The following is a 501,685-nucleotide window of genomic DNA, read 5'->3' on the forward strand; positions in this document are numbered from 1 at the left end:
GACATCGCACCTGCATTCATGCCTGGAGAAGCCAAGGGATGCCTTTTGATGCTCAGACCCAGCGAGGGTCTGAACTGAGGGTTCACAGAAGCAGCAGCCCTGGAGCAAGGGAGGAGAGGTGTGAAAGTGGATGGTGAGTGAGCGCTAGGTAACAGGGGACTGCTATTAAAAGTCTGCTTCACAATGCAAGGCAGCATATGGTCTCAACTTCGTGATGTGCAAGTGGGCTTCTTCTGCCTGCGAAGTTCTGAACTACGAAAGGCAAGGCTGAGCGGCAGGGTCTGGAAGTAAGACCGCATCCCAGGGCAAACCCCCTGCACTTTGGGGGCTCTGAGTCACACACACGTGGCTCTAACGTAGAACAAGAATGAAGTGCACATCATGCAAGATGGTTTCCCGTGACCTCCCACCCAGCCAAGCAGAAGAGCCCCACGGGGTCCAGCTCGTAGGTCATGCTCAGACCTCTGAGGTCAGCCTTTCTGGATGATCACAGCCAACACGGCACGCAGGGCAGCTTCTGAAGCCGGGCTCCCAGTGACTGCCAGCAGGGTGCATCTTACACTCCAGGTCTGGGTGCTCTTTGGACAGAGACAGTAGAGGCTGTTCCGAGGCGAGCACACCGCCCCTCCCGCTTCCCTTTCACGTGGAGGAAGAGTTTGCTGAGATTCTGGTGAAGGGCTGGGGCTTCCCTTTACTTTCTAAACCTTTTCCCAGCAAACAAAGCTCAGCGTGGGAACGGCATTCCTGTCCATCACGGGACAAATTGATTAATGCCGTAGAAATGCGACTGCAACCACGGGCCCTCCGGAACACTGGGGCTTATGTTGTCTGCTCTGCTCTCCAAAGGAACGTTCGCCTCAAGGGGTTGTGTATTGTTCACCCCTTTTCTTGGCACACACACAACATCCAAAGCCCATAGTCATGCAGGTCATTAAACTAAACAACTGCATTTGGACCTTTTTCAAGGGAGTGATTCAGGCGAGCGCTCTCCCGGGGAATCAGTTCATAAAGTGTTATCAGACGCTACCCTCGGCTGAAAAGGGGGGAAAGACCAGCCCCTGGGTCTCTTGGTGACATGGACTCTCCGCTGGCCGCTAGGTGGCGCTAACCGTTTACTCGAAAAGGACAGCTCGGGCCTTGGTGCCGGTCAGGACTCAGATGTCCGTCTTCTGCGCACAGAAATAGAAATGGCGGGGGGGGGGGGGGGGGGGGCGGGACGGACTGTATAATGAGAAGCACCCAGAAGTTTTATACTGGGAGAAGCCCCCGCCGCGATGTGGTCAGGAAGGTCTCCACCTCTCCCTTTATTTGGGGGAGAAAGCAAGGAGGGGGAGGGGAGGAACCCCTTCAGACCCTCCCCCGCCTGTTGGTCCAGGTCGGCCTGCAGCCTCCTCTGACCTGAGCATCCCTGGGAACCTGGAGGCCCCAGCGCCACCTGGAACTTCACTGCTGGCTGGGCGGGGTCACTGCACCCAGGCACCCATGCCCTGGAGGGTTGCTAGGAGGATCCCGCATCCAACAAATGTGGACGCGTTCTGAAAAGATGAAACGTTCTTCAAACGCATGGTACTGTTTCGTTATTTATTATCAGTAAACAGACCGATGGACTGAAAGAGGGGGACAGAAAGTGCTGGCTGTTTAAGATGAGTCCTTTTTCGGGAACTCCCTGGAGGTCCAGTGCTTAGGACCCCTCGCTTTCACCCCCGAGGGCGCCAGTTCAGGAAACTAAGATCCCACAAGCAGCGCAGCGTGACCCAAAAAAAAAAAAAAAAAAGATGAGTCGTTTTTCAAACTTGTGTCATCATCTGATGCTTTTAAACACACCTTCTCTTTGATCAAACTCACTTCTCAGATAACTTTAATAAAAAATAAATCATGGCATGGATAAACAACTAGGTCCTACTGTAGAGCACAGGGAACTATATTCACTATCCTGTGATAAACCATAATGAAAAAGAATGTGTATATATATATATATGTATGTATAACTGAGTCACTTTGCAGTACAGCAGAAATTAACACAACATTGTAAATCAACTGTCCTTCAAAAAACAAATTAAAAAAATTTTTTAAATCATGGCAAGTACATGGTGACCAAGTGCCTGGAAAACCCCAGGATCAGTGCAGGTGGGTGACAGAAACCCAGGCAGTGGCAGAAGCAGCTGCGGGCTCTGTTCACGGATGGTCAAGGGGAGAGGCCAGGGGGGCCGCAACACAGCCTCCAAGTTAGGAATCTCTGGTTCCATTTATGTGATCATGAACTGAAAGAGGAAAGCTGGTTGTTAAGTTCCCAACAAGCCCCAAAACGTGCCGCATGCGAAGTTTATTAGAGCAGCATGTGTATCTTTTTAAAGCAGTATAATACAATTAAATCACATTCATTAAATTAAATTTAATGATTTCATACAATGCAAAGGGATCAGATCAGTGGATTTGGGCAGCAGCATCCAGCTCTAGGGTCTTTCTGAGCTGAGGTTCAAGAGAAAGCATTTCTGTGCCTGTATACACAGCATTTGCAAGGCTACGGTTCTGCTCTACAGGGTGTTAATATGTTTTGTTCAAGGTTTTTTACATTCAGAGAAGGAGTGCTGGGCTTCCCTGGTGACGCAGTGGTTGAGAGTCCGCCTGCCGATGCAGGGGACGCGGGTTCGTGCCCCGGTCTGGGAAGATCCCACATGACGCGGAGCGGCTGGGCCCGTGAGCCATGGCCACTGAGCCTGCGCGTCCGGAGCCTGTGCTCCGCAACGGGAGAGGCCACAGCAGTGAGAGGCCCGCGTACCGCAAAAAAAAAAAAAAAGAAAAGAAAAAGGAGTGCTTCCTGTCGAAATAAGTCCAGAAAACACTGGATTAAAAATAAAGTGACTGTGAGTGCTTGGAACCCACACAAGGCGGAGGCCCACGTACGGAGTTTCATGGACACGTTTGGCCACAGCCCTTCTTTGCTGAAAAGCCCACTGGCATTTCTGAGAACCAGTATTTGGGGCAGTATTTTTGGAGGAATATGATCCCAATCAGGTGAACATTCAGTCTGGTGTCGACTGGAACTCAGGTTGGGACCAGGGACTCCCTGGCACTTGAGTAAAGGTGCCCATCAGGGTTTGGTTCAGAAGGGCACAAGTCACAGACGTGAGGCAGAGGAGGAAAGGCGTGCAGAGGCCTCACCCCAGAGCGCTCGGCCAGGAGCGCAGACACCAACGTTCGTTATAACACCTTCTGAATGGTCTCGCTGGACCTCTGCTCCAGGGCTCAGCAGCTTATGTTAGAACCTCTCTTTACGGAATAGGTTTCCGGATGGTCGTGTACAAACAGAAGTGGGAACAAGTCAGTCTAGAATCCTGGAGAAGAAGCTCCATGTAAATGGCTGCATCATCAGAGAGGGTGCGGAGAAAAGGGGACCCTACTACACTGTCGGCGGGAATGTAAACTGGTGCGGCCACTAGGCCAAACAGTATGGAGGTTCCTTAAAAAAGTAAAAATAGAACTACCATATGATCCTGCAATTCCACTCCTGGGCATATATCTGGAGAAAACCATAATTCAAAAAGACACATGCACCCCAGTGTTCATAGCAGCACTACTTACAATAGCCAGGACATGGAAGCAACCTAAGTGGCCATCAACAGACGAATGGATAAAGAAGATGTGGCACATATATACAATGGAATATTACTCAGCCATAAAAAAGAATGAAGTAATGCCGTCTGCAGCAACATGGATGGACCTAGAGTTGATCATACTAAGTGTAGTAAGTCAGACAGAGAAAGACAAATATCATACAATGTCACTTTTATGTGGAGTCTTTACAAAAAGATACAAATGAACTGATATACAAAAGAGAAATAGACTCACAGACGTGGAGAACAAATTTATGGTTACCAAAGGGGAAAGGCAGGAGGGAGGGATACATTAGGAGTTTGGGATTAACAGATACACACTACTGTATATAAAATAGATACACAACAAGGACCTACTGTACAGCACAGGGAGCCCTACTTAACAGTTTCAAATAAACTATAAGGGAAAAGAATCTGAAAAAGTATATATATGTATATATGTATATGCATATATTTACATGTACGTGTGTAACTGAGTCACTTTGCTGTACACCTGAAACTAACACAACGTTGTAAAGCAACTGCACTTCAATTAAAATAATAAATTTTAAAACAGCTGCAGCATCTGGACGAAGCCCTTTGTGGTATCAGCGCAGCCCTGGTTGGCGTTTGGGCAGCCAGCGCCTTCACGCGCCCTAGCCCTTTGATCCTCACAGCAGCCCAGAGGGGAGCAGCCGGACGCTCGGGGCTTAGGATCAGGCGAGCTGCCTCCCTTCCGTCCAGATGAGAAAGTCAAAGCGCAAAAAGGCAAGATCTTCCCTCTGAATTAGAGAGACGAGGTTCTCGTATGCAACGCGTTCCCTGTTTTTGTCAAACGATGGTTAATTGCATACGTCAAAACTTTCTGTAACTTCGGACTGAAAACTAGATTTAATGTAAGTGGCTGAAAATGAAATGTAACGTGTTAAAACTGATAGAGAAAAACCAGTACTTGTGCTGTTTCCAATTCTGAGGAGCTGGACAGTGAGAAAAGCTTCGAGAGCATCCCCAAAATGTCAATGTAGGTCATGAAACAAAGTAGCCACAGTACCTACTTAACTAGAGAAAGTGAACCTCACGAGGAGCTTCCAGATTTTGTGTCACGGATTTTTACCGCTATGTGAGGTTGAGGAAATTCCTGCCCTTCTCTGAGTCTCAGGCTACAGGCCATGATGTCTTAAGTCCACAACGCCAGTGACCCTTCGGAACAAGTGTGAAGAGGCAGTTACCGTGCAGAGGCCACCATACTCTACACCAGGTGACCCTGCCTGTTTCTGGCCCCAGCAGTCGAGCTGAGAACTGAAGCCTGACCCAAAGGAAGCCATCCTGGCCCATGAGGTCTACACCTGCACTGGGGCCCAAGGTGACCCCAGCATCACCACCTTCTGTGTTCACACCTGCCTTTGTGTCGTTCTCTCCCTTCAAGTACAGACAGGACTTGCTTCTAACCAACAGAATATGGCCAACTCGATAGCATGTCATTCCTGTTAGGACGTTACATTGCTAAGCCGTGCCCAGACCCTGACCCCCAGAATTTGTGAGGTAATAAGTACAGTAAGTCCCCTACACGTGAACCTTCAAGTTGCCAACTTTCAAAGTTGCGAACGCGCGTTCACACGTCCAATCACGTAAGTTAGTTCCCACGTCTGGCATACGTTGTCACGTGCATGCATCCTCTACGAGTGGTTGTGCTTTTGTGTACTGTACGGGACTGTACAGAGTCCAGGAGTACAGTACCTTTATTTTAAGCCCAGGACATCCGGAGGCAAGTGTAGAAGCAGCAGTATATAGCCGACTGGGTACCTAGGCTAACTTTGTTGGACTTAACGAACAAATTGGACATATGAACATGCTCTCAGAATGGAACTCGTTTGTATGTAGGGGACTTACTGTACGTGTCTTTAAGCCATTATGTTTGTACAGCAATAGATAATAATATACCCACCAATCCAAGCCGTCCAATCCTACAGACAGGACCGGAGATGCACAAAGAAGCAGTCCGGGCCGGCAGCCACAGAGCAGATGCAGCGAACATAGGCACAGAGGGTCTGAGCCAGAGGGGAGCTGCCAGCAGGGAAGGGGGCAGCAGGTGTCCTCGAGGGGACTCAGACAGGCTGTCCACCAGAGCGAGGCATTCTGGCCATGGTTCCAGTTCTACACGGACTGGCTCCCCACGTGCACCCTCTCGCCCAACTTATTCCACGTCTCCCCGGAAATCTGTTCATCTCCCTGTGGCTGCTGTCGCGTCAGCCTTCCAAGCACTCACAGCAGAAACCTGGAAGCCACTGCGGATTCCTCCTCCGTCACATGTATCCATCACAAAGTCTTTCTGATTTTACCTCTCAGAAACATCTCAGCTCCAAACCCTTCTCTGCTTCTCCTTGGCCACTGCCCTAGTTCAAACTCTCATCTTCAAATAGCTCAACAAGTCGACTGCAAGAGGCTAATTGATCTCACTCTCTCCTCTCTTACACTCCTTCTAAAATATTGCTAATGGAGATGAGTAGCATCGTGTACCCAGCGTCTGCTATAACCTGAGCTCTCGCTCTATATTTATACACATACAGTCATTAAATCCTTCCAAAGACCCTGAAAAGTGTCATGATCCCCATTTTGGAGATGAGAAAATGGGGCTCAGAGAGATTTCGTCACTCATCAAAGGACACAGAGCTTTGTTGCCAAGCCAAGACCTGAAGCTGCTCTATTCAAAACCCATGTTCTTCGCACGAGCTGCCCCCTTAACATAAACAATCCGTACAACTCGGCCTGACAGCGTCTGTGGTCCTGCCCTTAAGGACGAGGTGCCGCAGGCAGCAGGAGGTCAAGGAGAGATGTGACCAGAGTTTCTTGGACACCCTCACATTGCCACGGCCCCCAGGTGGTCCACTCCAAGGCTGATCTGACAGGTCTCTCCCCAGAGGCACTTCAAACGCTGGATTGAGTCCCCACTCCACAGTGTGAGCCCCAGGGCCTGCACCACCCGGCCTTCCCATCTCCCTTCAGGAAGATGGAAGATTCTGGAGTTCCCTGCACACAGCTGGCCGCTCCCCTGCTCCTCTTGGCTTTACCCCTTTTCTCCCTCGGTCTTGCCCAATTCTCTCCCTTTTCATCCTTCAAAACTCATCTCCTCCTCCAGGAAGCCTTCCTTCCCTTTCCAGACTGGATCGCTCGCACCTCCGCCATTCTGCCTAACCCCAGAGGCACACGGCTGGTACATCGCTGCCCTGGAGGGCACAGCATGACCTGCTCGCGTCCCCCCAGCAACCTGGGAGCTCCCTGAGGCCAGGTCTGTGCCCTGTCCCATTCTCCATCCCCAGCGCTCCGCCCAGAGCTTGGGACGAGGATGCTGTTGGCGGAAGTGATGCCTTGTGCCCATGAGATGACTGCCACGGCACCCACTGCCACAGCGCCAGGAGCGTGCAGGCTGATTAAAGGCAAGGCTGGTTTTACTGAACTGTGAAACCCTACCATCACCCACTTTAGCACCCGCCTGGCCTGGGAGTTTCCACAAGCGCACAAAGACTTGTCGCATAACTGACTCTCCCTAACCTATCCAGGAGCCTGCTGGGCTCTCCATCCAGGGAGGAGGGGCCACCGTGGTCCCTGAAGCCCTGTTCCCACCACGCACATTCACTGCTGGGCTGTACCACCTGGTGGACATTCAGAAGCCTCTGGATGCAAACAAGCGTGTCTGGGAGGCCCTGGGGCACACCTGCTGGGGGAGGCAGAGTGACCTCCAGTGGTCCTTGCTGGCGTTGCTGGACCAGAAAGCACCGGGCGTTCTCAGTGGGAAAAGATGCAGTAACTCACTCAGCTGCCTAGAAAGAGCTCTTAATCTTATAAGGGGCTTCTAAAACTTGCAACAGAGTGAATGGCCACAGAACTGCACGGTAAATGTTAAATATACCTTTTTATTGTTGCTAAGCTCCTCAGCTAATGGCACAGTGAATAAAATATATTGTATACATGTTTTAAAGTCTATGTAATTTTGCATTTAAAAACTGCTCTAAGACTCTCTGATGAACCTTTGAAACAACATAAATACAGACAACAGGTATATCACAGTGTCTATTTTTCTTAAAAGGCACTATTGATACTTCATTGTAATTTATTGAACATTCAACATAAATGTGGCAAATCTTCTGAGATCTCACCGTAGGATGTGACTGCTGCTGGGGCTTAGCAAAAAACTCTAGCTTACACTTACCACTAATAAAAGCGTTAAAAGGCATGTTTTTAAATGACTCTCAGTTTTGAAAAAAATCCTCCTCCCCAAGAATGACTCTTATTTTGCAATAAGAGAATGTGAAAGAAATGTCTACGAAAACCAAGGCTCCAGAGGAGCAAAATATATATACTGTATAGCACAAGGAATTATAGACACTATCTTATAATAACTTTCAATGGAGTATAATCTAGAAAAGTACTGAATCACTATGCTGATTTATAATATTGTAAACCAACTGTACTTCAATTAAAACAAACAAGCAAAAAAAACAAACAGGGCTTCCCTGGTGGCGCAATGGTTGAGAGTCCGCCTGCCGATGCAGTGGACACAGGTTCGTGCCCCGGTCCGGGAAGATCCCACATGCTGCGGAGCGGCTGGGCCCATGAGCCATGGCCGCTGAGCCTGCGCGTCTGGAGCCTGTGCTCCACAACAGAAGAGGCCACAACAGTGAGAGGCCCACATACTGCAAAAAAAAACAAAAACAAAAACAAAAGCCAAGGCTCCAGTTCTACAAAAACCATCCAGAGGGTCTGTATATACCAGCATACAGCCTCTCTAAAATTAAAGGTTTAACTCATCCCCTTACGCCATTTTCCCCATGGCCAGATGTTACAGCGGAAGTTCAGAATTGATCAGATCACTCTTATGCTCATTTTCTGACGTGACTGCTTTCTTTGGTGGAAGAATAACGGTGCTTGTTTTCCTGTTGAAAAGGTAGAGTGTAAAAAAACAACAACTTAGTTCCTTTTCTTAAACAGAAGTTCTACCAAAATTTTTCTCTCCCTGATTTAGCTCAGAAACAAAGTTCATAACGATCTTGCACAGTAACATTGAGCTTTAAGTTGTTCGCTGCACTGTGTGCTTGTAAACCCAGGGCCTCTGAAATATACTGAAATATTCTCTGCACCGCCACCTAGAGACGCATTTTCGGTAACCAACACAGACGCATTTTCGGTAACCAACGCAGACACATTTTCAGTAGCCAACATGCTCGGGGCGCCCTGGACCCAGTGGCTCAGCCAGAATTCAGTCGTGGACCCACATGTGTGAAAGCTTAGGGAAGGGGCTCGAGCCTTCGACGGCAATCGAGGAGCCGCAGGGCAAGCCCACCTCCCTCTGGATCAGGTAACCACAGAGTCTCGTAATCAGTGTAGAGAGCAATAAAGATGCCACACCCACAAACAGCTACTGTGAGCTCCAGGTTGACACAGCCTGTGAGTTTCACGTAGTCCCTCTTGCACACCTTGTGGGTGCAGGTACTCTGCTAGTTTAGTCTTGGGGTTAGACGTGTACATTACACACAGATTTCAGAAACGACTTAAAAGTTTCACTTTTTTTTGGCCGCATCGCGCAGCTTAGGGGATCTTATTTCCCCAACCAGGAACTGAACCCACGCCCTCGGCAGTGAAAGCGTGGAGTTGTAACCACTGGACCGCCAGGGAATTTCCAGAAATTTCACCTTTGAAAATTACTTCCCGGTCACAGTTGACTGACTGTTACCTATTTGATATATAAAGTTCCTTCATCCCACAAAATGGAAAGGTTGCTAGAAAATGTTTACGAAAAGCAGCCGGGGAATGGATCCCGTGGCTCCTGTCACAGTTTTGATCAATTTCGTATAAAGGAACCTGCGGCGTTGGTGTCCCCTTCGAAAGACAAAGGCCTGATGGGGCTTCTGTGTCAAAGGCGCTGACCAGGTGCCCCAAGGAAGCAGGGGAGACCTGACCCTGCCCCCGAGGGAAAGAGGGGCCCAGTGAAGTCAGGCGACAGGAGAATCCCAGGAAAGTACGAGGGAGATTAAGGAAAGAGCGACAGCATCCAGAGCTTGCACGGGACCACGAAAGCCTTCTGACGGCCGTGAAGGACTCAGGTTGCTGCTCCCTGTGGGGGGCAACGTCCCCTGAAAGGGAGGAGCATCTTTATAGGGCGATGGTCCTGAAAGGATGGGTAGCACCTTATCAGAAATTAGAGGAGAAGAAGGTTTCCGGCAGATGAATTGCATGAGAAAAGGCTGGACGCCAGGGGCGCGGGGCGGGGGCGCTTTGCAAAGTACTGATCTTTACAATCGCCTCGTGAGGCCTCTGTTACCATCTCCATTTTACAGATGCACCCAAGTCACAAAGTCAACATTCAAACGCAAGTGTGTCTGATTCCAAGGCCAGGCAACCTCCCCTCCCCCAGACACCAGAGGCTCGGGGAGCGTGAGAGCGCCGGACGCAAGGGGGGTGCCGAGAGGACGTCAGAGGCCAGGATGCGGGGCCGCTGGACGCCCTGCTGGGGGGTTCCCACGGAGAAGAGGTGTGCAGGAAGAGTCAGCACTCGTGTTGGGCCCCTCTGCATTCCCACAGCCCGGACGCACCGTGGCAGGCAGTGAGGTGGATGCCTCTTTAAGGCAGTTCATCGACTGCCGGCAAGGCCGGCTAGACCACCTGTGGATCACTTCCGTAGACAACGGGCAGGGGTGCAACCTGGCGGGGCGCGGGTGCATACACCAGACCGGAGCACGGAGGGACCTGAGGGGGAGACCACCAGACCACCCAGGACCGGTTATCCCCAAAGAGTGTGAGATCAGGGAGGAAAATAGGAGGGAAGGGGAAGAGGGGAATTAAAAGTAAACATTGAAAACTTCTGCACTGGGGGCTAATGGGGAGGAGAGCCAGCAGACCGCACTGAGAAGAGGACAGGAAAGACGGGGCAGGCCAGCCCAGCAGTGCAGCGGCCTGGTGGGCGGAGCAAGGCGACAGCCACCATCCACCCCTGCCACGGCCCCCTTGCGTTGCTGTGGACGCAGGAAACACATCAGCCTTCAAATCTGGGTTTGGAGAAATAGCAATACCTCCTTGCCAGCCTTTCTAGGATAATCGCTCTTAGCGCTTATGTCACTTCGCCTCTTGCTACGGGGACTTAGAAGAGCCACCGCTTTAGGAAGAAACTTGAATGAAGTGCTTCACCGAGGCCATCTGACTCTACGTTTGACCCTTTTAACTCAGCTGAGCAAACACTTAGGATCCTGCGCTGAGCTAAGAACCACGTGAGGCCAGAGAGCTGAAGGGCTCGTGGCCTCCGGGCCCACCCAATAGGGGCTAACAGCGCGCAGAGAGGCAACGAGTAACACGTGAGGAAGGTCAAGGAGAGCCACTGGCGCTGGCGGGGCCGGGACAGGCTTGCCGGTGGGAGGCTTGGAGCCAAGGGACTGGCCGGGGGGAGCCCACAGGGAGGCTGAGGGCAGCAGGTCTGGGTGGAATCCTGCAGAAGCACCACATCCAGGGTGCAGAGACGATCAGAGAAATATCTTTAGAAAGGTATTTTATTGTTTGCGTATTCTTCGTCAGTAAACCTGATTTTTTTAAATAAAAAGAGAGGTCGAGAGTGAAGCCAGTAAAGGAGCGAGACCCAGAACAGTCGGAGGTGAGAGGAGAAAGCTAAGTCAGCGAAGTACTAGCAAACGCGCTGAAGACTGAAGAAGGCCCCCTGATTTTGCAGGAGGGTCACTGGTGATTTCATCCCCAGCAGCCTGGCAGAAACGCAAGCAGAGGGCAAGGGGCGCTGGTTTCTGGAACATGAGGCTCCCTCCCCTGGGCCTGAGGTAAGATGTTTAACCATTAAAGACAAAAAAAAAAAGGTATTTCCTACACCAACGCAATTGAAACATCTCTGCAGAAAAAAAACTGCATGCATACGTAAAGCAACATAGCCCTAATAAAGAACTCAACTCACAAAGCATGAGTTGACCAATTGCATTTGGGAAGGGCTGTGGTTATCAGAGCCCTTCGGGAAGCTCCACTCTCCTGAGTTTCCACAACAGGGCACAGCAGCCAGCACTCCACTGACAACCAAGCCCTCTGGGGCACGGGAAAGCCCTGGGGACAAGCTGAGAAGCAGGCCTGGAGCTGTTGTGCTGAAACAAACTTTGCGGCCAAGAGCCCCTCCTGTCTTAGCATCTCACTGCAACCAACAGGCGACCGGGAAGGTAAGTCAGAGTCCACATTTCCATCTTTTTACCATAGGTTGAAAATAACGATTTCTTCTTCGCTTATACGTGGAATCTAATGATACAAACAAACTTCTTTACAAAACAGAAACAGACTCACAGTCATAGAAAACAAACTTATGGTTACCAAAGGGGAAAGGGGGTGGAGGAGGGATACATTAGGAGGTTGGGATTAACATATACACACTGCTCTATATAAAGTAGAGAACCAACAAGGACCTACTGTACAGCACAGGGAACTCTACTCAGTACTCTGTAATAACCTGTATGGGGAAAGAATCTGAAAAAGAATGGACACATGTATAACTGAATCACTCTGCTGTACACCTGAAACTAATGTTACACCCAGGTTCTCGGATTCTTTAATCAATAGAAATTGGTAAGAGGCCGGACGAGAAATTCAGGCAAGGCTTTATTAGGACTCGCGCTGCAGGGAGAGGCAGCAAAAGCAAATAACAGGTGGCCTTGCTGGCTCTCTGAGGCGGGGGCGAGCTGGTGCCTTAAGAGCAGCGAGGATGAGGGTGGGTCCGCGGGTCCGGCAGAGGGTGGCTTGGGTGCTCTGCCCCCGCCGCGACCTTGGTGGTGCTGAGTGCAGGGATCGTGCACAGGACCCCGTTTTTGCTCCAGGCTCCTCAGAAGTGGCCGTTTCATTTTTGGCCTTTTTGTATCACGTTGTCCATAATTTGTCCTGACTGCTCATGCACCCAGTTATTTTTAGTCCCTTATAGTTTCTTTGTATTTTGTTACTCAAGGAGACGTTTGTCCAGGTGCCAGCACTGCGGCAAAGGGTCCCAGATTTCGGGTCCCAGCCTGTCTCATTCCCCCTTGCGGGATTCTATACCCCTTATTCTTAAGGGTTAAGGGGCCAGATTTCTCTTCTTTGGAAGCTTCTTCCTCCTGGACAGGGGTCGCAGACCCTAGCCTACCCTAGTGGTGTAGAAGTCCCTCGCTGACTGTTCCAGGGACCTGTAGGGACCTGGGCCACCCTCCGCTGGAATGGGTTGAATTCCTTGAGCCTCACTTGAACCTGTTGGAGCCTAGAAGACACAAACTGAACCAAAAGGCTAAACAGACAAGGGCCCAAGAGCAGAAGAACAACAGTAGCCACTAAAGAGCCTAGAAAGGAAAGGAACCGGTTTAACTTTACGAGGGCTTCCCAACTATGGACCAGACAGTGGAGGCGATGTCGCCCTTGCCAAAATTGTGAAGTCCTTTTGCCTGGGTATATATTCCCTTATTATTAACGTCTACCTGTCCTGTGGCATTGATCCAGGTGCAGCAGGAAGCATTAGTTATCACAGAAACTCCACCTTGTTCTGTCAGAAGGTAGTCAAGAGCTAGATGATTGTCAAGAACTACCTCAGCCAAAGAAACAAGAGAGGCCTTACGTCCCGTGAAGGCTTGTCTCGTCTGTTCCGTCACAGAACCAAGCTGTCTGATGAGATTTCTCAGTGTTGCTTCATGATAGGGAAGCTTCATGGAGCTGCTGGTCCTATGGGCAGCCCTGCCCCTGCTAAGGTCATTTTTAGTGCTCTCCAGCTCCGATGGTGAGCCAGAGTGGTCCTGCGACAGATGAAAATCCCTCTTGCCCCTCTAGTCCCTACAGTGCACTCTCCTATGAAGTGGGCATTATCAATGCAGTTATAGAAAATAGCTTGGTTGGAGGGACTTCCCTGGTGGTGCAGTGGTTAAGAGTCCACCTGCCAGTGCAGGGGACATGGGTTCAAGCCCTGGTCCAGGAAGATCCCACATGCCACAGAGCAACTAAGCCCATGGGCCACAACTACTGAGCCTGCGTTCTAGAGCCTGTGAGCCACAACTACTGAGCCCGCATGCCACAACTACTGAAGCCAGAGCACCTAGAGCCCATGCTCCGCAACAAGAGAAGCCACCGCAATGAGAAGCCCACGGGCAGCAACGAAGAGTAGCCCCTGCTCACCACAACTAGAAAGCCCGCGTGCAGCAACAAAGACCCAATGCAGCCAAAAATAAATAAATTAATTTTTTTAAAAAAAGAAAATAGCTTGGTTGGAAAAGGACAGGGCCTGGCCATAATTCCACAACATAGGATGGTTTGGGTGTCTGCAGAGGAAAACAAACCCTTCGGGGGTGCAGACCTGAATGTCTGTCTCACCGTTGTTAAGAGTGGACAGTCCTTGAAGGACATACCTGTTGCTGGTACTTGAACAACGAGGGGACAGCAGACCATGACGTTGATAATTAAGCGTATAAATCCTTACAACATTTGTAACAGGATGCTCACGTATGATCCTGCTGGCATCATCAGAGGGTCACACTCCATAGGCCAGATCACCATTTGCCTGGAATCCCACGGGTGGGTTGAATTGGATTGACCAGGTGGATGGGGTATTCCCTTCCTGCCACTCACATTCCCCTTCCGTGTTGTTTAGGGGGGCAGGGCCATAGCTTGAAACAGGGCACCAGTGGGTAAAACTGTAGGTACAGTTTATCCCTGTGTAAGAGGCAGGATATCTGCTGTAATTATACCTCGGGGGGTTCTTGGGGCCTGTGGCACAAATGCCATTGGGGCAGCTTATCACACATGTGTGTTCACCCCACGCCTCGGGTCCAGTTGAAGGGGGGAGTCTGGTTAAAGCATTGGAATAACCTCTGGAAGGTGCAAGTGTGACCAGCCGAGGTCGAGAGGGTGGCAATTGTCCCCGAGTTAGATCATTAATCACCGCTGGAACCAGCAGGTTCAGGGGAAATGCAAGAGGAGGGCCAGTAGCCATCTGGGAGTGTTGATGGGCTATCCAGCATTCTTTTCAATGTTCCCCTTCTGGACATGATTCTGGAAATGCTGATAAATGAGTTTTCTTGACATTGTCCCCTGGTTACAGGGACTAGTAAGGTGGACAGAGTCGATAGGAGGAGCATGGCCATGGTGGAGTGTTTCCCTTAAACCCTGCATAGCCAGAGGAGCTGCTTCTCTGGCAGGGGTAGCTGAGCAAACTGGTGGAATGCGAGCATGAGGACAACAGCAAGAATGGTACATAGGGGACTTCCCTGGTGGCACAGCGGTTAAGAATCCACCTGCTAATGCAGGGGACACGGTTTTGAGCCCTGGTCTGGGAAGATCCCACATGCCACAGAGCAGCTAAGCCCATAGGCCACAACTACTGAGCCTGCGCTCTAGAGCCTGCGAGCCACAAATACTGAGCCTGCATGCCACAACTACTGAGCCCATGCGCCACAACTACTGAGCCTGCACTCTAGAGCCTGCAAGCCACAACTACTGAGCCCGCGTGCCACAACTACTGAGGCTGTGCACCACCACTACTGAGCCTGCGCTCTAGAGCCTGCGAGCCACAACTACTGAACCCATTGCCACAACTACTGAAGCCCACATGCCTAGAGCCTGTGCTCCGCAACAAGAGAAGCCATCGCGATGAGAAGCCCGCGCACCGCAACAAAGAGTAGCCCCCACTTGCCACAACTAGAGAAAAGCCTGTGTGCAGCAACGAAGACCCAACGCAGCCAAAAAAGGAATGAATGGCCCATAGGAGTCCAACCCACTATAGCATGTTAATACTTATCTGTCAATGGTGCCTGTCTTTTGCAAAGGTATCTCAGGTGTCTCACTGGCTCACAGGTGTATTGTTCTCTTGTGACCTGCAGGGTTTTGGGAGGTAAAAGCTTTAGTCTGGTCAACGTACCCAATGAGATATCCCATGCTATTTGACAACAGAGGTGGTGACTAAAATCCCCTTCTAGGGGATTTTGACAATATTTGGGCTTCAAGGGTCTCTTTTTTCCAGGTTTTAAGAAGAACGTGGTCCCCGGGGTTTATTTGTGAAGGAACTGCTCCTTCCTCTGTATTTTTAGTGGGAGCTGGCAGTGTCTTGGGGCATGGTCCTACATTGCCTTCTGAACTTGTCCAAGATTGATAATATATCTCGGGGCCTGGTTTGCGTCTTCATCCAGTAGAATGTCAGTAGAAAGCAAAGGCCTCCCATAGGTCATTTCAAATGGGCTGAGTCTCAGACCACCCCTAGGGGCTACCCGGACCCTGAGGAGTGCAGTAGGAAGCAAGTTGGTCCAGGGTGCATGAGTATCTGGGCAGAGCTTTGCTAAGGTTTTCTTTAACGATGGTTCATTTTCTCCACCTTCCCTGAAGACTGGCGGTGACAACAGGTGTGTAGTTTGCAATCTGTCTCTAGGGCCGTTGTGAGCCCCTGTGTGATTCTGGCTATAAAAGAGGGCCTGTTATCTCTCTGCAGGGACTTTGGAAGTCCAAACTGAGGAATTGTTTCTTTTTTAATTGACACGTGGATTCAGAATGTTGTGTTAGTTTCTGTTGTACAGGAAACTGATTCAGTTATACATATGCATATTCTTCTGGTATTCTTTTCCATTTTGGTTTATCTGTGCTCTATAGTAGGACCTTGTTGTTTATCCATCCTGTGTATAATAGTTTGCATCTGCTAATCCCAAACTCCCAATCCACCCCTCCCCCAGCCCGACCTTGGCAACCACAAGTCTGTTCTCTATGTCTGTGAGTGTTTCGTAGATAAGTTCATTTGTGTCATATTTTAGATTCCACATATAAGTGATATTATATGGTATTTGTCTCTTTCTGACTTACTTCATTTATTTTGATAATCTCTAGGTCCATCCATGTTGCTGCAAATGGAATTATTTCATTCTCTTTTATTGCTACATAATATTCCATTGTATGTATGTACCACATCTTCTTTATCCATTCATCTGTCGATGGACATTTAGGTTGCTTCCATATCTTGGCTATTGTGAATAGTGCTGCTGTGAACACAGGGTGCATGTATCTTTTTGAATTATAGTTTTGTGCGGATATATGCCCAGGAGTGGGATTGCTGGATCATATGGCAGCTCTATTTTGAGTTTTCTGAGGAAGCTCCATACTGTTTTCCATAGTGACTGCAACAACTTACATTCCCACCAACAGTATAGGAGGGTTCCCTTTTCTCTACGCCCTCTCCAGCATTTGTTATTTGTAGACTTTTTCATGATGGCCTTTCTGACCAGTGTGAGGTGGTACCTCACTGTAGTTTTGATTTGCAGTTCTCTAATAATTAGCGATGTTGAGCTGAGAGATACCAGGATTTGCTCAGTTGTAGGAGACTGAGTTGTCTGGGCTGAGTGGTTAAGTAAGAGGCTGATCTGATGCTTTTCCTGAATTCAGCTGCCTTAGTAGAATTTGTCAGGATAAAAGTGAAGATATTACATGAGAGCTTTTGCTTTGAAGAAAAAGGACAAGACTCCTCCTGGTCAGTGATGACTTTCTCAGGCGACTGAGATTTTCCAAAATCTCAGAAATAGAATGGAGGCACGGATCGAGAAAATACAAGAAATGTTTAACAAGGACGTAGAAGAACTAAAGAACAAAAAAACAGAGATGAACAACACAATAACTGAAATGAAAAATACACTAGAAGGAATCAACAGTGCAATACCTGAGGCAGAAGAACAAATAAGTGAGCTGGAAGATAGAATGGTGTAAATAACTGCTGAGGAGCAGAATAGAGAAAAAAGAATAAAAAGAATTGAAGACGGTCTCCAAGACCTCTGGGACAACGTTAAACACACCAACATTCGAATTATAGGGGTCCCAGAAGAAGAGAAAGAGAAAGGGTCTGAAAGAATATTTGAAGAGATTATAGTTGAAAACTTCCCTAACATGGGAAAGGAAACAGCCACACAAGTCCAGGAAGTGCAGAGAGTCCCATACAGGAGAAACACACCAAGACACATATTTATCAAACTAACAAAAATTAACATTCAAAGAAAAAATATTAAAAGCAGCAAGGGAAAAACAATAAATAACATACAAGGGAATAAGGTTATCAGCTGATTTTTCATCAGAAACCCTGCAGGCCAGAAGGGAGTGGCAGGGTATATTTAAAGTGATGAAAAGGAAAAACCTACAACCAAGATTACTCTACCCAGCCAGGATCTCATTCAGGTTCAATGGAGAAATCAGAAGCTTTACAGACAAGCAAAAGCTAAGAGAATTCAGCACCACCAAACCAGCTTTACAAACAAATGCTAAAGAAACGTCTCTAGGTGGGAAACAAGAGGAGAAAAATAAATACACACAAAAACAAACCCAAAACAATTAAGAAAATGGTAATAGGAATATACATATTGGCAATTACCTTGAATGTAAATGGATTACATTATAAATATTTATGCACCCAACATAGGAGCACCTCAATACATAAGGCAAATGCTAACAGCAATAAAAGGGGAAATCAACAGTAATACAATAATAGTGGGGGACTTTAACACCCCACTTACACCAATGGACAGATAATCCAGACAGAAATAAATAAGGAAACACAAGCTTTAAATGACACAACAGACCAGATAGATTTAATTGATATTTATAAGACAGTCAACCCAAAAGCAGCAGAATACACTTTATTCTCAAGTGCACACAGAACATTCTCCAAGATAGATCACATCTTGGGTCACAAATCAAGCCTCAGAAAATTTAAGAAAATTGAAATTGTATCAAGCATCTTTTCTGACCACAATGCTATGAGATTAGAAATTAATATGGGAAAACCCCACAAACACATGGAGGCTAAACAGTGTGCTATTAAATAACCAAGAGATCACTGAAGAAATCAAAGAGGAGACTAAAAAATACATAGAAACAATGACAATGAAAACACGATGACCCAAAACCTATGGGATGCTGCAAAAGCAGTGCTAAGAGGGAAGTATATAGCAATACAATCCTACCTCAAGAAACAAGAAAAATCTCAAATAAGCAATCTAACCTTACACCTGGCAACTATAGAAAGAAGAAAAAAGTAAACCCAAATTCAGTAGAAGAAATCGTAAAGATCAGAGCAGAAATAAATGAAATAGAAACGAAGAAAAAAATAGCAAAGATGAACAAAACTAAAAATTGGTTCTTTGAGAAGATAAACAACATTGAGAAATCTTTAGCCAGACTCATCAAGAAAAAAAGGGAGAGGACTCAAATCAATAAAATTAGAAATGAAAAATGAGAAATCACAACTGACACTGCAGAAATACAAAGGATCATAAGAGACTACTACAAGCAACTATATGCCAATAAAATGGACAACCTGGAAGAAATGGACAAATTCTTGGAAAGGTACAACTTTCCAAGACTGAACCAGGAAGAAATGGAAAATATAAACATAACAATCACACGTAATTAAATTGAAACTGATTAAAAATCTTCCAACAAACAAAAGTCCAGGACCAGTTGGCTTCACAGATGAATTCTATCAAACATTTAGAGAAGAGCTAACACCCATCCTACTCAAACTCTTCCCAAAAATTGCAGAGGAACGAACACTCCCAAACTCATTCAATGAGGCCACCATCACCCTGATACCAAAACCAGACAAAGATACTACAAAAAAAGAAAATTATAGACCAATATCACTGATGAACATAGATGCAAAAATCCTCAACAAAATACTAGCAAACAAAATCCAACAACACATTAAAAGGATCATACATCACGATCAAGTGAGATTTATCCCAGGGATGCAAGGATTCTACAATATAGGCAAATCAATCAATGTGATACACCATATTAACAAATTGAAGAATAAAAACCATATGATCATCTCCAGAGATGCAGAAAAAGCTTTTGACAAAATTCAACACCACTTATGATAAAAACTCTCCAGAAAGTGGGCATAGAGGGAACCTACCTCAACATAATAAAGGTCATATATGACAAACCCATGGCAAACATCATTCTCAATGGTGAAAAACTGAAATCATTCCTCTAAGATCAGGAATAAGACAAGGATGTCCACTCTCGCCACCATTATTCAGCATAGTTTTGGAAGTCCTAGCCACAGCAATCAGAGAAGAAAAAGAAATAAAAGGAATACAAATTGGAAAAGAAGAAGTAAAACTGTCACTGTTTGCAGATGACATGATGCTATACATAGAAAATCCTAAAGATGCCACCAGACAACTACTAGAGCTAATCAATGCATTTGGTAAAGCTGCAGGATACAAAATTAATGCACAGAAATCTCTTGCATTCCTACACACTAACAACAAAAGATCAGAAATAGAAATTAAGGAAACAATCCCATTTACCATTGCAACAAAAAGAATAAAATGCCTAGGAATAAACCTACCTAAGGAGGCAAAAGACCTGTACACAGTAAACTATAAGACACTGATGAAAGAAATCAAAGATGACACAAACAGATGGAGACATATATCATGTTTTTGGATTGGAAGAATGACTATACTACCAAAAGCCTACAGATTTCAGTGCAATCCCTATCAAATTACCAATGGCATTCTTCACAGAATTAGAACCAAAAATTTTATGCTTTGTATGGAAACACAAAAGACCCCGAATAGCCAGAGCAATCTTGAGAAAGAAAAACGGAGCTGGAGGAATCAAGCTCCCCAAGTTCAAACTATACTACAAAGCTACAGTAATCAAGACAGTATGGTACTGGCATAAAATCAGAAATATAGATCAATGGAACAGGATAGAAAGCCCAGAGATAAACCCACGCACCTATGGTCACCTAATCTATGACAAAGTAGGAAAGGATATACAATGGAGAGAAGACAGCCTCTTCAATAAGTGGTGCTGGGAAAACTGGACAGGTACATGTAAAAGAATGAAATTAGAACACTCCCTATCACCATACACCAGAATAAACTCAAAATGGATTAAAGGCCTAAATGTAAGACTGGACACTATAAAACTCTTAGAGGAAAACATAGGCAGAACACTCTTTGACATAAATTACAGCAAGAGGTTTTCTGATCCACCTCCTAGAGTAATGGAAATAAAAACAAAAATAAACAAAGGGGACCTAATTAAACTTAAAAGCCTTTGCACAGCAAAGGAAACCATAAACAAGACCAAAAGACAACCCTCAGAACAGAAAATATTTGCAAATGAAGCAACACACAAAAGATTAGTCTCCAAAATACACAAACAGCTCAATATCGAAAAACAAACAACCCAATCAAAAAATGGGCAGAAGACCTAATAGACATTTCTCCAAAGAGGACATACAGATGCCTAGAGGTACATGAAAAGATGCTCAACATCACTACTTTTTAGAGAAATGCAAATCAAAACTACAATGAGGTATCACCTCACACCGGTCAGAATGGCCATCATCTAAAAATCTACAAAGAATAAATGGTGGAGAGGGTGTGGAGAAAAGGTAACCCTCTTACACTGTTGGTGGGAATGTAAATTGATAGAGCCACTGTGGAGAACAGTATGGAGGTTCCTTAAATAAAAATAGAACTACCATATGACTCAGCAATCCCACTACTGGGCATATACCCTGAGAAAACCATCATTCAAAAAGAGTCATTGTACCACAATGTTCACTGCAGCTCTATTTGCAATAGCCAGGACATGGAAGCAACCTAAGTGTCCAACAACAGATGAATGGATAAAAAAGATGTGGTACATATATACAATGGAATATTACTCAGCCATAAAAAGGAACAAAATTGGGTCATTTGTAGAGAAGTGGACAGACTTAGAGTCTGTCATACAGAGTGAAGTAAGTCGGAAAGAGAAAAACAAATATCGTATATTAATGCATGTATGTGGAATCTGGAAAAATGGTACAGATGAACCTATTTCCAGGGCGGGAATAGAGGTGCAGATGTAGAGAACAGATGTGTGGGCACAGGGGGAAGGTGAGGGTGGGGCGAATTGGGAGAGTAAGTTTGACATAAATCCACTACCATGTGTAAAATAGAGACCTAGTGGGAGGGAACCTGCTGTATAGCACAGGGCGCTCAGCTCGGTGCTCTGTGATGACCTAGATGGGGGGGGGGATGGGGGGATGGGAAGGAGATGCAAGAGGGAGGGGAGATGTGTATACACATAGCGGATTTACTCTGTTGTACAGCAGCAACTAACACAACATTGTAAAGCAATTATACTCCGATACTCCCCGCCCCCCCGCCAAAAAAAAGGTCAAACAGACTGAATGGAATGCTCACTTTGACTGGTATTTAGAAGCTTCTAAAAGAGGAAATGATAGAGTAATTTCTTTGCAGGAAACCAACAAGAAATTGCTTGAAACTATATCGCAACTAAAAATAGGCCGCTAGCACTGACTCCGCCTCGCCCTCTGCCCCTCCCACGTGTCCTTGTCTATCTGAGCTGCCCGGCCCGGACGCCATCCTTTTTCTCTTCCACCTTCTGCTGCTCCCTCTTCCCCAGCAAAGAGGATAAAAAATCAGAAGTCTAATGAGAAACCTAGGAGAAACCTATTACAGGGAGAAATGAACCATCCTTAGTGCTTATGTACACACCCTGGACCCAAACAGAACTTAGAGCCTTAGCTAAGGAATTTCCCTATCTAAGTCAGGATCCATTGGGATTTGCTAAGGAATTTCAGTTGACCATCCGGATCTATGAGCCCAGGTTTTCAGATCTCTATCAATAAATACAGCTGTTAGTTTCTGAACGCAGAGCAAGGGAAGCGATAAGGAAAGTAGGATGGAAATACTCCTTAATGGACTTTGAGCCACAGGCTCTCATTGAATGTAAGGAATTAGCTCAGATATTACTTGGACTGATCCTAGAGCTTTTCCCAAAAAACCGTAGACTTGACAGAGATTCAACAGTGAAGCAAAGATTGGATGAATCAACTCTGGACTATTAGGAAAGGTTTGTAAAACACTTTTAAGCACTATTCTGGCTTGACACCTGAACCATCCTCTAACCACCAAAACGATCCTTTGCTTAACTCCACCTTTTCAGAAGACTTAGATGAGGATTTATCTGCTCTAGTCAAAAGACACAATCTAGGTTGGTCCACGTTACATACAAACACCCTTGTTACACTGGCTGACCACCTTTTCAAGACCATAAATAAAAGAAGGAAAAGGGGGTATCTACGAAAATTATGAACCTTCCATTGTGCCAATTAAGTTCTCAATGCCAGTCAAAGGTTAACTGACCCCTGTTTAACCCCCAACTGGTAGAGAAACCCAAAGTTTGCTTTTACTTTAGAAAACCAGGGCATCACACGGTGAACTGTAAGTTAAGAAGGAGAAACCTAGAAGGAAAACTGGATTTTAGACTGGGATTTTGAGTTAAATAAGAATAGGGCTGCTCCGAGGGAATGTGGGGAGTCTTACTTTCTCCCCTCTAACACCCTGGGAGAAGTATAAATGATTATACAAGGAGAACCAATAAAGCTCTAATACATACAGGGGCCACCTTTTCAGTTTTGAACCTACCAAAATTAAACACTTTCTCCCGCAGAGTAATACTTCGATACAGACAGTAGGGGTTTCTAATGTGCGCTAAGGCCCTTACATCATTGCCGTTAGAATTCTACTTTGGGGAACTTAAAGGAAGACACTCCATCTTTTCTAGTAGAAAGGGCTCCTTTCACCTGATAGGTAGAGACCTATTAGAAGCTTCTGAAGCCCGTACTTCCTTTACTCCTAAGGGAGAAATGTTTCTAGATCTAAAGGATCGATCAGACTTCTTTCATCATATAATGTTCATGATGATGATGAGGCTGACACTGAACAAGACCAATCGCCAGGCTTAGCACCTAAAGAATTATGGGCACTTGACTCTACTGACATTGGAAGAACACATTCTGCATCCCCCGTCCAAATTACTATAGGTAAGGGTAAGCCCCTGCCCAGTATTCGTCCATATCCATTCAGGCAGGAGGCCACAAAGGAATAAAACCTTTAATATCAGCTCACACTGAGGAAGGGCTATTGCGCCTTGCACCAGCCCTTGTAAAATTCCCATTCTGCCAGTTAAAAACCTGACGGCAAGGGTTGCAGATTGGTATAGTACTTCAGATTTACCAATGCTGTTATTATCCCGTCATTCTTTAGCATCACGCCCCCACGCCTTACCGTCCTATATCCCTAGAAGCAGGGACCTGTTTTCTGTGATAGTCTCTGTAGTGCATTTTTTAGTATCCCGTACATCCAGATGATCAGAAGTTTTGCCTTTACTTGGAATGAACGGTAACATACGTGGACTGTAATGCCACAGCCTATACCGAAAGCCCCGCTTACTCCTCCCAGATATTAAAAGCCGATCTAGATGATCTGGATTTTCCTCAAGTCAGTTTTGATGCGACATGTAGACGATTTGCTGCTGTGTTCAAATTCCTTGATAAAGAGCCAGCAGGACAGCCTGTATTTACCTCAGAAGCTAGGCTTAAAGGGACGTGAAGTGTCCAAAGAGAAATTGCAATTCTGTAAGACTAGTGTAAAATATTTAGGACGTAGGAGAGCTAAAGAAGGACTTTTAATTGATCTGGATAGAGTGAAAGTCCTTCTAATCTTCCCTGTCCCGAAGACAAAAAGGCAATCAAGGGGATTTTGGGGCCTTGCAGGCTACTGTAGGAATTGGATTCCTAATTTTTATTTAATAGCTCAGCCACTATATGGGACTTCCCTGGTGGCGCAGTGGTTAAGAATCCGCCTGCCAATGCAGGGACGTGGGTTCGAGCCCTGGTCCGGGAAGATCCCACATGCCGGGGAGCAACTAAGCCCGTGCGCCACAACTACTGAGCCTGCGCTGTAGAGCCCGCGAGCCACAACGACTGAGCCCACGCGCCTAGAGCCCGTGCTCTGCAACAAGAGAAGCCACAGCAATGAGAAGCCACACACCACAACAAAGAGTAGCCCCTGCTCTCCACCACTAGAGAAAAGCCCACGCACAGCAATGAAGACCCAGCACAGCCAAAAAAAAAAAAGCTCAGCCACTATATAATCTACTCAAGATCAACCTGAAACTCTTTGCTGGGATATAGAACATTCTGAAGCCGTGGAGACCTTAAAAAACTTCTGGCCATGCCCCCGGCCCTGGGGCATCCAAATCATGATCGACCCTTCTCTCTCTTTGTTCACAAAAACAAGGGGACTGCACTAGGAGTACTAACCCAGCAACGTGGTGGTTACTACCGGCCAATAGGATATTATAGCCAACAGCTAGATTCGGTGGCTGGGGGCCTCCCCCTTGCCTCTGGGCTGTCACAGCAACAGCTGTGCTGTGTCAAACCACAGAAGAGTCATGAGTCACCCTTTCACTATCTTTGTTCCTCACTCTGTGGAAGTCTTACTGAACTCTCATCACACACAACATTATTCAGCGAGTCGATTAACCTCCCACGAGACTGTCTTGATCTCGCCAAATATAACTCTTCACAGATGCAACAGGCTTAATCCAGCCACCTTGCTACTGGAGGAATCAGGTGTCAGTGACGAAAAACAAGACTGTATTGTTTTAACCGACAATCTTTCATCTCCCAGGATTGATCTCCGAGAAAGCCCTATGGGTAACCCTGATATTACATTATTCATTGACGGTTCATATCTGCGAGGACCTCATGGAAAGTACCAGGTTGGTTATGCTGAAAGTACCAGGTTGGTTATACTGTTTCTACAGTATCAGTCCTTGAGAATGGCCCCTTACCTAATGTCTCTTGTGCCCAGCAGGCTGAATGAATAGCACTAACAAGAGCCTGCCAGTTGGCAATAGGGAAATCCGCTAACATTCACACTGACAGCCGCTACACTATTGGGGTAGCAGACGACTTTGGCATGCTGTGGAAACAAAGGGGATTTTTAACACCCTCAGGACAGCCTATTAAAAATGGGAGACAAGGGACTTCCCTGGTGGTGGAGTGGTTAAGAATACTTCTGCCAACGCAGGGGACACAGGTTCAAGCCCTGGACCAGGAAGAACCCACACGCCACGGAGCAGCTAAGCCCTTGCGCCACAACTACTGAGGCCACGGGCCTGGAGCCCATGCTCTGCAACAAGAGAAGCCACCGCAATGAGAAGCCCGTGAGCAGCAACAAAGACCCAACACAGCCAAAAATAAAATAAATAAATAAAAATTTTAAAAAAAAGGAGACAAGTCACAGAATTATTGGATGCAATTCTGCTACCAAGCACACTAACTATCATTAAAGTATCAGGCCATTCAAACAAAGGCTGACTCCACAGAAGCAAAAGGGAACACTCCTTAGCTGATCACGCCACCAAGACAGCAGCTCTGCAGAAGGATAACAGTCAACTAACAGCTGTTTTCTCTTTTCAGCCTCCCAGTAACCTTACTGACACCCCATTAAATTTTCAGGGGACGGCACCAAAAGGAGAAAAGGATACTTCGAAACAGAAAGGAGGAAGGTTTGACTCCAGTAACGGGCTCCGGATAGGCCCAAACGGGAAGCCTATCCTTCCTTTTGGAGCTCAACACCCCACTCTACAATGTATTCATGAGTTGACTCACTGGAACCCAGATAAGATGGTATTGTGGGGTAAATAATATTTTTGGAAGCCTTCCTTCACTATAGCTCGGAAAGTTTATTCTAGATGCACCACGTGTCCAAAATACGACCCAGGAAATCCATTATGCAGTTCTCAGGGAAGCTTTCCATCACCTGCTGGCCCTTTTGAAATCTGGCAGATGGATTTTACCCAAATGCCCCCCTCTCAAGGTTACCAGGACGTACTTGTTATGATGTGCATGTTTTCACGTTGGCTTGAGGCATTCCCGTGCAGAAGGACCGCTGTGCAGTCAGTAGGCAAATTAATATTAGAAAGGGCTATTCCCTTGGGGAGTCCCTTCAGAAATACATAGTGATAGGGGAACCCACTTTACTGCACAAGTTGTCAAGGAAATTTGCAAAATCTGGTCAATTATGCAGCGTTTCCTTTGTGCTTACCACCCCCAGTTCTCTGGGTTAGCAGAAAGAACAAATGGAACAATTAAAACCCAAGTGGCTAAACTGTAGATGTTTATTCCTTACCCCGGCCGAAGGCCCTTCTACCGGTCCTTCTCAAGCTAAGATCTACTCCCTTTGGGAAACATCATTTGTCTCCTTTTGAAATTATAACTGGCAGACCAACGAGACTAGATGAAGGGTTGTATGAATCTATGTTATTAAAAGGGGACATGTTACATTATTGTAAAAGCTTAATCAAGCGCCTAAAAGAGCATTCTAAGCTTCTTTCTGAAGGCTGTCATAGTAATCTATCTTTGGATGAAGATCAGCTATCCCACGATTTACAACCTGAAGATTATGTATATTGGAAAAGACATCATTTAAAGGGCTCACTACAACCCAAATGGAAAGGCCCTCACCAGGTATTCTTAACTAGCTCACGTGCAGCAAAACTAAAGGGAATTGACTCTTGGATTCACATTTCCCACATAAAAAGGACCCCTGCACCGGACTGGTCCACAGCGAGGACTGCTGACCTCAAACTCACCTTAAAACGATGGTCAAACACAGGAGAAACTACGCTCCCACCAGGATTAGAAGAAGACGACATCAGAAGTAGGCAGCTTACCCAAGATGCTGGACCTGACTCGTATGATCATTTATAGTGTTTTTTTGACTTCTTGGACCTTTGCATGTAAATCAAATGTTTTTCTATCGTAGGCACGATCCTATGCTAGTTTTAAACATCAATCCAATTGTTGGGTTTATGGCCAGTTACCTGTGTCCAGTACTTCTGGGTTACCTTGGTAGATTTCTCCCCTCCAAGGCTCTAGCTGGTCGACTCTTAGGAAATTTATTTCAGAAGAAAGAAATGTCAGTCCTGTTCTGGCTACTATGGCTATTACTAGGTGGGAATCCCCTCACCTGGCCAATTAATAATACCTGCTCTGACACTGGCCAAGAAAATGAACTTTCTTTTATGGTCACTCAAGCTCAGTCAGAACAACGGTCTAAGTCTCAATCGAAAACTGTAACCTCCCATTTATTAGAAGAAAACCTCCAACAATTATGGGATGGGTTCATGTGGTTAACACCAGGCTATTTAAGTTTAAAGGCTTTTCTATGTTGGGAACAGTTAAATCATACTAAGAATGATCAGCCTAGTAACATTAGGAAATTAGGCTGGGTGCCTTATGAACAATGCCTACATATTATTACCCTTAGAGATCAGGATTTGTATGGAATCGACGGGGTCAGACAACCAGAGATTCACTGGGTCACACGAATGGGACTCAGTGGATCTGTAGTACTAATTTATGGCCTTGGCTTCCACCAGGATGGATAGGAAGATGTGCCCTGGGAGTCCCATGGATTCAAGGTCATATACGTAACAATTTAGAGATGACCCCAGCCAATTTACCACTGGCATGAGCCCTACGCGTCAAGAGATCCGTATTCCGCTGGTCTGACCACTTAGGAGCTATTTTTGCGCCTTCAATAGGATTGGGGAATATAATCAGCCATACTGAAGCCTTAACAGAATTCACTCAACAGGCTTTAAATGACTGTAACCAGGCTATCAGCCTGCTGAATTTCGAGGTCTCTATGATGAGCAAGGTGGTGCTACAAAACGGCGTGGCCCTTGACATCCTTACAGCATCTCAGGGAGGCACCTGTGCCATGACTAAAACCGAACGCTGTGTTTTCCCACCTGACGAATCCCCTGATGGAACACCTTTAATGAACCCAATGAAAACTCGGATTTCTGCCTTAAGTCCTAAGGCTTGACGACCTCTTCAGAAACTGGTTTGCCGTGGGAAGCTCTTGGCTTAAATATTTACTTATAACTCTATTATGTTATTAGCTATATTATCTGTATGTTGCCTGTTTTACAAGATTACTGTTTCTTGTTTTACCAAATGTGTGCCTGAGCCTCCAACAAAAATAATGATGACGAAGAGACTTGAAGCGGTTGATCAACTCTATGGTTCTGTATGAGATCAACGACTGTAATAGTGCAGCTCTAGACATGGGAAGATGCAAGAGGGGATTTTTTCCTGGACCATAACAGACTAGTAACGCAGGTGGTCCAGAGACCTTCGGTTACTGTTATAAGGCCTCGTCCAGTAGTAGCACGTTGAGTGGCCTCTCAGCAAAATCTTTGCCAGACTTAGGGATAAGCCTTCCTAGCACCATGGGACGAAATGGCCACGAAATGCCTCCCAAACCATGGTCGAATTTATGACCATGAGGGGGCGCTGCCAGCTAAACATTGGCACTTGCCATCCACCTCTGCGAGGATTAAGCCGCTGCAGCCGCTGACCTTCAACACCCCCTGAAAGGAGCTCAGGGTGGAGAGCAGAAAGGAGGCCCTCTGTGCGCTGGGAGAAACTGGCAGGACAGGCCTTCAGATAGTTAGATATTTTCAGGACAAGATTTTATGACCTCAGTTCCCGTTTCTCCTCACATCTAGAAAAGCACTAAAATCATAAATGGTGACGTCTGCTTCTCATGACGAGCAGCCACCTTCTGTAAAACTGTGCTTGACTGGATGGCATGAACCCCCTTCACCAAAATCACGTACATACTGACCTTCCTCCTGCCCCTTGGGAGCAGCTCCTCAGAGCCATCTGAAAGGCTGTCTCCTGGGCTATAGTCCTCAAGTTGCCCCAAATAAAACAACGCACAGCTCTCAGGTTGTGCGTTTCCCTTTCAGTTGGCAATAATGACTGAGCGTTAATGGAGGAGGCCAGTAGGATAAAGAGGCTAATAAAGAAAACGCAGCTTTCGGCTTCTCTGATTCACCGGCCACCTTGAGTGGAAGCCTGGAGGGCTGAGAAGGCCGGACAGACCACCAAGAAGCCGCCTGGGCCCGAACCAACGTTCCTGTGGTCGGCAGGGGAGGCACTGGAAGGGGGAATGTCCTGAGTGCCCTCCTGTGAGACGCCCGCGGGGCAGCCCCAACCAGCCCCAGTTCCTTGCGAATATCTCGGATGAGAGACTCCCGCACGCCGACTGATGGCCCGAGGGCCTGCCCGGCTCCAGATCCCACTCTGTCTGTCCTCATTACTCCAGTGGAGCCTCACGTCACCCTCGATGTGGCAGGTCAGAGAACTGAGCTTCTTGTGGACACCAGAGTCACCTGCTCTGTTGTGACTTGGCCGGGCAGCCCCCTCCCCAACCGTGACTGTCCTGTGTTGGGAGTTATGGACAGCCAAAGGGAAGGCGATTTACTTCTCCCATTGCCTGCGGAGTCCGGCCCATTATTATTATTCACTCCTTTTTGTATATGCCACAACGCTCTGTCCCCCTCCACGGAAGAGATTTGCTAAATAAATTAGGAGCTAGTATGTTCTTAGGACAGGATAAAATCCAAGGAGGTAAAGAATTCAAACAGAGCGTGCATCTATTAGTAGCCCCAGATGACCCACCTGCTGGTCATCCAAATACTCCCCAAGACATCCCCCGGGAAATGAGAGAACAAGTAGATTGTGCCGTTGGGGATACCTTGGTGCCAGGGAGGGCAAAATGTATTCCCCCAACAGAAATACAATGAAGGAAACATATCCCTGGAAGAGACAGTAAAGCCTGAGGCCATGAGGGGATGCAACAGCTGCTCAGCAAATTCCTAAAACATGGACGCATGAGGCCCTGCCAGTCCCCTTCCAACATGTCAGTGCTGCCTGTTCAGAAGCCTAAGCGGGAGTGTCGGTTTGTGCAAGACGTCGGAGCACTGAATGAGGCCGTCATCCCTATTCACCCACTGGCGCCAAACCACATACCCTCCTCACCTAAATGCTGGGGAGCGCTTGGTATTTCTCTGCTTTGTACCTCAAAGATGCACTCTTCTGAATTCCCCTTCATCCAGGCTCTCAATACGTTTTTGCCTTTGAATGGAGGGACCTTGACATCCTGAAGGCTCCCCAAAATACTGGGGCAGTGCTTCTGCAGGATTTTTAGGACAGCCCCCATCTTTTTGGAAACATGTTATCAAGGAAGCTGAGGGAACTCAGCCCTGAGGAGAGAACTCTTGCTATCATATGTTGATAACTTATTGATAAGTAGTGAGAAAAAGCAAGATTCAGATCAAAATACTGTTAAAATCCTAATTTTCTAGCAGAAAGGGGACAGAAAGTCTCCCCAACTAAGGCTCAGATCTCACAGCAACGGGTTCAGTATTTAGGATTCGTTTTGACACCAGGGGCTCGAGCCTTGGCCACAGAGGGAAAACCCGCAATGAGTGCATTACCATATCCAACCACAGAGGCAGGTCTGATCTGTTAGATGAACCTCTTGACAACCCAGAGGTCAAATGGTTTACCAACAGGAGGAGTAATATAGACATGGGAGCCTGAAAGACAGGGTATTCCAGTTAGTCTAGGTGAAGCCATAGAAGCCAAGGCCCTGCCACTCCAGAATCAGCCCAGAAGGCCAAGCTAACAGCATGAATGAGAGCTTTGCAATTAGGGAAGGTTAAAAAATTAAATATTTTTACTGACTCTAAATACGGGTTCCACGCCGCTGCCACAGACTCCGGGGGTGGGCACCAGCCACTGCATCTGCACACCCCCTATCAAGGGGATAATGGCCAGCACATGCTGAGGGAAGATGAGGCAGGCATCCACACGAAAAGCAGTCCTCGCACCAAGAATATTAAAACCATGCAAGATACACAGGGGTGCTCTCATGTAAAAATAGCCCTCCAAGACCACAGTAGATAATTGTTCCTCCTAACGTCACAGAGTAAGAGAAGTATGAGTACAATGAGGAAGCAGAGGAAGCACTCCCGATTAACAGATCAAGAGAACTTCCCTGAAAGAACGAACAGTGAGACAGACCTCTTTAGTCTGATAGACGCCAAGTTCCAAAAGGATAAAATGAAAATACTGAAGGAATAAAGAAAGGCTAGCGACAGAAGTGCAAATTAATGTAAAAAGGAACTAGAAACTAGAAGGAGGAGCCAAGAAAAATTAGAAAATTCATTTCCTGAGACGAAAGCTGAGCTCAAGGCAGTGAAGAGCAGAATGAATAATGCAGAAGAACAAATAAGTGATCTGGAAGATAGAAAAAATGGAAATCACCCAGCCAGAACAGCAGACAGAAAGCCAAAGGAAAAAAAATTAAAGCACAATAAGTGACCTATGGGATAATATAAAGCGTGCCAATCTACACATAAGAGGGATTCCAGAGGAGCAGAAAGAGAAAAAGGGATCAAAATGTATTTGAACAGATTATGGCTGAAAACTTCCCACACCTAAAGAAGGAAACAGATATCCAGGTACAGGAAACACAGAGGGTCCGAAACAAGATGAACACAAACAGACTACACCAAGACATATTATAATTAAAATGACAAAATTAAAGACGATTCTAAAGGCAGCAAGAGAAAAACAAAGAGTTAATTACCAGGGAACCCCCATAATGCTATCAACTGATTTCTGTACAGAAATTCTGCAGGCCAGAAGAGAGTGGCAAGACATATTCGAAGTCATGAAAGGAAAGAATCTGCAACCTAGGATTCTCTACGCAGCAAGATAATCAATTAGAATAGAAGGAGAGAGAAAGAATTTCTCAGACAAGCAAAAACTAGAAGAATACAGCAATACTAAAACTATCCTAAAGGAAATATTGAAAGGTCTTCTCTAAATAGAAAAGAAGGGACTTCCCTGGTGGCGCAGTGGTTAAGAATTCACCTGCAGGGTTTCCCTGGTGGCACAGTGGTTGAGAGTCCACCTACCGATGCAGGGGATGCGGGTTCGTGCCCTGGTCCGGGAGGATCCCACATGCCGCGGAGCGGCTGGGCCCGTGAGCCATGGCCGCTGAGCCTGTGCGTCCGGAGCCTTGCTCCGCAACAGGAGAGGCCACAACAGCGAGAGGCCCGTGTACTGCAAAAAAAAAAAAAAAGAATTCGCCTGCCAATGCAGGGGACACGGGTTTGAGCCCTGGACTGGGAAGATCCCACATGCCATAGAGCAACTAAGCCACAACTACTGTGCTTGTGCTCTAGAGCCCACGAGCCACAACTACGGAAGCCCATGTGCCTAGAGCCCATGCTCTGCAAAAAGAGAAGACACTGCAATGAGAAGCCTGCACACCACAACTAAGAGTAGCCCCCACTCACCACAACTAGAGAAAGCCCGCGTGCAGCAACAAAGACCCAACACAGCCAGAAACAAATAACAAATTAATTAATTAATTAATTTAAAACAAAAGAAAAGAAGCAATAATCTATAGGAAAAAGACTATCAGAATCAGAAAGTAAATCATTTAAATAAGCTAGTATACAGATTAAAACTTTTTTTAAATTAAAATAAAAATTTTGTGAAAGCAATGATAACCACAATGAACAGCAAAATAATAAACATGAAGATGTAGTAGAGGACATCAAAATCGTGAAATGGGGGGGAGGATAGTAAGATTTTTGTTTTTAGACTGTGTTTGAGCCTAAATGACTATCAGTCTAAAGCAAGTAGATATAGGAAGGGGTTAACATACTTGAAAAACAAGGTAACCACAAGTAAAAAACATACAATGGATTCACAAAAAATGAAAAAGAGAACACAAGCATGAAATAAGAGGAAATCATCAAACCACAAAAGGAAAAACAAAAAGAAAGGAACAAAGAAGAAATACAGAATCAACTAGAAAGCAAGGTTTAAAATGTCAATAAATTATCAATAATTATTGTAAATGTCAGTGGACTAAATGCTCCAATTAAAAGACATATACAGCAGAAACTAATACAACATTGTAAATCAACTATACTCCAATAAAAATTAATTTAAAAATAAATAAAAGAGAGAGTGGCAGATTGGATAATGAAACAAGCGTCCACTATATGCTGCCTACAAGAGACCCATTTTAGGGCAACAGACACACAATAGATTGAAAGTAAGGGGCTGGAAAAGATATTTCATGCAAATGAAAGGACAAAAAATCAGGGGTCATAATACTCATATTAGACAAAATAGACTTTAAAACGTGGGCCATAAGGAAAGATAAAGAAGGACACTCTATAACGATAAAAGGATCAATACGAGAAGAGGATGTTATACTCATCAACATATATGCACCCCATATAGGGGTACCCAAATACATAAAACAAATACTAACAGAGAAATTGACAGGAATACAATAACATAGGAGGTTTTAACACCCCCAGACATCAATGGACAGGTTGTCTACACAGAAAATCAATAAGGCAACAGAGATCCTAAATGATACAATAGAACAGTTAGATTTAATTTATCTTTTCAGGACACTACCTCCAAAAAAAACCAAAACCAAAACCAAACAAAAAAAAAAAACCCAAACAAAAACAAAGCAGCATACACATTCTTTTCAAGTGCACATGGAACATTCTCGAGGACTGACCACATACTGGGGCAGAAAAAAAGCCTCAACAAATTTGAGTCTAGAAATTATGTCAAGCATCTTTTCTGACAACAGCAGCATGAAACTAGAAGTCAAACACAGAAAAAAAAAAGAGAAAAAACTGATTACGTGGAGACTAAACAACATGCTGATAAAAAACCAATGCGTCAACAGTGAAATCCAAGAGGAAATTTAAAAAGACACCTGAGACAAATGACAATGAAAACACAACCTTACAAAATCTATGGGATGCAGCAAAGGGAATTCTTAGAGGGAAGTTCATAGCCATACAGGCCTTCCTCAAAAAAAAAGGAAAAATCTCAAATACCCTAACCTACTATCTAAAAGAATTAGAAAAAGAAGAACAAACAAAAGCTAAAGTCAGCAGAAGGAAGGAAATAATCAAAATCAGAGAGGAAATAAATAAAATAGACATTTAAAAAAAATAGAAAAAAATCAAGGGCTGGTTCTTTGAAAGGGTAAACAAAATTGACACACCTTTGGCCTGGCTCACGAAGAAGAAAAAGGAGTAACATCAACTGATACCATAGAAATACAAAAAACCTTAAAAGAATACTATGAATATTCATATGCCAACAAATTTGACAACCTAGAAGAAATGGACAAGTTTCTAGAAACATACAGCCTATCCAAAACTCAATCAAGAAAAAATAGATAATTTGAACAGACCAATCACTGGAAGTGAAATAGAATCTGTAAAAAAAAGAACAAAAAAAAACCCCCACAACAACACTGCCCCCCACAAAACAACAAAACCTTCCTACAAACAAAAGTCCAGGACCAGATGGCTTCACAGGTAAATTCTACCAAATGTAGAATGAGTTTGAAAATGTTCCTTCCTCTGCAATTTTTTGGAATAGTTTCAGAAGGGTAGGTGTTAACTCTTCTCTAAGTGTTTGATAGAATTTCCAGGTGAGGCCATCTGGTCCTGGCCTTTTGTTTGTTCACAGTTTTGTAATCAGAGACAATTTCAGTACTTGTAACTGGTTTGTTCATATTTTCTATTTCTTCCTGGTTCAGTCTTGCGAGATAATGCCTTACTAAGAATTTGTTCATTTCTTCTAGGTTGTCCATTTTATTGGCATATAGTTGCTTATAGTAGTCCTTTATGGTCCTTTGTATTTCTGTGGTGTCCGTTGTAACTTCTCCTTTTTCATTTGTTACTTTGTCTTGTTTAATTTTTATTTATTTTTTGGCCACACCATGCAACATGTGGGATCCTAGTTCCCTGAACAGGGATTGAATCTGTGCCCCCCTGCAGTGCAAGCATGGAGTCTTAATCACTGGACCACCAGGGAAGACCCCTTATTTTATTGATTTGGGCCCTCTCCCTTTTTTTCTTGATGAGTCTGGCTAAAAGTTTATCAATTTTGTTTATCTTTTCAAAGAACCAACTTTTAGTTTCATTGATCTTCTCTATTGTTTTCTTAGTCTCTATTTCACTTATCTGTTCTGATTTTTATGACTTCTTTCCTTCTACCAACTTTGAGTTTTGCTTGTCCTTCTTTATCTAGTTGCTTTAGGTGTAACTTAACATTGTTTGAGATTGTTCTTATTTCCTGAGGTAAGCTTGTATTGCTATAAACTTCCCTCTTAGAATTGCTTTTGCTGTATCCCACAGGTTTGGGATCCCTGTGTTTTCATTCTCATTTTTCTCTAGGTATTTTAAAAATTTTCTCTTTGATTTATTCAGTGATCCTTTGGTTGTCTAGTAGCATATTGTTTAGCCTCCATGTGTCTGTGTTTTTTGCATTTTTTTGCTTGTATTTGATTTCTAATTTCATAGCATTGTGGTCAGAAAAAATGCTTGATATGACTTCAGTTTTCCTAAATTTATCAAGGCTTGCTTTGTGGCCCAGCATGTGATCTATCCTGAAGAATGTTCCATGTGCACTTGAAAAGAATGTGTATTCTGCTGCTTTTGGGTGGCACACTCTATAAATATCAATTAAGTTCATCTGGTCTAATGCATCATTTAAGGCCTGTGTTTCCTTACTGCTTTTCTGTCTAGATGATCTGTCCATTGATGTAAGTTGGGTGTTAAAGTCCCCCACTACTATTGTGTTACTGTCAATTTCTCCTTTTATGGCTGTTAACATTTGCCTTATGTATTGAGGTGCTCCTGTGTTGGGTGCATATATATTTTCAATTGTTTTATCTTCTTCTTGGATTGACCCCTTGATCATTATGTAGTGTCCTTCTTCGTCTCTTGTAACAGTCTTTATTTTAAAGACTATTTTGTCTGACTATTGCTACTCCAGCTTTCTTTTGATTTACATTTGCATGGAATACCTTTTTCCTCTCCCTCACTTTCAGTCTGTATATGTCTCCAAATCTGAAGTGGTTCTCTTGTAGACAACATATATACAGGTGTTGTTCTTGTATCCATTCAGCCAGTCTGTGTCTTTTGCTTGGAGCATTAAATCCATTTACATTTAAGGTAATTATTAATATGCATGTACTTACTGACATTTTATAAATTGTTTTGGATCTGTTTTGTTGGTCTCTTTTCTTCCTTTCCTCTTAGTTCTCTTGTGATTTGATGACTATCTTTAGTTTTGTGTTTTGATTCTTTTTTCCTTTTTCTGTGTATATGTATTATAGATTTTTTTTGTGGTTACCATGAGGCTTTGATGTAACCATCTACATATATACATGATTGTTTTAAGTTGCTGGTCTCTTAATTTCAAATGCATTCAAATATCCTGCATTTGTACTCTCCTCCTCTCATGATTACTGGTTTTGATATCATATTTGTGTGTGGATGATCTCCTAACTTTACTGTGTGTTTGCCTTTACTGGTGAGCTTTCCCATTTCATAATTTTCTGGTTTCTAGTTGTGGCCCTTTCTTTTCTGCCTAGAGAATTTCCTTCAGCATTTGTTGTTAAGCTGGTTTGGTGGTGCCGAATTCTTTTAGCACTTGTACGCAAAGCTTTTTTTTTTTTTTTTTGCGGTACGTGGTCCTCTCGCTGTTGTGGCCTCTCCTGTTGCGGAGCAAGGCTCCGGACGCACAGGGTCAGCGGCCATGGCTCACGGGCCCAGCCGCTCCGCGGCATGTGGGATCTTCCCGGACCGGGGCACGAACCCGTGTACCCTGCATCGGCAGGCAGACTCTCAACCACTGCGCCACCAGGGAAGCCCTGTGTAAAGCTTTTGATTGCTCTGTCAAATCTGAATGAGAGCCTTGCTACATAGAGTATTTTTAGTGGTAGGTTTTTCCCTTTCACTTTAAATATTTCATGCCACTCCCTCTGGCCTGCAGAGCTTCTGCTGAAAAATCAGCTGATAACCTCATGAGGATTCCCTTGTATGTTATTTGTTGCTCTTCTATTGTTGCTTTTAATATTTTCTCTTTATCTTTAGTTTTTGTCAGTTTGATTACTATGTGTCTTGGCGTGTTCCTCCTTGGGATAATCTTGTATGGGGCTCTGCACTTCCTGGACTTTGATGATTGTTTCCTTTCCTATGTTCAAGACGTTTTCAGCTATTACCTCTTCAAATATTTTCTCAGGCCCTTTCTCTCTCTCTTCTCCTTCTGAGACCCCTATAATGTGAATGTTGGTGTGTTTGATGTTGTCCCAGTGGCCTCTTAAACTGTCCTCATTTCTTTTCATTCTTTTTTCTTTATTCTGTTCTGTGGCAGTGATTTCCACCGCTCTGCCTTCCAGCTCACTGATTCATTCTTCTGCCTCATTTATTCTGCTATTGATTCCTTCTCATGTAATTTTCATTTCAGTTCTTGTATCGTTCAACTCTGTTTGGTTGTTCTTTATATTTTCTAACTCTTTGCTAAAAACTTCTTGTAACTTCCCAGTGTGTCCATTCTTTTCCCAAGTTCTTGGATCATCTTTATGATCATTACTCTGAACTCTTTCTTAGTAGATTGCCCGTCTCCACTTCACTTAGTTGTTCTGGTGTTTTATCTTGTTCCTTCGTCTGGAACATATTCCTTTGCTGTCTCATTTTGTTTAAATTTCTGTTTATATTTTTATGTATGTAGTAGCTTAGTTACATTTCTTAACCTTGAAGTGGCTCTCTGTAGGTGATGTCCTATGTATCCCAGCAGTACACTCTCCTCTTGTCACCCAAGGACCAGCTGGTCCCAGGGTAGGTTCTGACCTGTGTTTGCAGACTCAGTTCAGCAGGCTGCAGGATCGTAGTTTCCTTGCTTCTCATGTCTGCCCCCTGGTGGGTGAGGCTGCTCAAGAGGCTTGTGCAGGCTTCCTGGTGGGAGGGGCTGGTGCCTTCCCACTGGTAGGTGGGGCTGGGCATGTCTAGAGGTGGCTGTGGGCCCTAGAAGTCTTTAGGCAGCCTGTCTGCTGATGGGTGAAGGTGCGTTCCAGCCCCATTGGTTGTTTGGCCTGAGGTGTCCCAGCACTGCAGCCTGCAGACTCTTGGGTGGGGCCGGGTTTCGCTGCCAAGGACACGAGACATCTGCCTCCAGCCTGGGTTCACATAGGTCCACCACCAGCTTATAACCCCAGAGAGAGCCACAGCTGCCCCCTGCCTCCCCAGGAGACGCTCCAAGACCAGCAGGTAGGTCTGGTTCAGACAACTATGGAATCACTGCTTTTGCCCTGGGAGCCGGTGGATGCGGGACCTTGTGTGCGCCCACCAAAGTGGAGTCTCTGTTTCCCCAGTCCTGTGGAGCTCCTGCACTCAAGCCCCTCTGGCCTTCAGAGCCAAATACTCTGGGGGCTCCTCCTTCCGATGCCAGACCTCTAGGCTGGGGAGCCTGGCATGGGACTCAGAGCTCTCACTCCTGTGGGAGAACCTCTGCGATATAATTATTCTCCAGTGTGTGGGTCGCCCACCTGTGTGGTATGGGGTATCCTTATATTGTGGGTGCTCCGCTCCTACCAAGCAATAATGGCCTACGAATAGTGTCTAGAAATACAGGAGTTATCTAACCACTGCTGTGAGAATAGAAATGGTTAAATGTGACTTTCAAGGACCACAGCTGGAGTGGGAAAGAGAAAAAGTAAAGCGTTTCCATTACAAGCCCTTCTAGACCATTAGAATTTCCAGCACATGCACTTATAATTTTGATTAAATAATTTTAATGAATTAAAAAAATACCAAAGTCAAGTTTACTACTACTAACATTAACTGTATATGTTAGTATTTTCCCACTGTTTTTTCTTTTTTAAAATTGACATATAATTGATTTACAATGTTGTGTTAGTTTCTGGTGTACAGCAGAGTGACTCAGTTATACATATCTATATATTCTTTTTTCATAGTCTTTCCCATTACAGTTTATCACAGGATATTGAGTATAGTTCCCTGTGCTATACAGTAGGACCTTGTTTATCCATCCTATATGTAATAATTTGCATCTGCTAATCCCAAATTCCCAATCCATCCCTCCCCCCCTCCCCCTCCCCCTTGGCAACCACAAGTCTCTTCTCTATGTCTGTGAGTCTGTTTCTGTTTCATAGGTAAGTTCATTTGTGTCGTATTTTAGATTCCACAGGTAAGTGATACCATATGATATTTGTCTTTCTCTGACTTACTTCACTTAGTACGATAATTTCTAGGTCCATCCAAGTTGCTGCAGGCATTATTTCGTTCTTTTTTATGGTTGAGTAGTATTCCATTGTATATATATACCACATCTTCTTTATCCATTCATTTGTTCTTGTACATTTAGGTTGCTTCCATGTCTTGGCTCTTGTAAATAATGCTTCTATGAACATAAGGGTGCATGTATCTTTTTGAATTAGAGTTTTGTCCAGATATATGCCCAGGAGTGGGATTGCTGGATCATATGGAAACTCCATTTTGAGTTTTTTGAGGAGACTCCATACTGTTTTCCATAGTGGCTGCACCAACTTACATTCCCACCAACAGTGTAGGAAGGTTCCCTTTTCTCACACCCTCTCCAGCATTTGTTATTCGTGTATTTTTTAGTGATGGCCATTCCAACCAGTGTGAAGTGATACCTCATTGTACTTTTGATTTGCATTTCTCTAATAATTCGCAATGTTGAGCATCTTTTCATGTGCCTGTTGGCCATCTGTATGTCTTCTTTGGAGAAATGTCTATTTATGTTGTCTATCCATTTTTCGATTGGGATGTTTGGTTTTTTGAGTATGAGCTGTTTGTATATTTGGAAATTAAGCCCCTGTTGGTCACATCATTTGCAAATATTTTCTCCTAGTCTGTAGGTTGTCTTTTCATTTTGTTTATGGTTTCCCTTGCTGCATTAAAGCTTGTAAGTTTACATCCCATTTGTTTATTTTTGCTTTTGTTTCTATTGCCTTGGGAGACTGACCTAAGAAAACAGATACAATTTATGTCAGAGAATTTTTGCCTCTGCTCTCTTCTAGGAGTTTTATGGTGTCATGTCTTATGTTTAATTCTTTAAGCCATTTTGAGTTTATTTTTGTGTATGGTGTGAGGGTGTGATCTAACTTCATTGATTTACATGAGGCTGTCCAGCTTTCCCAGCACAACTTGCTGAAGACACTGTCTCTTTTTCATTGTATATTCTTCCTTCTTTGTCAAATAATTGACCATAGGTGTAGGGGGGTATTTTTGGGCTCTCTATTCTGTTCCATTGATCCATATGTCTGTTTTTGTGCCAATACCATGCTGTTTTGATTACTGTAGCTTTGCAGTATTGTCTGAAGTCTGGGAGGGTTATGCCTCCTGCTTTGTTCTTTTTCCTCAGGATTACTGTGGCAATTTTGGGTCCTTTATACTTCCATATAAATTTTAGAATCATTTGTTCTAGTTTTGTGAAAAATGTCATGGGTAATTTGATAGGAATTGCATTAAATCTGTCGATTGCTTTGACCATTTTAACAAGATTAATTCTTCCAATCCAAGACCAAGGGATATCTTTCCATTTCTTTGAATCATCTTCAGTTTTCTTTATTAATGTTTTATAGTTGTCAGCATAAAAGTCTTTTACCTCCTTGGTCAGGTTTATTCCTAAGTATCTTTTTTGGGGGGTGTGATTTTAAAAGGTTTTTTTTTTTTTTTTTCTTTTTTTTTACATTCCCTTTCTGATATTTCACTGTCAGTTTAAAGAAATGCAACCAATTTCTGTAAGTTAATCTGGTATCCTACCACCTTGCTGAGTTCATTTATCAGTTCCAGTAGCTTTTGTGTGGAGTCTTTAGGGTTTTCTATAAATAGTTTCACGTCATCTGCCTATAATGACAATTTTACCTCTTTCCTTCCAAATTTCTGCATCTATTGAGATGATCATGTGGTTTTTGTCTTCTGTTGCTGTAGTATATCACACTAATTGATTTGCATATGTTGAACCATCCTTGTGAATTTGGGATGAATCCAATTTGGTTGTGGTGTATGATCTTTTTTATGTGCTGTTGGTTTCGATTTGCTACTATTCTGTTGAGAATTTTTGCATCTATATTCATCAAAGATATTGGCCTGTAATTTTCTTTTTTGGTGGTATCTTTGTCTGGTTTTGGTATCAGGGTGCTGGTGGCTTCACAGAATGTCTTTGGGAATGTCCCTTCCTCTTCAATCTTTTGGAAGAGTTTGAGAAGGATCGGTATAAATTCTTCTTTGTATGTTTGGTAGAATTCACCTGTGAAGCCATCTGGTCCTGGACTTTCATTCGTAGGGAGTTTCTTTGGTTTTTGTTTGTTTGTTTTTTAACAGCTTCTATTTCACTTCTAGTCATTGGTCTATTCAAATTATCTATTTCTTCTTGATTCAATATAGGTGGACTGTATGTTTCTAGAAACTTTTCCATTTCTTCTAAGTTGTCAAATTTGTTGGCTTATAATTGTTCATATTACTCTCTTATGATATTTTGTATTTCTGCAGTATCGACTGATGTTACTCCTTTTTCACTTCTTATTTTATTTGGGTTCTCTGTCTTCTCTTCTTGGTGAGCCTGGCCATAGGTTTGTCAATTTTGTTTACCCTTTCTAAGAACCAGCTCTTGGTTTTATTGATTTTTTTCCTATTGTTTCTAAAATCTCTATTTTATTTATTTCCTCTCTGATCTTGATTATTTCCTTCCTTCTGCTGACTTTCGGTTTTGTTTGTTCTTCTTTTTCTAATTCTTTTAGGCGGTAGGTTGGGTCGTTTGAGATTTTTCTTGTTTCTTGAGAACGGGTTGTATTGCTATGAACTTCCCTCTAAGAAATGCTTTTGCTGCATCCCATAGATTTTGTATGGTTGTGTTTTCATTGTCATTTGTCTCAAGGTATTTTAAAATTTCCTTTGATTTCCTCATTGACCCTTTTTTTTTTTTTTTAATAGCATGTTGTTTAGTTTCCATGTAATCGTTTTTTTCTCTTTTCTTTTCCTGAGGTTGATCTGTAGTTCCATCCCACTGTGGTCAGAAAAGATGCTTGAAATAATTTCTGTATTCTTAAATTCATCAAGATTTGTTCTGTGCCCTAGTGTATGGTCAGTCCTAGAGAATGTTCCATGTGCACTTGAAAAGAATGTATATTCTGGTTTTGGGAGGGAGGTAATGTCCTGAAAATATCAATTAAGTCTGACTGTTCTACTGTAACATTTAGGATCTCTGTTGCCTTATCGATTCTCTGTCTGGAAGATCTGTCCATTGACGTGTGGTGTTAGTCTCCTACTACTAGTGTATTCCTGTCAATTTCTCCCTTTATGTCTGTTAGTATTTATGTATTTGGGTGCTCCTATGTTAGGTGCATATATGTTGACGAGTATAAAATCCTCTTCTTGTATTGCTCCTTTTATCATTCTACAGTGTCCTTTATCTTTCTTTATGGCCTTTGTTTTAGTCTGTTTTGTCTGATATGAGTATTGTGACACCCCACTTTCCTGTCATTTCTGTTTGCAGGAGGTATCTTTTTTGCACTCCCTCACTTTCAGTCTGTGTCTGTCCTTTACCCTAAAGTGGGTCTCTTGTAGACAGCATATTGTCGGCTCTTGTTTTATTATCCAATGTGCCACTCTCTGTCTCTTGATTGGAACATTTAGTCCATTGACATTTAAGCTAATAGTGATAAATATGTATTTATTTATTGGCAGTTCAGCCTTGTTTTCCAGTTGATTCTGTGTTTCTTCTTTGTTCCTTTTTTTCTCCTTTTGTGGTTTGATGTGTTCCTTTTATATTATGCTTGTGTTCTTTTTGGTGTTTGTGAATCAATTATGTTTTTGATTTGTGGTTACCCTGTTTTTCAAGTATGTTAACCACTTCCTGTATCTGCTTGCTTTAGATGACAGTCATATAGGTTCAATCACATTCTAAAAAAAAGAAAAAAATCTACATTTTCTTACTCTCCTCCTCCACATTTTATGATTTTGATGTCCTCCTTTACATCTTCATGTTTATCCTTTTGCTGTTCATTGTGCTTATCATTGCTTTCATAAGAATTTTGATTTTTTTTCCTTTTAATCTGTATACTGGCTTAAGTGATTTACTTTCCAATTGTGATTTCCTCTTTCCTACGGCTTCTTGCTTCTTTCATATTTGGAGAAGACCTTGCAATATTTCCTCTAGAGTAGGTTTAGTATTGCTGTATTCTCTTAGTTTTTGCTTGTCTGAGAAATTCTTTCTCTCTCCTTCCATTCTAAATAATCTTGCTGCGTAGAGTTTCCTAGGTTGTGGATTTTTCCCTTAGGACTTCTTTGAACATATTTTGCATCTCCCTCCTGGCCTGCAGCACTTCTGTAGAGAAACCAGCTGATAGCCTTATGGGGGGGTTCCCTGGTAATTAACTCTTTGTTTTTCTCTTGCTGCCTTCAGAATCCTCTTTAACTTGCCATTTTAATTATATGATGTCTTGGTGTAGGTCTGTAGTGTTCATCTTTTTTGGGACCCTCTGTGCTTCCTGTATCTGGATATGTTTCCTTCTTTAGGTTTGGGAAGTTTTCAGCCATAATTTCTTCAAATACATTTTCAATCCTCTTTCTTCTCCTTCTAGAATCCTTATTATGCATAGATTGGCACACTTTATATTATCCTGTAAGTCTCTTAGATTGCTTTTTTTTTTCATTTGGCTTCCTGTCTGCTGTCCTGGCTGGGTGATTTCCGTTATTCTCTCTTCCAGATCACTTATTTGTTCTTCTGCATTATTCACTCTTCTGTTCACTGCCTTGAGCTCAGCTTTCATCTCAGCAAATGGTTTCTAAGTTTTCTTGGCTCCTCCTTCTAGTTCCTTTTTACAGTACTCTGCATTTCTGTCAATAGCCTTTCTTAATTCCTTCAGTACTTTCACTACCTCCTTTTTGAACGTGGTGTCTGTTAGACTCCGTTTCATTGTTTTCTCACGGGCGCTCTCTTGATCTTTTCACTGGGAGTGGTCCCTGTGATGCTTCATTTTACTTGTATTTCTCTTGCTCTATTAGTTTAGGAGAAACAATTATCTACTGTGGTCTTGGAGGGCTATTTTAATGTGGGAGCATCCCTGTGTAGCCTGCATGGGTTTAATATTTTCGGTGCCAGGGCTGCTTTTAGTGTGGGTGCCTGTTGCCTCCCTCCTCGGCATGTGCCGTTACCAGCTCGACAGGGGTGTGACTGGTGTTGTGACCACCGGATGTTACCCAGCACCTCCTATTTGCTCTGTGACTGTCGTCGCAGCCCTGTCAGGGGTGGGGTCTGCTTCCTAGCTGTTGGAGTAGAAGCCCCAGCCCATTTCTGAGATGCGGTGCAAGGTAGGAGGGATTGGGGCACTCCCACTGGGAGAGGATGAGGACTCCTCCACTGGAGCTGTCCACCTGTGAGTGTGCTCTGTGGTGCCACCTGTCACCCGTCGTGCAGGCTCACAAGGTACACTGTTGTTGGCACTGCCCTCACCCCCGCCTACACCGTGGGGTACTTTCCCACTGTTAATACTTATCCACTGTTAAGCTTCTATACTATTTTATTATAATATAGTGTTTAGACCAACATAGGTGAATCTTATACCCCAATTCCATTTAGTTTAAATTTATATATCATTTGCCTAACCTACAGCATCTATTTTTTCCCCCACATATTCATGTCACTGGTGTCAGGATGGAGTCACATAATTTGGCAAGTTTTTCCTTAGTGGTACATAAATTATGGTGATGTCTTATCATCAGTGGTGTCTGCTATTTGATGAACTAGGACACTGGTAGGGAATTATACATCTAGGTATTGTTCCCCTGCATCACTTTTTGAATCTATCGCCTGTTTGTTTGTTAGGTCTTTTTCTACTGCTCTGCCACTCATCACACTGCAGCCATGTGCTGGCCTCTAGGGTCTTTTCCTGAACACCTGAGTGAGGGCCTCCGGACCAGCTGCTCCCAAGCCTGGGAGCTCACATGGCTCCTTCAGGTCTCAGCTTAAATGTCACTCCCTTTCAGACACTGGTTGACCATCCAGTTGAAATCAGCTCTATGGTCCAGAAACATTTCCTATCCTATTACCCAGTTCTACGATCATCAAAGCACTTTCTGTGATGATATTTTCAATTATTTGTCTCTTTCCTCACTAACGCATAAGCTCCAGGAGAACAGAGCTCTGGCCTATCTTGTTCAACACAATATTGCAGCACTTGGAATAGAGCCTGACACCAAGCAGGTGCTCAAATATTTCTAGAAAGAAGACTTCAGGAAAATAGTTACCCTATGGACACAATATCTAGTCATTTAGCAAGGTAGTATGTTTCAAATTTATAAAGAACATTGCTTCCTTATTTTCCTATGGAAAAGAATCTCATCTCTAGAAATCATTTTGTTGGGAAGATCCATTTCTGATCACTATCCAGTTAAATATAATTTCAGAAATACACTAATGGCATAAACTAAGAATAGTTTCCATAGCATGGAACAATTCATACCATCCTTAATTTATGATGTGTACATATTCCAAACCTACCTACTCTCGACCAGAACTGATATCAAACAGGTGGCAAACTAGGAGGAAAAGAAAAAGGTTGTTTCAAAAAATGCAAGAGTGTGACTACCTTCAACTTTTTAAATTTAAAGAAGAGTAGTCATCTCTTCCAAAGGAAAGATGAAACTAAAGTTACTGTTTATACTTATAAATTTCTCCCAGCCCAATTCAAAAAATTAACTGAAATAAAGTTTGCAGAACATCTAACAAGAACGATAATGAATACCTGTCCAATTCTTTAATACTTCTTACATTTTACATATATGACAAAAGGATAAAATAAGAAGGCTGAAATTCTGAAAAACTGTAAATTTCTGCTTTTTTTAATTGAAAAAAAAGCCCACGATTCTTTGGGAGGTGATACAAGGGTGTTTGTTTTCCGGTCAGATCATAATCTCTACAATTATTTCTGTAATAACCATAAAAAATTCCAAGGGTTCCCATTCTCCCCACCCCAATTCACTTTTGGCACCTATATGTGAAATATCACTTCTGAAAAATGGGGAAAAGTATGCTGAGCACTAGGTTTTTATGGCTGTCCTCCTTTGCTCATGAAAAATTTTCTGACTGCTGAATTCAGAATATTGACACAAGAAAGACAATATCTCATCCATAAAAATCTTTGTCTAACTAACGAGATGGCTGTCTCAGAAACAAATTTATATTAGAAACAGCAGCCAGTTCTCAGAGGTAAAGGGGCAGTGGCTTCTCCACTTCTGAATTTACTGAGCAATTCTATGAGAGGTAGCAGGTGTCTGGCACAGGCTCTGGCTTCATGAGTTTAGAATACAATCTTAAGAAGTCATCACGTTCTTCAGAGGAACTTGGGCTACACTGAAAGAAACAAAAGAAAAGGTCCTCTCAGCCTCTGCCAGGAGGAGTGGGTCAGGACAGAGCGTGGGTTGCGGATGGAGAAGGAGGGCCCTGACCCTATGACTGGCAATTACGAGAGGATTTAGCCAAAGGACTTCGTTTTAAAATTCTGATTAGAAAAGTATATCATTTATACAGTATATTGCTCTTGAGTCTTCATGTCGCTTATTAAAAAAGAAGCTCCTACACAAAAATCAGAATGCCACAGGAGAAAAGCGGCCAACACAGACTATAACTGGCTGATACTTAACTACGAAGGGTACAACTCTTCCTTCTTTCCTATTGAGAAGGATTTCTGGGCTTGGTGTTGATCTGTTTGGCCCCATTCAACTTTATTTTTTTAGCTCTGCTTCAGATCCACAGGGTATGGCCAAGAGACCCCAAAAAACCTCCGAATTTTCCAGCGTCATTAGAACCTAATGGATGTTTCTGAGAACCACTGTTGAGCTGACAAGGGTGGGGGTAGCCTCAGCCCACCCCCGCCTCCCAAGACCTAATAAAATAAGACACTTTTATTTCAAAACAAAAGACGCTATGTTACAAAACTGGGGAAAAAGTAAGAAGTTAGGCAAGTCCTTCTTAATTAACACTTGGCTAACGCCTGCCTGTAGCACTACATACGTGGCTGATTTTAGGAAGGAAAAGAGGGAGGAAACTCTGAAACCTCCCGACAGAGGAGCCATCCCATTGCACAGTCAAGGGCTTATTTCTTCTGCCAGCCACTGGTTCACAAATATTTTCCCCATTTACAGAAGCGTGTGTGAATGAGGTTGGGGAGAGCAGGGAACAGGCCGAGAGGTCGACTGGAGTCTTGGCTTGAGGAACCTGCCCTCTGTCCTTAGTGGCGAGCGACATGGTCCAGCACCCTGGCCTTCACAGTAAACAACATCTTTCTTTAAAACTTTTCTTGTTCTTGCTGCTTTTCTTGCCGTTCTTGTCTTTGTTTTCTGACATCTTCTTTGCTCTGATCTCTCTCATGAGGTCAAAGAACACCTGGGGTGGGGAGGAAGGGGTGAAAAGAACAAGGAAGAAAAAGCCATTTAATGATTTAATGAAGCAATTCGACCAAGCAGGGTATGTAATTATAGTTTAAAGTATATGTAAAGCCAAATGTATTCTTAAAAACCATGGGCCATCAAAAACAAAAGGTCTAGGGCTTCCCTGGTGGCGTGGTGGTTAAAAGTCCGCCTGCCGATGCAGGGGACACAGGTTTGAGCCCTGGTCCGGGAAGATCCCACATGCCACAGAGCAACTAAGCCCATGCGCCACAACTACTGAGCCTGTGCTCTAGAGCCCGCGTGCCACAACAACCGAAACCTGTGAGCCTAGAGCCCACACTCCATAACAAGAGAAGCCACCGCAATGAGAAGCCCGTGCACCGCAACGAAGACCCAATGCAGCCAAAAATAAAAATTAATTAATTTTTTAAAAACCCCAAAAAACAAAAGGTCTAGAGCAGAAGAGAACAACTAATGTTAGAAACGTATTCTAATTCCACAAAGGAAACCTCTCTGCTCACATCATACAACGGGTCAAGCTAAGGGCAGCAGCGTCATACCATTAGTACCACTCAGCAGCTTATTTCAAACTGATGAAACCTGTTCTGGGGATAAGTATGATGAAGGATGAAACATCACAGGACAGACCGACAACAGTTAGAGACACCGAGAGTGACAACAGTCAGCAGGCGTCCTGGCTTCCAACCACCGAGAGTGACAACAGTCAGCAGGCGTCCTGGCTTCCAACCACGGGGAAGGGAAGGGAGGAGAGCGCCTCAGGGCCCCGCCACGTTCCACCGAGCTGAGGAGTCCTGCCCTGAGCCTAAAGGCACGAGCGCCATCACGTAGGACGGCTTCGCAGCCTAACCCCGACGGCAGACTCAGATCGGGGAACGTAGCAGGTGGGGCGGAGGAGGGGATGCAGCTTGAACAAACAATGGGGCCCCCGATGCAGGGCAGGGGGGCGGAGGGGCAGAGGGGGTGTCACCCTCCCCACGTCTGCCCCTCCCTGCCCCGCTCCGCGTGATGCCAGCTGCAGGGGCTTCATCAACAGCTGATGAGACGTGTCATTGAATGCCAGCATGCTATCAGTTGTCACAGTGGCCTGGGTTTTGCCCCCTGCTACCAGCAACCACGCCCGGGTACCGACTACATGCCAGCAGCCAAAGTACGCCTCCTACAAAGAAAGATTTGAGATTTCTCACAGAGAAGACGGAAAGCGTGAGACTGAGTGTAGCCTTTGACCTTTGGACGTTTGCGCAGAACAGGCTCCTGTTACTTTCTAGAGGAAAGCGAGACTGGGCTTTCTGAGTGGGGGACTCCACGAGCCCTCACCACTAGCTCAGGGTGCAGGAAAGGACCCCCCCAAACTGCATCAGGCTGACCTAAGCACCCCTTTCCTTCAGCCTCTCAGGAAAGCGCCCCCTCCCCCATAACAGGGACCGTGAACAGCTTCGAATGTCGCCGGTTTTTCCTTGTCCTAGCAGCACAAGGCAGGCGGAGGGAGGGGAAGGAAGGGCGTGTGTCCAGCTTCACGTGATGCCCAAGCTGTTCATCGCCAACCTCCTTTCCTGTGACCTGTTCACAGCGAACACAACGCTGCCCGGCATCAGCTTCTGCTGGTTCCCGTTTGGCAGGTCCGGCCGGTCCCGGGCAGGAAGGGGAGGTGACAAGCCGGTGTGACGGCTCCCACCCCCCAGGTCGGCAGTTCCAAGCCCGGAAAGTCTTCCTGATTTTTTAAAAATAAACTGCACGACTGGACTTCCTGTGTGTTTTCTAACTCTACAGCTAGAAAACAATTTGATAGAAACGGAAAGATTTGGAAATGCACAAGAATCAACGTAAGAGCTGAGACAGCAATCAAAGAAAAGGGAGCTGCCGCGTGAACCTGCTTCGCGCGGCAGATGCAGCTTAACAGACTGACGTTGTTGGAGAGGCTTCCAAAGCAGACGCCTCCCAACACCAGCGTCCTTCCAGCAACCCCGCAAGCTGAAGTGACACCTGGCTTCAAATCCCTTTCTCCTCAGGTGAGAAGCAAAGGAGAAAGGAGAAGGGATGTGAGGGACTCAGGTGCTGCACAGACGGCGCAGACGCGTCCACGGCTTGGCTGCAAAGTGACGCGCGTCGGTCTAACGGAACCCAGGCCGTGACGGCAGAGAGACGACCTCAGCTTTTAGGTCTGGGGCAACCGATTTGAACTTCAGCTTTTTAAAAGAAGCCCTCACAATCGCAATCACTGGAAGGTGGGTTTTCAAACCATCGGTGTTCATCACTGTCAAGGTCATCCTTTCCTTCACTTCAGAGATTTGAACGAAAAACTACGCTGGGGGTGGAGAAGAGGGGAGAGGTCCCTGGACGCAGAGACGAAGTTATAAAGACTGGACCCCTTGGCTCTGCCGGTGGGCAGGGAGGTGAAGAGAACAAATCTACCCAACCCGCCAGCGAGGGCAAAATCAAGGGCCCCCGAGGCGCCGGCCCTGCGCCTGGAGGACGCAGGCCGCTGAGGCCGCGAGGGCAGGGTCTGTGGAGGCCGCGCCCTCCCCGTGCCGCTTGTGTGACGCCAGGACCCCCGCGAGGTGCCCCCCCCCGGCTCCCCAGGACCAGCAGGGGGGAGCGGGGCCCACCTTGTCCACGTTGGCCCGCGTCTTGGCCGAGGTCTCCACGTACTGCACGCCCCACTCCTCGGCCTTGGCCCTGGCCTCCTCCAGCGGCACCTGCCTCCGCTCCTGCAGGTCAGACTTGTTCCCCGCCACCAGCAGCGGGACTTTATCTTCTTCCGCCTTAACGCGGAGGATCTGTTCCCTGGGTGACAGGTCAAGAAGAAGGCGACTGAGCAGGCCAGGCCGGGCGCCGGTCCCCCCACAGGCGGGCCGCTGGCCCAGGCCCGTCCCCAGGGGGCACCGCTCCAGCCCGTGGCCAGCCAGCGGCTGCAGGCTCTGCTCCCAGCTTGCTGCGCCCCAGGGACGCGGGTGCTCACTACGGACGCGGGTCTGGGGGCTTCCCTGGAGGTCCAGTGGTTAGGCCTCTGCGCTCCCAATGCAGGGCGTCCGGGTTCCATCCCGGTGGGGGGGAACTACAATCTCGCATGCGGCATGGTGTGGCCAAGAAATAAATGAATAAAATGAACAGCAAAACGGGAGAAAAGTTCTTAAAAAAAAAAACAACAACGCAGGTTTCTGGGCCCAGAAGCAGATATGTGGGCAGGAGCCCAGGATTCTGCATTTCAACAGCATCCCCAATTTAGGCTTCGGCCAAAAAACAAAACAAAGGAGAAACGTGGGACCCTCTGTGGTAGAAACCAGATGAAAGAAGTATCTTCATATACGAAACGCTTAATAATGCCCCTGGGGGAAAAAAAAGTCTGATTTCTTTGTGAGAATAAAAGCCATGAAACCCAGGGATTTTCATATGGTCTGTTAGCAGACCGTGAAATCAATGCAGTGGGACAAAAACCGGTGGTTCTTTTTCCTCAGTCAAGTAGAATATTACAGAGAAGCAAAGCAACATTTGAGGGACGCTCACAGTAAAGGTAAGTACGGCTTTGTGCCACTCCTGCTTCAACTCTGTCTGCACCTGTGCACCCCGCCCCCGCCCAGGTCTGTGAGGCAGGAGCCCCACTTCAACATGCCTTATTTTTCTACTACAAAGTGGGGGAAAAAAATGAAATACTATAAGGCCTATGGAAAAGTACTTCAAAAACATCTTCTCTAAAATAACTGCTACCTGTAGCACATTAAAGTTTACCTCTACTAAAAATAATCAGCTACCTAAAATCATTTTGGAAAAACAGAGTATTCAAGAAATTAAATATTCCGCTTCCATTATTTTGAACCAGGGGGAACCTGCCTACTTCTGTATTCCCACACATTCCCAAAAGAGACCCCTTCAAAAACGTTTTGGTGGGGACTTGCACTGACTTTTATATAATATGGGGTGACATTTCATAATAATAAAAACGTTTAAATTTTTTCCCATACAGTCGGTTTCACTACCAGATATCAATTTTTTACCATTGGGGTGTAGTGGACTTACAGTGTCATGTTAGTTTCAGGTGTGCAGCACAGTGACGCAGTTACACATATACATGCATCCCTTCTTTTTCAGATTCTTCACCCTTATAGGTTATTACAAGATAGCGAATAGAGTTGGCTGTGCTGTACAGCAGGTCCTTGCTGGTTCTCTACTTTGTATGCAGACTGTGTGTCTGTTAATCCCAAGCTCCTGATTTATCCCCCCCTTTAAGCAAAATGAAAAATAAGCAGATGCTTGAAACCTGTCTCTGAGGAGCTTCGCCACACTCTGCATTTCACAGGGGTCAAAGAGCGTGCACTGTGCTTAGAAGTTAGTGATCAGTATACATGGTGAACAGTAAAAACTGATCACATTCTGGCTCGTTAGTCTTGCAGAGCCGTGACTAATCACCTCATTGATAAACATACTGAACGAGAAACAGGAGTACCAAGCTCTGGTCTCTTGTAACAAGCCTAAAAGTTTCAAGGAAGAGAGGGTGTACTGACATTTTGTTTTACGTTGGAGGCTTTCCGTTTGGAAGATAAATGCAGAAATGCTGTTTTACAACTGCTAACAGGCATGAAGCGACTGAGTTTAAGCGTAAGGGCTCCGAGGACCTACCCACACCCGGTGCTGTCTGCTTCCAGCACCGTGGGAAACCGGGGCAGCCTGGGGCTTTTATCGAACTTCCCAGAGTTCAAGCCACAAGCACTAACTTCCGCTTCCTTTTTCTTTTAGGTCATCACCTGTCCTTTCTCCTCTTTCATAATAACCAAAACCCTCCTCCCAGGAGGAGGTAAGGAGGCACGAGTGCATCCGTGTGTGTGCAGTGAGTGGGGGCACAGGCAGCACTTCCTTAATGGGTGCCTCACGGGGCCGATGGGAAACCCAAGGCTCCGGACGGGGAAGAAAACAGGGCGGTGAGTGCATCCATCCTGTTCGGTCCTCAAGAAGGCATAACAGCAGGATCGTGTAGATGCAAAGCCAACTGTGCACACGTGGACTATAGCCACTTACAGAAGCTTCTCGGCACATCAGGAAGAGCTACGAATAACAGGATTTCTCACAGGGAGTCCTAGCCGGCTAACAGCTCACGACATACACACCACAGCTGCCGAGAATTGCGTCATCCACCCTCGGGAGGCTTGGGGCCACGAAGACAACAACTGAGGCTCCGCCTGACTCCTCTCTGCCCGTCTCCCCCGAGGCCGCTCCTGAGCGCTGCCCCCCCACCCCCGCCCACCGATGCTCCTTCCACATCCTGGGGGGACGTTTAGCTTCCTCGTTCTCACCTTGGGCTGATGACCTTCATTTCTGACCAGAACTTGCTAAAGAATGAAAAAAGATTACTGGTTGTTTTTTTTCCTTTTTAGTTCCCTATTAGACTCTAGTTCTGGTTCTTAGAATGAAAAGTCACCTGGGGACTTCCCTGGCGGTCCAGCGCTTAGGACTCGGCACTTTCACTGCACGGGTTTGATCCCTGGTCGGGGAACTAAGATCCCACAGGCCACACGGTGCGGCCAAAAAATAAATAAAAAGTCACCTGGATGGATCTGTTTCTAAGGAGGGGGATGAAAACGCACAAGTGTATAAGAGAGATGGGAAAAGGATGGGGAAAGAGAGAGACCCTTCCCACTAGAATCCCTGGGAGGACTAGGCCCACACAGCTCACTATTTCTTTGTAACAAAATGAACTTCAAGGATCTCGACATACCGCGATGTTAAATAAATTACAGCGGTGGATACTCACCTTGTGCCCACACAGTGAGAAGAGCCTGGGGCCGCCACACCATGAAGGGTTCTCCTTAGGAAATCTAAGTCTAACGTGTCATTTTATTTCATCTCATCAACAAGAGCATTTTCAGGTAAAGAGACAGAACGCTAAGGACACTTGCCCTGGGTCACAGTACCGTGACAGGGCGGGGACTCAGACCCCCCGGGTCTATGTGAACCTGAAGCCGGTGCTTTCCGCCCCACTTGAGCTAATGTCCCCAAGGGAGCAGCACACGGTCACTCTGACCCAAGGCGTCCACTCTGCCGACATCTGAGGTTTCAGAAGCCTCAGAGTAGAGCAGAACTGTTGCTTTTCTAGCAAAACTGGGAAAAAGATAAAGATAGTTAACGCTTACCAACCCCTGTCTCTCGGGATTTACATGAAAACAAAACTACCGGCTCTTGGCTGTAGGGAACGGCTTCGTCCTCTCGAGGAACAGATCCTTAAGATCATTTATTTACATGTGGAAGTTACAAACCTGAGAAGCCCAAAGAGAGCGTAACAAATGACGAGCTATCAAGTGCCAAGATCCAAAAAGCCCCAGCAAGCTCTTCAGAGAGACTTCGTCCTGAGACGCACTCCACTCAGCCCCAGACTCCTTCCCAGGCTGCCATGAACGGAAGGCAGAGGGCCCCCCGGACGCACCTGAACTCGGCAGTGGCTGTGAATGACTCGTGCTCGGTGATGGAAAACACGAGGAGGAAGCCCTCCCCACTCCGGAAGTAGTTGTCGCGAATGGCCGCGTAGTCCTCCTGTCCGGCTGTGTCCAGGATGTCTATCTGGACCTCCTCCCCGTCCAGGACCACCTTCTTCCTGTAACTGTCAGCCTTGGTAGGTTCATAGTCCTCCACGAACTGGGCAAACGGACGACACGATTAGCAGGTAGCAAAGTTCTAAGACAAAGAACAGCTGCCAAAAACATTTCAATATATGGGTGCTTTGCTTATCATCAACCGCGGCTTTACTGAGCGCTGACGATCATCACACCACGTGTGAGGCACTAAGGACACAGAGAGCTCCTTAGCTAGTACTTCCTTGTTGCTTCCAACTCCACCATTTGTTATTTTGTTTTTAAACAATAAGAACAGATATCCCCACTTTACAGATGAGAAGAGACCAAGCAGAGGGCAGAACGCTTGGCAATATTCTTGTCAGTATAAAATTACAGTTAGGGCTTCCCTGGTGGCGCAGTGGTTGGGAGTCCGCCTGCCGATGCGGGGGACGCGGGTTCGTGCCCCGGTCCGGGAAGATCCCACATGCCGCGGAGCGGCTGGGCCCGTGAGCCATGGCCGCTGGGCCTGTGCGTCCGGAGCCTGTGCTCCGCAACGGGAGAGGCCACAACAGTGAGAGGCCCATATACGGCAAAAAAAAAAAAAAAAAAAAAAAAAAATTACAGTTAAACACTGGCAAGGGTAAGAAACGGGAGCTCTTATTCATAATCAACAGAATTATAAAACTCATCTGAAAAGTAACTGGTCAAGAGGTACTCAGAGGCTTAAATAACAATACAACATGAAAATCTCCAAATGGGTCAAAGATTAAATGTTAAGAATAAAACCCTCAAGTACTAGAAGAAAACATGGGTGAAATCCCTTTATTACCTTGAAGTAGGGAAGGCCTTTTTAACTATGACTCAAAATCCAGAAGCCATGTAAGGAAAAATTGATAAATTAGACTACATAAAAAGTTTTAAAACTTCTGTATGACACAACATGCTATAAACAAAGACAAATGACAAGCAGGGAAAAAGTATTTAAACCCATATCATAGAGAACTATATATTAACTAGAAACAGGGAGGAAAAAAAGATCAACAAGCCGATGGGAAAAAGTGGCAACAGACATAAACAATTCACAGAAAAATACACACATATGATGTTAAACATATGAAGATGCTCATCCTCACTAATAAAGAAAATGGTAACTACATGGAGATACCATTTTTCACCTACCAGACTGGCAAAAATCCCAAAGTGTGACAACACACCTCTTGCACATTGCTAATGGCAGGAGACAGCAGTACAGTCTGTACGGAGACCAACATGGCGACACCTAATCGAGCGAGAAGCAGTCCTCCTCCGAGGAATCTAATCTACAGACACACCTGCACAGCAACATACAAGGTCATCCACTGTGGCACCACGTGTAGCAGCAAAAGATGAAAAAGCACCCAAATGCCCAGGACGGGGATCCACAGAATGCAATAACTATGCAGCTATAAAAAATGAGGGAAAACACACCCTGGGAAGACAAAACAAAACAGATTTAAAAGCTGTTAAACAGGAAAACTGAAGCAAATGAACGTAAATGAATATTATATTGGTAATGTAACCCGACAGAGAAAGAATTAATCCAAGAGACTTTAAAAAAGAATATTTGGATAGAATACATCCCACTAAAAGAGACTAAGGACAAAAAAAATTCAAAGAAATGTTGAACTTCCCTCAGTGGTTGTATTATTCAGTAGCAATGATATGAATATTTCAAAGTTATTTTCTTTATATTGCATTATACGTAAAATAAATAATTATTTTAATGATAGTATAAGTCAAGATATTCAGGGAAAAAAGTTAATGATAGCAATGTACTATTAAACTTGAATTCATGCTGGTATAACTGGATATCTCCACATGTCAAAGAATGAAGCTGGATCCCTACTTCACATCACATACAAAAACTAACACAAAATGGATCAAAGACTTAAATGCAAGAGCTGAAACTATAAACTCCTAGAAGGAAATGTAAGGTGGAAATCTTCATGCCCTTGGATTTAGCAATGCATTCTTAGATATGACACCAAAAGCACAAGCAACAAAAGGAAAAAATACATAAATTGGACCTTATCAAAATTTTAAAATTTCATGCCTCAAAGGACACCACCAAGAAAGTCAAAAGACAACCCACAGAATAGCAGAAAATATCTGAAAAGCATGTATCTAATAAGGAACTTGTACCCAGAATATATAAATTAACTCTTAAAACTCAATAATAAAAAGACAGTTTTAAAATTAAATGAAATTAAATGCCACTTTAAAAATAGGCAAAGAAAAAAAAAAACAAATGAAGAAAAAATAGACAAAGGATCTGAACAGACATTTCTCCAAAGAAGATATACAAATGGCCAATAAGCACATGAAAAGATGCTCAGCATCATTAGTCATTAGGCAAATGCCAATCAAAACCACGAGATGCCATTTTACACCCATTAGGATGCTATAATCAAAATGATGGACAAAGGCTTCCCTGGTGGCACAGTGGTTGAGAGTCTGCCTGCCGATGCAGGGGACACGGGTTCGTGCCCCGGTCCGGGAAGATCCTACATGCCGCGGAGCGGCTGGGCCCGTGAGCCATGGCCGCTGAGCCTGCGCGTCCGGAGCCTGTGCTCCGCAACGGGAGAGGCCACGGCAGTGAGAGGCCCGCGTACCGCAAAAAAGAGAAATCAGAACCATCATACGTTGTAAAACAGTGCAGCTGCCATGGAAAACACGGCCTTTCTGTAGTTCCCACAAAGTTAAACACAGAGTTACCATATAATCCAGGAAATTTCCCACTTAGGTGCACACCCAAGAGATTCTGACATGTCTACACAAAAACTTGTAGACGAATGTTCACAGCAACATTGCTCATAATGGCCAAAGGTAGAAACAATCCAAATATCTATCAATTGACAAATGGATACAGAAAACGTGACATATCCAGGCACTGGAGTATTATTCAGTCATGAAAAGTAAGGAAGTACTGATTCATGCTGTAACGTGGATGAACCTTGACAAATTATGGTTGGCAAAAGAAGCCAGACACAAAATATCACATAATATATGAGTCTATTTATATGAAACATCCAGAACAGACGAAGCTATGGAAACAGAAAGCAGATTTGTGGTGGAGAGGGACTGCCCGTGGGTAAGGGGTGTCTTTCTGGGGGATGAGAATGTTCTGGAAGTAGTGGTGACGGTTGCACAGTTCTGTGAATATACTACCAACCACTGAATTGTACGCTTAAAAGGGTCTATTTTATGATGTGAGTTACATCTCAATTTTTTTTAAGCATGAAGCGCTGATAACAGCTATAACGCGGATGAACTTTCAAAACGTGATGCTCAGTGAGAGAAGCCAGACATAAAGGTCACACACTGTCTGATTCCACATATGTAAAGTGTCCAGAACAGCACATCCATAGAAACAGAAAGCAGTTGCCAGGCCGGGGGCCGGGGGGTGAGGTGGTAATGAGGAATGGCTGCTACAGTGCAGGGCTCTTCGTTTTGGGGTGATACAAATGTTCTACGATTTCATTGTGGTGATGGCCGCACATCTGTGTGAATACACTAAAAATCACTGAATGGTTCACTTTAAAAATGTGAATTTCAGGGTACGTGAATTCTTCATAAAGCTAGCATTTAAATTTTTTAAAAATTTAAAAATCGAGTTGAAAATATCAATATGAACTTATGGACCCTCTGAAGGACCTTGTGTTGTCCATCAATAGCTACTAATTCAAATGATTTTAAATCTAAAGATAACCTAATACTAAAACTAAAGAGGGTACTTCCCTGGTGGCGCAGTGGTTAAGAATCCGCCTGCCAATGCAGGGGACACGGGTTCGAGCCCTGGTTCAGGAAGATCCCACATGCCACGGAGCAGCTAAGCCCGTGTGCCACAACTACTGAGCACGCGCGCCCCAACTACAGAGCCTGCGCTCTAGAGCCCACGAGCCACAACTACTGAGACCATGTGCCACAACTACTGAAACTCGCGCGCCTAGAGCCCGTGCTCCGCAACAAGAGGAGCCACCGCAATGAGAAGCCCACACACCGCAACAAAGAGCAGCCCCCGCTCGCCGCAACTAGAGAAAGCCCGCGTGCAGCAACGGAGACCCAACGCAGCCAAAAATACATGAATTAATTAATTTGAAAAATAAATAAAACTCAAGAGTCTCTTACACTCATATAACAATCTTAAAATAGAGAAAATATGAAAATTTGCCTATGCTTCACAGCGGTGTCCTCCTGTTAACGTCCTTCCAGAGAGACAAATACATGACCACCCCCAAAAAACCACCGCAACGCCCAGTGCGAAGGTCTCCGCACACCCTAAAGCACCTCGGCTGCCTGCTCCTGCACTTCCAAGGATGAAGCAGCAAGAGTCCCGCCCGCTCCTTTAACGCTGGAAGTCAGAACGTCCCCCATACGGCAGTGGGGAGATGCGTCCGCGCCGGGGAAGGGCGCTCACTGTGGGAGCTTAGATCACAGCCTTGGCATCTCCATTCCTTGTTAGCAGGAGCCACCGCGCCGGCTTGCAGGGCTGCCGTGATCCGCCACAGACGCCCAGACACGCGGTCTAAGCCCCGCCTCTCACGCCTTCCTCGCGAGCGTGGCAGCTGCCCGAACTGACCGTGGCCAGCCTCACCTCACCGGCACAGGCAGGCAGCTAAGCAGTCTTCGAGTGCATCAGGCCAGGGGTTCCAAGGGCAAGCGCTCCCTCTGCCTCCCTGGCAGTCCCTTCCCATCTTTCTAAGTCAGAACTTAGACAAAAATAAAGACTTGCGAGGCTGTGGCTGCTTCCGTGATCCAACTTTCCTGGAGATTCCACCACAGAAGCTAAAAGGTTTTTTTTAAACAAAGGGCAAAGCACTGGACCAAGAACAAAGGGTCCGAGTGGCTCGGGAGGTGTCAGCCAACCCGCACCCCGAGCACGGGACTGTTTCCTTTTCTCTGGCCTCCCGGACAGGGGGAGCCGCCGCTCCTCGGAACTGCTGGCAGAGCTTCAGGAAAAGAACGTCTCGGCTGCAGCTCCAGAGGGATTTGGTAAAGGAGCCCCGGGTGAGTCTGCGATCAGCTGGGCTTGGCCGTCACCCCTAAGGTCTCTTCAAGCTTCAAAACTGTGATTCTAGAGCCAGACCCTTCGACCTCGCAGCCACTAGCCGGGCACCAGGGGCTCAGCAGCCACAGGTGTTGGACAGCACAGACACAGAACACCCCCTGCATCACAGAAGGTTCTAGCGGGCAGCACCGTTAGGGGAATCGACACGAGCACCGCATCTCTCTTCTGCTGCTGCTGTGCTTTTATCTTACCATTCCTTCAATCCTTCAACAACTGCTGCTTTCTGGTCCCCACATACGTCAGCCAGTGGGAAACAGAGACTAAGGCCAAGCACAGCTTCCCCTTGGTTCTCTGAAGAAACTAGGAAGGAGAGAAAAAGCTCTTGATTCTTCTGCATCTCCTCCCCTCCCTCTTGCTGTACACACAGAAACATACACAGGGAAAGTGACACATCCCGTCTAGACTGCCCTGGTCTCCTGCGGTGTCAGCCACCAGGCCAGACAGGATGGCTCCAACCTCACCGCGGAGTCGGGCTCGGGGCCCGAACGTGCTCTCAGATTTGGCACCCGGGGCCCCTCGGTCACCGCGTGGTGGAGCAGCCTCCCCTTCCCTGACGTGGCTCCGGCCAGGCCGCCCCCCAGACAGCAGCGCGACAGACCTTCCGGTCTGGACGACTCTCCCGTGTGGGACCCTCCGGCACACTGCAGCACGTTCGGCAGCATCCCCGGCCTCCACCCACTGGCGGCCAGTCACATCCCCCCATTGTGACAGCCCCAAATGTCCCCAGACACTGCCCGTCATTCAGCGGTGGGGGCAGGACACACAGAATCCCCCCCATGTCCATTAACGCCTGCTCTTCTAACCACGTCTCCCACGCTTTGATTCCTCTCCTCCCTGTCCCTTCCTCCCCAGCCTCTGTTACAGAAGGAAAATAAGGAATCTTTAGGAAGCAAGTCACATTTTTAAGGAAAAACAAATAAAGACTTCCAAGGCAGATTTTGTAACTTGCCTCTCTTCTTTTATGCAAAAACGTTTGGCGTGGGCTTCTGTGGTGGCGCGGTGGTTATGAATCCGCTTGCCAATGCAGGGGACACGGGTTTGAGCCCTGGTCAGGGAAGATCCCACATACGCTGGAGCAACTCAGCCCCTGAGCCACAACTACTGAAGCCCGCAGGCCCTAGAGCCCGTGCTCTGCAACAAGAGAAGCCACCGTAATGAGAAGCCTGCGCACCACAACGAAGAGTAGCCCCCGCTCGCTGCAACTAGAGAAAGCCCAGGCAGCAATGAAGACCCAACGCAGCCAATAAATAAATAAGCTAAAAAAAAGAAAAAAGTTTGGCGTAAATTAAACAGATTCTGCTAGATTTCCCCACTTTGGCCCCTAGTGTAAAATAAAGAAAAACAACCCTCCAAAATAGAAGTATACAAATGCTGAAGAGGGTGTGGAGAAACGGGAACCCTCCTACACTGTTGGTGGGAACATAGACTGGTGCAGCCACTGTGGAGAACAGTACGGAGGTTCCTTAAAAAACTAAAAATAGAGCCGCCATATGACCCAGCAATCCCACTCCCGGGCATATATCCAGAGAAAACTCTAATTCAAAAAGATACATGCACCCCTGTGTTCATAGCAGCACTATTTACAATAACCATAAAAAAGAATGAAATAATGCCATTCGCAGCAACATGGGTGGACCTAGATTCTCATACTAAGTGAAGTCAGTCAGAAAGAGAAAGACAAATACCATATGATATCGCTCTTACGTGGAATCTAAAATATGGCACAAATGAACGTGTCTATGAAACAGAAACACCCTCACGGACATAGAGAACAGACTTGCCAAGCGGGAGGGAGGGTAGGAGAGGGATGGATTGCAAGTTTGGGATTAGTAGATGTAAACTATTGTCTAGAGGATGGATAAACAACAAGGTCCTACTGTAGAGCACAGGGAACTCTATTCAATATACTGTGATGAACTGTAATGGAAAAGAGTATAAAAAAAGAATGTATATATATGTATGACTGAATCACTTTGCTGTACAGCAGAAATTAGCACAACATTGTAAATCAACTAGACTTCAATTAAAAAGGAAAAAAAAGAAATTGGTCATGTAGAAACATACAAACAAAAAGTTTCTCATGATAAGATACAGTGGGGTGTGACCCAGGGGGAGATGGTCTGGAGGTTTTGGTTTTGGTCTGAAGCTTATTCATTGCAGGGCCTTCTTTTAAGGAAAGAATACAAGATTACACATATAATGGTAAATACAAAAATGATTATCGAGAAGGAGGAAAGAAATTATAATTCATTACACAGTTTTTAAAATACACAAATACTCTGGTGAACCCAACCCTCCGGGGCCCCTCGATGGCTCACGCCCTTGTACGGCATTCTCCGCTCGAGCGCACAAGACCCTGAGGCTGGCTTGCAACCAACAGTGTACAGGCAGCGTGATGACACGACCCCGTGACCACGTTTTTGTGCGGAAGGATCCGTCGTAGCTACCAGACACTGCCCTGCCGGCCGGGGAGAAGCAAGCTGCCGTGGGAAGAGCTGTCTACAGGAAGGACCATGCGGCGGAGAGCTGGGGGCGACCTCCAGCAGCCGGGGCCCCGTCCTGCACCCGCCAGCAGCCCGCGGGCTCGCAGGAGGCCGGACACCCTCCCCACAGCCTGAGACCCTGGGCAGCACCACGCTCAGCCGGGCCAGACTCCTGGAAACTGGAGGTGACGGATGTCCGTGTGGAGATCCGCTCCATGGCAATACTACAAATACCACTCGCACCCCAAATCCAGCTGAATAACAGTCTTGCTCGTTGAGTGCTGACACACCTCTGCAATACCGTCCTACTCTGTTAGCTGTATGCGTCTGAACTATCTCGTCAGATGCCAGGTATCCTGAAGCACTGGGTTGGCCAAGAAGTTCGTTCCGGCCTCACTGAAAGATGGTCTGAAACACCCGAACGCACTTTTTGGCCAAGCCGACGTTGCCTATGGAGAATTGAAAACTAATTCAGTCCTTCCTCTAGCACAGCTGGTCCGAGCTTTTCTTTCATGACGGTTTAGCGAGGTTTCTTCGGGTGACGTTCCTAGTAAGGGCGGTTTGGGAACTACTGGCAAATTCAGGCCCTGCATCCGTCTTCCCTGTAAGGAGCCGTGAGGCCTGGAAAAACCTTCCAGACCGGCCTCTGACACCGCGTTTGGAGCCGCTGCCCACTCACTTGCCGTGCCGGGCGCCTTGGACACAGCCCTCCCCGCGCCCCCATCACAAGGCCAGGGCAGGGCCCCTGCTAACTGCATCCTTAAGTCGGCTTCCCTTGGCCACATCCCAAAATGTCGCGGTCACTGCAGCACACCCTGTGTGGCAGGAAGCTGGACGGGGCGGAGCCTGGTGGAAAGAGGGTCATCTTAGCTGATCGTGGTGACAGTGTCCTCTGCCGCAAATTCTGGAAGGCACGAGCCGCGCAAAGAGGGTGCCATCGAGAGGCCCCGAGGCTCCGGCTCTGGTCTGGACACGCTGCTGCACTACCAGCCATCGGCCGTCAAGCAGGGGTCAAGGCTGTGCCGTCGCACTGGACTCGGCAGCAGCGCCATCACCCCCAGGAGGTGATGCAAGCTTGGGGCTTTAGCTTGAACCGGGGGAACCAGAGCAAGGAGAAGAGATGGAGCTCTTAGGGCAGCTCAGCTGTCCCCTTCAGTGCCTGTACGGGCTGGCTGTGACAGCTACGCATCTGGCCCGCCCTTTCGACACCTCCCCCCAGCTCCTGTCATAACACAATGACGGAAACGATGCGAGCAGGGACCCCGCGTGTCCCTGCCTGAGCCGAAATGGCTCGCCTAACATCAGCAGTGCAGCTCTTCCCCTGGTGGGAACCCCCTGGAAAGCTACTCAGAAGCCACCGTAGCACAGTTTGCCCCATGACCCTGATGAGCCCCAGGGAATGGGCCCAGGGACGCAGCTGGAGGAGGGACGTGGCGACAGCAGGCCCGACGGGGAGGCGTGTCTTACCTCATCATACATGAACTGCAAGGTCAGGGCCGACTTGCCCACCCCTCCGCTGCCAACCATGATCACCTTGTGAAGGGCCAGGGAGCTCTGGCTCTTGCTCTTGTTTGCGGCCATCCTGCTGGGTTTCTGCGAAACGCGGCCAGAGGACCCAGACGAAGAGCTGCCAAGGAAGAAGACAGACTCAGAGGCGGTCTGGTTCCACCCAAAGGAAATGACATGACAGCCCTCCAGAAAAGCCTGACCCAGACGTTCCACCAGAGAGGTCATTCTCCCAGGCTCCAGGCAGAGATACAGCCCCCCAGGCACTGCCGAGTCACAAACCAGAGCTGAGCCGACCCGAGGGAAAGTGAGACGGAGAGAAGAATCGGGCGTGCGCACCCGACGCCCCATCACGGGGGGTGGGGGAGGATGGCCCACCAAACCCGCACGCCCTCGACAGAGCCGCAGGGGGTGCGAGCCACGCAGCGACCCCCGCGCCAGCTGTGCCACGGGGGCCGCTCAGGGCCCCAGCATCTCTGTACCCTCGCTCCCTCCCCGCCCCTCCAACACACCCACACGGCCCTCCCAGCGGACCAAGGTGGGCTCTGAAAAGGGGTGAGCAGACCTGCTTTTAACAATCAGCATCCCTTCGCGACACAGGACGGTTATTCCACGTTGATTTACATTAAGAACTAAATGAGTCAGACTTTTCCAAAACAACAATCCGTTACTCAAAATCAGTTTAGCCTCATCAGAAGTGAGATAAAGTGAGTAGAACAGAGCAATCTTGGTGGTGGGGGAAGAGAAAGTATTCTCAATAAGCACACTTAACAGGTACCTGAAACTTGGCATCTAATTAGCCTGACAAGCTTTTGCACAGCAAAGGAAACCATAAACAAACCAGAAAGACAGAATTTTCTCCCTTACAGAATGGGAGAAAATATTTGAAAATTGATGCAAGCGACAAGGGATTAATTTCCAAAATTTACAAACAACTCATACAACTCAAGATCAAAAAAAAACAACTGACCCAATCAAAAAATGGGCAGAAGACCTAACTAGACCTTTCTCCAAAGAAGACATACAGATGGCCAACAAACACATGAAAAAATGCTCAACATCACTAATTATTAGAGACATGCAAATCACAACTACAACGAGGTATCACCTCACACGATTCAGAAACGGCCATCAAAAATTCTACAAACAATCAATGCTGCAGAGGGTGTGGAGAAAAGGGAGCCCTCCTGCACTGCTGGTGGGAATGTTAAGTTGTGGCAGCCACTATGGAGAACAGTATGGAGGGTCCTTAAAAAACTGAAAATAGAGCTACCATATGCTCCTGCATAACCCAAGTGCCAATTTTTATTTTAAACGATTTTTATGGAAAATCTCTCTCACAGATGCCACAGCGTAAGGAAAAAGGGCAAGGGCTCGGGCATGTCACGGGCCCAAGTCTGGCTCTGCCATTCGTGAGATGTGGGACCTGGACACTAGTTATTCAGTTTCTCTAAGCCAGTTTTCTTATTTGCAGACACAAGTAAACCACCACCCACCCTGCAGGATTTCTCTGAGTATTAAATGAGATAACACATGTGAAAGATTGAAGCCCTGTGCCTAGCATATAACAGGAACTTAAAAAGGCTGGTTTCCTTCCTATCTCATTTTAAGAGAATTTTTTTTCTCATTAGACACGATGGGCACCTATTTCTGACAAAGTAACTTGAAAATACCGCCAGTAGAAAAAAAATAAATACACACACACCATTGCATGACAGAAACAACAATATTTTAAATCAGTGATCCCAGCCTCGGTGGCACAAGGAGATCCCTGGGCAGTTTTAAAAACATCCCCAGAGATTCTGATGGAGTTTGGTCTGGGATGCCTGGGATCGGAGCCTGGGCATGAGAACATCTAAAAGCTTCCCAGGTGATGACAGTAGACCTCCAAGGTTGAGAACTTCTATGAATGCACAGCTGGGCTCAAAAAAAATCCCAGTGCTGGGGAGAAAAAAAATCAGAGCTGATATTTCTGTGGTCCTAGGTGGTTGCTGCTCTGGGTAACTTAGGATTTAACACACACACAAGTCAGTCCCTCAGAGACACCAAGAGCCTCGAAGGAATGCGCACCTTCAGGTAAAGAATGGACGAGTAGGACTTCCCTGGTGGCGCAGTGGTTAAGAACCCGCCTGCCAATGCAGGGGACACGGGTTCGAGCCCTGGTCCGCGAGGATCCCACATGCTGCAGAGCAATGAAGCCTGTGCGCCACAACTACTGAGCCTGCGCTCTAGAGCCCGTGAGCCACGACTACTGAAGCCCGCATGCCACAACTACTGAAGCCCGTGTGCCACAACTACTGAAGCCCACGAGCCACAGCTACTGAGCCTGTGGTCCGCAACAAGAGAAGCAATGAGAAGCCCGCGCCCAGCAACGAAGAAGACCCAACGCAGCCAAAAATTAAATAAATAAATAAATATATTTTAAAAAAAAAAAAGAATGGACGAGCAAAACATCGGTCCACTGTTGGGGAGGAAGAGAGTCCCTCCGCCCTCCTAGGCTCTTCTTTCTGGTCTGGGAATTAAACTGACATGAAACCGATTAACAGGAGAAAATCCGGCAAAGTCTAGTAACACGTGGACCCGGGAGAGACCCAGACAACCTGAGTACCTTGTTCGGACGGCCGAAGCCCTCACCTTGGATGCCGTCCTTGCCCAAAGCAGAAGAGGATGTTGAGGATGGGCAGAGTCGGTTGTGAGAGGTGGCATGGGAAGGCCGGGTAAACAAGGGCAAGGTTCTTGAAGTCCTTACCTTCTCCGCCCCCAGGAGCTGCTAGAGATTCGGTCGTCCTCGTGTCCTGGTACAGCGAGGGGGACGCCCTTGCATAGGGACATTCCCCTGGTAAACGTCCCTGTCTCTTACAAAACGGTGACTCCTACTTGGTTTTCAGAATTTCTTCTACGCCTGCTGTTTCCCGGAAAATAACCAGCTTAAAACTGTTAATATGCCAAAGAGACCTATTCTGGGACGGCACCTGCTCCCCTACAGCAGCAACAGCGGAGGACAGCAAGGAAGCATGTCTGCCCGAGCCCTGGCCGTAGGAAAGTGTGCCCTGAAGCTGTGACCGCAGCACTCCCCCAAAGCCAGGAAGCAACATAACAAGTAACCCCAGGCTGCTCAGGGTGCTAGGCTACAACCTCCGCGGGGGGACGCAGTGAAGACGGCTCAGGATTCCTACAACCAAGGCCCACGGATAGGGGCCCACAGCTGCGACCTCCGAGACACCTAAGGAAATACCCACCAGGAGGGTCGGCGTCCGTAACAAGTAGGACTTCTCAGGCAGCCGCCATAAAGAGCATCATTCGATCATTTTTAACAAAGGCAGAGGCAAAATGTGGGGAAACTGCATTATCAGGAGGCCAAGCGTTGAACAAGAATCACTCTGAATGTCTACAATCCTTTTTTAAGTATTTAAAATGAAAAGTAATAACAATGTAGGGGAGGAAGAACAAACCCACCTTGGTTCATTGGCTGGGGCCCTGAAAATCAGGCTGACGAGAGACTGATTAAGGAGAGAAAAACGAACAGAGGCTTCTGAACAGGTGCATCTCACAACCACGCAGGAGAGCGCAGTGGTGGCGGCCCCACGGGGTGGTGGGACTCGGGTTCACAGAGCATCTTAACCAATGAACAACGAATGCTGCAGGGAAGTGACAAGACAAAGGAGGGGGCCTTGCACTTCTGGGAGGGGGAAACTGACGCAGGGTGCGGGCTGTGAGCAAGGGGCGTTACCCCGATTCCTCGGGGGCCTCCTCTGGGTGATTAAGGATCGCCCCGCCCTTCCTGGTGGAGAGGGGAAGGGAGAACTTTTCTTTGTGTCTGTTACTTTTCAGTTGCTTTCAGCTCAAAATAATCCTCATGTCAAAGTGGCATCTTTTGGGGTGACATATTCTGACCCCCCCTTCGGTGCTCAGTAGAAAATTTAGAAAATACACAAAACTATCTTAAAAAATAAGAGAAAAATCCTGTCACCCAGAGATATTCGGTATTACAGCGTTACTTCCGGCCCGTAATTTAATCTGTATATTCTTATATTTTAATCCATATACTCCTATATTTAACATCTTTCTGAGATCATACGTATGTAGTTTTGCATGTTATTTTTCACGTAGTATAGCTACCTGTCTTCTTAAGCAGTGACGACTGACCATACTCGTAGCTTTCCCGGGTGATTCAAGGATCATCATCACTATGGAAACCAGTCGTGTGACCCGCTGCTCTGGGTGGGATCACTTGTGTGCTGGCTCCCCTCAAGCTGGACCCTCTGTCCACTCTCCCTTTTCTAATGACGTGCTTTTTAATAAGCCTTCTAAGCAATTAACTAGATAATTAAGCACATTTGAATTGTGACTAAAACAGGGTAAGTGGGATGAGAAGCCGGCCTCCCCCGAAGGCTCAGGAAGGCGAAGCTGCTTTGGGCCTACTTTCTGGTCCACAGCTGCCACCACAGGGCCGAGGTCAGTGCCTGAGGCTGGAAACTCCAGACCACCAACCCATCACAGGATTTCTCCGAAGCAGCCTTGCTTCCATGAATTATTAGAGTTGTATGAAAATGGAGAAATCCTTTTCCAGATTAGGGGCAGGGGTGCTTTCAAACACACGTAGACATCTAACTCTGAGCTGTTATTTTCAAAACACAAAGTCAGCTTCCCTAGAAGAAACCACAATAAATGGATTGAAGACTGTTCAACAAATCCACAGATATTTGCCAAAATATCTGTGCTCAAAGCTCAAAAACTGAAACCACCATGGTGGTTCTTTCCAGTCTGTATAACCCGTGAGCACTTGACACGCGGAGGGCAAGGCAGGAGAGTCAGCCTGGACCGATCCTGGAAACTGCAAACCTCCAGGCTCCTGAACCGGAGATGATAAACCCCTATTTGTTTAGACCATTCTGAGTCTATTGTTGTTACTTGTGCCGAAAGCATTCCAGAAACAGTCTTTGCACTCCAGAAACTCAAAGTCCAGTGATTAGTTACAGAAGATTAGTCGGCGATTATAGTATGGCTGCCAAATTCTACGGCAGAAGTATCCAAGGGCTCTGGGGTCACAGAGGAGGGACATCTAGATCAGAGCAGGTCAGGGGATGCTCTTACAGGGAGAACTGAGATGTGAAGGAGGCAGCTGCAGAGGAGGAGAAACACCAGGAAGAAAACAAGTCAGTGAGGCTCAGGAATGTCACGTCGACAACTTAATGTTTATAACAGATGTGCCTCGCCCATAAACATGTTCTTAAAGAATGACACAGCTATCCCTACCCCGAACATTTTATTAGCAAAAGTTCCAAGTTTTCAGAAAAGTAGAAAGAGCTGCACAGTGAACCCATATTCGCAGCCCTGGATTCTACCATCAACATGTTACTCCATTTGCTTTATCACAAACCCAGTCATCGGGCCTCCCCTGACCCACCCCCCATCAGTCCATCTTACTTTTTGATGTGTTTCCACGGAAACTGTAGACATCAGTACATGCCATCCCTAACTTCAGCAGACATCCATTGTTTACAAAGCAATTATACTTCTCCCAGAACCATCTCCGAGGGGCTTGCAAACCTCTTAATCTCTTCCAAGAACTCTTTGGGTTCATCGCCAGTACACAAAAGCCACAACACAGACCTTCCAACAAGGGGAATCGGGGCCCATAACGCCAAGTCCTGGCAGGCTCACACCTTACAGTCAGAAGTTTTTCATCGGGGACTTGGGAGACACACCAACAGACACCCTTTAATACGTCTCTACTACCTACCGACTGGAAAGCTCTATAGCGGCTTCGTTTTTGTCCAAAAAAACCATTTAAACACTACTCTGTGCTAAGCTGTGCATCTCTGCCCTTAGAAAGCGCAATCTCCTAAGGAAAGATGTATAAACAAAGCGTGGAAATAGAACTGCCCATATGCAGTGATAAAGACGCTACAAGGTCTGACGGAAAGCATGATGAACTCTGGGAAAAGAAGATCCAGAAAGGCTTCGACATGGAGTCCAAGTTCACTCAGCAGAGGGGCTGAGAGAGCGAAGCTTCCCACGCATAACGGAAGGCGTGCAAAGCAACAGAGGCACGAAGCGTCCTGGCGGGTCCGGCATCACGTGACATGGAAGCGCAGGTATGGGGTGGGGAAGTGACAGGGCGTTGCATCTCAGAAGACAGATTGTTCATCTACAAATGAGCCTAAAATGCTGTCTGAAGAAACCTATCCTAGAGAAAGCAGGGAGCCACTGCGGGTGGGTCCCCCAGCCCAACCTAACTGTAAGGCGTGGGGTAAGAATGAACACGTACCCTCCCGTACAGAACACCAAGACAGCTTCATTTAGGTGGCTGGCAAGGAGACAGAAGAGCCGGGAAATGGTTTTCCTACGTGATGTTCCATAGGACACACTAATGTTAGAGGGGGCTCTCCACCACCAAGCACCGATTCAGACACAAGAACACATGTTCCCCTGAGAAGCAACACTCTGAAAGCAAGTCACGGTCTAGATGCAGGAACCATGCAAATGTGTGTGGTTTCTACTGCCCCCCAATCCCATGGGCTAATACAGTCATCAGTCTTGCGTTCAACTTACAGTCTAGCTGGGAGAGAACAAATCAGTAGGTAGAGTCAACCTTGTCTGTATCAGAGGGTTGTCATGCAAATCAAATGGGAATTTGAAAAGGCAGAAAAAAAGTACTCTTCAGTCCTCATAAAATTCATCTGTCCTGGGTAACGTGGTACACAAAAGCACATGGGAAATGATCAAACACTGTACACGTGCAAAGAATTGCACTTAGCACTTTTTCTCCAGATAACATGACTTGAAGGTGGTAACCTGGATATTACTAATAGGCCATAATCATAATATGTAAGTCTCTTAGAATATTATTCAAGTCTTTAGTCCTTTAAATCATCAAAATGGAAGACAATCCTAAATCTGGGACAATCTGAGCACCAAAATAATTACGGACAGTAATGAAAACAAACCACTGAAAAACAAAGGATTCATGAATCCATACCTAGAGTAAATATTAAACAAACCAAGGGAGACAGGAGGGCCTGCTTAGAGTAGAACACCAAAGGCGGACTGATAAACGTACCGGGTGGGAAAGTGAAACCCCCACATTTTGCAGCTGTCAGAGTAAAGACCGGCTCAGGCAAGAATCGTCAGCAAGATGCCAAAGCGAAAGGGAGATCTGCGTGAGGAACAGGGTACTTTCCACGGCCTTAAAGCATCGCCACAGATTGTTTACGAATCACACTCTGCACTTTAACAAGCAGCACTCTCCCAAGGGGCGAGACAGATCCCCACTGCTTACCACTTCCTGTTACGATCCCGATCAGGAACAACCCGATCTAAATTAGGTCGTGAAGGACCCTCCCTCCCAAAACCCAGCACTCTCAAATATGAAGGGACACAGGAGAAGGATGGCGGGGGGTGTAAATGCTGAATAATGACAAAGAAAAGCACAGTGACACTGTCTACTCAGGGGACATCATTTCCCTTAGCACTGAAAGTCGACACGCAGCCTTCCTATTTCCTAGCACCTTACACCAAATTATACATCGTTGTGACAAAATGACTACATACGTGAGTGCGCACGCGTGTGAGAATACGAACTGACAGCACTGAACCCCTACACCCCTGTCCTTTTAATGACACGACACACACTTGCGGTTATTTGTAGACCGTCTCACACACACTCCCTGGACAGATAGGTAGGTAGTGCCTTATTCCTGTGTGTGCCTCCAGGGCCTGCAGTGAATCAGAGACCTAGAAATGCCCAGAGAATGGGTAAAGAATGATTGAACGGTGAGGGAAGAGTTTGCAGAAACCCTTAATATGAGGACGTATTTTAAAGAATTTTCCATAACACGTACTATGGCACATTTCTCATCCACGTTCCATTAAGGAAATGTCTCCTGATTGTTCTATCGTCAACACTGATTCTAGAAGGTAAGCAATGAAAGTGGCAGCCCTCCTCAGAGGTTCTTTTTGTAGTTTAGCAATAAATGCTGTTAGCTACAAAAATAATAATTTCTAAATGCACACCTGTGCAAGCACAGGCACACACACATGCTCAGAAGCCAAGTTGAAGAGATGGGGCAAAGATGGACAATTAAAGATCAATAAAGATAATAACTGCAATGGACCAAAACACATCTAATTTGTTCACAATGAAACTAAGAAAGCACCTATTCGTCACCTTGAGAGGACAAGTGAAACAACTCATTATTTTAAAAATTGGTAAATTAAATCTTTGAGAGGCCATTTTCCAACCTCATGTACAATGCCCCCAGTATTCTCCAAAAAAAAAAAAAAAAAAATTGGGGCTTCCCTGGTGGCGAAGTGGTTGAGAGTCCGCCTGCCGATGCAGGGGACGCGGGTTCGTGCCCCTGTCCGGGAAGATCCCACATGCCGCGGAGCGGCTGCGCCCGTGAGCCATGGCCGCTGAGCCTGCGCGTCCGGAGCCCGTGCTCCGCAACGGGAGAGGCCGCGACAGTGAGAGGCCCGCGTACCGCAAAAAAACAAACCAAAAAAAGGTAAAGTAAGGGAAAGAATTAAAAAGGTATCTTGCTTCTCCTATGTAAACTGTACTAACTGGTGACCAATAATAGATGAAGCAAAGTTTCCCTTTACAAAATATTCTAACTAATCAAGGGATGATGGAATTGGGGCTATCACCATTTTGCAACCCCTCATGAGTTAAGAAATCTAATATCAATGGCTGCTAACATTACAAAAAGAGACAACCTGACATCTTGAAAAAGACACATAATTATCAATGATGTAGTCCTGACAAAAAAGCTTCTAAACCTAACTACTGATTTAGCAGAGGTGCAGGAGACAGGAAAATGCTGAACATACCACACGGACACACCATCAGCAACACAGAGGCTGTAGAAAGCTCTACGGAATAAGCCACCCAGTTTCTTCAACAAATAAAGTGCAAGAAAAAAGAAAGACGGAGAGGGGACCTGTAAATTCTGAGACCTAAGAGCCATATCAACTGACTGATACACATGCCTTATGTGGATCCCAGCTGGAACAAACACACACACAAGAAAACTGGCGAATTCTGAACACTGGCTGAATTGGATAATATTAAGGAATTATTCTTTAAAAAAATTCAAGTGACTACATTTAACCTCATTACAAAAGAAGCTAAATGATATATGGGATTTGTTTCAAAGTTATCAAGGAGGAAGAGAGGAAGTAGGGATGTAGATGAAATAAGATTAGCCATAAACTGTTGAAGCTGACTGACAGATACAAGGTAGTTGATTATATTAGTCTCTGTACTTTTATATATATTTGAAAATTTCCACACTAAAAAGTTTTTTAAAACAATGAAGACAAACATATAGGTGCCTGGGTCCCACTCCCTTAGAGATTCCAATTCAGGCACACGGAAACCTAGGTGCTCAGGCTGTGCAGGTGATTCCAATTCACACCTAGACTGAAAACCATCCCATTAAACTTTGAGTTCTTTGAGAACAGAGCCTGTATTTTGTTTACCACGATTTCACCCATTACCTATCACAGAAAACATATTTAAATATTAATTGGATGAATTAACTAAGATGGGAGCCATTTTCTCACCTTAATTCTTTTTTTTTCTTTTAACATCTTTATTGGAGTATAATTGCTTTACAATGGTGTGTTAGTTTCTGCTGTCTAACAAAGTGAATCAGTTATCACCTTAATTCCACAGCAGTCAGAATACTCATCTAGCTGCAACCATGAATCTAACTTCAACTGGAATTCTTATTTCCTAATGACTATCGGCTGACAGTCTCACAGATAACACTGTGCTACCACCTTTGTTTTTGCAAGGGCCATGGTTCATTGCTATCTTACGAAAATTGATTCACTTTTCACAGACTGATTCAAAATTATTTTCCTGAGTTTCTAGTAACTCGATGGAGATGAGAAATATCACTGCTTACCTCTCTGATGTCATCCCTAGAGATGATCTCTTTCTTTTTCATTCAGCCCATCAAGTGAATGCTTTCCTCTTCATATTCACCTCCTAACTAGAGAATCTTACTCATCATAGACTCTTCTATTTAACTTCTGTTCTGCAAATTCAAGTACTACAACCATCTCCATATATTCACACTGAAGTTTTTAAAGTCTTCAGAAATAGGGGAGCCCCGAGTAAACGAGAAAGTAAATTTTTTAAAGATTGTTTCTCTTGGGAAAGCATAGAATTTTACCGTGTGTGTGTACAGCACAGGGAGCTATATTCAACTTCTCATAATAACCTATAATGGAAAAGGATCTGCAAAAGAATATATACATATAGACCTCAATCACTTTGCTGTACACCTGAAACTAACATGACATTGTAAATCAACTCTACTTCAATTAGAAAACAAAACCCTTTGGGTGTGAGGCTGCTTACCTGACACCGAGGGCACCAGGGGACAGCACACCTGGCTTTGAAAGTACACAAACAACTCAAGTCCAGGGACTGAGACCCAGGCAGGGCCGGGGAGAGGGGGGGAATACATGACACAGAAGCACTTCCTCCTGAGTGAATAAAGCGTGAGCTCTACATACAGCTGAAGAAGCGTCCAGGGAACCCCACTGCTCTGCCCCTCGTATGTCTAGGACTCTTGTCCACAGTGACAGAAGCCCAGGTGAAAGTAGCTTACGCAGAAAAGTCACCGACTGGCTCACACAGCCGATGTCCAGGGACCCGGACGATGCCGCCAGGACCAGAACTTGCTCTCCCATCGTGGGTCTCCCCTCTCCAACCTCGTGGCCCGCTACTCTGCCCCAACCCCAGGCCTCTCGCAGTCAGCGCTCGGACTCGATTCCCTGTCCTGTGGGCTTCCACATTCACATCACGTCCTCAGGGAGGCCTCCCAGACCGCCCGGCCTCAGGCGGCCTCGCATCCCGCACCTCTGCCCTTTGCGCCTCTCACTGCCCTGACCCCAGCCTACAGTTCCTTTCTTTTTTCCTACTTACTTGCTTTTTGCTGTTCATTCCACAATAAGTGAAGCTCCCTGATGGCAGGCCCCAGAGCTGCCTTTCCCTCTTGTATCCTGCCATTGCACGGATTATTTCCCTTTTATCATCACATAAGTCATGCTGCAACCTAAATAACGTGGATTTTACCCAAACTGTGATCATCATGAAATCTAGCGCATGGCGTAAACTTGACACTCGGGGATTCATTCATATCTCATTTCTGGTACTTATGGTCAAAAGCCTAAAAACTGTAAGCCACTACTTCCCTATTTCAAAGCAAAGTTTGACAAGTGGATAACATTAGTTTATGTTTTTAAGGTCTGAGAATTTGTCACTAAAGAATTTTAATCTCTTAAGGTTGTTATTTCAATACTCTTTAAGAGTCTCATCATTTCACCCACTGCTTTAAATGAGCACTTATGGTCATCTGATTGCTATCTGGTTGGCAGCGACCTTTCTGACTGGCCGTCTCGTACCCGATCTGCCTCTCGGAAGGGAGCCCAGGCCCCTGCAGGGGACAGCTGCACCTGGACGGCCAGGTGACGGGAAGGGCAGGACAGCTGCTCTGAGCACCTGAGCTCCAGGGGCTGCTGGCCAACCAGCCAGGGGTCTCCACAGCCACAGACTCACGAGGGCCGCGGCTGAGCCCTCCCGCAAATCTATCTAGCAAACAAAGACACTCGGTATGGACTTCTCTAGTTGGTAGATTTACATGTTCTTACTGCTTTTCACGAAACGGGGACTCCAGGAGTGACGGTCCTGGCAGGAAACAACTGCAGTCATCAGAGCGCTCAGTCTCTCTCTGTAGTCTCAGCCTTTCCCACGTGTACTGACTCAGAGAAGAAAACTCCAGGGCGCCCTCCCTGTGTGTAGCTGCTACTGCCCCCAGCACGGGGAATAGAATATTTTTATCTTCCCATGCAGGTGTGACTCAGTTTCCATGTCTATGAAAATAAGGAAGTTGAATTAAATGATCTAAGTTCCTTTCCAAGTTTTTGCTGTTTTTTTTTTCTTCTAAAATTAGATCTGCAAAACAACTTCGTGCTCCCGTGTGCCTAAGGAAATTTGTTTTAGGTGTTTCTGTTCCCTAAAGCATATCTCTTTATCTGTTCTCCCGCCAAAGGGGGAAAAAAAAATCAACCTTAAACGCAAACAAACTCAATTAACTAACACAAAGCCAGAAAGCTCTGAGGCGCTTCTCATAAGCACCTGCCTCTGGTCTGTACCTCTGGGCACATGCTGTTCCTTCCTCCTGATGGAGTGGCCGCCTGAGTATCTCCACCCCCCCCCACCTTCCTGGACAGCCCGCTGCCCAGCTTAGCTGACCCTCCCAGTCTATGCAGGCTCCCAGGCCTGTCAACACCACCCATGGCTGCACTGGATGAGGTCTGTCCCGCAGAGACACCGAGAGCTGCCCGTTCATCCTGTGTGCCCTGTGCCTGGCACTTAGGAGATGCTCAATCCGTGGTGGATAAGAAAAGCAAGTTCCCGTCTGGGTTGGGAGGCCTCAGAAGGACAAGTGGTAGCTGGTAAACGCTGAGAAGCTTATGCCCTGAAGGATGACTCTGCTGAGCTACAAGCTAAGCAGTAAGAAACGGTGGCGGGTAACTGGCAAGCTCTGGCTGTTTAAGAATGTGTGATTATTTCTGAAATAAAGACCTCTCCCGCCAGGCCCCCACCCCTCGGGAATCTGAGGATCTCACTGGCCTTGGAGCGGGCCACCAGTTTAGACCTGAGCTCCTTTCACCTGCACAGGCCGCCGTGGAGACACGGGAGCTGCTTCACTTCCCGACGGCCGAAGGTCAAGTCTGGAACTAGCGTACGCGGGCCCGTCCCCAATGACTAACCCAAATAAGATCCTGTTTAGAGACGTGCTACCACCACTTCTGCATTATCTGCTAGCACATCACATGCACACACACAGAGCTATGTGACCAGGAAGGTCACTTAACTGGTCGGTGGCAGGGCTGGGAGTGGCCACCCAGCCGTCCTGCCTCAGAATCCCCACTCTGAGCTGGACACTGTGCTGCTCCATTAGTGGCCTGGGGTGGGGTGGGGTGGGGTGGGAGAGACCTTAAACGTGGTGTGAAATCCTGGAATTCATGGATCAGTAAAGCTCATCAAGAGACAGAAATGCAGAGGCAACTAGAGCACAAGTTCTATCAATAAAACACAGACCTGAGAGGAAATGCACAACAAAAAGCAGATAGAATAGATACCTGTACACCCGTGTTCAGAGCAGCATTATTCCCAATAGCTACAACGTGGAAGCAACCCAAGTGTCCATCGATGGAGGAATGGAAGCCAGAATGTGGCCCATCCATACAGTGGAATATTATGGAGCCTTAAAAAGGAATGAAATTCTGACATACGCTACAACATGGATGAAGCCTGAAGACATTCGACTGAGTGAAATAAGCTCCCACAAAAGACAAACTCCTTGTGATTCCACTTATCCGAGGGCCCTGGAACAGTCAGAGTCACAGAGATGAAAAGTAGACCAGCAGGGGCCAGGGGCCGGGGCCAGGGCCAGGAAGATGGGCTTCGTGTCCAACGGGCACCGAGTTTCAGAATGGGATGATGAAAGTGCCTAGGAGTCGGGACAGTGGTGATGACCGCACAACAACGTGCACGTACTTAACGCCACTGAACTGTACGTGCAAAAAATGTCAAAATGGTAAATTTTGTGTCATGTATAGTTCACCACAACTTTTTAAAAAGTAGGTATATACCAACTGCAGTGTGGATCAGGAGAAAAAGCCGCTCAACTTGAAGTCTGGAGCCTGCCATGAGGGCGCTAACGACCTTGGTTAAGTTGCGTTTCTCAGCCTCCGTGTGATGCATAAAATACACAGGAGATCTGTATCCTCCGGGTCATTATGAAGAAACGAGAAAAGCCCTATCGCGATACCTGGCTCTGAGTAAGCACTTCACCTTTGGAGTATCACTCTGATCCTCTAGAAAGTCTCGAGAAAGAAACTGGCCGAGGCTCCGAAGCTAAGCCACGGCAGGGCACCACCATCCGCGCCATGTCCTCCGGCGGGCCAGCCCCGGCCGCCACCTGCTAGCTCAGCGGCTCACGGGCCAGCCCGCCAGCACTCTCCGCCTCTGCACACGGCAGCCCTGGCCTCCAGCAGCTTCCCCCGCGGGCCCACGCCCCACCTTCCCCGGCAGAGACCCTGCAGCCCCTCCCTCCCGCTCACCATCCTTCCCAGCACCCGCGCCTGGTGGAAAAACGCTGCCAGGGCGGGAAAGCACACCACGCAACCAGCCTCAGGAAGCGTCACAGGCCGGGCATTTAGGGTCACAAAGCGGAACGGGCATGCACTCCCCGCTTCCTAGAAACCTCCCTGGGAGGCTCCCCAGGCCCTCCCCGTGCTCACTCTGCCCCCGTGCCCTTACCTCAGCTTCCCCAAACAGAGGCCACGAGCATGCCGCCCCTCTACTCCCCCCCGCCATGCCCAGCATCCACACCCACCTCCTCCTGGGCTCCTGCGGGCCAGCCCTCCACGCAGGCTCTGGACCGCGTGCTGCCCCCTTGCCCAAGAGCGGCACTCTGCCGTCACCCTCCTTTCCCTGCATCGCCAATCGGCCTTCGCCTCCCTCCGGGATCCTCCCCTACAACATACAGACGCGGTCTGCTTAACCTTCGTCCTAAACATATACGCCCCTCTGGCCGGTGACACAATTTCTCTGTGGGCCTGGCTCTCCGTGCCAGTGCCTCTCGGGCAGATTCCCTGGGAATCTTGTTCAGACGCGCATTCTGACTCGGCGGGTCTGGGGTGGCGCCGATTCGGTTCCGCCGGCGCCGCCCAGACGCCGCCCCCGCCACAGAGCCCCTCTGAGCAGCAGGGCCTTGGGCTTCCTCCCTCCGTTAAGAATCCGCTCGACCCGGCACCTCCCCCAGCACAAGCTCAGCGAGACCGTCCCGTCAAGGTCGCCGATAAACTCCATGCCGCAGACTCCAACTAAACTTCTCTTTCTCCTCTCCGGTCCTCTCAAACACAAGGGTGCAGCAGCTGGGACAGAAGTGTGCCCAGCAAGGGGAAGGCGCCTAGCGGGCCAAGCAAAGAGCCCTCTGCATCTCCCTGCAGACACGGCCCCCCGGGCCCTGCAGCCCCACTGGCAGGGGTGCCGTCAGGTCCTTCTCCTCTACCTGGCTTCCCGTGTCAGTCCTCCGAGCTCAGCCTTCCCCCTCACGTCCCCACTCTCCCCTGTGGGGATCTCATCCGTCTCAGCAGCTTTATCTGTAGCCCCTGAACTCTCAGGACGCAGCCCAGGGTGCTCTCCTGACCTCCAGGCTCCTTCACCTCCTCTGCCTTGGGCCACCTCTCCCCGCTTGGGTGTCTCACGAGACTCTCCAGCTTAACGTTCCCAGAAGAGAACTCTTGATTCTTCCCCCCTTGAAACCCGCTCTTCGTGATTCCCCAGAGCCAGCCATACTCATCACTAAAACCAGAAACCCAGGAGTCACCTGTGACCCCTCTGGCCCCGCTGCCACCTCAACTCACAGCCAGTTCTGCTGATTCCACCTCCAAGTCACACTCCAAAGCCATCTGCTTCCACAGCCCAGGCCCAGCCACCAACCACTGACCGGCCACGACCTGCTAACTGACCTCTCATCGCCACTTCAGCCTCCCCGCAAGCTCTTCTCCGCACAGTCCCGCTGTAAACAAAAGCCCCTACAAGCGGACGCGTGTTTACGGCCCGCTAACGGCCCACCATGGATGAAATCCAAACCCTCCGCACACCGTCGCCCCCAAGACCCCGCACCGGCCTTCCCCCAGCCAGTGCGCCTTCCTTCAGCTCCCAGCACAGGCCAGTACTGCCCCGCGCAGGACCCCTTCCACGCGCTCTACCCTTTCCTCATCTGGCTGTAGGAAGACCGGAAGCAAGAGGAAGCACGGTACACTCAGGCAACTGAAGAGAGACCCACGTGGCTGCCTGGAGCAGAAAGAAAGAGGCGGAGCCTGGCATCCTATGAAGGCAGAGGGGAAAGTAAGGGCCAGTAGTTTAGGGATTTTAGCCTTTCTGCTGAGTGCACGGAACAGCCTTCCAAGAGTTGCAAGCAAATGGGTGACAAAATTAGACTTGCAAGTTGAAAAGATCATTGTAGCTACAGTGTGGAAAAGCAGAGGGGCCCAGGGCAGACGGGGCCAATGCAGCAGGCCTGGCCTAAGGGAATGGCAGTGGACAAGGGACGGTGGACAGGCTTTCCACTAGTTAGGAGGTTATGATACTGTGAGGTATACGTGGTCGTTCAGATGTGACCTAATTATAGTTCCCACATGTCCTTGGCCTTTGCCCACAGCTCCCAGAACCCTGGGAATTTCCTGAATGACAAGAGCAAGGGGAGCACCTTATGTTATGTTTGGCACTTGTCCTCAGTTCCTGAAAACGATTCAGAGCCATAAAGGTGATGTGAGTGTCGTCTTGTTCATAGCCAGCCCCTTCCCACCACAACTGGGTTAGGCCGATGACGGGACTCTGGGGAAGCACCCGAGGACGCTGGGGGACCCAGCCTTGAAAAGAGGGCTGGAACTTTCAGCCCCACCCCCTGATTTCTGGGGAGGAGGGAGGGGCTAGAGGTTGAATCAATCACCAATGGCCAGCGATTGAATCAGCCATGCTGTGTGACGGCGCCTCCGTAAGAACCGAAAAGAAGGCGCTGAGGCGAGTTTCCAGGTGGGAGACCAGAGTGCACGGTGGCACGTGCCACCTGGGGGCCCCAACTCCACAAGGACACGTGCTCCTGCGACTGGGACCTCACCCTGTGCACTCTTCACCTGGCTGTTGACTCACATCCTTTGTAACAAGCTGGTCATCTAACGAGTAAATGGGCTTCCTGAGTTCCGTGAGCCACTCCCGCAAATTAACTGAACCCAAGCAGGGGGTGGTGAGAACCTCTGCTTTATAGCCAGCTGGTCAGGAGTGCAGGTGACGACCTGGCACCTGAAACCCAATCACGGTGTCACGGGGACCTCCGATCTGTAGCCACTTGGTCGGAAGCACAGGTGACGACCTGGACCCGCGACTGGTGTCTGAAGCGGCGCCAGTCCTGTGGGACTGGGCCCTTGAGCTGTGGAGTCTGGCGCTACCCCTGGGTAGAGTGTCACAGTCGGGTTGAAATGAAGGACGCCCCGCTGGTGGCAGAGGGTTTCTCAGTGGTGTGCCCTCACCCACCCCACCTTGGAATCAGGTGTAGAAACCCTTTAGAAGTTAAAAAACCGGCAGACTTTACTGAACAAACATGCAATTTGAGATTTAAAAAAGGCCTAATATGCAAGGGTGAGGAGAGGTACCACACTGGCTGAAATCCAGTCCTAACGATGGGATCAGCGCCTCCGCAATGGCTGACTGGCCCCCATCTTTTCCTGTTTTGACTGGCGGGAGGAAAGAGGGGACAATGGGAGAGGATAAACGGTAGGATAAAGGAAAGTAAGACACTAGCTCATAAACTGGGGCAGCGGATGGGAAAAGAGCCAAAAATAGGAAGAAAGGAACGGCAAATTGTGCTGACTTTTCCACTTGGCCTCCTGATAAGTCCAACAGCCTTGAACTGGGCTGGAATGAACAGAAGCGATTCTCAGAAGACTTCATTTGCTGAAGTTACAATTTAACATGATTTATGAAGCTTCTTGTTATAAATATGCTTGAGTCAAAGGATATCTGTTACATGAAAGTACTAGAATCACAGAATTTTTAGAGACGGAAAGAAACCTGGAGGTCACTGACTCAGGCTTCCGGCTCAGGATCCCTAAATTCTTCTCTCCACGTATGGACACTCCAGAAAGATTTCATCTAGAAGCTAAAAGAATAGGGCCCTTCTGTCCAGGTGGATGGTTAAAATGTATTAGGGTTTCAAAAGAGAAATGAAGAATTGCTAAGCAGAGAAATATTGTCCAAAGCTTTATAATAATTGGAAGAGGCCTTTTTTTTTTTTCTTCCTCCTGGAATGCCATAGTTTATTTATTGGTCTTCATGTCAGGGCTCCAGAAAACTTTTTCCTGTGATTATGCCTCTTTTCTCCCTCCCCCCTTTTCAAAAAATCTTTTTGTTGTGGAAAGCTTCACACATACATAAAGTCAGGAAGAAGCGTTTAATAAAAAGCCTTGTGTCCATCACCCACATTTTCCAAGAGTTTTTCAGCTACTTTGCCAGTGAGTTTTATTTTTAAAAAATACACAGATCAGGGCTTCCCTGGTGGCGCAGTGGCTGAGAGTCCGCCTGCCGATGCAGGGGACACGGGTTCGTGCCCCGGTCCGGGAGGATCCCACATGCCGCGGAGCAACTGGGCCCGTGAGCCATGGCCGCTGAGCCTGCGCGTCCAGAGCCTGTGCTCCACAACAGGAGAGGCCACAACAGTGAGAGGCCCGCGTACCGCAAAAAAAAAAACAAAAAAAAACCACAGATCACTAATGACTGACTAAGCTGTTCATCAAGGAGATCATTTTGGCAATAATTTTTTACCAATTTGTCCCAGGGTTAAAAAAAAAGCTCAGCTGTTCCATTTGGTTTAGGGACTAGCGAGATTTTAATTTCTAATTTCCAAAGCTACTGAATATTTGGCTAATTAATCCTAGCATCTGACAATGAAGGAGCAGAGAAAGAACACAACGTTTCAAGTGTAGAATAGTAAAAACTCCAGCTGCATTTTAATCTCCCGTGGTACAAACTTCAGGAAGCGTATGAAACAAAACCTTCAAAAGGAAACTGTGGTAGTTAGCCTCCAAGAATGCCAATGGTCATCAGGCTTCCCCAGGGCAGCCCACTCCCACACTGCACCAGGTTGGTCCATGTGCTGGCAGAAGGGATGGTACACGGCTTCCAAGAGGAGGTACCAGGGCACGGCAGTCTCCATCGTGATCATTCTCTCTCTCTCTCTCTCTCTCTCACACACACACACACACACACACACACACACACACACGTCACTTGCCCCGGGGGAGGTGAGCGCCCAGGTTGTGCAGAGCCCTGCGGAGCGGCCACGTGGTGAGCACTGAGGCCCCCAGGCCACAGGCCTGTGCGTGCCCCGTCTCAGGAGAAACTCTGAACCAGAGCGCCCAGCCGAGCTGCTCCCAGATCCTGAACTTCAGAAACTATGTGATCATAAATGTCTGTTGTCTTAAGCTGCTAAATTTGGGCCAATTTATTACACAGCAGTAGAAAATTCACTCAAAAGACAGACAAACTTTTGAGGCAGGCAGCCACACAGCACCAAACTACTCTATTTCCTTCAACTCGTGACATATACCAAGCAAAATTACATGGCTCGGAATGTTTTAATTTGGATGAGACCTAACTCAGTATTTTGTATGCCGATTCCCAATCTGGTGGGCCTAAATCATACTGCATACATACTGCCCACTAAGCACTGACAAAAGCAACAAAGACAGCAACGTATTAGCCATTATCTATTGATAGCACCCGTTTCTGCATTTAGACTTCGATTTTTTAAAAGGCAAAAACTCCCCAAAGATTGGTCTACAACCACGACAGAGAACACTCAGGAAAATGATAAGCACTTACTTTTTTTTTAGAGTAACATAAACTTGAAATTGAGACCCGGCTGGTATTTTGCAGTTGCTATAGGAACCACACGTACCTTCCCTCTTTGACACTCCGCATCCACATTCTCTTCGTCTTTCTTTCCACTCTCACCCACCCAAAAGCTCACACGCCCTGCCCTCATGTCTGCTTGGCCCCTCTACTTTTTGGAACATCCAATATGTACACGTGCACACCCGTATTTGTATTCCTAGGAACCAAAAGAACTGAGGACACAGCTCGTGGTCAAATCTCCAAGGCCAGATACTTACCTGGTATTGGTTAGATCAGGGGGTCTGTGCCAGCAGATAGCTGATGCTCAGTAAGGATCAGGTTCCCTCCTCCTCCCTGCCCACCCCGGCCCCCTCCGCATGATGAGGGAAGGGCTCCATTTCTCTGGTACTCAGTCAGCTCTCTTCCATTCAGACTCCTCAGCAACACTCATTCACTTTAGAAAAACATCCAGCAGGCTCTATGTTCTGTACAGGCAGCCCCCAACTTAGGATGTGACCCACGATTTTTCACCTTTATGATGGTGTAAAAGAGATAAGCACTCAGTAGAAACCTACTTCAAATTTTGGACTTTGATCTTTTCCCGGGCTAGCAACATGCAGTAAGATGCCCTCTTGTGTGCGCAGAGACCTAAACAGACGACGTCTCCAAAGAAGACGCACAGGTGGCCAATAGGCGCGTGACAGGATGCTTGACATCGCTAATCATTAGAGAAACGCAAATCAAAGCCACAATGAGGTACCAACTCACACCGCTCAGAATGGCCATCATCAAAAAGTCTACAAATAATAAATGCTAGAGAGGGTGCGGAGAAAAGGCAACCCTCCTACACCGTTGGTGGGAATGTAAGCTGGTGCAGCCACTATGGAGAACCGTATGGAGGCTCCTTAAAAAACTGAAAATAGAGCTGCCATATGATCCTGCAATCCCACTCCTGGGCATATATCCAGACAAAACTGTAATTCAAAAAGACACATGCACCCCTATGTTCATAGCAGCACTATTCACAACAGCCAAGACATGGAAACAACCTAAACGTCCATCAACAGAGGAATGGATAAAGAAGATGTGGTCCATATATACAATGGCATATTATTCAGCCATAAAAAGAATGAAATAATGCCATTTGCAGCAACATGGATGGCCCTAGAGATTCTCATCCTAAGTGAAGTTAGTCAGAGAGAGAAAGACAAGTATCATATGATATCACTTATATGCGGCGTCTTTTTAAAAAATGATACAAATGTGAACTTATTTACAAAACAGAAACTGACCCAGAAACATAGAGAACAAATTTATGGTTACCAAAGGGGATAGCATGTGGGGATGAGAGGCAGGGGGAGGTAAATTAGGGAGTTTGGGATTAACGTATATGCACTACTCTATACAAAACAGGTGAACAACAAGGACCTACTGTGTAGCACAGGGAACTCTACTCAATATCCTGTAATAACCTATAATGGAAAAGGTTCTGAAAAATATATGCACACACATATATATGTTTCACTTTGCTGTACACCTGAAACTAACACGACATTGTAAACCAACTATACTTCAATAACTAAAGAAAAAAAAAAACAAAACTCCTCTCTGTGATGCTGGACCACAGCCCCAGTCAGCCACAGGACCACAAGGGGGAACAGCTGATACAAGACCAGTCCGTACCCTCCATACCCACAGAGCCGGTCTGTTCTCCACTCTGAGTACAGAATGCAATAAGCTACATGAGATATTCAACACTTTATTACAGGACAGGCTTTGTTTTGGGTGATTCTGCCCAACTGGAGGCAATGGGGGTGCTCTGAGCAGGTCTAAGGTGGGCCAGGCTAAGCAGTGGGTTCAGCAGGTTAAGCGTATTAAATGCGTCTTTGACCTACGATGTTTTCAACCTATGGTGGGTCTATCGGGACGTAACTTCAGTAAGTCAGGGACGAGCTGGATTTGGAGCCAGTGAAAAGTGGGACTCTTGCTATCACCCTGAGACAAGTTGCACTGGAAGCCTCAGAAGAGCTGCCAGGATCTCTCAGTGCTATTGCTCTAGGTTGTTACACTGTCTCCACGTTTAGCTTTCAGAAAGAGGCTCCAATTATGTTTCTAGGTGGATAAGAATTTAGTAACTGAATGCAAAGACTTATTGTGGGATTGGGTGATGCAGCCCAAAGAATTATCTCAACCCTGTGGTCTAAACATTTCCAGAATATCAAGCCATCTTCCACCAAGGCAAGAACCCTGAAGAATTAAGGCAAGAAATCAGAACTTCTCCACCTCTTCCACCTTCTACCAAGACCCACTGAGATCCCATTTGCGGCCCTATTCTTGTTTTCCTATCTTTATGTGTCCAGTCCCGTATTCCCAAAAGACATCTAATAAGTTATCCCGCCCACTTTTTTTCATACGAAACCCTGGGCATAGGGAAATCTTGCTGACATCTCAGGTCAGAATAGTCACTGTTTCCAATGGGAAATAACATGAATAGAAAAGGAAGGGAAGACCCAGATGGGGCAGGAGAAAGACTAGCTGTAGCAACTGAAGCCACACACGAGGGATGTGTGTCCCTGGCCTTATTCCCACCCCTAACCCTAACCCCCACTGCCACAAAGGAAGCCGCCAGCGTTCCTTACTTCGTTTAATCCTAACAAGGAGGATGACTATCACCTTTTTACAGCTGTGGACTCTGCGGCACAGAGAAGTGCAGAGCTGTGCTCGAGATCACACCACGAAGGAAGTTTCAGAACGTGGGTCTTCGCACCTTGCCCTCCTGTCCTTCCCAATATTCAAGCCTACCTTTCCCGCTCACCCCGTATCTGAGAACTTGACAATCCAATCATATTGTTCCAGGTTGACGGAACACTGCCTTAAACTGTTTCCAACTGTGACATCCGAGAATCTTGCTGCTTTCTTAAAATACGGGTCATTTACCCGTCTGAAAGATACACTAGCCCTTCTGACAATCAGTGCCCACTATCCATCCTCAAAACCTAACCAAAAAAACATTTAAAATGAGGTTAGGAAACCGGGGCAAAGCAGAAAGTTCACTGTTCTACAAGGGACGAAACCAAGTCACAGACAACTCCAACGAGCCATCAGCCAAGTCTCTCCCAATGGCAATTCTAAACGAGTCCGGGGGACACAAGAGCTTCACTCCGGAAGACTCACCTGAAAGCAACATCAAAGTTCCAACGTTTCCAGAATTCACCCGAAAACGAGCACAGAACGGACGCTGCTCCCACGAGCAGCCTGGGCGCAGCTGTCTCGGCACCAGCGTCTGAACCCACCACGGGCACGACCTCCTAGACCTACGGGGGCGAGACGAGGCGCACGGGCAGGTCCAGGCGCGCCCCGGGAGAAGCCGCCCCAGCGCCAGCCCCTCGCGTAAGGGAGCTGGGCGGGGGGGGTGGGGCGGGGGGCAACTTTGCGCTCAGCACCAGGACGGCAGCAAACCCGACACGCAGCAGACCGCGCAACTTCCGAAGCGCGGCCCCCGGGAGTCCACGGCCAAGCTCCTGAGGCGCCAAGAAGTTTGTGCAACATTCACAGCCTCACCCTGACCACAGCGGCGACTAAGGGCCTGAGGAAGTGGACCCTCCTCGGCTGGAGGCCCGAAAGGCAGGAAGTGGCGGCAGAGGCCACTTGCGGGACAAGGGAAGGAGCGCCGGACTCGGGAGGTGGCTGGGGCGCCGCCCCCATCTCCTCCGCCTCAAGCGGGTCTGGGAGGACCCCCGCCCCCGGCCCGAGTGGGGCCGCCGCCCCCAGGTCGCCCTCCTGCCACAGCCCTGCGCGGAGCCGGGGTCAGGTGCCACCCGGCCCGGGGCGCGCCCCACCTCGCCCGGAGGGCCCCGCCGGGGCGCCAACACCCTTACCTGCGACCCGTCCGGCGCCGCCTGGCCGTCCGCACCGGCCCCCGCCCTTAAACCCGCCCCGCCCGCTCCTTCGCCTCCTCCGGCGGCCGGACCCCAGCCCTCCCCCGCCGATTTGTCATTGAGCCGCCGGCTCGCTTCCCCACCCCCCGAGCGCGCGCCCGGCGTCGCCTAGGCAACCCCGCCCCTCGAGAGCGCGCCCTGCCTTCCGCTCCCGCCCGTCCCCCGGAGGCCTCGCCCATCGGGAGCCTACTAGCCAATCCGAAGCGGAGTTTCCCAGCCTTGGGCGGGGTGAGGAGGAAGCTTCTCCAATGAGAATCCGCCTAGGGCGGGAGGGGCGGGCTCCGCACGCAGGCCCCGCCCGCCTCCACTTCCTCCTGTCGGCGGCTGACGCGCTGCACGTGACCACTGCTCCAGTGAAGGAATCCGAGCAGGTCTGGGGACTCTGGGCGTGGCGGGCAGGGGTGCTTCCGCCGTGGGCTTAGGTCAGGGCGAGGCCAGAGCCCTGGAAAGCAAAAGGGAAAGGCAGGCCTGATGTGGAGAAACCGAGGCAAATCACGATGCCTCCAGGCGGCTGTCGGGACGCCGGCCCGGGGCTCCCGAGGCGGGACCTCCGCCTGCCGCCACCACTCACCACGCTGATGACACCCCATTAGCAGTAATGGGGTTGCCGGGGCCTCGCAATGACTTGGCCCAGGTCACGTACAAGGGCCGGAATCCTCACCCCAGCTGTAGCCTTGATGTCGGAAGTTCAGTGGGTAAGCTCGTGGCCGACGGGTTTTTCACCCACAAGGCTCAGGAACTTGTAATTTCGATCCAAATAGGGTTTGGGTTGATCTTCCTAACTGCCCCTTCTTAGAGCTGAGTCCTACCCTCATTCCACTTCGCCTCCGCAGGATTTATGGCCCCACTGATCCCTACACAAACCTCATGGCACGTCCGTCACACACTGTATGGCAATCAGTTGTTTAAATGCCCGCCTCTATATCTCTAGGGATGAAAACTGTCTCTTGTTCAATTTGATATCCACAGCAGCTAGCACCGTGTAATTAATCCTTTCCTTGTTGATAATTATACACCAGGCTGCTGCGTGTGGTACATGAGAGGCTTTGTGCCTTGATTACATTGCTATGTATAAGCAGCTAACAGATTCAGGCCCTTTACCAAGAGCTGTATCAAAAAGCACAGAAGCTTTAACTTAGTCTTAAGTAACAGTCTTAACCAAAAACATGTCACCTGAATATCCTAGTGTTACCCTACTATCCTAAGTATTCTGTTTTACCCTTCTTGTACGCATTAAAGGCTTATATTGCCTGCTAATTATATGACGGAAACTCTGCCAGGTGCTATAAGAGCGAAGGTAGGAGGCTTCTCAAAAAAGGAGGCTCTCTATGGACCTAGAGATGATCACACTAAGTGAAGTAACTCAGAGAGAAAGACAAACACCGTGTGATACCGCTTATGTGTGGAACCTAAAATACGATACCAATGAACTTACCTACGAAACAGACTCACAGACAGGTGGAGAACAGACTGGTGGTTGCCAAGGGGGGGCGTGGGGGAGGGATGGGCTGGGAGTTGGGGATGAGCAGACGCCAACTATTGTGTAGAGAATAGATACAGAACAGGGTCCTACTGCAGAGCACAGGGAACTATATTCAATATCCTGTTAAACCACAATGGAAAAGAATATGAAAAAGAATGTATATATATGTATATGTATAACTTGAATCACTGTTGGGCTGTACGGCAGAAATTAACACATTGTAAATCAACTATACTTCAATAAAATAAACTTTAAGGTAAAACCTTTTTTTAAAAAAGGAAGCTCTCTAGTGTTTATAACCTAGAAGGGGAATCAGGTGCAAACTTTTTCCTATGGAGTAACAATGAAGTGCACAGGTTTAGAATCAGGAAGCACAGATTCACAGAACTAGCAATGATTAGGAAGTTGGTTAGGAAGTTGCTTAGCCTCTGTGGGCCTCAGTTTCCCCAGCCATCCCATAGGAGCAGCGCCTGTGCCCTGCAGGCGTGAAGATTTAAATGCAATTGCCTATAGAGCTCTCGGTAGATACAGTGCTAGGAACTTGATGAGCGCTTAACAAATGTTAGCTTCACCTGTGATTGCCAGCAGAGGCCAAGATGTGCACTCAAGCCCATCGTAACCACCTAGGGGACAGCATTTCGTCCCGAGGCCCGTGGTGTCTGGGGTGTGCGCACCGCTGTCGCGCAGCCAGCGCTGTGTGCAGCCCAGCGGGAATGACCTGCTGTGATGATGTCTTTTGACCAAATGCACGTTGAGACAGTGGAGCGGCTCCCCGCAGCCCGGCCAGCTGAAATGGGCAGTTTAGGGGACAGGATCAGGGTTGTGGAGACGACCAGCGTTTCCTGTCCCCACACCCCTAGGGTCCACAGTGGCCACAGGCGGTTTCCTTACCTTTCCTGGGTGCATAAGTGCCATTGCTGTGACTAGCAACAGAATGTCATGCAGGATGGATGCAGTGGGCTTTCTGAGAAATGCTGTCCTTACTCTCTTCCCCCCATTGCCCGCCCCCCCCCCACCTCCCTACCTCCTTTAGCTCCCAGGACTCGGAGGGATTCCCCTGGGAGGAACATCTGTTCGGCTCCTAGACACGCCAGGCCCCGGCTGAGCGTGGTGGGTGCAGAGAGGATCAGAACACTTTTGGAAGGGCTGTCTCACAGGGGCCACAGCCCAGGAGCATGTCCCATGGGGGGATGAGCCCTGAGAGGTGACCGGCCACAGAGCCTCTGGGACTGCTCCTGTCTGGTCTCGGGGCACCCCTGTCTGCTGAGCTTCTCCTAAGGGAACCCTGACTGCCCGCAGAGCCCAGGGCCTGAACAGCAGGGATACGAGATCCCCAGCAGGCCCCTGTAAGGTGACTTGCACCCACTGCAGCTGTAGAAGAAACATTCTAGATGCTCCCTCTTTCAAAACTATCAACCGAGTCCAGAGCGCTGTCTGACAAGTATTTCCACTTCTCTTTCCAGGGCACTGGCGGGACCTGAACTTCCCAGCTCCCTGTGCTTGAGTGAGGCGATGTGACTAGTTCTACCCAATGACCTGGAAGCGGAAGGGACACGTAGTCATTTGGGGGCAGGAGACTGTCAGTGTGAGACCCTTCTCGGTGGCACGGCCACTGGGAGTGTTTGGGAGGGTGGCCGCGCCGTCAGCCCCGGCGCCTGCAGTGAGCACAGCGCCTCTCACCCCCGCCCCCGACGGCCTGAGATGTCCACTGACCATGGCGAGACATAAACGTTTGTGGTTTGAAGGCGCTAAGATTCAGGAGTTGTTTGTTCGGCTGCAAAGCTTCGCGTCCTCTGACTGACGCCGGGCCCTAACGTGTACCAAGCTGTGGATGCAGTGGTGGGCAACTCAGACGAGAGAACCAGTAGACGGACAAGCAACCTGAGAACTCCCGATGACCTCAGACTGGGTGGTCAGAAAAAGGTCTCTCTTCATACACACACTACCATGTGCAAAACAGAGAGCTAGCGGGAACCTGTGGTACAGCACAGGGCGCTCAGCTCGGTGCTCCGTGACCTCCTAGATGGGTGGGCTGGGCGGGCGATGGGAGGGAGGGGATAGGTGTATACGCATAGCTGATTCACTTCGTTGTACAGCAGAAACTAACACAACGTTGTAAAGCAACTATGCCCCCATTTAAAATTTTAAAAAAAAAGTCTTTCTCAGGAGGCGACATTTAAGCTGGGACCTGAAGGACGCAAAGGAATCAGTGTCAGGAAAGGTTGGGAGTGAGGGGAAGGAGAGGACCTTCGGAGCGGAGGAACAAGCCGCAGAGACAGCGGTCAGGAGGCGTGGACGGAGCGCCGTGGGCGGGGCGGGCGGGTGACGCCCCAGAGGGTGCAGAGGGAGGTGGGATCTGGGTCATGCGGGGGCTCCTAGGTTAGGGGGAGGAGATTGGAATGTGTTCCAAGTGTGACAGGAAGCCACTTAGGAGGTTCAAGTCTGCAGGCGGACAGGCTTTGATTTAGGTTTTAGAAAGACCACTCTCACTATCGTGTAGAGGTCGAGCTGTAAGGGGCAGGTGGGGGCGTGGGGCTTAGAAGGCTGTTCCGGGGGTCCAAGCAAAGTGGGGTCCGCAGGGCCAGAGGCTGGAAGGGAAACCTACCCTCAGGAGGTTCGGGGAGATTTGCAGAAGGAGGGGAGCAAAAGCACTGAACAGAAGGTCCTCCTGCCAAATCCCAGAGGAAGCAGAGGCAAGGCTGGACGTCGGGACCCCCAGAGGTGCACTGACTCCAGGGAGACGGGTGCTCAAAAGCCAGGCGGAACGGGGCTTGTGGAGCCACGGGGTGTGGAGCAGAGAGCTGGCCAATTTCCTAGAACATCAGCCAGAACAGCCCTGGATGGTATTATTGGAAAGAGTCTGACAAGCTCTGACATCCCTGTGGGCATTTGATACTTGGTGACCGCCTCGATTAGAGGGGGGCCACCGATCTATAGACGGAAAAAAGCCATTCTTACCTACTGACGGCGGGAAGAATCTACTGTAAACAGCAAGACTAGATGGGGGTGCATCTCCAGTGATCCAGTCACCTTGCTACTCTATGTTTCCCCAGCCCTCAGTGCCCTGCACTTCCTGTTCTCAGGAACGGGTCTCACAGGCTCATTCACACACAGGAATAAATGACTAAAGACAGCTCAGTGCAGGACTTCCCTGGCGGTCCAGTGGTTAAGACTGCGCTTCCAATGCAGGAGACACGGGTTCAGTCCCCGGTAGGGGAGCTAAGATCCCGCATGGCGTGGCCAAAAAGAAAAAAAAAAAGACGGCTCTGTAGGTTCCCATTTCTTCCTGGGCATTTGCATCGTCCAAAACTAAAACCTGAAGTCTTAGGTCAGGGCAAGTATTTAGGGGAGGACCAGAGAACTTTAGTTCACACAAGTAGCATGGAGTGACTTATCCGTGCCCGGGAAGAGGTCCCGACTCCTGAGTTCTCACTTGGAATCCTCCTCCAAAGTCTGGGGAACAGCCCCAAGCCTCCCCTTCCTTGCAGCCTTTCGCTGGCAGCTACCAACAAAAGCCCCTGGTGCTCACTTATTCCTAAACGTGTTCAAAATCTTGCCTTTGGTGTTCAGTTTAGTTACTGTCACTGAAAAAGACTGTTTTATCAAGAGCTTCTCTCTCACCGTTACCACCTTCCTATGTGGTCTCTACGGACCTAGCCAGGCAGCAGGAACTACCCAGACGACATCCCAGCAGTTGCCCTGCAGAAGCCCCGTAATTAGGTGGAGGAGCTTTCCCCTTCCAAAAGAGGCGACTCCACTTGGGACGCACATCAGAAAACAATGATTCCTTGCTAGTTTGAGTTCTTGAATCAGCTGCACTTATCCTTCTGCCCTCACAGCTTACCAAGAGTTGTCCCCCAGAAATGAGGGCAAGTCTGTCTTGCCATTAAGTAATAAGTCTTCATCGTTGTGGCTCAACCCACCATGTGCCAGCTCATCCTCTCCCCTTCCCACTCTGGGGACACACGTGCTCTGTGCTTCCACAGTAACCACCACCAAGATCCAGTGCTGACCTCCAGGTAACCAGAGCAAAAGTCCTGCAGGGTGACAGCGGCAAAGCCCTCGAGGGTGAGCGAAAATGAGCCCCGAGTGTCTGGATTCTGTGCTGAGCTCTCTCCAACACGAAACACTAGCCATGGTCTCCCAGGAAGCCAGCCCCCTCTAACAGCATGAGAACAATCCTCTCTCCCAGCCCAGCCGTGCTCCTGAGCTGCAGATGCATGAGCCCCACGGAGCCTAGCTCTGGGCGGCTAGGTGGACACACGGACAGACACAGAGGACGCGGGGACACACAAACTTGAGCTAGGAGGAGGGATGAGGAAAGAAGTGATGCTGGCTGTGTAGGGGAGCGACCTTGCCACCCCAAGATGTGTCTCTTCGACTTGCACATTATTTTGAGCTAAATACAATCAAGGCCCAAAAGACTTCGACCCTCCCCCTAACTAACCGCCTAAAGAATTTAGATGGAGGGCCTGTTCCGGGAAGAACTATCGCTGCGGAAAACCGTAATGTAATAACGAGTGAGGGGTGGTCGACGGGGGAAACTAGCAAGGCCCGTGCGATCACAGAGCACCTCCGTGTCCCAATGCCCCTGCACAGCCCGTCAAACATCTGTTTATCCAACATTTGCTCATTTGCTTCTTTTATCTGCCTGTAAATTGCCTTCGTCCCCTTTGAAGGCCAACCGCACCCGTTCTCCTCCTGGATGGCGCGTAAGCCTCACCTGCGTGACTTGTGCTGGGCCCGTGTTCTTAGGGGGCCCCTGTATGTACCTAATTACAGTCGACTTCCCCTGTGAATCTGCCCTGCGTCTAGTTAATTCTTAGGCCAGCCGGGAGAACCCAGAAGGGGCCGGGAAAGTTCCTCCCCAGGAGCTGGGTGCGCCACGGGCACTGGCCTCTGCTCTCTCCCGCCCGCGCGCAGCCCATGCTGCTGCGCTTCCTCCCTTTCTAGACGAGGCCCCTGAGCACAGAGGACCAAGGCGGAGAGCCCGAGGTCAAGCCCGGCCGGAGCTTGGCCTTGAACTGGCTCTGCTCTTGGCCTAGGGCAGCCAGAGCATTCCTGGCGGTCTCCCAGCGCGGACCAGGCGCCCCAGGCCTCATTCACCGCCTGCCGGCTGCTGGGGGAGGAGTTGGGCTGCACCTCCGCCCCTGCCCCGCCCCCTCCAGCGGCTGGGTTGCCCCGCCCCCTTCCAGCGGCTGGGTTGCCCCGCCCCTCAGCCACTGTCACTCTGCCCCTCCCCCGCTCCGTGATTCTTTTCGTGAGCCGCACTTTTTTTATACTGTGCTTTTCTTTTTTTATGGACAGCCCAGCTCATCCCTGCGTCCGCTCCAGAGAGCAGGGCAAGGCTAAGGGGTCAGAGGGCTGAGGAATGTGGGGTGGCCAGTGGGGGATAAGGGACCCCTGAGCCAGGGGCCCCTGCTTTGGAAGGAAAGGAAAACTACCACCAGTAAAGTCAGCCCCGCCCCCCAGCCCCTAGTCCCTCCTCCAGCAGCAAGACCACTAAAACATGAGTTTTAATTCTTTACAACAGTCAAGAAGAAGCTGGGTAGACAGGAACAAGGTTAAAGTGGCAATGAGGTGAGCATGGCCCCCAGGGCTGGGAAAGCTGCAGGTTCCCATGGAGGCCGGGTCCCTGATGGGAAAGCCCCAGAAGGATGGGGTGGCAACCTCCTTCCACAGCCCTCGCAGGTGGCACATCCTGCAGGACACTCAGACCCGGAAACCCCAGGAAGCAAGGCGGGCCCCAGGGGGCTGCACAGCCCCACAGCATGATGGCAAGGGCCAGCCGGCCCGCCCACACCTCACACAGGTAGGAGACGAGGCCCAGACTCAGGAGGCCGCAGGGGTGGGTTTGAGGCCACAAGGAGCCTCTCGGCTGAGACTGGGGTCCAGCCCGTCCCCCCGCTGCACTTCGCCACGTCCCAGGCCGAGCAGTTTACAGTGGGTTCTCAGCATGTCTCGTGTCGCACAGTCCAAGAGGGAGGTGTGATTTCCAATTCACAGGTAGTTCAGTGAGGTCGAGAGGCAGACCAGGCCTCAAACCAGGTGTGCCTGACAAGTCCACACTCTTTATCCCAGTCCCATGGCTGCAAGGCTGTGTGACCTTGGACAAGTCACCTCCCCTCTCTGGACCTCGGTCTTCTCCGTCTCGTGAGAGTCTCAAGTCTCTGCCAGGCACCAGCTGTCAGGGCAGAGTGCTTCTCGGGCCCTGTGCTCTGCGCCTCCCGACAGGCGCCCGACAAGGCGGAGGCCACGCCTCTGGCAGCGCCAGCACAGCTCCCTGCTCTCGAGGCCCCACCCCGTGTTCCTGCTCCCACCTCATCACAGCCTAAGCCCTCTCCAGGAGTTTCCCTGGAGGAGTGGCTGCCGTCTAAAGGATGAGGCCAGGGACTTCCCTGGTGGTCCAGCGGTTAAGACTCCGCGCTCCCAACGCAGGGGAACTGGGTTCGATCCCTGGTCAGGGAACTAGATCCCGCATGCTGCAGCTAAGACCCGGCGCAGCTAAATAAATAATAAAATAAAATAAAGGGCAGGCTAGAGAATCTCTCCCCAGATGACCTATTGCTGAAACACGGGAGACTGGGTCCTTTTGTTCATATCTGATGGCTGTCATCAGCCACTCACATTTAAATATTAATTCCTTTAATCCCTCCTACAGCTGAGATGTTATGCAAAGTGCCTGCTACAGTGTTTGACACATAGTAAGCCTCAATACTTGTTAATTAACGGACGGATGGACTGATGGATGGGTGGGCGGGCGGATGGATGGATGGATGGATGAATGGATGGGTGGATGGATGAGAGAATGGTTGGAAGGATAGGATTAGGAGGCTCTAGGACAAGGCAGTGGCATTCACTGAACTGGAGACGTGTGGTGAGGCCGATGTGAGGTGGTCGACACACAGCAGAAGGTACGTGGCAGCCAGAGGGCTGCGTCTGGAGGCACTGGTACAGCAGGAGGCGGGGAAGGCACGTGCAGGGACCAGCGTGCCAGGTCGGGAGCACAGGCCCCCAACGTGCTGACAGCACCGGTCCCTCACTGCAGGCTCCGTGTGGCACGCAGAGCAGGTCAAGCACACGGCCCATCTTACTCACGCCTGGCGATTAGAGACCCTGCTGTCAGCCTGGTCAACTCACCCTGGGTAGCGGCTTGACCCAAGGCCACCGCGTATGTCTCAGCAGAGCCGTGACAGGCTGGGCCCTGGCCTTGATGACCAATGCCGGCAGGCCCCTGACCTGGAACACCCAGACCACCTCCCTCAGTGGACAACGGCCGCGACTACTAAGGGGGCCACGTGGACTACAGCTGCAACACTGCGGGCATATTTATACTACAGGTTATTCACTGATGACCGCAATTCAGATTCAGCTGGGCCTCTTGTATTTTTATCTGCAAAATCTGACAAGCCTGCCCAAGCCCAGGGATCTCTGGTTGGGCAAATATCAGTGGCCCACACCCACCAACGTTTTCAAAGCCCCAGCTGCTGGGCTTGCCCAGAAGGGAGGCGAGGGTGGCCGGCCCAGACAGAGGGACCCCCCGCCCAAGGCATGCGAGTGTCCCCCCAGCCACGACAGCGGGGCTCACATGAGATGGTGTGTGGCAGCCCTACCCCTGGGGGGGCATGGGGGAGGAAGTGCCCCTCCAGGCCTTATCCAGTCCCACCCCCTCCTCTAAGAAGCCTCCCCATGACTCAGGCCTCTCTGATCTGTGCACACCTTTTCACCACCAAGTACACGTTCTCTTCTGCTGTCCTGGGGGCGTGAGGAGCCCCAGCAGGCCAAGTGCCGGACGCTGCAACCCAGCACGAACAGTGGAGCAGCTCCCACCCGTAACACAAAGATGACTTAAATCCCGGCCTGCCATAGCCTGGCCGAGGGCCCTTGGGCAAGCTGTGTCATGGCTCTGAGCCTCAGTTTTCTAAGTATTTTTATTCATTTACTTATTTGGCCGCGCCGTGCGGCATGTGGGGTCTTAGCCTCCCAACCAGGGATGGAACCCGCGCCCCCTGCAGTGGAAGCGCGGAGTCTCAACCGCTAGACCGCCGGGGAGGTCGTGAGCCGCAGCGTTCTTGCCTGCAGGAGCAAGTCAGCTCACACAGGATGCTGGGGATTAAATAATGCGACGCCAACCTGGCCTGCACGGGCCCTTTGGTTCACATCCGTTTCCTTGACTTTGTTTTGCTTTGAATTCATTTATTATTATTTTTTAAACCGTGGTAACATACACAACATAAAATTCACCACCTCAACCATTTTCAAGTGCCCGGTTCGGTGGCATTAAGCACGTTCCCATCGTTGTGCAACCATCTCTGAACTCTTTTCATCTTGCAAAACTGAAACTCTGTCCCCATTAAACAGTAACTCCCCAGGCCCCCTCCCCGCCCGCCCCTGGCAACCACCCTTCTGTTTTCTGCCCCTAGGGATCTGACTACTCTAGGGGCCTTGTATAAATGGAATCATACAGTATCTGTCTTTTTGTGACTGGCTTGTTTCACATCACTTAATGTCCTGAAGGTTCGTCCACGTAGCATGTGTCATATATATATACACATCTAAGATTTTGGTCATGCATTCACCCATCAGTGGACACTTGGGGTGCTCTCACCTTTCGGCTATTGTGGATAATGCTGCTATGGACACGGGCATGCAAGTATCTTTGAGATCCTGCTTTCAAATCTTTAGGGTGTATACCCAGAAGTGGAATTGCAATCATATAGTAATTCTATTCTTAACTTCTTGAGGGCCCTCCACAATGTTTTCCACAGTGGCTGCACCATTTTACATTCCCACCAACAGTGGGCAAGTGTTCCAATCTCTTCACATCCACATCTACACTGATTTTCTGCTTTTTCATAGCAGCCATCCTAAGGGATGTGAGGTGGCAGTTCCCCCTGTTTCTGGACCCCGCTCCCAGCGGCAAATCGTGGGTATTAGAGCCGTGATTCTGTCCTGAGCTTCCTTCTTGGTCCTCTGGGTCCCTGGGAGGCAAACGGGCTGTCTCTCTCCCTGCGGGGGACCTTGAGCCTGTGGCCCCCGGGGATTATTTACAGCTGGGGCCACCTCCGTCCACCCTCTTGGGCAGGCTCAGGATAGGCCCTCTGGGGGTGGGGGCAGAGGGCAGGCAAGGGGTGCGGCTTCTCCCCGCCGGGTGAGCGCGGCCCCCATGGCCTTCCCTGCTGGCGCCAGAGCCGAGCCCCGCCAGGCGCACCGCCCTGCGACTGCCGCGATCAGGGCCCCATGGCGGCGGCTGCCCTGCCAGCTCCCAGCAATGACTCTGCTTCTGTTCCAGGTCCCCAGGAGAGGCCGTCTCTCTCCCCCTGCAGCTGGGCTCCCACTGCCCCACCCCAAGGAAGCATCGGTGGCGGCCGGAAACCCCACCGTGAGGACACCGTCTCCCGAAGTCCCCAGCACTCGTGCTTGATGCCTGGAACCCGGGGGCACGCACAGCAGAAGGCACCACCGCGAGGCTGGCAGGTGGACGTGGGAAGCGTTGACGGAGGGAAGGCCCGGGATGACCCAGGCCTGTGTGTATCCTGCTGTTTCTCCCACCAAAGGGGACGCCCCATCACCACCTGCTGTGTGACCCTGGGCAAGCCCCCTCACCTCTCTGAGCTTCTCCTCCCACGTGAGAAGGCTAACACCTGAATCCCAGGGGCACCGTGCAGCCCGGCAGGACAACCTGGGTCCCACTCGCTGCACCCACCTGCAGACCATGATTTCATGCAGAAACCCCCCTCCTCCCAGCCCTGTCCCCAGCTGCCAAAATCCCAGCTACATGCAGACCCTCTGGAGAGGAAACGAAGCACTGGACTAAAAGGACAACAGCCTTCCTTTTCTGCCTGGGGCTGGCCGGATCGGAAGGGAAAAAACAAGCCCCTCCGCAGCTCCACCTCTCCTCCACCCTTTCTTTGTGTTTGGGCTTCTAAGGAAACAGTGGGGCCAAGGGCGGTTTCCTTCCAGGACCCCCTCCTCCCTCCAGAAATTCCCCAGTGGCTGCCACGCTCAGTGATAAGGCAAGTGAACCATTTCAGAAGGGGGCCAGCACGTTTCAGAATGTGGAACAGAGGCGCGGCGTCTCCTGTGGTCCCTCCCGCCCCGAACCTTTAGAGCCACAGGTCACCTGGGCCACACACCCATCAGCATGTGACCTCCTGGAATGCGCTGAGACGGGGGACAGATAACCTGACGGGGGTAGAGTCGGTCACCTCCTCCTGCCGCCGCCCTCAAATCCTGCCATCTAAACTATGGGGGGGCGGTGACATCATCGGGCGCCCACTGAACACCCGGAGATGCCGGCACTCGATAAGCATTCACTGCACAACGACAGGCCGACCACACGCTAGTGGCCGGGCATCGTGCTGGTATTCAGGTGCCCTCGGGGGGCACAGGGAGGGGGGCCCGGGGAAGGCGAGGCCGGCTGTGCCCCTCCCCTCGGCCCACGTGGCTGGCGCTCAAAGCTCTGCTCACTTGAAGCTAAGGGAGCCGCGAGAGCAGAGGGAAACGGAGCGGAAGAGCGAAGTCCAGAAAGGAGCCGGCGCCCAGCAGACAGACAGACAGACAGGGTGTCGGCGCAGAACTGGAGTCCAGCCCGAGGAAGTGGGAGGGCACAGGGGAAGGAAGGCTGGGGTCCTGAGGAAGGAGACGGATGGGCCCCTAGGCCGGACACCTGGGCTTTGTCACGCGGAGCAACGCTGAGGCTCCGGTCTCACCCACACGCTCCAGGGACAAAGCTGGTGGCAGAAGCCGAGCTCTGCTGAAGTACAGAGATGAGGCGCCCTCTCCGGCGGTCAAGGAAAACGTGCTGCCTGCACTCGCGCACCAAGGCCGCTTGGGGGTCAAGAGGGAGGGGCCCCACCCCATAATAAGTGTGGACACGCACCCACAGGCCTCTGCACCGGGATCCCTCGCAGCAAAAAGTCACGCACGCGTGTGGGGAGGGTCCTGGGACCAGTCAGGTGTGTGAAAAGAAAGGAGACAACTGGCCAAAGGTAAACAAAGGCCAGAGGCCTGTCCTACAGAAGGGACTTAAATCGCCTCCTTGCCGAGCCCCTCAGCAGCGAGGACGCCCACGCCTTTCTCTCCGGGTGTGTATTCCCGCCCTGCTTCTGCCTTCAGTTAATACACTGCTTCTCTGCGTGGTGCTCTCCCATAGGCTGTGCTGTGTCTCTAATAAGAAACTTCGTACCTGTTTTTGCCTCCTTGAAACACTCTTGCTTTCAAACGGGGGAAAGAGCCAAGGCCATGGTGCTCGAGCCTCCAGCCCCGGGTGGGCTCGGCTAGGATCCCTGGCTTTCATCCCAGCCGCCCAGCTCCAACTCCTGCACCGGGAACTCAGAACTCGCTTCGGGACCGCTCACCGCTGTCCCCCCCCGAGGTCACGCCCACGAGCTGCCCCCAGCTCCGGCCCTCGCAAGCTCGCCACACACCCCACGCCTGCCGATGCCCGGAAGCCCCGCAGCCCTGCCCCTCAGCCGCGGAGCACGCGGAAGGTGACGGGGAAGCAGGGACCGTCTGCCCAGCAAGCGAGGAAGGGTGCCAACCCACCCACAGGAAACGAGCTCCTGACACAGAGGCCCCCGTTACGATCTGGGACCCCACAAGTCAGGCTCCCTGTGCTTGTCCCAGAGCCCTCAGAGGGCAGCCCCAGGCCCTGAGGCCGCAAGGAGGCCGGGCAGCAAGGGCTCCCCGCCTCCGCCCCGCAGGGCCCTCCCAGGCTCCTGGCTCTGTGTCTGGCGGGTGGCACCTAGGCCCTCACCTTGACCACGTGATGCGGCAGCCAAGGAGCTGCCTGGGGGTGCAGGGCGCTGTCGCTCGGGGCGCCAGAAAAGCAGGACTGGGGGAACTTACGGGGGAGGCACAGCTGCCGGGAGAGCCCCAGCCCGGCTTCACCCACCGCACTCGGCAGGCGGCCACGGCGGCGGGGGAACGGGTCCCGGTCCCCCTTGGTGGCGGCAGCCCCAGCGCACACCCTGCACCTTCTGTCTCACAAGAGATCGGAGGTTTGCCCAAACCACCAGCAGACGGATTTCCCCACCAGCCCACACTAACTGCTTGTTGGATTCTGCAACCCAAAGTGCCGAGTCAGAGCTCCTGGGCGTCCCATGAGGCCTCCGATGGCGAGGCCGTGACCCTGAAGCCGGAACCGTCAGGCACCTGGGCTGTGCCCACCTGTGCGATGAGCCTGGGCGAGCGGCCCTGGGGGCCGGGCTGACAGCTTCCGCGCTCAAGGAGGCCCTGTGGGACGGGCGGACACTCAGCCAGCCCCACAGCTGTGTTCCGGTTGTCTGCCTGCAGGGAGAGCCGAGGCTGCCCGCAGCTCTGCTCTCCTCCTGCGATGGCCCCGCCGGCCCCGACAGTGCCTCGTGCCATCAGCTCCAGGCTGGCAGAGTCAGGCCCAGGGGGGCAGAGCCGCCTGCTGCCCATCCTTCCCTCCTCCTGGGAGGAAGGAATGCATCAGGGATTTTAGTAACGTTTTCCTACATCACGCTTGGAACACAGTAGGCGCTCAGCAAACGGTACTTTCTCCTCACTGGGTGGAAGGAGGCTGTGCACCGAGACCCTGGAGCTGGCCCACCTGTGCCCACCGGCCCTGCTGCCCCAGCGTCTGAGCTGAGCAAGTCCTGTCTGCTCCGAGCCTCGGGACCCTCGAGGGTCTGGATGCAGACAACGATCCTACCTACTCCCCAGCCTGCAGCTGTCCCGGCTCAGCATACAGGCCACGCAAGTGTTCACTATGATTTACTTAAGAGAGGAATCCAGCTGCGTCCAAAGGAGGGGATCAGACAAAACAAAAGCTTGAGAATACTACCAGCCATGAAAAAGAATGAAGTAATGCCGTTTGCAGCAACATGGATGGACCTAGAGATTCTCATACTACGTGAAGTAAGTCAGACAGAGACAAACACCATATGATACCGCTTATATGTGGAACCTAAAATATGACACAAATGAATTTATCTGTGAAACAGACTCACAGACACAGAGCACAGACTTGTGGTTGCTGAGGGTCGGGGGCGGGCGAGGGAGGGAGTGGGAGTTTGGGGTCAGCAGATGCAAACTGTCATCTATAGGATGGATGAACGACAAGGGGCTCCTGCAGAGCACAGGGAACTTTATTCGACATCCTGTGATAAACCGTCATGGAAAAGAACATGAGAAAAAGTGTATATATGTGTAACTGAATCACTTTGCTGTGCAGCAGAAATTAACACGACACTGTCAATCAACTACACTTCAATAAAATAAATTAAAAAAACAAAAGCTTGAATCCAGCCTTAGGGGTGGGGACATGGGCCCCCCGGCCCCCCACCCTCTCCAATGCCACCTAGAGACGGGGTCCTGGCTCTGAGGACAAAAGATAACCCCGCGCGTGAGCACACACACACAGCCACACCGCCCCCCCCACCCGCCGCCCGGCTCCCTCGTGGATCCACCGCTGCAGAATTGTCCCCGTTGCACAAGGGCGTCAGGGTTTAGCACGGACCCAAACAATACGTAGTTTTTCCCACCAAAGAGGCAATAAAATCCCACTCCCTTCTCCAAAGCTGCATACAAAGTGCTGACCTTGACAGAGGCCAGCACACGGCTTCTACAAGACCTCTTTCCACAAGAGAGAAAGGGATCACACTGGAGTGGAAGCATTGCAGCTGGCAGCCAGCACGCCCCGGACTCTGTCCAAGGGAATCCGTGGACGGAGGCTGAAGGCGGCACGACGGCTTTCTAAACAGAAGGGCGGCCGACAATCCTTGGCATGGCTTCCCGCACGCCAGGACTGGCCCGGCGCTTCCCAAGCCTGCCCTCTGCCAGTCCCACAGCTGCCCTCCTGGGTCCTAGCATCGCCCCATCTAACAGTAAAGAGAACAGGGGTGCGATGACCGAGCTGTGTGCCTGAGGTCTTGCAGCCAGTGATCAGCGAAGCGGGGATCCGGACCAGGGCCGCCCCACAGAAAACCCAGCCTTAGGCCCACAGCGCTACCCCGCAAAGAGAAGCTGCCCCAAGGGCACTAGGCCAGGAAGCAGCCCGGCCAGCAGACAGGAGCGGTGGCAGGATGAGCACAGGGACCCACAACAGCGGACGAAGGAGCTGGAAGAAGCAGGGCCCCAAACCATGCCCTTCGCCAGCTCTGCTGAGGGTGTTTGCTTTTCGGGGGGAGGAAACGCAGCTTGATACCAAGGCCTGCTCCGTGTGCTGAGAAGCCAGACCCAGCCCGGGTTTGAGGCCCTGTTCACCCCGCCCCACCTCCTCTGGTCCCCGTGTTCAGGTGGAAACGAAGGGGTGATTCCATCCAGACTTCTCCACTGGAAGATGGGGACAATGCAGCAGCCGCTGCAGAACCTCGCTCACAGGAAGCCGGCAAAGTCTGCTGCTTGGACTGCGCTACCCAGGACAGATACGGGAATTTCACGTTCCGGCCAAGCTCACAAGAAAAGGAGAAAAACCTGCTCTCCCCGCCAGCCCGGCCACTAACCTCACCCAGCTCGCTGCTCCGCGCAGCCGTGACTGCGATGGGTGAGCAGGTCTCCCAGTACCCGGGGCCCTGGGGGAGGGGCAAGGACCCCTCCCAGCACTGCCTGTATTATGATGTCAGAAAATAGGTTCTCATCCACCGCCCTCTGTATTCGCCCGAGGTCAAAACATACTTTTTTTAATGGTGAGAAACTGATTATTTAGGAAATGATTCCTTAAAGCCAACTTCTCGATCCACCAAGGTCATGTGATTTTCTCTGCTGTTAAACTTCACTGTAATAAAATGACAGGAAAAAACAAACAAGCAAACAAACAACTTCTCACCAGCTGTTTGGCAGAAACCCTCTGGGTTTTTCCTGGCTGTGTGTCCGACTTAGCGCTAGCGTGGACGGTGCTCTGTCTTCTCCCTGCGCTATTGGGCAGACAGGGCAGCGAAGGGCAGGGACCCCGGGTCCACAGCCCGGCCGTGGCCCTGGTCAGACACTCGGTCAGTGTCCGCCCGGAATGTGAGCGCCGCCCTCCCCATGCGAATAAACCGCGGTTCTTCTTACTCTGTCACTGCCATGGTCATCGGTTTCATATTTAACAGTGAAAACTGTTTTCCTGCCGCTCGCTCCCGAAGACCCTCTCAGCCCAAAAGGGGAAAACTGGGCCTTCTATTTACTTCCAGATGCGTTCACGTTTGTTGTTAATTAAGAAAAAACATCCTAGGTGTTCTTCGTACCTCCGCTCCCCACACACCCCAGCATCCCAACGGGTAATTGATGGCGTTTCCTTTGTGGATACATCTGTTGTGGTGGCCCTGATGGCCAGTAAAACCATTTTACTGAGCTTTTTAAAATCATCCACTTAGAGACTGTAAAGTAAAACCTCTTTCCCTCAACCCCCTGCTCCATAAAATCACTTGGAGTTCAAGAAATTATCTGTCTTCACGGGGGAAATCTGCTAATGCTGGATTTGCAATAGGAATTCATTCTGTGAACAGTAATTCACCGCCCTGAGGGCTCCCTAGACAAAGCCGGGAAGTCTACAGCGGTTAGGGGCAACTTGGAACGAACCTCAGCGACAGGTAAGTAATTTGATGTTCTTAAAAGGGAAAAGTCTAGGACCAGCAGGAACTCTGCAGAATTTCATTTTCTCTGCTACACGAGAAGGAAGGGATTGCTTGGGCTCGGTTTTGATGCTGTAAGGCATCTCCAAGCCTAAAGATGTATTTTCCATTTAGATTCAGATATTTCGTGGTGAGAAAGCAGCACGGGGCTCAGAGGTTGGCTGTTTCCTCTCCTTGAACCACCTCCAGGGCTGGGCACTGGGCGGGGGCTAGAGATTTATTCCTAGACTTAGTGGTCCCTCCTCGTGGTCTCATCACCTGAGTCAGCAGCAGGTGAGCTCTGGACCAGATGCATGGACGCCAGACCCCCACAGAGGAGGCACGGGGCATTTGGTGGGAAGAGAAACACAGACCCTCAGGGCTAAGACGACGTTTCAGGGGCCGTTTGGCCGAGGGTTCTGAGAGCCTGCTGCATGCTGGAATCATCTGGGGAGCTTTAAAAACGTTTGGGTTCCAGCTGCTGGCCCCCAGGACTCTGATTTGGGGAGTCTGGGTTGAGGTTGAGCCAGCAGGGCTGCACTGGGACCTGAATTTGGAGACTTCTGTCCTGCCCTGGCCCCTGGTAAAGCAGACCTGGGCCCAGGGTGGAGAAGTGAATTAGTTGCCAGTCATCTGGGTTAGTTATTTAACTAACAGAACTGAAGTTCTCCTTTAGGTGATAGAGGAAGTAGGGGTGTGTGTACAGATACTGGTCATGGACCGGATGTGCCAGCCCTACACCTCTGTCTTCCCACCTCCATCCCATGAGGCTAACATTACCATCCCCGTCCCACTGAGGAGAAACCCAAGCCTCACAGGCGCTGGGTCGTCTGCTTGAATGACAGAGCTGGGATTTGAATCCAGGCGGTCCCTTCCGTGACTCATCTTAAATACCCCAGGGCGGGTGTCCCCGACCTCCGGGCCGTGGACCGGTACCGGTGGGCAGCCTGTTAGCAGCCGGGCGGCACAGCAGGAGGTGAGCGGCGGGCGGGCGAGCGAACCTTCACCTGCCGCTCCCCATCGTTCCCCGTGGCTCGCATCACCGCCTGAACCATCCGTGCCCCCCTCACCGTGGAAAAACTGTCTTCCACGAAACCGGTCCCTGGTGCCGGGAAGGTTGGGGACTACCGCCCCGGGGACCTCCCAGCATCGGTCTGGTTCCAGGCTCTGTTCCAGCTTCCTGCCCCCATCACCCAACCTTCACCCTACGGTGTACCCCCAGTGCTTCTTTTTTCTCGTTTTCAGCTGACCATTGGTCCCTTTCAGCCCAGGGACCTCTGGACGGCTCTCTGGGTGTGCCGTGCACACACTGTGCACACACAGTGTGCCGTGTCTGTGCCCTCTGCCTGTATGACAGAGTAAGCAGTCCTTGGGGCCAAGGCCACGGGCCTGGCACTTACCAGTCCCAGAGGGGACCACAGATGGGGGACGCGTGGATGGCCTGAAGCTCGTGTGCGGGGCCAGGCTCAGTGCCACGTCCCCCGGGGAGGCATCTGCGCAGGCAGGCAAGCCCACGATGCCCCTGAGGCAGCCGTGGGCCAAGCGGTCAGATGAGGCAAGAGAGATTGGCGGAGGCTGGTCCACCAGGCCTTGAAGGGCAGCGGGGAGCTTGGCTTTGGTCCTGAGAAACGAGAAGCCACTGAAGCTGTGCAGCAGGGACACCACGCCCTGTGACCCCGTGTCCCCCTGTGCCCCACATGCCAGACTGACAGCCTTCTGAAGGCAGGAGCCCCCTACGGTTCCTGGGGTGACTGCAGGGCCTGGCTCTGAAGGACAGGCAGAGGCATTTCTTGTGTTTACTGGTTTGTTTATTATTGTTTGCTACTTCACACCAGTCAGTGAAAGAATGAGAGGCACCCAGGGTGAAATTGTGACCCAAATTGGACAGTCTTGTTTCTGCCCCGGTAAAGACAGCATCCATCCACGACACACCAGCCCGCAATTTACAGCAAATCCAGGCGACAGCAGGAGTGAGGGTTATCTCAGCGTCACAGAGGACTCTTTGGCCGAGTAAATTAATAGCGTACATGAGACTGGAGAAGGCTCGGATGACACGTGCAAACTGTTGAAGATACCGAGGTGTGCCAATTTATTTACTTAAATATTTATTTATTTTTATTCTGGTTGCACCGGGTCTTAGTTGCAGCAAGCAGGCTCCTTAGTTGTGGCATGTGGGATCTAGTTCCTGGACCAGGGATCAACCCCGGGCCCCCTGCACTGGGAGGACAGTCTTAACCACTGGGCACCAGGGAAGTTCTGGTGGTGCCAAATTAAGTACAAACGGTGGATGCTTGAGCGGCCTACCATTTGTTGAACAACATTCCCTCATTCAGGAAGCTTCTAACCACAACCACAAAAAAGAGTTTGAACTAATAAAGTTTAACTCCTGGGACTTCCCTGGTGGCGCAGGGAACACGGGTTCAAGCCCTGGTCCAGGAAGATCCCACATGCCGCGGAGCAACGAAGCCCGTGTGCCACAGCTACTGAGCCTGTGTGCTACAACTACTGGAGCCCGCACACCTACAGCCCGTGATCCGCAACAAGAGAAGCCACCGCAGTGAGAAGCCCGCGCACCGCACCGAAGAGTAGCCCCCGCTCGCTGCAACTAGAGAAAGCCCACAAGCAGCGACGAAGACCCAACACAGCCAAAAATAAATAAATAAGGTTTAACTCTATTCGGATTAAATTAAATTAAATTATCCCAGGGCTCAGTTTATGGGTTCCTAACATTCGGAGGTCACTGTGATCGACCCCAGTAAACCACTGACCGCACACACACGTCAAAGCCAGTCCTAGTTTTCAGCTGACGTTCAATCTTGTGCAGCCCGACACCTGAGTCTACCTTTGATTTCGGCCTTTTTACCTCGTTAACGTTAATTCTTCACCTCTGTGGAGTTTCCCAGCCCGAAAGCACTCGGCCAGCTGCTGCCAGTACAGGCAGATTCGCACCAACTCTGTTTCTGCAAAGATGACACAGAAGAAAGAAGAAAAAAATCAACCTCCAAAAACACTAGGCTTTATGTGTCAAGGGTCTTTGGAATATTCATTTCTTCAGGCTGGCAATTCGATTTCCAGGAATTACCTGAAAGAAATCATGTGAGTGCAGAGGAAGCTGTGTCGAGTAAGGAAGACCGCAGAAAAGAACACAAATTACCCCAAGACACAGCGAGGGACTAGGAGAGGACGGCAGGCGACCCCGGGAGGCAACGTGCAGCCGTCACGTAGGTGCTCATAAAGGTGTGTTTACGGGCATCGGAGACGCGCTCCTCTTTGTGGCATAGTTCATCACACTGGAGACACCGTGGATTATAAGACACACCGCTGTCTCATGCACCAGGAAGGAAAAAGAATTCCCAGCATGGGGTAGCTAGTAAGAGGCATCTAAGTAAAGCTGGGACCCCAAGGGGCTGTTCCCTGCACGGAAGGGGAATGACAAACAGCCCTGTCAGACAGAAGTGGTGTGTCGCCCTTGGCCCCGGGTGTGGGGAGGGAACACACAGAACAAGCCAGGACTCACGCAGGCTGGAGTCTGAGTTTGCGCTACACATGTGGTCTGAAAACACCTCGAGCAAATGCTGTAACCGAATTTATTTGAAATTTAATGCAAAGTCTTCTGGAGTTGGCAGTGCCCCCAGGTGACCATCAGAAGCAAACAGGACCCCTTTGGAAGAGCTAAGTTTCAACACAGGCTGACGGCGCCTGTAAGACACCATCAATTGTTCGGTGCATGATCCAGAGACGTGTAAATAAGTGAGTCACAGGATTCGTGTTAAACCAAAAAGCAGAATAAAATGGCATGTGGATAATGACACGTCTTTGCAGACGTGACCAGCTGGAAGGAACTACACTAAAATGTTAATATGGATTTTCTGTAGGTAGTAAGACCAGAGTTTTCTCTCTCTTTAAACAACTCTTCACTTTCTGGATTTTCCTAAAGTGAGCATGTATTTAGTGACCATATAGGAAACAGGAGAAACAGAACAGGGTGATGTACGTAAGGAGGGGCTGGTCAGGGAGGGCTTCTTGGAGGAGGTGACTCCTGAACTGGGAAGGGGCCTGCATGGGAGAAGCGGTCGGAGCTGAGCAATGCTGCAGCCCATGTCAGGACGGCGCCCAGGGCACGGGGCAGATGCTCGATACATACCTGTTAAATGAATACACTAGTTGAGGAGAAGCTGCTAAAACGTGAGGCTAAGTCTCCAGGGGTCCCAACCAGAGTCTGGGTCTTTAGCGGGGCCATTCTCACCAGACTGAGCTACAGCACAGGCCGGGCTACCAGCGGAGCCAACAGCAGGGCTCAGAAGAAAGTCTGCAGCTGCAAGTTCAGCAGAAGACTGTGGTCGCGTCTAGTTTTCCCACCTGTGAAATGAGAGTCGCACCTCTGCCACCACACGAGCTTCAGATGACACAGAGCTTTGAAATACTGAGCCCGGCGCAGGTACGAGGGGCTGAGCTGCTCCAAGGTGTCCTCGTGGGAGCCCAGACTCCTCCCTGCAAACCCAGCACCTCTGGGCTCACAAGCTGTTCTGGCCCGCTTCTCAGCACGTGGAAAAGATGCCGCATCAGCTGCGTCCTTCCTGCCCGCCTGTGCTTTCCCGGACACGTTTACTGTGTACAGGCCTGTGCTAGAAACTGCGGATACGGACATGAAAGATGGGGCCCTGCCCTTGGGAGATGCAGAGGGCGCCAGGGACAGCCGGGCGAGCAAGGAGAGTGCTGTGAGCCCCGGGACTGATCGCACGGCAGGGAGGACAGGCTTCCCGAAGGAGGGATGCCTCCTTTACGGCCAAGACAGAAACGACAGCCGCCCACGGGGCAGGATCAGTGAGCACATTGTTTCGTTTTACGCTCACAATTTTGTGAGGTTATCTCCATCTCACAGATGGGGGCCGGAGGCTGGGCTGCTTGCCAAGGTCACGGAGCTTAGGGACAGCAGCACCAGGATTTGCACGCTAGCCTGGGGGATGGGGGACAAGGGGCACTGGGGCGCCGAGGGTGACACGAAGGGCCAGGTGGGCTGTGGCCTCCTTGTGAGGAAGCCGATGTAAGCAAATCCAAACGGGCCTGAAAGGGAAGATGTCCCTGGGCTTTCTGTCCAGGTCACCCCCCTGCCCCAGCCACCTACTTGGAGGACATTCAGCGGGGGGATCCTGCCTCCTGGGGCCAGGGGGCTGTGGTCCCACCCAGACTCCTGCCCTAGTCCCAGCTGCTCAGGGTCGAGGCACTGGGACTGACCATCTAGCTGGGCCCAACGCAGTCACACGAGTCCTTAAAAACAGAAAAGGCAGGCAGCAGAGAGGCCGCAGGAGGCTGAGCCGGAGAGATTCAACAGTGGGAGAAGGACTCAGCCCAACATCGGTGGCTGTGAAGGGGTCACCGACCAGGGATGCGAGTGGCTGAGAGCCATCCTCAGTTGACGGCTGGCAAGGAAATGGGAACCTCAGTCCCACACACAATTCCAGGGAACTGAACTCAGAGAAGCTAAATGAACCTGGAAGCCGATTCCCACCAGAGCCTCCAGAAGGGACCGCAGTCCTCGATTCCGGCCCGTGAGACTCAAGCAGAGAACACGCTGAGCACCCAACGCCCAGACTCCCGACCCACAGGCACTGCTGTCAGCTGCTACGTTTGCAGCAAGCTGTGACGGCCACAACTGGAAACTGAGAGTCCACCGTGAGGTGGCCTCACGGTGAGGTGGTGGGATGGGGACACATCTCACGTCCCCACTGACTCAGCATGGCAGGCCTGCGCTGGGGGACCCGGGCACTGACACACACACACACACACACACACACACACGTGCTCTGTAAATGAAAGCCTTTACGCTCTGAGGTGCGTGCCAGCCTCACGGGTGGCTGGGTCGCCAGCCCCTGGCACAGAGCAAACAATCTGTTAGCTTTAACGGTCAACATGAAGACAAGGGCAGACACTTCCCTGGCAGTCCAGTAGTTAGGACTCTGCGCTTCCACTGCAGGGGGCCTGGGTTCGATCCCTGGTCAGGGAACTAGGGTCCAGCACGCCTCGTGGCCCGGCCAAAAAAAAAAAGAACAAGAGCAGGTCCCTGAGAGACTGGTCACATTAGGGAAAACAGCCAAGGAGAAGCGTCCATGTACAGAAGAGAGGGCCCAGGAGAGCTGGCTGAGGGGCCGGCAGACAGCAGCCCTTTCCCTGTGGCCCCACCTCAAACCCGGAAGTGGGCTCTGACCTCTCTCAGGAGGGGGGCAGCAAGGACACATCAGATGGCGAGGGGCCATGGCAAGATCCCCCTACCTGGACGAGGAGAACCAGGCGCCTGAGGAGCCGCAGAGAGGAGCAAACACCCTCCAAACTCCCCTCTTTGCCACAAAGCCGGCAGCAAAGGCCCTGAGGTCATCTGGCCACAGGATTCCTGCCTGTCTCAACAGGGTCCAGAGGACCTGGCTGGGCCACCATCTCCCTGCGGAGTTGCCAGCCGGCCCCTCCCCTCTGGAGGCTTTACTTCCCCCACTGTGGTAACATTGATATCTCACATGTCTTTAAACGCAAAGTGTTTTCCATGTATTCATTCATCTCACCCTCAAAACGGTCCCAAGTGCTTCTATTAGCCCACTTCATAGTTGGTAGAGGGTTGGTAGAGGGGTTTGGAATTTAAAATTTTGTTTTAGCTGACAAATCCCTTTCTGAAAGGGAACAGTAAAAGAAAATCCAAGGTGCAAGACAGACATGTTAGAGCGACTCAGGATGGGAGGAAGGGGTTGGGGGTGAGAGGCTGGCACCCCACTCAGCTAACGGTCTCCCCACAATGACTCCCAAGGGGCTCCTCACAAATTAGGGGCCCTGAAGACACGTGTCTGAGATCGGGGCTGAACCCTGAGGCCTGGCAGGGCTCCCTCGGCCGGGAGTCCCTTCCCGAGAACGCCCGACTGCCGCGGCTGAGCTGAGGGTGGTGAAGCTTTGGGAGAGTTTTGGGAGGGGTCCGCACCCGGCCTCACCAACACCATGTGGATGCCGACTGGGGGAAGCCAGCTCCCGAGACTGGACCGTGGCAGCCCGACGACTGCCGGTGCCCCGCCAGGTGGGGCCCGGCCCCGGAAGCCGTCCGTTCCAGGCACAGCCCCGCATCCCGCTCCCGGCGCAGACCGCACCCACGGGGCCCCCCCGACCCCGGCACAGGCACAGACCCGCCACCTAACGTGCGCGCGCACGCCCGCCCAGCACTTTCACAGTCACGGCACCCACTCCCCCGCTCGCAACCCCCCACACGCGACCGGCCTCGCGCCCACACCGTTCCCCGCCTCAGCGCGCTCGGCGCCAAGCCTCCCCGGCGGGGGCAGGAGCCCCTGGGTCGGCAGCGGGCGAGGGTGGGGCACCCGCGGCAGGCCGCGCCCACCGCTCCTCGGCCCCGCCCCGGCCCCGCCCCTGCCCCGGCACGGAGGATATGAGCTCACTCCCACCTCCCTGCTCCCGGCGCCGCCAGGAAGCGTCCGCCCGAGGTCGCGGCCCGCTCGCTGCCAACGGGCCGGCCGCGGCGTCAGCAGCGCGCCGGGCACCCGGCCCCAGTCGCCCGCCCCGACCCTCCCGGCGCCACACGCAGTAGCTGCTTTGCAAATGGGTACGGGGTGAAGGCGGGCACCGGGGCGGAGAGAGGACCCCGCTCGCCGACTCCGCGCCGGCCAGCCCCGCCGGTCGCCGGGGGAGGGCGGGCGCGCACGCCCCGCCCAACGCGCTTCCGGCCGAGCCACGTGACCGCGCGCGCACGTGTTCCGGCTCCTCGGCGCCGCGGGCCGGAAGCTGCTCCCGGCCGGTTCCCGGCTGCTGCCCTCCGAGAGCCGTCGCGGGCCGGCGGGGGAAGCGGCGGGCCGGGAACGGCGCAGACGCGGCGCCCGCCGGGGAGCGGGCAGCGGCCTCGCCATGAACCCCAGGGGCCTGTTCCAGGACTTCAACCCGAGTAAGTTCCTCATCTACGCTTGCCTGCTGCTCTTCTCCGTGCTGCTGCCCCTCCGCCTGGACGGCGTCATCCAGTGGAGCTACTGGGCCGTGTTCGCCCCCATCTGGCTGTGGAAGCTCCTGGTCCTCGCGGGCGCCTCGGTGGGCGCGGGCGTCTGGGCGCGGAACCCGCGCTACCGCGCGGAGGGGGAGGCCTGCGTGGAGTTCAAGGCCATGCTGATCGCCGTGGGCATCCATCTGCTGCTGCTCATGTTCGAGGTCCTGGCTTGCGACAGGGTGGAGCGGGGGACCCACTTCTGGCTGCTGGTCTTCATGCCGCTCTTCTTCGTGTCCCCCGTGTCCGTGGCCGCCTGCGTGTGGGGCTTCCGACACGACCGGTCCCTGGAGCTGGAGATCCTGTGCTCCGTCAACATCCTGCAGTTCATCTTCATCGCCCTGAGGCTGGACCGGATCATCCACTGGCCGTGGCTGGTGGTGTTTGTGCCCCTCTGGATCCTCATGTCGTTCCTCTGCCTGGTGGTCCTGTATTACATCGTCTGGTCCCTCCTGTTTCTGCGCTCCCTGGATGTGGTTGCCGAGCAGCGCAGAACACATGTGACCATGGCCATCAGCTGGATAACGATCGTGGTGCCCCTGCTCACCTTCGAGGTTCTGCTGGTGCACAGGCTGGACGGCCACAACGCGTTCTCCTTCATCTCCATATTCGTCCCCCTTTGGCTTTCGTTAATCACGTTGACGGCCACCACGTTTAGGCGGAAAGGGGGCAACCACTGGTGGTTTGGTATTCGCAGAGATTTCTGTCAGTTTCTGCTCGAAGTTTTCCCATTTTTAAGAGAATATGGGAACATTTCCTATGATCTCCATCATGAAGATAGTGAAGATGCTGAAGAAACAGCGGCTCCAGAAGCGCCTAAAATCGCTCCGATGTTTGGAAAGAAGGCCAGGGTGGTGATAACCCAGAGCCCTGGAAAATATGTTCCCCCACCCCCCAAGCTAAGTATTGATATGCCAGATTAAACCCGTCTTCTGGGGCGTGTCCGCTAGTGGAAGAGAAACCGTATACACACAGAATCCACCTTCCCTTGTCCTCTTTTGCTCATCCATGCCAAACCTGGAACTGAAAACAGGCTCCAAACATCATTTCATGCCTTGTTTGAGATTGATGCCTGTCAGTGACTCATCAGTATTCACCAGAGATGTAGGAGGTTTTTTGACTGTACAGCCGTGTGTGCGTGCAGTGTGCCTCCATATGTGAGGAGCTTGTTCTCTAGGCTGGTGTTTGTGAGCTCGCTGAGAGCAGTAAATAGAATTGTTTAGGTAGGTCCTCAAATGGAGTGACGACACAGCTGGGTTTTTTTTAAAGTGGTACTGTACCTATCAAAAGTATTGTTTTGAAAAGTATTTTTATACACTGCTAACGTAAAACTGTATTTCAGATTGTGCCTGTTGTGACAGTAGCAGATGTAAAGAATCCTCTTTCCCACCACTTGCATATAAGCCTCATAGTTGTTATTTTTAGTGTTCCTACTGTTAGAATGGTTTTTCTTTGGGTTTTGCAGATACTGGTTTTTAATAGCCTAATAGGTGAATTTTTCTAATGCAGTGAATACATCCATATATGATATTTATATGACTATTTTAGCACTGTAACATGTTGAATTCTAGTTCTGTGCAGTACGGTGTATTATGTTAAAGTATTTTTTTAAGTTTATATGTGAAGATACATGTCTACTGCAGATGTTGTTAAAGATTGCTTAAAATATGAATATGTACCTGGCATGGGGTCTTATTAAAATTCTAGGCGTGAATATGGGGGTTGAAAGTCCCAAGGATCTTCATATTCAGGTGTTAGATGATTCCGTCTGCACAGCTTGGAGGTCTCTCTTGGAAGGAGCCCCATCCTTTGGGAACACGTGACATGCTCCAGTGTGGTACCAGAGCCTAAAGTGACACTTACTTAGCACCTTGAATTCTTCTCTTCAGGAACAACCAGAAGAAGCAGGTGGTTTGTCCATTTCTAAGAATCTTAGAATATTGGTTGGCCATGATATAAAGTGGTGTTGGTACGTGTCATTGGAAAGCTGGAGAGAGTGGCCTTAACCGGAAGTGGTCAGCAGGATCAAGGATCGTTTTAAGGTCCAAACGTTTTGATCTGGCAGCGACAGGGAAGTAATAGTTCAGGTTATTTTTTTAATTTTGCTTTAGGTACTGGTGGTACCAGGGAATCAGAAGGGCAAAAACCAGATCCTGGGAGAGTAATGTTCTTCTGACTGAGAACAAATAAATACTTCCAAAAGAAGGTTAAAATTAAAAGGAGTATTGATGTTATTACTGGGGAGAAGGCTGGAGGGAACCTGTTTCTCTTACTAGCAACCTAGTAAAAATGATCTCAGCTGCGCTCCGTATGAATTAAGTAAACAATTTACCTGGTGAGAGGACACGCTAGCAGCAAAGCCACCCGTGGGAACCTGGGTCCCTGGAAGCCTGAGGGTGCCGCAGCTCAGTTTAGTCACGTAGGACTGCCCCGAGGTCACCACGTGCACACAGTCACCTTCTGCCAGCCAGCAGCCCTGAGCAGCAGTGGGTGTGACATTTCATGAGCAAGGATTCATTCATTTGCTTTCTCAGCAAATATTTGTTGAGGACCTACTCTGAGCCAGACATGGATGTGCAGATCCATCGGAAAGCAACTCGAATGTGGCCCCGGCCCGCACGCACAAAGCACGCAATTAAAATCGACGGGAAGGTGGTGCTCGTCATAGCAGCCGGCCTGGGGGAGGGGCCGGGCCCAGAGCAGGCCATGCTGAATGCCTGGGAGGGTGCTACCGGCCTCGGGGTGACCTCTGCCCGGAACTTCAGGCCCGCCTTTGTTTCCGCCCCCAATGATAGGCCTTGGCTTACCCTTGGGTAGGATATGGGAGCAAAGGAGGAGGCTGCTGAAGGAACTGAAGGGCAGGTTTGGGGGCAGCCGTGGGATCACCACCCCTCCTAGTTACAGTTTGAGGCCAGGGGCTTGCTGACACCTAAAACAATCCCTCCTAACCTGGGGGTGGGTCCGTCGGTCCCTCCCCACACTCAAGCAGCCCACCTCCTCTCCTCCTACCCCTAGGCGGCCCGGTGTTAGAGAGCCACTGCTTGGATGCAGTGACAAGCTTGCTCATCCCATCAGGCCTCTTTCCTGCCTCAAGTCCACTAAGTAGAAACAGTGGGAGTCACAGCTTGTAGAAAGTTGTTGCATCTGTAAAAGTTAATAATACAGTCTCAGCTGTGCCTGGGGATTTACTTAATTGCTGCTGCAACTCGACTATCCACAGTATTTAGCATGGGTCAAATTCTGTAACTCTTTAGTTGTTTCTCCTGTTAAGATGCTTAGCTTTTACTGCCAAACAACCTCAAAAATCTCAGCGGCCTACCAATTACAAATTCTCGCTCTGGGGCGTCTGGCACTTACGCTCCGGGCCATGGCTGTGGTCCAGGTCTGTCCCACGAAGCATCCCGCATCCCTCCTGATTCTGTTCCGGGTCCCAGGGGCATGTCCTTTCTCAAGGCAGAAGCACAAGAGGCCAAGCCAATCCTGCAAGCACCCCTGTAGCCCCTGCTCTTGTACGACAAGTGCACTGTTCTGTTGGCCCAAGCACAAGGCCAAGCCCAACCTCAGGGGGCTGCCAATTCAAGCCCAAAGAACAATGACACAGTCTGCACAGATGTTGCAAGATAGTTTTGAAGGCTGGAAAGAAATCACAAAATTTGTGGTAAAACATTTTCCCCATTTTAAAAACATTCTGTAATTTTTAAAGTTCACTGTTTAATATTGTAATAACAATTAGAAGGGACTCTGGGGTGGGTGGGGAGGGGATTTGAGGTGAGAAGAGGAAGAGCCTGCGTTCACAGCCCTCTGTAAAGTGTGGAGGGTCACGGGGGCGCTGCCCGGGATGGGTTTATGACAGTGCTGGACTCTGAGGGTTTCCTTGGGGGCCCTGCGGGATGCTCTGGAAAGGTCCAGCCTGGGCTCAGGGGGACCAGCCGGGTAGGAGGTGCTGGGAAACAAGGAAGAAGCAGAGACTAGACGGGCCTGGCGGCACAGCTGGTGAGGGATGAAGCAGAGCCTCCCGCCAGGCCTGAGCTGGACAGGACGCTGCCAGGGGCATCCGGGGAGCTCGCACGCTGGCAGGAAGGCCGGCACCAAGCTCAGCAGGCACGTGGGGGCCGAGGGAAGTCGTGTTGCCAGAAACCCCAGCAAGTTCGCACCTCAGGGGCCACGTGGTGACGATGCTCCAGCTGGTCCCCACCACCGGCCACGAGACACTGCCACCAGTGTGGCCCCTGCTGCCATGAGGAATTCCTCAGGCGTCTCTGCCATGAGGTCAAGATTCAGGCACCAGGAGGGGGGTGTGATGGGCAAACCTCAGGCGTGCATTTGCCTCGCAGACCCCGGAGCTGAGGGGAAGTGAGCTGGTCCCCTTGGCGCTTGGAGAGGACCTGCCCAGGAGGGAGGGTGTGCAGCTGCTGGGTGACCAAGGCCAATGACAAGAGCCGACGCATGTCGTCCTCATGAGCTCACGCTTCAAAATCACGGCTCCCGTCTGGCCAGACACAGCTGGCCTCGCGGCCAAGCAGGGGCTCCGCCCTCCCCCAGGGAGGAGGCGACGACTCAGAGCTGCCCCATGGACTCCCTCGTCCTCCTCTTAATCCAGGCCGCCTACTCCCCTCCTCTGCATGTTCTCTGTATATCCTAGAACGTGTGGATTCAAGTTACCACCACAGCAGGCCTCCAAGTGCAGTCCGAGGACCCCAGGGTCCACAAGCACGTCCCTCCCCACGACACCTCTGGGGGAAGCAGACCCTCCTCGTTCTTCAGCCGAGACGACGCTCTGCAGCAGGTGAGACGCGGGCGCGGGTCCCAGACACGGCTGCCTTCCACCAGGCCGGGCGCTAAAGGTTTGCAAATGTGCAAGAACAACGCCACTCCTCTACTCACCACACTTCTTGTTAGTTTTCATTAAAAAAAAGTTATCGTGTAATGGACTTACTGTTTTTAAAAGAAGTGATATTTTTTAAAGTCATCGGCTTTCCCGTGTACCACGGAAAATGCTGCTACGACTCACAAAGAAGCGCCTTGGGGTCCTCACCAATGTTTAAGAGCGTTGAAGCGGTCCCGTGACCAGAAACTTTGAGAACCGCTGCCCTGTACTGTAGTGGGGGGAAGAGAGAGGAAGGAGAATGAACACCGGGTGAAACGCGTTCAACTCTGCATGCTGTGGCGGACGGGCACGGCTCATAGGGTGCGCCCTCCCCTGCGACCCTCCACCACCCTGCTGTCCTCCGCGGGCACCTCGGATGTGAGATCACAGAAAACATATACACTGGTCTCTGTCCCTGGTCCCTGACACAGAGCTCCTGAACCCCTTGTAAATTCCTAAGTGATAAAAGTACTGGGAGCATCTTTTGTTATCATGAGGTGATGCTGGGTGGCTCCTGGGTGGGGCTGGTCACCAGAAAGACCAAAGTGTGATTAGACGCTTGGAATTTTCACCCCGTCCCCCAGAGAGAGGAGAGGGGCTGGAAATGGAGTCAGTGTTGGATGACGCCCACGTGAGGAAGCCTGCCTCAACTCCCACTGGTATGTGGTCACAGAGCATCCAGGTGGAGGAACCAGGAGGGTGATGCTCCCGGGCTCCATGGGGACAGAAGCTCCTGTGCTTGGGACCCTCCCAGACTTGGACTCCGCTTCCAAACAAGGTCACAATGGCTGGTATTGGGGGTTAGGACTTGACCAGATCTTTCTGGAGGGGGCGATCCCACCCCAACACGAAGGTCGTGGAGAGTGGCCCCAACCTCCAGGAGCTAGTGAGTCTAAGTTGTAAGTGGCAGGATTTCTGCCAGTTTGGGAAGACTTTCTCAACTGGAAGAGCCACCTCCCCCCAGGCCTGCTGGGGAGCCTCCCCGCCCCCGTTCGGGACGCCTCTCCCTGGCTTGGCCGTTGGCGCCAGGTGAGAGGCACGGCTGCCCCACAGCGACGGGGCCCTGCCCTCCCTGGGATCTATGGCAGCAGCTGCTCCCAGCTCCCCAGGAGGGGAGGAGCTCCCAGCCGGCCCCAAACAACACGGGCCCCTTCACAGAGAGGTCACCCTTCACCTGAGGGCCCCTGCAGGCGAGACTCGAGGATCACTGCCGGGACGGGAACAGCGGAACTGTCCTGGGTCGGGAGGTCTTGCTTCAAATCCCACCCAGGTAAGTTCAGCCGGATACCCAGGCTGGTGCAGGGCTCGGAGCACTGAGAGGCAGGGCTCACTGTGTGACCAGGGGCTGTGGGCAGGTGACCGATGTTGGCTTGTCTGCAGAAGCTCAGAGAGGCACCAGAGGGGGTGCTGCGGCCCCCACCCCATCGCTCCTCTCAGAGCTGCGCGCACGGAGCGGAGGGCCGCATCCTTTGCTAAGGCCGGCAGCTGCCAGCCCATCGGCCACACCTGCAGGCGTCACCTCAGCACTCTCGGCTTGGGGTCCTGCTGAAGGCCTGCAGCTGATGCTGAAAGCCAGCACCGTCTTCCCCGGAAAGCTCTCCTTCCCACTGGAGACGCTGAGGGTCCCCGGCTTCCCCATCCATCTCACAGCGTTCACCCCGCCGCGGCCGGAACCTGACCCCTCCAGGGCGGGCCTGGCCCGCTGCGGCTGAAGGACAGACAGGGCATGGCTCTAGCTCCTGAGCCGGCATCCCCTGGACGGGCCGTGGGGGACGAGAAGGGAGAAGAAGAATCAGAGAGAAGGGAGGTTGGGGCGCAGGAAGCAAGGGTGGTGAGAAGCACCCAAAGCCCCTCACAGACACGTGAGGCTCGGCTGCCCGGGGGTGGGGGGGAGGGCAAAGCTCCCGAGGCCACAGTTAGAGACGGGCAAAGGCCGGCCAGAGCCGTGACGCGGCCGTGCCAGGCACGGCCAGGGGCCTCGCGGGGCGCTAAGCCCGGGCTCCCAGGGCAGCGCTGACCTGGTGCAGACGTGCCTCTAGACCCGCAGGCCGCCGCCTCGAGCCCCAGGAGGCCAACCAGGGTCCAAAAGTCTGTTCCGCGCCCCAGAGGCGGGGCCAAGCCCAGGGCCCTCTTGGTGCGGCCTGGACCTTCCATCTCCGTGGACAGAGCAGCTTCTGCCGGAGGGACACAGGCTGCTCAGCCAGAGGGCGCTACGGCCTGGGCTGGGGTCTGATGGCAGCCCCTCCCCGGGGCCGCGCACCTGCCGGCCATGGCCAAGCCCTGCCACCCCTACCCACGGCTGCCCCAGCAGCGCCCCGCGGGCTTCGGTGCAGGGTCGCGGGGACCCGGAGCGGCCCCGCGTGCCGCCCCCCACAGGGGCCCCGGCACCTCTTCCGGCTAGGGGACCATCCTGCTGAGTTTGGATGCGCCGGAGGGGCTCAGCTCAAAGGCGCACAGAGCGTGGGAAAGCGACGGCCTGGGACCCGGAGGGGGACAGAAGGGCCACACCTGCCAGACAGAGCAGCCCAGGCAGGAAGTCCCCCAGGTCAGTGAGCCCGTCCCTGCTGCCCCCACGGCTCAGGGGCTGGACGGCCGCCCATCACCCGGCACCGGCACCGGCACTGGCACCGGCACCGGTCGGGCCCGCCCGCCCTCCAGCCTCCCCCGCAGCCCGTGCCCCCGCGCGCCCCCCGGGGGCCTCCGACAGACTTGAGCAACGAGCCCTCTCACAGGCCTCCAGCCGCATCGGGGCTGCCGCAACGCCCCGCGGTGGGCCAGACGGGAGGCACAGGACAGTGCCAAGCCCCACCTCACCCCTCAGCCTGCGGGCCTCCTCCCCTCCAGCCCCACGGGGCAGCTCCCTTTCCGAAAGAGCCACGCGCGCACCGTCAGGACGGCTGCGACTCCCAGCTCCCGGAAGGCGCCCTGGGAGGGCAGAGACCCAGCTGCTTCGGAAAGACGGCTACTCGGTGAAAATTCACCCTTTCCCCGCGAGCTCAGGAAGGACTTGAAGTTTCTACCTCCCCCTTCCCACCTGCGATTCTACGGCGTGGATTTCTCAGCTTGGAGGTGTTTACTATGATCTTCAAGTGGTCCGTTATTCTATCTTCTTCAGGTAACTTGGTGTGCCTTCCCTCGCCTATTCCTTTTTGCAACAGTTTTCAAATAAGGGTTGAACTGGAACAAGGGTTCACCTTCCAGGAGGTCTCGGTCGTAACATCGCGCCCCGAGTTGCCCCCCTTTGCCTTTCTCTCCGGGCCCCGAGTGTGCTCTCTTCCTCTCCGTCCTTTGGCTTCTTCTGCTTCCCTGAAGACGGGCTTGTCCTCCAGAGCACCTTCTAGTGGTGTCTGCAGTTCTTCCTTCTCTTGATGGATTTTTGACGGCTGTTTTGGTCACAGTTACTCGAAATGGGAGGTGTTTCCACCCATATTCTCAACCTTTCTGGTGAGGCTGGCCACAGCCCAATCCCAATGTGCCTGAATACCTAGATTTCTCACCTTTCAGGTCTTTTTGAAAATTCTCTATGTTAACTTCAAGTAAAGATTGGGATTTTCGAGCTCTTTATTACTTGTCTCCAGTGTTTGTGTTGCCTTCAAAAAAGAACAATACGAAACGCATTATCTTACATGACTGTAAACCCCAGGACAGGACTGACTTCTCAGCCCACTGATTCAGCAGCTTGATGACATTAGCAAGGATCCTTCTGTCTGCTGCTGCCTTCGCAGTGGCTTCATTCTCAGCCTAGACTCAAGATGCCGCGGCCGCTCCAGATGCCGGGGTTGGAGAAACAAGGGAGTATCTCATCGCCAGCTCTCGGCTGCGAACTAGGAAACCCTTCCCAGAAGGTTTCTCCTCCCATCTCACTGGCCTGACCTGGGTGAACAGTGAACTACACTGATGGGTTTTTCATTCCAGGATAAATCCTACTTAGTCATTATGTTGTATCCTTTTAAATGTATTACTGGATTCAACTTGCTCAAATTTTGTTAAGATTTCTCATACCTGTGATTGTAAAAGATGTTGGTCTGTAGTTTTCTTTCTGTTGTTAGGTCTCTGTCTAGTTTGAGTAACAGGGAAATGCTGGCCTTGTAGAATAAGTTGGGGGGTGGGTACTCCCTCTTCCATTTCTTGCAAAACTGTGTAGAATGAGCGTTATGTCCTCCTTAAATGTTAGTTAAAATTCTCTAGTGAGACCATCTGGGCCTGAAGTTTCCTTTGTGGGAAGATACTTAACTACAGATACACTTTCTTTTGTTTGCTCATTTACATGTCGTCTGAAGCTCCTTTGTCCGACACTGATAGTAGCTGCAACAGAGACAATATGGGCAGCAAAGCTTAAAATATTTATATCTGGTCCTTTTGAGAAAAAGTCTGCAGACTCCTGGTTTAGTGGATGAAGCCTGAGTTTAAGAGTTGACTGATGGAGTTACATATGAATCTCAGATATTTTCCTAAGTGAAATTTCAGAGAAAGTTACTTAGCACTAATGAGCCTTAGTTTCCTTATCTGTAAACTAGAAATACCAACAGTCAACGCCTTCTATAAGGCTTATTTCATCTCCAGCCTAAGACTATTACCGTAGACTCTCATTTTCTCAGTTTGTTTTTTTCCCATAATTTCTTCTATACTGATATGACTACTTAGGTTATCTATTTCTTCTTGAATGAGCTTTGGTAGTTTGTGTCTTTCAAGGAATTTCTCCATTTCTTCTAAATTGTCAGCGTTATTGGCATAAAGTTGCTCATAACATTCCCTTATTGTTTTTTCAAAAATTTTTTAAATTTATTTTGTTTCTCTTGAGTGAAAGATCCTTTAAATTCTACAGGGCTTTACAATTTTCAAAAGTTTCACACACATAATTTCATATAATCCCCCTTATTATTCTTCAGGGTATATCGATTCTGTTGTGATGTCACCTTGCTACCTGAAAACTGGGTTTGCCTCTTGGTGGGTGTCGAGCCAACGAACACAACCAAGCCAAGATCAGGAGAAGGAAGGATTTACTATTACTTGCAGCAAGTAAGGAGAGCACTGGGGATCCTTCCCAAAGCAGTGTCTACCCAAACAGCAAAATTGGGGACGTCTTAAGCTAAGAGTACATGCATATTCATGAGGCGGCTTGAGCAGAGGAGAATTCAGCATAGAATTGGGGCAAAGGTCAACAGAGTCCAAGCTTTAGTTGACTGCAATCAGGAGGGTCATCATCATCATTCCATCCTCCGCCTGGGAGGCGGCCTGAGTTCCTGAAGAACTCAAGAGACATATTGTTCTGTGTATCACGTGAGGAGAACCAGGGCCCTGCCCCAAGGCTGCACTATTGCTCCTTGACGCTCCTCCCCTGTCTCTGCATCCCCTCCCTTCCCTGATTAGCAGCGGTTTGAACCTGCCCTTTGGAACTCAGGGAAGGTTGTGGAGGCTGAATGAAGCCTATTTCCTACAAACAAGAATCAGGGGGACACAGAAAGGACTTGTACCCAGCAACCCCACAGGGTCCCGCTCGGTTTCAACCTCTCTATTAGTAATTTGTGACTTCTTTTTTCCCTGATTTTACAAAGAACCGCCTTGTGGTTATTTTTATTTCCTCTATTATTTTTTTGGTTTTCTTTTTCATTGATTACTTCTCTTTATTATATTCTTTCTTCTGCTTATTTTGGAATCAATTACCTTCTCCTTTTACTATTTTTGTAAGGTGTAATCTGGGGTCACTGACTTGAGTCCTTCTTTTCTAATATATGCATTAAGTGCTATCAATTTTCCTTTGTTTACTACTTTAGCTGCAGCCAGCAAATTTTGAGATTTTGTGATTTTATTTTCATACAATTCAAAATACTTTTAAATTTCCCTTTTGATTTCTTCTTTCACCAGTAAGTCATTTAGAAGTGGGTTATTTACAATGTTCATTGCAGCACTATTTACAATAGCCAAGACATGGAAGCAACCTAAATGTCCATCGACAGATGAACGGATAAAGAAGATGTGGTACATATATATGATGGAATACTACTCAGCCATAAAAAAGAATGAAATAATGCAATTTGAAGCTTCATGGATGGACCTAGATATGATCATACCAAGTGAAGTCAGTCAGACAGAGAAAGACAAATACCATGTGATATCACTCATATGTGGAATCTAATTTTTTAAAAAGATGAAACAAATGAACTTGTTTGCAAAACAGAAACAGACTTACAGATATTGAAAACAAACTTATGGTTACCAAAGGGGAAACATGGTGGGGGTAGGGATAAATCAGCAGCCTGGGATGAACACAAACACACTACTATATATAAGATAGATAACCAACAAGGACCTACTGTATAGCACAGGGAACTATATGCAATATCTTATAACCTATAATGGAAAAGAATCTAAAAAAGGATATATATGTATAACTGAATCACTTTGCTGTACACCTGCAACTAACATTGTAAATCAACTATACTCTAAATAAAATTAAAATATAAAAAAATGAGCAGCAATCAAAAAAAATTGTATTTAAATAAAGCATATGATGGCAACAACAACAAAAGAAGTGGGTTATTTAGTCCCTAAATACTTGAGAAGGTTCCAGATCTCTTTCTGTCACCGGTTTCTAGTTTAATTCCATTATAGTCAGACAATATACTTTGTATGATTTGAATGTTTTAAAACTCATTAAGACTTGCTTAGTGGCCAGGATATGGTCTCTCCTGGCAAGTCTTCAGTGTGTACTGTAAAGTAATACGTACTCTAGTGTTACCGGGAGAAAGTGTTTTATGGATGTCAGCTAGGTCAAGTTGATTGCTGGTGTCCTCCAAGTTATCTATATCCCTGATTTTCTGTACACTGTTAGTTACTGGTCTCAGCTGACTGACAGTGAGGCTATTGGCCAGGAATGCCTGAGGGCACTCACCTGGGCCCCACAGACACTGTCCCCCACCCCCCACCAGGGCCGATTTGTGGCCGGACAGGCCCTTGTGGTTCTTACTATGATTGCAAGGTGCATCTCAGCAACAAGCAGCAGGGAACTCGGAAGAAACAAGGTCTACTACTCATAGGTCCTGGAGGGCACCGGCACATCCAGGGCACACAGAGATGCAGGCAGAGAGAGAGAGGACAGGGCCTTGGGTTCCACCTTTATTGAGGTTGAGAATGGGCGCCCTAGGGTTTCATGGGTTCAGTCTTTATTAGTGAACGTAAAACCAAGAGCAGGAATTAAAGTGTGAGAAGGGAAAAGCAATGTCACTCAAGGGCCAGTTGTCTGAATGACCCAGGGCCTTCTAAAAGGGAGCTTCATGGGTGGGGTGGCCTCATTCTTTATCTGTGTGGCTGGCAATGTGTCTTTGAAATGGATGCCTTAGCAGTGAAAAGCTTAAGGTCAGGCACTTACAATTAAAAAAGTGAACTCTCAGGCACTTATACTACAGGGGTATTGAAATCTCTGTATATAACTGAGGATTTGTATATTTCTCTTCACACTTCTGTTAGTTTTTTTTTTTTTTTGCGGTACGCAGGCCTCTCACTGTTGTGGCCTCTCCCGCGGAGCACAGGCTCCGGACGCGCAGGCTCCGGACGCGCAGGCTCAGCGGCCACGGCTCACAGGCCCAGCCGCTCCGCGGCATGTGGGATCCTCCCGGACCGGGGCACGAACCTGTGTCCCCTGCATCGGCAGGCGGACCCTCAACCACTGCGTCACCAGGGAAGCCCTTCTGTTAGTTTTTGCTTCACATATTCTGAAGCTCTGTCATTTAGTGCATAGTCATTTAAGATTATTATGTCTTTTTGGTGAAGTTACTCTTTTATTATTACCTATTGTCTGTCTTTATTCCTGGTAGCTTTCCTTGTTCTGACTTCATTATTTTTTGTTTTATTGAGGTGAAATTCACAAAGTATAAAATAAATCATTTTAAAGTGTACAATTAATTGGAATTTAGTATATTCGCAATGCTGTGCAGACACCATTTGACAACATCAGATGTTGTCTAGTGTCAACATTTTCAGAATCCCCAAAGTGAAACCGAGCAGGACCCTGTGGGGCTCCTGGGCATGGAAGCCCTTCCGTGTCCCACTGTTTCTTGTTTGTAGGGAATAGGCTTCATTCAGCCTCCATGACCGTTCCTGAGTTCCAAAGGGCAGGTTCAAACAGCTGCTAATCAGGGAAGGGAGGGGATGCAGAGACAAGGGAGAAGAAGTCAAGAAACACTAGTGCAGCCTTGGGAAAGGTCCTGGCCCCGCCTCAAGGGATACACAGAACAGGATCTCTGAGCTCTTCTGCAGAAGTAAAACCCCCAACAAAAGCTCATCAGGAGACCCTGAGGCCAGATTAAAGGAGCGCAGGCCCTGCGCACACCCTGGTCCTTATCAGCAACCCCGCCCTTGAACCACTGCTGTAAACTCCTCACCAAATCCACCCCCCACCCCGGCCCCGGTTTGGGACACACAGTTTTGAGGGCACGAGCCTGCTGTGTCCCCGCTCTGCCTGGCAAAACAATAAAGTTGTTCTTTTCTGCTTCACCCCAAAACTCTGTTCTCTGAGATCCGATTCGGCACCGGTGCGCCGAGGCCGAGCTTTCGGCATTAGGGGAGACCCCACGCCCATTAAGCTGGTCCCCCACCTGCAGCTCCTGGCAGCCACTGACCTGCTGTCTGTGGATTTACCTGCCCTGCATCTCTCACAGTAATGGAATCACACGACATGCGACTGGGATCTGGCTTCTGCTACACAGCGCAATGTTTGCAAGGTGCACCCATGTTGTAGCACGTACTTTATTCCTTTCCATGGGTGAGCACACTGTGTTTATCCATTCATCCACTGACGGACACCTGGCTGTTTCCACCTTCTGGCAGCAACCTTCCAGTGCCATGAAGCCAAGCATATCTTTGGTGCCTCCCCACCAGGACTGTTCTACGTTCTGGCCCCAGGATCCTCAGCGGCTTCAAAGACTGCCCTCTGTCACTCTGATCACGCCTGTCCTCCCTTGACAGGGCACCAGGCTTCCAAGGGGTCTGACCCCCACCCCCCCATCTCATATGCATACACACACGCACAAGCGAGCACACGTGCGTGCAGGCCAGGGAAAGGCTCTGTCCTCCAGGGGAGTGGATGGCATGTGTCACACCAAGCCCACACGCCCCAGAAATAACTGATGAACAAGGATGCTTGTGAAGCCAAGGAAATCTCTAACTTTTGTTTGCATTTTAAGCAACATGACAACAGGCTGAAAATTACACACATTTCTGTAAGCAGCCATTTTGACCCCTTTGGACTCAAATTCCATAAACTCTGTTTTTCAGAGTCGTTTCTACTCCCAAACCCTCTCTTTAGGCTCCCCCAAGTCCCCACCAAGTGGCAACAGAATCCTCGTACCATCTGGTGTCACTGACCTTGATCTTCCTAAGGAGTCCGGTTTTCCCACCCCTGTTTATCCACCATCAGTGCAAATGTCAACAAAGCAAAAGGAAAATTTCAATATTATTATATAAATCGCTTTGACCTCCCATGCCCCCAGGTTCCCCGAACTAAACTTTGAATACGTCTGGACTGAAACATCTCACAGTCAGGGATTGAATCATTCTCTCACTATCTTCCTAACATGCCTCGTAAGCCCCTATGGGCTGGGTCCCCCCAAAAGTGCAATAAGTGAGCGATGGCTAAAGGCTCGGCATCTTTGTGATGCAAGCTTTAGGGACGGCACATGCATGAAGGCTCTGGGACTTGGAAGTTAATGTCAAGAGCTCAGGACCTGAGGCCAGACAAAGACACTACAAGTAAAGAAAATTATAGACAAATATCTCTTATGAATATTGATACAAAAATTCCCGACAAAATACCAGCAAACTCAATTCAGCAGCATGTTGAAAGAATTATACACCATGACCAAGTGGGATTTAGGCCTGGATGCAAGGGTCAACATACAAAAATCAATGAATGTAAGACACCACATTAACAAAATGAAAGAAAGTAAAAACACATGGTCATCTCAATCGATGCAGAAAAAGCATTTGACAAAACTCAATCCCCTTTCATAGAAAAAACACTCAACAAAGTTGGAATGGAAGGAAACTACCTCAACATGATAAAGGCCGTAAAACCCACAGCTGACACCACGTTCAATGGTGAAAGACTGAAGGCTTTTTGTCTTGGTTCAGGCTGCTTTGACAAATGATCATAACCTGGGTAGCTTAGACAGCAAACATTTCCTTCCCACAGCTCTGGAGGCTGGGAGGCCGGGAGCAGTACGCCAGCCTGGTGGTGTGCTAGGCCAGGGCCCTCTTCCTGGCTCTGTCCTCATGTGGCTTTCCTCGGCACATGCGTGCAGAGAGAGGTATCTGTGTCTCTTCTTCTCTGTATAGGGCATCTATCCCATCGTGGGGGCTCCGCTCTCATGATTTCATATAAACCTAATCACACTCCAACGGCCTCACCTTCAAACACCATCACAATGAGGATTACAGCTTCAACGAGTGAATTCTGGGGGGACACAAACACTCAGTCCATGGTGCTTTTCCTCTAAGATCAGGAAAAAACAAGATGCCTTTTTTTGCCACTTGTACTGAATACTGGAAGTCCTAGGCAAAGAAATTAACCAAGAAAAAGAAAGAAAAGGCACCCAAAATCAAAGGGAAGCAGTAAAATTATCTCTGGATATCCACATGCAATGTGAATATTATGCATAACAATTAACTCAAAATGGATCAAAGACATAAATGTAAGAGCTAAAACATATGAAACTCTTAGGAGAAAATATAGGTTATAGGGAAATCTTCATGACATTGGATTTGACAGTGATTTCTTGGATGTGACACCAAAAGCACAGGCAACGCAAGAGAAAATCAGATAAATTAGACTTCATCAAAATTTAAAAATTTGTACATCATAGGACATCATCAACAGAGTGAAAAGGCATTCCACAGAATGAGAGAAAATATTTGTGAATCATTCATCTGATAAGAGATTAACATCCAAAATGTATCAGGGACTCCTAAAATTCAACAACAAAAAATAAACAATTCAGTTTAATAATGGACAAAGGACTTGAAGAGCCATTTCTCCAAAGAAGATACACAAATGCCCAACAAGCCACATGAAGATACTCAACGCCACTGATCAACAGGGAAACAAAAATTAAAACTACAATCAGATCACTACGCCCATCTGGATGGCTATTATAAAAACAAACTAACAAACAAAAAAAGAAAACAATAACCATCGGTGAGGGTGTGGAGAAACTGGAGCACAGGGGCACTGCCGACGAGAACGTGAAATGATGCAGCTGCTGTGGAAAATGGTTTGGCAGTTCCCCAGAAAGAATGACGTTATGGTTCTGCAATTCCACTCCTGGGTTTATAGCCCAGAGATTTGAAAGCAGGGACGTGCACAGATGCTCATACACCCATGTTCCCAGCAACAGCTAAAAGGTGTAGGGGAGCAGGTGCCGTCCCAGAATAGGTCTCTTTGGCATATTAACAGTTTTAAGCTGGTTATTTTCCGGGAAACAGCAGGCGTAGAAGAAATTCTGAAAACCAAGTAGGAGTCACCGTTTTGTAAGAGACAGGGACGTTTACCAGGGGAATGTCCCTATGCAAGGGCGCCCCCCTCGCTGTACCAGGACACGAGGACGACCGAATCTCTAGCAGCTCCTGGGGGCGGAGAAGGTAAGGACTTCAAGAACCTTGCCCTTGTTTACCCGGCCTTCCCATGTCACCTCTCACAACCGACTCTGCCCATCCTCAACATCCTCTTCTGCTTTGGGCAAGGACGGTATCCAAGGTGAGGGCTTCGGCCGTCTGAACAAGGTACTCAGGTTGTCTGGGTCTCTCCCGGGTCCACGTGTTACTAGACTTTGCCGGATTTTCTCCTGTTAATCGGTTTCATGTCAGTTTAATTCCCAGAAGAGCCTAGGAGGGCGGAGGGAATCTCTTCCTCCCCGACAGGCAAATGCCTCTTGACAGATGAAAGGGTAAGCAAAATGTGGTCTGTACACACAATATAATTCCGTCTCAAAAAGGAAGGGAATTCTGACACCTGCGACAGCAAGGATGGACTTTGAGGACATTAGGCTCAGTGAAGTAAGCCAGTCCGGAAAAGCAGCACTGCAGGATTCCACATACATGAGGCACCTAGAAGAGGCGCATTCATAGACACAGAGAGTAGAAGGGTGGGTGCCAGGGCTGGGGGAGGGGAGTCGGTGTTTAATGGGGCCAGAGTTTCAGTTTGGGAACCATGGGAAAGTTCTGGAGCTTATGCCGGTGATGGCTGTACAGCAACGTGAATGTACTTAGCGCCCCTGAGCTGGACACTGAAAAAGGGTGCAATGGAAAATCTTATGCATATTGTATCAGTTTAAAATTTTTCAATTTAAATTGTTAAAATGGGTAAACTGGTAAATCACATATTTTATCCCAGGTTTTGAATTTTTTAACTAAAAAATTTTAAACTGTAAAACGGTAATAAATTTTACATCATATAGCTTCCACCACAATAAAAACATTTTTTTTTAATAAAAAACTTTTCAAAAGCTCCTTGGAGGGGAGAAAAAAGTGCAAACGCAGGAACGGCAAGTTGCCCCAGCCCCCAGCCCCCGGCCTCCCCGAAGCCACAGAGCCGCCCTGTAGAGAGGCCCGCGGGGGGCAGTGGGGCCTGTGCCTGGGCAGCGGTGCGGACCGGGGGACCGCTGACCCACCCTGTGTCCCTGCCCGTCTCAGGGCAGCAGTGGCGGCCCCCTGTCAGCCCTCCGGGCGAAGCAGCGCCCGAGGGCAGGGGTGCGGGGAGGGCGGACGTCCACCCGAGACTAGGAAGGGCGCCGGCCCCCACCCTACCCAGCGGCTGAGACTGCAAGAGTCGGGGTCCTGCCCTGAGGCCTCGAGCCCTGCGCGCCGCCCACCCCGGGGCTCCTGGGCGTGTCCTCCCGCGGCCCCGGGAGTGGCGGCGAGGGTCTGGGCGCTGGAGGCTGAGCGGCCGCCGTCCGCCGCGGCCTCCCTCGGGAAGGATCCCCTCGTGGGGAGCATCTCGCCACCAGCTCCGCCGTCTCCAGGCCGGGCGCGCTTGGCGGCAGGAGAGGGCACAGAGGCTCGCGGTGCCTTCTGAGGGTCTGTCAGGGTGGCTCCTGCAGGACTGATGGAACACAAGCCCCGGGCCTCCTGGGGCTCTGACGGCACGAGTCCACACGGCCGCCGCCCCTTGCCCCACCTGCCCCAGTGCACGGCCACTGGGCGTTCGCGGGCCACGCCCGGCCCGGGCTGCCCTGAAGCTCTCTCCGGCGTAAGAACACCCGTGGGCGTACCCAGTCCTCGCAGAAGAGCCATCGGTCCACAACCGCACCCCGTGGGTGTCCCCTGGGCCGGGCGGCCTCCTGTAGCTTCTCTCTCAACTCGGTGCAGCTGGGGCTCTGGCGGGGCTGCCCGTGGGCGCTGCCGACCCACAGGCCGGGCCGGGCCTGGCTGTCCGTCGGAAGGGCGACCACAGAGCCACTTCCCTCTGCGCCACCACCAAGCCGGCCGTTCCCTGCCCCGCCCCCCCGGGCTAGACGGCGCCTGCCTGCGGGTGCTCCCAGGCCCCTCCACCCCGCACCCTCAAACGCAGCCAAGCCTGGGGCAGCAGCTGGCCTGTAAGCCCCCCTGGGTCTGTGGCCGGACGGGAGGAGAGAAACTTGTGTGTCTCGTAAGCCCGCCCTGGTCCCCACCCTCAGTGAGGCAGGACGGAGGGGTGGCTCAGCATCCCACCCTGCACCCTGGGGTCCGAGGTGGAGAGGGCAACGGCCCTCCGAGACCCTGCTCCTGGGTCGTGGTGAAGGAGAGGGGCCGGCCACCAGGTCTCGCAGGAAGTGGGCAGCGGAGCGGGGCTTCTCCTGCCTCACGCTGCTCCTCCCAGGATGCGCTGGGGGCGGCCGAGGTGTTCCCAAACTTTCAGGATGCCTCTAGCCCAGTTACACCATCGCTCTGAAACGAGCGCCACACAGCACGGTGCTGCTTCCGCTCACCGCTCGCATTCGTGCGGCAGCGACTCTTGCTGACAGTTCTGCCGAGGAGAGGAACGCCCAGCCGGTGGGTGGGTGCTGCACGTCCAAGAAACCGGGACAGCTCATCAAGCGTGAGTGTTTCACAAAAGCTTTATTTGTGGTCACATCTACAGCTGTCATCTCAGTGTACAAACAGCTCACAGCTGAGTGCAGCGCTTCTAGTACAAGTCGTATAAAACCGCGGACACGTGGCATGAAGAGTGCACTTGATAAAAAAATAAATTACACTTTAAAAGCTACTGCAAAGCTTTACACAGATAAAAAGTAAACACAAAATAGTTAGTGAGGTCCTTGTAACTGTCTATCGTATCCAGCTATGAAGATCCAAAGAGCAGGGCTCTGTGCCCGAACGCCTCTCCGACAAAGAAACCTGGAGCGTGCCTGAGCTGGTGTCCGCACCACGGCGACACGGGGGTCCCCGGACACCACGTCTCAGAGCTGGAGACAAGCACAGCTCCGCACCTGCGACCTCGGCCCAGCCGGCTCGGGGTAAATCTCTGTGAACCAAGCAACGTCCCTCATCCTGGAGGCTAACAGGTAGCAGAAGCTTCCCGCTTTCTTCTGACCGCTCAAGGAGCCACAGCGTCCACATGGTGAGCGCAAAAGAGAACAAGTGACATGGCAGTGTGTATCATGCACTAGAGGTCTCCAGGTTTCAAGCAACCAAAAGGCTGAGGGCGAGATGCATCAGAAGTGCGGAGACCTGGCGGCCTTCGGGGACGGAGGCCAGGCCTGCCCCGGCCCACACGTGAGTGAGGGTGCCGGGGCCTCCAGGGCTAGCCCACCCTCGGAGTCCATCTGAACACGGGCCGCACGCAGCCGGGCCCTCACCAGCCCTGCTCCGGACAAAACTGCCTGCTGGCCCGCCCTCGAGGAGAAGCTGAGGCCCTGGCTTCTCTGGGGCCTGACTCAGAACAAGAGAGCCTTTCCCGTGTCAGTGGCTGCCACACAGCTCTGCTCTCGGAGGTGTTTGCAGTGACCCTGGCGCTGGTCTGAGAGGAGACAGGCAGGGCGGCCAGAGCCGAGACACAGGAGGGCAAGCAGCCAAGATGCAGGGCTGCCCCGGGCTCCACCCTCACCTGCCACAGAACACGTGTGGCCGCGCGCGCGCACACACACACACACACACACACGTAAAGACAAAAGCCTAGTAGACTAGAAGACACATTCTTAACGAGATTTTTTCTCAAAACAACATTTTAGACAAGCAGCTAAGGGTACGTCTAAATTTATCAAGAGCAAAGGCATCTAATCACTCTGTTGTTCACCAGGGTTTCCTCAAGGGCAGGAATAAAAGGGCGATGAATCCTTCCTGTGTACACAAAGGGGACACTACGACCTCTGTGAGGTCCCCGAGAAACAGGATATCCCACAAGTTCTGAAGAGGAGTCTAGGGGAGAAAACCGACACCTACCCAGCTCACTGTAAGCCCCCAGGGCCAGCTCTCCCTTCCCTGACCTGACCTTCCCCGGCCAGGACCTAAAGCCAGCTGATCTGAGCTCCTGCCCTTTCCACTCCCCACCCACCCAGACAGAGGCGGCAGCAGGGTGCCCCCTGCAAACCATCAGAAAGCGCAGACCCCTGCAGACCAACGAGGCAACAGCAAGAGGACACACGCAGCCCCCCAACCTGAGCCCCTTAACCTGCTCACAGCCACAACTCCATCATCCCGGCTCCTAGTGAGTTAGCAGAGCGAAAGCTGGTTCTGGAAAGCCTGGAAAGAAAGTGACACAGAGCTGAGTCTGTGGCTCAAGCAGCCTCCTGTCATTTCTGCTGAACGGCTCTGTCAGCTCAGCTATAAACCCGTCGTCCTGCTCTTTCCAAATACGTGCTCGTCCCTCCTGACTGGATCCAACACGGCCAGGGCTCTCCTGATAGCTACACTGTCCTACTGCGTGGGAGCCTCTCTAGACACAGAGAAACTTCCCGCCCAGCCAGCCACCGTTTAGAACAGCTACTGGGCTGTTTCAGCTCATCCGGGGACCAGAGCTGCACTCAGCCGGTCGGGTAGTTCCGGTGGGCAGGAAGACGCTAAGATCTTCTGTCACCAGAAACCGTGCCGAGGGCCAGCGGCCTGCAGGGCTGCCACAGCGAGGTGCCCTCCCCCAGTGTAACCGCCTGCGTCCTGGTCCAGAGCCATCGCACACCTGGCTCCCTGCCAGCATCCTTCCCTGACTCACACCTGCTGCTCCCCACCCCCCCCCCCGGCACCTGTCCCATTCTCAGGTCAGCGGAACAGGGTGAACGTTACAGGCGCCCGGGGACGGCACCTGCAGCAGACAGGAAAGGAAAGGTCTACCTGACAGGTATCTATTCTGTCAGGGCTAATTCATTAAAGTATTAATTTCCATACGTACCATTCTTGCCAGGACGTGAGACAGAATTTCCTTTTACCTTGAGATTCAAATGCACTGTAAGAAAGTCCCTATCAATATTCTGACTGGCAAGAATACAGGTACCTGAAGACACAAAGCTTACGCAATGTTTTCAACAACTTAATTCCGAAATCTAGAAAGCTGCTCTGTGACCAGAAGCACAACCTTAACCTTCTACCTTCAGGGTCGTCGGTGTGCTGAAAACTCGATGTCCAGTCCAGCATGTCCCAGGTCAAGTCCCTGGTTCTAGGTGTCATTAGAGCTGCGAGAAAATCTGTTTGACAATTACGAAGTGGCACGAGCTCCCCCAACGAAATCCACGAGCTTAGGATAACAGCTAAGGGGAGACAGCCAACAAGAAGTGCCAACTGTCTTTCCTTCGGCAGAACTGTTTTGTGAAAAAGTCGTTTCCAATCTCTACGGCCCCCTGGGAACAGCACAAGATTAAGATCCCAGGGCCTTCCAGTCAGACAAGAGTGTGCGTTTGCCTGAGTGTGAGTATGTTACAGGGAACCCAGGACCATCCAGAACATGGAGTTTTAAAGATCTGAAAACTGGATGTTCTTTTCTGGTGGACAGCAGACACTAACACTCAATTACGTGCACACCGCAGGGCAGCAGACCAAAACCAAATTCCAGGAGGTAGTTTAACACCAGCCCTCGGTAACAGGGATTCACAACAACTTTACCAACGCGATTTCCAGATCACCCTCATTCCCCACAGCAACTGAGGTTTCCTTTACGCAGTCCAAAGTTTTGAAGCTAAAATAGTGCTTCTCTGGGTGTTGAAATTCTTTTCTCTATTTTCTATAATGAGCATATACTACTTTAACATCCAGAATTGTCTGTACAGATGGAAAGTAATGAGGAACTTCTAGAGAACCCTTTTTAACTAACACAAAATCCCTAACGTTCTTGCAGTGCCTTGCATTTAGTTTCAGACATGAATCCCCTCAACCCGATTCCCTATTTCTATCCTGGCATTTTTTTCCTTCAGTTTACACCATCTGAATTTATTCAGCTTACATTAAAAGGAAATGGAGCCTACGTGCAAATGGGGACCTGGACACTACTGTGCTCTCCTTCGCCGCCTGAGCCGACCTCAGCCTTCAACCCCACGCAGCCCAGGGAGCCGTGTGGACGCCTGGAGGTCTCTGCGGCCACCCCACCCCTTCCAGGCCAAAAGCTACAGGATGCGCGTGCGCTCCACGCAGGTTTGCTTCCGAAGGGACGGCTGGGCTGAAAAACTGTGCCGGGCAACTGACTCCTCTGTAATTCTTCTCAAGGTCTATCTTACCTTGATGTAAACTTGGAGTATTAAGATAGCCAGTCCAGCAAAAAGTCAAAAGTATGGGAGACATCTGAAAACCCTCTGTATTCTAAAAACCTCTCTTTAGTAATAATTAATCTACCTCAATTCCTGATTTCCAGGCAATGCACAGAAGGGTACAATTTCTATAGCAGGCGTTCACATTAAGGACACTCACCCTGACACCAGAGAGAGAAGTAACCTTCCCAAGGCTGCTGACCACCAGGGACGGCCCACCCAGGGGGGGCGTCATGAACAGTCACAACCACTGGGCGGAGCAAAGAGCTCGGAAAAAACCACAGGGAAAGGGATCCCCCGCGGCAGGAATTCACAACTTCGAACGAAATGAGAGAAAGTAAAAGATCACAGACGCTCACTTGGGCTAACGTGTAGTGTAATTACGCCCTTCCACCTGGACGGAAATGTAACTGCTTTTTCAGAGGTGAAGTCACACCCGGGTGAGCTCTTTTACCCACAAGTGCAGAACCAGCTCCAGCAGAAGCGGACTCCAGGACGGACGGCTGGAGGGCCCGGCCTCGGGTCACGGTGAGGAGTGGCCGCCCCTCAGAGCTCTGTTGTCAGCAAACACTTCTGCTTCAAGGTGGCTTCTCCAGCAGAGGCTGGAGCCGAGCTGACAGGAAGAAAGAACACGTTACTCACTTTTTGGAAAATGCAAAGACCATCCAAGGCGGAAGCGACCTGCGTTTCTCCCAGGCGCCTCGCGGAGCATGCGGAGAGTAAAGAGGGGTGTGTGGTAGCACTTAACGTAGGCGATTCCGCAGAGGGTCATTTTCTAGATAACTGATGCTTATTCCATCTTGAAATGGAACCTAAAGACATCAATTTCCCCTGCTTCCTTGGATAAAATACACCGAACAGACACCTCATTTCTTGCTGAGCCAGGGCTGTGCCGAGCGCCATGGCAACACGTTCGGCAAGCACCAGGGCCGGGGGTCCCGTGTGTCCTCACGCGGCCCCCGCGGCGGCTCTGAGCCCCGCGCCACCTCCCCTGCTGCGTCAGAGGTGAAGCAAGAGTAAGAGTGCGACGCTTCGCCGCAGGGCAAGGGCATGCGTGGAGGTGCAGGCTCCAGGGAGACTGAAAACGATACCGAAGTCCCAAGGCCAGAGGTTAACATCGTTGATGTGCTGTATCAAGACGTGTGAACGAAACCGCCGTCACTGGAACCCCCCCTTCCGCGTTTCCACTCCACAGAGACGACACTGCCGACTGGATTTTCCTGATACTTCCCTTCTTGTTCTGGATCCCTGGTTCTCAAAGCGGGGTCCTGGAACTTGTCATAAGTGCAAGTTCTTAGGCCCCGCCCCTGGCCCACTGGCCCAAAGCCTCAGGACAGCCCAGCGCCTGTGCTCTAACAAGCCCTCCAGGCGGGCCCGCCAGCTGCCGTCCATCCTCACTGTTCTCAAGGGGGTGTTTCCACAATGACACACAGGCCTCCCTAATAGTCATCGTCTGCTATAATTACATAAATATTTCCACAGCTCACTATGGGCGTGTTGTATTTCTTTTCTTGTACAATTTGTTTTCTCGTTGTAACTGCTTGCTCGGCGTCCAATACTTCGTTTCTAATTTATCCCTAACCAAACGCAACCAGGCTTCTGGTCTCAGGTCCTTTTGTAAAGCTGGGCGCGGGCCACGTGTTGTTCGTTCTCCCTTGGCAACACCCTTCCTGGGGCTCCAAAGCCTCCCCTTCCAATCTGTACAGGCGCCTTCCTAGGCCTGCTTGGAACTTCCCTTCACTCTCCTCCTGGTAAATTCCGGCACCTGTTTCCTGGGTTCCCCGTTCTCTTTCCTGGACAATCACCTTGTTTTGATGGAACACATCCTCCACTTAAGTAGCTTCCTGAGGAAGGCCGCCTTAGAAGCATGTATTTTAGAGAAACTCCACGTTTTAAAATGTCTTCATTTCTTTTTTTTTCTTTTTTGGCTGCGCTGCACGGCTGGCAGGATCTTACCAGGGACTGAACCTGGGCCCTGACAGCGAAAGCACCGAGTCCCAACCACTGGACGGCCAGGCAACTCCCTACAATGTCTTCATTCTAATCTCACACTTCATTGATAGCTTGGGTACAAAACATGAGGTGAGAAATGATTTTCTTCCAGAATTCTGAAGGCATTGCTCTGTTATCTTCTAGCTTTCAGTAAAGCCTGCTGCCATTGAGATCACCAGTCCTTTGTATGAACTCTTTTTCCCCTCTCTGAAGACTAACATCCTCTCTTATGTTCTGAAACTTCACGATGTTCCTTGCTGTTGTCTATTTTCATTCTGTTACTGGATACTCACTGGGCTCCTTTAATCTAAAAGCTCAAGTGCTTCTGTCCTGGGAAGTCTTGATTTCTTTCTTGGACACTTTATTTACTGTGTTCTTTCTTCTGGACCTCCAATGATTCACACAGTGGACTTCCTAGACCAATCTCCAATCTTCTTTTCTCTCCCAATTCGCAACGTTTGTTCTACATTTTGGGGGATTTCTCCAATCTTACCTTCCGTGCATCCTTTGAATTTTACTTTTAACATGGTTAATAACTTCCAAGAATACTTCATTTTCTGTTCCTTCTTTAATTCCCTGTTATTGCTGCATGGACGCAGTATCTTCTTTCTCACACTGTCACTTCGCAGAGTTTTTGACGCTCACATTCCTTTATTTCCTCCCTGTTTCTTTTTCAAGTTGACCTGCTCTAGTGTTCCCTCAAACATCTGACAATCGTTGGCTCTGTTCACATTTAAGAGGGAAGCAGCGTGCTCACACTCGAGCATGAAGCGCTGGAACGTTGTCTGAAAGCTGTGCACGTGCGGGCAAAATCCACTAACTACGGGCTTCCAAGTCGCGGTACCAGATTTCCTGCGATCCACAAATGTCAGTCTCTCTGGGCCTTTTTCTTCGCTCGGTCAGGTTCTCTAGAGAAAAATCTTCTGAATTTCTCACCTGAGACGTTTATACGTGGCCCACAGCATTCTGGAGGCTGGAAACAGAAGGAAGGCTGGGGGTCTCACCCCTTGGCGTGTGGACACTGAGTTAACCCCCCCCAGGTCAGGGCCTTCCTCCCAACAGGGCCCCCAGACCCAGGGCCCTGCCCGCCCAGCTCCTCCAGAGGGGAGCCTCCAGAATGAGGCCGGCATCGGCAGGGCGGGAAGGGGGAGTGTATGAAGGGGCACATTCGCAGCCCCACCTTGGACCCACCTTCCCAACACTTGGTGCCTCAGCTCCTGAGCCAGCCCGGGTGCTAGCGCATGGACTGGCTTCGTATTTTCCCAGTTTCCACCCCCTCCCCTTTTCAGGCTTAGATCTCAGCTTTATCCTCTCTGCCAAGCTGGTCACCACTTATCTGTCATTTAGCTGCTCCTGAAACTTGCTCGGTAATCTCAACTGCTGCTGTTTCCTCTCCTGTTCTTTTGTTTTTATTTTTTTGGGTTACGCGGGCCTCTCACTGCTGTGGCCTCTCCTGTTGTGGAGCACAGGCTCCGGACGTGCAGACTCAGCGGCGATGGCTCACGGGCCCAGCCGCTCCGCGGCACGTGGGATCTTCCCGGACCGGGGCACAAACCCGTGTCCCCTGCATCGGCAGGCGGACCCTCAACCACAGCGCCACCAGGGAAGCCCTCCTCTCCTGTTCTTTAACCTTAAAATAAAATTTACACAGCGCACACCCCAAGTAAATCTGAATCTGTACAGATGCAACCCCATCACCATTCTTTTAAAAACACGCTATTGATTGTAACATACATACGCTGAAGTGCACAAATCAGGAGTCGTAAGTTGAGGACCCTGTGCACACTGACCACACCTGTGCCATCAGCACGCAGAATGAGAAACAGAAAGTCACTAGCACTCTGAAACTAGCCACCTCCAGGGTAACCATTACTTCGGTCTCTGAGAGCTGTGCCTCCTTCCCATCATCATGCGGAGGAGACTCTAAGATGACCCCAATGACCCCCTCCTCCCCCTGAGCACGGCAGGCCCTGTGGTCTGTTCTAACCAATGCAAATGAGCAAAGGTAACAGCAGGCTGTCACTCCGCGATTACAGTATACAGATGGCGACCTCTGGCCGGCTGGCAGGCGTCCCACCGCCTTCCTGGTTTGCTGGCTCTGCTGAAGTAAAGGCCCCAGGCAAGTAGCGAGGGCAGCGCGGCCTGGAGCCAGCCCTCAGCGGGCAGCCCCTCAGGAGCTGAATTCTGCCAACGGCCATGACTGCAGACCCTCCGCCAGCTGACCCTTCACATGAGAGCCCAGCTCCAGCCGACTCCCTGAGTGGAGCCTGGGGGAGACTCGCAGCAGAGGGCACAGCTAGGCTGTACCAGACCCCTGACCTGCAGGGAATGGGGTGTAAGCCGCTAAACGTGTGGTGATCTGTTACAGATCAATAAATACCTCACGTAACTGTGTGTGCGCGACTCATCTGTATCTCTCTACCGCAGTTACAGTTCGTTAGTTTTCACTGCTCTAGTCCAGTACTTATCTAGTTAACGGCCAGTGGGCTTTTAAAAAGTCTTCAGCTTGGGCTACGATGAACACAGCTGCTGTGAACATTCCTGTACATGCCTTCTGATGGACACATATGTGTGTTTCTATTGGATACGCATGTAAACGTATTTTCAGCTTTCGCAGATACAGCCAAATCTATGTCCAACACGGTTATTTCAATTTACAGTTTCAGTTGCCCCATAACTTCACCAATACTTGGTACTATGTGTATTTTCACTTGAGCCATTCTAGGTGTATGCAGTGGTATCACACAGTGGTCTGAATTTGTATTTCTCAATAACTTGTCAAGATGGGCCACCTGGATACCCTCTTGTGAACTGCCTATTCAACTCTTTTGCCAATTTTTCTATTGAGCTCTCTTTTTCTTATTGATTCACAAGAGCTCTTTATATATTCTGGATATGAGTTCTTTATGAGAGAGACACAGACAGAGTCAGGGGGAGGGGGAAGTGCGGTTGTCTTCTCCACTGTGTGGCTTCCTTTTTGAGTGCTTGAAATAATATCTTTCGATGAATGGGAGTTTTTTTTTTTTAATTTAAAAAATTTATTTATTTATGGCTGTGTTGGGTCTTTGTTGCTGCATGCAGGCCTTCTCTAGCTGCAGTGAGCAGGGGCCCCTCTTCCTTGCGGTATGCGGGCTTCTCACTGCAGTGGCTTCTCTTGTTGCGGAGCACGGGCTCTAGGAGCGCAGGCTTCAGTAGTTGTGGCACGTGGGCCCAGCAGTTGAGGCTCATGGGCTCTAGAGCACAGGCTCAGCAGTTGTGGCACACGGGCTTAGTTGCCCTGTGGCATGTGGGATCTTTCCGGACCAGGGCTCGAACCCGTGCCTCCTACTTTGGCAGGCGGACTCTCAACCACTGCACCACCAGGGAAGTCCCTGAATAGGAGTTTTGGACAAAATCCAAGTTATCAATTTTTCCTGTACGATTGAAGCTTTTTGTGACCTGTTTAAAAAATCTTTGCCTATGTCAAGGCCATAGGATGTTCACTTATATTTTCTTCTAAAAGCTTTATTATTGGACATTTCATATTTAGATTTGCAATCCACCTACAGTAGATTTTGGTGTGTAGTATGAGGTTGGGTCAAGATTTTTTCCCACCAAGGATATTTAACTTGTCGGGCTGATTTACTGCAAGACCGCTCTTTCCCTTCAGCATTGTACTATCATTTTTCATAAATCAGGTAACTATACTTGTGTGATTTGTTTCTGGACTCAACTGTTTCACTGATTTACTGGCCATGTTTTCCTTACTGAGATACTGACATATTATATTAGTTTCGGGTGTACTACCTGTCATCTTTGATCTAATTGCTTTATGACTACTTTGCTTTGGGAAGGAATGGAGACAAGCTCTGATGTCATCTGTAACTTCTCATTCGGAAGTCCTTACGATCTCGCATTTTACTGTGTGAACTCAATTACGAAGAAGTATCACCTGGCCCTCTGCACACAATCCTTCTGTTTGCAGTGGGAACTACCAATCATACAGATATTTAGGAAAATAGGCCCCATGTCTGTCCTGTTCACGCCTACCTTCAGTGCCGGACACAAGCAGTGCCTGGTACCTAGCAGACAGTAAGTGTTTGCTGAGTGAACAATTATATTAAAGACTATGGAGATAAGACAGCAATTTTAAAATGAAACTATGAATTTCTCTCAAGTTAATCATCTCTAATAACTTTCCTGTTATAATCAGGGATTTTGTTCTCTAAAGCATCTACTTCAACCAACCCGCATTCTCAACACCAGGAGGATGTGAGAAACAGTAGACATACCAGGAAGACGTCTGAGGTGAGAAATGAGGCAATTATAGATGTTCTGAAAAACAGGCACAGTCTTGATCCTAACAATTAAAAGTTGAAGAACTACATGCTGAACAAAAGCTCTGTCTGTGGCAAGTGATATGCTAAAATAAGCTTGCGGTAGAAGCTACATCAGAGCCCTCACTTTGGGAATCCCCTACCCCACCCTTATCTGAGCCTCTTCCGCTGTATTCATGGACAACCTAACAGTAAAGCATGACAGGAAAAGACGTAAATCAATTTTAAAACAAATACAAAGTTTTAAAGATAAACCTGCTCATATCTTTATCTAATAAAGACTTCATAAAAAAAGAAAGTAAGGTCTACTTCATAATTTTGTAGAAGATTGCTACTGACAAGAAAAAAGAAAAAAACACTACTCTAAATAAAAATCACAGAAAAGATTTATTCAGTTTCAATTAAGTTCAACTAGAGAAGAATTGACATTATTGCTTTAAGTACAATTAATTTCGTTATATTTTCCTCTTAACAGAGGCCTGAGAACTGCAACTGAGAAAAGATTCCTCACCTGGTCACAGCATCCACGAAGAACGGCGCTGGGGGAGAGATGAGGGAGACCACACCTCTGTTGCCAGGCCCCTCCTTCCCGGCCGGCGAGAGCCCGCTGTCTCCTGCAAGCCCGTTAGGAAGGGCAGCGCTCTGCTGAGGAAAACACGCGGGCCGTCTGAGCGGAGGTGACCACACCTGCCCCGCAGCCAGCACTCAGCCCCGCGTCATCTTCTCCAGTGATGACGGCGATGAGAAGGGTGATGTGCCCCGTGACAGCTGCTCTGTTTTTCTACCATCCTTCACATCAGACTTATATTTTTGTTTTTGTCAGCACCCTTAAGTATTTACAGACAGAAAAATTAAACCTCTAGTTTGAAGCCAGTAGGTTCAATCAGTAGAGATTTGATGATGACCCCGTGTTTTCAAGGAAAAATAAGAACCTGGTACTCCTTCAGGCCTCATTCTGAAAGGGGAGTGGAAAGAAACATTGCAAATGTTAACTTACTGGCACAATCCAACGGGGTGTGATCGTGGATATGGAAGACACCTGAAAAAAATTGTACATGTGTATTTATTTTTAGGGAAGACTGACTTATTTTCATAATTATACTCATAATGCTTTCTTCTACTATGAAATGCACTGGGGTGGGGGGCAGGGAGCAGGTCTTAATGGTGCCCTTGAGCGGACATGGACTTCTGAACCCAAGGTCCTCTTCTACAGCACACACGCCATGTGTCACCACTTAAGCAACTGTCATAATCTCGAGAACCTCTTTAATCTAAAAACTTACTACTCCCAGAATGCTACTAATGCTACTACTACTTTCAGGTCATTCACTAGGACTGTCCCCAACCCCTAGCATCCAATTTAAGATTTATTTTCTGAAACTTCATTTCAGTCCGTTACAAACAATCATAGCCTTCTTGGTAGCATGCTGCAGAGCGGACTGTGGCTAACTCAAATGAAGACAGAAGAAAGCTCTGTCCAGCTACAGGCCATTTTCTAACTCTGCCTGGAGGAGAGAGCAATGAAAACACCCACGCTGCTCCTGACTCACAGGCCCTCTGCTACATTCTTTTCAAGGTTTAATTTTCTGTATCTTACTTCTGCATGTAGAATTGTAATCTAATGAACTCCCGACTCCCCCCTATTTTGTGGAAGCTTAGACTAGTCCTTGCACTGGTGACAGATTCTGGTAAGAAAAAATTAATAAAAGTCCAGGTTTTAGTAATCTAGGTAACCAACAAAAGAATAAAAATACAAAATATGACTTTCCCACCAATATTAAGAAAGTGCACTTCTAACCACAGGAAATAGAAGAGAGAGGAAAAAGAAATATGGTAAAAGTAAACAAAAATGGTTTGGCAGAAACAAGTCCTATAATAACCATAATTACAGTAAATATAAATGGATTTAAACTCAATCAGAAGATACAGACTCTCGAGTAAGATTTTAAATACAAGACCCAGCAAAACGCTGAAAGGTCCACTTAAAACCAACAGATAGAAAGAGGTTGAAAATAAAATGACAGAAAATTATACATAAGGTGATTCAAACTTAAAGCTAGGGTGTCAATTTTTTATCAGTCAAAAGGGAAATAAAGAGAGGAAAAAAAGGGCGAAGAAGGACACTCTAAAGTGCTAAAAGGAGCTCAGAAAGTATAATTACCGTCAACATATATGCATCTCACAGCCTATCTTCAAAATATACAAAAAATTGGAAGATCCAGCAGTAGGTAAGAAATGGATTAATCAATAACTGCAGACAGAGATACTAAAGACACCCCAGAAACTGACAGAATATTTGAATCAGCAGATTGGCTACTGAAAGAATTCATCAAGTTTGCCAGACACAAAATTAACTTATGAATTCAATAGTAAAAAAATTAAATACCATTCACAATATCAACAAAACTATGAAGTATTTAGGAGTTAACCTAATGAAGAATAGAGAAGACTTACAGAGAACATTTAGAGACTCTCTATTTTCTGTTAGGTTAAATCCTAAATTCTTTAAATATAATGGGGAAAAAAATCTCAATAGCAAAAAAACATGAAGGACCTGGAAATAACAAAAATAGGAAAATATAAAACTTATATTGGGGAGACTGTAACTACAAAACTTCTAGGAGAAATAGGAAATCATGGATGAGAAAAACATATCGTACTCTTGGCTAAGACGAATTATCACAAATATATCAGTTCTTTCCACAAGTTAATTTATGAATTTAACGTAATTACAAATAAAAATTCAAAGGCTTTCAGAGGGAGTGAGACTTGACAAAGTTATTCTAAAAATCATCTGAAAGAATTAACAAGCAAAAACAGCAAAACACCTGCATAATGATGCTGGACTGGCCTCAACATGTATCAAAATCACTTAAAAAGTTATTAGAGGGCTTCCCTGGTGGCTCAGTGGTTAAGAATATGCCTGCCAATGCGGGGGACACGGGTTCGAGTCCTGGTCCAGGAAGATCCCACCTGCTGCAGAGCAACAAAGCCCGTGCACCACAACTATTGAGCCTGCGCTCTATAGAGGCCGCGAGCCACAACTACTGAGCCTGTGCTCTAGGGCCCGTGTGCCACAACTACTGAGCCTGCATGCCACAACTACTGAAGCCCATGCGCCTAGAGCCCGTGCTCCACAAGAGAAGCCTCCGTAATGAGAAGCCCGCGCACCGCAACTGAGCGTAGCCCCCGCTTGCCGCAACTAGAGAAAGCCTGCGCGCAGCAACGAAGACCCAACGCAGCCAAAAAAAAATTAGTAGAAGAGTATTACAGTTCTAACAACAGAAAAATCAGTAAGTGTAATAGAATAGATAGCTCATGTGTAGAATCTAAAATGCATCATAGTCTACATTTTTATTTAAAACATTCTAAATCTGTAGGGAAGGAAAAATATATTAGTGATAAAAAAATGTCTTTAATCAAATTGATTTTCATCACTGTATTACCCCCACTTGTGAGACAGCACAAACAAGCAGTAAGTGTTCTGAGTTGGGCCCGAAGGACTCCTTCTCCGGGCTTCAGGCCATCTTGCATTGGCCTTAGAAGTTACCTCTTTCACCTGGTTAAAGGATTATTGCAGCCCGATATTGCCAACATCCCTTTCATTTTCTGCTTGCTCACCTGGTAAAGTCTCTTGTGATTATGGCCCTAAGCTGGTGGTTCCCGGCCCACACCCACATCACTGGGAACGTGTCAGAAATGCAGCTTCTTGGGCCCCAGACCACATGCACCACATCCAAAAGCCTGAGAGTGGAGGCCAGCAATCTGTGCTTTCCTACTCTTTCCAGGGATGCAGACACACACCTGAGTGAGGGCTGGTGACCTACGCAAACATCAGGGGAAGGACTGCCCTCACTTGCAAGCCTTCAAGTGACCCCTACGGCAACTCCTGCCACGTCACTCACAAGGCACTAAATGCACTATCTGTGTTCCTTGCACCCCAGTATGTCTCTGGAGGGAAGTGACTGCTTCCTCTTTGTATTATGGTCACAGTACTTAACACGGTATCTCCCAAACTCAAATAATGATCAATATGTTTAACGCCAACCACTCTTATGCTCCCACCATTCTGTAAATGTTTTTAACAACTGGAGGTCTTCCTGTCTGAACTCTTCAGAAGCTGGCTTACCCCCACATGTCCCTCTCACACTACTTAACAGGGCGCTGAGTTACAAAGAGGCTCGGCAACATGTGGCTGCTGTCCAGTGACACACAGATTCAAGAGGGCAGAACTTCCCTACAGAAAAGGCAATGCTAGGTGGCTACCGAAGTACAGACACTTACCAATGAAAAGTTTTACTAAACTGCGGAAAAGGCAAGAACTGGAATCTACTGGGAGCATTTTCCAACAGAAATACCTTTCCATCCTGCTGTTTTAAAGCCTATTTACCTGAGGTGTGGTTGTGTGGTCAATGAGATTCTCAGTTAGAGATAAAAGCAAGGCATCCAATTCATCTGTAGCACCCTACAGAAGACAAGATACACGGATGTTAAATGACCCATTAGTCACCAGACTAGATTTTTTCCACATCCTCTCAATGAATAATTTGGACCCAGGCCTGGATGGTGTTAACCTTTAAACGAAGGGGACCCTCAGGAATCATGATTATTAGTGATTCCACTTTTGTTTGGAGGGGAACCTAGACTACAGTCAGAACTTTAAAAAGCTAAAGTGTCATGTGAATTTTCATACAACTATTCCTTCTGGTGAGACAAAACTTGCGTAGGGTTAGGACCGTCCCGGCTCTCAGTTCTTAAACCAGATGGCAGAGGCTAAAGGTTCAGCCCAGGAGGCGATGACTAAGGACACGCCTGAACTTGGAATGCTTCTTTATCCACATGGATGCTTCACTGTTCACAAAGAGTATAATAGAACCCCCCCATAAATGTTAATACTTTTGTCTAATTAGTATTTGAAGCACCTTATAGAAACAGAGTTCTGTACTGCAGTGTGTGTGTTTCTGGGCACAGGAAGAATTTTAAAAGGATAACAGATAAAATTCCAGTCTGGAAATAAGAGAAGTAAGTATCCAGGGTGTAGTCCATAACAAAAAAGGCCCTTCATTTATACATTTCCGCCTGTCTTCAGGCAGAAATGTGTGTTTCCTGTTCGATGTCAACTGAATTTTAATCGCACATGTGAAAACCTGCCTGTCTCCTCCCCCACCCCCTCCCCCTCCACGCCCTCATACCCTGTGACCTGAGTGGGCCCCCCAGGTGGCCTGTGCATATCTCTACCACAACGTATCAAAATTCTCTCTCCAACTGTGCTGGAAGCAGTTTGAAAGAAGAGGCCATGTTTCACTCATTTTTGAATTTTCAAAGCCTATCACGCTGTCTGGTACAACATGCAATAAATCTTTGGGCTAACTGTCCTTCTCTGTTCCAAAAACATCTCGGGTTCCAACTAACGATTTTCAGTGATCAGAGATGTCAGTGTATCTTTTTAGAATTTTAATTAGCAGAAAGAAATCTCCTGATTAAAGGTATTTTAGGTTGAGTTTTTTTTTTTAAACCCCTAAGCCTGAAAAACTATACACCTGAATATTAACTACACACTGTCTTTGGGTAGTGGGAATCAGGTGATTTCTAATGTGTTGTTTTCATGAAATATTTGGTAAACTTCTACAATAAATGTGGTTGCACTATAAAAGAACAAAATGGTAAATGTTCATCTACAAAAATAATTTTTTGTTTAATTTGCAAATGAAAGCGTTCACTGGGCATGAGCTGGGTCTCTGTGACTTGTGACCTGCTAAGACTGTACGGCCGATGGATAGAGGAGAGGCAGAATTTGAGACAAGCTGGTTATGTTACAAACACAATCAGTGTCAGAAAGTCAATTTCGATCCATCAATATTTATTTGGTGCCTGTTATGTGTCATGTAAAGTCTGAGACACTAGGGTAGCATAGCCCGAATCCAAAATCCAAAAACACCGAGACCCCCTAAAAACAAAACTACCAACAAATACCTCAAAAATGGAGAAGAAACCCTGAGCTGCTCTTGGGAGGGATGTGACAATTGGATTCTCCCTAGAGAGGTGAGGCTCAACGCTCTTCTCACGGCTGACGTTCTGGTGGCCGTCAGAGATCACCAGGTGTCCTGTACAACCAGGATTCAAGGCAAGGGAGTCTCTGTGGAGCGACCTTGAAAGTGGAAGGAATCGTTACCTTTAGAGCAGGCCCATTTTCTGCAGGTGTGGTTCGCATCGGAATGAGAGACCCTCCAGGGCCGGGCATGGCGTTCTCATTTAACTCAGCGCTAGGAAGACAAAGACAGGTTTGTGTCACGGACAACCGATACAGGAGCAACAGGCAGTGTGCTGAAGGAGGTGGCTCGGGGAAGCAGGGTAACTACCCCGCACGGAAGGAAGAGACAGCGAGGGGTAGGGGGGGGTCAGACAGTGGTCCGCGCTGCCCCACACACCACCATGAACCCCTCCCCACCCATTGCATATAACAGGTTCGCAACCAGGTCAGACCCGTTCACCAGTGCTTTGCTTCCCTCCTGAAGCTCAATGAAATGACAGAAAAGATTTCTTTTTAACAAAAGAATAAACTCATAAAACTTCAGAACCAATAAAGGATGTCAGTGGTAGCTCACGAGCTTTGAGGAAATGCCGAAAACCGTGAAACACACAGTACAAGAGGTGATTTCAGGGTTATGGGCAGATTAGATGCTACAGTCTGCTCCAAAGAGCAACCGATCTAGAGAAATCATGTAAAAGACTAGGCAGATACACAAAACAAGACAGACAAACACGAAGAAGACAGATCAGGAACAGGACAGCTCAGTGACACGGAACACCTGAGGCACGGAGAACGAGGCAGGAAGCCCCTGCGGGAGGCGGGTGGGAGGACACTCCGCGGCACGGGGCAGTGGCCCACCTCCAGGGCTCCAGACGCGGCGGCGGGATCGGCCCGGGAGAGGATGCCAGCAGGAAGGACAAGGATGTCAACCCCAGGTGAGGATCACAAGAACAGGCAGCCTCGATGCCAGGGAGGAGACGGGGAAGCCAAGAGACCGCCACCCACCAGGATGACACACCCGGCAGTCCTCTCCAGCATCACTGGAAAGCATGCAAGTGACAGGAGCAGTGCCCGTCCAATCCCGCAGGGAGACTGAGAAAAAACAAGAGGCAAATCCTAGATGGAAAAGTCAGCCTCGGGAGCTAGACGGAAGCTAGCACTACTGCAGCCACAGTACCGAGGCACACAGAGGCAGAGAGATGAAAAGTAAGAAGGAATAGTTACGAGAGACAGAGAAGGGATCGGGGCATTTCAGCTAATGTCTAACGGATGCTGGATATTCACAAAGATAAGGGCTTATGACTTTCCAAAACTAAAAAAAAGACATAGGTCTTCAGATTGAAACACCACCTTGAATACTAACAAGAATGAAAAATAAAACTATGCTTAGATGCACCGTAATGAAAATGCAGAATCTCAAGAATAAGCAGTGAAAAACCTAAAAGCTACCAGAGAGAAAAGATAACTTTGTGCTCCGAAGAAAAGAAACAGCTGAGACTAAAGGAGTGAGCCCCGAAAGGAGTGAAATACATTTCACAATGAAGTCTCCCAACCCCTCAACAAGAGATTAGTCCTGCTTTTCTACACGCTAATAACAAACTATCAGAAAGAGAAATCAAAAAAACAACCCTGTCTAAAACTGCATCAAAAAGAATAAAATACCTAGGAATAAACTTAACCAAGGAGGCAAAAGACCTATACTCTGAAAACTAAACTCTGAAAACACTGACAAAGAAATCTCAAGATGATACAAAGAAATGGAAAGATATCCCATGTTCATGTATTAGAAGAATTAATCTTGTTAAAATGTCCATACTACCCAAAACAATCTACAGATTTAATGTAATCCCTATCAAACTTCCTATCAGACATTTTTCACAGAACTGGAACAAATAATCGTAAAATTTATATGGAAACACAAAGGACCCCGATTGCCAAAGCAATCTTGAGAAAAAAGAATAAAGCTGGAGGTATCCCTGACTTCAAACTATACTACAAAGCTACAGTAATCAAAACAGGCTGGTACTGGCACAAAAACAGACACATATATCAATGGAACAGAATAGAGAGCCCAGAGATAAACCCACGCACTTAGGGTCAATTAATCCACAACAAAGGAAGCAAGAATATACACTGGGGAAAAGACAGCCTCTTCAGTAAATGGTTCTCAGAAAACTGGGCACCTACATGTAAAAGAATGAAATCAGAACACTTTCTCATACCATATACAAAAATAAACTCAAAATGGATAAAAGACCTAAACGTGACCAGAAACCATAAAACCAATAGAAAACAAAGGTAGAACACTCTTTGATATAAATCATAGCAATATTGTTTTTGGATCTGTCTCCTAAGGCAAAGGAAACAAAAGCAAAACTAAACAAATGGGGCCTCGTTAAACTTAAAGGCTTTTGTAGAGCAAAGGAAACCACTGAAAAAATGAAAAGATGGCCTACAGAATGGGAGAAAATGTTTGCAAATGATATGACCAGTAAGAGGTTAATATCTAAAATACATAAATAGCTCATACAACTCAATATTAAAAAAATAAATAAACAAACCAATTAAAAGTGGGCAGAAGACCTGGATAGGCATTTTTCCAAAGAACACATACAGACGGCCAATAGGCACATGAAAAGATGCTCAACATCGCTCATCATCAGGGAGATGCAAATCAAAACAATGAGGTATCACCTCACACCTGTCAGAATGGCTATGGTCAAAAAGAGCAAAAATAACAAATGTTGGTGAGGATGTGGAGAAAAGGGAACCCTTGTGCTCTGCTGGTGGGAATATAAATTGGTGCAGCCACTATGGAAAACAGTATGGAGGTTCCTCAAAAAACTAAAAATAGAATTACTATACAGTCCAGCAATTCTACTGTATTTCTGATATACATCTGGAGAAAGCAAAAATACTAATTCAAAAAGATACACGCTCCCCAATGTTTACAGCAGCATTATTTACAATAGCCAAGATACAAAGCAACCTAAGCGTCCATCAAGATGAATGGATAAAGAAGATGTGGTGTATACATGCAGTGGAATATTACTCAGCCATAAAAAAGAAATTCTGCCATTTGCAACAACATGGATGGACCTAGAGGGTATTATGTTTACTGCAATAAGTCAGACAGAGAAAGACAAATACTGTATATTATCACTTATATGTGGGATCTAAAAAATAAACAAATGAATATAACAAAACAGAAACAGATTCACAGATAAAGAGAACTAGGGGTTACCAGTGGGATGAGGGAAGTGGGGAGAGGCTAGATAGGGATAGGAAATCGATAAGCATAAACTAAATACTATGTATAAAATAAATAGGCTACAAGGATATAAATATACCCAATTTATAATAAATTTAAGAATGGAGTATAATCTATAAAACTATTGAATCATTATATTATACACCTTAACAAACATAATATTGTATATCAATTATACTTCAATTTTAAAAAAAGAATCCTGAGGCCAAACCGAAAAAAAAAAAAAGGAGAAAAAAAGATTAGTCTTAATGTAGTTTACACTGCTGCAAAACACAGAAAGCAGATGAAAAATCCTTACAACATGTGTGTATAATGAAGAACATGCGCAATGTTAACTGGGAACAAACATTTGTCCGTAAATTAAAAAATGAATATATTGTGGCAACTGAAATGAAGAAACCATGGATAAGTTTTTAAAGATTCAGATATATCAAAACAAAAGCGACTGAATCGTACACTGTAAATGTACAAATCCTCGTGTGGGAATGTTCAACAACAGCTATATTCACAGTAGCCAAAAAGCAGAACCAACACGAATGTCCATCCATTGACACATGGACATACGATGGAATATTATGCAGCCATGGAGTACCAATACAGGCTACAATATGGATGAACCTTGAAAACATTACGTCAAATGAAAAACACCAGACACGTATTTGTATGAGTCCAGTTATATGAACTGTCCGAAGCAGGCAAATCTAGTGCAGGCAGAAAGTAGGTGGGTGGCTCCCAGGTGCTGGAGGAGCGACGTGGAGAGCCAGCGTATGCGGAGGGCGCTTCCGTTAGGGGTGAGGGGACAATATTATGGAATCAGAGAGTGGTTAGGGTTGCACAACTTTGTCAATTCACTAAAATGCATTAAATTGCCTACTTTTAAAGGGTTCTGTATAGGAAATTACAGCTCAAAAAAAAAGATAAAAGCAAAATGATCTAAATCTACTACAGCAAAATATGAGGACATGACAAAGCTTGACATTTGGTACACAGACATGTATTATATAGTCTCCATACCTTTCTGTATGCCTGAAATATTTCCTTTTAAAAAGGGGGTACAGCAACTTTTTAAAAGTGTGGTATGGCACGAGGAAAAAAACAGTGCCAGAAAAGGAAAAGATCCAGAAACAGACCCAGGTTTGTATAAGAACATAAGCATATTTCAAAGGATCCATTTCAAATCCTGGGAGGAAAACAGATTATTCAAAATACCAACAGCCATTTGGAAAAACAAATCCGGAAGTTGGAGTCCATTCCAGGACCTGTCCACCTTCCAGAGTTCAATGAAATTTCTGATAAACAACTGGGTCGTCACATCCCCATCATCCTCCTCTTGGCAAAAAAGTCTGTGATGAGGTTACTCTAAAAAGCTCCAATAAAAACAACAATAGCATTAAAAATGTTGTGGGCAAACTGATTTCTTAGAAAAGGTTAAGTCGTAATTCCAGTTGTACCCCGATCACCAAGTAGTAGGTTTGCTGAGTACTAACTGTAAAGTCCTTTACACGAAGCATGCGCTTAAGTGCTGTGTTAATTACAGCACCTGGAACTGAATATCACTAATCAGAAAACTCTTCACTGCATAAGTTCTGGATAACGGGAAAAGAAACACATTCACTCATCAATGTTTAGCACCAACTAAGCACAGAACACTGGATACGCAGGGACGAATGAAACAAACTGCAACAGAGCAGGGGATGGAAGTCTAGTAAGACAGAGACATGGCATAACACTCAACAAGAAAAGACAGGCAGAAGGAACTCAGAGGGAACAGCAAAGAAATCTGCTTGCATCATGTGAGAGCCCATAGTAAGACAGTTTATAAGAGCAATCCCACCCTGCCAACAGCATGGCACTAAGGCAACTACCACACCTAAGAGAAAGAGTACACATTCTTCACCAGGTATCTTATGAGATTAAAAATATCTTCAAAGGCTGTTTTTGCTCTACAGTTTCAATCAGCTGAAGAAGAATCAGGATGAAAAGATTAATTAGGAGTATCTTCAAATGATCTAAAATTAGGTCCTAAGAATCTATGTAGTGGATAGAACAGTGATTTCAGGCTATCTTTCAAATAGATATCCTGAAACCATGTGATCACAGAGTGGGAAAGAGGAAAAAAACACCCCCCAAAGAAAGTTAAGAGGAAAAGAACACCAATTTAATTCAGTCTACCCACAACTGTACCTGTTGGTGGCAGCATCCTGAACACTGGCATTTTTATGACTTAATAAGCTATCTTCTCTTGTAACCTAAGAAAAAGAAATCATAAAAATTAAATCTCCTCAATACATTGTAATAACGTATATGGGAACAGAATCTAGAAAAGAGTGGATATATTAACTGATTCACTCTGCTGTACAGCAGAAACTAACACAACATTGTAAATCAACTATACTCCAATAAAAATTAATTAAAAAAATTAAATCTCTCTCGTGGGTAATAAAGTAATAAATTTACATTCCTTTCCAGTAAAAATAGAAATAATCTGTTTGCTTCAGTTCCAGAAAGAGGTAACCACAACTTATCTATGGAAATATCAGTACTGTACCCAGCACAGCCCTATCCCACGCCCAAATTCATACTCCAAGTTTCCACTTCAATATGTTGGTCTATGAATCCATACGCTTTACTGGACAGCTCTAAATTATTTAAGACACAATGCTATGTTAGTCAATGTACACAGAATCCAAAAAGATTCAATGCCAGAATTTTTCAAATTTACATGATAAAAAGCAGAAACATATTAAGCTGCATATCTGGCTTTGTTTTTCCCTGAGTACAAGGAATATTTCAGAGGAGAATTCTAAAGAGGTCAGTTATTGAGGTATCATTTACATACAGTAAAATGCACACATTTTAAATGTACGGTTTGGTACATAATCAACACTACAATCAACATATGTAACACTTCCACTACCCCAAATGTTCCCTTGAGGCTTCCGATACAATCCCACCAAAAACCCACACACGTGGCCAGCAGTGATCTGTGCTTTCCATAGTTTCATATAAATGGAATCATAGCATCCTTTTGGGGCTCCCTCTTTAGACTAACAGGATGTTTTTGAGGTTCACCCACGGTGTTGCGTGTGTCACTAATGCGTTCCTTTTTTGCGTGCTGAGTAGCTTTCCACTGCATGGATACACCCCAATTTGTTTATCTGTTTACTTGCTGATGGACATTTGGATCGTTTCTAGTGTTCACCTATTACAAACGAAGGTGCCAGGAACACTCACGTACTAGTGCCTGTGTGAACCTGCGCTCTCACTTCTCTGGAGTAAATGCCTGAGAGTGGGGCTGCTGGTCACATGCTAAGTGTACGTTTACTATTTTACCACCTCTTTTTTTCAAAATTAATTCATTAATTTTTGGCTGCATTGGGTCTTTGTTGCTGCGCGCAGGCTTTCTCTAGTTGTGTAGAGCCGGGGCTGCTCTTTGTTGCGGAGCACGGGCTCTAGGTGCACAGGCTCAGTAGTTGTGGCACACGGGCTTAGCAGCTCAACCACATGTGGGAACTTCCGAGACCAGGGATCGAACCCGTGTCCCCTGCATTGGCAGGTGGACTCTCAACCACTGCACCACCAGGGAAGCCCTTACCAACTCTTTTATAAAGTACTTGGAACATTTTATGTTCTTACCAGCCGCGTGCACTGCAGGCAGTCACAGGCCTGTCAGTTGTTAACTTTAGCTATGAATTACAATGTTAGCTGTAGACTTTTTTCATAGATACCCTTTATCAGGCTGAAGTTCCATTCTACTACTAGTTTGCTGTGAGCTTTTATCATGAACAAGTGTTAAATAACGTGAAATGCCTTTCCAAATAAATTGAGACAATTTTCCTTATTTTTTAACATGTTATACTACACTGGTTTTTGAACGATAAACCAACTTTTCTCCTGAAGTAAACCCTACTTGGCCATGGTGTACTATCCTGTTTATAAGCTGTTCAGTATGATTTGCTTCCGCTTTGTTAAGGGCTTTCGAGTCCATGTTCAAGAACAGTCCTGGTCTGTAGCTGCTTTTCTTGTATTCTCCTTCTCTGGCTTTGGTGTCAGGCTAAGACTAGCCTCATAAAACGAGTTGGGAAGTGCTCCCTGCTTTTCTAATTCCTGAAAGAGCTTGTGTGGGACTGTCATTACTTCTGCCTTAGATGTTCAGTAGGCCTTAACAATGAAGGCGTCTGGTCCTGAATTTTTCTTTGTGGGATGATTTTAACTATAAAACAAAATCTTTCATTTAGGGCTATTCAAGTTATTTCTCTCTTGTTCAAGTCAAAACAGATCCAAAGTACAACTGAAACGTAAGGTGACGAAAAGCTGTCACCACCACTGCTGCTACAACAGGTAGTGTCAACATCAGGACCAACACTTACTAAACACTAATTCTGTGCCAGAAGCCATTCTGTGGCCTTTACCTTTATCATTTTATTTCATCCTTATAACCCACCTTCGGGAAGGTATTACCATTACCCCTTTTTAAACATAATTAAACTGAGGCTCAGGGAAAGTAACTAACTTGCCAAGTCACAAAGCTAATCGGTGACTAGCTACTAGTAGATTAGAAACAGGATTCAAACTCCAGTTGTCTGATTCCAGAGCGTGTACTGCCGTATTTTATATATAAATATTATGTTTTATCTTTACACTGGGGTGAGAAGGTACATAAAGTGCATGAACGACATTCCTCAAGTCCTCTCAGCTCTCTTCAAGGTCTGTGCCTGGGAACACAATGGGTAAAGAGCCCCTTCCCAACAACAGGATTATTTTGAAATCCTAGTTGACAACCGGACTTGGTGAGACAGGCTTCTGTCCTGCTTCAGTGCAGAGGATAATCTGAAAGTTGGGGAGGGCCAAGGAAAAGCTGATTTTGAGAGCATGGACGCCATCAACTTCATGGGGGCTGGTCCCTACCCACTGCACCCTTCATGAGACGACACAGCCAACTCTTCGCCTTATAACCATCACTCTGTTGCCAATAACATCACAATTTTGTTGAATTGGGGGTAGATGGGTGGTGGGGAACAATGAATTGATGAAGACAGACCTAGAGTCATAGACTTAATATTGACAGGAACCTAAAAATCACTGTAGAGTTTCCAGCTATAAAGTGACAAAGATTAGGGACTCACTTCTACAGGAATTTGACTTTTTTTTTTAAACTTCTTATACTGTAGAGCAGCATCTTTACTGTTTTTATCCTGTGACTCCCCGCTCTTAATCTTGCCCGAGTAGAATCTGGAGTTGGGAAGGCATGTGCCATCTTTTTTTTTTTTCCTTTTTTTGGCCGCACTGTGCTGCATGCGGGATCTCAGTTCCCTGACCAGGGATGGAACCCGCACCTCTGCGGTGGAGGCGCAGAGTCCTAACCACCGGACCGCCAGGCAAGTTCCGGCATTGCCATCTTGAGTGTGCTTCCTGGTACTACTCTCTCTCTAATCACCGGCCAAGTCACTCATGTCTACCGTTTGTATACTTTCCTTGTTCTACAGGGTCTCCTTCCACTTCACCAGGACCCTCGTAAAGGCAGCTTACCTTCTGCACTGCTTCTACATGAGCCTTCAAAATGTTACTCTTCAAGTCAGGAGGAACTCTCCTGGCATTCAGTGCTGGGCTGTCGATGGCATTATTCAGACATTTCTCAGTTAACTTCACCACTTCCTCCTAGATATTAAAAATATACTGTAAGCAACTCTGAGAGAATATAACTCAATGCAAACAGAAAAGGACTGATGAAATTTCATATTCAGACAATCAGGGAATCATGTGTCTCAGGCAGTCATATCCTACTCCAGGAAGAGTCGACTCTTACATGGGGTTTCAAACTAAGGCACAGTAATCACAAACAAGAACTATGACTTGGCAGGGACCCCTGGAAATCATCTAGCCCAATTTCCTGTCTTTAAGCAACTGAATAACTAACGCTACCACCCTGGACAAATGCCTGAAATAAACCACAAAATGTGTGTGCCTTTGGCTGTAATTAATTTCAATTGGATTTTAGGTCAGGCCCTACGCAGGCTAAACCCTGTGATTCTGGAACTGTCACCAGGTAGATGACTGTGTTTGAGATTATGTTACATGGCCAGAAGGAGGTCACTATCAGGTAAAGACTTAACGAAAATGATAAAATAAAGTCCAAGTCCACTGAATGAAGATCATAATTGAAACAATATAAATTAACTATTATGAAAGGAAATGGGAGAAAGCAAATTAATAAGTTTAAATTATCTGCACTACAAGTGATATTTTACCTGACTTGAATGCCAATCAATAACAACAACAACTACCATTATCATTACTATGGTTACCATTTAACACTGGGCTAAATAACAAACTCACTCTAAATACTTTCTTCGTCTCAGATACAGCTTTTGTTCTATAAAACAGGCTAGCTGCCACGTATGGGATTACATACTGCACCGCTCTTTCACGTTTGAAAATATTTAACTAATGTGCTTATTCTAATCTGTTTTTTCTAAGTGTGGTCTCCACACATCTGCCTCTGGGTGGGATCCTAAAATGTGGATGTTTAACAAGCTTCCCTGTGTGATTCTGATACCTTTAAACGCTTGAGAATCACTACTTTGCACTAGACTGTAACTTCCCAGTCTTTTTTATATTTATTTTTCGCGGTACGCGGGCCTCTCACCGTTGTGGCCTCTCCTCCGTTGCGGAGCACAGGCTCTGGACGCGCAGGCTCCGCGGCCATGGCTCACGGGCCCAGCCGCTCCGCGGCATGTGGGATCCTCCCAGACCGGGGCACGAACTCGCGTCCCCTGCATCGGCAGGCGGACTCCCAACCACCGCGCCACCAGGGAAGCCCTAACTTCCTAGTCTTCAGAGTGGTTCTCAGCAAGTGAAAGAAGACCTGATGCCCTTTCTCAACCATACCTACTTCACCACCAGATGACCCAGCAAGCCCACCTCTGGGCTTACATCCAAAGGAAACAAAATCACTATCCCAAATAAACCTGCACCCCGATGTGCACTGCAGCCACGACATGGAAACAACCAGAGGGCCCGTCAACAGGTGATGAAGAGGATGTAAAATACCCACACGCGCGCACACACACACACACACACACATACACATAAATACACACACACAAGGAAATACTGTTCAGCCTTTAAAAGGAAGGAAATCCCGCCATTTTCAACAACACAGATGAAGCTGGAGGCCTCGTGCCAAGTGAACCAAGCCAGATAGAGAACAACAAATATTGCACGGCACTACTCAGATGTGGGACCTAAAAAAAAATTCCAAATCAGAAACAGAGAGCAGAATGGTTGCCAGGGGCTAGGGGGTGGGATAGCAGAGGGAGGCTGGTACAAGTTATCAGATGCATAAATCCCGAGGACCCAATGTACAGCATGGTGACTACACTTAATTATACTGTTTTCTACACTTGAAATTTGCTGAGAGAGTAGATCTCAAGTGCTCTCTCCAAAAAAACAAGACAAAAAGGTAACTTACGTGAGGTGACAGATATGCCAACTAACTGGACAGCAGGAATCACTTCACAATGTATACTTACAGCAAATCATCCAGGTGTACGCTTTGAAGGTATTTAGATGTTATTTGCCAATTGTGCCTCAGTAAAGCTGGGAAAGTAGCATGGCTAGTTCAAATGCTCTGACATTTTCTTTTCAGAGACAATTACATTGCAGACTTGACATTATTTGCTCATCATTTATATTTGCACATCACAGGATTCTCAGAGCAACCTGCCTCTGATATAGGCAAGTATTTATTTTCCTGCCCATATTAAAAACAAAAACAAGAATTCAACACACGTATCACAGGTAAAAGTACCCGTGACTGTTACCATCTTTCTGGAAGGCAATTTTGCAAAAGTACCAAAGGCTTTAAAATTATTCCTGAAATTTGACCTAACACTGTGCCATACCATGCGCCTTGCAGGATCTTAGTTCCCAGACCAGGGACTGAACCTGGCCCAGACAGTGAAAGTGCAGAGTCCTAACCACTGGACCACCAGGGAAGTCCCAAACCTAACACTTCTACGCCCCAGTAAAATAATCAAAGATGATGGCAGATACTTACATAAGACTATCAGAGCCCTGATTATGACGGTGAAAACTAGCAACAATCTAAATGACCAGTAGGAGACTGAGTAAATGCAGTGATGATATATGCATGCCATTCAACTATTATCAGTAATATGTTATTGAAATAAAGAGAGTTATAATGGATTGGTTATAAAAAAGTGTTAGTGCATTTTTATTTAAAAAAATATATATCACATTTCAAGGTTTGGTTTAAAATGTTAACCATAGTTACCTCTTAGCACTGGGGTAACGGAGGTTAGATAATGTCCTGCTTTTTAAAATCTGTATATTGTGTTACTATGCTGCTGATATGTCTGCCTTGGATGGCCAAAATGTGCAAACAGAAGACCGAAAGAACTAAAAAGACACTCTGATTCCTAAACACCCCAAATTAGACCTGTTCTAACATGACTGGATGCTCCAACTCTCCTGTAGAGCTGTCCTTGCTGCCATCAGTCAGCTTAGTTAGAAGCTTAAGTCGGGTTAAAGTCATCCAAAGTCTGCTTCAGTTTGTTACCAAGCAAGGGGTCGTGTGCTCGCAGCACAGAAAGCCAAACTCTGACAGTGGGTGTTTGCAGCAAAGTAGGGTGCCAAGCAAGGAGAACGGGCAGATCATGTGCAAAAGATCTGAACTCCCCGACGGCTTTCAAGCAAGGGTCTTTAAAGACACTGTTAGGGGAGAGGGTCCAGGATACGTGATCAACCTGTGGACCTCCTTCTGATTGGCTGGTGGTAAAAAGGGTGATGACTCGGGAACCTCAACCTTCTGGTTCCAACCAGTCTCGGGTTGACATGCTTGTGGTCAGCATGTCGTCACCATCCCGCAGAGGGTGGGGGTCTCAGCTTCTGCAGAACAGCTCAGAGATACGCAGCAGACGGTTATCCACATCCCTTCAGGAGGAGCTAGGAGCCCTGTGACTCTACTGTCCTAATCATTAACTGCTAGAGTCAGCTCTCTGGAACTCAGGAAAGGCCCAGGAGGCTACAGCCTGTTTCCCACAAACAAGAAACGGGGGACATGGAGAGGCTTTTTGTTCCTGGGAGGGCCCCACGGGGTCCTGCTTGGTTTCAGTCCCCCCTTTTCTTTGATCCTCCTCAATCCTGAGGGGAACAGGGGCAGGATAAGAAAGGGAATGAAGTTTTTGGATAGAGAGATTAATCATAAACTCAGCAGGGCCACTCAGTGTTTGAAGTTCTCAACCGGAATGCCATCAGATCTAAACTCAAAACCACTCTTGAGGGCTTCCCTGGTGGCGCAGTGGTTGAGAGTCCGCCTGCCGATGCAGGGCACATGGGTTCGTGCCCCGGTCCGGGAAGATCCCACATGCCACGGAGCAGCTGGGCCCGTGAGCCATGGCCGCTGAGCCTGCGCGTCCGGAGCCTGTGCTCCACAATGGGAGAGGCTGCGACAGTGAGAGGCCCGCGTACTGCAAAAAACAAAACAAAACAAAAAAACCACTCTTGAAACAATCCTGGCTAGAAGAGAAGTCTTATTTCGGAGAGCTCCTTCTTTAAATGGCTCAGAAAAACTGAAACTGTTTAATTGAAAAAAAATTACATAAGCCTTTTAACTAAAGTGAAGTTCTTTTTAGTTCTAACCTTGGAGAGATGCAAAGAGTTATTTTAAAGTTGGTATGGCTCACTCTTTTTGAGAATTTAATAAAATTTGGACCCACTTTCCAGAAAAACGTATAAGTGAATCAAAGACAAGAACATGTATTCAATTTCATAGGGTTTAAGGCACTCCTTATAATGATTCATGGGCAGATCCATGATTTGCAAGAATCTTGCTTCAGAAGAATACACAATTTGCCTTGTATTTTACCTAAATATACACAAAAGTTTTAACCACTTTATGAGCTTTCTTCCCCTTCAACTGCTGAATGTATCTAAATGAAGCCAGAAGAGTCCCTGAGATCATGATAAAAGAGATGTGAACTTTTAGAGCTAGCTTACCACGTAAACTAAAAAATGCTAAGATACCAACAGCTTAACAGCCTGATTTCCAGACTTAAGAATTATTCTTTGAAAAACTGGCACCTGGGACTTCCCTGGTGGTCCAGTGGTTAAGACTGTGCTTCCACTGCAGGGGGCGTGGGTTCCATTCCTTGGTTGAGGAACTAAGATCCCACATGCTGCACAGTGCGGCCATAAAATAAAAATTAAAAATTTTTTAAATTAAAAAAATAAAAAACCTGCACCAACAATATTAGTATAATATTAGTAACTATTCTTTAAGCTGAAAATGTCAAGAGGTAGCAGAATACGCCATCCCCAAATATGCCACTTTGGGGCATATTATTTTGAGCTGAAGGCAATTGAGAAGAAGCAGATAGAAGAAACGCTCTGTCCTTACCCTATATGCCTAAAAGCAGAACGGAAGTTTACAAAGGAGTCCCTCCTTCCCTCTCTACCAGGAAGGACAAATGTTAGTCCCTGCAAACAACTCAAACCCTTACCATGAAAAGCAAGGACCTGAAGCTGTATAACAAGCCTTACTGCCGTTTACCCCGCCTTTCCAGGTGCTCTCCACCAACTCACCTTTCTTCTTTCTGACTTCAGCTGAAGATGGTATTTGGCTGCAATTCTAGCCACCTCTGAGAGTTACTCATTCTTCCCTGGTATTTCTCATCTACACTTGAGATACACATATCAATAAACTTCTGTTTTTCTCTTGTTAATCTGTCTTTTGAAACAGAGGTCTCAGCCAAGAACTGAGAATGGTAGAGGAGGAAATTATTTTTCTCCCCTTCAGCAATTACTGTCAAATAGGAAGTATTTGCCTTTGCATTTGTAAAAGTATCATTTCTATTTACTACTTACATAATACACAACAGCTCACAGATCCCTGGACAAGGGTGACCTTTGCATGGCTAATATCTGAAGACTTCCCCAAAGGGAAGTCACACCCATCACCACACCTTCTGTGTCCAAATTGAGGGTAGAGGGAAAGAAAGTAACCACTTACAGAACCAGACTATCAATAAAACGTTTGGAATCACTTGTGTCAGGGACAAAATGGAGACGGTCAACACGGGCACACAAAGGACACTTAACCTAACCTTGCACAGAACGTACAGCTCTTCCTCTGAGGTCAGCAGAAGACCCCAGCCAAGCCCCACACACCAAGTCCGTCCAAGCCAGCTCTGGGCTTCCTGTTCCCCTAACTCAGCTACTCTGATCCAAATAAGAAAGAAGACCACTAGGCAACCAAGTAGCTGAAAAAAACAAAAAACTTCTGCATGTCTCCCATAAAACCCCTATTAATCTGTCAGCAACTTGGAACTTACTGCTCCCACAGTCTTGCGTTTCCAGGCTTGCAGGTCAAAATCCTTGCAATAAGTTCATCTTTTTGCTTTGTTCTATTCAGAGTGGGTTTTGCTATACTTTTTGGTTATACCCTATTAAGGTTCGGATACAAAGAAAATCAAAAGCGTAAAAACGACAAAGATTATTCCAAATCTTGTGTGGTAGCAACCCGCTGCTAGATTACATTCCCAACAAGAGAAGGACAACCTGCAGGCCAAACCTGGCCCACACCTGCTGTAGTAAGTAAACCCGATGGGAACACGGCCACCCCCAGGCCCAGCGGCTGCTCTCCTGCCACGGTGGCAGAGTCGAGTACAATGACAGAGACTGTACGGCAGCCTAGACTAAACTATTTACTGACCTTTTAAGGAAACAGGCTGCCAACCTGTGGTCAAGAGAACAGTCATCGTGCCTGATTTTTAATGCCTTCCCTAAAAAGATGAGCGTTTAAAGACCACGCCTTCACTGTGCCCCGATCCCACTAACAAACGCAGGTTAGGTTTTGTTACTTTAAGCATTCTGTAAAATTTTCTGATCAAGGAACAAGAAAAAAATGATTCTTGAAATGAAATTTGAAGATCAAGAAAATTCTGGAACTGTCTCAAGTAATTAAGAAGAAGAAGGTAACTCAAAAATCTATTCATCTTGACACAGCATAAGCCCTAAAGGACTTCCAACACGAGGTCAGGCAGACACTGTGAACACATTTCCAACACGAGGAGGCCCCAAGGAATGGGAGAATCCCCACAATGACACTGGGAGTCATCAGTGTCAGCATCCCCAGGCTTGCCTCACGCCACCACCAAAAATCCAAAGAGTTGATTAAGTTAGTCTTGGCCTGAGGAACTTCCCACGCTGGGGAACCTGCTGCTTCCTAAGGCATCCTGTTCAATCTGCAGGTACCTTAGGACGCGTTTTCCGACACCGAGGTGAGATCTGCATAACTCTATCATTCTCGCTGACCCTAACTCTTCTCTGAGGCTACTAAAGATCAAGTCACTTTACTTCCTGTGTCACAGCATACACAGCTCTTCAGATAATCCCGAGTTACTGATCCTCCGCCGTAACTGTGTCTCAAGACCCCTCACCATACTTTCTCAAACCCCTTTCGTTTGCCTAAGTTGCTTTTCTCTCTCTCACTTTGTCATACTGTGGTTGGATCCCCCCTTTCAAGCCCTTTCAGTTAATACAACAGAGACGTTTCAGCAGCCACACTTCACACTCCGTTTACAGATTCTCAAACATTTTTCACACATGCTTGTTACATTCTACCTCCCGACCCTAATCCTACACTTGTGTCAGACTTGGCATAATATATATTCTTAAATCCAAACCATCATTCCAGCCTGTCAAGGTCTTCGTGGATCCTGACTTTTGTCTTTCAAACTGTACTTCCCAGCTGTTGCCAACTGAAAATTGAGCATAGGAGATCTGCGGTATTTCTATGGGTGAGACAGGTCCAAGTTTCCAGAGGGCCAAGATTTTGTCATTCTTCTGTGGATTCCCCGCAATACTTATTATTTTATATCTGATAAAAAGTAAACAATAAACAGGTCTGTAGGACTGAATCAACAGTGTACGGTTCTCAAGTGACCCTACCGACCCTGGGTGACGCGGGTCTGACGGGGAGGAGAGCGCTCTGAAGTGGCTTCTCAAGACATGAGCTTGCGTCCACTCTGCTTTCAGTAGCACTAGTCCGAGCCTCGCGATTCTGTGGCTGGCTTAGAGCTTCTCAGTTACCCAATTCTTAGAGCTAATCATCCGACAACTGACACTTGGTTTTAGAATATATTTTATTTACAACAGGCTTTTCAGCCTAAAATTACTCAGTAAAGCTGATATTAAGATTAATTTCTTACATGTTTCCTTAAGCAAACATTAACTGTTGATGGCAGAGGTAGAGAAATCAGATAAAATGTTGCTGCCATATCAGCAAAGGATGTTGCAGCCATCAAGCCACCACATTATAGCTGCCTGACAGTGAGCCCTGAGGGAACTCAGGACTGAAACAAATGGGCTGCCCACTGTCAAGTTCATCTAGCACAGCCACTGCAGCTCCCTCCCCCAACACGGTGCACCCTGAGGGGACTCAGGATGGAAAAGCACAGGATCTTGGCCCCAGATAGTTGAGGTACATATCAAAAGAATGATTTCAGTGAGCCCAGACTCTTGTATCTTCCCATATATAGAAAAGCACTAAATTCCTTAATGTGAGATGCCTGGTTTTCTTTTTTTTTTTTTTTGCGGTACGCGGGCCTCTCACCGCCGCGGCCTCTCCCGTTGCGGAGCACAGGCTCCGGACATGCAGGCTCAGCGGCCATGGCTCACGGGCCCAGCCGCTCCGCGGCATGGGGGATCTTCCCAGACCGGGGCACGAACCCGCATCCCCTGCATCAGCAGGCGGACTCCCAACCAATGCGCCACCAGGGAAGCCCCCAGGTTTTCTCTTATTAACAGTAATCTTTTGATGTTCCCACTACCTGGTCTTTGTTGCAAAAACTCCTACAGATCCTCGCCCGCCTCTTTGGAGCCGTCCCTCAGAGCTATCTCAGATGCTGTGTCCCAGGCTCAAAGTACTAAGAAAGTCCACCAAATAACACATATCTCTCAACTTTTAGGTTGTGCTTTTTTTTCAGTTGACAAACTCGTACACAGCACTAGCTGAAGAGTTATTAACTAGTCTGATATCCCTTATTTATTAGTACAGTACTGAATTCTCTCCTGTTATTCCTGCCTGGCACTGAGTAAGCCCTCACTAAGTATTAGCTATTATTTTCCTAGCTATGTGAGCCCTAAAATACGCCTTGATGGCATACCATTCACCTAACCCACTCTCTTACTCCCTGTCCTATCTTAAACCCACATTTGTACTCATTTTCCCAAGGCTTCACAACGAACTTAATAGAGCCTCTGGTTGAGAGGCTCAGTTACATTATAGCAAAGTGTGCTCCCCACCTTCACAACCCAGCCAGGGTTTACCTGGCTTCTTTCTTCTTTAGGATCACTCCAGGCCTCCACCAAATTTTTGTCAGATTAACTGTCAACTATCTAAAGCTTGCATCTAAAGCTTTCAATTAACCCTTCTGTCTCTGACCCCGCACTCCCCTACCTTACAGAGTCAGCAGAAAAAAATAACAATGTGAAGGAAACAGACCAATATAATTGAAAAATACCGAGGGGTCAAAAACAGGAAAGACTTTCTGAAATTCAATCAGCTTCTAAAAGACATTTCTAAGAAAAAACATAACAGAAGGGGAAAAAAAAGACTTGGATTCAAAAGGACAATCTTCACAATGGCTACATAAGAAAGGACATCACTCTGTGCTCCATCCTGGTCTCTGAGGAATCCCAGCTAGTGGTCCAGGGATGAAAGAGCTGCAAGTCAGATGTTCCCCTTCCCTCTTTAAAACCAAACCCAAACAAAATTCATTCAACAGGGATGGCTGGGCTGAATAAAAATAAAAGTTTAATAACCATACCACTTTTGACTGTGTTTAAAAAAAACTTGCGATGACCTTATAGGTCTTAACGTTGATGCCCATGTTTCCTCCTGCACATCCACGAATTTCACCTTTGTAAATGGTAAAACAGGTTTATAAGCGTTCAGCACAGACAGATTTCCCAGTGAAAGAAAAGAAAAAGTAATGGCTTTCGATGGAAATGATTTCTCAGAGGTCTGGAGCTGTGTGACAGGCAAACAAAGGAGGACTCTGAATACCTGGTTGCTGATGTTAACGTCCCTGTTGGGATGACTGGCTGGCAAAGGACCACTTTCCATTTCAAGGTGTTTGAGCTTCTCTGAGACATCTTTTAATGCTGGAAAAAAACGGGAAAACAGCCGCTTAGTCTGACAGGCTGTCACGGCCGTGTAAGGGTGAAGACTTAGGCTTTCTCCACACCCCTCAACATCAGTTACCATCAACTACAGGTAATAACCCAGATCACTACGGAACAGATACTCCATCACCAAGAAAGTCTCCATTAATTTGATTAAGAGCTAACCTAAATAGGAACATCACCCTGTGTCTGCTCTGCTGGATGTGGAATCCCCATGGCATGTGTGGCTGAGAAAGCTCAGTCATGAGAGTAGAGGAAAAGGCACAGAGCACCTGTGGCGCGGCCTTCCTTCCTAGGTGCAAGCCAAGCCCCCGCTGCAAAGCTCAGCACTCGGCTGTCTCCTCCCCTGGCCCTGACTACACACAGCCGCAGCTAAACTTACGTGGGGCAGACTGACGGGGGCACACATTCATGCACTCGCTGACCCAACCTACTACATCCTGGTGACGCCAGGTGTGATGAAGGGCAAGCGCTCTGGCTTCACCACATGCAAAACACATTGCAGCCACTGAAAGATGATACATTAAAGACAATTTAGCTTTAAATGAGTTCTATTTAACAACTGGTAGTCGTGTTAATCTTATTTTGCAGGGACCGATTTGGTGGGAGTTTGACATTTTACACTGTCCACTTGACAAAGAAGCTGTTGAATGCCTAATAATTTCTATATGATCAGGTAGAAGAAGGGAGGGAAAAACTATGAAATCATTTGCTCTTGGTCAAAGGGATCTTCCAAAAGTGTCCATCAGTTAATTCTGTACATCTTTCCCTTGGCTACACATTAGAATAAGATGTGGAATTTTTAAGAAATACTGATTCCCAGAGCTGACCCTAGAACAATGATATCAGATTTCTGAATGTAGTTTTCTGGTATTGGTAGTTTTTAAAATTCTCCAGGTGGTTCTTCTTTAAAATAAATTTACTTATTTATTCATTTTTGGCTGCATTGGGTCTTCGTTTCTGCGTGCGGGGGCTACTCTTCGTTGCGGTGCGCGGGCTTCTCACTGCGGTGGCTTCTCTTGTTCTGGAGCACTGGCTCCAGGCGTGTGGGCTTCAGTAGTTGTGGCGCGTGGGCTCAGTAGCTGTGCCTCGCGGGCTCTAGAGCGCAGGCTCAGTAGTTGTGGCACACGGGCTTAGTTACTCCGCGGCACGTGGGATCTTCCTGGAACCCGTGTCTCCTGCACTGGCAGGCGGATTCTTAACCACTGCATCACCAGGGAAGCCCCAGAACAAATTTTTAATTCCAGTTACCAGCAGTACTTCAGCATGTTCTATGAAGCAGAAGCACTGTGCAACTTTTCACTAATGCTTCTTTCTAAATTACTAAATACTATTGCTGTATTCTACACTCCTCAGAGACAACAGCATACTCACTGGCAATTTCCAATAAGTTGTTTAAAGAGAGTGTCTTAATTTTAGCAACAGAAATCAAAATTGGCAAGAGCCACATAAACATAAGCTGCTTTTCAATGAACACACACTGAGATTCAACAGAAAGCTCCTGTTTGAAGACAGTTTATGCTTTAATATCAAATCAAACTCACAAGTATATAGAAATTTTCAATGTGCAACTTACTGTTTCCTTTTAACCTTCTAAAAAGTTAAGGAAGGCAGCATTCTTTCTGGATTATTTATTTTTGTGGGTCTGGGCAACAACAGCCCTCATTAATAACAAAATACTATCTGTGAACTAATGGAATGTCCAAACATTCATTCAATCCTGTGCCCTAGATCTCTAAGGAAACTTTTTACTATTAATTTTCACTCAAGAAACAAAGTAAAAAGCAAATTTGAAAATTCAAAAATGTTTAAGAACTTATAAATGATACAAATGTTTAATGGTCTCAATTATGTGATCTTAAATATTTCAATGGACCCTTAAGCCAAAAAGGCAAGAAGGCATAACTATTCTACAGTAACATTTCAAATCCAACCACTGCATAAAATATTCTTAGAGGAACTGCCTGTTTAAGCTCATTTCAAAGGCGGGCACAGACTAGGGCGATGCCAGTGATGTTACACAGAACGTTTAGTTGCTCCTCACTCACCTTCCAGCCCCTCTAATCCAGCCTGCCTGGTGGCTGTGCTCACTTCACCTGGGGCTTGGGACATGGCCATGGTGTCAGGTGCCCCAACTACATCATCAGTGGTTGTTTCCAGTAAGTCTGGACTATCTAGCAAATCAATCTTCAGAGGCAAGCTATAAAGGTAACAGAAAACTTAATTAAACCAAGAAGTTTATCAGGAAAAGAATTTTAAATACTAACAAAAATCTCAGCTGGAAAAATAATTCATTTAATAGTTTGGATCCCAAGTAGTTTATTCATCTGTCAAAACCCCCTGGGCAGATTCTCTTCCATCCAAGATGGAGTAAAAGGAACTGAATTTAGCTTCCCAACTGAAATAACCTAAGGGGAAAACAAACAATTTTCAAGAGTAAGGCCTCAAAGAACAGAAGGCAGTGATCCTGAGCTTCGGAAAACAAATGAGGAGCCCTGTGCTTGACCTGAGGGAGTCCCTGGGCCGGGGTGCAGAGAGAGTGCAGTGTGGCAGAGCACAGAGGCCTCCCTTGGCTGACAGCGCAGGGAGACCAAGGCAAGCCAGAGTTCACAGCACAGCCTACCAGACAGAAGAGAGCAGCCCGGCAAGGAGAGAATCCTACAGGTCTGCAGAGGCCCCCCTCAAGTATGCAGGAGAGCACTGATCAGGGAACATGTGTAAGGAAACTCCCTGAGGCTGGGAAAGAACTAGTGGCACTCACACTGGGCCACAGTGCCCCCTCCACAGACAGCATGTAAAAACATGTAATTCAAGGGCATTTAGTATTAGGAAGGTCCTGCCTCTGTAGCACAGAATAATTAACCCAGACTGACCATGGCAACAAACCCACTTAACACATCATAAAAGACCTGAAAGGATCAAGCTGCTTCCAAGTAACTTAACTGCATCCCAAGACAAAGCTCAAGAAGACTGAGAGGAAGACAAAACGATCTGGCATCCAACAAAGTAAATTTCACATGTCAGGCACCCAGTCAAAGACTGTCAGGAACGCAAGAAGGCAGAAAAAGACATCTCACACTAAAGAGAATAATCACTCAAGAGAAACTGACACAGATGCTAGAATTAGCAGACAAAGACACATAGTTATTGTAACTGTATTCCATATCCTCAAAACTTAAGCAGAAACTAGAAGATACAAAAAAGACACAAACCAAACTTCTAGAGATGGAAACCACAATATCTGAGGTGAAAAATATACTGGATGAGACGGACAGCAGATTAGATTTTAGAAAAGATACTGAACTTAATGGCATAGCAATAGAAACTATCCAAAATAAAAGACACAGGGAAAAAGGAAATCTGCCAAATTAAAAGAATGTCAGTTATTCTTTGTGGGACAACTTCAAGCAACCTACTGGAGTCCCACAGTGCAGGTGGGACAGAACAAATATCTGAAGAAAACAATGGCTGATGTGTTTCCAAATCCGATGAAAACTATAAACCCACAGATCCAAGAATTTCAGGAAACCCTAAACACAAGAAACATGAAGAAAACTACACCAAAGCATATCGTAACCACACTGTTTAAAGCCAATGATGAAAAGAAAAACTTAAAAGCAGCCAAAACATTGTATGTTCAAAGGAGTAAGATAAGGATGACAGCAAGCCAAAGCAATCTTTTATTTTTTTTATTATTAACCTATTTTATATATATTAGTGTATACAGGTCAATCCCAATCTCTCAATTCATCCCACCACCACCACCCCCACCCCCACCCCGCTTTCCCCCCTTGGTGTCCATAAGGTTAAAGCAATCTTGAGAAAGAAAAACAAAGCTGGAAGAATCAGGCTCCCTGACTTCAGACTATACTACAAAGCTACAGTCATCAAAACAGTATGGTACTGGTATAAAAATAGAAATATAGATCAAGGGAACAGGATAGAAAGCCCAGAAATAAACCATATGGTCAATTAACCTAAAACAAAGGAGGCAAGAGTACACAATGGTGGAAAGACAGTTTCTTCAACAAATAGTGCTGGGAAAACTGGACAGCTACATGTACAAAACTGAAATTAGATAATTCTTTAACACCATACACAAAAATAAGCTCAAAATGGATAAAAGACCTAAATGTGAGACTCGACACTATAAAACTCCTAGAGGAAAACATAGGCAGAACACTCTCTGACATAAATCACAGCAATATCTTTTTTGATCTGTCTCCCAGAGTGATGGAAATAAAAACAAAAATAAATAAATGGAACCTAATTAAACTCAAAAGCTTTTGCACAGCAAAGGAAACCATAAACAAAATGAAAAGACAACCCGCAGGTTGGGAGAAAATATTTGCAAATGATGTGACCAAAAAGGGATTAGTCTCCAAAATTTACAAACATCTCAAGAGGCTTAATATCATCAAAAAAAAACAACCCAATCAAAAAATGGGCAGAAGACCTAAATAGACACTTCTCCAAAGAAGACACACAGACGGCCAAGAGGCACATGAGAAGATGTTCAACATCGCTAATTATTAGAGAAATGCAAATCAAAACTATAATGAGGTATCACCTCACACCAGTCAAAATGGCTAGCATCAAAAAATCCACAAACGATATAAATGCTGGAGAGGGTGTGGAGAAAAGGGAACCCTCTTGCGCTGCTGGTGGGAATGTAAATTGATACAGCCACTATGGAGAACTACCATACGACCCAGCAATCCCACTCCTGGGAATATATCCAGAAAAAAATGTGGTCTGAAAGGATACATGCACCCCAATGTTCACTGCAGCACTGTTTACAACAGCTAATACATGGAAGAAACCTAAATATCCATCAGCAGAGGAGTGGATAAAGAAGATGTACATATATACAATGGAATATTACTCAGCCATTAAAAAGAATGAAATAATGCCATCTGCAGCAACATGGATGGACCTAGAGACTGTCATACCGAGTGAAATACGTCAGACAGAGAAAGAGAAATATCGTATGATACCCCTTATATTTAGAATCTAAAAAGAAATGATACAAATGAACTTATTTACAAAAACAGAAAGAGACTCACAGATTTGGAGAATAAAGGGAGGTTACCAGGGCGGAAGGATAGGGGGAAGAGACAGTTAGGGAGTATGGGACTGACGTGTACACACTGCTATATTTAAAATGGATAACCAACAAGGACCCACTGTATAGCACAGGGAACTCTGATCAATGTTATGTGGTAGCCTGGATGGAAGGGGACTTTGGGGGCAGAATGGATACATGTATATGTATGGCTGAGTTGCTTGCTGTGCACCTGAAACTATCACAACATTGTTAATCAGCTATATTCCAATATAAAATAAAAAGTTTAAAAAAGAAAAAAGGATGACAGCAGATTTCTTATCAGAAATAATGCAAACTAGAGGACAGTGGAGGAGTATCTTAAAAGCGCTGAAAGAAAAAAGCGTATCAACCCAAATTTTATATCCAGCCAAAAAGCTTTCAAAAATAAAGGAAAATCTATGTATATACCAAATAAAAGTGAAAACAAACATCCACACAAAAATGTATACACAACTGTTCATGGCACCATTATTCATAACAGCCAAAAACATGGCAACAACCCAAATGCCCATCAACTGAGGAACAGATGAATAAAATGTGGTAAATCCACAGAGTGGCATAATAACCAGCAATAAAAGGAGTGAAGTACTGATACATGCTAGGACCCTTGAAAACATAATGCTAAGGGGAAAAAGCCAGACACAAAATACCACATATCCTATGAGTCCATCTGTATGAAATGTCCAGAAGAGGCAAATCCACAGACGCAGAAAGTAGATCTGTGGTTGCCAGGGGCTGGAGAAGAAAGGGGACTGACTGCTGTGCTGTAAGGTCTGAAGTTAAGCTTCAACAGTACGGGCTGCCTGCACATCCCTGAGCCTCATGGGGCCCCAAAGGCCCAGCCACCATGAGTTTCCCGGCTCTCACCAGATATGCCCTCCCAGTGAAAAAGGTTCCCCTCAACTGTACCAGCCCCATCCTACCAAGTTCCTAATCCCACAAGCTTCACTTCTCTGCCAGCCCGTGAAACTGTTCAGACGAGCCAATCACGTCCCCTCATGGGAACCAGGGTGGCTCATTCTCATGTCCCTATAAAGCCCGCCTCCCAAAGTCCGTGTTTGTCCACTCTGCTCCCAAGCGCAACACGTCCGAGGCCCCGCTCTTGTGGGGTTTCCTCCTCCCCTGAGCCATGAGTATGTGTCTAATAAACTGCTGTTTGTCTCACCTGTCCAGGGCTGGGCGTTGTGTGTTGGCCATCTTGTAGTAGTTAGGGTGGGGGATCCCTCCCTCACCAAAAGTGTGAATAGGGGAGGAGCAGAACAACTAATAATGGGGATGGGGTTTCTTTGGGGGAGAGGTAAAACTATTCTAAAGTAAAACTGTAATAAAGGTGGCACAATTCTATCAATGTGCTAAAAACACTGAATTGTCCACTTTGAATACGTAAATGGTATGGTATGTGAATTATATCTTAATAAAGAAAAAAAGAAAGACAAATAAAAGGAATTCATGACAAAAAGACCAGCACTAAAAACTGCTAAAGGAAGACCTACAGGCAGAAGTAAAACAAACAATGTATTGTGGGGTATAAAACACAGATGGAAATAAAATGCTTGACAAATGACAGTACAAAGCCTGGGAGGGGAGAAATGGAAGTACACTACTGTAAAGTTCTTATACGACACATGAAATGGTATAATATCCCGTGAAAGCAGACTGTGATAAGCGAAAGTTGTACAGGCTAAAGTAACAATTAAAGTGAAAAAAAAAATCCAAAGAGTTATAGCTAAGGAGTAAGAAGAGGATATAAATGGAATTTTTTAAAAAACACCTGATTAATGAAAAAAAGAAAGAGAGGAAGATGGGAACAAGAAACATATGGGACAAATAGGAAACAAATAGCAGGATGACAGACACAATCATATCAATAATCATATTAAAAGGAAGTAGTATAAACATACCATTTAAAAAAAAATTCAGTCTCTGTAGAGACTGTCAAAAATTGCCAATGCTGACTGTATTTCAAGTCATCATGGCAGGGTATTCGGAAGAGTTTTCAATTAACAATAATCATGCCTCGGATAAACCTCATTGGCTATAATACTGCCACTGTGCAAAGCTGAAACATACCAATTTTCAGACGCAGAGACTGTCAGTTAAGATTTAAAAAGCAAAACTGAATTATGTGCTGCATACATGAAACACAATTTAAATATGAAGAAACAAATTAACAAAGATTAAAAATAAAAATAGAAAAAGATATACCATGCTAACACTTGTCAAAAGAAAGCTACAGTGAATATACTGATATCGAAGTAGAGTTCAGAGCAAAGAATAGTACTTAAAATGAAGATGATCATTTCATAAGGATAAGGGGGTCATTTAATCCAGAGAATATAACATTCCTAAATATTTATGAACTTAATGACAGAGCTTCAAAATACATGAAGCCAAAACTGAAAGAACTGCAAAGAGTAACAGATCAATTATGGTTGGAGATTTCAATACCCTTCTTTCAGTAAGTGCCAGAGCAGAAAATCAGCAAGGGTACAGTAGATTTGAACAGCACTAACCACCAACTTCACCTAATTGACATTCAGAGAATACTCCATCAAAACATCAAAACACATGTTCTTCTCAAGTGCATACAGAATAATCACTCAGACAATATTCTGGGCCATAAAACAGAGTCAATAAATTCAAAAGGACTCAAATCATACAAAATATGTGTGTTCTTTGACCAGAACATAATTAAATTAGAAATCCAAAACAGAAAGCTCCTCGGAAAATCCCCAAATATTTGGAAACTATGTAATGCACTTCTAAATAACCCATGGATCAAAAAACATATGAGGGACTTCCCCAGTGGTGCAGTGGTTAAGAATCCACCTGCCAATGCAGGGGACACGGGTTCAAGCCCTGGTCTGGGGAGATCCCACATGCCGTGGAGTAACTAAGCCCATGTGCCACAACTACTGAGCCTGCGCTCTAGAGCCCGCAAGCCACAACTACTGAGCCTGCGTGCCACAACTACTAAAGCCCGTGCACCTAGAGCCTGTGCTCCGCAACAAGAGAAGCCCCCGCTCGCCGCAACTAGAGAAAGCCCACGTGCAGCAATGAAGACCCAACGCAGCCAAAAAAATAATAATTAATTAATTAAAAAACCCCCAATTTTTAATTATTATTACCTTTCATCAGTGTTGCCACAACTACTGAGCCTGCGTGCCACAACTACTGAGCCCGAGTGCCACAACTACTGAAGCCCATGCTCCACAACAAGAGAAGTCACTGCAATGAGAAGACTGTGCACCACAATGAAGAGTAGCCCCCTGCTCACCGCAACTAGAGAAAGCCCGCGCGCAGCAATGAAAACCCAACGCAGCCCCCCCAAAGTAAAAATAAATAAAATAAATTTATTTTAAAAAAAAGATATGAAAAGGAAATTTAGAAAAGAATTTTGAACTATGAAAACGAAAGCACAACATATCCAAATTTGTAGGATGCCACTAAAGCAATAGTTAGAGGAATACTTATAACATTAAACATCTATATTATGGGGCTTCCCTGGTGGCGCAGTGGCTGAGAGTCCGCCTGCTGATGCAGGGGACATGGGTTCGTGCCCTGGTCTGGGAGGATCCCACATGCTGCGGAGCGGCTGGGCCCACGGGCCATGGCTGCTGGGCCTGTGCGTCTGGAGCCTGTGCTCCGCAATGGGGGAGGCCACAGCAGAGAGAGGCCCGCATACCACAAAAAAAAAGAAACACATCCATATTAGGAAAGAAGAAAGTTTTCAAATCAATGACCTCAGCTTATACCTTGATAAACTAGAAAAAGAGCAAATTAAATGCAAAGGAAGTGGAAGGCAGGAAATAATAAAGATAAAAGGGAAAAATAATAGAAAAAATGAATTAAACTGAGAGCTAGTTCTTTGAGAAGCTCAATATAATTAATAACTTCTAGCTAGACTGATAAAAAGAGAGAATACATATTTACAATATCAAGAGTCGGAAGAGTGACATCACTACAGACATTACAGATGCTAATATGGTATAAGAGAATATTATTAACTTTATGCCAATAAATTCAATGACTTAGATGATATGCAAAAATTTCTTGAAAGACACAAACTACCAAAGCTCACTAGGAAAACAGAAAATCTGAATAGACACAGAAAAGTAAAGAAATTGAATCAGTAACTAAAAATCTTCTCACAAAGAGAAGCTCAGGCCCAGAGGACCTCCCTGGTAAATTCTATCAAATATTTAAAAGAAGAAATAATTCCAATCTTCAACAAACTATTTCACAAATAGAGGAAAGGCAACATTCTCCAACTCATTCTATGAGCCCAGTATTACCCTGATACTGGAGCCATTCCAAACACATAACAAAAAATCAAGCAAGAAATAAAAAGGACTGTCCACCATGACCAGATGGGATTTATCATAGGAATGCAAAGTTGGGTTAATGTTTCAAAATCAATTAATGTAATACTACATTTTAATAAAAGAAAACATGATCATCTCAATAGATACGGGAAAAGCATTTGACAAAATCCAACAACACTCATGGCAAAAACTCTCAACAAAGAATAGATGGAACATCTTCAATCTGATAAAGGGAATCTACAAAAAAATCAACAGTGAACATCATATTTAATGATGGATGACTGAATTCTTTCTCCTCTAAGTCAGAAACATAACAAGGATGTCCACCCTGACCACTTCTATTCAACAATATACTGGAGGTTCTAAAAAGTGCAATAAGAAAAAAAAGGCAAAGAACAGAAAAGTAAATTAAGGGCCCAAATTAGAAAGGAAGAGGTTTTTATGTGCAGATGATAGAATCCTATACATAGAAAAGCCAATGGAATCCACAAAATGCTACTAGAAAGTAATAAACGAGTTCAGCAAGGTTGCAGGTGCAAAAATCAATTATATCTATACACTAGCAACAAGTAACAGAAAACTGACATTAAAACAATTCCATTCACAATAACATCAAAAAGAATAACAACAGGGGAATTTCCTGGTGGTTCAGTGGGGTAAAGAATCCTCCTTCCAATGCAGGGGACACAGGTTCAATCCCTGGTCGGTGAACTAAGGTCCCACATGCCGTGGGGCAACTAAGCCCACATGCCACAACTACTGAGAGAAAACCTATACGCCAGAACAGAGCCTGTGCTGCAACAAAAGATCCCACGTGCCTCAATGAAGACCTCACATGCCGCAACTAAGACCCGATGCAGCCAAAGAAAAAAATAAACAAAAGAAATATTTAAGAAAAAAGAATAACAACAGGAATAAATTTAATAAAGGATATGCAGGACTTGTGCAGTTAAAACTATAATAAATAAAGGAGATCTAAATAAGTGGCAAGACGTTTCATGTTCATGGGCTGAACACTTAATATTGTCAAGACGACAATCCTACCCAAACTGATCTATAAATTCAATGCATTCACTATCAAAATCCCAGCAGGCTTTTTTGTAGAAATGGACAAACCAATCCTAAAATTTATATAAAATTCAAAGGAGCTAGAATACCCAAATGCATTCTGAAAAAGAACAAAGTTGGAGGATACATGCTACCTGATTTCAAAACTTGCTATAAAGCCACAGTAATCAGGACAGTGTGGTATTGGCACAAAAATAGTTATGTAAATCAAAAGAACAAAATTGAGAGTCCAGAATTCCTTACGTTTATGGTTGATTTTTGCCAAAACAAACCAACGGAAAAAAGGATAGACTTTCAACAAACGGTGGCAAGACAACTAGAAATACATGCAAAAATATGAATTTAGATGCTAACCTTACACCATACATAAAAGTGAAATCAAAATGAATAACAGGGACTTCCCTGGTGGTCCAGTGGTAAACAATGTGCCTTCCAATGCAGGGACATGGGTTCGATCCCTGGTTAGGGAACTAAGATCCCACATGCCGCGGGGCAACTAAGCTGGCGCGCCACTACTACTGAGCTCGCGTGCCTCAACTAGAGCCCGTGTGCAGCAAAGTACAGAGCCCACGTGCTCTGGAACCCGCACGCCACGACTAGAGAGAGAAAACCTGCATGCCACAACTAGAGAGAAGCCCACACACTACAACGAAGAGCCTGTGCACCACAACAAAAGATCCCACATGTCTCAATGAAGATCTCGCATGCCACAACTAGGACGTGATGCAGCCAAAAATGAAATAAATAAATAAATAAATAAATAAATATTTTAAAAAATGAATAATAGACTGAAACGTTAACAGCTAAAACTATAAATATTTGAAGAAAACATGGGGGAAAGAAATCTCTGTGATTTTGGGTCGGCAAAATGTTCTGAGATATGATACCAAAGGTACCATCCATAAAATAAAAAGTTGGTAAGTTGGACTACATCACAATGAAATGCTTGAGCTTCTAAAAAACACTAATATGAAAATGAAAAGAGGGCTTCCCTGGTGGCGCAGTGGTTGAGAGTCTGCCTGCCGATGCAGGGGACGCGGGTTCGTGCCCTGGTCCGGGAGGATCCCGCATGCTGCGGAGTGGCTGGGCCCGTGAGCCATGGCCGCTGAGCCTGTGCGTCCGGAGCCTGTGCTCCACAACACGAGAGACCACAGCAGTGAGAGGCCCGAGTACGGCAAAAAAAAAAAAAAAAAAAAAAAAAAAAAACCCGAAAAGAGAAGTCACAGATTAAGAGAACATTTTTGCAAATCATGTGTTGATAAGGGACTGGTTTCCAAACTACACAAAGAACTCTCAATGTTAAAAAGACAACCCACATAAAAATGGGCAAAAGGTCCAAATAGACACATCTCCAGAAACGATCTATAAATAGCTGACAAGCACATGAAAAGATGCTCAATATCACTAGCCCTCAGGAAAATGCAAATCACACCCGCAATGAAATCCCGTTATTCACCCTCTACAACAGCTATAATCAAAAAGGCAGAAAATAACAAGCGTTGGAGAGGGTGTGGGGACCTGGAACGCTCGTTATTTCCGCTCTGGAAACCAGTCTGCCAATTTCACGGAAAGTTAAAATGTAAGTTCACCACGCAACCCAGCAATTTTCCCCCTAGGAGTCTATCCAAGAGAACCCGTACTTTACGTCCACACTGAGACATGAACAGGAATATCCATAACATTATTCAAGAGCCAGAACACGGAAACACTGCAAATGTCCAACAACTGGTGAATGGATAAACAAAATGTACTATATCCATAAACTGTCTTGCTATTCAGCAACTGAAAGGAGCACACTAGGATACCTGGACGAACCTCAAAAACATTCTGCTAGGTGAAAGAAGCCAGACATGAAACCTTGTAGACTGTGTGACTCCATTCATATAAAATGTATAGAAAAGTCGAATTTATAAAGACTGAACTTTTGGGGATGATGAAAATGTTCTAAAACTAGATTGTGGTGACTACTCTATGATTTTATAGATTTCTAAAAATCATGGAATTACAGTAAGTGAATTTCATAATATGTAAAAATATTTTAAAATATGTAAAAATAAAACATAAACTTGCTTTAAAAATCTTATTCAAATTTAGGGTATCAAAACTAGAAGTAACAATCTAGTTCAACAGTTACAAGATACAAGATCAATATACAAGAATCAACTGTTCACCCATATCCATTCAATGAACAACAGGAAAATGAAATTAAGAAAACACAATTCCATCTAGAAACCCAATGTATTCTATTTTAACTTTCAACACAATTCATCTGCTGTGGCAAAGCTCAAAGGTCGTAGACACACTGAGTTAGGGAGAAGGAAAGAAAATGCCTCTGTTCCACGCTTTCCTACAGGAATGAAGGCCATATTTTAATTATATACCCTGTGTCTGGGACCCAAATAAGAAAGAAATTATTTTGAAAACTGTTAAAAGGAATAGTAAGAACCAAAAAAGAACACTTCCTTGTTAGTCAAGAGATCTGTGTCCCATAGAGAATAGACTGGTGGTTGCCAAGGTCGGGGCGGAGGAGAGGGTTGGACTGGGAGTTTGGGGTTGACAGATGCAAACTACTATTATACAGAGAATAGATAAACAACAAGGTTCTACAGTAGAGCACAGGGAATTATATTCAATATCCTGTGATAAACCACAATGGAAAAGAATATGAAAGAATGTGTGTGTGTGTGTGTGTGTACACACATACATATATATGTGTGTGTGTGTGTGTGTATATATATATATATGAGTCTCACTGCTGTACAGCAAAAATTAACACAACACTGTAATTCAACTATACTTCAATAAAATATAAATTAAAAAAAATAAAGAGAGGGCAGACAGCAGAAGGAAGAAGAATTACAATCCTGCAGCCTGTGGAACAAAAACCACATTCACAGAAAGATAGACAAGATGAAAAGGCAGAAGGCTATGTACCAGATGAAGGAACAAGATAAAACCCCAGAAAAACAACTAAATGAAGTGGAGATAGGCAACCTTCCAGAAACAGAACAATGATAGTGAAGAGGATCCAGGACCTCGGAAAAAGAATGGAGGCAAAGATTAAGAAGATGCAAGAAATGTGAAACAAAGACCTAGAAGAATTAAAGAACAAACAAACAGAGATGAACAATACAATAACTGAAAAGAAACCTATACTAGAAGGAATCAATAGCAGAATAACTGAGGCAGAAGAACAGATAGGTGACCTGGAAGACAGAATGGTGGAATTCACTGCTGCAGAACAGAATAAAGAAAAAACAATGAAAAGAAATGAAGACAGCCTAAGAGACCTCTGGGACAACATTAAACGCAACAACATTCGCATTATAGGGGTCCCAGAAGGAGAAGAGAGAGAGAAAGGACCTGAGAAAATATTTGAAGAGATTATAGTCGAAAACTTCCCTAACATGGGAAAGGAAACAGCCACACAAGTCCAGGAAGCACAGAGAGTCCCAGGCAGGATAAACCCAAGGAGAAACACGCCGAGACACACAGTAATCAAACTGGCAAAAATTAAAGACAAAGAAAAATTATTGAAAGCAGCAAGGGAAAAACGACAAATAACATACAAGGGAACTCCCATAAGGTTAACAGCTATTTCTCAGCAGAAACTCTACAAGCCAGAAGGGAGTGGCATGACATATTTAAACTGATGAAAGGGAAGAACCTACAACAAAGATTACTCTACCAGGCAAGGATCTCATTCAGATTCGATGAAGAAATCAAAAGCTTTACAGACAAGCAAAAGCTAAAAGAATTCAGCTCTACAACAAATGCTAAAGGAACTTCTCTAAGTGGGAAACACAAGAGAAGAAAAGGACCTACAAAAAAAAAAACAAACCATAACAATTAAGAGAAGAGTAATAGGGACATACATATCGATAATTACCTTAAACGTGAATGGATTAAATGCTCCAACCAAAAGACACAGGCTCGCTGAATGGATACAAAAACAAGACCCATATATATAGGGACCCACTTCAGACCCCTAGGGACACATACAGACTGAAAGTGAGGGGATGGAAAAAGATATTCCATGCAAATGGAAATCAAAAGAAAGCTGGAGTAGCAATACTCATATCAGATAAAATAGATTTTAAAATAAAGAATGTTACCAGAGACAAGGAAGGACACTATATAATGATCAAAGGATCAATCCAAGAAGAAGATATAACAATTATAAATATATATGCACCCAACATAGGAGCACCTCAATACATAACACAACTGCTAACAGCTATAAAAGGGAAAATCAATAGTAACACAATAATAGTGGGGGACTTTAACACCTCACTTACACCAATGGACAGATCATCCAAACAGAAAATTAATAAGGAAACACAAGCTTTAAATGACACAACAGACCAGATAGATTTAATTGATATTTATAGGACATTCCAACCAAAAAAAGCAGATTACACTTTTTTCTCAAGTGCACATGGAACATTCTCCAGGATTGATCACATCTTGGATCACAAATCAAGCCTCAGTAAATTTAAGAAAACTGAAATCAGATCAAGCATCTTTTCTGACCACAATGCTATGAGATTAGAAATCTATCACAGGGAAAAAAAACCGTAAAAAACACAAACACATGGAGGCTAAACAATACATTACTAAATAACCAAGAGACCACTGAAGAAATCAAAGAGGAAATCAAAAAATACCTAGAGACAAATGACAACGAAAACACGACGACCCAAAACCTATGGGATGCAGCAAAAGCAGTTCTAAGAGGGAAGTTGATAGCTACACAAGCCTACCTCAAGAAACAAGAAAAATCTCAAGTAAACAATCTAACGTTAATCCTAAAGGAACTAGAGAAAGAAGAACAAACAAAACCCAAAGTTAGTAGAAGGAAAGAAGTCATAAAGATAGGAGCAGAAATAAATGAAATAGAAACAGAAAACAATAGCAAAGATCAATAAAACTAAAAGCTGGTCCTTTGAGAAGATAAACAAAATTGATAAACCATTAGCCAAACTCATCAAGAAAAAGAGGGAGAGGACTCAAATCAATAAAATTAGAAATGGAAAAGGAGAAGCTACAACAGACACCGCAGAAATACAAAGCATCCTAAGAGACTACTACAAGCAACAATATGCCAATAAAATGGACAACCTGGAAGAAATGGACAAATTCTTAGAAAGGTATAACTTTCCAAGACTGAACCTGGAAGAAATAGAAAATATAAACAGACCAATCACAAGTAATGAAATTGAAACTGTGATTAAAAATCTTCCAACAAACAAAAAGTCCAGGACCAGATGGCTTCACAGGTGAATTCTATCACACATTTAGTAGAAGAGCTAACACCCATCCTTCTCAAACGCTTTCAAAAAACTGCAGAGGAACAAACACTCCCAAACTCATTCTATGAGGCCACCATCACCCTGATACCAAAATCAGACAAAGGTACTACCAAAAAAGAAAATAACAGACCAATATCACTGATGAATATAGATGCAAAAATCCTCAACAAAGTATTAGCAAACAGAATCCAACAACACGTTAAAAGGATCATACACCATGATCAGGTGGGGTTTATCCCAGGGATGCAAGGATTCTTCAGTATACGAAAATCAATCAATGTGATACACCATATTAACAAATTGAAGGAGAAAAACCATATGATCATCTCAATAGATGCAGAGAAAGCTTTTGACAAAATTCAGAACCCATTTATGATAAAAACTCTCCAGAAAGTGGGCACAGAGGAAACCTACCTCAACATAATAAAGCCCATGTATGACAAACCGACAGCAAACATCATTCTCAATGGTGAAAAACTGAAAGCATTTCCTCTAAGATCAGGAACAAGACAAGGATGTCCACTCTCCCCACTATTATTCAACATAGTTGAATAGTTCAAAACATAGTTCCAAAACATAGTTTTGGAAGTCCTACCCACGGCAATCAGAAGTAAAAGAAATAAAAAGAATATAAATTGGAAAAGAAGAGGTAAAACCGTCACTATTTGCAGATGACATACTATAGACAGAGAATCCTAAAGATGCCACCAGAAAACTACTAAAGCTAATCAATGAATTTGGTAAAGTTGCAGGATACAAAATTAATGCACAGAAATCTCTTGCATTCCTACATGCTAATGATGAAAAATCTGAAAGAGAAATTAAGGAAACATTCCCATTTACCATTGCAACAAAAAGAATAAAGTACATAGGAATAAACCTACCTAGGGAGACAAAAGACCTGTGTGCAGAAAACTATAAGACACTGATGAAAGAAATTAAAGATGATACCAACAAATGGCGAGATATACCATGTTCTTGGATTAGAAGAATCAATATTGTGAAAATGAGTATACTACCCAAAGCAATCTACAGATTCAACGCCATCCCGATCAAATTACCAATGGCATTTTTTACACAGCTAGAACAAAAAATCTTAAAATTCGTGTGGAGACACAAGAGACCCCGAATAGCCAAAGTAGTTTTGAGGGAAAAAAACGGAGCGGGAGGAATTATATTCCCTGACTTCAGACTATACTACAAAGGTACGGTAATCAAGACAATATGGTATTGGCACAAAAACAGAAATATAGATCAATAGAATAGGCTAGAAAGCCCAGAGATAAACCCACGCACATATGGTCAACTAATCTACGACAACGGCGGCAAGGATATACGATGGAGAAAAGACAGTCTCTTCAATAAGTGGTGCTGGGAAAACTGGACAGCTACATGTAAAAGAATGAAATTAGAACACTCCCTAACACCATACACAAGAATAAGCTCAAAATGGATTAAAGGCCTAAATGTAAGACTGGATACTATAAAACTGTTAGTGGAAAACATAGGAAGAACACCCTCTGACATAAATCACAGCAAGATCTTTTTTGATCCACCTCCTAGAGAAATGGAAATAAAAACAAAAATAAACAAATGGGACCTAAAGAAACTTCAAAGCTTTTTGCAAAGCAAGCTACAAACAAGATGAAAAGACAACCCTCAGAATGGGAGAAAATATTTGCAAACGAATCAATGGACAAAGGATTAATTTCCAAAATATATGAACAGCTCAAGCAGCTCAATATTAAAAAAACAAACAACCCAATCCAAAAATGGGCAAAAGACCTAAATAGACATTTGTCCAAAGAAGACATCCAGATGGCCAAGAAGCATATGAAAAGCTGCTCAACATCACTAATTATTAGAGAAATGCAAATCAAAACTACAATGAGGTATCACCTCACGCCAGTTAGAATGGGCACCATCAGAAAATCCACAAACAACAAATGCTGGAGAGGGTGTGGAGAAAAGGGAACCCTCATGCACTGTTGGTGGGAATGTAAAGTGATACAGCTTCTATGGAGAACAGTATGGAGGTTCCTTAGAAAACTAGAAGTAGGATTACCATATGACCCAGCAATCCCACTACTGGGCATATACCCAGAAAAAACCATAATTCAAAAAGACACATGCACCCCAATGTTCACTGCAGCACTATTTACAATAGCCAGGTCATGGAAGCAACCTAAATGCCCATCGACAGATGACTGGATAAAGAAGATGTGGTACATATATACAATGGAATATTACTCAGCCATAAAAAGGAATGAAATTGGGTCATTTGTAGAGAAGTGGATGGATCTAGATAGAGACTGTCATACAGAGTGAAGTTAAGTCAGAAAGAGAAAAACAAATATCGTATATTAACACATATATGTGGAACCCAGAGAAATGGCACAGATGAACCGGTTTGCAGCGCAGAAATAGAGACACAGACGTAGACAACAAACGTATGGACACCAAGGGGGAAAAGTGGCGGGGGAGGGGTGGTGGCGTGATGAACTGGGAGATTGGGATTGACATATATATACTAATATGTCTAAAGTGGATAACTAATAAGATCCTGCTGTATACAAAAATAAAATAAAATTCAAAAATTCAAAAAAAAAGGACACAGGCAGGCTGCCTTCCCCAAGCTGTTCTTGCCAGCACTTCTAATTGAGCAGTTTAACTATTGTTTCTCCCCTTGTTCATTCTTTCTTGTCACACAGGTACATTGGTCCCCAGCTGCCTACCCACTATGGCTCTATGTGACGTCAGTTTCTGCCCCTTCTTCTTTTATCCCCTATATCCATATCCATTATATAATTGCTGGCCTGTCTATCTGTCTGTCTATCTATCTTTCAGGGGGACAAAAGGAATGCAGCTCCAAATCTTCTATTTGAGAGTTCCTATCAGGACTGATAATATTTTTCACTTAGAAATTATAATCATGGCATCATGGACAAAATCAGTTTGATTCTCCAAGCATTAAATGCTAGCTACTATTGTAAGAGTATTAACTCTGCAAAGGGCAGTTATATTTAAGATTATTTAAGAACAAAGAGTTTGGCAAGCCTGCAGTGGCAGGGAGCTGTGTGCTTGTTTTGGGCATTTGCCATTTTAACAGACTGAGAAATAAACCCACTTTTTAAAGGGAAAAACTATTTACCATCTGCAGTTCATTAATGTCAGGCAGGGAAAATCTGTCGTTCACACACATTTGAGATGCAGTTGGCAGATTCTCCTCTACAGAGGGTTTCATCCGCAGTGACTGAGACTGAAACACCCTGCCTGGTGTGATACGTGATATGGTGAACCAACCACTCAGCTTCTACTTGGCGTAAAATGTTAGTATATTGGGAGCAGTATCTGCTCATTTTTTTCTTGCGACAAAAGTCTGAGTATCGGTGATATAAGAACTGGTATGGTTGTAGATAAAATGAAAGAAATCAATCAAAATGTACCAAAAACAAAAAAGAGATCTATGTCCTAGTCCTATCTCTATACAACTTTAAACACGTTACTTTACCTTGGTTTTCAAAATATGTTCTACAGAGCCCAAAGGATTCCACAGACTTCTACGACTTACATAAAAAGTGGAAAAGGTGGTAGAGTTTTGGTTTCCCCATGGTAACTTTTTTTATGGGCTTTTGTTTGGAATTCCCAGATAAGTTTAATTAGATGGGTTTCTTAGCCAAAAGTCATTTGGAAACCACTGGAGTAAAGGCACTTCGGCAATTTTTCCATCTCTAACACTATAAAGATCTACTGATGTAAAACCATCTCATCAGCTCATTTTCAATCCCTTTTGCACTGGTCCAATTGTCATCCTTCCTAAGTGTGAATCAGTACAACTTGTGAGCCTTTAAGAAAAAAAAAAGGATAAGAACATCAAAAGAAGAGATGGTACTGGGGATGAGAGGAGATGAAACAAAAGCGGCAACACTGGAGCTTGTTGAAGGTGGTTGATGAGAATGCTGTGGTTCACCATGTGTTGTACCTTTATATAATTCTGAAATTTTCATCAAAAATGTAAAAAAATATGGATACCAATATTTTTGGACAAAACATGAGAACTGGTGGAAGTTCATATCCTGCGGTCCTAATATGCACATATGACAGAACATTTCCTTTAAACTATACCTCATGTGTCTTAGTCCATTCAGTCTACTCTAGCAGAAATACCATAGACTGGGTGGCTTATTAACAACGCAACTTTATTCCTCCCAGTTCCAGAGGCTGCCAAGTCTTGCTGGCAGTTATGGTGTCTGGTGAGGGCCTTCTTTTTAGTTCACAGACGGCTGTCTTTCTGCTGTGTCCTCACATGGCAGAAGGAATGATGGAGTTGTCTGGGGTCCCTTTTATAAGGGCACTAATCCTATTCATAAGGGCTTAATCCACCTTCATAAAATCACCTCCCAAAGGTCTCACACCTCCAAACACCGTCACATTGGGGATTAGCTCTCACACGTATGAATTTGGGGGGGAACAAACTCAGTCCACAGTGTTCAAAAATAAGATTAAAAACTTCACGTATCAGAAATGAAATAGAAGTCCATACATAAAAGAATGCTGAATTGTCTCAGAATTTCTGAAGAACAATGGTTAAAAAGTGACCAAATTCATATGCTGAAGTCCTCATGCCCCCTACCTCAGACTGGGATCTCATCTGGAAACAGGATAGCTGCAAATGTAATCAGTTAAGTCAGAACGAGACCATACTGGAGTAGGGTAGGCACTTAATCCAATACGACTGATGTCCTTATAAAGGGGGAAATATGGACACAGATACACACCCACGAAGGCCATGGGAAGATGAAGGCAGAGACCAGGCGATGCTTCTGCAACCCAGCCCGCCAGCAAAGCACCAGAGGCCAGGGGAGAGGCATGGAACAGAACCTCTCAGAGCCCTCAGAAGGAAGCATCCTGCCTACACCCTGATCTCTTGGACTTCTGGCCTCTAGAACCGTGAGACAAAATTTCTGTTGTTTCCCAGCTGTAACGGCAATCCTAGGAAACTAACATATCTCCCATTCTAAAGATCTGAGCGGGACTTACTAAAAAGAACCTTAGCGCACCGCATTATCCAGGCCATAAAGGAAAAGACAAGAGGTTCAAAGGGACGTTCTGCAAGAGTATTCAGAGGACAAGAGAGCACCGACTTTTCACTTTCTTTCCCCAGGACAGCAGTGGAGTGCAAAATCACATCGAGTAATGGAGGCTCTCACAGAACCTGTGAAAGAGGGGGATGGCATCTTACTTTGGGGGTGGGGACTGCTGAGCATTAGAAACTACAGGGCCCACGTTAGGTGCAGCGCTGGGAGAGCACTTAGGAAAATGTGACGCGTGAACCCTAAGTTTGGGAGTACATGTAAACACATCTCCCATGTAGGGAAGGGCGCTCCTTGGCACGGAGAGGTCCAAAGTGCACGAGCTGACTGGGGCTTGCCTTAGTAACCTGGGGGCAAAGCCAGCAGATGGACAAGCTACATTACAGTGTTTGGCAGGGCCAAGAATGCACAGATTCCCAGAGGCCAAATTTGGAATAAGCCACACATCAAAATCAATAACAGCAGTGGATGAGAATACATTTTTAAAAATCCATAAGCCTACTAGTAACAAATTATTTCCTTTAAAGATGAGAGGAAAGAGGAAAGCTCTCTTTTACAGAAGAATGCCACCTAGTATTTGTAGAAAGGGCAGAACTGCAAAGTCACCATATTGTAAGTACCAAAGTAATAATAATTGATTCAGGTAAAAATTATCAATGGATGCTAAAACCACAAGATAAAAGACTTTAGGGAATAGGATGTCCACTCAGTCTTAAAATGACACTCCACAGATTAAAAGGGAAAAAGGTACTTTTACAGAGAAATCTGGTGGACATCGCCTTAACCAAAGCATTAGTAAAAGTGTTTAATTTGAATCTAATCATAAGACAACAATCACACAAATCTAAGTGGAGAGGTATTCCGCAAGGAAACCGGCACAGACTAAAATATGTCACTGTCACAAAAGGCAAAAAAGCCTGGGGATGTCTTCATGAGTAAAGAAACATGAAAAACTAATTGCAATGTTGACTGGATCCTCAATCAGGCAGGAAAAACAGCTATAGAAGGCATTTATTGAAACATCTGGAAAAATCTGAGTATGGACTAGAAGATAACAGTGTTATAACAATGTTCAAATTTCTGAGTGTAATAAATGCATTACCCACAAGACTGTCCTTGATTTTTGGAGATACACGCAAAGAGAAGTATTAAGGGCTACAGTAATATAATGTCTGCATTGTGATCCTCAATTAGTTCAGTGAAGAAAGAAATCAATGTCAGCCAACAGGCAAAATATTAACAGGCAGAGATCTAGGGGGAAGGGCATATGGCTATTCATCCACTATACTTTCAACTTTTCTGCGGGCTTGAAGTTTTCCAAAATTAACAGTTAGGAGAAAAGACAAAACTTATGCACTTCCTTTGAGCCAAGTTTAAGTCCAGCTTGAAGCCCATTCAATGGAACTCCACCCATGAGACAAGTGTCCGAGGGTAAGATGACTCAAGCAATAAAAGCGTATTCACTGGCAAGAGATGAGCCCAGGATACGGGGGAGGGCAAGAGCTGCAAAAAATGAAATATGAAGTATATTACCTATTCTGGGGCAGTGATGGGTTTTATGAGAGCCTCTGAAAAAACATACTACGTGTAGCACAAAAGAACTGGCACTTATATTTATGCCATGACACCTAGCTGGATTAAAACAGCATCATTCACATCAGACTTTGCCCCTTTCCTCTTTCTTCTTCCTCAACCCTGAAAGTAAGCACAAGAATAAGTGGGAAGAGTGAAGGTTAAAAGAAGAAACCACCCCCACCCCACGTATGGGGGGGAAGGGGAAATCTTTAAATTGGGTGTAAGATTAGAACTGAAGACTTTCTGTAACTTAAAGTATGCTTCAGTTACTAAAAATAGGACGGTCTTTATACATACAAATGATGGGCTAGAAAGGGAGGAGCTGACCTTGAATAGATGACCTTGAATAGCTGACCTTGAATAGCTGACCTTGAATAGATGAATACAGCTGACCTTGAATAGATGAATACTGTATTCAAAGCAGAGGATTCAGCCATTTCCAAAAACAACAGTGATAAACTCCCAGTAGTGAACTGGGGCTCGAGCCAGGAGGAACTCAGGGAGCTGAGAGGGGGAACAGGCACTGGGGTCAAAGACGCAACTCCCTGGAGGAAATGAAACCTGAGACTGCTCCTGTGAGGCAGTGAACAGACTCATGCTGTGAGACCCGGGACTGTATCTTCTAGACAGGCACAGAGGTGACAAAGCTCAAGTCACTACTCCAATTTCAAATGAAAAGAAAGTGCTTGCCTGCAATGAAGGAAGAATTAGAAGTATCTGTGCAACAGACAATCAAAGCACCACATGCTGGTCAGTACTGGAGGCAGTTTCTCTGAAAGACCCTATTGCAAGACCTTCTTCGGAGCTGAGGATTTCAAAAAGTCAGGCTGGGGCAACTTCAGAACTGCCTTACAGGAAAGGGTGAGCGTGGGAAGAAGAAAAGAAGAAAAAAACCCTGAAAGAAAACAAGGCAAGCTGAATTCACAAACCAAAAATTACAAAGCATGTAATGAAATTTGATGCTAAGACAGACAACCAAAGGAACCCAAGAAACAGGAGCATTTACAGCTTAGGAAGTAGAAAGAATAGTATAATCTAAAAAGGAGTTTAAAGTAAGTATATTAAATGTGCTGAAAGACATAAAGGAAGGACAGAATCAATAAAAAAGGGAAGGAGTTTATGAAACTGTAACAGTAGATTCTAAGAAATGAGAAATTAAATGAGTCGTTAATTAAACATTCAGCAGAGGTCGGAACACAGCAGACTGGACAGAGTTAAAGAATTATTGAATTAGAAGATAAAAATTAAGAAAACCTCCAAGAAGGCTCTAGATATAAAGACATGGCAAATATGAAAGACAGGAAATACAGAGACCAACATAGATTGAAAGCTGCAACATACATTTAATAGACACTGAAGATGGGAAAGAGATAACGGAAGAGGGGCAGTATTAGAGGAGATGTGACTAGAAATTCTCCAAAAGACATCTACCTGGGATTAAACACTGCAAACGGAACATGCAAGATTTACTCCTGCTTTCTCATAAAACCAGTCTAAAGTGACAGTGTAAGAAAACAAATCACGCATAAGGAACACAAAAAGGCAAGAGAAAAAAATATGAAGGTAGTGGAACTGATGAGCAAGTGGTCACTGATTAGAAAGACTGCAGAAAGCTAAACCCTCTCTAGGAGTAGGAAAAGCCTAGAAAAAACCTAAGTCATTCCACAGAACTCAGGAGAAGTTGCAAGTATTTTCTCCCATTCCATGGGTTGTTCTTCATTTTCTTGATGACATCCTTTGAAACATCAAGGATGTTTTAATGTTTGATGAATTTCAATGTATTTTTTCTTTTGTCTCATGTGCTTTTGATATCATATCTAAAAAAACCTCTGCTAGATCCATGGTCACAAAGATTTGCTCCTATGTTTTCCTCTAAGACTTTTATAGTTCTAGCTATTAATTTTCGGTTTATGATCCATCTGGAGTTCATTGTTTATATGATGTGAGGTAGGGGTCCAATTTCATTCTTTTGTATGTGGAGATCCAGTTGTCCCAGCACCATGATAAAATTTTTAAAAACCAGTGTTGACACAACTGGAAAGCCATCTAGAAATGAATACAACAGATTCATTATTCACACCTTAAAATGAGGTAAGTCTAAGTGAACTGGAGATTCAAATATAAGAAAAATGAAACCATACAAGCACAACCCTAACCCTAATCCAGCAAAAATGGCTGAATTCCTCTAAAATGTGACAGTGGGAAAAACCTTCCTATTAAAATCCAGAAACTATTAAAGAAAAAAGATGGATAGATTCACTTACATAAAAATTTAAAACTTACTAAAAGCAAAGTAAAAGGACAAATGACAAACTGAAAATATATTTGCAATTAGCATTTTCTGAGTGACTGATATTATAGAGTTAATATCCCTAATAGACATTGAAAACCTCTTAAAAATAGAGAAGAAAAAGGCCAACAGCCCTGTTTTAAAAGGTGGGGAGGGGACACTACAGATAAGAACAGTCAGTCAATTCACAGAAACGAATATGCAAATGACTCAAACATATAAAGGTATGCTCATAGAAAGAGAAATGTAAGCGACACCACACTGAACATATCCATCATTAATCTTGCTCATGGTGCGGCTGTCACAGGCCTGTGTGAGCCACAACTTATCAAACACGTTAAACAAAGGTATTTTATTGTGCATCAGTGTATGTCAATAAAGCTGCAAGAAAAATACACTTCATCTCCAGTGAAGGGGAGTATCGCAATACCTAGAAAAATTAAGATTTGTTTACCAAGAAGGAATGCCATAATCACAGGGAGAAAAAAGGAATTCATCCAAGTGAATTTTAAGCACTGTACTTTACCTATTTACTCTCAGCATAAGGAAGAAGAACTGAAGAAATACTGAACATTACTTAGTAGGTTTGTTGTTGATGATGGTACGGATAGAGCAATTCTGAAACTACTGAGCATACGTTACACAAGTGGTCAGACATGGAGATATGAATGCTGTTGGGAGTTAGGTCTCCCACCAGGAGAGAAGGGAAATGGAAATCAAGAACAGGGGTGGGGGGGAAGAACCCTAGGTACTGGACTGGAATTAGAGTATCTGTATGAACTTGTGATTTAAACATAAGTATCAATTTTTAAACTCTATCCACTGGATAATGACGTTTACAGCAGCAATGAACATAAGTAGTGCCCAGATCTTGGTTCCCAAATACCATTTTAACTTAAAGGAACTGGGGCTCTTAAAGAAATGGCTGACTTCAGGGCTAAGGGAAGGAAAGTACAAGAAGAGTAGGGAAACCCTTATGCCGAAAAGAAAGCGGTTTAAAAATGGGAGCACACGTTAAGACGTATAGGATTCAGTCTGACAGGGTTCTCATTGGCCACATCTGGGCCAGTTCTGACCATCAAAAGAAATAACAATGGTCATGGACTATATAATACATTGAATTGAAACTGAATAAGAACATTCATGAATCCACGTTTAAGTAGATAGATAAGCAGAAGTTCTCCCTGTAGAATAACAACTAATCAGTTTAGAATGATGGTTAGCATATTTTGGAACAATCGTTAAGTAATAACTAATTTTCTCCATTAGGTGAAAATTTGTTGGGAGACAGAATTTTAGACAAAGTATCTGATATTTTTTCAGACAGAATTTTAGACGAAGTATCTGATATTTTTTCAATTACGAAAGAAGATAACTTTACACAAAGTACCTGATAGTTTTTTCAACTGTCAAAATAAGATAACTTATATAGTGGGAAAACATGATGGACATCACTCCAACCAAGTAAAGTTAACCTAACCAGTAACGGACAAAGTGACGCCAGGTACCCTCTGACGTGATTCACTATAGACACGTGGCGTCTGGACAGACGCATACAGATACATATTTTTCTTGCCCAAAATGCGTAACTTGGATACAATCACTTAAATCCAAATTAGGGACATTCTATGAAACAATAAACCTGCACTATTTAGGAACGCAAATGTTATGAAAGGTAAAGAGAAGGCAAGGAACTGCTGCAGACCCACACTCAAGAAACAGCAAAAGGCTAACGTAGAATCCTGAGTTGGACCAAAGAAGCTGCACTAAAAGACAGGATTAGGACAACCAGGAAAACTGAATGTGGACAGCATATATTAGGTAATAGTACTATATTATATCTGACTCCCTGGATGCACGTGGTAAGTGCCTCGTACACAGGACAAGAATGTTACTGTTCTTAAAAAAAATACCTGCTGAAGAATTTGGATGTGTGGGCTCACAATCTCTGAAACTTACTCTCAGCTGGTCAGGAACAAAAGTCGACACTTGCCCTGTATCTTCCATACAAAAAGTCTTCTTCGGAAAGAGTGTACAGGACACGCTGCTCCCTTACTTAAGGTCCGCCACAGGCTCCCCAGTGCACTTAGAATAAAACCCTAATCACTGCCCCTGGAATGCAAGGCCCACCTGACTGGGCCCCTGCCTAGTGCCCTCAGAACCCTTATCGTACCCACATCTTCCTTTTACTAACGCTCCGTCCACACGGCTTTCTTTCTACCCTCAGAAGTCAACTCAAAGGCCCCTGTACCAGCTGTTGGCTCTCCCGACACATTCCTCCTCCTCTGTACGGCTGACCCTCATGCCACGCGGACCTCAATGGAAGCGTCTCCTAGAGGCCCGCCTGCCCCTCACCCTGCAGTCGCTTGCACCGACACTTCCTTATTTTCTTTGCAGCATCTACTACTATGGAAACCACAGCACCTTTCCCTGTTTGTATATTTACTTTCGGTCTCCTTCACTAGAATGTAGGTGCCATGAGAGGAGGAACTTACGTCTTGGTCATCACTGTTTTCCAGAACACAGGACAGCGCCTGTATACAGCAGGCACTCAACAACTAGTCAGTGAATAATGGAGCTACTAACTTTTATACGTACCCAGCATGGAGACTACCACTTAACAAGAGTAGAAACCCTAATGAAATCTCAAATGGTCATTCGAGCTATTCGAAGCAGCACACAACAATCCAAAACCACCCAACTTGAAGTGGCTAGTGCTGGGGAGGAAAAAGGGCAGAAAACAGGGAGCCTGCGACCTTTTCGCTGTGTGAGCACGCCCCGCCAGGCCAGGAGACACAGAGACCACGCATTCCACGCATGCCCTTGAGCCACCATCTGCTTCAAACTAAATGGGACGGGAGCAGAATGTGTAAGCAATGGGAGGGGTATTAAAAGAAGGACATCTGGAGGCGGAGGGGAAGATGGAGGAAGAGTAAGACGCGGAGATCACTTCCTCCCCACAGATACACCAGAAATACATCTACACGTGGAACAACCCCTACAGAACACCTACTGAATGCTGGCAGAAGACCTCAGACCTCCCAAAAGGCAGGAAACTCCCCACGTACCGGGGTAGGGCAAAAGAATAAACAGACAAAAGAATAGGGACAGGCCCTGCACCAGTGGGAGGGAGCTGTGAAGGGGGAAAGGTTTCTACACACTAGGAAGCCCCTTCTCGGGCGGAGACAGCGGGAGGCGGAGGGGGGAGCTTCAGAGCCGCGGAGGAGAGCACAGCAACAGGGGTGCGGAAGGCAAAGCGGGGAGATTCCCGCACAAAGGATCGGTGCCGACCGGCACTCACCAGCCCGAAAGGCTTGTCTGCTCACCCGCCGGGGCGGGCGGGGCTGCGAGCTGAGGCTCGGGCTTCGATCGGAGTGCAGGGAGAGGACTGGGGTTGGCAGCATGAACACAGCCTGCTGAGGACTAGTGCACCACGGCTAGGTTGGAGGGCGTCCGGGAAAAAGTCTGGAGCTGCCGAAGAGGCAAGAGACTTTTTCTTCCCTCTTTGTTTCCTGGTGCACGAGGAGAGGGGATTAAGAGCGCTGCTTAAAGGAGCTCCAGAGACGGGCGCGAGCCGCGGCCAGAAGCGCGGACCCCAGAGACTGGCGTGAGCCGCGGCTGAAAGCGCGGACCCCAGAGACGCGCGCGAGCTGCGGCTAAAACCACGGACCCCAGAGACGGGCGGGAGACGCAAAGGCTGCTGCTGCCACCACCAAGGGGCCTGTGTGCGAGCACAGGTCACTATCCACAACCCTCTTCCAGGGAGCCTGTGCAGCCCGCCACTTCCAGGTTCCCGGGATCCAAGGACAACTTCCCCGGAAGAACGCACGGCGGGCCTCAGGCTGGTGCAACGTCACGCCAGCCTCTACCGCCACAGGCTCGCCCCGCACTCCGCGCCCCTCCCTCCCCCCGTCCTGAGTGAGCCAGAGCCCCGGAATCAGCGGCTCCTTTAACCCCGTCCTGTCTGAGCAAAAAACAGACGCCCTCCAGCGACCTACACGCAGAGGCGGGGCCAAATCCAAAGCTGAACCCCGGGAGCTGTGAGAACAAAGAAGAGAAAGGGAAATCTCTCCCAGCAGCCTCAGAAGCAGCGGATTAAAGCTCCACGATCAACTTGATGTCCCCTGCATCTGGAATACCTGAATAGACAACGAATCATCCCAAATTGAGGAGGTGGAGTTTGAGAGCAAGATGTATGAATTTTTCCCCTTTTCCTCTTTTTGTGTGTATGTGTATGCTTCTGTGTGAGATTTTGTCTGTATAGCTTTGCTTCCACCATTTGTCCCAGGGTTCTATCCGTCCGTTTTTTTTAAAATTATTTTTCTTTATAATTTATTTTAATAACTTTATTTTACTTTATCTTCCTTCCTCCCTCCCTCCCTTCCTTCCTTCCCTCCTTTAGACAACGAATCACCCCAAATTGAGGAGGTGGACTTTGAGAGCAAGATTTATGATTTTTCCCCTTTTCCTCTTTTTGTGAGTGTGTATGTGTATGCCTCTGTGTGAGATTTTGTCTGTATGGCTTTGCTTCCACCATTTGTCCTAAGGTTCTAGCCGTCCGTTTTTTTTCTTAATAATTATTTTTTAATTTAGTAACTTTATTATATTTTACTTTATTTTATTTTACTGTATCTTCTTTCCTTCTTTTCCTTCCTTCCCTCCTTCCTTCTTTCCTTTCCTCCCTCCCTCCCTTTCTTTCTTTCCTTCTTTCCTTTTCTTCTTTCTTTCTTCCTTCCTTCCTTCTTCTTTCTTTCCTCCTACTTCTACTAATTCTTTCTCTCTACTTTTTCTCCCTTTTATTCTGAGCCATGTGGATGAAAGGCTCTTGGTGCTGCAGCCAGGAGTCAGTGCTGGGTGGGAGAGCCAACTTCAGAACACTGGTCAATAAGAGACCTCCCAGCTCCACATAATATCAAACGGCGAAAATCTCCCAGAGATCTCCATCTCAACACCAGCACCCAGCTTCACTCAACGACCAGCAAGCTACAGTGCTGGACACCCTATGCCAAATAACTAGCAGAACAGGAACACAATCCCACCCATTAGCAGAGAGGCTGCCTAAAATCATAATAAGGCCACAGACACCCCAAAACACACAACCACACGTGGACCTGCCCACCAGAGAGACAAGATCCAGTCTCATCCACTAGAACACAGGCACTAGTCCCCTCCACCAGGAAGCCTACAGAACCCACTGAACCAACCTTAGCCACTGGGGACAGACATCAAAAACAACGGGAACTACGATCCTGCAGCCTGCAAAAAGGAGACCCCAAACACAGTAAGATAAGCAAAATGAGAAGACAGAAAAACACACAGCAGATGAAGGAGCAAGATAAAAATGCACCAGACCTAACAAATGAAGAGGATATAGGCAGTCTACCTGAAAAAGAATTCAGAATAATGATAGTAAAGATGATCCAAAATCTTGGATATAGAATAGACAAAATGCAAGAAACATTTAACAAGGACGTAGAAGAAATAAAGATGAAACAAGCAATGATGAACAAGACAATAAATGAAATTTAAAATACTCTAGAAGGGATCAATAGCAGAATAACTGAGGCAGAAGAACGGATAAGTGACCTGGAAGATAAAATAGTGGAACTAACTACTGCAGAGCAGAATAAAGAAAAAAGAATGAAAAGAACTGAGGACAGTCTCAGAGACCTCTGGGACAACATTAAACGTACCAACATTCGAATTATAGGGGTTCCAGAAGAAGAAGAGAAAAAGAAAGGGACTGAGAAAATATTTGAAGAGATTATAGTTGAAAACTTCCCTAATATGGGAAAGGAAATAGTTAATGAAGTCCAGGAAGCACAGAGAGTCCCATACAGGATAAATCCAAGGAGAAACACACCAAGGCACATATTAATCAAACTGTCAAAAATTAAATACAAAGAAAGCATATTAAAAGCAGCAAGGGAAAAACAACAAATAACACACAAGGGAATCCCCATAAGGTTAACAGCTGATCTCTCAGCAGAAACCCTGCAAGCCAGAAGGGAGCGGCAGGACATACTGAGAGTGATGAAGGAGAAAAACCTGCAACCAAGATTACTCTACCCAGCAAGGATCTCATTCAGATTTGATGGAGAAATTAAAACCTTTACAGACAAGCAAAAGCTGAGAGAGTTCAGCACCACCAAACCAGCTTTACAACAAATGCTAAAGGAACTTCTCTAGGCAAGAAACACAAGAGAAGGAAAAGACCTATAATAACGAACCCAAAACAGTTTAGAAAATGGGAATAGGAACATACATACCGATAATTACCTTAAATGTAAATGGACTAAATGCTCCCACCAAAAGACACAGATTGGCTGAATGGATACGAAAACAAGACCCATATATATGCTGTCTACAAGAGACCCACTTCAGACCTAGAGACACACACAGACTGAAAGTAAGGGGATGGAAAAAGATATTCCATGCAAATGGAGAACAAAAGAAAGCTGGAGTAGCAATTCTCCTATCAGACAAAACAGACTTTAAAATAAAGACTATTAGAAGAGACAAAGAAGGACACTACATAATGATCAAGAGATCGATCCAAGAAGAAGATATAACAATTGTAAATATTTATGCACCCAACATAGGAGCACCTCAATACATAAGGCAAATGCTAACAGCCCTAAAAGGGGAAATCGACAGAAACACATTCACAGTAGCGGGCTTTAACACCCCACTTTCACCAATGGACAGATCATCCAAAATGAAAATAAATAAGGAAACACAAGCTTTAAATGATACATTAAACAAGATGGACTTAATTGATATTTATAGGACATTCCATCCAAAAACAACAGAATACACATTTTTCACAAGTGCTCAGGGAACATTCTCCAGGATAGATCGTATCTTGGGTCACAAATCAAGCCTTGGTAAATTTAAGAAAACTGAAATTGTATCAAGTATCTTTTCCGACCACAACGCCATGAGACTAGATATCAATTACAGGAAAAGATCTGTAAAAAATACAAACACATGGAGGCTAAACAATACACTACTTAATAACGAAGTGATCACTGAAGAAATCAAAGAAGAAATCAAAAAATAACTAGAAACAAATGACAATGGAGACACGACGACCCAAAACCTATGGGATGCAGCAAAAGCAGTTCTAAGAGGGAAGTTTATAGCAATACAAGCCCACCTTAAGCAACAGGAAACATCTCGAATAAACAACCTAACCTTGCACCTAAAGCAATTAGAGAAAGAAGAACAAAAAACCCCCAAAGTTAGCAGAAGGAAAGAAATCATAAAAATCAGATCAGAAATAAATGAAAAAGAAATGAAGGAAACGATAGCAAAGATCAATAAAACTAAAAGCTGGTTCTTTGAGAAGATAAACAAAATAGATAAACCACTAGCCAGACTCATCAAGAAAAAGAGGGAGAGGACTCAAATCAATCAATAGAATTAGAAATGAAAAAGAAGTAACAACTGACACTGCAGAAATACAAAAGACCATGAGAGATTACTACAAGCAACTCTATGCCAATAAAATGGACAACCTGGAAGAAATGGACAAATTCTTAGAAATTCACAACCTGCCAAGATTGAATCAGGAAGAAATAGAAAATATGAACAGACCAATCACAAGTAATGAAATTGAAACTGTGATTAAAAATCTTCCAACAAACAAAAGCCCAGGACCATATGGCTTCACAGGCGAATTCTATCAAACATTTAGAAAAGAGCTAACACCTATCCTTCTCAAACTCTTCCAAAATATAGCAGAGGGAGGAACACTCCCAAATTCATTCTACGAGGCCACCACCACCTTGATACCAAAACCAGACAAGGATGTCACAAAGAAAGAAAACTACAGGCCAATATCACTGATGAACATAGATGCAAAAATCCTCAACAAAATACTAGCAAACAGAATCCAACAGCACATTAAAAGGATCATACACCATGATCAAGTGGGGTTTATTCCAGGAATGCAAGGATTCTTCAATATACGCAAATCTATCAACGTGATACACCATATTAACGAATTGAAGGAGAAAAACCATATGATCATCTCAACAGATGCAGAGAAAGCTTTTGACAAAATTCAACACCAATTTATGATAAAAACCCTGCAGAAAGTAGGCATAGAGGGAACTTTCCTCAACATAATAAAGGCCATATATGACAAACCCACAGCCAACATCGTCCTCAATGGTGAAAAACTGAAAGCATTTCCACTAAGATCAGGAACAAGACAAGGTTGCCCACTCTCACCACGCTTATTCAACATAGTTTTGGAAGTTTTAGCCACAGCAATCAGAGAAGAAAAGGAAATAAAAGGAATCCAAATCAGAAAAGAAGAAGTAAAGCTGTCACTGTTTACAGGTGACATGATACTATACATAGAGAATCCTAAAGATACTACCAGAAAACTACTAGAGCTAATCAATGAATTTGGTAAAGTTGCAGGATACAAAATTAATGCACAGAAATCTCTTGCATTCCTATACACTAATGATGAAAAATCTGAAAGTGAAATCAAGAAAACACTCCCATTTACCACTGCAACAAAAAGAATAAAATATCTAGGAATAAACCTACCTAAGGAGACAAAAGACCTGTATGCAGAAAATTATAAGACACTGATGAAAGAAATTAAAGATGATACAAATAGATGGAGAGATATACCATGTTCTTGGATTGGAAGAATCAACATTGTGAAAATGACTCTACTACCCAAAGCAATCTCCAGATTCAATGCAATCCCTATCAAACTACCACTGGCATTTTTCACAGAACTAGAACAAAATATTTCACAGTTTGTATGGAAACACAAAAGACCCCGAATAGCCAAAGCAATGTTGAGAACGAAAAACGGAGCTGGAGGAATCAGGCTCCCTGACTTCAGACTATACTACAAAGCTACAGTAATCAAGACAGTATGGTACTGGCACAAAAACAGAAAGATAGATCAATGGAACAGGATAGAAAGCCCAGAGATAAACCCACGCACATATGGTCACCTTATCTTTGATAAAGGAGGCAGGAATGTACAGTGGAGAAAGGACAGCCTCTTCAATAAGTGGTGCTGGGAAAACTGGACAGGTACATGTAAAAGTATGAGATTACATCACTCCCTAACACCATACACAAAACTAAGCTCAAAATGGATTAAAGACCTAAATGTAAGGCCAGAAACTATCAAACTCTTAGAGGAAAACATAGGCAGAACACTCTATGACATAAATCTCAGCAAGATCCTTTTTGACCCACCTCCTAGAGAAATGGAAATAAAAACAAAAATAAACGGGACCTAATGAAACTTCAAAGCTTTTGCACAGCAAAGGAAACCATAAACAAGACCAAAAGACAACCCTCAGAATGGGAGAAAATATTTGCAAATGAAGCAACTGACAAAGGATTAATCTCCAAAATTTACAAGCAGCTCATGCTTGTAACAAAAAAACAAACAACCCAATCCAAAAATGGACAGAAGACCTAAATAGACATTTCTCCAAAGAAGATATACAGACTGCCAACAAACACATGAAAGAATGCTCAACAACATTAATCATTAGGGAAATGCAAATCGAAACTGGAATGAAATATCATCTCACACCAGTCAGAATGGCCATCATCAAAAAATCTAGAAACAATAAATGCTGGAGAGGGTGTGGAGAAAAGGGAACACTCTTGCACTGCTGGTGGGAATGTGAATTGGTTCAGCCACTACGGAGAACAGCATGGAGGTTCCTTCAAAAACTACAAATAGAACTACCATGTGACCCAGCAATCCCACTACTGGGCATATACCCTGAGAAAACCAAAATTCAAAAAGAGTCATGTACCAAAATGTTCATTGCAGCTCTATTTACAATAGCCAGGAGATGGAAACAACCTAAGTGCCCATCATCGGATGAATGGATAAAGAAGATGTGGCACATCTATACAATGGAATATTACTCAGCCATAAAAAGATACGAAATTGAGCTATTTGAAGTGAGGTGGATAGACCTAGAGTCTGTCATACAGAGTGAAGTGAGTCAGAAAGACAGAGACAAATACCGTATGCTAACACATATATATGGAATTTAAGAAAAAAAATGTCACGAAGAACCTAGGGCTAAGACAGGAATAAAGACACAGACCTACTGGAGAACGGACTTGAGGATATGGGGAGGGGGAAGGGTGAGCTGTGACAGCGAGAGAGAGGCATGGACATATATACACTACCAAACGTAAGGTAGATAGCTAGTAGCAAGCAGCCGCATAGCACAGGGATATCAGCTTGGTGCTTTGTGAGGGCCTGGAGGGGTGGGATGGGGAGGGTGGGAGGGAGGGAGACACAGAGGGAGGAGTTATGGGAACATATGTATAACTGATTCACTTTGTTGTAAAGTAGAAACTAACACACCATTGTAAAGCAATTATACCCCAATAAAGATGTTAAAAAAAAAAAAAAGAAGGACATCTGTTGTGAGTGGTGTCAGCAAGGGTTTCTCTTTCAATCACTCTGTCTCAAAACAAAGCCAAGAAAACAACAGGATTCCCTTGTTTCTCATCTTCTATGAAAACCATGGTTGACACATTTGAGTCACAAAGATTCTAAGAGTGAACCATCTTTCCTCACTCACCCATCACACCCCGCCTTTTAGGACAGGCTGTGGTTCATCTCCAGGTTGCTTGTGTGCTGCTGTTACTGAAATTTTCATAGGTAACTTCAGATAAAATACCTCTCCTGACTGACGCCTGTCTGCAAAAAACACCTGAGGATTTTTATCTCCGTATTTCCAGGTAAGTCATTACACAGCGACAGGAAGGAGACATCCGTGAGTGTGGCACCCAGCACTCAGTAGCCACCTGAACAGACTCACTGTACGTTATCTTGTCTTCCCGAGGGAAATACGTACATCATTCAAGTGGAACATTCTTACTGCTCTTCATCCAGCAAGTTTTATTTAACTGTCCCACTGCAACTTGGGATGGGACATGGGATTGTAATCTACAAATAAGTAATATTCAACAGACGGAATTTTAAAAAACACAATTTGATAAAATGAGTAATTCACCCCTGAGCATCCCACCTTCCGTAGATGTAAACTACAAAATTTACTTTTTCTCTCTAAAACAGACAAATACTAGTTGTCCTGGTACAAGAGCTGTTCACAACTTGAGGACTTGTTTAATGTAAGTGCCACAGTGCCTTACTTTCACTCCACACATTCCACCTCACAAAGACAATGCACCAGAAAATTTAAGTAAAACATTAGTTATTTGAAAAGACTTGATAAACAGATTCGCCTCCAGAAAAGAACCCACAAACAACAAAGGAGACAGAAGACTTCCCTGGTGCCGCAGTGGTTAAGAATCCACCTGCCAGTGCAGGGGACACAGGTTCCAGCCCTGGTCTGGGAAGATCCCACATGCTGCAGAGCAACTAAGCCCGTGCGCCACAACTACTGAGCCTGCGCTCTAGAGCCTGCGAGCCACCACTACTGAGCCCACGTGCCACAACTACTGAAGCCCATGTGCCTAGAGCCTGTGCTCCGCAACAAGAGAAGCCACCACAATGAGACGCCCACACACCACAACGAAGAGTAGCCCTCGCTTGCTGCAACTAGAGAAAGCCTGCGTGCAGTGACGGAGACCCAATGTAGCCAAAAATAACTAATTAATTTTTAAAAAGGAGACAGAATTTCAGATGCTACAGATAAAGAAATGAGATTATTATACCCAATGTAAAAATGGGCAAGGATATGTATAGACATGTCTTCAAAGAAGATACACAAATGGCCAATATGTTTATAAAAAATCCAACATCATTAGCCTCCTGAAAATGCAAATCAAAGCCACAATGGATACACCACCCTCACAACAACTAGGATGGCTATAATGAAAATGACAAGATACAACTGTTGGTGGACATGTAAACTGGTACAGCTGCTTTGGAAAACAATCTGGCAGTTAAACATAGTTAAACATAGTCACCATATGACCCAGCAATTCCACTCCTATGTATATATATGCCCAAAATGAATGAACACACATGTTCATAAAAAAAGAAAAACCTGTACGTGAATATTCACAGCAGCCAAAGAGCAGAAAGCCAAATGTCCACCAAATGATGGACAAACAAAACGCTGTATATCATACAAGGGAATTTATTGAGCCACTAAAAGGAATCAAATACTGATACAGGCTACAACATGGACGAACCCTGAAAACACTGTGCTAAGTGAAAGAAGCCAGACACAAGAGGTCACATATTGTACAATTCTACCTACAGGAAATGTGCAGAATGAACAAGTCCGCAGAGATGGAAAGCAGGTTGGTGTTTGCAGGCCTGCGGGGCGAGGACAGTGGGCAGACTGCTAACAGGTGAGGCTTTCCTTGGGGGATGGTGACATGTCCCGAAACTTGAAGAGTGGTGACAGCTGTAACACCTCTGTGAATACGCTGAAGCCTTCAAACTCAGTTACACGTTAGTTTCACTCTGTGGCTCCTGGCAACAACCCAGGACACATGCGTTCCTCACAAATGCACAAAGGGACATGTAAGGACATTATCACGTCTGTCCACCTCCTTCCTTTCCAGGGACACTTACCTGCATGAACTGAAGCCATCTGCCTTGTTCTCCATTACATTTTAGGGCATTTTAATCCGTATTTACTTATATAAAGTGGTACATGCTAGCTAAGAAAAGCAATGTCTCCCTTATCCCCACTCTCTGAAAATTCACTGTTTATCCAGGTCCATTTTCTGTTCACTTATAAATAGATATATGGCTTGGCGGCTTTTACAAAAATGGGGACACACCTCGCACAGACACTTCACTTGAGTTTGTAACTCAACAATGTAGCACTGACAAGACTCCAATAAGCAGCTCGTGTAGATTTTCCTCATTCCTCAAAAATTACAGTATGGATGCAGCACATTTTAATTACCCCTGTCTTCCACCAACTGACATTTGTTCTTCCTTGCCGCCAGAGTCCTCTTTCTAAAGCGGTGTAGGCCTCACCCAACTCTTCACTGTTATGGAGTCAGTACAGCAGACATCAGTCTGGGCTCTAGGACCAAGCTGTCTGAGTTTGAAGCCCAGCCTTACCATGTACTAGCAATGTGGCTTTGGAGAAATTACATACTCTCTCTCTCTTCACTGACCTAAACACTTTACAGATTCCTATGAGGATCAGATGACCTGCTCCAGTAAGTGGTAACTGCGACACCTCCAGAACAAGGCCAGGCACAGAAGTGCTCAAATGTCTGCTTGCCGTTATTACTAAACATCCTCATGAATTCTACACTCATTACTCAACCCCATTCATCATTCCTCAACTATACCTTGCCCTTGGCTACTTTAAAATTTTCTTTTGCTACAGCCCTCTGGTCCATAATGATTTATCCACCAGAAAGCCTTCTCTAGCTTCAACCTCGTCTGCCTTCTACGACCCTGCTTACTACCTAACGACTTAGCACTTGTACCTGTAATTTGTAAAACTGCCCTTCTCCACACCTGGAGTAAATTTCTTGAAGCCGGGGACAGCATTTTGACAAACTCTGTACCACCAAGTTTGCCAAGATGAGCTCAGCATTCATTCACTCAATCCATCAACTACCGTTTATGGAGCAGTGAGCCCGGGACTGCTCCGGGCAGGGAGAAGAAGTAAACGAAGTGCCCTCCACTGACGGAGCTGACGTTCTACTGAAGGATATAAAGACGACCAACAAGTAACCATGCATGTAAAATGAAGTGAGGTGAGAAGAACGTGAAGCAAGGTAAGGGGGACAATGAGACTGGGGCAGAGAGGTCAGGAAAGTGCTCTGACAGGAGGCCTGAAGGTGTCAGAATGAACCACAGGCGATCGAGGAGGGCCACCCAGGCAGAGGAGTGCAAAGGCCCAGACGTGGAATGCGCTGGCTACGGCGGAGCGAGTCTTTGGAGCAAAGTGAGCGCAGTCAAGGAGTGGGAAAGCCACGTTTCTGTCAGTGTGTGATTTGGGGTTTGGAGTGTGCAGAGGCGGGACGTGACTGGTCTCAGCCACCAGCGCCGTGGCTGCCGGCGGTGGGGGGGGGGACACGAGACAGGAAGGAGGCAAGGGCGGCGGTGGGGGGGCAGGTAAGAGGAAAGGGAGACGGGTCGGGCGCAGCAGAGACGGGGACAAGCGGCTTATGGACGTGCTGTGAAGCCAGAACTGACAGGACCTGCTGGCTGATGGGGAGAGACACAGGGGTCAAGACAAGCACAAGGCTCTGGGACCGAGGCCAGTGGGTCTCCCGCTTCCCTGTGAGCAGAATCTCCAGGAGGGCACGTGAGACAGACTGCGGGGCTTTGCCGGGGCCGGTTCACCCCTGGCACAGGTGGGAGGGCCAAGTACAGACGCCCGATAGAGAGCAGTTAACTGATCAGGCGGCGGGAGGGTACAGCAGATCTCGTCTCATCACTTATCTTCTCGGTGAACCAGGAAGCCAGGGCGTGACCTGAGGCTGAGGAGTGAGGAGTGAGAGGTGAGGGGATGGCTGGGGTTTGAAAGAGGAGAAACTACTGCCGCCACAGTGGGAAAGTCAACAGATTAAGGAAATGTGACAGGATTTCAGGCGCCACTGAAGCCCCAACTTGAGCTCAATGGCCAACACTTAAAGTAAGACCGTTTAGGGACTTCTCTGGTGGTTCAGTGGTAAAGAATCCGCCTTACAATGCAGGGCACAAGGGTTCGACCCCTGGTCAGGGAACTAAGAACTCACATGCCATGGAGCAACTAAGCCCATGCGCCACAACTACTGAGCCTGTGCGTCGCAACTACTGAGCCCGCATGCTGCAACTACTGAGCCCTTGCATGCTGGAGCCTGCGAGCCACAACTAGAGAGGGAAAACCTGCACTCCACAACTAGAGAAGAGCCCACACGCCACAACAAAAGATCCCACGTGCCGCAACTAAGACCCGACGCAGCCAAAAATAAATAAAAATAATATATCTTAAAAAAAAATAAGGACTGTTTAACGATACTGCATTTCACATTTACCATCTATATGCACAGCAGAGTTGGATTTAACCAGGATTAAATCCAGAATTTAACTAGATGTGTACCATAGCAGAAGGGCCAAGAAATTTGAGATTTGGGGATCCATGCAGAGGAGTAATTGTAAGTGACTGTGTAAGGAAGCGAGAAAGAAGGAGGTGCTCTGGTATATATTCAGCAAACAATGAGGTGAATCAAAAAAGGAGATATGGATACAAGATTCTCAAGCTCTTTCACTTAAAACCTTGCAATAATTGCCACAGGCCTCTTCACCAAATCCAAACTCCTCAGACGGCCAGTCGACGCCTTTCCAACCTACGCAAATACTGGTCACTGCTATTCCAGCCACAGGGATAACCTGCACACCCCACGGTACCAAATCTTCCCAGGTCTTTCTAAAGGTTTCCAAGGGCTCTGCTGGAAGAAAGAAGTTGCTCCCCAGCCAGAAAGAATTAGTAATACAAGTTGTTAAAAGTGGGTCTTATCTTCAAACTCTTAGCAAGTCTGCAATTAAATCATCACTGAAGCTAGTGGCTGGGCTACAAACATAACTTTATTGTAAGAAACTTCTGTGTAATAATATACATTCTAGTGGTACTTTACATGCTGGGATGTTTCCATGGTTTCTCTGGATACCCCTCTAACTAGTTCCACAAGAAAAATCAAGCCAGCAATTCTCTTCCTAGTATCATCTCTTGTCTTTCATTCTTTTCTTTTACTCCACCCCTAGTAATTAAAAATATTTTTCATTTAATATTAACAATAATCAGTCGTGTCTGTAGACCAAACCTTTATTAAGAAATCTGCAACTTCTTACAAATCCTAACCATACCCTGGTATGTATCTCATTTCTTTTTGCTTTATTAAAATTAGTTAAAAACAAACAAACAAGAATTCCTTCAACAACGAGAAATGAGGTCTGCAGCTGCTGAACCTGTTTTCAAGAGGAGGAGGTACAGGTTTATTACCCCACCGAGGGAGGTTCAGTCACACTCCCTGGAGAATGCTGTGCTCCAGGTCAGGTATCTCTCCTCCACGCCAGCGTAAACAGAGTGCTGGCCAGCTGTCAGGGACAAAATGGAAAAAGTTCACTCAAGCACCTTCACCTAGAATTAAGGCCACAGCTTGTTCTTAGGAGCACAGGGGCTTAGGTAATCATCTAAAAACAAAGTCTGTGAGAACAATTCCTTCAGGAAAAGCAGGAACACTTGTTTTTCCATTTCAGCATAAATATTAAAACGCTGTCATTTAAAAAGCCACAGAAATATTCTTTCCTTTCCCAAATTTCTTTTGAAATTTTCTCTTTACTAATTCACTAATTCTCTGAGGCTAATATTATGATCCTTCCCATGAGTGCAAATAGCTCAAAGCAGCTAGTATATTACAAATTAGCAAGGGTCAAAACGGAATTCCTTGGCAGTCCAGGGGTTAGGACTCTGCATTTTCACTGCCAAGGGAGCAGGTTCAAACCCTGGTCAGGGAACTAGGATCCTGTAAGCCGTGCGATGAGGCCCCCCCGCCCCCCCAAAAGAGACATAAAGAGTAGATGAACAAGAGAAAAGGTTTTTTAAAAAAAAAGAACTGAAGAATGAAATGAAGTTACGTAACACATCTTCCACATGCCTGTGTCCTAGTATCTTTACTACCACAGCAAATGTCAACTGAGCAAGACAAAATTCTCACCACGATTTCACGTGACTCAAGTAAAAGGTAATTTATATGAAGAGAGGAGGAGAAATTTCTATGTTCTTGAGAAGGGGGAGCTGAGGAAGAATGCCATACCTAAATTCACACGGTTCAACATCTAGAAAAGATCTGACAAGCCACATTTTATGCATGAGACAGACGCACATGGAGAGAGGGGTTTCCCCACCACAGAAGCATCTTCAAATTCTATCCCTTACATAGAAGCATCTCACAGGCAAGCATTCGCAACAATCCTGGAAGCAAGGTATAACTGACGGTGTGGTATATATAACGTGTATTAAAATATAAGAGGCGTGTGGGGCTAAAGGGATTAAATGTCATTAGCGCAAGGTGATTTTATTCTTGCAAATCATATAAGTCCTATGTACCAAAGATATAAAATAAATTAACGCAATGTGATATTATTTCCAAACCCAATACTCAAAGCCTAACATAAAAAATCGTGGTGTTCCCAAGCAATTGACGATGATTTAAAGTGAAGGGTCTGTTCTGGCCAAGGCAGTGAAAGCATCATGGTTCAAACAATGACGACCCCACCATCAGAGCATGCTGCATTCACGTGGGACAACCATCTTCCCACTTTGCTCAGTTCGCAGCTGTGAGTACACATGGAAGTAAACGGGGTCAAAGCTGAGGATGAGTCTGCTCGTGTCTGTAAAGCCAGAGTCATTCCCACAAAACCCTTCTTCATCCTGAAACCCCAAAGCACCACAGCCCCCAACTCCCCACCCCTGTCATCTATCTTCCTGTCTGGCAAGATGGAAAGATGAAACACATGACATCAGGACACATGAAAGTTATTAAGCAAGGTTACTAATCAAAATATTTTTTAGCATATCAACCAAGTAAATATGTAAAAATCTAGTAATTAAGAGAAACTTCCATAATTAAGATTTAGCTAATTGTTTTATCCTACAAAATTAAGCTGTGTCCCTGCCCTCCATTCAGGAGATACTTCAGTTTTATAACCCTGACATGTTCACACGGCACCTTTACATCTTAGACAATCTTAACAATAAAGAATGACCCAAGTGTTATAACTAATAACATTTTCTGGGTCAACGCTTTAATTAAAAAGCTCTCCCCATGGGCTTCCCTGGTGGCGCAGTGGTTGAGAGTCCGCCTGCCGATGCAGGGGACACGGGTTCGTGCCCCGGTCCGGGAAGATCCCACATGCCGCGGAGCGGCTGGGCCCGTGAGCCATGGCCGCTAAGCCTGCGCATCCAGAGCCTGTGCTCCGCAACGGGAGAGGCCAAAACAATGAGAGGCCCGCGTACCGAAAAAAAAAAAAAAAAAAAAAGCTCTTCCCTTAAAAAATTATTTGAATTATACTGATATTACAATATTTGTATATTGGTTGCTTTTTAACATATTGAGATATACGTAACAGGACAAATAAAGTTTGTTTTTCTCTGTAAATTCATTTAAAAGTATATCTATGATTACCCTATCAACATCAGAAAGGTTAGATTATACTTAGGGATAGGTAAATGCCTTAGAAGTGTTTTTACCATCAAAAGAAATAATGATCTTAACAGTGCATGTATTTTCGTGTGTGAAGTGGACTAACTTTGCTGTTTCTATAAGTTTCTCTGTCTATAAAAATGCAGTTGAAACATAATCAACTTAATTCAAGATGTTAAAATTAATTATGTTAAGTTAGCCAAAGCACTGAAGTTGAATCACATGATCCTAGCATTCTAGGCTGATGGCTCCCTCGGATCAAAAGGATAGTAAATAACCAAGTAAGGTGCTTCTGGGGTATATTAGGTCCCTAATCAAGAATGTGTGATCACTGACCCTTTAGGCAGAATAAAATGCAGAGTATAAACAGATTGGTGATACTTATTTAATTTAGGTTGAGCCACCTGTAAATCCTTCATACCTCTGGAAATAACGTGTATATCCATCTTGAAAATACCAGTAGCAACAAGTATTCCTAATACTTGCTATGAAATCCTGGAGCATAGGAACTTGTATAAAGTAGACAAGTTTGACTCTACACCATCCAGGCTTTAGCCCTTTTCTCCCCCCACCCTTTGCTGCCATCTTGCCCCATCACCCTTCCAACCCAGTTTCTACCATCAGGAATTTACAAATAAACTATTCTATAACAAGGTTTTCAAACAAAGAAAAACCGTGATGTGATTCTCCCATCACTTAAATGTAACAGTATCGATTAACTTAAATTCTAAGTATAGAAATGACCACTTTCCATATAAACGGGAAGAGCTTTACTCTGACAATCCTTCCATATTTCCCAAAGTTGAGATTCTGGTAAGACACATGTGTGGCACTGTATCAGCAGTTTGACCTTCAGGCTTCAAGATTAATGTTAAAGTGAGACAAGTCAAACTTTAGGACTTTCTAAGAGACCAGAAAGCTGTGTTGTTGTTATGCCTCTTTTACAGAAACAGTAAGATCTTAATCATATTCATACCCACGAAATCTTTTCTTGAATGGCATAAACCGGAGTTTCTGTGCTTAAAATGTTATGGTTCAAATTCCTTTAAGAAAGAAATCACCAGCGACAACACTTGACAATTAGAATCTGAGCTATGTAAAGTCTAAAATAATTATGAGGGGTACCATTAGTGGCCATTTGTAAGCACACTGTGATGATGGACTTGCAGAGGTAGGGAGCTGGACTATTTAAGATGTGTATCTGCTCATATTTAGATGCATTAAAGAATCATTATTACTGTGAGAAATTCAGATTGAAACCTGCCTATAAATTTCATCCCCTAAATATTACTTACTTCTGCTTACTTACGTCTTCTACTGACAAGTTGTAATGTATCTGCCACCAAGAGCCCAGTAATAAGGCCCTCTGAAACTTGACCTTTGTCTGGCAGAGACGTGTAAGACTGACCTCTGAGGTGGGCAGGACGGTAAACAGCTTACGTTGTCTATAAGGAAGCTTCATTATCTTGAAGTATTATGAATTCTCAGACTATAAAACACCTTCAAAGGACTATACATATAGTTTAAAAGCCTGAAAATTTTGTTAAAATTTTTCAAACTCTAGAAAGACAAAAGAACTGGTTCCCTTACATCATTTCCCATTACATCAGAAATATACTTCCTCCAGTTAATCTGCCCTATGAATTAAACCAAAGAGCTTGGACAATTACATTGGACAATTACATTCTGAAGTTCATAAAGGACCAAAAATAGTAACCTATGCAAAAGGTGAGAGTGATTACGTATTACAAGTGATATGGTTTTGGCTTCAGAATTTTATTTTAGAGGTTGTACGAGGCCAGATTACGAGGCTGTTTGCAAACCTGGGAAATCTATCAGACGCATGAGATAAATGAGAAAAGTGAAAGACAAAAGTAAATACATGTTCCATCTTGTACAACCATTCAGTAGCAATATAACCATTCAGTTCACCACTGCTTATTCAGTTCATCATGCAGAAGTAACCATTCAGACTCCTCTCTCCATATGAGTCACATTCCTATGATTTCTAGATCTTCTGCTATTTTTAAAATACTAGTGTTTATTAAAAAGTAAGTTCTTAATTTAAAATTACATTAATTAAAATTATAGAATCTTAGGCACTTAACTGAAATTAAGGCCTGAGTCACTTCAGAAATACTAAAAATAGTGTATCAGAGCAGTTTTATAAAAATATCACCAGAGGCCGATGCATCAGGCCTCGACATGCTTCCTTCTGTGTGTGATTTCAGCGTCTGATTCTGCTAACCTCGATCTATTGGCACGGCATGGGGTGGGGGTGATAACGGGCAGCTTGTTCATAAACACAAACCTTCTCCTGAGACTTCTTCTGAGTGATGTGTTAACATGTTAAAATCACGAAAAACCTTTCCAAAATTATGATATACATACCCTTTGCAACACAGAAATATCTGTCATCATCACTGATGGCATATAGCGTCTTCAGATCCCTTTCCCTTTCAGAGAAGAATTCAATTACAAACAACACTACCCAACGAGTGATTCAGTATAAAATAACTTCTCCCAAATTTGCCTAATGTGATCGATCCTCTACAAGCTCTAGAAAATGTACACCATCAACTTGCACAACAGAGTCCCAAGGCCTGAGAGGCTCAACACTCATATGTCAGTCATGGCTGCAGGGCCAGGAAAATGAGCATCCTGCTGGACTCCTACATTCTTCACACTGTGCTCATGGACAAGGTCAGGGTAGTTTCTGTGTGCAGGCTGGGGTGCGGACAAGGCCCTTGTGTCCCACTGGCTTTCACCACGTTGACAGCGTCACCGGCAGCCGGGAGCCTGGATGGTTGGGTGGGAGGGGAGCACAGTTAGTGAGATGCAGGAAGAGGTGTGAGAGGTAAAAAAGAAGCAGGCTGTGTGACCAGCATGCACTGCTGCTACAAGGACGCCCCGGCGCAGTGAGACGCTCAAGAACGACAAAGGGGAAAATCCACAAAGTCACGCGTCAATACGGAGACACGAATAAGCCATCAGAGACAGTTAGGTGAGTGAAATAAAGAGGGACTCTCACAGAGAGCAAGACGCTCTGCATCTGTCCCTGATGTTGCTATAAAAATCAAAGGCAGAAATGCTGTCTGAGGTTCTAAAGACAAGAAAAAATACTTATTATCTACTTAATTCAAGTATTTGAAAGGACAGTTCTACATTAGGACAAAGCCAGATATAGAAAATGGCAATTGTGAAAAGTTATTTCCATGATCAACTGACTTCACAGAACTGAAATCCAGGAAACAAAATTCAGAAAGAGCATTAAAAAAAATCTCCCCTCACAGCAGAGGCCATGTAATTTGACATCAATGTTTCCAATTAACAATGGAGAAACACTGTTCCTTCCCTAATGCATGAAATTCAACAGGTACGGATAATGTGATGAGATTAAGCTCCTCCAGGAGAGTTTAGCGGGCATCTCAGATACCTTTCCTCACAGCTTTAAACAGGCCTACTGAAGTAAGAGAGGGGCACATGCACACAAGCAGTTTCTGGTTAGAAATCATCAGAGTCCTCCAGTAGAAAGAAAACATGTGCCTAGGTTTTGTGGCGTGACAAAAAGGGCGGTACATATTTAAGATAACTACAAAGGAAAAAACATCACCCCAATTATAAAGATGTCTAAGAATAGACATTCTCTTCAACCAAAACATGAACCTTCACCTTTTTTCCTTAAGGAAACTGAAAATAAATTAGCTAAAAGGTTTTCAGAACAAACTTGGAAGCTTCTTTTTTTTTACAATAAAATTATCATCTTTCCTTCAACTGAAATACAAGCTATTCATCAGATCTAACCCATAAAACTCACAACCTTCAATATAGGGTCTCTGAAAATTTAGAAAGTTAAATTAGGTTTATGCTCTCCCCTACACATGCAAGCTTTTCCAAATAGTATTCAGTTTTTGTTTATAAATAGTTTATAGATTTAAAATACATTAATTCTCAAAAGACAGCTTAAATATTGGATAATTCTAGGTTACTGACATACCAAATCATTCACTGAAATAATGGTGTCATTTAGAAGATGGCAAGAAAAAGCTAAAGAACCGAACAGGGAGTAGGTTTAGACTAAACTGGTTAAAAGTTATCTGCCAGAAATAGAATTGTCCACTATTCTGCCCAACTGTCCAAACCTGGGGAGCATTTCCAAATTTTATTAATGTACCACTTTCTAAAGGAGGACTGTTATAATTCATGTGAAAGTATTAATAAGAATCAAAGCATGCAGAAACAAAGGCTGAAACGCAGAATGCATGTTAGGTTAAGGCTGGGGAACCCGTCAGCTCCGAGACAGGCCAGCTCCGTACTCAGTCCCATGCCTGCTGCCACACACTGAGGCTGCCTGGGCCTGAGGGTCACCATTTTGCTCCATTTCCACAAAGGAGGCCTCAGTACAATGACATAAAGAAGGACATACAGCTCCAAATTTTTCATTTTTCTTGAAATTCAATACTCTTAGATTCAGCATTCTCTCTTTATATAGGCTGCATCAAAGGAACTGAGTAATGCCTAAATATGTACCAATTAAAACTGGAAAACTATAAAGATTTAGTGTCATAATACAGATGCAAACAAAACCAGACTCTCATTCCATATTAATCTAAGAGGTAAGCACATATTAAATGAGCTCTTTTTTAGTTGAAGTTTCAGCTCTATGTCTCCTTGCCAATAAGACTTGGTGGTAACATTACTGGAGCTGCGTCTTCAGTAGAAACTGAAAACACTGTTCTTAATGGCTTAAAAAAATAAAGACTAAAATGTGACATTCAGAAGCCTCACTGTTTATACTTTAAGCGTGTGCCCACATGCACACACACACACACACACACACACACACTACCCCCACCACACTCTCAAGGAGAAAGGGCAAAAAGAGGATAATGGAAAACAGGGAGGGGAGGGAAGAAAGAGGATAACGGAAAACGGGGGTGCGAGGAAAAAAAGAGGATAACGGAAAACGGGAGGGGAGGGAAGAAAGAGGATAACGGAAAACAGGGAGGGGAGGGAAGAAAGAGGATAACGGAAAACGGGGGTGCGAGGAAAAAAAGAGGATAACGGAAAACGGGAGGGGAGGGAAGAAAGAGGATAACGGAAAACAGGGAGGGGAGGGAAGAAAGAGGATAACGGAAAACGGGGGTGCGAGGAAAAAAAGAGGATAACGGAAAACGGGAGGGGAGGGAAGAAAGAGGATAACGGAAAACAGGGAGGGGAGGGAAGAAAGAGGATAACGGAAAACGGGGGTGCGAGGAAAAAAAGAGGATAACGGAAAACGGGAGGGGAGGGAAGAAAGAGGATAACGGAAAACAGGGAGGGGAGGGAAGAAAGAGGATAACGGAAAACGGGGGTGCGAGGAAAAAAAGAGGATAACGGAAAACGGGAGGGGAGGGAAGAAAGAGGATAACGGAAAACAGGGGGGGAGGGAAGAAAGAGGATAACGGAAAACGGGGGTGCGAGGAAAAAAGAGGATAACGGAAAACGGGAGGGGAGGGAAGAAAGAGGATAACGGAAAACGGGGGGGGAGGGAAGAAAGAGGATAACGGAAAACGGGGGTGCGAGGAAAAAAGAGGATAACGGAAAACGGGAGGGGAGGGAAGAAAGAGGATAACGGAAAACAGGGAGGGGAGGGAAGAAAGAGGATAACGGAAAACGGGGGGGGAGGGAAGAAAGAGGATAACGGAAAACGGGGGGGAGGGAAGAAAGAGGATAACGGAAAACGGGGGTGCGAGGAAAAAAGAGGATAACGGAAAACGGGAGGGGAGGGAAGAAAGAGGATAACGGAAAACAGGGAGGGGAGGGAAGAAAGAGGATAACGGAAAACGGGGGGGAGGGAAGAAAGAGGATAACGGAAAACGGGGGTGCGAGGAAAAAAGAGGATAACGGAAAACAGGAGGGGAGGGAAGAAAGAGGATAACGGAAAACAGGGAGGGGAGGGAAGAAAGAGGATAACGGAAAACGGGGGGGGAGGGAAGAAAGAGGATAACGGAAAACGGGGGTGCGAGGAAAAAAGAGGATAACGGAAAACGGGAGGGGAGGGAAGAAAGAGGATAACGGAAAACGGGGGGGGAGGGAAGAAAGAGGATAACGGAAAACGGGGGTGCGAGGAAAAAAGAGGATAACGGAAAACGGGAGGGGAGGGAAGAAAGAGGATAACGGAAAACAGGGAGGGGAGGGAAGAAAGAGGATAACGGAAAACGGGGGGGGAGGGAAGAAAGAGGATAACGGAAAACGGGGGGGAGGGAAGAAAGAGGATAACGGAAAACGGGGGTGCGAGGAAAAAAGAGGATAACGGAAAACGGGAGGGGAGGGAAGAAAGAGGATAACGGAAAACAGGGAGGGGAGGGAAGAAAGAGGATAACGGAAAACGGGGGGGGAGGGAAGAAAGAGGATAACGGAAAACGGGGGTGCGAGGAAAAAAGAGGATAACGGAAAACAGGAGGGGAGGGAAGAAAGAGGATAACGGAAAACAGGGAGGGGAGGGAAGAAAGAGGATAACGGAAAACGGGGGGGGAGGGAAGAAAGAGGATAACGGAAAACGGGGGTGCGAGGAAAAAAAGAGGATAACGGAAAACGGGAGGGGAGGGAAGAAAGAGGATAACGGAAAACGGGGGGGAGGGAAGAAAGAGGATAACGGAAAACGGGGGTGCGAGGAAAAAAAGAGGATAACGGAAAACGGCGGTGCGAGGAAAAAAAGAGGATAACGGAAAACGGGAGGGGAGGGAAGAAAGAGGATAACGGAAAACGGGGGTGCGAGGAAAAAAAGAGGATAACGGAAAACGGGGGTGCGAGGAAAAAAAGAGGATAACGGAAAACGGGGGTGCGAGGAAAAAAAGAGGATAATGGAAAACCCGGGGGGGGGGCGGCGATGGGAGGGGAAAAAGCGGATAACGGAAAATGGGGGGGGCGGAAAAAAGAGGATAACGGAAAACACGGTGGGGCGAGGGAAAAAAGAGGATAACGGAAAACAAGGTGGGGAATCCCCTCCATCTTAGAAAGTAATCAAGTTATTTGGAACTGAAGTAAAAATATGCCCAATCATCAAAAGCAAAGCACCTTGCAGTTAGTTAAGCCAAAATAATAGTGAAAAACAATTACATAGCAAAGACTGAAAATAATCACCAACCACTGTTGACCCACCACCATGAAGGAAGAGCTGGTTGCACAGAAAGCTGACCCAAACCTTGAGATCACCACAGAAACTCATTAGACTTCAGGTACTACACAAACTAAGAGCAAGAGAAAAAGAAAAAAATCCTATGAATCATCAAAGTTCATTTCATAAACACACACAAAACTTGAACAGATGATGCAACCGACATGACCATTCAATCAAATAATTCCCCAGCAGCCCCCAAGCCACATACATTTGGGAAACGATGAACCCCACTGATTAACCCCAATAAGCCACAAAGTATCCATATTTGTGCACTATTAGTCTAAAAAAAGACCCTGGGAATCTAAACAAATGAAGTATCTTCTCTGTCATTAGATTATTTCTCCCCACCCCCACAGTGGAGTATTTCCTGCTTTGTTTCATTGGACTATAATCACGTTTCTGTTTTGGCTTTATCTTCAGTCTTTAATGAAGAAGACACACCCAAAGCAGTAGCATCGTGTAACGAATACATTGCCCTTAGGGGTCTGGGAAAAGGCCCTACCGACTAGCACTGAAGTCCTTTCCAACAGAGAAGCGCCACCACTCCCAGCTCATGCTAACCAGAGTCGGGGGGCTGTCTGATGTGCCTCATTTAGACGACTGTCTCCTTGCTTCATCCACAGCCTTACTTATCCCAACGTGACAGCTCCATAACGTGCTTCTTTTCAGCTTACAAATATGAATAATTTGCTTTCAATCATATTTAAAGTACTCTACAGCCGGGGATTCAAAATGCCCTTAGGCAAGCAGTGTTTAATTTTGGCTCAATGAGTGAACAAACCATTTCTTGTCATGCTGGTCTGCTCCGGGACTCCTTGGAAGATTCTCAACTTGCACGAGCAAAGGACCAGAGGGAACGGAAGGAATCACAGGCACAGTGGATCTCACACCCCAAGCCTTTGGACACAAATTATAAAAATCATCTATTCTGCCTAGATAAAAGATCTCTTCACCACTAAATGGAACATTAAAATGGAATACTATCTACACAGTGAACAGATATAATAGTAAAGAGAGCAAAAAACAAATGCTTGAATGTTATATACCATCCTTGGGATAGATAATAATCTAACTGAATATCAGTATTTTATTTATTTTACAGGGACAGAAAATGTTCCATTATAACATTATACCTGTTCTATGGTAACATCTTAGAATAAAATAACAGGTCACACATTACTGAGCTATTTTACAGATAAGAAAACGAAAATGCACAGAACTTTCCCGAGATTATACCACTAAGAAAATTCAACTAATAAATACTATTGTTTGTCATAATTAACTACACTGTTCCAGTGCTTTAGAAGCTCAATATTGTCTTACCTGTCGGGAGCCATTACTCTGAGCTGAAACATTACTGTGAACACTGTAATGGGGGAAAAAAATAAAGAAAAAATTACCGTGGGTACCTAAAACTAAGAATGTAAGATGTCCAGAAAACATCTGCTTTTACAGGCAAATACTTGCTTTTCTGCTCATTTGCTATTTCCATATACCTATATTCTACTTGTGCTTTAGATATATACTTCACTACTAATCTTGTTTATTCATTGGACAACATCTGTCAAAGACAACAAAATAAAACCAACAGCACGAATGATCCCTTAAATTCAAGGCATTCAGCACAAACACCCACATAACCTTACCCATCACTTCTTTTATATATCCCTACCCTCTCAAGATTTTCTGGTGTCAGCAGTAGCTTAGCATTTTATAACTCAAAAGGCCTTAGTATAAACTTTAAGTTAGAAACTTCTCTGCATACTCTTCTCCTCCAAATGATTTAAAAGATGTTTTAAAATTTTTAGTTTAGGCTGCACTCATTCCTCCCCCACTCCCGCAAAAAAGCACTTAAAGAACTCAGCATATAATGCAACAAAATAAATAGAAACAAACCTCAGAACAACTAAAAAAAAGAACAAATATTCAATGAAATAAGAACTGAAAGATGAGATACTAAAACACAGAATAAGGCAAATAAAAGAGTTTACTGACTTCAGACCTTCTAACATAAGCATAACTAGTATCCTGAGGTAAAAAATTCAACTAAGGTAACTGAAAATATATTCAATGTTATAAAAAAATTCCTTGACAGTGAGAAAATAATCTACAGATTTAGCAAGAACACTGTGTTCCAGGGAGATGAGATACAGAATTAAATACATTCAATTCCTTATTGTTATATTACTGACTTTCAACGATAAGGAGAGAATACTTCAGGTACCCTAAGGAGATTTAAAAGCACATCACTGCCAGCATCAGGTTGGCACAGAATTCTCCATGGCAACACTCAAAGAACACTATACCCAGACAAGACGTCATTCTAGTAAAAGGAAATGGGCAAAGCTTCACAAACACAAAACAGACTGTGAATACAGGATCCAGGAGCCTTTCTTAGGGGAGTGAGAACAAAACAAAAGTATCTGATGATGAAAGACAACCAATTAAGAAAGAACTCAAGAATTAAGAGGCCTTGCTTAAAGGCTGGGTGAGAAGGAGTAACCCATTCTACACACCCCCATTTTTTATTAACCACATCTCTGTTACAAGTTAAGTCACCAGAATTTGCACCTCCACTACCTGGGTTCTAATTCAAACCGCGCCACTAGCTCTGCTCTCTGAACCGCAGTTTCCTCACTCACGTGGGACTCGCATTAGGGGATCGAATAAATGTTAGCAAAGCACAAAGAACAATGACAAATAAAACTAACCAACGACGAAATCTTTAAAAACACATCTTGTTTAGTGTAGATCTGTTGCCAAGGCTGGTGTAAAGAATATACCTATCGGGCACAATTTCTTTTACTAACCTTGTTCTTCCTCCCAGGATACACTGCTCTGTATTAAGTAACTCATAACCCCACATTAATGAAACCTCCTCCAACCTGCTTTGTACAGAAATTAGACTCATTATGCTATGGCCCCAGGGGTTACACTCTGAAGCTTCTCCTTGAACTGGGAAGAAGTCCAGTAGGTGATAAGCAGAAGATGAAGAATAACATGAGAAAAAAGCGCTGATGATAAGTGATGATCACCGGATTCTAGCTCCCTGTTCTAAAACAATTTGAAACGCAGGAAGCACTATTTTCTCATAATTACACTTATTCTCTCACTTTCACTAATATGAAGGGAACAAATACTTCCGTCACTGACCAGTCCAAGCTTCCCTTTTGAAGGACTGTCTGCAATAACGGACCCATTTTGCTCTTGCCCCCTCTATGCATCATCTCCTCCACCATTTCTTTTCCTCTCTCTTCTGTCTTCAAGACTGCCCACTAAGCCTGTACAAGAGGTACTAGTAAGTGAAAAGTGAACTGTCCTTTAAAATGTCACCTCTTTCTAAGATACTCTGTTAGTCAAGACTCACAGGGAGTAGTTAGAAAGAAATCAAAGAGTACAAGGAAAACTAACATCAGCCAATTTAAAAACCTGTTATTCAAGTAAGCACAGTACAAAGTCAAGAAGCTTTTTAGGTCAAATAGTTGTGCTTTTTCTAACAGTACCGTTTGCCATGGTTCACTGGAGCAAAACTGTTCATGTGAACAGAACTCTGAGGGCAGGAGTGAAAGGGCATTCCTGCCAGTGCAAGCTCAGGTTCTCTCAAGCAATGTTAGGGGCAGGGCTCAATAACCTTCAGGAGAGTGGGTCCCCCTGTGAACGTCATTCCTAAAAATTATTCTAACTAAAAAATAATAAAGGATCATTGCTTAAATACTCCATTTTTGCTGTGTTTTAAAGAGCCAAAAAGCATCACTCAAGAAGACACAATAAAATTTACTTATTAAAGTTAAAGTAATCTCAATGCTAGGAGATTATATAGTCAGTCATACTCACTCTTTGGTCAGAAATCTGTATTTCAAAAAAATTTAAAGGAGGACAAACTTTTGCAAATAAAAGCCTTAATTTTTCAACTACGTATCATCGCTTGAATGCTTTGTTTACATTTCTGCTAACTTCATCAGGGAATCTTCTTCACTTTAAGCTCTAACATTCTGTCCCAGCCTCCTTTTCAGGAAAACAAGACATAATTCATTAAACAAACAAATAAAATACTTTAAAATACACAGAACCCCTCTAACATTTCTCCACCATTCTTCTTAAAAGCACAGTTTAAAAATTAACTCCAAGAAAAATTATAGTGTATAGCCCAGAAAAGGCAGCAAATTTTGTTTTTTACCTAATTAAAAATTCACGGAACTTCCCCCGTGACACAGGAAGAATCCACCTGCCAATGCAGGGGATGTGGGTTCAAGCCCTGGTCCAGGAAGATCCCACATGCCGCGGTACAAAGAAGCCCGTGCGCCACAACTACTGAGCCTGCGTTCTAGAGCCCGCGAGCCATGACTACTGAGCCTGCGCATCACAACTGCTGAAGCCCGAGCGCATAGAGCCCATGCTCTGCAACAAGAGAAGCCACCGCAGTGAGAAGCCCATGCACCACAATGAACCACAATGCCCCAACTCGCCGCAACTAGAGAAAGCCCGCACGCAGCAACGAAGACCCAATGCAGCCGAAAATAAATAAATAAATAAGTAAATTTAAAAATAAAATAAAAATAAAAATTCACGATGGACAGAATCCCTCACACTTCCTCTCTCCTCTACCCACTTATTTATTTTTAACAGCTTCCTGACCGCTAAAGGGACTTCAGGGGAATCCTTACTCAAAAAGCAGAGTGATTTTGTGATTAGGTCACTAATCACAGCCTGGCTTTAATGGCTCTCTAAGTGGAAAAAAACCCAAAACTGAATAGGACACCTCCAGCTGAGGCTCACCCTACTCAGTACCCAAAACAAACGACTTCTCCTTTTGAAGAAGCTCTAGTTATACTGACACATCTCCATATAGGAGTGTAGACACTGTTTTAACAAAAACTAGATTTGTGAGTATGTCTTGAATCTCACAGTTTACCAGGCATTCCAGGAGGCTCTGGTACAACAGTGGTTGAGAAGCATTACGTGAAACTCCACACTGTGATATACACTATTAATACTGATTCATCAGAAGGAGGACTTGGACAACAGTGACTGCAGGACAACAGCAGACCCTCTCCCCAGCAAAACAAACATGTAGCTGCTGAAAATTATTCTTCAAAAAAATCATTAAAAGGCATACATCAAGTGGAGAAACATTTATTTAAGAAAATCTAGTAACTTTTAAAAAATCTGATCTAAAAAAACAAAACAAAAAAGTTACTAGAGAATGAGAGGAACATTTTTTTGTGATAAAATAATTATAAACAATACATGCACCTAACAAAAAGCCCCAAATACATGAAGCACAAAGAATTGAAGGAAGAAACAGACAACCGAACAACAATAATTGGAGACTTCAATAGTCCACACTAAATAATGGAGAGAACTAAGTCAAGACCCGTGATGAAACAGAAGTGAACAACAGTAAAAACCAAGCAGACCTAACAGACATTCATAGGACATGACACTCAACAGCAGAACAGACATTCTTCTCAATTGCACATGGAACATTTTCCAAGATGAACTACATGCTGGGACATAAAAGAGGCCTCAATAACTGTAAAGGGATCAAAGTCATGTGAAGTACATTCTCTAACCACAATGGAATAAATTACAACAAACAAAAAAAAGGGGAGAGGGGAAAATTTAAGCTACAAACGTCGAAATTAAGCAACACACTCCCAAGGAGCCAACGGGTCAAAGAAGAAATCACAAGAGAAATTAGAAAATAATTTGGGATGAATAAAAATGAAAATACAATATACCAAAACTTATGAAATATGATTAAAGTGGTGCTTGGAGAGAAATTAATAGCTATAAATGTTATATTAAAAAAGAATACAGGGCTTCCCTGGTGGCGCAGTGGTTGAGAGTCCGCCTGCCGATGCAGGGGACGCGGGTTCGTGCCCCGGTCCGGGAAGATCCCACATGCTGCGGAGCGGCTGGGCCCGTGAGCCATGGCCGCTGAGCCTGCGCCTCCGGAGCCTGTGCTCCGCAAAGGGAGGGGCCGCAGCAGTGAGAGGCCCGCGTACCACACACACACAAAAAAGGAATACAGATCTCATATACTAATAAACCAATCTTCCACCTAACGACACTAGAAAAAGAAAACTAAACCTAAAGCAAGCAGAAGGAGTGAAATAATATACCAGAGAGAAAATTAATAAAATAGAAAATAGAGGAACAGATAAAATTGATGAAACCAAAAGCTGGTTCTTTGAAAAGGCCAACAAAACTGAAAAACCTTTACCTAGACTGACCAAGTGAAAAAGAAACTCAAATTACTAAAATCAGAAATGAATGAGGGGACATCACCACAAAGCTTATAGAAATAAGGAGGAAAAGAGAATAATATGAACAACTGTATGCCACAAATTAGATAACTTAGATAAAATGGACAAACTCTGGAGAGACACAAACTCCCAAACTGACTCAAGATAGAAAATGAAATATGAATAGATCTACAACAAGACACTGAACTGGAAATTTTAAAACTTGCCACAAATGAAGTCCAGGCAAGATGGCTTTAATGGTGAATTCTACCATACATTTAAAGAATTCTTTACAAAACCTTCCCCCCAAATAGAGAGAAACATTTCCCAACTCATTCTGTGAGGCCAGAATTACCCTGATACCAAAACCAGATGAAGACAGTACAAGAAAACGAGAGACCAGTGTCTTTGATGAATACAGACACACAAATCCACAACAAACGTAGTGAACCAAATCCAGCAACATGTAATATAAAGAAAGACTGTACGCCATGACCAAGTGGGATTTCTCCCAGGAATAAAATGAACTGCTTGTGTACAAATCAACCTCTGTTCTCTGAGCTTCCTGTGTGCAAGGGCTACAGTTTATTCATCTTTATATCCTCAGTCACAGGCCAATAACAAACGTACAATATGTCATTCTCATTATGAATAGCACAGCCACCAAGCCCACACTTTTTCTTTAAGCTGCTTTATTTTTCTTTCTGTCCATTTTACCCAGCATTATGATGTGTTTATCTGCTCCCTGCTAGATCCACCGTGCTCAGGGGCAAGTGAACACTGTGACAGACCTTCAACAGACATTGGTTCAATTAACGATGCAACTACAGAAACACTAAAACATTCGGTTTTCAATTCCTAAGTTGCAAGACATTACCCACCTGAGTTCTTCAGGTCTTCCTGTACTTGCCGACGGAAGAAAACAGAAAACATCCCGTTAGATTCCTCCAACATGGTAAACCCCTTTACTGTTCACAAAAGTAAATCTTGACTCGTGGCTTTGTAAGCTGCTTCCCGACTACAGATTTAAAAATCTTCACTTCACAGAGTGTTCTGTGGCTCACGCCATTCAAGTAAATAATGACAATGATCTCCAATTTTTAAGGCAGGCAATAAAATGAGCACACGCTTAAAAAAACAGAACCATCTGCAAGCCGTTAGAGTGAGCTGACAGTGAAAAATCATCAGTGGAGTCTAGGAGGTAACTAAGGGTTTTAAACAAATTGAAATGGTTTCATTTATAGCTACATATTATTTAATTTATAGATACATCAAAAATTATAGCTATAAATCAGTTTTTTAAAAAACTGATACTGCCAACATCAGGTCACGGAAGTTGTTTTTGGATAACTGGTGATGACTCTGACATTGGACATACTTAAAATTCAATCTGTATTTTAATCCAAACTCAGATTTGAAACCAAACACAAGTTTCAGCTTACTGGTCAAAGTAAACCATTCTCTGTATTACATAATTAAAGTAACAAACAGCAAGTAACATTTATGAATTTGGAAATGTCTATGTACCATGTACACTGATGATTAATATAAAAACTGTACTTAACAGAACCTTTAATATTATTATAATACCTACAAAATAAAAAATTTATTCATCATATACAAATGTTTTAAAATATATCTGCGGGGATTTAACAGATTATTATGAATGAGATCTGGAAGTCAAAAACGGAGGGAAAATGTTGCTCTAGAGAAGAACTAAAATAGTTAAGAACAAAAACTGAACACAAACTCAGCACAGTGTCAGAACTGGGGTTAGCATAAAGTCTGATCTCAGCAACAGTATAGGCAGTTTTCCCCCGTGTATTCTTAAAAACTGATTATGCTAGAACCAAATTCAGTAAAGAAGAGTACTTTAGTTGTCTGGAAAAGACTAAGAGGACCGAGGCAGCCTCCTCTCCAGCCAACAATACCAGCACAGGATGCACTGCCAGGAAGAATAGTCCTTTGAAACAGGGCTGCACTTCACCTTGCATTTGCAGAGTTCGTCGAGAATACCGTTTGCTGGGCCTCCTTTCAAAGGATGTTGATCTTCTTGCTTTATTGGTTTTTGTGGTCTGATACTCAGTTTTCCCACTAAAATAAATGAGGCATATTAACAGGAATAAGAGAATTTGAGGCCTACAGTAGTCAGATACACAAAAATGAGAGAAAGTCTACACTGAGGTTCTCCTCAAGAGAACCATCCTGAACTTCCTTCCTGAATGACCTATGAAAAACAGTGTTGACGTCTCTCTTTACCACACCATTCTTTCACTCTTTAGGCTTGTGTGAAAGATGCAACACAAATTATATTGTTTTTTCTTAATCATGCACATCACCTAAGAACATAATAAATAAATGTGAAATATCTGTCGTTTTATGGAACTCCCTTCTCTTTCCCATCCACACTCCTCAATGCAAGATGCACAATTAACTCAAGATTTTCAGTTACTTTTTCTAACTGTGATATACTTTTCAGATCACTTTTCCAGAAATATTAAAACTATTGTCCTACTCACCTTCATTTCCATTTAAATTCTGCTAAGAAAACACCTCCCCACTTTTAATGTAAGTAGAATAGAAGCTCTCTTGCATGAACCCCACACACAGTGAAGATGCCACATTACTAATATTATCCATTCCTTCTTTAAATTACACTGACGATTCTTGTGACATGCCGAAAACTCACCATCAATAAGCTACTCTGAGGTAAACCAAAACATTTCTACCTTATGACCAACAAACAAGGAGTCGTAAGAACAATGGAACGTCAGGTTTATAAGGACCAGAAATGTCATCCAGATTAATTTCCCAGTACTGCATCATACTCTTTTTCTACATGGTATCCAGCTGTTGGATGGAGACCCCTTAAAACTCTTGTTATGTGGATTTAAACTGGGGATTAATACATAAAGCAAACATCAATGTCCATCAACAGGTGAATGGATAAAGAAGATGTGGTATATATATATATATATATACACACACACACACACACACACACACACACACACACACACACACAATGGCATATTACTCAGCCATAAAAAAGAATGAAATAATGCCATTTGCAGCAACATGGATGGACCTGGTGGGTATTATGTAAGTGAAGTAAGTCAGACAGAGAATGACAAGTACTGTATGATATCGCTTATATGTGGAATCTAAACAATAAAATAAACTAGTGAATATAACAAAAAAGAAACAGAGTCACACATACAGAGAACAAAAAAGTGGTTACTAGTGGGGGGGGCACAATGCGGTAGAGGATTAAGAGGTACAAACTATCGTGTATAAAATAAGTAAGCTTAGCCAACATTTTATATAACTATAAATGGAACATAACATGCAAAAATTATAAATCACTCTGCTGTGCACCTAAAACTTACATGATATTGTAAATCAACTATACCTCAACAAAAAAAACTTTTTTAACTGGAAAAATTGTTAATTACTCCTTAAAAGAAAAGAATAAAGGAAGAAACAAAAACATCAGGAGGGATATGAAATCCATTACACCATTACAATATTCTCCTGTCTATTCAGGAAATTACAAACAATAACAATATGTACCACTTTTTCTTTTATTTTGGCCAATGGAAAACACTGGCAAACCACTTCACCTCTCTGTGCCCTGGTTTCCACATCTGTAAAATGAGAAGCTGGGCTAAATTTTCTGGCCCCTATGAAATAATGAAAGGCAGAGCAAGCAGCTATCAACATTCACCTGTATCTAAACCGCGACCCTAATCGAATAAATCCCGATCGGTGAGAATGCTTCTGGACAGGGCCTCGGAGGCGGAAGAAGGCGTGATGCTCCACAGCACACTTCCATAAATGTTTGCACGCTTTGGGGTGATCCAGTCTGAAGACAAACGTATGCTCCTGTTCTTTGCCCTGAGAAAGAAACGCATGTTAACAGAGGTAATTATTAGCTCCAATGGTCCTGTCCCCTCGCATTCAGCTATGAATACAAGCACAGCAAGAGCAAGAATCAAATAATAAAGCATCTAGTTTGCTCCCTGAGACTCTGACACTCTTTAGAGCTACTACATAAAACGGCAGAGTTAAAATCAAGCTGCCCATTTTCTCAGCCAATATAAAATTATTCCTATTTTCTCTCTACTTACATGATCTCATTTCTCAAAGAGACATAAAATGAGTCTTTATCTGCCATACTTCAGGATAAATGTATAATATAATTTAAAGGTTCATATAAGATCTGGCAACATACGTAACAGCCTTAAAAGTGGCCACATTCTTTATTATAGTAACCATACTCACAGGAATCTAATTACACTAGTTAACATTCATAGACTCTTCTAAGAATTTCACATGAATTGCTTCAATGAGTAGATACTATCACTATCTCCATTTCACAGATAAGAAAACTGAGGCTCAAGAAATTAAGCCCAATGTCACAAAGCTACTAAGAGAGGAAACCAGAATTTGAACCTAACCATTGGTCCAGAGCCTACCTTTGTAACCACTAAGCTATCCTGTATCTCTAGGGGAAAAGACTTTCTCAACACCAAAATTTACACCCAAAGATTTTCTTCACAGTCTCAGTTATAATAGTAAAAACTGGCAGAAAACCCTAAATGCCCAAAACATGAGAAATGTAATAAAGTAAACAATGATATTATTTACAAACTCTACAGAGAGATAAATGAATAAAAGATGAATGAACCAATGCAGTATTGTTTATTCATACTGCAGAATACTATACATGGGTTAAAGTGAATGAACTAGGTCTACCTGTTTAGGCAAAATAAGCAAGCTGCAAAAAAAAACCCCACCCTAATACATATGTATATTATATATAATATATATGTAGATTTATAAAACATTCTACCACGTTTCATGATGTGGTTATATTTACAACAGGTTAGAAAACATGAGAATGATACCCTGCGAGAATGAGGAAGAAAGAGAGAAGCTATGGCTCAGACCTTAGCTGTATCAAACAGAACTTCTTGAATGAGACAAACAGCACACGACCCAACAGAAAAATCAACAACAGGCTTAAACACGCACTTCATTAGAAAGACTATCCAAACATCCAATAAATATATAAATAAGTGTTAAACTGAAGCAGTCGTCAGAGGAATGCAAACTAAAGCCACAAAATGATTCTACTACCAGAATGGGTAAAATGAGAATGAGAACTCCAAACACAAGGCAAAGAATAAACGGAACTCTCAGACACTCAGGGTGGGAGTGCAGCTGAGTGTGTAGACAGGCTGGCAAACAGTGTGGCGGCCTCCACAACAGCCAAACACACGCACATGCCAGGGCTCAGGGCAGCACTCTTCTTACTAGCCAAAAGTTAACAGCAACTCAAATGTCCATCAACAGCAGGATGGATAATACTAGTGTATTCACAAAACTGAATACTATATAACAGCAGGAATGCGCCAACTATAACCACCTGCTGCAGCAGGGGTGAAAGCTCACAGCTACAGCCCTGAAATAATACAGAAGCAAGACACAAAGAGAACAGTCAGCCAGGTTTCATTTACGTAAAGTCCAAAATATAAGCAAAAACTAATCTCTGGTCTTAAAGCCAGGCCAGGAGAGTGGTTACCCTTGGGGAACTGTACCTGTGGGGCGGAGCACAGGAGAAATTTAATTCTGCTGCAGTTCTGTTTCCTCATCCTGGTGCTGGTCATACAAGTATACATAAGAATTCAACACAAGCTGTACATTTATTTTTACACTTATCTGAATGAATGTTATACTTCAATGAAATTTACCAACAAAAACTACACATAGAAAAAAACATGAGAAAATAGATAACCTCAAAACAGGGAAAAACTTTCTATGACACAAAACCCAGAAGCCATGAAAGATTAATAAATTCACCTATTTAAAATTTCTTAAAGTGCATGACAAAACCCACAATAAGCACTGTTGAAAGAAAAACAACTATTAGATAAAATATTTATAATGTCTGTGACAAAGGGCAAGACCTATAAGAAAAAAGCCAATAACCCAAAAGAAAAATGGGCAAAGGAATAGACAGTTTAGAAAAAAGGAACTCAAGTAACTCAAATGTATGAAGAGATGTTCAATATCACTCATAATAACAGAAATAACATGTAAACCTACAATGAAATTCCATTTTTTACCTTTCAGATACAAATGTGTTTAACTCCTTCTCAGGAAACAGGCCTGTACACTAAAAACTATGCAAGCTGGTAGGACCTCTCTATATCCAGGACAAATGCACATAACCATTCAACCCCACAAACCCCCTTCTAGGAAATTATCCTACAGTTACCTGCCAGTGTACAAATTAATTATATATAGTGAATAAAAGAGTGAATGTCAATTAACTGAGAACTGATTAAATAAATTAGAGTACACCATACACTAGAATACTATGCATTTTAGTTTGCTTTTATGAGAATGAAGAACAACTTTAGGTACTGACGTAGAAAACATTCCAAGTTAGAACATAAAGTTTAAAAAGGATAAGTAGAGAACCCTGTATATAAGTATGGCAACCTCTGCATAAAAAAGAATTGAGGGGGACTTCCCTGGTGATGCAGTTGTTAACAATCCACCTGCCAATGCAGGGGACATGGGTTTGAGCCCTGGTCCAGGAAGATCCCACATGCTGTGGAGCAACTAAGCCCGTGCACCACAACTACTGAGCCTGCGTGCCTGGAGCCTGTGCTCTGCAACAAGAGAAGCCACCGCAATGAGAAGCCCGAGTACCACAATGAAGAGTAGCCCCCGCTCACCGCAAATAGAGAAAGCCCACGCGCAGCAACAAAGACCAAATGCAGCCAAAAATAAATAAATTAAATAAATAAATTTTAAAAAAAAGAATTGATATACACATTTGCTTATATGTATCCTCAAAAAGATATCCAAGAAGCTAATACCATATTAGATCAAATCTAAAATGCTATCAATTGTGAGATGCACAAGTATTTTATGACCCAGTAAGAACAGGTATCACCCATTAAATCATGACCATATTTTCTTATCACACAGAACTGTTTTTTATTCTTCTTGAACGGTTTCTTTAGATTTACATACAAATATCATTTAATCGCATCTGTGCTTACATAAAAAGGAAAATATTTGTAAAATAGATTGCTTTTAGATGTGAAATCTGCCTCTTCTGAATCATTTTCAACTCATTTGTTGATAACATAATGATCATCTGTGCCATCAAGAGATTTCTTTTTAAAATGCTCTCTTATTGTCTCTGATTTTCTTCCAACCTGTGTGATAGGGCAATCCTTTGCGTGCATCTCAGTAATATAACTTAAAACTTTCAAAAAACTTGTAACTGCTTCATCTAATTTTCAGGATCTTCTTTTTTTAGCTTCTGCTAAGTGGCACTACTCACACTTCACTGTGCAAACAAATCTTTTTAACATTTCCCCTATTGCCTTTTATTTGTATCCATCTATACGTATATTTCAAATTTATTACTTTGCATGCAGTAAAATTACTTTTTTAAAATTTACTCACAATTCTGTGGGTTTTGAAAATGCAGAGGATCATGCAACCACCACCAAAATCAGGATACAGAATAGTTCTCTCACCCCCCCAAATTCCCCGTGCTGGTCCTTTGTAGTGAAGCATCTTCACACCGCCAGTCTCAAAGGATCAGTGAGCTATTCTCTATTCCTACAGGTTTGCCTTTCCTAGACTGTCATATAAATGGAATCATACAGTCATAATCTCTTGAGTTGGGCTTCATTTTTTATTATAAATTTATTTCATTTATTTATTTTTGGCTGCGTTGGGTCTTTGTTGCTGTGTGTGGACTTTCTCTAGTTGCAGCGAGCGGCGGCTACTCTTCCTTGTGGTGCACGGGCTTCTCATTGCAGTGGCTTCTCTTATTGGCAGAGCACCGGCTCTAGGCAGGCAGGCTTCACTAGTTGTGGCACACAGGCTCAGTAGTTGTGGCTCGCAGGCTCTAGAGCACAGGCTCAGTAGTTGTGGCGCATGGGCTTAGTTGCTCCGCGGCATGTGGGGTCTTCCCGGACCAGTGTCCCTTGCATTGGCAGGTGGATTCTGAACCACTGTGCCACCAGGGAAGCCCCGGCGGGAGGATTCTTAACCACCGGGTCACAAGGGAAGTCCTGAGTCGGGCTTCTTACACTTAGCATAATTCATCTGAGATGCATTCGTATTGTTATGAGTTTATCAATTAGGAACTAGATTTAACTGAAAAAAAGATAATCCTTAGTACAGAAGGCTTTATTAAAGAATTTATTAGGTAGATCTTTTTGATTAATCTTTTTGATCAGGGACTAAAGCCATTTAAATATAAATTTTTATATATTTGAGATATATTGTCAACAAAGGAACAAGAGAAGCCTTTTATTTAATCTTTAACCTTAAAGACAGAAATCTATAGTTTTAGGATGGTATGACCTAAAGCAGGAAATTACTTAATTAAGTTATTAATTACACTAAGTTTCTGTTCTATGGCTCTATAAAACAACATGTGTTCCCCCTTTTAGAGCCTTAAGTTACCGTATAATACAGTCACTGTTAACTATGTAATACAATATAATTCCTACCTGATCATCATCTTCTACAACCACCAAGGTTAGTTTATTCTTCTTAAAATCCAATCTGGTTATCTTGGGCCTATAACAATATGAGAGTAACAGCCGGATTTCAATAAATGTTCTCTGAATTTAAAAACTTTGTTGTTACTTCAAGCATATTAATCATCTAACTTCTGAATTGAAAGCTGGATAAGAGGGTAAACATAACCTGCACTGCCCAGCAAAAAAGTCTCCAATCTAAAAAATAGTTAAGGTAACAGAAAAAAAATTTTCAAAAGCAATACCTTTGGCAAAATTTCTGCTGCACATATGTAAGACATTAAAAATGTTAAGAAAAAAGAAAATGAAGATCTATCTATATATCATATATATTCATAGGCCCCTAACGACGGTGGAAGAGATTCTCCAAGCCTAATGTCACAGTAGCAGCACAGGAACTGGATATAGGAAAAACTATAAAGCTTTTTAAAAGGCATAAAAAAAAATTTACTGATCTTCAACTCTATTTTCTATAGCAATTTTGATTAAAGACATCTTTAATTTAAGAAATAAAAAATTTTTAAAACTTCACTCTATGGCCCACTTTCCATCTCCCACCTGTACAAAAATCCTAAGCAACCTACCGAACTTATCTCTGTACTTCTATGAACTGTGAATGTGAAAACAACATGACTCTCACTCTCACTAATTTTTAAATATAACTTATCTAAAATAGAATTGTAAAACAGAACTTGTTTACAAGAGCTGTACTAAAACAGTAAGTAAATAAAGAAGTATAACAGGAGGGGAGAATCTAGCATTTAAGTTTAACAAATACTTACACAGTGCCTAGTAAGTGTCGGGTACTCTACTAAGTGTTTTACATGTATTAATTCAATTGATTCTTATGAGGTAGTACAAATGATGCTTTCCTTCTCTCTCTACCTGGAGCGTTCTCTGGCCATGAAGGATGCTCCACCTGCCCAGTGGGCAAGCTGGAAGGCTCAGAGAGTTCACACTTAAGGACTAGAGAAATACATAGCACAGTTTTCTCACCAAGGGACAAGTATAAAGGTGTTACACTCAAGTGTCCCAGGGAATCTCTAGGAGGTACAAAAAAAATGACATACTATCTTCACCTTTCTGAGGGAAAATAATTTTCACCCTAAAATTCCATTCTCAGCCGAGTTATCAAGAAAGCATAAGAGAAGAATAAACCATTTTAAGGCATCGAAGGATTCAAATCATTTACCTCGTACACCCTTTTCTTAGGCATTACTTAAGGATGTATCAGAAAAACAGAAGGAAAGACAAGAAAATATGGAAGACGACACAGATTCATAACTGAGAAAATGGGAAAACAAAGTCCCAAGATAAAACCTGGAGAGCAGCCTGGAAGAGTCAACAGTTCCAACTGGAAAAGAGTCAGCTCAGGCAACCCCGGAGGATTTGAAAAAACTCAAGGAGACAAAGGCAGGTCATTTAAAGAGATGTGTGGGGTGCATGAGAGCCAAGAGCTCCAGGAAAACAAGGGAAACATAATCCCAGTTGTGAGTTCAAGGATTTCAGGGCTGATGAAGAAAAAGACGGGAGCAGGAGACAGCAGCACTGAACAACGGGGCTCTGCTGAGGGGTCCCTTCAGGCCGCAGACCTTCCAGAGGAAGCGGCCCAGGGCTCCCACCTGGGAGGGGAGGAGGGTAAGGGAACTCCCAGGAGGGAGGAAGACCAGAGAGGCAGGGGAATTCCACGTCTAGGGCTTGGCATCCAGCGGCAGGGGGACAGGTCTCTGAGCCACAGAGCTCCGAAGAGCAGGAGAGGTCTGGGGTCTCTTACAGCTACAGGATTTGCTTATCCACGGCTAGCAGATGTGAAGTGCAGTTTGCAGTGAGATATGCAAAACCAGGCGTGCTCTGAATGGCTAAAACTACACTTGTTGGGCTGTATTTAAAGCAACTGAATGTGTAAGAATTTGAGTTTGGCACTGGCGGGCTCTGAGCTAAGGGTCCTGGCATGCTAGGAAGAAGTAAACAACTGATATCCAACAGCCAACTTCAGCCCATGTATATAACCCAGGCTACTACTTAGCTCCACACTGGTTCTGACAAACACATAATAATATAAACACTATTTCCTGATTTTCAGCTTTTAGAAACAACCAGACAAAACCTGAAGAACTTAATTATGGTTATGAAATCCAAGTAATATCTACCCTTGATGTAAAAGTAACATGAAATATAAGTTAGAAGTATGGATGACAGAAGCTGGGACCCAGGAAGAGAAGCACAGCTCTAAAGGAGGGTAAAAGTATTACTATCTCTTTCACACAAAAGGGGCGGGTGGGTGGGGAGTAAAAGACCGTGAAACAAAGCACACTCAAGACAGCAACATAACTGTGGGACGGAGGGAGTGGCCATGTGAACACTTAATACACAGAACTAGATGCTATCTATGTTAAGGCATGCATTTTGACATACCTTGAAACTAATGGAAAATGTAACTAGAAGACTTTAAAAAACTGCCTCGGGGGAGAAAACTAAAGACAAACAGGAGGATGACAGGAGATAGCTGCAGTTCACTTCCAAGCTTGCCAGAGCTATTTCCAAATTCTGCTTTCTGTACTTAACTTCATGTAAGTGTTTCTATTCATTAAAAAAATAAAACAACAATAATAATCTTTGACATTAACCCTGCTTACCAAAAAAATAAGCCAATTTTGGTCTCTCCTTCAAAAACAAGGACTCCTGTTGGGGTCAGTCCCAAACTGTAGTCATTCCCATCTCTGGCCTAATTTTAGGGGAGCAACATGTGTTAGCTTTATCTGAATAAAACAGGTTTCACATTTTCACACAACTGCTTAATTTTCTTTTCACATTGAATTATATTAATTACATACAGACTAGTATTAATATGAAGGTGTTTTCAACAATTAAAGAACCCAAAATCACATTCTCAGTAAACTTCATGCATATTAATAGACACTATAGTTTTAAGGTATGTCTTCATTGGAAATACATAGTGATTAACTGCCACGACAAAGAAAGCTTTCCAGAGTCTTCCCAAATTCTAGTCACTATTTAAATCACAGATTTTGAAAAAGACTGCCTTTCTGGGAAAATTTAGCTTCTTAAACTAAAAATAACAAATCACTACATAAGCTGTACTAGACTACAGCTTACCAAAGTCCTCTCAAGCTACAAATTTTTAACTTTACTTTCTAAATTATTTTCATTTTTACAGAGCCTACTCAGCTTACATGATAAAAGATGAAATGAATATGAAGTGAAAGAATAAAAAGTGGGTTAAAAAACAAAAAAAACCCACAACAGCAACAGCTTAAAACCAAAGACATACCTTTTTGGAGATTTTGGCTGTTTCTCCTCTCTCTTATAAGGAATTTCTGTGTGCGACTCCCATCATTCAGTATTTACCCTCAATCTTCATAACCACTCATCCAAAGAACCCGGTGTTAGCCCCTGCAAACTCCACACTCCCCCTCACACTGAAAGAATCCATAATCACCTTGAGTCTTGAAGGAATAACGCTTTTAAGAAGTATCACCACACAGTGCTTACCTTGACCACATGCATATCAACCCCATACATTTCTAGCCACTTGGCTTTATTCAGATAATTGGTTTCAGCTTGTGCTGGTGTCTGACCTCTGAAATTTAAAAAACAAAAAATTTTAAGATGATTATGAATATACAATGAATTCTATACCAAGCAGAGAAACAGAAGAAAACAAACAGGAAATCACTGTTGCGGTGATGTGACGGTACCTGCATTCCTTCCATTTCTCAAAAACGGCCAGCTCCATCTCTTCCGTCTGAACGGGCACAAACCTGAACTCAGACACAAGTTCAGGACTGTGCTCGGCAAGGTCGTAGTCACCAAGTTCAGCTACAAACGTAAGTTTCACAGTTATGTTTTGTTAATAAGTTTACTTCCTGCTGAATCCTTCTTCAAGACCCATTTTATTAATAAAAACTGCTAAGAAGATTAGATTCTTTCTTAAACTACAAGGCATTCATAACACCCAGACCATTCCCAAAAATAAATCTAGCTTTGACTTAAGACTTATCTGTCTGTACACACAAATCAAGCACTTGCGGTTGGTAGTGTATTTTCAATTAAATGTCTTTCTCTTAATTTATTCATATGTTATAATGTTTAGCTTTTGAAAACCTCTTTTAGACTTCCATAGAGAAATACCTTTTGATCGTATATTGAATAAACAAAAATATTAGCAATCCTTAAAAAACAATTAGCTGGCATCTGTTAACAAGCTAATATGCACAGAACATGACATCAAATATCACTGTAAGAAATAATCACCGTCCTTCCTGGAATTTTAAATTATTAATCCCAAAGAAATAACAAAAAAAAAGTTACTAAAAAATACCTTGTGAAGGCAGCAGGAAAAGAACTGGGCAATGAACAGACATTTATGTGCCCATCTGTGGTTATCTCTGAACTGGGCTTGGGGAAGGAGCGGAAACAATGATTCTAATATTCTATTCTTTAGAAATATTTCCTTTAAAAAATATTTTACTCTAATTAAAATATTTCCATTTTGATAAAAAATTTGGCTGTGGAAAGAAAAAGTACATGAGAACTACTTTGATCATAAAAATGGTAATAACTTGTTGCTTCCTGAGCATCTAATTTACACACTAGACGTATTACAGATGTACTGTCATTGAACTTCACAACAACCTTGGAAAATATTCTCACTCCTACTTCACTGCTGAAGAAAATGCTCTTCTGTCTGGATCACAAGTTCTTTAAGAAGCCCCAAACCAAATCTGCTACGTAATGTTGTTCAGGATATATACTAAAATGGTAAAGAAAAACTGAACTTGAGAGTGTGAGAAAAGTGATAAAGATTATTCTGATGAAACAGAAAATCATAAATGCGAAGCAAGGAGCTCATTTTACGAAGATGGGAGTAACACTCCAGCTGAATCACTCTTCAGGACCTTAATAGTTAGTAGGACTTGGTAAGCTACTAGACACGGGACAACGGGATGCCTAAGACGTAGTCTGAAGTTTGGAGGAATCACAACAGTAGCAGTGCCACACCCACCGTGCGGCCACATGGCGTCGGATGAGGATGAGCAGCTCTGCTCCGAAGCCCTGGAGGCTGCCCGTGTCTGTGCCAACGAGGACCAGGTGAAACGCCAGGGCAAAGATGCTGTTCACATTTGCGTGCAGCCCCACCCTTCCCACGTCATCCGCACCAACAGGATGCTGTCCTGTGCTGGAGCTGATGGGCTCCAGACAGGTATGCAAGGGGCCTCTGGAAAGCCCAGGGCACAGTGGCCAGGGTCCACACTGGCCAAGTCACAATGTCACCCGCACCAAGCTGCAGAACAAGTAGCATGTGATCGAGGCCCTCCACAGGGCCAAGTTCAAGTTCCCTGGCCACCACAGATCCTCCTCATCTCCAAGATGTGGGGACTGACGCAGTTTAACGCGGATGAATTTGAAAGCACGGTGGCAGAGACCCAGCTCACGCCGGATGGCTGTGGGGTCGAGTACACCCCTAACCGTGGCCCCTGGACACGCAGCGGGCCCTGCCCTCGCGACAGCCTTGGCGCCGTCCCTCCTTATGTGTGCCCACCAATACATCCTACTTTCTTGTCAAACAAAAAAAGGTGCCATGGATGCAAGAGAGAAGTAGGAAAGATTTTATTCAGGGAAAAAATATGATAGGTAGGGCTAAGAGATAATATTACACAGCCACATGCATGAATCAGACCATGAGTACTTAGTGAGCATTACTTTGAATGAGTGTTTTGTTAAATAGACAAAAAATGTATAAAAATCATATTTTCAAGAAGTGTATACTTCGGCAGTCACAAAACTTATGAGACACAGAATATAAGAAGCAGTAAGTGGTGGAACACAGATGCTGAAAGTGACAGCTTTTCTGTAGACCTGAGAGTTTCAGAATTAACAACCTCACACAGCAATTAATAAAACAAAAAATGTGCTTTCAAGAAAAGATGCACGCAATTATACAGCGTGATCATTACAGTGCTAGAGGCACAACACTTCCAAACTACTATCTATTTGACTTTCCAGCAGATGAGAAAACGAGTTTTAGTTTGTAGACAGACTACAATTTACACTAGCGGCAAATTTTTGAAGTACAGAAATTTCCTTCAGTCACCAATCCCTCTATCGACAGAAAAATATGCTTTCTAAAATAGGAGAAGTACAAAATAAGCAAAATAATAGGTTTACCATAAAACATGAAAATTTAGTCTCATTATTATCCACACAATGGAAAATAAATACTGCTGATCTTAGAGAGACTGGGGATAATATGGAATCACCCCAAAAAAGCATAAAATTATTAATGTCTTAATAATCATTAAATATTGCTTTTATTCTAGTATATACGGATACTCCAGTCAGGATATTTCTTTCCCTTTTGTGAACAAGGACTGAAGATTATTATTTTCCCAAAACATCAATTTTTCAGAAGAGAATACCTAAGTTCAACAAATATTTGATCAGTGTAACAAGGTACAAAAGGGTAAGTTTTTCATTAATCTCACTGACTGGAAAACGCTTTTTAAAAAATTCTTAAAATAACCATCAGGAACTTTTAAATACATGCTAAGTATTTCTTTCATGGATTTATTTTTAAGGATAAGACTAAAGAAAGCAAACCAGGTGGTACAGCAACAATTTGCTCATATATCCCTGCATTCTTTTTGAAGGAAAAAAATTAGCTGAGGATCCAACTAAAACAGATATTGAATTATCAAGTAGACTGCAATTTCTGTTTGAAACACTATTAGATGGAAAGGGAGCAAGTAAAGACAAAGGGAAGAAAAAGAAGGCAGTATCTAAAAGGAGGGAAAGGCAGAGCTGGGTCCTGATACACGTTTACACAAACCGTGGTTGTTCTTTTCTCACACACCACTTTGAATTTCTTGAAATTCCTCAAATGCACACAAAGAAGAATTATGCTTCACTCTTAACAGGCAACATAAAAAACTGCTTACCCTGCAAGTTATAAGCTGCCAACTGAACCGCTGTATCAAAAGGACACTCCAACCTGAGAGCAGAACACAAATGTGTTAAACACGCCAGTGTCATGACCTTCGTTTTACGATAAATGGAAATAAGACATACTTTGACCATTTCTTTTTCATAATTAACTAAGAACTTATTTTTCAACTACTCAAGAAAATGTGGTTTACCTTAAACTAATACTCACTTTCCACTGAGAATATCTTGTTTTAATTGAAGAACAAATAAGTACCTAAGAAAAATAAAAGGCACAAATTTAACTAAACAGATCAATCTACCACGAAAAATAATCCTGCTCTTCTAATCTGAGAAGAAACATTCTTAATTACAAAACTTTACCCACAATAAAGTCTGTAAAGGAAAAAAGAATATGAAACAAGGGGCACTCAGTGTCAGGAGGATGGGCCAGAGTACAGGGTAGCCCCTCAAAAGAAAAGGTTTCGCAAATTACTGCGAATGAGCTCTGTGATCTGCTTCACCTTCACTGTGACGACACAGCCACCTCATACGTAAAACGATACGGCAATGTACGCATGGGTAAGAGCTCTAATCTTGTCCACTAGCAGAGTGTTCAAGAGGAACGCCTTCGAAAGGGACTCAGCAATTCAATTTTTTACTTAATAAAAACAGTATGTGTGCATGGTCATAGATATGCAATACAGAGTCCATGAATAAATACTGAGGCAAGACAAAATCAAAATAAATGTTTGTAACTTAAAGTTACTGAGAACTATTCAAGCAAAATCAGGATTCAACATTTTTCAATAAACAATGGCATTTCAATAAAGAAAGTCAGGAGCCAACTTGAAACAACTCTCAGTGGCCGAAAATAGATCATTTTGAACATCAATAGACACAATATGATAATGTACTGAAGCACATCAGTCCTATTTAAAATTCATGAGTTGATAACGATACTTAAAAACAGAACTCACTGGTTACGTTTGCTTGATGCTAGAGAACCAACTGTTTGTTTTGAAAACTGGTAAATAAAGGAAAACATTCTACACTTAAAAAAATACTGCCCCAAATGAAATTATCTTGTCTGGTATCTTGTTACCAGGGGCAAAGTATCCATTTCACTAGCTGTCTGTACACTGGAAGGAACTGTAAAGGCAACCTCCCCACATCTTTAGCCAGCCTGACCAAAACTTTACGCTTGCACACAGCTCCAGACATTGGGCTTACCGGGTTCGTTCTTCACGAAGATTATTTGGTTCTGAGGAGTAAAACTTAACTCGAAGATGCAGACAATAGGGTGAACCAACTGCCATCAAAAGAAAAAAAAAAGGGAGTGTAACTTTTTCAATATGGTTATTTAAATAAGTAAGAATTTTCAGTCAGTAAATCTGTCAAAAATCTACTGAAGTGGACAGAAGGTAACAGATTATTGTGGCAATGATTCAGGTTCCACTGTGGGCTCAATGAAGCCTAACACAATCAACAGACGTTTTAAGTATACCAGCCATCATGTAGCAGTGTCACATCATATCTGTCCTCCCAGGAACAGACAGCTCCAGATTAAGTCTAATAGCTCAGGGCCAAATACGCTGAATGAAAAAGTCTTGACTATGCACTCTGACAGCCCTAAAAACCTGCCGAGCTCCGTTTCTCAAGAGCAAGGAGGGACGCCTGTTATTAACTGCGCGTGGCAAGTCCGCCCACATCCTTTCCAATCCACTTCACCAACCTCGACATTCTCAGAAGTCCCATTACTTTGTAAAAAGAGTTGAGGTGCCCTAAAAATCTCTGTTACTACAGAAAACATGATGGATTATGGACTGGACACTGGTACTGTCCCCTGACTATCGCTAGGAACAATACTGACATTTTATGTGAATGACTTCTTTTCATTATTCTTAATTAAAAAAAAAGTTACAGCCTTAAATTCTCAAAATATTTTCTAGAGCAGGGCAGACACCAAACAGAAAAATTCCAATATAAGTAATTACTAAAGAAAAGTTAAGCATCTCATGGGAACTCACATCTCATTTCCAAACTGCAAGCCTTTCTCCTGGAAACAAACTGTAAGGCACTTGAATCTAGATTACCATCAACCCTATATAATTTACAGGGTGGGTCAGTATATTGGATTGAAATTATTTTTAGAAAGTGGAGATGCTAAGAAACTCATTGGAAACATGATTTCTTATGTCCCTACTACGAGAAATCAGTTTCTAACATACAATTATATGTAATTCGATTTCCAATTTTTTTCACAATTTTTTCAACACTTACTTTTTACTTGCTTTTTGATGCTTTTTGTACCATCCAACCAATGCTGAAAACAAAAACAAAAAGTTAGCTCTTAAGCAGATGAGAGATCTTAACATTTTAATTACGAAAAGTTAATTTTCATCATGCTTTTGCTGATAACGATACAGAAATATTTCACAAGAGAAAAACAAATGTGAGACTGAAAACTGGAGAGCAGGGGAGTGTTAATCTGGCCAGAATCCACAGCAAGCTTATGACACATATAAACAACAACAACAAAAAACCCTAAAACCAGATATATGACTTCTTAAACCATCTCCTCTGCTCTCTCAGTAACAAGGATGATATTCTAAATTTTGCCCTCAGTTTTTCTCACTGTTCCCCAAAAGATGACTCTTTCAAAACTGATAAAATTAGAAGTATCCTCATATTCTAGTACTTGGTTCATTCTTGTAATAAAAATGTGAGATTTATTAACAGATCATAACCACAAATTAGGTGAAATAACAATGTCACTTATGTTTTACAAAATAGGTACTACTCAGAGTAGTAGTCTCTGAAAGAGCTTACACAATAAAATTAGACCTCTCTCATAACTAAGGCCCTATCTATTAAATAAGCAGTCTTTGCTCCTCTGCTTTACAAATAAAAAAAGGTAACATTGTGATTAGCAGACTTCTGGTTTCAACAGTAACAGCCTTTTCTGACTTCTGTAACCTCTTCACTCTGAAATGCCCAAAACACAAACAGACCTAAGAACCGATTCCAGAGACTTACACTGATAAACCACTCCCAGCTGACTTCTCACTATTAATCCCTTTACACCAAGTCCTAACAGGGACAGGACGCACTCATCGCACTAAGATACACATGACTGTGTTCTCTTCAGCATGCTTACAATTCCAAGCACCCTAAGCCAAAGGAGTGCTCTTGTGCTACAGCTCACAGAGCTAAGGAAGCCAGTCTCAGAAACCCCGACAGGCAAAGTGTGGGTAAACAAGGCTGCATTGTTAACAGACTTGTAACCATTTGCTTTTCTTGCCAATTATTTGCCTAGCCTCTTCTCTCCATTCTCTGCCAAGATCCAAAAGTGAAATTCACAGAACTACCAGTGTGCCAGCAAAGTACCTCTGCGTGTGGACACAAGATGGTCAGTAAGCATTTCCAAAGGCAATTAAATACAGTGCAGTTATCTCCTCTGGATTCCAAGTGTGCAGGCTACTCAGTCAGCCATCTCTCATCTTTCAATAAATGCAGTCGGACATCTACTTTTAAGCATATTTTAATCTGGCAACTGTTCAGTTTTACACATCTTTCCATTAATACAATGTTTGGCCAGCCACTAGGCAGAACATAATTCAATCTATCAGCTGGAAAGAGTTCAACTAGGACAGTGACAGGTTCACCCATCATTGCCAAGCCCAGGAATCTACTATACAAAAACCCCAGACTTAGTTGTGCAAAATACCTACTACAGCCTAATGCCAATCACACACTGGGTATGAGATAAATTTTGCTTATATGCCCTAGATTGTTTTCTCCCCACAACCATGGATCTGGGAGTTGCCCTATCTTCAGGCTTCATCTATTATACTGCAGTGAATTCGGAAGTGAATGCTGGTCACCCAGGCATCTCATGCAGCCACAGTTAGGGAGACCCTCATTCACCATAATGAACACAAATGAGCACACACCTTCTGAGAGGCAATCTGACTATGCCTTTAAAATAACTGTGTGCCTTTGACTCCGCAGTTCTGCATCTAGAAACCATTATGGATGATTTAACCCACAAGGAATTATATCAGAGAAAAGAAAGAAATCTGTATATCCAGCAATAGTGAACTGGTTAAATAAAGTATTTCAACATGATAGAACTGTGCAACAATGAAAAATGAAAGTAAAAGTAGTTAAGAATCGGAAAATTATTTATAGTACACTGTTAAAATTGTTTTTTTGTTTTTGGGGGTTTTTCTTTCTTATTTTTTAAATTTTTTGGCTGCATTGGGTCTTCGTTGTTGCGCACAGGCTTTCTGTAGTTGTGGCGAGCGGGGGCTACTCTTCATTGCGGTGCGAGGGCTTCTCATTGCAGTGGCTTCTCTTGTTGCGGAGCATGGGCTCTAGGTGCACGGGCTTCAGTAGTTGTGGTGCGCGTGCTCAGTAGTTGTGGCTCGTCAGCTTAGTTGCTCCGTGGCATGTGGGATCTTCCCGGACCAAGCCTCAAAACTGTGTCCCCTTCACGTGCAGGTGGATTCTTAACCACTGCACCACCAGGGAAGTCCCATTAAAATTGTTAAAGGCAAATTACAACATATTATAAATTGTTTTTTCAAAATGTACAAATTTGTACATTTTGATCCTTGAACAAAGGGGCTGAACTTTGCAGGTCCACTGATACGTGGATTTTTTTCACTAAAACATGCACTACAGCACCACACAATCCTCAGTTGGTTGAATTCACAGACGCAGAACCTCAGATATAGAAGGCCAACTATAGAAGTTATACGCTGATTTTCAACTGCACCCCTAACCCCACACTGGTCATGGGTCCACTGTACATATAAGCATGCCTTCTGGGCTTCCCTGGTGGCGCAATGGTTAAGAATCCGCCTGCCAATGCAGGGGACACGGGTTCAAGCCCTGGCCTGGGAAGATCCCACATGCCATGGAGCAACTAAGCCCATGTGCCACAACTACTGAGCCCACGTGCTACAACTACTGAGCCCAGGCGCCTAGAGCCCTGCTCCGCAACAAGAGAAGCCATCACAATGAGAAGCCCGCGCACCACACCGAAGAGTAGCCCCCGCTCGCAACTAGAGAAAGCCCGCGCACAGCAATGAAGACTCAACAAAGCCAAAAATTAATTAATTAATTTTTAAAAATGCCTTTTCTTTTGGACTGAGGCAATCTATTACAAAGCAGTAAGAGATGGTACAGCTAGGTGGCTGAGACTGCTGGTGATCATTTTTCTTTGTGTTTTCCTGTATTTTCAACTTAGTCTACAACAAGCACACTCTTACTTAAAACAATAATCACGGACCCCCTTATTTTAATATTTCATATGAGTAATATATTCATGTGGCTTAATTTTTTGGTAATATTAAAAGGTATATGGTCAACAGTCCTTCCAACCCCTGCAATACCAACTTCTATCATCATATGCACCACTCCCCACCCACCAAGATATTTACTGGTTTCTGATTCCTTCCAGAGCTTCTTCAAACAAAGAAAAGAAAAAAATTGTGTGTGTTGGTAAAGAGTAAAGAAATTAATAATGGGCTGAAAATCAACAGGCTAAATATAAATTTTGACAGAATGAATTTAAGGGATATTGAGAAGGAAACATTAATATAAGACAGACCAATACTATTTCAATAACAACTTAGTCTTTCTTAGACAGTTGTAACAAATTTCTTCCAGTTTAAGAACATTTAGGGCCAGTCTCATAAATGGACCTTTAATCTCTACTTTGTGCCCTAATTCTCTAAGAAGCACATTAAACATACAATCATCCTGGTGAGACAAAGGATCAGAGTTTTCTTCCAAGCAGGCATTTTAGTCTCTTTTCTACCTGCATGTAATAGCTTCTACACTCCGCACTCCCTTAAGACAACCCAAAACTCAGATAAAGCATCAAGCACAGTTTAAAGTAAAATTTAGGAGCTGGGGGAATTCCTGGTGACGTTCTGGGAAAGGTCTGAGTTCATGTTTGCATATCCTCTAGTCTGTTTTCTTTCATCTCCTCCACATTCCAAGCCCAGGGACTGGAAAATTCAGAGCTCAGAGACAGGCACTGATAGTATTTTCCTTGAATCTTTAGGAGTTGAGTTTAAATTACAGCAGAAGATAAAAGTGAGAGCATGCAGACATAGACTCCTGGATGCACAGTGTGGAACTAATATGGCTCTCTTTCCTCATGGACATTAAAAAGGAAACAAACTCCCTTCTAATTTCCTGAAGTTTGGTTGATAAAATTAGAATTCAAAGGATATGGGAAGCTACATTTCTTTCCATCCTATTGAGCTAGGCATGAAAGAACAATTACTTACTTGTGTGTCTTAAAATATACATAATAATCACAAACATAACAATAGGTATTCCTAAACTAAACAAAGAATCACCTAGGGAGCTTCCAAAACACGAATAAACACACACCCTTATCCAGGCCCTATAGCCAGTCTGTAAACAGCTCTTCAAATGAATGATTTCTGACTTCTAATGCCCACATGACTCCACTGCTTCTGCTCAAAGAGCAAAGAGCTTATGGCAGACAAATGTTAACCATCTTTCCAAACAACTGCCTCTGCAAAAAATATTTCTCCTGTGAGGAGTAGAGGCTCATGCTCTGCATTAAAGGATTATTTTAAAGCAAATTTTAACACTTTAAACAATTAACAAATGTTAAAAATCAATGAATGCCATGAAAACAGAAGATCAATCTAACTGAAAACACTTCAATTTACTCTAGGTTCCATTATAAATTCTACCTGGCTGATTACTTTCTTGGCGTTAAAAGTCTGTGTTATAAGACATTCCAAATGAAGCCTTAGATGGGCCATTAAAATATATTTTCCACTGTGTCTTTCTGTGTGTTATTAGTATGCCTTCTTAGGACTCTTAAAGTCAAATTTAAAATGGAAATGTAGATGAGTTAGGTAGCTTATACATTCACTCTCTGGAAATACAGCACATAATCTATTTTGGAAATACACTTTTTTGAAAAAAAAAATACATGTGCAAATATATGTGCCTGTGTGCGTGTCACAATATAGAATACATACATATGTATATTTAACATATAGGTTATTTCTATATATTTTTCACTCCCCACTACTTTATCGACCCTATTGTTTGTGTTAAGTTCTCAGTAACAATCCAAAAATCCAAATCAGCTGCCAACAGTGATCATTTCACCTCCTTCTTTCCAACGTTTATAACTCCTATAACTGCATTTGCTGTTACTTCTGTTATGAAATTTAATAGCAGTGGTAATAAGGGGCATCTCTGTCTCCTGCCTGTCTGTAGTAGGAATGCTTCTGTCGTTTGTTTCTCTATTAATGTAAAGTTGTTTGTCTGTTGTACTTTAATCACCAAAAATCTGTACAGAAGTTGAGCAAAGCCCTTGAGCAACTACCAGGTCTGTTCTCACAGGTGTCGCCTGCTGGGCCACCTGTCTGCCGAACACCTACCATCACCCTGGAGACGGGCGCAGCTTCCAAAACTAGGCTAGATCTACGCAGGGAGAAGGGAGGTCAATTCTGTACAGGCCAAAGTCCATGAGGTTTATTCAAGGGGTTCTGGGGCCAGGAAGAGGCTCCAAAGGTCACTGAACCCACACGAAAGGAAGTCGAGAGTGGAGTATTATCTGCCCAACCTCAGATGAGGCAAACACAGCTCACCACATCACACCCGCAGTGCCAGGAACAAGGCCTGACCCTTCCCCTGGCTCAGGGATCTAGGACCCGCCACGGAGGGTCCACTCTTGCTGTCTCCAGCTGTGCACTTGCATAGTATTTCCCCAGTGTTCCACCAGACGACTAAAATGTTGTCTACCTCTCAGCTTTGGATTCAACATCTCCATTTCCATCTGCACTCAGTGTTGTCTAAACTAAATGCCATAAACTTCAAGTAATCAAGTTACTTCTCTTACTTTCTTCTGTGGTAGAGATTTGAGTGTCAATCTTTTCTGAATGTAGTTTCACTTAAGTGTATGATGAAGCAGTTAACAGCATAAATGAAGGGTTAGGTAGCCTGCTCAGAAGTGGCACACATCAGACTTATATTCTACTGCCAAGAGCAAGTCACGTGGTCAAAACCTAGCACCAACTAAGCAAGAAAGTATCATCCTCTTAACAGCAAAGGCAGGAGACGATCCCACGATATACAATACAACATCTGATGAATTATAATGACTGATATTGAATCATCCATGCATTTCTGAGAATAAACTCCACCTGATCATAATGTATTATTTATACTTTTAATAGGCTGCTGAACATAGTGTGTTGGTATTTTATTTAGGATTTTTTACATAAAGAACAAGGGAAGTTTAATATATCAATATACGTACATATATATGTATATATATAATGAACCAATACAAGCTATCAAATTGATTTAAGGAAAAGGCAAAAAATAATTACTATTGTGTTTTTTCCTTCTTTTCCGAGGATTATGAGAAATGCTACCTATGTTTCCCTTTACTGAACATAAGTGTCTACAATCTAGGTGACTCATTCTTTTTTAAAAACTTGATTGGGCCAGTGAAAATTCTAAGCTCTAAATATGAAGTTTGAGAAACTTCATTAACCAGAGGTCACAAACGTATAGATAGATCAGAGGATTAAATCTTGGCCAAAACATATTTTGTTTGGTCCATACTATATTTTTCAAATTCTTTAAAAAGTTTTTTATTATGCAATGTTCACAGGAAGCTGCAAGAGGTCCTATCTTCCCCTTCGTCCCCCAGTGCTCACATCTTACACAATTATAGTACAATATTAAAATCAGGAGACGCACATTGGTACAACGTGCATACACAGTTCTATGTCACTTTATCACACAGCTAGAGTCCTGAACTGATGCCACAACCAAGATAAAGAAACATTCCACTAGCACCAAGAGCTCTCAGGCAATACTCCTCTACAGACACACCTCTCCCACCTTCAACATCCCTAAACCTCAGCAACCGTTAATTTGATCTCTCTCTCTCTAATTTTGTTGAGAGTGTTACATAAATGGAAGTATACAGCATATGACCTTTTGAGATTGGCTGTTTTTATTCAACATAATGCCCTTGAAACCCACCCAAGTTGTGTGTGTCAACAGATTTTTGTTTTCTATTGCTGAGTAGTATTCCAAGGTATGAATGTGTCACAGTTGGTTTAATCATTAACCTACTGTAGGACACTGGTTTTTTTCAAGTTTTTTGCTATTACTAATAAAGTCACGAACAATCATGCACAGGTTTTTGTGAAGACATAAGTCTTCATTTCTCTAGGATAAATGACCATATATACGATTGCTGAGTCACATGCAAATGTAAGTTTGGCTTTTTTAAGAAGCTGCCAGACTATTTTCCATGGCAGCTAAACCGTTCTGACGCTCCCCAAAGCAGTGTTTGAGAGATCCAGTTGCCCCACATCCTCCCCAGCATTTGGAGTTGTCACGATGTTTTATTTCAGCTGTTCTCACAGGTGTACCGTGATGACAGCTCACCAAGGTCTTATTTTGCATTTCCCTGATGTCTAGGGATGTTGAACTTTTTTGTGTGTGTTTACTTGCCATCTGTATATCCTCTTCGGTGAAATGTCTCTTCATGTCTTTGGTTCACTTTTCTAACTGGATTATTTGTTTTCTAAATGTTGAGTTTAGGAGTTCTTTATATACACTAGATATGAGTTCTTTGTCAGATATGTGGTTTGCGAATATTTTCTCCCCATCCATAGCTTGGCGCTTTTGATCCTTTTAAGAGGGCCTTTCCCAGAGCAAAACGTTGTCATTTTTATAAAATTCATCTTATCGGTTTTTAAAAAATGGATCATGTTTTTGGTGTCACGTCTCATAAATCTTCTCCAATCCTAGGTCTCAAAGATTTTCTGCTATGTATTTCTAAGTTTATAGTTTTACATCTTATGTTTACATACACCATCTATTTTTGAGTTAATTTTTGTATAGGTATGAGGTTTAGGCCAGGGTTCATTTTTTCACCTGATATCCAGTTGATCCAGCACCATTATTAACACTACTCTTCTTTCACTGAACTTCTCTGGAATCTTTGTCAAAAATCAGCAGGCCACAGCCATGCACAGCTTCTTCTGAGCTCCCCATTTTGTGCCACTGATCTGCATGTCTGAGGTTCTGCCAACGCCATGCGGTCCTGTTTACGGCAGTTGTAACCCTTCAAGTTGAGCAGAGCAAGTACTCTCACTACTCTTCTTTTTCGAAATGGTTTTTTAGCTATTCTAGAGCCTCTGCCTTTCCATATAAGTTTTAAAATAATTTTGTCTGTATCTACAAAGGATTTTCTGGAATTCTGATACAAACTGCATTAAATTTGTATATTAATTAGGGAAAAACAGATAACTTTGCTGAGTCTTCTAATCCATGCACACAGCATGTCTCTCAATTTATTTAGCTCTTTTTTGATTTCTTCCATCAACCACTCTATGTTTTAAAATTTAACCACTGTTTTTAAAAAATGAAAGATTTATTCTAAAGATCTGGATTTCCAGCTTCTCTTGAAATACCTGAAGATCCAGCAATGCTATCTGGCAACAAACGGCTAGAGCTAGGTGGTACCTGCCCCTCTGCCTCCTTTTTGCAGGCAAAAGTGATATGCTCCCTACTTCACCACAATTCCTCTACCAATCAATGTGTCAGCTACAATTTATCACGGTGCTGTCTTTTTCTGTCTCTGTATCTATCAAAAATGAGAAAAGAAACCATACCAAGCATGTAGTATGATTCAAAAAAAGAGAAAAACCATACTTCTTCTTGGAAATAAATAACACTCCCATGTCTTTAATATGCATGCCATCTCGCTTCCCTTTTGTTCTCCTGATTCCTGTAGCTTTTTGATTTTAAGACTGAATATTATTCCTTCAAAATAAATCATACAAGGCTTCCCTGGTGGCGCAGTGGTTGAGAGTCCACCTGCTGATGCAGGGGACACGGGTTCGTGCCCCGTTCCGGGAGGATCCCGCATGCCGCAGAGCGGCTGGGCCCGTGAGGCATGGCCGCTGAGCCTGCGTGTCCGGAGCCTGTGCTCCGCAGCGGGAGAGGCCACAGCGGGGAGAGGCCCGCATACCGCAAAAAAAACAAAAACAAAAACAAAATAAATCATACATGTTCTCTAGCAAATCGTTATCGTTAATTCCAATTAACAATTCTGCAAATTCTTATTGTACTAACCTAAAACCACACAGTATCAAAAGAAGAATTCCTTCTTGCCTGGCTTAAGATATATTACTTCCATGCTGGAAAGTTCTATTGTACAAGAAAATTACCCCAAATCACCCTTTTTTAAAAAACCATTGATGTATACAGTTCTGCTGCCATAAGGCAACTCTTTACACATCCTGTTATTTCTATGAGAGAGTTTCCCAAAATCCTTCATCAAGAAGGAAGGATTCATTAAATTACCATAAAGTTTTTTGCAGAGTCATACAATGAGATTTAATAACAACGTTTCACCAACAGTATAAAAGATAATAAATTTTCAAAAACAATATTATCATAAAGACTTGAAGAAAAAGCATGCAAATGAATACCATCATCTGTTTTTCCTTAAGCCACAGGTTGTTTATTTGCTAAAGAAGAGTTATTACTAAATAAGAGTCCATAGGTGGGCTTCTGGAATACCTGAATTACCTATACATGTGCACGGAATGTTATATGTACGTGCCTTTTTCTAGGGAAAGCATCCATAGATTTTGTCATCATAACTCAAGGTTTAAGATCATCACTGGACTATATAAAATGATACTAAATTAAGTTTAGATTTGAAAATAGAAACAGGGCAGTATTGTGCAGTCAACTAAAAACAAGGGTAACCATATATCCTAGTATGCCAGAATAATCCTGGTTTAGGCCTACTATCCCAACCTCTCCATCCAGTAAGTCCACCTCTGGCACTCTACAGTGGCCTGGTTTAAAAAGTGAAGAAACAAACAGAAAATTTGAATATAACTATAACAAGTAAAGAGATTGAGTCACTAATCAAAAAACTTCCCAGAAAAGCCCAGGCCCCAGATGGCTTCACTGGTGAATTCTACCAAGTGTTGAAATAAGAATGAACACCAATCCTTCGTGAGAGCTTCCAAAAAATAGACGAGAGAAGACTTTCCAATTCATTCTGAATGAAACCAGACAAAGATATTGCAAGGGGGAAAAAACAAAAAAAACTATAGACCAATATTCCTTATGAATATGGACTTCAAAATCCTCAACAAAATCAAATCAAGCAACATATGTAAAGGATTATATGCCATGACCAAGTGAAATTTATCCCAGAAATGCAAGAAAGGTTCAACACACCAACAAAAATGTCAATGTAATACATCATATTAATAGAATACAGGAAGTATACCATATGATCTCAACAGATGCAGAAAAAGCATTTAACAAAACCCAACACCCTTTCTCGATAAAAACATACAAATAGGAATAGAAGAGACCTTCTTCAAAATGATAAAGGGCACCTATAAAACTCCCACAGGTAACATCATACTTGATTGGTGAAAGACTTAACGCTTTTCCCCTAAGATCAAGAATAAGACAAGAATGTCCACCTTTACCACTTCTATTCAACATTTTGGTAAAGGTTCTAGACAGGGCACTTAGGCAAGAAAAAGAGATAAAAGAAAAAGAAATAAAAGGCATTCAGATTCAAAAGGAAGAAGTAAAACTTACCTCTTTTTGCCGATGACATGATCTTATACATAAAACACATAAAAACGAATACGTAAGTTCAGCAAGGTTGCAAGATACAAGATACATATGTGAAAATGAATTCTATATACTAGAATCCAAACAAAATACAAAAATGATATCAAGAAAATCACATATTACAATAGCATCAAAGGAATAAGAGTAAGTTTAACCAAGAAGGTGAAAGACATGTAAACTGAAACTTTAAAACACTGTTTTAAGAAATATAAAGACCTAATACATGGAAAGACATTCCGTGGTCATGTATAATACTTATCATTGTTAAGATGATGATACTTCCCAAATGGATATACAGATTCAATGCAACTCTGGTCAAAACTCCAATTGCCTGATTCACAGAAAGATAGCCAAGATGAAAAGGCAGAGGGCTATGTACCAGATGAAGGAACAAGATAAAACCCCAGAAAAACAACTAACTGAAGTGGAGATAGGCAACCTTCCAGAAAAAGAATAAAGAATAATGATAGCGAAGAGGATCCAGGACCTCGGAAAAAGAATGGAGGCAAAGATCGAGAAGATGCAAGAAATATTTAACTAGAAGAATTAAGGAACAAACAAACAGAGATGAACAATACAATAACTGAAATGAAAACTACATTAGAAGAAATCAATAGCAGAATAACTGAGGCAAAAGAACAGATAAGTGACCTGGAAGACAGAATGGTGGAATTCACTGCTGCAGAACAGCATAAAGAAAAAAGAATGAAAAGAAATGAAGACAGCCTAAGAGACCTCTGGGACAACATTAAACGCAACAACATTCGCATTATAGGGGTCCCAGAAGGAGAAGAGAGAGAGAAAGGACCTGAGAAAATATTTGAAGAGATTATAGTCGAAAACTTCCCTAACATGGGAAAGGAAACAGCCACCCAAGTCCAGGAAGTGCAGAGAGTCCCATACGGGATAAACCCAAGGAGAAACACGCCAAGACACACAGTAATCAAACTGGCAAAAATTAAAGACAAATAAAAATTATTGAAAGCAGCAAGGGAAAAACCACAAGTAATATACAAGGGAACTCCCATAAGGCTAACAGCTGATTTCGCAGCAGAAACTCTACAAGCCAGAAGGAAGTGGCAAGATATACTTAACGTGATGAAAGGGAAGAACCTACAACCAAGATTACTCTACCCAGCAAGGATCTCATTCAGATTCCATGGAGAAATCTAAAGCTTTACAGACAAGCAAAAGCTAAGAGAACTCAGCACCACCAAACCAGCTGTACAACAAATGCTAAAGGAACTTCTCTAAGTGGGAAACACAAGAGACGAAAAGGACCTACAAAAACAAACCCAAAACAATCAAGAAAATGGTAATAGGAACATACATACTGATAATTACCTTAAACGTGAATTGATTAAATGCTCCAACAAAAAGACACTGGCTTGCTGACTGGATACAAAAACAAGAGCCATATAAATTCTGCTTACAAGAGACCCACTTCAGACCTAGGGACACATAAAGACTGAAAGTGAGGGGATGGAAAAAGACATTCCATGCAAATGGAAATCAAAAGAAAGCTGGAGTAGCAATACTCATATCAGATAAAATAGACTTTAAAAAAAAGAATGTTACAAAACACAAGGAGGACACTACATAATGATCAAGGGATCAATCCAAGAAGAAGATATAACAATTATAAATATATATGCACCTCAATACATAAGGCAACTGCTAACAGCTATAAAAAAGGAAATCGACAGTAACACAATAATAGTGGAGGACTTTAATACCTCACTTACACCAATAAACAGATCATCCAAACAGAAAATTAATAAGGAAACACAAGCTATAAATGACACAACAGACCAGATAGATTTAATTGATATTTATAAGACATTCCATCCAAAAATGGCAGATTACACTTTCTTCCCAAGTGTACATGGAACATTCTCCAGGATAGATCACATCTTGGGTCACAAATCAAGCCTCAGTAAATTTAAGAAAATGGAAATCATATCAAGCATCTTTTCTGACCACAATGCTATGAGATTAAAAATGAATTACAGGAAAAAAAAATTAAAAGCCACACACACATGGAGGCTAAACAACACGTTACTAAATAACCAAGAGATCACTGAAGAAATCAAAGAGGAAATCAAAAAATACCTAGAGACAAATGACAATGAAAACACGATGACCAAAACCTACGAGATGCAGCAAAAGCAGTTCTAAGAGGGAAGTTTATAGCAATATTATCCTAACTCAAGAAACGAGAAAAATCTCAAATAAACAGTCTAACTTTACACCTAAAGGAACTAGAGAAAGAACAAACAAAACCCAAGGTTCACAGAATGAAAGAAATCATAAAGATCAGATCAGAAATAAATGAAATAGAAACAAAGAAAACAATACCAAAGACCAATAAAACTAAAAGCTGGTTCTTGGAGAAGATAAACAAAATTGATAAACCATTAGCCAAACTCATCAAGAGGGAAGAGGACTCAAATCAATAAAATTAGAAATGAAAAAGGAGAAGTTAAAACAGACACCGCAGAAATACAAAGCATCCTAAGAGACTACTACAATCAACTCTATGCCAAAAAAATGGACAACCTGGAAGAAATGGACAAATTCTTAGAAAGGTATAACTTCCCGAGACTGAACCAGGAAGAAATAGAAAATATAAACAGACCAATCACAAGCAATTAAATTGAAACTGTGATTAAAAATCTTCCAAGAAACAAAAGTCCAGGACCAGATGGCTTCTTCACAGGCGAATTCTATCAAACATTTAGAGAAGAGCTAACACCCATCCTTCTCAAACTCTTCCAAAAATCTGCAGAGGAACGAACACTCCCAAACTCATTCTATGAGGCCACCATCACCCTGATACCAAAACCAAACAAAGATACTACCAAAAAAGAAAATTAGAGACCAATATCACTGATGAATATAGATGCAAAAATCCTCAACAAAGTATTAGCAAACAGAATCCAACAACACATTAAAAAGATCATACACCATGATCAAGTGGGGTTTATCCCAGGGATGCAAGGATTCTTCAGTATATGCAAATCAATCAATGTAATACACCATATTAACGAACTGAAGAAGAAAAACCATATGATCATCTCAATAGATGCAGAAAAAGCTTTTGACAACATTCAACACCCACTTATGATAAAAACTCTCCAGAATGTGGGCACAGAGGGTACCTACCTCAACATAATAAAGGCCATGTACGACAAACCCACAGCAAACATCATTCTCAATGGTGAAAAATTGAAAGCATTTTCTCTAAGATCAGGAATAAGACAAGGATGTCCACTCTCGCCACTTGTACTCAACATAGTTTTGGAAGTCCTAGCCACAGCAATCAGAGAAGAAAAAGAAATAAAAGGAATACAAATTAGAAAAGAAGAAGTAAAACTGTCGCTGTTTGCAGATGACATGATACTATACATAGAGAATCCTAAAGATGCCACCAGAAAACTACTAGGGCTAATCAATGAATTTGGTAAAGTTGCAGGATACAAAATTAATGCACAGAAATCTCTTGCATTCCTATACACTAATGATGAAAAATCTGAAAGAGAAATTAAGGAAACACTCCCATTTACCATCACAACAAAAAGAATAAAATACCTAGGAATAAACCTGCCTAGGGAGACAAAAGACCTGTATGCAGAATACTATAAGACAATGATGAAAGAAATTAAAGATGATACCAACAGATGGAGAGATATACCATGTTCTTGGATTGGAAGAATCAATATTGTGAAAAAGACTATACTACCCAAAGCAATCTACAGATTCAATGCAATCCCTACCAACAGCATTTCCTACAGAACCAGAACAAAAAAATCTTAAAATTCGTGTGGAGACACAAAAGACCCCGAATGGCCAAAGCAGTCTTCAGGGAAAAACAGCAGAGCTGGAGGAATCAGACTCCCTGACTTCAGACTATAGTACAAAGCTACAGTAATGAAGACAGTATGGCACTGGCACAAAAACAGAAATATAGATCAATGGAACAAGATAGAAAGCCCAGAGATAAACCCACGCACATATGGTCAACTAATCTATGACAAAGGAGGCAAGGATATAAAATGGAGAAAAGACAGGCTCTTCAATAAGTGGTGCTGGGAAAACTGGACAGATACATGCAAAAGAATGAAATTAGAACACTCCCTAACACCATATAGAAAAATAAACTCAAAATGGATTAGAGACCTAAATGTAAGACCGGACACTATAAAATTCTTAGAGGAAAACACAGGAAGAACACTCTTTGACATAAATCACAGCAAGATCTTTTTCGATCCACGTCCTAGAGTTATGCAAATAAAAACAAAAATAAACAAATGGGACCTAAAGAAACTTCAAAGCTTTTTGAAAAGCAAAGGAAACCATAAACAAGATGAAAAGACAACCCTCAGAATGGGAGAAAATATTTGCAAACGAATCAACAGACAAAGGATTTATCTCCAAAATATATAAACAGCTCATGCAGCTCAATATTAAAAAAGCAAATAACCCAATCCAAAAATGGGCAGAAGACCTAGATAGATATTTCTCCAAAGAAGATATACAGATGGCCAAGAAGCCCATGAAAAGCTGCTCAACATCACTAATTATTAGAGAAATGCAAATCAAAACTACAATGAGGTATCACCTCACACCAGTCAGAATGGGCATCATCAGAAAATCTACAAAGAAGAAATGCTGGAGAGGGTGTGGAGAAAAGGGAACCCTCTTGCACTGTTGGTGGGAATGTAAATTGATACAGCCACTATGGAGAACAGTATGGAGGGTCCTTAAAAAACTAAAAATAGAACTACCATATGATCCAGCAATCCCACTACTGGTCATATACCCAGAGAAAACTATAATTCAAAAAGACACATGAACCCCAATGTTCACTGCAGCACTATTTCCAATAGCCAGGTCATGGAAGCAACCTAAATGCCCATCGACAATGAATGGATAAAGAAGATGTGGTACATATATGTGATGGAATATTACTCAGCCATAAAAAGGAATGAAATTGGGTCATTTGTTGAGACATGGATGGATCTAGAGACTGTCATAAAGAGTGAAGCATTTTCTCTTCTCAGAAAGAGAAAAACAAACATCATATATTAATGCATGTATGTGGAACCTAGAAAAATGGTACAGATGAACAGGTTTGCAGGGCAGAAATTGAGACACAGATGTAGAGAACAAACGTATGGACACCAAGGGGGGAAAGCAGCAGGGGGTGGGGGTGTGATGAATTGGGCGATTGGGATTGAGATGTATACGCTGACCTGTATAAAATTGATGACTAATAAGAACCTGCTGTATAAACAAACAAGCCAACAAAGAACTCCAATTGCCTTTTTTGCAGAAACAGGCAAGCTGATCCTAAAATGTATACGGAAATATGAGTAACTCAGAACAGCCAAAACAATCTTAAAACAGAAGAATGAAATTGAAGGACTCACACTTTCCAATTTCAAACTTACTACAAAGTTAAAATAATCAAGACAATGTGGTGCTGGCATAAGGATCGACATATAGATGAATGGAACAGAACAAAGAACCCAGAAATAAACCTGTGTATCTACTGACTTTCAGTAAGTGTGCCAAGACCATTCAATGCGGAAAGAATAATCTTTTCAACAAGTGGTGGTGCTAGGACCACTGGATATCTGCATGTAAAAGAATGAAGTTTGACCCCTACCTTACAGCATATACCAAAATTAACTCCAAATGGATAAAGAAGAAAACATGCCTAAATCTTTGTGACTATGGAATAGGCAATAGTTTAACTCTTACAACTCAACAATAAAAAGGAAATAACCCAATTTTAAAGTGGGTAAAGAATCTGAATAGATATTTCTCCAAAGAAGATATACAAATGGTCAATACACACATGAAAAGATGCTCACATCTTTTCCATTAGGGAAGTGCAAATCAATACCACAATGAGACCACTTCATACCAACTAGTTAGAATCAAAAAGAAGGGGAAATGTTGTGTTAGTGAGGATATGCAGAAATTGGAACCCTTATACACTGCAGATAGGAATGTGGAATGGTGCAGTCACTATGGAAAACAGTTTGGCAGTTCCTCAAAAAGTTATACAAGAAAGTTACCTTATGACCCAGTAATTCTACTCCTAGATACAGATCCGGAAGAACTGAGAATTATGTTCAACGCAAAAACTTGTACACAAATGTTCACAGCAGCATTATTCATAATAGCCAAAAACGAATAAACTTAAATGTCTATCAGTGAGTGAATAAAAATGTGGTATATCCCTACCGTGGAATATTACTCACCTATAAGGATCAAGCACTGACACGTACTACAACATGGAAGAACCTTAAAAACATTATGCCAAGTGCATCTCCAGACTCAAAGGCCACATATTACATAACTCCATTTGTATGAAATTCTCAAAACAGGCAAATCCATACAAACAAAAGATTAGCCTTTGCCAGGGGCTGTGGGGAGGAATGGGGAGTGACTGGTAAATAGTGAGCCTCTGGCTATAAATGACACTCTAGGGACAAGTGGCACAACTTGAATGGGGTCTGAGGATTAGATGGTGGTAATGTCACAATGATAACTTCCTGGTTTTGATGACTGTATTGAGTTATGCAGGAGAACATGCTTGTTTGTAGGAAATTCAGGGGTAATGGGACATCCTATCTGCAACTGTCTCTCAAATGGTTCCAGAAAAAGAGCTATGGAAACCACTTAGTTTACATAGATGATCTTGGCCAAAAATCCACATGATCTATCACGTTCATTATCTTCACCAACAAACTGAACTGTCGTAAAGCATCAATTTTGTTTAATTCTGGGGTTAAATCTGGCCACGCTCTGAATAACTGACACTCATCTCTATGTTCACTTATGTCACAAGACTGTTATGGAAGCAAGTGAGTCAGCACTTTAAGAATACCTAAAGTGCTATCTAGAGTTCATCTTCCATAGCTTTCATCCACCAATTATTGTTCTTCCAGCTCAATTCACAAAGAGTATTTTAGTGACGGCACAAGTAGAAACTGAAAAAAACGTAAGACTATGTAAATTTAATCTTAAATGCCTAGATTTCTGAGCATTGGGAGGGAGAAACTAAAACTAAAAAAAGTAGGGATTAAAAATTCTAATGCTGGCTTTACCAGACACTTGTTATGACCAGAAGAAAAGCACTATATGTGTATCGAATGAGAGGAAAAAATATGGGATCCAGTAATTCAGTAATTGCTGATTATTAGCAAAGAATAAGTATTGCAACTTAGGAATGGCTGCATGTCTGCTTCTTTCCACAATTACTTAAGTACTTTAAGAAATGGAAAGAAAGTACCTGAAACGTAACATTGGCACACTTCTACCTCTTTTCCCACACAACCCCTCAAAAAACAAGAGGCTGTGTGATTTCCCCCAAAATGATTTATTCTTTTCAGCTGGTTGTAAGACTTTAACTCCATTATTCTAGAGATGAGAGTTTAATGATATTCAACTCACCAGTTAACCAAGCCTTTATCAAACTAAGTAGCAGAGGAGAATTCAATTCAGTAAATGGTCTTGTGGGCTGTTACCACATGCTGGGTAACAGAGGTTAACTAAGACTCATTCCCTGCCCTTAGGGGGTTTCCTCTAATAGACAAGAAATAAGGTTCAAAAGAAGAATGAAAGACATGCCTCCTATACTAAATCTATTAAGCGATCAGAACTCTGAAACTATGGAAAACAGCTTTTCAAAATTTTTCAGGTTTATGGGTGCACACATATCCAGATTTTTTAAAAACAGAAAAATTCAATCACCCTGTTTTGTAACCCTTTTTATTTTTTCATCATTCATGTCCATTAGTATACTTAAAAATAACTGTTTTTAATGAGTTGCAGGTATTCCACTGTAAGGACGTATCAAAATTTACCTAACCAATACCCTGTAGCTAAATGCTCATGCTTATTTTTTTTTTAATTGGGGATCAGGGGAAATCAAGAAAACAGCTGCAACTAACATTATTAACAGCTGTACACTTAGCTAAGATGCTCTATAAAACCATCCTAGGAGTTCATCTCCAAGACATGTGGGTTTATAAAGTATCTTACAGAGGTATTCCAGTTAATTTATCAATCATCCCAAACGCCTCCCCACCACCGAAAACTCACTCCAAAACGAACCTGAGAATTCTTATTACGCAATATATTTGTCCCTATGGGTCGGGTCCTAAACACTGCAATTACTATGTCACTAAACACACACACACACCATCACAAACTTCCAGAAAACAAGCCTTAAGGTCTGGATATCCTTCTCCCTGCTCCCTCCCTCTCCCGGCTACTGTGAATGCCCTACTCTAGGCCCTAATATTACTTTGATCCCCGAAGTGTGTGCACTGACTCTCCCTGACTTCGTTCTCTGCCCACTCCAAGCAATCCTACACAATATTCAGATGTAAAACTTCCTGAAGAAAAATATAACCTCCCTGCCTGAAAAATCCCTAATCCCAATTATTAGAGAATAGTGCCAATTTATTATTAACATTTTTGCTATTCAGTTTGGCCACGAATCCACCTTCCAATCTTAACTACTACTCTCTTGCAAATACCCTCCAGTCAAATCCTAGTAAAGTACTCAATTCTTTGAGAAGCCTCCAACTTCCTGCCCTATTACATATGCTGTTCTCTCATCTGAAATGCACACGTCAAAGAACATCTAGATAATCAGAGATCTGGAAGGGATACCCTAGTCCTCTCACCTTAATTTGCAAACTAGGAACTTCTGTCACTCATCCACCGAAGAGCCCAGAAACCTCCCATCCCAGCATCCTCAAGACACAGTGGTAACTCTAGTTTGCCCGAGACCAATCCGCCAGCTGAGATTTCCAAGTCTCATCTGCAAAGATCATGCTCCAGCAATTTGGCTTAGGGCCAGAACTCTTTTTTTTTTTAAAAAACAAGCACTTTAGGTTATTCTTAAGCAAGGGGTCAAAGCTTCAGGCCATAATAAGAAAAGCACAGGAAAAAAGAAGACACTGAGTATATGTATAGCCTTGTAGCACTTAGCACATCATCTGACAATTTTCATTTCTGTCCCCATTTTAGAGCCTCCAAAAAACAGATACTCACTGCTACTTGTGCCGAATCCATAAATCTCAGTCCAAAATAGTCGCTTTCAATAAGGTCCAAGTGGTACATAATCTGATCAAACAGCTCTTGTCCTTTGGCTTTTTTCTGAAATGGCAAGAAAATAAATCAGTAAGTGACTCATAAGATCAACAAGTCTGAACTGAAGATTGTTTTAATTATACAAGATCTCTTAAAAAAAAAATAGTTGCAACACCAAGTATTACTATGTAGCCAGTTATGGGCAAGATACCATGGTTTTCCAATAAACCATTTAAGGCCAAAAGAGAATTTGTGATCTATTATGTGCTTTGCTGGATGGTGTCACTTCCTATCAAGCAACAAATATTACTGTGTACCTAACACTATGTGTAAGAAGAAACTCTTGCTTGTCAATTTTTAGGGTCCCTACTTTAAAGGAGCTTTATAATAACTGGAAAGAGAAAACAAGAAATCTTAGAACACTTAAGCACAAACCATGTGGAACTGACTATATCTGCCAGAGAAGAGAGAGTCACTGACACTAGAATCATCAGTGAAGGCTTGAAGATCGGTCTTAAACCGGAAAGAATGCAGGGTAGGAAATAGCAAAAGCAGAAATGGAAGGTGGGAGGGAAAATGGACAGCAAGAAAACTACTGATAAACTCAGGAGACACCAAACTGGAGGGAGTCAGGGTGATAACAAAGAAGCCTGCGCAGAAAAAGCAGGTCGCAGAGTGTGCTCTCAGGGCCCCTGAGGGATCCCCAGATGAAAGATCCACACGGTCCCAGGATTCTCCTCACGTACCCTCAATCAAAACAACATACTGCAACAGACTGAATGCAGGAGCAGATGAGAGAATCTAAGTACTGGTCTATTAAATCAAGCATTAAAGAGACTGGCAAAAGTGCATAAAATAATGCTACTCTTCTCACTGCATTCTTTTGTTGTTTAGTAAGAGTTATTTTTCATGAAAATGTTACTTCTGTTAACCTATAAGGGGTATATTATTGCTATTTTTAAATTAACCAGTAAAGTTTTTCTTTAATTTTTCAGGGTTTTTGGGGGGGCCACACCCTGCAGCATGTGGGATCTCAGTCCCCTGACCAGGGATCAAACCCGCGCCCCCTGCAATGGAAGCACGAAGTCTTAACCACTGGACCACCAGGGAAGTCCCTAATTTTTCTGTTTTAATTTCTAATATGGTAACTATCCATAAATATAACCTTTTAAGTAAAAGCACTGTTGAGATCCTCAATTTTCATGTATGTTGTATCCATGCCCCTCCCCGTAGTTTTAAATTATTTAGAATATTTCCCATAAAAAATGTAGATTTTTTTAATTAAATCATCAATTTCTGCCTTTTAACTGACAACTTGATTATTTCGACTTGTCCACCGCTTTTTCTGCACTTTCTACATCCTTTCTATTTGGTAAACTCTCACCCCTTTATGAAGACAGAACTTTACCAGGGCCTCATGCCCCCGGCCTCCCCTCCACCCAATCCTCATCAGGTTTTATGGATATACTTCCTCTATTTTTCTTTTCTTTGGTCATGGCTAATTTTTTTTAAGACAACAATTTTACCTTGGTATTCAATCATTCTTTACATGTCTTGCACATGTACATTACACATACCTAGCAGCATCTGCTAGATTTCTCTCTTCATTTGAGTTTTTCCTCAAGAAATGTTTCCCATGTGGGACTTTCTATGTTTGAGAATATTTTAATCATGCTCTTATACTTGAATGACAGTTGGTTGGATATAAAATTCAAGGTTCAAAGTTACTTTCTGTCAATACTCTATCACTCAAAATACATTACTCTATCACTCAAAATATATTACTCTATCGTCCTCCTACAGTCTATGTTGTCACTGAAAAGTGTGATGTCAATTTCAGCTTCCCTCCCCCACCCCCCCCCCACCCCCGCCGCACTGTGCAGCATGTGTGAGATCTTAGGGATCAAACCTGTGCCCCCTGCAGTGGAAGCTCAGAGTCTTAACCACTGGACCGCCAGGGAAGTCCCTCATTCCTTTTTAAAGCTGAATAATATTCCACGGTACGTATACAGTCGGCCCTCCATACGGCAGGTTCCGTATCCTTGGATTCTGGTATCTGCAGCAGGTTCTGGAACCAATCCCCCACAGACCCCGAGGGACAACTGCGGGCCATTTTGTTTACTGACTCATCTGTTGATGAGCACTGGGTTGTTTCCTCCTGTTGGCTACTGTGAATAATACTGCTGTGAACAGTGGTTTACAAGTATCTGAGTCCCTGCTCTCCATTCTTTTGGGTACATACTTAGGAGTAGAATACTGTAATTCCATGTTTAACTTTTTGAGATGCTGCCAAACAGTTTTCTGTAGTACCTGCACCATTTTACATTCCCACCAGCAATGTACAGGGTTCCACTTTTTCCACATCCTCACCAACACTTGTTATTTTCTGGATTTTCTTTTTTTGTGTTGGTAATAGCCAATCTAATGGGTGTAAAAGGGTATCTCATGTGGTTTTGATTTGCATTTCCCTAATGCCTACTGATGTTAAACATACTTTCATGTACTCACTGGCCATTTGCGTATCTTTTTCGGAGAAATATTTATTCAAGTCCTTTTCCTATTTTTGATTTGACTTGCTTTTTTGTTGTTGAGTTGTAGAAGTTCTTTATATATTCTCTATATTAATCCATTATCAGATACACAATTTGCAAATATTTTCTCCCATTCTGTGGGTTGTCTTTTTACTCTCTTGATAGTGAGTGTCCTTTAATGCACAAAAATTTTTAATTTTGATGAAGTCCAACTTATTTATTTTTTCTTGTGCTGCCTACATTTTATTGTCATATCCAAAAAAACATTGCCAGATCTAATGTTATGAAGATCTTCCCCTATGTTTTCTTCTAAGAGTTTCATAGTTTTAGCTCTCACACTTAAAATTTTGTCATTCTGATTCTACACCCACTCTGATGTGTCCGCGTCTTCCTCACAACCAAGCAATTAACTCAGTTCTCCAAGGAGACTGACTGCGTGTCAGACAAACTCAATTCTCACCCTATCTCCCTGGAGAGAGCATCAGACTCCACCAGTTAAGAGCTCAGCCCCACAAGACTGCTCCCACTTCCGATGCCAATCGCAGGTCCAGATTGCTACTGGCTACCGGCTTCTCATGACCCCCTCCCTGGCTTCAATTAACTTGCTAGAACAGTTCACAGAACTCAGGAAATCAGTTTACTCACTAGATTAACAGTTTATTACAAAGGATTATCAGCAGATACAAATTATCAGCCAGATGAGGAGATACACAGGGTGAGGTCCCAAACACAAGAGCTTCTGTCCCAGTGGAGTTTGGGACCCAGCACGTGGAAGTGTTCTGGTTCACCAACCCAGAAGTTCTCCAAACTTGTCCTTCTGGATCTTTACAGAGGCCTCATTAAATAGGCATGACCGATTAAATCACTGGCCACTGGGGACTGAACTCAATCTCTGGCCCCTCTTCCCTCCCAGCTGGGGTGGGGCCGGGGGTGCCAGCTTCCAACCTCCTAATCACATGGTGAGTCCCCCCAGTCAACCAACCCCTATCAGTGGGCTTCGTTAACATAACAAAAACACTTTTAGGGCTCTCCTGACTTAGAAAATTCCAAGGGCTTTAGGAGCTCTGTGCCAGAAACAGGACAAGGATCAAATATATGTTTATTATAAATCACAATACCACAGTCGTCTTTGATCCATTTTGAGTTAATGTTTGTATATGGTGTAACATAACAATCCAACTTCATTCTTTCGCATGTGGATATTCAATTTTCCCAGCATCATTTGTTGAAAAGACTCTTCCCTCACTGAGTGGTGTTAGCACCTCTGCAGAAGATCATTTGACCATGTATTTGAAGGTTTATTTCTAGACTTGCCATTCTGTTCCATTGGTCTGCAGGTCTGTCTGTATGCCAGAACCACACTGTTTTGATTACTATAGCTTGGTAATAAGTTTTCAAATCAGGACATGCAAACTCAACCTTTTCCTTCTTTTTCAAGACTGTTCTGACTATTTGGAGTCCCACGAGATTCCATATGAATTTTAGGATGATCTGTCCTATGCTATGTGTGCAAAAAATGGTCTTGGAATTTTGATATGGAGTGCACTGAATCTACAGATCACTTTGGGTAGTGCTGTCCTCTTAACAATATTAACCTTTCAATCCATGAACGTGGGCTATCTTTTCTTCAGATATTCTTTCAGTTCAGTAATGTTTTGTAGTTTTCAGTGTACATGTTTTTTGCCTCCTTGGTTAAACTTATTCCTAAGTAGTTTATTCTCCTTGATGCTATAGTAAAGGAATTATTGTCTTAATTTCATTTTTGGATTGCTCACTACTGGTGTATAGATGTGCACTTGATTCTTGTTGGTTGATCTTGTATCCTGCAATGTTTCTGAATTCTTTTATTAGCTCTAATAGTTTTACTGTGGAATCTTTAGGGTTTCCTACTTATAAGATCAAGTCATCTTGAACAGAAGTAATTTTACTTCTTCCCTTAGAATCTGGATGCCTATCATTTCTTTTTTCTGCCTAACTGCTCTGGCTAGAACTTCCAATACCATGTTGAATAAAAGTGCTGAAAGCAGGCATCCTTGTCTTGCTTCTAATCTTAGGGGAATAGAGACTTAACTTCCATTTCTTAACTTTTCTCTTATGCTTCCTATTTTGTACTTTCTTTCCTCCTATGAAAAGAGTTCCTAAATATGATCTTCCCACTCACTAATTTGTCCTTTATTTTAAATTTGTCTCCTTATTTTGCTATATTCATTAGGATGAATAAGCTTCTCTGGATTATGTGTAACAACAGAAAGAGCTCAACCCTAGTCTGTATCAGCTCCATTTAGCTCTGAGAAATTAGTGGGGGTGTAGATGAGTCCTAGAGGAGAGGCCCAAGAATCAGAAAACCATAGTCAATCACTTCCCATTCAACAAACAACTTTTCAGGTCTGTGATTCACTCCCATTCCAAAGGGAAAGGGAAAGGAATACTAGATACATTCCTTTCATTATAATGTATCACTCCCTGAGAGTTTGATGGAAGAGGGGTAGGGAATTTAGGTAAAGAAATTTTAAGGGACTTCCCTGGCGATCCAGTGGATAAGACTTTGCCTTCCAATGCAGGGGGTGCAGGTTTGATCCCTGGTCAGGGAGCTAAGATCCTACATGCCTCAGGGCCGAGGCAAATTCGTAACAAATTCAATAAAGACCCAAAAAAAAAAAAAAAAAAAAAAAAAAGGTCCACATCAAAAAAAAGCGCTTCCCTGGTGGTACAGTGCTTGAGAATCTGCCTGCCAATGCAGGGGACTCGGGTTTGATCCCTGGCCTGGGAAGATCCCACATGCTCTCATCCGCATCTTTATTCTGCCAAAGCATCATCTGCCAGCTTCTTGAAACATGGGAGCTGTGTTTTGAGAAAAGAGAGAATGGGCTTCTGCCAGCTGGGTAGCTGCCTCCTCAGAATAAAAGTCTTTTCAAGGGTATGTATTGACTCCTTAATAGAGGCTAATTATAGGCCAACCGATAGTGAACACAAGGTATTTGCAGGTTCCTGATGTTAATAATGCTCAATCTAACAGAAATCTGACATCTCAAAATGAGAATCTCCCAAAACATCTTTATTGGAAATTCAGGGATAGCATGAATATTTTAAAAACTTTCATCTGGAGTCCAGTCAGCATGAAAAAGAACTATACTGTTTCATGAAAATAAGTCTCAGACAAGAAGTAAATAAGTTAACTGCAGTATGTTGATCTCATAAAAATTTCAGATTCTAACCCAGAAATAAAATGCATCACTGACGAACTGCAAAATGTGATCTTGATAATATTATTCTGGGTGGGTGAACAACTTGACTCAATCATTAATTTTTAAAAATACCAATCTGTTACTATCAACCCTGGAAATGGTTCCTAAATCAGTTGGCTCTATCCCATTACGTTTCTTTTTTCTTGTTTTTAATATTGTCTCTACGGACTTCCCTGGTGATGCAGTGGTTAAGAATCCACCTGCCAATGCAGGGGACATGGGTTCAACCCTTGATTCCGGAAGAGCCCACATGCCGTAAGAGCAACTAAGCCCGTGCGCCACAACTACTGAGCCTGCACCCTAGAGCCTGCAAGCCACAACTACTGAGCCCACACGCCACAACTACTGAAGCCCGCGTGCCTAGAACCCATGCTCCGCTACAAGAGAAGCCACCGCAATGAGAAGCCCACACGCAGCACTGAAGACCTGATGCAGCCAAAATTAAATAAATTAATTTAAAAAACATATTGTCTCAAAAAAATTTTTTATTGAAGTATAGTTGATGTACAATATTATATGTTACAGGTATACAATATAGTGATTCACAAGTTTTAAAGGTTATACTCTATACTTATTATAAAATGTTGGCTGTATTCCCTGTGCTGTACAATATATCCTTGTAGCTTATTCATTTTATACAGTCACTTGTACCTCTTAATCCCCTCCCCCTAACTTGCCCCTCTCTTTTTCCCTCTCCCCACTGGTAACCACTAGTTTGTTCTTTATATCTGTGAGTCTGCTTCTTTTTTGTTGTATTCACTAATTTGTTTTATTTTTTAGATTCCACATATAAGTGATTATCATACAGTATTTGTCTGTTTCTGACTTATTTCCCTTAGCATAACACCCTTCAAGTCCATCTGTGTTGTTGCAAAAGGCAAAATTTCATCCTCTTTAGGGCTGAGTGGCATTCCATTGTATATATGTACCACATTCTCTTTATTCATTCATCTGTTGATGGACACTTGGGTTGCTTCCATGTCTTGGCTATTGTAAATTGTGCTGCTATGAACACTGGGGTGCACGTGTCTTTTTGAATTAGTGTTTTTGGTTTTTTCCCATTCCATACTCTCTTAAGGGTTTTTCATTTCATTACGTACTTAATAATTCACAGGAAATAACATTTTTGACATAATATACCATTCAATTCTCTTCAACAATTACTGGACAGACACCTGTTACGCATTAGCTGCTAGAGGTACACAGATGAATATGTGCATACTTCTTGTCCTCAAGCAATCACAAGGTTCTTACTAAGAATAAAATCATACACAACTAGTTTAAACACAATAAATATGAGTGCTATCCTTGCAGTATCGACAAAATGCTAAGGAAATGAGGGTGAGTTAAGTCTGCTTAAAACTAGTAAAGGCTTCAGAGGAATTTATATCTGAAATTGGGCCTGGAAGGGCTGATACAACTCTGCCACCTTAGGTAAAAACAAAATGAAGAAAGATATGAAGTCTTGACAGTCTATGGTGGGGTTGAGGACAGAGACAGACTCGAGGCAGGAAAGAGTTAGAAGACAAAGTGGCAGAAGCTGCCAATGTAATTATTCCTAAAACTGCAAAACAGAATGTCACTCTCATCCTTAAAAAATTATTCCTCTTCCTCTACAGATTAAAGTGCGAATTCCAGGGCATAAACAGTCTTTCCTACTGTTCCTTGCTCACTCTTACAGCCTTATCTCCTGTCACTCCAGCATTTTCACCTGCTTACAATTTCCCTAGTAAGTCATACCTCTGAGCCTTAGCAGAATGCAGTTCTTTCTGCTCAGAACGTCCTTTAGGTCTCCAATGAACTCTGACTTCAAGAATGAGTACATCTATGTTACCTTCCAAAAAGCCAGACCCTGAATCCTCCTTCCTGGCTACTTTGTACCTATAATTCCAGTTAGTATAAACCCTATGCATAGGCAGAGTTGTAAAATAGTCTGCCATGTCTGGGCAAAGAGTAACAAGGTCCAGTGTGGCCACAGTGTGTACAATAGGGATGTGAAATCCCTGATCCAAGGGTCAACGTCCTATTCATTTTCATACACCCTCTCATCTTGCAGCTACTGAATACGAACCAAGCAGAAAACAAAAAATGAAACAGATCCACACAGCTCTGGCAAACTACAGTTTCATTTTTCAGTTAAATCTAGACTAGTACTTGCTATTTATATTCTTTTCTTTCCTAACAAATTCCTCTAGGTCACCACCTCATTCAGACACAGTCCTCACTTCATAACCTCTTTGGCGGAAAATTAAGACCATCAAGAGAGCATCTTCCCATTAGTCTTCTATCTTTCTCAGCATAAGATGGTATTCCTCCTAGAACGTTCCTATCATTTCCACCTGTGTATGTAAAACCATTTCGACAAACTCAGATCTCCCCTATCCAGCCATGCTCTAGCTGCCGTGCTATTTTCTTTCTTCCTTGCCAAATCTCGCGTGTCAATCCCCCGTTTTCCCTTCATGCACTCCCTCAGACAACTAAACAATATTTATTAAGCAACCACTGGGTACAAGGGACTATAAGAGACCCAAAAAATATAAGACTGTCCCTAATAATTCCTTTAAACCTTCTGAAATATGGCTCCCAAACACATCCCACTGAAGCTCTTTTCCCCACCTCATCCCTTTACCCCTTCTCCGCATGACAGCCGACTACCCTCTCCTGACCTTCCACACAATCAACATTAGCCTCTACACCAGAGCGAGAATTATATTTTACTCATTTCTAATCTACATTCTCCACCCCCATATCCATGTACAAAGCATTTCTTCCACTGCAAACTCACAGCCACAATTATTGTGCAGCCCCATCATCTTGTGCCTTCATTACTGTAGTCTCTTACTTTTTTTCCCTGTAATGAATCAAGCATATCACCTTTAAATCAAAGCTATATGTCGTTTTTATCATCTTTCTTAACGACTAAAAAAACTTTAAGTGGAATAAAGCACAAGTATACAAAAATCCATGCATTCTTAAACAGCTCTGAGATATAAATCACACACCACACCACTCACCCATTAAAAGTATATAATTCAAAGGTGTATTCACAGATATATACAACCATCCCCACAATTAATTTTAGAAAATCTTCATCGCCTAAAAAAGATACCTCACATCCTTCAGCTACTGGCCCCAACCACCCTTCACACCATCCCCTCGGTCCCCACCCATCTGCCCTAAGCAACCCCCAATGTCCTTTTTTTTTCCCCTTCGGATTTCTGTATTCTAGACTTTCATGCGAATGGAATCACATAATATATGGTCTTTTGTGACTGGCTTCTTTCACCTAGCATAATGTTTTCAAAGTTCATCCATGTAGCATGTATCAGTACCATTTCCTTTATGGTCAAGTACTGATAGTATTCCATTATACAGATATAACACATTTTGTTTATCCATTCATCTGCTGGCACTTACCTGTCTGGGCTGCTTCTACCTTCTGGCTATTCAGAATGATGCTGCTACGGACACCTGTGTACAAGTTTTTGTGTAAACGTGTTTCCACTTCTCTTCAGCATACACCTAGAAGTGGAACTGCCAGATCACATGGTAACTATGTTCAATCATTTGAGGAACTGCCAGACTGTTCTCCAGAGCAGCAACTGGACCACCTTAACACTCCTGCTAAAACATGTAAGAGTTCAGATTTCTCCACATGCTCACCGACACTTGGTATTTACCTGGCATTTTTATTTTAGCCTTCCTAGTTGGTGTGAAGTAGTATCTCATGTTTTTTATTTGCATTTCTCTGACAACTAATGATGTCAAGCATTTCATCTGCTTCTTGGTCATTTGCATATCCTATTTGGAGGAATGTCTATTCAGATCCTTTGCCCATTTTTTTTTTTTTTTTTTTTTTTTTGCAGCATGCGGGCCTCTCACTGTTGCGGCCTCTCCTGTCGTTGCGGAGCACCGACTCCGGACGCGCAGGCTCAGCGGCCATGGCTCACGGGCCCAGCCGCTCCGCTGCATCTTCCTGGACCGGGGCACGAACCCGTGTCCCCTGCATCGGCAGGCGGACTCTCAACCACTGCGCCACCAGGGAAGCCCCTTTGCCCATTTTTAAATTGGGTTATTTGTCTTTTTATTATTGGGTTCTAACAATTTTTCACATGTTCTAGTTACTTATCAGATATATAATTTTCAAATACTTCCTCTCATTCTGTGAGAGTCTTTTCACTCTCTTGATGGTGTCCTTTGAGGCACAAAGGTTATAATTTTGATTAAGTCCAATTTATTTATTCTTTTGTTGTTCATGTTTTTGGTGTCATATCCAAGAACCTGGTATCAAATCCAAGGTCATGAAGATTTACCCCTGCATTTTCTTCTAAGAGTATTATAGTCTTATGTTTAGGACTTTGATCCATTTTGAGTTAATTTTTGTATATTTAGGAGTTAAAGGTCCAACTTCATTCTTTTGCATGTGGCTACTCAGTTCTAGCACCACTTGTTGAAAAGACCATTCTTTCCCTCATCGAATGGCTCTGGCACCCTGTCAAAAGTCAACTGACCGTAGATGTGTGGGTTTATTTCTGGGTTCTCTATTCTGTTCCATTGGTCCTTGCGCCAGCAAAGCACACCATCTAGATTACTACTGCTTTACAGTTAAGTCTTAAAACTGGGAAATGTGAGTCCTACGACTTTGTTCTTTTTCAAATATTGTTTTGGCTATTCTGGATCCCTTGCAATTCCATACGAATTTGAAAATCAGCTTGTCAATTTCCACAAATAAATCAGCTGACATTCTGGTGGGGATTATGTTGAATCTGTAAATCAGTTTTGGGTATACTGCCATCTCAACAATGTTAAGTCTTACAATTCGTGAACACAGGATGTTTTTTCAGTTATTTTAAGATACAATGGTCTATATAATTTAAAGATTTCAGCATCTGTATCAGCAAAGTAGATATATAAAAATTATTATCTAATGGTTAATCAAATATTTCCCATTAATTTAAAACTTAGGAGACACAGAGTTTTACAAGACAGGCTATTTACTAAACAATACTAAGCTCATAAATCGAAGGAGTTACTATGGCATTTCCAAAGAGAAAGTTTAAAAACCAGATAATTAGAAATTTCTACCTGATGCCTTGCTCTTATCCTTTACTGAAAGGCACTCTCACTACGTTAATTCCTTAAAAAAAAGGAAGTAGAGGGTATTTAAATTCCTCCCCCAATCTTGAGAGGAAAGGAGAACGGAAGAAAGAAAATGACCATTACTACTAAGTGTATATTAATTTGAAGTATATAGATCTAGATTTCTCTACTTAACTACAGATAATCCCTTGCATATTGCCTGGACCATCATCTGAGTTCCAGGCTGCTTGCCACAATCAATACTGACGCTAAGCCCAATGGGAAGTAAGTATGTGCTTCATTCAATTTCTAACGTCAACTCTACATCTTCTTTCAGAGTCATACTAGACTGGCTGAGAAGCTAAATCAAAAAAAGGGAAAACCTGGGGCTTCCCTGGTGGTGCAGTGGCTGAGAGCCCGCCTGCCGATGCAGGGGACACGGGTTCGAGCCCTGGTCCAGGAAAATCCCACATGCCGCGGAGCAACTAAGACCGTGCACCACAACTACTGAGCCTGTGCTTTAGAGCCCGTGAGCCACAACTACTGAGCCCACGTGCCTAGAGCCCATGCTCTGCAACAAGAGAAGCCACCACAATGAGAAGCCCGTGCACTGCAACAAAGAGTAGCCCTCGCTTGCTGCAACTAGAGAAAGCCCATGTGCGGCAACGAAGACCCAATGCAGCCAAAAATAAATAAATAAATAAATAAGTTTGTATTAAAAAATTAAAGGAAGAGAGAAAAACTTTTCTTCCCAGAAATTACTATTCTTCTGGCCATTTTCTTTAGTAAGGCAGTTTAGCTGGGAGGGCAATGCCCATTTTATATCCACGCAAGCATCCAGAGTTAGCTTATTAACTCGAGGATTTCCCCTGCGGAGCTGAAAAGGCAACTGCTCTGGCTGCACAGAGACAAATGTAAAACTCCTGGCTTTTTCACTGCAGCCGTGTGCGTGCAAGGCGAGCTAACGTTTCTGGCCTGATGGAGTATCACACATGCCCTCACTGAGCACACCAAGCAAGGGGAAGCATTCTAAACCAGCCACTAGCCATTTATTCTACTTTCCTGGTGTCAGCTTCTCCATCAACATCCTCGAGACTTCATACTTCCAACATTAGGTAATAAGAAACTTCCTTCTACTCTCCTACACAGCAATCTCAAGCTTTTCACCGCATACCTAAGCATATTTCAGTGGAACAGTACACAGAACTCTTGAGATACTTATCAAATAAATGAACATGAAAACTACCCTCACAAAGGAGCACATATTGGAACGTCAAACCCTCAAGAAGCCCTTACAGGAAGAAAATTTAAATGCATTAAAGTCTTTCAAAGTCAAAATCCCTGAAAATGCCCAGTCTAATGTACAAATACAATAAATACTCAAAAAGATGACTTCAAAACACTTCAAGATATCCTGTGTCTTCATTTTATCATATTCTATTATTTTAAAAACGTAAAATGTACATACCTAGTACATTTTAAATTATTCAGTTAATCAGAATATTCGTTTAAACAAACTACCCAGTCCCTTCATCTCTCTGCGAGTCTAAGGCCGTCCACGGCTCATCCGACCATGCACCACTGCAGCACCCAGGCTACCGCTTCGTGCTATGGGGTCTTTAATTGCATTTTGGGTGAATGAGTGTGCACTAAAGCGTCTGTAGGGAGGGAAGACACTGTGGAACATTCAATGACACCTCAAATTGCACATTTTACAGCTTAGTCACATAAACCTTTTAATACAGGGCAAAGACATGAGAAAGAGATTTGGTATTAGCAAACAGCTCAGAAAGAAGCTCCACAGCCCCCATAGAGCTACCTCCCCTTCCCTCAAAAAAAGAGACCTGCAAGGAATAAGTTAACTCCTTTCAGATATATTGGATTGTTTCACACTGTGAGTTGTGATTATTCATAACTGCAAAAAAAATCTCCCCAAAATGTGAATATAATTACAACATCCAATCTTGAAATTACAGTGTATGGAAAACCTACCCTGCAACTACTTTGGGAACAAAGAGATGGGCAGCCAGAGCTGAGGGGTATGAACAAAGTCCTTTTCCTCACTTCATTCCATTAAAACGTCTACAAGCACACCGAAGTGGGCAAGAAGTATTTGTTTTGAGGAAAGTGAGGAGTGTTTTGAGAACTACAAAAAAATACAGAGAACTAAACGTCTTACAGTATCCACGTAAGTATCATTATCGTCCCCAAAGATTCTCACTGCTTTAATAACTGCTCAACAAGGACTGTGAGAAAGCCCCGGGAAGTACACGGCATACTGGCCACCATGGAGAACACACAAACACACACACAGACGACTCACACCAGCAACTGCCCTAACATCTGAAAGTTCCAGTTAAGTGCCACTAATTCCAGAGAAGTCCCAGCGCTCCAGCTATCGAAGGCCACCTGATCCATGCACCTGTGTGGCAGGCGTGGATCCCACCTGCCCAAGTGACCTGATCCCCCGCCCCTCCCCGCAGCTCCAGAGAAGCACATGACCTCAGCACGAACGTGCAAGTCAGCAAACTGTACCGGCAAGTCCACACTGACGTCGGTCCCGTCCAGGAGGGACACTCGGCAGGTGATGACGGCCCTCGCGTCCCCGGCCGCAGGGATGTGCATGGCTGCACGCTGGGCCTCGCGGAGCCGGTCCCTCTCGGCCTGTCTGCGCATCGACCGGCGGCCGAGCGTTCTGCGGAAGAAGCTCAGCATTTTGTCACTGCAAAAGACAGGAAAAGGTGTCAGAGGTCTCCCGCAATTGGCTGTCAGACAAACGGTGTAATTTAGTAAAGTTCTGTGGACACTAGGAGATGCGTTATTAAAAGAGCATCTGGTCAAGTAAATTTGAAAAAAATATTATTAATACTGGCTACTTCAGTTGAGTTTTTAAAGACCTTAACCTAAAATAGGGCTACGGCTCCCAGCACTCCTAAACTTTCTGGACTTTTTTGTAAGGAGCTAATCTGGTAAGAGAAGGGCAAACATTTATGAAGTTCAACAGGTCTTTTGGGCCAGTAATTTATATGTACAACAGCCAAATACCCCTACAAACATTAGGAGACGATGCCATACGCTACGGTGCCCTTTGATAATAACAACCATCCTAAGAAGTTCCATTTCTTCTCTGACCAGATTAGCTATTATTAAGTAGCAATTTAAAATCTGTAATAAAATATTTGATAAAAACTTATATTTGAATTATATTTGAAATAGATGATTATTTTTGTAATTTTACTATGAAATTTCTATAAATTTAATAGTAATTTATAAATTACTATAAAATTTCAGATAGCTTTTCAGTTTACAAAGCCCTCATACGTAACGTGTGGCCCCAGTCTCCTTCTCCCCAGGTTTCTTTTCAGGCATTGCTCCCTTTGCACCTTGCTGGTCAGTCTCATTTCAGCGGCCTGTCAAAGGTCGCACTTGTCACCGCAGACTTCTAACGCCCTATGTCAGAGAACCCCTCCTAACTCCTGTTAACTCCCCCTAACCCTCCCCTGAGGAATATTCTGACATCTAAAGAGTCAGTCACTCCCATCATCACACTTTCACTGAACCTTGAAAATGTTTTGCTGCCTCACTAATCAGATTTTAATTATTCATTTACATGTCCATCTCCTTTATTGTAAGCTCCTTTTTTTAAATTTTTTAAAAATTTACTTACTTATTCATTTATTTATTTTTATTATTTATTTATTTACTTAGCTGTGCCGGGTCTTAGCTGCAGCATGCACACGGGGATCCAGTTCCCCAACCAGAGATCAAACCCAAGCCCCCTGCGTTGGGAGCGTGGGGCCTTATTCACTGGACCACCAGGGAGGTCCCTACTGTAAGCTCCTTGAGGACACAATTCCTACTTTGAACAGGTAGCCACCCAGCACATTTCATCATCAGGTACAACAAACGTTCAGTAAATAATCTTACTGGGTACTCAGAAAAACTCCCCAAATAATATTGTCTTATTTTGATAAGCAAACTAAGGGTCACAGAAATTAAACCACTGACCAAGTCCATTATTTAGTAAATACTGAAGACAGGGGCTCAAATTCTGATTCTCTGACTCCAAATCTTGGTCTTTCTACTACATCATAGGACTATTCATGCAAAACTCACATTATACAGATAAGAAAGAAATTATCAAAGATCACAGCTAAAAAGATGCTGAATGAAGGTACAACATAAATCATAAATTTATGTCAGACATACGGTGTACACCGTTTGTCTGACATAAATCACACACGATGAATTTGTTTCTTAAAACTTAATTCAGCATATTCAAGAAATAAATTGCAAAGGGGTAAAAAAAAAAAAAGAGTGGCAAAGGAAATTGCAGATTCAAAGAGACTTGAAACATATCAAAAAACCACCATGTGTGGGCCTACTTTTAGATCCTAATTCAACTAAAAATTCTTTTAGGTTGTCAGATGTTATCATTGAGGGAAGCTAGGTGAAAAGTATATGGGAACTCTGTACTACTGTAACTTCAGCATAAATCTAAAATTATTTCAAACTAAAATGTTTTCTCAAGTCACGCATTTGTTATTTTACATGTAATTTATAAGAAGTCTAGCATAACCAGCTGATGCTGTAAACTAGATAGATGCATTTGTAAACATGATAAAAATAAAAGCTGAAGTGTTAAAATAAATAACATATTTTAAAAAAATTCAGTAGCTATCAATTGAGAATTACAGCCTCATTTTACAAGTACACATACTCCTGTGTAATCAGATAAACTGGCAAAACCATGATAGCTGTCATCGGAACTTCCTAAGGACACAACTACACACACACACATCTGAACACTAACTGGATGGTTTATGATAATCAAGGAAGTACTGCCAACTTTCTTTTGGATAAAACAGTGGTTTTAAAGATACGTTTTAAAAAGAAAGTCTTTATCTTTTAAAAATACATCCTGAAAAATTTATAGAAGAATGATGTGATGTCTAGTATTCGCCTCAAAATAATACAAGGAAGGCAGTTAAGCGGGAAGAGAGAGGACACAAATTGGCCAGATAACTAACTGGCCAACAACTGTTGAGGCTGATGGGTACATGAAGGCTAATTATATTCTTCTGACTACTTCTGTATATGCTGAATTTTTCCATAACGAAAAAGTTTTCTCTAAGGGAAAAAAAGTTCAAAGTGAAATACAACTTTATGGTTCCTAGGAAGTACATGAATTATAAAACAAGTTTTCTTTCACCACACCCTACACCTTAAAAATAGACTCACTGAACTTCCCTGGTGGCGCAGTGGTTAAGAATCCACCTGCCAACGCAGGGGACACGGGTTCAAGCCCTGGGGAGCAACTAAGCCCGTGCGCCACAACTACTGAGCCTGCTCTCTAGAGCCCACGAGCCACAACTACTGAGCCCATGTGCCACAACGACTGAAGCCCACGCGCCTCGAGCCCGTGCTCCACAACAAAAGAAGCCACCACAATGAGAAGCCCGCACACTGCAAGGAGAAGTAGCCCCGCTCACCGCAACCAGAGAAAGCCTGCGCGCAGCAACGAAGACCCAACGTAGCCAAAAATTAATTAATTAAAAAAAATAGACTCACCACACAAGCAGAATTAACCTGCTAAGGAAAAACACAACTTCCTTCTTATTTATAATTTTAATAACTATGTACTTTGAACTATGAAACTCCATGCCACAAATAACAGGTTCTTTTATAAAAGAATAAGAAAGCACTTACATGAAAACAAATTTCAGATGGACTAAAGAAGTAAAAGAAATGAGCACTAGAAAACAACAAATATTAGGGTGAAATTCCGCAAAAAAATTCTTGAAGGATTAATAGGCAGTTTAATAAAGAACTATCACAAATTGTGAAGATAAACAACCCAGAAGAGAAAGAATAGACAAGATATGAAGAAACAAGGTCTCAAAGATGACATGCAATAAAAATACTCATTACAGGGCTTCCCTGGTGGCGCAGTGGTTGGGAGTCCGCCTGCCGATGCAGGGGACACGGGTTCGCGCCCCGGTCCGGGAGGATCCCACGTGCCGCGGAGCGGCTGGGCCCGTGAGCCATGGCCGCTGAGCCTGCGCGTCCGGAGCCTGGGCTCCGCAACGGGAGAGGCCACAACAGTGAGAGGCCCGCGTACCGCAAGAAAAAAATATATATATATTCATCACAAAGATGTTCAACCTCACCAGTAACCAAGCAAATCCAAATTAAAAAACTAGGATACTGTCCATCCTTTAAAAGACCCTAGATACCCAGTACTGCAAAGGGTATGTGAACAACCACTCTCACACCACGTCCCCTGGAGGAAGAAGTCAGCACACATGAGAAGTGTTAATGTGCGCACCCTTTCACCCAGCAGCCCTATGTCTAGTAGCACAGCCTAAAGGAATGTCCCGTATGTGCTCCAAGTTACGGAAACAAGAATTTTCAGGGCATGATTAAGACGGTTTTAAATACCTCTATCAACATGCAAGTAGTTAAATGATGGTTCATACAATGGCATATGACAGTTGTTTTTAAAGTACAGTTGACAAAGACACTGACAAAATCTACAAGTGAAAAATGAAATCAGAAAAAGGAGCATAGTTTACTCCACACTGGGGTGGGGCGCACACATATACATATTCTTACACCTTGTCCGCACACAAAAGCACGAGGACATGTACACTTAAGCAAGGTTATCTCTGGAGAGGGTCCTGTGGAGGTTCTCAGTTCTTGCATAATACCAACATACGAACACGTCCGAAGTTTAATAAATGTATTGCCGACCCGTTCTCCCACGTCCACCCTCCCCAGCCCCCTCCTTCGAGCCGCAACAGCGGATTCTGAGCGGCCACCCCGCCAACCCCTGTGAAGGACCCAGCGTTACCGGCCTCGCTCCCCGCCGCCGGGACCCTCAGGCGCCCACCCTCGCGCTCGCCCCGCTCGGGTCAGGCTTCCACTCAGCCCGAGAGCCCGCAAGTGCAGCCTTTCCCCCAGCTGTTCCGGCTTTCTGGGTGCCCTCTCCACGCCAGCTCCCCGACCCTCTCCTACTTCGCACAGCCACCTTCACACGGCTGCTTGGAAGTGTCTCTTCCTCAGAAAAGCATCCCGTGCCGCCTGAGTTGGGTCTCCTTGCAGCAGCCCTAGTCCGCTCTTTATAACACTCGAGGGACCTGCAATTAAATGCCACGCCGTCTGTCCATTTTACTAGGTGTTTCCCCCACTAAGCCACACACAAGGACAGGGACCCAGTCCGACTCGCTCCCCACGGCGGCCCAGCCAGCACGGCAATACGCGCATCAGGCGCTGTGTAAAGAGCTTGTCCGAAATAATACAACGGGATTTCGGGGTGGTAGGGTTTTGCCTATTTCTTACACAGTAGTTTTGAATCCATCACGTCTAACTTCTCAGCTGTGAACTAACGCGGGCTTCCTTTACAATCGGAAACATGCAAACTCAAGTCGTCCGTTTACCACCTAACTGAAGTTTTGGTTTTTTTAAATACACACCTAAAACTCAAAAGTCTGCCGTGATTCGTGTACACTCTGCTACGTGAGCGATGGCCACAGTCCAAGGTCGGCAACTGCTCCCCACCAAGGAAAGAGCGCCCGCTTGCAGCTGGTAAGGAGCGCTCCCGGGACGCTTCCTTCCCTACGCGCCGGCTCCCGCACCGGCTTTCTGGCTCAGCACAAACCCTAGTTGACCAGGGTCAGGCTTACTCACCACCACCAGGGGACTGACACCCTCCCTCCCAGTGATCCCAGCACAGAGAGCGTCTGCAAGGAAGGCCTTCAGCAGACGGAGCAAACAGGTCGTTTTCTAAAGAACGAGAAAACCCTGTCAACCAGCGCCTGTGAAACCATCCACTGTGTCAGTAGGACAGCAACGGAGCGACGGGAAGCCTTCCCCCAATTCTGGAAAAAACATGTAATATCCACTTAAAATGCCGCCAAACGGTCTAAAAGACTCGGGTGCGGTTGCCCTGACGGCAGAACCGTAAGGGCAGGTACCACCAAAGCCGACCCCCCCGGAGCCCGGCGTCCGGGCCGGCCGCGAGGTGGGGGGCGGGGGTCCCCGGAGCCCCCTTCCCCACCCCCACCCCCACCCCGGGACACCTGCCGGTCCGCCCCCGGAGCGCCTCAGCCCAGCGCGGTCGCGACCGGCCCTCGGTGCGTCCCCGAGCGGCCACGTCCGCCCGCAGGTGGACACCCGGCCCGGCCCGGCCCGGCCTCCCTCCCTCCGCGCCCGGCCCTTCGGCCGCCGCCCGCCCGCCCCTCGCGCCGGGCGGCCCAAGGGTCCCGGGCGAGGCCGCAGCCCCGGCGCCGGCGAGGAAGGCGTGAGGAGCCGGGAGGGCGGCGCGCTTACCTGTCGGCGACCACCCGCAGCCACGAGAGGGGAGAGACACCCACGCGAAGCGCCAGGGGGCGGCTCCGGGGAGACGCCGAGAAATGGCGGCCAGAGGCGCGCCCACCGCACTAATCCCCGCAGACCCCGGCCGCCGGCCCGCCCCTTAGAGCCCCTAAGCTCCGCCCCGAGGGCGGGGAACGCCGCTCTTAAATGGGCAACGACACCGCCCCGGAAGTTGCGGGGCGGGGAGATGCTCGGGTTAAAGCGGCGATGCCGACCCGGCCGGAGCTCTGGCGGCTGGTTTAAAGCGGCTCTGCCGGAGGCCGGTACCCGGGAGTCCTTCAACATGTTAATTCACGTGGCAAATATTTACTGCCCAGCTGTATTCTAGTGGGGACAGAGACGGTGAACAGATGCATGAAGAACGGTAAGAAAGCGGACGGGAAATAGGAGATTTCTATTTAACGGAGAACGTTGCATCCTTTCTCCTTACAGAGAATTCAGGTCAGTGCCCGCGATGGGCCAGGGTGTGTACTGGGCAGCGGAGATACGATGGATAATAAACAGGACACACGAAGAGACCTCATGCGCCTTCCGAGCTGACAGGAGAGACAGAAAGTAAGTGACATCAGTTAGTAAGATTCAGTACCACCTATTAGTATCCGTGGTTAGAGTTGGGCACTAGGGTTAGGCCCTGCTAAATGACAAAGAGAAAGCTAGAAGGGGGACAGGGACAGAGTGAGGACTGGTGGTCTTACACAGACCCGTAGGGAAGGAGGAAGGTCTGTCTCCTTGGAGTGAAGGGCCTGAAGGAGGTGAAGGCGGGCCCCTGCTGGGCCCGGCCTGCTCGCTTGAGCGAGGTGCCTGGGGGCGGGGGCAGAGGGAAGGGCCGTGGGGGACCGAGACGACAAGTCAGAGAGGACAGGGCCGAGCTGAAGGGGCTTCGGGGCCCTGGGCAAAGCTCCGAGGGCTTCAGTGGAGGACCTGCTGGCTGAAAGCAGAAGGGCCCTTCCTAGGGTTTGGCGCTGCCCCTTTGAACCCGCACCACCCCAAGCCCTCTCCATCGTCTGGGGAGACACAGCTGGGGGCTGCGGTGCCACAGGAGCTGGGGTTGCCCAAAGGCCTTCACTCGTCCGTGTGGCATCTCAGCTGGGGTGGCTCTTAGCAGCAGCAGCTGAGTTCTCTTGGGCGTCTGGAGTAGGGCAGTTGAAGTGGCTGGAGCCCCTCAAAGAGTGAGAACTGAAGCTTCTAAGGCCTGTAAGGGCAACGCCCAGAAGTCATACGCTGTCACTTCTGTTGCGGGTTACTGATTAAAGCGAGTCAGAAGGCCAGACCCCTTTCAAAAGGGACGGAAACAAGATTCCACCTCTATTTTTTTTTTCTTTTAATAGTATTAGAGAAGTTTTCTTTCTCTACTTTTTAAAAATAGCTTTATTGAGATGTGATTCCCCCATTTAAAGTGTACACTTCAACGATTTTTGCGTATTTACAAAGTCGTGCAGCCATCACTACAATCTTAATTATAGACATTTTCATCACTTTCTCGTGGCAGGAGCAGCACGGATGTACAGGGGTGAGAGGAACTGCCCGTGCTCATCTCTGAAATATAGCTCCATAAAAAAGCAATGACTCGGCCATAAAAAAGAATGAAATCACGCCATTTGCAGCAACATGGATGCAACTAGAGATTCTCATACTACGTGAAGTAAGTCAGACAGAGACAAATACCATATGATATCACTTATATGTGGAATCTAAAATATGACACAAACGAACTTATCTACGAAGCAGAAACAGACTCACAGACTTGTGGTTGCCTAGGGGGAGAGGGGAGGGGGAAACTTGGACTGGGAATTTGGGATTAGTAGAGGCAAACTATTATATACAGAACGGATAAACAACAAGGTCCTACTGCAGAGCACAGGGAACTATATTCAACATCCTGTGATAAACCATCATGGAAAAGAATATGAAAAAGAATATATAACTAAGTCACTTTGCTGTACAGCAGAAATTAACACAACACTGTAAATCAACTATACTCCAATTAAAAAAAAAGCAGTGATGACAATGATGCTGACACAGGGGTAGGGGAGTGTGGCTCATGTATAGATGGAACAATAAAGGGCCACAGGGTGAAGGTGGGTGATAAGTACATTAAACTATTCTGTCCATTTTATGTACAGGTTTGAATTTTTTCCATAGTAAAGAGTTAAAAAAACAAAAACAAAAAACCAACTCTCTGGGCCATGTACCCCGTGGAAACCCTTCATGTCTCCCTGGGGTTGGGTTACCCTGTTTGAGAACTGTCTGGTCTTGAGTGCCACGCACCGAGTCTATCAGGGCTGAGAGCTGTATTGTACTTTTCCTGTTTACTGACCAACAATGGAAGCATTTTCTCTCAATGCTTATAAACCAGCTTCACTGTCCTAAATTGTTGCCTAGCACACCCGTTTAGAGGAACAGTCCTCTGCTCCATCCTTTTTTCTACCTCGGTCAAGGGTGGGGTGGGGTGAGAGAAATAGGTTGAGAAATATGGTTATAGGCTGAAGGAAATATGAAGTCTTGGAGGATGCAAGCTAAGGGCCTAAGCCATAGGAGGTTGTTTGTGCTCTAATCATGAAAGATTATTCCTCCTAACAATTCATCCTCTCCCCCGATCCTCTCCCCCAGGCATAGACACCCTCTGCAACATTCTTGTTTTGTGGTGAATTAGCCCTCTGCCTTCCACCAGAGACAGAAGGCTCTCTCCTTGGGACACAGCTGAATTGTTATAATGCACTTGGCTGCAAGAAATAGAGAATACAATTAACTGTAGCTTAAAAAATAAGTAGACTATTTTTCTTACATAAGTAATCTAGAGATTGGTTCAACTCAACAGTCCAATAGGATCCTAAACTGTTACTCTTTCTGTTCTGTCATCCTTAGTATGTTGACTCTGGTTTTTATGCTTCTAGCCTACTGGCCACAAGAGGGCTGCAGTATCATCAGCTCCCCTATATGAGTTTCAGAAATGAAAGGGAAAGGGGAAAAGATCTTCTCTTCCCGAAGCTTTTTTTTTTTTTTGGCTGTGCTGCGAGGCTTGCGGGATCTTAGTTCCCTGACCAGGGATCAAACCCATGCCACGGCAGTGAAAGCACCGAGTCTTAACCACTGGACCGCCAGGGAATTCCCAGCGAAGGCTTGTCTTTAATTCAGGGAAGGAAGTCCCACCACGCCCTGTCTCATTGATGAGAATGGGATTACCTGCCCACACTGGCCACAGGGAGAGAGAATACCATAACTGGTTTAGACCAATTATAATTCACACTTGGGGTTTGGGGAAGGGCCTGCTCCCTCTGAGATTAAGGGCGCACCCTTAACTTCTTGAGCAGATCCAAGTTGTATTAGCAGGAAGCAGGGGGTGTTGTTAGGAAGAATGGCTGTGGGTAAGGTATCGAAAGTGCCTACTAGAATAACCCACTTTTGGTGGAACAGTCCTGGCCATGGAAAGATTTTCCTCTATTGAACTAACATCCTCACCCTAGATTTCCACTCCTATTTTAGGTCCTGGTTTGCTCTCTCTGGAGTCACAGAAAGGGGTAGATACAGGTTTTATTAGTTCTGAAAATCATTTAATACAATTGGTGGGGGGAGGGGAGGCTTAAGTGAAATAAGGCAGATTTAAAGATTGAAAGCAGAGTGAGATACAGGGTCTTGGAAGAGGCCCATACAAGTCAGGAGCTCTAAAGCTTAAAGCTGATTATCTTCACAGTAAATCCACTTTTGCCCACAAGAAAAAACGTGGCCCCTCTTTCACACCACAGCCCTTTATCTTTAATTAATTAATTAATTAAAAATTTTTTTTTGGCTGTGTTGGGTCTTGGTTGCTGTGCGCGGGCTTTCTCTAGTTGCGGCAAGCGGGAGCTACTCTTCGTTGCGGAGCACGGGCTCTAGGTGTGCGGGCTCAGTAGTTGTGGCACGCAGGCTCAGTAGTTGTGGCGCACGGGCTTAGTTGCTCCGCGTAATGTGGGATCTTCCCTGACCAGGTCTCAAACCCGTGTCCCCTACACTGGCAGGCGGATTCTTAACCACTGTGCCACCAGGGAAGTCCCCACACCACAGCCCTTTAAATAACTGAGGACATTGGTCGCAAGTCTGCAAAACCCTCTCCCCTTGATTTCCAAGCTCCTTACTTTCTCAGCCAGCTTGTCTGAACTGGTCCACACGGGTGGGGCCATTCATGCTGAGGCATTCTGAGCAGAGTGAAGCAGAGAGAATTCGAGTATGAGAGTCAGTCCTCCTGGAGGCTGAAGGGGCCCTGCTTCCACAAGCCTCCACTGAGAAGACCCTTGCTGATTAGTAGAACATTGCAGAAGTGATGGTGTGTGACTTCCATCATAAATGACAGTGCCCTTCTGCCTTGCCCTCTCAGATTGCTCACTGTGGGGGACAGCAGCCACCATGTCACAAAGACACTCAAGAAGCCCTGTGTAGCCACCTGGATGGAGAGGACCTGAGGCCTCCCATCAACAGCCAGCACCCACTTGCCAGTTGTGTAGGTGAGTCATGTTGCACTGGATCCTCCAAGCCCTTTAAGCCTTCATATGACAAAGTCCCCACCAATATGCAACTGTGGCTGAGTCAGAACCACCTATCTCCTGTCCTACAGAAACTGTGAGCAATAATAAATACTTGTTGTTATTTTAAGCCACACACACACACACACACACACACACACACACACAAAGAAAAAAGAAAAAAATTAAAAAAAAAAAAAGAAAAGACCCTTGAGAGAGCGGGAATCAGGAATAACTTGTTTTCCAGACACTGGATCAGGAGAGCACTGACTAGTCAAGAATGCACACAAGTAAGATAAATTAAAAAAAAAAAAAATCAGGAAGCACCACTAAGACAGAGTTTTATTAGCATACTGCAGTCTAGACTTCAGTTCAGAAGCTAAAAAATCCAAAATAACTTTAAGTCTGTAAAATGAGGATGATACCACCTTCCTAAGAGGGTAGTTATGAAACTTACATAAAATAAGTTAACTGAAAATGTTTTTGGAAGCACACAACACTACATAAAATATAAAAGTTATAGACCAAGGAACAAAGATCCCTGCGCTGACAGTGGGAGATGGGGGCTCCTGGAACAGGGCGGTGGCCTGGGCCTGGTTGTACACTCTTGGATGGCTCCCTTTACCCAGCTAAATCTTTCCTGAGCCAGAATCTTATGTCTGAAAGTTCACCCTTTCTCTCCATGCAAGTATTCCTGGCACGTGTAAGAGCTTAAACTAATTCACAGTGAAGTATTAACCACATAGACTAATTGAAGGACACCTTAAAAGAATGGGGGAGGGCTGGGGTAGAGGTGTGCAGAGAAGGGAGATGCAAGATAAACTGGAGACAAGTCACTCCCTTCTCCAGAGCACAAAGCCAGGCTTCTCCCTTCTTCCGGAGATTCAGGACAATAGACCTAAGCATTCATGTTCCATGAATCCCTACTTCATGTATCATTTTGTTCAGAATTATCTGGAACAGAGCCCTGCTGATCTGGTGGCGGACGCACGTTCTTCATTCTGCTAGGAAAAAAAAATTTCAGGAAACCCTGGATGGCTCCAGGCAAGTTCCTGCCATTGAGTAACAGAGAGGCGGAAGTGAAAACATTCTCCCATTGGGTTTGCCCGACAGTGAAACCACGAGGGACTGAGAGACTTAAGAAGAGGGGAGGAGCCACGGCTCAGCGCCCAGATGTTAAGTGCACGTGAGTCACCTGGGGATCTTGTTGCAAGGTTAAGTCTGGGGTGGGGCCTCAGAGTCCTTCATGGCCCTTACATGACTGACCCGCACCTGTGACTGTTGTGTGATTCCAGGACCCGCCAAGCTATCAGGAGACCACATAGTAGAAAGACCAGTGGTGACTACCCTGCCATGAATTCACTTGACAAGCATCCATCTTTCCTGGCATTAGTTTTCTCGTCTATAAAATGAGGTAATTTGGGACTTCCCTAGTGGTCCAGTGGTAAAGAATCCGCCTTCCAATGCAGGGGACGCGGGCTTGATTCCCTGGTCAGGGAACTAGGATCCCACATGCCACGGGGCAACTAAGCCTGTGCGCCACAACTACTGAGCCCGTGCACCTCAACTAGAGAGCCCACGTGCCACAACTAGAGAGAGAAAAACTGCCACACCACAACTAGAGAGAAGCCTGTGCCGCAATGAAAGTCCCGCATGCCTTAACAAAGATCCCGCGTGCCGCAACTAAGACCCAACACGGCCAAAAATAAATAATAAATACATCTTTTAAAAAAAAATAAAATGAGTTAATTAGAACAGATGCTTCCTGAGATCTCTTCCAGATCTTAAAACCTGTGATTCTACACCTATTTCAATACATAAGAGAATTTCATTTAATTTTACATAAACCAAATACACAAAAAAATTTGAATTTAGTTTTGTTAAAAGTAAACCAAACCTCAAATTTCCTTTAAAGAGAGAATCATCACATTTTAAATGCCTATTTTCCAAAAATTGATTTAGAAATATGAGGTCAAAGTTATGACAATGATTTTTCAAACATATAAGTTGGTACTGTTCTCTTAAAAATAATTTCTCTCAAAGAATATTGACAACTTTGGCTGTAGAGTCAGACACCTCCTAGACACACTAGCTACTTAACTTCCAAGGAATAAAGTGAGTTTTAACTCCTCGTCTGTAAAATGGAGACACAGTCGTGAGGGTCAAATGCAGTGGTGGGCAGTTGCAGTTCAGGGGCTTTGTACCTCATTTCTCGTGCTGATAATGCCTGAGAAAGCAGTGGGAGGTGAAGCTGTGAGTTTAGGCGGAAACTACTTCACAGGCTTCTGGATCTTCGCAGTGGTAGCAAATCTTTATCCTCAGAAGGTGGATCTGGTTCCTGGCAACAGCCAGAAGTCAATCAGAACACAGTCGGGTGAATGTGTTGCAAGACCAGGAGTCTGAAGGCCAAGGGGTTAAGTGCAGTCCGTGAAAACGGCAGAGTAGGGACCTTGGAAGATCCAGAAAAGCAAGCAAAAGTCCAAAAAACATGGTCAGAATTAACTTTTTCAAACTCTGGATATTAAGCAAAAGCTTGCAACAATCCAGAGGTGTTTATTCAAGGAAAATAGCTAAATGTTGGTAAGAGCAATGAGTTTTGCAGCATTTTAATGGGCCTGGGTCTCAGCTTGCTCTCCCCAGTTCCTCTGCAGCCTTGAAACCAGCAGCCAAAGGGCCACTTGAGGGGGCAGAACAGTCAGGACTCCTTCAAAGCCCATTCCCAGAGAACTGTTACTTTCTTTGACCTAACTCAGAGCTCAAAATGAAAAGCTGGGGAGTCAGATGTGCAGAGGGGCTCTGGAAAGCTGACACATTTCTGGGAATCTCGAAGGCCACTCGTGTGCACGGGGCTATGTGCATGCCCGGCTCTAAGAATACATTTGTGTTTGAGCCCAATTATAATCCCTTAGTCTGTTGCAAAAAAACAGACCCCAAGTATATCGATTTTTTTCTGTTAGTCTCTCATAATTGTCTTGTTCATACCACTTTTCAGACTTTGAGAAAGTATTAATGACACCTGTATAAAGCCTTTGGAAAAATGTGACCCTTTTTCTTTTCACACGCACGTTTCATTGGCTTATGTAACATATAATTAATTAAATGATATAATGAAGATAAGTAAATTTGCATATGTAGGTTAGCAAATAAACACAGCTGGTTTTAGTAAGCTTACAACGTGCTTGGTGGAACTAGCAGAACTCTGGCATAATTAAGAGCGGTCAGTGGTGGCAAGCAGGGGACAAGAGCAGAAAGCAGAGTGCAGGATACTGGTAGGTTATTTGGATGGCGCTTAAGAAAGCTTCAGTCACAGATAGAATGTTAGTAGGAATTAGAGTAAAGCTTTTGCAAGTATGCTCCAAATTCAGAAGTCTTAAAGGTGCAGATTGATACATTTGTTTTATAAAAGTATTAAAAATATCGTCATACCCATCAGTCCCAAATAAAAATAGGCAAAAGACAAAGAACACCATGTGAAACAGGTTTTGCAACACGTATGACTGTCAAATGACTAATTTAATTTCCAACATCTCATGTAAATAAAACGTTAAACAACCTGATGTAAAAGTGAGCAAAGGATATCGAGATGGAATTTAGAGAACAAGAAATACAAGAGATCAATAAAGATATGAAAATCTATCCAACCTCTTTATGAATAAAATGTATGTCAAAATAAGATATTTCTTTCATGAGATGAGCAAATAAATGAAGTTTGATATCAGTCCTAATCAGAATGTGGGGAAACAGACATTCTTATGTTTGGTGGAAGCATAAAGTGATATAATCTTCTCTGAGAGCAACTATTCACATTTAAAAATGCAGGTGCCCAATGCTTAGCAATCCTCCTGCTAGAAACTGACCCTATGTGTAGACTTGCAATGATTAGTGAAAACATTTGCACGAGGATGCTCACTGCCGCGTTGTTTCTAGAGTATACAAACTGGAGACGAATGTCCATCAAGAAATTCCATTACAGCATATCCATCCGTATGACGGAGGTCAACGCTGTGAGTCAAAAGAAGGAGGTAGATCTGAGTGTGTTGGTGTGCAGATACTTCCAACATGAAAAACCAAGCTACAGAATATATTGTACAATCCCTTTGGCCTTAACAAAACGTATACGTACGCGCAAACGCTTGTGCAACATCTTCCCCTAGAAGACACGAAATTTAAGGTTGCCATTTGCTTGAGGGGTACTATTCTTAGGGGCGGGGCATGGGAAAGAGGCTTCACAACTCCTGAGTCTTCCTTATACTGTTTGAAGTTTTAGTATCATGTACGTTAGAGGCATGGCATTTCCTTTTGCCTTAATTTATTTCTAGATACAAAATTAAACATCATTTTCTCCAAGAAATTTTCTTACAGATGACAGATGGCATGCCTAACTGCACTTGGGGAAGGTATGAGGCAAGTGGGCTTCAGACACATGAAGAGAGGTCCTTTACTTTGACTGACAAGGTCTTAGGGTGGGAATACCAGAGTAGAGAGGCTGGGGCTGGGAGAAGAGGAATCCAGCAGTGGCCACAGTGAAGGAGGAGCTTCTCATCAGACATTCTTTAATCTTCTAAATCCCTTTTAGTTCCTGACTGACCCACCCACCCCCAAACACAGCCACTGTGTGAGTAATTCTAGAAATAAATTTTGCATTTAGCATTCTCCTAGTCTCTTATAATCACCCACTAATGAAAAAAAAGAAGCACTGTTTGAAAAGCCCAACAACAAAAACTCCCATAAAATAATCTTCAAAACTCCTATACTTAAATTACTAAAGCACATCTTTATTTTGCAGTTGAACAATTTAAAGTCACAGCTAGAGTTTTTTCACGTTTGAACCTGAACAACTAGTTCTCAGTCAAAATGAATTATGGCCAACAAAGTATGTATGATAATAGCATTTCATAACATAAACTGCTCTTAGGGTTAAAACAGTTTTAATGCAAATCAACATTTTTATCCTGTTTGCTGTTAGTATTCATAGTTTTTTTTTTACATGAAACTCATTGCAGGAATTCTAATTTTTCACTGAAATTAAGACAAATCCACAAGGCCTTTCAAGCACACAGTAAGCTGCAGTGACAAATGCATAGTGATGATTTCAAATTATCCAGTATTGACCAAATTCAAGCTTAAACATTTTAAGTGAACCCTAAGCTTCTTTGTCTCCTAACTATGGGAAACCATATGGAAAGAGCTATTTTTGTGAAACAGGGAAAGAGAATTTAAAAAATTAAGAGGCTAATTCTATTTAGTTCAGTACAATCAAACGTGAAATGGCAGCAAATATGTAAAATCATAATTTAATTAGGAAATAAACGAGACTTTTAACTAAATGACTTTTTGCCCTTCATATTTACATATAGCACCTGTTACAAGAAAAAAAATTCCCAAATTAAAACAGCCTCTACATAGAAATATTTTTAAAACTACTACTTAAAAATATCATTGATGAGTATATAGTAAACTATCTGTCCTAAAATTAAGCCTACACTGTAGAAAATAAAGACTAGCTTTTCTTATTTGAAAAGATTGCCATATGGATTGTAACTGCAACTTCCTGACGCTACAGGAACACCGGGCTGGACAGCTTTTATTTGCCTAAGCAGAAATATGCTAATGACAGAAAATGAAAACAGCTTAATGTAAACTTTTAGTCTCTTAAATCCTGCCCCTCAACATGTATTCGAAGTGTCAGGACTTTGCCCCCTTCAACTTACTGGTGATGAAGCACTGACTTAAATGACGCCTAATACAACTCAAAACCAAACAGATGGGTTTCCAGGTGTTCAAGTAATGTACAAAAATGCGAAGCAGAATGGTTATAGTGAACCAAACTTGGCTGAAGCTAGCTGAGAGAACTCAGAGTCCGGCAAGACTATCAACTGGGTAGCCTTTATTGTACTAAATAAATTACAAAAAAGTGGCAAAGCTAAAATCACACAAGTTACCTTTTAAATATCAAATGATCAAGAGATCATAAAGCATTTAAACTTGGGTCCAATCCAATGAGTTCTACATGCTAATCCATTGTATTTTTCCATATTTACAAAACTCCTGGGATAAATTTTACCTTTAAATGTATAAATTAAGTCAGTAGTAAGCATGAAATAAAGTGCTGTTTGAAATTCAAGAAATCAATTTCAGCATTGAAATCTGACCTACTCTACAGAACACAAGAAAGCATGAATAATCTTGTCAACTAACTGAAGGGTGGGAAAAGATAAGTGCCAGAGACTCCCAGAATTGGGTTGAAATTTTCCTGCTCAGGAAGGCAAAAAACTGGACCACTACAATTCAGGAGTAGAAACGAAAAAGCTTCTTTCAATAAAAGGTAAAACGGGTTCAAGTGTGACTACAGTGGGTTCAGTGAAACCACAAATCAGCACCTCTTTCAGTCCAAGATTGTAAGTAGGGCTGAGTCTCCTTGATGGCTTCACGGTGGTAACTTCACGTAGCAATGTGACATTTTAGTTAAGATTATCAGAAGTAGTATTTGCTAAATTTTGGAAACTCTCAGGGTTGAGGGGGCCTGATTTTAATCCTTCAACAACTGTAACAAAAGTCAATGAAGGAAAAGATTACCTTACTTCACAAAGACTCTACCGTAAAGGGAGATTAATAATTTTTTTTTTAAGTTGGAGGGATGGAAGTAGTAGTCAACATAACAAAGGCCCCACTGAGCCAAGCTTAGTGAGTGATGAATAATAAATACTACCTTTCAAAGAAACTGTTGAACAAATTATGCTGGTTTATAATGTAGGGCTTTTTCTGTCTTCTGTTCCGCTAAATTAATAAACCCCTAACCATGTAAGACACCACCGTTACACGTCAGAGTTGGGCTCAGTGGTCTTACCTGTCCAAGATACTGAGAACAGAAAGCAAGCTCTTTATTTGCCAGGGCCTCTGCACGTATTTACTCTGGTGACACTTAGGCACGGTTTTCTGGCTTCACCGAAGTCACATGCTCAGAGTGCTGTCCTCATTTGTGGCTGGCACAGTGACAAAGCCTGAGAACTTTCCTTCACGGTAAACGCATGGAGCAGAACGCTTACCCTCAAACACATGTACCCCGACACACTCCAGAAGTCTAGAATTCAATTATTTTACACTTAAAAACAGTATGCACACATTTTTTTGAAAATTTCTAGAGTTAACACAAAGCAAAGTGAAAAAGAAGGTATTTGAAATATACTTCAATAATGATTGCTCTTATTTATAAAGAAAATTACATTTTTCTTCTAAAATTGCATTTTGTATAACGAAGTGGAAAACACTCTTCCTTTCCTTTTCAATCCCTTGCTAACTTTTTTTTAAACAAAGAGTATCCTTAGAATCAAGTCTTAATTCTAATAACATCTGAAAGATACATTCATTTCTTTACAGCATGAAAGACATACAAATATCATTTTTTCCTTTTTAAACAATGAAGCAAAAGAAGTTAACAGTTTCAATCTTTTGTCCATAGAAAAATATTTTCTATATCATTTATGCAACAACAGGTAGGAAAATTCTACAGTGTTTAACTGAAACTTCTACGAGCATTTACAAGGCTTTCAAACATTTTCACTCCTGTACTGAACATTTGAAAAGGTTTCAGGAAGTTAAACATTAGAACCTCCTCCTAAAATTGTAGCCTTTAACTTGCAATACTGCTAATACCTTTCACTTTGTAAATTAAAAAAAAAAATTGGTTTACTTATTTATGCGCTGAGCCCTACCTAGTCAATGTTGATGGATGGTACCCCAGTGGATTCTACCTCTGGCTGCCCATTTAGCTTGGATTACTACAATAAAGATAACGATGACTAGGAAGCTTTAGAAATCAACAGTAAACGGCAGTAGAAAAACATACAAATAAGTAGCAGCAAATTTAGCTATGGAAACAGAAATAACTATTTGGTGTCTACCCACAACAATTTCACCCAGATTATAAAAATAAAATGTCTCATTTCTCACTGAACTAGGGCTTGTTTTTGATAACATTGAAAGGCTCATTGTAGGAACCGCTGCTGAGAATAAGTGAAGTCTGTGTGTAATAAAGCATTGTGTTGAAGATAGTTGCAGATTTTGTAAAGTAAGTTAAACCCAAAAAGTACAATTTAGGGATTAATTTCATGGTCTCTCTATAAAATTGCTGAAATTATCTATTCGCAGTTAGCCCTCAAATAAGTTTTTGTTATTATACAAATTCCTTTGGAGCTATACAATTTTCTAAAAACTTTATAAAACAGTTGCTACAAGCTGTGTTGTGATCACAGAGACCCCAACAAATCTTTGCCAACAGATCAGTAATTCTGATATTTGATGAAGTTAATCCAGTGGGTTTTAAAAACAGGTATTTTACTTAGAGGAAACACCAGAAAAAAAAAATGGTTGCAGAAATTGTGGTTGGCTAGCTGAAGCAAACGTGGGAAGAAGTAAGCTGTGTTAACATAGTTACTTTGTTGATAGGGCAGCTTACGTACAAGAAAGCTGTGGCATAATTTCTCTCTCTCCTCTTATTATTAGAAGACGTTGGTTTCAACAAATATCTACCTTAATGTAGGTGACAAATGCAAATTCACCTAAACTACAAAATAATTACTACAAAATAAAAGAGGTGTAAACATACCCCGCATTATTGTGGCATAAATAATTTTTATGAATTCAAACCTACTTTGGCAATCTTACCCTCAGAATACCTTTAAATATTCAAAACACGGGTATTAAATAGAACATTGTTAAAAATTCTTGTTTCCTTCTCCCTTTCCGATAAGATTATAAAACAAGTAATGCTTTAATTCTACTGCACTTTCACATTATGAACATAGATTATTTAATTATAAGTGGACATACATTCTAAATCTTAGTTCTATGTTTTAAGTGCTTTTAAAACTTAGACCTCTAATTTGCATTTCCCACTGCATGTATATCAGCCTAAACAAGCAGAGTGGGGCCCTAATTAGGATTGCTTTTTAAAGCCTACTTGTTCTCTAAATTAAATGCCATCTTCTAAGGTCATCAAGTTATTAAGTAAACACACTGCCTGAGTATAACTCTTGAACTGAAATAGACTAAACTTCACTAGAATTTATGATATTCACATACGTTGCCTATAAGAATAGAAGGTGAGACTGGATCAAATCTTTCAAGTTTCTTTCAGCGCTCAGGTTGTAGTACTTGTGGTGCAGACGGGAGGCCTTCGTTCCAATACCTGATCAGACCTGGTCAGACCTGCCAACAGATAATGAACAACTCTACAGGTACCACAGTCCTTTGCCCCTGTTTGTTAGTATTAGCCTTTGTGAGGCAACACGTGCGTCATCGCACAAAAGCATCTCTCTGTGTATATATCAGCACTTGAAACCTTCAAGTCACTGTCTTAATGGCGTAACACAGCTTACACACTTGAAGTCAGTTTTTAATCTGTAAATTTTCTCTCTACTCTTAGCCAACATGGTCAACGCCCCCCGCTTGTGCTGGGCAGGCCGCACAAAGGAAAGGGTTGCCTATGCTCATTACTCTGCCTCGGTTTTGGATGTGTGCACTGGTTTAACAAATACTACCAGGTATTCCTCTTGTGAATGCGGTCTGTTCCAAAATATTCCCCAACCTATGTACACAGTGCTGACACAAACCAGACGTTCAGTATAAGACCGAAAATGAACCTGGTAAAACCATCCTAAATCAGAGAGGAAAGGTTTTTACAAACATTTCCTAGCATTTACAAAAGCCCCTTGATTCACCAATACCTATTTCCAGTTGTGAGAATAACAGTCAGCACTGATTTCTTGAGTGTGTGTGTGTCTTGCAGGGGGGTGGGGGGGAAACTGGCCGCTGGAGGGGGAGGGTAGTTTAGATAAAGAAATCTGGCATTTTGTTACACACTATTCCATTGATATGAGTGGAATCTAGAACTACTTGGTGTATGAAAGCTGGGATTATTCCTAGAACCCTATTTAGATTGACAAACAGATTAAAAACATTCTCAGGCAGGGACTTCCCTGGCCGTCCAGTGGTTAGGACCCGGTGCTTCCACTGAAAGGCAGAAGTGCTCACTGCCAACAAATTATTAGAGTTACTCTCAGAAGTGTAAACAGAGCCCTAAATCAAAGAACATGCCAACCATGACATTTGTCTGTTTATGTCTATATAACTTTATCTTTTTATCTATGGTTGTCATATTCGGTCCATATAGTTAGGATAGGTTTTCTTTTTAATTCAGGTGAAAAACTACTGCCAAAACAGTTATTAATTCTTAGATCCCTGACATTTTATTCTTTCACTTTCCAACTTACCATGGTGTTGTACAGCAGCCTGAATCACATCTATCTGCTGGCAAAGAGCGGAATGTTCAAAAAAGACTACAGAGTTATTTACTATCTTATACTGTCTTGACTGTGAAATTCAGAAATAGATACAAGAATTTCTCTTTGACATAAAGGTCATGCTTACTTTTCTCTTTTAAAAAAAGGTAAAATATTTTAATACAGTAATGTATTTGGTATCTTGGCTATTAATGTTTAGGACTTAACTTCCTAAAATTTACTATTATGGATTTTGAATATTTGAAATAACATCATTTAGATTATACTGAAGATTTAAAAATGTACATTCTCCCGCTCATACTAAATGACATTCCAAAATATCTACCATTCAACTGTAAATTTTATCAAGACTATACAGAAATATTCAGAAACCACTAGTAAGTGAATCTATTTTAACCATAATCCATAGAAAGTAATTGTGTAATATAACATTTCAATAGCTGAGAAAATTTCCACTTATATTAAAATTGGGCAATTTCAAAGTTCTATCTCTCTGAGGACTTATAAATTAAAAAACCTGAAGAGGAGAATATACACATCCTTAAAGGGAATCAGGTCCTCCATCAGGCTGGACAATCAAAACTCTCCATATTAACATGCTTATAACTTAATAAGTATATATAAACTGGAGCAACTTAATTGTACACAAAAATGACAAGAAAGCCCTCATTTCAGCTACTGAGGGATTACAATTAGAAACACTCAATGACGTTTCATCCCTCGTTTGTGGTCTGCCAACCAACAGACCAGTGTGAACAAAGCTTGGTAAGAAATGAAATGAATGCTGATCATTTACTTAGGGATAGAAACAAGTCACAATTAGCTGCTCTAACTTTAGTTTAGAGTTTCCATATGTTTAACTTTAACGTGTATAGTAGATGCTATTTCTAAAGTCAGGGATAAAATAAATAAGAAATTTGAAGAATAAAGCATCTTTTAACTTCAGCTGCTAAACTGTAACCCCTGTCCCTCAGGAAAGGAATGTGCAGGTTTTGAATAATTCCATAGCAGCAGAGCGTTCACTCAGTAGAACACAAATTATCTTGGCTTCTTGTGGCAAAATACAGGAATTGAGCAAGAAACAGAATTTCATTACTCTTCTTTGACTGCATAACTCTCAATACGAGAAGCTATTTTTAAAAATGTGAACTGATTCAAAATGCATAAAACTGTAAATGTACAATATACATACATACCTCCTAGTGGGGTCAAAGGAGGAGTGCCTTTTCATTAGACATACAAAGACGTCTCAAGGCACTTAAGGGGTTAAGACACAATGCATGCATTCCTTTACATCAAGTATGTGAAATCACATGATTTGGAATAAGCCAACCTTATGATAAATATAAGTTACATTATTAAATTCAAGAAAATCTGTAGGGCTTCCCTGGTGGCGCAGTGGTTGAGAGTCCGCCTGCCGACGCAGGGGACACGGGTTCGTGCCCCGGTCCGGGAGGATCCCACATGCCGCGGAGCGGCTGGGCCCGTGAGCCACGGCCGCTGAGCCTGCGCGTCCGGAGCCTGTGCTCCGCAACGGGAGAGGCCACAGCAGTGAGAGGCCCGCGTACCGCAAAAAAAAAAAAAAAGAAAAAGAAAAGAAAAATTGTAGATTCTTATTTATACTTTCTATAAGATGCTGGTAAATTGACAATGTGCAGCATTTCCTGGGAGAAGCAAATTCCACCTTTCTTCTTCCAAACGGCAGGTCTCTATGGGGGGAAGTGTAGGGAAAGGTGTGCTGCATCCACAGGCAGTGTATTGGCTAATATTGAGAATGATATTGCTAACATTTAAAAAGTGACATCTGGTAACCAGTATAGTAAGAACATGAATCACTGGGAAACACCAGAGCTGACTCCTGATGTTGACTTCTTTTCGCTTTCAAGATACAAGTGTACAACAGAGACGATGAGAATTCTGAGCCTCGTGTGTGGCAATTCTACCAGAAGGGGACTGCATGGCACCACCACAAGATTTCGTAAATTACCCTGAACATACTCAGTTATTCACTATTTGTTTGGAGCAAAGCATGAAAGAGTCTTCAAACACATGAATGACAGATTTTGAGAGAGTGACTCTTTTTTGAAACATAAAGTGCAACAGTGCTGAAGTTTTCAGTTTTTGTTAGTTCTTCATTTTTTTTTTTTTTTTTGTCTGTTTAGATGCCATTTCCTGCAAGCAGTATTATGGCACAGTGAATATAATGGAAAGCAGTTTTCCAACACATATCCCAGACCTTTGCTTTCTTATTTATTTGATGATGTCGTTAAAGGTTTAACAAATCCTTCTTCATAAACTTTCAAAATAGCTTCACATACAAATCTGTATTGACTCTGAAAAATAAAATATAAAAAAATAGAATGGATCAGAAAAACTAGAAAACAAACAAAGACAGACAAACATCTCACTTGGCTTGCTTATACAAGAAATACAAAGTAAGACTGCACAGAGATACCACTTTTCACCAAGAGACTGGCAAACAAAGTTTGACAGCATATTCTGTCGGCAAAACCCACTCATACATTGCTAGTAGGAATGTGTATACCACAATCCCTATGGATGGACAGTTGGCCTCATCTGACAAAATTACATTGATTTACCTATTGACCCAGCAATTCCACTTCTAGGAATCTATCCAGAAGACAAACTAGAAAAAGAAATTAAAATATTTATTCAGAAATGAGGCTATTCACTGCGGAATTACTTATAATGACAAAAAAGTAGAAACAATTCAAATCATCATCAGTAAGGGACTGGGTGAGTAATCTGGTACATCCTCAAAGTGCGGTACTATGAAATGGGGGGGAAAGGAAAAGAAGTCTACAGACTGCTACAGACTGATTCCAGGATATTTTGTTAAGTAAAAAAAGCAAGGCAGAGAAAAGTGCATACAGTATATTATCTTTATAAGAGAAAGGGGGGGAATACAAATATGTACTATCTCAAAATGTATGTTAAGAAAAAAGCAAGGGAAGGATAAATCATAAAAAAAATGGTTTCCTATACGGAAAGGAGTGAACAGGGTGAAGGGGAGAGATAGAGAATATACTTCTTTTACAGATTTTACTTTGGAACCATGTAAAGATACTCCATAATTAGAACATTAATTTTAAAAGCCTCTATAAATTGAAAATATAAAACATATCAATGTATGTATCTAGTTGATGGCATAACCACATACAGAGGAGCTATTTCAAAGGACTTTGAAACGGTAATTTAACTGTGTATCTCTGTAGAATATATATCCCAAAGCAAAAAGAACTGTGGAAAGAAGTGAAAATTCTTTTTGGTAACGATACTGTTGGTAGTGTTAGTTTTGTTATTCTGAGACAGCTGTTGGGTAATCTGGAATAAAACAAACGAGGACTTGGGATATGCTAAGTCTTTCATTTCTGGTATTGTAGAGAACCAGCATTCTTGTTAAAGAAGAAAAGGGACAAAGATATAAGCAGAAAATGGTAAGTGAAAACACTGTGGTCTGAGTCTGTATTGGAAGCCGTGAAACAGAGCAGGGCCCTATGGTCTATGCCCCCCATGTCCTCAGCCTGCCTTTTGTCTGTGGAAAAATTTTAGCCAAAGAGTAACTTTAATCAGAGAAATGAGAAAATGCAGAAACAATGGAAAACAGCCAAAGGCGACTGGATAATAATATAGTCATTAAGCAGAGTCAAGGACCTTTAGTTCCCCCTCAAGGGCTGTAGATAATATTCTAAGCCGTATCCTGTGAGCTGTCTTATAGACACTGAAACCCCCGCCAGGTGGAAGAAGTGAACTACACGATGACCAGGCTGTAGCCGTGACATAAGCTGCCACAATTCCGAGAACTGGCCCCAAGGAAATGGGAACGAACCAACCCTGGAGAGGCCAATGAACCAACTCATTATATTGAAAACTTATAAATAAAGGGAAAGCATCAAGTGTTAATCTTGTCTTTCCTATACAGACCGTACCACTGGTTAACCAAAGAGCAGATGAGAAGTTTCTCTTTACAGAAGTAGTCCAACTAATAAATAACAAAGGAATGATAGACTATCATCATTTTGCAAGCCCAATGAATTAATGATGCAGACATTGATCACCCAAGGCTGCTAACATCACAAAAAGGAAGACACAGACATCATGTACCCTCTGAAGGAAGCTGCTGCAACCTACAGATCCATTTACCAGTTCTGGAAAAGACAGAGAACACCATCTTGGGAACACAATCAGCAAAATCCAGACTATGGGAGAACAAGTAGCACAAACAACCTGTGTTGTTCATCAAATAAACTGCAAGAAGAAAGAAGAGAGACACAGGAGGAAGACACAGATTGAAAGAGGTTTAGGAGACACACAGACCAATCAAAATGTGTGGGCCATATTCGAATCCTGACGTCACACAAACTGTGAAAACAGAAACAAAAACTCATTACGTATGATATGATCCAGCAATCTGACTTGTGGATATATATCGGAAAAGGTTGAAAGCACTGTCTAAAAGAGATATTTATACATCCATGTTCACAGCAACATTATTCAACAATAACCTAAATGTGGGAATAAACCAAATGTCCATCAACAGATGAAAGGATAAGAAAAATGTGGTATATACACACAAGGAAGTATTTTTTTCAGCCTTAAAAAGGAAGGAAATTCTGACACATGCTACAACATGGGTGACTCTTGAGGACATTATGCTCAGTGAAATAAGCCAGTCACAAAAGATAAAAACTGTGTGATTCCACTTATAGGAGGTATCTGGAGCAGTCAAATTCACAGCAACAGAAAATAGAATGGTGGGGGCTGGGGGAGAGAAAAATGGATTTAATGGCTATAGAGATTAAAAAGTTCTACAGATTGGTTATACAACAGTGTGAATATACTTAATACTACCGAACTGTACACTTAAAACTGGTTGAGATGGTAAATTTTACGTTTTGTATTTTACTACAATTAAAAGTAAAAAATCTATTATGTGTGGATATAGATATAGAAACCTCAAGAAAATACTAGCAAATCAAGTCAAGCAGCATATAAAAAGAATCAAACACCATGTCTAAGTAAGATTTATCTCAGGAATGCAAGGTTAGTTTAACACCCCAAAATCAATCAATCTAATACATTATGTTAGTAGAATAAAAGACACAAACTACATTATCATCTCAGATACAGAAAAAGCACCTGACAAAACTGAACACCCTTTCATCATGAGAACACTCAACAAACTAGAAAGGGAGGGAACTTTCTGAACTTGATAAAAGGCATTAATGAAAAATCCATGCTAACAGTAAGCTAACATGCTTACAGTACTTAGTGGTGAAAAACAGAAAACTGTCCCTTAAGACCAGGAACAAGACAAGGATGTGTGGTTTCACCACTTCTATTTAACACTGTACTGGAGATTCTGGCCAGGGCCAGAAAAGATGAAAAGAAAACCAAGGCATCTATACTGGAAAGGAAGAAGTAAACTATCTCTATTTGCAAATGACATGATCTGTATATAGAGGATCCTAAGGAATTATCAGAGTTAATAAATGACTTTAGCAAGGTTGCAGGATACATGATCAATATGCAAAATCAGTTTTCTTTCTATATCCAAGCAATGAATAGTCCTAAAATGTAATCAAGAAAACAAGTACACTTACAATAGGACCAAAAAGACTAAAAAAACTTTAAGAATACATTCAACAAAAGAATGATAAGACTGTGCAATACAAAACACTGTTGAAGGAAATTAATGAAGACATAAATAAATGGAAAGACATTTTGTGTTCATGCTTTTGAAGACGGAATATCATTAAGATGGCAACACTCCCCAAAATGATCTATAGATTTAATGCAATCCCTGTCTTGCTTTTTTTGCAGAGAGGACAAACTGATTCTAAAATTCTTATGGAAATGCAAGGGACCCAGAGTAGCCAAAACAGTCTTGAAAAAGAAGAACAGGGTTGCAAGATACAGATTTCCTGACTTCAAATTTTGTTACCAATTTATAGTAATCAAGACAGTGTGGTATGAACATAAGAACAGACATATAAATCAATGGAATACAACTGAAAGTCCAGAAATAAACCTTTACATTTGCAGTCAAGGGACCCAGAGACAATTCATGGGGAAAGAACAGTCTTTTCAACAAATGGGGCTGAGACAACTGGAAATACACATGCAGAAGAATGAAGGTAGACCCCTACCTCACACCACATGCAGATATGAACTCAAAACGGCTCTGACATTTAAATGTGACAGCTAAACTATAAAACTCTTGGAAGAAAAAACAGGAATAAATCTTTGTGACCTTAAGTTATGCAATGATTTCTTAGCTATGACACCAAAAGTGTATGTGATTAAAAACCAAACAAAACTGGATGTAATCAAAATTAAAAACTTTTGTGCTTCAAATGACTTAATCAAGAAAGTGAAAGAATAGCATAAACAAAAACATTTGCAAACCATAGAACTATGAGACGAGACTTGTTTTTAGAAAATATAAAGAACTCTTACAATTCAACAATAAAACAAAAAAAAACAAATTGAAAAACAGGCAAAAGATTTGGACAGTCCTCGAAAGAAGGTATACAAATAAATGGCCACATGAAAAGATACTTGATATCATTAGTTATTATGGAAATGCAAATCAAAACCACAAGACACCACTTTATATTCATTAGGAAGGCTAAAATAAAAGATAATGACAAGTGATGACAATGATGTGGAGAAAATGGAACCCTCACACACTGCCAGGGGACTGCAAAATGGTGCAGCTGCTGAGGAAAGCAGTCTGACGGTTCCTCAAAAGGTTAAACAGAGTTACCATATGACCCAGCAATTCCACTCCTGGGTATATACCCAAGAGAAATGAAAACATTTATAAACAAAAACATATACACAAATGCTTGTGGCATCATTATTCATAATAGTCAAGAAGTGGAAACAATGTAAATTTCCATCAACAGATGAATGTGTATCTATTCAATGAATAAGGAATGAAGTACTGAGATATGCTACAGAATGTATATACCTTTTAATATTATGCTAATTAAAAGAAGCCAATTATTTATGAAAGATCAAATTATATGATTCCATTCACATGAAAAGTCAGAATAGGCAAACCTACAGAGACAGAAAGTAGATTAATGGTTGCCTACGGCTAGGTTGGGGGAAGCCTGGGGAAGGTAACAGGGAAAAATGGGTACAGGATGTCTTCTTTGGGGTGATGAAAATATGCTAAAATTAGATAGCAATTATGGTTGCCAAACTCTGTGATATAAAAAAACCCAGTGAAATGTACACTTGTTAAAAAGGGTGAATTTTATGGCATGTGAATTATATAAAGCTGTTCTAAAGTTTAAAAAGACATGATTTATATGAGACAACCGGAAATCTGAATACTGGCTATTGCTAATATTAGGGAATTACTGTTAATTATACTTTGGTGTGATAACGGTGTTGTGGTTTTGTTTAGAAGAAAAAAACACTCCTTATCTTTTAGAGAGACACACTAAAATACGTATGGACAAAACAATGTGACGTGTAGGGTTTGCTTCAAATGTGCAGACAACAGGTGGCAGTATGAAGGAAACACCACAGCCAGTGCTGGGGCTGAGTATGCAACACAGTGTTGATTACATTATACTGTCTGCTTGTGTGTGTTTGAAATTTTCCATAATTAAAAGCTAAAAAAATGACAGGCACTTACCACATAGGTCAGTTCACTTCAGTAACCTTAATGCCACCAACAGTGCTAACATTTCACAATGGCTTAATATAAAAAATAATCTTAGCGTTAACTCTAAAATTCCATGATTCCTCTTTTGATTCTTGGACCATAATTCAGAGTCGGTATAGAATATAGTAAGTTAGTAGCTTAATGTTGATGATTTTTGTTGTTGCAATTTAAGCTCCTATGTAAAAAAGAAAGGCAATTTCCCCACAGCTGTTTCACGGAAAACAGGTCTATCAAGATTCTCCAGTCTAGGGACACTATCGTTCTCAGCACTCCATTTGACTAAGTAACCCAGGGCACGTTCCTCCTCTGCACCTGTTTAGGCAGTTCAGAACTAGCATGATAGGCTGGTGTTAGCAAACGTTTTCTGTAAAAGACCAGATAGCAAATACTTTCGTGTTTGCAATCACATGGTGCCTGCTGCAACTTCTCAACTCTGCTACTGTAACGTGAAAGCAGCCATAGACAACATGTAAACAAATGACTGGCTGTTTCCAATAAAACTTTATTTATAAACACAAGTGGCGAGTTTGGCTCATTGGCAGTATTTGCTGGTCCTTGTGCTAAGGTTATTAGCTCCTGGCAGAGAATTAAAAAGAGAAAAGTATGGTTTGAAATATATACTGATAACAAAAACCATCACGTTGAGAATGCACACTCATACATGAGGCATATAGTACTTACAGGAGTTTGGATCATCATGGCTCGTTGGTCTCTCATTGTTCTCACAATATCTAGTGGATAAACTGGCTGATTGCATTCAATGAGACACATGGCTGTTTCCATGGTAATAAGAACCCCAGTTCTTCCAATCCCAGCACTAAAAAAGACAAATATGGGGCAAGGTCTGATACAATTCTGTTACACTTCTTGTGCCTTTTGTACTGAATCATATTACAGTAGAAGAACAATTTTGATTTTAATGTTTTATATTAATAAAAGTAGCAAGCCAACTGGAAACTATTTTGGAAACCAAAAAAAAAAAGAGTCACTTAATACAGATTAAATGGTCTGTAGCCACCCCTCCCCCACTGTTAGTTGCAAATATACAATTTTAAAAGTTACACTTCAGTTTGTAAAATCTGAACAAGGTACAGAAGCTTACTGGAGAAAACAGCTTTAAAATACAAAATAAGAGGATTACAATAATAAATCATTAACAAATGTACAGAAGACAACCATTTTACACACGCAAAAATCAATTTTTAAAACCAAATTTAATTTTCATTAAACTTCACCATTGACACAGTTAAGAACAACTCTGTGAGGTACTCTGTGAATGTGGATAAAGTAGCTCTTGGGAACTAAGGATATGAAATAGCCAAACGTGTCCACCATTCCTGCCATTTTGCCTCTCCAATATTTGGTCTGCAGTCTGTTTTGATGATTTGAAAGTTTGCTCTTAAAAAGTGCTGGAAAGTTTAAGGATAAAGAGATACCTTAATACATCCTCTGAATAAACCACTTAGATAAGGAGAAAATAACTTCTGGCTCCTAATCTCTGCAAGGCTGTAGCATTGTATCTGGTCCCTTGAGGGCAGAAGGGTTCAGTGTGAAAGGAAGGAGGGTGTGAGCCGCCATTCACCGGGGCTCTTGGAAGTAGTCCCCCCTGAGAGGGTTGGGCAGCGCCACTCCAAGGAGGCGAGATGCTCACCAAACGTCCGAGGAGGGGCCAGAAGCAGGAAATCCAAACCTCAGGATGCAACCTAGCTCCTGCAATGCTGTATTTCATCAAATCTATGAAACCATTAACTTCAGGACATAACTATGAAGAAGACAAACTGCCAAGAATCAGCACAGTATTATTCTTACTTCTTATGATAAAATTTCTGTCAGTCATCTGTTAAAACATACCCTTTGCCTTCTACCTTCAGAGCCTAGCTTCGAGATCTATCAGAGTGACAACCGTAACTGAAGGACGTATTCCCTTTTAAAAATGACACATCTAGTCAGTTACTCAAATCATAATAGACAGAAAATAAAATACCTGCAATGAACAACAATAGGTTCTTCCTTGCCGGCCCTCTTATTTCGTACATGGCAAACAAAATCCAGAAAGTCGCTTGAATCGTCAGGGACCCCATGGTCAGGCCAGGCTATATACTGGATCTGAGTGAGCTGACGACTCTCATTTTTCTATGTATAATGAAAAATTATGCACCTGAGTTAGAAATAATCCTTAAAATATAAACAAATATTCATGTCACTTTAATTTTAGGAGAAAAGCAATGGACTTCCCTGGTGGCGCAGTGGTTAAGAATCCGCCTGCCAATGCAGGGGACACGGGCTCGAGCCCTGGTCTGGGAAGATCCCACATGCCGCGGAGCGACTAAGCGTGTGCGCCACAACTACTGAGCCTGCGCTCTAGAGCCCGTGAGCCACAACTACTGAAGCCCGTGCGCCTAGAGCCCATGCTCCGCAGCAAGAGAAGCCACTGCAATGAGAAGCCCGTGCACCGCAACGAAGTGTAGCCCCTCCTTGTTGCACCTAGAGAAAGCCCGCGCTCAGCAACGAAGACCCAACGCAGCCAAAAATAAATAAATTTTTAAAAAAACAAAAGAAAAGCAAAAGAAAGCACTCTCATTCCCCCCTGCCAAAAAAGTAATGTATAAACTCAATAAAACCCAAAAGTTCAAGGAAAAGGAAAGAAACCATTTTACAGAAACAGCTGTACACATTTAAGTATCAGTCACTTGGATTATTACTCTTCTTACAACTCAATTTCTGTATTTGTAGAGTATTTTTCGGATGATAATCAAGTAAACAGGCAAAAACAGATTAAGATCCCAGAGAAATGTTTAAAAGAAAACTAAAGAATTGTTAGGTGAGCAAAAAGTAAGGTAAAAAAAAAATCTTTTTTTTAATGAACAAAGTTGGGCTAACACTTATTGATAAGTGCAAGTGAAGTTATGGAAATCAGGAAAAATAAAATCTCAAAATAAATGTAGGTTAAACACTGGAGAGCATAAAAACACAAAATCAATCGGGACTTAATTCTTTTTGGGGAGCCAAAAGTTGGTATAATGAAGAAAGTAAGGTACTGAATTTATACACCTTGGCTCAAATGTCAACTTTGCCAGTAAGGATGCTAATTCAGAGCCTTACCTTCTCCAAATGAAAAATGAAATGACCTCTACACCTCAGAGGGATAGTCTTATGTTGAAAGGATCCAGTGAGAGGACCTGCAAAGCACCCAGTCACAGCTGTTTGGAATCATATGCTCAATACTTGGTAGCTATAGTCATCCAACACTATGGAATCTGGTTACTATCATTTACATTAGATGGGGCTTCCAGAAAAGAACGTGAAAGTAAGGCAATCAAGAGAGAAGAATTCCCACCCAAAGAGACCTCAGTTTAATTTGGTAACTAATTTTTCAGATGAATTGAAGGTATCTAGCGCAGACTATTATTGTTAACAAAAGAACTTAACGGTACCAATAATCTACAAGAATGGGTAAGGTAAAATCATATTTTATTAAGTTTTGGGGTAGCATTTATCTGTCTATTCATCTATCTACCCATGTACGTATGTACTGATGGTAGCAAGTTAATTTTCCCAATTATAATTGGCTCCAACGTTAGAAACTAATTTGTGTCTTAGCATAGTTCTGAGGTACTCAGCGTTGCAAAGAAAAGCCACTAAAATATATACAACTGCCATGGATAATCTGCCGGTGGAGAACGACGGGATACACATGTCACCTGATGCAACCCTCTACAAGCTCATCTGTCATGTCTATTTAGGAAAGTGAAGATCCAGCTTATTGGCTTGCCTTGTCATACAACCACAAGCTATACAGTATCCACGCCCAAACCCCAAATTCATTCTCCTATCTCTAGCCCGTAAGATTTTGAAAACTTTACTTTCTTGTAACTTTAGCTTTATCCAGGGCCAGGTTCCTTCAGCACAACATGGCGCTCCTTCCCTTTCTGGTCAGTAAGGCCCTGTCTCACTGGACTCCTGTAATCACCCTCGGGGAAGGGTGCGGTGGCGGCAGCCTGCGTGTGGGACCAGGGGAGACGTGGTCTCGTCTCCAAAGGCTTGGCCGTTGATGCTGTGCTGTCTGCTCTTCTCTAGCATCACTTCTTTCTGCCTTCAGCCCCCAAAGCCCCTACCGCCCCTCTGCCCCAGGTGCCTGGTCCAGGCTCTGGCAGCCCAACAGGACAGGCACGTGCTGCCCTCCACACATCTCCCAGCTGGGTTACTGAGCCGGCGTTTCCTCGTCGGTTTCCACTCTGGCTTTGATCTGGAAGCCACGTGGACTGACCCAGGCAGCAGTAAGAAAAACTAACAATTTGAAAGCTATAATCTGTCTGAGGTCAGAAGGTCCTGCCTACCTACGATCTTTTCCTCCTTAATACTGAGAAGACTGTGAAACTGCTCTCTTCCACTCTTAAAAAAGGGGAATAGGGGGCTTCCCTGGTGGCGCAGTGGTTGAGAGTCCGCCTGCCGATGCAGGGGTCGCGGGTTCGTGCCCCGGTCCGGGAGGATCCCACATGCCGCGGAGCGGCTGGGCCCGTGAGCCATGGCTGCTGAGCCTGCGCGTCCGGAGCCTGTGCTCCGCAACGGGAGAGGCCACAACAGTGAGAGGCCCGCGTACTGCAAAAAAAAAAAAAAAAAAAAAAGAGGGGGGGGATAATTTGATAGCTTTCAATTGTTCTTTCCATTTCTACAGATGGACTCCAGTACCTTACTGATAATACGTGGAGGAAACAATCTATAGCCAACACCCCTGGCATAATTTTTATGAATAGGAAGAGTACAATGTTAATAGTAATAAGTATTATTTACTAGACTATTTTTTCACTGATCATTCGTATTTACTTACAGAAATTGGAAATATTATAGTAGGAGAATACATTTCATAAGATTCCGAAGTATCCCAATGAAGCAAATAGTTCAGCAATTTTTTAATATTTCTTAGTAACTAGGACTCAGACTAAAAACATTTTCATCTGTCAAAGCCTCTACCTTAAACAAAACAGCTCTAACCAACAGACCCCCTGCCTTCGTACCTCCTGGTTAAACAGTGTCATCTTCCTGAAGACATATGCAGTGTTTCCTTCTTCTGAGTGGCAGGTGACTTGGTAGCACCCATAGGATGAACTTCCTGTGGGTTCCGGCCAATACTGGTGACACTTAACCTGGTATCAATAGATTTTAGAAATATACATAATTCAGGTTCTCCAATTTTTAAAATGTTTTAATTTTTAAGAACTTTCAAACTTACAGAAAAGTGACAAGGATAATTTAATGAACTCTCATACACCCTTCACCTAGATCTACCAACTAGTATCATTTTTTTCTTTGCCACTTCTTCTCTTTGTAATAATCGTCTGTTTGGATCTATTTTGAGACTGCGAATATCCTGTTTACAACAAGCTTCCACCCATTGTTTTACCATTACACTAATTTAGATTTAAGTTAACAATGAGAAAGAATCTTCAACTAAAATGCCAAATGCAATCCATGTATTTTCATAATTAAGATTTTTTTAAAAAAAGGTTTCATGACATACAATTCACATACCATTCAATTTACCCATTTAACATACACTATTCAATTGTTTTTAGTATACTCACAGAGCTGTGTAACCATTACCACAATCACTTTTAGAACATTTTCGTCACCCCCAAAGGAAGATCCACAGCCCTTAGTAATCCCTGTGTGCCCCTCTGGCCCCCTCTCCTCCCTCTAGGCCAGGCTTGGGTGACCACTAATCTACTTTCTGTCCCCTATGGCCTACTTTGGACATCACATATAATAGAAGCATAAGATACGCGGTCTTTGGTGACTGCTTTGTTCACTTTGCACAGTGTTTTCTAGGTTCATCCATGTTGCAGCATGTATTATTTTTTCATAACTTTTTATTGCCAAATAATATTCAACTGTATGAATATACCACATTTTATCTGGTACATCTGGGTTTTCTCCCACTTTGGGGCTATTAAAAATAATGCAGCTGTGAACATTTGTGCACCAGTTTTTGTGTGGACGTGGACTTAATTCTCTCGGGTATTCCTAGGAGTGACACTGCTGAGTTACAGTCCCTCTACGTTTAGCCTCTTAAAGAGCTGACAGGCTGTCTTCCAAGGCAGCTGCACCATTTCACAAACCCACCAGCGGTACAGGAGGTTCCACTGCCGCCACATCATCACCAACACAGGTGATTTTCTGTCATCTTTACTTTGGCCACCCTACTAGATATGACGTAGTAACGCATGGTGGCTTTGATTCGCATTTCCCTGATGACTAATGATGCTGGGCATCTTCTCGTGACCTTGTTGGCCATCTGAATATCTTCTTTGCAGAATCATCTATTCAGATCCTTTGGCCATTTTTAAATGGGGTATTTGTTATTTTATGGTTAAGTTGTATGAATTCTTTATATATTCTAGATACAAATCCCTTATCAAGTATATATTAGTCCATTTAAATAATAATGGCTAACACTTATATCACATTTATTATAACACACTTATTATGTGTCAGTCACGGTTAAGCGCTTATCCATGATGATTTTAATCACGACCCCGTAAGAAAGGACGTTTAGAGGTGACAGAAGAGACCACACGACGTGGCTCTCTTGACTGTGCACGCGATGCAGCCTAGAAAAGCTTTGGGCAGCGTGACTTACTCTGCCATGCTCGGCCTGTGTGGTCAGCATCACAACCGTGGAGCAGCCTTGTTCCCATGCCATCTGCCAGAAGTCTGTACAGGTGTGTGGCAACGGCCCTTGGCAAGCGATGTACTGATTTATTATTCTAGAGGAAGGAATTTCCATCTAAAAGGACACAAAAACAAAATCGTTTGCATTATTACTTTTTACTAGGATCAAACACACGAAAATCATCTACTGAATGATAACTGAATACAACTAATCTCAATAAATTGCAAAGTGAGTAAAACAAATCTTTATCAACAATTTATTTTATTTGCAGCAGAAATTTCTTGGCAATGTGCAGTAGTTATACATATTTATCTTTCAATCAGTGGAAACAGGAATTTAAATATTTTCCAAAGCGCTCTTGCGGTTTTTTTAAGCGCAGCTTTACAGAGAATCCTGTTTCAGAGGCAGAGAATTGATATAGAAATAAAAAATGTTTGCCTGTACATAGAAAACAAACTTATGGTTACCAAAGGGAAAAGGCAGGGGACAAATTAGGAGTTTGGGATCAACATATACACACTATATAAAATACATAAAAAACCAAGGACCTACTGTATAGCACAGAGAACTATATTCGGTATCTTGTAATAAATTATAATGGAAAAGAAAAAAAACTGTCTCTAACCAGCTTATTAGTAAATTTTGTGAGAAGCAAAAATTCTGCCATTGGCTTTAGTTGAGATTTTTCATATTATATATGTGCATATATGTAAAATGTGACGCATAAATATTATGTAATATGCACATAATTATATATATAATATATGTAACATGAAAAGATTGGAAAAATATTTTAAGTTCATTATTTTCAGAAAGTGAGACTGTAAGTATTTGGGGAAGATGAACCATCATCTTATTATATTTTTAAGACTGAATTAAAAAAAAGAAAAGGTGACGTGTACATGGCAACTGGAAGGATACCAAAGGGTGAGGAAAGATGTCTCCTTCCCATCCCAGCCTCCAGTTTACACTCAGGAGGGCAATCCTTTTTCCTAGCTCCTATCATGTCCTTTTGAAGACATACTACACACGACACACAAATGTACACGTAAAACTACTTTCCTTTTTTGGGGTAAAATATAAATGGTAGCATATAATGTTGTTCTGCATCTTGTTTCCCTTTTTTCTACTTTACCTTTAAAATCATGTCAGATTAGTACACAAAATTTCATACTGTGTAATGGCTCTACTGTATAAACGTACCGTAAATTCATATAACATTTAAGTTGTGGCCAGTTTATCTGCTATCATAACCAAGGCTACACTGAATAATTTGTAGACCTAACATTTTTGCACACAGGAAGAAATATATTTGTATAGGCAACAGGAAGAAATGAGAACGCTGGATCAAAGTGCATGTGCGTTTAAAAATATTTTTAAATTAATTAATTAATTTTATTTTTGGCTGCATTGGGTCTTTGTTGCTGCACACGGGCTTTCTTTAGTCACGGCAAGCGGGAGCTACTCTTTGTTGCAGTGCGCGGGCTTCTCATTGCAGTGGCTTCTCTTGTTGCGGAGCACGGGCTCTAGAGCACAGGCTCAGTAGTTGTGGCACACTGGCTCTGGAGCACAGGCTCAGTAGTTGTGGCGCACGGGCTTAGTTGTTCCGCAGCATGTGGGATCTTCCCAGACCAGGGCTCGAACCCGTGTTCCCTGCCTTGGCAGGCAGATTCTTAACCACTGCACCACCAGGGAAGCTCTGCATTTAAAATTTTAACAGACGGCTCCAAATGGCTCTCCAAAGAGGTCGTCCCTATTTATACTTCCACCAAGAATGTATGAGGAAAGCTTGTTCCTCAGTAAACTCCTTAATAATCCACAATCCTTTCTCCACATTCTGAAACTCGCAATGTTCTGAAGCGTAAGTTTGTCTCTCTCTCTTTTTTTTTTGGTATACCTAACCTAACCTTGACTCTTTTCGTAACAGTATCCAACCTGAACCTGTTTATAGTCTATCAGTCCTATTTCGTGGGAATATCCATAGTTTGTTTGCTGTTGAATATCAACATATTGATTATAGGGTAACGTCCCATAGCCTGCTGGGGACATTACTTATTACAGTATATGCACCGAATAACCTTTCAAAAATCCTCCGAATTCTGAATCCCAAAGCATATTTGACCCCAAGGTTTCAGGTAAAGGCTGTAGACGTGTATAGGGTATTATCAAACTTTTTGATATTTCAATCTAATAGGTGAAAAACGGTAGTAATTCCTTGCAGTTTTGACATGTACTTTTCTTTATGTAAATTAAGTTGAGCATATTATTCATTTAAGTGTTTGTTTCTGTTATTTTTCTTTGTTTCTGTTATTTTTCTAAGTGTTATGACAGTATAATAGTTTTGCTTAAAAAAAAAGTCCTTATCAGAGGTACATACTAAAAGAGCTGATTGTCATTATCATGGATTCTGGAATAAATCTCAAAGTTTAGAGTGGTCCCTCTTATTCCAAATGACAAAGGCATAATTTAAAAAAAAACTTACATTTATATAATTTGCATTGATATAGTCTTCTTTACCCTTTAAAATGACCCGTGTAGCATCATCTGAAAAAATTTAAAAGAAAGAATGTTTTAATAAAGTTATGTTAAGAAGATTAAACATAACATACAGAGAGGGTAGATACTCACAAGGCGAAATATCTCTGTATCTATTTTTGGAAATGTTCTGAGGTAATTTGGCACAAGACATTGTCATTCCAGGTTTTTTCCGATATAGTTGCTAAAAAAAAAAAAAAAAAAAAAAAAGAACGTGTCCAGAAAGCCATCAAGAGTTTGTTTTGTTTTTGTTTTCCAGACTTCTATGCTATCAAGAAACAGGTATTTTTCCTTGGAATACCACATCTATACAATGATGTACCTTAGGTTTAGTAAGGTATTGAACCAGATTTGCAAAGCTGAATTTTGCAAAATCTCTGACATGAACTATATATATTTTGAAAAATAGTAAAACAAGTAAAAACAATTTTCCTTACAGCAAAAGTACCTGAAGTTTTAAATAGCACATCTGTAGGAAACACCTAGCTTTCATTTACTTTAGAGATATTTAAAAGAAAAATTGACGTGCCCTAAATATTTTATAGTCACCTACCCTCAACATACACTTCAGAGCAACAAATATTAATGATAGCTAACTACCCTGACAAAAATTAGAGAAGGATTAAATATGAGGTAGGTACATATTTTTACGTACAAGGTACAAAAATTATTTTCCTTTAACTCAGTATTTTTACATCTATAATAGTCTATCTGCAACCTTTCATTAAAACAGCTATTTAATTACAGAGAAAATGTAGCTTGATGACATACCTATAAAATCTCCTTATCCCTCCGTTTTAAACAGATATCTATTAATGAAACCATGGCTAGTATTTTGGAAGCAACTTCTTAAAACTTTGCATTTTAGAATTCTTTTTATATCAAGTATTTTTCAGAATAATATTTTAGTTTATAAATTTTAACTGACAGTAGATTAGGCAGTTAAGAAGCCGTGAAAATACAGGCAAACACCTTTCCCACACAACGTTACTTACATCAAACTGTGTCAGCACTGTCCCAGTGATGAGCCCCGCAGCCAGCTGGACCATCGACTCTCGCAGGGAATGGCCATCCTGATGGATGCTATCTAGCGGGGCTTTCTCAGGAATGTACTGGAAGTCCGGCTCATTCTCTAGCTTTTCTTCCACTACATCATACACAGCTACAAAACCAAAACCCAAATCAAAAAAGCCTCATGGAAACCTTAATGAGTTGGCAAAAGGAATTTACCAGATATTATTTAATTCTGTGTCAGGAAAAATATTCATTTATTCCTAACTCATCAGATCTGAGTCTGGGGCCACTGTGTATGGGTTGAGAGTGGCTGTGGAGTAGAAGAAGTACCTCTGGGGAAAAGAAGGTTCTTGGCCATATTACTGAAAACGTCTGTAACTTGAAGAGACAGTAGGAAAAAGAGGAAGGCCAAGAAGCAGCTCTGACCGGATCTTTAATTTGTGGACCTGGGACAAGAGCAGCAATAGAGGCCTATACACACCATAGGTCTAGACGTGAAAAGCTACACAGAAGCGGAACAGAATACTAAACAAAATACTTTCTATTCTCATTCCTTGATGTATCTACCAAACAACTTAAGAGGTCAGATTTCAAAGGAGAATTCTAGGCCAGAATGCATGGTTGTGGCAGTGAGGGGAGCCACCCCTAGACTCCACACTCTTCAACGTGGGGGCCTATAAGCACACCCTGAACCTCACAGCCCACACGGAAGCCCATTCTACACCCCTTTGGAAATTGCTTCCTCTGCGCTACCCTGTTGGCCTATATCATGTGATCAACCCTTGGGAGAACGGATCTGGGAAAAATGGCCACAGAGGCCCAGGAATGGGCTCAGAGTTATTTGGTCAGAGAACTGAGGGTTGAAAAAGGTGGTCTAAAAGGACGGGGAGGTCACAGACGCTGTGACCTTGGTCCCACAAAATCCTGACCCCCATGGGAAAAGGCAAAGCTGAAGCAGAAAAGAGCCCCTTAAGGATGGAGTCAAGCTTCTGGCCTTGTTTAAGAAGTATTGTTCCTGCTCAAATACATATGTACTTTTGAGAAGAAGAGATTTCGGAAATGAAGAATGTAAAGACAAAAAGATGGAAATGCAATTTGTCTAAGAAGAAATAAGATTTAAAGGGGAAAACACCAGGAAAAACAAGCTACGTTTTGGCAAACATAATTTAAAATTTTGATTATACAGTATTTTTTAAAAAATAGACATGACAAACCCACACTGAAAATGAATGCTGGTCTAGATTTTGTTTGATAATAACGCAATATTAGAAAGATCGTTGCCAAAAAATGTAGGCCCTAGGTGGGTTCCTCTCCTAATTTAAAGTATAAATGGAGTGATTTGGAATTGCAAAAAGGCCATGCCTCTTCCATTATACAGACTTTTCTTCATATTCTGCTTCTGTACTAGTCATGAATTTGTGAGCAGATAACTGAAATGTCTTGGTGCCTAAATGTCCTCAACTATAAAATGGGGATGATTTATCATTGGACGGCTGTAAAGGTTAAATGAGAATATATAAAAGAGCTCAGGTCTATGGAAAGCATTTAAAAACTATTAGCTAATATTATTATTAAGTTCTTTAGGATCTGTTATCAAGAGAAAACAGAAAAAAACAAACTGAGAGATGATTCTTAGTATGACGTTTAAGTTGTTTTATGTGACGGAAAATGCCTAAAAATGAATCACCTAAATAACAGATCTAAATAAATGAGTTCCTTTAAAAGTCAAAATAGAATGTTCTGTTGAAGTCCTCTGAATTTTCCTAGGAAGCCAATTCTAAACCATGAACGCAGAAAAACACAAAGTACAGGCAAAACTCGTTTTATTGTGTTTCTCAGAGATCTAACTATGGTATTTTTTTTTTTTTAAACAGATTGAAGGTTTATGGCAACCTGTGTTGAGCAAGTCTACTGGTGCTATTTTTCCAACAGCATTTGCTTACTTCGTGTCTCTGTGTCATACTTTTGTAATTCCCGCGATCTCAAACTTTTTCATTATTATTGTATCTGTTATAGTGCTCTATGATCAATGATCTTTGACTTACTATTGCAAAAAAGATTATGACTCCCTGAAGGCTCCGATGATGGTTAACAATTCTTAGCAATAAAGTATTTTTAAATTAAGGTATGGATATTGGTTTTTTTAGACAATGTGATTTATTGCACACTTAACAGACTACAGTATAGTGTAAACGTAACTTTTATATGAACTGGGAAACCGAAAAAGTCATGTGACTCGCTTTACTGCGGTGTTTTCTTTATTGCAGTATTTTCTTTATTGCGGTAGGCTGGAACCGAACCTGCAATATCTCCAAGGTCTGCCTGCAGAGAAGGTAAAATGAAAATGTCTGTTTGTACCCAAGAGGCAAAATGGGTACATGGGGAGAATTCTAAGATTAGATTAGAATTAGATCTAATTAGATTAGATTAGATTAGAATGTGATTAGAGTTCTAATCACATTCTACTTCTCTGTGGTATGTAACTGGTGATGTGGCCCTAACCCATAGTCACTCTTGTGGCTAAAACTGTGATTGACATAACTGTTGGGAACAAAACTAGAAGAGCGCGTCTCCTGCCAGGAGGAGGTATGGCATTTACGAATGCTTCTCAGAGGGGACTGGTGAGCGCTGTGGGACCCACAACAGTGCCATTATGATGAGCACAGGCTGAGGGCCTGGGACCGTGAGCCTGGAGGGAAGGCACAGTCTCTGTGAAAAGCCTTCTCGGGACACTGCTGAGGCTGAGCTTGCTCCGCACCACACTTACTCTGCACCAAGCGAGAGAATTAGGAACGCTGTCCGAAAGGGCAATGGACGGCCCCAGGAGCCCCTGGGCACTCCATGTGGCAGCATGTCCGCGAGACTGTCGCGGAAACCGAACTCCAGCTTGTTGCAGGGCTTTCTGCACGTGGAACAGCAAGTATACCTGAGGAAGGGCCCAGGACTCCTCAAGCGCCTGGGGGCAAGGGAGGCAACCTCAGCCGCGGCGGTCAGGACACAACTTGCCGAGGCTGGCATCTGAGCAGAGACCCGAGCGAAGTGAGGGTGTGCGTTCCACGCACATCGGGAGGAGTGCCTCGGGCAGAAGGGCCATCGGGAAGGCCAGCACAGATGACTGGAGAGGGAGCAAGGCCGGGGCTGGGCAAGGTGGCCAAGAATCTGCATTTTACTCCACACGTGAACGGAAGCCGCTGTGCCTTGAGCAAGAGACTGACATGACGTGACCTGTGTTTTCAGAAGCCCGCTCCGGCCGCTGTGTCTAGGCATAAACATGAAGGAATTATAAGAACATCCAGTGCGGCCCAGAGCACTCACCATTGGGTCGAACTAGAAGGACGAGCTCCCCAGGATGCGTCTCGCAGCTCGCTCTGATGAGCAGGACCACCTGGTCGTGGGTGTGCCCCGCAACGTCCCGACCGTTGATCAGCACCACTTGGTCCCCTTCGTTCAGTCGGGGGACACACAGGTCGGCCTGTAATGGGATGAGAATGAGGTCTCCGATTTGCACCCGGCTTTCTGGAAGTAAGGCACAGGAACTTACGTTTATAGACGCTGCAGCAGAACTAAAACCACATGTAGAAGTCTTCTTCGCTCATCCATTAAGAAAGCAGAAGTAGGAATCTCACTTTCCCACAGACACTCCTTTTTTCCTTCTTCATTAATACCTTTTCCCCTAATGCCCTATCATATACCTAGATATACAGAGAAGACTAACATTCTCAAGGTGCACAGATCAAGGCAGCCCTCACTTTGCACTGTCCAGATACATACAAATTTCAGTCACCACAGCTGAGTTAAATAACACCAGTCTCCTAACATGGTTCAAACTTCAGTAACTGTGATAAATTCATTACGAATAACTGCATAAAGTACAAAATTCGCCGCTGGCCCATGTCAGTCCAAAAATCACTACGTAAATCATAAATATGCACCGTGACCAGTGAGCAGTCACATCCCTTCTTTCAAAGGCTACTGGTGACTTGGCGTTGGGCATTGGTTATTCAGTTCACGTAGAGACAGCAAAGCGGGTACTTGTCTCTGTCTCCCAGTGATAAACCCACGTAAAAATGGATAATTTAAAGAGCGAGCTAGCCAAAAAGTTAAAAGTATAGCAAAGAAACAAAAAGGGACGGTGCTGGAAGTGAAATTCAAATTGAACATAAACTGAGTTATAGAAGAAATAGTTGACTATGGAAACATTGACACTTCTGCTGCTTGAGAGACCCCAGATACGGAGGGGAAGGAATTTAGAGAAGGTGAATTTATCAACATAAATGATGAAAGTGGCTGCAACAAGAAGGATGAAGATGTCTGAGGAAGTGATGCTGGCGAAAAACTTCTCAATACGGGCACTCCTGGGAGATATTTCACATCACTGAAAGTGCAAAGGACAAGTGGAAGTGGATTCAGACTTAGAAAGGATTATGACCACTTGCCAAGGTTAAGAAAAAATGCTCACTCTGTAATTTAACCTATATGACAAGGAGACAAGCACTGTTCACAAATTACCTGTGGTAAGTTTTCACAATGAAATAAAACACTTTAATTCTCAATGTTTCTAATGTTTGGAATTACAGGATACTAAATCAGCATGAGTTTTACTATTTTTTCATTTCCCTATATACGTACAAGAGAAAGCATCAGAAATTTTAAAGTTTCGACGAAAAATTTAAAGGCCATGGAAACAAACATAATTTTCCCCACCGACTGTCAAGAGCACTTTGTATGGTTTCAGACCGCACGGTTATCTTTACAGCCCTGCACAACTGTGCACGTGAGGGCTGCCTGTATTTTATTGAGAAAACAAACAAGTAAATAAGGTAAAAGAGATCAACAGAAATATGGACAGCCTGCTCCAGGGACACAGGAATGAGAACTCACGGGAGTCAAGTTTGCAGGATGATAGCTCAGACCGCGAAGGAAATGATAGGGCTGGACCTTTCAGAAAGGGCCGTGGCAAAGGCTTGAAAGATGGAAGCACAACTAAACTCACTGTAAAACAAAGTTAACAAAGTCCAATAAGGTACTGTCACTAGTGGAAAGAGCACTGGTCTAGGAGCCAAGTTCTTCCTTTCCGCTTACGACACGTGTGATCTTAAACACCTGAAACTCTGAGAAAGGAACATGTATCTGTCCTAACTATTCATCGTTGTGAAATTTTTAAAATGAGATATTTCAATGCAAAGCATTAAAATCTGGAAAATTCAAATTTAAGGTTTGGACCATTCTCTCTAGTTGCTTCTTTCTCTACTTCTTGTAGTGGTTAAAAAAAAAAAAATCTTTGAATGTTATAGCACAGTGGTTACCCATTATAACTGAAGTAACACTCTCATACTTAATCTGCCTTTTATCAGGGCAGATTTTTATTTGTATTTCATTCGGATCTGGCAAGTCTAGATAAAATGAATTTTGCTGGGGCAAGAGCTATTGGCTCAAATATGATCAGGTAGGAAGAAAAACATGATTTTGGAAATTACCCATTTTAGAAGGTTTCCAATATAAAAAATGACACTAAAATATTTGAAACACTGTCCTTTCCCCTCAATCACCTAAAATGAGGTTTCTAACTGGAAAACTGTAATAATCTTTAAATTAATAAAATAATATAAAAATGACACATTTCTATTTATTTAATTTGTTCTAAATTCAGTCACTATTTATGAAACATAGTTCTATGTAGCAGAAAGGAAAAATTACCAATATAGTAATCTGTATAGCATAAAAAGAAAATTTATAGTCATAAAATTTTGTTTGGAAATGAACCTCTCTATAGAATGTTCAAGAACACCCTTGACTTAATTGAAAACTATCCATATTCACTGTTCAGAAAAATCAATATTTCTTTTATGACTATTACAATTGGCATACAAGTAAAAAAAGGTTTATTGGTTTTTTCTAATTATAAGAGCAATACATGTTCATTGTCATGATTTCAGACAATTTAAAAAAAGGACACGGACTTCCCTGGTGGCACAGTGGTTAAGAATCCGCCTGCCAATGCAGGGGACACAGGTTCGAGCCCTGGGCCAGGAAGATCCCACATGCCGCAGAGCAACAGCTCGTGCACCACAACTACTGAGCCCGTATGCTGCAACTACTGAAACCCGCGCACCTAGAGCCTGTGCTCCGCAACAAGAGAAGCCACTGCAATGAGAAGCCCGCGCACTGCAACGAAGAGTAGCCCCCGCTCGCCACACCTAGAGAAAGCCCAGGCACAGCAACAAAGACCCAATGCAGCAAAAAAAAAAAAAAAAAAAAAAAGGGAAGATGGAAGCAAGTAATAACAGTAATTCCACTACCCAGATTAAATACTGCTAACATTTTTTATCATGTTTCCAGATTTTTAAAATATATTTACATAACTCATATTTTTAAAAATGGATAAAACAAACATATGAAAGTATAATATGCATTTTTAAATTGAGTATAGTTAATTTAGTTTCAGGTATACAGGAAAGTGATTCAGTTACAAATATATACATATATTTTCAGATTTTTTCCATTACAGATTATTATAAGATATTGAATATAGTTCCCTGTGCTATACAGTAGGTCTTTGTTCTTTATCATAGTGTGTGTCTGTTAATCCCATACTCCTAACTTAACCCTCCCTGCCCCTTTCCCCTTTGGTAGCCATAAGTTTGTTTTCTTTCTTTCTTTTTTATGGCTGCACCGCATGGCTTACGGGATCTTAGTTCCCTGTCCAGGGATAGAACCCGTGCCCTTGGCAGTGGAAGCGTGGAGTCCTAACCACTGGATTGCCAGGGAATTCCCATAAGTTTGTTTTCTATGTCTGGGAGTCTGTTTCTGTTTTGTAAATGAATTCATTTGCATTTTTTTTAGGTTCCACATAGAAGTCGTATCATATGGTATTTGTCTTTCTCTGTCTGACTTACTTCACTTAGTATGATAATCTCTAGGTCCATCCATGTTGCTGCAAACGGCATTATTTCATTCTTTTTTATGGCTGAGTAGTATTCCATTGTCAAATATGCACTTTTCATAATACTATCTTATGAAAATATTTCCATACTTATATATGCTACATCATCTATCATTTTAAGAGCTGCAAAGCAATGCATAACTTATTTAATCAATTCTAATGATGTACATTTTGATTTTCCCTCCAATTTTTAAGTTTCACAAACAATACTACAATGAACGTCCTTGTGTATCCTTTGTTCCAACTGTTTCATTAGAGGTAATTCCTAAAAGTGGAATCGTCAGGTAAAAGACATATTTAATTAAAAATAAGTTTTACTTAAAATTTTTGTTTTTGGGAAAGCGATACACCACACAGTTTACACAGCTGACTAGGTCTATAAGATTATTATGATAAGAAACCATTTCTTATGTTCTCCCCTATCTTCCCCTCTTTTGAGGCATCTTCTTTCAACATTTTAGCTACATCTTTTGTATTTACCTCGGTACCTCTAAATAACGTTCCAATTTTATTTTTTATTTCAGACGTTATCTAACTTTCTACTTGCTAGATGAGAACTTAGCAATCGTTCATCTCCTCATCTGCACTCCCAAACACACACACACTTCCCAATACACACTGAACAAATAATTTTGGACTATTTCCCCCATCTTTCACATGTGTAGTAGGTTCAGTAGGCATTTTATACATCATATCCCTGTCTTGTCACCTCTGATCACAAGGGATTTGTTTAAAAGAGGACATCTGGTCCAAGCTGGATCTATGAAGGGTTTGCTTCCTAGGAGTCTGTAAGTTGGATTGGGGGAGCTAATGAGTCTGTTGCTGAGCTGGTAACGCACAAATCCCGAAGTTGCTAGTGGTCACATCACCCCACGTGGACTGAGGGGCAGAATGGTGGTAGCTACACAATTTCTATTTAGTACAGATTTTGGAGTCACAACCATTTCTGCAGGTAGAGTGTGTCTGCGGTGCTAATATTACAGGACTTGGCTTGAAGCTGCTACTAAGTACACTTCTCATTTAGAATGTATTTTATTTGGAGTAGCTTGAGAAATGAAGCTAATTCAGTGTACAAACTGGTTTGCACTGAGAGAGAAGAATGGAACATTCACATAAAAAGAAACAGAGATGAAAAATAGAGTCCTGATGATTTTTCAAGTTCTTTCTAGAAGTCTGAGTGCATTCCTGTCCTTGGGTTTTGTGACACACCTCTACAGCTATACGATAAATTCTGTATTTATGGTTAAGCCAGGGGTATTCCATGAGTTCCTTGTTATTTGCAACCAACAAAGTCCTTAAAAAACAGAACTAAAACCATGTAACATGATATCCTTGATCAATCTTGACTGCGACCTTCAAATCAACTGTGAGGTTGCTGCAAAGCACCAGACCCCATAACTAGCCTCTTCCCTCAGGCTGCAGGTTCCTGCCTCTCCCGGGACACAGAGATGGTTGAATGACAATGGGTGCTGGCTCCAAGCCCTTAGAGACCATTTAGGTAAGAGAAATGCAGTTAAACAGAGGAGACAACAACAGAAATGGGGATCTGAAAGCAATATTTGCTATACACAGGATCAATAAAGATGATGTACCCACAATTTATCAAGAATTGTCCTTATGAGCAGAAAGTTCATGGGTGCTGAACCTGAAGGATGGGGCACAGGGGGTTCATCCTCATGGGTTCATGCAGTCTTTTCTCTACTTTTGCTTAGAATGTTCATAATAAAGAACTTAAAATACATATTTTAAACAGAGAGTAGACAAATAGAACGTAGGTTAAACAATTCTAAATGAAAACAGAAGCCAACAAAAAAAGCAAACAAACAAAAACTATACCTCTGTCTACATTTTGCTGTTTAGAGGGGTTATTTTCATAGAATCTAGCTTCTTTGTAAAAACAAGGATTTAAAAAACTGTTATAGGTAGGGAATAAATAAAAATTAACTCCCCAGCAATTAAAGAGATTCAGCCAACATCATGTGCTGCTTGACAAATTAAATGATTCATTTTACTCCTTTATTTATACTAATAAAAATACGCATGTATTCTCGAAGCTAGGATTCACTGGGAAGGCTGCTGTGACTCACAGGTGTTCCTGGCGCAACTCGGGACACGATCACAGGCATCTTCTGGTCACATCCTCCCTTCAAAACAGTGCAAATCGAGTCTCAGTCAGTATTGCCAACACAGAAACACCTTAATTTAAAAATTGAGTACAATATAAATTCTAAGTTACCTTTACATTGAATCCAAACCTTCCATTTTCATCAGGTTTCATTCTGATTAGGACAAGATTATCATGTGGAATACCACCATTAGGCTTTAAAAGACAAAAATAAGTAACTTGTCACGCTCTTCATTTATAGCCTATCCTTCAGATATACACGAAGCATGCCTCCTGTATACTGATGTTATCTAAAGTATATAAAGAATCATGGTTTACGTCTCTCTCGTGCCTTACCTGCATCTAGACAGTAAGTGCCAAGAGCAACAGGGGCTTTATTAATTACCTGACTAATTAATTTCAGTGTCTCTAGAACCTGCCTCAAAGCTCTGCACCGAGAAAATACTCATAAGTATTACATGAATTCATGTTACTCCCCCTGCTTTTTTTTTTTTTTTTTTCGGTACGCGGGCCTCTCACTGTTGTGGCCTCTCCCGCTGCGAAGCACAGGCTCCGGACACGCAGGCCCAGCGGCCATGGCTCACGGGCCCAGCCGCTCCGCAGCATGTGGGGTATTCCCAGACCGGGGCACGAACCCGTGTCCCCTGCATCGGCAGGCGGACTCTCAACCACTGCGCCACCAGGATAGCCCTCCCCCTGCTTTTTAAGAACAGCTTTACTGAGATACAATTCACATACTATACTTCACCCATTCAAAGTGTATAATTCAGTCATTTCTACCATAGTCACAGAGTTGTACGAACATCACGACTATTTTTTTTTTTTTGGAGGCAGCATTTGATTTGGTGGAAACTAAGGTGAATTCAGAGATTGCAATTCTCTGGTTTGAAGTAGCAGATGAAATCACAGAGGAAAAAGTTGACAGGCATGTCAATGACCTGTTAAAATGCTACTCTTTGATTTTACAACCTTTTCTTCATCCCCCAAAGAAACCCTGTGTCCATGAGCGGTCACCCCCATCCCCAAGTCCTATTCAACCCTTCATCTACTTCCTCCCTATATACTTGACTATCCTGGGCATTTCACATATATGAAATTATACAACATACGTCATTTGTTACAGGCTTCTTTCACTTAACGTGTCGTGTGCCTGCTCTTTGGGGGTAAGTAGCTGGCTAATTCTTGTTTAGCCTTTGAGACACAGGTCGAAGATGTGACCATTTCTAGGAAGTCTTCCCTCAGCGCCACAGCTGAATTAGTTATTTTTATACACTTATGAATTCCCATAGTCACTTCTAATTAAAGAGCTTGTTCAGTTCTCAGTCCCCACCTTCCTCGACTCACCAGTAGCACCTGACACAGCTGGTTACTCTCTCTGTGGCTGCCTTCTCATCAGCCAGTTGACTAGTTTTTTTCCTACCTTTTGGTCTGCATCTTTTCAGTTTCCTTTGCTGGTTCCTTTCAACTCCCTCATGTTTACAGTTTGGAGGACTAAGGCTCCATTTCTAGAACCTCTTATTCTGTTATCTGTACACACTGCACTTCCTGTCTCATGGTTTTAAATACTGTCTACATGCCATCGACTCTCAACATTATACCTTCAGCTTCGACCTCTCCCTTCAACTCCAGAATCCAAACGGACTCCTACTAGACATATCAACGTGTCCCAGCTGAGCTCCCGACATTCCACCCACCCCTGTTCTACCTGTAGCCTTCCCACATCAGCAAATGGTAACTTCATCCTCCTATTTACTCAGGCCCAAAACCTTGCTGTTGTTATCCCTGCTGTTATTCCCCTCTCTCTAGTCTCCCACAGCCAACTCATCAGCAGAGTAGGTCAGCTCTACTCTAAAACTCCACCCAGAACACAGCTGTGTCTCATCCCTTCCACTGGCACCACCTTCTCCAATCACGGCTGCTTCTTGGGGCCCTGCAACACCTCACAGCCAGCTTCTCTGCTGCTACCCTGCTTGCGGTCCACTGCCAACATACGAGCCACAGTGAAACCGTTAAAACTTAAGTGACATCACGTTACTTCTCTCCTTAGGTATGTCCGTTTGCTTCCAATCTCACTCAGGGTTGAAGAATGAAACATTTACAAGACCAGGCTTTTAGGATCTGGCCTTCTGCTGTCCCCGTCCTGCTCTGTCCTCGCTGACCCCCTTGGTGTCCCCTGACCACACAGCCATACCCCTGCCTTGGCACCTGCTACTCCCTCGGCTTACCTGCTCTCACGCCAGGTATCCATGTGGCTTATCACCAAACTCATCTCTGGCTCACACTATCTAGAACTGGAACACTCCACTCTGGAAATTCCCTAGCCCTTTTCTGCTTTGTCTCTCTAGCATTTATACTATCTAATACGCTATATATTTAAATTACATATTTTGTTTACTGTTTGTCTCACCCTTATCCCCAGAATACAAGTTCCTTGCAGGCAGAGTTTTTAATTTTTTATTTTACTCTATTGTATTCCCAGAGCCTATAACAATAGGTACTCAATAAGTCATTTTTGCATGAAGGAAAAAACAAACTAGACTATGAATTATTTAATGGCAGGGACCACATCTGATTTGTCTGCATACTCCCACTACCTCCTTAAGTACCTGGCACACAAAAAGACCTCAGTAACTGTGAACCGATGAATGAATGATGCGTAAGAATCACCACGCAGGTAGCACTCAAGTTGTCATTCATTTTGGGTAAGGATTTTGATCTCTTTTTGATGCGTCTGTGGGGCCATAAGTGTGGGAGAATAGAGTGGCTGCCTCTTATTTTTCAATTTTAGAAAACGTGGGAGGGCTATGGGCGAAAAACAAGGGGGGAAGAGTGCAATGGCCAGCAGAGACTTCTGGCACTGCCAGCACCTGCTGTGGGACTTCCTCTACCTGCATCTTATTTTATTCCTTGATGTCCCTTGAAGTTTCCTGAAATACACTCATATTTCTGTCTGTCATTATACATCTTCATGAACACAGTGTATCCTTAAAATTTATTAACAATCTCACCTTTGGTTCATCTACTTGAAAAAGCAATGAAAATTCATCCATCAGGGGATTCTAAGAATTTACCATTTTGTTTGGTACAAAGTACCAAAGCAACTCACGAATATATCTTGAAGAACAGGGTAATTATATATTCTGGAGACCTGTACTCAATTTCAAAAGGTTGATGAAAATGATAAATAATAAAGTCTCGGGACCCAGTCAATTATGTAATAAAATTAATGGTATTTAATGGATTATTAGCATTTGTTCTGGAAATGTGTGTTTTGCAGGACAGAAATCAACAAATTTGTCAAAAATTAACTTCTAGAGCAATGAACGTTTTATAAATATGATAAAAGGAAATTCCACAATTGGGCTACATGGTGGCACAATTCATGAGCAAACACAAGATGAAAAAGAGAAAGTACTATAATATAATTTACAGATAAAACAGGCTATGTTACAAAAAATATTTCATTTACAATTAAACATTTTCAAAGAAATGTGAGAATATTTGAAGAAACTACTTACAGTAGCTTTTTCAGGGGAAGATGGAACATCAAATGTTTCATTAATATGGTTTTCCAGATCTTGTTGAGAATGTGAAAAATGAATTTGGTTCCAACTGTTTTTCTTTGATTGTTTGGGTGGTAAAGCTGGAGGCTGCCCATCTCCAGGGGTCTCTTGTGATCTAGATAGAAAAAAAGAGAAAAAATAAATATTTTGGAAGTTGTCTTACAGAATTATTATTTTATTTATTTTTTTAAAGTAATGGTAGAATTTTATTTTTTTAATTAATTTTTATTGGAGTATAGTTGCTTTACAACGTTATGTTAGTTTGTGTTAGTTTCTACTGTAAAATGAATCAGCTACACGTATACATATATCCCCTCTTTTACGGATCTCCTTCCCATTTAGTTCGCTACAGAGCACTGAGTAGAGATCCCTGTGCTATACAGTAGGTTCTCATTAGTTATCTATTTTATACATAGTATCAGTAGTGTATATGTCAATCCCAATCTTCCAATTCCTCCCAGCCTAGAATTATTATTTTATTACGATGTCTAATAGGAGACAAGCTTTAAATGTCATGTTTATTTGCAAGTGCCACTGTTTAATGAAATCTTCCTTAACTTTGTAGTTTAAAGTAACAAATCTCATTTCCTACTTTATCAAATCTGTAAACAATTCACATATAATAAAATACACTTTAAGGGTATCTCTATGAAGATATTTATTAATCTACCATAAAAACCCCTTTCTAAGGTTTTCAGCAGTCATGTGGGCAGGCAGGGAGAAATCAGAGCTGAGGGCCGAGCTGCTCCAAAGACAAAACACCCGGTACCATCCAGAGAACTCAAGGGGTTGCCTGTTTTATTTACAGGTAAAACACAATTCACAGAAGCGATGAACACAGCGAGGAAGAGTGCTGAGCTCACTGAGGAGACAACACTGGATGAGTACGTATGTCGGAAAACCTGATTTCAGGTGAAGGGGCTAAAAACCAACAGACACTAGAGAGCATAACCTCAGGCCATAGCAGCGGGAGCTGATCTGACCAGCTAGGCCTGACAGGGCAACTTCAAGGTAGATGCTTAGCACAAGCACCCTCACTCCCTCTTGCAAGAGCACCGGAACCACGCCTAACTGCTCAACAATCATCGACAGGAAGACACTGAAGCTCACCAAAAAAGATACCCCACATCCAAAGACAAAGGAGAAGCCACAATGAGACGGTAGGAGGGGCGCAATCACAATAAAGTCAAATCCCATAACCGCTGGGTGGGTGACTCACAAACTGGAGAACACTTATACCACAGAAGTCCACCTCCTGGAGTGAAGACTCTGAGCCCCAAGTCAGGCTTCCCAACCTGGGGGTCCAGCAACGGGAGGAGGAATTCCTACAGAATCAGACTTTGAAGGCTAGTGGGATTTGACTGCAGGACTTCGACAGGACTGGGGAAACAGAGACTCCACTCTTAGAGGGCACACACAAAGTAGTGTGCACATTGGGACCCAGGGGAAGGAGCAGTGACCCCATAGGAGACTGAACCAGACCTACCTGCTGGTGTTGGAGGGCCTCCTGCAGATGCGGGGGCTGGCTGTGTCTCACCGTGAGCACAAGGACACTGACAGCAGAAGTTCTGAGAAGTACTCCGTGGTGTCAGCCCTCCCAGAGTCTGCCCTTAGCCCCACCAAAGAGCCAGGTAGGCTCCAGTGTTGGGCTGTCTCAGGCCAAACAACCAACAGGGAGGGAAGCCAGCCCCACCCATCAGCAGACAAGTGGATTAAAGTTTTACTGAGCTCTGCCCACCAGAGCAACAGCCAGCTCTACCCACCACCAGTCCCTCCCATCAGGAAACTTGCACAAACCTCTTAGACAGCCTCATCCACCAGAGGGCAGACAGCAGAAGCAAGGAGAATGACAGTTCTGCAGCCTGTGGAACAAAAACCACATTCACAGAAAGAAAGACAAGATGAAAAGGCAGAGGGCTATGTACCAGATGAAGGAACAAGATAAAACCCCAGAAAAACAACTAAAAGAAATGGAGATGGGCAACCTTCCAGAAAAAGAATTCAGAATAACGAGAGTGAAGATGATCCAGGACCTTAGAAAAAGAATGGAGGCAAAGATCGAGAAGATGCAAGACATGTTTAGCACAGACCTAGAAGAATTAAAGAACAAACAAACAGAGATGAACAATACAATAACTGAAAAGAAAAATACACTAGAAGGAATCAGTAGCAGAATAACTAAGGCAGAAGAACAGATAGGTGACCTGGAAGACAGAATGGTGGAATTCACTGCTGCAGAACAGAATAAAGAAAAAACAATGAAAAGAAATGAAGACAGCCTAAGAGACCTCTGGGACAACATTAAACGCAACAACACTAGCATTACAGGGGTCCCAGAAGGAGAACAGAGAGAGAAAGGACCCGAGAAAATATGTGAAGAGATTATAGTCAAAAATTTGCCTAAAATGGGAAAGGAAATAGCCACGCAAGTCCAGGAAGCGCAGAGAGTCCCATACAGGATAAACCCAAGGAGAAACACGCCGAGACACACAGTAATCAAATTGGCAAAAATTAAAGACAAAGAAAAATTATTGAAAGCAGCAAGGGAAAAACGAAAAGTAACATACAAGGGAACTCCCATAAGGTTAACAGCTGATTTCTCAGCAGAAACTCTACAAGCTAGAATGGAGTGGCATGACATATTTAAAGTGATGAAAGGGAAGAAGCTACAACCAAGATTACTCTACCCGGCAAGGATCTCATTCAGATTAGACGGAGAGAAATCTAAAGCTTTACAGACAAGCAAAAGCTAAGAGAATTCAGCACCACCAAACCAGCTCTACAACAAATGCTAAAGGAACTCCTCTAAGTGGGAAACACAAGAGACGAAAAGGACCTACAAAAACAAACCCAAAACAATTAAGAAAATGGTAATAGGAACATACATATCGATAATTACCTTAAACGTGAATGGATTAAATGCTCAACCAAAAGACACAGGCTCACTGAATGGATACAAAAACAAGACCAATGTATATGCTGTCTACAAGAGACGCACTTCAGACCTAGGGACACATAAAGACTGAAAGTGAGGGGATGGAAAAAGATATTCCAGGCAAATGGAAATCAAAAGAAAGCTGGAGTACCAATACTCATATCAGATAAAATAGACTTTAAAATAAAGAATGTTACCAGAGACAAGGAAGAACACTGCTAATGATCAAGGAATCAATCCAAGAAAAAGATATAACAATTATAAATATATATGCACCCAACATAGGAGCACCTCAATACATAAGGCAACTGCTAACAGCTATAAAAGAGGAAATCGACAGTAACACAATAATAGTGGGGGACGTTAACACCTCACTTACACCAATGGACAGATCATCCAAACAAAAAATTAATAAGGAAACACAAGCTTTAAATGACACAATAGACCAGATAGATTTAATTGATAGGACATTCCATCCAAAAAGAGCAGATTACACTTTCTTCTCAAGTGCACATGGAACATTCTCAAAGATAGATCACATCTTGGGTCACAAATCAAGCCTCAGTACATTTAAGAAAATTGAAATCATATCAAGCATCTTTTCTGACCACAACGCTATGAGACTAGAAATGAATTACAGGGGGAAAAAAAAGTAAAAAACACACATGGAGGCTAAACACTGAAGAAATCAAAAAATACCTAGAGACAAATGGCAATGAAAACATGACGATCCAAAAGCTATGGGGTGCAGCAAAAGCAGTTCTAGGAGGGAAGTTGATAGCAATACAATTAGCTTACCTCAAGAAATGAGAAGAATCTCAAATAAACAATCTGACCTTACACCTAAAGGAACTAGAGAAAGAAGGACATATAAAACCCAGAGTTAGCAGAAGGAAAAAAATCATAAAGATCAGAGCAGAAATAAATGAAACAGAAACAAAGAAAACAATACCAAAGATCAATAAAACTAAAAGCTGGCTCTTGGAGAAGATAAACAAAATTGATAAACCATTAGCCAAACTCATCAAGAAAAAGAGGGAGAGGACTCAAATCAATAAAATTAGAAATGAAAAAGGAGAAGTTAAAACAGACACCACAGAAATACAAAGTATCCTAAGAGACTACTACAAGCAACTCTATGCCAAAAAAATGGACAACCTGGAAGAAGTGGACAAAATCTTAGAAAGGTATAACCTTCCAAGACAGAACCAGGAAGAAATAGAAAATATGAACACACCAATCACAAGTAATGAAATTGAAACTGTGATTAAAAATCTTCCAAGAAATAGAAGTCCAGGATCAGATGGCTTCACAGGTGAATTCTATCAAACATTTAGAGAAGAGCTAACACCCATCCTTCTCAAACTCCTGCAAAAAACTGCAGAGGAACGAACACTCCCAAACTCATTCTATGAGGCCACCCATCACACTGATACCAAAATCAGACAAAGATACTACCAAAAAAGAAAATTACGGACCAATATCACTGATGAATATAGATGCAAAAATCCTCAACAAAGTACTAGCAAACAGAATCCAACAACACATTAAAAGCATCATACACCATGATCAAGTGGGGTTTATCCCAGGGATGCAAGGATTCTTCAGTATACGCAAATCAATCAATGTGATACACCATATTAACAAACTGAAGAAGAAAAACCATATGATCATCTCAATAGATGCAGAAAAAGCTTCTGACAACATTCAATACCCATTTACGATAAAAACTCTCCAGAAAGTGGGCACAGAGGAAACCTACCTCAACATAATAAAGGCCGTATACGACAAACCCACAGCAAACATCATTCTCAATGGTGAAAAACTGAAAGCATTTCCTCTAAGATCAGGAACAAGACAAGGGTGTCCACTCTCACCACTGTTATTCAACATAGTTTTGGAAGTCCTAGCCACGGTAATCAGAGAAGAAAAAGAAATAAAAGGAATACAAATTGGAAAAGAAGAAGTAAAACTGTCACTGTTGGCAGATGACATGATACTACACATAGAGAATCCTGAAGATGCCACCAGAAAACTACTAGAGCTAATCAATGAATCTGGTAAAGTTGCAGGATACAAAATTAATGCACAGAAATCTCTGGCATTCCTACATGCTAATGATGAAAAATCTGAAAGAGAAATTAAGGAAACACTCCCATTTACCATCGCAACAAAAAGAATAAAATACCTAGGAATAAACCTACCTAGGGAGGCAAAAGACCTGTATGCAGAAAACTATGACACTGCTGAAAGAAGTTAAAGATGATACCAACAGCTGGAGAGATATACCATGTTCTTGGATTGGAAGAATCAATATTGTGAAAATGAGTATACTACCCAAAGCAATCTACAGATTCAATGCAATCCCTATCAAATACCAATGGCATTTTCTACAGAACTAGAACAAAAAAATCTTAAAATTTCTGTGGAGGCACAAAAGACCCCGAGTAGCCAAAGCAGTCTTGAGGGAAAAAAACGGACCTGGAGGAATCAGACTCCCTGATTTCAGACTATACTACAAAGTTACAATAATCAAGAAAATATGGTACTGGCACAAAAAACAGAAATATAGATCAATGGAACAAGATAGAAAGCCCAGAGATAAACCCATGCACCTATGGTCAACTAATCTATGACAAAGGAGGCAAGGATATACAATGGAGAAAGGACAGTCTCTTCAGTAAGTGGTGCTGGGCAAACTGGACAGCTGAATGTAAAATGAAATTAGAACACTTCCTAACACCATATACACAAATAAACTCAAAATGGATTAGAGACCTAAATGTAAGACCAGACACTATAAAACTCTTAGAGGAAAACACAGGAAGAACACTCTTTGACATAAATCACAGAAAGATCTTTTTTGATCCACCCCCTAGAATGGAAATAAAAACAAAAATAACACATGGGACATAATGAAACAAAAGCTTTTGCAAAGCAAAGGAAACTACAAACAAGATGAAAAGACAACCCTCAGAATGGGAGAAAGTATTTGCAAACAAATCAACAGACAAAGGATTAATCTCCAAAATATATAAACAGCTCAAGCAGCTCAATATTAAAAAAACAAAAAACCCAATCCAAATATGGGCAGAAGACCTAAATAGACATTTCTCCCAAGAAGACATACAGATGGTCAAGAAGCACATGAAAAGCTGCTCAACATCACTAATTATTAGAGAAATGCAAATCAAAACTACAATGAGGTATCACCTCACACCAGTTAGAATGGGCATCATCAGAAAATCTACAAACAGCAAATGCTGGAGAGGGTGTGGAGAAAAGGGAACCCTCTTGCACTGTTGGTGGGAATGTAAATTGATACAGCCACTGTGGAGAACAGCATAGAGGTTCATTAAAAAACTAAAAATAGAACTACCGTATGACCCAGCAATCCCACTACTGGGCATATACCCAGAGAAAACCATAATTCAAAAAGACACATGCACCCCAATGTTCACTGCCGCACTATTTACAATAGCCAGGTCATGGAAGCAACCTAAATGCCCATCGACAGAAGAATGGATAAAGAAGATGTGGTACACATATACAATGGAACATTACTCAGCCATAAAAAGGAAGGAAATTGGGTCATTTGTAGAGACGTGGATGGATCTAGAGACTGTCACACAGAGTGAAGTAAGTCAGAAAGAGAAAAACAAATATCGTATATTAATTCATATATGTGGAACCTAGAAAAATGGTACAGATGAACCTGTTTGCAGGGCAGAAATTGAGACACAGATGTACAGAACAAACGTATGGACACTGAGGGGGGAAAGCAGCAGGGGGTGGTGGTGTGATGAAGTGGGAGATTGGGATTGACATGTATACACTAATATGTATAAAATAGATAACTAACAAGAACCTGCTGTATAAAAAAATAAAATAAAATTCAAAAATTGAAAAACAAAAACAACCGAGCACCCTGCATGTAGTAACAAGGTGAGTTTTTCACGAAGGCCAGAAGGGGGAACCAGTGGTTCAAAGCTTGGACCCCAGGAAGCCTGCGTCCGTGGAAGTCATGGAGGTTAAGGGACCAGGCAAGGCGAAAACGGTTCTCGTCAAGAGTACTGATCACCACAGGGGTTATTATTTACCTCTGAGGTGGGAGGAGGTCCTCTGGGGAAATAGAAACATTATTATCCCACTGCCTAAGGGCAGAGGAAAGAGTTGCCAGCTGCTGTGGTAACCAGGCACAAGCTTCAGCCAGATCCTGCTTATTTTTGTTGACTGATGACTGACACCCAAGACACAGCTGTAAGGTCTTGAGGAAGCAAAACTGTATTAGATCATATTATTGTTCAAAGTTACCCTCTACTCCTCCCTGGCTGACATCACGCTTGGCCATATGACTTGCTCTAGCCAATGAAATGTGAGTAGCCTCTTTTGAAAGGAAGCTCTGTATTTCTCTCTTCCCTCAGCCAGGAGACCAGCCAAGTCCCAAACAGGGGCTGAGGTCAGTCTGGGCCCTAGAATGACCATGACGTGCAGCAGACCCACAGGTGATCCACCACGTATGCAGAATGTAAGAGAGAAAGAACCCTTGTAGCTGTATGTCACTGTAAGTTGGGGGAATGTGCTACCAGAGCATAATTTAGCCCAAGATAACTAACACAGAGGTTACTGCCAGAGTGGCTCTTGGAAACATATGCTCCCCTTGGTAGAGAAGCTGTGAACTTCTTGAGAGACTTGCTGCTAGACACGTGACAGATGTGGTAGCGATGCTAAAATCTGCTTAGCACCAAGGGCGTCAGCCAGGATTAACGATGAATGGTCTCACTTCCCCTAAGAGAAAATATAGCCCTCCTCCAACTGCATAATCTAGTGTAAAATATAATCACTAAATACGCAGTGAACAATAATAACCACTCAGCTTTCTACCCAGAAGTCTTCAGGGCACAAAATGCTCTAGCTTCTGATAAGTCTATGAGGACTGCATCAGAGAGCACACCTCCCCTTTTCAGCCAAAGCTTCTCTGAGGTCTACCTTGATGGCCAGAGATTCCAGATCCCAAACATACTAGTTTTTATTCTGCTAATTTCAACTGCCAAGAACCCAAGCCTCTATAAGGCGATGCATTCAAGCGCTGCTTGTGCAAGAAACTGCTAGGAGAGAGCTGCGTGCCTTGGCCATGGCCTGCTGCAGGGACCAGGGCAGACAGAGGCGGGCAACCCTTGGTACAGCCTCCGATGGGAAATCTCTAACAAGCAGCTGGTCAGAAGCCTCCAAGACTTTACGAAAGCTGGACGTCACTGGACTCCGCATGGATCAACCAATAGGTCTCATCCCTTACTCAGGACTAAGTATAACCACTCAGGCAAGGCAAAGAGAAGCTTTCCTCTAGTTTTGCATACAGTTGCCACACCTGGGAAATGTTCAGTCTCAAAACTAAAGGTCTGGGGCTTCCCTGGTGGCACAGTGGTTAAGAATCCGCCTGCCAATGCAGGGGACACGGGTTCGAGCCCTGGTCCAGGAAGATCCCACACGCTGCGGAGCAACTAAGCCCGTGCGCCACAACTACTGAGCCTGCGCTCTAGAGCCCGCAAGCCACAACTACTGAGCCCGCATGCTACAACTACTGAAGCCTGCGCACCTAGAGCCCATGCTCCCAACAAGAGAAGCCACCGCAGTGAGAAGCCTGCACACTGCAACGAAGAGTAGGCCCCACTCGTTGCAACCAGAGAAAAGCCTGTGTGCAGCAATGAACAGCCAAAGATAAAATAAATAAAATAAAATAAATAAATTTTTATAAAAACCAAAGGCCTTGGGGGAAGAGTATAAGGTTGAGATCAGGTGGGAATGGAGTCAGAACAACTTTATTCTTGGTTCAGATAACAGTCTAAGCACAGCACCAAGACAAACAACAGGGACAAACCCCAGCCCGCTGTGCAGCCCAGTATCTAAGCGAGCCAGGCCTGGTGGGCAGGGGTACCACGACGGCAATACTCAGCTGCAAGAGAGGGACGGCACTGACACCACGGGACATTCTGCTAGACTGCTGAGTCTGCGTTTCCAGGGTTAGAGACCCGGCGTATACAGTCCAAAAAGCTCCAGAAGTGATTTTTATTATCTACTTCCTGATTAGAAATCACTGTACAGGAACAGTGGTTGCAGATTCATGGCTTGTGGGCCAATTTTTGCCAACATACATTTGGCCTGTTCACTTTAAAAATGTGAGTTGACTACATTTTAAAAATTACATACAAAATCTGGATTTCCAGAATGAAAAATGTGGAAGCTTTGGAAAGAATAGACCTGCATTACAGGTTGCCAACAACTGGAAAAAGCCAAGTGGTAGCTGCTGCCTTTAGACGGGCCACAGGCATTCCAGGCCACATGAATCCCACCCAGTGTTACTTGCCGGACTCCAATGGGTATCTGAATACACCCTCTCCTCTACTCATTTGAAGTCCACAAGAAGACCCAGATAGGAAGAGAGTCCAAGCGTAGAGGCTCGGGCTGGGATTTGAGCCAAGCTCTAAAGAAAGGGTGAGGAGAATGGAGTACAGGCAGAGGGTCAGCCAAGATCTAGGAGAGGAAAGGGTGATATAATTTTGGATTTCAGGACAGGTGCTACCTGCCTTCTCTCATTGTTTTATGTAACTTTCTTGTTAAGGTAACTTCACAGAGAGTGATGGACAAGCTCTCCATGGGCCTGGTCACTGCAGAGGTTAAGGTTGGTCTGGGGAGCTTTTTCACAAACTAATTATGCACTCTCCCAGTAATCCTGGTGACAATTTCCCCTTCCTGTGTTTCCAGCTTCAATAACCAAACACACTCTCTTTCTGTCTATCTACCTATCTAACTACTGTCTATAAAAGTAATCAAGAATATCAACACAGACTTCTAAAATTCTTATTTTGGGCAAAAGGTATCAATTACATTTTAAAGACATACTCATATTAACTCAATTTATTGTAACAAATAACTTCCCTGTTCATATTTAATGTGTAAGTATCATACGAAGTCAATCTACTAAACAATTATCTAGGAAGATGACTTTCATAGGTAAACCATGTGTTGTAATTTGAAATTATAATACATTTAAAATAATATCATGCAATAGGCCAGTTCTTTAAAAAGGTACCACTGGGAATTCCCTGGCAGTCCACTGGTTAGGACCTGGCGTTTTCACTGCCGGGGCCTGGGTTCGATCCCTGGTCGGGGATCCAGGGGAACCAGGACCCTACCCACAAGCTGCATGGAGCGGCCAAAAAATTATTTATTTTTAAATTTTATTTATTTATTTATACAGCAGGTTCTTATTAGTTATCTATTTTATACATATTATTGTGTACATGTCAATCCCAATCTCCCAATTCATCTGCAGCCAAAAAAATTTTTTTAATTAAAAAAATAAAATAAAAAGGTACTATTTCTAGGCTAAAACATAAACAAACAAATAAACAAAAACTACCAAGGAAAACAGAATGAAAAGACATCACATACTTGGAAAGAACAACCAGGCAGCGTAGTGGGACACAGCCCCACTAGAAATAACAGCTGGCACCTGAGAGAAGGGACCTATAACCTAAAAGAAGACGAGCATCTACTATCAGATGGTTTAGACAGGACTAGGGAAATAGGAACCAAAGAAAGAAGTAGGGATCAAGGCTGTGCCTGGAGTCTTACAAGTAGAGGTAGTCATTTGGCGTTAAATATGGGAGCTGGAAAAAATCTGTCATAGGGAGAGTGTAGAAAATATAGTTCCAAAGAGATTATTGTAATTACTCATAAAAAAGAAAAATGAGCAGGATAAACTCTTAAAACTGTAAATTAAAAAAAAATGCTGCCAAAGGTTTAACTGTACAAATACACCCTTCATACAAGCATAAAGTTTATTCTAATTTAAGACTAGAAAACAAAAACCATATTCTTGGTAGACACTAATACAAACCTGCCAGGAATGATGGCTCCTTTTAAAACCTTATTTTCTAAAATACATACCAGCAGCTCTTGTCTCACTCAATTACAATCACTAGCGTCATCCAAGTCTTCACTGGGCATTTACCCCTGCCATACTTATGTTCCGTAAGATACAGATAAAATTCTGGTTCAAAATTCAGGCTTCTTGATACTTTGGCTAATTTATAGTGACATTCAGAGTATTTCAAAGTAAACACCATTTCAGACTGATTACTAATTGATGCTCAAGGCAATTAAAGTGCATAGAAACTCCCGGGGATATGCTTAATAGAATAGAACTGAAAATGTCATATTATTCTATCAGTAGGAATCTACTCCAGAACCAAGGTCCCAGACCTGAGATTCCTGGTTTCAGCCAAAGTCCAAGTCTCTGACCTCAGCTCCCAACTGCAAGTAAGGGAGGCTTTTGCCAGAGGTGGACTGCAGGTAAGTACGCTGCAGAGCAGCAGCCCAGGGATCCGTGCTTAGTCCTGCCACCACAGGTACAGCATCTAACAGGGTGCGCCCTCTGAGGCCCCATGGCTCAACACTCCTTCCACTCCACCCCCTTTGCTTCTCTTATTTCCTTGTCCTACAGCAGCCTAGTATTTGCATGGTCCATGATATATCACTAGACCTGATCAAGGCTGGCATGGGAGTTGGGTTACGCTGAGCCTGCAGGTGAAGTTATCAGTGCCAGTAGCTCAGAGGGGCAGAGGGAAGGCAAAGCTTTCAGGACGAAGCAAAAGGAATTGGTTAGGTTGGATAAAGATAAGACTGGAACGGGACAGTCTAGGAGAGAATAGCTCAGGGAACTGGATTTAACATTTGAGGATTATGAAATCTGCATAGTCTCTGGTGATTAGGAACTGAAGGATGAAGTTGAGAACATGGGGAATCCCTCTCTGTGTTCAACCAGATATCCACACTTCAAACATACAACAGATAAATGGTTGTTAAAACTGTCAATCAAGCCAGGTGGGCCAAAGCTTTCCTGACTTGTTTCAGTCCAGGTGGCTGTAAGTTTCCTCATGAGTGCTTCAAGGTGAGCAGTGAGGCAGCTTCCTCTGCACTCAAAACAGTTCTCTGTTGCAGCTGTTAGCAATCTGTATCATAATAAAAAATAAAACCGTATCCATCCCACTCACACACTTTGCAATTATTTTGTAGAAATACCTGAGCTTCCCTGTTACGTCTTAGCATTGTGGTGGGAATTTATTTATTTTTTAATCTGTTAAGTATTTTAAAATTAATTTAGGGCTAATGTTTACCTCAGAAAAATCACAAACTAAAAACAGTCTAATTTTCTGTGGATCATTTAAAGAAAGGAAGGAAATGGTAGGATGTAATCTCAATCATCCCTGCCTACAAACAGTAATTTTAAGCAGTACAACAGCCTCCTGTTTGCTTCCACAGTAAACACACCTGCGAATTAATAGCGTTTTCTCCTTGGGAAGTGGGCAAGCTCACCCAGTGCCTGAAGTCAGGCTCACCTGAACGCCCCTGGACTCCCTCAAAGAGCAGGAAACTGGTGAGATATCGCAACATCAATTTCAATGTATTGTGCTACGTTGAAATGCTCTGTGCTTAATCCAACATATTGTTTGCATTCTTTTCACATTTGGCCAATGTAAAACTAAAATCTATGGATTCCAAGTTGAAAAATATTTCCTCTAAATTGAAAAGAAAAAATCAACAAAGCCTTGTTCAGGATACACAGTTCTACAGAGTGGCTCAGGTAAGAAAACCCGAGTTTTAGCTCTATAAATTGGGACAAATGCTGTTAGTGTGGCTCTCTCATCTGTAAAGGGGGGCTATGTAGCTTTCCTATTTTATTGAGTTCTCTTGAATACAACAATGAGATAATTTATGAAAAAGCTGACTGTAAGCTACCAATGTAAGTTATTTTTATTAGTTTACCATTAAGCTTGTCTTTTCAGAACTCTCTCATTATTCTTAAGGTGAGGATTGGCTGAATTTCCAATGCAGTGTTATAGATTCAAAACTGAATACAAATACTTAAGCTTCATAAAACAGATGTCCAGGGCTTCCCTGGTGGCGCAGTGGTTGGGAGTCCGCTTGCCGATGCGGGGGACACGGGTTCGTGCCCCGGTCCAGGAAGATCCCACATGCCGCGGAGCGGCTGGGCCCGTGGGCCATGGCCGCTGAGCCTGCGCGTCCGGAGCCTGTGCTCCGCAGCGGGAGAGGCCACAACAGTGAGAGGCCCGTGTACCGCAAAAAAAAAAAAAAAAAAAAAAAAAAACAGATGTCCAAAGAGAAGGCCCCAAGCATTTGAAATTCTGGTGGACTGGGCAGGGGAAGAAAAACTCTGCATGGTTCCAACCTATCCTGAACCTCCTCCTCCACTTCAGGTCAGGAAAAGAGAACAAAGGTATTCTGAAGAGGTAAGTGATTTGGGGGGTTTGTGAATCTATAAAATTTATGAAAGGAAATACTCAATTGTATGCATAGGCAGATGTGTATGGGCTCTACGGAAAGGGCTCTACAAAAACTAGACTGAGATCACGTGGTCAGGCCCCAGGAGTGACACCGTTCTGTCTGTGATGACACGGACTTTGTGATTCCTCCAAGTGGTCGGCTTTCATGTGCCGAAAGCATGTCATTTGAAAATTTAATCAGTTAACATTTCAAGCACGTCTTTAATTACTGTACTTTTTAAAGTTTTAGAAGTAGAAAATACATGCTTATTAAAAATCAAGAAGTTTAGAGTTATAATTTTTAAAGTAATATAACATTAAATTTCCACCAATCCTAACTCCTGTCCACCCATGCTCCACAGGTGTCACTGTGCAGTGTACAGTTTTCTATTCCTCCAACCTTTAAAATGTCCACACACAATCCAAATCTTTCACCCAGATACACGTTAGCCAGACTAAACGCCCACTGGTACCGACAGCTTGGCCGCCTTCCCTGCTGGCGCCCACAGAGGACAGCAGTCGCTCCTACAGACCAGGCGCGCTTTCCTGGAGCACCTACAGCTGCTGTGCTGGCCACTCCACCTGCTCTCCGTCACTCAGACCCACCCTTTCTTCAACCCGCATCACGCTCACTGTATCTGAAACCCCTTTTTCCTCCTCAGCAATTAATGAATCCTCTTACCTACCTATGTATCTTATGAAGTATTTTACTTTTTTTCTAACTCTTGCACTGTATTTTTACTTGCATATGAACTAACTGTATTGTATGAACCAATATATCAAGACTGCCTATTAATGTGAGGTAAGTATGTTGTGCATTAAACTGATATACTGAATTATGAAGTTTAATTTATGCATCAACTTGTAATGAGATAGGAGTGAATTTTAGAATGAGGTGTGCACACGTTCTGTAACTTATTTTCAATGTCATGTTCTCCCTTGCTACTTCATCTCCCCAACACTGTCTATTCATCCTTATGGTTCCCTTCCTGAAAAATATTAAGAAAACTCTACCTTTCATCACCTTACTGCCTGACCACAGTGATGCATTTATCTACAGAAATATGTAACAATGTGCACTAAAAGTTCAAGAATATACAGAGCCAACAAAATAATAGCAGCGATTTTGTGGGGTGGGGGTCACCGAGACCTTCAGGAACAAATAAGCACATTTACAAATATATAAATTTTTAAAACATCACATAAAGTCTTGTATCAAATACTATAATTTCCCAGATTATTTCAAATGAAACAATTTGGGGCATTATTCCTCATAAAAAGGAAGCAAAATGCAAAAAGGCCTTACGGAGACGATTCCAACACAATGCTGTTAGCTTGCGTGGAAGATGGAGACCGATGCCTCACGAACGCCTCGCCGGGGCAGGTGTGAACCACGTGGCCGACCAAATGGCCCACTGAAGACGGCCGTAACCTGGTTCCCTCTTGGGTGAATGCAGAATTTCGACTACGAGAAGAGGAACAAAAACTGAGTAAAAGTGTACTGTAACTCAGTATGTTCAAGTTTTTTTCTTATATGATTGCAGTAGAAAGTGGGTGTGTGTTTTTAAGACTGACCACATTTTACTAAGCTGAGTCTCTGACAAAGACACTATGGTATAAACAGAAAAAACACAGAATAGGAAGTCGAAAGATCTGAGCTAGAGTTAGCAGTCTGCCACGGGACCTCATCTATTTCAATCATCTATTATCCCCACCAACCTTAATGTTTCTAGGTCTCAGTCACTCAAATGTGCGTCTTAACCAGCATTACAAATAAAGGAGAGAACCCAATAATTCAGAAATATCCTCTGGTCTGAATTCTTTTAACCCTTTAATAAATACTTTTATTTATGGGATTTTCTATAATTTCTAAGACTAGAGATACTGAATACCATATTTCCATCCTCATAAGTGACACAGTCACTTTAGGATTTAGGGAAAGAACAATTTTCTTCATATCATACATAAAATTGTTTCATTAACAGAAAGTCTGATCAGAGTTAGTGACAATTAATTAATTCAACCATCTGGTTTAAATTTGATGTGTCTTCCATAATTTGCTGTAATTGTTTAGTGGGGTACTGGTAACAAATAAGGAACGGCTGGCTGGAAAAGGGACCAGAGAAAGAAGGTTCTGGATCTTCTCCAACAAGCTGATTAGCCTTTGAATTTATATGCAGTCTATTATAAAAAAGATGGCTTAGCACTCTGCAATTAGCAAGACACTGCACAAACTTCTGAGTCTATTTTGTTTCTAAGTAGTGACGAAGACACCTAGCTATTAGGTAACCTGCTGTGAACCAAGCTGTTTGTGCACACACTTTACTTCCAATATGGTAGGAATTTACTCTTAAGCTGACAGACACCCATCAGTGAAACAACTTGTAGAATTTAGTGCACATCTATTGAACGTGAATGTGTATGAAATATGTCCAGAGGAAGACTTCTTTAAATATTATATTCCATGCCAAAATTCAAATATTTCTTATATCAACCTTTTGGGTTAACAAGGACGGTCAGTATGGTGACATTCATTTTGTTATCATTATCTTAATCACATACATATAATACATACAACACACTTGTTAACATTATGAAATTAAGATAACATCTTTGGCCAGTACACGTTTATTATCTTATTATTACTACCTACACCCAAGCATCCAGCTTTTGTGAGAAATGCTAGGATGAAGTGCATACACAGTAAGTGCTGAGTAACATGTGCTTCTCAGCTGAGCTATGGCTGAGCTGGTGGGAACTGAGGCTGGAAATCCCTTTTCCTAGACCACAGACACTGGCACAGCAGAAGCAGGGTAGGAGCTTCAGCAAGAGAATCACAACACTTAGCATGTTCAAATAATATGCACTCTCCTCGAAATTATGCTGGAGATACACATGGAAAAGACTTATGTCAGCTACAACCATATTCCCAGATTTTAAGTCTACTAATAGGCCTTGATATATTGGCTAGTGACCCTGACTGTGGAAGTCAGCTTTGTAGTTAAGTGAGCATCTTTATGTCATGCTCTGCTTACACACTGAGCTCCAGGCTGAGAGGAAATAATGCCTTGGAGCAACGAAAATCATGTCTAACTGAAAATTTTTAATTTTACATATTATAATCTTCAGGCAATGGAAACATACAGCCAAACATTTAGAAATTAGCAAAACGTACACCTGATGTACTTACTGATTTGGAGTGCCAGGTGGGGATCGCGATGGAAGGCTTTGTGTTTCCAACCTGTCATCAGACAGTGAATTCCTGCTTACTACTTCCCAATCCATTAATTTCCGTGCCAAGGGCTTACTTGGGGATCTGGAGTAATAATTTAAATAATATGCAAAAAATTTTATTTTTTACCCCGAACTATGTACCAAACCTTACAGTTTGTCTTAATACATCATATTCTAGATGAGTAAACACAACACGTTTATTTACAAGAAATTAATGCATTTGGAGGCTACTTACCAAACAATTGCCTAAGAAAGGAAATCTGCTTTATATGAAGAAAGAAGGCAAGAAAAAGTAGGAAAGAGAATAGGGAAGAGGAGAAAAACGAAAGAAACAAAGAAAGAAAGACGAAAGAAAAAAAACAATGGAATCGTTGGCTATCAAGTTTTCCCAGATACTGCCAACATTATATTTTAGACATTGTCTGTCTCTGTCCCAGCGTCTCTGGGACTTGAGCTTATCTTGTGGTGTTTTAAACAATTCCTAACACATCATCTCCTGAGTGTCCTTAAACCTAAACCCTGGCCCTCTGCCTCAATGAGGACAAGATAAAAATGATAATTGTGTATATTTTATTTATAAATTTTCCCCTTTTATATACAGTAGGTCAGTGGGTTTTTTCTTTTCTTTTCTTCTTTAGGAAACATTTGGAAGGTTAATTATTTTGTCTCACGGTGGGGAGTAGCGTATGTTTTCTAACCTGTATATTGTCAGTTATTATAGTGATAAAGAGAGTAAATGATCTTTTCAGAAAAGATATTGATCCTTACTGAGGTCAAAAACCCTTAGAATTTTAGGTGAATTAGCAACTGAAGTCATTTTTTATGCAAATTCAAAAAGTGGCCAAAGTTCATGGAAAATACATGATATCTATTTAAATGCCTAGCTTTTTGACATGCAGAGTTCATATGAAGGTTAATACAATGAATTAAGCAAATTACATAAAAACACATAATATATCAGCTTCTAAACTTAGACAGTTTTATATTTCAGTAATAACTCACTGAAGCACATACAAACAGACTAAACTACAAAGCATGGTAACACTGACCACGAGTACTCAAGAAAATTTACATACATAGTAGGAAGCATTAAAACAATGAGTGGGGGGGCTTCCCTGGTGGTGCAGTGGTTAAGAATCCATCTGCCAATGCAGGGGACACGGGTTTGAGCCCTGGTCAGGGAAGATCCCACATGCCACGGAGCAACTAAGCCCGTGCACCACAAGTACCGAGCCTGTGCTCTAGAGTCCACGAGCCACAACTACTGAGCCTGTGTGCCACAACTGCTGAAGCCTGTGCGCCTAGAGCCTGTGCTCCGCAACAAGAGAAGCCACTGCAATGAGAAGCCCGCACACCGCAACTAGAGAGAGCCTGTGCACAGCAACAGAGACCCAACGCAGCCAAAAATAAATAAATAAATGTATTTAAAAAAAAAAAAAACAATGAGTGGGGACCATCAATCCTAGCTTTGACCTTCCCACAGACAAACCACTTAAGTTTCTACATCTAAATATCAAAATTTACTAGTAAAATGCATGCTCCTACGGTCCTTCCCTACCTTCTGAAATGATCTATGAGTATCTACATTTTCAGTGGAATGTTTTAGTTTATTCATTTTACTAAACCACAAGTAACTTAAATTACTTCTGAATCTAAAGCACACAAATGCCCTATCATTTCATGTATTCATAGCTAAAATCTTTTTAGTTTGGCCTAAAGATGTTGCTTTTTTTTCTTTTATTTATTTTTAAATTGAAATATAGTTGACTGACATCTCCTTAATTTAAGAACATTGAACATTTTCTAAAAGAGATGTAATGTTATCAATTTTTTTAAAAAGTCATTGAGTCAGATTTCATTTTTCATAAGTGAATCTGAAGTCATTAAAACATAAACATTTCCCATTACCATGAGTTTAAATTACAGGATTTTCTGATTTGAAGACAAGTCAGGATACCATTTAGTCTAACCACCTCATCAGTCACAATAAAATAAAAATAAAGTATATTATCTCATGCATTAGATTTTTTAAATGCAGTAAAGATTATTAAAATAAACAGCATTTATGGCTCTTCTATTAATGTTAGTAAACAGATTACTCACATATTGGATTATTAAATGTAAACTGTTTAAGTGAGTTCACTAGCCACAGTCAGGAGATCAACTATTTTCATTTTCTAAAAGAGGGAAAGAGTCATTTGAAGGAGGAAAAAAATCCAGTTATACTCACCTAATACAAAGCATCAGAACACTTTACTGTTGTTAATAAACTAAACATGGTTGGAAATGCTTTGCATTTAAAACTAAATTTCAAGGTATTTTATTAACAGTTTTAACCTCAGAGACCCACCCACTCAAGCTTGCTGTCTATGTTTCCTGTTGAGTGTGGAAACTTCAGAGAAAAAAATACCACACTTCATCAGTGTTTGCAATGTGGTAAATTTATTTTCTGACCATGGCACCTTATTTTTCTGTTGCATGGGAACATTCTTTTGCTTTCTTCTTAGATATTATATGATAACTGAAAAAGTCTGAAAGCAATTCAAAGAGTTGATGTATCAGAAAAATAAGTTAACATTTATTATTGCTGAAAAAAACAACCTTACATAAGAAGTTTAAGGAGAAATCTTTTCTAACTATTTATACTGCCAACTAAAATTCCAAGGAGTGGACAAGAATTCTAGAATTCTCTAATACTCTAACAGAATAATTTAATAATTGCTAAAACCATTAGGGTATTTTGATAGATATGCATCAGATCATCACAATCCCAGAAAAGCTTAGTCTTTCAGAGCTAATGGGATCATTAAAACAGTACTTGTCCTAGATGATGACTTATTATTTCAAAGGAGATTCATACAATTCCAGCACAACAAAAGAAACAGGAAGTTATTTGGGGCCCATCATATTGGAATTTTATCTCTACTACTCACTGAATAATGCATATTTGTTTTATAAGATAACCTGTTAAACAATTTCACATTTTGATAATGCATATATAAAATGAAGAACTATCTGACTGGTGACTATCATACTAAGTGAAGTAAGTCAGACAGAGAAAGACAAATATCATATGATACCACTTATATGTGGAATCTTAAAAAAAATGATATAAATAAACTTATTTACAAAACAGAAACAAACTCACAGACTTAGAAAATGAGCTTATGGTTACCAGGCAGAGAAAAGTGGGGGAGGAGAGATAGACTGGGGCTTGGGATTCCCATGTACACACTGCTATATTTTAAATAGATAACCAGGGACTTCCCTGGTGGTCCAGTGGCTAAGACTCCACGCTCCCAATGCAGGGGGCCTGGGTTCAATCCCTAGTCAGGGAACTAGCTCCCATATACCGCAACTAAGAGTTCACATGCCACAACTAAGACCCGGTGCAGCCAAATAAATAAATAGATATATAGATAGATAGATAGGTAACCAACAAGGGCCTACTGCATAGCACAGGGAGTTCTGTTCAATATTCTGTAATAACAAATGGAAAAAGAATTTGAAAATGAAGATACTTGTATATGTGTAACTGAATCACTTTGCTGTACACCTGAAACTAACGCAACACCGTTAATCAACTATACTCCAATATAAAATAAAATTTAAAAAAAATTTTTTTAAATATTAAATTTAAAACATAAATAAATAATAAAATAAAATAAAATGCATTGGGAACTGCTCTGGAAAAAAAAATGAACTAGTAAGATGCAGGTGTAACTATCTGTATATCTTTCAAAATCTGATATGCTCAAAATATTAAAGCATTTACACATATAAATAAAGGAAGTCATTTGCATGTGATATTAACATTAATATATAAACACACCTATGACTTGGTATTCATATTAGGATATCATGTTACAGTAGAACTAGTTATGAAATCATGTTCAGTATTTTTACAAATATCAAGCAAGACAAAAAGTTAAGCTTCTTGTTAGGAAAAGAATAAAAAAGTGCAAGTATTTTGTTATGGTGCTATTTTAACAGAAGAATCAGAAAAATATTTACTTTGCTTTTAACAAGTCTGAAAGGAGTGTTGCAAAAAAGTTATAGTACTAAGAACTAGAATAAATATGTACATTTTAAGTTAAAACAAAGTTGATAGGAAGTAAACTATTCCTTTCTCAAGAGCAATTTCAAGGAAAATGGTTTCAAATTAACATTTTACTGTACATTTTACCTTTGTACAGGTCCTTAATACTTTCAAACTGGAAACAAGAGTATCTATGAGGGCTTCCCTGGTGCGCAGTGGTTGGGAGTCCGCCTGCCGATGCAGGGGACGCGGGTTCGTGCCCCGGTCTGGGAAGATCCCACATGCCGTGGAGCGGCTGGGCCCGTGAGCCATGGCCGCTGAGCCTGCGCGTCGGGAGCCTGTGCTCCGCAATGGGAGAGGCCACAACAGTGAGAGGCCCGCGTACAGCAAAAAAAAAAAAAAAAAAAAGTATGACTGTGGAAAGGAGGAATTTGAGTAATTTCAGTAGCTGTATCTATTGGGGCAGACATCTCTGTGTTTTTACTTTCTTTCTTTCTCCCTTCTGAAATAACCAAGCCACTAATATGACACCAAGATTTATATTTAATAGAGAAACTGACAATATTTCCCTCAATAAATCTAAAAATAAAGCCCAAATAAATCAATTTCAAAACTTTTTCGAACAAATGCTGAAATGAATTACATCATTCAAATTCAAGTTAAACTTATCACAGCAAAATGCTATATGCCCTGACCAGTGAAATCTTTCCTACATCAAGGCATTTTTCATTGACAATTTTCTGATTGGAGAGATCATTCATAGACAAATCAGGATGAGGGTAAGCCAGGAATGAAGGGGGAAAAAAAAAACCCAAGTAAATTTTATTATTCAAACACATAAAAAATCATGTTCTAATGATTTTTTTGTTTCAAATGTCCTTACTCCAAGGAACTTGTAATATTATTTGTTTTTTATTTTTACAAGCATTCCAGGCACAGTGCTGGCACAGCCTCAGCCCCAGAAATGACTCTGACTGTGCACGCGGACCGGTGGCAGGACGAAGGGAAGGATCTTGCAATTAAATCTACAGCTCAGGATAAAAGGACTTAAGTGTTTAAGATTTACTGACATGAATGACTGCAGATTTTTCAACATCGAAGAAAATTCCTATGATATGCTAAGTGATAAAAACAAGCAACAAAAAGTATGAAACAATGTTTAAAACAAATAAAATATAGACATACATATCAATATCTCTGTGAGTATATACATGGCAAAATCTTGAATAGTAAATACAAAACAATTTTAAATGATTGTGTTGGGGGTAACGATTTTTCTTTTTTCTTTTTTTTTTGCGGTACACGGGCCTCTCACTGTTGTGGCCTCTCCCGTTGCGGAGCACAGGCTCCGCGGCCATGGCTCACGAGCCCAGCCGCTCCGCAGATCTTCCCGGACCAGGGCTCGAACCCGTGTCCCCTGCATCGGCAGGCGGACTCTCAACCACTGCGCCACCAGGGAAGCCCTACGATTTTTCTTTATGTTATTTGGCATTGTTGGAGCTTTAAAAAAAATGAGCCATCACTTGTGGAGCAATAAAGCAGTTTCTGCTTTTGGAGGAAAGAAAAAAACAGCAGCTTTTTACCCTAGAAACACAAAGCAGGAGGTCTTTCGGACAAAGACTAAGAGCAAAATTAAAGTCAAAAGCAAAATTCTCCACTTCTCGTTTATTAAAACTCTCAGGCCTCCACTGGCAGCAGACTCTAAGCTCATGACCTCTTTAAGGACTCACCCTCTCTAAGCTATTTTCACTGAAAATACACTGCTTCATTTAAAAAACATCTACCATACCCCACTCATTAGAGAACTGTGGCTACTGTGGTGAATTAAGACAGACAAACTCCCGTCCTCCTAGAGCTGACATCCTACCTAGTGAAGGAGACAGACAATAAACGGGATCATCTTTCACATGTGAGACAGGGAAGGAGTCAAGCTTCTCACGCAGAACAGCAAAAACTACCGCACAGAGGTTAAAAGTGTGGGTAAGAACCTGGGATGCCTGGTTAGAATCTTGCTGCATCCCTCACTCTCCGTACAATCTCAGGTAAATTATTCAAACTCGCTCAGTTTTCTCATCTGTAATGGATTTATTACCTCACTGAGTTTGGGGGTTGTGAGTTAATATACAAAAACTGCCTGGCACAGGTAAGTACAAAATAAGCATTAGCCATTATGAGATTAACTGGTCACCCTCTTCCACTCACATCCCCACAGAGTGATTCTATCCCAGCAGCCAGGCTAATCTCCCACCCTCCCCCATCTTTTTATTTTGGAACATTTCAAATATAAACAGAAGTAGAAAGAAGAGTTTGATAAACCCTGTGTACTCAGGCCCCAGGTTCAACGGCATCATCATGAGAATCCTGTTTCACCTCGCCCCCCAATTATTCTGAAGCAAATCCCAGAAACCATACGATACTTGTAGATACTTCAGTTTATCACTCTAAAGCACAAGAACTCTACCACATTTTAAAAATGCAAGTCAGTTTATATCCCTCCCATGCCCCCAGTCCCCCGGGCCTCCATTTACAATCCTAAGTCCTCACTGTTCCCAGCACAGGGCCACACAGACTCCGGCCGCTGCCTGCCTGTCTAGCCATCTCCTGGATCACTGCCATGCGCACCCTGCCCACTACTGGCTCCGGCCCAGGGCCTTCCCTGCCTCAGCCCTCACTATATGAGGCGCCTGCTCCACCAATCAGAGTGCAGCCTCCATGAGACTAAGAGGGGTTACTTGTTCTTCACTGTGTTCCCAAGGCCTGAAACAATGCTCGGCACAGTAGGTCTTCAGTAAAGATCAGCTGCCACCAATCTGGTCACTCTCCCTCGCCAGAGCTCTTGGCTGAGTTTTCAATCATCTATTGGACAATCTGGTTAGATCGTTGCTCAGGCATCTCAAACTAGACCTGTGCCAATTTAACGTCTTCTATTACGAGTCTGTTCTCTCCTGTAGCCCCTGTCCATTTTATGTCACTCCAAGCTGACAAGTCTCTCCAGACACTCCTGTTTCTCACACACCTCCACCAACGGGTCAACAACTTGTGCCTGTTCCACTCGCAAAATAAGCTCCTCAAATTTGTTCCCTAGTAACCACTTCACTGTCAATGTTTTAGTTCAGACCTTTGTTATTTTCATTTGGATTACTGCAATAACCTAACCGGTCTCTGGGTACCCAGCCTTACTTCTAATTCATTCTCTATACTTGCTTATAAAACTATTTTCTAAACCATAAATCTGATCATGTCATCTCACTGGTTGAAAAGCAAACTGGTTATTAACAGATCTTAAAAAATGAAGATAACAAAATAGCACCCAAATAAAAAGCAACTTATTTCTTAACAATATGATTTAAAGAAAGAAGAAATGGGCTGGGTAATACATGAGATGAGTCACTATGTTTCTCAAAAATGTTAACAAAAGGGAAACAAGCCTTCCAACAAAATGTTATATTAATAATATAATACTTGATTCTGCCTAGTCAGGGTTACAATCCTTGGTCCACTAAAAAAACCTGATTGAGTAAACTAGACAAACTATTTCATTATTCGCTCAACATAATTTATCATTTAATTAAAGAAGGAATCATGTGATAATTCTGTAATCATATTTGGAAAAAGAGTTTTTAGCAATTTTAACCTTGCTTTAAAAAAAATTCAGACACTGAATTAGAAGTGGCTTACCTTGCAAACACCCTGTCTTTATTTGCCTTTTCTTTGCCATATTGAACTGACTGGACTTCAGTTCTCCCACTGAAATAGATAAATATGTACAATAAGAAAACCTTAAAGAGAACTACAAGATAAAATGACAACACACAGCATGACTATACTACAATTACATGAGACAAGATATTTCTAGCAGAGAAAAGGGAGCAGAGGGTAAGAAGGAAAGAACGGACTATATTCCACTTCTACCTGGATGGATGAAGCTTAATTACAGTTCTTCCATTAATGAACAAGGATGTGTTCCAAAGACACTTTGTTTTCAGATAGTCCTTTGTTTGGGAGTGAGTATGAAAGAAGTAATTCTGTCTGAGAGGAATTCCTCCTCTGCTATGCCCTGGAAAGGCACTCCCTCTAGACTCAGAAACAGGTTGCGCTGTCCCAGCTCATCTAAGCCCTGCCCTCCTGCCACGTCTGCGGTTTGGCTAGTGTCTTTACTACTCCTTCAACAAGGGCCTGACACATTGGGGGAGATCTCGAAGAACTGCTCTTTCCTTGAGCAAGCTTTTCCTCCTCACCTACTGATAACGATCACAGACACATCCTCAAATCCCTCCACGTCCAGATACAGGCAACTCCAGATATTTTTATATAAGAAGGAATGAAGGTCAGAATATGGTTAAGAGTTGGGCATTACAGGGGGTTATCTTGAAGGTGATTTGTCTTCCAAGCACACCGTTTATGCCTGGGAACTGAGCTTCCTCTGTGGTACTCCAATGTGTTGAGGGCAAATTTGTAAATAAAAACTTGGTTCTCAGAGAATCTGTTACTTGACACATCACATTATTTGAGTGAATGAACACAAATGTTTAGAATATCAAATATAACCATTTACATAGATGGAAATTTAATATATATAAAAGCATACAAATATAGGTTTCCAAAGCTAATAAGCAATTTTAAGATCATCTTCTATGGACAAGTATAGATAAATGTGAATAGAATGGCACATCTGTTCAAGTTTTAATGGAAAGTCAGAAACATTGTCACGATTTTAAAGTTTAGATAAGTTGATGTTTCTTAATATATTTCCTCTAAGAAGGATGAGCTACACTTGCAATTGTGAACAAGGTAACAGATTTAGGTTCACCACTGCTTTGTACTTCCACATTAGAACAAGGACTGTAATCCCCTGGACATTTTGGAACAGAGATAACAAGGGGGTGTGTGTGTGAGGAGGCTGGTAAAGGAAGTATTAAATCCCCTGATATTCAAAATTCCATCTCTCAGTCTTCGTGAGAGATGACAAGAGTGCTAGTATTCCCAACCACTGCTGATAATGAGGGGGAAAAGCATTTATCCAATGTGTATCCATTAGGGATAGGACTGTATCCAGATAAACATGTCATGCTGCCATTCCTACATCGCTCACAAGATTATTAATCATTTTGGTGATTAAAAAGTATTCTGGATACGTTTTTGAAGTTCTTAAGGACTATAAACAGAAAGCCTAGCTTTCACAACTACAGACATCTACGGCTTGCTTATACACACGAATTTAACTTCACGTTAACCGAGCTGCCCAGGCCTCAGTCCTGTCCTGCTCTGTCCGCTACGCCCCGCATCTGGGAGGCTCCCCTGCAGGCTGGCTTCCTGTCAGTTCTGCCTTTTTTCTGGTGGGAGATCAGAAAGCGGAGCAAGTCAGAAGCAGGTGACCGTCAGATGCTGGCAGCCGCTGTAACAGCAGCAGGGACAGGGCACAGAAAGAAACAGAACCCCGCAGATGATGCCACCCCTGATTAAAGCAGCACCGCCCTGGAGATCCAGAATCGACGGCAGCAGCTCACCAGTGCGGCAGCAGGTCTCAGCTTGTGGGCTCCAGCCCAGAGTGACACAAGCTTCTGACCCTCAGGCATTACCCATTCTTCCTGCTGCTTCTCCAAACCCCCTCCCTTTTGTTTTCTTAGCCTTTCTAACACCTGTGTTAGAAACCAACTGCCTCAATTAAATTGCTTTTATTTGAAAAATCAAAAGAGCTTCCTGTTTCCCGGACTGATAGAGTAATTTTCCAGGAAAGAGGATTCAAATGGGACATTATTACTCAAAAGGCTGAATGAACAAGTTGAATTTCATAATAAAAATATAAAGATTAAATTCAAATATGAGGGGAAAATGAAGTGTTTATATGTCATATTATCCACATTATTCTACAGGGTTTAGTATAATTAGAACAAAATGTAAAACTGTAACATAATCTAAGAACACTAAATTCTGACAGCAAGATACTTATCTTAAGAACAGTGAGAATATACCAACTGGTGAAAGCATGCAGGCTTCTTGTAAGTAATTCAAGCAATATCGAAAAGCATCACAAAAAAAGTAAACAGATTTAGCCACAGCCATACCCCTAAGAAATAATCTCCATTATGAGCAGGGAAAAATCATTCTGAAACTCTATACATACATAGAAAAGGCTACAAATATGGATATAATTCTATTACAATGTGATTATGCTATATATGCCACAATGAAAATACTAAATGGATTTCTCTTGAATTAAAGGAAAGAAAAAGGCTACCATTCATTTACAAAAGAAGAAGGAGGAGAAGAATAAAAAGGTCAGGGAAGGGCTTCCCTGGTGGCGCAGTGGTTGAGAGTCCGCCTGCCGATGCAGGGCACACGGGTTCGTGCCCCGGTCCGGGAAGATCCCACATGCCGCGGAGCGGCTGGGCCCGTGAGCCATTGGCCGCTGAGCCTGCGCATCCGGGGCCTGTGCTCCGCAAAGGGAGAGGCCACAACAGTGAGAGGCCCGCGTACCGCAAAAAAAAAAAAAAAAAAAAAAAAGGTCAGGGAAAATCTTAAAAGCTTCGTGTATTATATTAATATTTAATTTTTGTTAATATGGATTCACATAGTTCACTAGTCCCTGCTTCCTCTTGCTTTCTTATATTATTACTTTTACTTTGCCCAAGTTTATAGCATTTTAATACTATTCTGTAGTTATAATTCTCATAGTTGTCAAGGATTCGTTCCATATTTAAAGAATTTAATCTTTATTCTGACTTCTTTCACCAAGATGCTTCTTGAGTCATTTTGAATTCTCTCTTAGATGGCTTAACTTTACCATTAAATTTTTTTTCAAAATAGGCTCAGAGATGTTATATTCCCTGAGGTTTTGTATATTTGATACTGTCTAGCTATTGACTCTACGCTTGAACGGGAACCTGGTTCAGTATTTTTCGGTCACTTGTTTCCTTTAAGACTTGACAGACAAAGGGTGGCCCATAAGCTACATACAAACCTGAAGAAAGGTTTTATTTAGCATTCACAGTGTTTAAAAATATTTAATCCCAAATATTTAATCTAACAAGACTGATAAGGGAAAAAGAGAGAAGACACAAATTACCAATATCAAGAATGAGAGAAATGACCTTACTAGATTCTAGAGATATTGAAAATATAATAGGGTAATATTACAACCTTTTTGCCAAAATATTCAAGAACTTAGACAAAATAGATAAATTCCTTGAAAACCACGATCAAAGTCCACCCAGGAAGAAAGAGAAAACCTGAACTGCTTCATTGGTATTAAAGAATCTGAATGTGCTGTTCAAAAGCCTCCTATAAATAACGCTTCTGCCTTAGAAAAGAACAGAACTGGAAAATTCTACCAAACATTTTAAAAGGAAATAATATTACTAGAGAAACTCTTCTAGAAAACTGAAAATGAGGAAATACTTCCCAACTCATTCAATGAGGCCAAAATGATCCTGACACCAAACCTGATAATGACATTACAAAAGAAAACGAAAGAGAAATATCCTTCACAAACATAAATGCAAAAATTCTAAACAAAATGTAAGCAAATTAAACAAAATAATATATAAAAAGGATAACAGATCATAACCAAGTGGGGTTTCTCTCAGGAATGTACAGCTGCTTTACCATTTGAAAGTCAATCAATATAATTCATCAAATAAACAACTAAAAAGAAAACTCATATGATCACTGTGATAGCTGCAGGAAAAGCACTTGACAAAAACCAATGACCAATCCTAATAAAAACTTCCCACAAATGCGAAACAGAGGAACTGCCTCAACATGCATGATATAGGGCATGTGTGAAAGCTCACAACCAACATCACACTTAACAGTGAAATACTGAGTGGCTTCCCCTAAGATAAGGAACAAGACAAGGATATCTGCTCTCACCGCTTCTACTCAACACTATACTGGCGATTCTAGCTGGGGCAACAAGTAAGGAAAAAGGAATAAAAAGGATCAGAATAGAAAGGAAAAATTAAAACCGTTTTTGGCCTCTAGGAAGAAAATCTTTCGGCAACTATAAAAAAAGCTCCTAAAATAAATGAGGTAAAAGCGAAGTTTAACAAAACAAGATCAACATAAAAAAATCAATTGCGGGCTTCCCTGGTGGCGCAGTGGTTGAGCGTCCGCCTGCCGATGCAGGGGACACGGGTTCGTACCCCGGTCCGGGAAGATCCCACATGCCGCGGAGCGGCTGGGCCCGTGAGCCATGGCCGCTGAGCCTGCCCGTCCGGAGCCTGTGCTCCGCAACGGGAGAGGCCACAACAGTGAGAGGCCCGTGTACCGCAAAAAAGAAAAAGAAAAAAAAAAATCAATTGCATTTCTAATTAACTGTGATGAACAATCTGAAATTAAAATATAATAAGACAATTTATAATAGCATCAAAAACATGAAATAATTAAGGATACATTTGGAAAAGATGTGAAAGAGGTATATGCTGAAAACTACTGCTGAGAGAAAATTTAAGTAAATAAAAAGATATACCATGTTTCACGAGTCATAAAACTCAATATTTTTTTTATTGGAGTATAATTGCTTTACAGTGTTGTGTTAGTTTCTGCTGTACAATGAAGTGAATCAGCTATGTGTATACACATATCCCCTCCCTCTTGGACCTCCCTTCCACCCCACCCCACATCCTGCCCATGTAGCTCGTCACCGAGCACTGAGCTGAGCCCCCTGTGCTATACAGCAGGTTCCCACTAGCTAGCTATTTTACGCATGGCAGTGTATATATGTCTATCCTAATCTCCCAATTCGTCCCACCCCTCCCCTTCCCCCGTGTCCACACATCGGTTTCTATTTCTACATCTCTATTCCTGTCCTGAAAACAGGTTCATCTGTTACCATTTTTCTATATTCCACACATATGCGTTAACATACAATATTTGTTTTTCTCTCTCTGGCTTACTTCAGTCTGTATGACAGACTCTAGGTCCATCCACATCTCTACAAATGACCCAATTTCCTTCCTTTTTATGGCTAATATTCCATTGCATATATGTACCACATCTTCCTTATCCATTCATCTGTCATTGGACATTTAGGTTGTTTCCATGTCCTGGCTATCGTAAATAGTGCTGCAATGAACACTGGGGTACAGGTATCTTTTTGAATTATGGTTTTCTCAGGCTACATGCCCAGGAGTGAGATTGCTGAGTCATACGGTAGTTCTATTTTTAGTTTGGTTTTTTTTTTAATTAGTACATCCATACATTTTTTGAAGATATGATTATTTATTTTTGGCTGCACTGGGTCTTCGTTGCTGCACATGGGTTTTCTCTAGTGGTAGTGAGCAGGGGCTACTCTTCATGCGGTGCATGGGTTTCTCATTGAGCTGGCCTCTCTTGTTGCAGAGCACGGGCTCTAGGCACAAGGGCTTCAGTAGCTGTGGCTCGCGGGCTCCAGAGCACAGGTTTAGTAGTTGTGGTGTACGGGCTTAGCTGCTCTGTGGCACGTGGGATCTTCCCGGACCCGGGATTGAACCTGTGCCCCCTGCATTGGCAGGCGATTCTTAACCACTGCGCTACCAGGGGAGTCCCAATTTTTAGTTTTTTAAGGAACCTCCATACTGTTCTCCACAGTGGCTATATCAATTCACATTCCCACCAACAGTTCAAGAGGGTTCCCTTTTCTCCACACCTTCTCCAGTATTTCTTGTTTGTAGATTTTTTGATGATGGCCATTCTGCCCAGTGTGAGGTGATACCTCGTTGTAGTTTTGATTTGCATTTCTCTAATAATTAGTGATGTTGAGCAGCTTTTCATGTGCCTCCTGGCCATCTGTATGTCTTCTTTGGTAAAATACCTGTTTATGTCTTCCACCCATTTTTTGATTCAGTTGTTTTTTTGATATTGCACTCCATGAGCTGTTTGTGTATTTTGGAGATTAATCCTTTGTCTGTTGCTTCGTTTGCAAATATTTTCTCCCATTCTGAGGGTTGTCTTTTTGTCTTGTTTATGGTTTCCTTTGCTGTGTAAAAGCTTTTAAGTTTAATTAGATCCCATTTGTTTATTTTTGCTTTTATTTTCATTACTCTAGGAGGTGGGTCAGAGAAGATCTTGCTGTGGTTTATGTCAAAGAGCGTTTTTCCTACGTTTTAGCTCCGTTTTTCTTTCTCAAGATTGCTCTGGCTATTCGGGGTCTTTTGTGTTTCCATACAAAGCATAACATTTTTGGTTCTAATTCTGTGAAGAACGCCATTGGTAATTTGATAGGGATTGCACTGAATCTGTAGATTGCTTTGGGTAGTAGAGTCCTTTTCACAATGTTGACTCTTCCAATCCAAGAACATGGTACATTTCTCCATCTGTTTATGTCATCCTTGATTTCTTTCATCAGTGTCTTATATAGTTTTCGGCATACAGGTCTTTTGTCTCCCTAGGTAGGTTTATTCCTCGGCATTTTACTCTTTTTGTTGCGAAGGTAAATAGGGTTGTTTCCTTAATTTCTGTTTCTGATCTTTCATTGTCAGTGTATAGGAATGCAAGAGATTTCTGTGCATTAATTTTGTATCCTGCAACCCTACCAAATTCACTGCTTAGCTCTAGTAGAGAAAACTCAATATTTTTAAGATGCCAATTCTCCTGAAACTGATCTATAGTTTCAGCACAATTCCAGTTAGAATCCCAGAAGTCCTTCTTGTAGAAACTGATCAGCTAATTCTAAAATTCAGATGAAACTGCAATGGGCCTAGAACATTCAAAACAACTTCTAAAAAGAACAAAGTTGGAAGACTAATACTACTGGACTTAAGACTTACTATTAAAAAGTCCAGAAATAAGTCCACCCAAATGTGGACCACTGATTTCTAGCAAAGGTGTAAAGGCAATGCTGTGGAGAAAGAATAATCTTTTCAACAAAAAATGCTAGAACAACTGGATATCCATATGTAAAAAGACAAACGTCAATCCATACTTCACACCAAATGCAAAAATTACTTTCAAATCGATCATAGACCTAAACGTAAGGGTTAAAACTGTAAAACTCTTAGAAGAAAACAGGAGTAAATCTTTGTGACCTTGGGTTAGGCAAAGATTCCTTAGATATGACACCAAAAGAAAGATCCATGAAAGAAAAAACTGGTAAATTGAACTTATCAAAATTACATGCTCTTCAGAAAACTAGTCAAATGAAAAGATACCAGGAGGCAGTGGTAAGAATCTGGTGGAATTAGAACTCTCATACACTGATGGTGGGCATGTAAAACGATAACACGTGCTTTGGAAAAACGACCAGCAGATTCTCGCAAAGTTAAACACACATCTACCATTAAGATCCGGTGATTCCACTCCTAGGTATTTAACCACGGGAACTTAAGCAAATGTCCATACAAACCCTTCCACATCAATGTTCACAGCAGCTTTATTTGTAATAGCCCAAGTCCGGAAGCAAGCCGAACAGAGAAACAACCCACTTGATATCCATAATTCAGTGAATGGATAAACAAAATGTGTTATATATCTACACAATGGAATACTACCCTACAATAAAAAGAAATGAACCATCAATCCAGGCAACAACAAAATATATGTTTTCAATTTATATAAAACCCTAGAAAATGCAAACCAATTTATAGAAACAGAAAGCGGGCCAGCGGATACATGGGGACAAAGAGAGGAGAGAGAAAAGGGGTTTCAGAGGGGTAAGAGGAAAATCCCGGGGTGGATATGCTTGCTATCTTAATTGTGGTAATGGGTTCATGGATGTATATACATCCCCAAACATGACATTTTAAACTTTAAATATGGTAAATTATTCTGTCAATTACACCTTAATAAAACTGTTTTAAAAATGTAAAATCTGCCAGTACTAGGTCCATATTCCCCCAAGGGCAATAACAGCCTGAACGGCAAGTGTTGCTGCCCTCAACCAGTATTTTCTTTTTTAATTAGATAGTTCTTGAGCTTTTTTTTTAAAGAATTATTTAATTTACTGTTTAGCGCTTCAACTTCCATGATGAGAAATTTCCCTTCTTTTTTGTTTTGTTCTGGTTTTTTTTGGCTGCAACATGCGGCATGAAGGACCCTAGTTCCCTGACCAGGGATCGAACCCATGCCCCCTGCAGTGGCAGTGCAGAGCCTTAACCACTGGACCGCTGGGCAAGTCCCTTGAGCTAGTTTCTTTTTGTTAATATCAGGTAGAAATTTCATCCTGTTTCAGGGATGATTTTCTCCCAAACAGGTTTCTTCAAATGTCTTTGGTATCTGTAGTCATCGTGACTAGATTTTGTTTTCTGTGGTATAGTTTGGGGAAATTACTTGATTTTTTTTTTTTCCATCTGAGACTGGTTTAAATTATGGTTAAAGGCTGGTTACTACATTCTATTAATTTCTTTGTTGCCTAATTGAAGTGGTGTGTGTATACTGACGTGTATGTCATATTTTCAAGGTCAGAGGGAAGAAACAGTTCTGCTAAAGTTAAGTATAGTTCTTGTATAACAACCCCGGTGGTCGTTTAGGTAAGGAATTAAATTTATTGAAGGAATACCAGTATGGTCTGCACTGTTCTCTCACTGGAGATTTCTTCTGTACCTGCTAAGATTTAGTACCAATAGATAAGACTTTTAGATTTTTCTTTGACTCTCACTACCGATGTCATGCTCATTCCCTAAACCTAATTACCTTTAAATTTACAAGTACCAACACCTTACTTTCCCAGTACTGCTTTTAGGATGGTGACAGGGGAGCCAATCATGACATCAAGCCACTTAAGAATCTGCTGTGCCTTTTTTATGGTTACAATTTCCTTAATTCTAGTTAAGTGCTGATACTGAATTTTGGGGCTACTTTTATTTGGAAGGAGGATGTGTTTTTAATGGTATATCCTGTACGACGCTTTATGCTGTTGTGTTTTATTTTCTGTTTACAAATGGGGCATTTATAAATGCTTGAGGTTTACAATACAAATCTTTTCTGGGCCACATCTAAATATTTTCTTCACGAGAAAGTCATCTTACAAATATTTAACAAAGACAATGGAAATTATAGCAGGAGTAGATTGTAACTAATTAAATACAGTTGATTTACTTTAGGAAATAACGACCTGGAATACAGGTAATGGAACAGGTTTCTCAAGTCTGGCTTTATAATGAGAACCTACAGAACTTTCTGCTGATTAGACAAAGCGGCCAAACCCCGCGAAGACTTTGACTTAGTAGGCGCGCATGAGTAAGAGATTCTATGGTTCAGTAAACTAGACTTTTCTTTAAAAGGAGGAAAAAATCCACCACTGAAGTATCAAAGCATAAGCAATACTTACCAATACCGGAATTTTGAACCTAATGTAAAATAATGTGCAAAAACATTCTTTTGAGGTGGAAGCGGTCTGTCCAAACGGAAGAATGTGTGATGTTCTACACATGCTTTCCACAAGTTTTTACATGCTCTGTAATTCACCATGTTAAATCCCAATAATGTTTCTCTAGATTCATGCTGTAATAAATGACAAAATGCAGAGAACATCATGAGAATGTCAGGATCTAATGTTCCATTTAATTTATTTTTTACAGGTAAATACTCTACCTTTACAAACACTAACCCTTCCTGTGTCTTTTTTGCTTATCCCATAAAAAAGCAGTACAATTAATGGAAAGGTTTGCAAAATGTGGACCTCATTTGGTAATATTACAACTCATAGGAACTGTTATTTTAGAACACAGTTAGAAACAAATTTAAAACTTGATATGTATCTATTTTCAAAACTTAGTAGCTATAATTATTTCAAAATACAATCCTGGCCCACAAATTAAACTTTAAGATACATCAACAGACCTTTCAACAGTATCTCTAAACTTATAAATCTGTCTAGATTGTAAATAAGTAAATAAAAACACTTCAGCACTTCCGAACACTATTTTGAAATTCTTATTTTAAAATAAGTAGCAACAGGGACTTCCCTGGTAGCGCAGTGGTTAAGAATCAGCCTGCCAATGAAGGGGACACGGGTTTGAGCCCTGGTCCGGGAAGATCCCACATGCCGTGGAGCAACTAAACCCGTGCGCCACAACTACTGAACCTGCGCTCTAGAGCCTGCAAGCCACAACTACTGAGCCTGCGTGCCACATTTACTGAAGCCCACGTGCCTAGAGCCCGTGCTCTGCAACAAGAGGCCACTGCAATGAGAAGCCCATGTACCGCAGGGAAGAGAAGCCCCCGCTTGCTGCAACTAGAGAAAGCCCACGCGCAGCAACAAAGACCCAACACAGCCAAAAATTAATTAATTAATTAAAAAGTTAAAATAAGCAGCAACAGAAGCATTTCTTTAATTTTTCTTTAAAAATTTGGCACAAATTGCTATTTAAATAAATGGTTTCACTGAACTATCTATAGCAAGGCATACATGTCATAGGTGTAGAGCTATGATTTTCACACAGTGACTGCAACCAGGTCCAGAAATGGACCGTTAAGCAGCGCCTCCGAGCACCTTGTCTTCCCGTCTCTACCACATAACCTCTACACGTGCCCACCTTCTGCCTTTTATGCCCACAGGTTAATACCACATAACCTCTACACGTGCCCACCTTCTGCCTTTTATGCCCACAGGTTAATACCACATAACCTGTACACGTGCCCACCTTCTGCCTTTTATGCCCACAGGTTAATACCACATAACCTCTACACGTGCCCACCTTCTGCCTTTTATGCCCACAGGTTAATACCACATAACCTGTACACGTGAGCCCACCTTCTGACTTTTATGCCCACAGGTTATCATGCTTGTTTCTCAACTTTACATACACGGACTCATACATGTATGTCTTTAGGTCTGACTTCTTTTGTTCAATATTATGTTTCTATATTCCTCCATGTAATTGTGAAGCAGTAACTGACTCACTTCATTCTACACACTATTCTCTCATGTGAACAGACCACAGTTTATTAACCTGTTTACCGTTGACAGACATTTAATGTTTCTAGTTTGGTGATGTGAAAATGTTGTTCCTGTGTGTATTCCTGTATTTTGTCAGATGCGCGTAGGTGCGAATTTCTGTTGCTGGGCCATAGATGCCATGCGCTCACCTCTGGTCGGTGCCGCCCAGCCGTTGCCAAAATGATCAGCCTGACAGGCACCCCCTCTACCAGCAGCGCATGCTCTTCACACTCCCCGGTCACTGGCTCCCCATCTTTTTGCTCCACTATTCTGGTGGTTGCGTGAAATTATCACATTTTGGTTATAATCTGTATTTCTCTGATGCTTAATTGAGGTTCAACAGCTTTTCATGTTACTGGCCATGGGGATATTCTCAGTTCTGGAGTGTCTGTTCAAGTCACTAGCGTACTTCTGGGTTGGGCTGGATACACAACCAAGGACATAGATGGTGTGTGTGTATCATACACATATTCTGTGCTATTTGACTTTCTTAATCATGTCTTTTGACGAACATAGTTCTTAATTTTAACCAGTTCTAGTTACTGATCTTCTCCTTTAATGTTAGTTTCCCTTCTATGTCCTATTAAAGCAATCTTTGCCTATCAAAAGGTCATGAAGATACCTTCTATGACTAAAATACAGTAAAATGCCCATGTATAAATATTAAGCTGTGATATTAGAAGATGATATGCTTAAAATATCACTTCTTGATCACCAGAGAATTCTTAATTCTGTGTAACAGTTGCTTTGTATGCATTAACACTCCCTCAGAGAATGGTTGTGAGGATTAAATGATATGAAAACGGTTGATACGTTACCAGGCACACAGTAAGACTTTAAGAAATGGTAGATACTATATTATTAGTGTTACTAACAACAATAGCACTATAATGGGGAGCAAATTGGAAAAGTTGACTTAAACACCGCCTCCTACCAATATAATTATCAAAGTAAAATGTTTGTTCTCTAGTTTCCAGATATGATTTATTATATTTTATTCCTCTAAACATTTATTGAAACATGTACAAGAATGTTCATTAACAGCATTAATCATAATAGTCACAACGTGGAAATGGCAAAACTGTCCACTAACATAGTAAGAATGAATAACTAATGTATGGTATATTCATTCAGTAGAATTCCACAGCAAGGGAGCAAACTATCGCTAGGTGTAACAACACGAATGAATCTCACAATGTTAAGGGAAAGAAGGCAGATAAAAATGAAAACGTTCTGTATGATTTTAGATTTTAAAATTCAAAACTAAGCAAACTAATCCACGATGATACAAATGAGAATAATATTTACCTTTTGGGAGAGTTAATGACTGCTAGTAGGCGTCAACTCCATTAGTAATAATACCAGCTGCCAGGGTGGTAGTAATGTTCTACATAATAACATTGTACATTATATACTTACCAAGCACTATACTTAATTTCTGTTGGTTTTATTTCAATAAAAACTCTCTTGAAATAAAACGTCTATGTTTTGTGAGTATAATGATGAATCATAGTCAGTAGATCAATATCCTCTATAAAATACATTTGATTCAAATATATTTTAAGGCTTTGAATACATTTTATTTTATTATTCATTAATTATGTATTTTTGATGTGGACCATTTTTTTTTAAGTCTTCATTGAACTTGTTATAATATTGCTTCTACTTTATGTTTTGGTTTTTTGGCCTCGAGGCATGTGGGATCTTAGCTCCCCGACCAGGGATCGACCCCGCGTTCCCTGCACTGGAAGGCGAAGTCTTAACCGCTGGACCGCCAGGGAAGTCCCTGAATACATTTTATACACATATACACATATACACATCCTGAAATGTGCATTAATTTGTCAAGACGTCTAGTAATGTCAGTCAAAGGATAAGGGTAATTTAATTTGATGAAATAGATTAAATCATTTATAAGATGAAATTCTTTCCAACACTGTACTTTCTGTGATAATGTGTTGTATTTAATACACAAAAAGGACATCAGTCCAACAAAGGGAGGAAATGTACTACACGTTCATTAACTAGGAACAAAACTAAACGCTCAGAATCCCCCAAATGAAATGTACTCCTATGTGAAAGGAAGTGCTGTAGATTTAGTTTAAAAAAAGAAAGAAAGAAAGAAAAAGGACATATAAATGCTCAGTTACTGACCTCATGAATGGACCCTGGGGACGACAATGAACATCACAATTGAGACCAGTTTCTAAGTTCAAGAGATAGCAGAACAGATATCTAGAATAACTTCTGATCAGAACCACAGAAACACTAGGGATATACTTTGTCATAAAGTGTGAATTACTTAACTGAGTAGGCAGTTATTAACAGTATTAACACATTTACTTGCACGAAAAGTTCTGTAATGAATGACGACTTATTTCTTAAAGGACTTAAGTTATGTTAATAAGATCAACTCACCAATTCTTTTCTCAGTTGAATAAAAAACTGTTTGCACTTAAAAGAAATTTTTACAATCTTCAACCTGGATAAAAAGAGAATGAATTGGAGTATTTAAAATATTGAACAAAGATAAAAATATTAATCTAAAAAATTAAAAAATAATCTTTTAACTGTATGTTTAGTAATGTCTAAATATTTAATTATATATACATATATAAAGTACATAAAGAATCTATTAAAGTTTTTGGTGCTTCGTGAAAAAATAATTAGAATTTATATGCTCAACTGAGCTTAGTTTTATCAGAACATTTTGCTGTAAACTATACATTTCCCAATTTTGTGTCTAAAGAAATACATAAAAACACATATCACAAGTTAAAATTTTAAGAATACCAATAATACAGTTATTTACTCTTTAAAACTGCAAGTAGTTTTCTGCACGTTAAGAGCTTGGAAATCACCAATCCATCCTGGCAACAAGTAAAAAGCTCAACAGACTGAAAAATCCACAACTCTTCTTAAATACACAAGGAAGGGAAGAGCACAGGGCAAACGGCTACCCCCAAGATTTGAGAGACCAACAGCTGAGTACAGGGAACCAGAGCTTCCCAGAGAAGATTCAGGAGCAGAAACTGCCAGAGGAAGCAGTGCCAGGGTAGGAAAATCTGAACTGTATTTTATGAGTTGTGGAAGGCTCAGCGTGGTCAACCCTGAGAGTTAAAAACCCCAAGAGGCCCCAGTCATAGGGCGGACCTCACGGTATTGTGAGATTTAGCTCTAGAAGCTCAAACAGATTCCGAAAATAAATACCAAAGAAAAGTACCCTCAGATTTCCGACACGGAAAGGGAAAGAAACCACGCTGAACTAGGCCAGAGCACTCTGCTCTCAACAAGGCCTACCTTTAGGGGAATCTTGTTAACCAGAGCCTGACCTGGGGGAGGAAAATACCCTTGTTAACCAGAGCCTGACCTGGGGGAGGAAAATACCCAAGTCCAGCCCACTCTAGCCATCCTGTCCCACCCAAGGGGAGAGAAAAAAAAAATGAGAAACACTGTGAAGCTCACAGTCTAGAGGCCTGGGCTCATTAAAACACTGAGAGCTAATCACAGGACTACAGAAAACCCCCTTCTGTCGACACCTCACCACCACATTACTAAGAGCCTATTTACAGCGTTCCTGTTACCAGGGTATCCTATCTGCCCATCAAGAAAAGATTACAAGGCATACCAAAAGGCAAAAACCACAATGTAAAGACAGAGTAAGCATCAGAACCAGATATGAGAGGAATGTGGGACTTATCAGACTGGGAGTTTAAAACAACTACGATTAACAGGCTAAGAGCTCCAAAGGATAAAGTAGAAAGCAAGAACAAAGAACAGATGGGCAATGTAAACACAGAAATGAAAATCACAAAAAAGGACCCCAAAATAAAAAATTAATATGCAGAAACCTGTTCCACTTCTATACACTAACAACGAGCTATCAGAAAGAGAAATTAAGGAAACAATCCCATTGACTATCACATTGAAAAGAATAAAATACCTGGGAATAAATCTACCTAAGGATGTAAAACCTGGAAAACTATAAGACACTGATGAAAGAAACTGAAGAGGACACAAACAGATGCAAAGATACACTGTATTCTCGGATCGGAAGAATTAATATTGTTAAAATGACCATACTACCCAAGGCAATCTATATATTCAATGCAATCCCTATCAAAATACCAATGGCATTTTTCACAGAACTAGAACAAATAATTTCAAAATTTGCATGGAAGAGATACATGTATATGTATAACTGAATCACTTTGCTGTACAGCTGAAACTATCACAACATTGCTAATCACCTATACTCCAAAATAAAATGAAAAGTTAAAAAAAAAATTTGTTTGGAAACACAAAAGATCCCGGATAATTAAACAATCTTGAGAAATAACAGAGCTGGAGGAATCCTGCTTCCTGACATCAAACTATAGTACAAAGCTACAGTAACCAAAACAGTCTGGTACTGGCATAGAAACAGACACATAAATCAGTGGAAGAGAATAGACAGCCCAGAAATAAACCTATGCTCACATGGTCAATTAATCTATGACAAGAAGACAAGAATATACAATGGAGAAAAGACAGTCTCTTCAATAAATGGTGTTGGGAAAACTGGATGCTACATGCAGAAAAATGAAAACTGGACAACTTTCTCACGCCATATACAAAATAAATTCAAAATGGATTAAAGACTTAAATGTAATACCTGAAATCATAAAACTTCAAGAAGAAAACACAGACAGTAACCTCTTTTACATTAGTCTTAGCAATATTTTTTGGTTATGTCTCCTCAGGTAAGGGCAGCAAAAGCAAAAATAAACAATGGGACTACATCAAATTAAAAGATTCTCCACAGTGAAGCAAACCAACAAAACAAAAAGGTAGCCTACCAAATGAGAGAAGATACTTGCAAATGAGATATCCAATAAGGGGTTGATATCCAAGTATATAAAGAACTTTTTTATACAACTCAGTATCAAAAAACAAATTTGATTAAAAAATGGGCAGAAGACCTGAATAGACATTTTTTACAAAGACATACACATGGCCAACAGGGACATTAAAAGGTGTTCAACATCATTAATTATCAGAGAAATGCAAATCAAAACTACAATGAGATACCACCTCACACCTGTCAGAATGGCTATTATCAAAAAGACAAGAAACAACAACTGTTGACAAGGATGTGGAGAAAAGGGAATCTTTGTGCACTGTTGCTGGGAATGTAAATATGTGCAGCCACCATGGAAGACAGTATGGAGGGTCCTCAAAAATCTAAAAACAGAACTACCATACGATCCAGCAGTTCCACCTCTGGGTATGTATCCAAAGAAAATGAAAACACTAAATCAGAAAGACTTATGCACCCCTGTGTTCATTGCAGCACTATTTATAACAGCCAAGATATGGAAACAACCTAAGTGTCCATCAATAATGAATGGATAAAGAAGATGTGATGTGTTTGTGTATGTGTGTGTGTGTGTGTGTGTGTGTGTGTGTGTGTGAATATTACTCAGCCATAAAAAAGAATAAAATCTTGCCAACTATGGCAACATGGATGGACCTCGAGGGTATTATGAAAGTGAAATAACTAGAAAGAGAAAAACAAATACCTTATGATTTCATTTATACGTGGAATCTAAAAAATAAAACAAAAAGAGACTCAGATACAGAGAACAAATGAGTGGTTGCCAGAGGAGAGAAAAGGGTGCAGGTAAAGACAAAAATGTTAAATGGATTAAGAATACAAACTTCCAGTTATAAAATAAGTCATGGGGATGTAATGTATATAGAGGGAATATAGTCAATAATACTATAATAATTTTATATGGTGACGGATGATAACTGGACTTACTGTGCTGACTGTTTCATAAGGTATAGAAATATTTAATCACTATGCTGTACACCTGAACCTAATATAATGTTATATTAATTATAACTCAATAAAAAATTTATTGAAACTTGTTTTATGGCTCAACATATTTTCTCTCCTAGTAAACAAACCATGTACCCTTGAAAGGAATGTGTATTTTGCTGTTACTAGGCATAGTATTGAAACAGGAGGGAAGGGGAGCAGGGCACAACCTTTGAAAGAATGACATAGCCATTGGATATGACAGAAACTGGTAAGAGCCAACTAGATCCAAGATGGCGGAAGATTCGACTTCCAGTAGACCTTGAGCCTCATTATATGCTCATTGTAATGCATTAGCTAAGTGACACTCCCACAGGCGCCATGACAGTTCCGAGGCCAAACACAAAGGGCCAAAAAGTGGGCGGTGGCCACATTCCTGGAAATCTCCACCCCTTCCCAAAAACAGCTGACAAATCCTGCCACGCATTAGCCTATGAAATTACGCAGCCCATAAAAACTAACCACACCATGTTTTGGGGCCTCTTGCCTTCTGAGATGGCCCACCCTCTGCCTGTGGAGTGTGTTTCTCTCTAAGTAAATCCACTTCTTACCTATCACTTTGTCTCTCACTGAATTCCTTCTGTGATTAGACATAAAGAACCTGAGCTTCAGTAAGTCCTGAGACCATGTGTGTGATCTCAATGAAAAGACAGCGGGTTCTGGCTGGGTTTGAGTCCCCGCCCATGGGTTCAAGTGCAGTCTGAGTCGCACAGTTTCAGTATTGTATATCAATTAAGCCACGAGATTTGATAGTGCTTGAAACTAGTTCAACTGATTTTTTATTGTCTAGTTTTTGTATTGAGTTCTGAGAGGGATATGCTCAAATCTCCAACTACGATTGTAGAACTGTCTATTTTTCCTTATTTTTTCCTTCATGTATTTTGAAACTGTGTTATTACGCACATGTATACTTATAACTGTTGCTTGTCTATTCTCAGGTGTATGGGTCATACTCTCCTTTATCTTTGTGTGTCTTGTAATATTTTGCTGGCAACCAGATGTTTTACATATTGCATCGCAGTGAGTGTACGGATTTGTTTCCCATCTTCCCAGCTTCCTGTTATTTGGTAGTTTACGTACATGGACTCTATCTTCACCCTCAACCTCCAGTTTAGGCTTCTGCTGTTGCTCTTCAGGAAAGCACAGCTCTGGGTGTGCCCACAGGAATACTGAGATGACCAGGGGTACTAATCATCCCATTCTCTCAAAAACCACACCCAGCTGAGAACTCCTCTAATTGCCAACACACTGCTCTATTATTTTCAGCAGCGCCCTGGGCCATGAATTGCTTCAGGAACGAATTCAATCAAATTGTGACTGTTCCAAAGGAACAGTCTCTGAGGCAGGCACTTGACGCTATTTGCTCTACTATTCTGGTTTCTGTCTCTCCTGTTGTCTTTGGGTTTCCCAAGACAGTCCTTAATTAGCCTGAGCTTTGCAGTGACTTAAGTTGTGACGCTTTGTTATTATACAGGAGCCCTGGTGATGTGTCAGTTAAGTCTGGGGCTGGGGAGGAACTCGTCTTTAATCCTGTGATTAGGTCTCGGGTTTAGTGGTCTGAGCCCCTTGGCTGCACCCTTCGGTGCCCGTCAGCTCACCCCTCCCTAGCTGCAACAGGAAGTACAGAGAGGGCTGGAAATGGGTGCTTCCCTTCCCCCACCTTGGTTAGGCTCTGGTAAAACACATGTTGGTTAAGTATTGGTAAAATAGATTTCCTTGAGGGCAGATCTTTGTTAAGGAGAGCAGAAAGCTCTGAGCATATTTCAAAACGGTTACTGTCCTGCTCAACTTCCATCCCTGCCCTTCGAACACAAGCGGATTTTTCTCCAATCTTCGCCCTGAGATCCTGGTGGGGTGCCTGGCAGTAAAACTCATGAGAACGAGGGGTCCTCCCTAAGTAACTTAGTCCAAGCTAGTCTCTGCTCCATCTCCAGCAATCTGTCAATCACCCTGCATGTACTCCTACCAGGGGTGGCTGCAGCGGTGGCTTCTAGTCCTGGTAAGTTGTCATGCCTTGTATTCACCTGTCTCTCCAGTTTTCAGAGCTGCAGTAAGTATGCCCTGTGTCCTCAATTCTCTGAGGGATCTAAAAAGAGTTGCTGATTTTGAGTTTTTTCAGTTTTTTTTTTTTTTCTTGTGAGGACAGGGGGTGACAACTTCCAAAGTCTTTACCTGCTGGACTGGGAACCAGAACTCTCTCCATCCCTTTTCATTTTACTAATGATGTTTTTTGATGAGCATTAATTTTAATGAAGTCTAATTATAGAATCCAAGTAACTCCCAATTCAATATTCAACAGTTTAAAAGGATGAACTTGAACTGGATAATTTAGGGATAACCATATGTGGAAGGAAATGAGGGAATCTATTACATGGAACACTACTTTTTCTACACATAGCTCTAATTTTGAGAGAAGAGGTAAGTGAGAAGCTAGTGTTTCAGAAACGGAAAAGACCCAGGTTTATTTAAAGCTCTGCTTCATACTCATCATACTTGTTAACACTGGCCCAGTCAGCTTCTCTGGCATTTCTCACTCCTTATCCATAAAAACAATGCTAACAACACCCAAGTTGCAGGGTTATAAGGTACAGATACAATGCATTAAAATCCACAAGTGATTTTTTTCCTACCTTATTAATCTTATAAAACTATCAGCTCTAAAACTTCCACCTTTACTCAAAACTCTTCATTCATGTAGAAATTTGGTAATTCCGAGCTGTAATCATACTCCATTTTTATCAAGTGATTTTTATGATCTCCTCAAGGAGACTTCCACAATACTTTGCTAAAATATCAATTTAAGGGCAATGGCAATTCTACGAACACTAATTTGAATAAAGATGATGAGGCTGAAATGGTTCCCTATTCACATGTAGTATTAATAAGAAGTATGTTGCTTTTGTGAAAATAGATCCGTACTTTAAGAACTAGAAGTAAACCATGTATTTGATGATTTTCACACAACTTAATGACTGATTTTCTTTGGAAATCAATTGATATTGGATCTTAAATCATGGCAATTTGTGGTATATGTATAAATGTCCTCTTAATGTTGTAGTATGTACTGCTATGAGTAGTTAGGATCAGAAGAAATCCTTATGTTCCAGGATGATGTAGGTCTAGTAGCTTTAACAACTTTAAATCCCATCTATTTAGTTTAATTCTGGAAAATAAAAATTTAAAGGAATACTATATAGTATTTTCCAATCAATATCTTAAATGCTCACATTCTTCTTTTTAACCTAACTTGTGTGATAAAGACTTATAAACATGAGTTCTATTTCTCAACATGAAACTACCTTCAAGAATATTTAATAATAAAATAATATACCAACTCCTCAGCATATGGAATATATAAGATCCTTCACAATCTGAATCTAATTTCTCTCCTAAGCAACATTATTATATCTTAAATTCTTGTGCCCTTGCTTCTGTCCTCAGTGAAGACAACTGAAAAAAAAAAATCAAACCAAATATCCCATCATCTCCTCAACTTGCCACGTCCTTTCTTACTATTAGGCTCCTGCAAATGTTTGGTACCTTTACCCTGAATTCCCTGACTGAACCCTCTATACACACATACCTCTTCCATACTTCCTCCTCACTGAAGAAATTTCTATTCATCCTTTAAAAACCATCTCAAATACCATAGGGCCATTACAATTTTCCCTAGTGAAATTATATCCTTGGTGTTTCCAAAGTAATTTGTCAAAAACTCTTCTAGAATCTTTATTGTATAATTTTGAAAATACAGAAAAACTTAGATTATCATTTTAACCACATCACCTGAAAAGAATTTATTTCTGATTTTGACATTCATAGAAAATGTAAAATTAATAAAAAGTATTTTAACTGTCTTTAGTAAAATCAGAAAAGTATTAAAATTGAAGATGCACATTTACCATTATGAAAGTCAACAATTGTAACTATCTCTTCTGAAGCATTTAAGTTACAAATTGTCTTATTATGTTTTGTAATTAATTTTTACGTGCCCACTTTTAGGCAAGGACTATGTCTTGAACTGTTTTGTATTCTCCTCTGAACATAACACAATTTGAATTATACAGGAAGAACTTAAAAGATGTGAGATGAAACACTAAATGACCTTTGATTTTCTTTATGAGCTTTATAGAGGTATAATTTATATATAAAATGAAATATCCCAATTTTAGGCAAACAAATCAATGAGTTTTGACAAATGTATTCAGCTGTGTAACTACCACCCACCCAAACCACCATGTAACAATTTCCATCACCTGAAAATGTTCCAATGGCAACCAAGGGTCTGCTGTCTTTATACTGTGTGTTCTCAGGAATTTCATATAAATAGAAACAAAGAGTACGTCATCTTTTGTGTCAGGCTTCTTACACTTAGCATCATGTTTTGAGGGGAGGGTCACCCATATTGTTTAGTGTGTAAAACAGTTCATTTCTTTCACTGCTAAACAGTATTCCAATGCAAGTGGAATCTGCTTGTCCTTTCACCAACTGATGGACATCTGGAATTCTGTTTTGTGCTGTTATGAATAATACAGCTATGAACACAGTGTGCAAATCTTTATACGAACTTGTATTTTCAGTTCTCTTGGGTAAATATCTAGGAATAGAATTGCCAGATTATATGGTAAATCTATGTTTAACCTTGAAGAAATACCAAACTGTTTTCCAAAGTTGGTCTACTAGTTTGCATTCCCACCAGCAATATATGAGATTTCTAGGTGCTTTGCTTCCTTGCCATTACTTGGTATTATCATTCTTTTTAATTGGAACTATTGTAGTGAGTGAACAGTAATAGTTCACTGCGGTTTTAATCTGCGTTTCACTAATGACTGAGCATCTTTTTGTGTACTTATTTGCCATCTGTATATCTCCTTTGGGGGAAGTATCTATTCACATATTTTGCCTATTCTTTTTAATCAAGTTGTCTTATTACTGAGCTATAAGAGTCCGTTACATTCTTTTGATAAGTCCTTTATCAAATATGTATTTTATAAAAGAGTGTTTTTTGCCTTTTCATTTTCTTTACAGTGTCTTCTGGAGAGCAAAAATATCTAATTTTGATGAAGTTCATTTCATCAATTTTATATTTTGTATTTCATGTTTTCCTAGGTAGTGACCTATTGGGGAAATTTATGTTTATTTTCTCAACGTAATTGTGGCAATTTTCTAAAATAATAGCTTCTGTCAGTTATCATATTTCTATTAGTGTTATATAAGTGACTAATTACAAAAACCTATTAAATAATAATCAGAGATATTGAAAAATCTGGACCGATTCTTTTAGGAGATATAAAGAGAAACAGATTGATACAATATATTTCTTTTGTATTTGCTTCTTCCCCTAGAGAAAATCATTGTGTTTATTTTTAAAAACCCGAGTTACTTATATGATATTCACACAAGGGATATGTGATCAATATGATTTTTACAATTTTCAAGTTATCCCCTTAAAGGGAAATGGCAGATGCTACCTCTCCTTCTTCCTCACTTTGGGATATAGGAGTGACGGTGAGTGAGGCACTGGGCGACGAGGATAAGCACAGCATGCTAAGGACAGCAGAGCAATAACACAAAAGAAACATGAGTTTTAAACCCCATGGAGCCACCATACTTTCCCAGTACCAATTTAAACCACTGTAATAAGGGGCCTTTGTTGCAGCAACCATGCCCATGTTCCAACTAATAAACTAGCACCCACTGAATGCATTTAAGTGAAGTACTGTATTCAAAACAACTGGCACAGCGTGAGACGCAGAGTAAATATGACAATATTAGCTATTACACTACAGTACAGGTTTAGAGACTAAGAGAAAAATTCGCAAAGTAGTGTTTTCTTTAAACTAAGATACTTCGGAAACAAATAATTCAATTATTTTAATAGGTATCTTCTGGTAGATTCCAAGTAAGTGGGACAAAGTTGTATGACAACATTAAATAGCTCAACAACCACTTTCTTTAATATGAATTGTATTTGGTAATATAATGGTAAAAGCAAAAGTACTGATGGAAGTTCTTACCATGGAAAGGTATTCATTCGTACTTTGTTCTTATAAATCAGAATTCCTCCTGACATCACTCCAATCATAATTTCATTGTTACTTTGATCCTTCAAAAAACAACAACAAAAAGAAAATGGCAAATCTAAAATAAACTGTTAAAGTTATATTTTAAAAATATGATTAGTTTTTTTTACACAGTGTGACATTTCATCAAAGGCAACAGTTAACTGAATATTTACAAATCCATATGGTAACTGTTACATCATAAAAATAAAGGACATACTTCAAATCAAACTTAAATGTTGCATTATTAAAATTTATTAATCTAAAGCAAAAATGATTTCAGGATTTCCCACAGTTTATAAATGGGACTGACTCTTTGATATAGAAAATCAAAGACCTTCTCATCTTATAGAATGACAAGTTAGTACCCATCTTTCCATTTCTAAAACTATTAAGGTCCAATTACTGTGTAAATATGGTGGTAGGATTGCAAAAGTGAAGAAAACCTGGAGTTCAGAGTTTGGTGAAGGGCAACCTGTAATAAAATAATATTTCCAATATAATGAGAAGTTCTGTAACAGACATAATACAACAAAAACATTATGGGAGTATAGAGTGGGGACAATTGCTGGAGAGTTTGGAAGGCTCCTGAGAAGGAAATTTGAATTGTGCTTTGATGGGTGAGTTCTCATGCTGACTGATCCAACGTCAACAGCTGACCTGCACTATTAAGAGAATGAGTGGAATTAAAACTTTTCTCAGCTGCTAATCAGTCTTGAAATAGCTCTGCTTCTTGACTTGAAATATACTCCAGGCAAACTAATATAGCAATAATGCTTTTATCCCTAGCATTTATGTGATCAGAAGATAGAACTAATTAATGAAAATATAATCAAGATTTTGTAATTGTCTCCCTAGGAAAAAACCTTTAAAATGTAGTTTCAATAATTTCTAATTAAATGAAATATTCCTAAATTAGCCTGTTAGGTAAGCTAACGTGTAGTAAGTGGCCAAACACAGCAGTGTATATTAATTTGTCTGGCTGCTCCTTTTCTTTTGCAATAACCAGCACCACTGCACACTATTATCGGAGTCTTAAATCACTGTTTAAAGGACGTCAATCAGAAGTGTGAAGCAAGATGGCAGGTCCAGCCTCACAGACGGCGACTTAATATACGCTCTGCTTATTCCTTCTGCTCCCAATCTCATAAAACATCAGAGAAGATATATGAAAACAGAAAAAATCCCTAACACTTGAAAACAATCCATAACACTGAAAGGTATGTAATCAGTGGGCCAGACATTTTGAGGAGTCTGTGAAGACAAAGTGGATAAGATCAGATTTATGGAGAGAAAATAATTCCAGAAAACCGCAGCCCAAGGGGAAGCCTCAAATTCCCGTCAGGATGATCAGGTAGGAGCAGGAAGATAATTAGCTCCTATCAACCCTACAATCTAGACTGAGCTACAGGACACAGAAGTGTGTGCAGCCTGTCTACAAGTGTGGAGCAAGTGTGGATACTGGGGACAGGAACAGAATGATCCCCAAAAGGCATGGAGAACCCCAAACTGAAAAAGCAAACTATAGGCACATTCTACCCGGCAGTTCCTTCCTTCCCTCCTCCAGCACCTAAAACAGGCCACAGTGAGGACAAACATCACGCGTGACCAAGTGAAGTAGCAATCACAAATACGAAAGGAGTATACAACCAAGGGCCACCAAGCACTTGAGAGGAACGAATGCCATTAAAGAGATATGAAAAACTCAATAAATACGTAAAGCAGTCAGGCTGCTATGTTGGTAGAAAAACGTTAAAAAACACTGCAGGGATATCTAGGAATTCAAATTCTCAAATTATAGCTATCTATATAGCTATCAAATTCTCAAATCATAGTTATCTAGACTGAGGTATCAGTTCCCAAGGTACTGCCAGAGTTGGGCAAGAGAACCAAGAAAATAAGTATTACGTCCTTTATGGAAACAAATGCTATTAATTCCAGTGTATAGAAAAACGAACGCTGACCACCTTATTTTATGCTTTTCTTATCACTTATTACTATCTAATATAACGCTATACACTGACTTGTTTAATCTGTTTATTTTTTCTCTTCTTCACTAGAACCTAAGTAGCAAAGTGCAGGGCCTTTGTTTTGCGCCCTTTCAGGTTTTTAGATGTAGAAAGGCCTACCCATTTGTGAAATGAATGGATCTCTATTATCTGTAGGAAAATATCTCCGCTGTTTAGCTTGGCACTGAAATGACCACCCCGTCCCATTTCATTTCCCCCTTTATAATTAGTAAAAACCTGCTTCCCATCAGGCCATTCCACGTGTTTTGTGTACCCATAATTACATGTTTTAATTAATGCTGTTCTCAACTCTTCACGTCTCTCTGATGAATCAAATCAAACCTAACCAAAGTCTAGATCAAGTCCACCTTCTCTGTGAAAACTTCATTAGCCCAGTAGAATGTACTGAATTGTACCATGAATATGTAATCAGCAAAGTCCAGACTATGTGAAACTACAGGTGAAATGGTGCAGTTCTTTAACAAGAAAATTCTAAGGAACGGTAAGGGAAGAAGGGATTAAAACACATTTAAAGTTATTCAATTAAAACAAACGAACAAAAAGCAAGACCAAATTTTAGTATCCAGGAAGGCACACTGTGTGATAAAACCACAGAAGAACAATGTAGGAAGGGGCTATGATTGGTACAGTATATAAAAAGCGCTTCTGGAATGGCTGGCTAAAGCCTACTGCTGACCTGCGTAGTATTTACAAAGATGTTCACTAAGATATACACACAGGCGTATGCGCTTTATCTTACAACATGTTACAAAGCAGCAATGTAAACAGGATGAGATTTCGGAGGACTGTGAACAGATATTCTAATATTCTCTACCCATGCCTCAACTGTCCATTCACTCTGCCCTGCAGTGTGCCCTCCCCTCCTTTCTGGTGGAGACCACAGTTCTACTCTCCACTAAGTCGCTGGGACCACTTAACCATTCTAGTCTCTCTGCAGTCACATGGTAAGAATACAATAATAACACAAAGCCACTAAAATTTTCCATTTAGTATCTTCAGACCACAGTTGAGCTCAGGTAACAAACTGCAGAAACAGAAACCATAGATAAGGGGGGACCACTGTATATTTTTCTAGATCTTTGTTTATATATACAAAATATAAATATGTAGTGTTTATAACCACACAATTTCTTTAATCAACAAAAACTGGGAAATATTATTGCGTAATTTTTCTTTTGCACTTAGCATTTTGTAGATATCTTTTCATATCAATATATATACCTCTAACTCATGAGTTTTAACTGCTGCGTATTATTCCAAAATATGGATTTATCACAATTTCTTAACCATTTCTGTTGACTCATTTCGAGATCTCTAAATTTTTAATATTACAGACAATGCTGTAATAAAAATCCTTGAACACATTATTTAGAACACCTCTACAAAAAGGGTGGAGTCTGAGAAATGGAAGTGGCCAAATATTATATTCATATCAGTATTTGCACTCCAAAGGGGTTATATACCAAGTTATACTTCAACATGCTCATCTCTGTTTTTCCTGTATTTCTACTTATATGTTTTAAAAAGTTACTCTATTTTGGGGACTCTTTATAAAATAGGAATACTAAAAAACTTTCTGTAATATATGTTGAAATTGTTTTCACTTTTACCTTTTAGCTTTATGATTTTCCCCTATATATATCATTAGTTTAAAATTATTATGTTTGTATATTTCTCATGTAGTTAGGTATAAAGTTAGCCATAATACACACTCATTAATAATTAAAAAAATATTTCTGTGTGCCCTATATAGGTCTAACAGTGTTATGTGCTCTCAAATTATTCAATGAAAGTGAATACAAGTAATGACCTACTGATACTTTCATAAAGATACAGAAGAATCAAAAAGGGGAAAGAAAAACAAAAGCTATGTCTAGACAGGTCCTGATGAGTAAAAAGCACATAGCAGAATATGGAAAATCACTGTGTGATCTGAATATTTTAGGGTGACACAGATGAAATCATATATATAGCTCTACTGTACAGAAGAGATTCTTTTCTCTGTTTCAAGGGATTATATTTTTAAATTATTTGATTATTCGAACAAATATGTCCAAAAGTCCTCAAATATATGCAGGTTAAAAACAAGGTTTTTGAAGAACCTTAAAACAGAAACAGATATCATATGATTAAATTAGTTAACTTCTCTGTGTCTCATTTTCCTCATCTGGAGAGTAAGGATGATAATACTCTTACTTCACAGGGCTGTTTTAAGGATTAAATGAGATTAATATATATAAGCCCTAAGAAGGTTGTCAGGCACATAGTAGATGCTACAAAGGTGTTTCCTGTGATTATTATCTGTAACCTGCACAGTAAAATCTCTCAAAATTACTGTTCTCACAGTCTTTCTTGAATATTCTCTAATCAATCAGCCTTTGGCCATCACAATAGCTCCAAAATTGCTATTACAAAGTCAATACTGGTGATATTACAATAACTTCCACATTTCTAATCCAATTCTCATCTGACATAGTTGACCACACCTGATTCACCTGGCTTCAAAGACACACAAGTGTCTGACAGAAAGAAAGGCATTCTTTTTGAAAGGCGTTCTTTCTATCTAAATGGCTATTTCTTCCTCATCTAACCTTTAAAATTTGAAGTGTTCCAGCTCTGAGGACCTCTAATCTTCAATTGCTACTAGCTGTGTTCCTTCAGTGCTCCCGTGTCACGGCTTTAAATATTATCTGTAAGCTGACAATTCCCAAATGTATGGCTCTAGTCCAGACCTCGCCTCTGAACTCCAGTTCCATATACTGAATTGCCTGCCTTCCTTCATTTCGATTGATGAAAGTATTCTAAAATTGCATGTCCCAAGACTAGCTCCTGACCCACCCTCTCAAATCTGCTTCTCTCTGATTGTTACAAATTACTGAAGTTACTCCATCCTTGTAGTTGTTCAGGCCAAAACGCTGGAATCATTCCTTGAATCCTTTTTCTCTCACACCCTAGAGCCAATACATCAGTCAGTGCTGTCACTTCCATATTCAAAATACATGTAGATTGGGTAACTTCCCTGGCAGTCAAGTGGTTAGGGCTTTCACGCTTCCACCCTGGACAGGGGCCCAGGTTCGATCCCTGGTCAGGGAACTAAGATCCCACAAGACACACGACGCGGCCAAAAACAGTTTAAAAAAAATGTAAATCATACCATGTCTTTTATCTCCTCAAACCCTCAACTGGCCTTGCTTATAATTAAAAGCCAAAGTCTGTAAAATTCTTAGAAAGTCCTGGTCCACCTGGACCTTGTCAATACGCTCCACTCCAGCTCACTGTACCAGCCATACTGTTTGGTATGGAACTTTGCTGTTCCTTAAGGTGCAAAGCACACTATTTCATGGCCTTTTACTGCTGTTTCTTCTGCTTAGAACATTCTCCCCACGGATATCTGCACAACTCCTCAACATCTGTTCACCTTCTCAGAAGGCCTTCTCTGATATCCCATTTTTGATTGTCTCACTCCCCTTTCTCACCTTAATTTTTCTCCACAGCATCTATCACAATCTGATATATTACCTTTTAATTAATCATAAGAAAACTGAGTAGAATATACAGTAAAATGCACAAACCTTAAGTGTACAACTCAAAATTTTACAACTTGCATAACTTGAGTATATACACTTACATGTAACCACCACAAACCAACATATACATTTTTCCAAATCCCAAAAGGCTCCCTCAGGAGCCTCCCAGCTAGTAACACCTCTGCAGAGGGAACTGCTGTTCTGACTTCTGCTGATATAGACTGGTATTTTGCCTATTCTTGAACTTCACTTCCATGGAATCACATACTATGCACTCTAAGATACTCAATTATTTGCTCATAGTCTGTCTTGCCCACTGGAATGCAAGCTTCATGAGGGTAGGATTTTATCTACTCACTGCTGTATCCATGGTGTCTATAAACAGGACTTGCAACATAGAAGGTGCTCAATAAATGTTCACTGAATGAATAAATGAATAATCAAAATAGCATCATTAAGCTTTCCTTTTCTTGAAACTTTGAAGGGCAAAAGTTATTTTTCAGTAGAATTACCTTCATCATTATTACAAACACCTATGGAAATAAGATATTCACAATTAAGCCCAAAACTTGGGTAGAACTGTTTTAGGGTCAATTTAGAGCATCCTATACCTAACAAAAACCTAAGGCCGAGCCTTCTGTGATTACATTTACATCTAGATAACCAGGAATCAGTTTCTTAGGAAAACAAAGAGTTTATATCATGCTAACTTCTTTATAAAACAGAGATTAAACCTGAAGATCTACGGTATAGATATCGTATAGCTCTATTATGCTATTTTATTCCACTCTCACAGTGTAATAAATATTGACTGATTTTTTAGTAAAGATGATAGGAATTTAGTGAGCCCTCAAGCCATTCATTTAACAAGTTACTTAGGCCAACAATTACTCCTGAGATAGTGCTTCTTCCATTTTTAGAGGTCAGAAATTCTTTATAAATATTTAAATTTAGCTCCCACAATGTTCCTTGGTATTAATTTAATATGCTCAAATTATTTTATATTTTCAAGATTAATTTGATACCTGTTATTTTATCAATTGATCCTAACCACCAACTTAGGGGTAACTGATTATTATTCTTTCTAGGTGAGTCTGAGAGCAGTGCACAGAGGCTGTTGGGTAGAAATAATGATAGTATTTGTACCCATGGCTTGTTTAGAAGTATATTTCTTAATTTCCAAATACTCGGAGGATTTTTAAAGTCATCGTTTTGTTATTGTTTTTAGCTTAAATGTACCATGAACAGAAATTACATTCTGCATATTTAAAAATAATATGTACTCCAAACTTGTCGGATACAGTATTCTATAGTTTGCTATGTTGCTAAAATCTATATTATGCTGATTTTTAAAATGTCTGTTCCATCAGTGATTGAATAAGGGGTATGAGAATCTATCACTTTCTTTTGCTCTGTGACAGACATTGTTAAGAGAACAAAAGGGCAAAAGAAAGAGTGGGGAAAATATCTGCAAATCACATATCCAACAAAAAAAGTGTATCTAGCATACATAAAGAGTTCTCAAAACACAGGAGTAAAAAAAGAAAAGAACAAATTAAATAATGGGAAAAACACCTGAACAGACATTCATCAAAGAACCCAACACCATTAGTCATTAGGGAAATGCAAAGTAAAACCATGATGAGATAAAACACACCTATCAGAAAAGCTTAAAAAGAAACAAAACAGTGCCACATGCTAAAAGGATCTAAAACAATTGGAACTTGCAAAGATGCTGGTGGGGATGCAAAGTGGTTCAGTCAGTCTAGAAAACAATTCCATAATTTCATATAAAGCTAAGTATACACTTGTTATATGACCCAGAAATCCCACTTTGGGATTATTACCCTACAGAAATGAGAACTTAAATTCACACAAAAACCTATAAATGAATGTTTGCAGTAGGCCTATTAGTAACAAAACAAAACAAAAAATACTGGAAACGACCCAGATGTCCTTCCGTGGGTGAATGGAGAAACAAACCATGGTACATCCATATAACTGAATACAATTCAGCAATAAAAGGCATGAACTACTGAACTACACAGTACCTAGGATAAATCCCAAATGCATTACTGTAAGTAAAAGAAGCCAGTCTCAAAAGATTACATACTGCAGGATTCCATTTATAAGACATTTTGGAAAAGACAAACTATGGAGTCAGGCAACAGACCAGGGTTGCCAGGAACCGGGGGTAAGTATGAGGGTGGACTTACCAGTAGGAGGCTGGGCAGCACGAGCCAGTGTATTTTTTGGGGGTGGGGTGGGGTGGGGGGTGGCGGTGATGGAACTGCTCTGTTTCTGTTTGTGGTTACGTGAACACTACACATGTGTTAAAAACTCATACAACTGAACACCAAGAAAAAAATCAATTTACGATGTTATTTTAAGAAACAAATATTCCCACGTTCCCTGCCCTCAAATCTTTTTTTTTTTTTGGCCGTGTTGGGTCTTCGTTGCTGCACGCAGGCTCCCTCCAGTTGCGGCGAGCGGGGGCCACTGTGGCGGTGCGCGGGCTTCCCATTGCAGTGGCTTCCCTCATTGTGGAGCACGGGCTCTAGGCGCGCGGGCTTCAGTAGTTGCGGCACGCGGGCTCAGTAGTTGTGGCTCACGGGCTCCAAAGCACAGGCTCAGTAGCTGTGGCACATGAGCCTAGCTGCTCTGCGGCATGTGGGATCTTCCCGGGCCAGGGCTCGAACCCGTGTTCCCTGCATTGGCAGGCGGATTCTCAACCACTGTGCCACCAGGGAAGCCCCCTCAAATCTTTTCTTCTTTCCTTTTTATCCTGAAGCTGTCCTTCATTCTTTTCTTTTCTATAGTTTCCTTTTCCCTTATTCATATAATCTTGCAGGCATACTAAATGTTTTGTTTTGTCAAATAGGCCATGTTCTCTCTTGATTCCCGGTCTTCCTTCATCCTGATGGCTCTATGGTGAAAACTACTCCCTTGGCTAGTTCTTATTAACTTTTCTGGCTTCAGTAGATTACTACTAAGAAGGCTTCCCTACCCTCTGCTGCCAGGCTGGATTAGAAGTTCCTGCCACAGGGTCCCGTGGCATTCTGTACTTGCCCCTTCATATTCTCAAATACTTAACTGTTCAAACGTGCTCTAATTCTTTCCCCTCACTATCTTGTGAGCTCCATGAGGGCAGGGATAATTGATGTTTTGTTCACTAAGTCATCCTTAGTGCCAACACTGTGCAAGGCACATAACAGATGCACTGCTATGACGGTTCTAAGACTTATTTGCATCTTGCAGATTGCTATAAATAACTTAGTTCTACTCTAATTTTTTCAGCCTACATTCTGGAGGCAGAGAGAAAAGATCTTACCTTGCTTTTCAAAATAAAATATTATTTCAAACATACTTTTGCTTGTGATATTCAATTAAAACTTAAGTATTTTCTTTACATGTCCTCTCCCCTCTACCTTTTGTCCTTTTTGTTCCTGAGGCTACAAAACTTCCCTTCATGTTCACTGAACATTTGCACATTTTCTGAAGTTCTCCACATCCACATACAGCAGAAACACCTTTTCCTAGCTGGGTTATTTTGTGGGGTTTTTTTTCTTTTTTTTTTTTTTTTGGTCTGTACAAAATATTTAAATTCCTTTAATTTGGCACTCTACATTTATGGCTTTCTGAGAAAGAGTTTTACAATCTACTAATTTAAACAATAAAAAAACATAACTTAAACAAATCAATAAATAATGATATGGTTAATTATGTATGAGATCCAGCCATGTCACTTAAGTTAAAAAAAAGTCTAAGATTCTTTGTATTATATTGACAGCAGTCAATGATAACAGCAGTCTAAACCACCTTCAGAAAACTGTTTAGCACTAAAATGACTGATTTTAATGGTCTTTTTTACTGTTAACCATAGTCTAGTGTACATATTTAAAGTTCCATTTGTTTTAGACTGTAGTATAATAAAAACAAAATCTAGTGACCACTACTTTACCTTTGGAGAATCACGTTCAAAAGTAATAGCCCGCAAAGAGGGAGGGAGGGTGAAGGGCCCATTCTAAAGAACACAAGAAGTTCAAGGGAGACTTAAACATTTTAAATGGAACCAGACAGACTTCCAAGTCACAAATGCTCAGAATTACCAGATCCAGTCATGTGAGGAAAGCAAGTCATTTGGTTTTTTAAAAGGAATGGGTCTGCATATGTCTATATGTTAAAATAAATTAAAAATAACTATCTAAGGAAAACTTAACTCCCTTTCAGGCTGGGATCCATATTAGGCTTAGTAGTTTGTCCCAAGAAAATATAAAACCTATCACCAATTAAACTGATGATTACCTATAATTCCACTTTTCATTAGGTATAGAGAATAGCTGTACTTCAGGTACTTCTAAAGGAATATAATCTCTTGATGAAACAATCATGAGAAGGAATCTAGGTGAAGAGACGCACAAATGAAGGATAGTCACTCACAAATACGCTTATGGCAGGAGGATAACAGTCTTTTGGAAGCAGCAAATTGACACAATGAAAAAGAAGTCAGGGAGGATGGTGATGGGATGAACTAGGAGACTGGGATTGACATATATACACTAATATGTATAAAACAGACAACTAATAAGAACCCACTGTATAAAAAATAAATAAATTAAATCAAAAAAATAAACTAAATAAAAGCTTTATCTCCTCCAAAAAAAAAAAGAAAAAAAAAAGTTAGGGTGTTGTACAGGAAAAGTCAGTGATTATAGAATTCCATCCTAACAAAGGAATGGTAGAGGGGCAACCAAAATATGTAAATACAACTGATTTTGTGCTTTATAAATAAAAATTTATAATGATGTTACTAAATGATGAAAGGAGTGTAGTAATACAGGCCTCAGTGAGGTGAAAGCATCTTTTATGATAACGATTTCATAAAAGTTAAAAATTCAAATTACTTTTCCTGTAACAGTTTTTTTTATTTGTTTTTTAAATTTATTTATTCATTTATTTATTTTTGGCTGCATTGGGTCTTTGCTGTGCGCAGGCTTTCTCTAGTTGCGGCAAGCAGGGGCTACTCTTCGTTGCGGTGTGCAGGCTTCTCATTGCGGTGGCTTCTCTTGTTAGGAGCACGGGCCCTCGGCGCACAGGCTTCAGTAGTTGTAGCTCGCGGGCTCTACAGTGCAGGCTCAGTAGTTGTGGCGCACGGGCTTAGTTGCTCCAGGGCATGTGGGATCTTCCTGGACCAGGGCTCAAACCCGTGTCCCCTGAATTGGCAGGCAGATTCTTAACCACTGCACCACCAGGGAAGCCCACTGTAACAGTTTTTATTTTGCAAAATAAAAATTCTAAAGGTACCGTCTCTTATGGTCAGCAAAAATTATCCTTATAACATAAAACACTACCTGTAGAAAAATAACATGAAAAATCCACTTCAACCACTCTTCTTGTCAGGTATTGAATCTTAAGTGATTGTAACTGTGAAAATACTTATATTCAGAGGAAATTTTCAGTGCGACTATGCTGGCAGCACTCACTGTTCCATTTGTTGCCTAATCCTATCAGGGCATTAAAGATTTTTTTTTTGCTGAATAATGGTGCCTAACTCAACAATATCAAAATGCATTTTCTTCACTTACCCTTGCATAGTGGAATTCAACTCCATAGAGTTCTAAGGTACGTGCTGTGTTCAGGTAATTAAATTCTGCTTCTGCAGGAGATAAGCCTCTGTAAAAACATCATTAGGTTAAAAATTATAACAATCACAGATATGACCAAATTACAAAAAGGCGATTTGTCTGAAACTTTCCAGCATTCTGATTGACTATTTTACAAAACGCCATGTGCAAGGGCGCTCCTCTTAGTTCTGTGCAGTAACATCTAACTTTTCTGGAAGGTACATTTTCAGTAACACAAATTATTATTTTGTAGAATATTTTCTTATTTTCCAGAAACACAAGAATGCACCAGCTTTTTAAAGTTCTAAGCTACTCTCAGACTTAACTTAAAAAAAAGCCACTCTCAGACTTGCAAAGCCACTCTCAGACTTAAAACAAATATTTTTCAAAATTTGGTCTACACTCCATATGTGCATTGTAATCACACGGGGTGCTTCTGACACATGCAGTCTCTGGGGCGAACTCTGGAGCAGGGCTTCTCAGGGTGTGGTGCACAGACAGGTGTTGACTCATAACAAGAACAGACATTGAGAGTGTCACAGCCTTTTGTAGCACTTTGGCAGAGTAATTTTATGTCTGTTGCATGTAACAACAAAAAAGTACTTGTTAATTTTTTATGCCTTTGTTTATTTCTCTATCTTATTTTTCTAGTAATTCATTTTTATTATATTTTTCAGAAGCATCATTCCATGAGAGACTGAGGGGAAAACCGGTCTTTCATCACAGGTAGTTTCAGACGTACTGCTCTTTAGAAACTGATACAGAACAAATGGGTCCAAATTGTTTATATTTAAGAAATATTCCAGGTGATTCTTATGAACACAAGTTGAGGACTACTACTGTAAATGCAAAGCCTTTAAAAAGGCTATATTATATATAGTTCTAACAACCTTGGTTCTCTGATATTATCAGGCTATAGCAGAGCAAAAGCAACAAATTAAAAATGCAAAGATATCACCCTTCATTCATGAATGATATCAGGGAGCAAGCAGCCTGCCAATGTATGATCATAAAAATGGGATTCCTCATAAAAGAGATATACTTCAGTTTTCTATAAGATTCAATTAAGTTAAATAAATACTCTACTTTCTTCCCCACCCTCCTGCATTATAAACTGGAGGATTTTATTTTTTCTTTCTTTAAAAATTTGCAGAACCATTTCTTTAAAGCAAACAGAAATATATAATAAATACCTTGTGAAATGTACAAACTTCTTCCTGACAGAAACAGACTTGTCATTATTGGTAAATTTTTTTAAAAATCTGGTTTATCTTCAAACCCTTGGTTCAGATATGCAATGTGTCGGACTTTCATAATAAATGGCATTTGCTTTTAGACCACAACAGCCCCCACACCACATGAAGCCGGTCTGATAGAATTCTCACTCCGTCACCTTGTTTTAGATTAGGGTCCACAAACCTTTACTGGAAATAGCTGGCTGGTAAGCACTTCAGGCTTTCAGGCCATATGGCCTCTGCTGCAACAATTCAGCTCTGCTGTTACGTGAACACAGCCACAGACAATGTGTAGGCCAATGAGGGAATCTGTGTTCCAATGACTGTTCACGTAAGGACACTGAAAGTAGAATTTCTCAAAATTTCATGTGCCACAAAATGTTCGTCTTCTTTTGATTTTCTTCAACTATTTGAAACCATTTTTATTAGCTCGTAGACCACGCAAAAGGAGGCAACAGGCCATAGTTTGCCAACATGTTGTAGACACATGGGCCATTACCGAATGAAAGTGAGTCTCCTTATTAATAAGAGCTAATATTTCTTCAGTGCTTACTATGTGCCAAGCACTGTTCTGAGTACTTTGTATATATAAACTCACTTAATCCTTATAATAACACCAGAGGTAGATAGTTTTATCATCCCCAATTTACATGTAAGGAAACAGAAACAGACATAGAGTGATTCGGCTGAGGTTACAAGATTGTAAGTAAAGTAGCCTCATCAGAATTTCAAACGAGGCCAAATGAGTCTGGCTCAGATTCTTAGAGTCTAGCTCAGATTCTCAGCCAATATGTAACACTGCCTTAGTTCCTCCATGAGTATTTTGAATTGTATGGTAAAGCAAAACTGAACTCTGAACCAAGAAACAATACGATTTTCTATTCCAAGCGATAAGCCTCTTCTTGAAAACTCATGTCACAGAAAATCAGACTCATAAAATATCAAAGTTGAATACTGTTATAAATGAAAAAATGCTACTATTTTAAAAGAATTTTTTTTTTTATTAATTTAGTACTACATAAAGTTCCTTTTCTTCTCTTGGCTCATTACCAAACAGAATAGATTCCTTTCACACAGCTAAAAACTAAGAAAGAATTGCTAAGTAGATTGAACTGTATATTGTGAACATATTATTAATATTCTAAAATTCCTTCTTAAAGAACTGGCGACTTTGTATAATAGCCAATACATGTCTGTTTACATACAGCTTTGTGTTTCTTAACAGACATGAAAACAAGCCTCATATAGTCTATGATTTTTTTTAGTATAGATTACCTACATTTCTTTACAGTAATCATACTATTTTATATAATAGTAACTATTCTATATTAAGTAATCACATTAGAAATAATTTAAAACATTTCTCTAGAAAAGATGCCATTAAGAAGTTTATCAAGTAAGCAGAAAAGTAAGTAAATCCTTACGTATGTTGCTGATGTAGTTTTGCAATTTCTTTTTCAAAATCTTGAGGTTGATTAGGAATGAAAGAATAATCTGAGAGGTAGCCTGGCAAGTTTTCTGATTGATTGTAGTCTCCAAGTTCAGCTAATAAATGGAAAGAAAATATTCACACTTCAATAAACACATTTTTCAAGTTTTATAGCCAAATCAGCAATGTCAAGAATTCCTTTATATTTCTCGAAGTAAAATATTTGTTTCTACAGTTACCATTTAAGCAAATTATAACAATGCATTTAACGTTCTCCTAGGTCTTAAACAACTTCAGAAAAATTATTTTCAGGAATCAAAGTAAGTGCTAACTAATTGGATGTTTCATTACACTTTCTGTGTAGTCACTTTTTTCTGCATAGTAACATATGTTTAAAAAACTCATACATTAAAGGCCGTACTACCAACAGAGACCATGCAATCACACGCTATTTGGCCCAAAGGTGGACTGATACTTACACTGAACAGCAAATGAAGCCAAAAGAGCAGCAGTGTTATAAGGACAGGGCAATCTAATGAAACAGAAAATAACTCAAGGTTAAACACAATAATTTTAAAAGCAATATAATTTATATTATACTATTCACACTTGAAGTTTCTGTGTGACTTACATTTTAACTATTAAGTAATGAACTTATCTGATGAAAGGAATTCATGCTACATGTAGCCATCTTTCAGTAGATAATCTGTCTGCAATGATCATGAACTACTTAATACAGAATTGGAAGTATTTTTAAAGCCCATTACTAAAAACTTAAAACAGCTCACCTTCCAGTAAGTATGTCTTGTTTGATTTGCAAGAAATACTGGTACCTTAAAAAAAAAAAAAGATAGCGTTTACTGGAATTATAACATTTAGAGTTTTAAAAACTGTATATTTACATTAACAAATAAAACTGAAATATTTAAGTATTTGCTTTTATAATATGCATACTAGCCCACGTAAAGATATTTTAAAATAAACTTTCATAAATACATGAATGCAAACATTTAGAATTCTTTGATAAATGAAATTTGATACTTATATTTTGTTTCCCTAGCTTCTATTATAAAACTTTCACGAATTGAAGAATTACATGGCTGAGGGAGATTAGGGAGAAATACTCTAAAGTGGGACTTCCCTGGTGGCGCAGTGGTTAAGAATCCGCCTGCCAATGCAGGGGACACGGGCTCGAACCCTGGTCCAGGAAGATCCCACATGCCGCGGAGCAACTAAGCCCGTGCGCCACAACTACTGAGCCTGCGTGCCACAACTACTGAAGCCCACGTGCCTAGAGCCCGTGCTCCGCAACAAGAGAAGCCACCATAACGGGAAGCCCGCACACCACAACGAAGAGTAGCCCTTGCTCACCGCAACTAGAGAAAGCCCGCACGCAGCAATGAAGACCCAATGCAGAGCCCTCCCCCCCAAAAACACAAAAAAACAAATACTCTAAAGATTGGTGTATGCAGAAAGTAGAACTGGGAAGCACAGAAAACTTAAGTCAGAGACATAGAAGAGCTGACAGTAGCAACACTAGGGACCAACTAAAGAAAATCACTCTTTCAGCTGAGCCAGGAAGCCAGCTGCAAGGACAGGCCTATGTGTTGATCACCGTATCATCAGGCAGCAGGAAGCTGCTAATGGTAGAAAAGCACTTTCCATCTTCATTTGGGTTAAGAAAGCTCTCTTTGATCAAAAAAAAAAAAAAAGAAAAGAAAAGAAAAGAAAAAAAAGGTAAGTTCCTTTCCCTACTATTGCTCTACTATTAAAATTGCCAAGTACCCAATTTCCTTTAAAACCAACAAAAATGTAAGTATCCTGTAACAAGACTGCTGAAGTTGCTTACAAGATGGCACTCCCCTTCTGTCCTTGCTAGTGGGTAGTCATCCCTTCATAGATTTATCAATGCCTGGGTAAAGTCCCCTGTGCTGTATCATGTTGGCAGAAGATAAAATTTTGTGTCTTTTAACGTTTAAACAGAGAATCTTAAGACCTTCATTTCACCCAACTAAAAAAAGTTCACATACTCCAAGAGCCAAAAATTATTTAAAATTTTAGTTGTTTAGCTGATTAAAGTCATTAAAGAGTTCCATGACAATATTCAAATTACCAAAGAATGTAATTAAGGTTTTCAGAGAATCAGATAAAAAAAGCTGATACAAATACCCTGGCTTCATATATTAATGAATGAAGTATATAAACGCTGTTAGGCTTAATACATAGTATTACACTATTATCTATGTACTCAATCCAAGACAACATATTTCTATCTGGCCTACTTGGCTTCATAATTAAAAGTTACAGGTTTCTGGTGGGAAAGTCCTTTTTTTAAAAAAATATTTATTTATTTAGGCTGCGCCGAGTCTCTGTTGTGAAACCTGGGATCTTCAATGCGGCATGCAGAATCTTTAGTTGGGGCATGTGGACTCTTAGTTGTGGCATGTGGGATCTAGTCCCTGCCCAGGGATCGAACCCAGGTCCCCTGCATTGGGAGCTTGGAGTCTTACCCACTGGACCACCAGGGAAGTCCCTGGTGGGAAAGTTTTACAGTTAGGATTGAAATGTGTATATCCTTGACATAATATTGTAAATCCTACACAAATAACACCTATGTTTCCTGAATTTGATTTACACACTAAGCAGTAAGGACTGATAGAGCAGAAACTGGAATTAAAAGTCCTAAGCTAAACCAGCCTGTGATCTTTGGCAAATTACTTAAAATTGGGTGGAGCCTTAGTTTCTCTATTTGTAAAAAGGAAGTAACATCACTTGCCTGGTATATGTATCCCAGGGGCCCTATATATGGTGATAAAAGCCCAATTTTTAAAGACAATTAAGACCTTTAAGGTAGATTAATAATGATTGAGCTAAATGCAGAAATACGTTTAAGCTGTAAAAAAAAATACAATAACATACCATGCACTAAACACCTATTACGTACTGAGTACACCTAAGCACTAAAAAGATATGAAAGAAATGTCATTTGTATTCTGATGACTCCCAAGAAAATGCCAATTCTAATTACGCCAGCACCTGTTAATACAAATGACATTTAACCTGACGAAAGGTCTGTGACTACTTTCTTTTTTCACCACTAATCCAAAATAGAATCTCAAGGCAAGGAGGTGTAGCAGTAATTTCTTGTTTTGTGGGGTTTAAACTAGTCCTTAAAATTTAGCCGCTAACTGTGGCTAAGGGTATCCTACTATTAATCATGACCACAACAAGAAGGCTACCCAAGCACTAAAGTTTTAAAGGAGTATTTTTTTAACCGTGGAATCACCTGGAAGCCTATGCCCAGGTCCCATCTGAGACCTATTAAATCAGTTCCCAGGGGCGTTGCCAAAGCATCAGCACGTTTTAAAGCTCCCCTGTAAGTGATTCTAACTTGTAATCAGGGTAGAGAATCCTTGATGTGCACAATGGTGATAAAAATAAGATCGGCCCTTCACTCCATTTTACCAAGCAACGCCAGTTACAAGGTTCCAGGACATTCCATCATAAAGGATTTTTGAAAGAATGCATTATTTCTAGGCAGAACAAAGATAATATTCTAGACTGATGGACAGCACAATTGCTCAATTTCTACCAAACGTGATTTTACTTTATTCTACTTCATGAAGGTAGTTTGACTTTAATTATCAGTGAGACACATTTATTCCTTGGTTATGTTTTCAACACAGGCCATAAAAGAACCAACAGATTCAAGCTCATTAAGAAATTTAAAGACAGTTTTCTGAGTGAAATAAATTATGAATATGGCTACAATTGATAATATTTTAATTGCTTATGTGAACAAACTTTTCATAAGCATTAAATACATTAGAAATCCAATTAAAAATTATTGGTCTTTTATTTACAAATATTTCTTATAATTTAAAAATCTAATTACATAAATATATATTATGGAATACTTTGTTACTTGATTTCAAGTTACAAGTACTAGTAAAAAATGCATTTTGGGCTTTCCTGGTGGCGCAGTGGTTGAGAGTCCACCTGCCGATGCAGGGGACACGGGTTCGTGCCCCGGTCCGGGAGGATCCCACATGCCGTGGAGCGGCTGGGCCCGTGAGGCATGGCCGCTGAGCCTGCGTGTCCGGAGCCTGTGCTCCGCAACGGGAGAGGCCACAACAGTGAGAGGCCCGCGTACCGGGGAAAAAAAAAAAAAAAAAAAAATGCATTTTAAAATCCTTTATAATTCACAATTTTCAGTAATTGAGAGTAGTTTCCTTGAAGTTCCTCCAAAATTAGGGAAAGTTTGACTCCACTGAGAATTATTTAAGATAAAAGATCTTGTTATTTTAATTATTTAACAACAACAACAAAACCTGACTAAGAGCTACGATATTAAACTAAATATTTACATGATACAACTTGGCTTTTCAAGATAAATTAGGTTGGACGTTATTAGGGTCAAATGTTAGGACTGCCTAATCCCAGATCTATATTCCTGAGTTCTCCTGTTAGAAGAAAGGTGACAGCCTGACCCCCAACAAACACACAGAAAAGGACTCTCAAAAGTTCTTTGTTTCTCCACTTCACCACAGTATTCTAAAGGGTAACCAATACATTACCATCTAGGAGCCTACCTACAGGTGGCTTTAGGTGTGGGTTTTTAATTTGGCGCCCATCTTTCAGAGTAATTCTGAATATAGTGTTACCTATATTCTTATATCTTAAGGAAGGTATAATATGCTAATTTTTAATTCTGTCTTTTTTTAAAAAAACTAATTACTAATTCTGTCTTTCAAGCAATACACAAGGTTATCACTCAGGTTTTTTTAAACAATGACAGTTACCACACTGTGATCACTCCCCACTATTTCCACCTTAAACAGTTCACCTAACATTTACACACTACCAAAACGCTCATCTGGGTCACTCTTGTGTGTACTTTGTCAAGTAGAAGGGACAACAAAACTCAGCTGTAAATTAATACTAGACCTACAACGGCCAGTAGAGGGGGCATTTACAGGCCTGAACGTGCTAGAGCGCTCTGCCAACTCCCTGTACAAAGATGCCTGCTGTGCTCTGTAAAGTGCAGCACTCCTACACTTAACGGCGTACAGTTTATAAAGCCTATGTCCCCCTCCATGGAAATAACGTATATATAGAATATATTTTTACAAGAAAAAAAACAGCAGACAATTCTCACTATGCAGAATGCCTTGAATACAACTGCAGCATCATCTAATTACTTCAGTTAGTTACAGCAGTGCTTCTGAACCATTCTTCACAAGTAGAGAAGTTAATATTGATATGGCTCGGGAAGCTGCTTGTGGCTGGACGGGGCGGCCCTGGGGTTTCAATCTCCTGAAGCCCTCCCAGCCATCCAACAGAGGAGGAGACTTAGCTTGAAACGTCTAGAACCCACTCTGTGTGCTGGCAGGGAAGCTCAGAATGATGTCATGGTAATCTATTTTTACCTAATTAATTTCAAAATTTCATAATGGTTTTGACAATATTTTCAAGTAAAAACATGCTCCATAAAAACCCACCTTGTATATTCTTCTTGTAACTTGTTGGGGTCACTTACAAAAAATTTGACTCTAAAGTTCAAACTGTAAGGAGATCCTCCTAGAATTAATAAAAGCAGTTCTAATTAATTAGATTATATTAGTCCTTCATCTTTATAAAGTATACTTGTATAACATCAAATAAATATGTTTGCTCACTCTTTAGCTGCTTCCTTATTGGTTTGTTTGGATCCAGCCACCTCTGAAAAATAAATAAATAAGACTGATTTCTTTTTTTCCTGGAGGAACTAATACATCAATTCTTGCAAGTCTGTTCCATTTGAAGATTAATGCTAAAAATTGCATTTTTTGAAAAGGCCTAGGTAGGGGGAAAAGAATCACTAAATTACAGACTCATATCAAATATAACAAAATTATGCTAGAAAGTATTGAATGTACTTGTGCTTTAAGATTTTGATTTCAATTTCTCATTAAGTTATATAGTGTGCAATAACCTCTATTCCAAAAGTAAAAAATGCTTAATAATCACTGCAATATGAAGTGATTCTGTTAATTTAACTATATTATATAATAGTCTATCAAGTTTTTAAAATTCTCTTTATCTTTCATAAAAATATGCTTGGCTTTATGCTCTCATTCAGACAAAATTTAACTACACATCATGAAAATCTACTCTTATGAAAAATTTTAACTCCCTTAAAAAAGAAAACAAAAAACAAAATACCCCCCCATAACACCCCATACTAATTTTTTAAGAGACAATGTTTAGTTTGGGGAAGGACTGCTTTTTGTATATGAAAACTTCAAGTAGTCTCGACACTTCTGAATGCCAGTTAAGCTCTATTTCAGGCGAACTATAACTAAATTCAGAAAACATTTCAACTGCCAACGTTCAGTTAAAAAAATTAAAGAATCCAAAATGAGGTGATAGACGTGGCAGTATTTTCAAAGCACTACACAAATATAAGCTTATATATCGTTACTTATAAACTGTCCTCCCACCACCCGTACTTGATTCCATGCAGAGCACACAAACAGATTTCAGTAACAAGTGGCTGAAGTCATCCATGAATCCTTCCTTTCCATTATCCATAACATCCAACATATCCAATCCAACTAATTCTACCTTCAAACCGTCCCTAGAATTGAATAATTCTTCACCATCTACTCTGCCACCATCCATGTCTCTGGGACAGCCCTGGCCACAGCCTCTTACCTACGGCTCTGCCTCTTACCATCATCCTCCCTCCCCCCGAAGCTACAGTAGTCTTTTTTTTTTTTTTTTTTTTTGCTACAGTAGTCTTTTAAAAGGCTCACTCCTTTGCTTAACATCTCTTGGTAATTTCTCAATGTTAAGGTCCAAAGGCCTTACTGTGGCTTACATGGTCTCTCCCTACTTCCTTTTTTTATTCTATTGGTCTTTCTTTAATGTTTTATTTGCCTCAGTTAATTTTAAAAATATATATTTCAAAGAGGCAATTTTAGACTCCTGGTAAGTTTTGGAAGCCTTAAAATACCAATCAAAATAGGTGTCCAGTTCAGTTGTGACAGTTCCGAATCTGTGGCTAACACAATTTTTTTTTAACATATACATATATCCACTCTTTCTTAGATTTTTTTCCCATGTAGGCCACCACAGAGCACTGAGTAGAGTTCCCTGTGCAGCAGGTCCTTATTAGTTATCTATGTTATACGTACGAGTGTGTACATGTCGATCCCAGTCTCCCAATCTACTCTCCCTCCCCCCGGTAGCCATAAGTTTGTTTTCTGCATCTGTGCGTATTTGTTTCGTAGGTAAGTCCCTTTGTACCCTTTTGCAGACCCACATGTAAGTGATATCATGTGTTACTTCTCTCCTCACTTCCGCCACCTCAGTTTACTGAGCTCCAGCTTAATGGCCTCCTTTCTGTTTCCCCAAGATGCCATCTTGGGGCCTTCAATTCTAAGCTTCCTTATGCACAGAATGTTCCTCTCTGGCTTTTCCCATGGCTGACGTCTTTCGTTATCTAAGTCTCAGCTTAAATTCCACCTCATCAGAAAGGCCTTCATGGACTGCCTTATCTATCAGAAGTATCGTATGTCACAAAGCTCCTGTCTACTTAGTTATTTTCCTTCGGGTAAGGAACGTTAAATTCCTTCATAACATTTTCTTAATTGCAACATATTTGTTTTACTTTTTTATTGCCTATCTCCTTTCTTAGATTTTGAACTCCTTAAGGTAAGGAATAAAATCTGATTTATAGCTGAAGGGTCAGTACCCAGCACAGAACATGGCATATAACATCTACTAAAAATACCTGGTGAAGGACTAACCCTGCTGAATGACTCAGTGGGACGGGGGAATCTGTTTCTGTGCCAATAATCAGATGGTTTTCACCCCTACTTAACACATCTGTTCCCCCTATGTATCCACCCATTTCCATAGTCTCACCCACCTATCAATCTGGTGATTTTTTCCTCCACACTTTCTAGAAAAAAGAACATAAATTACATTCACTTTAATGTCTGTCTAAAATCGAAATTTGGGACCAGCTAGTGCCCCAAAGCCTGCCTTCCTGACCAGAAATGCAGACATATTTGCATACACAAGTAGATGCGTGAGGCTGACACAGCTAGGAGTACACTAACAAGCACTGGGAAATGTAATACTTCCTCAATGACGTCATTAGATAGGACGTAGGTTCTTGGCTTAAACCATGAAGATGGAGCCAGATGAACTTGAGGGTCACAGGGTCAACTTCACTCATGCCACCCCAAAATTCAGTTCAGATTCTAACTAGCAACTGCACTGACTTTACCAGTGAAATCTTCACAGCAGCAAGTCTCCCTCATCCTGAACGTGTTATTTCTCCATTTACTCGTGTCTTCTATGATCTCTTCCTGTAAAGTTTTATAGTTTTCTTCCTATAGATTTTGACACCCCTAATGTCAAAAGTTTATTCATAGATATTCAATGGATTTGGGTTTTTAAAAGAAAACTTACTTAATTTGCTATTTTGTTGGATTATGTTCCCTAATTGATATATTGAAAGATATTGATATTTATTTGTTTCTTCAGCTTTAAGTCCTACTAGTTGTAAAAAGTTTTCCAAATGATTCATTTGGACTCTCGAGGCAGATTCATTTTATCACTAAGAAGAAATGAGTTCTCTGCACCTTCATCCCAAACACACAAACATATTTATTCCACAGGGAGCTGCACCTGCTGCCCTCGTTGAACCAGAGAAAGAGAAGAGGGCTAAGCAGCGTAGCTGTTTCAAATCGTTTTGATAAACTGTGCTGCCTGACCCTGAAAACTCTCCGCCTCTACTGTATTTCTTTGCTACATTCTTTTTCGGTTTCCTCTATTCGATTTTTTCCACCAATCCTTGCAAGCACTGAATCTTCTAAGAAATCCTTAACACTTCTTGTCTGCTCATGGCACTCACTGGAAAGCAACAAAAAGCAGGCAGAAGAAATTGGACCTAAGTCTATTCTTGAAAAACAAAAACTGCAACGGGTGAGATTTCTATAGTTGCAGTTTTTTGCCTGAGAGCAATCTCAAATCCTGCACCAGGCAGGGGACAGCCTCACTAAAACTTGAGGTGTCAGTGGACAGAGTTCAGGCAGGAGTGGCAGGGTACCCAGAAAATTGAGGAGGAAATCCTGAAAGAGAGGGAGGCAGCAGAAGGGCTTAACTCTAAAATCCGGATATAAAAGCCACCTCAACTCTGGCTGACAGTTCAACTTCTACATGCACAGGAAGACCCCAAAGCCCCAGGAAAGAGAAGCAGTTGCAAACGTAAAGAAATGAATAGAGATAACCGTTCGCCCAAAGGGAAGCAGGGTATGGACTGTGGGTCCAGATCCACTCGTTCGCAATGACACAGTCCAAGTCGTACAGGACGTCACTACCCTGTCCATAGCCAAGCTCTTTCTATCACCCTGAGAGGTTCCCTGTGTCCCTCTGCACCCAGTCCCCCAAGCCCAGGCAATCACTGATCTGCTTTCAGTCACTATATACCAGTTTTGCTTGCTCTACAATTTAATATAAATGAAATAATAGAGTATATCATGCAAAAATATAACCATTATTTTTCATCCATTCACTATTGACAGATGTTAAAGTTAATTCAGGAATGAGCTATTATGAATAAAGCTACTATGATCATTTGTGTACAAGGTTTCGTGTAACATGTTTTCATTTCTCTTGGATAAATACCCAAAAGAGGGGTTCCTTGGAGGTACACATTAAATCTATGTTTAGTTTTACAAGAAACTGCCAAACTCTACTTTCCAAAGTGGTTGTATCCTTTTAAAGTCCTACCAGCAATCCTTAATAATTGCTCCACATCCTTGCCAAAGTGTGGTATTGTGAGACTCTAATTTTTTAACTATTCTAATGGACGTTCAGTGACATCTCATTGTGGTTTTACAATGCCCTGATGCACCTGTGTTCAGCAGATGTCCTTTATCACAGTGAGAATGGTCCTTTTCCAAGTTTAAGAGTTTTCACTATGAATGGATGCTGAATTTTATTCTATGTAAATTATGCCTCAATTACACTGATTTAAAAGAAAAATTCTAGAGGCCAGAAGCACACTTAATGGTGAGACGCTGAGTACCTTCCTCCTACGACAGGGAACAGGTAAGGCAGTGTGCTGCCGTCAGTCACCTCTATTCGTCATTGTCCTGGTAGCCTCAGCTTTCATGTAATAAAGAATAAAAAATAATGGTAAAAAAGAATAAAGACTGGGAGGGAAGAAGTAAAACTCCCTATTCACATATGACATGATTTACGCAGAAAAAAGCATGTTTACATGACAATCTATGTAGAAAGATTGTCATGTAAACATGTTACATGAGCTCCACCCCATGTTACTGGAGCTCCACCCCAAACTTTCTGAATCAGAAACTCTCTATGTAGAAAATCCTACAGAATTTACAAAAAGTGACTAGAATTAATAAGTGAGTTTAGAAAGGTTACACAATAAAAAAAAAAACTGTATTTCTATATGCTAGAAATAAACAAATTGGTAACTGAAAAAGAAAACCAACAATACCATTTGCATGGTTCTTCTATCTACCAAGTTGCCAAAGACAGAATCTGAGATACCAGACTCTCTGAGTTCACTCTTTCCCTCATGAGCCCTGCTGACTTTCTCTCCTGACTCTCTTGAGCACTTACCCACCACCAGAGCCAATCCAGTAACTCACTAGTGCAACAATCTCTCACCTGTCTCTAGTTTGCCACTTTACTTGCCACTGGCTATACTGTACCCAGAGTGGTATGTCTAAAATACAATTTTCATGTTGCTTGTGTAAATAAATCCTTAGGCTGGTATAATCTTAACACAGATCAAAAGCACTTGATGATCTATTGCACTACTCGTATCTCATCTGTGACCCATCTTCTCTTCCTGCTCTATATTCCAGCCATAGGTATTAAAAAATTCTTTTTCAGTTCCTCAAATACAACAGTCCTCTCTCTTCACTCTGGAACCCCGCATATGCTACTGATTCTCTCTGAAATACTTCTCTGCACCCCAGATCCCTCTGTCATTCCCTCCCAAAATGGAACCGGGTTTAAAGAGAACAAAAACAAAGATCTATCATTTGGCAGGCTACCGAAGAGGTTTATACAAAAGGTAGGTAGTAAGAGCCTGAATTAAGGTATTACAGTAGAAACAGATGAAAGGAACATGAGAGAAATACCATATGAGAACATGAGAGAAATAAAAGCAAGCATTTTAGCAATCATGTGGTACTAAAACATGGTTTGTTGAAATAAGTCATTCTCTATGTGACTTCTATATTTCTTCAAACCAGATGAAATAATTCAAGAACACTGAGTTATATGAAATTAATCTTCAAAGAGTAGACCAAGCTATTCTCTATGAATCATTTCTTACCTAATTAACAGTCTACTGGGTTAGAGCAGTGGTTTTCAAAATGTGGTGCCTTGAACTACCAACAGCATTGGCATTACAGGGGAATTTGTCTGAAATGTGAATTACCGGAGCTCCACCCCTAACTTTCTGAATCAGAAACTCTAGGCATAGGGCCCAGAAATCTGTACTGTAAGAAGCCTTCAGGTAATTCTGATGTAAGTTCAAGTTTGAAAGTCACAAGGTTAGGGGATACGGAAACAGTAGTAAACCAGTAAATATCATAACCACAACAAAACTCTCAGAAGGATGAAACTGCAGAAAGAACAAGTCAACAGTAATCATAATCTACTCTCTGTCCCACTGAAGGGCACTGTAATTCACTCTGGGGGCCAAAAACAAAAAGAAAGTAAATATATTACTCATGATGCACACGAGTAACAATCTCGAGGCTCTGATGAATATCACGCTGATAAAAGCCACTAAGGTACAGCCACCTCGAAGTGCTTATAAAATTAAAGAAATTATGGGTAATGAATTACAACCATGTTACTCATTATTTTGCCCACTCACTCAATACACATTTACTGAATACAACTATTATACAAGACATTATGCTACGAGCGAAAGCTGTGATAAATAGGTTTTAAATGAAAGCAGAAGAAATTTCAAAAAGTCAAAGCTTTTCTTTTAAGTAATTTTGTTTGTTGCACTGGAATTCATTGCCAAGGAAGATTCTAAAGCAAAGGATAGTCAACTATGATTCTGTGTTTGTTACATATAAGACTACAATCAAATGCCAGGTGCTTTTTCAGTTTATCAGTTATAAATCCAATTAAACTAATTTCAGCATCTACACGCCTAAGACAATACTGATTCTGATCCTCAAAGGCGAATATTCAGTATCTATACATATGAAATATACATGCAACACATACATTTACACACTATATATATATACACATGTATATATAACATATATGAGCTTTAAGATGAAGAAACTCTTAACTAGTAAGAATTGACAGGGGTTAATTCTTCGGGGATATTACCAAGTCCCTTTCGGTCACTGCTGGTAATTTTATGGCATGAGTACCTCCTCTCCTCCATATGCTCATTTTTATAAGTCCTGTGCATCTGCATCATTCTCTCTTGGGAAGGGAAAATAAAGGCTTTGGAGTCAGATAAATATGACTTCAAATCCTTTTGCAGCTACTTAATTATCTGTGTGATTAAACGAGTTTTGTAAGCCTCAGTTTTTCATCTTTAAGAGAATTTTAACGATAGTTTCATAAGATTATTGTGAGAATTTGGTTTACTAACAAGTCCGCAATAGATATTTAATAAACGTTACACCCTGACTCCTTCTCTTTTTTAAAATGGCATCTCTTTTCCTCAGTCCATTAATTATCCTCAAAGTCTTGACATATTTCACACTGACAACCAGAAATGGGACAATAATTACATTTGTGCTCTAAAGGCCCCTCCTTAGACACCTTTTGGCATTTCACAGATTCTTCTGAATATTTAAATACTGAAGTTGTAGTGCTGTGTACGGAAAAGACCTGCAGGGGGAGTTAGGAGACCCAAGTCTAGTTTCATTAATACCAGCAAAGTAGCTTGGGCTTTATCTCCTTGGATTGGGATAATTTCTCATGAAAAATAAGTGTGGTGAGACAAAATAATCTCTAAGGCTTCTTTTGCGTCTTTAAAACTGTATGATTCTAATCTGGGGGGAAGAATTATTCTGGATCATCAGCAATTGGTCCCTGGGACCTGGAAATATAATACCTTATTTCAGAAGGGATGCTCAAGATGGAAAAGTAAGACAAAGTAAGAAAAAGTAGGAGACAGCCAAGAGATCAACGCAGCTCAAAATACTGACACCTCTGCTTCCCCACATTTATCCTGCTGTAATTGTTTTAGAGTAGAAATGTCTCCTTGTGTACAAATTTATGAGACAGAATTTTTACTTCTTGTAACATATGTGGTCTCAATTATTAGTCCTTCTGGAACACTTTCTTAGTGACTATGGTGATAAGTAACTGGTCTCTTTCTTCTTTGTTGTCTGTCACTTCTCCAAACCATCTAAGGACAGGCTTCTATCTAAACGGTCTGACCTATGAGTGTCAGCAAGATAATCTAAGAATTATCTATTTTTTTAAATCTCAATATTGCACATAGTAGCAGACACCTTTCACGTATTTGCCTGGCTAACAATTTATCTTTCTGTGAAAGGTAGCATTACTGACATTTCTACTCACTTCTATCAATATTTTCGCGTTCATTTATTAAGAAATAACACTATTTCTCTAGGCCTTGGAGCAGCTCAAGTCATCTGATGAAGTACGAGGAAAGTTTGTTTTTATTTCAGTTCAGTGTAAAAGGCTTTATTTCCACTGAGACTAGCTGGACCTTGCTTTATTTTATCCACCTCATCTTCACAGTTTTTCATACAAAATCAGTAAGTAATGCCAAGAAAAAGTAATATTTAACATTTCACATTTACTTTCCACTAACCATTCTTTCAGAGACCTAGGACGTAACCATGAGAAAAAACGAGAGCAAGAGATAGAAGCCCTACTTTCCTCCCAATCGTTACTCGTATTTTCCATATAAGACCTTACAAACTGATTTCTAAAGAACTGATTCAGAGAACCATTTCTTCAGCCTCCCAATTTTTCTCAACTATACAAAACATTTCCTTCAAAACAGTCATTCTCCTGTACTAGGCAAAAGGATATCATATTCGTTTGTGAAAAACCCTCACTGTATAACCATATAAATTTACAAAGAATTCACAATTTTAAGAAGAAAAACTAATTTCATCTTAATGCAGGCTAATTTATGTAACACTCAAGATACATTAAGTATTTACTTCAATATTGTAATGTTAACATTTTAACCTTTATGCCCAATTTTCTCTCCAAGATTTGCTTCTCAGTTGTCTGAGACAAGTAGAGAAAGAAACTGGCACTCGATCTATAGACTGACTTATGATTAGAAAAACCTTAATAACCCAACAGATTAAAATATCAAGAAACTGAAGTTCAAAGGCAAAAGAATTACCTGTAATCATTCAAATTAAAAATTTTAAAAAACTCAAACAGTGAACATTATAAATCAGAAAGGACTTATTATGAAGAGAGAAAAATTGCAATGGCAATGAAAAACAGCAGCTTACACTTACTGGGTTATCTGTGCAATCGTCAGCCAGCTGTAAACCAAAATAGTCACGCTCAGTCAAATCAAGGTGCCTGAAGACCATCTCCAACAGAACCTGTCCCTGATCATGTTTCTGGAAGAAAAGTAACAGGAAATCAAACTGACAGGCTACATCCTTTCACATTTTGAAACTCTTGGACTCTCCTCTTTTATTAAGTTGGCAACTGGTTCCATGCCAACGACTTGGTTGAGCAATAAAGACTCCACATGTTACATCGTACTTAGAAAAGTCTGACTTTGGGCAAACTGGTTCAAGGGGTACATAATAAAGATGAAGATATAAGGGAAACCTTTGAAAATGTCTTCTGCTTTTAGGCTATTCTCGTGGCATTTTTGTAATTTTATATTGTTAGCACATTAACTCATGTATGTATCCATATCATTTGTCTTACTGTCTTATTCTTACCTTTAAATTATGGCTGGAAAGTGACATATTTGACTAAGTACAATTTAAAATTTGTGTGTATAAGATAGATAATGCCACAAAAAGGGAAATAAAACAGTGAAAATTATGTGCAGCAAACTGATAACATTCTAATTATCAAAGAATACAGAGAACTTTAGGAAAAGGTCTCTTTTCAATCTCACACCAATTTTATCATGTGGGCATCATGCTGTGGCTTCCCTAAGTCCCGTAGCTACCAAGCTGTGGCACAAAGGGCATGATTGGAACTTTCCTAAAAAGAAATGTAGCTAATCACTGAAAACATGGAGAAACTGCTAACATGTTCAGCAATAAAAGAAATCACAGTGGGAAACCATAATGACACACCATGAACGCACAACAATCCAAAAAGTAAAATCTAGTAAGATAAAAAATACCTAATGCTGGATCTGCTGTATAAAAAATAAATTAATTAAATTTAAAAAAAAAACCTAACGCTGCTAACATTGTGGACAGGTATCATCTGTTGGGAAAGCACTTTGGAAACATTAGCAAGAGCGGTAACAGTATTGGCTACTTCTGTCATCCTAACCTGAGTGAAAAATAAAATCCAACTTTGGGAGAAACAGCTATACACCCCAACACATTCAGTGCAGTGTTATTTACATGAGACAAATACTAGGAAAACACATTAGGGAACAGTGGTGTATTTTTCCACCAATTTCGCCTCTCGAAAGCTATGATAGTTTGGTAGCTTCCAGCTACAAGTTAGAATCAAAACTCAGAGCTGAAACGATAAGGACGTAAGTATTTTTTTCATACAGCAGAAAGCAGAGAGAGACGACAGACTCCAGAGTTGGCTAGTTCAGTAGATGAACGGTGTAATCAAGTACCAGGTCTCTTTCATCTCTCTAATCCACATTCCTGCTGTCAGCTACATCCATAGGCTGTTAGTGAGATGGTCAGAGCTATTTCAAAATTCACACCTGCAGATGACCATGTTCAAAAGAACGACCTTCCTTGTAAAGAGCTTCCCTTCACGTCTGAGTGTGTCAAATAGCTATTTCCAAAACTCATCAATGGCAGGAAGTATGTGCCTCAAACAGTGCTTTACAATGGTGGTCCCCATTTGAATAACCTGTGAACATTTTTTGTACTGATGCAACTCACCTCCCCCACCCGTCTCCCATTCTCATTAAATTGGCCCAGGGTGGAGAAGGAGCATTAGTCTTTTTAAAAAGCTGCTAAGGTGAGCCTAAGGTACTCTTCTAGAGACAAGATGGAGTAGATGCATTTCTCCCTATACTTCCAGCTGAGTGAAACCAACGAACAACAACAAAATGCAGAAAAATTGTTTTTAAACTCTGAAAGATAAAAGTAGCAGCCTGGGGCTTCCCTGGTGGCGCAGTGGTTGGGAGTCCACCTGCCGATGCAGGGGACACGGATTCGTGCCCCGGTCCGGGAGGATCCTACATGCCACGGAGCGGCTGGGCCCGTGAGCCATGGCCGCTGAGCCTGCGCGTCCCTCAACGGGAGAGGCCACAACAGTGAGAGGCCCGCGTACCAAAAAAATAAAAGTAGCAGCCTGGCTAGGGAACTCCTTGGGTTTTCTTTCCATTTCTTTTTATTGAGGTAAAATTCACATAATGTAAAATTAACCATTAAAAGTGCGCAATCCTTCTGCATTTAGTGCATTCACAATACTGTGCAACCATCATTTCTACCTAGTCCCAAAACATTTTCATCACGCCAAAAGAATACTATACCATATCCACTGAACAGTATCTCCTGCCCCAGACCCTGGCAAGCACGCATCTGCTTTCTGTCTCTATGGATTTACTTATTGTGAATATTTCATATAAATGGAATTGAACATGTGACCTTTTCTGTCTGGCTCCTTTCACTCAGCATTGTTTTCAAGGTTCCATGTTGTAGCATGTATCCACATCTAATCCCTTTATATGGTTAAATAATATTCCATTATATGAATATATCACAACTTGTTTATCAGTTGATGGACATTTGGGTTGCTTCCACCTTTTGGGTACTGTTGTTTCTGAGGCAGGAGATAGATGCGCCCCAGGCTGCGCAGCTGGAGTCTGTCCCCTGTGGACAGATACTCCAAGACAAAGATAATAGCGGGAGCAGAGAAGAGCTGAGTCCTGACCAGATAAGAGATAAAGATACCCCATTCCTCATTCTCGAGGTCAAAGAGACCCTCCTGACTACACACGCGCAGAACGGCTCCTCAGGAGTCAAAAAAGGGAGGGGACGCCACCCATAGTAGGTGATGTCAACCTACCCATAGGCCTCTTTGCTAGAATCCACCTTGGCTAAGAGATGCATGCACACACAGGGGAGGACCCTGAGATAAACCAAATACGGACTCAAGAGCCAGGCAAAGCAAGATGACTGGCCAGAGGAAACCCAGAAGAAATGCCCCATAAAAGTGATTCAAACTACCACAAGGGCACAGCTCTTTGTCTAAGCCCATCTGTGTGTCTATCCACATGAACCCTTTTTCCTTCTAATAAACACTTTACTTGTTTCATTACTTTCTGTCTCTTTGTGGAAATTCACTTCTACAAAGCCGACAGGCCAGGGTCTTGTCACTGGCCACTGGCCTAGTGGCTAGGATTCAGTGCTCTCACTGCCACGGCCTGACTTCAATCTCCGGCTGGAGACCCAAAATCCTGCTTCAAGCCACTGCAGCTGGGGCCACCCGAGATACTTCCACCTTTTGGTAAAGGCGTACAAGTTATCTGTTTGAGTATCTGCTCTCAGTTCTTCTGGGTATATACACAGAAGTGGAATGAATGGATCACATGCAAATTCTGTTTAACTTTTTGAGGAACCACCAAACACTTTTCCATAGCAGCTGTACCATTTGATGTTCCCACCAGCAATGCATGAGGGTTCCAATTGCTCCACATCCTTGCCAACATTTGTTATTTTCTATTCTTTTGATTAAAGCCATCCCACTGGGTATGAAGTGGTACTTCACTGTGGTTTTGATTTGCATTTCTATAATAACTAATGATGCTGAGCATTTTTTTCATGTGCTTGTTGGCCATTTGTATATCTTTGGAGAAATGTCTAATAAAGTCTTTTGCCCATTTTTTAAAGTGGGTTAATAATCTCTCCGTTGTTGTGTGTTGAGTTCTTTTTATATTCTAGATGCTAGACCCTTAACAGACATATGATTTGCAAATATTTTATCCCTTTTCATAGGTGTTTTTTCACTTTCTTGATCACTACTTGTATACACAGAAGTTTTAAATTTTTCTGAAGCCCAACTTATTCATGTTTTTCTTTTGATGCTTGTGCTTTCAGTGTCATATCTAAGAATTCATTGCTAAATCCAAGGTTATAAAGAATTAACCATATATTTTCTTCAAAAAGTTTTATACTTTTAAATGTTACATGTAGTTCCTTCAGCCTGTTTGAGTTTATCTTTGTATATGGTAGGTATATAACCTAGGTAGGAATGCAATTTCATTCTTTTGCATGTGCATATCCAATTGTCCAAGCACCACTGGTTGAAGAAACTATTCTTTCCCCACTGAATGCTCCCGGTAACTTTGTTGAAAATCTGTTGACCATACATGTAGGGGTTTATTTCTAGACTCTCAATCAAGTTTTCTTTTTACCTCACACATACCATAGACTTGGTACTGGAGAATCCTACAACCCAGAAACACCAACAGGCCCGATGGAAAGAGACCAAAAAAGCCTGCTTTCTCAAGCAAATGACCAGGAAAAGAGTCTCTATGCAGGACAGAAACCTTACTAACAATGCTGACTCCAATCCTGCCAAACCCAGTGGAAAAAAACTGAGCCCGTCTCCAGCAGCGCCATGGAAACCAAGCAGGGGCCTGGGGTTCCATGTGCCTCCTGGTACTGCTGGCAGCAAGTGGGAAGCCTGCTCTTCTACTCTCTGCCAGCCAACAGCACGCTGCAATACACAGTCTCTCCCAGGGGTGGTATCAGCAGAAGTTGAGTGCGCAGTCTGAACCTCAGCCTAGCGGTAACAGGCAATGCTCAGACTGCCCCATGGGAGTGGTGACAGCAGAAGCTGAGAGGGAAGCCTAGATTTCCACTCCCACCACCACCCAGCGGTAGCAGGTGGCATCTGCCAAACAGAAATAAACAGGAGGATTTGGGAGAGGAGGTAGGTAGAAAAAGGGACAGTTAAACCTTGGAAGTAAAATCCAAATAAGGAACCACAAGTGAAACTGACCAAAATTAAAAGAGCAAAGGTTTAAAACTCAATTACAGTGTGGAATACGTGCAAAATTTTCAGTAAGGTCTCTGGATAAAACACACACACACACACACACACACACGCACACGCACACGCACACGCACACGCACACACGAAGTAGACCAAAAGAGTAATGCAAAGGTTCTGGAAACCAGATTGTTATTAGAACCACAACCCACAAAGGCAGGCCAGGACCTGGATACTACACCAGAGTGACTCCCTGCTACAGAGAAGATTCAGTATAATCCAGAGTCTCATGATACATTGCCCCAAATGTCCAGGATACTACCTAAAATCACCAATCATAACCTGAAAAATCTCAACTAGAATGAGAAAAAACAATCAACAGACACCAACACTGACATGACTCAGATGTTGGAATTACCTAACAAGTGTTCTGAAGCAGCCATCATATAAATGTTTCAATGAGCCATTATAAAGGTTGTTTGAAAAATAGAATATGTTGCAAAAAACTGAAGATATAAAAGAACCAAATAGAAATTATGTAACTAAAAAACATAGTAATGAAATGAAAACTGACTAGATGTGCTCAATAGAAGAACGAAGATGAGAAAGAAGAGAATCGATGAATTTCAAGACAAATCGATAGAAATTCCCCAATCTAAACAACAGAGAAGTTAAACTAAAAAAAAAATGACCAGAGCCTCAGAGACCTGTGGGACAACAAAAAAAGGTATAACAGTCATGGCACTGGAGTCCCTAAGAGAGAGAAAGAGCTTCAGGATGACAAAATATTTGAGGAAACATTCGCTGAGATTTTGACAAATTTAGCAGAAAGCAAAAACACAGATTCAAGAATCCAAGTGAACCTCAATCAAAATGAATCCAAACAAATCCACCCAAGATACATCATAATCAAACTACTGAAAACAAAGCGAAGAGGAAAAAATCTTGAAAGCAACTAGAAAAAAGAATTTACCTATAGGGAGTGACAATTCAATTAGAATAGATTTCTCATCTGCAACCGTAAGACCAGAAGGAAATGGTACAACATTTTCTAGGTGCTAAATGAGAAGAACTATCAACCCAGAATTCGCTGTTAACAGAAAATATTGCATAGCAATGAAGGGTAAATAACGACATTCTCAGAAAAAAAGAAAAGTTAAGGGAATTTATCACCAATAGACTACCACTAAAAGAATGCCTAAAAGAAGTTCTCCAACCAGAAAGGAAATAATAACATAAAGAAACTTGGAAAAACAGAAAAGAAGGAAGAGCAATGAAATGGGAGAAACTGAGGAAAATAATAAAAGCCTATCCTCTTCAGTATTAAATTAAATTATGTTTGATGGTTAAAGCAAAAAATTGAACTTTATCTGATATGCTGCCAAATGTGTGTACAGAAAAAGATTGAGACAATTATGAAGGTGGGAAGGAAAAAGTACCTAAAGGTAGATAAGTTTTTTATACGTCATTCAAGGTAAAATGTTGTTACCAATATTCTATGATAATTTATATATGTAAAATGTAATAACAAGAGCAACCACCAAAAATAAAACACCCCAAAATCAAACAAAAAAAAAAAAACCTACCCAAAGAGTTACTCAAAAACACTAAAATAAATAAAAATGAAATTTAGCAAATGTTCACATAATCTATTAGAAAGGCAGGAAAAAGGAAACAAATGAAAACCATAACAAACAAAGTAATAAACTGGCAAACTTAGACTCTAACATAATAATAATTACAGGAAAGTATAATATATGGTCTAAATACATGAATTAAAAGGCAGTTTTTTTAACTGAAGTATAGTTGATTTACAATGTTATGTTAATTTCTGATGCACAGCAAAGTGATTCAGTTATACATATATATACATTCTTTTTTTAATATTCTTTTCTGTTATGGTTTATCATAGGATGTTGAATAGTTCCCTGTGCTATAGAGTAGGACCTTGTCGCTTATCCTAAAAGGCTGAGATTGACAGAGTAGGGAAAAAACCATGATCCAACTATATACTATCTAAAAGAAATTTACTTCAAATATATTAATATATACGTGAGTTTTGACAGTAAAGGGATATAGAAAAAGATATACCATGTAAACATTAATTTTAAAAAGTAGGCTTGAGAGCAAGTAACTTTACCAAGGGAAAAAAGGACATTACAAAATGTTCTCACACTAAAGAACACAGCTGGAAAATTAATGAAACAAAAATTAACAGAATGGGAAGTAGAAAATAGAAAAGGCGTAAGTATAACTAGAGATGTCAACAATTAAGCAATTGCTAGAATTATTAAACAGAAAATCAGCAAGAATATAGAACTCAATGATACATTAACAGGATCCAACTGACATTTATAGGACACTCTACTCAACAACAGAATACCCATTCTTTTCAAGTGTCCATGGAACATCCATAAGGCAGATCATATCCGGGGTCATAAAACAAACCTTACTAAATTGAAAACTGAAATCATATAGAGCATGGTCTATAACCATAATTAAATCAAAATAGAAAACAGTAACAGAAAGACAGGAAGAAAAATTTAGAAACTAAACACCTGGGAGAAAAAAAGACCCATTTCTAAATAACCTATGGGATAAAGAGGACTCGGGGGGGGGGGGGGAAGGAAAGGTTTCAAATCCATAGTCTAAACTCCCTCCTAATGAAAACCAGAAAAACAGCAAAATAAACAGAAGGAAGGGAGCAATATAGGTAAGAGCAGAAATCTATGGAAATCTGGTTCTTTGGAAAATCAATAAAGTTGACAAACTTATAGCAAGAGTAATGAAAAGAGATGAGACACAAATGACCAGCTACAGAGCTATAACAGGATTTTACTACACACTCCAAAAACATTTACAAGGTAAGTAAATGGTAGAAACAAATCTACACAGATAAACCTGACAACATGGATGAAATAAACTAATTCCTCAAAAAGCTGGATTATGTAACAGATTAGTCAGGTCAGAAGGTTTAGAAAGCTGCAGGAGCTACTTCCACAATGTTCAGGCCAAAGGCATGTAACAACCCCTAACAGTGAACCTCTTCAGACTCCTAAAAACATACTAAAATTCACCCAATATGAAATAGATACTTACGAAATACTTTTAAAAAAAAAAACCTCCCCCAAAATGAAATCTCCTGGACCTGATGCTTTCACTGGAAAATTCTAGGAAACATTTAATCAAGAATTAAGAACAAATCTACCTAATCTACTCAATCAATTCACTCTATGAAACCAGGATAACCCTGATATCAAAGCTGGACAAAGAAAGTATTAAAAAAAAAAACTACAAATATCCTTCATAGGACCATAGACGTAAAATTCCTTAATAAAATATTAGCAGATTGAATTGAGCAGTATCTCAAAAGGATGATACAGAATCACTAAATGGAATTTCCAGAGGTGCAAGGCTGGTTTAGTGCTCAAGAGTCAATCTCGTAGTGATGCCCAGAAAGCAGTGCCATGGACCTGCTCCCCAGCAAAACAACTACTGCTGGTGAAAATAATTTAAAAACCCAAGGACTTAAAGTCTTGGGGAACTGTCCTAAGGGTACAAAACAGCATTTATTCAAGACAGTCTACTAAATCTTGGTAAAAATAGTGAGAGTCCATGGCACTTGAGCCATCATCCACTTCCTCTCTCTTCCGCCCAGACCAACACTATGTAATCTCTGCTCCAGAAAAGTGTGGCCAAGAAATTGGGAATCCCTCTACCCTCACATCCCAGTCAAGGGTTATGGCATCTCTGCAGGACGGGGAAGTTGCCAGCATTTCTCATGCATTCCAATTCTTTGTTACAAATTTTAAATCACAGGATGGTGTGGCCAAGAAGTTGGAGGCCTCCCTCATAGGGCAAAGACTATACCTCAATCACAGAAAGTAAAACAAATACTGAAGCCATGAAGCAGATGAAACTACCCAGGGTCAGAAGAAAGAGCAAGAGAACAGCTAACAGAGAACCCTGACATGTACCAAAATCCCTAGTAGGCAGAACAGTACTGCCAAAGAAGGCAATCAACAAATATTTGGTTAGCTGAATGAGTGAATGGTAAAATAGTCTACAGAAAATTTTTTTTAAGTATATTGGTTTTCAAGTCCCTTTGCAAGCATTCCTGGTCCTTCAGTTTTTCTTACTTCACAAGAGGTCCAGTTAGAGAACAAGGCATTTGAGGGAATCTCTAAAACACACAAGTACATCTGCAGAGAAACGAACTCACTGGAAATAGTTCCTCTAAAGATGAAGAGGCTGTCCCTGACAGAACTTATTTAGGTTTACCATCAGAACTTTAAGTCAATAACAACTGCCAGGCAAAACCGAGATTCTTGTTGCAGACCAACCACAGGACAGCTGTGATAGAGAAAGGTTTGCAGGAAACGCTAAGCAGCCTCCCTATAGACCTGCGGCAGGGTAAGTACTCCCGAGAGTAGAATGGTAAAATGCAAATAGCAAACGGTCAGGCCAAGTCCTTATTTGGCCAGTGAGTATGTAGTCTTGGGTGAATTTTGTTTCTACTTGGCCAGCTTTACCTTACGGGATAGACTAGGTCAGGAGTTACAGAACTATCCTGTGCAGTGTTTAGGGCTCAGTGAGTGTACTCAGGGTTAGGGGCTGGTGCGTTGAGGGAGAAGAGTCCAAGGAAGGCAAATTTGAGCTTCCCGATTCAACCACAGTAACTATAACTGACCCATTACACTCACCACACTTACACAGACGTGTGTGCGTGCGTGTGTGTCATCACGGGGGAAGAAAGGATTCCATACTTTTTTTAATTGAAGTATAATTGACATACAACGTTATATTAGTTTCAGGTACATTGACATAGTGATACAAAGGATTTCTTTTTTTAAAATGTCTGAACAACTGGATTAGATGATCTCTGAGCTCCCTTGTGGCTCTGAGATTCCTTATTTCTAAAGATGCTCTCCTGAAGATGAAAACAACAAGTATTTTCACATAAGAAAAAAATCCAATTATGTAACAGATTAGTCAGGTCAGAAGGTTTAGAAGGCTGCAGGAGCTACTTCCACAATGTTCAGGCCAAAGGCATGTAACGACTCCTAACAGTGAACCTCTTCAGACTCCTAGTAGAGTGTAGACTTTGATCACCTCCTTGGATGAGAACACACCATCAGAATATGTGACTATGAAATAAAAACTTTCTGTGCAAATAATACATAAATATGACTTCTATTTCTGGTAGTAGAGTAGATTATAAATTCTAGAAAAATCCGTAGAAATGCAGCTAAATTACTAGGTAAAAACTTTCAGAAAATTTTTTGTTTTAATCTGTTACTGAGCTAGTATGTATGTATGTGTGTTTGTTTGCTTATTTATTTATTTATTAGGCTGCGCCGAGTCTTAAGTTGCAGCACACAGGATTTTAGTTGTGGCATGTGGAATTCTTAGTCTAGTTCCCCGACCAGGTATGGAACCCGGGCCCCCTGCATTGGGGGGCCCACTGCACCACCCACTGCACCACCAGGAGAGCCCTGAGCTAGTATTTTTTAAAAAGGTAGAAACAAAGATCCAAAACAAAGTGAAATCAGGAAGCCTAGCTATTCAGAAATGTTAAAGTCAGTTTCTAGCCCTTAAATTTTCTAGCTTCTACTTTGACCACAGGATACATAGGAATCAGAAGTGATACCAGGTTCTCTCCAAGATGGAAATATAACAAGAGACCCACAAACTTTATATTGGCTATACTTACAGAGTAAAAGTGAAGAACAAAAAAGTCATGCCATGCAGAATAGCACAGAAAAACAAAACAAGAAATAAAAAAGTAAAAATAAAACTCGCCTATCTGGTCAGAATTCAGCTACAATGTGGCCTGAGAACCCCAAGTTAAACAATAAACTTAAACGTGGCCCTGGGATGATGGCGCCCCCAGATGACTGGCAAAAGCAAATAAATGTCTTCTCTGGAGGAAATCAATTTTCAACCAGGACTCAAACAGATTGGTAGAGAGCACATTTTAAAAATGACCCAGTTATATGCTGTCTCCAAGAAACTCCAAATATAAAAATATAGGTAGGTTGAAAGTAAATGATAGAAAAGATATACCATGTAAACATTAACCAAAAGAGAGGAGGAGCGCCTATACTAATATTAGATAAAGGAAGCCTCAGAGGAAAAAAATGCTAGAGACAAAGAGGACATTATATAATGACAAAAGGGCCAGTCCACCAGTGAGACACAGCAACCTTAAATGTGTATGTACCGAAACAACCTTGAAAAAGAAGGACAAATGTTGGAGAACACAATTCCCAATTTTAAAACAATGAAACTACAGAAATCAAAACAAAAGGGTACTCACGTAAGGATAGACATTGGAATAGAAGAGAGTATAGTGAATTGGTTTGTGACAAGGGTATCAAGAATTTAAATGGGAATGAACTGTCTTTTCAAAAAATGGTGTAGGGAAAACTGGATATCTACATGCAAAATAATGAAATTGGACCCCTATAAAAAAAAAAATAAAAAATGAACTCCAAATGAACCACAGCCCTAAAATTAATAGCTAGAACTAAAAAAGTCTTAGAGGAAAAACAATCTTTGTGATCATGGACCAGGCAATGGTATTTTAGATATGATACCAAAAGCACATGTGACAAAAGAAAAAAGGATAAAGTATAATTCATCAAAGATTAAAACTTTTGTGTTTCAAAGGATACCATTAAGAAAGTGAAAAGACAACCTATGGAACGGGAGAAAAAAATTTGCAAATTGTATACCTGATAAGTGACTTGAATCCAGAATATAAAAAGAATTCTTACAACTCAACAATAAAAGGCAGATAATTACAAAATGAGCAAGGGGTTCAAACAGACATTCTTCCAAAAACAGCAAATATTGTATAGTTCTACTTATATGAGATATCTGGAACAGGCAAATTCACAGATTTTGGGGTCAGGGAAAATGGGGAGTTATTGCTTAATGGTTACAAAACTTCTGTTGGGAGTGATGAAAAAGTTTTGGAATAGACAGTGGTAATGACTGAACAACAGTGTGAATGTAATTAATGCCACTTAACTATACACTTAGAAATGGTTAAAGTGGTAATAAATTTTATGTTTTGTATGTATATTACAATATTTAAAAATATTGTAAATACCAAAAAATATACCCCAAAACCCACTGAATTATACACTTAAAAAGAATGAACTGTATATTTTAAATGTGAATTACATCTCAATAAAGATGTTAAAAAATACATAGTATAAAAAGCTGAAAGGCCCTATAAGGAAAAACTGATAAATCTTCCTTCATAGGAAACTTTAGCAAAGGGAATCCAATTACTGATGACCTACAGAGTGAGGTAAGAGCTAGAAACCTAAGTAATCAATAATTATATGGAAAAAAACACACAAATATATAAAACACAGAATGAAGTGGTGATAGTGGCCATTCTTGTCTTGTTTCCAGTTTCGGGGTAAATTTTCAGGGTTTCATTTCTAGGTATGATGTCTGCTTTAGGATATTTGTAAATACCCTTCATAAGGTAACAGAAATTCTTCTCTATTTCTAGTGCACTAAGTTTTGTTTTGTTTTGTTGTTTTTTGTTTGTTTTATACACTGAAGAAAATGATATGGTTTATCTCCTTTATTTTACATCTCATTCTCTGAATAAACCTCACCTGGTATTAACACATTTATATGACAGTGTGTGTGTGTGTGTGTGTGTGTGTGTGCGCGCGCGCGCGCATTATACATTTAATTCGCTAAAAATCTGTTTGGAAATTTTATAATTCTTGTTCATGACAGACTGGTCTATAATATTCCTTTTTTGTATAATGATTATTAGCTGTTAACATGAGAGTTATGCTGGTATCGTAAAATGAGTTATGAATCTTATTCTCTGCAAGAGCCGTGAGAGTGATATTATTCTTCAAATGTCGGAAAAATTCATTAGTAGAAGGAAAAGTCACAATGAGATACTATAACACAAGCACCAGAATGGCTAAAAAAACGTTAAATGCCAAGTGTTGGTGTGAATGTGGAGCAAATGTAAATCTCATAAACTGCTGGTGAAAATGTACATACATATAACCACTTTGGAAAACTGTTTCATAACACTTGATCCAGATTTCCACTCTTAGATATCTGCCCAACAGAAGTACATATATACACAAATATACACATGTACGAGAATTGTTTAGAGCTGCAGTATTCATAGCAGCCCTAAACTATGAAAAAACCAAGGGTAAATTTGATAAATTTTCATACACTAATGAAGTGATGTCTCACTATCCATTGCTAATACACACCCACATTTTTTTTTTAAGTATTAATATCTCTCATGCTTCGGTGGCTTGACTGAGCCCAGCTTTGGTTCTCACTTTTGATTGCAGTTAGATGGCAGCTATTAAAGTCCTGAAGTCTGACTGGACCTGACATACAAGACAGCCCACTTGCGTGGCTGAAAACTGATGCAGACGGCTGGCCGGACGATCAGCTACAGCTGTTAACCAGAGAGCCTCTGTACATGGCCTCTCCATATGGGATGGACTTCTCACAGCACAACAGCTAGAGTCTGAGATGAACTGTTCCAGAAGGGGAGTCCTAAGAGATCCATCTAGAAGGTAGAAGGCTTCTTTTTCCTGGGAGTCCCAAAGACTAGGCAAGATTCAAGGGTGAGGGACACTGCACGGGTGTGAACAGCAGGAGGTGGGGTTCTGTCTTCGGAGACTAGCCACCACAGATGGAGTACTATACGGCAGTGAGGAAGAAAAGAGATGTTTATGTTTAACCCGAAATGAAGCTGCTGTTAACATGATGGCCTACATATGTAACAATTCATATGGTTTATCCTAACTACGTTCAAAAAACAAACTCATCTGTGGTGACAGATGTCAGAGCAGTGACTACTTTAGGCAAAGAATGCATACTAACAAGGAGGAAGTACAGGGACCCTGCTACGGTATTGGTGATACTCTACAACTGGAGCCAATGGCGGTTTCACGAAGTACTGCACTTTGCGATCCTTATCAATCTTACACTCATTCATTCATTCATTTATTGCCACGCTGTGTGGCGTGTGGGATCTTAGTTCCCGACAAGGGATCGAACCCGCGCCCCCTGCAGTGGAAGCGCAGTCTTAATCACTGGACTGCCAGGGAAGTCCCAATCTTACATTTATTTAAGATTTGATTTCTATTGTATGTATACTATACTTCAAATAAAAAGTTATTTTTACCCCTCACACACTACCAAAACCCTCAAAGAAATAACAGTTCATATTCATTCAAATTGGTAAAATTTTTCTGTTTATCCAAGGAGAACTAGCAATTAAATGGCCCAATGGGAGGGCTTCCCTGGTGGTGCAGTGGTTGAGAGTCCGCCTGCCGATGCAGGGGACGCGGGTTCGTGCCCCGGTCCGGGAAGATCCCACGTGCCGCGGAGCGGCTGGGCTCTGCGCATCCGGAGCCTGTGCTCCGCAACAGGAGAGGCCACAGCAGTGAGAGGCCCGCATACCGCAAAAATTTAAAAAAAATTTTTTTTAAATGGCCCAATGGGAACTCTCATGTACTGCTGATGCGCACAAAACTTGCAAATTTTACTCTTTGCCTATTAGAAACCCCCTACTTCAAAATTAATACCTGAAACATTCTACTTTCCTATTTTGCCTTCTTTAAAAGCTGAACTCAAATAGATTTTTTCACAGGGAGATGACAGATTTGCACATCGATCTGTCTTAATTTAGCCATTCCCATTTATACAGTATGATTAATATGCAAATGCACAACGCAAACTATCAACTTAGGAAGCAAACGTTTGTGTATGCGGGTGTTTTTAGGGATAAAACAAAATGTTTTAACTCTTTCAACTTTCAAAAGTAAAAACTCCTGGGACTTTGCTAGTGGTCCAGTGGCTAAGATTCCATACTCCCAATGCAGGGGGCCCGGGTTCAACCCCTGGTCAGGGAACTAGATCCCGCATGCCGCAACTAAGAGTTCACATGCTGCAACTAAAGACCCGGAGCAGCCAAATAAATAAATAAAGTGTTTAAAAAAAAAAAGTTAAAACTCTTAACTGGTAGAAAATTGCTGCTAAGAGAAGATTCTTTAAAAATTAATGTATTCATCAAAAAGTATTTCTTAAACATTAACTTTAGGGTATAGTTTTCTCAACCAACCTTGGCACTGTTGACATTTTTCTGTCAGATAATTCTTCATTGTGGGGGGTTGGGGGAGGACGACAGTCCTGTCCATTTTAGGACATTTAGCAGTGTTCCTGGTTGCTACCCACTAGATGCCAGTAGCTCCCACCCAACTTTAACAACCCAGAATGCTGTGACATTGCCAAATCAGTCCTATTTGAAAATCACTGTTAAAGAGGTACATTTACAGTTCTGGATTTGGGCTCAAAACCTCTTACTAAAGACTACCCTTGAAAAACTACAGATTAGTTTCTCATTCAGTTTTAGAAAAATACTAAACAGAAAACCCTACTCTATGAGTGATGGCAAAAAGAAGTATAATATGGCTGGGATTTAACATGAATTTTGATTCTGTCCCATTTAGTATATGCAGTGAACAAACAAGAAAATGTGCTCTATGACGAATGGCTAATAATAGAATGTTAATGAGGCCACACAGTCTCCATCCCTCCCAACTGTTTCTCTGCAAGGCCAGGCTACATGCATCAGTAGCACCTTGTGTACGCATTTAAAATACAGATTCCTGAGCCCCAACAGACCTATGAAATTGAGGTGTGGGGCAGGCAATGTGAACTTCCGGTAAGTCTTCCTTAAGAGCTCACCATTAAATTCTTTTTTTTTTTTTAAGGAGCAAGACGCTTTTTTTTTTTTCTTAATTTACTTTTGGCTGTGTTGGGTCTTCGCTGCTGTGTGTGGGCTTTCTCTAGTTGCGGCAAGCAGGGGCTACTCTTCGTTGTGGTGCGTGGCTTCTCACTGCGGTGGCTTCTCTTGTTGTGGAGCACGGGCTCTAGGCATGCGGGCTTCAGTAGTTATGGCTCACGGGCTCTAGAGCGCAGGCTCAGTAGTTGTGGCGCACGGACTTAGTTGCTCCGCAGCATGTGGGATCTTCCCGAACCAGGGCTCGAGCCCGTGTCCCCTGCATTGGCAGGCGGATTCTTAACCACTGTGCCACCAGGGAAGCCCTCACCATTAAAGTCTTATAAAATATAAAAATGTAAGAAAAACAGCACCAGAGGCTACTTATCTCCAATCTTTCATGACCACACTTTTAATACATTTTAAATTTGTGTCACTGATCACAAGGAGAAGCAACAGAAGACTGTTCAACTGATAGCAGATGGTGTGAAAAATAAAACACCAGTGTGAACAGTCAAAGACCAGGATTCTAGCCTTAGTTCTACCACTTACTTGGCATGTAGTTATAAGCAAGGCACAAAATCCCTGGGTTTGAATTCTCTGTCTGTATAAAAGAAATAATTGCTGTACCACATTGTAAAAAAAGGGCCAAAAACAGATGTGAAAGCTCTGAGAGACTATACAGCACCTATAAGAAAGATTAGTTATCACTTGACAGGTATTAATTCAAAGCTACAATTGAGAGCCATATTCCAGTAAAATTATCCAATGCAATATTAAGTAGGATACATGAAAAAAACCTGTGTCTGCAGAAATATATCCTAAATATTACTCAAAACTATTAAAAATAAAAGCATATTCACAGGGTATCTAGGTTAAGAAAGTTGAAAGATGGAGAACATACTAATAAGTTCTCAGAGAATTTCTACAGATGAGAAGCTGACAGGACAGTCAGGTGTCACTGTACAGAAACAACTAAGTGAGTAGGAAGGATCCTGCACAACTACCAAAGAAAAACTTACTTTGGTATCATGTAGTAAAAAAAAAGACTTATCTTCAGTTCCCAGTGTATACCAGTATGACACAAGCACACTAGAGGCTGCTTTTCCCAGTGATTACAACTAAGACTCCAGATAAAATTACAAAAAGCAGTTATATGAGAAATCCAAGCAGTAAATTATAGCAGGTGGTATAGAGAGAAAAAAGAAATCACAGATTGAAGTATGGTGAACTTTCTATGTTTTCTTTCCTTTAACTTTCTGTACCTCTGCTTTGACTCCAAGATGGGCTGCACTAGAGAAATGCACAGTGAGCACAGGCAGCAAGAGAGACAGGGAAACAGAATTTTCTGGTAAGAGGACCAGAAAAGGAGCCCTATCAACTTGGGGGGGGGCGGGGTGTCCACCAGCCTTCCCCAGGGGAGAGCCCCAGTCCCAGAAAGGCCCAGCCCTGGTGATGACACTGGGGGAACTGAAACCCTAAGAGGACACCCACCTCTTTGCACAGGAGAACCAGAAAAAAGGTACCTGGTCTGTGGAAGAGTAGGGAGTAGTCTCTGTTTGGTTTTGGTTTTTTCTTTCCTCTTCTCTCAGCATTGCACCCTAAGGCAGCCCCAATCCCGAAGGCCTACACAGCAATACAGAAGGCTAAAACTCAGAGAACCTCGTCCTTCTGGCTAGAGTAACTGTGAAAAGTGGCTGCTGGGAGCCAGAGAGTGTGGAGGAAAAGCCTGCAAAGTACAGGAGATTATAAATTGACACAAGCCCTGGGCTCATGCCAAAACTGTACATATGCAGAATACCCCCAAAGAAACACAGCAATGACTCTGAGAACTGAACTACAATGCAAGCTTCAAACTAACCGTCGAATACTGCTGGCAACGATCAGACCCAAGCAGCATAGCAGAGGCTTTGAAAACTGAATTGACATTGGAACCACTGCCCAGAAAACGTGAGACAGAATTTGAGAACCAGGTTAGTCTCCCACTAAATAACAACAGCAACAACAAAATCAACATCATATGATGGATTTTAACAGGGCACATAGTCTCACAACATAACATTCCAAAATGTCCAAGGGACAATAAAAATTACTTGATACACTAAGAACCAGGAAAAACCGAACAATTTTCAAGGGAAAAGGCAGTCAACTGACAAACACTTTGAGATGATTTAGATGTTGGAATTATCAGGCAAAGACTTTAACACAGGTATTATAACCATCCTCCATAAGTAAGGAAGGCAAGCACTCTTAAAATGAAGGAATATATAGAAATTCTCAGCAAAACATAGAAACTATTAAAAAAGAGTAAAATGGAAATTTTAGAACTGAAAAATACAGAATCTAAAATAAAAATCTCACCAAATGGGCTAAATAGCAGAAGGAAGATAATTGGTGAGTCAGTCAATTTGAAAGTAAATGAACAAAATATCTAATCTGAAATAAAGAGAGAGAAAGTTTATAAAAAATGAACAGAGACTCAGGACCTGTAGGACAAAATTAAAATTCACATTTTTGGAGTTCCTGAAGGAAACGAGAAAGAAAATGGTACATAAGAAATAACTGAGGGCTTCCCTGGTGGCGCAGTGGTTGAGGGTCCGCCTGCTGATGCAGGGGACACGGGTTCATGCCCCGGTCCGGGAAGACCCCACATGCCGCGGAGCGGCTGGGCCCATGAGCCATGGCCGCTGAGCCTGCGCGTCCGCAGCCTGTGCTCTGCAACGGGAGAGGCCACAACAGTGAGAGGCCCGCGTACCGCAAAAAAAAGAGAGAAATAACTGAAAAGGTAATGGCAGAAAAGTACCCAAATTTGGTGAAATAGATTTAAAGATTCAAAAAATCTCAGTTAAATAAAACCATGCCCAGACCTGTCAAAAGCAAGCTGCCAAAAACTAAAAATAAATTTTTTAAAATCTTAAAGGAGACCGCAAAAAAAGGTAACGCGTTTCACATAGGGAAACAATTATTTGAATGAATGCAGAGTTTGAATCAGAAACTGGAAGTCACAAAACAGTTGAACTACATATTTGAAGTACTGAAAGAAAAAAGCTAGCAACCCAGAATTCTACATCCACTGAAAATATCCTTCAGGTATGAAAGCAGGCAACTCAAAGCATTCTCACATAAAGGAAAATTAAGAGAATTTATTGCCAGAAAACTTGCTCTCAAAGAAATGCTAAGGAAGTTCTTCACTGAACAGAAATGATACTGGAGGGAAATCTGGAACTTCAACCAAAATGAATGGTAAATATCTGGGTAAATACAATAGACTATTTTCTCCTGCTAAATTATTTAAAATATGCTTTAATATTGAGAGCAAAATTTATGTCTAAGGAGTTTTCATTCTATATAAAAGTATTACATACCACAACCATAACCAAAAAGGAGGGGTGAGAACAGGGAACTATATAAATGAAAGTCCAGGTTTAGTTAAAGTAGTAAAAGATGAACTCTAAGTAGACTGTAATAATAGGTATATATATTATAATGCCTAGAGCAACCTCAAAAAAGCAACAAACAAAAGAAGCCAACAGATACATTAAAATGGAATAGTAAACATATTCAAATAATCCAAAGGCAGGAAAGAAGGAACAAAGGAACAAAAAAAAGAGAGGGACATATGGAAAGTTTAAAAATGGAAGGACTAAATTAAACGTTGGAATTCAGTAATTTCATTAAAAGAAATTGACTATCACAATATTGTATTTTTTTAAAAAGACCCAACTATATGCTGTCTATAAGAAATCCACTTTAATATAAAAATGTACACAGGGCTTCCCTGGTGGTGCAGTGGTTGAGAGTCCGCCTGCCGATGCAGGGGACACGGGTTCGTGCCCCGGTCCGGGAAGATCCCACATGCCGCAGAGCGGCTGGGCCCATGAGCCATGATGGCTGAGCCTCCGCGTCCGGAGCCTGTGCTCCGCAACGGGAGAGGCCACAACAGTGAGAGGCCCACGTACTGTGGGAAAAAAAAATGTACACAGAGGGCTTCCCTGGTGGCGCAGTGGTTGAGAGTCTGCCTGCCAATGCAGGGGACACGGATTCGTGCCCCGGTCCGGGAAGATCCCACGGATGCCGCGGAGCGGCTGGGCCCATGAGCCATGGCCGCTGGGCCTGTGTGTCCGGAGCCTGTGCCCCGCAACGGGAGAGGCCACAGCAGTAAGAGGCCCACGTACCAAAAAAAAAAAAAAAAAAAAGTACACAGATAGCAAAAACAATGAAAAGAGATATCACATGCAAACACTACTCAAATGCAAGATGGACTGTACTATCAAAACATATGTCAGAACGAGAAAATCACCAGAAATAAAGAGGGACTCTACATAATGATAAAAGAGTCAAATAACCAAGATAAAATAACAGATAAAAGAGTCAAATAACCAAGAAAAAATGGGTAATACAACAAAAAAGGTTAAGTAATACAAATACATGAAGTGAACCTAATGTAATTATTCAAGGAAGAGTGTTGAAGTCTTTAACTATAATTGAACAATTGAAGAGAGAAATATACAAGTGTTCAATTATACAATTATAGTTAAAGACTTCAACACTCTTCCTTGAATAATTAATAGAGCAAAGTAAAGAGAAAATCAGTAAGGATGTAAAAGCACTATGAATCAACCTAAACTAACTGACACTTATAGAACTCTCCACACAAAAAGAGCAGAATATACTTTCAAGTGCACGTGTAACATTCACCAAGGCATGCCATAAACCTTACCAAATTTAAAATAAACCTTATAAAAGCAAACATCAAATTTAAGAGAACTGAAGTCATACAAAGTATGTTCACTAGACATAACAGAATTGAAATAGGAATAAGAGAAAGATACCTGAAAAATCCTCAAATATCTGAAAACTAAATAACATACATGTAAATAATACATGGAACAAAGAGGAAGTCTCAAGGAAAATTAATTAGAAAATATTTTGATATGAATGAATATGAAAACAACAACATATGACACTTTGTAGGATACAGCAAAATCAGTGCTTTGAGATGGTTATAACACTAAATGCCTACATCAGAAAAAAAAAAAAAAGATCTCAAATCAATAATGTATGCTTCTGCCTTGAAAAATTAAGAGTAAACTAAACCAAAGCAAGAGAAGGAAGAATAGAAAAAGAAAATCAATGCAATTGAAAAGGGGTAAAGAATTGACCAAATTCAATAAGATCAAGAGCTAGTTTTCTGAAACGATCAATAAAATTGATAACCTTTTAGCCAGAGTTGAAAAAAAAAGACTCAAGTTACCAAATATTCAATTTCAGAAATGAGCAGACATCAATACAGACCCTACAGATAATAAAGGAACACTGCAAACAACTTTATGTTCCTAAAGTTGACAACTTTGATGAAATGAACCTATTTCTTAAAAGACGCAGATCGGGGCTTCCCTGGTGGCACAGTGGTTAAGAACCCGCCTGCCAATGCAGGGGACACAGGCTCGAGCCCTGGTCCGGGAAGATCCCACATGCCGCGCAGCAACTAAGCCCGTGCGCCACAACTTCGAGCTTGTGCTCTAGAGCCCGCGAGCCACAACTACTGAGCCCGTGTGCCTAGAGCCCCTGCTCTGCAACAAGAGAAGCCACCGCAATGAGAAGCCTGCGCACCTCAATGAAGAGTGACTCTCGCTCGCCGCAACTAGAAAAAGCCTGCGCGCAGCAACGAAGACCCAATGCAGCCAAAAATAAAAATAAATAAGAAAATGAATTTAAAAAAAAAAAGACACAAATCGAAGAACAACAAAGTTGGAGGACTGATGCTACCTGAGTTCAAGACTTACTATAAAGCTACAGTAATCAAGACAGTGTGGTACTGGAGAAAGAATACACAGAACAGAGAGCCCAGAAATATACTCACATAAACATAGTCAAATGATCTTTAATCAAGGAGCAAAGGCAATACAGTGGAGGAAAGATAGTCTTTTCAACCAACAGTCCTGCCACAAATGGACATCCACATGTAAATATAATGAATCTAGACACATACCTTACACCTTTCATAAAAATTAACTCAAAATGGATCAGAGATCTAAATGTAGAAGGTAAAACTATAAACCTCCTAGAAGATAACATAGGAGAAAACCTAAATGACCTTGGGTATGATGATGATTCTTTAGATACAACACCAAAGGCATGATCCATGAGAGAAATAATCAATAAGCTAGACTTCATTAAAATTAAAAAAACTTCTGCTCAGCATAAGACAATGTCAAGAGAATGAGAAGAAAAGCCAGACAGGACAAAATAATTGCAAAAGACACATCTGATGAAGGACCATTATCCAAAATACACAAAGATCTCTTAAAACTCAACAATAAGGGGGGAAAAATGATTTAAAAATGGACCAAAGACCTTAATGGAGACCTCACTAAAGAAAATATACAGATGGCAAATACACATAGAAAAAGATGCTCCACATCATATGTCATCAGGAAGATGCAAATTAAAACAATAAGATACCACAACAGACCTACAAAATTACCAAAATCCTTAACGTTGATAACGCCAAATGCTGGTGAGGACATGAAGCAACAGGAACTCTCATTCAATGCTGGATGGAATGCAAAATGGAACAGCCACTTTGGGAGACACTGTGGCATTTTCTTACAAGACTAAACATATTCTCACCATAAGATCCAGAATCACACTCCTTGGTATTTGCCCAAAGGAAACAGGAACTTATGTCTACACAAAAACCCGCACACAATGTTTATAGCAGATTTATTCATAGTTGCCACAACTTGGAAGCAACAAGATGCCCTTCAGTAGGTGAAGAGATAAACTGTGGTACAGCCAAACAATGGAATAATAAATCAACAGTAATAACCCAGCACTTAAGAGAAATGAGCTATCAAGCATGAAAAGACATGAAGAACACTTAAGTGCATATTACTAAGTGAAAGAAGCCTATCTGAAAAGGCTACATACTGTATAATTCCAAGTATATGACATTCTGGAAAATGCAAAACTATGAAGTGGGCAAAAAGCTCCATGGTTGCAGGGGTTGTAGGAGGGGAAATGGGCCAAACAGGCAGAGCACAGAAGATTTTTGGGGCAGTGAAATTACTCTGTATGACACTTTAAATGGTGAATACATGTCATTTTACATATGCCTAAGCCCATAGAATGCACAATACCAAGAGGGAACCCTAATGTAAACTATGGATTTCTGGTTATGATGTGTAGGCTCATCATGTGTACCACTCTGGTGGGGACACTGAAAACGGAAGAGGCAATGCACGTGTGAGAGCAGGGGGCATATGGGAAATCCTTGTACCTTCTGCCCAATTTTGCTGTGAACCTAAAACTGCTCAAAATAAAAAACAGTATTTCTAAAAAATAGCTTACTGTAAATGTGATAACTGAACATGTTTTACCTTTGCTCTTCCCTGAAAAGCTCATTATATTGAGGGGGGAAAAAAAAGGATAGATGTTAAAAACATAAAAACCACAAAGACAAAGAGGAGAGAAGACATCAGTCAAAGAAATTTGAACACATTTTAGAAAAATGGAGAGCAGAAGGAAGAGACAGTGGAGCTAAGTACCAAATACCAGAGAGGGAGGGAGCCAACAAGAAGAAAGTCAAATGCATGCAAAGGCTCAGAAATTGAAGGCATATGTATCAGAAAAGGTGAGAAGAAAGCATGAGGCTAAATCTGGAAGGAAAGTGGTAGAAAATTCATGTCGGGAAGAGTTATCTCTCTCGTTTCCAATTCCATCCACTAGAGCTAAATGACTGTACACCTCCCCTAGATATTCCAAGATAAACACAGCTGGTTGCAAACCTAGGGACACCAGGCACAGAGGAGGACAGGGAGGAGTGCCACAATGGGAACCAGCGGATTTTGTGGATAATCTACGTGAACCTTCAAAACAAGATGATGGCAAAGGGTGACTCCAGTTATACACCAAGTGTAAAGAGCAACCACTCCATAAAGGAGCCCGTCAGAAGGTTCTTGGATTTCTCCAAAAAGGTGAATTTGAGAGAATATCTGACATGAAGAATATATTAAGAGAAGATTCAGGCAACTATTAAAGAGTTTGGGGTAATTAATAATATACACAGGAAACTAGGGGGATAGAGAGAAAAAAAGAAAAAGGAAGGGAGGGAGGGAGAGGGAGGGAGAGGGAGGGAGGGAGGGAGGGAGGGAGGAAAGGGGAGTGAAAAGCACCAACTGTGAAAACCAAGAAGTTTCGCACAAGAGAAAATAATAATGTGTTATGTGGCTTAGCTATGAACAGCATTTACATAGACATAACACTGTATACATTGAATACTAACATAAACACATTATAAAAGTCAATTATATTGATAAAATGAGAAGTAGGGGTCAGAGGTAAAAGAGAACTAAATTCTCGTCTTTTTAAATGGGCAACCAACAGACTGCCTAAAACTGAAAAATTATGTAGTAACAACACAGACACGGTATTTAGAGATAACATAGGCAAATACTAAAAGACTCCACTAAAAAGAATTAAGCTAGTTGTTTCTAGGGAAGTGCTATAAGGACAGGGGCAGACGACCGCTACTTTGTAATACACCCTGTATCACAGGGAGGACTACTTGACTCTTTAAATACATATACAACTGGAAAAGAAAAATACTAAAATCTACAGAAAGAAAACTGACCAGATTCTTTTAAAAGGGGCAATGGATAATTCTAGAAGAACAAAATATAATTATAGTACACTATGTGGCTTAGCAGTGAACTACCTTGCATAATCACAAAAAGGTAAACAATGAAGTCAATTAAGGAAGAAAGTGCTAACTGCCTCTGTCATAACCCATTTTCTTGTTTATTTATTTATTTTGGCTGTGCCAGGTCTCAGTTATGGCATGCAGGATCTAGGTTCCCTGACCAGGCATCGAACCTGGGCTCCCTGAATTGGGAGCCCGGAGGCTGACGCACTGGACCACCAAGGAAGTCCCTGTCATAACCCATTTTCTATCATTTCTTTACAATAAAACTTTAATATTGTTTGGGATAGCAACAGGAATATAAAATCCCAGCCCTGCAGCCCAAATGAGGGCCTATGACTAAATTTTGGTCAATAAAATGTAACTAGAAGCTGCAGGGTATAACTTTTAAGCAAAGCTCCTTAAGCTTGGGAAGGAAACTGGCACAGGTGCCGTTTGTGCTTCTCCACCCTCCCCCTCTCTGCTCCCCAGCGCTCCTCCCCTTCCCTCCCTGCCTCCACCTGCCTGAAAACTGACCTAACTGCTAGGGGCCTAACAGCTATCCTGGACTGTGAAGTGATCTTACAGAGAGCCATGCTCTCAGAAGAGTGAAGGGAAGAACACGGAACCTGGTTCCCTGATAACTGTGAAGTTGCTATCCCATTTCTTGGACTGTCTGTTTCTAGAATTCTTTTATGTGAGAGGAAAATGAACTTTAGCTCATTTAAGTTACTGTTATTTCCAGTTTCTTTTACTAGAGCCAAATGTAATTCTGATACATAGAAAATTTAACTAAAAATTATGACCTAAGAATTTGAGGAGGGGGAGTGAGGGCATAAAATAGACTAAAAATTAAATTAAATTAAATTAAATTTAAAAAATTGAAACCTGCATAATAGGAAGTCAAGAGATAAGGTCCAAAACAGAAAATATAAACCAGCACAGAAAACTGGCAGTAAATGCCTAAAGGACATCTTCAAATCTATCAATAATTGGAAGCTAGTACTAAAAGAAAAGGGTGGGAGCATTTCATTAGGCTTTCATTATTTGATTTGTCCTGCTTGGCTTTTTTTTTTTTAACTGTTTAATATTTATTATATACTATTACTTAGATAAAAATTAACAACCAAAATATTAAGTACTGAATAATTTAATTAGCCACTACAAAAACACAGCACTAGGTATAGTGAAGAAACCTTTTCCAGAGAGGTCTGGCCTTTGTCCTTGGCTACCGGGAGGTGGTCTCTAGGCCCCTGGAATGCCCTACCTGATAGGGCTCTTTGTTTGCCTGGGGCCTGTGGTCACTGGACAGTCTAGCAATGTGGTTTATGATGGGGGCTTTGGACCACATCACATCACTTCTGACTTCAGAGGAACTGGAAACTAAGGGTATTAGCCTGACCTCTGCAAGAGGCTACAGATTGGGTAAGTCACGCAAGAAGTATCTGGCTGCGTACCAGTAAAACGTTTGGACACAAAAGGCCTGGGGGAGCTTCGCTGGCTGGAAACGCTCTGGCGTAACTGCCATACATAGTGACAAGGAGGACGCAACGTCACCCAGGGCTCCATGGGGAGCCTCCATTCAAACTCCTCCGGCCTCTGCCCCACGGTGCTTCTTTGGCCAAAGCTGCAGGATTGCTCCTCCAGTGTTACAGCTTTCAATGAGATCTGTTGAGTCCTCCTACCAAACTACTGAAACTCAGAGTGGTTTTAAGACACTCCCAAGCTTGCAGCTGCTGTCACAAGTGCGGGCAGTCTGGGGGACACTGGCCTCCGAGCTGTGCCTTGGCTAACTCTAGGCAACTAGGGAAGGAGGAAAGGAAACAGAGGAGAAGGGTGAGGAGGTGTCACATCTCTAGAGCTCCTACGGGAATCCTTATTGTGTGCTTGATATACATTCATTTAGTCCCGATAATCCTAGGCATCACAGATATTGTTTCTACTTCATATTCAAGGAAATTATATTAAAGGTCAAGTAAGTGGAACAGCGCCACAGAGCAAGCATTTAGTATCTCTAGGACGTAACTCTAGCCTTTGGGACTCCAAGGTCCGTGCACTTTTCATCACACTACACTATACCATGGTGCTTCCTATAACAAATCAGAGTGCTTAGGGTCTTAATTTTGACATCACTATATGCTTAAATGATCTGCCTGTGATAGTCCAATCACCTAGAATCCAAGACCAGATCTATGTAGTATGTTGTTCTTTGTAGAACTACCACAGTTCCCACCCAAGTTATTCTTGATGAAGGAAAATAAAAGTCACCTCACAGTTATTCCAAGTTAAGTGATATCAAAAAAATATTTAGTGAATCCAAAATTGTAAATTAGCCTAGTACTAAACTTAAGTACCTAGTCAATGTAATTAAGGGCCCATCTCTTCCAGATTTCCTTAACGTGGGAAAAAAGTTAACTGCAGAAGAAACAGCAAAAACTACACACTCTGAAGTTTACTATAAACAAATCAAAGGCAGCATCAAAAGGAAATGTATGCACATTCAGAAAAATGTTTGTCATAACAGTATTACTAATTCCTCATATATCACAGCTGTTGCTTTTCTTTGTGGAAACTAAACAAACTGTTACATTAAAAATCGTGTAGAATTCAAAAGGTGAATGAAAAAATTAGAGTCATAAAACCAGTTACTAGGAAAAATATTGAAAAGGAAGACAAATCACTATACTGAATTCCCAAACAGGAGGAGAAAAGAGTTTCAAGATAAAGGTTTTTGAAAGTGATAAATTTTGCTGTATGTGTACATGCAATGCATGTGTATATATGCAAGTCCAGGGCTGTTTTATTTTAAACTTTTGGAAGCACAATTATTTCTAGTCTTTTTTATTAAAAATGTTAAATAAAGGCAAAGACTCAAATAAGGCTAAACAGATGCTACCTTTAACAAAAAAACAAATTTCTAATATACAGATATTTAACTACCTAACTTGAGTTATGAATAACATTCTAAATGGGTACAAAGCCGAAAAGTAATTTCCTTTCTACAGTATCGTGCTCAGCAGAATCCAACCACAAGCACCAACATCAGCCTCTGGGCAGAGGGTCACACTGGGCTTCCTCTGGGGGATTCTTGGGTCCACGGGGCACTCAGAACAGAGAATCACCCAGGGGAGTGTCTATCACAGGTATCACAGGCAGTGGGGCGTCAGAGAGTGAGTCGTGTAGCTTACTTATGCGACAAAAACTCTATCTCTGGGGACTTCCCTGGTGGCACAGCGGTTAAGATTCCGCCTGCCAATGCAGGGGACACAGGTTCGAGCCCTGGTCCAGGAAGATCCCACATGCCACAGAGCAACTAAGCCCATGCACCACAACTACTGAGCCTCGCTCTAGGGCCCACGAGCCACAACTACTGAGCCCACGTACTGCAACTACTGAAGCCTGCGCACCTAGAGCCCGTGCTCCACAACGAGAAGCCACCACAATAAGAAGCCCATGCACTGCAACAAAGAGCAGCCCCCTCTCGCCACAACTAGAGAAAGCCTGCGCGCAGCAACAAAGACCCAATGCAGCCAAAAATAAATAAAATTTAAGAAAAACAAAAAAAAACCCTCTATCTCTTTCTGTGGTCACCAACACCACTCCAATGAATACTGAAAGCTTGTTTGCTAGTTCTAGCAGGGAAACAGAGCTATGTCATGCATCCTTTTCCAAAGAACAGATCACATCTATCTGAGAAGGGCATACTATTCAACTTCAAAAGAGACACATAGAACAAGAGAGAGAAAGTGGACCCCCAGCTAACTACCTAGTTTCATCAAATTAATCTTGTGAACCAGTGGCCTATACAGACAGCCCTTACATGCAGTACAATATAAATACCCTATATGATGGCAAAAACACTTAAATGATTGTTCCCTCAAAGAATATGAAATAAGCCAGAAGGTACTGCATACCAGCCCCTTATTCCATGCACACTGTGAACATGGCAGTTAAGAGATAAACTGTGGGTTAAAATATTTATAAATTGTTTTAAAGATGCTGGATATGTAAACAACAAACACAAAACTGTTAAATGATTATTAAGAATTGATCAGCCAAAGAAAGTTCCTCTGATAATAGCTGAGCGCAGCTCACCTAGGGTTAAGGTGCATCTCAAATGTGGCAGATGACTCCTGAGTTGAAATCTTCTAAAAGAACAAGACATTGGCCTACCTTGTTAGGGCCTCATTCTTTGGAAAGTAAGTGCCATTTTATCCCCTTCACCAAATCAATAATATCTTAGACTAATCTGATTTTATAAGATACATATATTTACCATTTTTCACTGAGATCTGAGTCCTTCTATTTGGCTCAACTGAACAGTGGATCAAGGAACAGAGCAAGCAATATGTTAAATGTTCTCAAATCAAAATCCACTATTATGTAATGAGATATATATTCCCATTTCAAAACAATCAAAATTTTTGGTCTTGTCATGATGGAGTAGCTAGTGTTAGTATACCCTCCTGCTATAAACATCTACAAAAGCTGGACCAAATATAAAAAGAGAGAGAGAGAAGATGAACTATTTGCAGGCATTAGACAACACCCAACACAGCACTATGATCCTTGAGAGAAGAGAACCAGATTAATCAAATACCACATTCATGTTGGCTCTCTCCTTAAGGGCATTTTCCAAATCATGGTGTAGAGAAATGGAGCCCAAGCAGAGTGGCTATCTTGCTAGGATGAGAAAACTAAAATTACTGTTTGGGGTTGCTAAGGTAAGTTGGGTTGGGGGCGGGGGCAGGTTATTACAGAGGAAAGAGTCAAAGAGAAGAAGCTACAGAAATCTACATAAAACTCCCCGGCTCTCATCTGCCTCCTAGGCTGTGCATGCACAGGGCGAAACTCCTAGAGGCCTAGCAGAGAATGGCTGTTGGGGGGCTGTTAGCTAAACAAAGATTGCAGAGGCTGCAGGGTTCCGAAGAAATGAAGAAACGGAGTTCAGGCTCAGAGGAGAGAGACCGTGATGAACCCAGGCATTTAGTCGAGACCCTAGACAACCCATGCCCTAGGAATGAGAACAAAGCTAAAACAGACTTATTTAACAACAGCTAAAACTAAGTCTCCACAGGATCAAAGTGGTCCGTTAGCAATTTAACTGGCTGCCAGAATAAAATTCAATGCTATTTAGAGGAAGACAATGGTCCAGAGCTTCTACACTAGGGGTTGAATAGGGGTCAGCAAACCTTTTCCATAAAGGACCAGCAGGTAAATACGTTTAGGTTTTGAAGGCCATAAATAGTCTCTGTTGCACATTCTCTTAAAAAACAACAAAACCGGGCTTCCCTGGTGGCACAGTGGTTGAGAGTCTGCCTGCTAATGCAGGGGACACAGGTTCGAGCCCTGGTCTGGGAAGATCCCACATGCCATGGAGCAACTAGGCCCGTGAGCCACAACTACTGAGCCTGTGCATCTGGAGCCTGTACTCCGCAACAAGAGAGGCCGCGATAGTGAGAGGCCCGCGCAGCGCGATGAAGAGTGGCCCCCACTTGCCACAACTAGAGAAAGCTCTCGCACAGAAACGAAGACCCAACACAGCAAAATAAATTAATTAATTAATAAACTCCTACCCTCCAACATCTTCTTTAAAAAAAAAAAACAACAAAACCAAAAACCTGTAAAAATGTAAAATCCATTCTCAGCTTCATGGGCCACACAATAACAGCCACCAGGCTGGATTTGGCCCATGGGTCACAGTTTGCTATCTGCTGCTCTACATTATGCTCACAATATCAATCATACGAAGCTAAATTAGTAGGTACATGAAGCAGGGAAAGTGATTAATAATCAAGAGACAAAGCAGTCCACAGAAATACACAGACCTATAAGGGATCTACATATTGGTCTTGGTCTGTGAGGGCTTCAAAGTAATTATGATTACATATTAAAGACAACAGAGGGAGAACAGAGAAAGTGGATTAAAATATAAAATACTTCAAAACAGAATTATAATCTATAAAAATGATCATACTGACATTCTAGAACTGCTGAATATAATATATGAAACAGAGGAATTTGTTGGATGGTTTAACAGCAAAAGAAAAGAATTAGCAGACTCAAAAACAAGTTAATAGCTATTCAAAACACAGAGAAATTATAAACAACAAAATAGAACATATGTTAGATGTGGGATGTAGTCAGTCTAACAGATGTAATGGAGTCCAGAAGGAGAGAAGAAAAAATGGGCCAGAAGCAATATTTAAATCTGTAAAGGACAAGAAGTTCTCAAATTGTATAAGACACCACCTACAGATTTAAGCAGCTCAGTGAATACCAAGCAAGATAAACGCACAAACACACAAGCAAGATAAACACAAAACCGTATCTAGCTATATTATAGAGGAGATACTAGAGTCAAAAATAGAGAAAAAACTCAAAAACAGAGGAAGAAAGGACATATCTCTTGTCCTGCTCAAGAACAGTAAGAATGAAAAATGAGTTCTCAAGATGGCTCCTCAAGAAAAAGTCAATGAAACAACATCTTTAAACTACAAAGAAAAAAAACTATCCATGTAGAATTCTATACCCAGCAAAAATATCCTCCAAAATAAGGAGTAAGTAAACTTACTTACTTACTTACTTAAAATAAGGAGTAAGTAAACTTTTTGTTTGTTTTCAGACAAACAAAAAGTTGAAAAACTGTATTAACAGTCTCTATTTCAGAAAATAATAAAAGAGGTTCTTTTGGATGAAGGGAAAAGATTCTATATGGAAGCATGGATATATAAGAAATGAGCTGCAAAAAGTTTAAATATAAAGGGAAATATAATAGACTGTTAACTATTTAAAGCAATAATAGCAATGTCTTGTAGGGTTTATAACATATGAGGAGGATGGCAAAAATACATAAGAACAATAGCAAAAAAGTAGGAGGCAGGTAAATGGATTTAAACTGCTTTAAGGTTTTTGCATTTGGGGGGGAACATGGTAGAAGTACAGTTGACCCTTGAACAACCTGGGGGTTAGGGGTGCTGATCCTCCACGCAGTTGAAAATATGTGTGTAACTTTGTGGTCAGCCTACATATCCACGGTTCCACATCTGCAGTTTCAACCAAATGTGGGTTGTGTATGTATTCACTGGAAAATATGTATGTATTCACTGAAGTATGTATTCATTGAAAAATATCCACGTATAAGTGGAACCACACATTTCAAACCTGTTACGTTCAACAGTCAACTGTACTAAATAAAGGCAGACTTTTGTAAGTCATGACACATTTTGCAATTTCTAAGGTAATCACTAAAAGTATGACATTAAAAGGTTAATCAAGAAAAGCTAATAAAGGAGATAAAATGGAGTAAGAAATACTTAGAGAGCACAAGGGAATCTTTCTTGGTGAGTGAAGTATTCAATACCTTAATCTGGTGGTAGTTCCACAGATGTATACATACATAAACATTCATTGAGTTGTACAGTAAAGATCTGTGCACCACAGTGTATAATGTATTATACATATTATAATAAACAAAACAACTATACATAATTTCTAGAGTAGGGGACACTAGGCTACAGAATCTTTCTAAATAGAATCCATCATATATTTATCAAAATTTTAATGGCTTACAGCTATTTTCTGAAACTTTTTCTCATAATATATGAGGCACTAAATAATTGTTGTCATTAAATAAAGTACATGAACAATGACAACTTAATTTACTGTACTAGTGCCAAGATAAAATATACCTAATTCTCAAAAATGTAATATATTTTAAAATTTATTTACTTATTTATTTATTTTTGGCTGCATTGGGTCTTCGTTGCTGCGGGCAGCGGGTTTTCTCTAGTTGCGGCGAGCAGGGGTTACTCTTCGTTGCGGTGCACAGGCTTCTCATTGCAGTGGCTTCTCTTGTTGCAGAGCCTGGGGTCTAGGTGCACAGGCTTCAGTAGTTGTGGCACGTGGGCTCAGAAGTTGTGGCACACGGGCTCTAGAGAGCAGGCTCAGCAGTTGTGGTGCACAGGCTTAGTTGCTCCGCGGCATGTGGGATCTTCCCAGACCAGGGCTCGAACCCGTGTTCCCTGCATTGGCAGGCGGATTCTCAACTACTGCGCTACTAGGGAAGTCCTCAAAAATGTAATATTTGACACCTGTTTCCTCTTTACTTTTTTTTTTTAAGTTTTTTTTTGACGTGGACCATTTTTAAAGTCTTTATTGAATTTGTTACAATATTGCTTCTGTTTTATGTTTTGGATTTTTTGACCACGAGGCATGTGGGATCTTAGTTCCCCAACCAGGGATCGAACCTGCAGCCCCTGCATTAGAAGGCGAAGTCTTAACCACTGGACCACCAGTGAAGTCCCTCCTCTTTACGCTTTAAGAATAAACTTGCACTTGAAATTTTTACAATTTCCATGTACATGTATTTTTATTCTTACTTATTTTTATTTTTTTTTTTGGCCATGCTGTGCAGCTTGCAGGATCCTAGTTCCCTGACCAGGGATTGAGCCCGGGGCCCTGGGCAGTGATAGCACAGTCCTAACCACTGGACCACCAGGGAATTCCCATGTACATGTATTTTTAATCAATATGCCAGAAACAAACTGGGTTTTGGAAACTGTACATGTACAACAGTACACAGGTAAGAATATCATATATACACATAAAGCAATTAGGAGACTGCTGTTTTGTGAAATTTTAATAATAATATTCTTCCAAGAAAACATTTCTGGAACTAGAGAATAGGTCGACTGGATCACAAGCAATAAAGCAAAGAAGAATCAACCTTTCTAAATGTGTAATGTGAGTCAGACACATAAACAACACTTCAAAATACTCTCATTTAATTCTAAACATCCTATGCAAGACAGGTGTTCTTTCCTAACAAATGAATCTGCAATACAGTAAGGTAGAGCAACTTGCGTATAATCACAGGACCAGTAAATCTTCAAAATAAAAACCTATAAATTCATCACTGGATAACTGCCTAGGAAATTCTTTCAATAGAAGTAAATGTCTTTATCAGTAAAGACTTATGCATGACAAATATATTAAGACCTAAGAACTATACATGCCTGATAAAAACAAAAACAATCAAAGAATAAACCAAGAAATCGACAGTAACACATTCATAGTAGGGGACTTTAACACCCCACTTTCACCAATGGACAGATCATCCAAAATGAAAATAAATAAGGAAACACAAGCTTTAAATGATACATTAAATGAGATGGAGTTAATTGATATTTATAGGACATTCCATCCAAAAACAACAGAATACACATTTTTCTCAAGTGCTCACGGAACATTCTCCAGGATAGATCATATCTTGGGTCACAAATCAAGCCTTGGTAAATTTAAGAAAATTGAAATTGTATCAAGTATCTTTTCCGACCACAACGCTATGAGACTCGATATCAATCACAGGAGAAGATCTGTAAAAAATACAAACACATGGAGGCTAAACAATACACTACTTAATAACGAAGTGATCACTGAAGAAATCAAAGGGGAAATCAAAAAATACCTAGAAACAAATGACAATGGAGACACGACGACTCAAAATCTATGGGATGCAGCAAAAGCAGTTCTAAGAGGGAAGTTTATAGCAATACAATCTTACCTTAAGAAACAGGAAACATCTCGAATAAACAACCTAACCTTGCACCTCAAGCAATTAGAGAAAGAAGAACAAAAAAACCCCAAAGTTAGCAGGAGGAAAGAAATCATAAAAATCAGATCAGAAATAAATGAAAAAGAAATGAAGGAAACGATAGCAAAGATCAATAAAACTAAAAGCTGGTTCTTTGAAAGGATAAACAAAATTGATAAACCATTAGCCAGACTCATCAAGAAAAAAAGGGAGAAGACTCAAATCAATAGAATTAGAAATGAAAAAGGAGAAGTAACGACTGACACTGCAGAAATACAAAAGATCATGAGAGATTACTACAAGCAACTCTATGCCAATAAAATGGACAATCTGGAAGAAATGGACAAATTCTTAGAAAGGCACAACCTGCCAAGACTGAATCAGGAAGAAATAGAAAATATGAACAGACCAATCACAAGCACTGAAATTGAAACTGTGATTAAAAATCTTCCAACAAGCAAAAGCCCAGGACCAGATGGCTTCACAGGCGAATTCTATCAAACATTTAGAGAAGAGCTATCACCTATCCTTCTCAGACTCTTCCAAAATATAGCAGAGGGAGGAACACTCCCCAACTCATTCTACGAGGCCACCATCACCCTGATACCAAAACCAGACAAGGATGTCACAAAGAAAGAAAACTACAGGCCAATATCACTGATGAACATAGATGCAAAGATCCTCAACAAAATACTAGCAAACAGAATCCAACAGCACATTAAACGGATCATACACCATGATCAAGTGGGGTTTATTCCAGGAATGCAAGGATTCTTCAATATACGCAAATCAATCAACGTGATACACCATATTAACAAATTGAAGGAGAAAAACCATATGATCATCTCAATAGATGCAGAGAAAGCTTTTGACAAAATTCAACACCCATTTATGATAAAAACCCTGCAGAAAGTAGGCATAGAGGGAACTTTCCTCAACATAATAAAGGCCATATATGACAAACCCACAGCCAACATCGTCCTCAATGGTGAAAAACTGAAAGCATTTCCACTAAGATCAGGAACAAGACAAGGTTGCCCACTCTCACCACTCTTATTCAACATAGTTTTGGAAGTTTTAGCCACAGCAATCAGAGAAGAAAAGGAAATAAAAGGAATCCAAATCGGAAAAGAAGAAGTAAAGCTGTCACTCTTTGCAGATGACATGATACTATACATACAGAACCCTAAAGATGCTACCAGAAAACTACTAGAGCTAATCAATGAATTTGGTAAAGTAGCAGGATACAAAATTAATGCACAGAAATCTCTGGCATTCCTATACACTAAGGATGAAAAATCTGAAAGTGAAATCAAGAAAACACTCCCATTTACCACTGCAACAAAAAGAATAAAATACCTAGGAATAAACCTACCTAAGGAGACAAAAGACCTGTATGCAGAAAATTATAAGACACTGATGAAAGAAATTAAAAATGATACAAATAGATGGAGAGATATACCATGTTCTTGGATTGGAAGAATCAACATTGTGAAAATGACTCTACTACCCAAAGCAATCTACATATTCAATGCAATCCCTATGAAACTACCACTGGCATTTTTCACAGAACTAGAACAAAAAATCTCACAATTTGTATGGAAACACAAAAGACCCCGAATAGCCAAAGTAATTTTGAGAACGAAAAATGGAGCTGGAGGAATCAGGCTTCCTGACTTCAGACTATACTACAAAGCTACAGTAATCAAGACAGTATGGTACTGGCACAAAAACAGAAATATAGATCAATGGAACAGGATAGAAAGCCCAGAGATAAACCCACGCACATATGGTCACCTTATCTTTGACAAAGGAGGTAGAAATGTACAGTGGAGAAAGGACAGCCTATTCAATAAGTGGTGCTGGGAAAACTGGACAGCTACATGTAAAAGTATGAGATTAGATCACTCCCTAACACCATACACAAAAATAAGCTCAAAATGGATTAAAGACCTAAATGTAAGGCCAGAAACTATCAAACTCTTAGAGGAAAACATAGGCAGAACACTCTATGACATAAATCACAGCAAGATCCTTTTTGACCCACCTCCTAGAGAAATGGAAATAAAAACAAAAGTAAACAAATGGGACCTAATGAAACTTAAAAGCTTTTGCGCAGCAAAGGAAACCATAAAGAAGACCAAAAGACAACCCTCAGAATGGGAGAAAATATTCGCAAATGAAGCAACTGACAAAGGATTAATCTCCAAAATTTATAAGCAGCTCATGCAGCTTAATAACAAAAGAACAAACAACCCAATCCAAAAATGGGCAGAAGACCTAAATAGACATTTCTCCAAAGAAGATATACAGAGTGCCAACAAACACATGAAAGAATGCTCAACATCACTAATCATTAGAGAAATGCAAATCAAAACTAAAATGAGATATCATCTCACACCAGTCAGAATGGCCATCATCAAAAAATCTAGAAACAATAAATGCTGGAGAGGGTGTGGAGAAAAGGGAACCCTCTTACACTGTTGGTGGGAATGTAAATTGATACAGCCACTGTGGAGAACAGTATGGAGGTTCCTTAAAAAGCTACAAATAGAACTACCATATGACCCAGCAATCCCACTACTGGGCATATACCCTGAGAAAACCATAATTCAAAAAGAGTCATGTACCAAAATGTTCATTGCAGCTCTATTTACAATAGCCTGGAGATGGAAACAACCTAAGTGTCCATCATCGGATGAATGGATAAAGAAGATGTGGCACATATATACAATGGAGTATTACTCAGCCATAAAAAGAGACGAAATTGAGCTATTGGTAATGAGGTGGATAGACCTAGAGTCTGTCACACAGAGTGAAGTAAGTCAGAAAGAGAGAGACAAATACCGTATGCTAACACATATATATGGAATTTAAGAAAAAAAAATGTCATGAAAAACCTAGGGGTGAAACAGGAATAAAGACACAGACTTACTAGAGAATGGACTTGAGGCTATGGGGAGGGGGAAGGGTAAACGGTGACAAAGCAATAAAGAGGCATGGACATGTATACACTACCAAACGTAAGGTAGATAGCTAGTGGGAAGCAGCCGCATAGCACAGGGAGATCAGCTCGGTGCTGTGTGACCGCCTGGAGGGGTGGGATAGGGAGGGTGGGAGGGAGGGTGACGCAAGCGGGAAGAGATATGGGAACATATGTATATATATAACTGATTCACTTTGTTGTGAAGCTGAAACTAACATACCATTGTAAAGCAATTATGCTCCAATAAAGATGTTTTTAAAAAAAAAAAAAAAAGAATAAACCAAGAAATACGGTAACTTTGTGCACAATTATAAATCTCGTTGATACTTTTCTTGTGCTTAACATGATATAGTTTAGGGAAAAAAATTCAAAACAGAGAAAAGATTTAATAACCTATCACATACTACAATCTTGGAATTTTCAAACACTACGACAATTGGCCAATTATCACATCTTTTTGCACTAAGTATGTCCACTTCCATTTTAACATCTGATTTTCCTCAAAACACCTTCGTAAATAGTAAGTTCTCCCTCAGAGTAGATGTTGCAAATCAATCTGAGAGACTTCAAGGTTAATAAACGAGGCAGACTGGACACAAATGTGTGCTTAAGATCCACGACGATGCTGAGAGGGCAGCACTCAGAGCAAGTCTGAGACAGCTCTTCATGACCAGCTCTCACTCCCCGTCCCTCTGCCAATCATGCAAGAACTAGAGAGTCACTCTCTGAAGAAAATGAGCCAGTGATAATCTGGACTCAGAGACATCAGGTACAGCTGATTAATTTTCACTGAGCTGAAAACAGGGGAAATCCACATGATAAATGGAAGTCTACCTACGGAAGAGCTGAGACCTCCCTAGTCCCCTTCACTCCCTCAGCTCTAAGAAGTCCCAGTCAGGGCTCCACAAGCTCCAGGCAGATGACTGAAGGATTTCCCTCTAGCGAAAAGACATTCTGAACTAACCAAATATTACTATATAACTACTTTGTTTATTGAAAGGATGATAGAGAGGAAGTATGTGTGTATGGAGGGGAAGGAGAAGTAAAGTCTCATCCTCCAAAGTCAATACATAATACAAACAACAAAAAACAAACCAGACAAAACCAGACATACTGTAAGATGTTTCTTAGAACCATGGTAATAAATATGAGAGAAAAACTAAGCGTGTCAAATGCAGTTACTTCTAAGGGGCAACAGGGTAGGTTTAGGGTTCTGTTAGTTTTTGTTGTGACACTTTACAGAACAATTATTTTAAATTGTGTACATGAATAAACCAATAAATGTAAAAACAAAAAATTTCTTAGGGAATCTGGATGATGTGTAAACGATAGTATTTTTAAAGGAATTAAGAAATCAAATTTAGGGACTTCTCTGGCAGTCCAGTGGTTAAGACCCCACACTTCCACTGCAGGGGGCACAGGTTTGATCCCTGGTCAGGGAACTAAGATCCCGTGTGCCACGCAGTGTGGCCAAAAAAAAAGCTATCAAATGTAAGTAGGGCTAGAAATAATACTTAATAAAATGGTTAAGTGTTGAAAATAACAGGTCCAAACACACCTTCTCACATACACACACACATTACTGGCTCTGCTACCAACTTGGCAAGTAACCTAATGACTCTAAACTTATCTTCTCATGTGAAAAATAAAGACAGTGGAACAATAACTAGGAAAAAATCCCCCAAACCCTATCCTCCTTTACAAATATGACTGTAAAATGATTCCAAGTATGTTCCGTTTAGGTAAATCCATCATCCCTACACTCCTTTTGCCTCCCACTTCAATCAGCAGCCACCTGCTAACCCCAACTCTATAATCCAGTTTGTACTACAGATGTGGTTAACAAGTAGTTTACCAGATGAAACAAGGTGAGGTTCAGCCAACTAAATATTCATCAACCCAAGCTGTAACATAACTACAATATTATTAATTGAATTTCATTTTATTTCAAGGGGGAAAAATCTATGATTTACTGCATCTTACACTAACAACTGAAGTACTGGTATCATTTTTAAAAATTAGCCGTTAGAGAGCCTAGAAACAAGCCCATGTACCTAGGGTCAATTAATCTACAGCAAAGGAGGCAAGAACATAATACAATGGAGAAAGATAGTCTCTTCAACTGCCTGGTGCTGCCCCAGTGAGTGGTGCTGGGAGCTGGACAGCTACACATAAAACAATAAATTTAGAACATTTCCTCACACCACACACAAAAATAAACTCAAAACACTTTAAAGACCTAAATACCAGACACGACACCATAAAATTTCCAGAAGAGGACATAGGCAAAACACTCGTTGACGTAAATTGTAGCAATATTTTCTTAGCTCAGTCTCCCATGGCAAAAGAAATAAAAGCAAAAATAAACAAATAGGATCTAATTAAGCTTTTGCACAGCAAAGGAAACTATCAACAAAACAAAAAAAAACCTTATGGAATGGGAAAAAGTATTTGCAAATGATACGACTGAAAAGGGGTTAATATCCAAAATATACAAACAGCTCTTTTAACTCAATATCACAATCCAATCAAAAAATGGGCAGAAGACTTGAATAGACATTTTTTCCAAAGAAAACATACACATGACAAATTGGCACATGAAAAGATGCTCAATATCGCTAATTATTAGAGAAACGCAAATCAAAACCACAATGAGGTATCACCTCACAACTGTCAGAATGGCCATCATCAAAAAGCCTACAGGGCTTCCCTGGTGGCGCAGTGGTTGAGAGTCCGCCTGCCAATGCAGGGGACACGGGTTCGTGTCCCGGTCCGGGAAGATCCCACATGCCGCGGAGCAGCTAGGCCCGTGAGCCATGGCCGCTGGGCCTGTGCATCCGGAGCCTGTGCTCTGCACCGGGAGAGGCCACAACAGTGAGAGGCCCGCGTACCGCAAAAAAACACACACAAAGAAACAAACAAACAAACAAAAAGCCTACAAATAACAAATGTGGTAGAGGGTGTGAGAAAAAGGAACCCTCATATACTGTTGATGGGAATGTAAATTGGTGAGATCCCTTAAAATACTAAAAATAGAATTGCCATATGATCCAACAATTCCACTCCTCGGTATATATCTGGAAAAAACAAAAACACTAATTCGAAAAGATACATGCACCCCAATGTTCATAGCAGCACTATTTACCAAGACAAGCCAAGACAAAGAAGCCACCAAAGTGCCCATCAACAGATGAATGGATAAAGAGGATGTGGTACATATATACAATGGAATACTACTCAGCCATAAAAAAGAATGAAGTAATGCCATTTGCAGCAACATGGATGGACCTAGGGATTATCATACTAAGTGAAGTAAGTCAGAGAAAGACAAATGCTATATGGTATCACTCATCTGTGCAATCTAAAAAAGTAATATAAATGAATATATATGCAAAACAGAAACAGACTCACAGAATCACTATGCTGCATACCAGAAACAACACAATATTATAAAATCAATTGTACTTCAATAAAAGAAGTTATCAGTTATTCTTTATTGAGTACATAAGAGATACATTACAAAGAACAAAAAGAAAACTGAGGGAAAATGCAATGTGGACAAAAATGAAAGTAAACAAACAAAAATCCTCACTGCACAAGTTTAGTTTTGTCTTTAAATACTGCTACCTATGAAGTGCCTCAGAACTGCGCACTGAATCACATGTGCTGAATAAATGATCATACATTTTGAATATTATTTCAGTTTTTCCAAATATAACTCTATATATGTCAATTTTATACATATACAATCACATATAAAATAAATATATAGGGGCTTCCCTGGTGGCGCAGTGGTTGAGAATCTGCCTGCTAATGCAGGGGACACGGGTTCGAGCCCTGGTCTGGGAAGATACCACATGCCGCGGAGCAACTAGGCCCGTGAGCCACAACTACTGAGCCTGCGCGTCCGGAGCCTGTGCTCCACAATGGGAGAGGCCACAGCAGTGAGAGGCCCGCGTACCGCAAAAAAATAAAAATTTTTTTTTAAAAAATCATCCCTGTTGGATCTGTGACTCACAGAATCCCTGAGGATAATAAATACGCCACTAAGTTTGGGGGTAATTTCTTATGCAGTCCTAATAACTGGAACAGGTTGGTTCTACAGAACTCTTCCTTATCACACAGCCTACTGCTTGCTATACAGGTGTACCAAAGTAAAAATAAAAACAAAATTTAGGCAAAAAATCCTCATAGGTTGGTGAAATCAATCCTTGTAGTACAGATACTATACATGTAAAAATATTAATGGAAACAAGTTTTTGGTGAATTGATGATGAATTTAGGGCATGAGGGAGACAATTCCATAGGCTGGCTACAGTAAAAAGAATGGCTGTGTAAACAGAACTTGAAGCTGAAGCAACACTTATGGGCTTACCTCACTCCTATGTCCACAACAGAGAAAGAGAAAGAGAAAGAGAAAAAAAACTCATGAAGTTGTATCAACTCCTTTAGTACCGCATTTTCTCTCAGGAAAATATAAAGGAAAAACTCTGATGAGATAAAACACCAGATGGAAAAAAAAGCAGGCTTTGGCAACAATGAATATTTGATCTGTGGTACAGAAATCTTTTAGGGAAAGCAATGCCTGCAACAGCTAAGACGTTACAAATCATCCGCCGGTAGTCTCCAAAGGAAACTAAGTGGTTCTCCTTCCTGGTGAACAGAGATGCTGGTGAGCCTAGCAGCTGCCAACAGTGAGGATTTCTGAGACTTAAAGGTATTTAATGGACATGAGAGAATAACTAGCAGAGGTTCAAGCTCCCCTACTAGTTTGCAGCCTATCATGAACCACTGCACAGGCTGTAAGCTACATAACTAGGGAACCATTCATGTAGATTAAAATAATCAGCATCTGTAATAAAAATGCAAAGCAGCTCAGACACTCTGAATGATTCCAGCCCTGACACTCAGAGGAATAGACATACTTACAATGCAGGGGACACAGGTTCGATCCCTGGTCGGGGAACTAAGATCCCACATGCCACAGGGCAACTAAGCCTGTGCACCTCAACTACTGAGCTCTCACACCTCAACTGGAGAGCCCGCATGCCACAAACTACAGAGCCCAGGCACTCTGGAACCTGCGCGCCATAACTACAGAGGCACGTGGGCCACAACTAGAGAAGAGAAAACCCTCATGCCACAATTAGAGAGAAGCCCACACGCCACAATAAAAGATCCCACGTGGGGGCTTCCCTGGTGGCGCAGTGGTTGAGAGTCCGCCTCCCACATGCCGCGGAGCGGCTGGGCCCGTGAGCCATGGCCGCTGGGCCTGCGTGTCTGGAGCCTGTGCTCCGCAACGGGAGAGGCCACAACAGTGAGAGGCCCGTGTACCGCAAAAAAAAAAAAAGATCCCACATGCCCCAACAAAGATCCCGTGTGCCAGCAACTAAGACCTGACGCAGTCAAAAATAAATTAAATAAATAATAAATCTTTTAAAAAATCAATAAATATATCAATATAATATATATTAAAAGATCTAAATATAAACCAAAATAAAATAAATATGTCTTCCTATAAGAGTAATTAAACAGCACATTGATTTCCACACTGAAAAATACAATACTATCATCAACTAAAGTGCCCAATAGGAAAATTATGCTAGATGGGAAATACAGCATAAACATAATGTGTGGTGAGAACATTTAAGATTTATTGTCTTAGCAACTTTCAAGTGTAGAACACAGTACTGTCGCCATTAGTCACCATGCTGTACATTAGCTCCCAGAACTTATTCATCTTGTAACTGGAAGTTTGTCCCCTTTGACCAACATCTCCCCATCTCCCCCATCCCTCGGCCCCTGCCAACCACCATTCTGAGTTCAGCTTTTCTAGATTCCACATATGAGTGAAATCATACTGTATTTGTCTTTCTCTGTCTGACTTATTTCACTTAGCATGATGCCAAGGTCCACCCATGTTGTCACAAAAGGCAGGATTTCAGAAGATCAATATTTTAGATTACTTCAAGATTTCAAAGTCTAGAAATACCTGTGTAACATAGCAGGAAACAAATGAAGGTGTTATCCTGGAGATGTGGAAATGAGGAATGAGGAATTCCAGTTTCAATATGGACTATATATTAGATACTGTTATATTCATAATATTAAATTTTGGTGTGTGATAATGATATGGCTGTAATTTATGAGATCCTGAGGCTGCTGAAACACAGGTGAAGTGTACCACCTACTTTCAGAAGGGTCAGAAAACACACACAGAAAAAAAGAAAGATAAAGGAAATGAGCAAAATGTTAACAGGTCAATCTAGGAAAAGGGTAAGTGGCTATTCATGACACTAGTCTCTCCCCTTTCTGTAGGTGTGGAATCATCTAAATAAAAAAGAGGAATGCCTTTGCATATATCAAGACATGTTCACAGCAACATTACTGATAAGAGCCCAGGGTGGAAACGATCCAAATATACACAAACGATAAACTGGACAAATAAATGGAGATAAATAAATGGATAAGTAAACTGTGGTGTACTCATACAAGAGAGTACTACGCAGCAATGAAAATGAACCAACTACTGCTAACACACCACACAGGTGAAACTCACAATGTTGAGCAAATAAAGCTGGACACAGGTAGGATGAACAAACATTTGTTGAATAAATGTTTCAGATGAGGCTCAGATAAGATCAGGGCTGCTATTTATCTTTGTTTAGTAAAAATTTTCTTCACAGACAGTAGAATAAGATCACAATGGGAATGTATAAATTATTTATGAGAACAAGATTCCTTTCCCGCACCCTCAAGCACATTTATAAAAACCACCTACATACTATTGACCTGCTCCACTAATAATGTGCTGCTGGTTTGTCAACCCCTTAAAAGACCTTGAATTAGAATGTGTATTTGATAGTTACAAAAACCAAACTAACAAGACCTTCCTCTTTGAAGAAGGCTTTTCAAACTGTACTATGATTAAACAATTTTAGTTTTAAAATTTAATCTAAATTCAGATTTATAACCAGATTATTAAAATTAAAAAAGACATAAAATACTTACATTAACTTTGAAAGCCTGTACAGTGTTATCCAGAAGAAGGATGTTGCAAACCACCTCTGTATGCAGTCTATCTCGGGCCAACTCTGATGCTCGTACATTGTAGGTTCTGCCAGCAGGCAATCGGAAACGTGAGGTCATTACTGTCCACACAAGGTCTAAGTTGAAAAAAAAAATTAACTAAATAAAGGGGCAGCTGAAGATACAAATTATTTATATAAAAAGGTACAAAGTTATTACATATTTTTCAATTAACCTTAGCTAAAAAGCAGTTACAAATTTTGAAACACCTGGATAGGAATTGTAAGTATAAAAGAAGACACCATATATAGTTCATCATGTAAACTAAAATTACAATTGCCTGGAAGAGGAGTTTTGTTTTGAACTGTCCATTAAGAAGACAATACACAAATTGCGGAGCTGGCCATATTCCAATTCAAAATATATAAATTTAGGAGCAGCCAAAAAGGAGGAAGGAAAATATGCTACCTCAGGAAGCCGGGCATTACTCATTGATGCAAGCATTAAAGAGACACTGGAGGATGGCAACAGGAGGGAAGGTTATTCACCTCTCAAGGGCCTTTCCTTTTATTCAAGCTTAAGATTTGGGGGAAACACGGGAGTTTATTAGTTGGGTTTTTTTTTTTAATATAACAATACCCTTTCATTTTAACTATCCTCAAATGAAAACTAATTCTAATAGAACTATTCTTAGGAAAACAAAAACAAAATAGAAAACTTAAGACTACAGATCTTTGTTTCTCAATTTTTTAACCTAAGAGGGAACAAAGACTGCCTATTAAAAAAAAAAACAGGTATCACATCATTTTCAGCAACAATTGACATTAAAAGACAATGAAGATGTAACTTTGAAGTTCTGAAAGAAAATTATTTGAAACAGAATTATGTTCCCCCCAAATCAGCATTCATGTGAAAGAATAAAGTTACAGACATTTTCAGACATTCAAAAATTCGAAGTTTAAAATCCATAAAACTTCCCTCTAAAAGACAACTGGGGGACTCTCTTGGTGGCGCAGTGGTTAAGACTCCGTGCTCTCAATGCAGGTGGCCTTGGTTCGATCCCTGGTCCAGGAACTAGATCCCACATGCATGCCGCAACTAAGAGTTCGCGTGCCACAACCAAGGAGCCCGCCTGCCACAACCAAGGAGCCAGCCCGCCGCAACAAAGATCCGCCGCGACCAAGATCCACCGCAACCAAATAAATAAATAAATATTTTTTAAAATATAAAAATAATAAAACACAACTGGATAAAGGAAACAAACTACACTACAAACACAACTATATAGAATTTTAAAATATAAGTAAGCAATAAGTACTAAGAAATTTAATAAGTAAAAATTAATAATAAAAAGAAATAGCAATTCAAATACATGGTATTCAGTAACTGCAGCTGACATCGTACTGTTAACATCAAAAGGATTCAAGCTAAAAGTAAATGTCAATGTTACATACGTATAAAAATTGTATAGAGGGGGCTTCCCTGGTGGCGCAGTGGTTGGGAGTCCGCCTGTCGATGCAGGGGACACGGGGTCGTGCCCCGGTCCGGGAAGATCCCACATGCCGCGGAGCGGCTGGGCCCGTGAGCCATGGCCGCTGAGCCTGCGCGTCCGGAGCCTGTGTTCCGCAATGGGAGAGGCCACAACAGTGAGAGGCCCGCGTACCTCCCCCAAAAAACAAAATTGTATAGAGGAAAATAGCTTTGGCATGTTGACAGAGAGAGGCTAGCCAAGTGAAATTCACCAATTAAAAGACAGTGATTGGCAGTTTCCAGTTTCACATGTAAACAGCTCAGGAAGTCCCCACTCCATCATAACAAGTAAAAAAAAGCAGAACAGACTGGAAAATCAGCAACCATTCTTGGATCCATAAGAGAGGACACAGGGCAAACTGCTGTCCCAAAGACTGGAGAGACAGGTGAACACAAAGAGTCACAGCTTATGGGAGTAGAGACTTCAAACCTCTACTTGAAACTGCCACAGAAACCAGTACATGAGTAGGAAAGCCTGAATCCAACTGATGATTTGCTGGAAGCTCAATGTGGATAATTCCCAGAGTTTTTTAAAAACTCCAGGGGGCCAGTCATAGCAGGCCTCACACAATATTGTGAGATTGACCTCCAGGAGCTCCGTCAGATTCCCACAGTAAATATCAGAGAAAATTACCCGAACTTCCCACAAGGGGTGGGACGGTGGAGGTGGGGGACACAAGACCATTATGAAATACAGTTGACCCTTGAACAACACAGGTTTGAACTGCAAGGGTCCACTTATATGTGGATTCTTTTCAATAAATACAGTACTGCATGATTCACAGTTGGTTGAATCCATGGATAAAGAGGACTGATTATGAGACTGAGCATTGGTGGATTTTGCTATCTGCAGTAGGTCTTGGAACCAATCCCCCATGGATCCCGTGGGACGACTCTACATGATTTTTCAACTCTGTGCAGGGTCAGCACCCTGAACCCCCAGGTTGTTCAAGGGTCAACTGTACACCAGAGCACTCTGTTCTTCTTAACAAGGGCTGTTCTTAGGAGAAAACTAGTTAACCAAAACCTAACTGACCTGGGGCAAGGAAAATACTCAATTCCAGCTGACTCTAGCCTTCTAGAGGGAGAAGGGAAATACCCAAGTCCAGCCAACACTAGCCATCCTGTCCCCCTATAAGGGGAGAGAAAAAACTGAGAAATACTTTTGTAGTTCACAGCCCAGAGGCCTACGCTCACTAAAATACTGAAACCTAACCACAAGACTACAGAGTGCTTCCTTTCCCCCCCATTACTAAAGGCCTATTTACTGAACTTCCTCTTACCAATATATATAATGTCTGCCTATTGAGAAAATTTTATAAGGTATACTAAAAGGGGAAAAAAAACACAATGTGAAGAAACAAGGCAAGCATCAGAACCAGACAGGAAGGTGTGCTGGAATGACCACACAGGGAATTTAAAACAACTATGATTAATAATATGCTAAGGGCGTCCCTGGTGGCACAGTGGTTGAGAGTCCGCCTGCCAATGCAGGGGACACGGGTTCATGCCCCGGTCCGGGAAGATCCCACATGCCGCGGAGCGGCTGGGTCCGTGAGCCATGGCCGCTGAGCCTGCGCGTCCGGAGCCTGTGCTCCACAATGGGCGAGGCCACAGCAGTGAGAGGCCCGCGTACCGCAAAAAATAATAATAATAATAATAATAATAATAATATGCTAAAGGCTATAACAGGCAGAATGCAAGAATAGATAGGCAATGCAAGCAAAGAGAAGAAAATCCTAAGAAAGAACTAAAAAGGAACATTACAGGTAAAAAGCACTGCAACACATATGAAAAATGCCTTTTATAATAATGGACTTATTAGTAGACAGACTATGAGCTAGAGGATGTATCAATAAAATCCCCAAAAGCAAAAAGAACAAAGACTGAAAAAAACAAAACAGAATACCCAAGGACTGTGGGACAAATACAAATGATGTAACATACATGTAAGAAGAATGTAAATTGGTGCAGCCACCAATAGATATATTGGGCATAGATATATGCCCAGGAGTGGGACTGCTGGATCATATGGTAGTTCTATTTTTAGTTCTTTAAGGGACCTCCACATTGTTCTCCATAGTGGCTGCACCAATTTACATTCCCACCAACAGCAAGAGAGAAAGAAACACAAACAAAACCCCACAAGAACCAAATCCAAGACCAAAAACCCTATACTTAGCCATATCCTTTAAAACTACAGAAAATCAAAGATAAAGAAGACAGAGGAAAAAACACCTTAGCTATAGAGGAGCAAATATAAGAAGTACATCTGACTTCTTAACCAAGCAAGAAAGAAGAGAGTGGGGTGAGATACTTAAAATGCTGAGGAAAAAACCCCTCAACCTACAATTCTGTACCCTGCAACATTATCTTTCAAAAGAGAAAAACGAATACTTTCTCCAACAAAAGTTTAAAAATAGAGGGAATCTGTTGCCAGTGGACCTTTGCAAGATATGTTAAAAGAAGTTCTTTAGAGATAAAAAGAAAATAATATAGATCAGAACTCAGACTTAACCAAGTGAAAGCCCTTAAAACGAAGACTGGTCCTGAAGTGAAAGGAATTCTGCTGCAGGCTTTAAAGACATTATCTGTCATGCAGCAAGAGGGCCCGTGACAGGGCCATGTGGCAAGGAAGCACAGGGCCTCTGTGGGCTGACAGTCAACAAGGGACTGAAGACCTCAACTTCCCAAGCTGCCACAGTCCAGTCGACACCTAGCTTGCAACTTTGTCAGCTCCAACCAAGCTGTGCTCATACATCTAACCCACAAAAACTGGGAGAAAATAAATGTGTGTTGTCTTAAGCTGTAAATTAACTTTAAAAGAATGGAGAAATCTGCGTTGCTCAGCCCAATTACAGAAATGCACTATCTGTTCTAAATATTTAATACTCTCAAATATGGATTGTCACAAGATGTTGGTATCCTATTATTTACCATAAAACCTTTTTAATTTAGACCCTGCTGAGAGCTTTAAATAATTTTATTTGATTATTTGGTTTGATGTTAACCTCCAACCACTGAGGAAAAACTAAATTCATCAAATAGTAATCTTTAAGTTCTTTAAAATTTTATTTATCTACAGTTGATTTATAATAATGTATTAGTTTCAGGTGTACAGCTTCAGATTCTTTTCCACTATAGGTTATTTCAAGATACTGAATATAGTTCCCTGTGCTATACAGTAAATCCTTGTTGTTTATCTATCCTATATATATTAGTTTGTATCTGCTAATCTCAAACTCCTAATTTATTCCTCCCCCACCTTCCCCTTTGGTAACCATAAGTTAGTTTTCTATGAATGTGAGGCTGTTTCTATTTTGTAAATAAGTTGATTTGTATTATTTTTTAGACTCCAAATATGAGTGATATATTATTTGTGTTTCTCTGACTTACTTCACTTTGTATGATAATCTCTAGGTCCATCCATGTTGCTACAAACGGCAATATTTCATTCTTTTTTATGGCTGAGTAATATTCCATTGTGTATATATATACCACTTCTTCATCCATTCATCTGTCAATGGACACTTAGGTTGCTTCCATGTCTTGGCTATTGTAAATAGTGCTGCTATGAACACTAGGGTGCATATATCTTTTCAAATTACAGTTTTCTCTAGATATATGCCCAGAAGTGTGACTGCTGGATCATAGGGTAGTTCTATTTGTAGTTTTTTAAGGGACCTCCATACTGTTCTCCATAGTGGCTGCACCAATTTACATTCCCACCAACAGTGTAAGAGGGTTCCCTTTTCTCCACACCCTCGCCAGCGTTTAAGTAATTTTTAAATTTTAAAAAAATTTCTTGAAAAAAAAAAAAAACTTAGAAGAATAAACTGAGTTTTACACTCATGTATGTGAAAAATATATTTTCCATTAAAAAACACTAAGAATAATTTCTAAGTAGATTACCAGTATATTCATTCATATATTCATCCAGCCATTCAACAAAAATTTGTTGTCTGTGCCAGGCACTGATCTAAGTACAGCTGGGATGAAAAAGAGGATGACCAAAAACAAACCCCCAAAACTGGGGGAGTGGGATGTTCACAAAGGGTTTTGAGAAGCTCCAACAGATGCCTGGGAATCCAGAAGGCCATCAGCATGTGAGAACTATGCACATGCCCAGGAAAGAGCTGAAAAAGCCCTAATCTCTCACTTTTTGATAACCTTGAAGCTCTGCAAAAACAAGATGTGAAGGCTAAAGCAGGGCTGTAAAAGCCTTGAAAGCCACGTCACCAAAGGTTGGAAAACTTAGTCGTTCAAGGTATGTAAGAAAATCTGTCCATTCATTAGCTGACTACTAAGTTAACTGAGCAAAAACAGTGCAGCAACACAATGACATACAGATTTTATAAAATTAGTTCAGGAAGGCCACTACACAAACTAAATGATCAAAGCAACAGTAAATAAACAAACAGTAACAAAAACAAAAAGAGCACCAATAAAAGACCAGGGAGGAAGGAATCCGATTTCTAGAGTTGATAAAACATTATTTTAAAAGTACAGAATTCAACATGCAAAATTCCAAAAATGTAAACACAAAACAAAGAAAAAAGCACGACAGAATGACCTACATACAGGAGAGAAAGAGAAAAAAAAAAGGGAGTTCAATAGAAACTGTCCCTGAGGAAGCTCACACAATGAACTTACTCAACAAAAATCAAGGGTTATAAATATGTTAAATAAAATAAACCGCAACTACAGAACAAAAAGAAAGCTGAAAACAGTATCACACCAAATGGAGAATATAAATAAAAACACAGAAATTACTTTTTAAACAAGCAATTCAGAATTCTGTAATTAAAAAGTAAAATAACTGAAATTTAAAATAGAAGGGCTTAACAGATTTGAGCTAATATAATAAAGAGTTAGCAAACTTGAAGATAAATCAATTGAAGGATTTCCCTACTGGTCCAGTGGCTAATGCTCTGTGCTCCCAAGGCAGGGGGCCCAGGTTCAATCCCTGATCAGGGAACTAGACCCCACATGCCACAACTAAAAGTTTGCATGCCACAACTAAAAGAGCCTGCATGCCACAACTAAGGATCCCGCATGTCACAACGGAAGATCCCACACGCTGCAACTAAAATATCCCGCATGCCGCAACGAAGATCCCACATGCAGCAACGAAGATTCTGAGTGCCTCAACTAAGACCTGGCACAGACAAATAAACAAATAAATAAATAAATATTTTTCAAAAAAAATTTTTTAAAAGATAAGTCAATTGAGAATATACAGTTTGAGGAACAGAAAGAACAAAGAATGAGGAAAAATGAGAACAGCCTGAGACCTGAAAGACACCGTCAAGCATATCAACATATTCATAATGGAAGTTTCAGAAAGTCAACAGAAAAGGGGGCAGAGAAAATATTTGAAGAAATAATGGCATATAAGTCCCCAAATTTGACTTTTAATAAAATCAAATAACTTCCAAAAAGATAAACTCACAGAGATCTGCATCTAGACACATAGTAGTCAAACTGTTAGAAATCAAAGAAAAAGAAAATCTTGAAAGCAGCAAGGGAAGAGTGACTCATCACCTACAAGTGATCCTCAATTATATTAATAGACAGTATCTAATTAGGAAACATGAAGGTCAGAAGGCAGAGGATGACACATCCAAATTACTAACTGAAAATGACTATCAAGAAGACTTTAATATCCTGCAGAACAATACTTAAAATAAAGGAGAACATAAGATAGTCCAAGATAAACAAAAAGAATTTGTCACTAGCAGATCTATATTAGAAAAAAATTAAAGATGAAATGAAAGTATATTAGATAGTAACTAAAATCCATAAGAAAAAATAAAGACTACCAGTAAGGGTAACTACATGGCTAAATATAAACAACAGTATAAATTTATTTGTAACTCTTTTTTAATCTATGGAACTTAAAAGACAACTGCATAAAGCAATATTTATAGCGCTGTGTTGACAGGCTTATACTGTATAAAGATGTAATTTGTAAAGGAGGCAGGAATGTACAGTGGAGAAAGGACAGCCTCTTCAATAAGTGGTGCTGGGAAAACTGGACAGCTACATGTAAAAGAATGAAATTAGAACACTCCCTAACACTATACACAAAAATAAACTCAAAATGGATTAGAGACCTAAATGTAAGGCCAGAAACTATCAAACTCTTAGAGGAAAACATAGGCAGGACACTCTATAACATAAATCACAGCAAGGTCCTTTTTGACCCACCTTCTAGAGAAATGGAAATAAAAACAAAAATAAAAAATGGGACCTAATGAAACTTAAAAGCTTTTGCACAGCAAAGGAAACCATAAACAAGACCAAAAGACAACCCTCAGAATGGGAGAAAATATTTGCAAATGAAACAAGTGACAAAGGATTAATCTCCAAAATTTACAAGCAGCTCATGCAGCTTAATAACAAAAAACCAAACGACCCAATCCAAAAATGGGCAGAAGACCTAAATAGACATTTCTCCAAAGAAGATATACAGAGTGCCAACAAACACATGAAAGAATGCTCAACATCATTAATCATTAGGGAAATGCAAATCAAAACTACAATGAGATATCATCTCACACCAGTCAGAATGGCCATCATCAAAAAATCTAGAAACAATAAATGCTGGACAGGGTGTGGAGAAAAGGGAACACTCTTGCACTGCTGGTGGGAATGTGAATTGGTACAGCCACTATGGAGGACAGTATGGAGGTTCCTTAAAAAACTACAAATAGAACTACCATATGACCCAGCAATCCCACTACTGGGCATATACCCTGAGAAAACCATAATTCAAAGAGTCATGTACCAAAATGTTCATTGCAGCTCTATTTACAATAGCCAGGAGATGGAAACAACCTAAGTGCCCATCATCGGATGAATGGATAAAGAAGATGTGGCACATATATACAATGGAATATTACTCAGCCATAAAAAGAAACGAAATTGAGCTATTTGAAATGAGGTGGATAGACCTAGAGTCTGTCATACAGAGTGAAGTAAGTCAGAAAGACAAAGACAAATACCGTATGCTAACACATATATATGGAATTTAAGAAAAAAATGTCATGAAGAACCTAGGGGTAAGACAGGAATAAAGACACAGACCTACTAGAGAACAAACTTGAGGATATGGGGAGGGGGAAGGGTGAGCTGTGACAAAGCAAGAGAGAGGCATGGACATATGTACACTACCAAACGTAAGGTAGATAGCTAGTGGGAAGCAGCCGCATAGCACAAGGAGATCAGCTTGGTGCTGTGTGGCCGCCTGGAGGGATGGGATAGAGAGGGTGGGAGGGAGGGAGGCGCGAGAGGGAAGAGATATGGGAACATAGTTATATGTATAACTGATTCACTTTGTTATAAAGCAGAAACTAACACACCATTGTAAAGCAATTATACCCCAATAAAGATGTTAAAAAAAAAAGATGTAATTTGTATGACAATAGTACAAAAGAAGGAGAAGGAAAAGTGAACCATATAGGAGCAGTTTCTATGTGATGTTGAAATTAAACTTGTATTATCCCCAACTATATGGTTATAAGTAAACCCCCAGAGAAACAACAGTTGACACTTAACAACATGGGCCTGAACCGTGCAGGTCCACTTATATGTGAATATGTTTCAACAAATATACAGCTGGCTCTCCATATCCACAGATGTGGAACCCCAACTGTAAAGGACTTGAACATCCATGGATTTCAGCATCTGCAGAAGCTCCTGGAACAAATCTCCCACAGATACAGAGGAACAACTATTCTAAGAAATAAACTCAAAATAAAGTAAAAATAAACAACAGAATTAAAATGACAGGCTAGAACATATCTAGTTAAAATAAAAGAAGGCTAAGACGGAGGAATAGAGAAAAATGGAACAAAAGACATAAGAAAACTAGCAAAACGGCACTATCTTATCAATAACAACATTAAATATAAATGGACTGAAAACTCAAAACACACAGATCAGCAGAATAGATCCTTTTTTAAACCCTGCTCCATTTACTTGCTCTCCACAAAAGACACATTTCAGATTCAAAGACACAAACAAATTGAATGTAAAAGAATGTAAAAAGATATACTACAAGAATAGTAACAACAGAGAGCTAGAATAACTATTAAAATCGGTCTGGTTGGAACTAAGACACAAATTCAGCAAAGCTGGAGAATACAAACAACTCAAAAATTTAGGTGGATTTCCATACACTAGCAATTAATGATCCAAAAAGGAATGTAAGAAAATAAATTCACTTACAATAAAACCAAAAATAATAAAATACTTAGAAATGAATTTGACTAAGGAGGCAAAAGATTTATATAGTGAAAACTACAAAACACTGAGGCATAGAAATTAAAGAAGATACAGATGAAAAAACATCCTGTGGGAGGAGACAGCAAAGTACCACGACTCTTGAGTGCTGAGCATAACTCCCTCACGTGAACGCATCAAAAACACACCTACATGTGGATCAATTCCCACTAAAAGCAAATAAGACTGGCAAAAAGACTCTTCTACAACGAGGCTGTAAAGAAAGATTCACGTGGACTTGTGTAGGAAGGGAGGAGAAGCAATCAGGTTAGGACCCACAACCCTAGGAGGGGACACAGAAGAGAGAGATTATAGGCTTGGAGATCTTCCCTGAGGAGTGAGCTATTTGCACCACACATTGGGCACTCCGACCCTGGGGTCCAACACCACTTAGCTGGTGTGAAAACCAGTAGGACTTACAGGAGGTCTGTAAGAAATCGAGACTCCATTTGTGAAGAGCACACACACGCTTACTAACTCCTGGGAACAAGGTGGAGGGAGAAGACTGAAACCACCCAGGGGTCCGGAAAGTTTCTCTTGACCAGCCCAGGCCATGCCCCAACCCACACCAAGTACCCGCTCCAGCCCCTCCAGCTCCAGCAGTAGTGTGAGGGCTGCCATTGCTAAAGGCAGTGCACACCCGGCAGGGGACAGAGGGGCTTGCACAAGACACTGCATCTGAATAGGGAGGGAGCGGCCACTGCTGCTACTAACAGAGACATCAGATGGGGAACTGTCTTGAGCTCTGACTGGCACACTGGGACCACCCTGGCACAGCCCTGGCCTGCACCAGCCCCTCTTGCTCCAGGGCTGTTCCCCTCTGGGGCGAACGTGCCACTGCTGAGAGGGGAGAGAGCTCACACTGAAAGGGAACAGAACCACCTTGCACCCAAACTTCAGGGCTCCTGCTCCAGCATGTCGGGAGCTGACCCCGTGCCAAACAGGGCGGTGACAACCACTGAGCACAGAAGCTCTGGCTCAAACCTGGCTCTAGCTCCAGCACCCCCATCTCCAGCCCCACCTCCTTCCAAAGTGACAGCTGCGAGTCCACCCTGAGGTGTGACCCATGCTCACTTCAGATCCAGCTCTCCTACCAAAGCCACTGTCTGCGGGCTGTATAGGGACACTCCCACACAAGTCTACTCCTTCAAGACTGTGACAGATAATGTGTTTCACCTGATTTCATAGACAGAGAAAGTTAACCAAAATGAGAAGACAGAGAAATCTGTTTCAAATGAAAGAACAAGAAAAAAAAAAAAAAGCCCTGTAAAAAAACCTAATGAAAGAGAAATAACTTACCAGATAAAGAGTTCAAAGCATTCATAGTAAAAATGCTGCCTGAAAAGAACAGATGAAGACAGTAAGAAATTTTACAAGGAACTAGAAAAAATAAAGAATCAGAGCTGAAGAATATAATAAATGAAATGAAAAACACACTAGAGGAATTAACAGCAGACTGGGTGATACAGAAGAATGCATAAGCATTCTGAAAGATAGAATAATGGAAATCACCCAATCAGAATAGCAAAAACAAAAACAATCTTTTAAAAAATGAGGGCAGTTTAAGGGACCTCTAAAATAACATCAAGCATATACTATTCACATTATAGAGGTCTCAAAGGAGAAGAGAGAAAAAAGGGTTGAAAAATATTTGATGAAATTATGGTTGAAAAATTCCTGAACCTGAAGAAGGAAACAGATATCCAGGTACAGGAAGCACAGAGTCCCAAACGAGATAAACACAGAGACCCATACCAAGACATATCATAGTAAAATGGCAAAAGTTAAAGATAAAGAGAGAATTCTAAAGGCAGCAAGAAAAAGCAGAGTCACATACAAGGGAACCCCCATAAAGTTATAAGCTGATCTTTCTGCAGAAATTTTGCAGGTCAGAGGGAGTAGCATGATATATTTAAAGTGCAGAAAGGGGAAAACCTACAACTTAGGATACTCTACTCAGCCAGATTATCATTTATAATTGAAGAAGAGATAAAGAATTTCTCAGACAAGCAAAAACTAAAAGAACTCATCAATACTAAACTGACCCTAAAAGAAGTGGTAAAGGACCTTCTCTAAGTAGAAAAGAAAAGGCTACAACAAGAAGAATTTATATGAAAGGAGAAACCCCACTAGAAAAGCCAAATATTTAGTAAAGGTTGTGGATCAAGCACTTAAATAAGCTAGTATGAAAATTCAAAGACAAAAATTATAAAATCAACCATAACTACAATGAACCATTCAGGGATAAACACAAAGATGTAAAATATGACATCAAAAAACAAAAATGTGGGGTAAGGGAGTAAAAAATGTAGATCTTCTAGAATGTGTTTGAATTTAAATGGCTATCAGTTTAAAACAAGCAGATATAGTTATAGGTCAACATATATGAACCCCATGGTAAACATAATTCAAAAACTTACGATAGATACAGAAAAACAGAGTGAAAGGAACACAAGTATACCACTAAATAAAATCATTGAATCACAAGGGAAGAAACTAAAAGAAGAACAGAGAATAACTACAAGAACAAGCAGAAAACAAGTAAAAAAAATGTCAATAAGTACTTATTGATCAATAATCACTTTAAATGTCAAAGGAATAAAGCTCCAATCAAGGGCTTCCCTGGTTGCACAGTGGTGAAGAATCTGCCTGCCAATGCAGGAGACATGGGTTCGAGCCCTGGTCCAGGAAGATCCCACATGCTGCAGATCAACGAAGCCCATGCACCACAACTACTGAGCCTGCGCTCTAGAGCCCGCGAGCCATAACTACTGAGCCCACGTGCCACAACTACTGAAGCCCACGCACCTAGAGCCCGTGCTCCGCAATGAGAAGCCACTGCAATGAGAAGCCCACACACTGCAACGAAGAGTAGCCCCCGCTAGCGGCAACTAGAGAAAGTCCGCGCTCAGCAACGAAGACCCAACATAGCCAAAAATAAATAAATAAATAGCTCCAATCAAAAGACATGAGGTGGCTGATTCGATTAAAATGACCCATCTATATGCTGCTTACAAGAGACTCACTTCAGAGCTAACGACTGAAAGTGAGGGGATGGAAAAAGGTATTCCAAGCAAACGGAAATGAAAAGAAAGCTGGCGAAACTAGACTTTAAAACAGTCTATAACAAAAGATGAAGAAGGGCATTACATAACGATAAAGAAATCAACGCAGGAGAATATAACATTCATTAACATATATGCACTGACATAGGAGCACCTAAATGTATAAAGCAAATATTAACAGACATAAAGGGAGAAATTGACAATAAGACAATAACAGTAGGGGACTTTAACACCCAACTTGCATCAATGGACAGATCATCCAGACAGAAAATTAGTAAAGAAACAGTGGTCTTAAATGACACATTAGACCAGTTGGACTTAATAGATATCTATAGGACATTGCGTCTGAAAACAGCAGAATATACATTATTTTCAAGTGCACATGGAACATTCTCCAGGATAGATCACATGCTAGGCCACAAAACAAGTCTCAACAAATTTAAGAGGACAGAAATTATAGCATGCATTTTTTCTGACCAAAACGGTATGAAACTACAAACCAATCACAGGGCAGGAAAATGGGAAAACATAAACACGTGGACACTAAACACATGCTACTAAAAAACCACTAGGTCAATGAAGAAGTGAAAGAGGAAACCAGAAAATATTTGGAGACAAATGAAAATAAAAACACAACTTTCGAAAATCTATGGGACACAGCAAAAGCAGTTCTAAGAAGGAAGTTTAGAGTGATACAGGCCTACCTCAGGAAACAAAACAAAAAATCTCAAATAAACAACCTAACTTACCATTTAAAGGAATCAGAAAAACAACAAAGTTGAAAGACAACAGAAGGAAGGAAATAATAAAGATCACGGGAAATAAATGGAGACCAAAACAAAAAACAATAGAAAACATCAATGAAACCAAAAGCTGAATTTTTGAAAAGATAAACAAAATTGATAAGCCTTTAGCCAGGCTCATCAAGAAAAGAGAGCCTAAATAAGAAATGAAAGAGGAAAAATTACAACTGATCTCACAGAGATACAAAAAAACCATAAGAAAATACTACATTTACATGCCAACAAATTGGACAACCTAGAAGAAATGGATAAATTTCTAGAAACATACAATCTTCCAAGACTGAACCAATCCAAACATACCAATCACTAGTAGTGAAACTGAATTAGTAATTTTAACACTCCCAGCAAACAAAAGTCCAGGACTGAATGGCTTCACAGAGGAATTCTACCAAACATATAAGAACAGCTAACAACTAACCATCTCAAAATATTCCAAAAAACTGAAGTAGAGGGAATACTCCCTCCAAAATTCATTCCATGAGGATACCATTACCCTGATAACAAATCCAAACAAAGACACTACAAAAAAAGAAAATTACAGGTCAATATCTCTGGTGAATACAGATGCAAAAATCCTTAACAAAATATTAGCAAACCGAAATCAACAATACATAGAAAGGATCACACACCATGATCAAGTAGGACTCATTCCAGGGATGCAAGGATGGTTCAATATCTACAAATTAATCAATGTAATACACCACATTAACAAAAGGAAGGGGAAAAAAATCACATCATCTCAACAGACACAGAAAGAGCATATGACAAAATTCAACATCCATTCATGATAAAAACTAATCTAAGTTGGTATAGAGGGAACATACCTCAACATAATAAAGGCTATTTATGACAAACCCACCACTAATATACTCAGTGATGAGGGATATGGGATTAAGAGATATCAACTACTGCATGTAAAGATAAGCAACAAGGATATACTGTATAGCACAGAGAATTATACTCATTATCTTGTAATAACCTATAATGGAGTACAATCTGCAATATACCAAACCACTATTATGCTGTACGCCTTGAAACTAACACAATATTGTAAACCAGTTATACTTCAAATAAAACTTTTTTTAAAAAAATTAAAATTTACATATATTTGCTATCTCTGTCCACTATTAGAACCTAGAAGCAATAGTCCAATAACACTGAACGTACATAACGCCCTATATACTACTACACACTAAAAGAAACCAGGACTTCTTGGGAGAAAAGGCTGATTCCAGAGCTGGGGCAGAGAAGATACAAGGTCAGGCTAAATCTCTTGTGCTGGTAAGTAAAGAAGTCCTAAAAATCTGATGGGAAGAAATAAAAAAACATGAGAGGCAGTTAAAAGGGGCTCCCACCAGTTAAATGAGACAACTTAAGTTTTAAGGTAAATAGTAACAAGAATAGATAATACTCTGAATAAAACAAAAATCCATAGGTCTAAACTGATACTAATTTAAGTCAGGGAAGGGAAAACTCTTCTTTGTAGAATAATGTCAAATGATAAATGTAGAATAACACAAATAGAAAATTGCCATTTTACAACTACCATAACTGATTTAGGCAAGAATCATCAATGAATGATAAAATCACTGGGTGAAATTTTATTGAGGAACAAGATACACACATAGTCTCAAAGTATTTTTCCACTAATTACTTACAAAGGGTGAAAGGTATCCCTACAATGGAGAAATCTGTCAAATCCCACCTTAACCAAACGATCATATCTAACCTCACCAAAACTACCGTAATAGGCACCATGACGTTACACACTGAGAGCACAACTCCTATGCAATATTCCTGCCAAAAATGTTTAACCTGAATCTGATTATGAAAAAAATAAATTAAAGCAATCAGACAAATCCAAATTGAGGGACACTCTACAAAACAACTGGCCTGGATTCTTCAAAAATGTGAGGGGCATGAGGAAAAAGGGAGAAGAAAGAGATTAGAAGAAGGCTGGGGAAGCAGTGTAGATTAAAAGAGACGTAACAATGCAAGGCAATGTGTAGTCGTTGATCCAATCATGAATCAGAAAAAAAAAGTCATATCTATATCTGTATCTATATCTATGGGACTTGGACAACTGGAGAAATCTGAACACAGAATGTATTTCAGATTATAGTACAATGTCAATGTACTATAATATAGTGTCAATGTTAAATTCCCTGAGTGTGATCATGTGGTTATACAGGAGAATGTGTTTATTTCTAGAAGATGCATGTTTGCACGCTGAAGCATTTAGAGGTAAAGTGTTATGATCATGATGTCTGCAACCTTCAAACAGTTCAGAAATTTTTAATATATAAACACAGAGAGAGATAAAGCAAAGTAGCAAAACGTTGGCAATTGGTGAATCTATATGAAGAGTACATAGGTGTTCAATATACTATTCTTGCTACTTTTCTGTAAGCTTGAAATTTTTCAAAATAAAAAGTTGTGAGGAAAGAGTAAAAAGAAATTCCTTTCAAATTCTGTTTTCACACTTAAAACAAGCAGATAAAAACAAAACCTTTGTTATCCAAAATTATGAAGCAATTAACCACTCACAAAAAGTTTTCAGGATAAGTGACAATCCCTTACCATTATCATTTTGTATGGGATGTTCTCCAATGAACCATATGCTTTGCTACAATCTTAATTTCTTATATGGATGTAACTACAAATTAAAATGTTGGTATTGTAAGTACTGGACTGCATAACTTAGCTTATTGCTATAACACTTATTCAGTGAAGGCTCCTTCAGCCCTCTGAACTAAACTTGGCAATATAACACTGAATAGGCCAGATTCTCTTAGGACAGTACTGTTAAAACTATGAGCTATAGGGACTTCCCTGGTGGTCCAGTGGGTAAGACTCCGTGCTCTCAATGCAGGGGGCCTGGGTTCGATCCCTGGTCAGGGAACTAGATCCTGCACACATACGCAACTAAAAGCCCACATGCCGCAACTAAGATCCCACATGCTGGAACTAAGACCCAGTGCAGCCTAAATAAATAAATAAATAAATACTATGAGCTAGAACACTGTTACCCTGTAGAAGGGGGAAAAAAAAAAATCAAATGTAGCAATAGTTTTGATCTAAAATTTCTCTATATATATTTAATATACCAAACACATTTGCATAGTAGTTATTATACAATAACTTAAACATGAAGCTTCTTATTTAACAAATGGTATAGTACAGCAAAAAAATATCTCAGTTAATCATGCACAAACCAATCACCTGAGACATGAGCACTGGACATGCACACTGATTCGCTGATATACAGGCAGCATTTTCCAAATGTCCTCTGATACCCTTTATTCAACTGCTACTGACCTCTAAGAATGCTGAATTACCATGCCAAAATAAATACCATATTCATTGTGAACTATAAACACAGGACTAATCTGAACTATTTCTTGCATCAAATTTATTTACCTGAGGCTCTTCCTTTTCTGTTACTTAATATTTTACATTTCATTATTTCCTATTTATACATTATAGCATTGAAAGTACTGTGTGTTTGTGAGAGTGCGTGAGTGAGAGAGAGAGAGAGACCTAACCCGCTAAGGCCTCTAAAGAGTTCCCTAATCCTGGGCCCTCAATACACCTGTTTACTCATGTAAACATGTCAGCAGCTCCTAGTTACTAGACACAACACTAGATGCTAGAGATATAAATATATATACATCTAGCTCTCTGCCCTCAATGAGCTCACAGTCTAGTTGGGAAAGAGACTTTAAATAACTCAGTGAAACAGTATACTAAAAAAAGATATAAAACAAACTGTCCTAGTGAGTCAAAGAACTACTGTCTCTCCTGTCTGTAGCTCGTTGCCTAAGTACTAGAAACAACTTCAGCAGCCGCTAGTTCTTTCCATCTTCACTTTCTAAATTTCTGATCTAGTCTCTTCTATAGGAGACTCCAAAAATAAAGTCAATCCTTCAAAAGTACCAACAGCCAATGCAAATTGCTTTCTTCTTGTCTAAAAAGGGCCAGCCGTGTAGTATATGTGGTATCATCTTTTGGGCTTTGGTGTTCCCCTCTTATTCAGCAAAAACTATTTTCTTACTAGTTAGGGGTTTAGCGTAGAGCATTTTTAGACGGAAAGGAAAGAAAAAAATAAAGGAAGAAAGGAAGGAAAGAAAGAAAGGAAGGAAGGAAGGAGGAAGGAAGGAAGAAAAGAAAGAGAGAGAGAGAGAAAGAAAGAAAGAAAGAAATGGAGAAAGAAAGCTGGCCTCTAGAGTTTCTATCCTTCCTTTAGAAAGCAACTGTTTCACATAAGCAGAATTTTCTTTGTAACTGAACACAAACAATAGAGTTTACAGCATCTAACTGTAATGAAATGTTTCAAACTATAATTTGAAACTCATTGGCTATGAAATCAAATTAGTGGATCAAACACCTATGTTTTTTAACAAAATAGAATAGTGTAAAAGACAAGCTATCAAGAGCATGATATAAAAGATACCTCTTAATTGGGGTAAAGCGTAAACAGTGGGAAAGCTACTGACTTTACATCTCCTCATAATACCATCCAATCCTACTTATTGCCTCATGTTCTCATGGATCCTTTTTTTGGTTGTAAAGAACTGATTATCAGTCTTTCACAAATAAAGTTAGATTAAAAGAGAAGGCACTCTGCAAAGGGGCCAAGACTATAAAAATACAAACTATTAGTACACATGGGAATACTGCGTAATAGGTAAGACTGTGGGCTCAGAAATCAGACTGCTTTAAGGTTCAAATCCCTACTACCTATATGACCTTGGACAGCTGCTGAGCCGCTCTGTGCCTCAGTTACCTCATCTATAAAATGAGTTGCTATGAGGTGAAATGAGATAATACATGAGAGGCCTTTAGCACAGCACCTGACACTTAAAAGTATCTAATAACTGTTAGCCATATTATCATCATCATTACTGCCTCTAAATAGTCAAAACTGACTTTAGGAAAAAATTTGGAACTGCGCATTATGCTTTTATTAAAATATTCTAGTTACACCAGAATTAAAACAGAGTATTATTAAAAGCCTCAGAAACCAGAGAAATCTAAGAAACAACAGTAATCCAGTTAGATGGAAAACAATTCATCAGAGGAACAGCAACAATTATAGGTGGAAAGATATTTGGGACCGTATTGAGGAGGAGTTTGCATTAATTTGGGCAAAAGTCGCACAGTCCAGGGACCAGCAAACTATGGCCCACAGGCCAAACCTGCTCACTGTCTGTTTTGGGGTCACGAGTTAAGAATGGTTTTTACAGATGAACATTCTCAATTGATCTGATGAGAGGGGATGCTAACTTTGAACCCTACTTAAGGGAAATATTATCCCATAAAAACTGATTATATTCTTCTCATTACTAGACCAATACAACAAAATATTATATTCAATTACTATATTTTGATTTCATCAATAAAAATTTGTGAAATTTATACAAAATAAAAGCCTCAAATAGAGTGTCTATACATGTTAGACAATTAATGTTCCTCTTTACTTTCCCCTAACCCTTCCCTTGTTCAAATTATCTACTGAATGTTCCATAATGTGCCAGACAGAGAAAAGCAACATGACTATATCAACAAATAAAACAAGATAAAAGCTCCTGCCCTTATGGAGCTTCCACTCTAATGAGGAAAGGAAAAAAATGACATATATGTTATAAAGTAGTGAGCAGGGAATGTGGGGCAGGGAGCAATTTTAGATAGATGGGGTATTCAGAGCAGGCACGACTGAGAAGTTCACTTTCTGGCAGACTTGAAAGGAAGTCAAAGAGTGAGCCATATGGATGCTTGGCCCGGAGCCCGTGCCTAGAAAGGTGTTCAGGCAGAGGGAAGAACAACAAGAAGACGTGACATGGAGCACACCAAAGAGGCCAGTGTACCCTGAGAAAAGTGGATAAGGAGAGGGGTCAGAGACAGGGTCAGAGAGAAAGCAGGAGCCACGAGTCACGTGGGCCTTGGTGGCCATGGTGAAAACCTTAGTTTTCACTCTAACACAGGAATTTGAGCAAAGGAACACAGTCACCTCCCTTACACTACAAGCAGTGACACATGGGTGTTCGACTTGCAGTATTTCCTATCGATATGCTACATACAAAAAGCTTACAATATGGTACAAGCAAGCTACTGTGCTCACAGAAAAATCAGTTAATGTCTACATTATAAATTGGTAAGAAAAAAAAATTAAGACTCTACCAGATAAATGAACAAAAAATTTACAGACTGTTTGCAAGAAGAAATGAAATCATTGATTTTTTTTTAAAAAGCCCAACTACATTATCACTAAAAAGACATTCAAAATAAAACAAAGTGCCATTTATCACCCATTGCTAAGGAAACTGGTGGTAGTAAAAATTGGGTCAGGTCTACAATCCTGTATCTGAAACCTCTGGTTTCAAAACACTTTCAGAAGTGGGTTTTTTTTTTTTTTTTTTTTTTTGGCTGTGTTGGGTTTTCATTGCTGGCTTTCTCTAGTTGCGGCAAGCAGGGGCTACTCTTCATTGCGGTGCACGGGCTTCTGATCGCGGTGGCTTCTCTTGTTGCGGAGCACGGGCTCTAGGCACACGGGCTTCAGTAGTTGTGGCACGCAGGCTCAGTAGTTGTGGCTCGCAGGCTCTAGAGCGCAGGCCCGGTAGCTGTGGCGCACGGGCTTAGTTGTTCCGCGGCATGTGGGATCTTCCCAGACCAGGGCTCGAACCCATGTCCCCTGCATTGGCAGGTGGATTCTTAACCACTGCGCCACCAGGGAAGCCCCTTCAAAAGTATTTTGAACTTCAGAATATTTAAATTATAAAGAGGTGATACTGCACAGCTACCTTATATTAAGTAACATTCTTGGTTGGGTCTGTCTAGGTAACACCCTGTATTAACCATACTGCTATTTAAAACTTCTGTAGAGAACCTTAAGAATGTTCACTCTAAGTGGAATAAATAATGTATAAAGAGCCTCACATCAGTATATGTCAAGTTTGGCTGCCAAATTAATTACAAAAACTTCTGTTTTTCAGGGGCTTGGGGATCTCAGAATTTCATGTAAGGAACTGTTGACCTACACAATTCTTTTGTAAACAATTATGCTAACATAGACCAAAAACCATAAAAATAACCGGACGCAAGGTGGGTCACAAGATCAGAATCACCTGGGAGAACTTTTCCAAATCACAAAACCCTTTCCAGTGAAGATTCCCCATTTCCCTAGTAGCTTCTGTCGCCATAGTAACTGACTGTAGTATGGATCCAGCTGGAAATATAAATAAACCAAGTAGAGTTGTAAAATTCCAATGTAAGTAAAACAATTCGGAAATCCTTGGAGTTTGTAAAAATATTTTACTTCCATGCAATAAGAAATACCTTAAAAAGAAACAGACAAAAGGAACACCAACCTTACTTTAAAAACTGATTATTTCCCAAATTTTAATCTCCTTGGAAAACTCATTTATTCTATTCACTCAAAGTGTAGTCAATATTAATTAGCACATATCATATGCAAGGCACTGTGCATACCAGATAATACCAGGAGTGAGGTTTGGAGAGGTAGATAGGGGCTGACCATGAGTTTAGATTTTATCTTACACACAGATGGAAAGGCAATAAAAAAAATTCTGAATAGGGGCATAAAGTGATCAGATGTGCATGTCAGATCACTCTGGCTATAGTATAGAGGAGGGTTAAAAAAAGGGCAAAACCAATGGCAGAATACACTTTAAGGAGACTACTGCAAAAGTCCAGACAAGACACGATGACCTTTTAAAAAAATCATCCCTCACAATTTCATAAGTTGTGCCCAAGCTTCATACTGCCAAGTGGTGACAGGGCTACAACAAGGTAAATGAGGGTAGAAAGGGAAACTCAACAGTGCTGATGAGAGGCTATTGGGACAGGCAATGAGAAAATGATATCCACAGCTTACAGTAGCAGGCAAGGCAGTGCCCCAGGCCAGCAGGGCCTTAGCTGTAGAGGGCAGACAAGCAGGTGGCATCCCAGCAGTCGGAAACACACAGTAGGGAAACATGTCTCTTTTCACGGTTCTTGATGAAAGGCACTCCAGCTGTAAGACTGGAGTTCAGGAATTCAAAAGTAGGAGACAGAAAATAGGACAGCAGCAGAAAAGACACAGATTCTGGACTCAAATTAACCTACTTTCAAAACCTAAATCTGATATTTTCTAGCTGTGAAGGTCTAGACAACTCAGCTTTTTGAGCCTCAGCTTCTTCATCTATAAAAAGGGGATAACACTACCTACTCCACAGGGTTGGTGGGAGAACTAAATGCAATCTCATACATTAAAACATCCAGTACAGTTCAATGAATATTAGTTTTGTCCTTTTCTCTTTTTCTTACTGAGTTTTTCATCTGAGCTACTGAAATCAGGAAGTCTTTTCCTTGGCCACAAAGTTGGAAAGGCTTATCCAACTAGGCATCAGAGGACTTCAGGTAAAGAAAGTAAGGCAGGTCATTAATGAAAAATGTCTCATGGGAGCACTAGTTCACACAGAAGTTGTGAAAGTGAGGGAGTTACACAAGTAAAAAGGGCATAAAAAACTAAAGCAGAGTCAAAGTTTAAATAATTAGGATCAGTTAGCCTAATAGTATACCGACACAACAGAATATGTCACTATATTTACATAAAAAAAGAAGGAAAAAAGTGGGGAGTTCTCTGTATATGGAAGTCAAAGGATCTCCAAGGTATATTTTAAATGAAAGAATTACTAAATAAAACATTAATATAGTACGCTACCTTCTACATAGAAAGGTAGGGGGAAACAATAATTTATATTTTGTTTCTATTAGCATAAATACTGGTAAAATACACGAAAACAAAAGTGTTTACCTATAGAGAGCAGGGAAGGGAGGGACAGACAGAGACAGAGTAGTACTAAGAAGTCTCAATATATGCTTTTTTATATTATTTTGAAATTTGAATGAAGTAGCCATACTTAACAACTGTCTCACAAAAAGGCAATATATACATTAAATTAATAATAAAACAAGATTAACAATGACTCCTGAATAACTCTGAAACTCACCATAAGATGGTAATCATTTGAAATGGGGGCAGGGAGCTAGCCCAGATGCCTACTGAAGTTCATTCAGGGCATTTCTTTGATATTAGGTGTTGCTACACAGTTTCTCTTACCCATCTTTCAAATAATCACTACAGTTTCTTTCTCTTAATCCCCCCAAAATGTTAAGGTATATGTAATCTTAAAAAAAAAGATATTTTTTCGGGAATTCCCTGGCGGTCCAGTGGTTAGGACTTGGTGCTTTCACTGCAGGGGCCCGGGTTCAATATCTGGTTAAGGAACTAAGATCCCGCAAGCCGCGACCAAAAAAAAAACAGTTTTCTTGATTCTGTTCCCTATTCCTCCATGACCTAAGAGATCTTCCTTCTTCCCCTTATGACCAAATTTCTTAGCGTTATCTAGTCTACGTTCACCATACGTCTAGTTTCCTCTATGTACTTTCTTATCACACCCCCTACTGTAACTCTTCTGCTACAGTGAATCTCAAACTTTACTATACCTCAGAATAACTGTAGCAACAGTAGCATTAAGGCAGATTCCCTGTGTGATCACCTCCGCATTCCTCACTCATCCTTTCAAAAAATCTATACAGTCTGAGATGAAACTTGCGGAATGGGTATTTTTTATTCAGTAGCTCATTTGATTCTGATACAGGTGGCCTGCCTGAACACACCTGAAAACCAACTAGCTCAGGTCATAATAACTTTCCATCAGTCAAATTCAAAGCACTTTTGTTCTCATCTCTCCGCAGCATCTGACACCTTCCTGTAACTCCTTCCTCCATCACCTTCCCCACACACAACTGGACTCTCCTCTCTCTTCTGAGCCCTTATCCTTTAAATGATGCTGGTGGGGGCCCTGCCAGTGGCCCTCTTCCTAACTTTACACACAATTCATAAGCAGTAACAGTCACATCCACTGCTTCAACTACCACCTATACAACCCTAAATTCTGACACTCTGAATTCCCAACTATTTTCAGGAAGCTGGAGGCTATTCAGTCAGTACAGGGGGAAAAAAAGATGCTTCAACGTCATGCACATCTGAATTCAAAATATCTGTTCTGCTATTTACTGGTAATACGTCCAAAGTCACACACCTTTCTGAATTTCAGCTTTGTTATCCTTTAAAACTGGGGATAACACCTTTCTGACAAATTTTTGTTTGGATTAAATGAGGGAAATAAAAAGGTTAAATGAGAAGTTCCCTTCCCTTCCTAGCACAGAACTGACAGCATGCCCTGAGGACCCCATGCATGGGCCTCGAGGTGGCAGGCAGGAGACAACTAGCTTGGGGCAGGGAGACCAGCAGTTACAAGGGGACTGAGCAAGTAAGTAAATGTACTGAGGACAATGGGAGCCGAATCTCACTGCTGAAGATGGTACGTAGAAATATAGAGATGGGAAGACTAGAAAGACAGAAAGAAACCTGGAGTGTTAGACTGGAAATGGATACATCAGTGTGAACTTTTAAAATATACACACAGTGAGATGAAGAAAGAGATTCAGATGTGTACATATATACACATATTTCCTAGCTCTGTCTGCCCTAAATGTAAGGACACCCCAGCAGAAATGAGCACATTGAGCATCCAAACTTTGGTTTCTAAATACCACCTCCACTAAAAGAAATCAGGATTCCAATGGATGATTCCAGAGCTGGGACAGGAAAAGTACAAAATGAGTCTGGAACATCTTGATGTGCCAGAAAGTAAGGAAATACTCAAAGGATGGGGATGTGTCAAAAAGATGGGAGCCATCTTGAAGGGGCTCCCACTAGCCAAATCTAGGACAATTTAAGCATCAAAATAAAATATAAAATTATAATAACTAATAAAACCCACTGAATAGGAACAGGAATCCATGGGTATATATTGATGTAAATAAAGAAATAAATTCCCTTATTTATTTACATCAATAAATGAATGAACAAATACATGAAAGAAAGAAAACTTTTCAGTAAAAAATCAATTAATAAATGCAGGTGGCAACCTTCATAGCAGTGGTTGATCCAGGCAGGAGGCATCAGTGGACTGACAGCCAGTGGGCAGAGGTCTGATGAGGAATAGAACATTAACAAAATCTTGGAAATCTTCCCACAAAAGAGTTACCAATTACAAGAGGAAAATGATGACTGTATGATAAAGAAACCCAGCAGAAATGAACTCAGTAAGGTGCTCAAGGTTAAACATCGCCAGTGGTGGGACAACACCGTATGCCTCCCAGTGATACACTACGAAGAGCACACCATTCCTATGGTAATTCTTGGCAACACGCATTCAGTCCACACACGAGCAACTACTGAGTGGACCGAAGTTAAGGGACATCTCACAGCACAAGAAAAGTCAAGGCCATAAAAGACAGAGAAATACCAAGGAACTGTTCCAAACTAAAGAGACATGACAATTAAACACAGTGTGTGATCCTGAACTGGATCTTGGACCAAAAGGGAAAGGAAGACACTACCGGGAGAGGTGGAAAACTCTGAATGGCCTCTGGGTTGTTTTTAAAATTTTTATCGAGGTACAGTTGATTTACAATATTATGTAAGTTTCAGGTGTACAACACAGCGATTCAATTATATATGTGTGTGTATATATATACTTTTTAAAAAAATATTTATTTACTTTATTTACGGCTGTGTCGGGTCTTAGTTGTGGCACATGGGATCTTTCGTTGCTGCGCGTGGGCTTCTCTCTAGTTGTGGTGCACAGGCTTCTCTCTAGTTGCGGTGTGGAGGATCTCTAGTTGTGGCGTGCAGGCTCCTCAGCACATGGGCTCTGTAGTTGTGGCCCGCGGGCTTAGTTGCCCCACCGCATGTGGGATCTTCCTTTCCCAACCAGGGATCGAATCCACGTCCCCTGCGCTGGAAGGCAGATTCTTAACCACTGGATCACCAGGGAAGTCCCTATATATTCTTTTTCAGATTCTTTTCCCTCATAGGTTATTACATAATATTGAGTATAGTTCCCTGTGCTGTACAGTAGGTCCTTGTTGGTTACCTATTTTATACACAGTAGTGTGTATCTGTTAATCCCAAACTCTTGATTCCTCCCCCTGCCCCACTTTCCCCTTTGGTAACCCTAACCACATGTAAGTGATATTATATGATATTTGTCTTTCTCTGCCTAGCTTACTTCACTTATTATGATAATCTCTAGGTCCATCCATCTTGCTACAAATGGCATTATTTCATTCTTTTTTATGGCTGAGTAATATTCCATTGTGTATATATATACCACATTTTCTTTATCCATTCATCAGGTGATGGACACTTAGGTTGTTTCCATGTCTTGGCTATTGTAAATAGTGCTGCAAATGAACACTGGGGTGCATGTATCTTTTCGAATTATGGTTTTCTCCGGATATACACCCAGAAGTGGGATTGCTGGATCTTACGGTAGCTCTTTAGTTTTTTAAGGAGCCTCCATACTGTTCTCCAGAGTGGCTGCACCGATGTACATTCCCACCAAGAGTGGGAATGTTCCACACCCTCTCCAGCATTTATTATTTGTAGACTTTCTGATGATGGCCGTTCTGACTGGTGTGAGGTAATATTCAATGAAGTTTCGATTTGCATTTCTCTAATAATTAGCAATTTTGAGCATCTTTTCATGTGCCTTTTGGCCACCTGTACGTCTTCTTTGGAGAAATGTCTATTTAGGTCTTCTGCCCATTTTTTGATTGGGTTGGTTTTTGGTTTTGGTTTTTTTTGATATTGAGCTGTAGGCATCTGGGGTTTTGAAGGTAGTGCTGTATCAATGCTGATTTCCTGATTTGGGAGTTATGTAAGAGACTGCCCATGTTTTGGTAAAAGCACACTAGATTATTTAGGAATGACAGGCATCAGGTCTGCAACTTGCTCTGAAATGGTTCAGAAAAGTCTAATTAGATGAGAAATGGTGCATTCCTCTGAAACATAAGTAGAGATGAAAATGAGAGACCAGAAATAAGATGATTAGGTAGTTTCACTGCAATTTGAGAATCCAATAACAGAAGAGGAAAAGGGTTGAAGACAATGTCAAGGTTCCTTCTTCGGGCATCTGAAAGGGAAGGCCTCACTGCACGCACTACAGAGAGCCAAGCACAGCAAGATGTGGGCTTATCTTCCATATACACACAGTGTACGTAGTACAGTGTTAAAAACTGGTTGAAGTTCATGTGTGGAAACAGGAGAGGGTGGGAGGAGGCTCATGGGAAATCCCTGTACCTTCCCCTAAATCATGTTGTGAAACTAAAGGTGCTATAAAAAAGTAAAGCCTTACAAAAACATATTTTTTAAGTTGCAAGAATAGTTCAAGGGAAAGGAAATTGGTTGAAGGGGATTCAGGAGCTCTTTGTGCTGTTCTTGCAACTTTTCTGTATGTTTGAAATTATTTCAAAATAAATTAATTTTTAAAATTCAACGAGCACTCATGACAACCTTGGTGCCTAGCCAAACGCCTGGCTCACTATGGGTACTCAATAAAAATTATTTGGTCTTCCCTTTCCAGTTGCCCAAAGAAGAAATCTTAGCATCATCATCAGCCTTCCTCTTTCACTACATCCAAATGGACTCTCAGTTCTCGTGAAACTGCCTAGTCAGTTTTCAGTTCTAGGCCTACGTGCTCATTTCTGGCTCTTATCATCTCTCACCTGGACCGCTGCAGGAGCATCCTAACTGGTTTCTTCTCTGCTCCTTCTAACATCATTTTGGCACCATTCTTGTATCTCTGCATCATCATCTAGAAGTCAGGAGTTATCGTCCCTCATTTAAATACCTGTAATTGCTCCCAAAGTAAACGCTGACTTCCCAACCATAGGGCACTAAAAAGACAGGCAGGAGCACCAAAAAGGGTATCTCAGATACACACACAAAACAGTGAAGCAATTCCTGCAGGGGACAGGGAGGGGAGAAGGAGAAAAGTGGAGGACTTTGACTGGACTTTCTTTATGTTTATTCTCAGGTTTGGTATTGGTTTTATTATTGATTATATATACTGAGAATGCCAGGGGGTGAGTGGGTACCATCAACTCTTCAAAACTAAGAGCCTCTAAAACCATGCTTTTCCCAATTTGGCATCAAAGAAAATAATAATTTTTAGCACACTAGGACAAGTCAAAGAGATTATTCTAGGTCAAAAGAAACCACCCTGGGTGGGTCCAGTATGCTCTGGTCACATACATTGACAGATACCTTATTCTCTGGCACAATGGTAAACCATTCAGGGCACCCCAGTTGGGAAGCTCTATTCTAAAGGTCTTAATACGACTGCGCTCACAGACCAAACAAGGACTCTCACAAGGTTTTATCTCCCACCACAGTCAACACACATATACAAGCACACAGATTCACAAATCTGTATTTGTATTCACACACAAAATCAGACACCAACATGCATCTCATAGACAGACCACTTCTCTAAACACACTATGCATCCTTTCATACTTGTCTTTTTGCAATTGCTGTTCTCTATACCCAGAGATCAATTCCAACTCATCCTTCAAGACATCGCTCAAATGCCACTTCTCCTTTCCCCAGATCTTATTACACTTGTCATTCTGAACTGTAACTGTTTGTTGACATATGTTACCACCCTAGAATTTGAGCTCAAGGACAAGAATCATTTCTTATTTACCGGTATACCAGTGATCCCTATAACAGACATTCAAATGTCTGTTTAATTAACACACAAATCAATGTTCACTAATCATTCCCCAGTAAACCAAAATTTTCAAAATACATTAACTAAAACAATGAAGTATAATTTTATAATAAAACTAGCATCTTTTCCTAAACAAGAATACCCACTGTTCTGTGAGAGACTTGGCACAGAAATATTCAAACTATTATCCTAGTCGTAGAGTTTTAGACTGAGGAAACAAACCTACAAACAAGCTGTAAGCACAAAGGTATTCACTGCAGATTATAACAGTGGAAACTTTAGGAACAACCAAAATATTTAACAAGAGGTAAATGACTAAATCACCTGATTGATAAATCACCTGAATATCTAAGCAATTGTTTAAATTATATTCACGATGATGGGAAAATAATACCAGTTGCCATTTATTGATCATCTCTTCTATTTAAAGAATAACGCTGGGGGACTTCCCTAGTGGTCCAGTGGTTAAGACCGCGCTCCCAACGCAGGGGGCCCAGGTTCGATCTCTGGCCGGGGAACTAAATCCCACATGCCTCAACTAAGAAGTCTGCATGCCACAGCTAAGAAGCCTGCATGCCGCAACAAAGATCCTGTGTGCTACAACTAAGACAGGGCATAACCAAAACAAATAATAAATATTTTTTTAAAAAATGAAAAAATAAAGAATAATGCTGGATGCTTTATATATATTATCCTAATCCTCACAACAATTCAAGGGCAAGTATTATTATCCTAATTTCATAGACAAGAAAGTAAGCACAGAGGTTAAACAGTTCGTCCAAGGTTTTTGAGACCAGATTCCAACCCCAAGTCTGTCACCTTTTCCCTACATTGCTCTTCCTCTACAATACAATGTTTCCAATATATTAAACTCAAAATTGTTATCTCTACCATACAACTTTACAAAAAAAATACAATAGGACAATGGCCTGGAAGGAAACAAAAATATCTTTTAGAGTAGTGATTAAGGGTGAATGTTGTTACAGTATTTATAATTTTTTTATTAGCAACTTTTTAAAAGCAGAATTGCTGAGCAATGGACTAAATTCGTAAGGCAATACAAAAGAAACAACCCCCATTTTTAATTTTTTTACATGTTCATTAAGGACACACAGTAGGCAACATATAAAAACTTAAAAAGTACAAACTCAACTAACTACATCTAAGCAATCATATATTAGCACCAGGGTACTTATTACCAGTATTCAAAAGCTGATCATTATGACTGGATTAAGCAGCATTCTTCCAGAAAAAAGGTGAATTCTCTGGAAGACTTAAAGAAGAGGCATATGGATTGGAGACAGGAATGTTTAAACTGAAGAAACAAGGGCAGAAGGGGAAGAAAAAGAATGCTTTCTTCTTAAGTAAAAATGAGAAGCAGGGTTAGGGAGATGAAGTTGGTAAAAAACTTTTAAGGACAAGCAAACAAGTTTGGAATCAATTGATAAGCAACAGGGAACTGTAATATATTCTCAAATGGTAAGTGGCATGCTGAAAATAAGATCTTTAAAGATTCAAACTTTGTTCCAAGGTAAAGTACTGCCTTTGGTTACACAATGTTTTCGCCAAACAATTGGGGGGAAAATAATCCATTATCCTTTATGTGTGCTTTATATCAATACATACACTTTTCAAAAAGAGAAACTGACTAAACAAACAAAAGTCTTTATATAAGAAGTGTAAGGAGAAGGGGACCTTCAGATATAATGCTTGCAAATATTAAACGCTACTGTACATTTTAATAAGAATCATAGAACTTTAGAGTAAGAAGGGATGCTGGAGATAATCTTTTAGTGATAACCTCTTCTTCATTTTCACAAGGGATCAAGTTGAGGCTCATGAACTAAGTAACTTGCCTAATGTCATATACGAGCCAGCGGCAGATTCAATATCAAAACTCAGATTATCGGGAATTCCCTGGTGGTCCAGTGGTTAGGACTCTGCCCTTCCACTGCAGGGGGCATGGGTTCAATCCCTGGCAGGGGAACTGATATCTCACAAGCTGCATGGCGCAGCTTGGAAAGAAAGAAAAAAAAAAAACTTAAGATTTTCTAGGCAGCAAGATCTAAAGATCTAAAGTTGTGCTGTCCAATATTATAGCTACTAGTAACATCTGGTTATTTCAATTTAAACTGATTAAAATTAAATACAATTTAAAATTCAAGTCCGGGGACTTCCTTGGTGGCGCAGTGGTTAAGAATCTGCCTGCCAATGCAGGGAACATGGGTTCGAGCCCTGGTCCGGGAAGATTCCACATACCGCAGAGCAACTAAGCCGTGCGCCACAACTACTGAGCCTGAGCTCTAGAGCCTGCAAGCCACAACTACTGAGCCTGCGCTCTAGAGCCCGCAAGCCACACTCCTGAGCCCGCACGCCACAGCTACTGAAGCCCATGCGCCCTAGAGCCCACGCGCTGCAACTACTGAGCCCACGCGCTCTAGGGCCCCTGTGCCGCAACTACTGAACCCGTGTGCTGCAACAACTGAAGCCTGTGAGCCTAGAGCCCGAGCTCCGCAACAAGAGAAGCCACCGCAATGAGAAGCCCGAGCACCGCAACGAAGAGTAGCCCCCGCTCGATGCAACTAGAGAAAGCTCATGTGCAGCAATGAAGACCCAATGCAGCCTAAAAAAATAAACTAAAATAAAATTTTAAAAAATAAAATAAAGTAAAATTCAGGTCGTCAGGCACGACAGTCACATTTCCAGTGCTCCATGCCACACGTGGTTAATGGCTACCACATCTGACAATGCCAAATAAGAGTACTGCCACCACTGCAGAAAGTTTAACTGGACAGCATGATCTAATGAATAAGCTTCAGAGTCAGACAGACCTAGCTTGAATTCTACTTACTAGCAGTGGGATCCTAGACAAGTTATTTAATTTCCCTTGGCCCCCATTTGGGGGAGGGGAGGGGGAGTAGGGGATTCATAATACTTACCTCAGATAGTGTACTTGATGATTATGTGGGATAACATGAAAAGCCCCTTTACATTGTCTGGCACATAACAGACAATAAACACATCCCTCTGGATCCTTTTCTCTTCCTACTCCTCTATAAAACCTCCTTGTTAAAACATACAAGCACAATAACTCACCCAAATTAATACCTTCCCGGCAAGGTAATCCACAGTACCTAATTTTCATTCTGTTCCCACCAAATACTTGCACCTCTCTTCCAGCGTTTCGGCTCAGGAATAATGAAATGAAGAATGAACGGGGGGAAACTGCCTCTAATGAAATGGAGGAGAATGTAATAATTTTCCCCTCTCATTTCCCATCCTATTTTAAATATGATTGTACTGACTGATCATGCAAAGTTAAAGAAATAAATTGCACTGCTCCTAGGTACCATACTTCCACACCACTAGAGAAGATCCTACAATACTTCACTATATTCCTTCTCACCATCTGGGCTACGAACTGAATATTAAATGAAGAAATAACACCTTCCTCCTACAGTATTTTTCTGGCAAACAATAAAAAGGATTTCCAGAATGCTAAACCAATCTTCAAGGCTTCACAGCTTAACGCAGTAAACTAATTTGACAAATCTAGACTACAGCATAAACTACTTCATAACATGCATGTTATTACCCAGAAAAACAACAAAATTCAACTCAGTTTGGAACCAGTGAATTTCTGCCAATACTAAATTTTATTTAGGAGCAACAATTCATGCTTAGCCACATTAAGTCACACAGACTTGCCATTTGTAGTGAGGTCACTAATTTTACATTCCTAATAACTAACAATTAAAGGACAGCTTTAAAACATTTGTCTTTAAACATCCACCAAACAAGATTTCTCCATATTCTTAAAGCTTCCTTGTTGTTTAAAACTGACCATATAAATTTGGGGGGTGGGGAAGGGGGGAGGGTAGGAGGGAGTCCTCTCAATAACAATTAATAAAAGCGTCTCCTTGAAATTATCTGGCATTCTTACTTTGTTCCTTAAAGATAATTTGCTCAAAAACATGACCACAGACGGCCCCCCTTAAAGAGCTCAGAATAAGTCATAAACAAATACTAAATAGATAACACTGCACACTGTATTGTCACACTAAAATACAAATTGATTATGTTTAGCAGACAAAACTAAAATATTTCAAGTATACAAATCAGAGCTTAGGAAGTCTACGAGGGTCACATAAGTTAAAAAAAAAAGCATTTAAAAAGTTTTTATTACTATCCCACATGAAGTACTTTATACATTAAAGTTAGGCTTCTATGCCTGAACTGATGAAATCTAATTGTGAGAGTCTATAATTTTTTTAAAGTACTTCTATAATAATGAAATGTACATTGGTCACAGTAGAACAGTTCAACTGAATTTTCCTGAGGCTGCATCCTAAGTACATCTGACCCAGAAAGTATTTTTAGCAAGTGTGTTCAATCAATGCTGGTTTTATGACTAGCCTAAATTAGAAATTGGGTGTCACAAATTTAAAGTAACAAAGTTATTAGGGACATTTTTAAAGATATTCAATTAGAAGATAAGAAAAAACCCCACAAGGTTTAAACAATTCAATACCCACAGCCTAGAATCTAAGCAGGTTAGAGGCAATAAGAAAGCCACAACCTCATCCATTGCTACTTTGGAGGAACCTGTGATTTTTCTAACTTAAACTTTAACCTACTCAATTAATATTAATAAAACTACAAAAGAGTGATGGCTCCTTGTGTTTTCAAATCTCTTGCCAAATGTCCGAAACAGATTAGCTAAATTACAAATATTCCCATATACAAAAAAAAGACCATGTTTCTCTTCTTATAAACCACTCAAGATCATGATATTGTGGGACCATGCACATGTTTCAGTGAAAAACGGTGACAGAGATATGTGTGCCATAAAAAAAGAGAGACATAAAAATGGCTTTTGTGGTAACTGGAGCATAAATTTATTCTGACAAAAAATGGTGGGATCCACAAAATGATTGCACTCTTTTGTTATGAGTTAGTAATAAAGCTCTGTACAGAAAACAAACTTTTGCTTACAAAAAGCCTTTTAAAAAAAATCTGTAGATTGAATTTCTCAAATTCAAGATTTAACTCGAATATTTAGCTCTATTCCATTAAGCACCTTTTGGGATTTGAGTAATCATTTATTTTAAGGTCATCTCCTCCCCCCCCTTAAAAAAATGAGAAGTATATAAATCCGGATAAAAAATGCCCTGGCTTTCCTGTTCCAGTCTTCTTTTTACGCAAACCATCCTATACAAGTCGGATACTTTGGCTTTTTGGTTTTTTTCTTCTCCATAAACACGGCTTAAACTGTCCTGTTTCAACTGGGCCCGAGATCCGGTCACATCAACCCAATATTACTCCAACCTCTGACTCTAAAAGCAGTTGGTATATTGCAGACGTACCGGTTGTCCTAGAAAAGGCGCTTGAAAATCCTACACATCGCACTGGTCCACCGTGGTTCGCTGTCTAACGCCTCGCAGGCATAAAGTCTCCTTTTCTAAGTTCCCCAGAACCGTCGTACACGCACGCGTGCCACTGTAAACCGCTTCATCTTAAGGCAACCATGAGACACGCATCCGCACGTCCTCAACTTTTCCTTCTGGCTCAACTGCAGATGCCTAAATACAAGTATGCACCGGCAGAATCATAAAAGGTTTTTTAAAACTTCAAGGGTAGGGACGGTATGTCCGTGCAGGAAGCGCTCAAACGAGCCAATTAAAAAAAAAAAAAAAAAAAGAATCCTACTCAGAAGACTCTAAAACCTCACCTCGAGTTTAGGGGCCCTGGAACATTCCATCCTCTCTCCCCCGGCTGCCCCACAACAGAGACTGCAACCAAAACCCGCAGGAGGTCGGAGAGCAGAGGCCCCTCGAAGAAAGGGAGGGGGCAAAAAGCATCATCTTCCCCTGAGATCCGGCCGCAGGTACCAGCCTCGCGCGCCACGCAGGGCCGGCCGCCGGCGGGGACCCAGAGCCTCTTACCTTCGTGCCCCAGCCGCGTCCTCCCGGCTGCAGAAGAAAAGCCTGGAGGCCCGGCCGCGCCGCCCCCGGGGCTCCCTCAGCGCCCGCCCAGCAGCCGGCGCCGCAGCGGCCGCGCCACGGCCCCGAGCCGCCGGCACCACCTCATACTGCGGGGCTGCCGCGCGCTCCCGCACCTCCCTGCGGGGACGAGCTAATCCAGCCCCGCAGTGGGGCCGCGGAGAAGGCGGCCCGGGGACCCCGGCGTCCTGAGAGAACAATGTGGGGCCGCGAGGAGGAGGAGCGGAACACCGCGGCGCGAGCGGGCGGACGGCAATCCCGGGCAGCGTTTGTGTGCGAGCGTGCAACGGGCGCTCGGCCCCTCCCTCCTCCTCCTCCCCCTGCCCCCCCCCCCGCCGTCTCCTCCTCCCTCAAGCACACCCCGTCTCCCAGGCCACAGCATAGCAACCGAACATGGCGGCTGCGCAGACGCCGCCAGTCAGCGGCCGGGAGCCGCGGCGGCGGCCACGGGAGGCGATCTCGCGAGAGGCGAGGCCAAGCCCCCTCCCGCCGGCGCGGGCTGGAAGCGGCTGCACAAGCCGGAGCGCGGGGGACGCGCAGGTGCGAGGGAGGCGGGACCTGGGTAGGTGGGAGGGGCTGGAGGAGGGGGCGGAGCGCCGTGGCTCCACCCCGTGGCCCCGCGGCTGTTGGTCACTGAAACTGCGAAACCCCTCCGCCGCCCCCCCACGCAGGACCGACTGACCTGAGGGGCAAAAACCCAAGTTTGAAGAGGAAAACCAGACCTCTTGGCCCCAGGTGGTCCGCACTTCAATGCTGAAAGAGGATACAGGTTTAGGATGCAGTTTTGAATCATTTCCTCTCCTAAATATAGACCCTGAAACAAAGAACAAACAGCGTTCATCTCTAAAACAAACGTTTGGTTGCCTCTGTGTGCCAGGAACGGTGTGCTTTTAAAGGTGGAATTCTTTCATTCTAAACACGCGTATGAACCGGGTGTTACCAGCCGGGGTTTTTAGCCAGGTGCATTCTAAAATCTTACTGATGGTACGAATGTATTGGCGGTGAGACAGATGCCTGCGGGCTGGGTGGTAGCTGAAATGATGCCAGGGGGAATTTGGGGGCGGTCACATTTCCTTTCCAAATTCATTCTTGTCAGAGCCCTTTCCTGTCGGATGCCACCTTCGTGCTCTTCCTCGCTCTTAGCTTCAGCACCCCACCAGGGCCGGCCTTCTTAAAACGTCCTTTCAAAAATCACTTTCCCTCCAAGCCGACAAAAGGCCTGTTCACTAATCAGGGGTGGTTTTTGCAAGATGAAACCTTGCAAATTTGTACAAATGTGTGAAAGACGGCATTTTCTATTGAGCCTCTTCTCCCTCGCACCCCGGCTCAGTTTTTCCATTTTAAGAAGACAGCCTGTCAGTCCGTATTGCTCTGCTTTACCTCTTCGAATGACTTTCCTTCCCAGAGCTTAGTTCCAGCCCGTGCTCATCCGTCCTTCCCAGACAGGCTTTCCTGCCTCTACTTCTCCGTTTTCTGTGCCTTTGTTCATGCTATTCCCTCTACCGAAATGCTCTTCCCTTCATCTCCACCTGTCAACAGTCAAGTCATCCGCCAACCGCAGATCACAGAGGACTGCCACCGGAAGTAAGAATTTCTTCCTCCTCTGACATGATACTTCTAGGTTTATACCTCCCTTTTTCTTATCACATTTTATTACATTTTATTATAGGATCCCGGGCTTCCCTGGTGGCGCAGTAGTTAAGAATCCGCCTGTCAATGCAGGGGACACGGGTTCGAGCCCTAGTCCGGGAAGATCCCACATGCCGCGGAGCAACGAAGCCCGTGTGCCTCAACTACTGAGCCTGCGCTCTAGAGCCTGCGAGCCACAACTACTGAAGCCTGTGAGCCTAGAGCCCGAGCTCCGCAACAAGAGAAGCCATCGCAATGAGAAGCCCGCACACCACAAAGAATAGTAGTCCCCACTCGCCGCAACTAGAGAAAGCCCACGTGCAGCAACGAAGACCCAACACAGCCAGAAACAATGAATAAAATAAAATAAATATAGGATCCTCATCCCCGTGTGGGTCTTATTGCCGCTATCCATGGGGAGCTGCTGGAGGTGAGGACCCTGTCTTGGCCGTCTTTGTGTCCCTCTTATGCCTGATGACAGTGACATTGCCTGGTGTCCAAAAAGTTTGTTGAAAGAATGAAATGCTTAAAACTTTAATTGGTGGGATTTCGAGAAGGTACTTGAGACAGAGCAGGCTCTTACTCAGCTTCAAACCTGGTAAACTGCTGTGTCTCTGAGCGATTCACATCTGGTCTGAATCTGTCTTTGTTGATGCCCTGTAGAGCCTTGTAACTAGTCCCCCAACTAACCTTCCTATCTCCAGACCTTCTCCCTCAGCCCCTTCTTCCTACCCTCATCCGTAAACCACAGTGACCTTTCATACAAATAGAAATCTCACTTATAATATAAATATAGCTGGAGTCTCAACCTTGGAGGGACAGGAGGGGGATACCCTTTGCTTTGGGAAACGGCACAGGATGAATCATTTAAGGTAAATGGATGGAAGCCTCCTATCTGTCTACTATTCTTTAGGAAAACTGTGAAGTCACTTTTTAAAAAGTGAGATATAACTGACATACTATAGTGCTTTTTAGTATATTTGCAAAGTTGTGCAGCCATCACTACTACCTAATTGCAGAACACTTTCATCACCCCAAAATGAAACCCCATACGCGTTAGCAGTCACTCCCCAGTCCCTCCTCCCCCAGCCACTGATAACCACTAATCTACTTTCTGTCTCTAGGGATTTGCCTGCTTCAGACATTTCGTATAAATGGAATCGTACGTTCTGCAAATTCTCTCTGAAAATGCGTACATTTTTGCTTTTATTTAAATTATAACCTTTAAAAAATTAATAGATGCCTATTCTGGATCATTTTGATGACCACCTTGTCACCAAACACTGCCACTTGATTTAGTACTTGGCACCAAGAACTATAATTTTAACCTTCTTGGGCTAATGAGAAAAAAAATAGAATACTCCTTGTAGAGATAGCCTTCCAGCTAGACGAAGGTCAAGCGTCCTCATGGCACACTGTGCAAAAGTTTCACAGAAATTCAAATACAGAATATTGGGGTAATTAAGTCTATTATAAGCTCGCCTAAAAAATCCCGTACCAGTGGGGTGGAGGGATAAATTAGGAGGTGGGATTAACATATACACACTACCATATATAAAATAGATAAACAACAAGGACCTACTGTAAGGCCCAAGTAGGCACTATAGCGTAAGGCACTATATTCAATCCTCTGTAATAACCTCTACGGGAAAAGAATCTGAAAAAGAATAGATATATGAATATGTATAACTAAATCATTTTGCTTTATGCCTGAAACTAACACAACAGTGTAAATCAACTATACTTCAATATAAAAATAAAAATTTTAAAAAACACCATACCATAGCAGTGAGTTTCATAGTCTCATCACAAAGAACAATTTAATTTCAGCAAAATTTCATCTACATTACATACCTAACATTAATTGAAATTTTAATTTTGTTAATGTGCAAAATTGTTGTCGTTTTATAGGTGTAGAAAGGCTATGAGAATAAGGACTTTATACCTAATCTTGTATTTACACAAAATGAAGAAACATAATCTAAAGAATTTAAATTGAGAGTTGGCAAGATTTTTTTTTTCAGCTCAGAGTGGCCTCAAACATTACTAGATATTGACAGACACTGCTCTTAACTGATTTTTTTTTTTTTGCGGTACGCGGGCCTCTCACTGTTGTGGCCTCTCCCGTTGCAGAGCCCAGGCTCCGGACGCGCAGGCTCAGCGGCCATGGCTCACGGGCCCACCCGCTCCGTGGCATGTGGGATCTTCCCGGACCAGGGCACGAACCCGTTTCCCCTGCATCGGCAGGCGGACTCTCAACCACTGCGCCACCAGGGAAGCCCTGATTTTTTTCCCTTTGTCTGTGCTTGCCCTTGGCTGTGCTTTGGGAGAGTTAAGAGCAAGGGTTGTGTCCACACTTGGAGGGTGTTGGCAGAGAGGACTGGCCTTGCACTGTGTGATTGACGCCCAACCCCGGGTAGCTATAGCCAGAAGGGAAAAGGCGTTCGTTCTAGCTTGTGCAGCCAAGCCAGGCTGTCTGGGCTGTGGCGGTGACCTCTGGCAGCCACAAGGCAGCAGGGAGGGAGCTTCAACCAGGTCTTGTGGCCAACTGACCAGCCACTGTGCTCCCCCCACCCCCGCCTCCACATCAGCAACTTGGGAGGACCCCTTTGGAAGAATGATAAGCCCTTGGGTCACTGGGGATCTGCAAGGAGGAGAACCCCACAGGAAAGCTGGACTCAGCTTGCTGGGTAGAACTCAAGAGTGATATGAATTTAACATTAAAAACACACGACTTAAGGGACTTTCCTGGTGGTGCAGTAGTTGGGACTCCAACGCTCCCACCGCAGGGGGCCCGGGTTCAATCCCGGGTCAGGGAACTAGATCCCATATGCATGCCGCAACTAAGAGTTTGCATGCCACAGCTAAGGAGCCTGCCTGCTGCAACTAAGACCCGGTGCAACCAAATAAAAAAAAAAAAAGGAAGAAAGACTTAAAGTGACTCAACTTTGTTGCCTAAGCTGGTGAGGTGAGGTGGGACATACAAGGTACACTGGCTTTCAGACACCTGCTTTCTGACATGTGGCCTTAACTGGATATCTGTCTGCCTTAGCTGGACAATGAAGGGGAATTTCATCTTTTCTCCTGTCTGGAGTCTTCAGGCATAACTTGAAGCAAAGCAAAACAAGACAAACAAATTTAGACTTAAACCTTTGAAGAAGTGTCATGCATTTTCCCAAGAAGTTCAGAATTCTATGGCTTGGGCTTCCTTTAATCACAGGGCTCCCTTAAATGTACTTTTGAAAATAGGTATTTATTTTTAAAAATTACATGTATCTCTGAGAAAGGTGGTCCAGATTAGTCACTCTGTCGATATGACCCTCTCCCTCTTCTCTTGCCAGCAATTTTTTTCTTTCTTCCTTTCTTCTTTTCTTTCTTTCCTGCTTTCTTTCTTTCTCAGTCTTTCCCTTTTCCTTCCTTCCTTCCTCCCCCCACTCCCTCCCTCCCTCTCTCTTTCTTTCTTCTTTCCTCCCTTCCTTCCTGTCTATAGCAGGCGAAGACCCCAATTAGCAATCCCTGGTATCAAGAACTATGCATTAAAATGTAAATTTTTAAAAGCAAAGACTTCCTCCTACTCCCAGTCCCACTCTCCAAAGGTAAGCACTATTAACAGCTTCTTATGTATACTTCCAGAATCTTCTCTGCATCTGTAAGCTTAGTATCTTTTTTCCCCAACTACAATGTCTTTTTCCCATACATACTATATTTTACTTACAAATGTCATTAATGACATATACGGATATATGTCATTCTCTCTAAGGGCTGTATCACACTGTATTTAATCTTCTCTAATAAATGGGTATTTAGGCCATTTCTGGTTCTTTGCTATGATATACAACTCTGTAAAGAACATTTTCACGACAAAGCTTTGCACATAAGAAAAGCATTTCTTTAAGACAAATTTCTTGAAATACAGTCGCTGGCTTGAAGTGTACGGGCATGTTTAATTTTGATAAATATTGCCAACTTCATTACCAATTGCACCCACCAACTATGTGTGAGTTATTATTATTCATCTCTTCTGTATCATTTCTAGGTTTTGCATTTTCCTCAAACCAAAATAAACAACAATGACAAAAGAAGAAAACCCATATTTTCTTCTAGTACTTTTAGTATTTTTTTTTAATACTTAAATCTATGACCCATCTGGAAATAATGCTGATGTAAGGAAATAGGGATCCTGCGTAATTCTTTTTAATGGTTTTCCAGTTGTCTCAGTATCACCTTATTGAATAATCCATTACACACACACACACACACACACACACACACACACACACAAACAACTGTTTGGTAAATTTTTTTCTTCAAATACTAAATTCTAAATTTTGAATTGGAAATTTTTTAGTTCACAGAGCTATCTAGTCTGTATTAGTTTCCTCTTGCTGCTGTAACAAATCACCACAACTTTAGTGGCTTAAAACAACACAAACGTATTATATTACGGTTCTGGACATAAGAAATATCCAAACTGGGTTGACAGGCTGTGCTCCTCCACAGGGCCCAGGGAGAGTCTCTTTCCTCGTCTCTCCGGCTGCTAGAGGCCCCCTTCCTCTGTCTTCAGACACAGCAGCCTAGCAGGTTCACGTCTCTCTGTCTTGTTACCTTCTCTGTCTTCCAAAGCCCTCTTGCGTCCCTCTTATAGGGGCCCTGTGATTACATTGGGTCCACTCACATAACACAGGACAATCTCTCCATCTCAAGATTTACAATCTTGAGATTGTAATCTTAATTTACAATCACATCAGCAAAGTCTCTTTTGCCATGTCAGCTACGTATTCACACAATCACCCTGTGCATGAGGGTGTGAGCATCTTTGGAAACCATTACTCGGTGAGTCACAGTCTCTAACACCAAACTTTTTAGCTATTAGAGTCTCAAATAAGTTGTAATATCTGAAAGAGTGAATTTCTTCTCATGATTTCTTTCTCCGAGATGAACATATTTTTAGTCATATGAATTTAAAATATATGAACCCCACAGAAGACCTAAATAGATATGACTCCAAAGAAGACATAGAGATGGCCAAGGGGCACATGAAAAGATGCTCAACGTCGTTAATTATTAGAGAAATGCAAGTCAAAACTATAATGAGGTATCCCCTCACACCAGTCAGAACAGCCATCATGAAAAAGTCTACAAATAATATATGCTAGAGAGGGTGTGGAGAAAAGGGAACCCTCCTACGCTGTTGGTGGGAATGTAAATTGGTGCAGCCACTCTGGAGAACAGTATGGAGGTTCCTTAAAAAATTAAAAATAGAACTACCATATGACCCAGCAATCCCACTCCTGGGCATATATCCAGACAAAACTATAATTCAAAAATATACATGCACCCCTACGTTCATAGCAGCACTATTTATAATACCCAAGACGTGGAAGCAACCTAAGTGTCCATCGACAGATGAATGGACAAAGAAGATATGGTATATATGTACAATGGAATACTACTCAGCCATAAAAAAGAATGAAATAATGCCATTTGCAGCAACATGGATGGACCTAGAGATGATCATGCTAAGTGAAGTAAGTCAGAAAGAGAAAGACAAATGTCATATGATATCACTTATATGTGGAATCTAAAATATGACACAAATGAACTTACCTATGAAAGAGAAACAGACTCACAGACGTAGAGAACAAACTTGTGCTTGGGAAGGGGGAGGGGGTGTGGTGGAGGGATGGATTAGGAGTTCGGGATTAGCAGATGCAAACTATTATATACAGGATGGATAAACAACAAGGTCCTACTGTAGAGCACAGGGAACTATACTCAATATCCTGTAATAAACCATACGGAAAAGAAAATGTAAAAGAATATATATATATATATAGCTGAACCACTTTGCTGTACAGCAGAAATTAACACATTGTAAATCAACTATACTTCAATAAAATCGATTTTTAAAAAAGAAAAAAATAATAAAATATATGAGTCCCAGAATGTGACTAAAATATTAAATTACATCAATAGCACATATGGTGTGCCTAGTGTGGGATCTATATATTATCTGAAAAAAATTATTTGTAAATGTAGGTGAATATAATCCATATAAGTGCATTCATAGGACACTGGTCATCCATATTATAAGCCGGTTAACCTGTATCTCAGTCTTTTTATTTTAAATATTAATGCAAATTTAATTGTCATAATTTTCATTTATTTAAAAACACATGCATTGCTCACATACTATTTGCAAGGCACTGGGAATGCAGGTAACAGGTGGCCCTTGCCCTGAAGGCAAGAATTTTTCATTCTTAGGTTGTGACTCATCAGAGGGCTGTGAGATCAGTTTGGTGGATCACAACTAGTATTTTAAAAGAGAAATGAACTAGTACAGACCAGAAAACATCAGAATGCACCGCACAAAGCGAAAGTAAACATGGGACTGTGAAACTTCAGGTATGTGTTTGTGCACTTGTATGTATGTGAACTTCGACATGAAACGTGAAATGTCTTTCTTACTTTGGAGGTGGTGGCCAAAAAAGTTTGAGAGCCTCTAGTTGAGGGAGAATGAATAAGCACACAAACAATACAAATCTGTATGAGAAGTGCTTTCATAGATTAATCCTCATGAGGGCGGCACCATGGCTGTGTCACTCACCATTATCTCATCACAGCCTGACCTAATGTCTGATATATAATCAGCCCTCGGTTATTCTTCCCGAGTAAATGGATGAATGAGGTGGGCCTGGGGTGCCAGGGAAAGCAGTAGGAGGCCAGAGGACGAGCACGTTTTGTCCTTACCTTTGCAGGACTCCTCTGGGAGCTGAGGGCTGTGGGGACAGGTCTGGAGAGGAACTTGATCAGATGCAGAATTGAAGGCTGGGCAGAGTGAAGCCTGGGGGACCTTGAGTGACATCTAGTGGCTTCTTGGACCAAACGGGCGGCACCAGCCTCAGGAATCCCCCATTAGGTGGAGTAATATGGGATAAGCTGTTTGCTTTAAAGGGAAGAGAAAAAAAGGGCTCCATTCCTGCACAGTGTATAAGTGTTCCTTTATTTGTAGATGAATCCTGTGGGTTTAGTGGTCTGTGCTCTTTTTTTATGTGTTGGCTTTGTCCGAAGGGGCTTGCTCATCACATTAGAACATCTTGATTAAACCTCATGCCTTTGCAGCCTGTTACTCAGCACCTGGGACAGCACTTTCAGGTGTGGTTCAGGTGTGTAATAAACACCTGCTGGTGTCTGGCTGACATGTTTAATCATTGATTCAACCTGTGCTCGTAGATTGGCTCTCACCCACATTCAGGATTCTCATCCCCGGCCACACATTAGAAACACCAAGGGCGTTTTTAATAAATATAGAAGACTTTGCCCACCCTTACCCTACCTCCATGATTACTTAGTTGATCGGGGTGGATCCCAGCCTCCTCTTATAGATACGGGTATGGATTTTTTTTCAGTTCCCAAGGGGATCCTACCGGGCAGCAGGGCTGAGACCCACAGCTCCCACTTGGACAGGCACCAGATGTAATGGGGCATCAGTGTAAAATGGGACTGTCTGCCTCCGAGATCCGTGCTTCTCAAACTGCCTGGGGTGAAGGACCAGTCTTTGTGGACACACATTTCTGTAAGATACAAATAAAAGGAAATTCCTAGAAAATTATATGAGAAGGCAAAGACATATAATAAAATCCAAGCCCCAAATGTTCATTAGATTCACCAGAAATTAATTTCTTGGTTAAATTTCTCTAAAAGGTTCTGACAGCTTAATCTGAATGTATGTACTTGTGAGCTGGTGACAAACCACCTGCAGGACGGCGCTTGGTTATGCTCTAGATCAGGGGTCCCCAACCCCCCAGGCCTCGGGCTGGTACCGGTGGGCAGCCTGTTAGCAGCCGGGCGGCACAGCAGGAGGTGAGCGGCGGGCGGGCGAGCGAACCTTCACCTGCTGCTCCCCATTCCTCCCCTCCCCGTGGCTCGCATCACCGCCTGAACCATCCGTGCCCCCCTCACCGTGGAAAAACTGTCGTCCACGAAACCGGTCCCTGGTGCCGGGAGGGTTGGGGACCGCTGCCCTAGATGGAGGTGGGGGCGAGGGGAAGACAGGATGCAAAACCCACCGGCAGAGCCCATGGGGCCACCAGGGCCGAGGGCCAGTCCTCAGCTCCCCGGAGCCAAACTTTGCTCTGATCAGAGCACCCACACGATCAGGCATTTGGCACTGTCCATGTGCTAAAAGTTTTTTGGAAACTGGTTATAAAGCAAAGGTCACTCCACTCTCTTTTTAAAGCAAATGTTCCTTTCCAGGGACCAGACACTGATGTTTGCTGTAAGGATACCCTCCTTCCGGGATGAAGGTCCTCAGGCATGAGATGATTCTTTAGGAAACAGAGGGTGATGCCCTCCCTGCCCCGTGATGGCGCATTCCGTGCAGCGATGCGATGCTCACGCCCACTCCCCGCAGGTGTCTCTCTCTTGAACAGTGGTTAATAAATAAACACAGGCAGACTGACAGCTGTACTTCTGTCACTGACAGCTGTCACTTCTAGCTGTACCTCTGTCCAGCAGGCAGGCTCAATACACTAGATTAAGTTACCACTTGCTTCTACAACTGGGTCTTTGTCCTAAGCCTTTTTTTTTTTTAGTGCTTTAAGATACCCCGATTTAATCACAGTGGTAAATTGAGAATTTTTCCAAGGCTGTGCCTTGTTTCTTTCTTTATCTTTTTTTTTTTTTTGAAGTGGACAATTTTTAAAGTCTTTATTGAATTTGTTACAATATTGGTTTTGTTTTGTGTTTTGGTTTTTTGGCCACAAAGCATGTGGGATCTTAACTGCCTGACCAGCCCCTGCATTGGAAGGCAAAGTCTTAACCACAGGACCACCAGAGAAGTCCCCCGTGCCTTGTTTCTGTTTTGGGCATACAACACTTGTAATGATCATACGTATCAGAATCTTTCCATCCATGGATGTTTTATATGCCTAGGGGATGAGGAAGGGAAGGAAGGATTTTTTTTCAGGATCACAGGTATGGTCATTATGGGAAAAAGAGTAGGAGAAATATAATCCAAACAGGAGAGATCTGCAATTGTATCTTCATTTAGCTTGTAGAGAAGAGGGAGCAGGTGTCATTATAAAGGGTGATAACTGTAAGGTGTATCTCTTTTCTTTACAAGCATATATTATCAGAATCTACATATCTAAATTAGTGCAGTCCTCCAACTTCGTCATTCGGGGAGGCTATATGTTTTTCCAACAACTTGACCGTTTCTCAAATACCGTCAACCTCCCTCTGAGTTCATCTCTACCACCCAAGTTCCTTTATGAGAGGATGCTGTGATCTGTCCCTTGAAGGTACTCTGCCACCCCAACCCCTATTCTGAACCAATCCTGGTTGAAGCAGGAGGGATCCTAGGACCTCTAACCCCACCAGCGGGACTGAACACTCGACTTACTTCAGTGCCTTCTGTGTGCCGGGCGCCACCCCAGGATCTGGGCTTGCAGAGATGAATACAACACAGCACCCGCCCCCCAAAGACTTTGCCGACCAGTGGAGAAAGCGTTGATCTAAAGCCTGTACATTCATTCTCCCGCTCTTTACATGGGGTAAAGTCTCTAAGTATTCATGGAGCTGAGACCAAGTATGGGAGATCTGTGCGTGTTGACATAAGGCACACACTCCAGTTCCTGGGATATGTCTTTAAAGTCACCCTCGGATTGTTGAAAGTTTGGCTAAAATCCAGCCTTGAGCGTGGAGCATGTTGCTCCAGATAAAATCCAAGTTTATGCAGATGGGCAGTCACAGGTCCCCCTGTTTTAAAGCTCCTACGAAATGAAGGCAATGTAAAATGGCAGTTTTGAAAAGACCAAAAAATGTCAAAGTCGCTTTGAGGCAGTTTTCAAAATCCTCCATTCACAGGATGAGAGATTTAACTTTGGTCTGAATTATTTTGATATCAATGACATCAAACCAATTAGTTACTGGATCAATTCAGTGGAGAAAAAGAGCTTTTAAATGATTAAGAAGTGGGGGTTTTTTTGTTATGGTTGAGGACATGTTATTGACTTTATACTAACATTCTAGAAATTAGTTCCTAGATTTTTGTGTCCCCCCAAAATAATTTGTAACATGTTTATTAGAAACTCCAGTGGTGCATATAGTTAAAGCAACCCTACCTCTTTATGACTGGAGACCATTCAAATTAATCCATTTGCTTTAACTATGTAGGGTATGGTGTCTGGTGTCCGCTCCCCGACATCATCTGTGTACTATTAGGTAAGGTACTTGTTCTGGGCTGAATTACGTCCTCCCCAAAATTTGTATGTTGAAATCCTAATCCACAATACCTCAGAATGGGACTGTGTTTGGAGATGGGGGTCTTTAAAGAAGTAAGTTAAAATGAGGTCCGTAAGGTGGCCCCTCATCCAGTGTGACTGCTGTTCTTTTAAAAAGAAGAAATTTAGACACAGACATGCACAGAGAAAGGACCAGGTCAATACACTGCAGGAGGTGGCCGTCTGCACACCAAGGAGAGAGACCTCAGAAGAAATCAAACTGCCCACACTTTGATCTTGCACTTCCAGCCTCCAGAGATGTGGGGAAATCAATTTTTGTTGATTAAGCCACCGAGTCTGCAGTACTTTGTTATGGCAGCCCTAGACAACTAATACACTACTCCAACCCTCTGTGCCTGCTTCTGCATCCGCAAAATGGGAATAATAATATAGGTACTTGTCTCAAAGGATTATTATGGAGATGAAGAGAACTAGCAAACACGAAGCACCTAGCCCTGTTAGCACTGATTGGACACTTACCATGTGCCATGCCTATTAAATTACGGCTCCCATCTCCCCTCTGAGCAAGACATATATACCCATTTTGCAGATAAGGAAATTCGAAGTTGGAGGTTTCAGCAAGCCCAATCCCATTTAATATTGACCTCCCGCGTGGAGCTATAAAAATTGAAAAGTGTTATACATAAATGTAAGCCACTCACATTGTCAGATGTACAGCAGTGTGCTGTCCGCAGCCAGCATGGAGAGAGCTTAAGCCAAGAGGAAAGAACAGGAATTAGGATGGAGAGGTGGACCGCCTTCACATCTGTGTGTCATAAACTTGGTGTTGACAGCAGAGAAGAGCCATAGAAGGAGGTGTGACCACCTGGATGTTCTATACAGGCCACTGTGATGATAGGGGAATACAGACTGGGGGGTGAGGAGGGTCAGACCCTTGTAATGTCCCAGAGGCTTACGATAAGTGCTTGAGCCAGGGTGGAAATTGTGGATATAAAAGAGAACAGAGGTCCTTGAGATATGAAGTGGACGACTCAATCATTTATCACATGACCCAGGCGAGACCCAGGTTTCTGGCTTGCCCGGGGGCTGGATGGGAACAGTGTCAGTCCCCAGGGTCAGGAGCACAAGATTAAGGGGGGCGGATTTGAAAGTGATTACGGTGAATCCAATTTAGAAGAAGCTGAACTGGAGATACCTGCGAGATTCTAGGTAGAACCATCCAGAAGTCAATGAAATATACAGAGTCCCAGCCCCCGTCTCCAGCCTGCACTGGAGTTAGAGGTTTGAGCTGGTAGGTCATAAGGACAGTGTCTGGAGGGGGACGAGAAGAAGGAAGGGAGAGAATCCTGCGGAGTGAACTCCAGCGTTTGGGAATAGGCCCCTGTGCTGGACCAGTCGGGGTGGGGAGAGAGGAGGGTCACAGGCTTCAAGGGAGGAGAGCCTGTCCAGACCACCACAGAGGTTGACAGCACAATGTGCTCCGGAGCCGAGGAAGCTGTGGGTGGAAAAGGATGCCCGAGACTGGGAGTCTAATATTCATTCATGACCTTTGCTAGACAGTTTCAGGGAAGAGGTGGGAGTGCAAGGCAGACGACACTGAGTTGAATAGGGAGTGGGAAGCAGAGACAGAGTGAAGACAGCTTACAGGCAGCTGCGTTGATTAAGGGAAGTGAGAGGAATAAAGGGAGGGGGACAGGACTGAGGGGAAACTTTGCTTAGAACATTGTGCCAACACTGCTGTGTCATGGGGTTCGAGTTTCCATGAGAGTCAGTGAATATTCTCTTTTAAAAAATCACAGTTAATAAACGTTAACCCAAGGTAACCTTTTGGTAAATGAATAGTCGCGCTTCACCAGCTCCCCAGTGACTCTGGAGCAGCCTGTAGGGTTGTGAGGGCTCCATCGCCTGCCTCTCAACAACTTTTGTCCCCTCCTTCTTGCTAACGGAACCCAATTTTATGGTGTGACAGTTTGCCCAGCCCCACAGTACAAGTTGTGATTGTTCTAAGACATTTAATGTTATGCTGTTTCCCTTCTCCAGTAACTGGTCTGCTGTGTGTGTGTGTGTGTGTGTGTGTGTGTGTGTGTGTGTGTGTGTGTGAGACCCAGTTCTACCTGTGAGATGCTGGGGGAAATTTGCTGAGGGCATCTGGAAAAGGTTTCCTCCTCTTCCCTCACCCCCTAAAAAGAGAGGAAAATGAGGAGAAAGCCATTTTTCCATCCTTCTCCTTCCATTCTGTTTAGGACTTAAAAATAATTGTAAGGAAGTCCAACAAGGTTGTGATTTTTTTCCAACTATGATTCCTTTGATGTATCTTTAGAAAATTCAAATTGAAAATTATTTCAAAAAGCAAGTTTTTAACAGTATGGAGGTTCCTCAAACAACTAAAAATAGAACTACCATGTGATCCAGAAATTCCACTGCTGTGTATTTATCTGAAGAAAATGAAAACACTAATTCTAAAAGACACATGCAACCCTATGTTCATAGCAGCACTATTTACAATAACCAAGACATGGAAGCAACCTAAGTGACAGATGAATGGATAAAAAAGATGTGGTATATATACACGATGGAGTATTACTCAGCCATAAGAAAGAATGAAGTAATGCCATTTGCAGCAACATGGATGGACCTAGAGTTTATCATACTAAGTGAAGTAAGTCAGGAAGAGAAAGACAAATACCGTATGATGTCACTTATATGTGGAATTTTAAAAAATGATACAAATGAACTTATATAAACACAAAACAGAAATAGACCCACAGACATAACAAACTTATGGTTACCAAAAGGGAGAGGGGTTGGGAGGAATAAATTAGGAGTTTGGGATTAATATAAACACACTACTATACGTAAAATGGATAACCGACAAGGACCTACTATACAGCACAGGGGAATATACTCAATATTTTGTAATAACGTATAAGGGAAAAGAATCTGAAAAAGAATACATATATATGTATAACTGAACCACTTTGCTGTACACCTGAAACTAAGATAACATTGTAAATCAACCATACTTCAATTAAAAACATAAATTTAAAAAATTTGTTCTTAACAAAAGTGGCATCTTACTATTTAAGTGAGGGTAATTATTTGACTGAGATGTACAAGAAATAAACTGAAATTAATTTAACCAACAACAACAAAAATGAAGACATGGTGTGTATCTATCTATCTATCTCTCTCTATATATCTATATATAGATCTATATATAGATAGATATATATAGTCGAGATCTTCCAGCTCAACCATAAACGCCGACTCCGGCAAGTCCCCCCTCGGCCTGCCTTTCCGACTACGTCCCCCGACGGTCCTGGGCTGCTGGCCCGTGGGGCCCACAGACACAGTGCTTGGGCCTTGTACACCCTCTGGCACCGGGCGTGCACCGCCCAGCTTCCAGCCCTGCCCATTGAGCCCGGTTTTCCCAGGCCTCACCCTGGGCCTGTGTTACAGCAGGTGCCAGGGAACCAGCCCCCCTTTCCCACCCAGAGCCACAAAATAAACCCTGTGGCCAGAAGGCAACATCAACCAAATCCATACCCTTAGCTACTGTGACCCTCCTTAGGGGAAGAGGATGGGGCGTCTCTGCCTGTCTGTCTTTCAGCCTCAGCTTAGAAAGACAGTGCTGAATCATGAGAAGAATGCATGCTTTGGACTGAGGCAGTGATGCAAATCCCAGCCTCAGTTGTTTTTTCTTTTGGCTGCGTTGGGTCTTCGTTGAGGTGCGCAGGCTTCTCATTGTGGTGGCTTCTCTTGTTGTGGAGCACGGGCTCTAGGCGCGTGGGCTTCAGTAGTTGTGGCATGTGGGCTCAGTAGTTGTGGCACGCGGGCTCAGTAGTTGTGGCTCAAGGGCTCTAGAATTCAGGCTCAGTAGGTGTGGCGCACGGGCTTAGTTGCTCCGCGGCACGTGGGATCTTCCCGGACCAGGGCTCGAACCCATGTCCCCTGCATTGGCAGGCGGATTCTTAACCACTGAGCCACCAGAGAAGTCCCCCGGCTTCAGCTCTTAATAGCAATTTGAATTTGAGCAAGCTGTGTCACCTTTTTAGTCATAACCATGACAATAATGGTACCTAATATTTATCGATCGCTTATTAGTCTGCTAAACACAATGTATTAGCTCTGTCCCCTCAGGCACCCTATAGGAGAGGACGTATCGTTCTCCCCATTTTACAGATGAAGAGCCCAAGACATAGATTGTTTAGTAACTTGCTCAAAGTCACAGCCAGTGGGTGGAGGGGCTGGAAGGGCTTGATTCTGGAGCCCAGACTCTCTGGGACTCAACTTTGTTATCTGTGAAATGTGCACAGTGATAACAACGTTGTGGAACTGACCAAGAATGAGACATGATTTCTATGAGGCCCCTAACAGATGCCCGACAATGAGGCTCCCCTCCCGCTGCCTTCCCTTCTAAAGTAGGCAACACAGACTCTCAGGGCAGTGGGCTCTCGGGAAAGGTTTGTGCCAAGGTCATTCCCCGATGGACCGATTAGCAATGAGGAATCACTATTATGGCCTTCGGGGTCCTTCACTGTCCCTTTGGAAAGAGTTTTTGCCGCTGTCAGTCCTTTTCAATCAGTACCTTGGACACGTGGAAGCACTGAAGGTGGTTTTCACATTCCAGCTCTCAGACAGCAACAACACCCTGTTCTCCACCACTCTGGACACCAACTTGGTGTCCTACCTTTTAAATCAATTCTGACACTAACTACGTAGAGTGAGTGTCAGACCGCACAGGCTAAGCGCTCAGTCACACAAGACTGTCCCAACTTCAGCTGCCAATTCCAGGTCACCAGCCTCCTGTACTTATGATCAACTGGCCATAAAGAGGGGGTCCCATGACTCCATCCTTGGGCTTGATAGTTTGCTAGAATGGCTCACAGAACTCAGGAAAACAGTTTGCTTCCTATTACCAGTTTAGTATAAAGGTTACAGCTCAGGAACAGCCAAAGGGAAGCGGTGCATAGGATAAGGTCTGGGGTGGGGCATGGGGCTTCCATGCCCTCTCCAGACACGCCACCCTCCCAGCACCCTAATGTGGTCACCAACCTGGAAGTTCTCTGAACCTTGTGGTTTAGGGTTTTCTTTTTTTAAATCAATTTCTTTATTTATTTTTGGCTGCATTGGGTCTTTGTTGCTGCGCTGGCTTTCTCTATTTGCAGCAAGTGGGGGCTACTCTTCATTGCAGTGCGTGGGCTTCAGTAGTTGTGGCACATGGGCTCAGTAGTTGTGGCTCGCAGGCTCTAGAGCACAGGCTCAGTAGTTGCAGCACACAGGCTTAGTTACTCCATGGCTTGTGGGATCTTCCTGGACCAGGGCTCGAACCCGTGTCCCCTGCATTGGCAAGCGGATTCTTAACCACTGCACCACCAGGGAAGCCCGGTTTAGGGGTTTTTATGAAGGTTTCATTATATAGGTATGATTGGTTAAGTCATTGACCAGGGATGATTAACTGAATCCCCAGGCCTTCTCCCTTTCCTGGAGGACCACGGGTGAGACTGCAATTTCCAATCCTCTAATCCGTGGTTGATCTTTCAGGCCCCCATCCTGAAGCCACCTAGGAGCCCCTCAGCTTAGAGTCAACTCATTAGTTTACCAAAGGCACCTCAATCACTCAGGAAATTCCAGGGGTTTTAGAAGCTCTTGTGCCAGGAACCAGGGATAAAGAGCGAATATATATCCCTTATTATATCAGAGCATCACACAGTGACACGGCTGTTGAGGAGGACATCTCCCAGAAGCACACTTATCCTTAGAGGATAACCAGTATTACTGGGGGTAGGACAAAGCCCGTGGAGCCAGGGCTTTGGGGAGGAGGGGAACTTGGATACCAAGTTCTTGTGTGAAGTTCCTCAGAGTTGACTCAGGTCTGTAATTTAGAACCACACACAAAAGTTACTTTTTTGAGAAAGACTCAAAATGACTTAAATGAAAATTCTTTCTTTAAGTAATGTGAGAGTGAAGGCTCCCAGACCTGCCCACACGCTGGCTTCCACACCTACCCACACGCTGGCTTCCGCCACGTTCTCTTACAACTGGTTAGAAGTTTGTTTCCCTCCCACTGCTACCCCTTCCGTGCGTTCATGCCTTTCCTGGCACTGTTAAGAACAGCATAATTTGGAGTGGTTTTATTTTATTTTTTTCTCTTTTGGTCTATGGCAATGGTCTGTTGGATGTATTTTGTTCCAGATGTTTTCCCGCAACCTGTCTTTCTTAAGAAACGCAGAATTATTTTTAAACATAATCTGGGGGCTTCCAAATAAAACGAATACCCTAACTGCCTGTGGGTTCCTAAGTTACAAGTCCTTGCTTGGGTGGTGGGGAGAACAGAAGATGGAGGCCAACAGGGCCAGCTCTGGAGACAGAGTGAGGCCTCCGAGGCTGTCCCTGTGGGCCGGCCTGTCTTCCACTTCTCCCTTTTCCACTTCTTGGGCATTGTTATGGACTGAATTTTGTGTCCCCCGGCACCCAAATTCACGTTGGACTCCTGACCCCGAATGGAACTGTATTTGGAGATGGGTCCTCTAAGGAGGTAATTAGGGCAAAATGAGGTCCTAAGGGTGGGGCCCTGATCCCATAGGATTCGTGCCCTTACAAGAAAGGACAGCAGGGCGCTCTCTCTGTCCAATCACACTCAGGGGAAAGGTCATGTGGCGATAAAGTGGCCGTCTGCAAGCCAGGAAGAGAGCTTTTAGCAGAAACTGAACCCTGCCAGATCTTGGTCTGGGACTTGCAGCCTCCAGCACTGTGACAAAATAAGCTTCTGTTGTTTAAGCCACACAGTCTGTGATGTTTTGCTCTGGCAGCCCCAGCTGACAGGCCAGTGCCCTCTGGCTGCCCCTGGGGTGCCCTACTTGAGAAACTCACTTCTGTCCCCTGAAACACATCACATAGGTCTGTTGAATTCTGTCAGCCTCCTTTTCCCCCAGGAGCTAATCTGAGAGGGTGACTCATCCTACAATAGCAGCAGATCACACCACCTCTCCCAGTTAATACACCGCTGGGGACCTTAAGGCCTTAACACAGGGGTTCTCAACTCTGGCTTCACATGAGAATCATAGGGAGAATTTATTTAATTTATTCCACATCCATATATGTGGAATCTAAAAAAATGATAAATGATACAAATGAACTTATTTACAAAACAGAAACAGACTCACGGACAGAGAAAACAAACTTATGGTTACCAAAGGGGAAAGGGGGGTAGGGATAAATTAGGAATTTGGAATTAACATATACACACTATTATACATAAAATAGATAATCAATAAGGACCTACTGTATAGCACAGGGAACTATACTCAATATTTTGTAATAACCTGTATGGGAAAAGAAAATGAAAAGTATATATATATATATATATATATATATATCTGAATCACTTTGCTGTTCAGCTGATAGTAATACAGCATTGTAAATCAACTATACATTAATTTTTAAAAAATAGGGAATTCCCTGGCGGTCCAGTGGTTAGGACTCTGCCCTCTCACTGATGAGGGTGTGGGTTTGATTCCTGGCCAGGGAACTAAGATCCCGCAAGCTGCACAGCCAAAAAAAAAAAAAAAAAGAAAAAGAAACAAACAAACAGAAATAAAAAAAAAATAAAAAGATTTTGAAGCCACACCCATCCCAGATCTGGGGAAAATGCCATAGAAATTGGATTGTTTACAAATCAGTTTCACTTTTTATTATAAACGTAATAAAAAATGTAAAAGTAAAAAATCTCCCTCCTTGCTATCCTAATCCTGTTCGCTGTTTTCTGTGTCTCTTTTCAGAAGTTATCCATCTGTGTTTTGCTAAGTCATACCTATTCATTTTTTATACAAATCTGATCAAACAATCACGCTTGCTTTTTTCACTTCCAGTAAATCTTGGAGAACTTTTCACGTCACTATAAACTGAGCCGCCTCATTTTTTCCTGTCCGCATCTTGTCGTACCACATGCTGGGCCTCCGTCTCTGCTCTCAGTGGCTGGAGACAACCTGCTGGGGGCTCCCGGGAGGGGTCCACGCCGTCTAGGGTGTTCTCTAACCTCAGACCCTCCAGGAGAAGTGTGTCTTTTGCGCGACAGCCAAGACACGGAAGCAACCTGAATGTCCATGGACAGATGAATGGATAAAGATGTGGTACCTATACAATAGAATACTCCTCAGTCATAAAAAAGAATGAAATCAGGCCGTTTGCAGTAACATGGATGGACCTAGAGATACTGAGTGAAGTAAGTCAGAGAAAGACACATATCATATGATATCGCTTATACGTGGAATCTAAAATATGACATGAATGAACTTATCTACAAAACACAGACTCCCAGACTTAGAGAACAGACCTGTGGTTGCCAAGGGGACGGGGAGGTTGGGGAGGGATGGAGTGGGAGTTTGTGGTCAGCAGATGCAAACTATTATACACAGAATGGATAAACAACAAGGTCCTACTGTAGAGCACAGAGAATTATATTCAATATCCTGTGATAAACCGTCGTGGAAAAGAATGTGAAAAAGAATGTATATATATGTATAACTGAGTCACTTTGCCGTGCACCAAATACTAACACAACACTGTAAATCAACTCTACGTCAACAAAATAAGTTTTTTTAAAAAAAGAAAAGTACAAAACTTCTGGAAGAAAGCCTAGAGTAAGTACATCCAGACGCTAAGTAGCCAAAACGACAACGTTCACCACATGGCCCTGCCGCCTACTACCACCAGCTGAGTGAGGACACGTGGGTGCTCATGTCAGGGGGCAGCCGTCCGGGTTCGGTGAGGGCACGGTGAGACCCCAGCCCAGGGCCTGGTGCTGCACCCTCGCCCCGTGCTTGGGCTCCACGCTCCCGGCGCGCCCTGCTGGGGCGGTGAGGCCGTAGGACCCGGTGGGGCGCCGGAGAGCGCACAGATCCTTTTTGACACCTCTTGGTATCTGCAGCTTTGAGAACCCTGGAATTCAGCCTCCCCAGGGAATATGGGTAGTTGTATGGAGGGCCTCGCAGGCGCTTGAGAAACTTTGCGGGGTTCTCCTGAGACGCCCCCGGGAGCCTCGCCCCAAATATCTCTACTGAGACTTCCGTGGAGGAGTGCTGTAAGCAGGAGCTGTGACGTCTTTAACTTGGATTCATCTGTCCTTCCAGCCGCTGGGGCCTGAGAGAAGGTGGGACCCGCGCTGGGTTGCCAGCACATCCCTCTGAGATCGGCACAGCACGTACCGGAGGCTCATTTTTTTCCCCACAGGAAGAAAGTGAGGCTCATGAACTAAGAGATTTGCCGAGGCCACTGAGCTCGGGGCTGTGGGGCTTGTTTTCCTCATCCTGAGTTCGGCATCCTTTCCACCATCCCACACGCTTTCCTGTGCTGGCTGGTCCCTCCGTTATGAGAACACCTGGATATTCTTAGCGAACAATGGGCGACAGAAATAAACGCATGGCCGTTTCCCCACATTTCCGCACAGACCCGCTGCGGATTGCAGAAGCCTTTCTCTGAACGCACCGCTGAAAAAGCATTTCGCGGGGTAGAAAGGGAGCTCCGGCGCGAAGCGTCACGGGTTGGCGGGGCCTGGCCGTGCGGCGGACGGGAGCTACCTGGGGGGAGCTGTGCATCCCGTGCTTGCCGTCTGGGGCCCCCGGTGATGGGAAGTCGGGGCTGCCATGCCGGGCCCGCTGGGGGCCTCGGCGGTGCCAGGGCGAGCGCGCGGTCTGCCGCGGTCCCCTGCGGAGCCTGGCCTGCAGCCCCGAGGGCTTTATTAGGGGACCAGGATCCGGGCCACGGCGGGGGAGGTCAGGCGCCTGCGCGCGAGGCCGGCCTGGAATGCTCCGTGCACCCACTGAGCCAAGGAGGAGGATCAAAAATAGATCCCGGAAGGAAGAAGAGGTCGGACGAAGAGAGGCCGCTTCCTGTGCTAGGCTGGGAGGTCGGCGAACTGGGGTCCAGGGGGTCGGTGTCCTGAGCCCGCAGGGACGAAGATTCAAGGGAGGAGCCAGGACTCTCGTGCCTGGCACAGGGGAGACGAACAGTGTGTGCCGAAGGAATTACTTTAATACTTCTGCAGCCTAGGAGTCTTTGAGGTCGGGGCGGCTCCTAAAAGGCTCTGCGGAGGGCGCGCGGCGGAGCCTTGCGGGGCCCCGCAAAGCCCAGCGTCGAGGCTCCTCCGCCTCTGAGCCCAAGCGCTGCCCCTTCACCGATGGCCACTCCGCCAAAGGGGGAGCTCAGGCCTCCCTCGGAGGACACAAGCCGCCCCCGTAGAAGAGGGTACCTGAGCCAGCCTTCCTTTGCCGGCCACAAAGGGCAAAGCGGACACTGGCCCAATGCTGTGGGATTTAAACTCACAAACAGGCTCGAAAGCGTGTTATAAATGGAGAGAGAGCGAGAGAGAGACAGTTGAATTTGCTCGGAAAATTAGCAGGTGGACGTTCATTCACTTCTGGAGAGATTAAGTTAACCTTTAGAAAGCAATGTATGTGGAAGAAACAGTGTGTCCATTTCGTGGCTTGAACAGATTGACCATTCGTGGAAGTTGCAGTCTGAGGTCCTCGCAGCTCTGTTTATCTGGTGCGTGACCTTGGTCGCCAGGGAGGTGACAGAAGCCACTGAAGCCCTGTACCAGCCCATCCTGGCTGCTCGACTCTCTGAGCCCTGGTGGCTCCTGGGGTGACGGCTTTGTTAGCCCTCCGGGATGCCCTCTTGGCTGATGGCACCATGTCCCACAGTTCCCAACATTCCTCGCCGCCTTTTTTTTTTTTTTTTTTTTTGCGGTACGCGGGCCTCTCACTGTTGTGGCCTCTCCCGTTGCGGAGCACAGGCTCCGGACGCGCAGGCTCAGCGGCCATGGCTCGCGGGCCCAACCGCTCCGCGGCACGTGGGATCTTCCCGGACCGGGGCGCGAACCCGTGTCCCCTGCATCGGCAGGCGGACTCTCAACCACTGCGCCACCAGGGAAGCTCTCCTTGCCTTCTTAATTTCCATGTCACGCCATCCATTGGAATCCTGCCCCTGGAAGAGGGGTTTTCTAGCTGTTGACCCCAGCTTCCTCCTTTTATCCCTTCCTTCCTTCCCTCCTTCTGTGCAAAATGACATGGCGGGGCTGGACCAGCTCCAAATCCCTTCCTGCTCTGACTGCCCCATGGGTCTAATGAAGGTGCCCTCGAGACACGCGGGCAGGGGTCCCTCTCCAAAGTCACCTAGGGAGGTGTGTGGGGACTCCGCTTGCTATGTCCACACGGCTTTGCTCTCCAAGAAGAACTGAGAGGGCTTTCCGCACAAAGCTAGAAGACCAAATGAGCCAGGTGGGGAGCAGGACAGAAGGAGAGCTTTCAAGGACCAGCTTGCCCTCGAGGGAGGGCCTGCCGGTGCGGATTCATCATCCTGTTCTCCCAGGCTGACAAGCAACTCATTGTTCTGAGAAGAGAGCAGCTCCTTCTGGGAGTTTCAGCCTTTGGGTGTGACAGTCCAGGGAAGCTCCCCCAGAGTTAGGCCAGAGGCCTTCCTCTGTCAAGTAAGAGGGACGTCATTCCTGGCAGGGCAGTGGTTTTCCACTGCTGCTGCAGCAAATCACTGCAAACTTAGTGGCTGCAAACCACACAGTTTACGTACAGTTCGGCCAGAAGTCGGACACGGGTCCCCACGTGGCCTCGGGGTCGTGCTCCTCTCTAGAGGCTCCAGGGGAGTATCCGTTTTCCTGTTCATGTGTGGGTAGGACTCAGTCACATTGTGACAGTAGACCTGCAGCAGGTGACTTGCGTCTCCTACGCGTGTTGAGAGGCACAGTGTTGCATGGACCCAGGCAAACCAGGGCATTGTGCAAAGTAAGACTTGAATGCCAGCGTCCCAGGCACTTTGCAGTCAAGCCGTCAGATTCACCACGTAATTAACACTCACACGGCTTTGTGAAACGCAATTAAGCAGGCCTGCTGGTAAAGTGGTTTTTTACAAGATCTGACACAATTCGGGCCCACTCAGCCGCTTTTCCTGTTCTAGCCTTGCCAGGTGTAGTCTGGACCCTCCTGGACCTTCATCTACTGCTAACCCCCCATCCCCCTCCCACCAGCGTGGCTGGGGCCCTTTCAGCCTCTGACCTGCAGGCTGAGCCCACAAAGGTGCATTGACCCACCCTGAACTCCTCCTGTGTTCACACTGCCATGCCGGCCCCTCCCACCCCACCCCAGGGACCGAGCAACCCCCTCTCTGCCCAATGTGCCTGTGGGGACAGCAGCTGAGCTGCGGGAAATGCAGAGTCCCAGGCCTACCAAAGCCATATCTGATTTAAAAATAATTTTTTTTCCATTTATTTATTTTTTAACTATAGTTGATGTACAAAGTTGTGTTAGGGGACTGCCCTGGGGGTCCAGTGGTTAAGACTTCGCCTTCCAGTGCAGGGGCTGCTGGTTCGTTCCCCGGTCGGGGAGCTAAGATCCCACGTGCCTCGGGGCCAAAACATCAAAACAGAAAACAGAAGCAATATTGTAACAAATTCAATAAAAGACTTTAAAAAAAATGGTCCACATCAAAAAAATCTTTTAAACAAGTCTTTATAAAACAACAAAAAAAAGTCATATTGTGTTAGTTTCAGCTGTACAGCTTCAGGTTATTTTCCATTATAGGTTA

The 501,685-nt window shown here is 42.7% G+C and overlaps 5 protein-coding genes, 1 long non-coding RNA gene and 1 other non-coding gene across 17 annotated transcripts; 3 read left to right on the top strand and 4 right to left on the bottom strand.

The window, feature by feature from the left end:
• Window positions 1-46,066: 46,066 nt before the first annotated feature.
• On the bottom strand, window positions 46,067-86,783 carry RALB (RAS like proto-oncogene B). 3 transcript variants are annotated; one of them, XM_030849664.2, is made up of 5 exons: window positions 86,648-86,783; window positions 63,245-63,404; window positions 54,061-54,269; window positions 50,255-50,432; window positions 46,067-47,625 (listed from the first exon to the last, which is right to left on the bottom strand). In XM_030849664.2, exons 2-5 carry the CDS (start codon window positions 63,356-63,358, stop codon window positions 47,506-47,508), a joined length of 621 nt encoding a protein of 206 aa, XP_030705524.1. In that variant the 5' UTR covers window positions 63,359-63,404; window positions 86,648-86,783; the 3' UTR covers window positions 46,067-47,505. The 3 variants fall into 3 exon arrangements, with proteins under 3 accessions (XP_030705524.1, XP_030705522.1, XP_030705519.2); XM_030849662.2 differs by lacking the exon at window positions 86,648-86,783 and adding an exon at window positions 85,944-86,083; XM_030849659.3 differs by lacking the exon at window positions 86,648-86,783 and adding an exon at window positions 66,033-66,162.
• Window positions 86,784-111,208: 24,425 nt separating this feature from the next.
• Window positions 111,209-114,006, top strand: TMEM185B (transmembrane protein 185B). The gene has a single exon (XM_030849657.2). It carries the CDS (start codon window positions 111,641-111,643, stop codon window positions 112,691-112,693), a length of 1,053 nt encoding a protein of 350 aa, XP_030705517.1. The 5' UTR covers window positions 111,209-111,640; the 3' UTR covers window positions 112,694-114,006.
• An 18,804-nt stretch (window positions 114,007-132,810) lies between these two features.
• EPB41L5 (erythrocyte membrane protein band 4.1 like 5) lies at window positions 132,811-278,161 on the bottom strand. 3 transcript variants are annotated; one of them, XM_030849649.3, is made up of 25 exons: window positions 278,025-278,161; window positions 272,229-272,415; window positions 258,800-258,904; window positions 239,297-239,339; window positions 238,247-238,325; window positions 237,246-237,290; window positions 237,031-237,083; window positions 233,791-233,911; window positions 233,585-233,672; window positions 232,708-232,796; window positions 230,042-230,111; window positions 225,217-225,386; window positions 223,477-223,583; window positions 222,371-222,389; window positions 216,565-216,607; window positions 216,023-216,138; window positions 167,205-167,356; window positions 165,038-165,135; window positions 155,476-155,604; window positions 152,131-152,195; window positions 146,817-146,907; window positions 145,035-145,109; window positions 141,642-141,683; window positions 141,156-141,286; window positions 132,811-134,949 (listed from the first exon to the last, which is right to left on the bottom strand). In XM_030849649.3, exons 2-25 carry the CDS (start codon window positions 272,406-272,408, stop codon window positions 134,883-134,885), a joined length of 2,178 nt encoding a protein of 725 aa, XP_030705509.2. In that variant the 5' UTR covers window positions 272,409-272,415; window positions 278,025-278,161; the 3' UTR covers window positions 132,811-134,882. The 3 variants fall into 3 exon arrangements, with proteins under 3 accessions (XP_030705509.2, XP_030705505.2, XP_060157506.1); XM_030849645.3 differs by having other exon boundaries at window positions 141,156-141,289; XM_060301523.2 differs by lacking the exons at window positions 216,023-216,138; window positions 216,565-216,607 and having other exon boundaries at window positions 141,156-141,289.
• LOC115848751 (U4 spliceosomal RNA) lies at window positions 172,184-172,324 on the bottom strand. Its single transcript, XR_004037824.1, has one exon. It is a non-coding gene; the product is annotated as a U4 spliceosomal RNA (small nuclear RNA).
• Window positions 278,162-278,275: 114 nt separating the features above from the next.
• On the top strand, window positions 278,276-303,051 carry FANCB (FA complementation group B). Of its 3 annotated transcripts, XM_070046030.1 has the most exons (6): window positions 278,276-278,624; window positions 279,559-279,711; window positions 282,421-282,547; window positions 283,679-283,751; window positions 283,861-283,979; window positions 302,787-303,051. In XM_070046030.1, the coding sequence occupies exons 2-5, from the start codon at window positions 279,682-279,684 to the stop codon at window positions 283,976-283,978; spliced, it is 348 nt and encodes a 115-aa protein (XP_069902131.1). In that variant the 5' UTR covers window positions 278,276-278,624; window positions 279,559-279,681; the 3' UTR covers window position 283,979; window positions 302,787-303,051. The 3 variants fall into 3 exon arrangements, 1 of the variants encoding a protein (XP_069902131.1); XR_011377595.1 differs by lacking the exon at window positions 302,787-303,051 and having other exon boundaries at window positions 283,514-283,751; window positions 283,861-286,191; XR_011377596.1 differs by lacking the exons at window positions 282,421-282,547; window positions 302,787-303,051 and having other exon boundaries at window positions 283,514-283,751; window positions 283,861-286,191.
• On the bottom strand, window positions 287,320-477,501 carry PTPN4 (protein tyrosine phosphatase non-receptor type 4). Of its 5 annotated transcripts, XM_060302610.1 has the most exons (28): window positions 477,159-477,501; window positions 442,861-443,015; window positions 399,137-399,244; window positions 390,281-390,323; window positions 390,104-390,203; window positions 385,391-385,435; window positions 385,082-385,134; window positions 384,598-384,718; window positions 381,900-381,987; window positions 370,713-370,801; window positions 361,251-361,314; window positions 357,222-357,394; window positions 347,654-347,722; window positions 339,893-340,018; window positions 338,009-338,167; window positions 323,377-323,536; window positions 319,970-320,053; window positions 319,821-319,877; window positions 314,106-314,262; window positions 310,772-310,938; window positions 309,870-309,960; window positions 309,724-309,785; window positions 307,209-307,355; window positions 305,587-305,715; window positions 302,556-302,704; window positions 301,253-301,388; window positions 295,467-295,513; window positions 295,129-295,199 (listed from the first exon to the last, which is right to left on the bottom strand). In XM_060302610.1, exons 2-27 carry the CDS (start codon window positions 442,996-442,998, stop codon window positions 295,490-295,492), a joined length of 2,739 nt encoding a protein of 912 aa, XP_060158593.1. In that variant the 5' UTR covers window positions 442,999-443,015; window positions 477,159-477,501; the 3' UTR covers window positions 295,129-295,199; window positions 295,467-295,489. The 5 variants fall into 5 exon arrangements, with proteins under 5 accessions (XP_030705500.1, XP_030705499.1, XP_060158592.1 ...); XM_030849640.2 differs by lacking the exon at window positions 295,467-295,513 and having other exon boundaries at window positions 287,320-295,199; window positions 390,104-390,182; XM_030849639.2 differs by lacking the exon at window positions 295,467-295,513 and having other exon boundaries at window positions 287,320-295,199.
• Window positions 477,502-477,703: 202 nt separating this feature from the next.
• Window positions 477,704-480,002, top strand: LOC132597577 (uncharacterized). Its single transcript, XR_009564482.1, has 3 exons — window positions 477,704-477,755; window positions 478,621-478,799; window positions 478,885-480,002. It is a non-coding gene; the product is annotated as an uncharacterized lncRNA (long non-coding RNA).
• The last annotated feature ends 21,683 nt before the right edge of the window (window positions 480,003-501,685 follow it).

Source organism: Globicephala melas, chromosome 7 (genome assembly GCF_963455315.2).
Source record: "Globicephala melas chromosome 7, mGloMel1.2, whole genome shotgun sequence".
Taxonomy (NCBI): domain Eukaryota; kingdom Metazoa; phylum Chordata; class Mammalia; order Artiodactyla; family Delphinidae; genus Globicephala; species Globicephala melas.

Bases quoted from the DNA above. Each gene is read 5' to 3' on its own strand.
- PTPN4 (XM_030849639.2), bottom strand. From the start codon at position 442,998: ATGACCTCACGTTTCCGATTGCCTGCTGGCAGAACCTACAATGTACGA. The intron at 384,719-385,081 runs GTAAGTATCAGT...TCCATTTATTAG, and splicing joins GGCTTCATTTGCTGTTCAGT to CTGAACTTGGAGACTACAAT. The intron at 314,263-319,820 runs GTGAGTCACAGC...ATCCCATTACAG, and splicing joins GAGTTGCGCCAGGAACACCT to GCCGACCTGTGTGTCCCCCG.
- FANCB (XM_070046030.1), top strand. From the start codon at position 279,682: ATGCAACTAGAGATTCTCATACTACGTGAA. The intron at 279,712-282,420 runs GTAAGTCAGACA...TTGCCCTCTCAG, and splicing joins AGATTCTCATACTACGTGAA to ATTGCTCACTGTGGGGGACA. The intron at 283,752-283,860 runs GTGAGTCACCTG...GTGTGATTCCAG, and splicing joins CGCCCAGATGTTAAGTGCAC to GACCCGCCAAGCTATCAGGA.
- EPB41L5 (XM_030849645.3), bottom strand. From the start codon at position 272,408: ATGCTGAGCTTCTTCCGCAGAACGCTCGGCCGCCGGTCGATGCGCAGA. The intron at 146,908-152,130 runs GTACAGTTGTGG...TTGTCTTCCTAG, and splicing joins CAGGATGCTGCCACCAACAG to CGCTGAGTTAAATGAGAACG. The intron at 145,110-146,816 runs GTAACGATTCCT...TGTCTTCTGTAG, and splicing joins AAAATGGGCCTGCTCTAAAG to GGTGCTACAGATGAATTGGA.
- RALB (XM_030849659.3), bottom strand. From the start codon at position 66,115: ATGTCCCTATGCAAGGGCGTCCCCCTCGCTGTACCAGGACACGAGGAC. The intron at 50,433-54,060 runs GTGCGTCCGGGG...CCTGTCACCCAG, and splicing joins ACAGCCACTGCCGAGTTCAG to GGAACAGATCCTCCGCGTTA. The intron at 47,626-50,254 runs GTGGGCCCCGCT...TCCCCACCCCAG, and splicing joins CGCGGGCCAACGTGGACAAG to GTGTTCTTTGACCTCATGAG.
- TMEM185B (XM_030849657.2), top strand. From the start codon at position 111,641: ATGAACCCCAGGGGCCTGTTCCAGGACTTCAACCCGAGTAAGTTCCTC.